At 46.6% G+C, this 557390-nt stretch overlaps 3 protein-coding genes, 4 long non-coding RNA genes and 1 pseudogene across 13 annotated transcripts; 5 read left to right on the top strand and 3 right to left on the bottom strand.

Annotated features, from left to right (window-relative positions):
* Positions 1 to 153766: 153766 nt before the first annotated feature.
* ABHD5 (abhydrolase domain containing 5, lysophosphatidic acid acyltransferase) lies at positions 153767 to 201527 on the bottom strand. Of its 3 annotated transcripts, XM_058288762.2 has the most exons (8): positions 201345 to 201488; positions 190634 to 190698; positions 186463 to 186548; positions 182787 to 183159; positions 161182 to 161336; positions 158453 to 158564; positions 156454 to 156640; positions 153767 to 155947 (listed from the first exon to the last, which is right to left on the bottom strand). In XM_058288762.2, exons 3-8 carry the CDS (start codon positions 186470 to 186472, stop codon positions 155858 to 155860), a joined length of 927 nt encoding a protein of 308 aa, XP_058144745.1. In that variant the 5' UTR covers positions 186473 to 186548; positions 190634 to 190698; positions 201345 to 201488; the 3' UTR covers positions 153767 to 155857. The 3 variants fall into 3 exon arrangements, with proteins under 3 accessions (XP_058144745.1, XP_058144743.1, XP_058144744.1); XM_058288760.1 differs by lacking the exon at positions 190634 to 190698 and having other exon boundaries at positions 201345 to 201527; XM_058288761.1 differs by lacking the exons at positions 190634 to 190698; positions 201345 to 201488 and adding an exon at positions 199767 to 199806.
* Positions 201528 to 214288: 12761 nt separating this feature from the next.
* On the bottom strand, positions 214289 to 236581 carry LOC131276165 (uncharacterized). 2 transcript variants are annotated; one of them, XR_009183647.1, is made up of 3 exons: positions 227879 to 227968; positions 223669 to 223752; positions 214289 to 216719 (listed from the first exon to the last, which is right to left on the bottom strand). It is a non-coding gene; the product is annotated as an uncharacterized lncRNA (long non-coding RNA). The 2 variants fall into 2 exon arrangements; XR_009183648.2 differs by lacking the exon at positions 227879 to 227968 and adding an exon at positions 236431 to 236581 and having other exon boundaries at positions 216617 to 216719.
* LOC131276166 (uncharacterized) lies at positions 225245 to 232213 on the top strand. Its single transcript, XR_009183649.2, has 2 exons — positions 225245 to 228168; positions 231288 to 232213. It is a non-coding gene; the product is annotated as an uncharacterized lncRNA (long non-coding RNA).
* An 831-nt stretch (positions 236582 to 237412) lies between the features above and the next one.
* On the top strand, positions 237413 to 459372 carry ANO10 (anoctamin 10). Of its 2 annotated transcripts, none has more exons than XM_004479272.4 (13): positions 237413 to 237504; positions 257512 to 257664; positions 262213 to 262410; positions 263175 to 263309; positions 280080 to 280199; positions 280628 to 281197; positions 282853 to 282908; positions 284573 to 284647; positions 285554 to 285736; positions 286660 to 286851; positions 297548 to 297676; positions 418199 to 418315; positions 459149 to 459372. In XM_004479272.4, exons 2-13 carry the CDS (start codon positions 257526 to 257528, stop codon positions 459212 to 459214), a joined length of 1980 nt encoding a protein of 659 aa, XP_004479329.2. In that variant the 5' UTR covers positions 237413 to 237504; positions 257512 to 257525; the 3' UTR covers positions 459215 to 459372. The 2 variants fall into 2 exon arrangements, with proteins under 2 accessions (XP_004479329.2, XP_071068108.1); XM_071212007.1 differs by lacking the exon at positions 237413 to 237504 and adding an exon at positions 257290 to 257424.
* Positions 459373 to 461301: 1929 nt separating this feature from the next.
* On the top strand, positions 461302 to 467631 carry LOC139437633 (uncharacterized). Its single transcript, XR_011647510.1, has 3 exons — positions 461302 to 462282; positions 462840 to 463569; positions 464953 to 467631. It is a non-coding gene; the product is annotated as an uncharacterized lncRNA (long non-coding RNA).
* A 583-nt stretch (positions 467632 to 468214) lies between these two features.
* Positions 468215 to 534436, bottom strand: SNRK (SNF related kinase). Of its 3 annotated transcripts, XM_012519948.4 has the most exons (8): positions 534281 to 534390; positions 518183 to 518282; positions 515214 to 515336; positions 514645 to 515118; positions 483980 to 484121; positions 480762 to 480974; positions 478565 to 478699; positions 468215 to 471856 (listed from the first exon to the last, which is right to left on the bottom strand). In XM_012519948.4, the coding sequence occupies exons 3-8, from the start codon at positions 515281 to 515283 to the stop codon at positions 470641 to 470643; spliced, it is 2250 nt and encodes a 749-aa protein (XP_012375402.1). In that variant the 5' UTR covers positions 515284 to 515336; positions 518183 to 518282; positions 534281 to 534390; the 3' UTR covers positions 468215 to 470640. The 3 variants fall into 3 exon arrangements, with proteins under 3 accessions (XP_012375402.1, XP_012375401.1, XP_004479327.1); XM_012519947.3 differs by having other exon boundaries at positions 514645 to 515336; positions 518223 to 518282; positions 534281 to 534436; XM_004479270.5 differs by having other exon boundaries at positions 514645 to 515336; positions 534281 to 534389.
* Positions 534437 to 534480: 44 nt separating this feature from the next.
* On the top strand, positions 534481 to 537977 carry LOC111760782 (uncharacterized). Its single transcript, XR_002794384.2, has 2 exons — positions 534481 to 534935; positions 535365 to 537977. It is a non-coding gene; the product is annotated as an uncharacterized lncRNA (long non-coding RNA).
* A 1692-nt stretch (positions 537978 to 539669) lies between these two features.
* LOC101410914 (RNA-binding protein 39 pseudogene) lies at positions 539670 to 540620 on the top strand (annotated as a pseudogene).
* Positions 540621 to 557390: the final 16770 nt, after the last annotated feature.

The following is a 557390-nucleotide window of genomic DNA, read 5'->3' as shown; positions in this document are numbered from 1 at the left end:
TTGGTAGGTATGCCTGACTCACGACGCGGTTGCAGGAGTAAACGAGATACCCCAGTGCTTCCCACACCTCAGATATGTGCACACCAGCCTCACGTTTCCTCCCTTACTTACCTGTGGACCCTCTTCTTTTTCTTCAAATTGACTCCACTTCAAAATTTAGCCCCAGTTTAAGCAATAGTATCTATGAATTCTTCAGTTTGAGATGTGGGTTATATATTTTTTCTAATACCCATTAGAATAAGTAAGTTAGTCTTAAATTGAGAAAGTGCTTATCAGTGGATTACCTGACACCATCTCACTTAGATGAATGCTGATCTGATCTGCATGAAGTGTTTTGTCAGTGTCCAGTGTGTGCAGCGAATAGTAGCTGTGTCGGCACTGCCAGTCCCGGCCAGGGCTGTGTTAGTGCTTCCCGGGTGCGGGCTGCGTACTTCATCTCCAGCTCTTCCGTCTTGCCTTGGGGCCAGCAGAGCATTGGATTCCTCCCAGTCCCTCTGCAGCCGCTGGTAGCCGCCCCTCTTCCATTCCCGGGCCAACACCTCCTTCCTGCAGCTGCTGCTTTGAGTGCTACCTGCCCACGCCCCCCGGGAGCATCTTCCACCAGTCCCCTGATCAAACCATCTTCCCTGAAGACCTTGGAAGGTTCCAGGGCTTTCTTGTCCCCCTGACTTTCTTGTCCACTCCACGTTCGTTCGTAAACCTGAATGGCTTCCACTTTCATATCAGCATACATCCATCCAATGTCTTGTCTCAAAGGTCCTTGACCTCTTTGCCTCCAGTCCCTGCCATCTGCCCCTTCCAGCCAACCCCCGACAACGCCCCACACCTGGAGCATGCCACCTGCTAGAGCTACCGAATCTCAGACATCCTTCCCTCCACTATACCAAACTCAGGTTTCAGCCTTCAGCCCTTCAACTCTTTGTGTCCTTATTCCCAGGGTTTTGGTTCTTCAGCTTCCCTGAGAATTCAAAATCTTCAGTCCTTTCTTTTCTCACAATTCCCCATCCACCTTTCTCACCCAGTCTAGGGACCACTTGGCATTGCTTAGCAACTTGGAAGTTCCTTGCCATTTTCTGTCTCTACCACATCTGCCATACAAACATCCAATTTGGAACAATCAACTTAGCTAGCTGGCCAATCTTTTTAATATGTATTTTTCATTAGAGAAGTTGAGAGCTTATAAAACAATCATACATAATGTTCAGCATTCCCATCACTCCTCCACCAACACCTTGCATTGTTGTGTAACTTTTGTTACAGATTATGAAAGAACATCATCAATATTACCACTAACGATGGTCCATAGCTTACATTTGGTCTACGTGATGGTTAAGCTATTGTGTGAACTTGGCCAGGTAACTGTGCCCAGTTGTTTGGTCAAGCAAGCACTGGGCTAACTGTAAGACAAGGGCATTTATGGACCTTAGTCGCCATTGACTTCACTGCGGTGGTAAATCATAGATAGCTGATATTACATCGGTCAGGGAGATTGCCATCAGCAATGAGTGACGCTTAACCCAATCAGTTGAATCTCTTAAAAGGGGAAGTGATTCCAGCATTGAGAGAGAATTTCCCAGCTTGTCTTTGGACAGCCAACGTCTCCCAGAACTCGTCAAGATTTTTCATTTGACTTTCATCAGAGCCCTGGTTGCAGCCTGCCTGCGGAACCTGGACTTGTGCATCCCCACCGCTGCATGAGAGACCCTGATAAAATCACACAGTATTGAGAGATATCTCTTGTTGATTCTGTTTCCCTAGAGAACCCTGACTAATAAATACAGTCTATTTTTCCATGCACCCCCTATTATTTTTTTTTTAAGATTTATTTTATTTATTTCTCTCCCCTACCCTGCCCGGCCCCATTTGTCTGTTCTCTGTGTCTATTTGCTATGTGTTCTTTGTCCACTTCTGTTGTCAGCGGCACGGGAATCTGTGTTTCTTTCTGTTGCGTCATCTTGTTGTGTCAGCTCTCTGTGTGCGGCACCATTCCTGGGCAGGCTGTACTTTCCTTCGCGCTGGGCGGCTCTCCTTACGGGGCGCACTCCTTGTGCATGGGGCTCCCCTACGCGAGGGACACCCCTGCGTGGCACTCCTTGCACGCATCAGCACTGCGCATGGGCCAGCTCCACACGGGTCAAGGAGGCCCGGGGTTTGAACTGGGGACCTCCCATGTGGTAGGCGGACGCCCTAACCACTGGGCCAAGCCCGCTTCCCTGCACCCCCTATTATTAATACCAATACTAATAGTACTAGTACTGCACATTTGTTACAGTTCATGGAGAACACGCTCACGTTTATCCTGCTAACCACAGTCCATCACCCACCACATGGTCCACCTAGTTATACAGCCCCCTCCCTTGCACATTCTATCCGAAGTGTACCCTCAGTGGCTCGCAGTTTCATCAGAGTTGCACAGTCATCACCTCAGTAATTTTTTTAACTTTTCCTTAGTCGAAAAGAAAAACTCCCTACCCCCTATTATTGACCCCTGGTGTTGATATAGTACCTTCTTTGACATTGATGCAAGAATATTACGACATTGCTGTAAACTATAGCCCACAAGTTACATTCGTTGTATTTTCCCATGCATCACCATTTTCTTACCACCTTGTAATAGGTACATTTGTTCTAGCTCATCGATGTACGTTCCCGTACTTGTGCTTTTAACCAGAGTCCTCACCCGCCTCCGAGCGCACTGTGTCACTCCGTCCCTGGGTGATTCTCTCAGGGGGCCAGTCTTACCCCGCGGCTGGGGTGGGCTGTGTGTGGGCGGAGCACTGCTGAAGAAAACCCACCCGTCCTGTTCCCAGAGGCCTGTTTTATTCTCCTGTCCCTATTTTGGGCAATGATTCTGCTAGGTAAGGCTGCTGGATGGGATGTATATGTTTATATTCAAAAGTGTTCTGGAAACCGTAAACTACTGAAGAGAGGGGGGCAGGTTGTAGCCTTATCATGAAAGACGTGACTCTCCCACTGAGGGGTTCACAATTAGCTGGCTGTGAAGGCAGTTCTCTGTGTGCCTTCGGCTTGTCCACTGCTGTTTGGAAGCCCTTCTCCTTCTGACTCAGTCTCCAATTCTGGCCTGGATTGGCTCTGACAGGAAACCCGGCCTGAGACCCCGGGCTTGGCTAAACGTTCACCTCCCACTGTGCTCCCAGAGGATGTGTTTTGGAATAAGCTATTTATGTGTCCGTCTCTCTCGTTAGACTGTGATGTGGTGTTTTGAGAAGGACCTTGGTTTCCCATCTTTGTTCCTCCATTTCTCAGCCCAGAACAGGCTCACAATAGTAACTTGTTGAACAAAACTGAACTAAACTGGGGCCAGAAGGGGGACTCCAACCTCCTCTGGAGAAGAAAAAGAAAATTTATTGCAATAAAATGATGATAGACTGCACTGGACAATTAATATTTTGTCTGTCTAGCATTCATTTTTTTTTTTTTGCGGTGGGGAGGGAGGTACCGGGAATTGAACCCAGGACCTCATACATGGGAGGCAGGAGCTCAATTATTGAGCCACATCTGCTCCCCAGTGAGTGTTGGTTTTTTTTTGTTTATTTGTTTTTTGCTTTTAGGAGGTACTGGGGATTGAACCCAGGACCTCATTCATGAGAAGCAGGTGCTCAGCCACTGAGCTCCATCCACCCCCATGCCTAGCATTCTTCCTTTGGGGGGAGCATCTGTTCTTGCCCCACTCCAGCCATGTGGAATGGCAGTTAACATTCATAGGATCGCTTCCCCTTGGCCACTGTGGATTGGCTGCCCCTGCGCCATTCAGAGTCCTTCCTGAGATCTTTTGAAACAGAATTAAAATAAAGGACGCAATCCCTCTTTGTTGGTGAAGCTGTGAGACGTGAGGCTTGGGGGCTGCTGGCTGCCATGTTCATCTCCATGGGGAAGAAGCCCATATGCAGAGGAATGAGTTCCTGGCTCCCCCATCCCCGGGGCCCGGCTGCCTTCCGAGGGAGACACAGACGGTCCTCTCATCAAACCACCCTTTGGACTTAAGCTCGACTGAGTCGCGCTTGCATCATTACAGTTTAAAGGAGCCTGACCAATTCCTAGGACCATCCTTTGCTACTGATTTTTACTTTCCTTAGGACAAGTTAGCCAGCTTGTAAGAAGTGATGGTCAAAAGCAATGGCCTGATGGTTAATATGATTATTTCATGACCTTGGTTCCCCCATGTATTTTATCAAGGTATAATTTACGCAAAGTAAAATTCTCCCCGTTTAGTATACAGTTCTGCAAGTTTTGAGAGAAAGAGACCCACCAGGGACACAGACTGCAGTAGAATTTTCCTTTTACCCTTTGTTGTTCAATCCCCACTCCAGCCTCAAGCTTCTGGCAGCCACCGATCTGTTTTCTGTATCTATGGCTTTGCCTTTGCAAGAATGCCATGCAAATGGAATCCAACATTATATAGGAATTAGCATAACACATTTGAGGTTCATCCGTGTTGCTGGGTACGTAGTAGCCTAACCCTTCACACTGCTGTGTAGTATCCATTGCACGACTGTTCCACAGTTGGTTTATCCCTTCCCCCATTTCAGGACATTTGGATTTTTTCCAGATTTGGATGGTAGAGAGTAAAACCGCCGTATGCTGGCAACCATGGCTTCTCCACCCCTGCTTTGCGCGAGGCCCCTGGGCTCCATGAACTGAGCTTCAGGGCCTTAACCCAATGGTTTTTGCAGAGATTCCCAGGGGTGTGTGTGTGAAATCGGACCTTTCAGGAGACATCATCAACATGGCAACATCAAACAGCCCCTGAAAAACCCTCCCCAGAGATTCAGCAGATAAAAGGACAAATCCTGCTTGTTCCAAAGGCCCGAAGATGATCGAGACTGGGGGAGGTCTCCGAAACTGCTGAATCGAAGAACGAGAGGAACTCAGGCGACCTTCTGCCCCCCAACCCCACCGGGCCACTCCCTCCCCGCAGGCAGCCCTGCACAGCCTGGGACCGGCTCAGACACAGCGGCCAGGACCCCTCCCCCTTCCCACGAGGGACACAGACTACAGAGCCACAGCAGTTAGAATCCACACACGTTCAGGCACGGGGGCCTAAGTCCACAGAGACCCAGGGAGAAACAGAGGGCACTGAGGAGAGCTACATATAAACCCCCATCACCACCAGGAGAGAAACAGAGAGGTAGGGAGGATGGGGAGGTGGAGAGAGAGAGAGCTGGGAAGTGCTGCACTCACTCAATTCAGCTTCTGCTGACCAGACCACCTAACTGCAAAACAGACTTTTCTGGGGCGGCCCGCCTTTCTGGATCTGGCTCCCTGGGGCAGCATACCCTAATCCAGGGGTTCTTAACCTTTCTTTGTTCCATGGACACCTTTGCCAGTCAGTGAAAACCACGAACCCCTTAAGTCCACACTATGCTGGGAATTTTACAATAAATATATAAAACCTGCACCAACACGTCCCCACGATAATAATGTTTATTTTGAGTTTCAATTCAAGCTCATGGACCCCTGGTTAAGAACCCCTGTGCTAAGGGGGAAGAAAAGAGGGTTAAACGGAGCTGCTGTAAGACAGGAGGATCTCAGAACTGAAGAGTAAGGAAAATGGGGCACTGAGCGAGGGAGAGAATTTAAACAAATCATAGGACTTGGGGAGAAAATTCTTCATGAACACAAACAGAACAGATCAAGATTCCCAGAGAAGGGACAGGGGAAGGAAGTTTTCTCCTGGAGGTGAACCAATTACACAAAAAGTGCAATGTTAAAAATTATACTACCTATCCAGGGCAAGAATCAAGTAAAGAGGAGCTGAGAAAATCTGATCAAACATGGTGTAGCAGTTTGATATGGTTATGAATTCCAAAAATAGATATTGGACTATGCTTGTAATCTGATCTGTACCTGGGCCTGATTGAGTTATGATTAGGGCTTTAATTGGGCCACATCATTAGGGCATTGAGTCCCCGCCCCTTGGTGGATGGGGACTCACAGATAAAACGCATGACAAAGGACAGAGTTGTGGGTTTCTGATGTTGGAGTTTGATGCTAAAGTCTTAAGTGGGAGCCCTGGGGAAAGAGACAGAGCCGTTCGCCTGACAGTCTACAGCTGACTTTGTGGAAGAAACAGAGGAGCTGAGCCCAGAGGAACCCAGGAAGCCTGAACCCTTGCAGATGTCAGCAGCCATCTTGTTCTAACATGGGGAAATAGATTTTGGTGAGGGAAGTAACTTATACTTTACGCCCTGGACACTGTAAGCTCCTACCCCAAATAAACACCCTCTATAATACCCAGCAGATTTCTGGTGTTTTGCATCAGCATCCTTTCGGTTGACTAATACACATGGGCTATTCTAAATGTCTAGAATAACTTGGACCAGGCATCAACGAAGAGCCTTAACACAGAGACAGCCAACAGTAAAACTCTGACAAGAGGGAGAAACTGAGCTTTAGAGTTAACTCATCAAGGTAATCAGATGCCTAGACATCAGCAAAAAAATTACAAGCCTTCCAGAATTTGGAACAAGTAATTAAAGAAATTCAAACAAATCTCTTAAATCAATTCAAGGAGGTGAAAGAAAAATACTCATAAAGAGATAAAAGATATTAAGAAGACAATGTGTGGGCATAAAGAAGAATTTGAAAGTACACAAAGAAACATAACAGAAATTATGGAGCTGAAAGGCACAGTAGTAGAGATTAAAAATACACTAGAGGCATACAACAGCAAATTTGAACAGGCAGAAGAAAGAATCAGCAAACTAGAAGACAGGACCATCTAAATCATACAGTCAGAAAAACAGGCAAAAATTGAGCAGTGTCTCAGGGATTTAAGTGACAGCATGAAGCACACAACATATATGTCATGGGTATCTCAGAAGGAGAAGAGAAGGGAAAAGGGGCAGAAAGAATTTTTAAAGAAATAAGGGCCCCAAATTTCCCAATTTTTATGAAAGACATAAATGTACATTTCCAAGAAATGCAATATACTTCAAACAGAATAAGTTCTAACAGACCTACTCTGAGACACATACTAATCAGAATGAAACAATGCCAAAGATAAAGAGAGAATTCTGAAAGCAGCAAGAGAAAAGTGATTTGTCACATAAAGGGATTCTCAATAAGACTAAGTAGTGGTTTTTCATCAGAAATAATGGAGGTGAGAAGGCATTGGTAAGATACATTTAAGGTACTGAAAAGGAAAACTGTCAGCCAAAAAATCTTTTTCTGAAAAAACTGTCCTTCAAAAATGAGGGAAAGTTTAAAATATTCACAGATAAACAGAAACTGGGAGAGTTTGTCAACAAGAGATCTATTCTACAATAGTTACTAAAGGGAATTTTTCAGATGGAAGGGAAAAGATAGGAGAGAGTGGTTTGGAGTAGTGTGTAAAGAAATCAAGATGATCAGTAAGGGTAACTAAAAGGATAAATGAAAAACCCTATAGGACTGTATCCTCAATCTGCAACTCTACTCTTTAATTCCTGTAAGAGTCAGGATACAATTGAACAAGAAAAAGGCATATGTCCTGATAATGGTCATGCAAAATATGAAGTGGTAAAGTGGCACAAAAACAACATAAAGAGGGAGACAGAGAAATATGGGAGCAGAGAACATGTAGGCTATTGATGCTAGGTTGATATCTTTTCAAATTAGTAGGTTATAGATGTTGGCTATTGTAGCAGTTTGATATTGGATTATGATATTGGATTATTTCTGTAATCTGGTCTGTACCTGGGCATGATTAAGTTATGATTAGGGCTTTGATTGGGCCATGTCATTAGGGCATTCAGTCCCCACCCCTTGGTGGGTGAAGACTCACAGATAAAAGGCATGGCAACGGACAGAGTTAAGCGTTTCTGATGTTGGAGTCTGATGCTGAAGTCTTAAGTGGGAGCCCCAAGAAGTAAACATACAGAGGAAAGAGAAGCCAGCTCCAGGAAGAGAGGACCTGAGCCAGGAGAAGAACACAGAGGAATAGTGACAGCTCCTTAGACAGGGCAGAAACCCTGGGAAGACAGAGCCATTCACCTGATGGTCTACAGCTGACCTTGTGGAGAAAACAGAGGAGCTGAGTCCAGAGAAACCCAGGAAGCCTGAACCCTCACAGATGTTGACAGCCATCTTGCTCCGACACGTGAAAATAGACTTTGGTGGGGGAAGTAACTTATGCTTTATGGCCTGGTAACTGTAAGCTCCTACCCCAAATAAATACCCTTTATAAAAGCCAAACAATTTCTGGTATTTTGCATCAGCACCCCTTTGGCCGACTAATATAGCTATGTAATATAAACCCCAGGGTAAACACAAAGAAAGTATTTTAAAAATAAACAGAAACAGAAATGAGAAAGGGATCACTCAAATACATCACAAATATTAAGTATACAGAAAAGGAGTTTGCAATAAAGGGAAAGAGAAACAGAAAAATGACTATGCCATATAAAAAACAAAGGACAAAATGGCTGAAGTAATTATGCCTTTATAGTAATAACACTGAATGTTTATGGACTAAACGCCCCAATCAAAAGTCGCAGAGTAGCAGAATGGATTTAAAAAGTATTATCCCATATATGTTGTTTACAGGAAACTCATCTTAGACCCAAAGATATAAATAGGTTAAAAGTGAAAGGCTAGAAAAAGATATTCCATGAAAATAGTAACCAAAAAGAGCTGGAGTAACTATACTAACTTTGGACAAAATAGACTTTAAGTCAAAAGCTGTTATAAGAGACAAAGAAGGACAGTATATATTAATAGAAGGGGCAATTCACCAAGAAGAAATAACAATTATGTATATTTATGTACCTAACTATAGTGCCCCAAAATACGTGAAGCAAACATTGGCATAACTGAAGGAGAAATAGACACTTCTACAAGAATAGTTGGAGACTTCAAAACACCACTCTCATCAATAGGAAAAACATCTAGACAGAAGATCAAAAAGGAAACAGAATTTCAATAATGTGATAAATGACCGACATTTACAGAGCATTGCACCCCAAAACCTCAGGATATGCATTCTTCTCAAGTGCACATGGATCATTCTCCAGGATAGACCGCATGTTGGGTCACAAAAGAAGTCTCAATAAACTTAAAAAGATTGAAATTTCATAAAATATCTTCCCTGATCATAATAGAATGAAGCTGGAAATCAATAATAGGTGGAAAACTGGAAAATCCACAAATACATGGAAGTTAAATAACGCACTCTTCAACAATCAGTGGATCATAGAAGAAATTGCAAAGGAAACAAGTAAATATCTCGAGATGAATGAAAATGAGGACACAACATATCAAAATGTATGGGAATACAGTGAAGGCAGTGCTGAGAGGAAATTTATAGCTCTAAACACTTACATTAAAAAAGAAGGCAAAACTAAAATCAAGGATCTAACTACACATCTGAAGAAACCAGAAACAGAATCTCAATCTAATCTTAAAGCTAGCAGAAGGAAAGAAATAACAAAGATTAGTGTAGATATAAATGAAATTGAGAATATAAAGTAACAATAGAGAGAACTAACAAAACCAAATGCGGTTCTTTGAAAAGATCAATAAAACTGACAAACCCTTAGCTAGACTGATAAAAAAAAGTAAGACGACACAAACAAATAAAATCAGCAATGAGAAGGGGACTATTACTACCGACCCCTCAGAAATAAAAAGGATCCATGAGCACTGCCAACAAATTACACAGCCTACATGAAATGGACAAATTCCTAGAAACACACAAACAACCTACCCTGGCTCCGGAAGAAACAGAAAACCTCAACAGACCAACCATAAGTAAAGAGATTGAATTAGTCATCAAAAACCTCCCGGAAAAGAAAGCCAGGACCAGATGGCTTCCCAGGGGAATGCTACCAATTGTTCCAAGAAGAAATAATACAAGACCTGCTCAAACTCTTGTAAAAAATCCAAGAGGAGGTAACACTACTTAACTCATTCTATGAGGCTAACATCACCCTAATCCCAAAGCCAGACAAGGTACTACAAGAAAATAAAATTACAGACCAATTTCTTTAATGAACATAGACACAAAAATCCTCAACAAAATACTTGCAAATCGAATCTAACAGCACATTAAAAGAATTGTACATCATGATCAAGCTGGTTTTATCCCAGGTATACCAGGGTGGTTCAACATAAGAAAATCAATTAATATAATTTAATATAAATTATATATATATAATATATAAAATTAATATAATTTAATTGATTTTCTTACGTTGATCAACTCCATTGAAGAAGGAAAGGCATTTAACAAAATTCAGAATCCTTTCTTGGTAAAAGCACTTAGAAAAAACAGATGAGAAGGAAACTTTCTCAACATGATAAAGGGGATTAAAAAAAACAGCAACAAAAAACCCACACCTAATAATATACTCAATGGTGAAAGACTGAAAGTTTTCTTTCTAAGATGTGGAACGAGACACGGATGCCCACTGTCACCACTGTTAGTTAACATTGTACCGGTAGTTCTAGCCAGAGCAATTAGGAAAGCAAAAGAAATAAAAGGGATCCAAATTGGAGAGGAAGAAGTAAAACGTTCACTATTTGCAGATGACATCCTATATATAGAAAGTCCAAAAACAGCTATAAGGGAACTGGAGCTAATAGACAAGTTCAGCAAAGTGACAGGGTGCAAGATCAGCACACAAAAATCAGTGTTTCTATACACTAGTAATGAGCATTCTGAGGAAGAAATCAAGAAAAAGATTCCATTTATATTAGCAACTAAAAGAATCAAATATCTCGGAATAAATTTAACCAAGAATGCAAAGGACTTAATTTAATGCAGAAAATGATAAAACTTTGCGAAAAGAAATCAAAGAAGATCTAAATAAATAGAATGACATTCCATGCTCACGGAATGGGAGACTAAATATTATCAAGATGTCATTTATACCCCAAATGATATACAGATTTTATGCAATCACAATCAAAATTCCAACAGCCTACTTTGCAGAAATGGAAAAGCCAATCATCCAATTTATTTGGAAGGGTACAGGACCCTGAAGAGCTAAAAAAAAAAGTTTTGAAAACAAAGAACCAAGTTGAAGGACTCACACTGACCTTAAAACTTTTTTTACAAAGCTACAGTAGTCAAAACAGTGTGGTACTGGCTCAAAAATAGATATTTTGGAATATCTTTTCCAAATGGAATTGAGTTGAGATTTCAGAAATAGACCCTAACATCTATGACCAATTGATTTGACAAGGCTGCCAAGTCCACTCAATTGGGAAAGAATTGACTCTTCAGCAAATGGTGCTAGAAATACTGGATATGCAAAAATTGAAGGAGGACCTCCTATCTTACACCATACACAAAAATTAACTCAATAAGAATGAAAGACCTAAATATAAGAAACAGGACTATAAAACAACTAGAAGAAAACATAGGGAAACATCTTCAGGATCTTGTTAGGCAATGTTTTCTTAGACTTTACACCCAAAGAACAAGGAACAAAAGAAAAAATTAGAAAAGTGACTTCACCAAAATTAAAAACTTTTGTGCATCAAAGGACTTTATCATGAAAGTGCAAAGACAACCTACTCAATGGGAGAAAATTTTTGGAAACCACTTATTTGATAAGGGTTTCATATCAGGAATATATAAAAAAATCCAACAACTCAACAATAAATTTGTATGGAATTTCTATTGAGGTTGACTGTGAAAGTTTGGAAATGGATGGTCGTGATGGTAACACGTTATTGTGAGTGTAATTAACAGTACTGAATTCTATAGGTGAATGTGTTTAAAAGGAGAAACTTTAGGTTATATATGTTACTAGAATAAAAATTAAAAATAAAACATAGGGCTGTATAACACAGTGACTCCGATTGTAGAAGAGGACAATAGTTAATAGCACAAGAATGTTCTTTCATGAATTATAACAAATACATGACACTAATGCATGGTATCAATAATAGGGTGGTGTTTGGGGAAAAAAACACCTAAAGTAAACTATGTACAATAGTTAATAGTACTATTTTAATAATTTTTATCAATTGTAACAATGGTAACTAGTGTTAAAAAATTAGTGCAATTACAAAAAGAAAAGTGCTATCATTGATTGTAACAAATGTTCCACACCAGTGCAAGGTGCTGGTAGTGGGGTGGTGTATGGGAATCCTGTATTTTATGCATAATTGGTCTATAAAACCATAACCTCTCTAATAAAAAAAAATTTTTAAGACAAAAAACTACTAGAAACTTCTCATATAAGCTTTTGTGTGAACATGGGTTTTCACCTCATTTGGGTAAATACCTAGGAGTGAATTTTCTGGGTCATATGGTAAGTATATATTTAACTTTTAAAGAAATTGCCAAATTCTTTTTCTAAAGTGGATTTACCTTTTGCATTTCATCTGGTAATGTATATGAGTTCTAGTTGTTCTGCACTAGTACTTGGTATTATTAGGATTTTTAAATGTTTAGGCATTTTTATAGATATATAGTGATATCTCATTGTGATTTTAATTTTCACTTCCTTAAAGACTACTATATTGAACATTTTTTTCATATACTATTTTGCCACCTGTTTAACTTCTTTGTTGAAGTATCTGTTCAAATCTTTTACCCACTTTTTGATTGAGTTATTTGCTTTTTATTATTCCATTTTGAAGGCTCTTTACAGATTCTGGATATAAGTCTTTGATCAGTTAAGTGATTTGCAAATATTTTCTTCAACACTGTGGCTTGTTTTTTCATTCTTTTGCCTTTCTTTTGAGGAGCACAATTTCTTAATTTTGAATAAGACCAATTTATTGATTTTTTCCTTTTATGTACTGTGCTTTTTATTTCATTTCTAAGACATATTGGCCTAACTTAAGATCAAAAAGATTTTGTCCTATGATTTCTTCTGGAATTTTTTAGCTTTAGGTTGTACATATGTGCCTAGGTCCGTTTTGATTTTGTTTTTGTGTGCTTTTTTTTGGTACAGGTTGTGGAGAGAGGTGCATATTTTGCATATGAATGTCCAATTGTTTCAGTACCATTATTGAAAATTATCCTTTCTTCATTGAATTACCTCTCCAACTTTGTTGAAAATCAATCGACTATGTAGGTGTGGATACATTTCTGGGCTCCCTATCGGGCTTTTTTGATCTATATGTCTTTCTTTTTTCCAATACTGTGTTGATTACTGTAGCTTATAGTACTAAAAATCAGATAGTGTGAGCCCTCCAAATTTTTTCTCCTTTTTCAAAACTCTTTGAGCTATTATTCTGGTTTCTTTGCCTTTGCATATACATTTAGGATCAGCTTTTTGATTTCTACAAAAAATTCTGCTGGGGTTATGATTGAAAGTTTGTGAATCTAGAGATCAATTCAATTGACATCTTAGCAATATTGAGTCTTCCAATTCATGAGCAGGTGTAATTGTCCATTAAAAAATTTCTTTCCTTAGCGTTTTTAAAAAAATATGTATTCTTTTTTAAAAAAGATTTATTTTTATTTATTTATTCCCCCCCGCCCCCATTGCTTTGTGCTGTGTCTGTTCATTGTGTGTGCATCTTCTTTTTAGGAGGCACTGGTAAAGGACGCAGGACCTCCCATGTGGGAGGCACCTAATTGCTTGAGCCACCTTCGCTCCCTGCTTTGGTCTGTATTTCATTATGTTTTCCTCCTTGTGTCTTTTGTTGCGTTATCTTGTTGAGTCACCTTGCCCATCACAGCCTGTCATGTCAGCTCACTGTCTTGTTTGTCTTCTTTAGGAGGCACTGGGAACCAAACCCGGGACCTCCCATGTGGAAGGCAGGAGCTCAATCTCTTGAGCCACATCTGCTTACCTTTTTTTTTTTGTAATTTATTGAAGTATATCATTCATACGTAAACATACATAAATAGTAAATGTAAAGTAATAGTTGTAAACTTATAAAACAAACATACATAACATCATACAGGGTTCTCATACCTCATCTCACCCTACCACCAATACCTTGCATTGTTGTGAAACATTTTTAACTAGTGATTAAAGAGCATCCTCAAAATATAACTCCTAAAAGCATCCTCAAAATATAACTACTAAACAAAGTATCTTACATTAGGTGCATTTTCCCTCCAACAAAGCCTATTATTATTATTATTATTATTACTATATCATTTATACATGAACATACATAATAAGTGCATAGTAAAAGATGTGAACTTAGAAAGAAAACATGCATAGCATCATACAGGGGTCCCATACATCAAGCCACCACCAACACCTTGCATTGTTGTGAGACATTTGTTACAAATTATGAAAGAATATTGTCAAACTCTTACTACTAATCATAGTTCTTATCTTACATTTGGTTTGTTTTTCCCCCAACCCACCCTATTATTATTTTTTAAATATATTTTTATGATAGAAGCTGTAAATTTAGAAAACAGTCATGCACTGTGCAGAATGCCCATACGACACCCTCTATCAATGCACCACACCATGGTAGAACATTTGTTACAGATTATGAGATAATATCATCAGACTCTTACCAGGTCCATAGCGTACATTTGGCACACTTTTTCCATATTTCCTTATTATCGACACAGTGCATCTTTGGCATAGATGCATGAATATTACAGTATTGCTGTTAACCACAGTCAATAGGTCACTCCAGTTGTAATTTCCCCATGCTTCTCCACACTCCCAGCACCCTGCACTCGTGATGTACATCTGCTCTCGCTCACAAAGGACACTCTTGCATCTGTACCATCAACCACAATTCCCATCCACCTCTAGGTTTACTGTGTTAGTCCCTAGATTATACTCTGGCTTTCTGTCACTTGGCATTTTCATCCCTAGACTACCCTTTTTAGCCACATTCCCATGTATAAACCAGCTGTTAGTCACTATAATGTGTTACCATCAACTCTATACCTTTCCACACTTTTGTAGTCAAGTTAATTAAAATTTCTACATACATTAAGCATCAGTAGTCCATCTCAGTCCTCCTCTTATCTGCCTTTAAAAAGCCACCACCTACCATGAGGTCTTGAAGATATTTTCTTACATTTTCTTCTAAAGGCTTCTAGAGGCTTTATGGGTCTTGCTTTTATATTTAGGTTTTTGATCCATTTTGCGTTAATTTTTGTATAAACTGTGAGATAATGGTCCTTTTTCCTTCTTTTGGCTATGAATATTCAGTTCTCTCAGCACCATTTGTTGAATGGACTGTTCTGCCCAAGCTGGGTGGGTTTGAAAGGCTTGTCAAAAATCACTTGACCATAGATGTGAGGGTCTATTTCTGAACCATCAGTTTGGTTCCATCAATCTATGTGTCTGTCTTTATGCCAGTACCACGCTGTTTTTACCACTGTGGCTAGGTAGGTAATATGAATTAAAGTCCAGCAGTGAGAGTCCTCCAACTTTGCTTTTCCTTTTTAAGATGTTTCTGACTATCCAGGACACATTACCCTTCCAAATAAATTTGATAATTGTGTTTTCCATTTATGTTTAAAATGCTGATGGAATTTTTATCAGGATTGCATCGAATCTGTATATTAATTTGAGTAGAATTGACATCTTAAAGATATTTAGTTTTCCAATCTGTGAGCACAGAATGTTCTTCCAATTATTTAGATCATTTTTTATTTCTTGTAACAATGAGTTGTCATTTTCTGAATACAAGTGCTGTACATCATTAAGTTCATTCTAAAATATTTGGGTTTTATCTGTCATATTTTATTTTCACCACTCTTTTAACAATTTTACTTTTACGGATATAATCTTCATTTATAGAATCTCTTCTAAGCCTTTCTCTCATGTCTTTTCTTTTCAGACTGCAGCACATCTTTAGTATTTCCTGCAGTGCTGGTCTTTTGGTTACAAACTCTGTCAGTTTCTGTTTATCTGTGAATATTCTAAACTCACCCTCATTTTTGAAAGACAATCTTGCTGGATATAAGATTCTTGGCTGGAAGTTTTTCTCTTGCAGTACCTTTAATATATCAGACCACTGTCTTCTTGCCTCCATGGTTTCTGGTGAGAAATCAGCACTTAATCTTATTGGGTATCCCTTGTATGTTATGCATTACTTTTCTCTTGCTGCTCAGAATTCTCTTTGTCTGTGGCATTTGACATTCTAATTAGTATGTGCCTCGGACTTGGTCTATTCAGATTTATTCAGATGGGAGCATGTTGTGCTACTTGGACATGGATGTCTATGTCCTTCAATAGGGTTGGGACATTTTCTACCATTATTTCTTCAGATATTCCTTCTGCCCCTTTTCCCTTCTCTTCTCCTTCTGGGACACCCATGACACATAGGTTTGCACATCTCTTACTGTCGTTTAATTTGCTGAGAACTTGTTCAAAATTTTCCATTCTTTTCTTTATCTGTTCTTTTGTATGTTCACTTTCAGAGGGCATTTCTTGAATCTCACCAACCTTTCCTTCTGCCTCCTCAAATCTGTTATTATATGATTCCAGTGTATTTTAAATTTCATTTATTGCACCTTTTATTCCTGTAATATTTGCTATTTTTCTATGTATGCTTTCAAATTCCTCTTTGTGCTTATCTGATGTCTTCTTAATATCCTTAATCTCTTTAGCCATCTCATTGAATTTACTAAGGAGATTTATTTGAAAATCTATGATTAGTTGTCTCAACTCCTTTATGTCACCTGGAGGTTATCTTGTTCCTTTAACTGGGCCATAGCTTCCTGTTTCTTGGTGGGGATTGTAATTTTTTATTGGAGTCTTAGCATCTGGTCTACTAGAGTATTTATTCTGGGTGCAGTTTTTCTCTTTAGTTTAGGGCTTCCTGCCCTTTCTCCCTTGCTGGTTGTGCAGTAGGAGCCATGGATGTAGTTGGTGCTGTAAGCTGTGGAGGCTCAAGCTGCCCTCATTGCCCCAGGGACCGAGAAGCTTCTCCCAACTTTCTCCTTTGCCAGGGATAGGACAGAGTCACAGCTGTGTGGAATAATCCAAGTTGTGCAGGCCTTGACTGTAGTTGCCCAGAGAGACTGATGAAGATTCATGCCCCTTTCTCCCCTGCCTGGGGTGGGGATGGAGCTGCAGGTGTGGGCAGCAATCTATGTAGTGTGGGTCCAAGATGACTGCAGTTGCCCCAGTAGACTGCCTATTATTCAGTCTGTGCCAGCCAGAGGTACCCGCAGTTACCTAGATTGACTGGTGCAGGGCCTGCCAGCCTCCTCCTTGCCAGAGGTGGGGCGGAAGCCTAGGCTAGGGCTGCAGGCCGATGTGGATGACAGAAACCTGTCGCTACTGTCCCTGTGCTTTTTGGTCAGCCCTGCTTCCTCTCATGCTGGGGTGGAGTCAAAATGGCGGCTACTGGCCTCTTTCCTACTTGGACCAGTTCAGACTTTAGCTGCTCTTAGGGTTATACTTTAGCCAGCCGAATTTACTAATCAGTAGCTGAAGTCAGTGGCCCACCATCTCTTTTTCCCTTGTTTTTGGGAAATGGAGCTTCCAATTCTAGCCACAGAATAGCTCCCAGGGTGGGCCACACCACCAGAGTAGGATGATCACTGGCCTCTGTGGCATGGCCTGTAGTTTCCAGGAGAGGCTGGCACAGGTCCCCCCAGCTTCCTCCCTCCCAGAGGTGGGGCTGGGGCCTAGTCTAGAGGTGCAATCTGACCTGGGTGGAAAGAAACCGTTCCCTACCAACACTGTGATTTTCAGTCTGCCCTGCTTCCCCTCGTGCCAGGGTTAGACTTAAGATGGTGGCTACCAGCCTCCCTCTGACTTGGACAGGTTCAAACTTTAGCTGTTTAATTGTATTACTTTTTGCCACTTGTATTTTGAAGCTCCTGTGTTGGGCGCATACACACTTAGGATTGTTTTGTCTTCTTGGAAAATTATCCCCTTTACCATTACATTCTGTTCCTGATAATATTCCTTGTTCTGATGTCTCCCTTGTTTAATATTAGCATAGCTACTCTGGCTTTGGTTAAATAGTGTTTTCATGGCATATATTTTTCCATCATTATACTTTTAACCAAAGTGGGATTATTATTTACACTTTAAAAAATCCTGGTTGGTACTGCAGGGACAGTTACTGGGCATTGTATGTCCTCCCATGGCCCACTGGGTGGACTGGGGGAGAGTGTAACTATAATGTGGACCATGGACCATGTGGTGCAGCAGTGCTCAGAGATGTAGTCACCAAGTGCAATGAATGTCCCACGATGATGAAGGAGGTTGTTGTTATGGGAGGAGTGGGGTGAGGGGGGTGGGGGGTATATGGGGACCTCATATTTTTTTTAATGTAACATTTAAAAAAATAAAGACAAAAAAAAATTTCCCTGACCTGTAGTTCAAGTATCTATGCCTTAGCAGAGTTCGGTTCTTTGTTTCTTCATAGGGTGTTATTTATTCTTCCTTGCATGCCTTGTAATTTTTTGTTAAAAGATGGTCATCTTGTGTAATATAATAGAGACGTTGGTAGCTAGTTTTCTGCCTGGAAATGGGTGTGCCTTTTCTTCTGTCAGGCCTTAGTATGGGGGCTGTGTTAATCTAGCCATCAGCTAAGCTCGATTTGGGTTTTGTTGTTATGGTTACCCTCAGTCCACAACAGGGCTGGATTCCTCCAACAATACCCTGCATTTAGGATGGGGGCTGGATCCCTGCCAAAGGTCCTCTCTCGATGTCTGCTCATCTCCCCGTAGGCATTGCCTTTGAACCTGCACCTGACAGCATCTCCTCCACCCTCTTGCCCCTCCCCCAGCACTAGAAGCTGCTATTTGACACCTGTTGGCTTAGTCCTAGCAGGTGGGTGGGGGGACAGCTTCTCTGTCCTGACTCGACCTCAGCCTTTGGCTGGCACCTCAGCCTTTGGCTGGCACCCTGCATGTGGGGAGTGATTCTACACTGCCCCAGCCGTGGGAGGCCTTCACGGGCTGGCCCCTGGTGCATCTCTGCCCAGTTCTTGGGCTCACGAGGGGTTTTTCCCTCTTCCTCTGCCTGCAATGGGCCTTCACCAAAGTCCTGCAGCAGGAGATGTGGCTGTCCTTTCCCTGTCAGCTCCTTGCCTTCCCTGCTGCGGCTGCTGCCCACTCCTCAAAGATCTGCACCCCATGGGATGCTTTCCCAGGCCCTCACCTGCTCCCAAACCTTCTCAGGAGTCCCTGGCGAGGCAGGGGGGGAGGAGCCTGCTGGCACAGCTTCCCACCTTTGCTCGTGACACGGGTTCCCTATTCTCACCCTGGCCCCCCCTTAACCTTTAGCAAGTCTGCAAAATGATTGTTGAACCGTTTTAGCACCCACCAATCAATCAGAACAAAATGGTCATTAATCAAACTTTGATTAAGCTTCTCTCCTCCTCTCAGGCCCCTGGACGTTGACCTACCTTCAACCAGCCCAGCGTGGGCCCTCTCCCGGGGCCAGGCCGGCCTCAGGGACAACGTTCTCGGGTCCGCTCTCCTGCGCCCCCTTTCCCTCACTGCACTTCTAGCCTTCACTCCCCTCGAGATGCCCGTTCGTTTATGGCGGCGCCTTCTACTAGTGCAGCCGTTCCTTTCTCCTCATGCAACAGTTCTTCCCTCTCTTGCAATAATTCTTTTGGGTAAAATCTCATCGTGCTAAATCTGGATTTGTTTTTTATTTGACCTCATTAAAGTCTATGCGCTCTTCTTACTGACTCGATGGCGCCTGTTTGCACCTGCTCCAGGTAGCAGGTGCTGGCATCCCATGCTCTCCTGGAGACGCCTACCCTTTTGACTTGGGTGTCTTAATAACCTGGGGGGTGCCTCAGCTCTTGTAGGGGCTCAGGAAAAGTCGTGAATTTTCAGAATGCCCAGTTTTGCTGTTGTCTTAAGGACAGGAGTGATGTTTCGCTAGCTTTCTGCGTCCCAAGCAGGAGCTGGACGCCTACCTCACTTTATTTTATTTCTTTTTAAAGATTTATTTATTTATTTATCTATTTATCTATTTATTTATTTATTTCTCTCCCCTCCTCCTGCCCCAGTTGTCTGTTCTCTGTGTCTATTTGTTGTGTGTTCTTCTTTGTCCGCTTCTGTTGTTGTCAGCGGCACGGGAATCTGTGTCTCTTTTTGTTGCGTCATCTTGCTGTGTCAGCTCTCCGTGTGTGCGGTGCCATTCCTGGGCAGGCTGCACTTTCTTTTGCGCTGGGCGGCTCTCCTTACAGGGTGCACTCCTTGCTTGTGGGGCTCCCCTACGCGGGGGACACCCCTGTGTGGCGCGGCACTCCTTGTGCGCATCAGCACTGCACATGGGCCAGCTCCACACGGGTCAAGGAGGCCCAGGGTTTGAACCGCGGACCTCCTGTATGGTAGGCGGACGCCCTAACCACTTTTAAACACCTCACTTTTAAACAAAAGGGTGGGGGGTGAAGAGGATAAATCCATGTGTCGGATGCAGCGGCAGTAGCTCAAAGTGGGCATGGGGGTGGGGGTGTATCACAAATGGCCTCCCTTGATAAGCTCCAGCCCCCAGATATATTTTGGCTGACCCACAGGTGTTTGGAAAGAACTTGCATTGACTTCCAACATTTTCAAACCTGAAGTTCTCCAGTAAAAAAAAAAAAAAATCTGGATTTCTGATTACTTTTTAAAAAATTGCCAGCTGTCACAATCTCCAGGCCTCTGGCTTGCCATGGGGTGTGGTCTCCCGCTCCCCACAGTCCCACCGTGCGTGCACCACTTGATCGGCTTCACGTACCTCCTCGACCTGCCTGACCCCTGTGCAGGGCTGAGGCCGGGCCAGTGTGGACGGTGGAGTGGTAAAGCGGTGCGCGACTGCTGTGCCACCGGCACATAGCAAGCTCCCCGGCCCTTGGGTCGCCCCACGCCCCTCCCCGGACCAGCCACGCTGGCAGCTTCCCCAGGACCCCTCGGCGCTGCTGCAGAGCTCTGACCAGCACCCGTGCCCCTTCTAGGGTAGAGGCTGACAGGCAGGTGACACCCAGGACGCTCGGCTGGCACAGCCCTGCCAGCCCGACGCAAGCCCCGGCTCTGAGAAGGTGGGGGCGGCAGGGCCATGCGGGCCCAGGTGAGTTTCCCCAGGGAAGGGCTTCGGAGGGCCCACGGGAGAGAACCAGCGAGCAGCGGAAGGTGGCTTTGGGTGGTGGCTCTGGGGTTGTAGGAAGAGAGCAAGAACAAGACGTGAGAAGCTGAAAAGGACGTTCAAGAGAAATCGGGAAGCGGGGCAGAGACAGGGCAATAAACTGGAAAACGGCGATGCCTCGGGGTACCCCGTTATCAGGGAATTTGGGCCTCTTTCTGCTTTAAAAGGCACAGTAAAGTAGTTAACTGTTTTGTAATTAAATACCAAAAGAGTTAAATTTGAAATTAAACGCAATAACATCAAGTTGTTCAGACAGGATTAATTAATGTGTGTCATGATTGGATAAATCATTTTCATTATTACAAGGATTAAGGTTTTTGAGGGAAAAAATGGTAAAAGGAATAGAGAAAGACTGCTTGGCCTTTTATTCCTTGGTACAGAGTTCTCTCACCGGTCAAGTGCTGGAGGCTGGTTTTAAGGTGTGAGGTAGGAAAACAAAAGAAAATACTCTTGAAATGACTCCTTCTCTGATATTTGTACCTGAATTTTTTTGTACTTGAATTTTGAAAAGTCATCAACGTTTCCTAATAAGGTCTTGCAAATTTTGATCGAAAATTAAACAAACGAAAAACAGATGCCAAAAAAAGTAGCCAAATTAAAAGCTACCCATTGTATAAGAGACATTTAATAAATGCAAGGTACCCTGCAAGAAAATGCAAGGCCATGCAAAGATATAAAATCCAGTCTCTTCTCTCCATATGCAGAATTTTCTCTCTTGCTTTGGGGGAAAAGAACGTATGCATAGAGAAAATAAAGTGGCAGTCAGGGTTCAGTAATAACAGAGGGCACTGAAGTAAGAGAAGTCTCTGGAAGTTCATTCTGTCTTTGGGGGACTCTGTCGTTACAGCAGCTGACTGCTGCAGGCACGGTGAGCCGTGGTGTCCTAATAGAATTTTATTTATAAAAATAAACAGGCATCCAGCCTGGCAGCTATCATTTGCTGACTTGATTTTTTAAAATATTGTGGGGAAATATCATTTATCTTGATTAGTGAGTTTTTGGGCTCCCCTTACATCTTGCACTCCAAATAAGAGCCTCGCTTGGCTCATCTTAGCCTACAACCGCAGCGGTGGCTCAAAGCCAGCAACGCGACCTGAATCACCCCTGTGGGGACTGAGTTCAACCGGCCGGACCAGAAGGAGGCACGGAAGTGCTGGGAAAATGGTGCTGCTATCCTGTGCCACCTCAGGTGGCTCTCAAAATCCTCGTGTCCTCTCCTAAAACGAAGTGCTGTACGGAAACATGAAGAAGGTAACCCTTCTAATGGTGTCGTGCTGTGGGGGGGCCTCCCCAAAGAGGCACAGTGAAGCCCCAAGATGCCAGGTGTCTGTGCAACTTCCAGAGTCCATAGCGAGGCCCCTTGCTCCAACCCCAAGCCCGAGTCTGGTGGCCTCACGGGCAGTGCCGCTCCTGTGGGTGTGAGCCCTAAACTCACGGGTCCTACTTCTTGGGCCAGAGAAGAGCAGGCACCTGCCCTCAAGCATGTACCTGGTGGAAAACAGGCCAAGCACATTGCCACCCCCACCCCCACCACCACCAAGCTCCTCTCCTGCCTGGGAAGCCCCAGGACTCTGCACCCTGGAGTGTTGGACCCACGTGTGGGTCTAGCACTCTGACTCGTCAGGCTCTCCAATTAGGACTTGCTAGACCCTTCTATCTGCAGCGGCCCGGAAGAGGTCCGCCGTGGCCGTTTCTCAGGGCCACGGAAGGCCGCCTTTTTGGGGCACGGAGGCTGCATCGTGGCTACTACTTGAAGGGCGTGGCGCGGGTTGCACGGATGCAGGAGCCTGGCGGAGGCTGCCTTGGTTGCAAGCTGGTCGGTCCGGGCACGCGCGGCCGAGCCCCCACCCCGTGTGATCCTAAGCTCTTCCTGAGTCCATTTCACATGATGAAAAACCATGTCACAGTAACGTTTCTGTGAAATGGGAAGAATAACCCCCCAGGCTAGCAAGTCAGATGGCAGAGTGGATGGAGCTGGGGGCACAGCTCAGGACAGAGCCGGGGCTCCCCTAGGACAGCCTGAGCGAGACCAATCAAAATCCTTCCCTGGGATTTTATAAACGAGCTTGGGGACCCCAGGCCGGGCCATCCTTGAAGGTGGAGCTGCAAGTTGGAAATGGGGGTACTTTTCCCGCCATGGACAAGAGGCTGCTCTGGAAGGACAGAGCCAGAGAGAAGCAGAGTGGGGGCTCCCGGTGGGCTCCAGCCCCCCAGTTCCCGTTTCCCTCGCGGCCCCGCCGCTCCCGCGCCATCCCTGCAGCGGTGTGATCCTCCACGCAAGGCCCCCTTTGGACCTTCACTGCCTCGAAGGATCCGAGTTGAGTTTCCATCATCTGCAACCCAGAGAGTCCCGACTCTCGGGCACACATATTCATGGAGGATAAAACTGGGGGACAGTCACCAAAATGCCAGCGGAGTCTCTTTCCGCATGGCGGACCAGGCCTGACTTTTCTATGTGCCTATGTATAGTTTCTAGCTTGCTTTTAATGTAATAAAAACATTTTCAAATCTCACAAGGCACCCCAGAGCCTTGCAGCACGGGACGGGCAGCCCGTGAAGGCTGGGCGGGCAGCGGGCGAGGGAGCGGGCGCTGGCTGCAGGGCAGGGGTCTGCGCGCTGACGGCGGGGGGCAGGGGCGACGCAGAGAGGCGCAGAGAGGCGCCGGGAAGACGTCCCTCTGCCGGTCCAGCCGGTGCAAGCCAACATGGATCCCAGCAGAGAGATGCCGAGTCACCTTAAAGAGGCAGAAGGCTCCAGCTCAGGCTTGATTTGGCTGGAGGAATTCAGGAGCTAGACTAAGCCGGCGGCTGTGTGTGCGTGTGTGTGTGCGTGTGTGTGCGTGTGTGTGTGTGCGCACCGTGCTTGGCCGGGCAGTGGGAGGACGGGAAGGGGGAGCCCCGGAGGCCAATGGGAATGGAGGCTCCAGTGAGTGGACAGGAGGGGACGCTGCTGAAACCCAGCTGCCCCGGGGACACGTGAGGTCCCTCAGTCTTTAGGCTCTGCTGCATTTTTGTTAAACAACAAACACAAACACACAAAAGTAACCAAAAGCAACCCTGGGGAGCTTTCATTTTTATTTTGTTTCGTTTATTCCCAATTGAGAAAAGTAAGGCCCCCCATTCCCCACCCCCCGTGCCTGGCCTGGAAGGAAAGGGGTAAGGACAAATAAAGAGCTTCGCTGGCCACGGGCCGGGGCCGGGAGGGCGGACCTGGTGGCCGGGCTGGGGGAGTTTGGGGGAGAGTGGCCCGGGGAGAGGGGCTCACAGGAGCGGGGCTCAGCGTCTGCGGGGAAGGGTCTGGGGACGCCCCGGGGGAGGGCCCGTGGTCCCTAGGTCTGCAGGAGAGGCGGGTTCTCGATTTCCATTGGTGAATTCCAGGGCCCTGGGGCACGGCAGGGCTGGTGGCTGGGGGGGCGGGGGGCGCAGCCAGGCCGGGAGCGCTGACAGGCGTTTTCCAGAAAAAGGAAGGGGAAGGCGGGCCGGCTGGGCAGGGGGCCTGCCAGGCACCCCTCTGCGAGGCGGCTCCTCCCACGGAGGGCGCCCTGGGCTCTGGGAGGGGGCCCACAGGGGGGAGGGGAGAGGCCCCGGGTACAGGGCAGGACGGGGGCGCCACCACGGAACGGGGCTCAGGCCAGAAGGGCGCTGGGCGGGCTCGAGGCCCCCACAGCCGGGAGGGGTCCCGACCCGCGGGCGCGTCCCCTTCTGATGACAAAGAAGCCTGCCTGCAGTCTGGAGCCACCCTGAAACCAGCCAACCCCGGCGGGAGGCGCCCTCGCCCCGCAGTGCTCCTGGGACCCCGGGCGGCCCCCCTGGAGGCGGCGGTGGTCATGGGGAGCCTGCGGGCTGCGCCTCCCTGGACACGAGGGAACGGCATGGGCGGCGTCCAGCGGTCCCCCGCGGGGAGTGGGCGCAGCGTGAGCCAGTCCCTGGTACCCGACTCCCCCCCAGATGTTGGACCAGCCCCCTCGGAGCCCCTTGCTGCTTTTGGGGGCCCCCCACCCCCCACCCCCCTTGTGCTTTCTCTCCAGCAGCAGCTCCCAGGGGGCTCCGGCCGCTGAGCCACCCTGCCCACGCACGAAGACGGCGATGCCCGTCCCCCCCCGCAGCCTCCCTCGGCACCCGGTGGCACCGGCCAGAGGTGGCCCCCGCGCGCAGTGCCGCACCCCCGATTCTTAGGCCCACTGCCCCCCCCCACCAGCTTTCCCAGGAAATCGTTTCCTAGCAAATGGCTTTCACATCCAGCCGCAACTTAGGGTCTGCTTTTTGGGGAGCCTGACATCATTAACAAATCAAATACCTGAACTTACGAAGCTGAGGCCCAGCAGACAAGCCTCCGAGCTGGCGGGGGGCTGCCCGGCGCTGGCCGTGCCCCCCCACCTCCCGGCGCCCCTGACCGCCAACGCCGCTGTCCAGGCGGGAATACAATCCTTGACCTTGGCCCCAGGGAGCCCCACACCCGCGCCGAGGAGTCACGGAGGACACCAGCGCGTGGCCAGGCGAGGCACGCGGCGCCCGACCCCCGTGGCCCCTGCAGACCTCACGGGGACCCGCGAGGAAGGAGCGTCACCCCTGTCTTTGTTTCCTAGGACCCCCGTGAAAAAGACCTCAAACCCCAGTCGCTGGTTCCCTCTCAGTTCCAAAGGCGGGAAGGGGCTTGAAGTCTGAGATCCGAGGACCCCCGGGGAGGGTTCTCGCCTCTTCTGAGGCCCTGGGGGCTCGTGGCCTTGTGGAAACTGTCCCTCCAGCCTCCCCGTCCATCGTCACACGCTGTCTCCTCGCCGTGCCCGAGTTTCCCTCTTTTTAGAAGGACACCGGTGCAACTGCATCTTAACTAACTACATTTGCCAAGACCCTTTTTTCAGGTGGGGCCACATCACAGCTGCAGGGTTCGACTTGAACTATCTTTTTTTGGGGTGGGGCGCAACTCAGCCCCCCACAATCCCCTTCTAGCAGGGGAGGGCACCAGAACCCAGGACCTCATTCACCCCAGAACCAGCAGAGACTTGCAGTCAGGCCACCCCCAACCACCGTGGCCGAGGGAGGGTCTCGGAGCCCGTGCTCTGCGGTGGCCCACCTGGTCCTGTTGGTCTCTTACTCACGCGCTCCCTCCCCACGGCGCAGGGCTTGGTGGGAGTAGGCGCAAGAAGACAGTGATGGGAAGTGGATTTGGCTCAAAGGATAGAGCATCCGCCTACTACATGGGAGGTCCAGGATTCAAACCCAGGGCCTCCTGACCCATGTGGAGCTGGCCCACATGCAGTGCTCCTGCACACAAGGAGTGCCATGTCATGCAGGAGTGTCCCCTGTGTAGGGGAGCCCCACATGTAAGGAGTGTGCCCCATAAGGAGAGCTGCCCTGCGTGAGAAAAGCACAGCCTGCCAGGGTGGCGCCACACACATGGAGAGTTGACACAGCAAGATGACACAACAAGAAGACACAGAAGAACACACAGCAATTGGACACAGAGAGCAGACAACGAGGGGTGCGGGGGAGAAGGGGAAAGAAAGAAATAAAAATAAATAAATCTTTAAAAAAAAGAAGAAGACGACTGTGATGCAGGACAATGCATCGTGGAGAGATTGCATTTTTCTTAAAAACAAACAAACAAACAAAAAAAAAAACAATGAAACATTCCTGTCTTCAAATCCTCTGCTTGGCAAGTGGCAGTCCCTGGGACCCCACACTTCCACAAACTAGCGCAGCTGTTTCCAGAAATTGAACCTTAGTGTTCACGGGGCTGCGATGAACCGAGCAAGCAGTGGGAGAGGAAATGTGTCCCCCCATGCCATCCCTCCCCCGGCAAGCTGTCAGCTCTGCAGGGGCGCAGCGCCAGCCTGCAGGCTTTCTGCTCCCAGCCTCAGCCGATGACTCAGTTACTCAAGTCTTTCTTTTCTCACGAGCCTGCCCTGCAGAGATTTTCAAATTATTTCCCTGAGCTGTTTCTCCCCTACTTTCCCACATGCCTTGTCCCCAAAAGACCCTGTTTTCTCTAGATTCTTCCCATCAACGCACTGCCAGCTTCCAGTACGTTCTGGGAGGTGCCCAGCACCTGTCATCTCGTCATTCCCTCACAACCACACTGGAGAAGCTGTATATTAGCATTCCTATTTCTTGATGAGGAAACTGAGGACCAGAGAGGTTGCCCAAGATTGACTGGCCAAGAAGTATCAGAGCTGGGGCTCAAACCCACATCTGTCTGTGTCTTCAACTACTTGGCTACTGTGGCATGGTACTGTGCGTGGCAGTTTCCTTGGATGTACAAATGGGAGGGCATCCTCACTCGTGGCTAACAAAGTACCACGAACTGGATGGCTTAAGACAATACAAGCCCAATTTATTCTCTTGTGGTTCTGGACGTGACAAGTCCACAACCGGTACCACTGGGTCACCGTCTCTGCGGGATCCATTCCTGGACTCTCCCAGCCTCCAGGGACTGCTGGCATTTCTTGGCTTGTGGCTGCATCATTTGGTCTGTCTCTGCTCTGTCTGAACATCACCGTCTCCTTTGCAGTCAGTGTGAAATCCCCCCGGCCTCCTTCTTACAAGGACACACGTGATTGCCTTTAGAGCCCAGCCAAAGAATCTCCACATCTCAAGAGCCTTAATTCAATCACACCTTCACATCTGCTTGCCCCCTCTTTTTCCCATAGAAGATAACAGGTTCCAGGGATTAGAACATGGGTATCGTTAGGATGGGGGGGCATTTTTCAGCCTACCAGACTGTGAGAAGATTCTGTCATCTGTGCTCGATTGTGTTATTTGTCTGGACTTGTTCCTGTCCTCCCTTCCCTGGCTGTGGCTTCACTGTGGACAGAATCTATTTCTTCTCCCCTTGACTTCGGGCTTGGCCACATGACTTGCGTGGGCTAGTAGAATGAAGGTGAAATGAATGTGTGCTAGTCTGATCTGAGAGGCATGGCGTATTTACAGTGGTCTTGGAGCTTCCCCTTTGCCAGGAGGAAAGCATGTTCGGGAATCCAGGGTCAGCTTGAGCTCCAGGAGCAGATCTGAACCCAGGCTACGTGTCAGCCTGACCCAACCTGCCCCAGCCGAGCCAGCCAAGATCAGCCCAGCCACAGCCGACCGGCCACTGGCGGCTTGCAATCAATGGCGGTGGTTGTAAGGCACTGAGCTGCCGGCGCGGTGTGTTGAGCGCTGCTCAGTACTTGTATCTAGCCAGCCTGGGTGGCCTGGCTCCCAGCGTCACACTCTCATGGGTGGTATGGGCCCCTGAGGTCACAGTCCCAATAAGCGGGCATTGGGTCTCCGTCTCTCACCGCCTCTAAGGCAGCCCACTGCTGGCTATCCGCTCGATGGAGCCCTGAGAACTATGCTCAGCTCACATGCAGGCTTCCCTCCCCTCCTTCTGGGACCAGCAGGTGAGCCCCCACAGCTTTCTTAGGTGCATACTCCTCTCAAACGACGGTCAGGGTACGTGCCTGCTCCATTTCCAATCTCCACTGCCCTATCCCTGTTCTTCTCTGTAGTATAAGATGAATCCTGCAAGCTCAGGTGACTCTGGCAGTGGCTGTATTTCCCCTGTGGTTCCCCTGAAGCCACCCCTCTGTGGTCCTTAGCACCCAGCTCTGAGAACATCCCCTCCTCCTGTGGCCCCTCCAGCCCCAGGGTGGGGTGGCTTCCCGCCCGTGGCTCCAGCCTGGTCTCCCTGGCCTCTCCCTTGCAGCCCTTCTGTCCCCTTGGTAACCAACTCCTGCCCACACCAAATCCCCTCATTTCAGCTACCTGGGTTCTGGTTTCCCCAGGGGACACGGACTCATCCAGGGTCCTGACCGTTTTAGGTCTCGTCTCACATCCCGTACATGTCGACACCTGATACAGAAAGAATTTACATGTGAAGATAGGATTTGAATTGAGTTGCAGTTGACTAGCTGATAAAATGTTAAATTTTGTAGCTGTTTGGTGATCTAGGTATTAATTTCAAAAGTAACTTTCTTTTTGGGTATTGAAGCCAACGTATACATAGACACATGTATGCATATACATAATACACACATATTAAGCCTTGGAAGACACTTGCATCACAAGCTTTGCTTTGTGGAGAAAATGGTTCTGATCATGATGACTGAAGTCAGCAAAGTGGCCTCACCGTGGGGAAACCCAGGGGGAAAGAAACCCAAAAATAAAGGTGCTTTTGTCAGGTGCCAGTTTTCCCAGGGTTTTACTCCTTTCCCACCCAACCAGAGGGAGACTGATCCTCCAAGAGACCCAGAGCTCAGCAAGACCCTGCATCTGTGAGTTGGATCCTCTCTTCAGACTGAAAGCAAGAGGCTCGTAAATGTGTCAATGGAATTCAGGTTTTCCAAGCTGCCCAATCCCCATAATAAAATTAAAAGCAAAACTCTGCTGGAAGGTTGCCGAGACTTTAATGCAGGATGCACACATCCTCCCATCTAAGGAGAAGACAAATAGCGACTCTGACAGCCCCTCTTTTGCAAATGGATTTGGCTGCTGTGAGCTGGGCGAGACTTCACCGGCTTCTGAGCTGTGGGGCTCACCCTTGTTTGGGGAACCCAGAGAAGGATGCAGCCCCCAGGTCCCAAGTACTGAGCTTTCCACTTAAACCACTGGGCCGTGCGTCCAACTCAGGCGTGGCCGGAGCCCAGGCCCCATCTTAGCCGTGCCCACGGTCCATCTAGTCAGACTGGACAGGAGCCGTGTCTTGGCACGCGGGGCAGTGGCCAGCGCACTGGGGCCACCGGGGCTTGGTGTGGCGTGCCCTCCAGCCTCACCAATTGTCCCCGCCCACAGGGGGAGAAGCTGGTCGTGAGAGCCTGCCTGCCCCACCCCATCATGGACAGCAGTGGGGTGGAGACCAAGCCCCTTGGCTGGACACCTTGCAATGATTCGAGAAGAGCCTGGTCACTTACGTAACGCGCATTTACGTAACGGGGCGCGGCCGATCATACCAGCAGGGCCCGAAGAGCCAGGCTACGAGAGGTGCTTGAGATGTATTGGGATGGAAAAAGTCCTGTGTAGCAGGACTTCCAGGGAGCAAAGATGCCAAGCGGCATGCATTTGGAAGCAATCTTTTGATAAGCCGCTTGGAACGATGCTCTGCTCCCTGGGACACGTGCTGGCCGCCAGGAGGCTGGCACAGGTGGGCCCTCCGTAATCCGTTGACAAAATGCTTGAGAAGTTCTCTACCAGAGGTATCTAAACTGCCTCCCAGGGTGGGTGGTCTCCCGAAAGGAGTGGGCTCTGCTTTAATAGCTGAGTGGGGGGGTGCAAGCTGGGTTTCTGCTGAAGCCCCTCTTTCTTCCTCATTCCCACCACGGAGCTCAACTCCTCCCCTAAATCGATGTTGAACTATGGACAGAGTGCCCATCACGGGGACCTTATTCTTAGCCGCCCAAGAGCGCCCCTCTATCTAGGCCCAGCAGGCTGGCTTAATCTGCCTGGGCTTAACTTTCCTTGTTTGGGAAAGAAGGAACTAGGATTCAGGAAACCCGGCCCTGGCCTTGCCCTGCAACCAGGTGAGACGCACTTGCCAGGTTCCAGGAGGCTGCGGGTGAGCGCAAAAGCAAACGGTAGATCCAGCAGGCACGGGGCACTGGAGAAGCACCCGGCGTGCGTGAGCCTTAGGAGATGCTTGCTCCCAAGGACGTGGGCTTCCAGGCTCTGTCCTTGCTGGGCACCCGTTTCTCAGATGAGAGAGCGGCTGGAGGGATGGGCAGTGATCTGAGGCCAGAGGGAGCAGTGTGTGCGTGGAGGGGGGGGCTGGGGGCCGGGCTCGCCTTCAGGGGGACCTCCCTCCTCCGCATTGCTGCCCTGGATCCCCCCACTGCCGGGAAAGGCCTGGAGGCAGAAGCACCCCCTGCGCAGGGAGCCTGCCCGCTTCCCTGCTCGCCACTTAGTTGCAGCCAAATGGAATAAGTGCAGTATTGATTAATCGCAATTTTGGGGGACTGCATACTCACCCTGGTGCTTTATCACTAATGCATTAAGAAGCTGAACAAGCAGTCAGACCAAAATGCACTTCAGCACGCAGCAGAATTCCCATCTCGCGCGCTCTGATTTACAGCCATTACCTCCTGGCAGCGGTCGCCCCCGCCTCAGCCCACACCTCGCAGAAGCTCTGCTCTTAGTTATTCATCTTCTCAGCGAGCAGGTGCCCCTCGGGCCAGGCTCGGAGCTGCGGCCTGCCCTTCTGAGTGGACACGGAGGAGTCGGGGTGGACTTCTCGACACTGGAGGGGCGCTGTTGGCCCCGACCTGGTTAGGAGGGGACGCAGCCACCTCGCCTCCTGCCCACTCCTGGGCCCTCTCCAAAGGGGCGGGTGCCCGGGGCCCCGGCCTCGTCCCTGTCCCGGCCCTTGCCCTCCCTCGCTGGCGGTGCAGTGTCGCGGCGCTGGCTGCGTCTCTCACCGGCCAAGGGAAAACCGGCTGGATTTTCCCGCTGAGGGTACGGGGTTTTTAACTTGCCAAGTAAGGACACGGAATTGGACAATTTCTAAAAGCCCTGCAGGCCAGCAGTTCACGTCCTGCCCCCGCTTGCTTCTTTCCCTTCTCCCCCTCTTCCTCCTCGTCTCCTCCTCCTCCTCCTCCACAGTATCATCCTTGCAGAGTCTTGTCAAGAGCTCTAGATGCACCGACAGAGACAAAAATTACCTTACCAACACCCAAGAACCTCTTTAAAAAGTACTTCTTCAGCGCTCAGATGTCAACGGTGAAAGCTGCGGAAGGCGGTGGTTGGCATTTTCAAAATTTAGACGGAGATATGCAGGGGAGCAGGGAGGGGCTTCCCCTCGGGGCCGGGCAGGGGGCGAGAGCTGCCGCCGCAGCGGTGGCCCTCTGGGGACGGAGAGCCCCTGCCCTTCCCTCTCCAAGCTCCGGGGCCTGCTCCGTAGCCAGCAGGGGTGGGGCTGGGTGCACCTCCCTGGGTCTCGCGGGCCCCGAGAAGGTGGGAACAGCTCCTCCGCGCCTGCCTCTGCAGCCCCCGAGTTGGGGTCCCCTGCTCTGGAAGGGCCGCTCCCATTGGCAAGCCCACCACCCAGACCTGGGGTAACGGTCAAGGCGCTTAGTGTGGCTATTCATTTTTATTTTTTTTAATCCTTTCCAACTAACAGGATATTACAAAAGTAACATAAACCCAATGCGGAAAATTCCAACATCCCCGTTTCCCAAGATACCCAGGTCCACCAATTTTAACATTTTGCCTCATTTGCTGGATCATTCCGTCTGTCCATCTATCTTTTTATCTGGCTGTTTATCAGTCCATTTCGTGCAAACTCTGGTGTAGGTTGTCTACACCTTGCTCCAGGAACACTGAATACTGCCACATGCGCCTCCTGACCACGAGGGCACTCGCTTCTGTGACCACCTCGAGTGCAGCCACCGAGGCTACTTGACGTTGACATAAGCTTCCGGCCGTGCTCTGATTTTCCACATGGCCCAGTGAGGTCTCTTCGAGCTTTTTCTCCTCCCTTGCTAGGTCCCACCCATCATGCATTGCCCTTAATTGCCATTGTTCTCTTGAGATGCTAGTTCTCTTTTCCTACCGTGGGGACATCTATGCAACATAAACGTGCCCCCTCCCAACCGCCTAGCCCACCAGGCAGTGGGATTAGTCACATTCAGTGTTGGGGTACCTCATCACCTTGCCCTCTCCCCAAACACAAACCCCACACCCACTTCGCATGTGCCCCACGCCCAGCCCGGCCCCCATCCCGTAGGCTCGTCTCCATGGGCTCACCTCTGCTCCCACATCTCCCAGGGGTCACCTCACTCTGTTTCATGTGGTTCGCAGGCACCTGGCTGAGTGCTGGGCGATCCTCGGGGACAGGCCTGGGTGGGCTCTGAGGAAGCAGCTAGAGGGTCGAAGAGCAGCCCTGGCCCCCTAGAGCTCAGAGCCCCGCGCTGGAGAAGCACAAGTGGGCTGCGCCCTGGGGGGGTGCAGGACGCCGAGAGAGCACCCGGCAGGAGGCAGGGTGTGCCCGCGGCCGAGCGGGCAGCCGAGCGCGGCCGCGCAGGGGCCTCGGGGCCGCAGTGGGATCCACAGCACGGGAGGGTCGCAGGGGGAGAGCGTGATGACGCTGGACACACGGGCTGGAGAGGATATGCCGTTGCCAGGCCCCACAGGAGTCACGGGGCTGACGGCTTTGCGGCTGGAGTAGCCTGAGGAACCCGCCAGTGGCTGTGCGTGGATGCAGCGGGGCGAGAGCCAGGCCCGCGCCGCCTGCTGCGTCCAAGCGCGGGGTCCTGTCCAGCCCCCCACCCGTCCCGCAACCCCACGGCCTCCTGGCTTATGACCACCCCCCCGGGTGTACACCCGGGTTGTAAAGCTTGTGATTCGGGCAGGTTACTTAATCCCTCTGTGCCCATGTTAGCCTCCTGAAGTGTGGGGGTACACAGTGCGTGGGGGGCCCACGAGGATGCACACAGAGTGCTGGGGCCGAGGTGAGTGCTATTACCCTTAGGCCCGGGCTGTAAACGAAGAGAGAGGCTCGTCCAAGGGCACTGTCGGCACGTGAACCCTGGACCTCCCGGCTCCTTCCTCGGGGACCCATCACCTGCCCCATCGCCCTGGACACTCTCGTGGCAATCCAGAGGGTAATGCTCCGTCTGGAACCGAGAGGGTGGAGGGGGACGGAGAGCGGGGGTGGGGTGGAGGTGGGCTCTGCTGGGGTCAGCCCAGGCATTTGCAGTTTCAAGGCCATCTCGGCCAGTGGCCACTCGACAGGGAGACAGGCCAAGCCTCTGAGGCCCTCCAGCGTCCTTCCCTGGCCACCCTTAGACAGCGGAGGAGGCAGGGCAGGGAACCTGGCACCCCCAGGGTGGGCCAGGCCCAGAGCCTCCAGGAAAGCTGCTGGCTACTATCCGCTCGCCTGGCCACCGGCTCTCAGGGGGCCTGTGCCGGCAGGACAGGCCCCCCGCCTTCTCTCCCTTAGGCTCACCCTCACCCTGCCTGCAGGGCCAGTCTGGGAAGAGAATCTTCCTGCCCATGCACAAGCTCGAGTCCACGGGCTTGCGGGCCAGCAGGGGGGCCAGCCCTGTTCCCTCCTGAGGGCCCCAGGGGACATGGGAGGAGGGGGAGGAGCAGCCCCCGTCACCCCGGACACGCTGCTGGTGAGAGGAGGGGCCGCAGGGGAGCAACGCAGGAGAGCAGTGCCCTGACCCCTCCCACCCCATCTCCTGCCTGTGCCTCCCAGCAGCCAAATCCAGCAGCAAGGCAGGGGCCAGGGAGCGGGCATCTGCCTCCAGACCCCCGGACAGGGCTGAGAAGGGCAAAGCCTGGACCTGGAGAGGGGTGGCCGCGGAGAAGACGCCCCCTTGGGCGACCAGCAATTGGTGGCATCTAGGACCTGGAGCACGGACACACGGGGCAGGTCCACGGCCATCTCGGCCTCCTGGACTTCCTTCTTCCTCGCACGGCCCTCCCAGAGGCCCCTGGCGGCTGCAGAGCAGGGTCTCCACCACGTCTCCATCACGAGGCCGGCAGGTGACATGACTGAGCTGGACAGAGGCTGAACCCCACCCCTGCGCTCGGGTCATTGGGAAAGGGTGAGAGCCGTTAGCCCGCAGGAGGGGCCTTCCCCCGTGGACCCCCACCCTCCTCCAGAACGCCCCAACGAGCGCCCCCATGCCAGGGCCCCTGCGCACTCCAGGGCATGCAAAACCAGACACGCACGTTCCGTGGTGGTTTGGGTATCTAGCCTGAAAACCTTGAAAAACAGACAGAGAGAGCCCAGAGTCTGGAAAGAGGACCGGGCGGGGGGCCCTCGAGGCGGGACACCCCGGCTTCTCGGGCCTTGCGCGGAGGATGCGGCAGAGCCTCAGAGGGGAAGGCCTCGGGGTGCACGGGCTGTGGGCCCGTCGGTCCGAGGCCCCAGGCCAGCAGGCTCCAGCGGCCTCCGCGGGCTCTTGGGCAGGAGTCAAGGACGGGCGACGCGCCGGAAGGCCGAGCTGTCCTGGCACGGGGCCTCGGCCTGCCTTCAGGGGAGCGGAATTGAATTTCCCATTAACTCCATGGGAGCTCAGAGACTAATTCCATTTATTTCTTAAAGGAAAAATAAGATGTTTCTTGCATAGCTGCATGGCGAGTTGAAAAGGCCTGCATGCTGACTGCCCGCTGCGTGCCCCCGAGCCTGAGCCCCTGCGGGCAGTCAGCGGGGAGGGGCGCGCTCAGGCCCTGTCCTTCCTGTGCCTCCCAGCTTCCTGGCCGCGTACCTCCTGCCCTGGGCTGAAGGGAGTCTCCCCCACATTCATGGCTGCTGGGAACCTCAGAATGTACCTGACTTGGAAATAGCCTTTGAGCTCTGATTAGCTCAGATGAGGTCTTGGCTTAAGGCAGGCCTAAACCCGGTGACTGGTCTCCTGTAAGAGAGGAGAGGAAGGAGAAGAGCTAACAGCATAAAACCTTAGAGACAGCACAGGGGCAAGGCTTCACGACCTGGGATTTGCTTGTGTCTTCTTAGGTAGGACACTGAAAGCACGAGCAAGAAACGGTAAATTCTACACCACAAAAATTAAAAGTTTAGTACATCAAAGGGCACTCTCAGGACAGTGAAAAGATGACCTACAAAATGGGAGAACATAGTTGTGAACCATATGCCGGCTAAGGGCTTAATATCCAGAACACATAAAAAACTGTACAATGTAACAATCAAAAGACCAACAGCCCAAGTAAAAAAAAGGACAAAGGACTTGAATAGGCATTTTCCCAAAGAAGATACGCAAATGACCTATAAGCATATGAAAAAAGGTTCAACATCATTAGCCCATAGGGAAAAACGCAAATCAAAACCACAATGAGATACCGCTTCACAACCACAAGGATGGCTATTATCTTACAAACAGAAACAGAAAATAAGCTTTGTTGAGGCTATAGGGAAATTGGAACTCAAGTGCCTTGCTGGGAATGTGAAATGGAGCAGCCACTGTGGAAAGCAATATGATGGTTCCTCAAAAAGGATAGATACCGAATTACGGTATGACCCAGCTATTCCACTTGTAGGTATACACCCAAAGAAAGTGAAAGAGGATCTCAGAGAGATACTTGTACACTGATGCTTAGAGCAGTATCATGCACAATAGGTGGAAAATTATTATCCCACAAGAGGTGGAAACAACCCAAGTGTCCATCAATGAATAGTTTTTAAAATGTGGTACAGACATACAACAGAATATTGTTCAGCCCAAGAGAATGAAGTGCTGAGATCCACAGCAGCATGGAAGGACCTGGAAAACATTTAGCTCAGCGAAATAAACAAGGCACATGAGGACACATATTGTAGGATGTCACTTAGAAAGAGCAAATTTGTAGAGACAAAAAGAAGTTATAAGGAAATGTGGGGGGGGAGGGGGAAGTATATGGTATATGTGTGGCAGATACGGGGTGTGTGTAAATAAAAATTAATTTTAAAAATAAAATGAAGTGGAGAGGCACATGGAGATCCCCAGGGAAGTCCACTGAGATGGAGGTGCTACCGGATTTCATTTAGGTTCTTGGCTATGCTGCAGAAATGAATTTCAAGAGCACACTGGGTGAGTTAGGCCAGTAATTTATTCAGGTAGGGAAGGAAGAGAAATGGGAGAAAAGAACAGAGCAGGGGTCCCAGGCAGAGAGGAAGGGGATGAAAAGGGATGAAGAGGGCTGATTCACAGACTACAATTCCCCCATTATAGATTATAAATGCCCAGGTTTTATTTGCGTGGCCACATGGCAGAGGAAGAATGGCGAGAGTGGTGCACAGAAGGCAGGAACAGGTGCAGAGGTGAGTGGGTGGAGCGTGAGAGTGGGGTTCAGGCCCCGCTTGGCTTTTTTTGTCTTTATTTTTTTAATATTACATTAAAAAAAATGAGGTGCCCATATACCCCCACCCCCCTCATCCCACTCCTCCCCCCATAACAACAATCTACTCTATCATCATGAGACATTCATTGCATTTGATGAATACATCTCTGAGCACTGCTGCACCTCATGGTCAATGGTCCACACCATAGCCCACACTCTCCCCCAGACCACCCAGTGGGCCATGGGAGGACATACAGTGTCCAGTAACTGTCCCTGCAGCACCACTCAGGACAGCTCCAAGTCCCAAAAATGCCCCCACATCTCATCTCTTCTTCCCATTCCCTACCCCAAGCAGCCACCATGGCCACTTTCTCCACACCAATGCCACATTTTCTTCGATTACTAATCACAACAGTTCATGAATAGAGTATCAGTATGTCTACTCTTATCCATACTCTATTCCTCCATCCTGTGGACCTTGGAATGGTTGTGTTCACTCCACATCTATATCAAGAGGGGCCTTAGATTCCACATGGATGCTGGATGCAATTCTCCTGCTTTCAGTTGTAGGCACTCTTGGCTCCCTGGTGTGGTGGTCGACCCTCCTCACCTCCATGTTAGCTGAGTGGGGTAAGTCCAATAAACCAGAGTGTAGGAGTTGCAAGTCTGTTGAGGCTCAGGGCCTGGCTATCACATGGTCAGGCCAGAGATTCAGGTCCCCTGGGTGTATACTAAACCCCAGCACCAACTACAGTTCCGGTGAAAGTAACAGGAGAGGCTTGTGAACAAAGATCACATCTGAGTCCAGCTCCATCACACAGAAACACAAACCCCAAAGTAGAGCCAACTGACATGGCACTGAACTCCATCTGCCATGACCATAGAACCTGTGGCTCTCTGTAGCCCTCAGAAGAATCAATACCCCGGGGTTGTATCTACTTTATCTGTCTCTGGGACTCCTGCTGAGGTGTGCATAAGGGCAACCCCTCTGATAACCTCCTGGCTCTTTTTGGAGACTCATAGCCATATAAACTCATTTGTCATTTCCATTTCCCCCTTTTATACAGGTCAAAAAGCATTTTTAACTCCGGGTATTATATGTAGATTGAGATATTCTGCTGGTCCAAGTTGACCTTTTTATTCAAGGTCATTTTCTAGTTACATCATCAGCTGGTACAAGGTCATTTTCTAGTACATCATCAGCTGGTAGTAACCCTTCAGCACCAGGGAGGCTCATCCCAGGGAGTCATGTCCCATGCTGGGGGGAAGGCAATGCATTTACATGCTGAGTTTGGCTTTGAGACTAGCCACATTTGAGCAACACGGAGGCTCTCAGGAGATAACTCTTAGGCACCTGCTGCTCTAGACCTTGTTCTTATTTCAGGTGCACAGGTTCACAAGCATAGTCATTAGTATAAAGGGCTAATTGTTGGACCTTCATTCTTTTTTGGTCTTTGCCATTGCACTTGGGGGATTGTTGCTGTTCCTTTAGGGACTGTGATAGAGATCCCCTGGCTAGGAACTCAGCACTCCCTCAGTTGTTTTTAATTGTATCCATTATGAAAATATTGAAACATTTTTATGTACCCTGGATATATGCCCTGTAGAACCCCCTGCCAACCATGTGTCCCCTGTCAATAACATCCCACACCAGTATTCCTCCCCTGCCATGGCTGAACCTCTCTGTGATCCAAAACTTCTTCAAAAGTGAAGCCCAATATATTGCCAGGTTCCATTAATAGTAAAATGGAATATAGTGATGAGTTTAAAGGTTAGATATAGAATACATATTAATATAGAAAAATTAAGGTAAAAATAAATTGGGGTATCAAAAAATTTAAAAATGCAAAAGCTTTGTTTTTGATGTTTTGCCTTCCATCACTGCAGTAAGTGTGGCCCTATATGCAAATTGGCAAGGCAACTACTTCTGTCTTTTCCTCCGTGTCTATGTCCTATCTTTTTATTTTCTTTTTTCTAATTATTAAGATATCTTCACAAAAGTTTTAGATCACAGTAATTCATATATACAATATGCAGGACTCCCACATATCCATCCTAAAACCTTTACCCTTCCACAGCAATAATTGGCTTTTTGACCTGCTAATTCTCCCACCCCTTTGTGAATGGTGGGGAGGGGCTCCAGCTGTTTGCTGTTTTGATTGATTATCCCACCCATCAATTCCCCCTGAGCGCCCAATGATAAAGTCCCTAGGGAACATCCGGGGCTTTTCCTGGCTTCCAGAAGAAGTCTTGGTTCTGAATGGCAGAATCTTGGGGGTGGGGTCTCCCAGCAGCCTCTTGGGGGTGACCGATGTCCATGTGGACTCTGCCAGGTTCCAGATCCGTCTTTTGATTCCCAAGCCTGCTTCAGAGGCAGATATTGGAGAGATGCAGCTGTAAGGAAAGGGCCCCCAAGGATGCTGTTCACTTAATCATATGACAATTTCATTTAATAACTCTACCCATGAAATATACAATTCCATTCTGGGGTAGAAGAGGCTTAGGAAGTAACTTCTTTTAGTATTGATGGCCGAGCTATGAGTAAGCGTTACCTCCTGGGCCCAGAGTCTCTGGCACCTCTTCAGCGTCTCCTGCCCCTTGGCCTTCTCCGCACTCAAACCGCACAGTCTCCCGCGGACATCCTAGCCCAGCCGCACAGCCCGGCCCAGCGTGACGGCGGGCTACACCCGGGAGGCTGGGACGGCGACCGGCCTCTGCTCGTCGTCCAGGGAGCCAACGAGCGCGGAGCCAAGCCCACCACGTGCCACCCAAGGCGGCGGCCAAGGGCTTCCAAGTGTCTCACGACTCGTCAGGGCTCCCTGTGGGGACGTGTCGCAGATCGTCCCGGCCCCGTGCCCCCGCCCCTCTGGAGCCTTGCTGTGTGGACATAAGAGCCAGCGGAGAGCCCAGATGGCACCTCCACCCTCGCCGCTCGTTTACGAGTCACGGGTCCCCCCAGTTTCCCAACTGCCAGGGCCAACCGGTCCTGGAGACGGCCTTCTCTGTCAGGTCCGCTGGACGTCCAGAGGGCTCCGAGGACCCCGAGAAGTCTCTCCTGCCTGCGGAGAGGTGGTCCTCGGGCTCTGACGGAGCGCCAAGGCTCTGAGGGCTACTCGCTGGATTGCCCGGAGCTCTGGGAGCTGGGAAGAGGCAGGAAGGATTTTCCCCGGAGCCTCGGGGATGGAGAATGTCCTGCTGTCGCTGGACACACGACTTCCGGCCTCCAGAAGAATGAGAGAATAAACTGCTGCTGTATTAAATCACTGGTCTGTGATCATTCGCCCTGGCCACCCCAGGGAAGAAGGCACCTAGGTCAGCTGATCTAACCAAGCAGTTTGGAGCCTGGGGAGCAGGAAGGCTTTTCCCCAGGGGCGCCACGCGGATGGCGGGGTAGGCGACAACAGGGTGCTGCCTGTCCACGCCTCTGTCCCCTTGACTCTGATGGGCCTGGGGCTTGGTTAATGGCATGGAGCAGAGGCGGCCTCCAGCCAGTTGGGAGCCAGGGCTCGGCCCGCGGAGGCGCCAGCAGGTGAGAAGGGGGGCTGCGGGGCCCCCACCCCCACGGCCCCTGCGCAGGGCCCTCTCCTGCCGGCGTTTTCTGGACTCTGAGCAGGGTTTCCTTTGGGGAGCATTAGCCCTGGAGGTCGTGTCCTAGGCAGGGCTCCCCCAAAGCAGGGCGAGCTGAGGCTCTGTGCCAGTGTCGCATATTAGCGAGCGTTTACTGGAAATAAAGGGGGGAGATGGGACCTGAAGGGAATGGACCAAGCAAGCCCCAATGGACGGGGGTGTGGAGGTCGCCCCTCAAGGTGTCCCCGTCAGAGACCAGGGCCCCCCGGCAGTCCTCGGCCAGGGGCTGCCCAGGCACGCCTGCCCCTGTGTGCCCGGGTGTGGCCACAGCCCGCACCCACCCAGTCCCCTCACCAGGACCCCCATCTCCACCTGTGTCTTCCAGGTGTTAGCAGTCACAAAGGTCAGCTGCAGGAAAGCACAGGTCGTTTCCTCCAGGACAGCGCAGCCTCGCACACAGCGCTGAAGGAAGGGCCGTGCCAGGCAGCTCCGCTTTCTCCTCGGAAATCCCCCAGGCCGGGAAATACAGTGTGCTCTGATACCTTCTTGGAGTGGGGTCAGGAGGAAGAAATGGGTGCCCCAAGCTGCCTGCCACAAACAATTGTTGAGCTGAACAGACCCGTTGCAGCCTCAGCTCTGACTTCGAGTCCCGACTCTTCCATGTTCTAGCTGTGTGGGCTTGGGCTGGTTGCTTAACCTCTCTGAGCCTTTGTTTTGTCATCAGCAAAATGAGGATAACAAGTATAATAATAACTCCATGGAGCAGTTTCCGAGGATTAAACGTGTCCCTGTACGTAGAGAGTGTAAAGGATGCGCTGCATCTACTGAGCAATCAGCACTGTGCTCCTTTTAGCTGCTATTACTAATCTTTAAAGTAAACGGTCTCTTCGCTTGAATTTGTATGTCAGTTTTCCTCCTTAAAACTGCTTTGGGTGAGCAGAGAGAACTTCCCACCTCAAGCAGATGACAGTTTGTAGCCTTCCCCCACCAGGAGGGAAAGCCGGGCGGAGGGTGGCAGCGGGGGCTCTCCCGGCTGGGGGCGTGGAGGGGCCTCCGGGGCCGGGGCAGGGCGGGGGCTCCTGCGGCCGTGCTTGGGCAGTGGGGCTTCGGAAGCGGGGCGCGCGGGGGGCGCGCGGGGGGGGCGCGGGGGGCGCGCGGGGGGGCGCGGGGGGGGGCGCGCGGGGGGCCGCGGGGGGCGCGGGGGGCGCGGGGGGGGGCGCGCGGGGGGCCGCGGGGCGCGCGGGGGGGGGCGCGGGGGGGCGCGGGGGGCGCGGGGGGCGCGGGGGGCGCGGGGGGGCGCGGCTCGGCAGGCGGCGGCGCGGCCCGCGGAGGCCCGTCCATCGATCTGGCCGCTCGCACGCGCGTCCCTGGCTGCACCCGCTTCCCGGAGCTCGGGCGGCGGCAGCCAAGTGCTAATGGCGCGGGGCGGGGGCGCGGGGCGGGGGCGCGGGGCGGGGGCGCGGGGCGGGGCGGAGGTCCCCCCCCTTGCCGCCTGGGCGCCCCTGGCGCGGCGGCCTCGCTCTGCCGGAGACGCACCGGCGCTCCCGCGGGCCCGGGGCTGCCCAGGCCGCTCCCTGCCGAGCGCGCCCCCCCCACCCCAGCGCCGAGGCCGCCCCCCACCAGGCCGCCCCACCCCGAGGCCGCCCCAGCCGGGCCTCCTGGGGACAGGACTGCCTGGAGTGCGACGGGCGCAGGCGGTGGGGCCCTCCCCGGCCCCCCCAGCCGCCGCCTGCCCTGGCCAGGCCACAGGGGGGCCCCACCTGCCGCGCCTCTCCCCAGCCCACCCAGCGGCACCCCGGGCCTCGCCCCCTCCCCTCCACCTGCCGCCCCTCTCCCCAGCCCACCCAGCGGCACCCCGGGCCTCGCCCTCCACGCCCCCCCCAGCCCCGAGGGCCTCGCCCCCCCCCCCCACCTGCCGGCCTGGAGTCACCCTCGAAGGCCCTGGCGCCGCGGCCCTCCGTCTGCGCAGCAAGGCCTAGTTCTAGGGGCGGTCGGGCTACGATGCAGCGTGGGGAAGAGGCCGCCCCCCACCAGGCCCTTGGCGTCTGCGCCCACCTCCCACCCCGCACCGCCCAGGTCCCTCCCGCTGGGGGAGAAGGCTCTGGCCCACTGGGCCCTGCTCAGGTGTCCCAGCTCCTCCTGGCTGCCCGAGGTGCGCCCAGGTGACCTGTTCACCACACAGCAGTGTGCCAGGCTGGAGACCAGGGGGCAGCCCCGACTGCCCTGTCACAGCCGCCTCCCCCACCAGGAGCCATTACTCTGGCGGTGGACAGAGCACAGGGCCCCGGCAAGCCGAGGCCGGCACCTGAGGCCTCACCCTGGACTGCCCGTCCCTCTCCAGAGCTCAGGAAACTGAGGCACAGAGAACCCTGCTGGTCGGAGAAGAGGGCGGCGCCCGCAGCACGCCTGGGGACCCCTGCTCCTGGCCAAGGAGCCCGCAGGAGCCCCCGGGGTCACAGGCCGGCCCCTCCAGCCGCCCCAGGCCCGGAACCCGAGCCAGGCCCGTGACGGGCGCTGACCGCCCTGCGAGCGGCTCCCAGCCGCGTTTCTGGAGTGGCAGAGCTCTTGTGACAGAGGAGGAAGCACTAGCGGAACATTTTTGATGAGTAATTCAGCGAGCTGAAATGGGAAAGGAGAAAGTTTTCTCTCCACTCAAGTGGAATCTGAAAAAATTAAGAAGAGGCAGAAGATAATAAGCGCAGCAGGCCTGAGCCTTCTGGCCCCGCCACCAGGACGCGTGTGCGTGCCCGCGGAGGACGCTGCGCCGTGCCTGCTGTGGACAGTCACAGCACTTCAGCTGAGGCAGGAAACGCTCAGGAACCCGGGAGGATGGTCAGCACGGCCCACCTCCGCAGCCTCCCTTGCGAGCATTTATTCCCCGAGTATTATCTGGACAACTACCAACTGCCAGATGCCGTGCCGGGTGTGGTGAAGAAAACAAACAGGCGTTGTTGTTGTGTGGGGAGGGGCGTGTAGGCCTCCGGTTAGAAGCCACACCAGCTGAGGACACCTATCGAGACACCTATTGTACCAGCCACGATCCTCCTGGGAAGAGAGAGCCCCGGAGGAAAGGGAGCAGAGAGAACCAAGGGCAGGGAATTTGTGGGTGCCGGCAAGGCTGAGAAATCTGGCCTAGCGGGAGAAGTCAGAAATTAGCAGCAGCGGGAAGCCCGACCCCGGAGCTGGGGCCGTCTGGCCCCAGCTGGGACCAAGGCAGGGGCTGCTAAAGGAGAGGTGGGGACGTCTGGGGGAGCAGAAGCCACAGGAGCCCTGCAGCCTTCACGCGGGTAGAAATCAAAGCCAGCAGAGGTGAGAGAAAAGCTCTGCCTTCTCCCCTTCTGCTTCCGGAAGGCTGGCCCAGGCAGAAATCAAAACACAGGGGGCCCTGGGACATACAGCCCCCAGGGGCCGCCCCGGCAGTCCAGCTCAGGGCAGGAGAAGGCAGGGACGGATCTGAGGGCGAGCGGACCAGGAGGGACTGGCGGCCGTGCTCTGAAAGAAAAGAAGAGAAGCTTATCGGGGAGAGTTAATGGGGCAGAGTTATGACATTGGATGTACAGGAGGGTCTTTCTGGCTCATTAAAGTTGAAACACAAGAGTTTAGATGGCACCAGCAAGGGGAGGGACTGCATGGGCAAAGGCCCTGAGGCCAACTGTATGTAGTATGAAGGTGACACTTAGAGACTTTGGGGGTGGATACAGCTGGGACAGGTGATATTAAGGCTCTGTTTGCATTTTGGAGAAAGAATATTCTCACATCTGATTGCCTTCAACAGAAGAGAAAGTGGCCATGGTGGCTGCTGGGGGTAGGGAGTGGGAGGAAGAGATGTGATGTGGGGGTGTTTTGGGGGGTTGGAGTTGTCCTGGGTGGTGCTGCAGGGACAGTTACCGGACATTGTATGTCCTCCCATGGCCCACTGGGTGGTCTGGGGGAGAGTGTGGGCTGTGGTGTGGACCATTGACCATGAGGTGCAGCGGTGCTCAGAAATTTATTCACCAAGTGCAATGAATGTCTCATGATGATGGAGGAGGCTGTTGTTATGGGGGGAGTGGGGTGAGGGGGGTGGGGGATATATGGGGACCTCATATTTTTTTAATGTAACATTAAAAAAATAAAGACAAAAAAAAGGGGGGGGGCTTTAAAATCACATAGTACCTACTATTAGACAAAGCAAAAACACTAAAAACCCTCTAAATGTTCCAAAAGTTTTCTTTGTGAATGAACTGATGCCATATTCACACTAGCTCCCTCAGAGCAGATAATTCTATACCCTGACGGAAGCCGTGAAGAAGTATTTAATACAGTGGATTGATTTTTTTTTTCCTGGATTAGTTATCTCCAAATCTCCTAGGTGACCATCTATGGAAATGAGCAATTATTCATGTCTCCATTTTCACCTCTGCCACCAACCTGACTCACTCACATCCCCTCCTCTCACTTCCCGTGGGACTTATTTAAATGCCTCGGAAGTGTGACTTGTATTTAAATGCATTTTCAACCTCACTTATATGCACTGTTAATCTTATTTTGGGCTTTTTGTCAATAAATTTTAATCTATCTTACATTTTAATCAGATGGAATTTTTAAGAATAGATTGCTCCATGAATTGTAAGCTTCCATGGTGCCCGTAATTCTACATCATGGCACTACAAATGTATGCAGTTTTTATGAGTAATAATTCAGTAAATCAATGTTTTGTTAATTTTTTATTCAAAAATATTTTAGCTGTGTAACCAAAATTGTGTTAAGTGATATTGGGGTTAAAAAGATATTAATTAGGAGGATTTATTCCTAACACGTGGTGATGTAACTGGAAACAGAATGATCTTCTCACTGTTAATAGAAAACTGGATAAAATTCAACAAGGCAGCAGTTTTCAGGTATTGGGCAATACTGATCCCTGAGCAAAAGAGCAAATGAGGCGAATCTCTTATCAAGTTGGCTCTCTGCAGGGAAGGAAATCCGAAGTAGAGCCTCGCTCTTTCTGAATTGAAGAGCAGAGACTGGAGTTTGGAAAGGCTGAAAGGGATGGAATATGTAAGGTAGAATACTGGACACAAAGAAGCTGCCTAAAGAAGTAGCCATGGAAAGCTGCACTGGCTAAGTCCTACAAGCTAGGGTGAGAATCCATGAAGCCAAAAGAGCACAGGTGGCCATCTGTAGGCTGAATGGTCCATAGGACTCACACAGGGCTGAGAGGTGATCGGGTTCTGACCAGCCAGAGAAGAGAAAACCTCAGGCCTTTGGTAGAGACCTTATTTGAGTCCCGTCACAGTCATGGGGCTTAAGTCATCTTAGATTAAAGGATACTCAGGACCCACCCTAAAAACTGTAAAAGCTTTTTAAGGATTGAACTCCAGGAGGCTCAAGCTGATCTGCAAGGAACTTCACTGCCTGCCAGAAAAACACCCAACACCCATTTAAGGTGCAACAAAATCCAAAGCTCAATAATGTAAAATTTAGAGTGTACAGTAAGCAGTCCAAACCTACTAGCCATACAAAGAAACAGGAAAATGTGACCCCAAACCTGGGTAAAATCCAAACAATGGAAACAGATATGGAATGATAGATATTATGCAGTTAGCACACAAGCTTTTAAGAACAATTATTAAAAACATTTTCAAGGATTCAAAGAAAAACAGAAATACAATATGGAAGATATAAAAACAATCAAATGGAAGTATGAGAGGTGAAAATAAATATCTGAAATGAAAAATTCACCAGACGGGTTTAGTAGCAGACTGGACAGTGAAGGAAAAAGGTCTCTGACCTTGAAGGCGTAGCAGCGGAAATTATTCAAGATGAAGCACAGAGGGGAAAAAAGGAGACTATTTAAAAACATGAAAGAATATAACAGCAGTGACTTGTGGGAAAATATCAATCTAGCATTCATATATCAGAGTCCTAGAAGAAGATGGGGGAGAGAGAAAATATATTTGAATAGTAAAAAATTACCAAATTTGATATAAATAATAAATCCATAGATCAAAGAAGTTCTGTAAATGCCAGGCAGGATAAACACAAAGAAAACCACACCAAGACACACAGTCATATTTCTGAAAACCGTGATGAAAAGAAAATCTTACATGCAGCCGGAGAAAAAGTGCACATTAGAAAGAGAGGAAAAAAAGCTATAAGATCTAGTGATTTCTGTTCAGAGACTATGCAAGCCAGAAGACAATGGAGTGGCATTGTTAAAGTGTTGAAAGGAAAAAGTAAAACCAGGAACCTAGAATTCTAGACTCCCAAAGAACTTGCAAAACTTAAGATTTTCATACAAAAAAAGAAGACAATGCAAGCAAACTTGCATTACAAAAACATAAGGATACCTCTTCAGGTATAAGATTAATGAAATGAGATGGAAACTTGGGTCTATCCAAAGAAATCCAGAGTTCTGGAAACAGTAAACATATATGTAAATATAAAGGGTAATTATTTTTCTAATATTTTATTGATTATTTAAGATAAAATTACTAATAATGTGTGGTTTACAGAATACATAAAAGCAAAATGTGTGACAACATTATTTTAAAGGGTAGGCTGGAAAGTAGAGGTATGCTGTGGTATGGTTCTTATACTATATGAGAAGTAATATAATGTTATTTGAAGATACACTGGGATAAATTAAAGAGATGTTTTGTGAAACTCAGAACCAAAAAACAAAACAAAAATAAAAATGAATAGGTATAACTAAAAGCCAGTAATAGTGACAGCATAATCAAACAAAAAATATCCAGTTCAAAAGAAGGCAAAAAGAGAGAGAAAATGGAAGAAAAAGCAGATGAGACAAACATAAAATCAACAGCAAGATATTAACATACACCCAAATGTATGGATAATTATATTAAAAATAAATTGTCTAAGCACTCCAATTAAAAGGTAGACATTGTTAGACTGGAATAAAAAAGCAAGATCCAACATGTGCTGTCTATAAGAAACACACCTTAAAGATACATACACAAATAGATTAAAAGTGAAATGATGGCAAATTTTGTACCATACAAACACTAGTCATAATAAAGCTGGACTGGCTAAATTCTTATCTACATAGGCTTTAGTGGTAGTGATCGTTACAAGGGGCAAATAGGGATGCTTCACAATTATAAAAGCGTCAAGTCATCTACAAGACATAAAAATCCAAATGTATGTATACACCCAATAGCAGAGCCTTAAAATACATAAAGCAAGAACAGACAGAGATGAAAGGAGAAATAGCCAAATTCACAATTACGGTGGCAACTTCAAGACTCCTCTCTCAGTAAATCAGGAGAGCTATGGAAGATCTGAAACACAATGCCAAGCCAACTTGACTTAATTGACATTTGTAAAACACCCCATCCAGCAATTGCAGAACATTCTTTTCAAGTAGACATAGAATATTCTCCAATAGACCATGTTCTGGACCCTAAAACAAATCTTAATAAATATAAGAGGATTGAATTAATATGGAATATTTTTCTGGCCACTTTGTATTAAACTAGTAATTAATAATGAAAAGATATCTGGGAAGTCCACTGGTAAGTGGATATTAAACAGCATAGTTCTAAATAACCAGTTGATCAAAAAAGAAATTACAAGGGAAATTTGAAACGAAAAATTTACTAGAAGGACTCAATAGCAGATCGGAGATGGCAGAAGAGAGAATCAGTGAACTTGAAGCTAAATCAACAGTCCCGTGGGACGAGATCATCTCTTTCTGGGTGTTGTCATATGGAATGAATGCACAGAATGGCCATAGCAATCTTGCTTTGGCTGGACGTGGGGCCAACGTTGGCAGGTAGCAGGGCCAAGAAACAGAAAGAGCTCAAGTCCTTGAGGACGCCACAGAGCTGCTGAATCACCTGCCCCTGGAGCTGGCAGCTCTGTAAAATAGCACATTTCCTTACTGCCCAGACCATTTTGAATTAGGTTTTCTCTCTCTTAAAGCTGAAAGAATCTAATGTAGCCCTGGTGTCTATCTGATGGATTTGAAAGCAATAAGAGGAATTAGGAGTTTGGGGAAAGAAAACATATTTTGTTTATAGAAAACCCCCTTACTGGCATTAATTCTGACTTTCCCCTTTGTCTGGGGTGGGTGTGGGAGGGAGATTCACGTAGTACTCAGATATCTTAACTCATAGAAAGCCAGAATTAGAAAGGTTTAGAATTGCTTTTCTCAGGACGATTTCCACACTGGGCTCCCACCATCCACTATGTCTCATCACCGTCTTCTGTTTTTTTCACAGAGCTTATCACCGTCTGAAATCACTTCCTCGTTTGTTTGCGTTCTTCTCTGTTACCTGACTTTCACCACTGGAATGTGAACAGGGGGGCAGGGGCCTCCTCTGAGGGATGGAGGCTGCTTGTTTGCCCACAGTCCCTCTCCCCGTCCTCCGTAGGAGCAGAACCCCTACAGCGACAGGTATGGCAATATATCTAGCTTAAAGGGCTACATTTTCCAGCCTTCCTTGCTGGTAGAAGTGGCCAATTCAATGTCAGTTGAGATAATTCTGTGGGCTTCTTGGAAAGCTCTTTAAAAGGGCTGACTGAGGGGGGAGCAGATGTGGCTCAAGCAGTTGGGCGCCCACCTCCCACATGGGAGGGCCTGGGTTCGGTTCCTGGCGCCTCCTAAAGAAGATGAGTAAGACAGCGAGCTGATGCATTGGGTTGGCATGGCAAACTGAGGCAACAAGATGACACAACGAGGAGACGCATTGGGAGACACAATGAGCAGGGAGCGGATGTGATTTAAGCGATTGGGTGCCTCCCCCCCACATGGGAGGCCCATGGGTTGCCAGTGCCTCCTAAAAAAGAAGACAAGCAGACACAGAGAGCACACAACAAAGAGACACACAGAGTAGATGGCAAGTGCAAACAATGAGGGAGGGGGGATGGATAAATAAAATAAATATATTTTTTAAAAGGGCTGACTGAGCTTCTCGGGGCCCGTTTTGGCCCTGCCCCTCCCTCCTTCCTCTGTCTGATGTGTGATAAATGGCTCAAGTTGCATCAGCCAACTTGGGACTCAGAAGTGGCCTTTGAAAATGGACGTTACGTCCTAAGAACCACAGGCTGGAGAAAGAGAGGCAGCCTGCACCCCTGGCGGCTCGGGAGCCCTGGCCCAGCCCAGAACTGCGAGTCTAGGACTTGCTTTATGTGACAGAGGCCGGAGCCTCTGTCATCTGGGCTTTCTGCTGTAGACGGCCAGCTCGAGTCCTCAGGGACAGCCCAGGCTCAGAAGCCCCCAGCCTGCCACGGGAGTGGTTGGCATCTGCTGGGCGGGAGCCTGGGACCTGCCTCTAGGTAGCAGACGAGGGCACAGGCCAGGAGACATTAAGGACCCGGCGTGGGTGTGTGAACCGCCTGCGTGACCTGGCTCCCCCCGTGCTGAGGGGCTGGAAGAGCCACCTGCCCACCCTCTCCAGGGTCCCCACCTGCTCCTCCTCCCCAGTACATCTGGGTCAACCCTCTGTCCACACCTGCTTTGTCAAAGGGGCGCAGCCCCCGTGGATCCCACTGCCCCACGCAGCTGCCTGCCAGGACCCCCCAACGCCGCCAGACAGAGGGGGCCACTTGCCTTGGTCCTTGGCCCCTCCTGGAATATGCCCTTCCACCAGGGACTTGCTGCAGGCGCTGCGTGCCCCCACTGCTCGGGGACAGGGGTGGGGACTGGCCAGGCCCTTGGGTCACCCCATCGACCCGCCCGGAGCCCCTGGGTTAGGCCACCCTCTCCCTGTGTCCACTCCAGGGATGGCCTCTGTCCAAATGGCCTCGGGGGACATCCTCTTGCTCCCCCCAGCTGATGTGAGGCTTTGGGGTGGAGAGGAGCCACTTTCCTGCCTACACACCTCTATCCCCTGTGTGTGAGGGAGAATCGAGAGCCTTGCCTAGTGCTCATTATTGTACATCTCCTTGTTCCCACAGCTGCTAGGGCTGGTTATCGAGGGAGCCACGTAGGCTCTGCTCAAACCTCGGTCAGGTCAAGTGCTCCTGCCCAGACCAGCAGGCGCTCCTCTGCAGGTGCTCCTCTGCAGAGCTGCCGCAGCTCTGCTTGGTTTTTCCCCGGCTGGCAGAATACAAGAGGGTGTGTAATAATGGTCGTAACAGCTAACACTTACAGGGGTTTAGGGCCTCCGCCACCGTGCTGGGTGCTTTACATAGATGGTCTCGTTTAATTCTCACAATAATCTGAGGAGGCAGCTGTCAAAATCCCCGTCTTATAGGAAAGGAAACTGAGGCTCAGAGAAAGTCCCTTGCCAAGCCAACCGTCCGTAAGCGGGGAGTGGGAACTCCCTGCCCGGGCGCAGCTCTTGTTTCCTCGGGGTCCCGGCGCGCTGAGAGGTTCCGGGAGTCAGCACCCCGGGGAAGAGGCGCACCCCCCGCTGGCCACCGGTCACCCACGAGGCCCTGAAGCACCCGCTGAGGACCGGCCTTTAGAGAGGTCGGCCCGTGGCCCCCGGGAGGGGCTGGGCTATTTCTCAGCTCACGTTCACTCCTCCCCCTCGGGTCCAAGCCGCCTCCTGCCGCGTTGACCGTAGGTATGGCCACCTGCCCGCTCTGGCCAGTGCAGAGGCCGTTAGCACCTCTGAGCGTGCCCAGCGGCCCCCTCTTGAGCTCCTGCCCTGCGCTATGGGATGAGCACGCTCCAGGTCGCCAGTGGCCCACGCACGCGAGAACTCGGAGCTGAACTGGATTTGGCTGCAACCCGGAGCCGAGCCCAGATGACCTGCAAGAGAGAGAGAAAAAAATGTTTGTTCCAACCACTGAACTTTGGGTGGCTCGTTAGGCAGCATTATGGCAGCAGCGGCTGACTGATGCAGCGCCTGTGCTCTGGGAGCTCACGGGTTAGTGGGGCACATGGGCAGGCAGCTGTAACCCAGGGTGACGTCGAGCTGGGCACTCTGCAGGGCACAGTCTGGGAGAGGCTGAGCAATGAGAGGAGAAGGTCATATGGCAGAGGAGGAAGCAGCTCCTACGGGCAGAGAGATGAGAGGTGCACATTGCTCCCCTTAACTGGTGCCCGTGTGAAGCGCCTGCTGTCGTGTTTGTGCTCCGTGGACGCGCGTTCTCTGCCCAGGTGGAAACCAGGCTCCCGTCCGAGCCTGCCAAGGAGAGAAAGCGATGCAGGCCGCCTGGGGACAAGAGGCAGAGGCTGACACGGCAGGCTTTCTCGAAGTCTTGGTTTTCCCTGTCCACTGTCTCTGTGCCTCTGAAAACTGCCCACTGCCTTCCGGCTGGGTCTCCCGGGCGTCCCTCTGGGCAGCTGGTGTTCTCAGCCTCTCTCATCTCCAGTGCTCTGGCAAGGGACAGCTCAGCTACCAGAAAGCACCGCCATGGAGAGAGGAAGGAGACCACTTCCACCCCCTCCCAACCCGTACCCCCGCTCCTCCACAACGCCTGCATGGCAGAGGCCTGTGGCGCCCACTCCTCGCCTTGGAACCCCTGCCACCTTGAGCGTCTAGGCTGACCTCTGCCCTGAGAGGCTTTGGCATGAGTCTAGACGGCTGGACGGTGAGCCCCTCGAGACGAGGCCTCCCTGGGGCTGACCCCTGCGGCCCGCGCAGGGCCCGTGGCTCGTGGGGTGATAGATAGCAGGTGGGCTGATTTCTTCCTCCACTTAGGAGAGGGCGGCCTGGAGAGGCTGCTGCTGTCCCAGCGACATCTGGCAAGTGTTTCCTGGTCTCAACCCGAAACCTGCTCCATTGTGTGTTTTATAATGCTTAGTCATGAAATAATACTAGATTTTATTCTTCGTGGGTCTCTAGGGCAAGTCAGAGCCGTCCTGGGCAAACAGGCCTTTCTGTTCCGCCTGCAAACTCCACCGGGGAAACTCTCCCAAGTACAAGGCCATGTTCTGTCTTAGATTTGGGTTCCCCAAAGCCGACCCAGAACAAGCAAGCAGTGCATCTGGGGGGTGATCCAGGAAGTGTGTGAAGGAGCTGGGAAGTGAGGCAGGGAAGGGGGTAAGCCCGTGGAGGGATGTGAAGAGTGGGTCACCTGTGGGCAGTGCTGGGACCCTGGAGAGCCGCGCCGGGGGCGCCTCGAAATGGCCATGCCCAGGGGCCAGGAAGCTGGGGTGTTTGTCCGCCAACCCCTGTCCCTCAGTAGTTGAGGGACACTCCTGGGGGATGGTCTCTGGCACTTCCAGACTGTCCCAGGCCAAACGCCCGTGTGACCCAGGCCGTGGCCTGCTGGAGCCGTCCCTCGAGGTGTCAGGCCTTCGGGGTCCCTGACCCCTGCACAGCCGCCCGTCCTTCCCGTCTGCTCACATGTCGGCTCTCTGGCCTGCAGTCCCTCCTCCACCCCCCTGCTCAAAATCTTCTGCTGCCCGGACCGCCCCTCCTCCTTTTCTTACTTCGTATCACATGGTCTAGCAAAACTCCCACCCCCTTGTTTTCTCAACTATTGCCCTTAGCGTCAGGGCTTCTGAATCCAGAGCTGCGATTTTCTCGGCCCTCTGCTTGAGGAGAGGCCACACCTATACTTAATTTATATCCTACAGTGATACTCAGGAAAATATGGACATGTGCGGATTGATTAAAGGAATCATGATTGCTCGCAGCATTGGCTAAAAGGCTGAAAAGTCTGATTTGGGAAATTCTGGTGGTGAGTCATAGGATGGATCGAGCGTCTTATGTGCTGACTCATAAACATCGCAACAACATTCACCCCCAGTTTACAAGTCAGAGGGATCTGAGCCTTAGAGCAGTTAACTGACTTGCTCTTACCTTCACACCTGGTAAGGAAGAGGCTGCAATTTCCCAAACCCAGAAACTGAACTCGAAACCGTTAGCTCTTCAGGCAGTATCTTTCTTCCTGACTTTGAGTCCTCACACTGCCATTCCCTGATCCCCTCCAGAAGTTTGGGTCAAATACATGAGCGGGAGGTCCATTGCTTTGCAAAATGGGCCCCGACCCCCCAGTGCGGCTCGCTGGGGAAAGTGAGCGCAACCACGAGCCTGAGGAAGCTGCATGCCTCCTCCCTGCCCACTGGTGATGACTGCCCCCACGGAGCAGCCCAAGCCAGTCTACTGACACGCGCCCTCGGAGAAGAGTGGAAAGAAAGTAATGGCCGCACTAGCGTCCCACGGGGGCTAGTCGTGGAGTAAACTGGCTGGTCTGGTGGCCCTTATCAAATCGGCAGCTGCTGGGGTTAAAAAAGGAGCCCAGAGGGAAGCAGTGGCTCAAGCAATTGGGCTCCCGTCTACCATATGGGAGGTCCAGGGTTCAATACCCAGGGCCTCCTGGTGAAGGCGAGCTGGCCCGTGTGGCGAGCTGGCCCATGCAGAGTGCTGCCCCACGCAGGAGTGCTGGGCCACACGGAGAGCTGGTGCAGCAAGATGACACAACAAAAAGAGACAAAGGGGAGAGACAGTAAGAGATGCAGCAGACCAGGGAGCTGAGGTGGCGCAAGAGAATCAGCGCCTCTCTCCTGTTCCGGAAGGTCCCAGGATCAGTTCCTGGAGCAGCCTAATGAGAATACAAGCAGACACAGAAGAACATGCAGCAAATGGACACAGAGAGCAGACAGTGGAGGGAGGGGGAAGAAATAAATGAACAAATCTTAAAAAAAGAAAGGAGCCCAGAGCTATTCTTTCCTTGTTGGTCGCCATTCTGTTTGCTGTAACTGATGGCAACAGCGCAGGAGCAGCCGCCGCGCCGCCCGGTCTCAGCTGTGCTGGATGAGGAGGCCTGGAGGTGGTCGTTCAGGTGAGTGAGGGCTCCGGGCGTGGCCAGGTGCTGAGAGGCAGGGCCTCGCCCCCGGGTCGGGGCTGCGTCTCCTGCAGGGCTAACTAATCAGGTCCCCGCTTGCTGCTGTGATTATGGACCTGGACTGGAGAGGCCCTGGGGGACGAGGCAGGCTCAGAGGCGCCAGCTGATCATCAGGCGGAAGCCGTGAGCACGGCGAGCAGAGACCGTGGCTTTCGGCTTAGTGCTATCTCCCCAGTGCCTGGTATGTGGGTGACCAATAAAAGACTAAAAAAAATAAAAAAACGAGGCTGGCCTTTCCCTTTCCTGCCCAAGAACAGACACTGCACCTGGGAGTAAAACGTGGCCCCCTGGGGAGCGTGGCATTGGTGGGTGGACGAAGGTGCCGGGGGCATGGAGGCCATTTCTCAAGGAGCTTCCCCAGGGCTGAACGTTTATTTGATTCGTGTTATGTGTGTGATCTTTCACTTCTTCCTCCAGAATGCAAAGATACAATTTCTAGAAATGTGACTTCAAACTAACTTATTCCAGCTTCAACTGTGTCTAATATTTCATTGAACACAGCCACCGATTTTCCCATGACAATGATGCTATTTTTCAATTTCAGAAGAAGTGGGCTGAAATCGGTGTGGTAGGTAGTGGAACGGCCCCCCAAGGAGACCCACGTCCTACCCTCAGAACCGTGGGTGTGTTAAAGTGTATGGCAGGGGGGCTTAAGGGAGCTTATCAGCTGACCTGAGGCTAAGACCACCCAGCGGGGCCCGCTGGAGTCAAGGGGTCCTCTAAATGTCAAAGAGGGAGGCAGAAGAGGTGGCATCACAGCGATGCAGCGTGGGAAAGGCTTGACCCGCCGATGGGGGCTCTGAAGATGGAAGGGACCACGAGCCAAGGGGTGTAGGCAGCCTCTAGGAGCAGGAAAAGACAAGAAAACGGATTCCCTCCTAAGGCCTCCAGGAAGGAACACGGGCCTGTTGATGCCTCGGTTTGGTGCAGTCAGACCCAGTTTGAATATCTGACCTACAGAGTCAGAAGGGGCCACAGCTATGTTGCTTTAAGCCACTATTTGTGGAAATTGTATAGCAGCAACAGGAGACTGTACAACTGTGTTCGGGGGAAAGCCTACGGATGTGATGCAGGAAGGGCCACCAAATGGGAGGCCGTAGCACCTGTCCCTGCCCCGCTCGGAGTTTCACGGGTTCACAGGCGCAAAGCAGGGAAACGCCAAATCCCCTCCTAGCAGCCTCAGGTGGTTTGTCTTCTGCATTCTCCAGTCCCCATGTTGTGGCCAATAAAAAATGTGTCTTGATGGTTCCATTTTACATCAGTCACTCCTAGGAGATTTAAACCAGCCTTTTAGAGCGTAATGGATGAGCCGGTAGATGGGTGCATGGCTAATACGGTCCATCACTCTGATATTTTATTAGAGTCAATTAATACTTATTGATAATTTAAGTAGTCAGGCTGGCCTTATGGGTATATGAAAGCTGCTCACATATGTTCCTGGAATTGCAAGCAAAGCTCTGCTTTGGGGGTTAATTCCAAAAGTGCTCTTTTAGTTATTCATTGAACATGTATTGATTGAGAATCAACTATGTATTAGGCAATGGGCTTAGGTATCGAGAACACCTGAGAGGCCTGTGGAGTCCCTGCCTTCACGGCGTTTATAACCTTAGGAGGGAAAAAACAGACTCTATTACAGAAAGATTTGATTTATTGCAATTGTGATCAGTGCTGTAGAGGAGAATACAGGGTGCTAGGAGAATTCATACCAAAAGGTCTGGGGGTCAGGGAGGCTTTGATGAGGAAATATCATGTGACTGAGACCCAATAATGAGTCAGAATCAATTGGGAGATGTGTCCAATGCAGCATAATCCGGGGAGAAGCCCATGGGTATCGCTGTTGGGTGTTAGCCCGGTGGGAGGCCGCACCTCTGTGGGAACCTATTCCAGGACACCAGAGGCAGCGAGGACAGAGGCTGGTGCCCAGGACCCCGGCAGAGCAGCAGCTCGTGGAAAGAACAGGGACAGGTGCCCTGGACGAGGGGAAGCAGCATGTAAGGAGGAGGCCAACGTCACGCTTCAAACTCAAGAGCCAGCCCAGCCGCCCCACGGTGGCTCAGTTCCTCTCTCTACCCCTTCGTCTCGGCCCTGAGAAAGTTCCCTGCTTGAAAGTACCCGCTGCCATTCGAGGGGCTGAGCAGACACCTGTGGCGACAGGCGAGACCACCACCTGGGCTCCTCCTGCCCGGGGAGGAGAAATGCCATGTTCCAGCTTACGAGGCTCGGGAACCCAGAGTCCACGCTCGCTTCGCCTCCGTGCCCACCCCACCCCCACTCCCTGCCCGTGTCCTGTCCCTCGCCACCCCACGGTCTTGGGGAAGGTCTCCGCCAGAGACTGGGTGGGGCTGCTTAGAAAACCTCCTCTCCCTGCTTCGAGCCCCACTCTTCAAGGGTGTGCCCACGCATGCTCCCACAGCGCTGGGTCTGCAGAGGGGAGAGACAGTGGGGTGGGGGAGAGACAGTCTTTAAAAATAAAGACCATTTCCCCCATAAATCACACAAACAGGTGGGCATGCCAAAGCATTCAGGCTACAAACGGTTCTGCTCCTCCAGCGTCTCCTGACGGCCCGAGTCTTGCCCTGGTCTGTGGACGCTGTCGCGGCCCCCATCTTGAGTCGTGGGTAATTGACATTTCTCTGTCTTGCACACTCACACATGCACACATACGTGCATGCAAATCAGATCTCGGTTTAGATGCTAATCATGATGTAATAATAACATAGCATTTATTGAGCACTTACTGCATGCCGGTCCCTGTACTTTATGCCCAGATGATGCCACTTAATCTTCACAACAACTTTTGTGAAGTAATACCGTTATCATCAGCATCGTCTTCATTTTGCTGAGGAGGAAACTAAGGTGCAGGAAAGAGGACAGGCTGCACAGGGAGCAAGTGAGGGGGCCAGGACTCTAACCCAGGCAGCCCAACCCAGAGCCCCTCCCCTAACCACAGGCGCCACTGCCCCAGGATGTTGTCATGAATTTCACCCCCACCGAGGCACTGACCCCTAGATACACACCTCCCACCCCTCCAGAGAAGCTCAGGGTGCCGAAGGCTTAAGGAACACAGCCCCGCCAAGGACAGAACTTCTGGGCTATGGCACCAACCCCAGTGCCATGCAGGGAGCGTCTGCTGTCTCTAGAAAGAGTCTCAGCTGCCACGAAGGCAGGCATGTGGCTGAGGAGGTGGTGGCAGAGAAGCTAATGGTTTTCTGGATTTGGGAGGTGCCTCCCACTCCCCATGTGGTGGTTTGAGGCTTTCATGGGCCCCGGAAAATCATGTCTGTAGAGCTGATCCACTCCTGCGGGTGTGAACCTACAGTCGGGGGCTTTTGATGAGATCACTTCAGCGGGGCGTGGCCCAGGGTGGCTCTTAATCCTCTCACTGGAGTCCTTTATAAACAGGATGAACACAGAGAGGGAGACAGAAACCCACCGAAGCACAGAGAGAAAGTCACACAGCTGAGAGAGAGAAAGCCCTAGAACCAAGAAGCTGAAAGCAACAAAACCCAGAAGAGAAGGGGAGAGCAGATAGAGCCACCTGCCCTCCCACGTGAGAGAGGCGTCCAGGGTCGCCACGGCCACCTCACAGAGAAGAGCATTGCCTGAGCCTTGACCTGGACATTTTCGTGGCCTCAGAACTGCAAGCTTACGTAATAATTAATAAATCCTCATTTGAAAAGTCAGCCCACTTCTGGTCTGTTGCATTTGGGCAGCCTAGCAGACCAAAACACCCCACAAATCTGTCCTGAGTGACAAATCAACGCTTGCCCAGAAAGCCGGCCTTCCTTAGTCTTCCCATTAACTGTGAAGATGAAGGCCCGGCCAGTTGTCTCGTCGTGCCCTAGACACCCCAGAGCACAGAAACCTGGGCGCAGTGGAAGACGCCTTATCTCCCCACCTAAAAATCCCGAAACGAGCTGTTTCCTCGCTGAGGCAAAGCCTCCTGCATCCCGTGGAATGTGATGACCGCCCTTCGCTCCCCAGCCTTGGAGGGGCTGGGGCTGGTGGTTCCGCAGTGCCGTGCTGGGGGCAGCCCCAGAGCAAGGTGCTGCTGGGCAAGGAGCTTTCTCAGGGAGAGGCCGGAGGAGGCCAAGGACGACTCGGCTCGGGACTGCGGGAAAGCCAAGCAAACCCTGAGGACAGGGCGTCTGTGAGCTCAAGTGAGCCTCCGGGAGGCTCTGCGTAGAAATCTCGATCGCATTTCTTCCTGACCTGACCGTACGTTGGTATGCTTCCCCTGGTAGTCACATGTTTATGTTGAAAAAGAAGGAGCAGGGAGGAATATAGGAATACATGTTCCCACATTTAGTGAGTTAGCAATGACCTGAATTGTGTGTCAGTGTTGGCCTCATGTGCTTGGGGACTGCTCAAGGGCATCACCGATGAGGACAAAGCATTAGAGACTGGCTTGAGGCACAGCAACTGGACGGCAAGGACTTGATTTGCCTCCATATGGATAGAAATTTCAGATAGGTTCAAGTTGGCACAGTTTTTAAAACAATAATAATTAAAAGATGGAGGCACTGACTTGCCTGCTCTTCTCTTTGAAACTAAATGTACACATTGGGATAATGAGGACAGCGAAGAACCCTCACCACTGGTGAAAGAAGCAGCCAGAACCCTTGACCACACTCTCCCAGAGCTGCTGTCTTGAACATCGGAACCCGAGAGAGAAGACTGCTTTCAGGAGATTTAATTTAGTGTAGGAACCGGGAAGGAGGGGATGGGGTGGGAGGGGAGCCAGAACAAAGGTCTGTTCTTAGCGGGCATTGCAGGGGGTAGCTGATCGTGTTGGGGCAAAGAGAGCGTGCTTTGGATTTAGCGTCCCTGAGGGATGGAAGAGGGGAGCACGTATCTGCCAGCCCCTGCTCCCGTTGGTCAAAGGTTGCCCCATAAGGTGTTAACTCTCTCGTACTTCCAGGTACTGGAGGGTGAATTACTAAGTCTCCATGTCAGAGAACGTCCGGGGCAGGAAGTAACAGGTGCAGTCTGGCTGAGGTGAAGTGCATCGGTTGCACTTCTCTGTGGAAAGCTGGCTGGGCAGCAAAGGCTAAAACAAAAAACTCAAGAGGATGTGGGGCAGAGAACGAGGAAGTCCACAGAGGTGCCAAACATGGCGAAAACTGGAATTAATCCAGTGAGAAAGCTGAGTGGGAGCCTGACTCTGTAGACACCCTGAGTTCCCGAGTTCTCCAGAAGTAGGTGATGTACCACGTCCTTGTTTGGAATCACAGTTGGCTGGTGCTTGGGAGATGGTCCTTGATGTTTGACTCCACGGGGTGGAGGACGGGGTATGACTGAACAAGCTCGCGTGCACGCCGCGCACACAATCTGCAAAAATCAGGGAGGGGATAAAAGTGACAGGCAGCCCTGCAACTGATGTGTCAGTTAGGTAAAGACAAGAACTCATTATTGCAAGAAATGTACAGAGCTTTGACTGAGATAGGAGGACTTCCTGCTAAGCTGAAGCAGAGCCATTCGCCCCTGGCAGAAAGTAGTTAGACCATCAGACCAAATCCAAGATGGCTCCCGACAGGCCCGCTCTCTTCTCACACCTGCCCTACCTCTGCAACAAAGGGCTGGCCAAGAAAGCACTGGTGTCCATTCAAAAATGAGTAATAACCCGGAAGGAAATGGCACAGGACCTCTGTGAAGGGGCCACAAGAATAAAATAACAATAGAGACATGACAAACGAAAAGTAGATGAATGATGAGTAATTCACACTAGAAAATGTGCAGCAAAGCAAATACATATTATGGATCAAAGAGAAAACTAAGACCCGAATGAGGAGTATCTAGAAAATAACGATCTCTGTCCTATAGCTAAAGTAATGCGTAGAGATAAAGCACAGAGACGTAAACACCGTGGTGGACGCAGAGCTGCTCCTCCCAGGCACCTTCAGGGAAGGACTTGCCTGCTCCCGCGCCTTGAGGGTCTGCCCCCCTGCAGGACTGACCGTTCAAAGCCAAGCCTGACCTGGCCCCTCAGCCCAGTGCTGCCTGGGGCCGGGCGGGAGCCCTGGTCATCTGGCCTCCTGCGGCCTCTTTGATTATTCCAGCACTCGTGCCACACTGCTGTGTTTTAATAACTATTACTTCGTAAGATCCCAGTAACTGGTAGAGCAAGTCCTTCCTCCCCATTCTTTTTCAGAATTTTCTTAGCTCTTATTATGTTTGCTCTTCCCTATAAATTATAGACTTTGAGTTACCAGGTTTCATGATGAGCACATGTTGAGGTTTTTGCTTAAATGTCCCTGGCTTTTAGAAAGAACTGCCCCCTTCCCAATACTGCCTCCCGGTCCGTGACTTGGCGAATGAGTGGGGACGCCATCGGAGGGCGGTGAGAGGGACATAATTCAAGTTTTGAAAAGGGTCACCTTGGCCGCCGCGTAGAGAACAGACTGTGAGGAGGCAAGGGCCGTATCGGGGCAGCGGCAGGTGAGGGAGGGTGGTGGGTGGGCTGAGGAAAATGGGGGGGGGGGGGGTGGACAGAGTCTGGTTATCTTTTGGAAGTGGAACCAACAAGGTCTGCAGAGAGAGTGGGTGTGAGATGGAGTGGGTGAGAGGAAAGGGGAGGCCAGGAGGAGTCCAGGGTCTTTGACCTGAGCAAATGGACGGCTGCAGCTCTCGGCCAAGATGGGCATGACTGGAGAGGCCTAGGGGGCCGTCAAGAGCTCTTCCTGGACGTGTTAGGTTTGAGGGGCTTAGGAGGCCTCGCAGTGGAGGCGTTGGGAAGCAGTTGGACATATGAGTCCACAGCCCAGAGAGATGTGGCCGGAGCGAGCCCTCGGGGGCGTGGGTTCTGCGACCGCAGGGGCAGGTGATGAAGAGGGAGCCTAATGGGGCTGCAGCATCGGGGACGGGATTTGCTGGTGCTTCCTTTAGGATTCTTGCCTGGATGCGTGTGGACCCAGCCTGTGATTTTCTGTCCTTTTGTTGTCTTTGTCTACTTTTCACACTGAGGTTATCCTAGCCATTAAAATAAAGTCTGAGGGAAGTGGACTTGGCCCAGTGGTTAGGGCGTCCACCTACCACATGGGAGGTCCACGGTACAAACCCCGGGCCTCCTTGACCTGTGTGGAGCTGGCCCATGCGCAGTGCTGATGCGCGCAAGGAGTGCCCCGCCACGCAGGGGTGTCTCCGTGTAGGGGAGCCCCACGCGCAAGGAGTGCGCCCTTTAAGGAGAGGCGCCCAGCGCAAAAGAAAGTGCAGCCTGCCCAGGAATGGCGCCGCACACACAGAGAGCTGACACAACAAGATGATGCAACAAAAAGAAACACAGATTCCTGTGCCACTGATAAGGATAGAAGCGGTCACAGAAGAACACACAGCGAATGGACACAGAGAGCAGACAACCGGGGGGGGGGGAGGAAGGGAAGGGAGAGAAGTAAATAAAAAATAAATAAATAAATAAATAAAGTTTAAACTCTTTTGATCCGTTTTGTTTACAATCTCCAAACCTCCCCAGCTCCAACAGCACCAGGTGCATTTTTAAGTTTCTATTGATTATTGGTCTATTCGATATTTTAATTCCTAGTTGAGCGTATCTGTACTTTTTAAAATTCAAGCCCCCTCCCCGCCAATAGCTCCCTCATCTGTCCACTCGTTGCCTGCTCATCTTCTTTAGGAGGCACTGGGAAGCAAATCCAGGACCTCCTGTGTGGGAGGTGAGTCCCCAACTGCTTGAGCCTCTTTTGTTCCCTGCTGGTTGCAGCAGTTGTGGTGTCTGCTCGTTGTGGCATCTGCTCATTGCAGCATCTGCTCGTCTTCTTCAGGAGGCACCAGGAACTGAACCTGGGACCTCCCGTGTGGGAGGTGGGCACTCAGTTGCTGGAGCCACATCCGCTCCCCTATCTGTACTTTTTAATTGCTGCTATTTTAGTTTTCAAAATTATTGAAATAAATAAATTCATTCATTTCCATAAGATTTTAAAACTGTTGTATCTAAAGTCATGTCCCTTGTAGGTCTAGTATTATTTGTTCTTGCCCCCCTCTTTTTTTTCTCGATTACTCTCTGGGGGTGTTCAGATTTTCTCTCATCCTTGATGCGCTGGCGTTTCATTGTGAGGTGTGTGGGTGTCGACATGTTATTACCTGCACTGCTTGGTACATGAAGCATTTTTTAATCTGAGGACTCATATTTGCTTTGATTTATTATGAAGTATTTCAAGAAGACAAAAGAGGTGTGGAGAATCATACGGTGAATATAATGCACCCGTCACTCAGAATGAGAAGAAAACCCCTGCAAACAGAAGGGAGGGCCTGTGTCTGCACAGTTTTCTCCCAGCGGCAACCACTTCCCTAAATTTTGTTGATTGGTTCCAAGCATGTCTTTGTAATTTTCCTCATACAAATGTGTCCCTAAGCAATGTATAGTAATATTTTTCATGTGTTTAAACTTCACATAAATGGCATCCTAGGTGCACAAACTTCTGTGGCTTTCCTTTTGCACTCAGCAGTGTGGAGTATTTGGGTTTTTTAAATAATCCGTTTTGGAACATGTGGCACAGAGTCTCCCAAATGGAGTGCCACCTCCCTGGGGACCGGTGCAGTTTGCTGATCCCTTGGCCCCGGGAAGCCAGAGCCCCTGGCAGTCACCCAGGTCTCCTGCAGGAGCCCTTGCCCCCGGAGCTGACGGAGCTCGGCGGCTGGTCCGGGCGCAGCCAGCAGGCCCGCGTGCGGGGTGCCCCCGCACGCCCGTGGAGCCCGCGCCGCCCTCCGTTCTGCACCCCGTGCCCTTTCCATGAGGACGCTGGTGCAGGCGGCTGCCCTGCCCCGACGTCAAACCTGCCGAGCAGAGCCTTGCGAATGCTGGGTGTGAAGGTGGTTTAACATGCGACCTTTCCAGATCTCCATCTCTGCCCCTTCTCCAGAACAACAGAAGGACCTCAGAATATTTTCAACCTGACAGCCTGTCCTTTCTCAAGTGTCGTTTTTACCCAGGGATTTTTTCTCCTGGTTTCTCTGGTGCAGCGCGAAGCATCGCCTCTTACTGCCGGGGTTTTGGGCGGGCAGTGCTTGTTTACGTCCACCCACGTGTTTGTGCCGAGCCGCTGCCCACTCGTCCACATTGTGTGAGTTAGGAGAGGGGGCTTCTTCCTCCAAGCACTCATTTCCACCTGAGGAGCATAGCATGCAGTCATACGCACGCACGCCACATGACCTGGGTGCGTAATCAATGTAGAAGTCACACTGCCTGCGGTGTCACCGTCCCACCCAGCCCCGACAGTGGGCGAGGCCACCTGGCAGTCACCTGGCAGCCTGGTTGACAGTTCCTTAGACCACCTCATGCTAGCTCAGCTCTTCCTTCTGCATTCAATTTCCTTCTTAAAAAGGGACACCCTTTAGAAGTTGCTTAAAGCCAGGTCTATAGGAAATAAAGCGCTTGGTTTTCGTTGGTTTTGGGGTGTTTCTCCTTCACCCTTGTTTTTGATGGTGAAGTTGTTTAACCCTCCATGTTCATAATTCTTTTTTTGTCAGCACTTGGAGGATAATATTTCCCTGTGTTTTGCTTTTATGGTTAATGAGGAATCTAGAGTCAATTTACAGCTACTTGTTGAAGACAAGCTGTTATTTCTCTGCTTGCTTGTAACCTTTCATCTCTGGAGTTTTACCAGAATTTTTTCAACATGTCCCATGGAGTTCATTGTGCTTTCTGAATCTTAGGATCTCTTTCTTTGATCGACTTTGGAAAATTCTCTGTGGTTATCTCTTTGCATATTGTCTCTGCTCGCTCTTCGGCCTCTGCAAGTCAAATGTGAAGTCTCCCAGGCCTTCTCTGGCGGCCTGGCGGGTCTCTCCACCTCTCTTTCATAGATTCCGGGGGTTTGGCTTTTAGTACTGTGTCTTTCTTTTTCTGTCTTCTAATTTACCAATCCTCTCATCAGTTGTGTTTAATCTCCTATTTAACCTATTCGCTGCAATTTAATTTCCATGACTGTATCTCCAATTTCTAGAGATTCTATTCGGATGTTTTTTTTAATATGAAAGCTTTTGGGGGGCTAGTATATCATTCTTCTCTCATGTCTTCTAGTCTATTTTTTAATTTTTTAAATATTTTAAACATACTTAATATACGTTCAATAACCATATCCAATTATTTCATCATCTAAAAGTACCTGGGGATTCAATTCTGCAGTTTGTTTTTCTATGGACTCTTTTTTTTTTTAAGATTTATTTTATTTATTTCTCTCCCCATCCCCCTCGCCATTGTCTGCTCTCTGTGTCTGCTTGTATTATCCGGTGGCAGCACTGGGAAACTGCGTCTCTTTCGTTGTTCTAGTTGTTGCATCATCTTGCTGCATCAGCTCTCTGTGTGTGCAGTGCCACTCCTGGGCAGGCTTTTTTCATGTAGGGCAGCTCTCCTTGCAGGGAGCACTCCTTGCATGTGGGGCTCCCCTATGCGGGGACACCCCTGTGTGGCATGGCCCTCCTTGCACACATCAGCACTGTGCATGGGCCAGGTCATCACATGGGTCAGGAGGCCCTGGGGATCGAATCCTGGACCCTCCGTATGGTAGGCGGATGCTCTATCACTTGAGCCACGTCTGCTTCCCGGGCTCACTCTTGATCCCATGGTTCCTTGTGACTTTTTTAGTTTTGAATCTTGAGCTCATCTTCGATGGGCCTTTGTCTGTGAGGGCTTTGTGAGGCCTGGCTTAAACACACGTTCCTCTAGAAGGTACGTGGTTTTGCCAGGTACCCCAGATACATACTCAAATGAGATAAATCTTATCATTTTTCTCATGGAAAATTTCAAGCAAAACAAAAGCAGAGAGTAGTAAAATAAATCACCTTGTGCCCAACGCTCAGTCACAAGAACATTCATCCTCTGAGGTTGTTATCATGCGGGGAATGATAGAAACGAAAGAAGCAGCTATTAGGCCATCCCTCTTCGCTAAAACTCTTCCCTTCCTTAAGAGAGGTAATCCCAAGTGGAAAGTTGGCACATAATTTTATTTCTAGATTAATGGGCCCTTGTTTGTTTTTCTGCATGGGGCTTCAGTATTTTTGTTTCTCTCTCCTCCATGTTGGCTCTTCCTTCTCTAAAACTGCAACCTTGAGCGGGAGTAGGGGGTGGGCGGGGGGCCTTGGGCAGGCCAGACCCAAGGTGCTCAGGATGCCACTGGGAACGTCCTTTCCAGGCAGGTCCGAATAACTCCAGACAGCATTCGCAGAGAACAGCTTTCCTCGCTGATAGATCCCAGGACGTAGACCAGGCCTGATGCAGGGTAGGCCCTCAGGGCAAATGTGTTGGATAAATGAGAAGAATAACTGGAAAAATAAAAGCAGTCCGCTACTTCTGCCTTATTGTTAGTCTGTTAAATTGTCTCACACTTAATTTTTCTTTTCCAGAGTGAAACTAGCTGCTCTTTCTAATAGTAATAGTGACATAAACTCTAGGTAAAATTGTCAAACAATGAGAACGATTCTAAAGAAAAAAATTAAAAGCCATCTCCAGCCTTCCCAAACATGTATATATAAGAATTTTATTGAAACACTGTTTCTGACCTTTTCTCCCCTAAAAACACAATGTTCCAATAAATTCCTTATACATACTGCTCGGTGTCTGTCCCCTTAGGAAAGGCATTAATGTCACAGAGAAAGGCCACCTCCGTTCTCCTTCTTCTTTTCCTCTATTTAAGCCTTTTTTCCTTCTGCTTTCCAATTGCCCCTTTCATTCTTTTCCATATTCTCTTTCCTTCTCTTCCTCCTCCTTCTTTTCTCTGTCTTCATTATCATCTGTTATGGGAGAAGGTTAAAAATAATGGGAAGACCATTTTTTGGTCCCTCAACAAATGAAGTATAGCATTAACAGAAGACATGGCAATACCATTCCTAGGTATATGCCCCAAAGAACTGGAGGCAGAGACTCAAACAGATATTTATACACCAGTGCTCGTGGCAGCACTGTTCACAATAGCCAAAAGGTGGAAACAACCCAAGTGTCCATCAGCAGATGAAGGGACAAAGAAGATGTGTAGCATGCAATGGAATGTTCTTGAGCCATCAAAAGGAATGAAGTTCTGATATGTATGACATCACGGATGAACCTTGAAGACAACATACTAAGTGAAACAAGCCAGACATGAAAGGATAAATACTATATGATTTATAGTTCCCAGGTTGAGAAAATATCCAAAGCAAGGCATCGAGGGAAGCTCTCTCCCTGAAGACACGGCCACCAGTGATCCTGGACTCCTGGCACGTGGCAGGGCACAATGGTGGCATCTGCTGGGCTCTGCCTTCTCCTCCAGGCTCCATTGCTTTCAGCTTCTGGCCGCTCCTTCTGTGTGTTTTTTCTCCCGGTTTCCATTGATTTCAGCTTCTTGCTCTCGTGGCTTTCTCTTTCAGCTTCTCTGGATCCCTCTCTGAGCTCCTGGGTCTTTTCTCTCTGCTGTCTTGCTGATTTCATCTCATTTAGAAAGGGCTCCTTTATAAAGGGGATCAAGACCCACCCTAAGTCAGACCTAGCTGAAGCCATCTAATCAAAGGCCCTCAACTGAAGTAAGTTAATCAAAAGGTCCCACCTACAACAGGTTCATACCCACAGGAATGGATTAATTTAAGAACATCATTTTCTGGGGTCCATGAAAACCTCAAACTACCACAGATATCTTCACCAACCTCAAGTGAAAAGTGTCTAAGCATTGAGATGCTCACTGTTAAGCCGAGGAAGGCAAATACACATGTTTTCCAAAATCCTAGTTTTTGCTTGAAAGCTGAAAGTTTATCACTGGTAACAAATGCTGTCAGTTATTTTCCTTGAAATGACAGTCATTACAGTCATTTCTGAGAAATGTCTGCCAAATACTTAAGTCTGAATCACCAGAGTTTGTCATTCTTTCAATAAAAACGGTGTTCCATGAAAAAAAAGTGGCCGGTTCATCTGGCAACTCAAATAATCACACAATTGCATTCCCTTGAGATACACATCATACTTCGGTAGGCAACATAAGTGCTTTAGGTGTACTTCCCATTTCATCCCATAGACTATGAAAAAGATTAGTACCAGAGAATTGTGACTAAATTGAAATCAGTAACTTTTACTAGTTCGTCAAAGATATTCTTAATTTAACTGGCGTTTGTTTCCTGCAGGTGCAAAGAGACTAAGACCATGACAGTAGTACAGCCTGGAGCCACCTACCCTGATTAGTGCCAAGCAGCCAGCAGTTTCATCCACCACTGTTTTTGCACCATCGGTGCAGATGTCAGCCTAGTGAAAAAGGCAGATATGGTCTCTGTGGTCTTACAAAAATTGCTTTGACCTCTCAGGAGCCTGGGTTCCACAGCACATACTTGAAGATCCTCTGATTTACAGTTTACAAAGTATTTCCCATCAGTAGCTCTTCTGGTCCTCACAGAAGCCCTTTGAGATGCGTGCCCTGAGTCACCCCCTTTGTGAAGTAAGGATAAGGAGAATGAGGCTCTGTGAGATCAAATCCTTGTCCCAGGCCTCCGAGAGCTGGGAAGCGAGAGGAACTGGAAGGCAATTCTTGTCATTTCTCCCTTGGAACCGAGTAGAGCATCAAGAAGAAAAGTGGCCCCTCCCCATCCCAATTCTGCCTATTGATCTCCTGGGCCAGATTTAGGGGGCAAAGGGGTGTCTGAGTCCATGGGTGTGTGGGGGGCAGACTGGGGTTGAGGGAGGAGGCAGGGCTCCCCGAGGAGCAGCCGCCAGTCGAGTTGAGAGACCTCCCCAGCTTCTGGGTCCCTGGTCTCCGGCAGATGACCCATGAAAGATTCTGGAAGCTGGCATGGCTGCCTCTTCTCTTCATCCATCTCAGGGACTGGGGCATCCGCAGCTTTGACAGGAGTGAGGCGGAATAAGCCAGTAACTGCCAGTCTGCAGAACAGTGTTTTCATTTTCAAAGTTGGCCAGGGCTTCTCCATCTTGCCTGTGTAATAAAGCACAGCCTGGAGCCAGAAGGTGTGCGGCTCCCTGTACCCCCCCGGCTTTCCACAGCTGCATTCAGGGGTGTGAGCTGTTTGGGAGGTCCCTGGCTCGTGGCTTTTGTGGGCTGCTCGGCTGGCATAGGCCAGGATTGCCTGAGAAGTCAATGGAAAGAAAGGGAAGCGGCCAGCCAAGCCTCCCGAGCCTTCCTGCAGGGCCATGCACCGCGTCAGCAATGGCGTGAAGTGACAGGCCTGGGGAATTCTGTGGGGTAGAAACACAAAACAGGGGGCACCATCTTTAGAAAGGAGAGAGAGTGAAAGAGATTGTGGTCAATTACACATGCAAATTTCCTCAGGGCAGGCACTTCTGGTTTGCTCTGTCAGTGTGGTCAATGTCTGCAAATTTAAATCCCGTGGGGTTGGCTGCTCTGGCCACGAGAACCCATATGGTCTCCGAGTGAGAGAAAGCAACAGCCTGAACTGATGGCAAAGAAATGGCAGTAAGTGAAACAGGACATGCTGAGAAATGGAGAGATGAGCCTCTCCTCGGCCTGGCCAAGGCAAGGTCCCCTTCCAGCTCCACTTCAGGCCTTGTTTTCCAACCCAGCGAGACAGAGAGATGAGGAGAGGCGGTGGAGAGCTGGATCTGAAGCTCCGATGTCATAAATCCCAGTGGCCTTGGGACTATTCAGCGTGTACAGAAAAGGGGAGGTGCAGAGAGATGTGGCCTTATCATCCATGGCTTCAACAAATCCAGGTCTCACCATGTGCCGGGGGAACTGCTTTCCTGGGGAGAAGCGAGATAAGTCAAGAGAAGTTGCCCGAATGGTAAGAGTTCTGGCAGGTGTGGGCTTGGGGCTCTGAGGGAGCGTGCTAGATGAACTGAGGCCGCCCTTGAGAGGTCAGCGCAGCGGACATGGGGCTGGTAGACTAACTGGATGGGGAGTAGAAGGAGCAAATGGTGCAGAGTCACAAACAGAGAGATTAGGGCTGGGTGTAGGAGATTTCGAGTGGTTCCGTGTGGCCAAATTCCAGAGTGGAAATGAGCCGCTATGCCAGCGCAGCCTCAATGCTTTTATTTTATTTTTTTTATTTTAATTTTTTTTTTTAAGATTTATTTCTCTCCCTCCCCAGTTTTCCGCTCTCTGTGTCCATTCACTGTGTGTTCTTCTGTGTCTGCTTGCATTCTTGTCAGCGACACTGGGAATCTGTGTTTCTTTTTGTTGCGTCATCTTCCTGTGTCAGCTCTCCATGTGTGCGGCACCATTCCTGGGCAGGCTGCACTTTTTTTTGTGCTGGGCGGCTCTCCTTACGGGGCACACTCCTTGTGCATGGGGCTTCCCTATGCGGGGGACACCCCTGCGTGGCAGGGCACTCCTTGAGCACATCAACACTGCATGTGGGTCAGCTCTGCACGGGTCAGGAGGCCCGGGGTTTGAACTCTGGGCCTCCCTAAGCAGCACTAACGTGGGTCCCAGGCAAACAGCTTTCAAATGCAGGGACCTGAGAGTTATTCGAGGACACTGCAGATGTGGGGGTGGGAAGCAGAGAAAAGTCACAGGACCAAAATACAAAGCACAGTGACAAGGCAAGGACCGGTCCCAGGGGAACAACACGGGGCCTCAATTACTGCCACCACCTCCTTGATTCCTGGAAGCATCAGGGGAGACTGACTCACAAGAGCAAGGCAGAAACCACCGTCTAGATGGTGCATAAGATCAGAGCATGACACACAGAGAGGCTGACTTAACGGTGGGTCCCCAGAGCCACCAGGGCATGTCTCCTCAAATGGCCCAACGTGGTAGAACCGAGGCTCTAGAATGGACGATAGATGGGTGAGGTCGCACCAGCACTGAAGGGCAGGTCCCCGGGCCAGCCAGATCCCTTGGGGTCCCGACGCCCAGGCCAGCCCCTCTCTGCTCTGTATTGCCCAGGACATCTGCTGATAGGCAAAGGGAGCTTTAAAAGAGAAAGTCTTCCAGCTTGGAGGGCTCCTGCTCGAGAGGTCAGATGTCGGTGGGGTGCCATGTGGAGGGGCTCTGGCCATCCAGAGGTTGGAAGGAGGCAGGGATGGAAAGAGAAGAAGCAGAGAGAGAGGCACTGAATTAAAGGGGAAAACACACTCTACCTACACACATGACTTTAGATTTGGCTTTGGATAAAGACAAGTATCCCCAAGCATCATTTCTTATCTTTTTCACTTTCCAAAGGGCAAGTAAATCATGGAACAATGAGCACCATAAACAGCTTTCTGTGCTTTTAAATCGTGCTCCAGGGTGGCCTTGGGTTTCCTGGAGGTGCTTTGGGGGCTGCTGCAGGAGAAGAGGGGTACAGGGGCCGGGGCATCTGTGCTGGCCATGGGCCTGTTTGCCCTCATGGTCACCCCAGGCCTTCTCCTGCTGTGACCTGCGTCTCAGGGAACCCCACTTCCCCCCTTCTCTTGCCCCTCAGCTTCTGGGAGCTTCGCCCAAGGCAGGAGATTGGAGGGCAGGAGGGGGGCAGAGCCACCTCTGCCTCAGGGGCGTCTCCGGCAGAGGGGCCTGTGCTCCCACCAGGCAGGCCCTGGCTCCCGCGTTGTCGCTCCGGCCTGGCGCGGAAGCAGCTCCCTGCTCTGTCTGCCTCTGCCTGGGCCCTGTTGGGCATCTCCGCTCTCCCATCACTTCATTCTGTAACCCATCCCCTCCGTCGAAAACTCCTGGAGCGCTTCCTGTGCTCTCGACTAGACCTTGGCTGAAAACCAGTCGCACTTTCATCTGTTTCGTACATAAAATTTTATTACGAATAAAAGGTTTTGTTGGGGAAAAAAAAAAAAGCTTTTGAACATGACCAATCTTGTCTGACCCCGGCTGCGGGTGAAGGACTTGCAGGCAAAGGTGCTCCGGGGTGGAACGCGCGCTCTTTATTCCCATCGGCAATGAAAAGTTTGACAGCTGATTTTTGTCCCTTTATTGGATTTTTTAGAAAATAAATCAAGTAATACAGAAGTATATAACATAAAGATCGAAAGCAGACCTTTCCCCCAGAGCTCACAACCTTCAGGTGAGCACAGCTTCAAGTTTGGTTTGTCAGCTTCTGGACTTTTTAAGTGGAGCAGTGTGTGTGTGTGTTAATATTTGCCATGTGGTGCTATTTTTAATATATATTAAAATAGGGTCGCTCTGCAAATATTAACCTTCAATTTCCTTTTTCCACATGGCAGTGTACTGTGGACCCCTTCTCTCCACGCAAATCTACTTCATTCATCTTAGCAGCTAATAGGACATCCCTTTCCCCACACATTTCAGAACGTAGCTGGTGAGTCTGAGTGCCCTGGATTCATTCGTGTTTTGCTGTTACCAATAAATAGCTATTTTTGCTATTACAGTTTGCTACCATTGCAGAGAAAGCTGCGGTGGCTTCCCATGCACTGTACGAACCGCCCTGTGCTCGTGTGTGAGGAGCTGGGTGAAACGATCCCAGAGAGCGGAATTCCCAGTACAGACGTTTTAGACCAAAGTGCCTCTAAAAAGCTGTTCACTTCACACTCTTACCAACAACAGACAATTTCCTTTTTCAGCAATTGAGAAAAGCTCTTCGCTGATCACTTAAGAAGTGCTCATAGGTATGACAGAAAATATCTGCTGGTCAAAGGACAGCCCCTTTCAGAGTGAGAGAGGAGAGAGGACTGCCTCCTCCACGCTCCACGCTGGGATTTCTTAACTGGTGGGAGAAGACATCCAACTATTCCACGCTGGCTTATATGTGCGCGTTGATTTTGTCTTTTTGACTTCCACTCTTGCTGGTGGGAGGTCTAATTGTAAAATCTGATCTACATGTAGACTTAATTCTTGTTGCTTTGGAGATCACCTTACCTTTGATAGTTTTCAGGTTTGTTTTATTTTGTTTTATATTCTGCAGTTTTACTTGGACGTGTTTAGTAGAACTTTTTTCTAACTCAATGTGGTTTTTCACTGAGGAGGTCTACGCCTGATTTCAGGTCTCGAGATCCCCTCCCATCACCGCGTGGAGCTAGCCTTACGTGGCCTCCCCAGCCGGCCACCGGTCTTCTCTTTCTTCACAATCAGTCCCTGTTCCGAGCAGCTAAATGACAGGAGGCACCTTGGGAGGTGCTTGGAAAGCGGAGCTGTGCCTCCAGGAAGCGGATGAATCCTGCTGGGAGGCAGGTGGGGAAGGGGTGGGCTGAGTGCAGGCAGGTGGGGAAGGGGTGGGCTGAGTGCAGGCAGGTGGGGAAGGGGTGGGCTGAGTGCAGGCAGGTGGGGAAGGGGTGGGCTGAGTGCAGGCAGGTGGGGAAGGGGTGGCTCAGGTGCAGGCAGGTGGGAAGGGGTGGGCTGAGTGCAGGCAGGTGGGGAAGGGGTGGGCTGAGTGCAGGCAGGTGGGGAAGGGGTGGGCTGAGTGCAGGCAGGTGGGGAAGGGGTGGCTCAGGTGCAGACAGGTGGGGAAGGGGTGGGCTGAGTGCAGGCAGGTGGGGAAGGGGTGGGTCACGTGGCCGGCAGGCAGGAAGAGCCAGGGCCGAGGAGCGCAGGGACCGCGTGCCCATCCCTCTGGCCCCCTCGGGTTCCGAGCAAGTCCGGTTTGCCTGTCTGTAAAATGGGACTACTAGCTCCTTCTGCTTCTTAGGGTTGCTGTGCCTCAGATTGAGAGAACACAGGCGAGTTGCTGATGTCACGTAAACGAAGGGCACCTAAAAGTAGGAATTGTGCTCTGCCCAGTGACAGGTGAGGATTTCAGCCATTTGACCGAGATCAGACTTGCAGCAAATGGCCAGCATGGGGACGTCCCTTAGCCTTCTCGGTGCACATTCTGCCCCTCTGCCACGCTGCCTTGCCCCTTCCCTGGGAGGAAGGACGGCTGGTGGTCAAGGGCAAGTTTCTGGAGTCAGCCCAGCTTGGGTGGAACTTTTCAGCAGTGGGACTAGCCTTTGAAGCCTCAGTTTTCCCGTGTTTTCACCTGGGGAGGTAATATCATCCTCCCCATCATGGATTAAACGAGACCATACAGGTACAGCATGCCTGACACGTGGTAGATACTCAAGAAATGAGACCCTTTACCGTTATTTTTGCATCCATGGAAAACAGAAATGGAGGCAACTTAACTTAGGAAGAAGCCAAGCTCACTGGAGAGGCCCTTTGGTGTTTAAAGGATACTCTTCCCACCTGTGGGCTGGCATCCCTGTGCCCCGGGCAAGCGCTCAGCTTCCAGCACATCCTGGGAAGCAGCGCTCATGTTCTCTGCATCGAGGCAGTGATGAGGTCTGCATATCACTTTGCCATTTTAAAAATAAGATTTGTCTACACTAACTTATCTTAACATTAATTTTTTTAGAGAAGTTGTAGGTTTCCAGGAAAGTCATACAGAAAATACATATAGCCCATCCCAGCTGGCACATGCAGTTTCCCTGTTGTTAACACTTTGCACTAGTGTGGTACATCTGTTACAACTGGTGAAACAATAGCATTATGATTATACTATTAACTGTAGTCCGGAGTTTACATTATGGTTCACTGTTTATGTTGGACAGCCCTGGGGTTTTTGCTTTTAAGTTTTTATTCTAGTAACATATATACAACCTAAAGTTCCTCCTTGTTACATTGAAATATTAATTGCAGGAAATGAATGTGGTTCCAGCTGTCGAGTGCCCACTCCCCATATGGGAGGTCCCAGGTTCGGTTCCCAGTGCCTCCTGAAATAAAAAATAAACAATGAGCAGACAACGAACAGACGGTGAGGGAAAAAACAATGAGTAGACAACAAACAAAAACAATGAGTCGATGTATTAGTCAGCCAGCCAAAGGAGTGCTGATGAAAAGTACCAGAATCTGTTGGCTTTTATAAAGGGTATTTATTTGGGGATAGAAGCTTACAGTTACAAGCACCTAAAGAGTCCAACTAAAGGTACCATAAGAGGTACTTTCTCACCCAAAGTCTGTTGCCACGTGTTAACACAAGATGGCGGGTGATGTCTGTGAGGGCTCAGCCTTCTTCCTTTCTCTTAAGGCTCTCTGGTCCCAGCTTCCTTGATCTCAGCTGTAGGCTGACATAACACCTGTCACTCTCCCCAGGGCTTGTTTCTTCTGGGCGCAGCTGCTCTGGTCTCTCCACAAGGTTGGCTGTAGGCCATCAGGCTCATCTCTCTTCCTGGGGCCATGTCTATGGAGCACTCTCTCTTCCTGCGCATCTGCTCCTGTGCTCTCCTTTTCCATGTGAGAGTCTGTTTTATCCCCACCAAGGCAGTGGGGACTCAACATTGCATGCCCTAATGATGTGGTCAAATAAAAGCCTTAATCTTGATTTAATAAAGTAAAAGTGAAATCTCTGAATCTAATACACCCAGAGGAATGGACCAGTTTACCAACACAATCCAATATTTATTTTTGGAATTCATAAACAGTACCAAACTGCCACAGTAGACAACAAGCAATAAAAAACACCAAAAAATGAGCAATGAGTGAAAAACAAACAAGCAAACAGGCAGGGGAGACAGCTCAGGGGAGCCAATGTGGCTGAATGGTTGAGTGCCAGCCTCCTGCATACAAGGTCTAGGTTTCAATCCCTGGTCTGATACCTAAATATATATATATATATAAATATATATATATATAAATATCTGATACCTAAATATATATATATATAAAAATTACATTTACAGTGTTGTGCTACCATCACCACCACCCATTTCCAAAACTATTCCATCACCCCAAACAAACTCTGTACCACTTAAGCATAAACTCCCCATTCTCTACCCCTATGCCAACCCCTGGTAACCTGTATCTAGTTTCTGACTATACATTTGCTTATTCTAATTACTTTCCCTCAGTGATATCAAACGCTGTCCTTTTGTGTCTGGCTTCTTTTACTCAATATGTCTCCAAGATTCATCCATTTTGTCACATGTATGAGAATGTCATATGTTATTACTTTCTAGCTTCATTCCTTTGCTGTTGGAGAGGGTCCATTGTATGATTTCAATATTTTAACATTTATTAAGACTTGCTCTGTGACCTAACATATGGCCCAACCTGGAGAATGACCCCTGTGTGCTCTACTGCACGTGGCTGAAGAGTTCTCCAGGGGCCTGTTAGACCCAGTGGGTTTAGAGCTTCATTCAAAGCTTCTATTTCTTTATTTCTAATTCCTTCCTTCTTTTTCCTTTCGATCTTTTTTTGTCTAGATGTTCTACCCACGATTGAAAGTGGCATATTGCAGTCTCCTACTATTAACATAGAACCATGTATTTCCCTCTTCAAATCTGTCCCTATTTGTTTCATGTATTTTAGGGCTCTGCCTTTAGGTGCATCAGTATTCATAATTGCCATGCCTTCTTGTTGAATTGACCACTTTATCAGCATATATAGTGATGACAAACATTACCATATACCCCCCACCCCCCTCACCCCACTCCTCCCCTCATAACAACAACCTCCTCCATCATCATGAGACATTCATTGCACTTGGTGAATACATCTCTGAGCCCCGCTGCACCTCATGGTCAATGGTTCACATCATAGCCCACACTCTCCCACAGTCCACCCAGTGGACCATGGAAGGACATACAATGTCCAGTAACTGTCCCTGCAGCACCACCCAGGACAACTCCAACCCCTGAAAATGCCCCCACATCACATCTCTTCCTCCCACTCCCTATCCCCAGCAGGCACCATGGCCACCTTCTCCACACCAATGCCACATTTTTTTCTACTACTAATCACAATAGTCCATGAATAGAATATCAGTAAGTCCACTCTAATCCATACTCTATTCCTCCATCCTGTGGACCTTGGAGTGGTTGTGTCCCCTCCACATCTATATCAAGAGGAGCCTTAGATTCCACATGGATGCTGGATGCAATCCTCCTGCTTTCAGCTGTAGGCACTCTTGGCTCCCTGGTGTGGTGGTTGACCTTCTTCAATTCCTTGTTAGCTGAGTGGGATAAGTCCAATAAACCAGAGTGTAGGAGTTGCAAGTCTGTTGAGGCTCAGGGCCTGGCTATCACATGGTCAGTCCAGAGATTCAGGTCCCCTGGGTGTATATTAGACCCCAGCACCAACTACAGTTCCAGTGAAAGTAACAGGAGAGGCTTGTGAACAAAGATCACATCTGAGTCCAGCTCCATCACACAGAAACACAAACTCCGAAGTAGAGCCAACTGACATGGCACTGAACTCCATCTGCCATGACCATAGAACCTGTGGGAATCTGTAACCCTCAGCAGAACCAATACTTGGGATTGTATCTACTTTATCTGTCTCTGGGACTCTGCTGAGGTGTGCATAAGGGCAACCCCTCTGATAACCTCCTGGCTCTTTTTGGAACTCATAGCCATATAAACTCATTTGTCCTTTCCATCTCCCCCTTTGATTCAGGTCAAAAAGCATTTTTAACTCCTGGTATTATATGTAGATTGAGATATTCTGTTGGTCCAAGTTGACCCTTTTATTCAAGGTCATTTTCTAGTTACATCATCAGCTGGTACTTGGTAGTACTCCCTCGGTGCCAGGGAGGCTCATCCCTGGGAGTCATGTCCCATGCTGGGGGTGAAGGCAACACATTTACATGCTGAGTTTGGCTTTGAGACTAGCCACATTTGAGCAACACGGAGGCTCTCAGGAGGTAAATCTTAGGCACCCTACAGCTCTAGACCGTGTTCTTATTTCAGGTGCACAGGCTCACAAGCATAGTCATTAGTATCAAGGGCTCATTGTTAGACCTTCATTCTTTTTTGATCTTTGCCGTTGCACTTGGGGGATTGTTGCTGTTCCTTTAGGGACTGTGATAGAGCTCCCCTGGCTAGGAACTTGGCACTCCCTCAGTTGCTGTTTTTAATTGTATCCACTATGAAAATATCCAAACATTTTCAGTACCCTGGATATATGCCCTGTAGAACTCCCTGCCAACCATGTGTCCCCTGTCAATAACATCCCAAACCAGTATTCCTCCCCTGTCATGGTTGAACCTCTCTGTGATCCAAAACTTCTTCAAAAGTGAAGCCCAATATATTGCCAGATTCCATTAATAGTAAAATGGAATATAGCGATGAGTTTAAAGGTTAGATATAGAATACATATTAATTTAGAAAAATTAAGGTAAAAATAAATTGGGGTATCAAAAATATAAAAAATTAAAAAGCTTTGTTTTTGATGTTTTGCCTTCCATCACTGCAATAAGTGTTGCCCTGTATGCAAATTGGCAAGGCAACTACTTCCATCTTTTCCTCAGTGTCTACATCCTATCTTTTTCTTTTCTTTTTTCTAATATTAAGCTTATCTTCACAAAAGTTTTAGATCACAGTAATTCATATATACAATATACAGTACTGCCACATATCCAACATAAAACCTTTTCCCTTCCACAGCAATAATCTTTTTACATATTCATACTATATTTACTGAAACTGATGTACAGATATTGAGACAATAGCTTTCAAACAAGGTAACATTTGGGTTTAAATTGTGTTTTATATTTTAGACTATACAATTTTCTAAAGTTTTAGTTATCTTATGTTTTACATTATGATTTACATTTTAGCCTATCAACCCCTATATATTTTTGGTGTAATTTAACATGTCTTATATCCATCCTTGTGTAATCTTGTGGAACACTTCTATTGCCCACGCAGTTACATTGGTTCTATCTATTCAATACCTCTTTCCCCCTCCCCTTAGGGCCCACAGTGACAGTCAATCTTCATTGCTTGAAGGGCCATGTTCAGAGATACTTGCAACAGTGTTGAGGGCTTGACATGCTCAACTGCCCTAATGCCCTGGGAGCCACATTTCTCTTGAGAGATACAGTTCCCTCTATTTGATGGCATTAGTCCTCCCCAGGATGTGGGTCTACCTTCACTCTCATTATATGGGGCTCTATCCAATGATATAACCCACTATGGCAAAATGAGCATTCACATATTCCCTAGGAGCCTGTCCTGTGTCAGATTATCCTCTTTAAGTATCTTAAACAGGTAACCTTATTATTATTTTTGAAAAAGTTTTCTCAGCATTATACTCTCAACCAAATACCTGACAATCTCCTATGTTTGTATGTTGCCCCACCTCCCCTCAATTTCTTGGGCAATATTACCCATCCTCCCATCCCTAGCCCCTTCAAGCCCACAAAGCCCCACCCAAAGGTAACCCTATACCCCCATTTTATCCCTTCCTTGTACAAATACTTACCTCCAGCTTATCATAGATTTCACCCATATAGGTGTCAGCTTACATCCTTCCTCTACCCCCCAATTTGCTTTAAGCCTATCATCCAGTCTCTAGCTCTGTGAGGCAGCTTGGTTTACTTATTTCATATCATTGAGGTCATGTAGTATTTGTTCCTATCCCTTTCAACCTACTTGTGTGTTTGAATATGAGATGGGTCTCCTCTATACAAAATACAGTTGGGTCATGCTTTTTTATACTTTCTTCCAATCTCTGCCTTTTGACTGGAGAGTTTGACCCATTTACATTTAAATTCACCACTGATAATGGAAGACTTCTTCTGCCATTTTGCTATCTGGTCCTTATAAGTGTTATACCATTCTTGTCCCTCAATTTTTCCATTAATGCCTACTTTCATAGTAATTTGACTTTTTGTGTTGTCCCATTTTGAACCCCTTCTCATTTCTTCCTGGATATTTTTTCATATATTTTCTTTATGGTTACCATGGGGTTGAAATGTAACATCCTAAATATATAACAATCATTTTTATTTGATCCCAACTTAGCTTCAATTCCATGCACCCACATTGTTCTATACCCCTCCATACCCCCACCTTTTTTGTACTTGTTACAAATTATATCTTTGTACAATGTACGTTCAAACCATAGATTTATCACTACTTTTTATGCATTTGAATTTTAGAAACTATAAGATGTAAAATGTGGAGTTACATACCAAAAACTGCAATACAATAGTACTGGCATTGATAATTGCCATGTGTTACCTGTACCAGAGTTCTCTGTATTTCAATAGGGCACCGTGGGTTGCAGGATCAGAGCTGTGTGGCTTGGTGCTTGCACAGCCAAAGAAAAATGCACTTGCCCAACATCCTGGCCAGCTTCCGGTATGGAAACCCATGGGCAAAACCTCTCCGAACTTGGGAAGAATGAAATTAGGGCCTGTGAGTGGGCTCTGGTCACTTGAGAGGCCAGAATCTCCAAGTTACTTCTGCGACAGTTTCTGCTCGATTGCATTCAGAGATGTAGAAAAGCTTGACTTCAGCCACGCGCTCTTCCAACATGCCTGGCGCCCGTGCCTCTGTTCCTTGTTGCGCTCATGCCTCTCTCTCCAGGTCATCTGCCCTCCCGAGTGGAACAATCACCACGGGAAAGTCCCTGGATCCTTAGTCCCTGAAGCTAGGTCCAGGGCCCCGGCATTCTCACAGCCAAGTTCTTTCCTCCAGCAAGTGGATTTATGGGGCATTTTCAGTGCGCACTACTGTAATTTTGTGAAATGAGGGTGGTAATGGCTCTAGAAGATTTTCTCTTTGCTGATGCCCAGGGCTGAGCAAATGGAGCAAACGGAGCCTCAGCGTGAGTGGCAGAGCTTCGCACTTTGTCGATTTAATGGGTCGCCTTCTCCACGGGGCATACCTGCCCAGCCCTGGAGCCTCGCGCCCTCCTTGTCCAGCCACAGGCCCTCCTGCGCCAGGGACCCCGACTGTGCAAGTGGGACAGACTCTCCTGGGACACAGAGATGCCAAGCAGCCACACAGAGAAACTACTCGCTTTTACTCTTAGAACAGTCAAAGCCATCGTGAGGAATGGGTCAAGGGTTCTGATTCCAAGGACATTTACTATTTCCTTCTAGTCAAGATCTCAAGACAAGAAAAGAGGGACTGCATTCAGATGGAAAACAAAACAGAATGAATGAACGAAGGGAGGGAGAAAGAGAGAGGAGAGGAGGGAAGAAAAGAGAGAAACACAAGGAAGGTAGGAAGCCAGAGAAGGCAGAAGCTGGAAAACCCCTTAAGGCACAATGAGCACTGTCAAGGCAAGGTCGCCTAAGATTTTGAATTGGCGAGCCTTATCTGCCAGCTCCAGCATTAGTCTGGAATTTGGATTCTTTATGTGGGGATTTGAGAAGGGTGATGTCCGGTCAGAATCATGGTGTCTTCCCATCATCCTTGGTACTAGCCAGAAATTTCTAGAACACAAGATACTAAAAGATGGCTAAAAGGAGGTGGGTAGTTTTGGAGGGGAGCTACAGCAGAGCCTGGGAGATTATTAGGGGTTCAGAAGCTAGGAACGGCCGTCTAAGGGGCCAGAATAATAGGAACGGAAGAAGGCTGGCGGTGTCTCGAAGGCTGAAGTTGCGCTGCGCTGTCCTGGACAGCGCAGAGGTCACATTGCCCGCTAGCTTGTTCGCGCAGTGGACTGCTGCTGAGTGTGGGTTATGAACTGACGCTCAAGTGCTTTTGGGAGAAGTAGGCATCACTGAACCAATCCATATGCACCTGCAATTACATGTTGGATTCAATGGCACAAAATGGGATATACTAGGGTGCATTAAGTTTTGTAAAGAAGAAAGCTCATTGTGTGAGGGGGGAAAGCAGGGGCCCCGGGGGGGTGGTTTCAGTCAGTGAGATCCCTCCAGATTGGAGGGGAGAGGGGAATGAAGCCGGGGAAAGGACTTTCCAGCAACCCCAGGGTCCCAAATGCTGCTAGGGAGGAAGCCTCTGAATCAGGAAGACGGAAGGGGAAGTCGAGGGGGCTGAGCCTTGGGAAAGGACCTCACTGTCCCCTCTGGTGGCCTCAAGACCCTTTGGCAGAAGCCCTGAGTCCTGGGCCAGTGTTGGGCTTATTTGGGGACCATGATCTCCCTTGTTTATCTCCAGAGCCCACTTTTTAAAACTTGGGCAGCCACGGCCTGTTGAATCAGGATTCCAACATTGGAAGGAGCCTGAGTGACCCATTCCAAATGCCTTCTCCCTGCCCGATGCCTCGGCTTCCTTTCCCACATGGTCTTTCTAACCGGGTCTTTCTTGGCATCGTACAAGGCTCTCCAGGCAACACGGCCCATCCTTGGCACCATAAGCTGTCCAGTGCTCTGATTTCAAAACTTTTTGACCACAACCCACAATAAGATATACATTTTCATACATACACACAGACCCTGTTCTGCTAAATACAGAGGCAGAAACTCTAAATGCTCTGCAAAGGCAGCTTTATTCAATTAAATGCATTTCAGGCTGTATCAAATGATAAATCACAGTAGAAAATAATTAATTAGAGATACAGGAAAGAATGAAAGTATTAAACACACTCACCAAAATTGGGGGAAAACATAACATCCGATCTTTTATGAGACCGAGAAGTCCCTTTGGCGGCTGGTCAGAGTCCCAGTTAGAAAAACAGGCCCAGGCAGAGCGTCCTCTCCTGGGTGAGACTTCAACCAGCAGCCAGAAGAGGCCCCACTTTTACAAGAGACCAAATCTATGATCTCAGGGTGGTCATGCACCTCCTGACTTGTCAGCTCCCCCTGAAACAACATTGCCCGTCTGCGGGAGAATGGCCAGTTCCCCCGAGATGGGACACTGGGCCCCCAAGTGCCCTGTTCTATACATGGTCCACTGAACAGGAGCATGAAGGTGGTCAGCTCTTACTTTTACAGGGGATGCAAGCAGGGCGTGCAAATGCCATGTCAGGTACCTTGTTCCTTTTAAACGTTTGTTTTTTTGGTTACTAGGTGAGGGGGTGCCTGCATAGCAGCATTGCAGCATTCCAAAGGACAATGGACAAGTCGATCATTCATGATTCTAGGCTAAAACAGCAGACTCTATTGATTAGAAAGCTTATGAGGGAAGCGGATTTGGCCCAATGGTTAGGGCATCCGCCTACCACATGGGAAGTCCAGGGTTCAAACCCAGGGCCTCCTGACCCATGTGGAGCTGGCCCATGTGCAGTGCTGATGCACGGAGTGCCCTGCCATGCAGGGGTGTCCCCCGTGTAGGGGAGCCCCACGCGCAAGGAGTGCGCCCTGCATGGAGAGCCGCCCTGCACAAAAAAAGCGCAGCCTGCCCAGGAGCGGTGCTACAGACATGGAGAGCTGATGCAGCAAGATGACACAACAAAGAGACACGATTCCCGGTGCCACTGACAAGAATACAAGCGGACACAGAAGAACACACAGTGAATGGACACAGAGAGCAGACAATGGGGAGGGGGGAAGAGAAGAGAAATAAAAAATAATAATAATAATCCACTGAGGCTGCATTTGCTGGTTTTGATCGTTGAAGCTTTATCAAGAGGAAAATTTCTCAAAAAAAACAAAGCCATGTCAATAATTGGTCAGGGTGACCTCTTGGTTTCCTGATTGTTTTAATTCTTAATGAGAAGAATGATCTAAAGAAAAGTGTTTTGTGATTCTCCAAGCATGAAAAAAATGTTAAGAATGTGCACCTGGGCCCATGAACTATTTTGATGAACAGGTATTTGGATTTAACAAGACATTAGCTCTTCTAAGCTGAGAAGGCTGGGAGAGTGGAGGAGAGGAATTTGGGGGAAGTGAAGGCCCCTGGCAGGCTGGCTTAGCTGGGCCTGACCTTTTAACCCTAAATAGAAAGTGCCTTAGAGTCTCAGGTAACTGTGTTTTTCAAATAGGACCTCTGGTATTTCAAAAGCAAATAAAGAATAAAGGCCTACTATAGAAAATACATCAATTACTAACAAAGCAAAAGGAAAAAAAAAGGAAGGAAGAAAGGGAGGGAGGGAAGGAAGGAAGAAAGAAAGGAAAAGGAAACTCAACCAAAATCCCATCCCCTGGAGGAGAAACCACTGGTAACAGTGTGGTGTATATTTCTCAGTAAGTTCCTCAAATTGCATTTGATCTCAGGAACATAAGGGTTTCAAGATTATTTCTTGTTCTTTCAGCTCAATAAACATCTCCTTCCCTTCTCTCTGGCCTCAGGGCTTCACTCAAACTCTGGTTTTAGAGTCTTGCAAAGGTTCACATTCTCGCTAAGATTGTATTACATCAGCCTGTCTTCAACATACATGGAGATATAAAACCTTTGACCCACTCCCAGCAGCCTTGATCAAATAATCCCTGTACAGGAGCAGAATTAACTGACCTCTAAGGTGTTTTACTTCCTGGGCTTTTAAAGCATAGAACTTACCAAAAGGTAGAATTAAATCTTATTAATTTTATACCCCAAGACCTATCCCGAGGCCAGGCACACAGTGGTTGTTCACTAAGTGGTGGTAGACTTGAGCCAAGGACTCTGAGTATAATAGAGGGTCACCCCGAGGAGAGAGCATTTGTCCATGACTTCGTTCAGGCTGCTGGGCTTTTAGAATACAAGAGTCAGTGGCAGCAATTAACCCAACACGTGAGAAACTAAAGGAGTCCAACCCTGCTGTTTCTTTGACTGCCCATAAAGCCATTGTTTTCCCTGATGGGAAATCCAAAATTCTCTGGTCTAAGGTGGCAGGAAACACACCCCACAAGGCACTGGGGGTCACAATCCCTGACACACGTGGAGTCTTCATCTCTGACCCTTGTTTTCAAAAAGGTTATCCTGTAGCAGAAGAGCAGCTTTGTGAACTTCCCATGGTTTGTGTCTTGGTCTCCTCAGTAGTGCAGTAGACATCTTCCAGCAGGGAACTGCAGGCGGCAGCCCCAGTCCCGGCCTTTGAAGGTGCATTTGCTGTTGCATCAATGGGCATGAAGTTGTGAGCCCTTCACGAGGAGGCCGGGTGCCAGCACTGGCCCCTAGCTGGTCCAGCGTCCTGCCTGTGGCTTCTTTCTGCAGCTGATCCCTGGTGCCTGCTCCCATCCTAACGGGCCCCCCGCATGGCCCCATCATGCACCCAGAGCCCTGCAGGTGCTCCTCTCACACCCGCGGGACCCTGCCCCTGCCCTGCATGCTGGCTCTCCACCTGCCCCTGTGCCCACTGCCACATCCCAGCGCCTGCTAGTCGTCCTCGGGCTCCTGGAGCTCCCCTTGCCTGTGCTGAGTCAGCCAGCGGTGCCAGGACACTTGCACCCCCAGGACAGCCTTCACCAGGGACAGGAGAGTGTGCGACCCTGACTGCTGCAAGCCCCTCATGCCCACGGTGCTCCGAGGGGCACGGCGCATGCAGGCCGGGCAGCAGCACTGAGCCAGAGGGGCCCCTTAGGACCCGGCTTGTGAGAGCAGCCTGCTTGGTCTCCACGCCCCCTTCCTCCGTCCCTATCAAAATTTCCTGAGAAGACTTCCTGATGGCCTGTGAAACCCATCTCTGCCTCCCAGGATCCCAGCAAGACACAGCAGCGTTAGGCCTGAGGGTGTGGCCCCGAAGGCGGCGTGGGGGCGACAGGCTGAGTGCCCCCCAGGCCCGTTTCATGCCACTTGAGGCTAGCAGGCCCATACCCACGCTTTCAAACTTATTTAAATTGTTTGTTGATCTATTTTAAATTAAAAGGATTCAAGGCATGGAGGACAGACTTGAGAGGTACTTCTGGAAAACTAACACATTTTTTTGCTCCTGAAACTAAAACAAAGAAAACCCCAAGAAACAAAACAAGCAAGCATCCTTGAGCAAGGCGAGGGCAGAGGGGAAGGGGTCAGGAGGGGCGCTCAGGTGGGACCAGACCTGATTGGTTTCACAGCAGCCGTGGAGGCAGCACCTGGGGAGCACGGCCCGTGGGTGGGTGATCGCCCAGGACTCCCGTGGGACCTGCGGCCAGTGTCCAGGAGTGTCCATCCGGGCTGCTCTCCATGGGTGTCCAGAGAGGGGAGCCGGGGCTGGAGGAGTGAGGAGAGGAGCTGGAGCCGCTGGCCTGGTCACGGGCGGCGTGGCCCTCCTGCGCTGGTCTCCACGCATGGCCCCGCATGGCCCCTCTACAAGATGGGCTTCCCCTCTGAATTTAGCAGCCCAGGGAGCGTAACCCAGGCCAGGCCGGGAGCTGAGGACCGCGGAAGATAAACTGATCGCGCTCCTGAGGGCAGCTCCGTGAGCCCTAAACAGAGGGCCCGGCTCGGCTGCACCCAGACCGCCGGCCCTCAGAAACTGAGGCTTCTGTGCATGTTGGTGAAGGCCACTCTGTTGTGGTCATGTTTTTATGCAGCAACAGAAAACAAAGGTAGAGACTGATGGGGCAAATAGAGCGTTTGATTTTTTTAGATTTAAAAAAAATTTTTTCTCTCCCCCCCCCCAATTGTCTGTTCTCTCTGTCCATTCGCTGTGTGTTCTTTTGCATCTGCTTGCATTCTTTGTAGTGGCACCAGGAATCTGTGTTTCTTTTTGTTGTGTCATCTTACTGCATCAGCTCTCTGTGTGTGCGGTGCCACTCCTGGGTGGGCTGCACTTTTCTCACGCTGGGTGGCTCTCCTTACAGGGTGCACTCCTTGCGCATGGGGCTCCCCTATGTGGGGGACACCCCTGTGTGGCATGGCACTCCTTGCGCGCATCAGCGCTGCGCATAGGCAAGCTCACCGCATGGGTCAGGAGGCCCTGGGTTTGAACCCTGGACCTCCCATGTGGTAGGCAGATGCTCTATCAGTTGAGCCAAATCCGCTTGCCACGAGTAGAGTGTTTTGAGGAATGATGAGGAGTGGCCACAGGCATGGGGAAGACGTGGGGGAAAGCAGTTTTGCGATATTGACCGAGATGCTTCCACCCACCTATGGGAATTTGTCCTAAGGAAACCTTTGAAAACACTTTAAAAAGTCATCTCACAAGGGTATGCAGGATGGAGTTGTTTAAAACAGAAAACAAGGGATGGAATTAGATAAATATGTTGTTGTGCAGCTGACAAGACAGAGTTGTTAGGAAGACGGTTTTCAAGTTCATGCAAAAAAAGCCCATCATCTCATGTGGACATTTGGTCTACTCTAACAGTGTGGATACATAAGCAGAATTGATTTGTGTTTTTGCAAAAGCCAAGAACCCTAAGGGTTTGTATTGTGAGATTTTTGCTTTTGGTTTTTTAATCAGATGCATCATGGCAAATGTGATGAAAGCCAACATCATCTCTTTGAGGCTGCTGGCAGAGAAAGAGCTTCCAAGGGCAAGGGCCATGCCCACTGCCTCTCGCCTGACTAGCACGCACACACTGCCTCTAAGTTCTCGGTCAGATCCTTCTGGGCCCTTGAGTCTGAAGGTCGCAGCCCGATGACCGGTGAAGACTCAGCCTTCCTCCGTGGACTGGGATAATACCGACCCCACTGCCCCGGCTGAAAGGATCAGCCAAACGTCGCTTGACACAATGTCAGCCAGAGTGGAGGTCCTACCGGAGCCTGGAGCAGAGGACAGAGGCCTTCCCATGTGACTGCTAGGAGGGAGGGAAACCTGTCGGTCATGGTCATACACTGGCAGGGGCAAAGCTCCTCTACTGACAGGCTCTTGCTCTTTACAGAACACTTGGCTGAAGCCGCGCCCGCCCCTTTAAACACCCCCACTCGCCCTGAAGCTGGAGCTGAGCACTGGCTTCACTGGGCGCCCAGGCTTTAGGGGATGAGCTGGACAAAACAGGGTTCCAGGGGGAATTACTGCATGCCCAGCCCTGGCTCCAACCCCACCCTGGCCCCAGCCTCTGCTGTCCTTGCGGCAGTCCTCCTAGGGTGGGCCTGGCCAGGTCCCCCCGCTCCGTTCTGCCCCCTCCCCACCTGGAGCGATGGGGCCCCGAGCTCCCTCCTCCCTGAAGCTGCCCCGTCTCAGCGTCTAACTGTTACCAAATTCCCCCTCAACGCAAGAGTTGTAAACAACTTGCGACCAGGCATGGGTCCACATTTATTTCCCCCCAAATGCCTGGCAGTCAGGCAGGGGACAGAGCCTGTGCTTCCCATCACAGATTGGGTCAGACGTGGGCAGGTAGCAATGGGAGGGTGGGCAGGTGTCCCAGGTAAAGAGCACAGCTGGAGTGAAAGCAGATGCTCTGGGCCAGCGACTGGGAGCTGTTCTGTCGGCTGAAGCACAGCAGTGGGAAGAAGCAACGGGAGGGAAGCGGATTTGGCCCAATGGATAGGGCATCCGCCTACCACATGGGAGGTCCAGGGTTCAAACCCAGGGCCTCCTGACCCAGGTGGTGAGCTGGCCCACGCGCAGTGCTGATGCACGCAAGGAGTCCCATGCTACACAAGGGTGGCCCCTGCATAGGGGAGCCCCACGCACAAGGAGTGCACCCCACAAGGAGAGCCGCCCCATGTGAAAAAAGCACAGCCTGCCCAAGAGTGGCGCTGCACACATGGAGAGCTGACGCAGCAAGATGACGCAACAAAAAGAAACACAGATTCCCGTGCTGCTGACAAGAATATAAGCAGACACAGAAGAACACACAGCGAGTGGACACAGAGAGCAGACAACTGGGGGGGGGAGGGGAAGGGGAGAAAATAAAATTTTTTTTTTAAATCTTAAAAAAAAAATGGGAGAAGCGACTGGAAAAGTGGGCGGAGCCAGGCTTCCAGAGGGGTCTGAGCAGGGCCTGCTCCGGGGAAGGTGGGGCCCCAGCACGAAGGGACCCCAGCCCCCACAGGGCCTCTCCCTGCCCCCTGAGCGCCTGTCCCCGCGGGACTTAAACCCATGGCCTGTAGTTAGCGGTGAACTTTGACAAATCCCCTTCATAGTTTATTACGAAACGTTCACAGCAATGCCAGGCGGTGGCGGTGGGGTGATGTGGGGGGGCCTGGACGATGAGATGCATGTTTGTTCTGTAAGTTCACAACTTTTACTACACACTTACAGTTTATGGATGTTCATGCGTGAGTGATATACTTAAATAATTTTTTAAAATAAAATTTAAAAGCACACCCAAACGACCCCACAGTCCAATGGGCCAAGCATATAAATCAGCAACTCGCAGAAAAGGCAGGCAGCGCGGGGAGATCGCCCTGAGTGAAGGTGGAGCATGCGCAGGAGGCAGGGGAGGCGGCCTGGCGTTGGGGGCCAGTTGACAGCCCACCAATTCTTCCTCCATGAGGACGGGAGGCCAGAAATGAGCTTGCAAACATGTTTCCTCATGCACATTTTTTGCATTTTGCTTTATTACCTAACAACATAACCTGGAGATTTCTTAAGTAAATATGTGACATTCTTTGTAATGATTTTACACCATTCTGTGATATAGATGTATTATTCAACCATCTCCCTATTGATGGGCAGAAAAGATATTGTGTGTCAACAGGTGTGTGTATTTTAAGTTGTAATAAATATTCCCAATCGCCTTCCAAAACGACTGCCACAATTCTCATTTTAAACGGTGAAGTATAAGAGTATCCTTGACTTCAAGTCCCCACCGGAAGTACAGCCTGAAGAGGGAGGAAAAGAGCTCTTTTGTTAAATATATTCCTAAGTACGTATTGTTTTTTATGCTATTGTAAAGGGAATTGTTTACTTAAGTTCAGATTGTCCCTTGCTAGTGTATTGAGCTTGTATCCTATGCCTTGCTGAACTTGTTCATTAGTTCTAATAGTTGGTGTGTGTGGATTCCTTAGGATTTTCTATATATAAGATTATATCCTCTGCAAATAGAGATCGTTTTACATCTTCCTTCCAATCTGGATGCCTTTTTTTTCTCTTCTCTAACTGTCCTCCTGGCTAGAACCTCCAGTATAACGTTGAATAGAAATGGTGAGCACAGATATCCTGGTCTTATTTCTAATCTTAGGGTGGAAGCTTTCAGTCTTCCACCAGGAAGGATGATGCTAGCTATGTGTACCTTACAGGAGTAACCCAAAAACTTTAACAGAGTCTGTCTAGTTAAAATTATCCTCAAATTTAAACATATGTCTATTCGCTGAAACTTTTCTCTAGGATTTTTTTTTAGAGATTTATTGCCTCCCCCTGCCCCTGCAGTCGTCTGCTCTCTGTGTCCTTGTGCTGTGTGTTCTTCTGTGTCCTCTTGCATTCTCAGTGGCACCGGGAATCTGTGTCTCTTTTTGTTGCGTCATCCTGCTGCGTCAGTTCTCTGTGTGTGTAGCGCCACTCCTAGGCAGGCTGTGCTTTTTCGCATGGGGCGACTTTCCTTGCGGGGCACACTTCTTAGCGTGGGGCTCCCCTATGCGGGGGACACCCCTGCATGGCAAGGCACTTCTTGTGCGCATCAGCACTGCGCGTGGGCCAGCTTACCACATGGGTCAGGGAGCCCTGAGTTTGAACCCTGGACCTCCCATGTGGTAGATGGATGCTCTATCAGTTGAGCCACATCTGCTTCCCTCTAGGATTTTTATAATTTTATTTTTTATTTCATTTATTGTATTTGGTTCATTTTCGTAACGTCTATTTCTTTGCTGAGATTTTCTGACTTTTCGTTTGTTTCAAGCAAATTCATCATTTCTTTTTGGAGCATTTTTTTCATGGTGGTGCTTTAAAATCAGTATCAGACAATTCCAGCATCTGATGCGCTTCCTTGCCGGTGCCTGCTGATCACCTCTCCCCAGTCGAGCTGTGGCTGCCCTGGATCTCGGGGCGAGGTACCCTGGACACTCCGGCTGTTACACACCGAGACTCTGTGTCCTGTTTAGTCTCGTTTTCCGCAGGTCCCCTGCTGAGTGTGGCTCAGGGTCAGCCAGGGGGCTTGGCACCACGCCCCAGCAAAGGCAGGGTGCCTCCCGCTGCCCCTTGGCGGAAGTGTGGGGGAGCCCCAGCACCCCAGCCTGGATTCCAGGGGAGCACCGGCCCGCACTGCTTCCTCACTTTCAACTGGGTCCCACAGACAAGAGGGACGGGGAGGGGAGGACGTGCACTGCCAGCCAGCCCCGCCTGCCACGCCTCCCCAGGACCCCGACCCCAGGGCAGGGTGGGCCCTGCCTCACTCCACTGCGTTCGGCCTCGCTGTGGCCAGCGGGGTTTCAGCTCCCCACTTGGCCATCCTGACCCCAGCGGGAGAGAGCTCAGGGTGGCGGGGACAGGCCTGCATGGGGGGGACACAGGCGCAGCGCCCCGGCCCCATGGGCGCTGCCTGGGGGAGCTGGAGCGCTGCCTGCCTCCGCGGGCGGCGGGCAGTGGGCAGCTGCCCTGCGTCCCCGCAAGGCTGTCCCAGGCGGGATCCCCCGCTGGGGGTGGTGTGCACCTGCTGCGGCGGAAGCCGAGCACCCGCCTGTCTCCACGGGCTGGGGTGGGGTGGGAGGGCGGCTCCCGGCTGCCCCTGAAACCATGCTGGGGGGGTGTTTGGCTCGATTAGGGCGGATGTAGCCGCAGAGCTTCCTGCTGACCGCCCACCGCTGTCCTGGCCCCCTCGGCGGGGGAGGGCTCGCCCTGGAGCCTCGCTGCTGCAGGTCTGGGTGGTGAGAGGTTTCCCAGGGCCCGCCTGGGGCACACAGGGCGCGGTAAGGAAGCTCAGGATCTCAGCCCCTGCTGCTTCAGCCCAAGGTCCTCGGAGCCCGCCTTCTCCTGTCCCCCTTGCAGAGTCGTTCGTGCTTGTGTGCTGTGTTGTGTCCAGGGTTTTGTGACTGTGAGAAGGAGAGCCTGAGAGAGCGGGGTCCTGCCCCTGGGCTGGAACTAGAAGCCTCCTAGTTGTATTTTTCGCACTCCTGCGTGCAGTACGTCTGGAATCTACCTCTGCGTGAGGGGAACGTAGGGGTCCGTGTTATCTCCTGGTGGGTCGCCAGCGCGCCATGCTGTTTTATCAAATAAAACCTTTTCTCATTCGATCTAAACGCCTCCAGTCCTACATCCAACTATATACTGGGATATATTTCCAGCTTTCCTCTTCTGAAAGACCGAAAGGTCCTGTCAGTGACGACGGGTGGACCCCTGTGGGGTGTGGGCCCCCAGTTCTGTCCTGCCCATCTGGGGGAGCATCGAGCCCCCAACTTCTGTACAAGCTGCCCTTGTGCGGGAGCAGCCACTGCAGGAGGCCCCGGAGGCCAGCAGGGGCTGGGGGCGCTCCAGTGTGGGCTGGGGGGAACTGTGTGGGCCTGGGGGGCCAGTGTAGACCTGGGAGGAATGTGTGGGCCTACAGGGGCCAGTGTGGGCCGGGGGGGCCAGTGTGGGCCGGGGGGGGCCCTGTAGGCCTGGGGGGCCAGTGTGGGCCGGGGGGGGCCCTGTAGGCCTGGGGGGGGGCAGTGTGGGCCGGGGGGAACCAGTGTGGCCCAGAGGGAGCCAGTGGGGACCTGGGGGGCGCCAGTATGGGCCTGGGGGGAATGTATGGGCCTACAGGGGCCAGTGTGGGCCGGGGGTCCAGTGTGGGCCTGGGGGGGACCCTATAGGCCTGGGGGGGCCAGTGTGGGCCGGGGGGGGCCAGTGGGGACCTGGGGGACGCCAGTGTGGGCCTGGGGGCCAGTGTGGGCCTGGGGGGAATGTATGGGCCTACAGGGGCCAGTGTGGGCCGGGGGTCCAGTGTGGGCCTGGGGGGGACCCTATAGGCCTGGGGGGCCAGTGTGGGCCAGGGGGAACCAGTGTGGGCCAGGGGGGGCCAGTGGGGGCCTGGGGGGCGCCAGTGTGGGCCTGGGGGGCGCCAGTGTGGGCCTGGGGGGCGCCAGTGTGGGCCTGGGGGGCCAGTGTGGGCCTGGGGGCCGGGGGCAGGCACCAGGGCCTCCGGCTGCACCTGAGTCTGGGAGGCCTAAAGGCAAATGCAGAGCAGAGGCCTCGAGGCTTCAGCTGGCCCAGGGACTGGGACACGACGCCCGAGCCCTGTCTTTGCTTCAAATTTCCACTTCATTTCTAAATGTCGGCCCCAAGAGTTCCTCCTGCGTTCCTGAGGATTCTAGGAGCAGCATCGTGCTCTGCTCGGCTGATAAAGGGGCCTCTCAGCCCGCCTTCCCTTCAGTTTACAGAAGACGTGGGTCTTGGTTAAGGCAAAGTGAAATAAAACAAACAGAATACTTATTCCGGCATTAAAGGTGACTGTTGCGGGATGTTGCACTGTATCTTTTTTTTTTCCTGGTGAATTATTAATAAACCCTGTTTTTGTTTAATGCCAGCTAATAATTTCTAAAAACAGATCTACAACTTCAGCTGAAATGCACATCCATGAATCACACTGCTGAAAACACAACTGTATGGTTAGCAAAAACTTCTGGCAACAGAACACCATCATCTTTCGACCTTCCTTGTTGGAATCCCAGCCGAAGGGGAATCAGACCCGGGAGGATAGAAGGGGGAGGGTAAACAGAGTTTTCCAGATCTACAGCCTCTGTCGAGAAGTACTGGAGGATGAAAATCTGGATAAAGGCCGTTAGAGGCGCGGCCTTCGAGAAGGAAAGGGGGCCCCTCCTCACTCCCACCAGGCCCCTGCAGTGCCCGCGCTTCCCTCACATCCGTCCTACAGAAACAGGTGCCATTATCCCAGGTAACAGAACACAAGACAGACTCCGAGAGGCCAGGAGGCCGGGGGAGCAGTGGGGCTGGAGGCCCCCCGGGCTGCGTGGGGCACCGACCCTCGGCCATCACAGACACTTTTCCTGCCGGCCACGTGCCCTGAAATCCGCGCGCTTCAGCTTTCCACGAGGGTGCTGCACTAGCTCGGAAGTCGGTTGCTTCAAAGGGAAGGTGATGCAGAGCTCAAAGAAACAAAGGACAGAGAGAAAGACACAAGAGAGGAAATAAAGCTGGGACCAGGGGACGCCCAGCTTCTGGAACCGAGAGCCTCGACCCTAGTTTCCACCCCATATTTATTTAGGAACTAACAAGCAGCTGTTTGTTGTTTACAATAATAAGGGAAGGGACAGGTGCAACATTTACGATAACAAGGTACAGGTCATACAACGTTCAAACGCCTCCTCACGCGAACAGTTTTTCAGGCTGACCAGACGGTGTTCCGTCTCATCAAGGCCCGGTGCTCCTAAGCCCGCACTCTTTGTCTGTGTTATGGAAAGGTTTCAACGTCAAACCACATTCCTACAACATGAGGGGAAGGAACCAAGACTCACCAGTTGTCCCGACCTTCCCAGACAGACTCTTGAGGCTGGCGACACAGCGACTGGCAATGTCTGTTTTGAAAATTCCCTCAAGGAAGCGGACTTGGCCCAGTGGTTAGGGCGTCCGTCTACCACATGGGAGGTCCGCGGTTCAAACCCCAGGCCTCCTTGACCCGTGTGCAGCTGGCCCATGCGCAGTGCTGATGCGCGCAAGGAGTGCCCTGCCACGCAGGGGTGTCCCCCACATAGGGAAGCCCCACACCAAGGAGTGCGCCCCGCAAGGAGAGCCAACCAGTGCAAAAGAAAGTGCAGCCTGCCCAGGAATGGTGCCGCACACACGGAGAGCTGACACAAGATGATGCAACAAAAAGAAACACAGGTTCCCGAGCCGCTGACAACAACAGAAGCGGACAAAGAAGAACATGCAGCAAATAGACACAGAGAGCAGACAACCGGGGTGGGGGGGGGGGAGGGGGGGAGGGGAGAGAAATAAGTAAATAAATAAATCTTAAAAAAATCCCCTCGAGGAGATTCTGATCTCTGCCCCCACCCTCACCTCAATGGAAAGGCCCAACCAACCCATCCAAATGCCACCAGAGTAGACGGCGCTCCCACGGAGCCCCCACTCAGTGGCTGTTAACTCAGGGCCCACAGTGGCCACGCTGGACACCCGGATCTGCTGTGGGCGCCAACGTTAATCCAGTCGAGGTCACCTCTGCTGGTCCGCGGGGGTTAATCTCAGGAGATGAGACTCTGAGGAAGTGATGCTTGAGTAGCCATCAGAGAGTGAAGCAGAGCTACCAGGAGAAGAGATGGAGGAGGAGACAGTGTGGGCACGGGCCCCGTGGTGGGCAGCGGTGCTGCCGAGCGGAGGATGGCCGTGCGCAGCGGGAGGCGGCTGTGGGCGCCCGCGGGGTCCCCGGAGCCTGCTGAAGAGGGTGGCAGGAAGGCCCAAGGCTCATAAACAGAGGTGGGACCTAAATTGCATCGAAAAAAGATTCTCCCTGTTGCCACGTGAAAACCGGGGGCCAGAGTCTGGGACGAGAGGACGGAGCTTGAACTCAGCGGGGACCAGAGAGCCGGGCAAGCCAGGAGCCCTGGGGGGGTCAAGCCCCATCGCCCAGGGGCAGGCTGTGGGGGCGGGGGCAGAAGGCGTCAGGCCCGCCCGACTTCCACGATGGGAAAGCAGCGGCTCGCTGGGGTGAGGGGAAGGACGGTGCCCACTTCGGGGTGCAGGGAGTCGGGGCCGGGCTGGACTCGCAGGATCGCTGCGCTCCCATAGAGGCGCTGCCTGCTGGCCGCTGAGAAGGTAGGACAGGAGCAGCGCGGGCCATCCCCGGGGGGCCATGGAGCCGTGGGCCTGGCTGGGCTTTGGGGCCCGGGGGTGGGCGCAGAGAGGCTGGAGGGGGTTGGGGACTCTGCCCCGCTGAGGCCTGTCCCCCCAGTGGGCCCTCACTGCGGGGAAGGCAGAGGGCCAGGGCGGCCCAGGGGCCGCGGTCCCGGAGGCGGGGAGGGTCGGGCGTCGGGGAGCGGGAGGTGGCCAGGGCGCTCGCCGCCGTCGGGGGTCAGGAGAGGAGACCGGGGAGGGGCCGCTGGGCTGGGCCGCAGAGCTGGCCCTGGGAGCATCGGGGCCGCGGGCGGGCTGAGGTGGCCTGAGGGGCCTCGGGGGAGATGACACGGGGACAGTGGCCTCCGGACTCACTTCTTCCTGGCTGGATGGAGAAGCAGGGCCGGGGGTCCAGGTGGATTTGTCTAAACAGTGAGCTCCGACATGAGCGACAGGCTCCCACGGCGGGGCGGGCCCGGCTCCCCGCAGCGCCCGTGTCCTCGCGGGGCCCGCGTGAGCCTGTTGTCCGTCCTGAGGGCCACGGGGCCCTCCTGTGCTGAGGGGGGCAACGAGGACACCCAGGGGTCCGTGCCCAGGCCCCGTCCCCGGCGTCGGGACTCTAAGGGGCAGAGCCAGCGGGGCCTGGGTGGCAGCCGGCTCCCTAGCCTCCAGCTCCCCCCACCTTCTCCCTTGGGCTTCCTGGGGTCACCAGACGAGTAAACACGCGCCCCCGAGTCCTTGTCTCCAGGATCTGCTTCAGGGGAACCTCAACTAAGACGTGGGGTGCATTTCCTAGGGGGGCAGCAGGAGCAGGAGGCAAAGTACAACAGGCAGGATGAGCCCGTACGCTGCTATGTTTGGAATAAAAATAAAAATGAAGATGAGCCCCCCCCATGTCCTCTCTCTTCTCTGTAACGCGAGAGGCCTGGCCTTGTGCGGGGAGAGAAACAGGGAGGGCGGGCAGCAGCGCGCGGCGCCTGGAGAAGGTTCAAGTAACTCGGTGGGGGGGGGGGTGAGCCGACGGGGGCGGGGGTCCCCAGGAGGGGCCGTGGAGTCGCCTGGCCCTTGCAGGGCCCGCAGCAGCACTCGGCAGGGGCAGGCGCGGGGAGCCTGGGGGCGGGCCCGCCACACGAGCCACGGGATGAGTCCCCGGAGGAGCGTCTTCCCTGGACAACGGGGAGTGAAGAAAAGGGGAGTTGGAGGATGTAGACGGGGCCAGGGGACCTCTGACAACGGCCAGGCGGTAAACGTTTTAGGCTTTGCTGACCAGAAGGTCTCTATCACCACTACTCAAGTGCGTCTTTCTTTTTTTTTCTGTCTTTTTTTTTTTATTGCATTTTTTGGAAGATCCATAGATCACAGAAAATGTTACATTAAAAAGTACAAGAGATCCCCATATAACCTCCCCCCGCTTCTTCCACATCACCAAATTCTTTCATCATTGTGGCACATTCATTGCATTTGGTGAATACGTTCTAGAGCACTGCTGCACCACGTGGATTATAGTTTACCCTGTAGTTGACATTCTCCCCCAGTCCATTCAGTGGGTTATGGCAGGATGTATAATGTCCTGCATCTGTCCCTGCAATGTCAGTTAGGAAACTCCAAGTTCTGAAAATGCTCCCACATCACATCTCTTCTCTCTCCCTGCCCTCAGCAACTACTGTAGCCACTTTCTCCACCTTGATGCTTAAATTTCTTCTATTACTCATCACAATAGTTCCATAAGAGAATATCAGTAAGTCCACTCTAATCCATACTCTATTCCTCCATCCTGTGGACCCTGGGATGATGATGTCCTCTCCACCTCTATATCGAGAGGGGGCTTAGGTTCCACATAGCTGCTGGATGGGATTCTCCTGCTTGCAGTTGTCGGCACTCCCTGCTCCCTGGTGTGGATGAGTGTGAAAACAGCCAGAGGCAAGGCAGAGAGGAATGGGTGTGGCCGCGTTCCACGAGCACTTCCTTCCCAAAAACAGTCGAGGCCGTGTCAGGCCCAGCCCTGGATTAAGGTAGAGAGCAGAGGGTCAGACGAGGGCCGCTGTGGGGCAGCTCAGGTCCCAGGTGATGCAGGGAGGTGGCCAAGAGGCGTGGGGAGGTGGTCGAGGAGCAGAGGGCCCTCTCAGGACCGCTCGCATCACCCAGGACACAGGGGCGCAGGCCTGAGGACGGCTGCACCCACATTGCCAGAAACTTGGGCGAGTGAGCGGCCCCCCAGGTCGTTAGCTGGCTGGAGAGTGGGTGGCCCGGTACCTCGGGCCACCAGGGAAGATGGCAACATCTGGAAGGGAAGTGGGGAAAGAACAGAACTCCACGTCATGGCACACGACACGCTGGGCGCAGGTGCGCCCCGGGCTGGTGGCCAAGCGACGCGACACCGTGTCAGGCTATATGTTCTCTTGTCTGAGAGCACCTTCCTCCCCGGGAACCCGAAGGACCTACTAACCACCGTGAGAGCACCCGAGTCTCGCCCCGCACCCAACCAGGCTAACCGTCCAGAAGCCCATTTCCCACCCTGCTTCTCCCCCGGCTCTAGAGCCTTCTATGGTTCACCACCACCTCGCAAGGAGATCCCAAACTTCCCAGCAAGACCAAAACCCACCACCACAGGGCTCCAGGCGTCTGTCCTCCCTCGCTCGCCATTCCCGCTTCAGCAAACCCAACATCCCCCGTTACCTGCGGCCGCGCTGCCAACCCTCTCTTCCTCCCTGGCCTTCTCAGAAAGACCCTTCCCCACCCCCGACTGCCCACACCCGGCCCGTTCTCCCAGGCCCAGCTGGCATGGACGTCCAGGACCCCTTCCCAGCACCCTGGGCGGAAGGCGCCCTCGCTCTCCTCTGCCAGCTGTGCGTGCGGCGTCCTTGTGAACCTGTGTTCAACCCGCTTGTTCCCCTCTATTTCAAGGTGGCTGAGGTGGGAGGGCAGGGCAGTGGGACGTGGTGGCGGGCGGCAGCCGGAACTGGGGCCACACAGAGGACCCCAGAGGTACACCTTGCTAGCGGGCCCCTGGGAGCTGCCCCACCCCCACTCCCCGACCCCCACTGCTCCTCCCAACCGTGCAAACCTTCCCTAAAAGAAGCTGGTGGGAAGCAGATGTAGCTCACGTGATAGAGCGTCCGCCTACCAAACAGGGGGTCCAGGGTTCAAGTCCAGGGCCTCCTGACCTGTGTGGTGAGCTGGCCCACGGGCATTGCTGATGTGTAAGGAGTGCCATGCCACGCAGGGGTGTCCCCCATGTAGGGGAGCCCCACACGCAAGGAGAGTATCTCGCGAGGAGAGCCACCCCCCGTGAAAAAAGCGCAGCCTGCCCAGGAGTGGCACCGTACACACAGAGAGGTAACACAGCAAGATGACGCAACAAAAAGAGACACAGATGACCAGTGCCACCAGATAATGCAAGTGAACACAGAAGAACATACAGTGAATGGACACAGAGAACAGAAAATGGCGGGGGGGGGGGAGAAATAAATAAAAATAAATCTTTAAAAAAATAAAGAAACTGGTGATGTGACCGTGTCCTTCCCAGGATGTTTCCAGGGCGGGAGCAGCTCTATGATGTCAGCACGTCCTGGGGCCCATGGCCTGGTCGGCCCCTCCCCTGGCTCCTCTCCCTCAGGCTATGGTTTTGGGGTGCCTGACCTGCCTCCACTACTAGACTGTGGGTTCCCCATCCGTGCCTTTTCGGCTCTGCCCAGCAGTGGGCCTCCACGGGGGCTCACGCCCTGCTCGCAGACACCAGCGGAGCTCTCCCAACGGCCGGCTCTTCCCCAGGGCAGGGCTCCCTCTGATGGGCGTGGAAGGGGGGCCCAGAGGCCGAGCTCAGGGTGCTGAGCCTTTGGAAGCGCCACTGGAGGCAGCCCCATGCCAGCCCCACGCGGCTCCTCGGGGGCCGGTTCTGCTGGGAGACCCAAGCCCTCGGGGGCGGGCACAGCTCTAGGCAGGGTCTAGCTCCTGCTCTGGAACTGGAGTGATCGGGTAGCACCCACCGAGGCCAGCTCCCCTCATCAATTCTGCATCTTCCTGAAAATGTACTTTTAAGCACCTTAATTGCATTTCAGAGATAACCCTGCTAGCAAAGTGGCAGGAAGAGCAACCGTAGAGAGAGGTTTGGTGGTCAGGCTCTTTGTTTTAAATCAATCAAACATCTGCGACTAATGCAGCTTTGGGCTGCTCCTCAGGAAGCATTAGCCCTATTAGCGGGGCTGGCAGGAACGCCAAATAAGATATTTATGCGCTGGGCACGCGTGCATTACCGCCGGGGTGGGGGCTGGCGCAGGTCAGCACGTCTGCTGGCCTGGGGCCCCCCAGGCGGGCACAGAGACCCCGGGCTCCCGGGCGGTTGGTCTGCACCACCCTCCAGCTCTCCCACCCCCTGGGAGGACCTGCTGGGGGACGGGCGGGTCACCCATCCCCCTGGGCCTCGGCTGTAAAAGGACAGTTCCGGGAGGACGGGCTCGGACGTCCACGGCTGGGAGGTGGGGAGAGATTTTGCTACTTACTCCAACTTCCTTCTAGGAGGGCGTCTCTGGTTAAATGAAAGCCCCCCTGGTGCCTAGGGGTGCACGTGGCTGGGGCTGTGCTTGGGAGTCAGGAGGGCAGGACAGGGAGAGGAGCTGGCGCTCTCGGGGAGGGGCAAGGGCCGGGCGGGATGGCAGGCAGGGCAGTGGGGAGGGGCCGCTCGCTGAAGACCGGGGGCCCCAGCAGGACCTCGAGCCTGACGGGAGCCGCTTCGAAGGGGCCTTCACGGTCCACAGGTCGTTAGTAAAGGGCCGGCCGTGGGGGACCGCCCTGCGCTCATGGCTGCCTTGGGAGTAGATCGGGAAGGCGCCGTGCCCTGTGATGGATAGAGAAGGGCGACGGTCACAGAAGAGTCACAGCCATGGGACAGAGAAGACAGGAAATAAGAACAACATTGCAGGGATGGTGCAGGACATTATATATCCTGCCATAGCCCTGGCTGGACTGGGGGAGAGTATAAACTACAACATAAACTACAACCCACGCTGTGCAGCCGTGCTCCAAAATGTACTCCTCAAATGCAGTGAACGTACCACACTAATGAAAGACGCTGTCGATGAGGGAGCAGCGGGGGTGTGGGGAGTGGGCTATATGGGAACCTCTTATGTTTTTTAATATAACATTTTGTGTGATCTCTGTATCTTTAAAGAAAGAAAGAAAGAAAGAAAATATATAAAGGACTTAAACAAAAAAAAAAGAATCCCCAGAAGTCTTGGGCCAGGCTTGGGCCCGCAGCATGGCAATCCCAACGGACACCAGTGTTTACACAAGCAATGGAAGGTAGAGGCGAGCCAATATTCAAATATTTGAGACTCACGCTGTCACCTCCTTCTCAGGGTGATGGACAAATCAGGGAGGAAGCTGGAGACAGACACTTCGGGGTTCAGAATTCACCCACCTTCAACTCACTGCGTGACCTTGTGTTAGTCATTTCCTTGGCATCAGGGTCATATACGTTCATCCCAGGACAGCTGTGTCCATTAGAGGAGGTCATGGGTGTTTGGTAAGCACCGCGTCATTTAGTTCCTGTCGAGCAACAAACCACCCCAAAGCTTGGTTGCTCACAACCACAATCACTTCTTGCTCCAGTTCTGCAGCTTGGGCTGGGCTCAGCGGGGTGGTTCTTCTGTCGGCCTCTGTGGGAGCAGTGGTGCAGCTTTAGTCGTCTGAGGCTCCCCGGGGTTTGGGAGTCCAAGGGGTCCTCGCTCATGTGTCTGGCATTTGGCAAGCTGTCCCCCTTGTGTCCTCTCCATGCGCGTAGCCCAGGCTCCTTGACGTGGCTGCTGAGGGCAAGCCTCAATGCACAAGACTTTATCATCACGTTCACTGACAGTCCATTAGCCACAGCAAGTAGCATGGCCGAGCCCAGAGTGCAATGGGGATGACTCGCAAGGGCATGAGAACAGGTGCGATTCGTTATTGTAACGATCTACCGCAAGCATTTAGCCCAACGCTCGCGACACAGAAAATGCTCAAGAAGTCTCAGTGCTGCTTTCCCTCGATTGTGTCCATCACCGGCTCTCAGCAAACATGTGGCGTCAACAATCTCTTCCCCCTATTTTTAGGTGCTGTCAGCCTCCTGCAGCCCTTCTCTCAAGATACGTTCATTCATTCAGAAGGTCAGTCGGTCGGTCCCGGGGGTGTGGATGCCAAGCCATGCACCGAGGTTAGGAGGTTACACTGGAAAGGCCACATCTCCCCATAGCCTGTAAACAGAGCTCCACCCAGGCTGAGTTCAGGGCTATGGGATGCCTTAGAGTGGCCTCCAACTGTGGGAGGCAAGGCTGGGTGGTGGCTCGAGATGGTTTCTGGGAGGTGTTACAATTTGGAGGAGAAATCAGAGGTGACCCCAGTGGAGAAGCGTTGGTGCTGCAGGAAAGGCAGGTGGTCCTGGGAACCTTCCTAGCCTTGTCGAGGAGTTGGGACTTGTCCTGAAAGCCACAGGGAGCCACTGAAGGGCCTTGAACAGAGGGGTAGCGTGGTAGTTCCGGAATTTGCCACACCACTCTAGCAGCAGGTTAGCCATGCAATGAAAGGGTGGGGCCTGAATCAGGGTGTCTCCTGAAGATTCCAGACCACCTTCTGTCCAAATTCTCAGTGCTGAACCCTTACTTGCCCCAACCCAGGTTACCAGGCTCTGCTGGCTCCTGGTCTATCCCCCCCTAACTCTCCTCCCTTGTCCCATCAGCACTTACTTATTCTGTGTCTCCAAATCTGGCCCATGCTGATGGTGCCTACATCAGCCAGTGGTACCAGCATCTTCTGTGACAGTCAGTTCCATGTGTTGACTTGGCTAGGGCATGGTGTCCAGGTGCTTGGTCAAGTAGGCACTGGCCTGATTGTTACTGGGAGGGTATTTTGTAGATGAATTAGCATCTATAGTGAGTTGATTGCATCTACAGTAAACAAGGAGAGTGCGCTCAGCAATGAAGAGAGTCTCTTCCTCCAATCGTTTGGAGGTCTTAAAACCAGAACAGGATCTCTGGAGTCAGAAACAATTTCTAGCTCCACTTCAGCCATCTTCTGGGGAACGCACTGTCACCTTCATCAGGTTTTCAACTTGCAGCCTGCCCTTCAGAATTCAGACTTGCCAATCCCCACAGTTGCCTGGTAATTCCTATAATAAACCTCTCAATATTGTTATTATGTCCTGCTTCTCTGGGGAACACTAACTAAAACATCTGTCCAGTGAGCTGTCTAAATATCTTTAACTTCTTTCCTTATTGTCTCATGAATCCATCCCCCAGTCCTGTTGATACCAGCTCCTAAGGTATGTCTTCTTTGTCCACCTCATTCCATCCTCTCTTGGCCTCCTTGATTCTGGCCACCATCCTCTCTTATATGAAATTCTGTAACGACCTCGGTATCAGGAAGAGGATGTGGCTCAACTGATAGAGCATCCGCCTACTATATAGGAGGTTCAGGGTTTGATACCCAAGGCCTCCTGGCCTGTGTGGTGAGCTGGCCCACATGCAGCACTGCCATGTGCACACATAAGGAGTGCACCCTGCAAGGAAACCTGCCCCGTGCAAAAAGTGCAGCCTGCCCAGGAGTAGTGCCATACACCGAGAGCTGATGCAGCAAGATGACACAACAAAAAGAGACACAGATTCCCAGTGCTGCTGACAAGAATGCAAGCAGACACAAAAGAACACACAGCAAATGGATACAGAGCAGGCAACCAAGGAGGGGAAGGGAGGAGAAATAAAATAAAAATAAATCTTAAAAAAAAACACCTTGGTTTCAGTCAGGGTAGGTTAAATTATGCTGAGGTAACAAACAATCCCCAAATCTCAGTGACCTGGGGTTTATTTCTCACTCATGTTCCATGTCTATTGTGAATCAGGTCTTTCTTGAATGCCTAAGTGATCATGCCTGGTTGCTTATGTCCTCCTCACCACAAGACTCTAAATTCCACCAGCAAGGACTGTGTCTGTTTTATAGTTATGTCTCCTGCATTGGATTCATTGTCTGGCATGAGAGAATCAGTGCCAAAAAAGTAAGTTACTTTTTGTTTGTAAGTCTTTTGATATATTTTCTTTTTTTTTTTTTTTTTTTTTAAAGATTTATTTTTTATTTATTTAATTCCCCTCCCCTCCCCCGGTTGTCTGTTTTCTGTGTCTTTTTTTTTGTTGTTGTTGCGTCTTGTTTCTTTGTCCGCTTCTGTTGTCGTCAGCGGCACGGGAAGTGTGGGCGGCGCCATTCCTCGGCAGGCTGCTCCCTCCTTCGCGCTGGGCGGCTCTCCTTATGGGCGCACTCCTTGCGCGTGGGGCTCCCCTACGCGGGGGACACCCCTGTGTAGCACGGCACTCCTTGCGCGCATCAGCACTGCGCTTGGGCCAGCTCCACACGGGTCAAGGAGGCCCGGGGCCTGAACCGCGGGCCTCCCATGTGGTAGACGGACGCCCTAACCACTGGGCCAAAGTCCGTTTCCCTATATTTTCTTTTTTATTATCTTTTTTTTAAAGCAGCCTGAGAGAAGACACCGCTCATGCTGAGATTGATATCTCCCTTAGTAGGTTATCATACTGCCCTTGTTTGGGTTCAGAGACAGGTGAAGCTTCATGTAGCAGAGACCCAAAGTAATAGGGGCTTAGCTGAGATGTTAATTGAGGCAGAGAGGTGTTTCTTGCTGTTTGGTGGCTGTGCTCCGCAAATATGTTGAAAAGCTTTGGTTCCTTCTGCCTTGCGGCGCTGCCACTCCTGTATTGTCCTCATCCTCACCATCCCGGGAGCGCCCACCACCCACATTCCAGCCAGCAGGAAGGCTGAGCCAAAGACGCCTGTTAAGCACCAGTAAGCCCCGTGACCTGAAGAGCAAGTCACTTCCCCCCACTTCCTATTGGCCGGTTCTTAGTCACAAGGATGTATATAGCTGCAAGGGAAGCAGGGAAGCATACGGCAGAGATGGTGAGCCGCGGCAGACCGTTGGCGAGAGGGCTGGGCAGTAGGTTTCACCTTGCATCCTCCAAATCTTACTGTGTAGCTGTGGCCTGTCCTGTCCGAGAGCTGGGATCGGGCTGGGGGGTGGCATATGCTCAGTCCTAAGGTCCTTCCTTTATAAGAACGGGCCTCAGGGGTGCAGTCTCACCCTGCAGGGGCGAGGTGGTGGGACCCAGGGCTGAAGGCCGGGGTCGCCTCTCTCCGCCCCTCTCTTGGCTGAGTCAGCCTCGAGCCCGGTCCATTTCACCCCTGTGACTTGGGCCTGATCTCGGTCCCACCAGCCGGCTCCACTCCCCACCTGCACTCCCCAGAGGCTCCTGGCTGGGCTCCCTCCCCCGCTCCCCCACCCCAGTCCCTTCTGCTCCTCCACGAGGCTATCATGACCCCCAGTAACAGTCTCCAGCACAGCCCCCTGTGCCAACAAAACCCCGAACTCCTGGCGTCCATCCCACGGGGGAGCACCGTATTCGGTTTGTGCGTGTAAAGGTGGTACTGGGGATGGACCCTGGGACCTCGTCCATGGGAAGCAGGTGCTCATCCCCTGAGCTTCGCCCGCTCCCCCATCCCCGTATTCGTTTTTTTATGCTGCCTGGTAAATTAACACACAGTTTTCAATCTCATCGTTCCCTGGGTCAGGAGTTCCGTCACGGCTGGGTTTTCTGCTTAGGGCCCAAAGGCTGCCCTCGAGAGGTCATCCGGCCTGCATCCCTTCTGCTTGGGCTCGCTCAGGGTGTTGGCAGAACACAGTTCCCAGAGGTGGGGGGCCCTTGGGCCCCGTGACTTGCTGGCTGCTGCTGGAGCCCGCCCTCCCCCCACCCACGACTGCCTGGGCTTCCCGCCTGCCCCTGTACGTCTTCAGAACCAGAGAGCGGGGATCAGGTGTGGTCCAGCAGCTGAGCACCTGCCTCCCACGTGGGAGGTCCCAAGTTCAGTCCTGGAGCCTCCTAAAAAAAAAGAGACAGACAACGAGCAAAAACAATAAGCGAACAATGAGCAAACAGATGAGGGAGCCAAAAAAAAGACAAAAACCCAGTAAGGGGGAAAGAAAGGGTCTCCAGAGCCAGAGGAGTCCTCCGTGGCACGCACCTTCCCCTCCCCTCCGCCGGCTACCTGCAGCGGTCCTGCCCACGCTGGGGGCTGAGACAGGGCTGGCCTCTGCCCTCCTCCTGCGTCAAGGCTCCAGGCCCGCTGCGCGGTGACCCTCCTTGCCTGGAAACGCCTGGCTCCCCAGCCTGCCCTGCTTGCCCGCCCCCTTCCCCTGCACCCTCCTCCATCCGCCGAGCTCCTGCTCTCCCTCCTGCCTTCCCCCGCGGGTGCTCCTGGCTCGCCCTCCTCCAGGCTGGCTGAGCAGCCTCTGCGGCCCAGGCCACCAGCCTCAGGGTCCCCTGCTCACCCGGGCTGCCAGTCTCAGGGCCCCCTGCTCACTGGGGGTGCCAGCCTCAGGGCCCCCTCCTCGCCCAGGCCATCAGCCTCAGGGCCCCCTGCTCACTGGGGGTGCCAGCCTCAGAGTCCCCTCCTCGCCCAGGCCATCAGCCTCAGAGTCCCCTGCTCACTGGGGCGTCAGCCTCAGGGCCCCCCTGCTCACTGGGGCGTCAGCCTCAGGGCCCCCTGCTCACTGGGGCATCAGCCTCAGGGCCCCCTGCTCACTGGGGGTGCCAGCCTCAGGGCCCCCTCCTCGCCCAGGCCATCAGCCTCCGGGCCCCCTGCTCACTGGGGCGTCAGCCTCAGGGCCCCCTGCTCACTGGGGCGTCAGCCTCAGGGCCCCCTGCTCGCCGGCTATCTCACTGCACATGAGCCCCGGCCCTCCAGCTCCCCCCAGTGTAACACCCCACAGCAGGTGCTACTCCTTTCTCTCTGTGTCCTGGGGCCTGGCGCGCAGTAGGTCCTCAGGGTGACCAGGTCAGAAGGGAGCTGCCGCAAGCAGGGGGAACGCGGCTGGGCCGCTCCGGAGCCGGGGTCTCCTCGCAGAGACGCGCGCAGGACCCCGCACGAAGCCCGCCCCTCCCCGGGCGCCCCGGGAGCTGGTGGGACGGGCGGAAGGGCGCCCAGGCGTCCTGAGCCCGAACCCGCCTGTGAAGGTCGCCTCGTGCGCACGCGGTGGAGCCCGAGGAGCATCTCAGGTGGAGCCCCCGGGCGGTCTAAGCCCGGCCCGGGCGGTGGGGAAGGCCGGCGCCCTGGCCCCGCCGCGCGGGCCTCGCTTCTGGCTGTGTCACCCCCCGGGAGGGCCCCTCGGTGTGGAGTGGATAAGATTCCTCTAGACCTGAACTCGCACGTGAGCTGCGGAGGGCGCAGCACCCAGGAGCAGGGCGGGGGCCCGCCATCCCCTTCGGCTCTGCTCTCGGCGTCCGGGGGCCCAGCTCCCTGGGGGGGACTCGTGGGAGAGAAGAAGCCTCCTGAGGTACAGCTTTGGGGTGGGCATGGCGCCCCCTTCCCAGAGGACCTGCTGGGGCCCACCTGCCCGTCACTGGGGGACTCCTGTGGCCCGACAGCAGCTCTAATTTGCTGTGTGACGTGAGGTAAGGTCCTTGGCTTCTCTGTGCCATGGAGAGGCAGGAAGAAAACGGTTGTAAACTGCTGACTGCAGTTCAAGCTAAGAGAATGTGTCTCTGAACAACTACTTGCGCACAAGGAAACGCCTGGAACTCCGTCCCCAGCGCGGGAGACTCGCCCTGAAGCTGCCCTTCATGGCGTCCCCTCTGCTCGGACGGTTTCCAGAGTCCCCAGCCTGCTGCTTCATGCAGGAGCCTCGCGGGGGTCCCCGCTCGGCTGCCCAACCACACCGGCCCCCCGCTCTCCGCACGCTCGGCTCAGGCCCTGTTCTCCCGCCAATGCCAAGCACGACTCACCCTCCTGAGGACGTGCCCGGGCTCGTGTGCTCCTCGGCTCCTGGGCCCTCACCTCCTCCTCCAGGAAGGCCTCCCGGTCATCTCCGTCCCTTCAGCCAGGCACGAGCTCTTTCCTGATAGCTCTGTCTGCATTCCCAAAGAGCCTGGCAAGCAGCTGCCCCTCTGTGGGGCTCCCCAGATTCCTCGTCGACCTGGAGGTTGGGGGAGCAGCCCTAGCAGCCCCCACTCTCACCCCAGTGGCACCACTGCGCTTCTTTGCTGGTTTTGACTTTAGAATTCTCGGATCTTCGCACTCTGCACGGTCTTATAAGCACTTGTTTGACTAGAGACGTGGTTTCCCTGGCACCGCTCTGGGAGAGGGGCAGCTCCTGGCCCCCCCACGAGCGGCCTGGGGGCCCGCTGACGCGTGGACACAGGGCTGGCCGGCTGAGCTGTGGATGATTTGGGGGAGGGTCTGGGCTTGGAGCCTGGTGCCCAGGTCCCTGCAAAGCCCTTGACAGCATCAGTGTCATGTCACTCGAGGGCACAATGGAACGGGAGGGCACGAGGGGCCGGGGCTGTCGTTCCCATTTCATAGAGGAGGAAACTGAGGCCCAGGGAGGGCCGGGGCCGCCTGAGCCCCGCAGCTGGGAAGTGAAGGCCGGGCTGGAAAGGAGCCTCCCTAGCGCCCCCCAGCGCGAGCCTCCCTGGCGCCCCCCAGCGCGAGCCGCCTGTGAGCAGGATGGCAGGGGCCAGGGCTGGCACCATCCCCCCTGCCGTGTGCGGCTGGCGCTCGTCCGGGCCGCCTCCCCAGGGCACACACCCTGCCCTGGGCTGCTGGTGCCCCTGGGCCTCAGGCCCCTCCCCGAGACCCCCAAAGATGAGCGAGTCTTGCTGTGAACCCCCGCAGCGCCAGCGGGAGGGACCCTGCGCTGCCCCTGGCCGGGCCTCAGCGCGGCCTTCCAGACGCCAGCGAGGGGAGCCTGAGGAGGAAGGAAGGGTCCTCGGGAAGCCCCCCCAACCTGGCCCTCCCGCCCCGGCTCCCTCCCCCGCCTGGCAGGGGCTCCTGAGTGGGGCCTGAGCAGGCTGCCGCCCTGGGGCCTCGGCCTCCGGCACAGCCGCTGCCCCCTCCGGAGGTGCAGGCTCCCAAGCCAGGCCGGCGGCTCAGCGGAGCCCCGTGCGGGCTGCAGGCCCTCAGGTGCGCGGGGCGCCCCGGGACCCCCCTTAGCATCGCACAGGGTGGGTGCGCCTCCGCGTGCACCGTACATGCCCATCCCCCGGGCTCCCCGGGGCTCCCTGCCTGGTCCCTTGCCTGGAGGAGCTCTGGCCTCATCGGTGGGGGGACAGTGCCCCGGGGCCCTGGCCCTCCCCTGGCACAGGCCGGCAGTCACCACGGGAACCCTCCCCGAGGCCCGGCTTCTTCTTTAACCCGGGGGTGGGGGATCGCTGGATGGTCAGCCTTCCTTGGGTCTTGGGGGCGCAGACTCACATTTCAAAGTTCATCTCAGACCCGAGAGGAGAGGGAGGAAATTTAAACTGTGCCCGCAAATGGCTGCATCCTGGGGAGGAGATACCTTGTCTCAAACTGGGGTGCAGAGGTGGCCCCAGGGCCAGAGGTCTGGGCAGGTGCCATGCAGGTGCCGTGCAGGTGCTGTACAGGTGTCATGAAGGTGCTATGCAGATACTGTACAGGTGTTGTGCAGGTGCCGTGCAGGTATCATGCAGGTGTTGTGCAGGTACTGTGCAGGTGTCATGCAGGTGCAGTGCAGGTGCTGAGCAGGTGTAGTGCAGTTGCTGTGCAGGTGCCATGCAGGTGCAGGCAAGCACCCCAGCAAGGTGGGCCACACAGGTGAGGAGTGCGAGAGAGCTCTGCCAGTGTTCAAGAGAAGCAGGACGTCTGGGCTGGTGTGTGCAATTTCCTGATTTCTATAGCAGGGGATCTTAATACGGGGCCTGCGAGCTTGAATTGAAATTTAAAAAAAAAAACCCTTGTTCTTGTTTTATTACATATTTACTTTTATCGAAGTATTTATTAAGTAATACACAGTATAGTGTGGACTTAGTAAGGGGCCCGGGGTTTTCACCTGACTGGCAAAGGGGTCTGTGGGACAAAAACGTTAAGAACCCCTGCTCCAGATGTTGGCAAGCAGGTCCAGTCAAGGACAAGATCAGCCCATCTTCCCTGGGCCTGTGGCTGCAGGGCAGTGGGCTCCGAGTGCTCTGGGGCGCAGGGAGAGGCCGTGCCACCAGCACTGCTGGGGGGAGAGAGGCCCCTGGTCCAAGAAGCAGCAGGGCATGGGCAAGGCGGCGCGGGGCGTGAGGGTGGAGTGCGGGAAAGAAAAGTCGGCAGGTGCAGCAGACTGCTCTGGAAGCTTGCCAGGGGCTTCTGGCTTCAAACCAGATGCCCCCCACTCCCGCCACCCCCTCCTGCCACCCCTCCCCCGCCGCCCCCTCCTGCCACCACCCCCCGCTGCCCCCTCTTGCCATCCCCCTCCTCCTGCCACCCCCTCCTGCCACCCCCCGCTGCCCCTTCCTGCCATTCCCCTCCTCCTGCCACCCCCACCCTGCTGCCCCCTCTGCCACCCCCTCCTCCTGCCACCCTCTCCTTGCTCCCCCACCCTGCTGCCCCTTCCTGTACCTCCTCCTGCCGCACCCCCCCCCCCGCCAGCCCCTCCCTGGCGCCCCCCCTGCCTCCAGGCCCCTGCTGCAGCCCACAGCCCGCAGGCCTGCAGCTGCAGGATGACTTGCAGGTTTTGCTGGCAGAGCCTCCGGCAGGGGCAGGAGCACCTCCTCCCACTCCCGCCCGGCCCAGGGGGTCTGTGGCCTGGGGTCTGGCCACAAGAGGCCTGGGGGGCAGGAGCGGTGGCCGGTGGCCCCCTCCAGAACCCCCGTGGACAGAGCCGGGTGTGCCCTGGCCCGCCCCGCTCTCCCAGGCCTGGAGATGCCCTCCCTCCCGGCCGGGTGCGTCTCCTTCCCGGCTGCGCTTCCCCCGCAGTTTCCAGACAGACACACGGCCGCTGGCTTCAGGCGGGGGGTGTGGACGGACTGATCCCATCCACGCCGATCCCGATCGTGCCTGCTGGGCGCTGCGGGCTCCCGCTGCCCACGCCCCTCCGCAGGGGCACGGCGGCTGCAGTGGCAAGCTTTTCTAAATCTAAATCGCGCCCTTGTGGATTTAGAAGGGGCCTCACAGAGCCCCCGCCACCCCCGCTCTTACCCAGACCCCGAGAAAGCGCCCCGGGGGCGAGAACCCACTCAGGGCTCCCAGGCCTCTGGTTCGCTGGGGGAGGAAGGGAGCAGCGGGGGGAGCGGGCTCTGCCCTGCACACGGGGACAAGCGGGGACAGCGCGCCGCCTCCCCAAACGGCACAGAACTGCTCTCCTGGTTTGGCAACGTGGGATTAAAAAAGCCGCTTCACAGCTAAAAGCACAGACTGGCACGCAGGGACCGGGCCGCTCCCAGCAAGGCTTTGTTGATTCTCCAAAATACTCCACAGTGTCGATGTAAATAATGGCTGCTAAATTAAAGGCTGTAAAAATAAACGATGCGAGTGCATCGCGCCTTCCTCAACCCTTTCAGAATCGGCAGACTTTAGGCGTCCCCGGCAAGTTTATCCTGCCATTTTTAACAAATCCCACTTCAGACATGGGAGCAGACTCTCATCCCCCAGATAAAGAGTTAGGGAGGCGCAGGAGCTGCAAGGGCAGGCCCTTCTCTCCCACAGCCGCTTTCGGTAATGACGTTAATAAGATAAGAGCACTGCCGTTTTCCATTAAATTGTACCGCTCTCCGAAGAAAGAAAAATGAAATATTCCAATAGAAAAATCCGTTTTAAAGCCTGGCCATTGAAAGATGGAGGCTGGAATGCGGCCTCCATGGCGTGACACGCGGACATGTCTGGAAAGATCGCTCAGCCTCGCGCAGCCTGTTTTCTTTCTGGAAATTGGGGCCGAAGCAATAGTCCTCGCTCTAAATGCTGGGGGAGGCGTGCACGTTTTTCCGATGGTATTTTACAGTTTAAGAAAAAGGGCATCATGGAGATAAAGCATCCCCGTTCCTACCCACCTCCCGGGAGCCTCGAGAGGCCGGCGGAGCCGGGGACCCAGGCACCGCGCTTAGGAGGGCCGCGCCGATCACGCCACCCATCAGGTCTCAGGGTGCGGGGACGGGGCTGCGGGCTGACCGTCGCCAGCGGCCTTGTGCTCCCTCCGCAGCCGCCCGCCTGCACGGCCCTGTCCCGGGGCCTCGCTCCGGCCTGGGGGTGGCTGCCGAGCCTGCGCGGGCCCTGCCGGGAAGGGCACCCTGCCGGGAGGGCCGGACCCTCAGCAGGGCGTGGAGGGCAAGGTCTGGCTCGAGGGCCACCCTGGTGTCCGCACTCGTTCTGCCCTCTCTGCTCCCGGCTCGCCCTCGTCCCCTCTTCCGGAAGGTTCCTGGCCCCCAGCGTGAAGCCATGTGCCCAGGCTCCCAGAGCCCGGAGGCGGCCGCCAGGACTTGAGGCCCCTGGGCTGAGCCCACGGCCTGCCCCGCCGCCCCGTCTCCCTCCAGCGCAGCCGAGGGGGGCCCCGGTATCTCCACCCCCTCCCCGACATTCGCGCCCAGGACAGGCAGAGGGCTGGCCCGGCGCCCCCGCCCCGGCTGCGAGCGCCACCCCAGCTCCTTCCCGGGCGCGTCGAGCGAGGCGGGCGCTGCGCCAGGCCAGAGCTGCCCCCGCGGGGGCACGGGGCCTGCTCTCCTGCCCCGGCATACAGGTCACCCCCAAGATCCCCGGTGTGATGACTCACCGCGCCCCCCGGCCTCGCCTGATAAAGAACTCGAGCCATTAAGAAATGGAAGAAATTACTAAATGGGAGGCACAGGAGAAACCGGGATGAAATTAGCTCGTTGTTCATAAATCATAAATGATCTCGCTCTCCCGACGCCTGCTTCCGGCCGTCTCCCGGCCTCGCAGAGCCAGGGCCTCCGCCGCGCACAAGGCCGGGGCCCCGCAGGCCCGGGTGGGGACCCCGGGAGGGGCGGCCCCGGGGGCTGCGCCGCGCCGGGCAGGCGGCCTCGAGGGCCGGGGCGCAGCGGCGCGCGGGGGCTGTGACGTGCCCGTCTGCGCGGGCGTGGTTGGTTCTGGCGCTGAAGGGGCCGGTAGGGCCGAGTCACCCGGGATTTTTAACCCTGAGGGGACGTCGCCTCTGAGGGGTGTCACCCCTGAAGGAGTGTCCACTCAGGGGTGTCAGATCCAAGGGAGTGTTGCCTCTGCGGGGCATCGTCTCTGAGGGGTGTCAGCCCTGAAGGAGTGTCTGTTCTGAGGGATGTCACCTCTGAGGGGTGTCGCCTCTGAGGGATGTCATCTCTGAGGGGTGTCACCTCTGAGGGGTGCCGCCTCTGAGGGGTGTCACCCCTGAAGGAGTGTCTGTTCTGAGGGATGTCACCTCTGAGGGGTGTCGCCTCTGAGGGATGTCATCTCTGAGGGGTGTCACCTCTGAGGGGTGTCTCCTCTGAGTGGGTGTCACCCCTGAAGGAGTGTCCACTCAGGGGTGTCAGATCCAAGGGAGTGTTGCCTCTGCGGGGCATCGTCTCTGAGGGGTGTCAGCCCTGAAGGAGTGTCTGTTCTGAGGGATGTCACCTCTGAGGGGTGTCGCCTCTGAGGGATGTCATCTCTGAGGGGTGTCACCTCTGAGGGGTGCCGCCTCTGAGGGGTGTCACCCCTGAAGGAGTGTCTGTTCTGAGGGATGTCACCTCTGAGGGGTGTCGCCTCTGAGGGATGTCATCTCTGAGGGGTGTCACCTCTGAGGGGTGTCTCCTCTGAGTGGGTGTCACCCCTGAAGGAGTGTCCACTCAGGGGTGTCAGATCCAAGGGAGTGTTGCCTCTGCGGGGCATCGTCTCTGAGGGGTGTCTCCTCTGAGGGGTGTTGCCCCTGAGGGGTGGCGCCTCTGAGGGATGTCATCTCTGAGTGGGTGCCACCTCTGAGTGGGTGCCACCTCTGATGGTGTCATCTCAGGGGTGTCACCCCTGAAGGAGTGTCTGTTCTGAGGTGTGCCGCCTCTGAGGGGTGTCACCTCTGAGGGGTGTTGCCCCTGAGGGATATCACCTCTGAGGGATGTCACCTCTGACAGGTGTCGCTTCTGAGTGGGTGTTGCCCCTGAGGGGTGTCCTCTCTGAGGGATGTCATCTCTGAGGGGTGTCACCTCTGAGTGGGTGCCACCTCTGAGGGGTGTCACATCTGAGGGGTGTCACCTCTGAAAATTGTCACCTCAGAGTGGGTGCCACCTCTGAGGGGCGTTACCTCTGAGGGGTGTCACCTCTGAGTGGGTGCCGCCTCTGAGGGACGTTACCTCTGAGGGGTGTCACCTCTGAGTGGGTGCCACCTCTGAGGGATGTCATCTCTGAGGGGTGTCACCTCTGAGTGGGTGCCGCCTCTGAGGGGTGTCACATCTGAGGGGTGCCACCTCTGAGTGGGTGCCACCTCTGATGGTGTCATCTCAGGGGTGTCACCCCTGAAGGAGTGTCTGTTCTGAGGTGTGCCGCCTCTGAGGGGTGTCACCTCTGAGGGGTGTTGCCCCTGAGGGATATCACCTCTGAGGGATGTCACCTCTGACAGGTGTCGCCTCTGAGTGGGTGTTGCCCCTGAGGGGTGTCCTCTCTGAGGGATGTCATCTCTGAGGGGTGTCACCTCTGAGTGGGTGCCACCTCTGAGGGGTGTCACATCTGAGGGGTGTCACCTCTGAAAATTGTCACCTCAGAGTGGGTGCCACCTCTGAGGGGCGTTACCTCTGAGGGGTGTCACCTCTGAGTGGGTGCCGCCTCTGAGGGACGTTACCTCTGAGGGGTGTCACCTCTGAGTGGGTGCCACCTCTGAGGGATGTCATCTCTGAGGGGTGTCACCTCTGAGTGGGTGCCGCCTCTGAGGGGTGTCACATCTGAGGGGTGTCACCTCTGAAAAGTGTCACCTCAGAGTGGGTGCCACCTCTGAGGGGCGTTACCTCTGAGGGGTGTCACCTCTGAGTGGGTGCCGCCTCTGAGGGGTGTCACCTCTGAGGGGTGTCGCCTCTGAGTGGGTGCCGCCTCTGGCGGTGTCACCTCTAAGGGGCGTGTTGCTTCTATGGAGCATGTCACCCCTAGAGGTGTCACCTCTTAGCATATGACTTCATCAGGGTGCGTGTGACACACCCTCCAAGGGTTGTCCCATATGGCGGGCATGTCTCATGGCTGAAAGCCTCTCGGTGCCTTTCTGTCCCAGCTGGAGACAGGACCCAGTGTCCAGCTGGGGCTGGACCAGCCCACCCAGTGCCAAGGACACCAGGGGTCTGTTCCCTGGCCTGGGTGGAATCCCCGCCTGTCCTCAGCTGTGGCCTCTACCCTTGAGGAGCCAAGGGCTGGTCTCAGCCTCTAGGGGCCGGGGAGGCAGAGCTGGGGAGGAGCGGATGAACGGGAGCACGGTGGCACAGCCACGAGAGAGAGGGGCCGCCCCCTGCTGGCCACAGCTGGCAAAGGCATGGCAACCAAGCCGGGTGGCCAGGGCTTGCAGGGGTGGTCTCAGGTGGACACCCCCTAATTGCGTTCAGTATCACCCTAGCTGCCAACAGCATTTCGATAGTGCAAGACTCCTAAGTGATGGGCCAGGATTCCACAACAAAGAGCAGGGTTTTTCTGGAACTTGTGTGTGTTTTCTGAAACAGAGATTACTAGGATTGTACAAACGACCCCAATGTACCCAGACATGGCCTCTGCAGTCTCATGGACCAGCTGTGTTGCAAAGGTGATCCGAGGCTGGAGCAGAGCAAAAAGGAGGTGAAAGAGGGATCAGGGGGCTCGGGCTGTGTGCACATGTCAACTAGAAGTGGGCACATGCTCTTATGTAATGGCCATAGCTCCTGTATGCTGCAGACCCTCTGAGTGCCATCGGCACCTGCTGTCTCTGATGCCAACAGTGAGCCTGTGCCCAATTCACACATGAGGTAACTGAGGCCCAGTAAACAACTTGTCCTAGCAAGCAGCTGAGACAGGATGTTAACCCCGGTCTGAAGAGTTTCAAAGCCATGCTTGGATCCAGGGTGCCATCTTCCTGCAGGCAAGGCAGGTGCTGCAGCACACTTTGGTCTTGCCAGATTGTCCTGGCTACCCGTGAAACAGGTGAGACAGGGAATCAATAGACAGATCTGGAACCTGTCAAGAAGTCTACGTGTCACTGGGTACCCCCCAAGACGGCTGCTGGAAGATCCTCACGAGATTCTGCGATTTGGAACGAGATTTCCTCCAGAAGCCAGGAGAAGCCCCGGATATTCTCTGGGGGCCTTGTCACTGGGCCCTCCCGGGGGATTGATGGGTGCGGTAATCAATCAAAAGAGTGAACAGCTGGGACTCCCCCTGTGCCATTAGCAATGGGGTGGAATGATTAATGTTTTAAAAAGCAAACGCAAGGCCTCTTGCTCTCTTTTGCCTTCACCCCGTCCTGGTGCCTGTTCCTGCCCTCTGCACCCTGCTCATGCCTTTTTTTCCCTGCCATGATGCTCACGCAAGTAAAACCTGGGCATTTGTAATCTAAAATGGGAAATTTTAGTCTGTAAATTAGCCCTCTTTATCACTCTAAAGCCCCTTCCTTTCTACCTGGGACCCATGATCTGTTCTTTTCTCCCATTTCTCATCCCTCCCTACCTGAATAAATTACCGGCCTAACTCACCTGGTATGCTCTTGAAATTCATTTTCTGCAGCATAGTCAAGAACCTAGACAAAATCTGGCTACACCCTGATGTTCTAGTTAGGAGGAAGGTCAGATTTTTCCACATTCTCCATATCCCGATTCATCTTGTCCACTTTGATTTTTGGATTTGATCACTTCCCACTCCTTCCTCTTGCTTAACTGTTCCCTGGGCCAATTCCAATCTTAGCCAAAAGGGCACTGTTCCTCCTGAAGTTGGAAGTCACAGAATCAGCCAGCTGCTGACACGAAGAGACAGTGCCCTGGCCCATCACCGAGGCTCCCTGGGATCCCAGAAGCCATCTGACTTGACGCTGAATTTTACAGCTTTGCAAATAGTTGCCTTAGTTCCCATCCTCTGCATGCATTATAAAGTTAGAGGGAGAAAAAGAAGTCTTTCAAAAATCCCTCAGCTATCTTAATTAACATGCAGAATGCTTTTGGCAGTGCACAGGCTGTGATAAAATGGGAAGCTTCTTAACACAACTTATATTTAATCTGTGGCATTCACTTCCACATGAAATTCAATCAGATATTTTAAGGGAGTTAACAAGGGTTCTCAGATTGAACTGTGAATAAATGCAGGTGTGATAAACACACTCGCGCTATGGAGGTGTTTTACCCAATGATAAAGGTGTCGAGGGGGTGGGTTTAGAGGACAAAGTTTCATTCTCCATCTGTCCCTGGCCAAAACGGGTAAGAGAATTTACTGGACATTGACCAGGCGATCTAATGACCCGCTGCCTCTGAAAAATCAATTAGACTTGTTCTTTCGTTTGCTTTTTCAGGCACTCTTCACTGCATGCTGGCTCTGCGCCAGGCACCCGGGGCGGTGACTAAGAAAGCAGGTCCCGCCTCTGCCCCGTGGATCTCGCCCTCTGACAGGGAGAGATGCACCTGCAGGGCAACCTAGGAGAACGGCCGTTTCCCAGGAGGTAAATAGAGCACGTGACAGGGTGGTCAGGCAAGGCGTCCGCGAGGAGGCGACGTTTGAGCCCAGACCTGAGCAGGCGGAAGGGCCCACAGTGCAGAGCGAGACCGGCCCATGCACCGTCCTGAGGCTGGCCAGGCCTGGTTTTGGGGGGCCAGAGAGGAGGTCCCTGGTGCTGGGCACGGCACGGGAGGCTAAGGTGGAGAAACAGCATTTGGCTGGGAGGTGAGTCTTCCAACGTTTCTTTTTTCCAATTAATGATTCTTTCTGCAATAAACCAGTGGGGAAAGGATGGCTGGTGGTGTGAGGAAAATTAGCAGAGGAAGGGGAGAAAAATTAAGCAGCAGCTGAGGTCACTTGCAAATGACTGCACCTCATGAACTCCAGGCCTTGGTGTTAAAGGTCAGGGATACAGAGCTGAGAGGAAAGACGGAAGGTCTTGGTGTATCCAAAGAAACAACTTGGATGATTTGACTACATAAAAATTAAGGATTTGGGGGTGTCCTGAAGGATATTGCAGGGACAGATGCAGGACATTGTATATCCTGCCCTAACCCACTGAATGGACAGGAGGAGAGTGTAAACCACAATGTAGACCACTGTCCACGTGGTGCAGCAGGGCTCCAGGACGTAGTCACCAAACGCAATGAGTGTGCCACGACCATGGAAGAGGGTGTCAGTGTGGGAGGAGTGGGGGGTGTGGGGCATGGGGGATATGGGAACCTCTTATATTTCTTAATGTAACATTTTGTGTGATCTATGTATCTTTTAAAAAAAGATAATAAAGTTTTTTAAAAAGTACACTTGGGAGAAAGTTAACAGCTGCTCAAAGATTTCAGAAGAAAATTTTGCATTGTCTCCAGCCATGGGAGGCAGGCATCATCTTCTTGGACAGGACCGAGCTAGAAGAGGGTAAAGCGAGAAAAAAAAAAAAGCCCCGAAGTGGCCTGGGCCTTGGTTTAGCTTGATCCCGAAGCCTCCTTCGTGTCTGACGACAATGATTTAGGCTGGTCTGTGTTGGGTTTTCTTACTTGCGGTTCAAGGCCTTCTAACTGACGGGAAGCCTCTGAGGGGCCAGGGAGTCTGTGTCTCGCTTCCAAGTGGAGGTTGGAAGGTGTCAAGCCTCTCGGAGAAGCTCCCCCCACGCCCACACCCCTGTACGTGCCAGCCTGGCAAGGGAGACGAGAGGGGAAATGGCAGCGGCCGCGTCCACAGAGCGAGGGCTCGAGTAAGCCTGCACCCCCTCCCTCCCTCTCCCTATGGCATGAGGCAGTGTCTTGGGTCAGTTTCCTAGAAGCAGAGAGTGAGATGGAGAGCCTTAAGGAAGCCAGGGCGTGCTCTAGGAGAAACCCGTAAGAGTGTGGAAAGCCAGCTGGGACAGGAAAAGAGGGCCCCACGTGGAGTCTAGCTACATCCGGATCCCGCTGAAGCATGGGTTGTACCCAGAGCCGGTCCCACCCTAAAGCAAGGGGCAGCCTTCTGTACATTCTCATCAGTCAGTCATTGGCTGTGGGCTGCCCTGTCTCCTCACAGGCAAGATGGCACCCCTCGGCCAAGACAGTTCTTGAGGATAACAACGTGAACCCAGAGCTCCCGGTGCTCACGCAGTTGGGGGGGCACCCAGAGAAGGGGCATCCTTCACAGTCGGACAGCAAATATCCCTCATTCCCCCTGAGAAGGCAGTAAGGAACAGGAGAGAAGAACCAGAAGGCAAAGCCAAGATAAGGAGAACACAGAGGTGGGCGAGAGGCCCTCCGGCCATGGAGGGACAAGGATGGCATGGCAGGACATCGGCGTGCATGGGCACATCGGGAGGGTGTCGCCACCATGGTGCCAATGTGGACAGATGAAAACCAAGAACCACCACCCTTGGCACTCTGCCCCAGGGACACGGGGCAAAAGAAAAAGCCCTAAAGTGACTAAAATTAAGCAATTTGAATGGACTCCAGGATGGAAACTCATTTCAGTTTTCAAAAAAGCTATATCGGTTTGCACACTCACTGACATGTAATCACCACGTGTGCACCCACTAAAACATGGAAGAATGCCATGAACAGGAAAACACGATTAGCAAGATCATTAGTCATGGTTGTTTTCACACTTCCATGGTCAACTACAATCCTGGCGGCCTGGAACGAGGCCTCCCTACTTAATTACAGCTTTTATCAATTCACAGCTCATCCCCTACCATGGACCTGGCCATGGCTTTCAGTCAAAGAAAAAAGCTTGAATTTCACAGGAGATCTTCATCCATTTTCTATTTGAGTTTTTGGGTGTATGTAGATTCTAGATATTAGTCTTTCGTCAAATATACGGTTTGCAAATATTTTCTTCCAGCCTGCAGCTGGTCTTTTTATCCTCCTAACAGGGTCTTTTACAGAGAAAAAAAAAATTAGTATTGATGAAGTCCAGCTTACCAGTGTTTTCTTTCATGGCTCATGCTCTGAGTGTTAAGTTAAAGAACCGTGACTAGTCTTAGATCCTAAAGATTTTCTCCTCCTTTTGCTCCTAAAAAGTTTTATAATTTTATATTTTATGTTTAAATCGATGGTCCATTTTGGGTAATTTCTGGTATAAAGGATGGGGTTTAATTGGATTTTTTATTGGCCTATAGATGCCTAAAATTGCTCCATCCCCATTTGGTGAAAAGCCTTCCACAACTGAATTGCTTTCGCACCTTTTCCAAAGACAGTAGGGCATGTTTGTGTGGGTCTTCTTTTGGGGTCTCTTTTCTGTTTCACTGAGTTATGTGTCTGGCCCTTCACCAATACCACACAATCTTGATTACTGCAGCTATATAGTAAACCTTAATATTGGGTAGAATGATTTCTCCCACTGGACTTTTTCTTTATCAAGATTGTTTTAGCTATTTTAAGGCTTGTGCCATTCCATACACTTTTTTTTTTTAATTTCTCTCCCCTTCTCTCCCCCACCCCCACCCCAGTTGTCTGTTTTCTGTGCCTGTTTTGCTGCGTGTTCTTCTTTGTCTGCTTCTGTTGTCAGAGGCATGGGAATCTGTGTCTTGTTGCATCATCTTGTTGTGTCAGCTCTCTGTATGTACGGCGCCATTCCTGGGCAGGCTGAACTTTCTTTTGCGCTGGGCGGCTCTCCTTGCAGGGTGCACTCCTTGAGCGTGGGACTCCCCTACGCAAGGGACACCCCTGCGTGGCAGGGCACTCCTTGCGCGCATCAGCACTGCGCATGGGCCAGCTCCACACGGGTCAAGGAGGCCCGGGGTTTGAACTGCGGACCTCCCATGTGGTAGACAGACGCCCTAACCACTGGGCCAAGTCTACTTCCCACCATATACATTTTAAAATAAGTTTACCTGTGTTCCAAAAACCTTGCTGGGATGGTGATAGGAATTGCATAAAGCCTATAAATCAACTTGAGGAAGAACTCTACTGTGTTGAATCTTCCAATCCATCACCATGATATGTCTCTCCATCTCTCCATTAGTTTAGGTTTTCTTTTACAGCTTTCATCAGTGTTTTGTAATTGTCAGTGTACATATCCCACACATATTTTATTAATTTTATACCTAAGGATTTCATTTTCTTTGGACAATTGTAAATGACAAATGGCTTTTTTTTTCAGTTCTCTTTTTTTCCCTTAATTTTTAAAGAAGCATTTTGATGTTACATCAAAATATAGGGACTCCCGTATACCCTACCCTCTACCCCTCCCATACTTTCCCCCATTAACAACATTTTCATTAGTGTGGTACATTTGTTACAATTGATGAACACATATTGAAGCATTGGTATTAACTATGGTATAGTTTACATTATAGTTTACACTTTGCACTGCACAATTTTATAGGTTTTGACAAAATGTATAATGACCTGTATCTATCATTGCAATGTCATACAGAACAATTCCAATGCCCCCAAAATGGTCCATGTTACACCTGTTTTTCCCTCTCCCTCCCCTCAGAAACTCTGGTGACCACTGACTTTATATCAATGATACAAGTTCTTCTATTGCTAGAATAATAAGTCTACTTTAGTTCATAGTTGCATTCCCCCCTGTATTAGTCAGCCAAAGAGGTACTGATACAAAATTCCAGAAATTGGTTGGTTTTTATAAAGGGTATTTATTTGCAGTAAGAGCTTACAGATACCAGGCCATAAAGCATAAGTTAGTTCTCTCACCAAAGTCTATTTTCACATGTTGTAGCAAGATGGCTGCTGACGTCTGCGAGGGTTCAGATGTCCTTTTTCAGTTCAGACCCTGGAAGTGTCCCTCCTTCCAAGGTCTTGCTTCTCTCTCCTCTGTGTGCTTACTGCTTGGGGCTCCAGCTTAAGGCCTCAGCATCAAACTCCAACATCAAAACTCCAACATGAAAAACCCTCCAACTCTGTCCTTTGCCAGGCCTTTTATCTGCGAGTCCCCACCCTTTAGTGGGTGGGGACTCAACGCCCTACTGGCACAAGAAGTTTACATAATTACTTAATCAATTAAACCTATGAATCCAATATAATCTAATATGTCCAGAGGAAAAGATCAGTTTACAATCATAATCCAATATTTCTTTTTGGAATTCAATAATATCAAACTGCTATACCCCCTTATGTTTGTTCACTCCTCAGTCTTGAGGATTTGGGGATGGGGATGCCCACCCCACTCTGTTTCTGGTTGAGACGGGACTTTGATCCCATGAGACAGATGGATGGAACTGTCTTGCTTGCTGTAATAGGTACTCTGTTTTTTGGGATGGGCATTGTCCATCAGCATCCTTTTATTAGTTATCCTGGATGACCTCAATGAACTGGAGAGTAGATGTTGAAACTCTGCTAAGATTCAGGGCTCAACCGGCATATAAACAGATCAAAGATTTAAGTCTCTGGGACAAATATTTAACAAGTATAGTGCTAATTACAGGTTCAAATACAAGGGGCAGAAAAGCCATTGTAAAAGGAAATTATAAATGAGTCTAACTCTGTTACATTGGGAAACATAAATTCCAAAGTAAGGTCCACTGACAGGGTACTGAATTCCTGAGATTGTATACCCTGCCTTTAGTGTCTAGATGTCTCTAGAGTCCTCAGGAGCCCCACTCTTTGAGGCACTGTTTACTGTGACAGTCAATGAGATCTTGCTGAGATGCACATAAGTGTAACCTCTGGAATGACCTCCCAGCTCACTTTGAAATCTCTTAGCCATTAAAAACTCATTTGTATTTAATATTTCCCTCTTCTGGTCAATGCATTTTTCCAAATGAATCACTAATTCGTACTTGGTAATAATCCTTTGGTGCCAAGGAGGCTCATCCCCGGGAGTCATGTCCCATGCTGGGAAGAAGGTAGTGCATTTATATGCTGAGTTTGGCTTTGAGAGAGACATATGACATTGTTTTCAATTTCTGTATCCACATATCCATTGTAGTATATAGAAATGTGACTGATTTTTGTGTGTTGATCTTTTATCCTGAGGCCTTAGGAAATCAGTCATTAAGAATTTTTTTTTTTGGTAGATTCCTTGGAATTTTCTATATAGATAATCATGTGATCATCAAATACGAAGAGTTTCATTTCTTTCTTTCTAATTTGCATGATTTTTGGGTTGTTGTTGTTTTTCTCACCTTATTGCAGAGGCTAGAACTTTCAGTATTGTATTCTTGACGGAATTGATCCTTTTATATCATGTAATGTCCCTTTGGCCCTACTAATTTTATTTGTTTGGGAGTCACCTTTATCTGATTAATAAGGCCACCCCTGCTTTTTAAAAAATTAATATTAGCATAATATATCTTTTTCCTTCCTTTTACTTTCAACACCCCTCTGCATGTTTGAAGTGAATTTCTTTTAAACAGCAAATATTTGGATCATGTTTTTTAAATCAACTTTGCCAATCTGTCTTTTAACAATTCTATTTAGACTATTTGCATTTAAAGTAATTATTGATATATTAGGGCTTACATCTGCCATTTTTTAAAATGTGTTTTCCTACCACTTTGAGTAAAGTATGGAAAATTTACTTCCATTTAGGTTGCTTTAACCACTCCACTTTTGAAATATGATCACTTCAGATATTTCCTCTACATATACTGACCACCATAAGAGATATTTTATAATTTTTCCCTTCAATCATAAAGTATGGTTTCAGAAACTCAAAGGATAGCATATTATGTGTATTCCTTTTTTTACCCCCTTTTTTTTTTTTTTGGTCCTCCTTTCCTTTCTGAAGTTCCAATCCTTCTTTTTTTATCTTATCCTTTCTGTTTGGAGAGCTTCCTTTAGCCATTCTTTAAGGGTGTTTGCTGGTGACAAATACTCATCATTTTCCTTCATTTGGGAATATCTTTATTTCCCCTTCATTCCTGAAGGATAAATAGTTTTGCTAGATGTAAAATTTTTGGTTGACATGTCACAGATGAAAAATATGCTACTTGCTTTTCACCTCCATAGTTTCAGAGGAGAAAACCAGTATCATTTTAATTGGTATTCCCCTATAAGTAATGCATAATTTCTCTCTGCTTTAAATTTTTTCTTTTCTTCAGTTTCCAGAATTTTAATTATGATGTGTCTTGCTATGAATTTCTACTTGAGGTTAGCTCAACTTCTTGAATCTGTAGGTTTATATACTTCACCAAATCGGGGAAACTTTCAGCCAATACTTTGAATACTTTCTCAGCCCCACATTCTTTCTTCTCTCCTTCTGGAACTCTGATGATAGGGATTTTAGATCTTTTGTTATTGTGCCACAAGTTGCTGAGGTGCCTTTAAATTTTTCCAGTATATTTTCTCACTGTTGTTCAGATTGAGTAGATTCTATTGTTGTGTCTCCATGTTCACTGGTTTTATTGTCTGCCCTCTCTGTCTTCACCATTCAACTATTTTTCCCTTCTATCAAATTTTGAGGTGCACAGGAAATGATGCGGTTCCCCACCTATTTTCCCCATCTCACCCTCTCCGATGAGGACCTGTGTTCTGCTGAACAACCCAATGTCTGATGAGGGATTGGCAACAAAGACTAATGAGCAGAAGAAAAGAAGTCTGGGAAAGGTAGGTAGGATGACACTAGATCCGTCCTCTGGGGAAAATCAGCTTCTGAGACCCAGTTGCATTTAAGGGGCAGCCCAGAGTCCTGCCAGAGCTCCCAGAGCACCCTGGGGTAAGGGAATGCAAAGACATATCAGCTAAAATGTAGAGTAAGGGGACTTCTGAAAAAGTGGTTACCTAACACTTGGGATTCTTCAAGCCAGAGAACAGTCCTCTGATTCTCACTCTTGGTTTGATGTTAGGCATTGAAAAGAATCAGTGTAGTGCACTGGGAGTTACAGGATATGTGAATTAACACTAGCTAACCAGCGCTGGGGTGATTTAGGGACTGGGAACCTGATAGACTTAGAGAATCTCTTCAGGAATGCACACAAATATTTACAGAACATACATGTCACCACGGTATAAAGATCCAGGTATTCCATGAGTAGATCCTCCCAAACCTCAACTCTTCTCAATCTGAATGAGGGAGCTGTGTTTGGAAACATTCTTGCCTGAAACTGAAGTAAAGAAATACTACTTGGGGTGAATAATTGAGCTATGGACCCCAACAAACCATGGCAGTGCCTCTCAAAATGTTTTCTAAATTATATCCACAAAGTCTTAGATGCCCCTCCATTCAGGAGGTGGTGCTTAATCCCCCTCCCCTTGAGTGACTGAGTGAGTGATGGTAGCAGTTTGGTATTGTTTATGATTTCCAAAAATAGATATTGGATTGTTTGTTAAGTGGTCTGTTCCTCTGGGCATATTAGATTGTATTAAATTCAGAGGTTTCACTTCTACTTTATTAAATCAAGATTAGGGTTTTTATTTGACCACGTCATTAGGGCATGCAGGATTGAATAGCCACCCCCTTGATGGGGATAAAACGGAAGGAAAGACATGGAGATGGAAGACACAGACTTTAGTTTTGATGCTGACGCCCCAGGGAAGAGATCAGGCCATTCGTCTGATAGTCTCCAGCTGACCTTGTGGAGAGAGCAGAGCAGCCGAGCCCAGAAACAGACGAGTCCTGGGAGGAGAGACAAGCCCTATGCCAGCCTGCAGCTTAGATCAGAAGAAGCTGGGACCACAGAGCCCTACGAGGAAGAGGAAGGCTGAACCCTCACAGACATCACCCACCATCTTGCATCAACACATGGCAACAGACTTTGGGTGACAAAGTATCTCTCCTGGTACCTTGAGTGGACTCTTTAGGGCCTTGTGACTTTAAACTTCTACCCCAAATAAATACCCTTTATAAAGACCAACAGAGTGGTGCTACTTTGCATCAGCACCCCTTTGGCTGACTAAGACAGTCCTTTGATGACTAGAATATGGCAGAATATAATGATATGCCCCTTCCAAGACAACTGGGTTATAAAAAGATGGCACCTTCTGTCTTATCTTGGATTCTCTCTCTCTCTGCCCGCCCCCAACATGTCTCTCACCAGTTGCTCTGAGAGAAGCCCCTTGCCATGTCATAAGCACACCAGGCAACCTATGGCTCCTAAGCCACAACCATTCTGCTAAGCCCCCTCTGGATTTCTGGCCTTCAGAAACTGTGGGCTAATAAAATTTTGTGGTTTTAGGTTTTTAAGTATTGGGATAATTTGTTACACTGTAATAGGTAACTAATATAGATACTTAAGTCAGAATCACTGAGACCTTGTCTTAGTTTGCCAGAGGCTGCCTCTGCAAAAATATCAGAAATGGGATGGCTTTTATAAAGGGGGTTTGGGGGGGTGGGTAAAAGCTTACAGTTCTGAGGCTACAAAAATATCCAAATCAAGGCATCCTCAGAGATGCTGTCTCATCAAAGGTTGGCTGCTGGCAGACCTTGGAGTCCTGCCAGGTGGCGAGGCAAGATGGCGGGTCTGCCGGTCTCGCACGCTTCTCCTGGAGCTCGGGGTCATCAGGCGTCTTTCCCGGGCCTCACTCCTTGAGCCCATTGGGGCTTCTCCGAATTTAGGAAGCTCTAGGTGAACATGGAGTCCCCTCTGTCACATGGCCAGGTCAAAATGGCAGAGCTCCCTTTCCTGTGTGTCTTCTTCTCTCTGAGTTCTCAGTTTATACAAGACCCAGCAAGAGGGCAGAGACCTAACCTGGGTCACGCCTCACTAACGTAGTCCCGTCATTACATTATGTTGAGCAAAGCAAGCCAGACACAGAAGGACATATACTGCATGACTGCTGTACTAGGAACCAAATATAATGTGTAACATACTGTATGATTTTTTAAAAATTATATGTATCCAGTACATTTAATTGAGAAATGTGTTTTTATTCAACTGTTTTTATTTTTAAATTATTGTTTCTCTTTTTAATTATTAAATGTACAAAATAAAGTTTAAAAAGAAGTCCTAAAGCGATCTAATCAAGTGATCCAAACAAGGGCCCCTTAACTGAATTTAATGCAATCAAAGGGCCCCACACCTGTAAGAATGGATTAGTTTAAGAACAATCTTCCCTGGGATGCACACAAATCAGACTGTCACACTTGTTAAAACTGTAGATCTATGGGCCTCACACCAGACCTAGAATTGGCCTTCTGTAAAGTCCCCCAGACAGTGCTGATCTATATTCTTGATTTGAATCACTGGTCTGTCACTAACTTCTAACAATTTAATCCAGCTCTCTAACCTTTGACTCCACACCTAAAAAAAAAAGGGCAAAATCATGCCTGCCTGTGAATGTTGTGTTTTGTTGTTTGATTTTGGATTAGGCACAGTGTTCACCAAGCACCGTAGCAGACCTGCCTGGGGACCTGCCCGTATCCCCACACCCTCGTCGATTTAGGGGAGGCCTGGTGGGGACAGAATGGGGTGCAAGCAGGCCTTGCTTTGCCGGGGGCTTTTGCTCGCTGCTGGAGCCCATTTCGCTGCCTCGAGAGCAAGCCTGATGTGCCAGGGATTTAGCACCCTCCCAGGCCCCACAGCCACCGACTGCTGGGAGCTGGTGGGTAAACAGCCCAGGCCCGTGGTCCCAGGGTGGGGTACCTGAGGACGCCTTCTACCCTGGCTCCCAGGGTGCTCCAGCGGAATCCGGAGCAGCACATCATTCACTGGCCGCCTCCCCTTCCCCAGGTCACTTTGCCCACTCCCCTACAGTGTGGCCTTCACTGCGCAAATAAACTATTTACTCCGGTATCCTCACCTCACGGTCGCTTCTGGAGGACTCAAACTAAGCAAGCACCCACTACAGTGTCTGACATGCGGCATGTACTCAGCCAATTCTTTTTTACTATATGAAAATTTCTCATGTCTGGTTAGTGAAGAATACAACAGAAAATTAATAGCCTGTTGCCGAACCATGAAAAGGTATCTGCAATATTGAAAATCCAGCAATAACTACCCGGACAAGGTCCACTCCAGGTCACAGAAAGAAGTCAGCAGGAAAGACAGAGAGGAGAAGTCGGGCAACGCAAGGCGGGGGACCCTGTGGCCCCCGCGCGCAGCTCTAGCTCAGCAGTGGTCAGGGTTCATGCAGAGGGCCTGGTACCCGCCAGAAGGGCAAGCGTTAGGCACGCGGGAGGCAGGCCCCTCGCGCTGGCCCGGGGGGGGGGGGGCGTGAGCTAGAGCCGCCTCTCGGGAGAACTCCACGGAGGCATTTAGCAAAATCCAGACTCCACCGGCTCCACGGCCCGCAGTCCCTCTCCCAGGCCTGTGAGGCCTGCGGAGATCCTCACGGAGTGCCAGGGGGTTGGCTGTGGTGTTTTTCTGTGGTGGGGAGTTGGAGGCAGCTTGGGTGTCTCTCACCAGGGAACTGGATAAGTAAACGGCGACAATGCATACCTGAGACTACTGTGCAGCGCTCAGAAGCAAAGCAAGGAAGCTACAGGGCAACAAGCAGAGTGAGAACAGCAGGAGCCAGGTTGACGTTTATAGCCGAATTCTGTGCATGGAAATTCAAAGCAGATGCATGGCAGTTACAGGGCTCCACACACACCCATCAGAAAGGGTGGCGATGGGAGAAGAAAGGATACATCAAGAAGTGAAAAAAAGATGTGAAGGAGACAAGCAAAATATGAAACATCACATGAGAACAGAGGAGAGTACCTTTATGACCATGGAGATGGAAAGATGTCTTAACTAAAAAGCCAAACCTCACAGAAAAAAACTGATAAATCTGATACTATTCGAATTATATAAGGAACACCACATAAAGCCACAGATATTTGAAATGCATCTAACTTGAAAATGGATTGATGTGTATTATGAATGGAGAACTCCTCCAAAAATGGCTAATATTTACCGAATACTTACCAAGAGCCAGGCACTGTTCAAGGCATTTCCAGCCCATGGAATAATTACAAATCAATAAGGAAACTATAAATTGGCAAAGGATATGCACAATCCATAAATTACTTTGCATCACATTGTGTCCTAATCTCAACACACAGAAATTTTGCTCCTTCTTTGCTGAACCCTGCCTCCTCCTGCCCGAGCCCTCAGGAGGTAGGGTAGCTCAGTGGGTAAGAACACTGCAGCCGTGGGGAGCCAAGAGCCCAACCCGAAATCCCCACCCACTCAGACCCGCCGTCTCTTCTTTGGTAGGATGATAATGCCTCCCAATGTAGTCTGAAGTGCTTAGTCCAATATTTAATGCACAGTGAACATCCAATAAGTGATAGCTATTTTGTTGATACAAAAAATAATATTATAGCTCATGTATAGTAAGGCCCTGGCACCATGCAGCTGAGATGCACGTTCTCGTTTTAACCTCCACAGCTGTTCTCTCTTCTCAGGTAGGTACTGCTCTTACTCCCATCTTACAGGTAGGGACGTTGAGTCCAGGAGAGGTTAGGGGCCCACCCAGGTCCGGCAGTGAGACCTAGGTCAGGCCCACAGTTCACCCCCGCGCGGCCCCCTCTTCCGTCACAACGTGTGGGTTTTCCAAGTCCGTGTCCTCACTCAGCCCTTTCTATAGGAAGAGTACCCAAACCTACAAGAACCACCTGCTATGAAGCTGGGTGCGCTCCTGAGAGGCGCATCTCAGAGGTTAACGTGTAAGAGCACGACCTGGGGGGCTCTTGTTAAAATGCGTCGCTGCGTGTTCTGGTGCAGAGCGTGCATCCCCCGGGCATCCGGCCTCTGCGCTGGCGCCCCTGGCCGTGGGTCCCGGCGCCTTGGTCACTGAGCCAGTTATCGCCCCCCCCCGAGGGTCTCGCTGTGGGCAACAGTCACGGTGCTTCGTGTTGTCTTTGGGCGCGAGAGGGGGCTGGGCGAGCTTTAAAAGGTGGCATGTGTCACGGCCACACACTGCGAGGCCAGAGTCCAACACACCACGAGGGGCCAAGCTCCGCCTGCCTCTGGGATCATCATCTTATTTAGGATAAGACGACCCGGCCTGATGTGGCATTTATCTTCTGGGCTTGACCATGTGGCTTGAGAGTCGCCGGGTTTGTATGTCGGCCCCCAGAGCTCCTGTGAGCCCACCCTGGAGGGCCCCCGGAGCTCCTGTGAGCCCACCCTGGGGGCACCGTAGCTCTGGAACCCGGAAGCCGTAGGTGGAAATGCCCTTGGCGGGGAGGTGGAGAAGCCTGCTGGAGTGTGGCCGGGGCCGCCGAGGCCGCAGGGCTCTGGTCAGAAGCCTCCTAGCCAGCAGGCAGGGAGGCAGCCACCAGGTGGGAACAAGCAGGAAGAGCAGAGGGGGCACCGGGGCCAGGAGGCAGCTGTGCGAGGGGCCGGCCCGGGCCTCCTCCTGCTCACCACCTGCTTCTGCTGGCTCAGCCCGCCCAGGCCCCTGCGCCAGGGCCACGTTAGCCTGACTCGGCGCCTGTCACCAACGGCAAAGCCTGGGCTCCTGGTTCACGTTCTTGAGCCGTGATTGGCCTGCCCTTGCTCGGTGGTCAGGGCGGCCCTCTAGAAGCGGCCACGAGGCCAGGCTGCCTGCCCAGTCATCCTGCCCGGGCCTGCCGGGCACACTCAGGCCCTTCGTCCGCTGAGCAGCTCCGAGGTGTCCTCCACTAATCAAGACCTCCGGGCACAAGTGCGCAAGCTCCTGCGTGCTCGCCTCCGCTCCCGGGGCGGTGCTGTCGTGCCATTTCTCAGCCCACACTCTGCAGGGGCAGCTACTGCCCCGGCTCTGTTGCAGCCAAGCCTGTCACCCCTGCACAGCTTCGCTATCTAAGGACTCGGGCAGTACATGCTCCCTTACTAAGACACCTAAGTAGAATAATGGGATCCGGACGGCAAGCTCCAAACCACTACCCATGTGGAAAGAACCGGGCGGACACACCTCCAGGACGGCGCCGGCTTCGGCCACGGCCAGTTAGGCTGCAGAGAGGGGGCAGAGTTTAGGAAGTTGCGAAGCTTTCTTTAGCCTAGGAATTTTCTTTTTTTCCAAACCTCTCTGCAAAAGGATGTCCGTTAACTGATCAGTCTAGAGTGTGCTCCGTTCCGTGGTTCTCTTTTCTGCAGCCAAATGAAAATGTGCATCTTCGCTGCCTGTGAATTAACATCTTCCCCAGCTCCTCCCACCCCCTGAGAGAAGGGAGAAAAGACACTGGCCCGCGCTTGCAGTTCTCACCTGTGCACAGCTAAGTGGCACTGAAACAAAAAGCCTGGAGCTGGAGCTGGAGGCCAGAGCCGGGAGAAAGCTTTTCCTCATCCCTCCATTTTGGGGAAAATTAAGATGGAATAGGGAACACAAAGTAGCCTCCCTGTTAACATAGCTGCACGCAGAAAGGAAGGAGCGTGCCCCGTGGCCCAGGACGTTGTCTGGCACCCGTGGCCTTGCCCCCCAGGAAGGCAGAAATCCAGAGTCTCAGGGACCGACGTGCTCTGTGGCCCCGGCCCCCCAACTCCCTCCCTGCCTGCGCCTCACCCTTCCCACCCGCCTCCCACACTCCCAGGGGGCTTTTGTGGAAATTATCTGAAGGTCCCTCTTGTGGGACATGATCTAGAGAGCGTCTAAAGAAGCGGGCACCATCGTTTGGCTCAAACTAAAGAGTTGGAAACCTTCCTTATTTTCTCTACTTGAAGATGGAGAGTCAGGTTCTGGGTTCCTCTCTGCTCATGAAGCAAGCACATTAGAAGGACCAAGCCTGGGTTTCCACTTGCCCTGAGGTCTGCTGGGACACGGGCAAGGGAAAGGAGGGGAGGAGACTGCGAGAGCTAAGGGTGGGCTCTCAAACAGACTGTGCAGCCTTAAGGAACTGTCTCGCTGTTTCCTCTTCCCAACTTCCTTTGAGGTTAATATAATGACCATTATATGATCGACAAAAATTAGGTTCAGTGACATCCACTAACCTGCTGTTAGGGCGGGGCTGAGATTTGACATATTTGGCCCAATGGGCAGGGCGTCTGCCTACCACAGGGGAGGTCCAGGGTCAAACCCAGGACCTCCCGACCTGTGTGATGAACTGGCCCATGCGCAGTGCTGACGTGCACAAGGAGTGCTGTGCCACACAGGGGTGTCCCCCGCATAGGGGAGCCCCATGCGCAAGGAGTGCGCCCCATAAGGAGAGCCGCCCAGCGTGAAAGAAAGTGCAGCCTGCCCAGGAATGGCACCGAACACATGAAGAGCTGATGCAGCAAGATGATGCAACAAAATGAGACACAGATTCTGGGTGCTGCTGACAAGAATACAAGCAGACACAGAAGAACACACAGTGATGGACACAGAAAGCAGAAAACTGGGGGAGGGGAGGGGAAATAAGTAAAAAATAAATCTTAAAAAAAAAAGTCTCTGACTCAAAATAACAACTCAACTGTTGGTGAAACTGTTCCTTGTACTGAGTACTGTGCAAAAAATAATTACATTTGAGCCTCAAGACACCCATATGAAATAAAGGTCTCCCATTTTGCAGATGGGGAAACCGAGGCACAGAACATCTAAGTAATAGTAGCTCACACAAACCAGCTAGCGGCAGAGCTGGGAGTGGGAGCCGAAGCACTTGAGGCTAGCCTGCCCCCTACCCGGGAGGGCGGGGGTCTGTAACACTGTGCAACAGCTGCACAGCCTTCACACGTTCCTGAAGATCTGACTCCAAAACAACTCAAGGAATTCTGATTCGTTAGAATCACAGGTCATATCGATTCTTCAGGAATTGGCAACTCTTTGAACCCAGGTTTTTTCAGTGCTAACCATCTCTTCTCTTCAATCCCTCCAAATCCTGGTGGAGCTGGATGATGAAGGCAAATGGCCCAAAAAAGCCAAGTGGCTGGGACATCCAGGGCCAACATTGAGAGAATTTAGATCCCTGGAAGCTTAAACACACCCCATTTCTTCATCCCTTTCTCCTGGTGACTTCGTAAACTTACATTCTTTGGTAGTATGGATTAAACAGGTTCACTGCAGAAAAGGGAATAATGAAATTTTAACCTACTCATAATCAAGATGGCAGACTCTGCAGAGGCCAACACATGGCACACCTTGGAGATACAGAAATCGTGGGCATGTGGAAATCTTGGAGAGACTGTTGGTAAGCATTTGAAAGCACACAGCTGAACCTGAGACAAGAGGGAACCGCCTGCTGCCGGGAGCCGAGCGGAGCCTGGAGGAGCCCAGGGCATCTGGACTAGACGTGTGCCTTCAGGACTGGGTGTCCAGGCCAGCTTAGGGGCGGAAGGGAAGGCTGCTGGCTCCTGTATGACGGAGAGATGGAACAGGGACCGGTTTAGATTCAAAAGCTAGAAAAGTGCTTTCCTGTTAATAGATGGAGACAGAAAAGCTCAGAGAATGGCAAGGAGCTTCCTGCCCGCCCGGGCCAACAGGGGAAAACAGGATATCCCGCAAGAGACCAGAGCCCCATGTCTATTCCAAACGAGAGGGGAGGTGGGTTCAAGCTCAAATTTCTGTTCATTGTGGCGATTCTGAGCTGAGAAGTAATTTAAGGACAGATCCCCATGGGTGAGCCCCACGTGTCCCCCAATTAGGTCATCACAAAACCATTCGATAAGGATGCCACCACGAGCTAGGGGATGTTCAGAGCTTCCACGGAAGACACTTAGCCTTAGCTCACAACCAAAAACTAAGAATTCAAAGCAGCTTCAGATGGTAAGGAGCAGTCTACAGGAACCACATGATAGAGCACAAGCTCCTCAAGGCCTAAGAGAAGGACCGAATCCGTAAAGTAAGAACAAACAGAAGGTGATGAGCAAGGACACGATGGAAAGGATAACCAAGGAAACAAAGTAAGTCAGCAGAGTGTGTGGTAGATGGAGAAGTTTGATATAACTGATGAATTCCAAAAAGAAATATTGGATTATGTTATCTGATCTGTACCTGGGCATGATCGAGTTATGATTAGGGCATTAAATCCCTACCCCTTGGTGGGTGGGGACTTGCAGATAAAAGGCCTGGCAAAGGACAGAGTTGGGGTTTCTTATGTTGGAGTTTGATGCTGAAGACTTAAGCTGGAGCCCCAGGAAGTAAGCTCCCAGAGGAAAGAGAAGCCAGCCCCAGGAAGGAAGGAACCTTGAAGCGAGAGTAGAGCAAGCCCCAGGAACGTAGGAACCCAGGAAGCCTGGACCCTGGCAGACATTGGCAGCCATCTTGCTCTGAACAGAATTTGGTGAGGGAAGTACCTTATGCTTTATGGCCTGTATCTGTAAGCTCCTACCCCAAATAAATACCCTTTATAAAAACCAACCAGTTTCTGGCATTTTGCATCAGCACCCCTTTGACTGACTAATACCGAAGATGAAGAAAGAAATACCGAACTGAAAAAAGCACTGATCATCAATAGCTGATAAGACCACAGAGAAACAGAGGGGAGCAGGCATCCGTACGATGCATTCTTGCATAAAAAGTCGAATCTGATCAGGCTTTTATTTACCTTTTTTTTTTTAGAAATGTAGTATCACGATTAGATGTACATTTTTTTAAAAAGATTTATTTATTTATTTCTCTCCCCTTCCCCTCCCCTACCCCAGTTTTCTGTTTTCTATTTGCTGTGTCTTCTTTGTCCACTTCTGTTGTTGTCAGCAGCACTGGAATCTGTGTCTTTTTGTTGCGTCATCTTGCTGTGTCAGCTCTCCGTGTGTGCAGCGCCATTCCTGGGCAGGCTGCACTTTCTTTCATGCTGCGCAGCTCTCCTTACGGAGCGCACTCCTTGCGTGTGGGGTTCTCCTACGCAGGGGACACCCCTGCGTGGCAGGGCACTCCTTGCGCGCATCAGCACTGCACATGGGCCAGCTGCACACGGGTCAAGGAGGCCCGGGGTTTGAACCTTGGACCTCCCCTGTGGTAGGCGGACGCCCTAACCACTGGGCCAAGTCTGCCGCCTGATCAGGCTTTTATATTCAACTAACCATCTACAGGAAACCTATTGTGGTTAGGTTATCTTCCGGGGAGGGATTCTGAGATATCTTTGGATGAAATGATTTGCTCTCTGGGATTGGCTTCAAAATACAGCAAGAAAGGAAGTGATGGAGACCATCCGGGGGTGGAGGTGGCCGTGGCCCCGCGCAGGCTCCTGCCGCAGGCCCGCGCACCCGCCCCCCGCCCCGCAGCCCGCAGTCCAGCAGCAGCCCCCGCCGGCACTTTCCCCTGGCACCCCCGCCCCCCCGGGCGCCTCTGTGGTGGAGTGACTGGTGAGACGCGGCCGCACGAACAGCTTTCCCCGGCACCCTAAGGAGCTAAATCCCCAAAAGTTCCAGAGGACAGCGTTCCAGTCGATTGGGCTGGCGCGGCACTGCCTGGCTGTCGTCGGGGTCGCGGCCATCCCTCCCCAGCAAGCTCTGGAGCTCGGCTCTGGGGGGGAGCGGGGCCCCTCTTACTCCATCGCCGCCCGACAGGTAGTGACGGCTCCTTGCACGTGTTATTCCCATAGTCCTTAAAGTTCTTCCCAAACCCTTGTTGCTCCAATCCTCTATTTTGGTTAACAGTTCCCTATATGAAAATTTTCAAATTACTGTGCAGGGAAATGGACGTGGCTCAACCCACTGGGCTCCCGTCTACCATCTGGGAGATCCAGGGTTCGATGCCCAGGGCCTGCTGGTGTGTTAAGCTGGTGCACGTGGTGAACTGGCCCACGCAGGGTGCTGGCCCACGCGGGAGTGCCACCCCGTGCAGGACCGATGCCCTGCATGGGAATGCCACCCAGCGCAGGAAAGCCGCCCCGCACAGGAGTGCTGGCCGGTGTGGAGAGCTGGCGCAGCAAGATGACGCAATGAGACAGACAGGAGAGAAAATAAGATGTAGCAGAGCAGGGAGCCGAGGTGGCGCAAGAGAGAAGTCGCCTCTCTCCCACTCCGAAAGGTCCCGGGCTCGGTTCCCAGAGCCGCCTAATGAGAATATAAGCAGATACAGAAGAATGCACAGCAAATGGACACAGAGAGCAGACAATGGAGGGAGAGGGGAGAAATAAATAATAAATTCTTTAAAAAGAAAATTACTATGCAGTTTCTCTCCTGATTGGACCCCACTGAGTTTGCTCTGTTAATCAGTTTGTCGGAGCATAGAAAACCACGACGACAGGCATTTTATAGCCCTCCACTTCTTGTCGGTTCTCATCGTTTTGAAGCTCTGCTCGCTGAGGATTGCAGCTTGCCTCTGAAAGTCCTTCAGCTCTTTGCACTGTCCACGGAAGGAGAAGGAAGCAGACATGGCCCTCCCTGGAGAGCCACATGCTTATTGGCGTTTCCCAGCCTCCATCGGGCTGGGTTTGGGGCGTGTGGCTTGGCGACCTGGGTACGGGCACAGTTGGCGTAAACTGCGTCCAGGCCTGCCCTTACAGCACCCCCGTGCCCCTCCTGCAGTGGCCCTGAGGGCATGTGGACAAGGTGGAGGGTCGCCGACTCACACTGGACGTGACGCCAGTGAGAAGTAAACGTCCCCTTGCTAAGCGCTGGGCGCTCAGGGTTTCCTGCAGCAGAGCTGCCCTGTCTGCTCCCCAGCCAGCAGGCCACACCGCCACCCTCGTGAGGCGCTCCCCTGACCTTGAGCCAGCCCTGGACGCCATCTGTGGGCTCTAATCGTCTCGCTGGGACCCTGAGCCTTCAGGTAAGGCGAGCTCATTAGAAAATCAGCTCCTTTTCCAGATAAAATCTATGGTCATGCCAGGAGGTGGGGGCAGCCAGAGAGCTGCAGCCTCAACCCGTGGAACGTTCAGAGCTAAGAGGGGCTCAAGCAGCCACGCCCGCCGCCTCGACCCCCTTCCCGATGCCCAAGCCGCGCCCCCCCACCCCGACCCCCTTCCCCATGCCCGAGGCGCGCCCGCCACCCTGACCCCCTCCCCGATTCCCCAGCCACACCCGCCACCCCGACCCCCTTCCCAATGCCCAAGCCGCGTCCCCCACCCCGACCCCCTCCCTGATGCACGAGCCGCGCCCACCACCCTGACCCCTCCCCGAATGTCCGAGCTTGGCTGCCCACTGCCAGCACAGGAATCCCAGGCTGACGCGGGCCCTGCAGTAGCCTGTGCTGGCTCCCGGGGCGAGGCAGGCCCGGGTGCTGGGTCCCGGCTGGAAGGCCGCCTCCACCCAGGGCCCCGCCCCCACCCAGGGCCCCGCCCCCACCCAGGGCCCCGCCCCCACCCCAGGGCCCCGCCTCCACCCAGGGCCCCGCCTCCACCCAGGGCCCCGCCTCCACCCAGGGCCCCGCCTCCACCCCAGGGCCCCACCTCCACCCAGGGCCCCGCCTCCACTGGGGCCCCGCCTCCACCCAGGGCCCCGCCTCCACCCAGGGCCCCGCCTCCACCCAGGGCCCCGCCTCCACCGGGGCCCCGCCTCCACCCAGGGCCCCGCCTCCACCCAGGGCCCGCCTCCACCCAGGGCCCCGCCTCCACCCCAGGGCCCCGCCTCCACCCAGGGCCCGCCTCCACCCAGGGCCCGCCTCCACCCAGGGCCCCGCCTCCACCCAGGGCCCCGCCTCCACCCAGGGCCCCGCCTCCAGGCCTCTCAGGGGGCCTCTGTCCGTGGGGGATAAGGCCGCCCACGCTTGGCCTGGCCCCAGCTCAGCTAAAAAGAACAGCTTGGAAAGGGCGCAGGTACAGGGGGTTCCCCCCGTGGGCTGGGAGTGAGACAGGAGCACCTGTTTGCTGGGGTGCCCCAGGTCTTTCTGGGGTACGTGCAGTTCCAAACCACCAGCTGTGCTGTAAGTACCAAAACCGCGTGGGCTGGGTTGGCACCGCCGTGCTCTGGGCCAGCCGCCGCCTCCACGCTGACCTCCAGCCTGGTGAGCAGGCGGCCTCCGGCCCTGGGCCACGAGCCCCCCGAGGCCCCTCCCACCCCGCAGCCCCCTCCCCCCGCACCTCCCCCACCCCACAAGTGACGAGCCAGCCTCCCCCGCGTGCGGGCAGTGCTGCGGGGTACCCGGGGAGCCCGCCTGCCGCCTGTTGGAGGCGCGCCCCTCTTCGCCCCGCTCTGCCCCCCCTTCTCCTGCCTCCTGACCCCCCTCGACAAAAAGCCCAGCGCCCGCAGGCCTCCGGGCCACGTGTCTGCAGAGAGTCGCGGCGAGCGGGGCGCGGGGGCTCCCAGGCAGGAAGGTGATTTGGCGCGAGGCCGGGTCCCGACTGTCCGGCCCGCGTTGTCCCGCAGCGCCCCCGGCCGCCCGAGCCCCTGAGCCCTTCCCTCCTCGCCGCCAGCTGCTGGGGGCGCGGGGCGGGGCGCGGGCGCCCCCAAGCACGGCCCCCCTGCGCTTGGAGTTCACTTATCCCCTCGGCGCGGGCGTCGAGGCGGGCGCGGGTGCCCCCTGCCAGGGGCGGGCTCCCGGCCGTGGGGGTGGGGGCCAGGGACGTGGCACCCCGCACCCCAGCCGGGGCTCGCCGCGCCTGCGGTTCCCCAAGAGTCCAGGTGCTCAGGCACGCGCCCGGGCAGGCAGGTGCAGCCCCCTCGCCTGGAAGAGGAGAGCGCGGAGGCGAGCGGAGGCCACCGAGGGCCGCTCTCCCCTCTCCGCCCCGACAGCGCCTGGAGGAGCCCCGCGCCCCGCGCGCGCCCGGCCCCGCGCCTCCCGCCCGCCGGGACTGAGCGGCCGCCCGCCCGTGGCCGCCGGGCCTGCGGGAGCAGAGGCCGCGCTTCCTGGGGCCCAGCACCTGGGCGGGGCGCGGGGCCGCGAGGCTGGCCTGGCAGACCCCAGGCCCCGCAAGGGCAAGGGCAAGGTGGGCCCCGGGTGCTGCGCCCGCACGCCCGCCGCACCCCTTCCGCAGGGGAGATGAGGCTGCCGTGCGCGCTGACCACCGCGGGCAGGGGTCGTTTCCCGCGTGAAGACCCCGTGAGCCTAGGGGGCCCTGGACAAACGCCTCCGCTCCCTCTCCCTGGCTGCTGTCCCCTCCCCGGGGGCCAGGACCTCCGGTGCTCGGTCCTCTGCGCGCTCATTCTCCCCGCGCTCCCCTCCCGGGGTCCTGGCGGCCCCCAGAACCGCAGGAACGACCGACGCAGGAGCCAGCGGGGAGCAAGGCGCCTCAAGCCCAGGCTAGCCGCGCGCCCCCACGCCCCCACCCGGGTGCGTGCCCGGCACCCCTTCCTGGGGGGACAGGTGGGAAAACTCTCCTCCCACTGGGAGAGACGGAGAGCCCCGCCTAGAGGATCAGGCGCGGACTTGGGAAGGACCTGGAGACGCTACTGCGCTGCCCCTCGGGGGCTCCAGGGCCTGCGGGGACAGCCCCAGGCCCCACGTGCCAGGGCGGACCCTCTGCAGGTGAAGGCGTTTGCAGGGCTGCGGCCCGCGAGCGCGCACGAGAGCGCCCAGGGTCCTGGGCTGGGTGGGCTGCCAGGCCCAAGGTGGGAGGGGCCGCTCCCGCCCACCTTCCAGGCAAGGACGCATAAATGAATTTGTCAACACATTTGCCCCCTTTTTTATGGCAGCTTTTGTCTCGTTTATTAAGAAAGCAGCGAAGCAACCAAGGACGTGTGTGGCAAGACGGAGTGGGTGGAGAGACTGGATGGTGTGGGTAAAGGCAGAACTGGAACCTATCTGCACCGCTTCCTTCCTTAAAAATAAAGGATCCACAATTACTACGGCAAGATGCTATACAGCTGCTAAATCCAGGTGTGGGTTATATTCTCTTTTTCCTGCATTTGAACTATTTTTGAAAGAATAGAAAAATGGCAAAAGAGCTGCTTTCTGATATATATTCATAAAAGGATCACACTAATTATCACACACACTCGTTCCTGTAGAAACTAATTGTCCATTCCTTTCTCCTTTTCCTGCCATCACTGAAATAATTGTCTCTGTATATAGAAGTTACTAATCACAGTGGTCTTAGTGCTTTTTAAAACTCAATGAGTTTCTTATCTATTTAATTATTTCAACACATTGTTTGAGTTAATTAACTTTTGTTGAGTTGATTCACTTTCATAGTCAAAATGCGTTTTTAAGCTCAACAAAAATGCTTTTTAGAAGTCAACAATATAAAAATGCATGTTCGCATTGAAATTCCAGTTTTAAAAATATTTATCTGTATTTTCCAATTATCCTACCAACCACCACCCAGACATCAACTTTTAATATTTCGTATATTTACTTTTGATTGCCCTTTTTTAAAATCATAAGTAAAAATATGCTGTTTATATAAATTTGTGATTTTTTTCACTTAACATGGCATCATAAGCATAAGCATTTTATCCTACTTTATAAACATAATTATAAAGGATCTTTCACATTCCATTTTAATAGGCATTTCATAAATTTTGGGGACCCAAACATGGGGACATGTTTTTGGTATTTCACCATTACTGTCCTGAGACAAACATCTTTGTGTGTGAATCTTTGACCCCGATTATGTTTATTTCCTCAGGGCATTTTCCTAGAATTGGAGTTACTGGGTGAAAAGGCGTACAGATTTTTAAGGTCCTTGAAATGCGTTGCCAAATTGCCTTCTGGAGAGGGTGTAACGGTGCAGCGTCGCCACCAGAGAGTGCCTGAGCCCAGTCAGCGTGGAGGGAATGTAAAACCCTTCTCTTGGTTGAGTTTGCTCTTTGCTCCTTCGTGAGCTTACCTGTCTCTCCCCACCTGTTGGGAGCATGTGTGTCTCTGCCCCACTCTTCTCCTGCAGTCTTGGCGTTACTCCTGTTCGTGGAATGAGCCTTCACCTGCTCGGGACAGCATCCCCTTGTCGACTGCATCTTTGAACACCAGTTTGCCCCAGTGTAGCACTGGACTGTTAATTTGCACGTGATTTTTTTGATCCACGGGTTGTAGTTTATGTAGCTCTGTCTAGTGATCTTTTCCTTTGAATGGAAATGAGCTAAGCACCAATGGTCAATTGAAAAATATAAAAGGTCAATTTGAAAATATTTTTTAACTCAGAAAAAAAAACCCAAGAGAAAATAAGTGACCAATTAATTCTTTGATTTGTTTAAAATTTATTGCGGTGTCCAAGAAATTAGAGCCATCAAATGGTGGCTCTAAATTGACTTGTTCTCAAACAGCAGCTGTTTAATGTCTTAGTACCATTTTTTTTTTATTTCCACATTTTTAGTGCTACCTTCTTCATGAGTTCTATTTTTTGTGTATATGAGTGTCGGCATTTGACACCAGTAAGTACCCTCCCTCCTGGAAGTTCTGTGGTTGCCGAGCTTTGGCTGTCACCTGGGTCTTCTCTGAATGAAAAGTGTCAGTCCTTTGCTCCCACCTTTCCCAGCCTCTTCAGTACCATGTCCCCAGGGCTGTCCCCCGGGCCTGCTGTCCGCTGAGCCCGCAGCGTGACCTCCGTTGCGCTTCAACTCTTCCTAAAGACGCCGCGCCGCGAGGTCCAGCCCGCGCTTCTCTCCTTAGCTTCAGACACAACTGCCTCCTGCGACCCTGCACGTGGAGGCACCACCGAATCGACGTGTCCAGGGTTGGACGGGGCACCTTTTCCACCCCAGCGGTTCCTCTGGCTGGTTCCCTGGCTCAGAGTTAGGGTTGTGTCCCCGGGAGTGGAGGTGGGGACTTGGGGGGCAAGGAGTTGTGTCTGAGAAGGATACACAAAAGTCATCACAGTGACAAGTCCTGACAGTGCCCAGGGAAGGCCAGGGCCCAGCCACGCCCACAGGCCTGGAGACTGCAGGGTGCCTCAGAGGAGAACCCGCCTCCCCCCCCCCCCCCCAAGCCCCCAGCCGCAGGACTCACCTCTGCCAGCGTCTGCTCTTGTCTCCGAGCCTGCCCCCTCCTCTCCCGTCACCAGTCTACACGACGCCTCTTCCTTACCGTAACTCAAGATTTCCAGGGGCCCCCTATGCCCACACTCCACCCCGTGGCTTCTCTTGCACCTGCAGCTCCCATGACCTGGGTCCTGCTTCCCATGGCTCTGTTCCAATCCTGGCGCGCAGGCGTCCGATGGGCCTGGCTGCTTTGCCTGCAGCCCGCGTCCAAGGTCCCGTGGCAGCCCCCGGGTTGGGTGCCCACTCTTGGGCCAACCAACTATCTGGACATGGCTCATCGTTCTGTTTATTCATTCCTGGGCTAACTTTGCTAATATTTTGTTAAGAATTATCTGCTTCTCAGTTCATGCTTTCATTGGTCTTTTGTACTGTCTTTGATTTTGGTGAGAGGGTAATACCAGTCTCATAAAAACGAGTTAGGAAGTGTTCCTTCCTTTTCTGTTCCCTGGAATAGATTAAGTAAAATCGGTGTTAATTCTCTTTAAATATTTGGTAGAATTCTCCAGTGAAATCATCTGGGCCTGGAGATTTCATATTTAAAAAAAAATAATAAACATTAGTCTTTAGAACAATTTTAGATTTACAGGAATTTGAGCAGATAATACAAAGAGTTTCCATCTACCTGGCACCCAGTTTCCTCTATTATACATATTTTGTATTAGCATGGTACATTTATTTCTACTAATAAATCAATATTGACCATTATTTTTAACGAAAGACAAGACTTTATTCAGATTTCCTTATGTTCTAATTCCTTATTCTTGGATCCTACCCTGGATACCACATTATGTTTTGTCTCCTTGGCTTCCTCCTGGTGGTAACCGGAAAGCTCCTCGGACTTCCCTTCTTTTTGATGACCTTGACAGTTTGGAGGAGCACTGTTTGGGAATTGTTAGCATGTTTCTCTGCCGGGATTTGCCTGAAGCTTTTCTCATGGTTACGTTTGGGTTATGGGTGTTGGGGATAAAGACCACACAAGTAAAGAACCATTGTCATCTCATTGTATCAAGGGTTAACTGCCGTTAACATGACTTATAACTGTTGATATTGACCTTGACCACCTGGCTGAGGGAGTGTTCCTCAGGTTTTTCCACCGTGAAGTTATTCTTTTTTACCGCTTGGCATACTGTGCTCTTTGGAAGGAAGTCGATTCCTTGAAGGCAGAGTACATAATTTATGTGGAATTCTTCCTCATGGGAAATTTGTCTCTTTCCCCATTTATTATTTATTTGATCATTTGTTTTTGTCAATGTCAAAATATTTATTTTATTCTTTCAGTTACAATCCAACGTTATTCTCTTGATAGAATTGTTCTCATTCTGAAGGTTGTCTTCTCACTTTCTTGATGATGTCCTTTGATGCACAAAAGTTCTTATTTTTGCTGAGGTCCAATTTGTCTATTTTTCCTTTTATTGCACATGGTTTTGGAGTCATCAATTGTCTAATATTTTAAAAAAGGTTTGGCATCCATGTTCATGAGAGCTATTGGTCGGTAGCCTTCCTTTCTGGTAAATGATTATCTGGATTTGGTATGAAGGAACATTAACCTCATAGAATGAGTTTGGAAATGGTCCCTCTGCTTCTATTTTCAAAAAAAAGAAAACATTGTGAAGAAGTGGTAGCATCTTTAGATGTTTGGTAGAATACACCAGTGAAACCATCTAGTTCTTTCTTTTTGAAGGTTAATTTTGACTTAATTTCTTTAACAAATATAGGCCTATTAAGATCATCTATTTCTCCTTGTATGTGTCTTGGTAGTTTGTATCTTTCAAGGAAATGGTTCACTTCATCTAAGTTGACAAATGTAGGGGCCTTGCCTTATTCACGGTATTCTTCTGTTACCTTTCAATTAGGGTTAGCATGGTATTTTTTTCCATCCCTTTCCTTTTACTAATATGAGTTATTATATTTAAAGCAGGTTTCTTGTAGAAAACATATAGTTAGGTCTTGATTTATTATCTACTCTGACAATCTCTAATTCGATGTGTTTAGACCATTCATATTTTAAATGACTATTGATACAGTTGGAGTAATACCTACCATATTTGTAACTGTTTTCCTCCCTCCCTCCCTTCCTTCCTTCCTTTTTTTTGGAGTAAAAGGCAATTTGGGGAAGCAGATTGGATCAAGTGATTGGGCTTCTGCCTTCCATATGGGAGGACCTGGGTTCAATCCCTGGGGCCTCCTGGTTAAAAAAAAAGTGTGCCCACACAGCAGGCAGACACGAGTGCCCACGCAGTGAGCCAGTGCCCGCACACATGAATCACACAGCAAGATGAAGACGCAACAAAAGAGAGATGAAGGTAGAGTCAAGGGAAGGCACAACAAACCAGGAACTGAGGTGGCAGAATTGACAGGGAACCTCTCTCCACATCAGAGGTCTCCAGGATTGAATCCTGGTAAATCCCAGGGGAGAAAAATGAGAAGACAAATGAGAAATAGATACAGAAGATCACACAGTGAATGGACACAGACAATAAAAAACAGTAAGGTGGGGGAAGGGGGAGAAAGGCAATTTGCTGTTTACAAGTTATTTCTGAGTTGCAAAGATCCCCTTACATGTATTTGGAATTTCCATTTGATCTCAGCTGCCACAACCAGGCAGACAGAAAACACAAGGATATTTCTTTTGCTCCATTTTCTTTCTTCTCATTCTGGTATTCCAATTACACATATACTGTACTTTTTTAAATTTTTCAAAGTTCTTGGATATTTTCTTCTATTGTTTTCATTCATTTTTTCTTTGCCTTTCAGTTTGGAAGCTTCTGATGACCTATCTCCAAGCTCATGATTCTTTCCTCGGACATGACCAGTTTACAGATCAGCCCATCAAAGTAATTCTTCATTCTTCTTCTGTAATTTATTTTTGGTATTTCCTTTTGATTGGTTCTTATAGTGCCAGTCTCTCTGTTAGCATGACAAAAGTGCATGTTGCCCACTTTTCCATTCGATCCATAAACATAGTAATCCTCGTTATTTTTAAATCCCTAACTGATAATTCCAAAATCTGCCATGTCTGATGCTTGGTTTGTCTTGTCAGATTGGCTTTTTTAGTTTTGATTTATTTATTTATTATCTTTTGGAATGCCTTGTAATTATTTTTGCTGGAAGCCAATATGATGCTTTAGGCAGCAAGAACCAAGGTGAACAGGCCTTCCATGTGAGGCTTTATGTGAATCTAGCTAGGAGTTGGGCTGTATTCAGTGTTTGCTCTAGCTGTAGGTACCAGAGGCTTTACTTTCCCTCTAGTGTCCTTGTTTTATTTCCCCTGCTGTCTTTTGGCTTTTCTAAAACTACTTCTTAGAGCCTGTGCGAGCTCTATCAGCTGTAATCCACTGTTATTATACTGGAGCTCTGTTGGTATTGTAGCGAGATGTGGAGGAGGGGATTCTGAGTATGATTAAATCCCCTTCTTTTAATGGGCCCTTCCCTTTCACAAGTGATTTTAAACTCCGCCATTCCCCGGAGTGCGACAAGAAGGCTGGTGCATGGTGGGGTTGGGGAAAGGGTCCTCTCTGCAGTGGGCTAAGGCTCTGGGAAAGTCGTTTTTCCAGGAGAGTAGGTCTCTGTTATGGGCTGCTCTCCAGATGCATTTCATGATGGTTTCTTCTCTCCTCCCTCTGCCAGAGCCATCAGGGGATGTTTCTTTGTTCTTTACTATGAGAAACTTGTGGGGTCCTGTGGTGGTTTGAAGTTGTCTGGACCCCCCAAGGTTTTGTTCTTAAAGGTAATCCACTCCTGTGGGTGTGAACCTATTGTAACTAGGAACTCTGATGAGGCGACTTCAGTTAAGGCCTGGCCCAGGGTGATTTATCCTCTTACTGCAGTCCTTTATAAATGGGGTGAACACAGAGAGAGAAAGAGAGAAAGCCACAGAAACAAGAAGCTGGACGCAATGGAACCCAGAAGAGAAGGGAGAGACCAACAGACACTGTGATGTGCCAGGTCATGTGACAGAGGAGTCCAGGGTCCCTGGCAGCCGGTCTTCAGGAGGAAGGCATCATCTTCACGGCCTCAGAACTGTAAGACTGTAAGCTAATAAATCCCCGTCGTAAAAGCCAACCCATTTTACGGTATCTGCATTTTGGCAGCCTAGCTGACCAGAACAGGTCCCTAGAAGTAAAATCCACGGAAGTGTGGGGTTCCCCTGTGGACTGAGGCCCCCAGGATCTTCTCACTTTCACATCTGTCCACACTCAGCCTCCAGCAGTTCATGAAAATCGCCACCTAAGTGTTCCCCCCAGGTATAGCTCCCCTGGCTTCTGCTCCAGGTGAGCACATCCTGACTCTGATTCTTTGGATTTGCCTGTCTCTCCAGATTTGAGTGTAGCAGTTTGCTCTCTGCCCTTACTTCCTTGACAGAGCCAAGAAAAGTCACTGATTTTCAATTGGTTCAGCTTTTTTTCTTGTTTAAGGGTGGGAGTAATGACTTCTAAGGTCTTTACATGCCAGAGCTGAAACCAGAAGAGCTTTCAGGGGCTTTTAAATTCTGAATTCAATTTCTTTAATGGTTATAGGACTATTCAGCCATTTAAAAAGTTGAATTTGGGAAACGGACTTTGGCCCAGTGGTTGGGGCGTCCGTCTACCATATGGGAGGTCCGCGGTTCAAACCCCGGGCCTCCTTGACCCGTGTGGAGCTGGCCATGCGCAGTGCTGATGCGCGCAAGGAGTGCCCTGCCACGCAAGGGTGTCCCCCGCGTAGGGGAGCCCCACACGCAAGGAGTGCGCCCGTGAGGAAAGCCGCCCAGCGTGAAGGGAGAGTGCAGCCTGCCCAGGAATGGCGCCGCCCACACTTCCCGTGCCGCTGACAACAACAGAAGCGGACAAAGAAACAAAAAAGCAGACAAAGAAACAAGATGCAGCAAATAGACACCAAGAACAGACAACCAGGGGAGGGGGGGAAATTAAATAAATAAATAAATCTTTAAAAAAAAAAAAAAAAAGTTGAATTTGTAATTAAAAGCTCCAAAAAAGAATTCAGACCCAGATGATTTCATTGGAAGATTCTACCAAACATTGTATAGTCCCATAATTTTTTTAATGCTCAGCCTGAATGATTTTCTAGATCCAACCTTCTGTTTCCATTACCAGCAATTTTCATTTTAACCTAAAATGTATTTCTAGTTATGTAATTCATGTCTTCAGTATTGTCTACTAGAAAATGGGTTGCAATTATTCTAGCCTTGCCTACTTCTTGATCAATCATCTTATTCCCTTCATTTTGCAGCATATTTTCTTATTCTTCCGTTTTAAGTTTTAATTCATTCTTTTCTCCTTCAATATATATTTATGGCTTTGCTGATAGAAATAGAAACATGTGCACTTAGAAACAAATGATTCCTTGACCTTGAGAGTGGCATGACATGGTCACTTTGGATTTTCACCAGCATCTATAATAATAATAAGAAAAACAAAACAGCAGGGCAACTCTCACTTTCATGCCTTTTTATTTTTTTATTTTTATTTTTTATTTTTTTAAAGATTTATTTATTTATTTATTTCTCTCTCTTTCCCCCCCTCAGTCCCCCCTCCACCCTAGTTGTCTGTTCTCTGTGTCTATTTGCTGCCTGTTCTTCTTTGTCCACTTCTGTTGTTGTCATGGCACGGGAATCTGTGTTTCTTTTTGTTGCGTCATCTTGTTGTGTCAGCTCTCCGTGTGTGCGGCACCATTCCTGGGCAGGCTGTACTTTCTTTCACGCTGGGCAGCTCTCCTTACGGGGTGCACTCCTTGCGCATGGGGCTCCCCTACACGGGGACACCCCTGCGTGGCAGGGCACTCCTTGCGCGCATGAGCACTGCACATGGGCCAGCTGCACACGGGTCAAGGAGGACCGGGGTTTGAACTGCGGACCTCCCAGGTGGTAGACAGACACCCTAACTACTGGGCCAAGTCCGCTTCCCTTTCCTGCCTTTTTAAAACTTGCTTGTTTTCCCCAGCCTGTTCATATCTCTCTGGCACTTTGTTATCCTGTTGGAACAGCCGGTGCCAAGAGCAGCCAAAGGTTAACTCAGTTTTACTGCTGACCCACGTGCCTGGCTGCTCTGGGAACCCAGGAAACGAGTTCCAAGAAGTCAGACCTGTGGCACTCCTAGTCCATCCTCAGGTGGACTTAGCTGTGCCTCACAGGGGTTTGCATTCCTTAAGGCTTCCCCGGCGGAGCAGAGCTGGCTAAGGACCTGTGGTGCCAGGCCGCCAGGGGCAGTCTGCCTTCCTGGCCCTCTGGAAAGTAGGACATCACATGGCCCACGCCATTCTGACACACCATTGAGAACTTGATTTCCCCAGGTGTGTGTTACCTTTGGGCAGGTGAACGGCCGCTCACGTCCCTCTTTCACAATCTGGCACTCCCAGTCCCCAAGGAGCAAGCCCGTCCAGGCTCTCGCCACCTAGCCCTTCCCATCTACAGTCTAGGTGGCAATGCTTGTTTTCTCTCTTACCCTCGGCACTCCCATGTAAGGATGGGTGGTCTGTGCACGGTGTGGCTCCCGGGAGGTGCCATTTGCAGACGAATCCTCCCTGCTTCTTGAACCTGACCTTTCCTGACTCATCTATGTTGTGTGAATCTAAATGAGGGCTCAGCAAAATACAGCCGATGGGCTAGCTGCCTGTTTTTTAAAAAATTTTATTATTAGAGTAGTTGTGGGTTTACAGAAAAATCATACATAAAAATACAGGATTCCCCACATCACCCCACCACCAACGCCTTGCATGGACGTGGGACACTTAAAACTGATGACGGCACATTTTTATAATGTACTACTAATTGAAGACCATGGGTAAACTCAGGGCTCCCTGTTTGTGTAGTGTAGCTCCATGGATTTTAAAAAATGTGTTCTGTTACCATATATGCAGGCTAACATTTCCCCTCTTAATCACATTCAGGACCAGCTGCCTGTTTTTGTAAATAAAGTTTTATTGGCACACAGTCACGCCCATTCCTCTACCCATTGCCTATGGCTGCTTTTGCACCCAAGCGGCAGAGTTGGGAGTTGTGGCAGAAGCCACAAAATATTACAGAAAAGGGCGCCGACCCCTGCTCTAAGGGCAGGTTCGGTGTCTGCTGCCACCCGACCGTGCAAAGCCCCGGCTCGGAGGGCCCGCGCCCCGCGGCTGGCCGCTCGCCCGCCCGAAGTCTCCAGGGCAGTCCAGGCACCTGCGGCAGGGACCCGTGGCAGGAGGCCCTGGTGCGCTCGCGGGCGAGTGGGGCGTCTCGGGCACACCATGGGCGTCAGGTCTGGAGGCCACTGAGGAACAGTGTCATCCAACCTGGCCAAGGGCCACTCTCCAGAGGACACTGAAGGGCACTTAGCGGCCTCCCTCCCAGCAGCCGGGGACGAGGGCGCCAGCCCAGGAGGTGGCTCTGGGGGGCCCCTTGGTGTCCACTACAGCACGTCGCGGTCGCCCCTGAGAACCCTGACATACATTAGGGAAGCTTTCCACCCAGGTCCGTCATTCTGCAGACCAGGGTGCCGTGCAGAAAGCAAGGGTGCCGGGCCCAGGCCGCGCGGCTCGTTGGCTTGGCCCTTCAGGACACGTGCCGGCCCTCTCCAGCCAAGACGAAATGGTGGCAAGCTTACTGAATCGCTTCTCTGTAAAGTCATCTTAAAGGCATGGCCCGGGGCTGGCATAGTGCCCACCACCCGTTCGCCACGGTGTTGTAACAGTCACGCCAGCGCAGGTGGAGAAAAGCATCTCCGCACTCAGAATCAGGGTGTCCCCTTGAGGAAAGGACACCGAGAAGGAAGCACTGTATTTGCTTACGGCTCTTCAAGAGAGAAATGTGACCCAAATGGAAATGGCTGTGGATGGGGACTACGGCAGCGTCCTGATGGGAACGGCGGGCACCGGGGTATCCATGGACAGTTCCGTGCTGGAATGTTTCAGCTCTTTTTTTATATCTCATATGGCTCAAAATGTTGTCCTTTTAAAATGGGAAGCTGCCAAATCAGTTTTATAATGTATATCAAAAATAACCTACTAATGGTGCCAAACTGTTTTCCAAAACCGCTCTCATTTGCAGGAAATTGATACATTCATTCAGCAAATATTGATTACATGGTGACAATATTGAAACCGGTTACTGATACTTATTGGCAAGCAGGAATTAGCAAAGCGTTTAACACTCTCATCTACTGCGGGCAGACGGGCGTTACCTAGGTGGCGCGCAGGGGAGACTGTGAGCTCTGCCCCCCACAGGCCTGCCCTCGGCGACCCCCCGCCTTGAGATGACTGGGACTCCTGAAGTCCCTCTAAACGGCAGATGATGGGGCCACGGGAATATCCCTTGTGTCTTGCTGGGCTCTCGAGGGCCCTCTGGGCTTCCCTGCTTTGATGAGGCAAGGCACGGAAGGCAGCCCTCAGCCCAGAGCCCGCCACGAACCGCCGCCCTCGTCCAGCGGCTGCAAGGAGCCGCACCTCTCCCACAACCACGCGAGCGTGGCAGGCAGGGGCTTTGCGTGACGCTTTCAGGGGAGCCCCAGCCCCTTCTGCCACCATGACTGCAGCTTCAGGCAAGACCCCAAAGAGGACCCAGTGCAGCCACGGCTGGCTGAGGGCCCACAGGATCTGTGAGGTAGTCAACTTGGGTTACGTCACTAAGTTTGGGATCATTTGTTACACAGCAATAAACGTGCGAGGGATTTGTTGGGGGAACTCTGTGAAGGATAAAAGGGAGGGAGCTGGGGCAGGGAGGAGGAGCTGACACCTGTAAAAGGAGAGGAGGAAGGACAGGGGACTGGGCACAAGCAGTCTCAGATGGCAGCACAGTTCCAAGGTTTCCACCAGGTCCACGGGGAGCCCGGGGCCAAAGCTGTCCACGAGGCGGCGGCAGGCAGGCCCGGACAGGGCCCCACCGCGCCCCGTCACCCGCTGGAGCAGCCTGGGGCAGGCACAGCGGTCTAAAGGGGCAGCAACCTGGCTGTCCATCAGCTCCTCCCCATGCAGGAGGGCCGAGCAGTGTCCCCCGAGGGCAGCTGGCCCTTTTCTGAAGAGTGAGACCTTGTCATCCTGCAGCCACTCATTGCGGCGTAAATCTCACTTCTCACGGTTTCCCTAGCCACCCAGCATGTGGCCTCAGTCTCAGCTTCCTGAGAAATGTCATTATTTTACTCGCAAGTTAAGGGCTTTTTTTTTTTTTGGTCATCAACGGGGTTTGAACATGGGAAGCAGGCACTCAACCACTTAAGCTACATCGGCTCGCCAAGTTAAGTGCTCTTCGGTTGTTAAGTGCTACACGGGTAAGGAAGGTGTTTGCTCAGTTTTTTTTTTTTAATCTTAATGCCTGCAAAACATATATATTTGAATGAACACATAACCCTTCACAGTTGTGTTTTTTTCTTTTATATTTGCATACAGCTGAATTTAAGCTCCTGTATTAGGATTTTTGTTTTATCTTGGTTTTTTTTAAAGATTTATTTATTTAATTCCTTCCCTCCCCCCCACTCCCCCCCCCGCCCAGTTGTCTGTTTTCTGTGTCTTTTTGCTGCATCTTGTTTCTTTGTCCGCTTCTGTTGTGTCAGCGGCACGGGAAGTGTGGGCGGCGCCATTCCTGGGCAGGCTGCACTTTCTTTCGCGCTGGGTGGCTCTCCTCACAGGCGCACCCCTTGCGCGTGGGGCTCCCCTATGCGGGGACACCCCTGCGTGGCACGACTCCTTGCGCGCATCAGCACTGCGCATGGGCCAGCTCCACACGGGTCAAGGAGGCCTGGGGGTTATCTTGGTTTTGATTTTATGCTGAGTCTGTCTGTCTGGGGGTGTAATAGTTTTCTATTGTTGCTATAACAAATTAGCACAAACTATGTGGCTTAAAACAATACAAATTGTTTATCATTTATCTTACAGCTATGGGAGGTCAGAAGTCCCGTTGGGAGGTCAGAAGTTCAAAACGGGTCTCCCTGGGCTGACACTGAAGGGCCTGCAGGGGAGCACGTGGCCTTGCCTTCCCCAGCTCCCAGAGGCTGTGGGCCTTGGCCATGGCCCGCCCCACCTCCAACCAGCAGGCGGTCAAGTCCTTCTCACATCACACCACTCTGGCCCTGACCCCCTGCCTTCTTTCACTCCCAAGGACCCTGTGACTAGGTTGGGCCCACCCGGATAAACCAGGACGATGTCCCCCTTTCAAGGTCAGCTGATGAGCAACCTTAATTCCATCCGGTACCTCACTTTCCCTTTGCCATGTCACATAACATTTTCACAGGTTCCAGGGATTTGGACTGACATCTCTGTGGGTCCATTTTTTTACCTAGCCCAGAAGGATTTAATCCATTCATATATGCTGTTATAATTGATATGTTTTAATTCTTTGCAATGTTTTCTAGGCATGATTTTATATATATATATATATATATATTTTTTTGTACCTATTTTTTCCCTCCTTCCTAATGGCTTTGAAGTTGGAAATCCTGTATTCATCTAGCACAGTCTGTTTTTGCTTGTCTCCCTTTTAGTTGCGTCACCTTGCCAAGTCAGCGCTCTGTGGCACTTGCGGGTGGCAGCACTCTGCAGCATGTGGGCGAGCCCGCCTTCACGAGGGGGCCCCGGGACGTGAACCCAGGGCCTCCCATATGTATGGTAGAAGGGAGCCCGGCTGACTGAGCCACAGCCGCTTCCCCTGAGAGCTATTTTTAAGTGACCTTGCCTATTCCTTGCTGCTCCATCTCTCTCAGCAAATGTAACACATTTGTTAGGAACCAGGTAACTTTACCCAGCAGGTCAAAAAGGGCAATCTGGAAGTAATTAACTGCCGAGGGAGGCTCTCTGAGGTGGCCCTACAATCCAGGCAGGGTCTTTATGTGCAAGGCTCGGGCGCACCCACTGTGGGCACCCAGGCCTCTTGCTCAGCCGGTGGATCGCCAGTCGAGGAAGTTGCTCAGCAGGTAGGTGTGTGACACCTGACTTACCTAATGGTTGGCTTCTTTCCTAACAGGCCAAAGAGTAACGAACAATGAGTCAGATGTCAGCACAATTCACAGGTCACAGGGTTGGGTTCTCAGAATTCCAGGTCCCACTTCCTCAGTCTCTGGGTAACAAATAACCCCCTTATCACTGTCAACTCATTATTCTCAAATTCCTCATCAGCACTGGAGGGTGAACGCGTGGACAGAGTCGATCAGGAGATAGATTCATGCGACGGTTTGCTCGGTCGGTAGAGGTGGGGTCTGGCTGCGGACGAGGGGTCGGTCCAGCTCTGGACGAGGGGTCGGTCCCGCTTGGGACGAGGGGTCGGTCCCACTTGGGACGAGGGGCCGGTCCGGCAGCAGACGAGGGGTCGGTCTCACAAGGGGTTGCGTGGTTCGGCTGACGGGGTCGCCCGGCGAAGCCGGCGACGAAGGGGTCGCCCGGAGAAGCAGGCGATGAACTGGGGACAAGGGAGGCCAGGCCCTTGTCGGGGGCTCTCAGGACTGGAGGGCGCACGGCAGAAGAACTACCCCGGAGACAAGGTAAACACGCAAGTCCACTTTATTGAGGGAGAGGCAACAGTTTTATAGGGGCTGGGGAAGGCTGATTGGTCAAAGCCATGCCCTGTTCTGATTGGTTGCCGGCGAAAGGCCAGTGGGCGGTACTGGATGGGGGAGGGGTGGTGGTTAGGGATTGGCTGTCGCTGTTGCTGGGGGAAGGGGCAGGGTTTAGGGATTGGTGGCTGCTGTTGCTGGGGTGGAGGGCAGACTTGAGTTTCCCGCCCACGCCTGGCTGTTGCTGCTGTCGGGGGGAGGGAAAAGGGCAGACTGGATTTTTCCGCCCACACCTGGCTGTTGCTGCTGTCGGGGGAGGGGAAAAGGGCAGACTGGAATTTTCTGCCCTGCGCCTGGGCAGGGAGAAGGAAGAAGAAGGGTGCCGCCCCACAAGGCATCGGGTGGCGCCATCTGGGAGGAGGGGCGGCCGCGGAAGCATGGCTGCCGAGAAGGGGAGACCCGAGGGCACTCTGCACCCATGCCGAGCTCTCTTCAGGGGTGGCAGTGGGCCCGACCAACCACCCTTTTATGGGGGCAGCGGAATTAGGCCTACCGCGGCCGCTCCCCTCGCCAGGCCAGCAAACCACACTTCAGCCCGAAGGGTGACCGCAGATTCACTTATGAGTTAGTTTTAGGGAACCATAAATAGTTTACGTCACCCCTCAAGATTTTTGCTGACTTCCAGACTCATTCACCAATCTTATAGTTGATGTTCAGGAGTTTTGAATAATGTAAAATGCTGGGGGCCTTTACTATAATATCTGAAGTTGATAGAATCTTGTTAATTTTCCTTATTTGCTTTTGTTGGCTTGGCAAAAATTTACAGTGCTAGGATTATTAGATTATAGTCAGTTAACATGGCTCCAACCAGAAGTGTAAGTAATTCAGTCCCAAAGATGGCAGATGCATCAGGAACAATGGATCAACAAAACGTTGCAAGCACCTGGGGTCACTGGTGGGCAGGGTAAGCAATGCCTGTGATGTCAACAAAAGCTAAAGACAGAAGGAATTAAAACGAAGCAAATTTAGAGGGACAAGACAGAAATGGCGATTTCCAGATGAGGTACTGACTACATACTATACTTGATTTTCATCTCAAAGTTTGGGACCTCATTATCTAAAAGCAGAACAAATACTACACTACTTTTCCTGCATTGGCTAATTCTTGCTTACATTTCAGGAGTAAAGTGGAATACCTATAAATTGTTAGATTGGCCCCAGTAGGCTAATGATAAGAATACATAAATGAGATGCATACACATATATACAAATACTATTCTCCATTTTGGTTTTTCAGTAAGAATATTTTGGAAATTTTCTACATTGTCACTTACAGTTCTACCTCATTTTTAAGGAAGCATAATATCCCAGTGAATGAATGTACCACAATTTAACAAAGTATATTATTGGTTCCCTTCTTTCACTATTACATTGCTGTGATGACTGTCTTGCAGATCTCTCTACATATTTTTGCTGGTGTTATTTGTAGGATAGAATCTTGGAAGCAAAATAACTGTCAAGTGGTGTAGAGTACTTAGGATTTTGCCATATATTATTCTTAGTTAAAAGGATTGTGGGACCAATTTAAAGTCCCACCAATAGCGTAGGAGAATTTCTCTTTGTCCTTGGCCTTGCTAATACACCATCCCAACCATTCTCTCCAGCATCCTCATCTTCCCCTTTTTGCTGAGTTATTCACTGGCTTACAAACATGAGGTTATTTCTTCCATCGTAACAAACCAGCAAAATCTCTCGACCCTGCTTCCCCCTCTATTTGTCTGCTCTCCTTTACAGAGAAACTCTAAGAAAAAACAGTCCATACTGGCAATCTCCAATCTCTTTTCTCATGCTTTAAATTCCTACTATGGAATTTTCAAACATGCATAAAAGTAGAAGAAACAGAATAATAAACACCTACATAAATACCTTCGTATCTATTACCCAGCTTTAACAAAATTCTGTTCACATTTCATCTATTTCCTGCCCTTTTTTTTTTTCTGGAGTATTTAAAAGTAAATCCTGTTATAATTCAATGATGAATTCTTCAGTATATATTTCTAACAGATAAAGGCTTAACAACACAGCAAACACAGTCACTTACCAGTATTTCCACTCAACAATCATTCCTTCATATCAGTTGATACCTAGTCATTTTCAACTTTTCTCCAATTTTCTCAAAAATGTCTTTTAAGTTGGTTTTGTTCAAAGCAGGATCCAAACAAAGTCCTTTAAGTTCTACCACCACCAGCTTAATTACACCTCCTCAATTTGTTGAAGAAACTGGATCATTTGTCCTTTGGAACTTTGCTCTTGATTTAGCGTGTAGTTTAACATGATCTTCAATTCCCTGTGTTTTTACAAACTGATCATTCAGTGCAGAAGACTAATTAGATTCAGGTTGAATTCTGTTTGTTTGGGGGAATAATTTGTCCTGGCTGGTGTTAAATTCTTGCTGTTGCAACACAGAGGCATGTAATGTCTACTCGCTCCTTTCTCAGTAACGTTACCCGCCCTCCTTCCTCACTTTCTTTTTCAGGGTTCTCTGGCTATTCTTGTTTATTCTTCCCAAGACTTCTTGTTTGATTGGGGATATATAGACATTTCAGTATGTTTTCCAAACAATGTTCTGAAACCAACCAAGGCAATTTTTTTTTTTAATTAAACAGAAATCATGCTAAGCAAGTGATGTCCACACTACTCCCAGAGCAGCTATTCCTCAGAATGCCAGCCAGATGTTTCCTGAAGGCTCATGGCACCCATGGACCTCTAATAGCTATTACAGACAGACAGGTTCACACTGGAGACAATAAAACACACAGCTGTCTTGTTATAGCTGTCACAGTAAAGTTTATTCTGTATGATCAAGTTAAAGGTACACTGTGCATAAATTTAGCAAAGTTCAAATACTGTAAGAGAATTTTTTTCTTTTTTTTTTTAAAGAAAATGTTTAGCACCCACTGTATTGTCAGCATTTGGAAGATTGTGACCTCCTCTGCTTGCTCAATCTTCCCAATATTACTATACTATACCTAAAGTAAAACTTAACTTTTTAAAAGAGTTATGGCACTTTTTTCAAATAAAACAAATGACATTTGGGTATGTTTTTTTCCTGAATCACTTGGCACTTGTGGCCAGAAACTCCATTTACTAAGAAAACCAAGTAACTTCCCTCCAAGGATTGAGACCAAGTTTCCTGCACAGAAACCTTCCTGCCCAGCAAAGTATAATTAAGGAAACTGGGGAGTGTGTCAAACGAAAATACAAAAATAGTACCCATATTATTTGTGGAGCTTATAGACTTGAATCTGGTCAGCCAAGATACTAACTAAAAAGTAATAGCCATTTTTGTTCTTAAGGTAGAGAAATCTGACAACACATCTTAGCTCTCACATTACCTGTTTTGATCTAACCTAGTTAAATTGACAAGTGAGAGGAATTGTTTGTTGGGAAGCTGTTCATACTTTGGTATAATTTATCTATTCTTGTGTAGAGGTGATAATGTTGAAAATAGAACATTAGTTCTTTCCGGCAGTTAATCAAAAGTGATACAACCTTACATTTCTTAACAACTACAGATTTCCTAGTTAACCATTTTAAAACAAAATAGCCAAAGCCATTGTATCATTATTTGCTCTAGTTCACTGTTTTTATTTGCATAACTACCTTTCTCCTAGACAAGCAACATTAAGCGAAACTAAGCCAAAGACGCCTTGCTGGCAACAGCCCTATTTAATTTTCTTCCATGGTGGGTCTTCTCGGCAGCTGGTTACCACATGGAGTTCACTTTCACAGTTTCAATGTTTTCCTCACTTTAAAACTGCAAGAAAGTGCTGTAATTGATAGTAAGTATTGTCAAATAGTTCACTCAAGTGCAGAACACCTTATACAATGTTTGTAATATAAGGTCAAGTATATAAATGATTTAAGCAACATAAAACTTTAAAAATAAACACAAGTGCCAGCTCATCTCTGGTGCTATGAGATGTAACAGTGCCACCTGCTTTTATAGTTCAGTGGTAATAACGTAATCCAGTTTTAGCACCCATCTATGTGAGTAAGATGGTAAAGAAAATGTGATATGGTTTGGCTCACTGGAAAGTAACAGTCTTAATAGCCCCTTAGTGAGGAATATGGTTTGCTACATCCTGCTTCATGGAAAAGAGTAATAGGGAAAAACTGGACAGATTTTTAGTTAAGGCTTTTCAGTACTTGAATCAATGAAGTATTTATGCCATGCTCCCTCAGAACTATAGAATTATATCACACTTAGAAAGTTCCAAGGAGTAATGGCTGCTGTAGATGGGTCACATTTAAAATATTGAGCATGGCTTTTACAGTCTTGAATACAGAACAGAGGAAAGAAAACAAGAAAAATTAATGCTAGTGATCCACTCCCTTCTTTTAACTAAAAACCTGTTATTGTCACTCCATTTCAAAAGATAAAGTATTTTAAACAACTGACCAATTTTTACATAAAATACAATGAATATGGATTAACTATTATCAGTTATTAGACATGGTAAATACATGCAGACATGAAAATAAAGTATAACATAATAGATTCAGAAATCACTTCTTCAAATTGGCAATATAGATTGCAATATAAAATGTACCCAATATAGTAAAGTTAGATAGAAATGAAAAAAATTTTCAGTTGAAAAACTACAATTTTTTCAGTACATCTGAGGGATGAATAACCTTTTATTTAGAGATACTAAATTTGGAGATTCTGTACATTTCAATTTTGTGTAGGAGAAAAGAAAGCTGTTTTTCTAGAAGGCACTAGCTGGTTTAAATTTGCAAATGACTTCATAAAGAAAATGTGTACAGTACAGTCAAGAAGACTGCCTGGTTCTGGCATTGTGCTCCTTACTCTTCACTGCAGCAGCCAACGGGTGGCCCCCGCGCAGCTGCAGTGTGCTCAGTCCACGCTGTCACAGATCTCCTTCACTTTCTGGTTGAACTCTTCGGGTTGGTCTGCGTACACATAATGCCCTGCTCCAAGAATGGCCTGTGTAAGGCAAAGCAGTCAGTCAGCAAGTACAAGCGCCTAGAAAAAGCCAACGATGAAAGCAAAAGCACTTAGCGTAAAGTACGTAACTAAAGCACGCGGCAACGGACTAAGCAACGCTGATCTGTAGTAACTACTGGGTATTTCGCTCCAATAAAGGATCTGGGAATGAACAGATACTAAAGCTGAACACATGAGAATGTCCTGCCTCGGCAGGTGGGAGTCAGTCGAGGTGCTAGTGGGCCAGTCCCTCCTTCAATCACTCCCAACTCTGAAATGTGGCTCTAGGGACAGGAAAGAGCCCTAGGAAAGCTGAAGACTTTGGATACGAAGCTGTGTGCAGGTCAAACCCTGCCATCGTCACCTGTGGTATCAGGTCTCTGAGTGATGCTGCAGATACAGTTCGCAGGTGAAATCACAGGGATGACCTGAAACCTCACTGCAGGCAAAGATAATTAAAAAGACTTTACCTACAGCTGAAAACCAAAATCAAGCCACACACTTACTATCGTCTTCACGTACGAATGTGGCCGTAACGACTGGATGCTGGTGCCAGAACTGCCATCTATGCAGGACCGGGCGCCAAAGATCACGGAAACTGGAATGTCAGGGTGCATTTTACCAATTCGTTGGAGCATTGGTCTTTTTGCCCATCCATAAGGAATAGTCATATTTTTGAAAGCTGTCTCACCACTTAAAGGAAAAGGAGAAAATCACTTTTGATTTTTGGGAATTAGTATAGATTCCACATGCTCACCTCTCATATTTAGCTTCTCTTACATTTAAGAAAATCCTGAGCTTAAATAAAAAATAATTTTCTAGAAAGTGTAAGAAAGAAACTCCACAGAAGATATATTACTGTACTGTTAGAGGCCAGTCTAAATGCTAGCTGTCGAGAAAAAAATTTTCTTCTTCTAAATAAAACATGCAGTCCTAATTATTGATAAATTATTAAATTATTTCTTATAGGGATAGTTAAGATATGATTTTTCACTCTGACTTATTTCAAACTGACTTCATAGTGACTGAAACATTTAAAAGGCTTGCTTGCCATGGGTTGATGATACCAGCTTTTTACCTGCAATGGCAAAACTCAGATTAAGTATTCTTTGCAAACTCCCAGGAGAGTATATTTTGCTGTCATTTCTGTTATTCACCCTGTACCAGGCAGAACTGAGGGTTGCCTTTTATGAAGAATTCAAATTCCATCACAAAGAAAGACAATAAATTAGGGCACATGTAATCGTGCAATGTGCGTAAGTGCAGAGTAAACTGCTCAGACTATTCTGGAAAATGGATGACGTTCCTGAAACAGAACTGCCAAAAACTACTTAAACAGGTCAAAGTGCGTAGGCCTACCCCATCAGAACCGACAGCCGAGAGTCACAAAACATCAGTCCCTCCGGGACCCTGCCCTCCAGTCTCCCTTGCTCCTGGCAGAGAACCTTAAACTCACTTCACTAAAAAGACAGAGGCTATACCTACACCTCAATAACTTCCATGGCCTTGATCTTTTTAAAAAAGGGAGGGAGAAGGAAAGAGCAGGGGCCTGTCTCCCACGCCTGGACCTGTGAAAGAATGACGACCCACTTTCAGTCTCTGAAGAGAACCACTGAACAGACTCTACGAAGCAGGGCTCAGGAATCCGAGTGTGGACGAGCTCCTGACTGAGACGCACCACCGAGAGAGAGCTGGGCGCTGGTGCTCATACTCCACTCTCAAGGTTCTCCCTAGCGACGCCAGGGCCTTGACTTTAGCGCCCCCAGCTCCCACTACTGCAGGCTCTGTGTTCTCCACTGGTATCTTCTGGTCCTCAAGTCATACACAGGTACTTTTAAATAAGGAACCCCTCAGGCTGGCTCTCCTGCCCCCTCTGGCTAGTACGCTCTCTCTTTCCCCTTCCAATCGCTGTCAAAATATACACAGCAATCCCTCCGGCCCCCGCCCCCCGCACCAGCTGTGTGCCCACACGGATAGCAGATGCTGAGGCTGCCCAGGAAGAGGACTGCCATCCTCATGTCAGCTAGGAAAACCCTGCACTCCATCTTCCATGCACTTGGGAGATTCAACACTCCTTGGCAGAGTGAAGGTTCTAAGAAGATCCGTGGTACAAAAGACCATTTATATTTGTTTAATCCACCACACTTTGTGTGTGGAACATTCATTACCCTGTTTGGGAAATGCTGGTTTACTGTAAAATTCTTCTTTCTCTTGTGACTCAAATCATCTCCTAGAAATGCCCAAGACCAAGGCTTGCTCAATTCAGCCATAAGCACTTAAAGGGAAGAAAGGACATTTTACTTTTTAATCCCCCACAGAAACCCAGTACAATGTTTTGCATAATAGGTACTCCATGAATTGACGAATAAAGCAAGAAGTATTAGGCAATTATTCTTTTAAGTTTGGTCATTTAGACATTGATAAAATCTTCTGTACTTTTCATGTGTTTCCAGAAAAAGAAAAGTTTAAAAACAAACACAGTAAGTTTAGAATCATAACCCTTACCTCGGAGTCTGTACATTACAGTGGTAGATGTATTCTGTCACAGTATCATCTTCAAACATTGAAGAATACTTTCGCTTAAAGTCAGGTCTTAAACGTTGTACTAGGCTTAGACCTATTTAATAGGAAGTGAAAACATTTATGGGTTGAATTACAATTTATAATCAAATTATATAGAAAGTTTTTTAGTGCTCGTTTGCATGAGTGTTATGTACATATATTTAGGTAGGAAAAGAGCATAGATCCTAGAAGTTGCTCTCCTCAAATTCCCTAAGGAAATATTAAAATAAGAATTAAAGAGTGTTGCATATGAACCTAGAGATGAACTTTAGGGACTCAAGAACATTTCAGTTTGTGAAAATTTGTTTCTGTGGGGAAGTAAATTCTATTAAACTTGGCAGGAGAGTAGAGCAGCTCACAAATAAAATTAACTTATTTATTTTCCCTCCATAATTATAACATATTAGCATCTATATGAAGTGGAATGGGATATATAAAAGTTCTGTGGGAAAATAAATCCAGAACTTCTGCTTGGGGCACTAGTAATATTCCCTGCCAGGCCATCCACGGTGGCTTCATAGCCCCCTCTCCTGAGGCGAGAGGCAGGACAAAGACGCCAACGAAAAGAGGAGGTGCTGGAGCCTTCTTCTGGTCACTGTTTTCCCTTCAGGGGCCCCAGGGCCGGGTTGTTTCCCTTTCTCCTGCCATCACCCATTATTCTAGCAAGGTTTGACTTCCCTACTGACACTACCTTCCTATCTCTAAAGGAACTAAACAGCCCCAGCATGACTTCTTATGAAGCAGTTGATATTCTACATCAGCCTCCCAAGTGGGAGGCAGAGGGTGTGGTAGGTTGGATTACGTGCCCCAGAAGAAGCCAGAATCTTCATTTTAGTCCATCCCTGGGGCAGCCCACTTAAGCAGGACCTTCTGAAGGTGTTATTTTAGTTAGGGTGTGGCCCAGCTGAAGGAGGGCAGGCCCCCGTCCTACTCGTGGAGGTTTAGAAGACAAAGCTACATGGAGCAGCAGCTGGACGTCAACCAAAGCCAGGGTCGCAGGCAGCCGGCCCAGGAACACCAGGCTTCCAGGAAAGCACCACCTTGCTGACTCCTCAGTCTAGCCTCAAATCCATGAGCCAATGAAGTCCTGGTAAGCCACCCATTATAAGGCATTTGATGTCTCTTAGCAGTGGACTATACTAAGACGAAGGGTGTGATTGAAAAAGTCCTCTCCAGGGATCCTCCCTCACCGTCACCGTCTCCTAATTTCTTATCATACTTTATCCTTCTCATAATTGCTATATGTGTACCTGTGAGTCAAGAAAGTCGATATTTCAGGGCTCTACAGACTAAATGAATCTCTTGTGTAGTTCATTACAAGGAGGAAAGAACGGCTCCTCTGAAGAGGGGGTGGGGAAAAAACGCCCCCACAAGAGCACTGAGGAGCCACAGTGTGGTCATCCGTTCAGCCACCGTGCCTTCCTCGATTCCTGCAGTCCCACTGCTCTCCCCACCCAAAGCGATGGCTCTGGGACAAGGAGGAGCAGCCAGGACTGGGCGGAGGGGAGCAGAGTGGCTTCCCCCTCCCCCAGGCCTCTCTTCCTTTCTGCTCTCTAACAGCAGATGGGCAGCATGTGCCCAGGAAAGCAGCCCTGGTCCACCTGACAACAAAGGACTGCTCAGAAGTTTATCTATTTTTTGCAGATGGAAGAAGTAGGAATGGGCGAGGCATAAGGGAAGGCCTGCTGGAGCCCTCAGGGAATACTTCCTTCCCTGGTAAAAAAGCAGTAGGGAGACAAGGACCATTCTCCACACTTTCCCTTCTTCTTGCTGAAGGTCCTGTTGCGTGAAATGGTGCTTCATGCCATGGCAGTCACCTCACAACCATGAGGAGAAGAACAAGACTAACACTGACGAGCCGGTCACTGGAACTAATATTACACTACCTGCCTCCAGACTGGTTGCTAAGGAAGTAATAAAGTCCTATGCATTAAGACACTTAGGTACTCAGTTACTTGAAACTAAAAGTGCTCCTAAATGATACAACATAAGGGAGAAGACGGGTCGAGACCTCCGCCATCTGTGACAATGGGGAAGGGAATTCTGGTGGCCACGGGGCTAAGGCAGGGGAACTGGGTGTGAGGTGAACTTAAATCAGAGACTGACATGAGTACCTGAAAAGGTGAGAGGAAACAGAAATCAGGAGTCCCCCACATTTTGGAGAAGGATGGCTTTACTTTCCCAACACTCTGAGATTATGAGGCAAGGAAGGGCTCTCCAAGTGTGGTGGTATGTGTTGCCCCACTGTTGGCCACGTCAGGCTCTGTGATCTACCAGTGGGGTATCATCAACTGCACCCTGCTCTCCAGTGCCCACCACAGAGCAGCACGCTGCACTTCTCCTCAAGCCCTCTGTTGCCAGATAAACTTCCTGAGATATTCTTCTTGCCTGGCCTTTTTCAGGGAGATCAAGGTTGATTAACCCCATCCTCAGCATTTCTCTCTTTCTTTGCTTTGCTAATTACTTGTGTTGTTTATAATATAAAGACTCCTCTTCTAGGAGGAGCCCTTGGTTTAATTCATCTTTGCTCCAGGCCTAGTGCCAATTTTAGGAGGTGTAGTAAAAAGGGATCAGTTTTATTGTTTGAGGTTGTGACTAACAAAGGTAATCAGTAAATACTCCTCTACTGCTAACCTGTAAACAGCTGGGTTTCCTGCGGCAGAAGCACTCACCAAAAGGCCCCGCAATCCTGAGGCCAGCCAGAGGGTTAAAGGGAGTCAGTGCTGCGCCCAAGACTCTGATCCAAACCGGAATTGGTCTGTCTTGATCAGCCAGGTCTGGGCGCTCAGGAAAGCCCCAAGGCTCCACTAAAATGAGATGATTAACCCTGTGTGAGAAGAACAGATTTAAGTCAAGTTGGCAAATTCACCCTAAGGCTATAAAGAACTAACAGCTTTTATAAAGTAAAGGGAGAATCGGCCTCCTTTGAAACATGCACACTGCTGAACGAGCTATAGCTGCTCTTACTCTGCATGAACTGTTTGGATATATCTAACACTGGGTAGTAAAGTGATGTGTGAAAGTAGGGTATGGGATACTAGGAGACTACTACTGAGAAACAAGAGGCAGAGTCGGTTGTTTAAGCTACACACTGTCAGATGCTAAAGTTCACTGCCCACTCAAAAAATCCAGTAGCTCCATGTACGCTGAGGTTAACAATGCAGAAATGACTAGAGATTAGTACTATACTCTTATAAAACAGCTTTAGAAACCAACCAAATGATCTCTTATGAATCAATCAGTCTTCAAAATTAAGGGAAATTGGGACATTAGGTGGATTCAACAGGACTTTAAATGAACTTTTCACAAACACAAGGATGATGTAATACGGGCTGAAAATGTAACAACACACCCCCTACTTTTAGGATGCAGGAATTTGTTGAACTGGAATACACCTACCCTACCCATGACACCATAGTATACTGGATTTGGTTCTGCTCCTAATCCTTTCCCAAATTTCTTCTTTACTGACCAAAATGATAGAAAATCTTCAATTCAACCTCATATGAAGAGGGAAAACTAGAATTATCAGCCATACTTCTATTACCAGATTTCATTTAGGTTCTTGGCTATGCTGCAGAAGTGAGTTTCAAGAGCACGTCGGGTGAGTTAGGCCGGTAATTTATTCAGGTGAGGAAGAGAAATGGGAGAAAAGAACAGAGCAGGGGTCCCAGATAGAGAGGAAGGGCTGAAATGTGATAAAGAGGGCTGATTTACATACTACAATTTCCCATTATAGGTTATAAATGCCCAGGTTTTACTTGCGTGATGATCCAAGCAGGGGAAAAGTGGCTAACGCCTGGGTCCAGAGGCAAGAGAGCACAAGAGAGCACTAGCTCAGGTCCAGCACAGCTTTTTAAACTGCTAATTATCCCACCCCTTTGCTAATGGCAGGGGAGAAAGAGTTCCAGCTGTTCACCACTTTGATTGCTTATTTCCCCTTCAATCTCCCAGGAGGACCCAATGATAAAGTCCTTAGGGAATATCTGGGGTTCTCCTGGCTTCCGGAGGAAGTCTTCTTCTGAGTGGCAGAAGCTTGGGGGAGGGTCTTCCAACAGCCATCTTGGGGTTGCTGATGTCCACGTGGCCTTCTTGCCAAGTTCCAGATCCATCTATTGATTCCCTATCTTACCAGCCTGCTTCACTTCCATGTTCCTGCTTCATAGCTTTACACATCAATAAGATTCTAGACAAAGCATAACGGTCCTCCTGACACAACGCAATGTTCAACCATAACCAAAAACAGCCAACGAATGCCAGCAAAAGTCTCCCAATGGTGAACGGGCAATGCTACCAAAGTCCCTTTTCCTAAGTCATTACTGAAATGAAAAGGTAAAGACGCCAGAGCATGGGCACAGATGGCTATTATCCTTCATACAAGATGCTTTCTTACTTTTGCCAGCACAGGTAAGGACGTGTTAGTTAACAGTCCTTTGCTTTTACGGCATTTCTCACAAACAAACCTCCACAGCACAGACCCAGAGCCTCTGGAGCACACTCAGCCCAATTTTCACCGCACAGATGAGGAGGTAACTGTGATGCACTAGGTGACCCACCCCGGAGGCAAAGGCCACTTAATGGAAAAATAGGGCTAAAACCCATATTTCCCAATTCCTATACTAACAGGTGCCAACAAGCCACTGGGCAGAGGACTCCCTCTCCTAAGAACAAGTGAAGCGAAGTAAGACAAAAGCTAAGCTTTACCTTCAGTAACAGGCCTATGGCCCTGGGCCACTGGAACACCACACTCTAGGTTTCACAGCACTGAAAAGACAGAGGCTTTCTCAAGGTGGGAAGAGAGTGGAGCAGGAAGCTTCGGCAATCAGTCCCTCCACCAGCACAACTAGGAAACAGGCAGGGACTGCTGAATCAACTATTTCAAAACTCCCCAGTCCAGCAGAACGGGCACAGCATCCAGGGAGGAGTGGCGGCTGGGGAACTGTGGTAAACACCAGTAGACTGCTCTCCCTGCCCAGCGGTCACCAGTGCTCCCCCCACTCTCACAGCAGGCAGCAGCGGCCTGGCCCCTGGTGGAGTTTGCTGGTGTCAGAAAGGGGCATAAAAAGCCACTTCCCCAAGATCCAGGGGGAGGGCCACTCACTGACCACTGCTTTTATTTAGCTACTTGGGAACACAGGGGCCTGGCTCTGAGGGTGGCCCCTGCTCCAGCCTGCCCCGGACAGAGGTGGCAGAGGAGACTTCAAGGTGGTGTGCCCCTCGGGGGGCGAGGGCAGGTGGGGGGCTGCATTTGCTGGGCAGGCCCCGTCAAGACAGGGAGTGGAGAGAGCTGCCCAAGGTGCACCCTTCTGGGCCCTGCCCTCTTGCCCTCCCCTGGGCAGTTTGGAGCCAGCAGCACATTTTTGTGGATCCCTGGCCTTGTTCTGTCTGGGAACGACTGACTTAGGAAACTGCTCTTCAGCATGCCCCCTGCATTAGTCAGCCAAAGGGGTGCTGATGCAAAATACCAGAATCAGTTGGTTTTTAGAAAGGGTATTTATTTGGGGTAGGAGCTTACAGATACCAGGCCATGAAGCATAAGTTACCTCCCTCACTGAAGTCTATTTTCCTGTGTTGGAGCAAGATGGCTGCTGACGCCTGCAAGGGTTCAGGCTTCCCTTCCCAGGGCCTGCTTCTTTCCAGGCTTAGGGTTCCTCTCTTCCCAGGGTTCCAGCTTAAGGCTTCAGCATCAAACTCCAAGATCAAAACTCCAACATCAAAAACCCTCAACTCTGTCCTTTGCCAGGTCTTTTATCTGTTGAGTCCCCACCCCCCAAAGGGTACAAGAGGTTTTACATAATTATTTAATCAAGTAAACCTATGAATCCAATATAAATCTCATAAGCCCAGAGGAAAAGATCAGTTTACAAACATAATCCAGTATTTCTTTTTGGAATTCATCAATAATATCAAACCGCTCCATCTCTACTTCCAGAATTTGCCCTCCAGGCAAAAGGAGCTTGGGAAGACTAAAGCAGTGTCCGCAACAAGGGAGGCAGACAACCTGGAGCGGAGGCGTATATGCCCTCTGTCCAGCAATGGAGCACCCGGGAGAGGGAGAAGGTTTCCTGAGAAGTGGAGGGGCATTCAAATTCCTGGAAAAGGGGAACTCCTAAGGCCATAGCACACACAAGCCCAGGACAGGAAACAGGCCCAGAAAAGACCAGGAGGAGCCTGTACTTTGCATTAGCCTTTGACTGACCTTCCAGATAGAAGGGCTGAACTCTAATAGACAGCACACGCCAACGCAAAGCCATTTGCAAAAATGAGGAAAGATATTTTTGGTTTGGTTTATTCAGTTTTGTTAGCCCCTGACACTCGAGAAAAATCTGTCAAATGACCAAGTGGTTATAAATACAAGAAACAGATATCTCAGGAAATAAATCCCAGACTTAACATTTAAAAATATTAAAATATACAGGTACAAGAGATTATTATAAGACAAACAAAGAAACAGGAAATGATGGCCCATCCAAAGGAAGAGGATAAAAACCCAGAAAACATCTTAAACTTTACACCGAAAGCACAAGCAACAACAAAAGAGATAAATGGGACCTCATCAATATTAAAACGTTCTGTGCATCAAAGGACTCTATCATGAAAGTAAAACGACAAACTACACAATGAGAGAAATTATTTGGAAACCACATTACCGATAAGAGTTTAGTATTAAGAATAAAGAAAGCTTTCAATTCAACAAAAAGATAAACAGCCCAGTTAAAAAATGGACAAGTGACTTGAATAGACGTTTCCCCAAAGAAGATACACAAATGGCCAAAAGGATGTGAAAAGATGCTCAACATCATTAGCCATTAGAGAAAAGGAAATCATAACCACAAAGAGATACCATTTCACATCCACTAGAGTGGCTGCTATTTTAAAAAAAGGAAAGTTGCAAGTGTTGGAGAGGATGTGGAGAAATGGGAACGCTTATTCATTGTTGCTGGGAGCATAAGATGGTACAGCCACTGAGGAAGACAGTTTGGCAATTCCTCAGAAAGTATAGAATTACTCTATGATACGGCAATCCCACTTCTAGATATGTACCCAAAAGAGCTGAAAGCAGGGACATGAATAGTTATTTGCACATTGATGTTCATAGTGGCATTATTTACAATTGCCAAAAGAGGGAAGCAACCCAAGTGTCCATCAACTGATGAAAGGATACACAAAAGGAGGCATATACACACAATAGAATATTATTCAGTCGTAAAAAGGAAGTTAGTTCTGATATATGCAACGAGATAATGAACCCTGAAAACATTATGTTGAGGGAAATAAGCCAGACACAAAAGGGTAGATATTGTATGATCTCATTGATATGAATAATTAGAAAACACAAAGTGATAGATTCAGAATCCAGGTCACCAGGAGACAGGAATGGGGCAGTGAATAGGGAGTTAAGGCTTAAAATACACAGAGTTTCTATTTGGGAGGATGGAAAAGTTTTGGTAATGTTTGGTGGTGATGGTAGCACAACATTGTGAATGTAATTAACAGCAATGAAATATATATTTGAATGTGGTTAAAAGGGGAAATATTAGCTTGTATATATGTTACTAGAATAAAAAGCTTTTTAAAAATCCATGAAACTGGGAAGCAAATGTGGTTTAAGCGATTGGACTCCCATCTGTCATATGGGAGGTCCAGGGTCTGATTCCCAGGGCCTCCTGATGAAGGCAAGCTGGCCTGTGCTGCCAACCGGCCGGAGTGGAAGGCTGGCCCATGCAGGAGCACTGGTGTACACAGGAGTGCTGGCCTGAGCAGAGAGCTGGTGCAGCAAGATGACACAACAAAAAGAGACACAGAAGAGAGACAATAAGAGAAGCAGCAGACCAGGGAACTGAAGTGGTGCAAGAGACTGAGCAACTCTCTTACACTCTAGAAGGTCCCAAGATCGGTTCCTAGTGCCACCTAAAGAAAAGACAAGCAGACACGGAAGAACACACAGTGAATGGACACAGTGAGCAGAAAACAGTGAGGAGTGGGGAGGGGTATTATTTATTAATAAATAAATCTTTAAAAAAAAATCCATGAAACTGCACAACACAGTGAACCCTAAGGTAAACCAAGAACTATAGTTAATAGTACAAATAATAATGTGTTTTCATCAACTGTAACAAATATACCACACCAATGCAAAGTATTAATAATAGGATGCTATATGAGAACCATGTATTTTATGCATGATTTGTTTGTTTTTAAATGGTTTCTCAAATCTCTTCTACTCAAGCTAAACCCAAGTATAGAATGTTACTATGAGCCTGTGTGGAGATAAGTAATATGTGAAAGTTCCATATACTTAGTGAGCTTTCACTGCCTAAAAGTTTTATACAAGACTATTTGCTAATAGTGTATGGAAAGAGATGAGGAAATGAGTATTTTTTTTAAAATGGCGGAATCTATCATATTTCGATCCCTTCCCAAATTCCATTTATTGTAAGCCCACATTGAGATTTGCAGTGGCAAGAAGTGGGGTAGGGAGTATGCCAAGGATATGAGTGAAATTAATGAAAGAGTCACCTGGTAGAAAGCAGCAAAGACTCATGTTAGGAAACAGGTAGTATTATTCACTACTGACCTACCTCCTAAAAATAAAATCAAACACTTAATTAAAACATAGGCTACCCTAAAAGTCTGTTTGTAAAGGGAACTTGCCTAGTCTGCTCTAGGTTCTTACTCAATAAGTGGGAGCACAAAAGAAAACTTGCGTGAGGCAAAGTCTCATCTATCTCTAGTTAAGTGATTGTTTTGGTTTTGCCTTAGTTTGGGCCTGCATTGTTTAATACTGATCTTCAAAATACTGTCTCTAGGTAAAGATGCCAGTTTAAAATATTATGCAAAGTATAAACACTACAAAAATGACTTTTTATTTTTTGAAGGGGTGCTGCACCTCCAGTTGTCTCTTCAGCACCCAGCAAGGTGCTCAGTACTTAGCAGAAGCACAGGACACATAAGGATTCTTATGCTTACCATGTCTCCTTTTGGCCCTTGTCTAGAATGATATACAAATTTCATACAGTATAATCATAGAGTAAGCATCAGAGTCAGTCCAGTTTGGATTTCTCTGATCCCTTTGATGACATTACAACAAGACTGCTTTTTCTTATATTAATTCTCCAGGTCATTAGTGGGTAGTGAAATTCATTTAGGAGGTCAAAACCAGTTTGTTTTTTAATACATCAATATAGTTTGGAATAGAAAAATACATCATATAACAAATATATTATTCAACAAAACTTTAGTTTCAGATGTTCACATGCATGTACATAATTCTTACTAAGGGTTTAGTCAAAAGAATTTGAAAATAATTTTTAAAGCTCTACAACAATGTCTAAACTTTAATTACATTTCATCTGCTTCAGAAAATAAATGTTGCTTATTTTTGGCTGTGAGGATTTAAAATGAGACAGACCATGCAAAGCACCTCGATTAGTGGCTATCACATAGTTAAGTATCCTGGTTAAGCGCTGGCTTGTCATTGTAGCAAAAATAGGGTGGCTTCTAGAACAGAATTCAGTCTACGGAACAGGGGAAGATAGTGGCACAAACCATGGGAGCAGCTAGTAATTTAACTTATTCTTCAGGAACGCCTGATCAGTTTTTGGTTCACAAGCTATCATAACCATGCACCCATCCTGGCTCCCAGGCTATCCTCTCACCTCTTCTTCCTGTGCAAAGATGATCTCTTCACTTGATAGCAGTTAGTTGGCTCTAATATAAGAATAATAATTCAGATGCTACCCTTTAACATTCCAGAGAGGGAAACTGGATAAGCCTCTTGGTTCACATCTGGGGTAGGGGACAGGTTTAAATGCAGCCAGACAGCATAGATGAGTCATCCTATCAGGCATCTCTGTCAGGAATCAGAGACTGACTCAACTACAGGAAAAACAACAATCCAGCAGAGCAGGAACAAAAGAACAGCCCATCACTTTCAAAACAGGTTAGTCAACAGAGTAGGTCTTGCGGTTGATGAGCAGATTACATGCAAGGGCAAACCAATGGACAACACCTGCTCCAACATGCTGTGACAGCTGAATCTGAAAGTCAACCATCTATAGCTTATAAACGAGTTAGTAAAGTGGCAGAATATAAGATCAACAGCATTTCTGTACACCAATAAAGATCAATTTAAGGAGGAAATTTAAAAATTTCCATTTACAGTAACAACTAAAAGAATCAAATACCTAGGAATAAACTTAACTAAAGATGTAAAGGACTTGTATGCAGAAAACTACACAACACTTTTAAAGGAAATCAAAGACGACCTAAACAAATGGAAGAATATTCCCTACTCATTGACAGGAAGATTAAACATCATTAAAATGTCTATCCTACACAAACTGATATTCAGATTTAATGCAATCCCAATAAAAATTACCACAGCATTTTTTATTGAATTGGTAAAGCTAACTATGAAATTTATTTGGAAGGGCAAAGGGCCCTGAGTAACCACAGACATATTGAAGAAGAAAAGCAAAATTGCAGCAATCACACTACCTGACTTTAAAACATACTACAAAGGTACAGTGGTCAAAACTGCATGGCATTGGCACAAGGGCAGACATACTGACCAATGGACCAGAACTGAGAGTTCTGCTATAGATCCTTGCATATATAGGCAATTGATATATACAAGGCCACCACACCCACTCAACTGGGAGAGAATGGCCTCTTCAACAAATGGTGCTTGGCGAACTGGATATCCATATCCAAAAATTAAACTCAAGATGGATTAAAGACCTAATATAAGAGCAAAGATCATAAATCTCCTCGAAGATAATGTAGGGAAAGCATCTATAAGATCTTATAGTATGAAATGGTTTCATAAACTTTACACCCAAAGCACAACCAACAAAAGAAAAAATAGATAAACGGGACCTTTCCAAAATTAAAAACTTTTGCATCTCAAAGTTTGTCAAGAAAGTGAAAAGGCAGCCTACTCAATGGGAGAAAATACTTGGTAACCATCTATCCAACAGGGGCCTAATATCCAGCATATATATAAAGATATTCTACATCTCGAAAATAAAAAGACAATCCATTTAAAAAATGGGCAAGTGATTTGAATACACACTTCTCCAAAGAAGAAATACCAATGGCTAAAAAGCACATGAAAAGATGCTCACCATCACTAGCTATTACGGAAATGCCAATCAAAACTACAATGAGATATCCTCTTATACCCATTAGACTGGCAGCTATTTAAAAAACAGAGGACTACAAGCATTGCAGAGGACATGGAAGAAGGGAAACACTCATCCACGGCTGGTGGGAACAGTTTGCCATATGATCCAGCAATCCCACTGCTGGGTACATACCCAGAAGAACTGAAAGCAGGGACATGAACAGATATTTTCACACCAATGTGCATAGTGGCATTATTCACCATTGTCAAAAGTTGGAAGCAGCCCAAATGTCCATCAACAGAAGAATGGATAAGCAAATTGTGGTATATACATACAATGGAATATTACATAGCTGTAAGAAGGAATGCAGTGTTAACATATGAGATAACATGGATGAACCCTGAAGACCTTGTGTTGAGTAAAGTAAGCCAGGCACTATAGGACAAATATTACATGATCTCACTGATATGAAATAAGCAAATTGGGCAGACTCACAGAGCCAGAGTCTGGAAGATAGATTTACAGGAGAAAGAAAGGGAGTAGAGGGTTGTGAGCCAATGCGCATATGGGCAAATCTATGATAAAGTGAAAGGGTGTAGCTGTACAGTAGATGGGCATGACAGTGGAGCAGTGATGCTATTGGGTTCAACAGTGCTAGTCTGTGATGGGAGTATGGTGGGGGGATTGGGTTAGACTATCCATGGAACTGGGGGTAGGGTCATGGGAAGGAGCATATGAACTCTAGGCATTTTCAGGTCTGTGGTTAAAACTACAATATTGGGAATGTTCTTTTGGCAAATATGGCAGGGGAAGATTACTGGTGTAGGGTGCTAGATGTGGGGGAGTTGTGGCACTTTGATATTGTTTATGAATTCCAAAAATTGATACTGAATTATGTTTATAAACTGGTCAGTCCCTTAGGGCATATTAGATTATATTGGATTCAGAGGTTTCACTTTTACTTGATTAAATAATGAGTAAGGCTTTGACTGGGCCACATCAGTAGGACACTGCATCCCCACCCCCTTGGTATGCAGGACCTCACAGAGAAACTGCAATGCAGAGAAGGGAGGTTGGAGTTTTGAGCTGGAGCCAAGGAAATGAGCACACGGAGGAGCTTGATTTGTTAGGCAGAGGACCTGGGAAGAGATGAGTCGTTTGCCTGATAGCCTACAGCTGACTTTGTGGAGAAATCAGAGCAGCTGATTCTGAAGAGAAACAAGCCTTGGGAGAGAGATGAGACTTATCCCAGCCTGCAGATACTGGAAGAAGCTAGAACAATGGAACCTTAAGAGGAAGAGGGGAAGTGGACTTGGGCCAGTGGTTAGGGCATCCGTCTACCACATGGGAGGTCAGGAGTTCAAACCTCGGAGCTCCTTGACCCGTGTGAAGCTGGCCCACGTGCAGTGCTGATGCGCTCAAGGAGCACCCTGCTATGCAGGGGTGTCCCCCGCGTAGGGAGCCCCACACGCAAGGAGTGCACCCGTAAGGAGAGCCACCCAGCGTGAAAGAAAGTGCAGCCTAAGAATGGCGCCGCCCACTCAGACAGCTGACACAACAAGATGATGCAACAAAAAGAAACACAGATTCCCGTGCTGCTGACAACAACAGAAGTGGACAAAAGAAGAAGATGCAGCAAATGGACACAGAGAACAGACAACCAGGGCGGGGGGGGGGGGGGGGAAGGGGAGAGAAATAAATAAATAAATAAATCTTTAAAAAAAAAAAAAGAGGAAGAGGAAGGCTGAATGTCATCAGCCACCTTGCTCCAACACATGTCAACAGACTTTGGTGAGGGAAGTACGCTTTATGGCCTGGTGTCTGTAAGCTCCTACCCCAAATAAATACCCTTTATAAAAGCCAACCAATTTCTGGTACTTTGCATCGGCAGCCCTATGGCTGACTAATACAAGGGTGCACACAGGATAGGGCGCACCTGAGGCATGCTTATATGGAATATGAAGTGTTCACCTTGTCATAGTGTGTGACCTCAGTGGGTGGAGACGCACACAACAGAATATTAAACTCCCATCCTGGGGTCTCAAATAGAGGGGCAAGAGTCTCCCGAGAACACAGGCAACGCCTAATAAGAGAAAACAGACCATTATGTCAAGCCCTCAATATTATGCAAGTAACTCTGAATCTCATTCTTCAAAAAGTGAAATTTAGTGGTTACCATAGGTTCCAAGGGGCAGGGAGGGAAGAATAGAACAGATGGAACACAGGGCATTAGAACTGTCCTGCATGATCTAGCAACAATGGATATAGGCCATTTAAAATTTCATCAAAATTTATAAAAGTGTATGGTCCAAAATGAAAATCATATGTAAACCATTGACTACAGTCAGCAGCAATGCTTCAATATTTGTACATCAATTGTAACAAATGTACCATTATTTGTAAAATGTTATTAATAGGGGAGACGGGAAAAGGGGTGGGCGTTAGGTATATGGGAACCCCCCATATTCTTCATGTGACTTTTCTGTAACCTAAAGCTTCTTTGAAAAAGGAAAAAAAAAAGATGCATTTATCTTATATATATATGGAAGATCTCACTGTACACAGAAGACAACAGATCTTATAGTGATGAAAGACACTGTCTAAAAAAGGGCTATGGGAAACGGCTGTGGCTCAGTCAACTGGGCTCCCATTCACCATATGGGAGGCCCTGGGTCTGCGTCCTGGGGCCTCCTTGTGAAGGCAGGCTGGCCCACGCCCATGGAGAGCTGAGGGACCGTGCCCACGGAGAGCTGGCACAGCAAGATGACACAACAAATGGAGACAAGCAGACAAGCAGAAGAACGTGCAGTGAATGGACACAGAGAGAAGAAAGCAAGCAGGCTGCAAGGGGGCGGGGGATAAATAAAATAAAGTTTTAAAAAGTTTATTTAAAATTTTTTAATTTTTAAAAATTAAAATTGTTTTCTGTACTTAATATGTTATTTTTAAAACTATTATTTAATTTTCTCATTATTTTTATTTGGTTACTTTCTTGGCTTCATCTTTGAAGAGGTTATGGATCGCAAAAAGGTCACAACTTTGGCAAGGGAGGAACACTCAGCAGGGTGTCAGTGATGGTGGGATGCATGGGAGGGGGCTCATCTGGGGTATGCCTCTAAGGCATGTGAATGTGTTCAAGTCTTCATGGGGCATTGTCATGGTGGGTGGAGATCCACACGATAACTGAAAGAGTATCAAATTCCCATCTTGTGGAGCTCCGCTACCTTCTGTAATGGGACACCAAGAATCCCGAGTACAGGGGCAGTGATTAGTGAAGGATGATGGACCACTGCACCAAGCCCTTGATATTTTTTAAGATTTATTTCTCTCTCCTTTCCCTCACCCCGGTTATCTGTTCTGTATTTGCTGCGTGTTCTTCTTTGTCCACTTCTGTTGTTGTCAGCAGCACGGGAATCTGTGTTTCTTTTTGTTACAACATCTTGTTGTGTCAGGTCTCCATGTGTGCAGCACCACTCCTGGGCAGGCTGCACTTTCTTTCACGCTGGGCGGCTCTCCTTACGGGGCGCGCTCCTTGCGTGTGGGGCTCCCCTATGCGGGGGACACCCCTGCGTGGCACGGCACTCCTTGCGCGCATCAGCACTGCGCATGGGCCAGCTCCACACGGGTCAAGGAGGCCCGGGGTTTGAACCGTGGACCTCCCATGTGGTAGACGGACGCCCTAACCACTGGGCCAAGTCCGCTTCCCTAGCCCTTGATATTGATGATTGTATTTATGAATCTTTTATTTTGAAAATGAAACTTAGCCTAGTATTACATGTTGCCTAAGAGTTACCACCTGAGGGCCTCCTTGTTGCTAAAATGTGGCCTCTCTAAGCCAAACTCAGCATATAAAGGCACTACCTTCCCCCAGTGTGGGGCATGACTCCCAGTGATGAGCCTTTCTGGCACTGAGGATTATTATCAAGAGCCAGCTAGCAATGCACCTAGAAAAAGACCTTGACCATAAGGGGAAATGGTAAACACAAATGAGTTCTTATGGCTAAAAGATTTCAAAGTGAGTTGGGAGGTCATTCCAGATATTACACTTATGCACATTTCAGCAGGATCTCATTGACTGCCACAGTAAATACTGCCTCAAATAGTGGGGCTTCTGGGGGCTCTAGAGACATCCAGATACTAGAGGCAGGGCAGACAGGCTCAGGAGTTTGGTGCCCTGTCAGTGGCCTGACCTTGGAACTTATGCTCTGCAGTGTGACAGAGCTGGACTCATTTGTGGTTTCCCTTCACATGGCTCTTCTGCCCCTTCTATCTGAACCTATAGTTAGTACTATTCTTTTTTTTTTAAGATTTATTTTTTAAATTTATTTCTCTCCCCTTCCCTGCCCCGCCCCCCCCCCCAAATTTGTCTGCTTTCTGTGTCCATTTGCTGTGTGTTCTCCTGTGTCCACTTGTATTCTTGTCAGCGGCACTGGGAATCTGTGTCTCTTTTTTTGTTGCATCATCTTGCTGCATCAGCTCAATACTATTCTTGATAGGTGTGTGTCCAAGAGACTTAAATCTTCGGTTCGTCCACGTGCCAGCTGAAGCTCAGCAGAGTTGCAACACCTACTCATTGGACTCATCCGGGACAACTAACAACGTGATGATGAATGACAACGCCCATCCCAAGAAACAGAGAGTCTGCAACTGCAAGCAAGAGAGTTCTACCTATCTGCCCCATGTGATCCAAGCCCCCTCTCAATTAGAGGCAGAATGGTCATTAACATGCCCAAATCCTCAAGATTGGGGAATGAACAATGGACTGAAGTACACTTACTATTATTCTACTGTTGCCGCCTTTCTCCGCCCCTCCTCCCCTTCCAGCCCCCGCCACCCTTCCCGCCAGTCCCGCCCATATTACCAACCTACAATCTGCCCTCTTCCCCAGTAACTGCTTACGGCATATTACCAGAGGTCTGCCCCCCCAGTTTTAGCCAATCCGCAGCCACCCCTCCGCCCTGCTCTCCCCTTCATACTCCACCCCCTTCCCTGCCTATATAACCAAGTGTACTTCCGCAATAAAGCAGACCTGTTCTTGCGCTCAAGCGGTCTCCGTGGTTTTTCCTCAACCGCGCGTCCCCCACGCCTGGAGAACCGGTGCTCCATCTTGGAGCACCTCCCGCCGGCTGCCTGGCAGGAGCAAGCCCCCCCGACTCTTGGGCCTGAGCGAGGACGAAACCCTCATGCTCAGCTACATTCTACTGTAGACATTGTTTTATTCTAGTAATGTAAGAACTTTTATCATTGATGTGGAGGCAGTGGCCACTGGAGGTTCTTAGGGGAGGGAAAGGGAAAAATAGGTGTAATATGGGGGCATTTTCAGGACACTGGAATTGTTCTGCATGACAATGCAATGATGGATACAGGCCATTATATATTTTGTCATAACTTAAAAATTGCACAGGACAGAGTGTAAACTGTAACGTAAACTATAATTCACAGTTAGTGGCAATGCTTCAATATGTGTTCATCAATTGTAACAAATGTACCACACTCATGAAGGATGTTGTTAATGTGGGAAAGTGTGGGAGGGGGAGGGGCAGGGGCATATGGGACTCCCCTATATTTTTTATGTAACATTTATGTAATCTAAAGTTTCTTTAAAATAAAATTAACAATAACAAAAAAATAAATACCAATAAGGGTATATAAATATAATCTTTATGAGATTTAAAGTCAACCATGAGCCAGGAATTAGGCAACATGATGAATGATCAGACCAACATGTACTAGGGAGTCTACAGGACCTATATTTGGAACGAGGAAAGAAACAAGGAAAGGAATATCATTTCCTGATGTAAGGGAACAGAAAGAGCTTTAGTCACCACAAGAAGGAAGCATCTCAAGATGAAGGTATTGTCTATTGGCTCCCAGCCACTGGGGTGGGGGGAAATGGGAGAAGGCCAGAGAACAGCAAACTAAATACCTCCAGCTCAGGTCATGTAGGACAGCCTTTCTTCTCAAGAGGGGCCAATGAGAATTGCTCAGCCCAGGTTTGCATGGTTGGGAGACGGAGCCAAGCAATGTCAAAAGGGAAAATAAAGCATAGCATAAACATAAAACACCAAGTCCAGCTCATATCATAATTTTTTAATATTACTTTGTTCAAGATAAGATGATCTGAAAATCTTCTACTGGAGAAGTGAAAACCAGTTGTAACCTATTCTGCTGTAGCTTGGAATAGATCTCTGTTAAACACTTTATAATAAAAGTTTCTATAGTTATCCTTTTCTTAAATATATATATGTATATAATATTTTCATAACATTATAACAAATGCCTATAAAACACAGAAGAAAGGAGATAGTATCTTTGGTTATTACTACTCTAACTCTAACTCATTCTACCCTCCTTCCATTCCCGTCTAAAAGGGATCAGGGGAAGAGGACGTGGCTCAACAGATAGAGCATTCACCCATCATATAGGAGGTCCAAGGGTTCGATACCCAGGGCCTCCTGACTCATGTGGTGGGCTGGCCCATGCGCAGTGCGGCTGCGTGCAAGGAGTGCTGGCCTACATGGGGATGCCCCTGTGTAAGGGTGCCCCCTGTGCAAAGAGCGGCCCCTGCACAAGGAGAGCCACCCCCTGTGAAACTGCAGCCCACCCAGGAGTGGTGCCACACACACGGAGAGCTGACGCAGCAAGATGACAGGACAAAAAGAAACACAGATCCCCAGTGCCACCTGATAAGAATACAAGCAGACACAGAAGAACACACAGAGAATGGACACAGAGAGCAGACATAAATAAATCTTAAGAGAAAAAAAAAAAAGGATCAGGCACTGCTTGATGAAGACAAGGATTTTCCAGAATGGCAGCCCCAAGGCATCTCACACAGTGACTGGCCCTGCCGTTTGTGACCCAGCATATTAAAATCTACAAATGAAATTACAGACATCATCTCTAATATGACACACTGTGGTAGAATCACTTAGGTGAACTACGGTCATTTTTTTGGGAAGGAGCACTGAGGGTTGTGCTCCATCTGGAGATATCTACTAAGCACAAAAACCTCTCTACCCACCGGCCACACTGACCTTTCTAGCTGGGCCAGGCATCTTCCCAGTATAGGGCCTTGGCAATTTCTGATCCCACTGCCTAGAATGCTCTCCTACCACCCACCACGGCCCTTTTAGACCTCAGCTCCAGCTGCACCTCTTCAGGATATCGTTACTGGATTCTCCAACTGGGTCAGGTTCTCATCAAGAGTTCTTAAAGCACCACCCACACCTCCTTCAAAGCACTCAACACAGCTGTCAACCTATTTATGTGGCTATTTAATTTGTATCTCTTCCCCCAATAGACATTGTAGCAGTTTGACATAATTGATGAATTCCAAAAAGAAATACTGGATTATGCTAGCAATCTGATCTGTACCTGGGTATGACTGAGTTATGATTAGGGTACTGTGTCCCCACCCCTTGGTGAGTAGGGACTCACAGATAAAAGGCATGGTAAAGGACAGAGTTGGGGATTTCTGATGTTAGAGTTTGATGCTGAAGACCTGGGAAGTCAGCAGGAAGAGGAAAGAGAAGCTAGCCCCAGGAAGGAAGGATCCTTGAAGCCAGAGAAAAGCAAGCCCAGGAAAGTAGGAACCCAGGAAGTCTGAACCCTCACAGACGTCGGCAGCCATCTTGCTCCAAACAGACTTTGGTGAGGGAAGTAACTTATGCTTTATGGCCTGCTATTTGTAAGCTCCTACCACAAATAAATACCTTTATAAAAACTAACCAGTTTCTGGTACTTTACATCAGCACCCCTTTGGCTGACTAATACAGACGTTAAGCCTTATAAGAAGCATGGGGTTTCAATGCTTTGTTCTCCATTGCTCACCACTGAGTCCAGCCCATAGCATAATACCTGGCACACATCTGAAGGCTGAATGAACAGGAGACATGATGAAGCATAGGGGTATTTCTCTAACTAAGGTATGATTAACCATCTATTTTTAAAAGATAGATGTGACTGCAGCCCAAGGGTCTCTTTAGGTATTTTATTTTTAAAGAAAAACAATTAAAATGAAATGGGCGTTCTCAGTCTAGAGGAGCCTGCACCAAATCTCGGTACATATTTCCATCCATCTCTCTTATTTCTCAGCAAGCTCTGTTCTCTTCCCGCATTTCCCAATAAATTCCTTTAATGGGCCTAAAAATAAATAAATAAATGAAATGAAATGGTCCAACACACAAACTCACTTAATTATTTAAACATAACCAACCTGCTGGAATATAATATTAGAGTATTTTTTCATTACCAATACTTCAATGGTGGAATCATCCAGGTACTCGCACATAAAATATCACAAATGCTTAATTCAATTCTTTTTTTTTTTTTTTAAAAAGATTTATTTATTTTATTTAATTTCCCCCCCTCCCCTGGTTGTCTGTTCTTGGTGTCTATTTGCTGCGTCTTGTTTCTTTGTCCGCTTCTGTTGTCGTCAGCGGCACGGGAAGTGTGGGCGGCGCCATTCCTGGGCAGGCTGCTCTTTTCTTTTCACGCTGGGCGGCTTTTTCCTCACGGGCGCACTCCTTGCGCGTGGGGCTCCCCGACGCGGGGGACACCCTGGCATGGCACGGCACTCCTTGCGCACATCAGCGCTGCACATGGCCAGCTCCACACGGGTCAAGGAGGCCCGGGGTTTGAACCGCGGACCTCCCATATGGTAGACGGACGCCCTAACCACTGGGCCAAAGTCCGTTTCCCTTAATTCAATTCTTAATCAGTATCAAGAAACTGGGGGAAAATATGGGATCACTGCCATGAGTTAACTTATAAAACAACTTATGGACAAAGACAGTTTCTGGTCACAGAGATGAGTTACCCATACCAACCTAATGTAGCAAAAGTTAATCAGTTTTTATTTGTTCTCTATCATAAAAATCATTCCTTAATGAACCCACTCAAGTAGGCATTTTTATTCTTCTCAAACTTACAAAAATAAAGAATTAAAGAATGGGGCTGCCCATAAAATATATGGACAGAAAAAGGTATGGATTGGGATACTAAGTCCCAATAAATGAGACAATTTTGCTTTTGTGGACTGGTTTTTTCCCCTCCATCCATAAAAAGAACAAAAAGAGGGAAAAAAGGAATTACATTTGTCTTACCTGTGCAGGCAAGAAAAAAGTAACATGCTCAAAGTCCATTTGGAAAAATAAAGAGTGACAAGAAACGATGCACAGTGAGTGAAGGGAATTAACTGAATTCCACTTAGTCTATCAAACTACTTTTTCCCTCTCCTTATTCCCCCAAAAAACTTTCTCAAATTCAAAGATTCATTTTAATCTCATGATAGCATGATAAAAATAGTTCTGGGGATCAACTGAAAGTTGGTAAGAGATAGTAATTGAGAGGAGACAGTTGTGTAATTGCTTAGTTGCTATTAAATGAAATGCTCTGTTGCATGGGAAATCTATGGGCCAGGAAGCAGCTCTTCTAACTCAGGCAAAATATTCCATACCACACAAACAGGGACCTTGGCAACCAGCAGCCAGCTTAGTGTGAGGGCTTGCTGGAAAAACACCCAGTGCCAAGCCTCACTTAATATAAAGTTTGCTATAATTATGAACACACTTCTAGTAACCAGCTGTGTTTTACTACGTTTGGATCTCTAAGTCTACTGAACAAGAATTTTTTTCCCTATCTGGTTGCGTCTTTTTGGTGTGTTCCTGTTGCGCAAGGGCCTGCGCCTCCTGCTGTGTGCAGGTCTGGGATGCCTTTTCTCTTTTTTTATCAGGAGGTTCCAGGGATCAAACCGGGTCCCCCAGGTGGTAAATGGGAGCTCAATTGCTTGAGCCACAGCTGCTTCCCCTAAACAGTTTTATTACCCACAAAATCAGAGTATTGATTTAAATTTGTATGAATCTGCCAGTCAGGATCAAGCAGCGAAGGTTTCTCTAAGGCAAAAAATGATAAAAAATTGGAAACATTAATAGCAATCTGAATAAACTTGGACAGTGAGGGCTATCGGCACCAAAGGAGAATGGGCACATTGTAGACAATAAAGGAGATATCCTTATTTACTCATCCCTTTCCTCTCCATTAAAAGAGAAGTGCTTTAAGGAAAGCAATTCTGAAAAGCAAAGGAGAAAAAAGTCAGGGAGAAGAGGAGGCCCGAGAGATTAGCAACCCCTGGCCTCCCAAACTATGTGTTAAATTGGGTTATTTGGTCTACAAGAATAGGAAGAAAAACGGAATTTAAAATCTTATTTTGCAGATTCGGCACACTGAAAAATTAACTAAAACTGTTGGTTTAAATAGGTTTATTTAATTTCGCAAAATACACATTTACTTACTTATTCTCACAAATATTTTTTTCTGACACACGAAATGATCCCAATTTTATTTCCACTGTAACTTGTTTTTATGAGACATCCTAACAACATAAATATAAATTAACGAGTCAAAAGGCATGAAACTGATATTTTCCCTGTTTACACTTGATATCTGAAACCCATTCTGCTCCCATGAAAAAGTTAGACTGGTTTGCTGACCAACTGGACTTTGTTCATGATTTGGGATATGTGAAAATCTGGGGAGCCTCATTATTTTAAAATTAACTTAGTGTTTAATAGTTGAAGTTTTATGCAGTTAATATTGGCTTGAATACCTAATATACTCTACAGAGTTTCACTCAATATTTGGTGGCAACTAGCCTAATCAAAGCATGCAAATTATTTAAAGTATGCTTATATCTATCTGCTACTAAGACTTCATGGTTCTTAGTCCTCAGATTATACTCTAGTTTTATTTCTAGCATTAGGCACTGTTGTGGGAGACTGGCTTACCTATTACTTGTTTCTTGTTATTGTACAAATGTTCCGAGTTGCCTCCTGTTATTGTAAATTACCTTATTGTAGATGTTGCAAGTTGCTTCTTGTTATTGTACAAGATATTCCTAGACCTTACTGTAGATGTTGCAAGTTGCTTCTTATGTTGCAAGTTGCTCCTTGGCTTTCAAATAATTTACGATGGAGAAACTAGGGTCGAGGCTCTCAGTTTCAGAAGCTGTGAAGTCCCCTGGTCCCATCTTTGTTTCCTCTCTTGTGTCTTTCTTTCTGTCCTTTTATTTCTTCAGTTCTGCGTTGCCTTCCCTTTGTGCAGACCTATTGCTGAGCTAGTCTCAGCAAGGCACATTCAAAAATTATTTTCTAAAATACAGTTTAGGGGAAGCGGATTTGGCTCAACAGATAGAGCATCCACCTACCACATGGGAGGTCCAGGGTTCAAACCCAGGGCCTCCTGACCTGTGTGGTGAGCTGGCCCATGGGCAGTGCTGATGTGTGCAAGGAGTACCATGCCACGCAGGGGTGTTCCCCCGTGTAGGGGAGCCCCACACGCAAGGAGTGCTCCCTGTAAGGAGAGCCGCCCCGCACAAAAAAAGCACAGCCTGCCCAGGAGTGGCACTGCACACAATGGAGAGCTGACGCAAGATGACACAACAAAAAAAAAAGTGACACAGATTCCCAGTGCCGCTGACAAGAATGCAGGTGGACACAGAAGAACACATAGAGAATGGACACAGAAAGCAGCAATGGGAGGGGGTGCGGATGGAGGGGAGAGAAATTTAAAAATAAAATACAGTTTAACACAGGGATCACAGGCTTTGGATTAGATAGTTGCTCTGCCCCACGTAATTCAAAATATGCTGCTCTACTCTTTTACAGGTTTTAATGTGGTGATTCCCTTCTGAATCCCCAAAGCCCCCTCTTTCTTTAGAGGATTTCACAAGTGCAGACGGATACCTCACCAGTGGTGCTATCGTAGTGAGCCATGAAGGGCCAGGGCGCTGACCTAAGGGTCTTATAACTAGGAGTTCGTGGTCTATCCCAGCAGGCCCATGTCACATCTCTGGGGGATAAACACCATGAAACATGCATAATAAACACCTGAATAGGAGTGAAGGACCAACCCTGCAAATCACCCTGTTTTATACCAGAAAAGTATTCGCTTCCTTCTTTCCCTACAAACACAGTTAAATATTTTTCACTGAGAATAGCACACAATAAAACACAGTACCCGGCCGCCCCCAAGCTAAGTAGAAGAAATCTTGGGTTTCTTTTGGAAGACCAGGTGTGCAAACTGGGGAGACTATTTCTGTCCAGCACATGTAGAATTATGAACTCTCTTGAAAAATCAGGTGCAAATGCTGATGTTTAGAGAAAGATCTGTACAGAAAAAGTTGACTGTTCCACAGGAAGAAAACCTCAGGTACACAGGCTGTTGTTATGCATGTCAAACTCTGTCAGCAGCACACTTGCAGTTGTACAATGGGCAGCCTCACAGGTGTAGGCAAAGCACTCTGAAAATAACCTACACCATCCCACTCCTCATTCACAGGCCTCAATGTCAAAGTTGGTTGCAATTTTGGATTCAAAAGTAAGTTCCCTAGAAAAATGCATTGGCAACAGAAACATGCTGATACTCGTTTTGTTGTTTCTTTCCAAAAGATGAACAAAATAAAGATAAGCTTTTCTTCAATTTACTTACTGCTCAAATGTGACCTCTCTTCAGAGTAACAACGTAAGTATTAGGAAACAGCATAAGAATGTAAGGCAAGAAAAGGAAGACTGCTAGAAAGATTCTGAAGCAAATACTCATTACTTCAACAACTCTGAAAAACAGTTCTAAAATGATAAATATTAGGGCACAGTATAATTGAAAACCTTGATACACTAGGCAGATATATTTTCTGTAATTTAGAGATAAGGAAATCAAAGCTTAGAGGTTAAACGATTTGTTCTAAGTCACAAAGATAGCGCTAGTGCGTGTTCCTTCCACCTCCTAACCTTTTGATTTCCATTACAGCTTACTATCACTCAGAAAAGGCTAGGAAAAGCCTGCTGGACCCATAGGTTTAATGACCATAATCACAAGCAATAACAATCATTTTTCCTATTGCTTAATTTTATACGTTCTGATAAATGAAAAGTCCCTTCTCAAGCCTTCCCCCAAAGCATGTGTAACAGGAAAATTCAACATCATTATTCCAGCTACTAAGTAGCCCATCAGCTGTTGGCCATTTGGTCTACAAGACCCTTTAAGGGAATGTCTGTTTTGTAAGGTTCAGACACCAAGAGCCACCCCAAAGATGGGAACTGAGACTAGCACTCAGATGTCACTCTCTCTCTTCTGTCACTATCACTTACCTTGATGGATATCTCAATGCATAAGCAGCAGCCAAGAACCCACCCAGGTTGTGTCCAAGCAAGATCACTTTGTCCAATTTTAGGGCACATCGCCACTCTTCGATGGATTCCACAAACTGGTTCTCCACTTCTTCTGCATCACTGTCAAACCTGGGTCTACTACTTCGTCCAAAGCCCAATAGGTCAAAAGCATAGACAGGTCTATTGGTGCAAAGATCTCCAAAATTTAGTACCCAGAGTCCAAGACCTCCTCCAAAACCATGGAGCAAGACAAGTGGAGTCTTATTTGAAATATTATGAGAGAACTTCAGTGTCCATATTTTATTTCCATTAGATATATGAACAGGTTCTTTTTTGTACGAGCCAGGGACACCTAATGGAAGCAAAACAAAAAAATTCCACTTAGCTTCATTACTACTGAGAAGGGGTGTATTCTCAATAAAAAAATACTAATCTGCAAACTATGTGGTGTCCAGAAATATGATTTTAGCCTTTATTAATTCATATCATCCCTTTAAGAAGTACACATTTTATTTTATTTTATTTATTTTTTTTAGTACACATTTTATTGAAGCAAGTAATTCTCAATGACCATTTTTTATATCTAAGTGGGAAGACCTGCCTCAGACAAACTTCAAATACCTCCTGTGGCAAAGCTCTTCTGGCAACTCATGTCACCTCCTTGGACTTCTTTCCACATCTATCAAATAAGGGTATTATACTCCCAGAAGAAGGGGAACTTTGTGGTCACTGCATCCATTGTTTTAAAGCCCCTAGCTTTCCAGATAGTAACAAAAGAATACTACCTTGAATTTGTAGATCACTTGACAGATTAATAATTGAAGATTGAAGTCAGACTTAAAAACATTTTTCTTTAAAAAATAATCATTTAGGATTAACAGTATCTGTATTACTATGCAATTGAAATCTCAAGCCCTTTCAAAATTTACCAGAAAAAAAGTCTCAGGATATGGTAGGAACGCCTTGGCATGAGGTGCCAGGTAACCTGCATTGAAGTCCTACCATCTCCCTAGAAAATGTAAATAACCACAATTTTGTAGATAAAACTTTTACTTGTCTTCAGAGTTTTATGACTAATACTTTAAAAGCTCCCCCCAAAATTACTAAAGATGAAACTAATTTCAAATTCACTCATATTAAATTATCAAAACTGAATAGCTACACTTTAGATGTACCTCCTGATGATATGTACATATTGATCTGCAGTGCACAAAACACGAAGAACTAGGAGCTTCTACCCTTTAACGGAGGAAACCATCTCAGGTTTTGTATCCAGAGAGTGGAAGCAAAGAGGAAACACAGTATTCATTCAGAATATCAACAGAGCCCAGACTCCAAGGGGGAAAAGCCACCAAAAAAGAGGTCATCTGACATTAGTGCCAAGCCAAACAAGTTCAGTATTTTGATCATGGATGTTTGTGTGTTTCCATAAAAAACATCTGTAATGTCTGTTAGAGAGCTCACCCCACACTATTAGTCTTTCATGGGACTCATAACTGAAGCAGAGGCCAAGTCTTACTCCTACTTGCATCCCTGGAACCTAGCAGGTCCTGAGGGCAGGTAGTCAGCAGGGAATGGGTATGTTTGTCAAACGCATGAATTAGGCGTCTTCACTCCTGACGAGAATTTACTTTGGTAAAGCACAAGGACAACTCTGTTAGCTAGGCAGAGAATAAGATTACCCAAGTAATACCAAGAGAGAATAAATTTATTTTCATGTTAAGAATCCATATTAAAATGGTGAATTTTCCCTTCCTGAGAATATATCCAGGTATGGTAATTTATTACTGTATCATTCAAATGCACAAAGAAGAAAATTCATTTGTGGTCAAGAGAATAAAACCTCAAATGGATCCAATTCTCAACATAATTACTGCATGTGAACCTGTAGAAAAACATCTGCACATTTGTATACATTAAACATGTATATAAACCATACCACTTAATTCACTCCTTTAAACTGTATAAGCAGAACAAAATTGTACAAAAAACACAACTGCTTAAAAACACATGAGCCCTGCATCTCAGCAGAGTTATAGCCAACAGTCCATCAGACTCGCCCAGGACAACTAAGAAAAGGATGATGATGGACAACACCTATCCCAAAACACAACTGCAAGCAAGACAGTTCCATCCATCTGCCCCATGGCATCTAAGCCCCCTCTCAAATGGAAACAGTGGGCATCACCATTCCAAAATCCTCAAGATTGAGGGATAAACAAACATAAGGGGGAGCATGCAACTATGGACTAAAGTAAACTTTTTATTATTCTAGTAATGGAAGAACATTGATACAAAGCAATGGTCACCAGAGGTTCTAAGGGGAGGGAGAGGGAAGAATAGGTGTAATGTGGGGCATTTTGGGGGACAATGGAATTGTTCTGCATGACCTTGCAATGGCAGATACAGACCATTATACATTTTGTCAAAACGCAAAAAATTGTACAGTGCAAAGTATAAACTGTAATGTAAATGACAGACCACGGTTAGTAGCAATGCTTTAATATGTGTTCATCAATTGTAACAAATACACCACACTAATGAAAGTGTTGTTAACAGGGAAAGGTGTATGTGTGTGTGTGGGGGGTATGGAAATCTCCTATATTTTCAATGTAACATTTATATAATCTAAACCTTCTTTAAAAAAAAAGTAAACCCACAGATACCTGGGAATGCCCTGACAAAAAAAGTGTAAGTTTCAGTGTTTTTAAGAAAGAAAAAAAGGTTTCCACACTACTTACTGTAAACATACAATTAAAGATTCATAGAATGCCAGCACCAGAAGGAATTTGAAGGATCATCCTACTTCCTCTTTTTACAGGTAAGAAATGGGAAGCTGAGGCCTGCAACCACGTAGTTATAGAGCTGGGCCAACAATCAGTCACCTGTTCCAGTTTAGTGTCGATTCCATTATACACAACTGCCACTTTTGGCACCAGATGCCACAGCAAGGAACAGCCTGCTATGGATGGAACACAGAAACTCACCTAGAACCTGTTCTCGAAATATAGTCTGGGGACCTCTAGGGGATCCCTGAGGCCCTTTCGAGACGTTCACAAGGTCAAAACCATTTTCATAATAATACTAAGACCTTATTTGCTTTTTCCACTATCAGCCTCTCATGGATGTACAGCAGAGTATTCCAGAGGTCACATGATATGTGTCTACCCAACAGAATGAATGCAGAAGCAGGAATGAGAATATCTGCCATATATTTAGTCAGATATTAAAAGAGATTTACAAACATAGAAACAATGCCATTCTTTTCACTGAATTCTTATTTGGAAAATTGATATTTATTTTAATCTGTAATGGGTTTGTTAAAATTATTTTAAAATAAGTTAATAAATTAACATATTTTCAATTGCTCTGTTTTAATTTCTAATATGGTAAATATTGATAGCTGGTTACAGCCCACACACAGAGCTCTCTGGAGTCCTTACTAATCTAAGAGTACAGTATAAAAGGGTCCCAAGACCAGAAAGTTTGAGAACCCTTGCTCCATACATTCCTACACTTGCTTATTACATGAAGAAGAAAAAAAGTTCCTTTGCCAACAAACACACCACAGACTTCTCTCCAAGTTTCAGGGCAATGCAAATGTATTGGACCTGTTTCATGAAGAACTCAGTTAACTTAAATAAAGAAAACTTACATTTTAACATTTTCTCTTCGGCTTCTTTAAGGTGTGATGTAGATGTAGGACACCACGTAGGAAGCCAACCAGTTAGCCAGCCAGACCTAGAGTGTCAAAAACAAAATATAAATAGGTGAGTTAATGCTTTTCTCAACTCCCAACTGTTCTATAAGGAGAAAGCAGAAAGCCTGTGTCATGGTCAAACTATATGTGACAAAATTCACCCAACAGGTGCAAAGCATTGTGGTAACTACTGGGATACAAGATATTCAACTTCAGCCCAGGTACAGAAGAGTAGCTATCAAAGTCCATCTTACCTGCATGAATAGTCCATTCCAAATAATTAAGTAGGGGCTAAAAGTGGGCAGTACAAGAAAAGACAAAAAAGCCATTCTCCCCACCTCACTGGAAAAAAGAGCCTCTTATCAGGGTGGAACTGCAAGAAAATTAAAGACTATGAAGGCTTTAATCATTTGAATGGTAGGTTCACAGATGAGGGGGATAGAAGAGAAATCTTAATAAAATCTCAGATAGGAAAAAGACTTCAGATCTCATGGGAAGCGGCAGTAACATACCCCTATATAAATGCAGGGGCTGGCATGTGTCCTATGTGCCTAGGAGGAACTGATTAACTGTTAGTGGAAAACAACAAAGCTTTGGATTTCAGCAAACAGTGGATGAAAAGGATGACCGAGGCGTCTGACAGAAGGCACCTGAACAGAGAAAAAGAAGCAGGCCCGAGGCAATGGGAAGTGGTCAATGGGGAGGTGTAGGGACCTCAGGGGACAGGCAGCAGCAGATCACAGGGTTACTCTAACAATCTGGCCACCGACTAACCCCTAACCCACTTTCCAAACTAGCCTCTCCCTTACTGGCTTGCAGAAGTTTCCACTTTTTTTGTTCTAACACCCACCTCCTTATGCTTATTCATAAGAAGCTTGTTAGGTTCCTGTTTTTTTCTTCCTCTGCAGCACCTGCTAAAGCCAGTTCAGACCAGTTTTAGATGCAGGGGCATGTGCAGAGTAAGGCAGCCTAGACCTATAGTTAACTTTGCCTAATTAACAATAGTAAAAAATCACACCCACCCATCTTGCCAAGCCGCCATTTCTGAACATGCCATGTATGACCAAGCCTGATTTGCAATAGTGCATGTTCCATTTAACCCTGCCTCTTAACCCACAATTATCTCACCCTATCCTTGGTCCCTCCCTTAAACCCACCTTCCCCACCTGTATAAAACCCCCAGACCCCTCCTGCTTGGGGAGACAGAGCTGAGGCTTGCCTCTGGTCACCTTTCTGAGCTGCTTGCAGTAAACTCTTTTCTCGAAGTCCTGGTGTCACCGCACTGACTTCTGGTGGGTGAGCCCACTACCAAAGATCACATGCTGTTCAGCCTAGGGCTCAGCTCATGGTGGTTATTATTTACAATGTGAACTTTCCAGTGAGAGAGAAAATGAACTAGAAGAGGAATTCCAGATGCAGTGGAAGAGCCTGACCAAGGCTTTGGCAAAAGGGATAGAGGAGATGAAGCCAAGGAATATTTAAAAGTAAAATGGGCTGGATTTGATAATTGGTTGGATGTAAAGAACATGTAATAGAAAGGACTCCCTGATTCCTGTCTTAGGTGCCTCTAATAACAACAGAGAACACAGGAATAAGAATAGGAGTAGAAAAACGTGCTAAATTTTGGAAGGGTTGATTCAGTATCCATGTTTTTCTAAGCTTTTCATTGGCTCATCCTATTATATTTCCCTTCCCTGTAGATTTCTGTGTATTATGCATAAAAGGAACTCAATAAATTATGTCTGCTGAATGATGAAGTCACTCGATGTCCAGAGTATCCTAGTCCAAGTTACTGCCCATTTCATAGATGTGAAAGCTGAGGTTCGAAAATATTAAGCACCAGGACCAAAGATACATACACACTAATAAGTAAGTGACACAGGTACACATTTGAATTAAATTCCAAATGACTCTAAAGCTCTTTTCACTCAGGGGAATGATGCCTCCTTAAAACGTGAGGAGCTCCCTCCCTCCAGGGTGAAGGCCAGCTTCTTCAGCCCTACACCAGCGGTGCTTTCCTTACCCCCTTGTCTCTTGCACATTATATATTCCCAGTACCTCACAGCTCCCCAGACTTCATGCTGTTTTGTGTCTTTACGGCTTTGCACAGATCTTCCCTCTTGCCTCATCTTTTGGGAGACACTGTCCCTGATGCCAAGGGCAGAGGTCGTCAACCCTCTGTTACTATTGCTGTGCTTGTTTGTCCACACACTTCTCTGTCCTACTGCACTATGAGTGCCCTATGACCCGTGTTAGGTTCCTCCTTACACCCCAACACCAAACACACTACCAGCTGGGGCCACGGGAGTGCCTGATGACTGTGAACTGAAGGCCCAGGTCATAGAAACACCAGCAATTCCAGAAGGCAGGCGGGCAGAGAGCACTTACAGTACCACAGACAGGAAATGGGCAGGGCAAGGACAGGAACATCTCCTCCCAAAAAGCAAAAACTAATAAACCTTGATGCAAAGAGGTGAACCAGGAAAAGGGTAGTTAACAGTATGAATAATGAAAAAGGTGAGCAGAAGCACAGTAACTTAATGTGCACACTTTTTCCATATAAATTATTCCTTTATCCTCGTCTAGTCAACTTTCTTCCTTTTTGTTTTTACACGTAAGAACTTCCTAATAAGCATGCGTATGTGTGCATGCGCACATACACACGTAAAGACATATAAACATACACATTCATAAACAGAATTAAGGGACAGAACTGTAAGCAGATGTATTCAGTCAGGTTTTCATTGCATGTGGTAATACTTTGGAGCTATTATTTGAAGAAAAGAATGGCTGAAGATACATAATAAGCTGCATTATGAGGGTCTACTCTAATGCTCTCTGCTACCAGTTTCAAACGTGCATTAGCAGAAAAGATGACATACCTCTATCTGCCTCCCACAAAAGTTACATATAACTTATCAACATAAAAAGATAACTGAAATTATTATTGTTAGTCTATTGTAAACATATAAAACTACTTACTAATTATCAAGGACAAATGATTCAAGGCTTCATCAATGAATTTTTCAATTTATCAAACAATTTTTTCAATTGTTGAAAAAGGCAGTTATTTAGAGGCAATTAAAATATAAGAATCTCAAGATTGTTAGACCTTTAAAATTAAAAAGTAAACTGTTATTAAGGTGAAGCTCTTTGTCCTTGACCAGGAACAGTCATGTTAGAGCTTTGTTTGGTCATAAGAATGTAAACTAGTACCTACAGGAAGTTACTTACAATTCCAACTCTTCAACTTTCTTAAATATTCCTTAAATCATAGCAGATTCTTTGCCACAGAGAATTAGCGGTCAGCACAAAAAAGAAAAATTAAAGTGAAATGAACTATATTCTACTATTGCTCCAAGAGATCACAGATAAGTTGGAGCAAAGAAAACACAAACGCAATCTTTATTTAAAACACAAATGCAACCTTCATTTAAAAACAAACAAAAGCAAAAACCTACTACATTCAAAAAACAATTCAGACTCTGAATACCTACTATGAAACAAGGCACTAGTGTTTAAAATGTTATATACAGCCTGCAATAGAGGAATTATGCCTACCTCTACCCACTTACCATTCATCACAAAACAAACTTTCAAATGACAGGATTGTCTGGTCCACGAGTTTCGTTCCTACTGACTCACTTAACTCACAGAGAAGAGGAAAACAGTGTTTTCATATTTGCAAGCTAGTGCATGACATTAAAAAAAATCAGGGCTCTCTAACCATAAGAGGCGGCACCAACATTCAGCAGGTTTTCAGCACAGCAGATAATTTTTTAAGTGAGGTTTTGGCAAAGTACATTTAAAATAAAAAATTCAACAAAGCGTAGTAAAATATTTTACTCTTAGTGACTGTAAAGATGACACTCTTCATCTAAGCCCCGATAATGTTTCTGTCCAAACAGTTTTACTTGAACCACATGACAAAATATTTCCCAGAAACTCTGCCACTGCTTTCTTATAGAGTTAGCCCTCAGGATTGAATGCTGTGCGTACAACAGGCTCAAAGGAACACTGCTCATGAATGAAAAGCAGGGGTCCCCTTTTTCATCCTTTAGCTGATTACTGTGTTCAAGAGTTCCCACACCTTATCCTGCCACCTCTCTTACTCTCTGAAACTTACCATCAAGCCTATCTCCAGTCTGCAGGGCCTTCCCCAGGGCCTTCCCCAGGCTTCACGGTGGAAGACTGGAAGTAAGGACACGAGAAATGAACTAAGGACATGAAGCTGATGCCTGTAAGATATCCTGTCATTCTTCTGAAGTCACAAAATATCCAAGGTAAGAATTATAAAACAATACATAAGATACACAGCTCCCTCCTCATAGCTTGAGAGAATAAGTAGAAAAACAAAACCTAATTTTTCTCTTGTTTAAACAGATAATCAATGAACATTATCATCCGTTACTGAGGCCCTAACTTCAAAAGAGACCAAAGTGTCAATTGCAATATAAAGAAAGCCCGTTCACCAAAGGGACTAGAAGTTTCCAAAAGCGACAACAGGAAGGCTTCCAATATTTTCTACACATTTTCATTAGCTGGGCACTGGCTGTATTAGCAAGGCGGAGGATCCAAGCCCAAAGCATCTAATACAAAAACTATTCAAAGGAATCTTACTTTATAACCACTGTAGAGGTACTACTGAGGAAGTGCCTCTTTAGCGAGCAGGCCTTGAGGGAGAAAAGCTTTAAAGGACCACACCAGATAGAGGTGGTGATTCAGAAGGATGCTAATCTAAAAAAAAGATCAATTGTGTTTAACACATTAATAGAATTTACCTAAGAATTCAATTTTTGTTCTTTGCTTGTGTTTTTGAGGTCAGGGTGGGGGGGTTTGGGGGGGTGGGAAGCTGGGGACTGAACTTGGGAACCCCATATGCGGGAAGCAAGAGCTCAACCACTGAGCCTCCTCGGCAGCCCTGAGTTGTTGTTTGTTTGTTTTTTCGGGAGGCGCTGGGGAACCCGGGACCTCCCAAGTGGAAAGCAGGTGCCCAACCGCTTGAATCACATCTGCTCCAGAATCTGATTTTAGGAATCCTGAGTTTGAGATAAGACACTGATTTTTTTGTTCCTTAAATTTCTACCTAATCATTTTTTATTAAAAAAAATCATTAACATTGTACTTATATCTCATGCCATCAACATTTAAGTTTCCTGGTAATCCCTGTTTTGTTCTCTATGGCATTTGACAATCTATAGTATTACTAAACGGGAATTGCACAATCTACAAATATTGTGAAACAGTGAAAGAAATTTCAAAGTGTTCTGAATAATATGTACAACAGTCTGGACAATTTCCACATACTCTTGGCTACTTAAATAACTCTTCTAATTAGGTCATAATTAAAGAGTATCTCATTATATTATAATTTTGTTTAAAATGGCTTCCATCCCTATACTGGTATGGTCAAGGGAAAATTTATATAATTTTACCATTGCTCTCTACAACTACTCTAGGCATAGTGGTGTGGTCCTTTAAAGCTTTTCTCCCTCAAAGCCTGCTCACTAAAGAGGCTCTTCCTCAATACCTCTACGGGCATAGTGTTCTATCTCATTTAGAAAACCTAAGAAATTTTGATTTCTAGTATAAATATCCAAGTTAATTAGGAGTATGAATACACATATTCCTCTGAAATAATTCTTTAATCAATGAAAGACTAAAAACTTCTGAATTGGAAATTGTAAAGTTTTTCTTTTCCAGGTACTGACTCTTAAATTCTATCTTGTAAAGAAAAATGATAATGTTTCACAACTACAATTTAAGTGACTTGTATACCATTTTAGATAAGTGATAATTAAATGACTCAAATTATCATTAACCATTAGACCAATTACAACACAGGCCTGCTAGCGTATTTTAACATATTAAACAATGATCAACTTTTTTCTTTTCATTTCTAACATGTAACTTTTAAAGACCCATAGTTAGTCACTCTTTTAGACATAATCAGGAGCTGGAAATATTTTCCCCTCAAGTGTTTCCCCCTCCTTCCCTCACACAGGAAACAAGCCAATTTGGAGTCAGACACTTAACTGAGGGTAACATGAAACGCGCTTAAGGAAGCTCCCCAGGGAAGCACTGTGGAAAGATGGTGGACTAGGAAGTCCAGGAATCAGCTCCTCTACCAGGACAACTATGACATAAGCAGGCACTGTCTGAATGAACTATTTTGAAACTCCAGAGTGCAGGAGAACACTGTACGGCATCCAGGGAAGAGCAGGAGGAAATTATTTACCATAATTTACCAGCTATCTACACATGGCAGTTACTGTCACCAACCCCCACTCACGCAGAGCAGTACCCCCACTCTGGCATGGCTTCTCCAAGGTCCGGGGTAGGCATGGGCCAACTGCTGATCACAGCTTTTGATGATTAGCTGCTTTGGATCACTGGGGCACATGGCTCTGAAGGTGGCCATTGTTCCAACCCATCTCAGACAAGGCAGCAGAAGAGACTTAAAGATGGTATGCCCTTCAGAGCTGTGTGTAAGGGTAAGGTCACATTGGGAAAATAAGAATAGAACTACATTAGGAAATAGGAATTGCAAGTGCCTTCAGATGAATAAATAAATAACTTAGGGCTGCTCCCAAGAAGAGTGCCAATAAATAACTTAGGGCTGCTCCCAAGAAAAGTGCCAATAAATAACAGGACTGCTCACAAGAAAGGGCTTTTAAAAAAGAAAAAAAAAAAAGATACGCTATCTTCAGCTAACCACAGTGTTCCGCTTCTGTGCCTGCTTGCTTGCTCACTTACTAATAGCCCCCCCCCCCTCCTGAAAGGCTATAAAAACACCTCTTCCCTTAGACTAGGGCTGCTCTCTCCTCTGCGTAGGATGAGGCAGTCACCACGCAGCTAATAAAACTCTCAATTGGAACTTTATTCAAAGTGTGAGTCTGGTCAATATCGCTGGTCTCTAACACTGTGGAGAACAGGTGGAGGGCAGTGGCTGAGTCAAAGTGCAGCTTTGGGGAGTGGTGAAAGAAGCGCCTGGTGCCCTTTCTGGCCCCTCTCAGCCCAGCACTGTCCTGTAGATCCCTGATCTTGTTCCAGCTGGGAAACAACGACTTGAGAAACTCCTTTCCAGCAAGCACTCCCTCTCAGAATTTGCCCTCTAGGCAAAAGGAGTTTGAGAAAACTATAAAGCAGAGTCCAAAACCATTGAGGTAGACAACCTGGGGCAAAGGCTTACTTGCTTTAAGTTTGGAAGTGCAACACCCAGGAGAGGGAGAAGGTCTGTTTCCTGGGAAGTAGAGGAGATCCTAAGGCCACTAGCAAGTAGAAGGCAAGAACAAGACACAGGTCCAGAAAGGACAAGGAGGACAATGTGTTTTTACATACGTCTTTATAGCAGGGCTGACACTAAAGAAAATGTCTTATCACCAGTTGGTTAAAAATTCAAGAAACAGACATCTCAGAGTAAATCTCGGAGTTAATATTTTAAAATATTAAAATATACAAAAGATTACAAGGCAAACAAAGAAACAGGAAATGATGGCCCAACCAAAGGAAGAAGATAAAAATCCAGAAAACATTAAAGACGACAAGACTGTGGACATACTGGACAAAGATTTTAAGAAAAATCATCTTCAATATTTACAAGGAGATGAAGGAAAATACAGAGAAAGAACTTAAGGGTATCAGGAAAACAATGAATGAACGATATGAGAATCCCAATAAAGAGACATAAATTTGAAAAAGGAACCAAACAGAACTACTGTGGTTAAAGACCATAATAACTGTTACGAAAATTTCCAAGAGTGTTTCAAGAGCAGATGGGGGCTGGCAGAAGAAAGAATCCACAAACTCAACAACAATACAAGTGAAACGAGTCAGGCTGTGGAGTAAAAAGAAAAAAAAATTATAAGAAGTAAAAATATTGAGAGACGTCTGGGACCCCATCAGAGTACCAATATCTGCATTATGGGTTTCCCAGAAGGAGAAGGTAACAGGGCAGAAGGAATAGTCAAAGAAATAATGACAGTAAACATGCCAAACTTAGCAAAAGACGTGAATATGCACATCCAAGAAGCCCAGAGAACACCAACCAGGACAAACTTGAAGAAAAATATGCCCGTCACACATTGACTAAACTGTCAAATGTGATGGACAAGGCGAAAGTTCTGAAAGCTGCAAGAGAAAAGCAACTTGTTATGTATGGAGTGCCAGTTAGATTAAGGACAGATTTCTCATCAGAAACCAAAGAGGAAAGAAGGCAGTGAGTTGAAATACAAAGACTTTTATATCCAATGAGACTTTCTTTCAAAAATAAGGGAGCAATTAGACATTTCCAGATAAACAAAAGCTGAGGGAATGCATCAGCACTGGACCTGTCTTACAAGCAGTGCTAGAAGCAGTTCTTCAGACTGAAAGGAAAGGACACCAAAACAGCATAAAGAAATAAAGACTTCCAGTAAGGATAACCATAAGGGAAATTATAAATGCCAGTACAATTACATTAATATAGATTGTTACAGATTTAGGAAATTAAATTTTAACCCCATGGCAGCTTCAAGGAGAATATATGAAAATACATATCCAGATAAAATTGAGGAGGGACTCAATATGGTACAATACAAAAAAATTAAATAAATATGAAAGTAGGTATTAATGGAAGTGAGAGACAAAAAAGATATAAAGACATACAAAAACTAAGTAGCAAAGAGAAAGTACATGGAAACCGCATATCCAATAAGGCCTAATAACTAGATTATATAAAGAAGTCCTTCAACTCAACAACAAAAAGACAAACAGCCCAGTTAAAAAATAGGCAAATGACTTGAATAGACATTTCCCCAAAAAAGATACACAAATGGCCAAAAGGCACATGAAAAGATGCTCAACATCATTAGCCCTTAGAGAAATACAAATCATAATCACAATGAGATATCATTTCACATCCACTAGAGTGGCTACTATTTTTAAAAAAAGGAAAGTCAACAAGTGTTGGAGAGGATGTGAAGAAATAGGAACACTCATTCATTGTTGCTGGGAGCATAAGATGGTACAGCCACTGTGGAAGTGCTTGGCAATTCCTCAGAAAGTATAGAATTACTCTATGATACGGCAATCCCACTTCTAGATATGTACCCAAAAGAACTGAAAGCAGGGACACAAATAGTTATTTGCACATTGATGTTCATAGTGGCATTATTCACAATTGCCAAAAGAGGGAAGCAACCCAAGTGTCCATCAACTGACAAATGGATAAACAAAAGGAGGCATATACACACAATGGAATATTATTCAGTTGTAAAAAGGAACTGATATGTTTAACAAGATGAATGAACCCTTAAGACATCATGTTGAGGGAAATAAGCCAGACACAAAAGGGCAGATTTTGTATGATGTCACTGATACAAATAATTGGAATAAACAAATTCATAGATTCAGAATCTAGAATATAGGTTACCAGGAGACAGGGACAGGGTATGGAATAGGGAGACACTTTCTCTTTGGGTCAATGGAAAACTGGTAATGTTTGGTTGGTAGTACAACATTGTGAATGTAATTAACAGCACCGAAATAAATATTTGAATGTGGTTAAAAGGGGAAATGTTAGGTTGTGTATATATTACTAGAATAAAAATTTTTTTAAATCCATGGAACTGCACAACACAGTGAACTCTTAAGTAAAGTCAGGGACTATCATTAATAATATAATTACTAAAATGTATTGTCATCACTTATAACAAGTGTACCATATAAATGCAAGCTGCTAGTAATAGAATGGTATATACATTAACTTTTCTGCATTTCACGCATGATTTTTCTCTAAACTCACAACGTCTCTTAAATAAAAAAGTCACAGTACCTGTGATTGGCATTTGGGTTGGTGTATACTCAGGAGACCTGAATCTCTGAACTGTCCATGTGACAGCCAGGCCCTGGGCCTCAGCAGACTTGTAGCTCCTACCCTCTGGTTTCTTGGACTTACCCTGGCCAGCTGACAGGGAAGTGAAAAGGGTCAACCATCACACCAGGGAGCCAAGAGTATCTACAGCTGCAAGCAGGAGAACTGCATCCATCATCCATGTGGAATCCCCTCTTGATGTAGAGGGGGACTGGACATAGCCATCCCACGTCCACAAGACAGAGGAACAGAGTATGGATTGAAGTGGACTTACTGTGCTCTGCTGGGGAACTATTGTGATTAGTAAGGGAAGAAATTGTAGTAGTGATATGGAGAGGGTGGCCATGGTGGTTGCTGATGGTCGGGAGAGGGAAGAAGAGATACAGTTTTGGGGCATTTTCAGGATTTGGAGTTTTCCTAGATGGTGCTTTTATGACTCACAACCAGAAATGGGGAATTACAGAATTAGGTGACTAAATTAAAGTATAGCAATTTGTCAAGGCTAGTTGAAGCCAATACAATGTTTCAGAACAGCTACCGCAAATAATTTAGGTCAAGTCTTAAAAAACTCAGAGATTTCTGTTATTCTGAAATTAATTATCCATCGTTTTACATTAAGTAGGCCATCCCTGGCACTTTTACAATCCTTTGTTAACAAGTTCTTTGTCACAGGACTGAAATCTCCATTTTGCTGGTCTGTGATTAGCATTTTCCAGAACAGGTAAAACAGTGAAGCATGGGGTGGTTCATCTAAAGTAAAAAAATAATCCTATTCCTAACCTTCCCAAAACAATTTAAATTTAAGTTACTTAAGTTCATGATCCTAATTATTGTCCTACTCTAATTCAAACTTTTCTGAATATCTTCTGACAAAAAAATAAGTCACACAGACAGCTGCAAAATGTATAATCAACTACTGAGGTTTTTTTTATCTTAATGTTTGCACATAAATTTAATAGCTGAATAATTAATTCAACAAAAAATATATTGACACTTTCTATTTATAGAGTCCCTTTAGGTTCTGTAAGACATCTGAGTAAGATAAAAGCCTTGAGTCAAGGAGCTGACAAAACAAATATACAAATAATTATACTACAAAACCTAATATAAGTGCCTTAGAGAAAGTTTAGAAAAATACCACGGACCTTTAGAGAAGAGAAATGACAAATCTGTTTTGAGTCAAAGAAAACAATGTGAATCAAGGCATGGGCAGATGGGGGTGAACAAGGAGCATGTTTAAGAAGCAATGAAGGAAAGCTTGGCTAAAGTCCACTGCACAGGAAGGAAATAAGACTCCAGAACTAAGCTGGGGCCACACTGCCTGCAAAGGGCTTTGAAGGCAGGCTGAGGACATAAAATAAAGCTACTGCGTGTCGCTGAGCTACAAACAAGACTGTGACTCATGGGAATAGAAGAGTAACTAACAAAATGAGCTATCTGAGAGAGCAGGAAATAATAATCCACAAAAGGGAATAGGGAAGGTCTGAAACAGGAGTCAGTGGGAATGGAAAGATGTTGTAGACATAGAATCTACTGGCTTTGGTATTCAGGGGCAATGAAGGGATGGAAGGAATCAGAAGATAATGCCATTTTGAATTTGGATGGCCAGAAGAGCATAACTACCCTAGTAAAAATAGGGAAGTCAAGGGGAAGAATTGAGCTTTTTGTATTGATTAGTTTGGAGAAAGGATAGTACAAATATGACCCTGGTCTGGACATGTTAGATCTGAGAAATAGGCACAAACACTTGGCACACAATCAGAAATATCAGTAGAGAACAGATGACTATTCCAGAATGTGGTCAAGATTTCAGGCATCTCCAAACAGGGTAGTTCAAGGAGTGTGAGTGAGTAAACAAGACAAAGAATAAAACCAAAAGTAAAGACAGAATTTTGGAGAATTACTATACTAGAGAATGGGAAAAAGAAGACCCAATAAAAGTGACTATGGTCTGAGGCAGGACAAGGACCAAAATGCTAATAATAGCTAGAATGTCTGATGAAGAGTTGAAAAAGGAGGAGCTGTCATTACAGTGTCAAACACAGAAAAGGACCCAAGAGGGGTACTGAGAAAAATAAGAGGCCATGGGATCTGGCATTGAGGAGTGCATTGATTTTTAAGAAGTCAGGTGGCAAGAGTTTGGGAAAAGAAGCAGGGAGGAAGACTGATCTTCTCAGAAGCCTGGCAGTCTTCGAAAGGGTTAATAAGAAATAGAAATCTTCATGGCAAAGAACTACACGGAGCTTCTAATGTAAACCCAGTAGTGTGCTGGTACACTGACTCCTCAAGAGAAAAAAAAGAAAAATCCCTTGTCTATAGGATCTGATGATTGCCATGGCTAAATACTCCCACCATGACTAATTTCAGCCAACAGTTGGCAAAATTCCTGAAAACTTAGCAATGGTTTGCCAGTACAAGACAAATCTAACACACTACTGCAAACCACCTCTTTTAAGGTCTACTCTGTAACTGAGCAATTCTTATTATGTGGCAGCTTACACTAAACTCAACTGATATTTAATCATTCTCTGGAACAACCTTGCAGCAATTCACAGAAGTCTAGCCTACTCTTGTTACATTCAGCTTTCTCAAATATATTGCAACTGAAAAGGGTCGGATGTCGAGAGCAAAATGGCATGTCTGTCTTCACTGAGAGTCACAAAGAAAAAGAAAATAATCAACATGCTCCAAAGAGCCTTGAGATGACAGTTTTATAATTGTTTCCTTTGTTAATGTCATCTCCCCATCAAAACCTGAAATGTCATGAGAATAGGGAACTTTCAAGACCTCTTTTTCCACAAGGCATTTCATTCTTGGGATACTTCTACGGTTAACCAAATCAAAACAAAACAAAACAAAAAAAACTGAGTTCTGTGTCAATGACAGGATTAAATACTAAAGTGTCAGTTAGAATAAGCAAAAGAAATGAGAGCCAAACACATCCCACCCAAGTCCTGACCCCAAGAAGCAGCAGCAGATCTATGGGGAAAGCTCCTGACACTAGGGAGCTCCAAGGCTACCTGCTAACGGTGTGCGACCTCCCAGTCACAGTTTCAACAGGAAAACGTGAACAGTAGTATCTGCTACACATGGTGGATCTTGGGTTTAATCCTGCCTAGCATGGGGGAGCCCCAGCAGGAGCAGGGACTTACAAATAGGCCCCTCTCTGCTTGCTAGCCGTACCAGCTTGGATGATGGGCACGGCTCAAGTGCAGTGCCAAGAGTCCCAGGGCCCCCCTGGCACACAACCCCCCCCCCCCATCTAGGGGCTCTGCTGGTCAGCTGCTAAGGATCTGTTATGGTCTACCCCCAATGACCTCCAGCCATCTTTCAAAGCCAAAAATGCCTTCCCAGGTCATGCCCTGGATTCCCAAGGCCCACACAAACATCAAGACCAAAAGTCTACCTGAAAGCAGGCTCAGACATAGCCAAAAGTGTTTGGCTAGATGGGAAAGAGCTACCATTTAGGTTCCTACTTGTGTCCCTGTGACGTTCAGCATTCCACCTCAATGTAACAAGGAAGTTCATCAACAAACCAAAACAGAACACACGTTCCTCAAGCAAACAAAACTTCAGGGAAGAACCTAGCTGCTGGTATTTCACAACTTTTGCCCTTGGCATCATTCCAACCACCCGTCTTCCTGGCACTCCATGTTATCTTCTATCATTTAGGCTTTGTTTCACGGGCAAATTTCTCTAGAAATCTGAAGTAGAACCGTTATATAAATAATTACATAAAAACTTAAATCCACATGGGGGAAGCACAGAAGTTTACTTTCCACAGTAAATGACCAGCCTTGAGAAATAAGGCAACAATGTTCACACCAATTTAATTCCTCCACTGATTAGCTACTGTTCATCTACTAATAAGCGCGTGAAGTTAGTCACATATAAAAAAGAGTAAACTGTATTTGTATATCAAATAAGCATCACATTAGACATCTATTCTCCAGTTTCCACAAAGTTCTCGACATGAACGTGTCTTATTCAGAGAATGTCACCCTCTCTCTCGCTCCAGTAAAATCAGAACTAATCACGGACACACGGACACACACACACACACACACACACAAACAGGGGGAAGGAAAGTTGGAAGCGAAGGAACATCCCTCTCTGAAAGATCCCTTTTGCCCTTCACGATCTTCTTTCTGAAATGTCCTGTAAGCTGAACGTTTTCTGAACCCCAAAGCCCTAAGCCCCCACCCCCTCTTCCTCCCCTTCGCCCGCTCGTCGCCGGCCGCGGCGCCTGCCGCCCCGGGAGCGCGCCCCTCCTCGGCCGGGGAGCCCGGGGAGCCCGGGGAGCCTCGGGGAGCCTCGCGGGGAGCCTCGGGGAGCCTCGGGGAGCCCGGGGAGCCTCGGGGAGCCTCGCGGGGAGCCTCGGGGAGCCTCGGGGAGCCCCGGGGAGCCTCGGGGAGCCTCGGGGAGCCCGGGGAGCCTCGGGGAGCCTCGGGGAGCCTCGGGGAGCCTCGGGGAGCCCGGGGAGCCTCGGGGAGCCCGGGGAGCCTCGGGGAGCCTCGGGGAGCCCGGGGAGCCTCGGGGAGCCCGGGGAGCCTCGGGGAGCCTCGGGGAGCCCGGGGAGCCCGGGGAGCCTCGGCGCCCGGCGCGCACCTGCGGAGAGGGGCGGCCCCGCGGCGGGCTCGGTGCCCCGGCCGTTCCCCGTGACTCGCGGTCAGGTGCAGGGCCGGTCACCGCCCGCGGGGCGCGCGAGGGCAGGGCGGGGGGTCCAGGGCCGCCGCTGCCCCCAGAGAACGAGCCGGGCCCGGGCGCCGGGCGCCCCCGCCTCCGCCGCGCGGCCGGCGTCGGCCTCTGCCCGGCTGGGGCCCCGGCTCTGGCGAGCGCCCGCCCGGGCTGCGCGGGGCCGGGGTTCTTCGTCCCTCGGGCCGCCGGGCGGGTTCGCGCCGGGGCCAGGCTCGTCGCCAGGCGAGGCAGGGACGCCCGCTGCCCCCCGCCGGGCCGGGTTCGCGGCACACCCGAGCGCGCTCACCTCTCCACAGCGTCGGCCGAGTCCGCCTCCTCCTCGGCCGCCATGGCCGCCGCCGCGCGCACGCCGAGGCGCCCCGAAGCCGGCTGACAGGCCGACTGGGCGACGCCGCGCCGCCCGGCCCTTAAGGCCGCCCGGCCCGCGCATGCGCCATCCGCTCGCCCGCGCCCCCGCGCCGCTCGCCCGCGCTCTGCGCGTGCCCGGCCGCCACGCCTGCGTCATCCAGCCCGGCGTGCCCCTGCGTGGGCCCAGGTCAGGTCAGTCCGCCCAGAGGTGGCGTTGTCCCGCCCGGCAGAGTCGTGTGTGGTCCTTTCAGGAACGACCGTGCCACCCGGCGGGTAGTGACCACCGGCGCTGGGTGCGGGGCGCCGGACAGGTATGTGTCCCTCGCCTGGGGACCCTGCCTGGAGGCTTCGATAGCGTCGGATGGACGCGGCTGTGGCGAACGGAGAGGCGGTCATCGTGGTGCTGCTTGGCGAGTGGGCGGCGGTGGGGGGGGCGACACCCTGGACCCTGCAGGCGGTCGGGATTTCCTGGCATGAGGGCGCCAGCAGCTGGTACAGAAGTTCCCAGCCCCAGGAGGGGCCCTGTGGGGCAGTCACAGACCCCCGCCCGCTTTCTCTTGTGTCACTGTTTCCATTCCACAGCCGGGGGGAGATATTAGGTCTGTGAAAGGGCTTGACCGGGCTTTGAACTCGAACTAGCAGCCCCAGCTGCCTCTCAGGGTGGGAACTCTCAGTGGCACGCCCCCTCCCCCTGGGTTATAAAAATGCCCCGTCCTTGTCAGCACAGATTTGTCCTCCCCCTCCAAGAAGGGGGGCGTGAGGAGCTGCCATCCGCGGACCTGAGCTGAGCAGTGTGGCCTCCCCAGGAGACCGGCCCCAATGGACTCTCTTCCCCTGCTCTTTTGGACCCTCTGTGCTGTGCATGTGTGTTAAGTTTCTGATGTGCGTGAGCCTGCGTTCTGATGTGCGTGAGTGTGTAGCACACTCACTCCACAGTCCCTTCCCTCTCAGCTCCCCGACCCCCCAACCCGGCACTCTCTCTATGGAGGTGGGAAGGGGTGATGAGAGCCATGTTTAGGTACTTAAGAGTTCTTGAAGGGGAATCCCTATCGTAAGTGTCAACATTTCTGAATCCGTTGTGGTGCCCTTGAGGCATCAGGTGCATAGCTGCTTTTGTAATTATATTCGTCCCCACCATCCATCCGCTCATATTTGCTGTGTGCCTACTGTGTACTCACTGTTGCAGGAGCTGGGAGCACAGTGGTGTATGGAGCCTACGTTCACAGATCAACCTTTATTATAGATTCGGTTCACTGGTCACCTTCCCTGATTCTCCTCCTCCCTCCCTGCAGCCTCCTTTGTCTCCTCTGAGCCCCTATCACCTATTTCACACTCAGATTCTCATCTCAGCCTTGTGTAATTCTTATGGCCTTTTAATGAGCATTGAGTGTCCTTCAAACTACACTGAATGTATCTTCATGCTAAGAATGGTGTCTTCTGTGGTTAAAAACAAAAAGTCACTCATTATCCCCTCGGGCATAGTTGTATCAATAAATATTTTTTATTGTATTTGATCATATCTAATCTATAAAATATCTTAGGGAGCATCAGGACATATAAAAACATGTTTCTGGGAATTCATGGTGCTGCCACAGACTTGTGCATCACAAAAACTAACCCTGTACAATTTTCACCTCTGAGAGCACGTTTATCATAGGAGCACCTCGATATTGGCCAGAACTGTTGTTGAGGACTCCAGGCATTGGAGTATTGTATCCATTCCAGTGGTACTAAGTCCAGTGACAGATCCCTAGTATGTGGCAGTGACTCCTGCAAAACCTTTGGAAAGTCTCTTTCCCTTTTGCCCCAAAGAAAATTATTTTTTTTCTTTTTTCTGGTTTTTCTGTTTGTTTTCCTTTTGCTTTATATTCACCCTTACGCCCTCACCAAGGCAAGTTCATAGCCTGCTCTGCATGCTATTCTCCAGGTCTGTGGCACCCAAAGAACTGAAAGCTGCTGTTATACCACCAAGAACCAAGTGCACCATACCGGGGGCCGACTGCAGTCCCACTGATTTCAAGACTGGGTTTGGTTTCTAATCCCCACCAGTGGTTCCCCAGGGGAAGTGCTGAGGACCCCTGTGGCCATCACAGAGGCGTGGGCCTTTATCACAAGTTTGCTGAGCAAGCACTTGCACACCAGAATGAAGTGAGGGCATGAAGGAGGGAAGTTTCTGAGAGCCTTGATGGCCTAGCTGCCCTCAAAATGGTTATGAAGAAGTAGTATAGTCAAACAAAATGTCAAAGTCCACGTGGCCAAGAGATAATAGGAAAGACAAGATATGGTGGGGGAAAGGCCATAGACATTAATCAGCTGTAGGACCTTGAAAACAAATCACATGATGAGGGCTTCTCATACGCTAATCTGCATGCAAACATTCTATGGGTCTTGTTAAATTATAGATTCTGACTCCATAGGTTTGGATTGTGGCCTAGGATTCTCCATTTTTAACCGCTCCTGGTGGTGTACATGTTCCTGCTGCCAGTCAGCAGACTACGTTTTACATAGTAAAGCTCTAGAGCAACACTATTCACGAGCACTTTCTGCAATGATGGAAATGCTCTAGAAGTTTCCAAATAAACTAGAAATCTGGAAATGTTCTGTCTAGAGAATGAAAGTTTGAGGAGAGGAAGGAAGGTTATGAAGAGCCCATGGAGAGAGAGAGCTAAGACATCAAAGAGAAATGAGTCAATTTTCCCTGGGTTTCTGTAGTGCTTTGCTTCTTGGGATACCCAACTGCAGTATCCATGTCTTTCTCCATTGGCTCTAGAAAACAATAGGTGTGAGGGAGGAGCCAGGCATAGATATTTAAGGAGGCAAATAGGAAGTCAGAAAGGCAAACAAGGGAGTTGTGAGGCCTGCACCCAAGGCTGGCAGTGAAGTGTTGGGGAGAGGCTAGCGACTTAAGGGCCCATGGTTTAAAGAACATGTATGAGGGTAAAAAATGGAAGATGGAGAATTTGTGGTCTCCTTTACTCCTACAAAGTACAAACATCCTTGCTGGCCCTGAAATGGTAGGAATACCACCACCTGTAGCAGACATTTGCTATTTAGTCTCCCTAGTCCACCTACCCATAGGTGGGGCTCATAATCTCGGGGAGGCCAGTCACAGTCTTTCATCAAGGGTTTCAAATTGAACCTAAGAAAAGAAGGTGAGCCTGCTAATACAGGAGACCAGGTGCTTCTACAACTGCTGGCCTGAAGGAGACAGCTTGTCTGAGAAACCTAAGCTGATGTTAGGGAGATTCTAGCCTGTGAACCAGTGGGGCAAACCAAAGTGCTCAAGCTCTTGGCTCAGGTCATTACTGAAGCCCAGCTGTGTTTTTCCTCTAAGAGCCAATAAATTGCACTTTGTTGCTTAAGCTAGTTCTGTTTGGGTTTCTGTCATTTGCAATCCAAGGATCCCAAATTACTACGCTATCGTATTATAATTTGGAGCTCCCAAGGAGTACTGAAGATCTGACCCCATACACATTGGCAGATCCCTAACAAATAAGATGAGGCCGTAAAGGAGAATGGATTTGTCATGGTCTCTTATCTCGTTGATGAGTGTGGCTGTGCTGGCAGCATGGTATGCATAGAAATACAGTGTTGAGTGACATCTTAAAGATCTGCTGCACCAACTTCAAAGCCAAGAGAGGAATCTTTTCCACATTTCCAAACAAATGATCCAGCAAATAAAGATAATTATACCCAATATTTGTTTTCCTCTTCCCTACTGACATCATCCCAATTTTATTCAGGATACAAATGTGTTCAGTTATAAAACTGTGCCAGAGGACTTCTGAGAAGATGGCAGAGTAGGGAGCTGCAGGGCTTATTCTTCTTCCAGAAACAGCTAGTGGACAGGCAGGAACTGTCCAGAACAACTGTGCTGGGGTTCTGGAGGCCAGGGAAGTACTGTGCATCATCCATGGGAGAACAGGATGAAAAGACTGAGAAACCATGATGAAAGACTAGGTAACTCGCTCAGCTGCAGCTGCTGGTGCTCATCTCCTGAGATGGTTGGGTCCAGTTCCTGCTTTGCAGGCTGCTGTGGGCTAGGATAGCTGTAGTAGCCCTCCTCTCTAAGAATGGGGGGTGGGGGAGTGGGGTTGAGGGACAACACATGGCTTAGTACTGATCCAGGTATTGTCAGGTAAATTTAGACCACTGGGTCCCACTACTTTACCCTATCCCAGAGAGATACCCAGTGACATGGTTGTGATATGTGTCAGAGGTGGAGCTGGCAGAAGGGCTACAAATACCCTGCCTACTTAGGGCTGCAATGAATAGGGCTGGAGGGAATAGGTTGCCATCTGCTGGACAGACCAGGAAGCACAGCTTCAGGGACCTGGAAAGAAAGACTCTGGATATCTTTTCTGACCCTATCCCCAGGGGCCTTTGGAACTTGTCTGTGCCACCTGAGTGGGTCTCTGCCCTATTTTGGCTGGGAAATACTGATGAACCAAGTGTCAAAGAAGAAGTTACCAAACCCAATTGGTAACAAAATCCTACACAAGAGAACAACCGACCTTCAGAATAAACTCATCAAGATAATCACTACGAAGATGCCATGTATAGGCTGGTGATTGTTATGAATAAATGTCTATCCAACAACAAAAAAAAGATAATCAAATGCCCACATAACAGCAAAAAATTACGAGCCATAAAGAAATAAAAGATATGGCCCAGTAAAAGGAACAAATTAAAAAGTTGGAGGAGATAACAGCCATTATAACAACCAATCAAACATGTTCAAACAACTCTCCTAAATCAATTGAAGGAAATGAAGGGAAATATGGCTAAAGGGATAAGGATATTAAGAAGACACTGGATGAGCAGAAAGAAGAATTGTGAAAGCATGTGAAGGAAAATAACAGCTCTTATGGGAATGAATGGCACAATAGATGGCATTAAAAATACAATAGAGGGGGAAGCGGCTGTGGCTCAATCGGGCTCCCATCTACTATATGGGGGGTCCTGGATTAGTGTCCCGCGGCCTCCTTGTGAAGGCAGGCTTGCCCACACGCTGAGGAGAGTGCTGGCCCAGGCACTTTGGAGTGCTGCTGACCCACAGGCACCACGGAGAGCTGGCTTAACAAGGTGATGCAACAGAAAGGGAGACAAGCAAAAAACACAGAAGAGTGTGCAGTGAATGGACACAGAGAGCAGAAAACAAGCCGCAGGGTGGGGGGAATAAAAATAAATACACAGAAGAATGCACAGCAAATAGACACAGAACAGACAGCAAGGAAAAAGCCATGGCGGGGGGGGGGGGGATAAAAAAATACAATAGAGGCATAGAACAGCAGATGTAAACAAGGAAGAGAAAGGATCAGTGAGCTAGAAGACTGGATGTCCAAAATAGAACAGAAAGAACAGCTAGAGAAAAGAATGGGAATATTTGAGCAAGGTCCAAGGAATTGAGTGATAGCACAAAACACACAAATGTGTCATAGGTATTTCAAAAGGAGAAGAGAACAGAAAAGGGCCAGAAAGACTGTTTGAGGAAATAGTGGCCAAAAGTTTCCCAATTCTTATGAAAGACATAAATATACATGTTTAAGAAGTGCAACATACTGTAAACAAAATAAATCTTAATACACCTACTCTGAGACACATACTGATTATACTATCAAACACCAAAGATAAAGAGAATTCTGAAAGCAGCAAGAAAAAAGCCATTCATCACATACAAGGAACAGTCATTAAGATTAAGTGCCTATTTCTCATCAGAAACCATGGAGACAAAGACATTGTATGATATATTTAAGATAGTGAAATAGAAAAACAGCCAGCCAAGAATTATTTTTTGGGTAAAACTGTCCTTCAAAAATGAGGGGGAGTTAAAATATTCACAGATAGAGGCTGAGGGAGTTCATTAACAAGAGACCTGCCCTATAAGAAATACTAAAGGGAGTTCTGAAGGCTGAAAGGAAAAGATAGGAGAAGTGAGGCTTGGAGGAGAGTGTAGAAATGAAGATCATCAGTAAGTGTAACTAAAATGGTAAAAAAGAGACAAAAATAAGATATGACATATAAAAGCCAAAGGATAAAATGATTGAAGTAAATACTGCCTTTACAACAATAACATTGAATGTTAATGGATTAAACTCCCCCAATCAAAAGCCACAGATTGGCAGGATGCATAATCCAGCAATATGTTCTTTACAAGAGACTCACCTTAGATCCAAAGACATAAAAGATTGAAAATGAAAGACTGGAAAAAAATATTCCACCCAAAGGGTAGCCGTACTAATAACAGACAAAATAGACTTTAAATCCAAAAATGCTGTAAGAGACACAAAAGGACATTATATGTTAATGAAAGGGTCAATCCACCAAGAAGAAATAATAATCATAAATATTTATGCACCTAACTAAGGTGAATTTTAGGAAATACATAGGAAAACACTGGCAAAACAGAAGGGAATAATAGACATCTCTCTAATAGTTGGAGAATTCAATATATCACTCTGATCAATAGATAAAACATCTAGACAGAGGATCAATAATGAAACAGAGAACTTGAATAATATGAAAAATGAACTAGACCTAACAGACAGGTTAAGTCTGTTGCACCCCAAAATAGCAGGATATACATTCTTCTCAAGTGAACATGGATCGTTCTCCAGAAGAGACCACATGTTGGATCACAAAAAAATTTCAATAAATGTTAAAAGATTGTAATTATACAAAGCACTATCTCCAGTCATAATGGAATGAAGCTGGAAATCAATAATAGGCAGAGAACTAGTATGGCAGTTTGAGATTATTTATGAATTTCAAAAGAGATTATGTTTATAAACTGGTCTGTTCCTCTGGGAGTGATACCCTTTGATTGTATTAGAGTCAGCTGAGATGGTTTTGATTAAATTATGTTAAGATTAAGGCTTTGATTCAACCACATTATTAGAGTGCCTTCCTCAGTAGAGTGTAACTCAGTTTGATTCCTTACCCCCTTCATGGGCTATATAAACAGACAGTCAATCAAGGAAACACATAAAAATAGATACATAGAAGAAGAGAGATGGCTCCATAGATGCACCAGAGGCCTGCGGAAGAGAGATGAGCCATTTGCCTGATAGTTTACAACTGACCATGTGAAGAGAACAGAGCAGCTGAGGAAAGAGGAAGGCTGAACCCTAGCAGATGTCACCTGCCATCTTGCCTCAACACATGGCAACGGAGTTTGGTAAGGAAATAAACCTTGAGTTGGACTCTTGAGGGCCTTGTAACTATAAACTTTTACTCCAAATAAATACCCTTTATAGAAGCCAACCGATTTCTGATATTTTGTATCAGCACCCCTTTGGCTGACTAATACAGGTGGTATATGGGGAAAATAGACCCTAATGCAGACTATGGATTATAATTATCAGAAATATTTTAATATTTTTTTGTCAAGTGTAATAAAGATACCACACCAATGCTAAGCGTAAACAGTAGGAGGCATAAGGGATTTGGAGTTTTTCTTTTTGGAGTAATGAAAATGTTCTAAAATTGAACATGGTGGTAAACACAACTCTGATTATACAGAGAGCCATTGATTGTATAATTTGGCTGAACTGTATGGAGTGTGAATATAACTCAATATAACCTCTTAAAAAACTAAAAGATCATGGAGAAAATAAAATTTAATTGACTAATTATTAAAATGCAGTTTATCAGACTTTGTGAGTTGTAGCTAAGCTTCTACACACAGAGAAAATGTATAGCCTTAAGTGCGTATGTTAGGAAAAAAGAATATCCAGTTAAGGACCTGTGTGTCTTAAGTATCAAACTTAAGGAAATAGAAAAAGAACAGCAAATTAAACCCAAAGAAAATAGAAGAAAAATAAATCATAAAAGCAGAAATTAATGAAATGGAAAACCAGTATACATCAGAGAGAGTAAACAAAGCCAACTTTTTATTATGGTAATTAAAGATTGACATGCAGTGGTAAGAATACAGAGCGATCCATGTACCTATTATCCAGTTTCCCCTTGTAACCTCTGGCCAGAATTTAATACAACGTCACAACCAGAATATGGCATTTGTACAGTCAGGGTACATAACATTTCCCTCACCACAGGGTCTCCCAGGTAGCCTTCTGAGCCACACCCACTTCCCTCCACCCCTTAACCCCTGGCAACCATGATCTGGTCTCCATTTCTGTTACTTTTATATAAATTGAATCATGCCATGTGTAATCTTTTGGGATTGACTTTTTTCTCTCACCATAATTGCCTGCATATTCATCCCTGTTACTGTGTTTATCATTAGTCTATTGGTTTTTATTTCTGAGTAATATTCCGTGGTTAGATGTATACCACAGTCTAACCATTCACCTGTTGAAGGACATCTGGGTGTTTCTAGGTTTCAGATATTACAAAAAGAGCTTCCATAAACATTTCTATATAGGTTTTTGTGGGAACACTAGTTTTTATTTCTTTGGGATAAAAGCCTAGAAGTGCCATTGTTAGGTCATGTGATAGTTGCATGTTTGGTTTTGAAAGAAACTGTTAAACGGTTTTTCCCGAGAGCCTTTACCATTTTACATTCCTTTCAGCAATGTATGAGCGATCAAGTTTCTCCACATCCTCATCAGCATTTGGTGTTGTCTCTCTTTTTTAATTTAGTCATTCTGTGGTTTTCACTTGAATTTCCCTGATGAATAGTGATGTGACTATCTTTTCATGTGCTCATTTGCCAGCTGTATATCCTTTCCAGTGAAATATGTCATGTCTTTTGCCCATTTTCTAACTTGAGTTTTGGGACGTCTTTATGTTCTCTAGATACTTGTCTTTTGTCAGATATGTAGTTTGCAAATATTTCATCTTCTTCACATGGGCTTTTGTAGAACAAAAGTTTTTGGTTTGATAAAGCCCAATTTATTGATTTTTCTTTTTATGGATCATGCTTTTGGTGTTAGGTCTAAGAATTCTCTGCCTAACCTTCAATTTCCAAGATTTTCATCTATGTCTTTTTCTATAAGTTTTATGGATTTTTATGTTACGTTCCATTTCTGTGTTAATTTTTGTATGTGATATGAAGTTTAGGTTGAGGTTCATTTTTGTATGTCCAGTTGTTCTAGCACCATTTGTTGACATCACAAATAGTTTCTTTTAACATATTACTAAGTAGCCTGTTTTGCTGTTCTAAAGGATGTAAGATGAATGGAAGATGATAGATATTTTTCATGGTAATGAGACTTGTTGTAGAAGTGGAGATGCAATGCCCAAATCGAGAAGAGACTTCCTGTTTCAGTTGCTGTGAATGCTGCAATGGAACAGCTTCCAGCTTTCAGGTGCTTCTGGGAATGCTTCAGCTCTGAGGGCTACCTGCCCTTCTGGGAAAGACAAAAGCATATCTAAGGATGGCTGGAGGCAGAGGTAGAAATGCTCCACCATTCTTACCCAAATTGGGTCAGCTCCAAGAAGCCATTTTTGTAACCAGAGCTCTCTGTGGCGGAGGCCTTTGCGTCTGTCTCAGGGCTCCACTTCTGCCTTCCTTCTTTCCACAGAGGTTGATCTCAAGGGCACTCCCTGAACATTAAACTCTGGCTCAGATACTGCTTTTTGGAGAACCCAAACTGTGATACTTGTTTCCATTTTTTTTTTAATGATACATATGAAATTTGGCTTAAATATTGAGAATGGTGAAAGAATTATTTATAACTTGATGGTTTTTATACTATTACAATAGGACTTAGTTACCTCAGAGAAACTTCCACCAGAAGTCTACTCTCATAACACACTGCTGCAAAAGAGGAAAACAAAGCGGAAAAGTGGGGAAAGGGCAGATATCGGTGGTAGAGGTAGCACAGACATGTATGTAAAAGAAAGAAAAGGGACATTGAAACTGAAAGAGTGAGAGTTTTGCGATGCTGTCCCCTCCTCTGTCACCGCTGTTTTATGATGCCAACACTGTAAATAGAGGAGCTCCAAGTCTCTCCACCAACATGAGATAAAAAATCAGATGTCATGACCCTTGAAATAATACCCAGGTTTGTACCTGGTGTCCTTCGTGGTTTTCATAACTCCTTAGGAAGCCCTGACTTAGACTGGGAAGAAAGCCATAGAAATGATTGTCCAGGTTCAAGCTCTAATGCCACTGGGGGTGGGGATAGGAAAGATAGAGGCCAGAGGGGCTAGCATTCGAAATTCCAGTCATGTCCTCAGGCCCCAGGGAACTTAAAGTGTTTAGGATTTGGGGAGAGAATTTTAAGAGTATTCCTTCCCTCCATTTTTCATCTCATTTGGAACAATAGAAGAGCCTTGGATTTTTATTTTCAGCAGAATCAGGTTTTAGAAAAGTGTTTTTTCACACTGTATTTTAGATCTTTTAACTTTTATATCTTTTTTGGTTTTTTTCTTATATGATCAATCCATGCTGAAATAATAGGCATCCTCATAAAATAAGAAAACTGTTTCCCTTGAAAATGTTGCAATTGAAAATGTCAGTCACCTTTCAGTTGTTGAGCTTCCAAGAGCATCACCCATCTATGTAGTCATTATTTATGCCACTGAACATTTGTAACAGAGACAGGTTTTCACAATAGCAGAAATAAAGTGTTTATATCTATAATTCCCTCTAACATTAATGTTGCCTGTTTATCTGACCCCTCACACTTTAAAAATGCATTCTTCAGTTTAATCAGTTTATTGAATAACCATTTTATTTAGTCTGCACTTGTGGCAGAGAACAAACAGTAGTTCATGTTTTGGATCTACTACATTTCCTGACAAGTGGGAACTGTCTGTCTGTAGATAGAATAAATATTTGATTCTTAGTAGTTCAGCAAATTGCCTATTTAGCTTTAGCTCCGCAGGGATGCACAGAGTGAGCAATCTTCACTCATCACTGATTCCACACTGAAGTACACTATGAAGTTTGGGAGTTGGAAGAACTTTGTGTGGCATGAATGAGTGAGCAGTTAATTAAAATGCCGGTCTGTCAGCTCTGTGGCTGGAGTTGGATCATGTTGGTTCATGACAGCTAATTGTTAAATATTCAGAAATTTTATGAGCTGGTTGTTAGACTTTAGAACTTTGAAATTAGCCATAGCAGAAGTGTTTAATCTACAGAATTTGGCAATTACTTCAAATCAGAGGTATTTTTGTTGTTGTTTTTTGAGAGTTGTTTTACAAACACACCACTGACAATTCTACTTCAGTGTAGGAGAGTTACAAAGGAGATAGCAGACAAAGAATTTAAGGTTTCACAGGACAAAGTGATTAAACACGAATAAACTAAAAATACACAAAGAGATGGAAGACCAGGGTGTAACAATTTCCCACATAGGTGCACAGATAGAGTGAAGTATATTTAAGCATTTGGAAGATAACAGAGACCTGTCGGAGACCAGGCATTTGTGGTCATGACTTCTGGAAGTGAATCTCGAGTACAGTTTGCTGTTCTTTTAGCTGAAGTATACAGAACCAGTCATAACGTTATGTTCCTTACAAAATGCACACACCCGTGTAATCCCCATCCCAGCTATTAAACATGTTTTGAAGGTGAAAGAGGGACACTGTTTGGTAGAAAATAATGGAGTAGACGATCCAGAGAGGCGTGCCACAGGAGAGAGGACTTTCTCTGTCGCAGCTATTTTAGCTTTGAGAATTGCAGTTATTACATATGATCTCCTCTTGTGATGGCCAGGTTATGGTGTCCAGTTGTTTGCTCAGGCAAGCACAGGCCTGATTGTTACTCTGTGGCTATTTCATGATTTTAAATTGTATCATGACTGATGACATCTGCAGTCAACACAGGAGAGTGCCTCCAGCAGTGAGAGATGTCTCATCCAGGCAGCTGAAGGCCTTAAAGGGAGAACTGACAACTTCAGCAGGCTGCAAGAAGAATCGTCTCTACTTTAGCCAGCCAGCTTCTCTTGAAGAAGTCATCAAAACCTTCTTCAAAGCTCCCAGCTTGGGGCCTGCCCTTTGGAAAGTGGAGTTGCCAATCCTCACAGTCGTGTGAGCCAGTTTCTATAATATTTACGTATTTTATATATATATATCCTGCTAGTTCTGTTTCTCCAGAGTACCCTGATTAATACAACCCTGCTCTGGTCTTGAAGTTTATGTTTATTTTATTTTGTTACATTCTACAAATGTGATACACTAAATCAAAAAGGCAGAAAAAGGGGCAACTCACCCTGTAGTAAGCGCACAGTCCATCATGGACCATGTACTTTTCTCATTTTCTTTTTTCTTAATAAACTCTTTACTCCCTTGCCTACCCTATGGCATGTCATTAAATTCTTTTATGTGAAATAAGCCAAGAACCTAGAAGCCCAGAAACAGAGCCATCCGGTAACATTATTTGGTGAGCCGAGCCAGGAGACAGAGGCAAGTGACGCCCCCTGACCCTTACTGGAGACTGGTGTGGGCTAGATTGCTGCTGGTGGAATTCTCTTGGATGGCTACTCTTCCAGTCCAGCAGCTGCCGGAATCCTGTTATCTCTGAGGCCTGGGGGGTGGGGGGCATCCACCTTGAGTGTTGATGTTTCTAAAAGCAGCAAGTCATAGAAAAACCAGATTTCCCTGAGACCTCAGTGAATATATACTGGAAGTAGTTTTTCTCATCTAAGGTCTGTCAAAGTCAAAATGGGAAATAAGCAAAGCTCTGAAGTAGAGGAAAATGTTGTAAATTGTATTTTAAAGCATTGGGAACAATTTGTTTATAAACCAATAAAAAGGAACAAAATTCTTGTGTAAAACTGCACAGTCACAGTGCAGATTAATCAAAACAAGCTTTCAAAGAGATCTTTTAAATGTTATTTTACAGTTAAACTTATTTTGTAAGAGAATGAAAATTATAAGTAACTGTCTAACTCTCTCTTTGTGTCTGCCTATTTGTTCAATGTATATCTTTATACATCAGGATGGTAATATCAAGTTAACAAATAAAAATTCTTGAAAGGGCTTTATTCAGATTGTTAAAGAGTAAAACTCTATCTTCTACGTTGGGAAATTAAGAATCATAGTTTGCCCTGTAATTCCCTAATTTAAACCTTTTAACAGCCTTAAAATAGGGTATCTAATAATCCTATAAGCAAATTTCAGTATGTAAAGGAAAAGTCCTTGAAAGCCATGGAAAGATCTTTTCTAAATTATAATTAAAACAACAACAGCAAAAAACACATTAGCACCCCATCCCTTCCATACACACACCCAAATCCCATCAACCCTAAGCAACCACTAATTTACTTTGTCTACAGATACATTTACCTATACTGGACATTTCATATACAAAGGAATTATATAATATATTATCTTTTGTAACTGGCTTCTTTCACCTGACATAATATTTTTGAGGTTCATTCGTACTGTAGCATGCATCAGTAGTTCATTCCTTTTTATTACCAAGTAAGATTCCATTGTATAGATATACCACATTGGTTTATTCCTTAATCAGTTGATGTACATTTGTACATCAGTTGTTTCCACATTTGGCTGTTATAAATAATGCTGCTATAAATACTTATCTACAAAAAAAAACCCCAAGTTAAACAATTATAATATAGTCCAGTACCTAACAGTCAGTATGCTTTTAAGATTATTCAGTTTTAGAATTTTATTAAAGAAAAGAGATTTTAGCTTTCTGTAAAGGAAGGAAAAAGAACATTCCTTGCATAAACTATAATTGTTTCAATTTTATTTAGCTTGGGTTTTGTCTGCCTAGTTTATAGAATACCAATTTACTTAGCATTATATGTATTAAATCTTTAAGATGATGAAAGTTGTAAATTTGTGTTTAATTAAATTAAGATAAAGTATATTTCGTTGGGTGCTAACTGTAATTTTATAAGCTTATTTAAATGTAAAGTAACTAGTCTATATGGTATAGTTAACTCTAAGACGTTTATAAAAGCATTGTCTAATCCAAAGTATTTAAATGGCTAATTCCAGGAACCCATTATTAATTAAAAACCTAAATTGATATTAATAACAAAAACTAACTTAATAACAGGGAAACCTGTCAGAGGCCACTTCAATCTGCATATTAAAGTAGTGGTAAGGAAAGATAATCTTGATTCCATTGGGAATCTTCAGTTTTCATGAAATAATTGAGGAAGTAGTTTTTCCTGTACTGCTGAAGTATAATGCCTGTTAGTTAACATCATCATGGTAAAGGTGTAGAAGTAAAAAGCAAAGGCTAAAATAGTTAAGTTCATTTGATATATTATACATTGCATTGGAAGTGTTTAGAAAGTGTATAAAGATGAAAAGAGATAGACTCCAGTATTTTCTAACTCTCTTGTGTATTCAAACCTTATATTCAAACCAAAATATCCTCATCGTGCCTCTCCATTTGCATTATTGGTTCAGTTGGTCACTGCGACCCCTAAAACAAAAAATGTATCTACCACGTCTTTGGACATGCTCCTGAAGTGGGTGTAAAGTCCATTGCAGTTTTGGACTGCTGCAGCAGCTGGCAGTGGTTCAATATGGCCAGATGTACAATGGACATGGCCTCCAGACTGGCTCTGTTTCGTAGTGCTGAAGGGCTCTATGCACCAGGCTGATGAAATATTGGAGCCTACCTTTCTAGCTTCTCTCTAGGGTCAATGGGGCTGCAGCATGCTGGCTACATGAAGGGCATACCAAGTGGAGCAATGATTACCAGAGTAAGTATAACTTACACCAACACAATTGGCATTATGGCCTCTTCCTGGAGAGAGAACATGTATGGTATCACAAACCTGGAGCTTAGATCTATTAATTGCAGCTCAAAGGGAAACTTACACACTGATTAGTGCATTGATTAGTATTACATACTAATGAAGTTCTCAGCTTTTGCTGAACTACTTTTTTAGCTGTGCTGATGAATATACATTTAATAGCTAAATTTAGGGCTTAAAAAATAAACTCTTCTCCATTGAGATTTGAAAGTCTTGCCTAGCTATGCTCCCTTTTTAATGGAGTCTTTTTTTTTTTTTTTTAAAGATTTATTTTTTATTTATTTAATTCCCCTCCCCTCCCCCGGTTGTCTGGTTTCTGTGTCTTTTTGCTACGTCTTGTTTCTTTTGTCCGCTTCTGTTGTCGTCAGCGGCAAGGGAAATGTGGGCGGCGCCATTCCTCGGCAGGCTGCTCCCTCCTTCGCGCTGGGCGGCTCTCCTTATGGGCGCACTCCTTGCGTGTGGGGCTCCCCTACGCGGGGGACACCCCTGCGTGGGGTGGCACTCCTTGCGTGCATCAGCACTGCGCATGGGCCAGCTCCACACGGGTCAAGGAGGCCCGGGGTTTGAACCGTGGATCTCCCGTGTGGTAGACGGACGCCCTAACCACTGGGCCAAAGTCCGTTTCCCCTGGAGTCTTTGATTTAATGTCATTTCTTCAGCTGCAGGTTGGGAAAATGGGTTGTTATTAAATAGCATTCTTTCAGGTTCAGTAACATTTGCAGTATATATATTGCTACCTATTTCTTTTGTATTATTAACTTATCATTCTCCTAAAACTAGACATTTAAACCATCATTAATGTACATATGTCACTCCTTTCTTGGGGTAAGTTGTACGTAAAGAAAAGTGATAATTATAGCCATAATTAACATGTAGTAATACTAAATTGGATCAATCATTTTATTGTCAAAAAAGGTTTTAATAAGTCTTTTAATACAAAAATTGCACAATAGCATGAAGTTATGCTAATGATTTATAAAAATAGTTAGCCCTCCATGGTGAGCCCACTCTGTGAGCCTCATTTTTCCTCCTTGAGTCCATCAGAACTTCCACTTGATACCTGAACCTGGCCGTGAGCCACGGAGGAACTGCAGTGTCAGCAGCAGCAGCTGCGATTGGTTATGCTTCCTTTAGTGTGTAATTTTTACTGGGGTTGGAAGCATGATCATTCCTTGAGAAGAGAGATGTGTCCTCTATTTCCTTTATAATTTCCTGAACTTCTTAGAATTGTACTGTAATCCATACACTGTTGGGGCCAAATAATGCTTTTTAACGATTGTGTTACAGATCAGGTTTAAATAACACGGGTAAGGAATTCAAATGCTACCTGGGGAAGCAGATGTGGCTCAAATGATAAGGCCTTCACCTACCATATGGGAGGACCCAGATTCGATCCCTTGGGCCTCCTGGTGAAAAAGAAGAGAAAGCGTGCCTGCGCAGCGAGCCAGTGCCCACATGGTGAGCTGAGTGCCCATGCGAGTGCCCGTGAGGCGATCTAAGTGCCCACCTGGTAAGGTAAATGCCCATGCAGGTGCCTGCGTGGAGAGCTAATTACCTGCGCAGTGAGCCTAGTGCCCATGTAAGTGTCCACGTGGTGAGCCAGTGCCCACACGGTGAGCTAGTGCCCACGTGATGATCTGAGTGCCTATGTAGCAACCCAACTGCCTGTGCGGTGAACTAGTGCCTGCACAAGTGAGTCACGCAGCAACATGATGACGCAACAGAAGAGAGACAAAGGGGAGAGTCAAGGTGAAGCGCAGCAGAGACCAGGAGCTGAGGTGGCGCAATTGACAAGGAACCTCTCTCCCCATCAGAGGTCCCCTGGATTGAATCCTGGTGCATCTTAGAGGAGAAAGACGAGAAGACAAAAAGAGAAATAGATACAGAAGATCACACAGCAAATGGACACTGAGAGCAAAAACAGCAGGGTGGGGGTGGGAAAGAAAAAAGTGCTACCTGGTCAGGCCAATTGATCTTATTGTTTCAGTCACACATACGGGGAATCAGGGAATAGAGAGGTTCTATACTTACCAACAATTATATGGAGAGAGGATAGCAAGAACTGAGAACTATTTTCTGTCTTTTTGATTTAGGCTGTCACATGCCCTAGCACAATCTCAGTGGTAGTCCCATGAGGTGGTGATGGGTTGATAAAAGGCTATCCTAGGGGAGCAGATGTAGTTCAGTTTTTGAGCGCCTGCTTCCCATGTCCAAGGTTCTGAGTTCAATCCCCAGTACCTCCTTAAAAAAATAAAAGCCTCTCCTACCACGTGCCCATTGCAGGCCACTCTCCTCAAGTGATGTTTCTAGCAGTGATGATGGATTTGCCTCGCTGGGCAACTGAAAAGAGTTAGCCAAGGGGCTGTTTGTGAGCATGAAACAGTCGAACCCAGTAACATGTCGTTAGTTCTTAGTGTGTTTCAGCAGCCACTGAGGGACCAGCCAAAGTTTACTTTAGAGCCCTAATGCAACTCACACCCGGCCAGAGGCCCTGCTCCTTTTCCAGCCAGTCCACCCACGTAATGCTGTTTAACCAGTAAATTATAATAGCTATCAACTAAATTTGTAAGTCAGTTATACACTGGGGCCACTGAGATACAAAATGTTGAATCCACTGTTTTCCCCAGTTTTCACTTGCCCTGAGGATCAGATCAGATGGACTGTTTCTCAACCCAGTTGGAAACTTGGAAATGAATTGGCCCTTACATAGCTAAACACTCATTAAAAATGCCACCATCTATTGAAAAAATTAAGAATCAACAAATGTTATTCCCTTATCCACATAGTACAGAGAAGGCACTAAATACATGTCTGTAGAATGAAGGGGTGGCTAGAGCAACTGGCTCCTAATTAGCACATTAGCTCATATCATATCATGGACCCTGGGCCCATATGGCCTGAGTTCCAAAGTTTCTGTGACTTCTCTGCCTTTCTTTTGCTCACATCTTGGGTTCATTATAGTCCTCTGATCTTTTACCTGCTGTGTTAGGTGCCTAAAGGGAGGTCAGATAATTCACTCCCCTTTATAAATGCCCAGCCCATTCACACCACCCACTGAGCAAGAGTGTCAGGACTGCTGGACTTCAACACAGTGTTCTGCTCTGCCCTGGCGAGCTCTGGTCTCTGCTTCATAACTTACATGGAATCTCATGCATAAAAGCATTTTTTAAGGCTAAATTTTGAATTTAAATAAAATATAAAACTGTATTAAGTAGGAGCTCAGAGGAGAAGTGAGATTCTGAGGACTTGGGTAGGTAAGGGACGGTCCAGGGGAGACAGGCTTCCGCTCAACTCTGAAGACTCGACAGAGGCTGGTTCTCCAGAGACAGAAGAAGGAAGGATGGGTCCTGGGTCCGGTGGGGTGAAGGTGAGGGGGTTAGGCATCAGCACACCCAGAGAAACAGTCAGAGCCTTGAATAGGCACAGGAGTAGGTGAGGCCACAGCTGCACTAATCATGGCCACAGCTGCACTAATCATGGTGCATGTATTAATAGTAAACTTACTCAATCCCTACGTAAACCTGTGAGTTCTGAGCTGTCATTATCTCCAGATTCAAAAATAAGGAAACTGAGGCCCATCCATATGCCACACTGTTAGTAAGTGATGTATTAGAATCCAAAGTCCTGCGGTCTGATACTTCCATAGCCCAAGGGGAGATGGCCAAAAAGTAACTTGGAATTAGACAGTAGATGGCTGTGCTGAGTGGTCCAGTCTCTCATTAGACAAATGGCTTAGTTGAAGGCATCATGCTTGATGGCAGAACTCCAGATATGAACAGGTGAAGGGTGAAGGGAATTTTCTCATTTGGGAAGAAAGGGTGCTTTCTCTTGCTCTCCTTTTACAAGAGGCCAGTGTTGACCAGATGTTGTATCTGAAGGGGGTCTCTGCACTGCTTGAAAGGAAGCTTTTTGTGTTAATGGCACCTAGTTCCCCTTTCAGTGCTGAGCTGGAAGTAAATGCTCATACTGGTCCAGATCTCAACTTTACCTGTAAAGAAAGTAGGAAACTGTTGACCCAACATGGACATGGCTTTCTAAACAGTGTTCTTTGGGGGCTGCAGTTCCCCCTCTGTAAATTATGGAGGCTGGATTAGATGTGGTCTAGCACCCCTTCCACCATAATATTGCCATCTTAATCCTTTAACTCACAGACAAATTCAGAATCAGAGTGACTCCTGCTGTAGGATAGAGGTATAGAAGGAACAGGGCAGGTACCAGGCAGAAGCGCTACCTACTCTTTCCTTCTTCCCACTGCTCCTGCTCAGAATAGGGACTGGGAAATGCCCTCCTCAAAGCTTGGAAAACAGAACTCCTGGAGTCTTTGTTTTCACTTTATATCATAGCAAGATGGTACATTAGTCAGAGTTCTCCAGGGAAGCAGAATCAGCTGGATATATATGTGAGATTTATTATAAGAATTGGCTCACACAACTGTGGGATTGGCACGTTGAAACAGCATAGGGTGGGCTGCAAGTTGAGAACTCCGATGAGGGTTTTTGATGAAATCCTCAGAAGCTGGCTGGCTGAAGTAGAGACAGAAATTCTTCCTTCTGACTGCTGAAATCATCAGTTCTCTCTTTAAAGCCTTCAACTGAATGGATGAGATGTCTCTCATTGCTGAAGGCAATGTCTTTTGGTTGACTGTAGATGAAATCAGGCATAGATGCCATCAACTGATTATATCCACAAAATACCCTCTTCGTGAAAATCTGGCCAGTGCTTGCTTGTCCAAACAATTGGACACCATAAATTAACCAAGTTGACGTTTGAACTTAACCATCACAGATGATTAAAATTTACTCCCAAGGTCAATATTCACAAAAACAAAGCTAACTCATAACTTTGAATGTGACTGAACAGTAGAAGAATGAATTTCCCATAGAAGTTTTCCACTGGTCAATTGTGGAACTTAGAGAAACTGAAATAACTTTGCTAGAACTTTTAAAAAGCTAAGTCTGGAGGTAAAGAAATACACGTAGGAAGTAGCAGCTGGGGCTTGGCTGTGAGTAATGGGAATGGGGTTTTTGATTTTTAAGCTAACATACCAGATCCTATAAACGTTCATGTCTGACTTCAAAGCATTCACCGCAGAGAGAATATCAGCTCAAAATATTTTAGGAATGTTCGAAGTGAAATTATCTTCAGAGGCCCAGGATACTTCTTTAATGTTCTAGGAGTTCAGCCTTAAGCCTTGGAGGATGGGCTTGATTTCTGAAACTAATCACAGTTCAGAGCCTTGCATAGTGAATAAGGAAGATAATCAAGGTGAGTGGTATCATTCTGGATTTCTAAAAGAAGTGTGGCTCATTGACTGTGTTTTCAGCTTTGTTCTGTACTTTTTCTAATTTGCAGATGGTGGAGTAGAGCCACGCCTTACACCTTTTGATTGACAGATTGGTGTGCATCTGAGAAGCTGTTCCTGTCATTCAGACTCGCCAGGACACAGACTGTGCACTCACAGGATGTAACTGAGGGGCTCTAGAAGGACCTCTTTATACAGCAGTCTGGGCAGGATTGAGGAAACAACCAGAGACTTTGAGCAGCAGGGGGCCAGTGCCTGGATCTGAAAGGACGTGAGGAAGGAAGGTGTTACCACAACCGGCAAGGGCTGCAGCAGGGCAAGGGCCTGGCCCACCAAGAGGCAGCTGTCACAGCAGAGTGCCGCCCCTGCCAGAGACACCCAGCTTCTCCCACCCGCTGGTCTTCTGGCAGTGTCTCCATAGCCTGGAGGCAAGGCTCATGAGTGATACTGTCCCCAGAGGTCAGCCTGATGGCACACAGCAGGGCAGTGCAGGGGTGTGGGGGGGGGACACAGAGAACAATGTGCATCCTTTGTGTGTGGTCCCTCTGTGTCCAATAGGGAGGGAGCAGTTCTGACTCAGAAGAGTAAAAGTGTCTGTCCATCCACCTCATTTTCCCTGCTGAAATTAGTCTCTGTGCAGGGCATTACATCAAGTTAGCATTGAGAAATACGTCCTTAGCCGGCTCTGAAGAAAAGATGGTACCAGGGGCTGGAGATTGAACCTGGGACCTCAACCACTGAGCCGCATCGGCTTCCCTGAATTGGTTCCCTTGCTTGTTCTGCTTGTTGCTTATTTTTGCTTTTTTTAGGAGGCACTGGGAACTGAACCTGGGACCTCCCATGTGGGAAGTAGGCACTCAACTGCTTGAGCCACATCTGCTCCTCATGTTGTTTTTAATAAATGGTGTTGTAACAAATAGAAGGCCATCTGGAAAAAGATAAAAGTGTATCTAAAGGTCACATTGAAATGAACTCTAAATTGTCCAGAGGTCCAAGTGTAAAACATGAAACCAAAGAAGTATTGCACAGGTGAATTACTTTATAACCTGGAAACAGGGGAGGGCTTCAAAATCCAAGAACAGTAAGGGAAAAAGACTGATAAATTTTACTGCTAAAAAACTAAACAAAGCAAAATCAAGACAAATGACCAACTGGGAGAGAAGATATCTCATCGATGAGGGCAAGTCTCCCTGATTCACAAAGAGGTCTTATAAACAATCAAGCCCAAAAATCAGATAAAAAAATGGGAAAGGGTCATGGACAGAGAGAAATATAAGAACCAAGATAAAAATAAATGTCAGTCACTCATACATATGAAATGATGTTCAATTTTGCTTTTAGTAAGAGGGAAATTAAAGCTCTCCTGAATCTGAAAGTTCAATAACGTATGCTATTGAGATTAGAAGTACAAAATGGTACAAATCCTATCGAAGGGAATTTGGCAAAATTTAACAAAATTACATATTATGTTAACCTTTGACCCAGCAATCCTACTTCTAGGAATCTGTGCTGAAAATATTATCTCTACAAATAACATTTGCACAAGGTTATACAACACAGCATTTTTTTGCAATGGCAAAGTATTAGAAACAACCTAAGTACCTACCAACAGAAGACTGAGTAAATAAACTACAACACATCTACCTTTTAGAGACCATGCAGTCATAAAAAGAGGAAAATGTCTGTGATCTGAAATGAAGTAAATTCCAGGATATATTTTCAAATTTAAAAAGCTAAGGCACAGCAGTACATAGCATATGCTATATTTTGTGTTTAAGAAAAAAAAAGGAGGAATAAGAATATATTTAGGTATTTGCTTATATCTGCAAAAAAGAAGCAAAAAAGTATTTACCTATAGAGGATAGGAGTCATGAATTGAAAGGATAGGATTGGAAATTTAAAAATTTCTATGAGTTTAACTTTTCATGTAGTTTTTACTTGGGGACCATGTAAATGTTGTGAATATTCAAAAAATAAAATTAAAGTAAAAGAAAAATTAATTCCTAAAATGGAAAACAAATTGGAAAAAAAGAGTTGAACTTTATTTCAAATGTGGAAACATAAATCCATAGAAAACAGAGTAATTGCCAAACTCTGATTATGCAACCTAGTGGAGTATGATGTCAGGAAAGGGATAAATGAATACAAAGAAATCTTATGCTTCACTCAGTAATTTAAAAGTATTTGAATTATAGTTCTGAATCAGGAGAAAATTGAGACAGAGTTCTAAATTAGGAGAAAAAAAATTATTACAAGTAAGATTTCACTGTAGAGAAAATAGATGCAAAAATTAAAGTAAAACTCACTCTGTAGTAGGTCTACGGTCCATGCTGAAGCATGGACGATGTACTTTTCTTGTTTTCTTAATAAACTCTACTCCCTTGCCTACCCTAAAAAATAAAAATAAAAAAAAATATTAAACCAAAGAAGTGAAAATCAAACACTGTAAGGTTAAATCTGAACTGAGAATGCCCATATGAATCACTTTTATGTGTATATATGTCTTTTGATAGAGCAGTGCATTGAAAGGGCCTAGAAGCAATGATACCCTCCTATCAATGGGCACAACTTGTCCCCAGGTCTTGGTTTCTATCTATTGTTCTCACCACTAAGGAGAATATCCTTATTCTTAGTCTATGCATGTTGAAATAGTTGTGATTCAAATGGTATGAATCTGTAGTGTATTTTCACATGGTTCAGCAGTGTGTGTGTGTGTGTGAGAGAGAGAGAGAGAGAGAGAGAGAGAGAGAGAGAGAGAGAGAGAGAGAGAGAGAGAGAGTTGATGGTAAAGGGTTAATTATTGCACCAAGCAATCCCTTTCCCACTACCTGGCACAATCTCAGAATTGGCCCAGCTGCCCACACTCTCCTGCAGACCATGACCTCCATTCTGAGGATGAACCAAAGTCTAGCAGATAACTCAGGAGAAGATCTAAGTTACCAAATTGCACATCCATGAGGCTCAGAGAAACTATAGAGAGGCAATGCCATGTATGCTCAAATACTCCGCTTTAAGCTATCTATATCCTTTCAATTTTGATATTTTAAATCAAGCATATGGTACTTCAACCTTACTAGTCAAATACATTTATTGTACTCCCATTTCCCCAGTGCTTTTTTAGGTTTCTCTGGCCATGATGGGTAGGGAGCTTTTATTAGAAGCTACTGGCTTTGATGAGGTGGGGGATGTTCTTTGCTTGGGAATTGGGAAATATGGGTTCTTGCAGTGGGTCTGTAATTAACTTGCTATGTAGCTGTGGTCAAGTCATACCACCTTTTGGTGTCTTAGCTTTTTAACTGCCAAATGTAGAGGTTGGACTTGATTTTCTTCCCGTGTCAACTGTGATTTTGCATTTTCTCCAAGTTAGGGCAATAGCAGTAGCAGCAAGAGCAAGAGCAGTCCCCACTGGCGCCCGAGGCGGCACCTGGCGTGTGAAGGACCCTCAGTCCAGACGAGGGTTCGGCATCAGTCCTGAGTCTGATTCCTTAAACGTGTTAAAATGAGTAAGGGTAACAAATGGCTCCTCAATTATAAGAACGATGTTTGGTATATGATTTCTTCATAATTATCCTTAATCTTGACAACCGTTTTTTCCAGTCTGGAAGGAAAAGGCTGGGTTCTGCGTGGTTCCGGCTCTCCATACCTGCCTATGGCTGTGCCGCAGGTGCAGCCCGCACGGCTGTGCTTCTGAAAGCTGGGGATTTGTAACACCCCCAGACTTGGTTTATACGCTTCTAACTGAATTACGATGGTGGTACCAGTGAAAGACAGAAGTCCTCTGTTTACTTGCTTGACTTGGGAATTAGTGTGGAATTAGACAACCAACGGTGACCATCTCTCAGAAGTGTTAAGTCTAGGGAAGCGGACTTGGCTCAATGGATAGGGCGTCCGCCTACCACGTGGTCCAAGGTTCAAACCCCGGGCCTCCTTGACCTGTGTGGAGCTGACCCACGCGCAGTGCTGATGCGCGCAAGGAGTGCTGTGCCATGCAGGGGTGTCCCCCGCGTAGGGGAGCCCACGCACAAGGAGTGTGCCCTGTAAGGAGAGCCGCCCAGAGAGAAAGAAAATGCAGCCAGCCTAGGGTGGCACTGCACACACGGAGAGCTGACACAACAAGATGACGCTGATAAGGATAGAAGCGGACACAGAAGAATACACAGCAAATGGACACAAAGAGCAGACAACGGAGGTGGGGAAGGGGAGAGAAATTTTTTAAAAATCTTAAAAAAAAAGTGTTAGTCTACAAAGTGCGCTAAATAAGAAATCCTGGTGAAGAGCATCCGAGTCCCTTACTTAGTCATTGGTTTCCTCAGAGTCTGCAAGATGGTCAAGGTCATCATTATGAGCATTAATTTACATTGTAATGTAGCTTAAAACCTGATAAAAGAAGTCACCAGTGTATTCGGGTGTGTACAAATCTGTCCTGTTACATGGTGAGAAAATGGAAATTCTGGAAGCAGAGCCTCCAGAACCTTTTGGTGCCTGAAACACCCTGCCTCGACGTCTGTGCAGAGGCCTGCTGGCTGGGCGGAGCTGGAATGAACTGGTGGCAGGCAGCCAAGGCCAGCTCTCCACTGGTCAGGGCAGAGCTTTCCCCCGGGCAGCTGCTTTTTAAATTCAGCCAGTATCAATCAGGTGCCTTCTCTTTACCATGCTTTGTTCTGCTTTGGGAACAACATCAACAGGTAGTGGTTGAGTGGATCAGCTCCAAATGAACCCTTTCCATCCTCTAAGCTGGAAGAACAGTTTTTAACCATTTCTTCCCCATGCCCTCAAAGCACACAACCAGTAGAGTAGTGTGTCCCGTGAATTTAAACCCGCTGAATATAAATGCATCTAATGAATGGCATGTTTAAATACCAGTTCTTCAAGTCAAGCTTTGTGCAGTAGTTCATCTTAGAGTGACTGTGCAGAATCGCTCTGTTCAGGCACCTTCAGTGTCCTTCTAGCCAAGCCACTCCATTCCTACCCCAACACACGCTTCTGCAGCCCCAGCCCTCACGACTACGCTTGCTTGGTCGGGGGACACTCCTATGAGTTTAACTGGTTATGTTGCTATGACCAAATAATGTGGGAGATCTCTGAATGAACTGGACTAACATCCAAACAGACTCATGTTTGGCAATGTACTAACATGCCAGATTCTATTTTTGGAAAAGCTGGATTGTCTATATTTTCATCACAAAGTGATTTCTCTGTTTTAGTTGTGTGGTGTTAGGGTCTATGTCATTAATATTAGCCCTTGGAATGTACCCTAAACACCTGACAAGAGTGTGAGGATGTGAGGAAAAGCTGGCGGGGTCATCTGCTCTCTGCCTGGCTGCACCACAGTGATTTAAAATTTGTTTACAATTTTTTGACCCTCCCTTCTGAAATTGGAGCCTAATTCACCTCCCCTTGAATGTGGGCTGGAATTAGGGATTTGCTTCTAACAAATACAAAAAAGCAGAAACTATGTGTATGAGTTTGGGACTAGGTCTTTAAAAGGCATTGCAGCGGTGGAGTGGATGTGAGTAGAGCAGTGGGCTCCTGCCTCCCACATGGGAAGTCCCAGGTTCCGTTCCTGGTGCCTCCTAAAGAAGACGAGCTGACACGGCAAGCTGACGTAAGGAGCACGGAGTGACAACTTTCTGAATTACCATCCCACCGTGTTTACTTTGTTGATTTGCAGTTTGTTGTCTTTAAGATAAGAGATTAGAAGCAAGATCTGAGAAATGTGCGTGTATCTGTTGAAAGAGTCTTTAGTACTGCAAAGTGGAGTTTCTGGGAGTCATTCTTCATCTCTGACCCAAAGTGCCTTCCAGCGCGAGAAGAAACAGTGCAAGGCAAGTGCAGTGTATAATGACTCGCTTTCCAGTTATCTATTAGGTGAGAACAAAATGCCCTAACATTTTATCTCCTGAGCCGTTTCATTCTTCTTCTTAATTTTGTCCCTACATTCTCCATGGTTTGGTTGTTATTTTTTAGGAGGTACTGGGGATTGAACCAGGACCTCATACATGCAAAACGGGTGCTCAGCCACTGAGTTACCCCTGATCCCTGGTTTAGTTGTTTTATTAATAGGGGCCTTTTCAATGGTGACAGAGGCCAAAGCCATTTTCAGTCTTTGAGGCACCCAGTATATTAAAAAGAAAAGTTGAAGCAGGCTTATACAATTTTTAATTGTTAAATACTTTAAAAATTTAACAAAGTAAGTCTTTTCACACAAAAATACAAGACAGTATAATTATATTACTTATAAGAGAAAGGATTTGTGAATAATATTAAATTCATCATGCATACTCATCACTATTATGGTCTGGTAATATGACACAAAGTTTAAAGTTATTTGATGGACAACTTTCAATCCTGTCTGTTTATCTCTAGAACTACTTCTGAAACTTCAGAGGTGGCATTTTAATTTACATTTGAGGCCATTTCTGAATGTGAAATATCAGCCAAAGGCCTTCCTTGGCCCCATTGTGAGCCCTTGTAGCAGATGCATACTGGTGCCCACCGAGCCCCCTCAATACTTACCGTGCCTGTCATCCAACCTGACTTGCAGCTGCCAGCATGTGCATCTCATTTAGGAGGACGTCCTCTGGTGGCAGGAGCCCTCTCTGCCCATGGAAAGGTGGCGCGAGGGGCCAGAGAATGGATTCACCCCAGCCAGCAGACCTCACACCACCCCCTTGTCCTCAGGCAGGATAATTCAGTTGTGTCTACACTGGCTTGCAGTGGTCTCCAGTGGGGCTCAGCGCCAGTCACCACAGCAGTCACCTGCTTGATAACAAACCCTTCACTGGCTGCCAGAACTATGAAATCAGGTAAGTCAAAGGCTTTAGAACATTACCGTTTCTATTTTAGCATGTGTATTAAAGGACTGTATTGACTTCCTGTAACTCACAATTCATTTTCTTCTGTGAACTTGTGTTTATTAGACAATACTTAGATACTGGGGTAACATCTATAGGGTATATTACCAGAAGTCAGATGGAGGGTTTCGTATTTTGTAATGTTAGCTAAAGGCAGGATCCAGGACATAGAAAAGTGGAAGCAGATGTGGCTCAACTGACAGAGCATCCGCCTACCATATAGGAGGTCCAGGGCTCAAGCCCAGGGCCTCCTGGCCCGTGTGGTGAGCTGGCCCGCGCACAGTGCTGCTGCACATAAGTGCCATGCCACACAGGGGTGTACCCTGTGTAGGGGAGCCCCACGTGCAAGGAGTGCACCCCTCAAGGAAAGCTGTCCCGCACAAAAAAAGCACAGCCCGCCCAGGAGTGGTGCCTCATATACGGAGAGCTGACGCAGCAAGATGACGCAACAAAAAAGAGACGCATATTCCCGGTGCCACCGAGCATGCAAGTGGACAGAGAAGAACACACAGCGAATGGACACAAGAGAGCAGACAATGGGGTGGGAGGGAAGGGGAGAGAAATAAAATAAATCTTAAAAAAAAAAAGTGGGCAGGGCTCTCTAGAGTTCACAGCACTAACATTTGATCTGAATGGGGAGCAATTATTACATAGTGGGTTGAGTTAGGCCCAGAAGGTTTTGCTCTCTGTGAGGGAAGGCAGTAGATGCTGGCAACAAGTAGTCTGAAATCATGTGTAGTTGTTAGAGTTGGCTCAATACTCTCATCGTGCAGTAGAGGAGCAGGTCAGCATATATGTCTAAAACTAGAAATTCAAAATAAGTTGCTTTCCTCTGAGGAGAGAAACTGAGTGGTTGGGGGATATAGACAGAGATCTACTTTTCACTGCCTACTCTTTTATAGTTTTTACTTTATACCAAGTACCTGCTACCTATTTTAAATTTCTAAATTAGAAGACATGTAGAGACAAATGCAGTCCTCTTACTAAGTGTGTATAACCCTGAGGCTGTAGAATATATTTCTCTTAGGAAAACTCATGAGTTGTGCTGGTAGAAAGATGTATGGGTCTCCTGCATGTTGGTACATCTTTTGAGCAAAGAAATTGACAGCCCTTGTTCCAAACTGTCTTTTCAAGGATGTTTGTGTAGCTAGTTTCTTCCCATGCAGAGCAGTAATTTGCTATCCAGGATAATAAAGATAATGTCTCCCCCAGGAGCCTGTTTGCTAGCAGTCCCTTTAAAAGACGGAAGTTCCCTAAGCTCAGAGTTCCTCAGCTGTGATGCAAACCTGCTGTGTGCAGAGTCTACCTGGCTTGCTCTGCATTGTCTCCTTGGGCCTTGGGGGACAAACGTGAAGCTCATGCTGACTGCTGTGCTGTGAATCATAATGTCCTCTATCTCTGGCCCGGGCGTAGACATCCATGAGACAGAGGGAGGCTAGCCTGTTAGGTTGCAAGTGGGGTAAAATCTCAGACCCTTTCTAGTTCTTGACCCAAATCATAGGATTCTGATGGCTGAAGATACCCATCTTAATCAAAATCTGAAATTTAGAATGAGCAGCAGTCCTCAGATAAGTAATGTATAGAGGATTTCTATTATTTATGTGGCTTAATTCCAGGAGTATTTGATACACAGAAGACACAGAAAAGTCCTGTTAGCCATTTAGCCCGAATCCTGCTAAGAGGAGAAATTGAAATTAGGCTGTGAACCAAATTGTGTTGTTGGTTATTTGGCAGATGTCAAATGGTCCTTATTCTATATTATAGGTTTCTAGTGAAAACGAAGTGGAAATAAGACAACACTTTCCCAGAATATTTAAAATACCTAAATGTTATTTCATCTACTTTAACCATGATTGCTGTTTATAGGTATTAGTATTCAACACTATAGGGAAGATGAGATAGGTCTTTGAATATATGAAAATAAATTTGATTTTCATTTCTAGACATATCAAAATGGAAAGCATCAAAATGTCTTCAACAAAAATTGAAAGGTCATTTTCTTTTCCTTTTATTTCTATTTGATATGTTGATACATTTTTAATCTGATTGAAATGTTTATCATAATCGATTTGATCTAAAGATTGCCTGTTAGATGCTTCATTTTAAATATAAATGTAGATAATCAGAATATTCTTCCCACCACCATTGCTCTTTATGTAGACTTTTTATCATCATGTTCTAGGAGTTAAATTTTCACATTTATGGGCCCCTTTGACTGGATTAGATTCAGCTGGAGGCCTTGTATGGGATGGCTTCAGTGAGCCGTGACCCAGGGTGGGTCTTGATCCTCTTGCTGGAGTCCTTTATAAATGGACTTTCACATGGAGAAAAAGCAGCAGAGAGAGAGAAACACCCAGAGGCTAGAAGAGATGAGGCCCTGGGGAGAGGGGAGGATGGGCCATATGCCTGGTCGCCCACAGCTGAGTCTGGGGAAGAAGTAAGCCTGGAAGAGGTGGCAGAGACCCAGGCTGGCAGAGCTGCCACTGTGTCTTGCCACGTGGCAGGAGTCCAGGATCGCCAGCAGCCAACCATTGGTGAGACAGCAGAGCTGTAAGCTTTTAACCTAATTCCCATGATAAAAGTCAACCCATTTCTGGTATATTGCTCCCTGCAGCTTTTAGCTGACTAAAACAAGCACTGGGCTCTGAATCATATTCGGAAGGAGATAGTTGAAATTTTAAGCACTTTCTCTTGCCATAGGAAAGAATGGGTTCTCTCCATTAATCGAGCTAAATTGGAAGTATGTGGAATCATGGAATTTACAAGGTGAAAGGGACCTAAGGGTGCTCTAATGAGTCGGGTACAATGAGAATATTTTAAAACAGGTCTTCAAAAGAAAAAGAAATCAGATTTTATCACAATGTTTATGCTAATTCTTTCTTTGCTTAGTACAGCCAGAAAACTTTTTTAAAAATAATTTTTTAGTTTATATTTGTTGTGAAAACTGTTTAATAACTTGAACTCCTGCCTAAAGCTTTTACAAATATTAAAATCCTGATTTATTGAAAATCAATTGGCAACTCTGATTTGAGAAGAGTGGAGAGTATAAGCATGTCTCCTTTTTTTTTCAGAAACCACCTAGAAGGAATAAGGTTGTTGAGAAACAGGAAAGCAAAACCAGGAGACATCTGACATCTGAAACTCAAAACCACACAAAACAGATGGAACTGGTACCCAGGGCAGCGAGGATCAGTAGGGGTGCTGGCAGAAGCTGGGAGAGCATACTGTTGGTTGCAGATCTCAGCCAGGGCAGGTGGATACTTCAAGATAAAGGGCCCTGGGTGGGGGTGGGGGGGAGGGAGTGGGTGGGGTGGGCACACATAGAGCCAAATCACAACCAGAGGAGCAGCAGGCAGGGACTGGCAGTAAGAGCCAGGGGCCAGGCTGCATGAGAATGAGGATTCATGCAGACAAGCCAGTGAGCAGGCGGAGGAGGAGACCACGGCCAGCAGCCCCCCAGCTGCCTGTGCTTTGCCTGGGGAGAAGTGAAGCCTTCAACAATTCACTGACTCCCTCCTGGGCCGTAAGACAGACTCCTTCCTGCTAGGAACCTGGACCTTATCAACACACACCTTCTGCAAGAAATTCACACGAGAGAAGGCGAGACATCAGGAGCTAAAACGTGAGCTGGCTGCACATTGACGAAAGTGGACCTGACCTGGCTAGGTCTGAAGGCAGCAGTGATCTTGCCACCAGTGGAAAATAGAATACTTCTGATTTAGGACGTGCAGTGAAGACAGATTTAAGTTATCACCTGTGGTCACCTGGAGTGAACAGTTACCGAAGTGAGGTTTTGGTGGCTGCTACAATCAACAGATACGATTGAAATGAGGACTGCAGGAACTGTGAGGTGCATCAGGCTTTCCACACTGTGCTGGAGAGCTTAAAGAAGGAAAATGATGTAAAGCTTCCAAAGTTAAAGCAATGTGTTCTGGTGCATGGATAAACCAACAGATTAATGGAATGAGGAAAGTCCATAAATAAAGAAGGAAATTTAGCATATGTTATTGGTGGCATTTTAAATCATAGGGAAAAGATGCACTAATTAAATGGGGTTGGAAAAATATGTAGCTATCAAGATATAAAGTTCCACTTACTTCACACCTAAATAAATTCTTGATGGGTCAAATTTTAAGTCATACAAAGTTAAGAAGATATCATGGAAGAATTTTCAAAGTAAAACAAAAACTTGATAAAATTGATCAGTTTGAAATGGAAAAAGTCTACATGGCAAAACAAAAAACAAAAAAACCATAAGAAAACTCAAAAGACAAACAGAAAAGTTTTGACATTCATACCTAAGATAAAGGATTTTTTTTGTAATTATATAAAAATTTCTATATCCAGTAGAAAATTGAATTCAAGATATCAATTTAAAATTCAGACAAATTGGATAAAACTATCTATTTAACATGATAAGATGCTCTCAACTTCATTTGTAATAAGAGAGATGCAAATGAAACTTCTTTCCATCTGTCATTGATAGATGAAAGTTGATTCCACGTTTGGAGTAAAAAGTCTGCTGTAGCCTATCTCTCCCACTGAGTAGAACTAAAAACTCTGGACAAAATTTGAAAAACAACTAAGCAAGGACTCTAAAAAGTAGGTAATAGAAGGTGAATCGGAGCGGGAAGTAAAAACTTGAGGAAGAAAGACCAATTTAGGGGTGTTGAGATTCCTATATATATATATATATATATATATATATTTTTTTTTTTTTTCTCCTTTACCTCCTGGTTTTGTCTGTTGGGCAGGCTGGATCAGGATCTGTGTCCTAGGAACAATCAGCAAAACGTCTGAGAGAAATCCTACTTTGTGGCTAAAGGAAAAAGGCTGCTTGCTGCAAGCTGGAGACGGTGAGGAACTCTGATTGCTTTGTCTTGTCCTCTCGGGGACCTGCCCTGAGCCCAGCGTCAGTCACAGAGCTGCTGTAGTAGAGTGACACGGGCACTTAGACCCTGAGAGAAAACGTGTCCCTGAGGACAGAGCAACTGGGGAGAGCCACCCTTGTCCCCTCCCACCCCCCACCCCCCCTTTTCCCCCCTCCCACTCTTCTGTTTTTTTAAAGATTTATTTATTTATTTATTTCTACCCCCACTCCACCCCACCCCACCCTGGTTGTCTGTTCTCTGTGTCTATTTGCTGTGTGTTCTCTGTCTGCTTCTGTTGCTGTCAGCGGCACGGGAATCTGTGTTTCTTTTTGTTGCGTCATCTTGCTGTGTCAGCTCTCCGTGTGTGTGGCGCCATTCCTCCGCAGGCTGCTCCCTCCTTCGCGCTGGGCGGCTCTCCTTACGGGGCGCACTCCTTGCGCGTGGGGCTCCCCTACGCAGGGGACACCCCTGCGTGGCAGGGCACTCCTTGTGCGCATCAGCACTGCGCATGGGCCAGCTCCACACGGGTCAAGGAGGCCCGGGGTTTGAACCTCAGACCTCCCATGTGGTAGATGGACGCCCTAACCACGGGGCCAAGTCCGCTTCCCTCCCTCCCTCTCTTCTGTCAACACTTTGACTTGGAGGCCCAAACCAGTTGCGTGACAGCACGGGAGGCAAAACCTCAGAGAAGTCCATCTTTCTGGCCAGCAGAACTGGAAACAGGGCGCCTGGGAGTCGGAGAGCGTGGCGGAATACCCGAAAGGAGAGGCCTGGAGAAGGGGGGCCCTCGGTCTGTGCCCCGTACAGGGATCCCTGTCAGTAACTCAGGCCTGCCGTTTGTGTTGTTCACAAATTAATTTCATCACACTTAACAGATTTTGTTAAAACTTTTTTTTAATAAAAAAGTGGCTTTTTTAGAGAAGGGTTAACAAAGAACTTAGGAGTTGGCATTAAGACCTTTCTTCTTGCCAAAGGCGGGTACAACATTGACAAACACCGGCAGTACTGCATCCGCCCCTCGTCCCGGCCCGTCGCCGTCGTCTTCTCCTGTTTGGCCACCTTGGGAGTTTGATCTCTCTTGCCAGCACGGGCCGGGGACCATGGACTTTACCTCCAAGTGTGCAGCTGCCTCTTCCAGAGTGGTCACGGCCTCCACCCCGCACCGGCGCAGGGGAGCCCCCTCTTCAGGGTTGCCTGCCAGGAGTAGGACTCGATCTCCTGGGCAATGCCCTCCCGGGACGCTGCCTAGGCCTTGATGCGGGCGACCGTTTCCAGGCCCGTCACCGCTAGGGTGTGTAGTGCCTGGGTGCATGTTGGCGATTGAGCCAAGGTCGCTGCTTGTTAAAATTTTTTAACAAAAGTTTTAATTTGTTAATTGTGACGAGATTAAATGAGATTGTACATTTGAAAGGAATTTTTAAGACTCCCATCCAAATTTTATTTTTTCCAATCCTTCCAGACATATAAATATCAGAAGATAAAGTTATATGAATAGATGGCCATAAGTTCAAGGGAAGAGAAGACCTAAAGGGTACAATTAAAAAGTAAAACTGTAGGGAAGCGGACTTGGCCCAGTGGTTAGGGCGTCCGTCTACCACATGGGAGGTCCACGGTTCAAACCCTGGGCCTCCTTGACCCGTGTGGAGCTGGCCCATGCGCAGTGCTGATGCGCGCAAGGAGTGCCGTGCCACGCTAAGGGTGTCCCGCGTGTAGGGGAGCCCCACGCGTAAAGGAGTGCGCTCCGTAAGGAGAGCCACCCAGCGTGAAAAGAAAGTGCAGCCTGCCCAGGAATGGCACTGCCCACACTTCCCGTGCCGCTGACAACAACAAAAAAGCGGACAAAGAAACAAGACGCAGCAAATAGACACCGAGAACAGACAACTGGGGGAGGGGGGAAATTAAATAAATAAATAAATCTTTAAAACAAAACAAAACAAAACAACTGTAGTGAGTAGCTAATACCCAAACCTGTCTAAGCTTGTGAGCAATTTGTACAGATTTTCAAAAGAAAGGGAGCCTAGGGGAGCAGATGTGGCTCAAGCAGTTGGGCACCCACCTCCCACGTGAGTTTTGTTCCTGGTGCCTCATAAAGAAGATGAGCAGACAACGAGCAGACACAACAGGCAGACACAACAAGGAGATACAATGAACAGAAAGTAGATGTGGCTCAAGTGATTGGGCGCCCACCTCCCACATGGGAAGTCCCAGGTTTGGTTCCCAGTGCCTGCTAAAGAAGATGAGCAGACACAGCGAGCACATAGTGAGCATACATAGAGAGCAGAGAGCAAGCTCAAACAATGAGCAGACAGAAAGGGAGCTATGGTGGGTGGGAGTGAATAAAATAAATAAACCTTTAAAAAATAAAAGAAAGGACGTCTTTGGACTCAGCCTTGCAGGACTGCTTAAAGGAAGCCAAACCAGAAATGGTCAGTAAGGCGGCGAGCTGGGGTTCTCCTGGGGGCCTTGTAGCATAGTGCAGCGGTCAGTGGAGGCCCACTCACTGAGCCCTGTGTCTGTGGGCCCTCGAGGAGGGCAGCCTGGCTGCTCGCTCCCTCCACACTGGCTGCGAGGCGGAGTCCTGCGACCCTGAGGCCAACTCAGGAGCACTGGAAGTGCACTTGGTGAGGAGGTTACTGGTAAGGAAGTTACAAAGCCACGTGTGTGCTCCAGGTTTGGGAGCAAACAGGAACACAGACTGGTGCCTGCCTCTAGAATTGGAAGCCGGTGTAGTTCCTGACCACAAGGGGAAAGAGCAGCGGAAGGATGCGGGTCCTCCCGGTGGTTTGAGGTGGCAAGGCTGTGTAGTTTAAAGAGCAAGGGGTCACTTGGGAGGTGGCTAGCTATGAGCCGTCTTGGGATACAGCGCTAGCGCCAGCTGGCAGGAAGAGGCCACAGGATGGATGGCGGAAGTGAGGAGGTGCATTGCAAGGAGTGGTGGGCAGAGAAGGGGGTGAGGCCCCGAAAACCTAAAAATGTGCTCCATGAAAACGCCAGCATTTGGACACCTGCCCTGACAAAAGCATGGGGAGTCTAGGAAGGATAAACCCCCTGCCGACCAGCTGGGCTTCCGCTTTCCCGGCGGCGTCCCCCCACCCCTCACCCCCACCCCCACCGTCATTCCAGAAGACCCGGGGGTGGGGAGTAGACGGGGCCCAGCCTTCTCCCCACTGAGGGCCCTGGGGCACGGGCCTGGCCTGACCCGGCCGGAGGGAGGAAGGAAGCGGTCACTTAATTCTTTGCTTCGGTAGGAAGCTCCCGCTTGTCTGCCGTGAGCCTAACTTAACCTAACGTTTTTCTAGGCACCTGGGAGACATCAACGGGCCAGATCGACGAAGATCCCTACCTTGTAATATAAAATGTGAAGCGTCCTGTGAAGAAACTAGTAGAGCAGGGGAAGGGAAATGGGGGTGGGGTGGGGAGGGAGCGACTTTAAGTCAGATGGTCAGATAGGGCCCCGCTGAGGGGGTGAGGGTCCAGTGAGGAAGGTGAAGGACGGAACCGCGCAGAAACCTGGGAGAGGGCCTTCCGGGCAGAGGGATCGCGGGTGCGGGGACCCCGAGGCGGGAGGGGGTTCTGGGCGGAGCAAAGCGGAGCGACCCGGGGCTCCGGGAGGTGAGGCTGCGGGGCTTGGGAGAGCCGGGGGCCGCCGTAGCTGGGCGAGTTCATTGGATCTGGGCTTTTTATTACCCGGAAGTGAGTCATAATTAAATCTAGACTTGTTTTTATCCTTGAAAGTGAACAGAAAACTGGGTTCTGATCCTCGCGGGATGAAAAAGGGGGAAAAGCGCAGAGGCATATTCCTTCCCCAGCCCCGCCCCCTCTCGCCTTGACTCGGAGTGACAGCCCAGTAGGCCCGCCTCCGCCCCTCTGGACCCGCCCCTGCTCTGCGCGACGCCCCCGCGAGGCCCCGCCCTGCTCGGAGTGACAGCTCCCTGAGGCCCCGCCTCTCCCGCCGTGGCCCCGCCCTGCTCCGCGCTTCCATCCCGCTAGGCCCCGCCCCTCCGCCATGGACCCGCCCCGCTCCGTGCGGCCCTCCCGCTAGGCCCCGGCCCCGCCCCAATCCTGCCCGACCGGCCCGCTGGGCCCCGCCCCCCGCCGTGGCCCCGCCCCACTAGGCCCGGGCCCCGCCCTAACCCTGCCCGACCCACCCGCCAGGCCCTGCCCCCCGCCGTGGCCCCGCCCCACTAGGCCCGGGCCCCGCCCTAACCCTGCCCGACCGAGCCGCCAGGCCCCGCCCCCGCCGTGGCCCCGCCCCACTAGGCCCGGGCCCCGCCCTAACCCCGCCCACCAGGCCCGCCAGGCCCCGCCCCCCGCCGTGGCCCCGCCCCGCAGCCCGGCCCCCGCTTCCACAGTCGCCGCGGGCCTCGGGTCTCGCAGGCTCCGGGCCGCCCCTTGGGACGTGGCGCCGCGGGGGCAGGTGAGTGGGGCCTGGGGCCTGGGGCCGGCCCTCGCCGCCCCCCGCTCCCGCGTCGGTGCCGGGGCGGGGCCCCGCCGGCGGGGGACGGCAGGCCGCTCCCGGGTGCCGGCGGCCGCCGCCCTTCCCCGGCGCCTCCCGGCGAGGCCGTCCCGGGAATGGGGAAGAGGGCCGGCGGGGGCGGGGAGCGGGCGGCGGCGAGGGACGGGGTCGCCGGTGGGGTCGCGGCCCAGGCGGGGAGGCGGGCGGGTCTGTGGCTTGCGGGGGCGTGCGGGGGCGTGCGGGGGGCGAGCTGGCGTCGGGGCGCTGGGGCGGCGCGCAGGGCCGGGGGAGGCAGCGGGGGCTGTCGGTGCCTTCACCCGCCGGGACGGGGTGCGCTGCCGGCCCGATCCCCGGCACAGCGCGGAGGCCCCGCTCTGCAGAGGGCCGTCGGGCTTATTCAGAGTCAGAACACCGTTGTGTCAAATTCCTTACATCCTAGGGAGCTTTAAGTTTTTCAAATCTAATCCTCGTGGATTACAACTTAAAAAATTATTATTTGGCCACCTTCAATTTAAAGTCACACTAATTTAGAGGATTAGTTGCCCATTCTGTGAGTATCATAAGCAGTTTTAAAGCAGATGTGGGAAGTAGCTCATCTATTCTGAGCACCTCTTGTAGAAATAATTGGAGAATTGCAGATAGTGAGTGAAATTTTAAAATCTAGAATGATTATGGAAGGGAATATAAATGGCCTGGTAAATCGGGTTGGGGATTTTGTGCACATGTGTGTACTTAAAAAAAAACCCAACAACAAAGCAGTGTAACTTTTTTTTTCACTGTAGGAAATTTAGGAGAGTATGAGGATGAAAATGAATCCCTTGTAATTTCATTGCCTGTAATAACATTTTGGTGCATTTCTTCATAATAATTTTGTATCTTTTTCATTTATGAATGTACATATTACATAATTGGGATCATATTGTTAGTTTGCATTTTGCTTCCTTTCTCCATTTAACATTTTCCACTCTGCATTCTCCTGAGTCACTAAAAATTTTTCATAAACATCTTTTAACATGATTTTATAAATGTTCATTATATGGATTTATTCTTTTACTAAACCTTAGAGTTCCAGCCATGTGCTGCGCTTGGAGGTGAAGATTCACTCATCCAGGTAGATGGAGTTGACATGGGCTTAAATACCTTATTACCCTATTCGTCAACTGTTGAACATTAAAAGCCTTTTTATAAAAAGTTATTAAAACTTAGAAGAGTTCTGAAAACATGTGTTGTGGCTGGTTAGGGAAGGGACAAAGGGAAAAAGAGGAAGCTAGTGAGAGCCCTGGAATGGGTGGGTTTGAGGCCTGGGGGAGCATGAGAGGGCACGTGGAGCAATGGCCGGCGGTCATTCGTTCTAGAGTGTTCATGAAACTGAAACCTTGTCTCTAGTGAAGACCTTCGTTGCCGGTCACAAAACCTTGTCCTACCAGCTTAAGCAAAAACGGGAATCTAATGGTTAGTGCTGGCTGCAGGCATGGTTGTATCCAGGGGTTCGAAAATACCATAAGAATTTTTGCTTTTCTCAGCTCTCCTTTCTTCCTTGTTGTCCTCATTTGCAGCGTGCTTTCCTTGGCCAGGAGGCATTGGCGTCTCTAAGATTGGGTTATTGTTGCAGCTGTCACCCTCAGAGAAACAAGCCTGTGTTTTTTCCTCAGCCCTGCTGAGATTTCATACCCATACCAGTGGCCAAGGACATGAGGCCTTTTGCTTGATCTCCTTTGTAGCAAGGGAAGTGGGATATGTTTATGCCAGGGTATAGTCTGGGAAGGATAAGATGCCAGGCAGATGGGAGTTAAGAGAGAAAGTTATTCCCGGCTGAGGGCCACTGGTGATACTATCGAAACTGAAGAAAAGTCAACGCAATTCTCAGCATTGATCCGAAGGCCAAATCCATGTCACGTTATCAGTGAATGTAAAGGAGATTTGCAGAAAGGCATTTTAAAATTATGAAAAATAAAAATTTTTTAAAAGCACTTGGTAGTTCTGACAGAGGCCACATGTACCATGGTCCGAGCTGCTCTGACCCTTGTGTTCTGTCCGTCTGCGTCTTCCAGAACTAGGCTCCTAGCACCTAGCACGAATGCGGCACTCGAGAACCCAGAGGGAAAGGCTCTTGGAGTCCATTGTGATGTGTTGAACAGTATTGTAACTGACCAGTATTATAACAGTATTATAACTGGTAACGGAAATCAGAAATCACTTTTAATTTCATGCTTTTCAAAAATAAAATTTATTTTTTCTTTTGTTTACCACCCCCCACCCCCACCCCCCAGCCTCGATGGTTCTCTCATCTCTCTGCTTATTGTTTGCTTGCCTTCTGCAGGAGGTATTGGAAACTGAACCTGGGACCACCCACGTGAGAGGTGGGTGCCCAACAGCCTGAGCCACATCCGCTCCCTGTGGGCTGCTGTGTCTGCTGGCATGTGGCATCTGCTTGTTGCAACGGGGGTGGCGTCTGCTCATTGTCTTTTAGGAGGCACTGGAACCTGAACCTGGGACCTCCCATGAGGCAGGCAGGTGCCCAACTGGTTGACCCACATCTGCTTCCTGTTCATACCTTTAAAAAAATTTTTATTGAAGTATATCATTCATACATAAACATACATAAACAATAAGTATATAGTAGTAGTTGTGAACTTACAATATAAACATACATAACATCATATAGGGTTCTCATACTTCATGCTACCACCAATACCTTGCATTGTTGGGAAACATTTTTAACTAACAATTAAAGGGCATTGTCAGTATATTACTAACCAAAGTATCTTACATTTGATGTATTTTTCCCACAACCCAGACTATTATTATTATTATTATTACTTTATCATTTACACAAGAACATACATAATCAATAAGTATATAGTAAAGTTGTGAACTTACAAAGTGAACAAGTATAACATCATACAGGGGTCCCATACCCCACCACCAACACCTTGCGTTGTGAGACATTTGTTACAAATTTTGAAAGAATATTGTCAAAATCTTACTACTAACTCTAGTCTTTATCTTACATTTGGTGTATTTTTCTTCCCAACCCACCCTATTATTATTTTTTAAATATATTTTTATGACAGAAGTTGTAAACTTATGAAACAGTCACACTGATGTGCAGAATTCCCATACAACACCCCTCTATCAACACACCAACATAGTAGAACATTTATTACAGATTATTAGATAGTATCACCAGACTATTACCAGGTACATAGCCTAAATTTGGCATACTTTTTTCCATACTCTCCCATTATCAACACAGTACATCTTTGGCTTAGATGCATGACTATTACATCATTACTATTAACCACAGTCCATAGATTGCTCCAGTTGTATTTTTCTCATGTTTTCCCACATTCACACCACCCTGCATTAATGATGTACATCTGCTCTAGTTAGCAAAGGACACTCTTGCATCTGTATCATCAACCGCAATTCTCATCTACCTCTGGGTTTACTGCGTTAGTCCTTAGGTTATTCTCTAGCTTTCTTCCAGTTGACATTTACATCCAGCCACATTCCCATTTATAAACCAGCTGTTACTCATTTAATGTGTTACCATCACCTCCATCCATTTCCACATTTTTACAATAAAGTTAAGTAAAACTTTTACATACATTAAGCATCAGTAGTCCATTTCAGCTTTCCTCTTATCTCCTTTAAGCATCCACCACCCACCACAAGGTCTTGAAGATATTTTTGTACATTTTCTTCTAGAAGCTTTATGTTTCTTGCTTTTATTTTCAGGGTTTTCTTTTGTTGTTTTTTTAAAAACCCATTTTGCATTAATTTTCGAATAAGGTGTGAGATAGGGGTCCTCTTTCCTTCTTTTGGCTATGCATATCCAGATCTCTCAGCACCATTTGTTGAATGGACTGTTCTGCCCAAGCTGAGTGGGTTTGACAGGCCAGTCAAAAATCACTTGACCACACATGTGAGGGTCTGTTTCTGAACCATCAGTATGGTTCCATTGGTCAATGTGTCTGCCTTTATGCCAGTACCATGCTGTTTTTACCATTATAGCTAGATAATATGATTTAAAGTCCAGAAGTGAGAGTCCTCCAACTTTGCTTTTCCTTTTTAAGATGTTTCTGACTATTCAGGACCCCTTACCCTTCCAAATAAATTTGATAATCATGTTTTCCATTTATTTAAAAAATGCTGCTGGAATTTTTATTGTAATTGCATTGAATTTGTATATCAATTTGAGTAAAATTGACATCTTAATGATATTTAGTTTTCCAATCCATGAGCATGGAATATTCTTCCAATTATTTAGGTCTTTAATCTTACTGGTATCCTTTATATGTTATGCATTGCTTTTCTCTTGCTACTCTCAGAATTCTCTTTGTCTTGCCCTCTGACATTCTGATTGGTATGTGTCTTGGAGTTGGTCTATCTGGATGGGAATATATTGTGCTTCTTGGGCATGAAATATCTATTTCCTTTAATAGGGTTGGGAAATTGTCTACCATTATTTCTTCAAATATTCCATCTGTCCCTTTTCCTTCTCTTCTTCTTCTGGGACACCTATGACATGTATGTTTGCACGTCTCTTGCTATCCTTAGGTTCCCTGAGAACTTGTTCAATTTTTTCCATTCTTTTCTTCATCTGTTCTTTTGTATGTTTGCTTTCAGAGGCCATTTCTTCAAGGTCACTAATCCTTCTGCCTCCTCAAATCTGCAATTATATGATTCCAGTGTATTTTTAATTTCATTTGTTGTACCTTTCATTCCCATAATATTTGCCATTTTTCTATATATGCTTTCAAATTCTTATTTGTATTCATCAAATGTCTTTTTTCTCCCCCTCCCCTGCTGTTTTTGTTCTCTGTGTCCATTTGTTGTGTGATCTTCTGTATTTATTTCTCTTTTTGTCTTTTCTTCTTGTCTTTTTCTAGGATTCCCTGGGTTTCAATCCTGGGGACTTCTGATGTGGAGAGGTTCTCTGTCACCTGCGCCCCCCTCAGTTCCTGGTCTCTTCTGTGCTTCACCTTGATTCTCCCTTTCGTCTCTTTTTTGTTGCATTATGATCTTGCCGTGTGACTCACTTTTGAGGGTTCTGGCTCACCATGCAGGCACTCATCTTGCTACATGGGCACTGGTTTGACATGTGGGCAGTGGCTCACCATGTGGGCACTTGGCTTGGCACCCGAGCACTCATGTGGGCACTTGCCTCACCGTGCAGGCTCTTAGCTCAGTGCGCAGAAACTCGGCTCACCGCTTGGGCACTGGCTTACCACGTGGCACCGGATCACCACACAGGCATGCTTTCTCTACTTCTTTTTCACCAGGAGGCCCCTGAAATCAAACTTGGGTCCTCCCATATGATAGGCGGAAGCTCGTATCCCTTGAGCCACATCCGTTTCCCAATGTCTTCTTAATATCCTTAATCTCTTTATCCATCTCAGTGAATTTATTAAGGAGATTTTTTTGAACATCTGTGACTAGTTTTCTCAACTTCTTTATGACATCTGGAGGCTTATCTTGTTCCTTTAACTGGGTCATATATTCCTGTTTTTTGGTGGGGATTATAATTTTTTGTTGGTGTCTTGGCATCTGGTTTACTAGAGTATTTATTCTGGGTACAGTTTTTCTCTTTAGTTTAGGGCTTCCTGCCTTTTCTTCCTTGCTGGTTGTGCAGTAGGAGCCAAGGATGTAGTTGGCTCTAGCTGCCCCCATTGCCTCAGGGACTGGGAAGCTTCTCCCAACTTTCTCCTTTGCCAGGGGTAGCACAGAGTCACAGCTGTGTGTAATAATCCAAGTCGTGCAGGCCTGGACCATGGTTGCCCAGAGAGACTGATGAAGGTTCATGCCCCTTCTTCCCTACCTGAGGTAGGGATGGAGCTGCAGGTGTGGGCAGCAATCTGTGCAGTGTGGGTCCAAAATGACCATTGTCTGTGTCAGCCAAATGTACCTGCAGTTTCCTGGAGAGGCTGGTGCAGGGCCCGCCAGCCTCCTCCCCGCTAGAGCTGGGGCCGAAGCCTAGGCTGGGGCTGCAGGCCCATCTGGATGAAAGCAGCCAGTCCCTATAGTGACTGATTTTCGGTCAGTCCCAGTTCCCCTTATGCTGGGGGAAGAATGAAATTGGCGGCTACTGGCCTCTTTCCTACTTGGACAGGTTCAAACTTCAGAGTTCTTAGGGTTATATTTTAGCCAGCAGAAATGACCAATCAGTAGCTGAAATTGGTGGCCAGCTGTCTCTTCCTCCCCTGTTTTTGGGAAATGGAGCTTTCAATTTCAGCCACAGAATAGCTCCTAAGGTGGCTTGCATTGCCAGAGTAGGATGATCACCAGCCTCCACGGTGTGGCTTGTGTTTTCTAGGAGAGGCTCGTGCAGATCCTCCCAGCTTCTTCCCTCCCTGAGGTGGGGCTGGGTCTTAGGCTAGAGCTGCATTCTGATCTGGATGGGAAAGAAGCTGGTCCCCACCAGCACTGTGATTTTCAGTCCCCCTGCTTCCCCTCGTGTCAGGCGCACAGTTATGATGGTGGCTCCTGGCCTCTTTCCTACTTGGGCAAGCTCAAACTTTAGCTGTTCTTAGTATTATACTTGAGCCTGCTGAATTTACTCATCAGTAGCTGAAGTTGGTGCCCAGCCATCTCTTTCTCCCCCATTTTTGGGAAGTGGAGCTTCCAATTCCAGCCAAGGAATATCTCCTGAGGTGGCTTGTGCCTCCAGTGGAGGATAGGAATTGGCCTCCAGGGCATGGAGCACTCTACTCACGAATCTTCTCTGCAGATGGTCAGTCTCCTCCTGCCATTCTTTCAAGGATGTTGCAGGTCTCCTGGGGTCCCCAAATAGGCGCTTTAGGTAGCTCTGGGTGATGTCCTGTAGCACATGCTGACTCGTGGAGCTCCTTACCCTGCTGCCATCTTGCTGGTTGACCCATTCATACTTTAACAAGTAGTATTTTCATTTATTTTGGTATTTTAGTTCCTAGTCATGCTTTTACATTTTTATAGTTTATGAAATCATCTCTGTGCTGTAATAGCTGCAAAGAGAAGTCTCATTTCTCTTAGTGTGTGTTTTATCAGGTTCTTAGAAAGTCCCCTGAGAAATGCTTGGAGTTACTTTTGAGAACAACCCACATGTTCCTCCCACTGATTGGGAATTTCTTTTTCCCAGCAACTCACCCTGAACTGTTTAAAATGAGCTTTCTTGGCCTATCTAATGGAATATTTTAGAATAGCTGATAGACCTGCTTTCTATCCTGGTCTTATTGTTAACATTTACTTCAGTTTTTTGTCATCATCTTTTCTTTGCCTGGTGCCTAAACAGGATAATGTGGTATAAACCTGTGAGGTAAGGCAAACTTGTTGTAAAGCATGCACCATTCCTAAAGTCATATCTAAAACCCCATATGTTAGAAAAGCATGTTTTTCTTCCTTTCCTGTAAGAGTAGATGACAGTTTGATTTAATTTATGTAATCTCTAAGGTACCATTTTATCACCTCTGCATACCATTTCTAAATCAAGGACTTAGAGAACAGAAGGAATAAAATCCATGCTTAGCCCTTTTATTAGGCAGTGAGTTGGCAATGTGTATATCTCAAAAGCACAGTGTTATTTAAATGTCTTGGAATATTCTGGAGTAAAGAGTAATGGCCTGGCAGCAGACTTGGCCCAGTGGTTAGGGCGTCTGTCTACCACATGGGAGGTCCAGGGTTCAAACCCCGGGCCTCCTTGACCCGTGTGGAGCTGGCCCATACGCAGTGCTGATGTGTGCAAGGAGTGCCCTGCCACGCAGGGGTGTCCCCCGCGTAGGGGAGCCCCACGCGCAAGGAGTGCACCCTGTAAGGAGAGCTGCCCAGCGTGAAAGAAAGTGCAGCCTGCCCAGGAATGGCGCCGCACACACGGAGAGCTGACACAACAAGATGACGCAACAAAAAGAAACACAGATTCCCATGCCGCTGACAACAACAGAAGCGGACAAAGAAGTTGCAGCAAATAGACACAGAGAACAGACAACTGGGGTGGGGGGGAAGGGGAGAGAAATAAATAAATCTTTAAAAAAAAAAAAAAGTAATGGCCTTATTGTGTTGTTTAGCATGACCAAATTGCAGCAATTTTGAAGCCTGAAATCCACATCCTGGGACCCCCACAGCCCCTCAGCTCATATGGCAGGTCTACTAAGAAATCATCTTTCTAAAACCACAGTTTATTTCTGACACTATTCCAGTCAAGACAAGCAAAATCTTGCAATATCAGGTAACAAGAATAGACAGAAAGCACCGTTAACGGAGGAAATATTCTTGCTTCACCTCATTGGTCAGTCGTGGCAAGACTGAGTGGGGTGATTTTGTGCAGGTTCTTCCCTTTCCCTCAGTGCTGCCTCTAATCACTCCTGGATGCGGGCTCCCGTGGCCACACTGCCTCTAGAATCCTGCCTCTCACTACCTGGCGCTTCCTGAGGAGCCCTGAGGCCACACGGGCCTAGACACTTTCCCGCAGGGAATGGGCCTCTCCAGCTTCCAGGAGACCTGTCCTACGGACTGTGTGTGTGCTGCGTTGGTCTCCCCGTGTCAGGCTGTCCGCATCTTATTTACCTTCCCAGGGCAGCTGCTGCTACACTAACTGCTAGTTCTTTAGAGGATGCCTCCAAGACACAGAGGGGTCCTCTTCCTCTTTCATCTAGTCCCATCTGCCTTAGTTTGCCAGAGCTGCTATAACAAATAGCACAACTATTTTTGGCCTAACAACAGGTATTTATTGGCTCATAGTTTTGAGGCTAGATGAAATCCAAAATCATATTGGCAAGGCTTGCCTTCTCCCAGTCTGAGCTTTCTGGTGTTGGCTCCTGGCAATCCTTGGGGTTCCTTTGCTTTGTTAAAAGAAAATAATTTCATGCAGTTTAGGATCTCACAGCTTTATTGGGTGATTCATGAATCAGGCAGCATCCCGTTCAGAAAGTAGAAGGGAGCTCTGCGGGAGGGAGTGGAAAGGGTAAGCGTATATAGGGTAAATATGGAAGCAAGCAAGAAAGTGTTCTGATTGCCTGACATTGTTTCTATTTTACATGGGGTGTGCTACAGAGTGGGGAGCAGGTATACACTGGTGATTATGGCGTGACCAGTCCTTTAAGCTGTCTCTCCTGGACTGAACCTGTTTTATCACCAGGTGTTGCTTGCCTGCAGTTCTGTAGGGTGTGTTTCATTGTTCTCTTTTTTTCTAAAGCCCCTGCAGGTATTTGTTTTCAGGAAGTCAATGGTCCAGACCAGCAGGCCATTTTATTTTACTTAACAGTCCCTCATTTTGGTCATTTTTCTAGTGATCACATTGGAAACTTGACAAAAACACTCTGGCCACCACCACTGATTTCTCTTCTTCTCAGGCAGTTGAATAGGCTCAGTCAGTAGTTTGGTTCCATTTTTCTTTTTTGTTTGTCATGTTTGTTTCCTTTCTTTCAGTGAGATTTTTTGGGTCGCTGTTCAACTACATTTATTATTATTCCTTGTTCCACTTGATCTTGTGTTAGCAAACTCGTGAACCCACTGGCTTCTTCCCCAGAATTCTGGACTCTTGACTCAGTGCAGTGATTTGGTCTCAACGTCCTTAGAAGCCTGTGCCCCAGAGGCCGTGGCATAGTCCTTTCCATGGGTCTCTGAGACTGTCCTTTTTGTTGAAGACAAAGCACTGTGGCCTGTGGCTTATGGCAAGTGTTTTCAGGGAAGCATCAGAATAAAAACTACCTGTAGACGACAAAGACTTAAATGGCCATCGTTAACTCATTGCTGTTGTACCCAAGTGAATGGTCTGGTAGGATTTCATTAACATTATTTTAAGAATAGTTGAAACTATTAACCATAATGCTACTGTTGTCCAATATCTGCAGTAGCAGAAATCATTCTGCCCCCCCTGGGCCTGCAAAGTCTGTATGTTAAGCCATTGCTTGTGATTAGGTCAGCTCGGAATGGAACCTCAAGATTCCCTTCTCAGTCCCACTTGAAAGCCTTCAAGTTTCTGTCTGCTCTTTTGGACTCACATACTGACCTAGTGTGCATGACAAAGGCAGAACACACCCCCAGGAACTCCCTTTGGTAGGTAAATTCACAAATGTGTGGCGGCAGAATGACAAACTCCTAAATAATTAGTGGGTCAGAGAAGAAATTGTAAGTGAAATCAATAAATATACTGACCATGTTGCCCCACCCTCCCCCCAATTTCTTGGGCAATATTACCCCTCCTCCCATCCTTAGCCCCCCTCAAGCCTGCAAAGCCCCACCCAAAGGTAATCCTATTCCCCCACCCCACTCAGCTAACATGGAGGTGAAGAAGGTCAACCACCACACCAGGGAGCCAAGAGTGCCTACAACTGCAAGCAGGAGGATTGCATCCAGCATCCATGTGGAATCTAAGCCCCCTCTTGATATAGATGTGGAATGGACACAACCATTCTAAGGTCCACAGGATGGAGGAATAGAGTATGGATTAGAGTGGACTTACTGATATTCTATTCATGAATTATTGTGATTAGTAATCGAGGAAGATGTGGCATTGGTATGGACAAAGTGGCCATAGTGGCTGCTGGGGGTAGGGAGTGGGAGGAAGAGATGTGATGTGGGGGCGTTTTCGGGACTTGGAGTTGTCCTGGGTGGTGCTGCGGGGACAGTTACCGGACATTGTATGTCCTCCCATGGCCCACTGGGTGGACTATGGGAAAGTGTGGGCTATGGTGTGGATCATTGACCATGAGGTGCAGCGGTGCTCAGAGATGTATTCTCAAATGCAGTGAATGTCTCATGATGATTGAGGAGGTTGTTGTTACGGGGGAGGAGTGGGGAAAGGGGGGTGGATGATATATGGGGACCTCATATTTTTTGAATGTAACATTAAAAAAATAAAGACAAAAAAAGAAAATAATGGAAAAAAAGCATCCATTATGAACCTCAAAAAATATATATACTGAGACGAATAAAAATGAGAACACAACTTATCAAAACTTATGGGATACAGTGACGGCAGTGCTGAGGGAAATTTATAGCCCTAAATACCTATATTAAAAAAGAAGAAGGAAGGGGGGTGGATGTGGCTCAAGCAGTTGAACTTCCACCTCCCATATGGGAGGTCCTGGGTTCAGTTCCCAGTGCCTCCTAAAAGAAAAGAAACAATGAGCAAAAACCATTAATGGCCAGACAACTAGCAAAAAACAGTGAGCAAGACGTCAGACAAAAACAAAATGAGCAAAACAGATGAGGGAGCCAACTCAGGGGAGCTAATGTGGCTCAGTGGTTGAGTACCGGCCTCCCTGGTACCTAAAAAAAAAAAAAAGAAGAAGAAAAAGAGCTAAAATCAAAGATAAAGCTGAACAACTGGAGAAACTAGAAAAAGAAGGTAGTTATTCCCAAAGCAAGCAAAAGGAAAGAAATAATAAAGATTAGAGCAGAAATAAATGAAATTGAAAACAAAAAAACAGTAGAGAAAATCAACAAAACCAAAAGCTGGTTCTTTGAGAAGATCAATAAAATTGACAAACCTTTAACTAGACTAACAAAAAATGAGAGAAGATGCAAATAAATACAATCAGAGGGGAAGTGGACGTGGCTCAACTAATAGAGTGTCCTTCTACCATATGGAGGATCCAAGGTTCAAACCCAGGCCTCCTGGCTTGTGTGGTGAGCTGGCCCACAAGCAGAGCTGCCTTGCACAAGGAGTGCTGTGCCACACAGGGGCGCTCCCGTGTAGGGGTGCCCCATGAGCAAAGAGTGCACCCCATAAGGAGAGCCACCCTGTGTGAAAAAAGTGCAGCCTGCCCAGGAGTGGCGCTGCACAAACGGGGAGCTGATGCAGCAAGATGATGCAACAAAAAAGAGAAGCAGTTTCCCAGTTCTGCCGGATAATGCAGGCGGATGCAGAAGAACACACAGCGAATGAACACAGCAGACAACTAGAGGGATGGGGAGAGAAATAAATAAAATAAATCTTTAAAAATAAAATAATACAATCAGAAATGAAAGGGAGAAAGTTACAATCGACCCCACAGAAATAAAAAGGATCATAAGAAGATATTATGAGAAACTATATGCCAACAAACTAGACAACCTAGATGAAATGGACAAATTCCTACAAATGTACAAACAACTGACACTGAAATACAAGAAATATAAGAACTTAACAAACCAATCACATTTAAAGAGACTGAATCAGTCATCAATCTCCCAACAAAGAAAAGTCTAGGACCAGGTGGCTTCATAGGTGAATTCTACCAAGCATCGTGAGAAGGATTGACACCAATCCTATTTAAACTCTTCTGAAAAATTAAGAGGAGGGAAAATTGCCCAACACATTCTATGAAGCCAATATCACCCTAATACCAAAGGCAGGTAAAGAAACTATAAGAAAAGAAAATTACAGACCAATCTCTATAATGAACATAGAAACAAAAATTCTCAACAAAATACTTCAAATTGAATCCAAAATTATATCAAAAGACTTATATGGGGAAACGGACTTTGGCCCAGTGGTTAGGGTGTCCGTCTACCACATGGGAGGTCCGCGGTTCAAACCCCGGGCCTCCTTGACCTGTGTGGAGCTGGCCCATGCGCAGTGCTGATGAGTGCAAGGAGTGCCGTGCTACACAGGGGTGTCCCCCGCGTAGGGGAGCCCCACGTGCAAGGAGTGCACCCATAAGGAGAGCCGCCCAGCGCGAAGGAGGGAGCAGCCTGCCGAGGAATGGCGCCGCCCACACTTCCCGTGCCGCTGACGACAACAGAAGCAGACAAAGAAATAAGACGCAGCAAAAAGACACAGAAAACAGACAACTGGGGGAGGGGAGGGGAATTAAATAAATAAAAATAAATCTTAAAAAAAAAAAAAAAGACTTATATGTTATGACCAAGTGGGACTTATACCTGGTATTCAAGGGTGGTTCAACATAAGAAAATCAACATAATACACCACATTAACAAATTGAAGGGAAAAAAACACGTTGATCTGTTTAATAGATGCAAGAAAGGCATTCGACAAAATCCAGCATCCTTTCTTCATAAAAACACTTCAAAAGATAGGAATATAAGGAAAATTCTTCAATATAATATAGGGCATATATGAAAACCCCACAGCCAATATTGTACACAATGGGGAAAGGTTGAAAGCTTTCCCTCTAAGATCTGGAACAAACAAGGATATCCATTATCACCATTGTTCTTCAACATTGTATTAGAACTTCTAGCTAGAGCAATTAGACAAGAAAAAAAAAAAGGTATTCAGATAGGAAAACAGGAAAACTCTCACTATTTACAGATGACATGATTCTATATTTAGAAAATTCTGAAATGTCTATGACAAAGGTACGTAAGCTAATAAATGAATTCAGCAAAGTGGCAGGACACAAGATCAAAATGCAAAGATCAGCACACAAAAATCAATAATGTTTCTCTGCACTAATATTGAACAATCTGAGGAGGAAATCAGGAAAAAAATCCTAAATCCTATTACCTAGAAATAGCGATTTGGAGAGGTATACCTGACTAATCATTGATGCAGTTTTTATGAAAACACATGCACACTGCGCACACTATAAAGTGATACATGTACACGCGATTGACTGTGGCTGTAGTGTCAGGCTACCTGCTTTTGAGTCCCAGCTCCCCTGCTTGCTACAGCAAGATGTTGGACAAGCTGTTTAGCAGTGCTTTTCAAGTGGCACGTGTATTCCAAATTAATTTTAGTCCCCCTGCTTTCTGGAAAGCTATCAAATTGCATCTCTCACCATTGTGTGATAATCCCTGATTTTCTATCCTTGTGCTAAAATTGGGTCTGTCCATCTTTTAACATTAGCAAATTTAAGAAGGGAAAATATCTTATTGTTCCTTTTTATTTCTTTTATTAGTGACTTTGAACATCTTTTCAAATTTCTTCTTTTGTGTGTTGTTTTTCCAAGTTTTGTATTTTTTTTGTCGTTCAGTTGTAAGAATTCTTTGCATATCAGGGATAGTGAGTCCTTTCTCTGTCATATGTTGCCAATATTAAGATTGTGCCTTGTGTAATAACAATCACATAGTATCTCCAATGAGTATAAATCAATGAGTAAATATTTATCATGAGATTCTAGATAGTGCTCATATGCATGTTTAGTCTTGAAACCTGCATTTGTTATCTGAGCACAATTGGTTTTCAACGTGGTAGTTATGAAAAGGTGGGTCTTTTATTACCCACACTGGCTAATGTGTAAACGTTAAACAACTTTGATGTTCGAGGCACGTCCACATACGGCCTTCTGAACACTTGATTTTCCCTCAGACCCGCCATTCTTTCCACCTCTGCTGTTTCTTCACTCATTCGTTCTTCCTGTGTCCCAGGTTAGAAACTTTCGAGCCATCCATGTATCTGTTCTAAGTTGAAGGCTCTCTGGTTCTCAGCCACCCCTCCAGAAACTTAATCCCCTTTCTCAGCCTGTCCCTCCCCCTTGGGTTCCTGCTGTTGGACTTAGCCCGCATGTTGGAATGACCTTCTGTGTACCAGCTTCTGCTACTAGATTGGGAGCTCCTTGATAGCAAGATGTGGATATTTTTTTACCTTTGTACCCTCAGACTATGGCCTGGCTCGTAGCAAGCACATGATAAATGCTCATATTTGATATTTCCATTTTAAGGGTGATGGTGCTAAGCCACTGTATTCTACTGGTAGATTAACATTCTCCTCCAACTTATTTTATGAGAAATTCCAGATGTTCAGGAGAGTTGAAAGAATACCATGAACCGTCCCCAAGACTTACCTGTTGCGATCACACTGGCACACTGCCAATCCTCTGTTCAGAAATGTACAGTGACTCCTTAATGGCCGTGAGGATGGACATAAGCTATGTCATTCGTTCTCCTTAAATGGCCAACTTCCATCAAGTAGCCCCTCTGCTCTGGTCAGGCCAGTCTTAGGGTTCTTGCCCTACGCCGTCTTTTTTCTTGCTTCTTTAATTTTATACATGTTGTTCTGCTGTGTGGAATATGCGTCTCCCTTTGCCTCATCCCAAACTCTTCTACATTAAGGGTTTTGAGTTCCCAAAGAGCTAATTGCTCTCTGTTATCCTTCTTTCATTCTGTATACTTCCTGACCACATTGATAGCTATTCGAAGGTGAGTTCTAGGTTCTGTCTTGATCTTGTTTCTTTGTAGAGCCCAATGTGGTGCCTATTGATTTGGCCAGTGTTGTTTAGATAGCATTCCTGATGTGTCTGTAGTATAATTTGCATCCAACATTGACTTATTTTTTTTTTTTAAGATTTATTTATTTTATTTCTTTCTCTCCGCTTTCCCCCCACCCCCCCACCCCCGCCCCAGTTGTCTGTTCTCTGTGTCTATTTGCTGCGTCTTCTTTGTCCGCTTCTGTTGTTGTCAGCGGCACAGAAATCTGTGTTTCTTTTTGTTGCGTCATCTTGTTGTGTCAGCTCTCCGTGTATGCGGTTCCATTCCTGGGCAGGCTGCACTTTCTTTCACACTGGGTGACCCTCCTTATGGGGCGCACTCCTTATGCATGGGGCTCCCCTATGCAGGGGACACCCCTGTGTGGCACGGCACTCCTTGCGCGCATCAGCACTGTGCATGGGCCAGCTCCACACGGGTCAAGGAGGCCTGGGATTTGAACCGCAGATCTCCCATGTGGTAGACGGATGTCCTAACCACTGGGCCAAGTCCACTTCCCAACATTGACTTATAATACCTGTATTGCCCCAAACAAAACATGTATTCTGTTAGAGAAAAAAAGTGCACAGGGAGGTGAAGAAGGTCAACCACCACACCAGGGAGCCAAGAGTGCCTACAACTGCAAGCAGAGGAATTGCATCCACCATCTGTGTGGGATCTAAGGCCCCTCTTGATCTAGAGGTGGAGTGGACATCACCATCCCAGGGTCCACAGGATGGAGGAATAGAATATGGACTAGAGTGTACTTACTGGTATTCTACTATAGAACTATTGTGACAAGTAATAGAAGAAATTGTAGCATTGAGGTGGAGAAAGAGGCCACAGTAGTTGCTGAGGGCAGGGAGAGGGAAGAAGATGTAACGTGGGGGCGTTTTTGGGACTCTGAGTTGTCCTAAATGATATTGCAGGGTCAGATGCAGGACATTATATATCCTGCCATAACCCACTGAATGTACTGGGGGAGAGTGTGAACTACAGGGTAAACTTTGATCTATGTGTGCAATAGTGCCCCAAAATGTGTTCACTGAGTGCAATGAATGTGCCACAATGATGGAGGAGGTTGTTGGTGTGGGAGGGGTGGGGTGGGGGGTATATGGGAACCTCATATATTTTTAATGTAACTTTTTTTTGTGATGTGTATATCTTCAAAAAAATAAAGTTTACAAAAATGATGGGGTGGCGGGGGTGGGGAATAGGATATATGGGAACATCTTCTGTTTTTTATGTTTTTTAATGTAACGTTCTTTGTGATCTATTAACTTTAATTTAAAAAGTGTGAAAAAAAAATGCTGTTCAGTTCACCAAGACACTTGGATCTGTTGAATCAGATTGCTGAAGACTGTGATTTCCCCTGAAGAAAGGAGCGATGTTACTCAGTGTTGGTTTCTTCCTTTGTGTTTGTTCCTGTGAATAGATTTAGCGCTTGTTCTTTAGACTTATTTGTGTAAGTTCTTATAACTCCAAAGTTTGACAGTTGGCCCTGGTTAGAATCACTGGGTTAGGAGTTCCCATGAGAAGCATTTTGGTGGAGGCCATCCAGCCTGAGCAGCTGACTCAATTTGTTAGTCCCTAAGTTGACGCCAATATTTTTCAAATTTGGTAACAGATAAAGACAGTATCAGGTAACAGATAAAGACAAATTTGGTAACAGATAAAGACAGTGAGACAGGTCAGGGAGCTGGGAAGGGAAACTGATGCTGGAGATGAGTCGGTGTGTTTAGTTTTAGTTACAATGAGGCTGAAGTTGTAGTGAGGCTTCTGGCACTGTCGAGACTCTTGACGGCTGGGATACAGGTTGCACAGGCATCAGCGCAGGGTTAGAATGTGAGGTCGAGAAAGGAAGAGGTGCCGGCTGTGGGCATGAGAGAGAACGAAGGCAGGCGTCTAGGGACTGTGTCTCGGACAGCCTTCGCAGGTAATGTTGGGAGGAGCCAGAAACTGGGAAAGAAGTTCACAGGGATGGGGAGAGAATCAAGATAACAGAGCTCCCGGGGGACCAAGAGAACAGTTCAAGATGGCTTTGATCTTAAGTCAGTGAAGTGGTTTGCTTCCTGTAGTTCTAAAAGTATATTAATGTTTTTTAACAGCAAATAAGGGCTGTTTCAACAGCAGCATCTCTACATACATTACGGATCAGTACAGACTCCCTCTTTCCCACGGCTTCTTATTTTGCCGTCACCCTTTTCACACACTTGTTCTTGTTAACCAGAGCTGGAACCTTGATCAGAGTTGATCAGTTTTTCTCTGCAGAGTTTTAGTATATGTGCTGCCAAAGCGAGCATGTCTGGAGAGTTTTAATACTCTGCTTATAATGTTTATAGTAGTAGCCAATAATAAAAATGTTGATATGTGTTAGATAACTACTATGTGGCAAGCACTGTGCTCTATGTGTGTTATCTCATTTCTTCTCACACTAACCCAGTGTGGTATGTGCTTTGATTATTCCTGCTTTATAGAAGAGGGTAATGTGTTGCCTGGGGTCACACAGCTAAGATGTTGAGAGATGAGTTTCAAGCTTTTTAACCATCACATTGTAATAGGATTTCAGGTAGCTTGTAATAAAAGGCATAATTATATAAAAGTTCAAACAAGACAAAGGGATTATATTAGAGTAATCTAAACTTCTGTATTACATAGATCCCTACATATAATAGGCTTAAATGTAATAGATTATTTCCCCCTCAATTAAGAGTTCAAGGCAGGTGTTCCTGATTGGTTGGCAGTTCAGTTCCTCTCTATGTCTTGTGTTTCCACCATCCCAGAAGCCAGTGGAAGGTGAGAGCAAACCTGGAGGAGGCATAACCACTGTCTGAAAAGCTTTGGCTCATCTGTCATTGGGTAGAATTTAGTTACATGCTCACAGCTCAACAGGCTGCAAAATATAGTCTAACCTGTGCCCAGGCAAAGAAGGGTAGAATGAATTTTAACACACTGCTAGAATCTCTGCCCCAGGAACTAGTGGAAAAGGATTGGAAAGAACATGAGAAGTGGAAGCTCTAGACAAGGCCTTGAAGATTCTCTGATATTCTAAGAAGGGATCCTAAAATGCATGCCCTTTCTGAATTCATTAGAGCAAATAGGACACAATTTCATAGACTTTCATTTTTATGGATTGGTAAAGATTATGTATTAATAACCCATTAGGTGAATTCTTAAGGATTACTAATATTTAGTATTCATAAAATAGAATTGGCATACTTCTAGTGTTTATTGAAGCCTCTTAATTCAGTGATTTACTGAGATGTCTGGCTGCTATTCGGTACCTGACAATATTGTGAAGATTCATCTGCAGACAGGTGTATTTAGATGGTTAGGATTCTCTGAATTTTCAGGAGGGATTCTTTGTTACCGGTTCATCAGTGTCGTCTTCAGTTGGTCATGACTTTCAGTAATTACTATTAATTAAAATATTAGTAGATGTCTTTAGATTTTTATCTTTGATAATTTTCAAGTATAAATTTATAATTTCTAAATGTTATTTTTTTCTTTTGAGTTCTTTTTACATTGGAAAATGGAAATAGAGGGGACAGGTGAACTATTGTTAAAAAATCAATAGCATCAGCAATACTCACCACAGATTAAGAACCAGTGCCCTAGATTAAGGGCACAAAACTATTGCATTAGCATGAAACTTACTTCTAAGAATCCTCTTAGTCAAGGGTAAAAGAAAAATTCCATGTACTAAATGTTTATCATTGTTTAATAATAGAAAACATGTTACTTTCTAGAAAGAAGCAAATTTTCTTCCCACTCTCACCTTTAAAAAGAATATTTTGGTTGGGTGCTTTGCCACTTAATTTGAGAGTCTATTTTAATAAATGGGCTTACTCCATTTACATTTATTGTTATAGCAGATGTGGTTGATCTTAATTCTGCTCTTTTATTTTTCTATTTCAAATACTTTCTTTATTTTCTGTCTTTGTATGTCACCTGCCTTACTTTGTATTATTTTGAATGTGTGTATGTTTTCCTTCTGGAAATTTGGAAAGCCTATTTCACTTTCTGGTTCTTCTAGTGACTGTATTTATAATTCTCTCCAGTATCCTTAATCTTGTATTTCTTAAGTTACAATTTTAAAGTATTAATAACTGCTGTGAAAGAAATTACACTTACACGTGTGGCATTCTCTGTTCATCTCTTCCACCTGTGTTTGAATGTAATTTGGCTGTGAATAAGAGTCTTTGGTCATGTTTTCTTTCTCTCAGGACTTTGTAGGCATTGCTTCTGCACCGCTTATTTCTGTGGAGTACCCTGAGGCCAGCTTGATTTACACCCCCTTTTTGGTAAATGACTTACTTTTTCAGCCCGACTCTGTGGCCAGGAGGTGAGCAAGCTTTGTGGTACAGACTCTGGGACATTTCTCTCTTTTCTTTGTGCTTTGAGGTTTTCTTTTTGACTGCTGAGTATTTTTTCTTTGTTTTTGTTATTAATATTTGTTTGGTAAGTTTGGTTTCAGCCAGAAGATTCTGTAATGTGGTTTTACTTTATCATTTTACCTTGAACTTTGTCCTAGCTCCTCTTTGAAAAGACTTGTATGATAGCTGAATTAAGATTTCATTTTGTAGGAAAAAACATGTAGAAATGAGAGCATCTCTGATGACCTTTTGTTTTCTTTAGTTTTAAGCTTCTCATTATAGACAGTTACAGGAGGACCTGGCTGCACGTGTGCTTGGAACCCGCCTTGACCTCTCTACGGTCGTACTGCCCGTCTGGATCAGGAGACACTTTCTTTATCTTGGAAGCCAGATTTAGGTGCGATTAGGAGACAGTGTAAACACAGGCTAGAGGGTATTTCTCTTTTCCATAGTAACCCATTTTGCTTTTTACTTTACTGTTCAGCAACTTTGGCAAAGATGAAAGTGACCGTGTCAGCTCCGGATACTCAGGAGACTCCTTTCACGCCTTTGGTAGTCATAGAGCTTGCGCAGGATGTCAAAGAAGAAACCAAAGAATGGCTGAAAAACAGAATTATTGCAGAAAAGAAAGATGGAGGTGAGTAAAATAAATGCTACTCAGACTTGGTCATGCTTAGTGACTACAAAGTGTCACTGGGGACATATGGTTTACTTTTTTTTTCATTGATATATTTTGCTTATTAACATCCTCTTCTTTGCTCTTTATTACTTATCTAGGACTTGAAAAGAGGTCTTAAGTCATCATTGGAGTGTAAGTCCCTTTAAGACTGTAAGCAGCGTGAGTGACTTTGTTCACAGCTCTAAACTCTGTGCCAAGCACATTGCTTGGTGTAAAGTAGTTATTAGTGTGGAGCTCAATAAATATTTGTCAGGTGAATGAACAAGTATCTATTTTGCATGTGTGCTTTGTGTCTTTTTTGGTGCTAAGAGAAGGATAAATACAGCCTCTGCCTGCAAGGATGTTACTGTCAGGGTCGGGAGGCTGGAAATTTAAATAATGGAAAAAAGTTAATAGAAGAGCTTTCACAAAGCAGTGTATGATTCTTACACATGGATTGTGAGTTGAAGTGTAGCAGTGAAGGGAAGAGTGAGATGACACTTTGGTGAAGCTTTTGGGGCACTGAGGGCTGACCCGTGTAAGTCAAGTTTAGCTCTCTGGAGGGGCTGCAGGGGTCCTGAGCTGGGTGGGAAGGTGGAGGGCATATTGCACGAACAAGCGCTTGAGAAACTACACCTTAGCCTGCACTAAGCCGCTAAACGTTGGATCAAACTTAAATCAACGCTATTTAAAACAGTTTTGACTGAAACCTGAAGTTGTTTCTTAGAAATAAAACTTTGAGTCAAATGGAATCTTCAACTTATTTCAAACCATTGATCCAGAGGAAACTTAAAACCAAGACTCTCTGTAACTGAAATCCAAGCTAGTTGTTTCGATGGTGTGAGCCCCTTCTCGAGAACGCTGCGATGTGTGAACATCGGCAGTGCCTTCGAGTGAGAGCAGGGTTTTCCCAGCCTTCATTTCTGCTGATTATGTGGCTTCAGAAGGGACCCACAAGGATGGGAGTCTTCCTACACTGCATGGAAGCTCATCAGAGAACTTTCCCACACGTTCTGAATCTTCCTGGTAAAGGAAGTAAATTTAGCACTCATGTCAGTTTGACTTTCCTCCAAATCCCTATTAAGATGACAATAAAAGGGCTTAAAAAAAAAAGGCATAAGCCCACATTGACAAATAAGAAAAGAGAAGATATAACAGCAACAAAAGTTTGGACGTTAAAATACAGATGGAGGGAGGCGGCTGTGGCTCAAGCGATTGGGCTCCCGTCTACCGTATGGGAGGTCCAGGGTTCGGTGCCCAGGGCCTCCTAGTGAAGGCAAGCTGGCCCATGCTGTGGAGAGCTGAGAGCAGACAGCCAGTGCAAACAACAAAGGGGTGGGGGGGATAAATAAATAAAGTGAAAAAAATATATATGTAAAAAAAATACAGATGGATAAATAGTAATTGACTTCTCAGACTGGAGAAAGCCAAATCTTAATCTGGCAGAGGAGGAAGCTTGGATGAAATATGGTTTACACTGCAGAATGTCCCTAAACACCCAGGAATTAGAGACACTGGGCACGTTTGGAGGTGGCAAAAAGTGGCACCAAGAAAAAGCAAAGGTTTAGCTGAGATCTATTTAAGAAATCATGAGGTCCCTGAATCCCTTCCATAGTCCACCACCCCAGCAGACGCCTTCTCTGCAAAAAATCAGGTGCATGCTTTAGGCCTTGGGGCTCTCTGACAGGGAAGGTGTCTGTACCCTGCTGTTCTGAGAATAGGGTAATAACTGAGGCCCACCCCCATCCACCCCCAATCTTATCCCTAGTTCAGCATCCCAGTGCTAGCAACCAGACTCAAACCGTCCAGGAAGGAAACTGAGCAACTTTTCTCTGGGAAATCAAGACAAAATAACTAAAGGTTCAGAAATCAGGGGCTGCTCAAGGAAATGACCTGGCATTAAAGACCATCTTTGATGAGCAACATCTACGTGCTCAGTGCTTCTGTTTAGCCTTTTAGAGCCTTTTTCTTGAACATGAGCATCCGATGAAAGATCAGCAAACAGCAGTGGGAAATCTTTAACATGAATGAGAAAGCTAAAACTAAACGATCAAACAGCTAGAGTGACAAATTATGCAGCAGAAGAAATCCAGAAGAGAAAAAGTCCCAATCCTCAGAGTTAAGATTTAACATCTATGCATCAATAATTCAATGTTATAAAAGTAATTCTTTTATAGCAGCTCTTAAACAGTGAAAAAAGCAGCTCTTAAACAGTGAAAACATGAAAGCAAATTTGATAAACTCAATAAAAGGGCTAGAAGATAATGTTGATGAAAACTCCCAGAAAGCAGAGCAAAAAGTTAAAGAACCAGAACATAAGAAGGAAAAAAACAAGGAAATTAGAGGACTAGTCCAGGAGGTATTTGTCTGTATACAAGGAGCCTAGAAAGGGAGCAGAGAAAAAGGAGAGGAAGAAATCCTTGAAGAACTCCAGACTGATGCCATGCTTCTCCGGAGTGGAAGGAGCCAGCCGGCACCCAGCGCTGGGGAGCATCCTGCAGCTCTGGATCGTTGGAGAACCCCATACTGCGTACTTCAGAGAAAAGAAAACAGGTCACATAAAGGATTAGGCTTCTTAACAGAAACATTAGAAACTGGAAGGCGATTGTGCAGTCTCTTCAAGATTCTGAAGGCAAATGGTTTCAATCTAGAATCCTGTACCCAGAAATCCTGCCAACAGGTGTGAGGGTCGAGTGAGGAGAGGAGTTTCTCTGAGGCGGGCTGGCGGGCTCCCTCCCGGTCAGTGTGTGGGTGGGGGTGGAGAACGTTGGCAGAGAACTGGGTGGGGGGAGGGAGTTGAGTTATCCCTAAGTACATAGAAAACGTGCAAATGGTAAAGCAGGACAGTTATCACCTTTTGGAAAAGGGAGTGCAGGGAAGGCGGCCGTGGCCTGGCGAGGCTCGGCTGTAGACAGCACAGGTCAGTGTGAGCCCCGGGCTAGTGAGGAGACCCGAGGGGCGATATAATCCTATTGGGCCACTCTGGTGGCGCGACTGGTGGACACTGGTGGATGGAAACGGCGACGGAGGGTTGAAAAGAGCTACATCCTCATCTTCCAAGGCCTGAAAACGAAAAAATCAAGAAATTGCTCTCTAAGCATTTTATTTGACGACATGAGTGCAGATAGCAAAGGAATTCCTGGGGCAGTTTGAAAGGCTTTGCCTCTGGAAGGTGAGTGGGGGAGGGAGGCGGAAGGGCTTTTTTTTTCAGAGCAAAGGTACTGACAGATGCCTCTTCACAAAGGCCGTGTCAGTCCTTCCCCACGTCCTCCGTCCTCCGAGAGGGCTTCTCCTCACGTTCTCACTTGCCAGTTGGGGTCTTCTAAGCAAGAGGCGCCAAGATGGAGGTCTCCTGAGGGAGTCTGTGGGGAGAGCGGGGGAGCAGGAGGGGCAGGGAGGCCGCAGGCCTGGCAGCCCCACACCACGAGGGCGCCTCAGCTCCAGGAACCCGGTCCCTCCATCCGCCCTGCTCCGCCAGTGCCTGGGGCAGCGGGGGCAGCCCAGGGGCCGGTCGCCTGTCCGCAGACTCTGGGAAGGGCCCCCGAGCCGAGCGCTCGGCCTCCGAGCAGTGAAGGAGCGTAACGTGCCGATCTGCTTGGCGTTGTCTCAGTACGAGTCCATGTAGAAGAGCCTCTTGTGTTTTCTTTTCTGTGAACTGAAGGTATCTTCTATTTTTATTAAAACCTTTTATACCTATATGGTAAATTACCAAAATCTTAGTGTCATAATATTTCATTTTAAAATACTAGTCCATTTGGTAAGTGAAATATAAACTCTGCTCATTATCCTGTTGCCATCTGATTAAAATTTTCATAATTCCTTTTAACTCTCCCTAGATGGTCAATTGTAAAGAAATAAATGTACCTTTAAAAGCTCACTAGAGGCAGAAATAAAAAATTACAAAAAAATTGTTTTTCTCCATAATCTTTAAAAAATAATTATATATACAGTATCGAACATAACAACTACTTAACCTTTTGGGAACCTATTTAAGAAAAATATCATACCTAATTGTAGATATTTGTGGGAAAAAGCATTTAAAAATTACACTGCTTTTTATTATTTAGTATTTAATGTTCACAGAATTTGTTATAGTCTAATGTAATCATAGTACATTTGTCTCTTTTCCCTGACTGGAATATTTTACTTCAGATTAATTTCTAAAATTTTGGTTTACTACTTTTATCTTAAGAAACTGGATCTTTTTGCTCTGTACTTTTACTCAGTGCTCTTTTATACATAGAGCTAATAAGTTTTGGTTTCTTAAGTCACATCTACTTCTGATTTGAAAACTGGCAAGCCATTTATTACTGCATTTTCCAGTTTTTGCATGTAATTAATAAGGCTATTAACATAAAGAACTGCTATCCCCAGTTTACTAAACTGTTTTATTTGGGAGATAGATTTAAATTTAATATAATTTCTTTTCCTTCCAACATAGGAATGTAATATTTAGTCAGAAAGTTCTCATTTTTGAAGTTATTACATATGCCTCTCTCTAAAATGGTGCTTATTCATTTTTTGAAGGTGCCCAGCTCTTGTTTCGACCCTTGTTAAATAAATATGCCAAAGAAACATTAGAAAACCAGAACTTATATCTCGTCGGCGCCTCCCAGATAAACTTGCTGCTGGGGGCGGAAGCAGTGGGCTTGGTCAAGGAGTGCAGCGACAGCAGCATGAGGGCCTTCACCTACCAGACGCGGCGCAGCTTCAGGGGCTTCAGCGGTAGGTCCCCGCCTGTGCTTCCTGGGATCCCCCTTCCCTGAGTTTTCTGGAGCCTGTGCGTGTGGTGTTAACTGGTTCTGTTCTGGCCCCTGGAACGGGGGTTCCAGAAGAGGAGTTCCTTGAAGGAACTACAAGGAAAGCCGGAGTGGTTGTGATATCAAGATAGGAGTTTGGCTTCAGAATCGACTTGATTCTGCTCCCTTGATTGGAATGACAGGATATGATTGCACTCTGGATTTTATACCTTCGGGAATAAATGATCAAGGTGAAATTCACCTCATTTAAAATTCACCTGTTAAAAAGCTACAGTGTTTTCTTATCAGACATTCTCCTCCTTTGTTTGTGGAAAGGATGTTTGACTCTAGAAGGAATGGCCTGGGTTTCATAATTGGGGGGGTGGCTAACTTCTTGAATTCCATCCTTGTTAACAATTAGAATTAAGGAATATATTGCCTTCTGCTTATTGGTACTAAATGAGATCAAGCAACACTGCTTTTTGGATGTTTGTATCACTTCAGGAAATAACGATTACAATGATGAATGTATTATATGAATGCACACTGAATTTTTTTATTCCCATAAAATAAGGAACTCTATGTTGTATTTACCAATTTTATACTTTGATTACTACTTATATTAATTGTTTATTCTATAGCATGATTTCCATAATCCCATGTAATTTAAGTTTTATTACCTAATTTTCCCCCCACCTTATTACTGAGAAAATAACTGAATTTCTTTTTTTTTTTTTTGCTTTATTTTAGATAACAGTGATGATTTCCTTACAATGGCTGAATGTCAATTCATTATCAAGCATGAACTTGAAAATCTTAGAGCTAGAGATGAAAAAATGATTCCTGGTTACCCGCAGGCAAAGTTGTATCCAGGAAAATCGTTACGTAAGTGATCATGGCAGCCAGTTTCATGAGGACACATTCCAGTTGGATTCTTTCCTCCTAGTAGACACAAGTCAATTGAGGAGGTTTTATTTATTCTCTGACTGAAAACCTTCCATAACTTTGCAATAACTTATTTTTTCATGAATGTATCCTTGCCTTTTGAGCTTCATTGCATTGTACCTTTAAATGAATGTGTTTTCTATGGTTTACTATTAATACTTATTTATCAAGGTCTCATAGCATACAGTCAGCTTAAAATTCAGCATGAACGTATACATATAAAACTTTACTTTATGCCTGCACAATGTACTATAATGAAATTCTGTGGAGGGAATAGAAAAGGGGAGACGTGGGCTTTTCTTGGAGCCAAACATGCCAGCAGAAGAGCTGAAGAAGACTCATCAAGTGGCATGATACCTGAGTGCAGCTTAGCAGGCTGCAGCTTTTGTTTTATCTGTTTACTACAACTTGTAATTCCAAATTTGTCTCAAACCTAGTGTAGCAGTTCGATATGGTTCATGAATTCAAAAAATAGATACTGGATTATGTTTGTAAACTGGTCTGTACCTGGGTGTGATTAAATTATGATCAGGGCTTTGAATTGGCCACATCAGTAGGGTGTTGAGTCCCCGCCCCTTGGTGGGTGGGTACTCACAGATAAAAGACATGGCAAAGGACAGAGTTGGAGTTTTTTGATGCTGTCTTGAGCTGGAGCCCCGGGAAGGAAGCACACAGGAGTTTGGTCATGAGGAAAGAGAGAAGAAACAAGCTGTTCTGGTAGTCTACAGCTGGCCTTGAGAGAGGCAAAGCCTAGAGAGCCTCATAGTCTACAGCCAACCTTGTGGGGAGAGGTAAAACCTAGAGCCTCAAACTACAGCTGACCCTGTGTAGAAAACAGAGGAGTTGAGCAGAAATGAAGCCTGGGAAGAGAGGACCCCAGGAAGCCTGAACCCTAGCAGACATGGCAGCCATATTGCTGCAATGAGTGGCAACAGACTTTGGTGAGGGAAGTAACTTATGCTTTATGGCCTTGTGACTATAAGCTTCTACCCCAAATAATTACTTTTTATAAAGCAAACCGATTTCTGGTATTTTGCCTTAGCGCCCTGTGGCTGACTAATACACTGAGGTAGTGGCAACAGTCTTCAAGGCCTCAGAGCATTTTTGCTGGATGATAAACCTCTCGACACAAGGTGTCTGTGTGCCCTAGTCTGGTTTCCTGTTAATAGTCTGACCATTGCAGCACTTCCTTCCAGTCTTTTGCCCAATATCAGTCTATATTCAGAGTTCCCCAGTTGTCACCACATATATTTTAGGGCTGGATTGTTCAATCTGGGCTCCAGTCCAGGATAACATATTTTGTTTGCTTTGTCTCTTAAGTTTCTCAATACAGAGCAGTTTCTTGTTCACATGTTTTTTCCCTCATGACATTGACTTGTAGAGAGTAGGCCTTTGTCTTATTTTTCTGCATTCTGATTTTCTGCGATTGTTTCCTCGTTGTTCCTCTATAAAATGTTTATTGTCACTTTTTTATATAAAAATCTTTTTTTTTTAGTGACATGTAGCATTTATTCTAGTCGATTCTTAAATGCATTTAGGATGCTGAGAACAGGGCCTGTAGTATTTGCCATTTAAATTACTCTTTTCAAGTTACGTAACAGATGGCAGAAAAATACTTCCTCCAAGCATTTTGCAGTTTTCACATATATTTTCTATTAGTTTTTGCAAATTGAAAAAATAATGCATGCGTACGGTAAAAATTCAAACAGTACAAAAATTTAGATGGTGAAAAGTTGCCTTTTTCTTAGCCCAAGTTCCCCTTCCCTCTCTTTATTATATAACCTTTGTGATATCTTTAACACATAAATAAATGTGGAGTATATTGTACATACCATTTTGGACCTTGATTTTTTAACAATGTATTTTTGATCATCATTCCAGGTTAGCCCATTAGGTCTAACCCATTGCCTTTCTGTGCTATATAGTATATTCCATTATTTCTTTTCTCCTTTTTTTTTTCGTTATAAACAGTGCTGCAGTGGGAAATTCATGTGCATTTGTATCCATCAGTAAATCCCCATGAGTGAAATTGACAGATCAAAGTTAGATGCTTTGTGTGTGTGTGTAGATATTTCCAAATCACCTTCTACAGGGATGGCTTTAGTTTATAAAGGGAATGCTCTAGTGTTCGAGTATTCAATATGATGCTGGCTGTTGACTTAATTTTCATCATGTTTAGAAAAAAATCTATTTCTCATACCTTATGAAGAATTTTTTTGTGACCATAAATTTTGTCAAATGCTTTTTCAGTATCTGTGAAGACTATCTATCATATTTTTTTTTTACCTCTGACCTTATTAATATAATAAGCTATGGCAATAGTTTTATTTTTTATTTTTTAAAAAGATATTATTTATTTGTTTATTTCTCTCCCCTTCCCCCCCGCCCCTGTTGTTGTTCTCTGTGTCCATTCGCTGTGTGTTCTTCTGTGTCCGCTTGCATTCTTGTCAGCGGCACCAGGAATCTGTGTCTCTTTTTGTTCCATCATCTTGCTGCGTCAGCTCTCCGTGTGTGCAGTGCCACTCCCGGGCAGGCTGCACTCTTTTCGTGCAGGGTGGTTCCCCTTGTGGGGTGCACTCCCTTTGTGTGGGGCTCCCTTACGCCAGGGACATCCCTGCGTGGCACAGCACTCCTAGCGCATGTTAGCACTGCGCGTGAGCCAGCTCACCACACAGGTCAGGAGGCCCTGGGTTTGAACCCTGGACCTCCCATGTGGTAGGCGGATGCTCTGTCAGTTGAGCACCATGTGGTAGTCTGTTTCCCTGTACTTTTTTTTTTTAAACTCATTCCTGCTTACATCTTTATTATTCTGCTTTTTTCCGATATGCTTTGCCCTCATTTCGTAAGTTTATATGTTGGGTTATTCAGTTCACTTAGGAGCATTCTTTTGTTTTTATTGTTAAACAGAGTTAGGACACTTTATTTTCTTTGACCATTGGTTTAGGTGTCCCTGAAATATCTGATCTGTAGAAAACCCACACTTTCATTTTGGTTTTACCCTTCAATTTAAGAGTTACTTAATACTAAGTTTTATAATTTCTTGGCTAATGGGCCTTGTCTTATGATTTTGGTATTCTAGTTTTCTTTTACATTGTTTCATAGAAAATGTGTGTATTGCTCTTTTATGGAATGTATTGAAATTTTATTTGTGGCCTAAGAGATAGCCATTTTTCATGAATGTTCTGTAAGTGTTTAAAAAGACGTGTATTTTGGAGAGACACAGATCAAGGTGGCAGAGTGAGGTGCTGCAGGGCTCCATCCCCCACAGAATCTGGGAACAATCAGCAAGACTGACAGAAACAGCTTTCTCCAGAAAACAGTTAAAGGAATACAGTGTTAGGGTGAATGCTGAGTCAAGAAAAAGGCTACTTAGTGGTGGTCGGACCTGGTGTCGCCCTGGTTGGCCCCTCCCCCACCTTGCACCTGCACGGCAGGGAGCTGGCGCCTGGTCCTGATGCAAATCCCTGGTCCTAGTTCCAGAGGGAACAGAGTAACTCTCATGCATATCCTTGGAGCATGTATGTCACCCAGTTGTCTTGTGGTGGCTGCACAGACGTGCCATCCCAGAGCTTGCCTGGCATTAGAAGGCAGCCCCTAGTGCTCCCCTACAGAATGCTGTGATTGAGCAGTGAATGCATGCTGCTTGAGGCAAGGGATTCCTGGCTGTCGGACATGCAGTGTAAGGCCTCGGACCATGAGGAAACTGTTTCCTAGAGAAAGGGGACTTCTGTATCAGTATAAACAGGAATTCCCTGGGCCACAAGTGTATGTCCAAGACTAGATGCATGTGCAAGGAGAACCGGGAGGCCCCTAAGATTTGGCTTAGAGCTATTCTCTAAACTCATTGTATGGATAAACTGTGGAGGAGTGCACTCATCGGTCAACCTGCAAGGACTGGGAAAGGTATTTTCTTTTTTTTAAATTTTATTTTATTTTTATTTTTTGGTTAGTTTCTGGTATTCAGTGAAAGTCCTGTCATAACACTACCTGGATACAATCTTATGAAATAGATGACTCATAGTCTAAAAAATGTCCAGGTTTCTACAAACTTACAAAACATACAAAGAGATAGGAAATGATGACACAGGCAAAGGAGAAAATTAAAGCATTAGAATCCGTCAGTAAGGAGGAACAGACCTGGGATATTACCCAAAAAATGAAAGGTCCTAAATATACTCAAAGATCTAAAGGAAAACATGGACAGAGATATAAAGGAAGTCAGGAAAACAACAGATGAATAGTACGAGCATAACAACAGAGAGGAGGAAATCATGAAAAGGAACCAAACAGAGCTGAGGTCCACAGTAACAGAAATTAAAAATTCCCTTGAGGGAGTCAGTAGCGGATTGGAGCTGACAGAAGAAAGAATCAGTGAACTTGAAGATAAGACAATTGCAGTCATTCACTCTAAGGAACAAAAGGAAGAAAGAATGCAGAAAAGTGAACAGAGCCTGGGGAACCTGTGGCACACCATCAAATGTACCAACATCTGCACTGTGAGAGTCCCAGAAGGGGAACAAAGAGAACAGGACAGAGAGAGTATTCAAAGAAGTAATGACTGAAAATTCCCAAATTTAATGAAAAGACATAAATATATACATCTAAGACACTCAATGAACTCCAAACAGGATAAACCCAAATAGTCCCATGCTGCGACATATTATAAGCAAACAGTTGAATGACAGCGATAGAAGAAATTCTGCAAGTCACAAGAGAGAAGCAACATGTCACATGCAAGGGAGCCCCCATAAGATCAAGTGGTGGTTTCTCATTGGAAATGGTAGAGGCAAGAAGGTAGTGGGATAACATTTCAAGGCCTGAAAGCATAAAACTGCCAACCAAGAATTCTGTATCTGGGAAAACTTTTTCAAAAATGAGGGAGAGATTAAAAGATTATCAGATAAACAAATGGGGAGGGAGCTCATCACCACTAACCAGCCCTATGAGAGATGCTAAAAAGTTCCTCAGGGTGAAAGGAAAGGACAGTAGGCACTAGTTCAAAGCCATATGGTGAGATCAAGATCTGGTAAAGGTTATGGCAGGGCTATATGTCAGTACTATTGTGTTTTTGATTTGTAACTCCACTCTTTACTTTGTAAAGAATCTCACAGGCAAAGGCATAAAATGTAATGATAAATGAGTGGTTTTGGACTCATAGTGTACAAACGTAATTTGTGACAAGAACTACATAAAGGTGGGGGGATGAAGGAGTGAGTAGAGGAACATAGTTTGTGTATCAAAGCAAATGAGATTATTAAAGATTTAGGATGTTAAATTTAAGCTCAATGGTAATTACAAAGAAAATATTGGAGACTATGGAAGCTCATAGAGACAGAAATTAGAGTACAAGTTGCCAGGAATGGGGGTAGGGGATTCATGCAGAATGTGTGTAGTGTTTCTCTTAGACAAGCCGGGAAGTTTTCAGTAGTAGAAGGTGGAGGGCACTGCAGTTATTGTGAATGCAATTAATACCATTGAAGGTATGTTTGGGAGTGATGGGAAAGTTATGTTGTATGCATGTTCCCACAATAAAAATGAAAAAAGAGTAGCTAAGGAGACAGTGACACTTAAAGGCAATGCATGGTCTTGGATGGGATATGTTAAATTTCTTTTTTTTTTAATTTTTATTTTTTTAAATTTATTTTTTAAAATATTACATTAAAAAATATGAGGTCCCCATGTACCCCCCACCCCCTCACCCTACTACTCCCGCCATAGAAACATTCTCCTCCATCATCATGACACATTCATTGCATTTGGTGAATACATCTCTGAGCATTGCTGCATCTCATGGTCAATGGTCCACATCATAGCCCACACTCTCCCATGTTCCATCCAGTGGGCCATGGGAGGACCTACAATGTCCGGTAATTGTCCCTGCAGCACCACCCAGGACAACTCCAGGTCCCAAAAACACCTCCACATCTCATCTCTTCCTCCCATTCCCCACACCCAGCAGCCACCATGGCCACTTTTTCCACACCAATGCCACATTTTCTGCGATTACTAACCACAATAGTTCATGAATATAATATCAGTAAGTCCACTCTAATCCATATTCTATTCCTCTGTCCTGTGGACCTTGGATTGGTTGTGTCCATTCCACATCTATGTCAAGAGGGGGCTTAGATTCTGCATGGATGCTGGATGCAGTCCTCTTGCTTTCAATTGTAGGCACTCTTGGCTCCATGGTGTGGTGGTTGACATTCTTCAACTCCTTGTTAGCTGAGTGGGGTAAGTCCAATAAACCAGAGTGTAGGAGCTGAAGTCTGTTGAGGCTCAGGGCCTGGCTATCACATGGTCAGTCCAGAGATTCAGATCCCCTGGGTATTTCTTAAACCCCAGCACTAACTACAATTCTGGTAAAGTAACAGGAAAGGCTTGTGAAAAGAGATCACACCTGAGTCCAGCTCCATCACACAGAAATACCCACTCCAAAGAAGGGCCAACTGACATGGCACTGAACTCCATCTGCCATGACATAAAACCTGTGAGTCTCTGTAGTCCTCAGAAGAACCAATACCTGGGGTTGTGTCTACTTTATCTGTCTCTGGGACTCTGCTCAGGTGTGCATAAGGGCAACCCCTCTGATAACCTCCTGGCTCTTTTTTAGAGACTCATAGCCATTTAAACTCATTTGTCCTTTCCATTTCCCCCTTAATTTAGGTCAAAAAGCATTTTTAACTGCTGTTATTATATGTAGACAGAGATATTCTGCTGGTCCAAGTTGACCCTTTTATTCAAGGTCATTTTCTAGTTACATCATCAGCTGGTATGTGGTATTGATCCCTTGGCTACGAGACTGGCCGCATTTGAGCAACACGGAGGCTCTCAGGAGATAACTCCTAGGCACAGTGCTGCTCTAGGCCTTGTTCTTATTTCAGGTGCACAGGCTCACAAGCGTAGCCATTAGTATCAGGGGCTCATTGTTGGATCTTCATTCTTTTTTGGTCTTTGCCATTGCACTTGGGGGATTGTTGCTGTTCCTTTAGGGACTGTGATAGAGCTCCCCTGGTTAGAATCTCAGCACTCCCTCAGTTGTTGTTTTTGTTTCCACTATGAAAATATCCAAACATTTTTATGTACCCTGGATATATGCCCTGTAGAACTCCCTGCCAACCATGTGACCCTGTCAATAACATCCCACACTAGTATTCCTCTGCTGCCCTTGTTGAACCTCTCTGTGATCCAAAACTTCCTGAAAAGTGAAGCCCAATATATTGCCAGGTTCCCTTAATAGTAAAATGGAATATAGCGATGAGCTTAAAGGTTACATATAGAATACATATTAATTTGGAAAAATTCTACATCCTATCTTTTTTTTTTCTTTTTTCTAATTATTAAGCTTATCTTCATAAGAGTCTTAGATCACAGTAATTCATATATACAATATACAGTACTCCCACATATCCAACATAAAACCTTTTCCCTTCCACAGCAATAATCTTTTAACATATTCATACCATATTTACTGAAACTGATATACAGATATTGAGACAATAGCTTTCAAACAAGGTAACATTTGTGTTTACATTGTGGTTTATATTTTAGACTATACAATTTTCTAAATTTTTAGTTATCTTATGTTTATGTTAAATTTCTTGAACTTGATAACTCTGTAAGATGCATACATAAGTGAATATCCTTGTTCTTAGGAAATGTGGTAATACATGGTAGTATTACATGTTCAGAGAATGAATTGGTAAGTAGATGAATGGAGGGAAGGATATACAGAATGATAGGGCAAATGGGGCAAATGGTTAAAATCGGTAGATCTGGGTTTTAGGGGGGTAAGGGTATGTATGATGAGTTGTCTTTATGAGTTAAAAAATTTTTTTTGTAACTCTTCAGTAAGTTTGAAAGTATTTCAAAATAAAAGTTTAAAATAAAAAACAAGGAGAGAGCTTCATGAAAAAAAAATGTAGTCTCCAGTTTCCCCAAACTATTGATCATGTTGTGTGAGTAGTCTGTATTCTCTTATGTTTAATCCATGTGTCTTTATCCATACTGAGAGAAAAGCCTCCTGTTGTTACTCTGTCTCTGTGTCTTCCTCTTGCGTAGTTTCTGCTTAATGAAAGTATTTGATGTGTGATTTTGTATATAGGTACTCATAATTGTTACTTTGTCCATGTGAATTATCGTCTTTGGGCATTTGAAGTTTCGTCCTTTGTCTCATGGATTGTTGTTTTGGCCTGAATTCTACCATCTCATTTCCCTTGCCTTGTTTTTGTTTGCGTGTCCCTGGTGTACTTTTACTTGTCATTATTTTTTTTACCCTTTGTAATCATAATGTTTTAGGGGTGTGGAATAAAATATGGAGTTAGGTTTCGCTTTATGACCTGTCTCAGAATATTTTATTTTAACAGTAAATTCAGCTTATTTGTATCATTCCTACAGTCAACCTAGTTGGTCTCAGTTTATTTAAAGATCTTTTTTCTGTATCTTTCTGTAAGTTTATTTCTGACTACCTTGAAGTCTTTTACTGTGTGGCCTAGGCTTTACTGTTTTGTTTTTTTTAAATTCTTGGTGTTTAGGAAGATTTGCATTTTTTTTTTTTTTTTTTAAAGATTTATTTATTTATTTAATTCCCCCCCCTCCCCTGGTTGTCTGTTCTTGGTGTCTGTTTGCTGCGTCTTGTTTCTTTGTCCGCTTCTGTTGTCGTCAGCGGCACGGGCAGTGTGGGCGGCGCCATTCCTGGGCAGGCTGCTCTTTCTTTTCACGCTGGGCGGCTCTCCTCACGGGCGCACTCCTTGCGCGTGGGGCTCCCCCACGCGGGGGACACCCTTGCGTGGCACGGCACTCCTTGCGCGCATCAGCACTGCGCATGGCCAGCTCCACACGGGTCAAGGAGGCCCGGGGTTTGAACCACGGACCTCCCATATGGTAGACGGACGCCCTAACCACTGGGCCAAAGTCCGTTTCCCAGATTTGCATTTTTATTACCCTTATCAAAATAACTTTATGTAATGACCCTTGGTCCTCTACTGTGAGCAGTAATAATTACCTCTAATCTCCTTATCCCTCCCTTTCCTTCTCCATCTAATTTTAGTCAATTGTATAACCATTCTTAATATTTGCCTTTGCATTTAAACATATTTTGTCTTCAGTGAGCTTATTTATTTATTTATTTATTTACCAAAGACAATTCTTTATTGTATTTGTCATGGGCATTTGCATGGCACATTAATTTTAGGAGGATTTGGAATTAAGAGTTTGTAGCTTAAAGAACTCCATTCCATCTCAAAATTACTTACAACTGAAACGTATCTATCTTTAAAAGTACGTTTCAGAAGCTCTTTGGCAGTTTGGCAAGAACAACGATGGAATCTAACGGTCGTAATAGGAAGCAGACCTTTCCCAGGAAAAGTTTCATACGTTTCTTGGCTTTGCTGCTAAGACCACGCAGGTACTCAGCGCAAGTGGCGCGTGTCCCAGCCAGGCTGTTATTCCAGATGGTAAAGCTGGGTGGTTCTTCCCAGGGCCCAGTTGATGACGGCCCCGACTCCGTGGGACTTCACGTGCTGCCCCTGCTGCAGGCTGAGCAGCCTGGGGTACGGCCTCTTGGGTTGAGCAGTCTGAGCTTACTGCACTTTCCCCTTCTCACGCTTGTCTCTCACAGCCCTTGGGGGTGTGCTTCCCGCTTTGTCAGGACACTTGGTGTGTGCGTCCAGCTCACCTACCCTTCTGCCCTTGTTAGATCCCTGCCTCGACTTAGGCCTGCTAGTGAATAGGTTCAGTGCTTCTCCGCAGGCATTCAGCGAGGTACTCCCGGTCTCCCTGGTTTAGATGAAGCTCACCCTTCGCTAGCTTTCTTAGAAAGGGCCCATGGTGCATAGTCCTCGACTCTTGCACGTTCAAACCAGTTTTTTCTCCTCGGTGGGTTTTTCTTTTAAGGAGGTACCAGGGACTGCATCCAGGCCCTCGTGTATGGGAAGTGGGTGCTCGACCACTGAGCTACATCCACTCCCTGTTTCACCTGTGTTTTAATACTTGAGCCCAGTGTGGCTGGGTAAAAACCTTTGGCTCACATATTCTTTCCTCCAGTTTCTTGAAGAGTTTCCTCTTTTCTTGAGTTAAGCATTGCTGTTGCAATCTGATGGGGCATGGTTTGCTTTGCTTTGGGGGGGGGGGCTTGGTCTTTTAGCCTGAGGGCCCATAAGGTTTGTATTTTTTTTTCCCCTAAATATTTAAAGTCTAATAATTTTACTAGGCTATGCTTGGAGATGATTTTTTTAGGTAAAAATTTTCCAAGTACATAGTTTGTACTTTCAGCTGCACAGTCAAGTCATTTTATTTCAGGGTTGTTTTTTTTTTTTTATTACCGTCTAAATATTAGTTCTGTTTTATTGCTTTGCTTTTTTTCTTCAGGGACTCAGCTTACCATGTTGGCTCTTCATGACCTGTTTCTACATCTTCTCCTTTCCTTTTGATCATTTTTATGTCCTTTGTTGCAGTCTAATTTTCTGCACTCATTCTGTTTCTAAATTTTATGTCTTTTTCTGTTTTCTTTATCACCCCTGGTCTGCCTGGACACTTTGCAGTTCAGTTTTCATTTCTGAGAAGATTTTTTTCTTATTTAGTCAGAGTCTTTCCTGAGTTCTGCCAGTTCCCCTTTTTATCACCTCTTATTGGCCCTGATCTTTTCTGATGGACGGGTTCTTTCATATTTGGAATTCTTGTTTAATAACTTTAAGTTTACATTTGAGTGTGGTACTGTAGTCTCCCCCACTTTCATGGCTCGTGTTTCTGGTGTGTTTTCATGAGATGAAAGTTTTATTCTTACTTTCTATTTTCTTTTCATTTTTAGTGTCTTCATAAGGACGTAGAATTTTGTTTTTCTCATTACTGTGTGAGTGGCTGTTCCTGGGTCAGCTCCTGACGGCCGAGCCTGGGGGTGAGGGGTCTCGGTGGCCTCCATGTCGAGCTGGCCCCCTCCTGCGCTGCTCCAGGAAGGGGCCGTGTGGACGTATGTAATGAAACGCTGCCCTGCTTCTTGGGGTGTTTAATACCCTTTTGCTTCAGTAGGACACGTCACTTTCTTCCTCTCCTTCACCGCGGGCTGTGGCCTCCCAGCGCCCCGTTACTTTCCCAGGGCTGCCCTCTGTGTTGCCCCGGGAGTGAGCCCCTCCTGTGCTGCGCCCCCCCGACTCATCCCCTCAGCTCCCGCTGCTCCCAGAGCCCCGTCCCGGCCGGGCCCTCTCCTGGAGGAGGACGGTGAGTTTGGCTGGGCCCCTCTGCTCTGCCAGGTCTTCCGTGCAGCTCCTGCGGGGCCTGCTCTCCCTCTCGGGGTCTGGCCCGGAGCTCTTCTGGACCTTGGGTCTTTATTGCCTGACGGAGATGGCGGGTTGCACCTGCAGCCTCCCCTGCTCCCAGCGAGGCTGTTGTGTGGCTTTTGTGAGGAGGGGCCAGGCAGTTTGAACGTAGGCACTCGCCGATGTTGTTTGTCCGTATCTCCAGTTGCCTGCGTAGGTCTTGATTGATTTCGTGTCCGTTTTGTGTTGGACGTATGTTCAACAAAATGTGAAGACGGAAGGCTGCCTCCGTTTCGGGAGGCGTTTCCTTGGTCACCTGCGGACAGTCCCTGGGCCTCGTTTCTCTTCCCTCTTCAGGGATGCCCTCGTTACCAGGTGGGCTCTCCTGGGGCTTACACCTCCTGGGGTTCCCGCAACCTCCATTCTTCCTTTCTTAGGCTCGCTTACCGCTTTTCTGGCTGCAGCACCCTTTTTGTAGCCTTTATTATGACTTTGTATCTATAGTAATTTTATTTTTCTCTTAGATTGCTCTTTTGAACTCTCTCCTTAGTTCTCTTAGCTTGTCAAAATTTAATCTCAAAGGTTTCTTCAATGTATTTAAACTTCATGAAGAATTTCATAGTTTTTCATTGCTGGGTGCCTTAATCTTCCACCGTTTCTTCTTTACCTTTTGAAATTATTTTTGTTTCTTGCAGTATGTTTGCACAGTTCTGTGCCAGTTTCTTTGTGATTATGTTAAAATTTTTAATGAACCCCTGTTTTTCCTGGACGGGCTGTTCTCGGAAGGAAGCACGTGTGCTGGGGGATGGGGTGGGGCCTCCTGTGCGGAGCGCGGACAGCTGGGAAGGAGTTTGCCTGGCAGTGCTCGCCTTAGTCCGCTTGGGCGCTGCTCCTGAAGGGGTTTTGTGGCCTTGGCCGCCCGGCCAGCTGCAGCGCACCTTGCCCTCCCTCGGGGGGGCTAGCAGCCAGCTCTTCTTTCCAGGAGGGCAGACCTGTCCTTTCCCACTCTAGCCTCCCCTGCCTCGTCTGGCTGTCGTGCCAGCAGGGGTCCACCGTGCATCCTCCTCTGCCTGCACTTGGGGTGAGGACGGGGGGTTGCCGTCCCCCTGGCCCAGGAGAGCCCTCTGCCTGCCTGCTCGGCCCAGTGTGCAGAGGTTACTGTGCTCCTGGTTTATTCCATCACCCTGAGCTGATTGTCAGTGCCCCTTTTTGTAATTTGGGTTTATAGTTTCTCCCCTTAACTTTCGATTCTTCCTATGTTTCTTTTTTTTTTTTAAAGATTTATTTTTATTTATTTCTCCTCCCCCCCACCCACCATTTCCCCTGCTGTCTGCTCTCTGTGTCCATTCACTGTGTTCTGTGTCTGCTTGTTTCTTCATTAGGTGGCTCTGGGAACTGATCCTGGGACCTTCTGGAGTGGGAGAGAGGTGATTACTCTCTTGTGCCTCCTCATCTCCCTGTTCTGCTACATCTCTTATTTTCTCTCCTTGTTTCTCGTTGTGTCATGTTGCTGCACCAGCTCTCCACGTCAGCCGGCATTCCTGTGCAGGGCAGCTCTCCTGGGCAGGGCCACATTCCTGCACGGGCCAGCACTCCACGTGGGCCAGCTTGCCCTTACCAGCAGGCCCTGGGCATCGAACCCTGGCCCTCCTGTATGGTAGATGGGAGCCCAGTTGGTTGAGCCACATCCATTGCTATGTTTCTTATTTACCTTGTTTTTAATTAGATGTCATAAGACCAGGGCAGAGGTGACTTTCTGCCACCATTTGTAACTGGAAGGTCCACATGCTGTGTTGACGCAGTTGTGGATGCCATCCTCCTCTTGCGTGATCTTTAGTGGGAAGGCGTGTGTTCAGACACAGCTGTGCCGTGTCAGATGAAACAACGCCAGCACCTACTTCTTCCGGTCAGTGCGTGGAAGCCGCTGCCTCCACCTGTGCGTTTCTGCATGGGCGTAGGCCCGCGGGGTGGCCAGGCGAGGACAGAGTGAACATGCAGGGCGCAGGCCCGCGGGGTGGCCGGGCGAGGGCAGAGTGGACGAGCAGGGCGCAGGCCCTCGGGGTGGCCGGGCGAGGACAGAGTGAACATGCAGGGCGCAGACCTGCGGGGTGGCCGGGCGAGGGCAGAGTGGATGAGCAGGGCACAGGCCCGCGGGGTGGCCGGGCAAGGGCAGAGTGGACGAGCAGGGCGCAGGCCCATGGGGTGGCTGGGCGAGGACAGAGTGAACATGCAGGGCGCAGACCTGCGGGGTGGCCGGGCGAGGGCAGAGTGGATGAGCAGGGCGCAGGCCCGTGGGGTGGCCGGGCAAGGACAGAGTGGACGAGCAGGGCGCAGGCCCTCAGGGTGGCCGGGCGAGGACAGAGTGAACATGCAGGGCGCAGACCTGCGGGGTGGCCGGGCGAGGGCAGAGTGGATGAGCAGGGCGCAGGCCCGCGGGGTGGCCGGGCAAGGGCAGAGTGGACGAGCAGGGCGCAGGCCCTCGGGGTGGCCGGGCGAGGACAGAGTGAACATGCAGGGCGCAGACCTGCGGGGTGGCCGGGCGAGGGCAGAGTGGATGAGCAGGGCACAGGCCCGCGGGGTGGCCGGGCAAGGGCAGAGTGGACGAGCAGGGTGCAGGCCCATGGGGTGGCTGGGCGAGGACAGAGTGAACATGCAGGGCGCAGACCTGCGGGGTGGCCGGGCGAGGGCAGAGTGGATGAGCAGGGCGCAGGCCCGTGGGGTGGCCGGGCAAGGACAGAGTGGACGAGCAGGGCGCAGGCCCTCAGGGTGGCCGGGCGAGGACAGAGTGAACATGCAGGGCGCAGACCTGCGGGGTGGCCGGGCGAGGAGAGAGTGGATGAGCAGGGTGCAGGGCGCAGGCCCGTGGGGTGGCCGGGCGAGGGCAGAGTGGACGAGCAGGGCGCAGGCCCGCGGGGTGGCCGGGTGAGGAGAGAGTGGACGTGCTCTCTTCAGACGTGGCTCTCGAGCAGCAGTTTTCCAAATACCCCTAGTTTAGCTTCAAAGAGAGAAATGTATAACTGACTGGAAACCTTGAAGGAAACGTGTAAGTAGATTTCTTCCGAGTGTGTAAGTAGCCAGTTTGGTGAAGCCAGACTAGAAATAACTTCCTCATGGATGTAATGAGGCTTTTGTAAACAGGCTTCTTTTCTCTTCTCTCTCTGTCCTCCCCTTCCTCCCTCCCTCCCTCTCTCCCCCTCTTTGTATATGGGAACAATAAAATCATCTCAATCATGGTCATTTGAAAGTTTTTTTTATACAGTCTGAGATGAGAATCATGTTAAACTGTCAAGGCTGGATTTTACAATTCTGCATTCGCTTCCCTTAAGCTTTTGAAAATATGATCCTTAAATGCTATGTTCTATTTTATATCATTTTAAATTTATACCATATTTGGTTGAAGAAGGAATTATGTATGCATAATGTAAACTACTAACTATTTTTGAAGTGCAAATTTCAGACCTAAGGCTTTTAGAGTAGCTTCAGATACTAGATTGTCGTTGGAGCAGGGAGCGGAAGTAACGGCAGGGCTCTCTTAGCCCTTGGGCGCTGTGGTGTCGGTGTGGGGCTGCCTTCTTGGGGGAGGGAATTCTAACCTGCTCGTGTGCCCCCGCCGACGGGAGCCAGCCGGCTCGCAGGAGAAGCCCTCCACGACCTCGAGTGGGTTTTGCTTTTATTTTACACACCGTGATGATCAACGTGCATGCCCCAAAGTAATGTTTTGATAGAAAGCTTTGATTAGGTAGGTGGCACATAGTGTCGTTGGAGGCAGTCAGGGTGCTGTGAGCTGTGCGTCACCTCCCCAGGCACTGTGGAGAACTCAGCCTGGGCCCCGGTGTCCGCGGCCGGCCCTTTGCGCCACCTCCTTCTCTCCCCGCGGGCGAAGACCCTCCCGCCGGCTCCTGGTGGTCCCTGTTCACGCAAGTAACCCAGGGGGAGGTTTTCTTTAGAAGTTAGGGGAGCCAGGAATTTCTTAATTGAATTAGTTGTATCCTGAGGGAGGTGATTCAGGCCAGGTTAAAACTCTAGCTCAAATGTCTCTCAGGTGATCATCATGTTCTGATGGGTGGGAATGTGACACGACTTCAATGTTCTATAGTTATTCTTTTAGAACCTTATGGTAACTTATTCTGAATATTTTCTATATACAAATTAAGAGTGGTCAGATACGGCCTGTTGGCTGAAATTTCTAATTGGCCTTGTAGGAAGAATGGAGTAAATTTCAAGTGAATAGCATGCGGTAGACGTATGCCGTTGTTGACACGTGCCCGTGCCTGCTACACAATATGCGCGCGCACACACAGTGTTCTGCCACATACATATTTGCAGTCTTTATGTTAATCAGGGTCTGTGAAAACAGCAGGGCATATACTAATAATGTATCTTGAGAACTCGGGGATCCTTCCCAAGCAGTTTGCCCCCTGGTGAAGTCACACCTGGAGGCTGGCGTGGGCGGGCGGCCCCTCGGCCCCCCAGCTGCTGCTGCTCCCTGCGCAGGTCCAGCCTCCTGCTGCCCAGAGGCCACACTGAGGTCAACACATCCCGGAAGTCAAAGACTTCTGCGTGCTGAATTAGTGTGTTGTTGCAGTATTTAATGCGGAGGGCCCTCCTCCTAGCCGGCTCCTCCCAGCCTCCGTTGAGTTAGGGCGCGGCTGGCGCGGGTCGCCCACAGCGTTGGTAGGAGAGCACCCAGCACTCCTGGACAGGGACCCTGGCATCGCTCCTTTCTTTCACTAGGCCTGCGCAGCGTCCTGCTCTCCTCTGATGGTTACAGGCTCTTGGCTGGCCTGAGAAGGATTTAAGAAAAAAACCAGAAAACAGGCTTCTCTTTTTCGACCCTGAAACCAGAGCATGCTCTTGGCATTGTTGGTGAAGAGAAGCCGAGTAATTTAGGACCTGCAGCGTTACATTCTGAGTCTAGAAACAGTCCTGTTTTTAGAAGTATACAGGTGTTTCTCCTTTATTATAGAACTGTCTTCTGTAGTAAAGTAGAGCCACTTAAAAAATCAACTTAGAAAAATAGCAATTTAGATGCCTTACGTCAGTTCAGAGTTTAAAAGCTCGATCTAGTAATTGGAAAGGATAGTTATGGGAAGAAAGCACTAGCTACTGCCTGTACATTTCCAAATAAGGGATAAAAATGGGAATAGTTGTGGGTGATCAGTTTTACTCTCATGTTAGCTGAAGGCGAATATTTTGGAGAGAAGGGAGAGATAACAGGGGCCTTTCACATTCTAATGTGTACATTCTGTTTGTTTTAAAAATTTACATCGACTTATATTGCTTTTATTGTCCACGAAAATAATAATAGTATTTACAATCTGAAGAACCAAAGAATATGCCCCTTTGGGGTTGACAGGATAACACCGACCTTGCTGTCGTGCTCAGGTCGGTTTTTATCGTCCTGGATGAAGCCTCATGAGCTTTGCCTGATGTAGCTTGTCCCCTCTGCCCTCTGCAGTGAGAAGATTGCTCACCTCTGGCATTGTGGTTCAGGTGTTTCCACTGCATGATCACGAAGCCCTGAAGAAGATTGAGCACACCTGGTATACTCGGTTCACCCCCAAGTACCAGCCCATAGGTACGTGTCAGTGCCACAGCCTTTCCAGAAGAGGGAAGGCCAGTCAGGACCTCCTGATGAAAAGTCACGGTTCAGCAGAGGCAGCGCCTGCCTTGGGCAGGGGTTTACTGCTCTGCTGAGCTGCCTGAGCAGGGCCAAGGGAGAAAACGTTTCTTTCGAGGAAGATGGGTTAGATTGCCTTCTTTTTTATGTCTAATACTATTCTAGATGGACTGTGTTACAGCCTCTCACTCAGCTCACCGACAGCACGGGCAGTTTAGATCGGCTGGGACCCGGGGAGGCGGGGGCTTTTTCCTGCATGGGCTGTGCACCACCAGTACCGGTGAGGAAATAAGGGGCCAGGTGGTTTCATTTAAGGAGATCAGGAAGAGACCGACCTGGCATTCACCTGGTCACCTGCACTTAGGGTCTTCTTTCTTCCCCCCTAGACAGCATCCGAGGCTACTTTGGGGAAACGATTGCGCTTTACTTTGGGTTTTTGGAGTATTTCACTTTTGCCTTGATCCCCATGGCCGTCATCGGCTTGCCTTACTATCTGTTCGTGTGGGAGGACTACGACAAGTATGTGATCTTCGCCTCCTTCAACCTGGTCTGGTCCACGGTGATCCTGGAGGTGTGGAAGCGGGGCTGCGCCAGCATGACCTACCGGTGGGGCACGCTGGTCATGAAGCGGCAGTTCGAGGAGCCGCGGCCGGGCTTCCACGGCGTCCTGGGCACCAACGCCGTCACGGGCAGGGAGGAGCCCGTCTACCCCAGCTACAAGAGGCAGCTGCGCATCTACCTGGTGTCGCTGCCCTTCGTGTGCCTCTGCCTCTACTTCTCCCTCTACGTCATGATGATTTACTTCGACCTGGAGGCCTGGGCCTTGGCGCTGCACGAGGACAGCGGTTCAGAGTGGACCAGTCTCCTCCTGTACGTGCCCAGCGTCATCTATGCCATTGTGATCGAGATCATGAACCGCCTGTACCGCTACGCTGCCGAGTTTTTGACTTCCTGGGGTAAGACTTGACGCATGGCTTCCCTGTCTAATCTGCCTGTAAGAAACTTGGCTCAGATCGTACGATTCATATTCCTGTTACCTTGTGTAGAGGATAAAGTCTGCCCTGGGCTTAGCACAGGATGTGAGCCGAAACCCGTGGGCCCTTCGAGCGCCGATGGCCTCCTTGTGGTTGTCACAGCCTCCTTCACTGAGTGCTCATTCCCGCGCCCCTGCGCCCTGCGAGCACTTCAGCCACAGCGTCGCACTTCCCCGCCTCCCTCTCCAAATCTCTCATGTACCAGCAAATGGGGGAGCCAGGCTCGGTCAGGCCCATCTGCACCCGAGCCGGCACTCCTGATGTAATACAGCATTTTACGCTGGGTAGGCTAGGCTGACGTCGTCTCCAGGGTGCTCTGTCAAATGAACCATGCTCAGTACCTGGATGGGTTGGTCATGTGGAGCACTGAGGACCGACCCAGGGCTCAGTGAAAGCCGACCTTCATGTGTCTGTCTTTGGTAAAAAAGAACTTGGCTACAGTTTAAACATAGTTCTGATAGACCATTCATCCTTTCTCTTTTTAAAGATTTTATTTCTCCCTCTGCCCTCTTCCCCTCCTCTTCCCCCCTCAGTTGTCTGCTCTCTGTGTCCATTTGCTGTGTGTTCTTCTGTGTCTGTTTGCATTCTTGTCAGCAGCACTGGGAATCTGTGTCTCTTTTTGTTCGTCATCTCGCTGCATCAGCTCTCCATGTGTGTGGCACCACTCCTGGGCGGGCTGTGCTTTTTTCATGTAGGGTGGCTCTCCTTGCGGGGCATACTTCTTGCACATGGGGCTCCCCCACACTGGGGCGCCCCTGCGTGGCACATCACTCCTTGCACGCAGCAGCTCTGTGCGTGGGCCAGCTCACCACATGGGTCAGGAGGCCCTGGGTTTGACCCCTGGACCCTCCCATATGGTAGGCGGATGCTATCAATTGAGCTGCGACCACTTCCCCATTCATTCTTTAATTCATCCATTGATTCATTCAAACCAGCAAACATGCCATATTATTCCCTAGGAAGAAGTATAGGCCTCTTCTTCATAGACCATAACACTGTTTTAAACTATTTTCATTAGTTTTATAACAATAGTAACAGCAGCAGCAGCTACCATTTATTGGGAACTTTCCTTGCTCTGACGTGAGCTAAGGTTTTGTATCATCTCCATCTGGACAGCAACCCTGGGTGGGTGTCAGTGTCTTTAACAGGCTTGTCCTCACAGCCCTCCCTCTTGAGGATGGAGATTCAAAGTCCCCTCTAAGGTCGTCCTTGCTGGTCCCACGTGTAGAAAACTCCCATTTATTGCCCTGCTCATTAGAGGGGCTGGCCAGCTTTACACTATTAGAACTTACAGGGTCTTTTTTGGGGTGACTGCTGTGGGATCATTTGCCAGCACTCGCCCAGGGTTCCCCTGTAGTGGTATTACTCTAGAAATGATTTCAGACTATCTGCTGTTGCAGTACCAGGAAATGTGTGTTGTGCACGTGCTTTCCTCCCGCTCTGGCTGGGGCTCTTGGTGGCTCTTGGTGGCGGGGAGTACTCAGAGGACAGCTTGGCACGCTTACTGACGGAGGCCTGCTCGTGGCCCCTCTGCTTTCTTATCTGAGACAAATTACCTTTCCTTTTTAACATTTTAGAGAATCACAGATTGGAATCTGCCTACCAGAATCATCTAATTCTGAAAGTCTTAGTTGTAAGTATAGTTTTTATATACAAATCACTTTTTAATTATGAAAGTAAGGCCCACTAGCTAATATATAGAAATATAAATATGAAGAGTTGCTTCTAATTTAAGGTTTCAGATAGGTAATATATTTTGTGAAAATAGGCACGTTGATCAATAAATATGTTTCTGTATATATGCTCAGTAGTCTTAAGTAACAAATATACACATGGTATTCAATTTCAAAATACAGAAATTAGTATTACAGTTTTCAGTTATTTAAACTGTTTTAAATAAACATGTTTCATTCTTTTCCTTTTGGTAACAGTTCAAAGTTTGACTTTTCAACAATCCTTGCCTCTACCAGCAATTTGTTTAGTGGTGGAACATTTTTTAAAAAAGCTTTTTTTTTTTTTTAAGAAATTTGTCAAATAAATTTCCAAAGCCTAAAATACTCCTGGCAGGTGCTGGTAGGTGGGAGGAAGGCAACACGCGGCATCCTGCCCCCTCCTGCTGCCCCTGTAGGTGCCCCACCCTCTGCCTCTTCCCACTGTCCTTACAGTCATTAAGGGTGTACCTTCCTGAAGCACCTCATCTTCCAGGGTCACCCCAGCCATCTGGAAGGTCGCTGAGAATCAAGAAATGTGCTCAGTCTTCTGAATGTTCATTTGAAATCGATTTAACACTTTGCATGCACTTTTCACCTGGAGAAGGCGTCCGGCCCTCACTCAGAGTTCTGTTCCAGTTGTGAAAACTATTCTAAGGAGCTTGTTATCTGCTTTTCCAGTCCTTAAAAGATCAATTAGGAGGCTACCCACCAATTAGGAGGGTGTGTGGGTTACTGGAAGTAGATCACCTTGTAGAGGCGAAGCTGAGAGCAGGCTGGGGCTTGGCCTGCATTGACAGGACCCCGTTTGCCCTTGGAGGAGCTCGCCTGCCCGGCTTGCTGGGTTGGGATTGGGAAATGCTGGCCTTGGCCTCTTTCTTCTCCTGGGTGGGTGGGCTGCCCTGATTCTGTGTTTTCCTTCACTCTTTTTTTTCTTTTTTTAAAGATTTATTTATTTCTCTCCTCTCCCCCCACCACCCTGGTTGTCTGTTCTCTGTATCTATTTGCTGCGTCTTCTTTGTCTGCTTCTGTTGTTATCAGTGGCACGGGAATCTGTTTCTTTTTGTTGTGTCATCTTGTGTCATCTCTCCTCGTGTGGGTGGCGCCATTCCTGGGCAGGCTGCACTTTCTTTTGCGCTGGGCGGCTCTCCTTACGGAGCGCACTCCTTGCACGTGGGGCTCCCCTACGCAGGGGACACCCCTGCGTGGCATGACACTCCTTGCGCACATCAGCATAGCACATGGGCCAGCTGCACACGGGTCAAGGAGGCCTGAGGTTTGAACCGCGGACCTCCGATGTAGTAGACGGACGCCCTAACCACTGGGCCAAGTCCACCGCCTTCCTTCACTCTTAGAGCCCTGGATCAGTTTGCCTTCCTCTTACCATCTTTTAGAGTGTCCTTGGTTTGCCTCTTGCCTTATTTCCAGAGTTTCTACTTGTACTTCGCGAGGAGGAACAGGGAGAAGTAAAGTCTGTGTTTTCTGGTCTGCACTGGAAGTCCATCTTGCATTTTTAAATGCTATGTTTACATTTGCAATAGAGTATACTGTAAACAGTGTTAAGTTTTACCATCTTTTTTTTTGGCAGTTCAACTTTCTAAACTGCTTTGCTTCACTCTTCTACATTGCCTTTGTCCTGAGGGATATGAAGCTTTTGCGTCAGGTGAGTATGAACAACAGAAAAGTATCAATTTTTTAGACCTTAAAGGTAGTTTCTTATATTCAAATAATGTATAATTGTCTTCATATTATTAGTTTTACAAATAAAATATTTAAAATTTTGGTATTTTTAAGCCTAGTTCTAAATAAAAAGCCACTTTTATTTTGGAAAAAGCACAGTTGCTACTCAATGTCATACTCAAATGGAAAGAAATTATTTAAAGTTATCAACTTGTAAAAATTAATCATGTAAGTGAGTAAAAGCTTGTAAATAGTTCACCTCAAACTTGTAAAAGCAAGTCCAACAGCAAAAATGTGTTCATTAATTGAGCAGTTTGTGAATGTATCCGTGAGTGTTTGGTATAACTTTGAACAGATCATACATGTCTTATTTTTAAATTAATGTTATTAAAGTTTAGAGACCAGTGAGTCCTATGCAGTGCTGTATCATTTCTGAAATGTTTTGAAAAGTCTGACATTTGTTTTGGCTTGTTGCTATTCCTGGATCATGAAATACCAACGAATAATAAATGGAAGACACATTATTGCTTTCTACATTTTCTTTTTTATACTTGAGCCAGTTAAAAATAAAGGTTTGTTCCTTCTGGGTTTTAATATAATGAGATTCTTAGTGAGTCAATGTCTCAAACCCTAGGCTCCTTAATATTTATTTGAGAGCTTTGGATCATTTTTCAAGAAATAAAAAAATATTTTATAACCAGAGAAGGTTAAAAGATTTTCTAGTTATGTTTCTAACAGCTCACTTGGAAGTAAAATTTAATGTTGTGCTCTTGAGAACTATGCTAGATGTATTGCTACTTTTGTTAGTTATTTTTGAAAATTGAAAAATTCTGTACATGCAATTTTATTAAACTACATTGCTGAATATTATTTATATGCTTTTCTTTAGAGCCTGGCCACTCTCCTAATTACCTCGCAGATCATTAATCAAATTGTAGAATCTCTTCTTCCTTATTGGCTCCAAAGGAAGCATGGTATTCAGGTGAAGAAGAAGGTACAGGCTTTAAAGGCAGACTTTGATGCTACGTTATATGAGCAGGTCGTCCTGGAAAAAGAAATGGGTACCTATTTGGTACGTTTGAATATTGCTGAATTAAACATTTACTGAAATTGAATAATAACTGTGTACTAAGTTAAACAGATATGGTCTACGCTCATTAGTTCAGACATTAAAGCAGCTATTTCAAATATGTTCAAAGAGCCAAAGGAAACCAGGCCTAGAAAATAGAAGGAAATCCTTTTGAGTGGGGTCCTCGGGTCCCACCCGCTGGCTAGCTAAGGACTCCTCTTCAGTAAGAAGCTTTGAAAGGTCTCCAGCCCCCCTCACTCCAGCACTGGGAATGAGTGGATGCTGGTTTTTTCCAAGACTTCGGGGGAGCTGGGAACAGGGCATGGGAGAAGAGTAGCTAGAACCCTGGAGAGCCACTGTTCTGACCGAAATCCAGCCATTCTTCTTGACTGAGTGCTCCTAGGCTGATTCAAAGCTTTGGTTAGTTTCCAGAGAATGGAAAGAACTGTTTCTGCCAGTTTTTGCCATCTTTTTCAAGTGAACTTTTGGAGGTCCTTAGTGCACCATTTTCACTGACGGCACGATCGATTTTTTAACAGGATCAGGGACTGAGATTCTGCGTGCGGGTGATATGCGGCGGGGTGGGGCTGTCGTGTAGGCTCTGTACCGTGGTGCTGGACCGCGGGAGAGCAAACCTCTTTAGCCTCGCTGCTGTGCGCCTCAGAGCAAGTGCAGGAAGGCAGCGATTGGGTAGAACGCATGAGCAGCTACAGCATTCTTTGCTCTTCATTTCAGGGACTTAAATATAAATTTGCCTTTGAATTTAAGTAAATTCTATAGTTTGAGAAAAAAAAAATTTGGAGAAACTCTTTGAGATTTTTTTTTGAACAGATAGAGGCCCATGCCTTGGATAGAATTGCAAAGGTTGTTTGTATTGTATGATATTAAATCAATGTCGGTTTTCTTCTTGTGGCTTGTATTCTCAGGGTACCTTCGATGATTACTTGGAGTTATTCCTGCAGTTTGGTTATGTGAGCCTGTTCTCCTGTGTTTACCCATTAGCAGCTGCCTTCGCTGTGTTAAATAACTTCACTGAAGTCAATTCAGATGCCTTAAAAATGTGCAGGGTCTTCAAACGTCCATTCTCGGAACCTTCAGCCAACATTGGTGTATGGCAGGTAATTATTTGAGAAGATATTTAAAGATAAACAACAAAATGAGGCATTGTGATTTAATTTTGGGAAAACTGGGGTTTAGTCCTTCTCTGCCGCAAGCTGTGTGACCTCAGCCTGTGAACACTCTCTGGGCCTTGCTTTTCTTGTTTTTAAAATTGCAAGGTGGGGGGTATGTGTGAAATAATCCCTAAGGCTCCTTTCAGATGTGAAACTCTTGTCTGCAATCTCAGTTCATCCAAAGGCAAAGGAGCCAGGGATTATTCATTCATGGGTGGGATTTACTGCTGAAATTTCACTTATTTAGGGAAGTAAAAGAACATCTCTGAGTTCAAGTAGATGGTCTGAATGTAGAGTGTAGTATTTCCTAATGAAAACAGTAGGGCTGTAGGCATCTGCAGAACAGGTGGTTTAAAACTGCAAGAGAAAAAAGGAAGGAGTGGGTATAGTAAATGATTTTTTTTTTAAATTTTAAAAGTTTATATTTGGGAATAATTTCAAGTTTAGAAAAAAGTTGTAGGAATAGTACTCTTTTCCCAGATTTACCTGTTGTTAACATTTTACACCATTTGCCTTATCATTTCTCCTCTCTCCCGCCCTCCATCTCTCCACACACGCATGCATGTCCTTTTTTCTTACTGAACCATATAAGGGTACTTTCCATTCATCTTGACCTTTCATCCCTAAATACCTCAGTTCATATTTCTTAAGAACAAGGATATTCTTTTGCACAACCATAGTGCAGTTATTGACTTCAGCAAATTGCTTAATAAACTACTCATATAATCTACCATCCGTGTTCCGGTTTTATCAATTGACTCAATAATGTCCTTTATACTATTTTTTTGTCCTCTGGTACAAGATCCAGTCTAGGATTAGGAATTGCATTTAGTTGTCATAGCATGCCTCCTTAGTCTTCTTCAACCTGGAATGTTTTTCTGTAACCTTTCTTTGTCTTTTATAACATTGGCAGACCCTCTTCCCCCTATTGTAGTTGAACATTTCTCATTTTGGGTTTTCTGATGTTTCCTCATGAATAGATTCAGGTTATGCATTCTCAGCAGGTAATTTTGTGTTCTTCTCAGGGTATCACATCTGGAGGCAGTTGTCTACCTGACTATTTGTTGTTTTTGATCTGCTCAAAGGGGTTGTCTGATTTCTTTATTGTATAATTACTACTTCTACTCTTGTGGCTAAGTATTCTAAGGAGTAGACACTATAAAACCATGTAGATATTCTACTCTCTACTTCTCCCCTGAGATTTAGCATCCGTTCATGATTTTTACCAAAATTTTACTGGTTGTGCAAAATGACTGTTTTCTACGTCCAGCACTGCCTCTGCGTTTACCAGTTTGTACTTGAACTTCTACTGCAGCAAGACTTCCCTTCTCCCCATCCACTATCTGTCCATCCATCTGTCATTGATATGGATCCATGAATTTCTATTTTTCATTGGTTTACATACTTAATTATTTTGTATTCCTGGATTTGGCCAGTGGGAATCCCTGCAAGTTGGCCTCTGTCATTCATGTTTTTTCTTTTTGGTTTGTTTATTATTTCCTCAATTTGGGGAAAAATAAGATGTTCTGGATTTCTCTTGTACCTACCCTTCCCTAACCTTGGAATCAGCCTCTTTTTCTTTTCTTGAGGAGAATTTTTTGTTTTACGTGTGTGTGCAAATAAAAGTGCATATAGGCATTTATCTGCATACACACATTTCAGAAATTAAATTAATTTTTCCAGGAACCTTTCTTGCCTTCCCCTGTCTCCCAACAACATCAATATATTTACTTATTTGCTCAACCCTATAATATGTATATAATTGTCTCAAAATTGCTTTACCTAGACACTAAAATAAAACAAAACCCACCAAAAACTACTAAAGCAAGTTAAGGATTTGTTTTCAATACCCTTACCCCCTCCCCACCCACAACTGAATACTATGTTCATAAATTGCTTGGATTAGCCCTGCCCTGCCCTTTCTCTGCCCCTGCCACTTGCCCTTCCATCATGCCTTCTTCCTTCCTTGTCTTCTGCCTTCATTTCTTGTCTTTCTGCTTTCTTCCCTTCTTGCCTCCCTGTAATATGGTTATTTATTCATTTAAATACAATTAGGTTCATTTGTTTTCATTTGCATTGAGATTTAATTTATTCCCCCTTTCCCTTCCATATTGATTTAAATTTGTTTTATGGAACATGTACAATATTAAGATGGTTCCCAAAGTTAAAACTCTACAAAAAGATATACTCAGAGAAGTGTTGCTCTTATATCCATTCCCCTCCTCTACCCGTGTGGAACTAGCTTCATTATTTTCTGGCTCATCCTTCCTGCGTTTCTTTTTGTAAAGATAGTTTGATGAATGTAGGTTTTTTTCCCCCTTCTTTCTTACACAAAAGGTAAATGATTACACCAGAGTCTGTAATGCATTTTGTGTATATGTAATGTAATAGCTTGAGCAACCACCAAAAAGCTATATGAAAGATACGATCGAAAATATTATAGGTAAATCAAGATGGAATTCAAAAATTGTTCTGGTACCACACAGGAAGGCAGAAAAAAGAGAAGAGAAATGAAAAACAGAGCAAACAGAAATAAAAAAATGAAATGGCAAAATGAAATCCTAACATATCAATAATTGCATTAACCATGGGTAGTCTAAATATACTGTTTAGAGGACAGAGATTGGCAGAGTGGATTAATAAACACGACCCAAATATATGCCATTGCAAAAAACTTACTTCAAACATGATATAGGTAGGTTGAAGGTTAAAGGGTATGGGAAGCTGATGTGGCTCGACTGATAGAGCATCCACCTACCATACAGGAGGTCCAGGGTTCAAACCCAGGGCCTCCTGGCCCGTGTGGTGAGCTGGCCCATGCACAGTGCTGCTGCGCGCAAGGAGTGCCATGCCATGCAGGGGTGACAAGGAGAGCCGCCCTGCACAAAAAAAGCGCAGCCCGCCCAGGAGTGGTGCTGCACACACAGAGAGCTGACGCAGCAAGATGACACAACAAAAAGAGACACTGATTCCCTGTGCGCCGAGTATACAAGTGGACACAGACGAACACACAGCGAATGGACACAGAAAGTAGACAATGGGGGAAAGGGGAGAGAAATAAATCTTTAAAAAAAAATGATAGCAAGATATATTATGGAAATATTAATCAATGACAGCAGGATCAGATCGACATTTATAAAACACTCCCACCCAAACAACAGTAGAATATACATTTTTTTCAAGTGCCTACAAATCATTCTGTAAGACAGACCATATCCTGGGACATAAAGCAAATCTCAAAAACTTAAAATAATTGAAATCATATAGAGTGTGTTCTCTGATCACAATGGAATCAAACTAGAAATCAGTAGTAGAAAGGTAACAGAAAAATATCCAGTTACTTGGAAACAAAACAGATTTCTAAATAATCCACGGATCATAGAGGAAGTCTCAAGGGAAATAAAAATTTATATTGAGGTAAATGAAAATGGAAACACAATATATCAATGTTTTTGGTACACAGCTAAAGCAGGGGTGACCCGTAAATTTAAAGCAATAAATGTATATATTAGAAAAGAGGAAATGGCTCAAATCAATAATCCAGACTCAAGAAACTGAAAAAAAAAAAAAGAGCAAACATAATAAACCGAAATTATAAAGATAGAAATCAATGAACTTGAAAACAGAAAACAAAAGAGAAAATCAATGAAACAAAGAAGAGCTTGTTCTTTGAAAAGACCAATAAAACTGACAAACCTCTAGCAATACCAAAAAAAGAAAAAGAGATAAATTACCAATATCAATATGAAACACAGGATATCACTTCAGTCCTTGTAGATATTGAAAGGATAATAGAAGAATACTATAGACAACTCTGCTCACATAAATTTAGTAGTTTGGATGAAATGAACCAACTCTTCCCAAAGCACAAATGACCACAATCCTCCCAATATGAAGTAGATAATTTGAATAGCCCTATAACTGTTAAGGAGACTGAATTTATTACTATAAACTCCAAAGAGGAGTGGGGGAGGGAGGAAAGAATAAAGGAAGGAACAAAAAGGAAGGAAGGAGGAAAAGAAAAGAAGAAAGAGAAGGAAGAATCTAGGGCAGGGCAAAGAGTTATTAGACTTGACAAAAGTCCATTTCGTCAAAGGATACATAAGTAAATTGGATCTCGTCAAAATTAAAAACTGCTCTGTGAGAGTCCATGTCAAGAAGATGAAAAGATAAACTACACCCGGAGAAAATATTTGCAGCCCACATATCTGACAAAGGACAAGTATCTAAAATAAACAACTCTCAACTTTTTAAAAAAACAATCCAATTAGAAAAGGACAGAAGATAGGGACAGATGTTTCACCAAAGAGGATATACAAGTGGCACATTAACACGTGAAAAGATAGTTCACCTTCATTAGTGATCATAGAAATTCAAATTAAAACCAGAATGAGATATCACTACACACCTATCAGAATGGCTGAAATAAAAAATAGTGGCAACATCAAAGCTGGCAAGAATCTCTTATACATTGCTGGTGGGAATGTAAAATGACACAATCACTCTGAAAACAGTTTAGCAGTTTCTTATAAAACTAAACATGCATCTACCCTATGACGCCGCAGTTACGTTGTCAAACATTCCACCCAGAGACATAGAAAGCTGTGTTCATACAAAAACCAGTACATGAATGTTCGTAGCAGCTTTATTTGTAGTTTTCCAATAGTGAATCAGCCCAGATGTCCTACAGCAGGTAGGTGAGTGGTTCAACAAGCTGTGGTGCACACTTAGCATGGAACACTGCTCATCACCGAAGGAGAGTAGACTGGGATACGTGCAGCAACACGGATGAATTTCCAGGGAATTAGAGTGAGTGAAAAAAGCCAATCCCAAAAGGTTGCATATAACCAATTCCATTTTTATAACGTATCTGAAATGACAGGGTTTTCTAGATGGAGTGTACAGATGAGTGGTTTCCAGGGGACCGCGGGTGTGCTCGTACAGGGCAGTAGGATGGGTCCTGCTTGTGATGAAACTGCTCTGTACCTTGACCGTGGCAGAGGACTCATGAACTTGAGGTAAAGTGTGAAACTAAAAACACTCAAGTACAAGTAACCCTGGGGACGTGTAAATAAGATCAGTGGATTGTATCAGTCTCAGCATCCGGTTTCTGTTATTGTACTATATAGTTTTGCAAAATGTTACCAAAGTGGGTTGCATGGGAACTTAGAAGTATGTAAATAAAAACTTTCGATCAACAAAATATAAAACTACAGATCACCTTTACTTAAATATTATTTTGAAGTTAACTGAATAGCATAACAGGAAAGAGAACCCAGGAGTGCCCTGAAACCAGAGCACATACTCCCCTCTAGTGTCTAGCATTGCCCTGGAGTTACTGCCCATCTTAACCGGACAGGAGAAAGAAGCTGTAAGTATATTTAAAAAAATCAGAAAGGAGATAAAACTTTTGTTTGGAGATGATATGAGTTTGGCTCATATGATTGGGAAAACCCAGAGAACCAAATGAAAAACAACAACAAATAAGAGGACATGGTAATTTCCAAAAGTAATATTCAGACATAAGCTTTCTTTTACTTAAATAAAAATTTGAAGAAATAGCGAAAGTGAAGAACCTGTTTATAATTGCAAAAAACACCTAAGAATGGACTTGACCTGAGCTCCCCTGCCCCCCCAATTATCAGTGGGGTTCACGCAGGGAACCTGGACCCCCACTGTCAACTCGCGTAGCAGGGTGGCACCGCCCTTCCCCACCCCCCCATCTTAGCGGTGTCAGAGGAGGGCGACCGAATCGGGAGGTCTGGACATGATCCAGAGTCTCACAGGGTACACCAGTTGTGCAGAAGTTTTGATCAAAAGTCACTCATCCCACCAAGAACCTGCATCATGCCGATCTAAATTAAAAAAGACGACACACACCAATACTGAGATGAATGAGATGCAGGAATTATCTGACAAGAATTTTAAAGAAACCATCATAAAAAAGTGTGAACAATTACAAATGCTCTAGAAACAAATGGAAATTTTTAAAAAATCTCAGCAAAGAAATATACATTATATGAAGACTACCTTAACTACAAAAGAAAATTTGAACAAAGGGAAAGACATGCAGTGTTCATGGAAAGTAACCATGGTATTTATAGATTCTGAAAATGCCCCAAATTGTTCCCTCCTTCCTGTATTGACCCCTTTTACAATGAGCCTTTGTAACTCTCCCCATGAAGAGAGGGAATCCATTGACCCTCTGAGCCTGGGCAGAGCCTGGTACTTGCACTGGCCCATGGAGTGCGGCCGAAGCGACCTTGTGCCAGCTCCAGGCTGAGGCTCAGAGGCCTTGTGTGCTTTCCTGACTCTTGAACCTGTAGTCAGGTGCCGTGTGTACAGCCTAGGATAGACGACGTGAGAGGAAGAGCTCTTTCTTGCCGAGGCCCTCCTAGATGAGTGAAGTCTCCAGCTTACCCAGCAGCTGACCTCAGGGGCATAAGCAAGCCACACAGAAGGAGTGTGTGGATGGGTACAGCCTGAATTATCACCTGTGTAATCATGAGCTAAACAAGACCCAGAGTTTTGAGGTAGTTTGTTATGCAGCAATATTTAACTGATATGGGAACACTCAGTAGCCTAAAGATACGTTTTCCTTATTCAGTTTACAAATGTAGCACTATCCCAATAAAAATACCAACCTTTTTCTTTTAATTAGGTAAACCAATTGTCAAGTTCATCGGTAAAAATAAATGAAATAGAAAAGAAAGGAAAACTCTAAAGAAGATGAATAGAGACAGTCTATGTCACATATGAAAACTTGGTAATTGGTATATAGCCTCAGTACTTAAAAGAATTGGTGCATTAGTGGACAGTTGGAACAATGGAACAGAATAGAAAGTCCAGAAATTTAATATATATTATAGGTGACATCTCAGTTCAGTGGGGAAAATGATTGACTAGGTTTCCAAACGGGGGGAAAATGTAAATGTTTTGCTCTCTGAAAGTTGAGAAGACAAAGGCAAGCCACAGAATGGGAGAAAATACTAAGAATACATATGTCTATCAGAGGACTTGTATCCAGAATATATAAAGAACTCTTACAACTCAATAATAAGAGAAACCAGCAAAAACATGGGCAAAAGATTTGAAGAAATAATAAACTAAAGAACATATATGAATAGCCAATAGCTCATGAAAAGATTCTCAACACAGTCACCAGGAAAATACAAATGAAGATACCACATACCAGGACATACCCATTTGAATGGTTAAAATTAAGACTGACAATACCAAATGTTGGTAATGATGTTTGGTGCTAGTGGGGGTATATAATGTACAGCCACTTTGCACAGCAGATGAGCATTTGTTTAAAAATTAAATTAATACCGACCACACAATTCAACACTTCAACTCCTGGGTAGCCAAGAGAAATGAAAGGCGGTGGCTTTCATAGCAGCTTTATTCACAATAGCCCCAAACTGAAGACAACCCAAGAGGCCATCAGTAGGAGAAGGGGTGAACTAATTATGGTGTATTTAGAAAACAGAACCAAGTACTGATACAGACAGCAGCATAGATCAGCCTTGAAATCATTCTGCTCAGTGACTCATGCCCAGCAGATGTGTGGGTATGAAGGATACAAGTTTATTTATATGAAATTCTAGAAAGCGCAAACTAACCTACAGGAACGAAAAGCAAGTCAGTGCTTGTGTGGGGCCAGGTTAGCGGCAGGCCGAGGGGTCCCCTGGGGAGGGGGAATGTGCTGACTCTCGTCTGGGTGGAGGCGTCACGGGTCGCACAGGTACGAGGACTCACGACATGGACCCCTTAGATGAATGCAGCTTCTCGTGGTTCAGTCATAACTCAGTGTAGGGGATTTTTTTTTTAAAGGGTACATGCGTTTATTTATTTATTTTTAAATTTCTCTCTCCCCTCCCCCGAGTCGTCTGCTCTCTGTGTCCATTCACTGTGTGTTCTTTTGTGTCTGCTTGCATTCTTGTCAGCAGCACTTGGAATCCGTGTCTCTGTTTTGTTGCGTCATCTTGCTGTGTCAGCTCTCCGTGTGTGCGGCGCCATTCCTGGGCAGGCTGCACTTTCTTTCGTGCTGGGCGGCTCTCCTGACAGGGTGCACTCCTTGCGCGTGGGGCTCCCCTGTGCTGGGACACCCCTGTGTGGCTGGGCACTCCTTGCGCGCATCAGCACTGTGCGTGGGCCAGCTCCACAACGGGCAAGGAGGCCCAGGGTTTGAACCCTGGACCTCCCATGTGGTAGGCGGATGCTCTATCAGTTGGGCCAAATCCTCTTCCGTAGTGTAAGGGATTTTAACAGCCCAGAGTTTAGTTACAAGTTGAGTTGCAGGCACAGGAAGGTGCACGCTCTGGTATCCTGCTGGGGAGTGTGCGCTGCTCAGCTCTGGAGAGCAGCGTGACGGTATCCATCAAAACAACAGGTGACGGATGGCTGTCCCCGCTGCCCCCGCCCTGCCACGGTGGGGAACCCGGCCTCCACACTTGTAAAGCCGTGTACCTGTGAGGCTGCCAGCAGCAGTCTCATCTGCCCCGTCAGCTGAACGTCCACCCGCACGAAAGTGACTAAGTGGATTTGGCAGTGACCGGAGCACTGACCCAGAAGGGCCTCCGGGGCTCCGCGGTGACAGAAGGGGGCCTGACAGTGTCCTGTGCTGAAAGGGAGGGAGACAGAGGGCGTGTGCTCAGGCTTGCTTGCACTTGCTTACCAAGTGTCAGGAAAGGAGCACGAGAGGTTAGAGCAGCGGGCGTTTGGGGGGAACGGGCTGAGCAGAGGAGGAGGGACATGGGCACTTCACTAAGTACCCAAACATTTTTAATTTTAGCCTATGTGAATATAGTTATCAAAAATAAATAAATGGAAATTAAAAAAATAAAATAGAGAATTAGAATAGGAGGACTGGCTGCTTAAAGAAAAAGTAAAAGTAGCTTTTTTGCAAAGGAAGCTGTGGAAAAAGAATGAGATGACACAGAAGATTCCTACAATGTACGATTACAGAGATTCTCCAGGGACAGGGTGTTTGTTTGCATCCAATAGTCTTTCGTTTTGCTTCTTTTTAAAGTCGTGTTTGTGGGAATAATTGGCTGTAACATTGATTTCTTGGCGTTGGCGGTGGTTAAGCTGTCGAGCGGCGCCCGTGCCGGGCTTGGTGGTCGTCACGCACGTCCCCCCAGGCCCCGCATCTCCGTCTGGTGGCGTGAGCGCGCCGGCCCCGTGTTTCCTAAGGCGCTGCGGTGCTGTGGTCAGCGCCGCGGGGAAGAAGTGCCCGTGGGAGCCGTCGCTCAGGTCTGGGGGCAGCTCAGGACCAGGGTGGCGGCCAGAGCCCGGGTCACGCCTCTCCCTGCCATGCGCCCCTCGTTGCTTCCCTCCCCTGGATTTAAAATCTCTTCCTTGGCTGGGAGGGGAGGAGCCGGCCGGTGCGATGACAGATGACAGCGTCTCCGGGTGGGAAGTGATGGAAACCACTTGTCAGCCGTTGGCTCATGGTTAAACCTCGACAGTTTTCATCGTTTAATTATTTAAAGTTGGAGTAAAAGAAATGAGGCATTGTGTGGAAATTCTGTAAACACCAATAAAAGAATCCCTGTGTCATCCTAGTCGTTTCTGTAAGATTTAACCTTCTGGGTAAACCTTTGTCTCCAGCCAGGACTGAGAAACAGAGTGAGAATATGTTCGGTGGAGATGGCATTTTTGGTTCTACTTTGTTGAGGAGTGTACATGGAGAGCAATGATTGCTTCCTGTCATTTTATCAAGAGGGTAACTTAGAAGAAAGAACTGCAGCGGGGACTGTGGGAGGCACGTTCTCAGGGACGTGCACGATGAAGTAGCCCTGGTCAGGAGCGGAGCCCGTGAGCATGCAGCTGTAGCAGGAGGCAGCGGTGGAGGCCCAGAGGTGAGCACTGAAGAGGCTGCTCCGCCATCCAGTGCACGGTCTGTGTTTAGAGTAATTAGAAAGCATCTGTGCGTGTAAGTTGGGTTGTTTTCAGAAAGTACATTCCAGCAATTGTTCCAGATGGCCAACTGCAGTTACTTATTTCGGTGAAAACTTGGTGGTTGCTAATTGGTTTTGGCTACCCCCAGTGTTAGAAACACTAGCTTTATGTGAAATGCTGTGGAAGAAATGTGTCCTTTTACCAGGTTGGAATTCTTAAAGGCCAAATAACTGATGCTCGGCTCTTAATTCTACATCATGTGAGTATTTACCATATAACCTCATTAGTGTGGAAGTTCAGTGGTGATCTGCAGGCTGTGTCTCGAGAAAGGAGGCAGTTTCACAGAATAAATTCAATTTGAAATCTTACCTACCTGTTTTTGAGTGTGAAACATTTTCTCTGGGGGCCCTACTTTAGATTTCTTTAGATGTAAATGGAGGAAAGCAACTTGGGCAGTGTATTTTTATAGGATGGAATTCCAAGTTCAGGTCCTGGACTCCTCCAAAAGGGAAGGTAAAACATAACTGTTTTGGAATATTCAAGTCAAACGTTCCTAAAATAGCCTCTAAGAGTATGGCAGAGAAAAGGTTGAAATTTTACTTGAAAACTTTAGAATTAGGGAAAGACTTCTATACCTTCCATCATTTCATTTTAGATAGTAAGAAAGGAGAAAGAGGAAACGAGGACGTGGCCGTTGCAGCTTGTTCATCTCCCGTTCCCGTCTCTTGTCTCGTAGCTGGCTTTTGAAACGATGAGTGTGATATCTGTGGTCACCAACTGCGCTCTGATTGGAATGTCACCACAAGTGAACGCCCTCTTTCCAGAGTCAAAGGTGGACCTCATTTTGATTGTGGTAGCTGTGGAGGTAAGTGAAAATTTAAGCCTGTTTAGCTTCCACATCCAATACTTCTGTTCCTCCAAAGTAGCCACGTCCCTGGCTGTTGCCGGTGAGCGGTCTAGCACGTGAATTTACTGGTGAGGAAGCAGAGCAGGTCAGGTGAGCGGAGGACATGGGGTCAAGGCTGTGCATTCCTGCATCTGGCCCAGGTCTGAAAAACTCATGGTCACCCCAATGCAGGCAGTGCTGGCCAGCGCCCAGTAGATAAATGGTGTTTGAAATCATGTTCCATAGAGTTAGTAGGAATGTTCCTGTAGTCTGTTCTAGGGAAATGTCACTTGTACCTTCTTAAGCTAAGAGATCGTTTTGATAAATGATTGTCATTTGCTACAGGTATGGAATTCATCGTGAAACTCTCTAAAACTCCAAAATAGTGTGTGTGGGAAGACCCGTAACTTCGCATACAAAGTGCAAGTAGTCTGGTAGTTTTTAGGTTTTCATTTTTTCTTATCATGTTTCCAAATATGGATTAGTGTAACATCTTGAAAATTGTGCACTGACCATTTATAAATGGAAGACTTTGCAGGAGTTTTTTGTTGCTAATGATTATAGTTGCCAAGAATATTATGATGTTTCATTTTAGGTATTTTAAATATAGAACAGTTGGAATGGAAATTTATTAAAGGAGAATCTTGTGGGATCATAGAGAGGTGATTCATGCATCCAAGGCTTCAGGATGCAGGGATGATCAGAAAGAAAACTTGTAAACTTTACAATTCCAGTACTGGCTAAAAAAGTATGTTCCTCGTTGCTCTTTGTTCTCTTTTAGCATATTTGAAAGGACTCTGCGTTCGTGATAGATCTTATATGTAGACTTTGCATTTTGGACGATGGTTTTAGAAAGCAGTGAGTGGGAGGGGAAGAGCGCCGTTCTCGCAGCTAGAAGCAGGGGTATTCTGAATTCCGTGGGTGGAATAGGACTCTGGATAGCTGTTTGCAAAACTGACGTAGCCCTGTGGCGGCGACCAGCAGGGGCCGGGCTCACTGGCACCTTCTCAGCTCGGGACCTGGCCCTGGACGCTGCAGCTCTAGGTCCTTGTCTCTGCCAGCGCCTCCAGGGTTAATGAGGCTTTGGGGACACCCAGACTGAGCCTGGTGAGGCCTACGAGGGGCTGGCCAGAGTGCCACTTAGTTAATCCATCATGAGGAGAGGCTTTTCCAGTGACCGTGACAGTTATTGCAAAAGTAGAATTGGTAACCAGAAGATTTCTTGGTAGACTCAGAACCAGAGCAAGGGGAATTTATTAGTCTCGAGAGACATGCAAAAAACTGAAGCCAGTGTCCACCCCAGACCGAGCTTCTGGGCAAGGCTGGGTGAGCATTGCCTGTCGCTTGACTTTGCCGTCACGTTCCCTAGATTTAGGGCTGGCTCAGTCTTCCCTCTATAATATTACCGTTGATTAAGATAATGCTGGCTTTCATGTTAGTGACGTCTCAGTCACATGTGCAGGGCCGGGCTCTGCTTGCTTAATTTGGGAAATCTGCTGACCCATAGGACTGTTTCGTAGATGGCTCACCTCATTTGGTGTGGGCCGATTTGTGTCTCGTTCTCGTGGAGTAACTTGACCTGCAAGTTCCCGGCGTGCCCTCCAGGTGCTAAGCCTTAGGTCTCCTCCTAAGGGCTTTGTTTTTTAATCTCTTTACATAGTATATTAAAAAAAACTATTTTCACTGTTATGGTCTAAACTGGTTCCTTAGAGTACAACAGAAGTCAAACTTATAAAAATCAGTGAGAAAAATCTGTGGAAGATTTAAATGTTGTCTATAATTGTGCCTATAATTTTTGCTTTCTTATTATATATATTTAATTTTTATTAGAGAAGTTATAGGCTTACAGAAAAATCATGCATAAAACACAGATTTCCCACACACCACCCTATTATTAACAATTTGCATTAGTGTGGTACACTTGTTGCAATTAATGCAAGAACATTTTTATAATTGTACTTTTAAGGGTAGTCCATGGTTTACTTTAGGTTTCACTATTTGTGTTGTATAGGCCTGTAGATTTTTTTAAAAAGTTTTTAGTCTGTGATATATATAAAACCTAAAATTACTGCTTTCAACCATATTCAAATCTATATTTCAGTGCTGTTAATTATAGTCACAATGCTGTGTTACTATAATCATCTCCATTGCCCAAACTTTTCAGTCACGCCAAATAGAAACTGCACTTTGAGCATTAACTCTCCATTCCCTACCCTCACCCCAGCCCCTGGTGTTCTATATTCTAATTTCTGACTGTGTGAATTTGCTTATTCTGATTAATGCTAGTGGATAATACAATATTTGTCCTTTTGTGTCTGGCTTATTTCACTCAACATGATGTCTTCAAGGTTCATCCATGTTGTTGCATGTTTCAGAACTTCACCCTTTTTACAGCTGAATACTATTCCATTGTGTGTATGTACCACATCTTGTTTATCCATTCGTTGGGTGATGGACTCTTGGGTTGCTTCCATCTTTTGGCACTTGTGAATAATACCATTGTGAACGTGGGTTGATATGCAAATATCTGAGTTCCTGCTTTCAATTCTTTTTATCATATACCTACTGGTGGGATTGCTGGGCTGTATTGGTAAGCAATACTTAGCTTTCTGAGGAACTGCCAAATGACCATCTACAGCAGCTGTACCATTTTGCATTACCACCAGCAATGAATGTTTCTTTTTCTCCACATCCTCTCCAACACTTGTAATTTTCTGTTTTTTAAAAAATAGTAACCATTCTAGTGGGTATGAAATGGTATCTCAGTGTGGTTGGTTTGTTTGTTTATTTAATTTCACACCCCCCCCCATGGCTCCCTCATCTTTGCTCATTGTCTGCTTGCTGTTATTTTATTTTTTCCTTGTCTATTTTTTTTTCTTTAGGAGGCACCAGAAACCAAACTCAATACCTCCCATGTGAGGCAGGCACCCAACTGCTTGAGCCATATTCGCTCCCTTCTTGTTTTGTTTTTGCTCACTGTCTGCTCATTGTTTTGCTAGTTGTTTTTGCTCATTGTCTGCTTATTGTTTTTGATTTTTCTCCTTGTCTCCTCACTGTTTTTTTGCTCATTGTCTTCTCATTGTTTTTTTGCTTGTTGTGTGCTTGTTGTTTGTCTTCTCTAGGAAGCATCTATAACCCAGGACCTCCTATGTGGGAGGCAGGAATGTAACTGCTCCTCTACTCCTCTCAGTGTGGTTTTGATTTGCATTTCCCTAAGAGCTAGTGATATTGAGCATCTTTTTTTGTGCTTTTTAGCCATTTGTATATCTTCTTTTTTTTCTCTTTCATAATTGAGATTTTATTGGTTGTTTTGAAGATCAGCACAGACATTATGAACAATTTGTGCACAGTTCTTTTTTTTTTTTTTTTTAAAGATTTATTTATTTATTTAATTTCCCCCCCTCCCCTGGTTGTCTGTTCTTGGTATCTATTTGTTGCGTCTTGTTTCTTTGTCTGCTTTTGTTTCTTTGTCCGCTTCTGTTGTCGTCAGCGGCACGGGAAGTGTGGGCGGCGCCATTCCTGGGCAGGCTGCTCTTTCACGCTGGGCGGCTCTCCTCACGGGCGCACTCCTTGCACGTGGGGGCTCCCCCACGCGGGGGACACCCCTGCGTGGCACGGCACTCCTTGCGCGCATCAGCACTGCGCATGGCCAGCTCCACACGGGTCGAGGAGGCCCGGGGTTTGAACCGCGGACCTCCCATATGGTAGACGGACGCCCTAACCACTGGGCCAAAGTCGTTTCCCTGTGCACAGTTCTTAATGTATGTACCAAAACCCTAAAAAGCCATGTAGTTGTTTTTCTAAAGTTATTCCAATGACTTTCCAGCTTAAAATTTGGAGGCAAATTTTCCTTAAGAGGATATCAAGTACCAATATTTTAAAATGTTCATAAACTGTTACATCTTTAAGTCCCACAAATTCACAATACCATACACACTACATACTCACATTTCCAATCTTTTACAGCACATAGCAAAGTTATCAGAAAAACTGGACGACCAAGACCAAGGATGTTACAGAGTGCTGGCAGGGAGAGCCAAGATCAGGGAGTGGTTTTAAGAAACATGTCTACTAAAAAACATGGGAATAGAAGTAATTTAAAATGTTCAACGCGTTAAATGCGTAACTTTGATTCTAAATCACCGTTTAGTATTGAAGGGCATAAAAGCTGCCACCCCAGGGGAATGTTAGGTTGACACCCAAGACACTCAGAGCCTCCCATAGTTCAACAGCCCACTATTTTCTGGTCATACCAAAAAATAAACAACCAGCAAATGATTTCCCCTCTCAAAAAAAAAGCACTTACACTTAAAAAAATGGGATGAGGTGGGATTCCAGTTGCCTTCTTAAAAATGTTTATTCTAGATCTACTAAAAAACTTGCATTTACAAAATAGCTGATAAAAATATTCCTCTGGATTGTACAAGAAGGAAGAAACAGGGACCACTGATAAGACATGGTATATTGTATTAACCAGTCTTGGCTTCTTTCTCTCCTGCCTCATCGGAGGCTGGACTCTCCTCATTTTCTGCAGGTAAATCTTCTTTAGTTTCTTGGTTAGCCACTCAGCTTGTTTTCCCTTTGCTCCCCTTTTTCCTTTTGGTTGCATTTTTTTGTCTGAAAGTTTATCCTTTCCCGCTGCCTCTTTTGGCTTCGCTTCCACTTTCACAGGAACAGGTTTAGTGGATCGCCTCGCCGACCTCCTCTTGGGCTCCTCCTTCCTCCTTCCCCGCCGCTTCGGCCGAGCTGACCTTCCCTTGGGCATGTTGGCGGTGCTGTGGGCCACGGTGCACCGAGAGCCTTCCGGTGCCTGCCGGGCTGCTGCTACCGTTCCTCCTCCTGCTGCCCGAGCTGCTGCGACAACGGGGTGGGGGAGATTCTATCTTCTTTGGAGAAATGTCTATTCAAGTTTTTTTTCCCATTTTTAAGATCGCTTTGCTTGTGATTTGTTGTTGAATTATATGATTTCTTTATATATTCTGGATACTAAGCTTTCATCAGATATTTAGTTTCCAAATATTTTCTCCCTTGTGTAGGTTGTCATTTTACTTTCATAATAAAGCCCTTTGATGCACGAAACATTTTAATTTTGATGAGATCCCATTTATCTATTTTTTCTTTTGTTGCTTGTACTTTGGGTGTAAATTCTAAGAAACAGTTGCCTAACACAAGGTCCTGAAGATGCTATTCTGCATTTTCTTCTAGGACCTTTATAGTTCTGGCTCTTATATTTAGATCTGTGATCCATTTTGAGATGATTTTTGTATATTATGTGTGGTAGGGGTCGACAGTCATTTTTTTGCATATGGGCATCCAGTGTGTTGAAGAGACTCTTCTTTCACAATTAAGTGAACTTGGCACCTGTGTCAGAAATCAATTGGTCGTAGATGTGAGGGTTGATTTCTAAAGATTCATTTCATAGGTTCATAGGTCTTTCCTTGTGTCAGTACCATACTGTTTGGATTACTGTGGCTTTATAATAAGTTTTAAAATTGGCAAGCACGAGCCATCCAACTTTATTCTGATTTTTTCAAGATGACTTTGGCTATTTGGGGCCCCTTCCCCTTCCATACATGTTTGATGATTGACTTATTTCTGCAAAGAAGCATGTTGGAATTTTGACTAAGATTGCATTGCATCTGTAAATCACCTTAAGTAGCATTGACATCTTAATATTGTTTAGTGTTCCAATCCATGAATGAGGAATGCCCTTTCATTCAGTTAGGTTTTCTTTGATTTCTTTTAGCAGCGGTTTTTAGTTTTCTATGTACAAGTCCTTAACATTCTTGGTTAGTTTATTCCTAGATATTTGATTCTTTTAATTGCCATTATAAATGGAGTGTTTTTCTTGATTTCATCTTCAGATTGTTCATTCGTATATATGGAAACACTACAGATTTTTGGGTGTTGGTCATATACCTACCACTTTGTTGAATTCATTTTTTAGTTCCAATAGCATTGTTGTGGATTTTGCAAGATTTTATATATATATATAGGATTATGTCATCTGCAAATAAGAAAAGTTTCAATTCTTTTTCCAATCTGAATGCCTTTATTTTTTTTTTCTTGCCTTATTGCTCTGGCTAGAGCTTCCAGTACTGTGTTGAATAACAAATGGTGACATTTAGCCTCCTTGTCTTGTTCCAGAACTTAGTGGGAAAGCTTTCATTCTTTCACTGTTAAGTATGATGCTAGCTGTGAGTTTTTCATATATGCCCTTTACCATGTTGAGGAAGTTTCCTTCTATTCCTAGTTTTCTAATTGTTTGTATCAAGAAGTGTATTAGTCAGGGTTCTCTAGGGAAACAGAATCAACAGGAGATATCTGCCAATAGTATGCAATTTTATGAGTCTCTCACGTGACCATGAGGATGCACAAGTCCAGGTTCTGCAGGCAGGCTGCAACCAGGGGCTGCAATGAAAGTCCAGTGAAAGTTCTTGATGAATTCTGGGAGAGGAGACATTGACTGTCCAAAGACAAGCTGGGAAATTCTCCCTCAATGTTGGAATCACTTTCCCCTTTAAAGGCATTCAGCTGATTGATTAAAGCGTCACTCATTGCTGATGGCAATCTCCCTGACTGATGTAATTGTAATCAGCTATCTATGATTTACCACTGCAGTAAAGTCAATGGTGACTAACTCCATAAATGCTCTTGTATTACAGTTAGCCCAGTGCTTGCTTGACCAAACAACTGGGCACAATTACCTGGCCAAGTTGACACATTAGCCTAACCATCACAAGAAGGTTGTGCTGGAGTTTGTCAGATGCCTTTTACATTAATTTAGGTGATCATGTGGTGTTTTTTTTCCCCTTCATTCTGCTATTTAGTTACTTTTATGTCAAGCCATTTTTGCATACCAGGGATAAATGTCATTTGATCAAGGTGTATAATTCTTTTGATATACTTTTGGATTCAGTTTGCTAGTATTTTGTCAAGGATTTTTGCATCTATTTTCATAAGAGATTGTGGTCTATGGTTTTCTTTTCTTGTGGTATCTTTATCTAGTTGGTTTGAGGGTAATGTTGGTCTCATAGCATGAGTTAAGGAGTATTGCCTCCTCTTCAATTTTTCGGAAGTGTTTTAGCAGGATTGATGTTAAGTCTTCTTGAAGTATTTGGTAAAATTCACTTGTGAAACCATTTGACCATGGTTCTTCATCTGAGAATGTTCACTACCCCCTTTCATTCTCGAAAGATTGTTTCACTGGATACAGAGTTTGTACAGTTCTTTTTTTTGAACACTTGAAAACTATTAGGCCATTTCCTTCTGACCTTCCTGATTTCAGAAGAGAAATCTGGTGTCATTTGAACTAGTGTTCCCCTGAGTAATGTGCCATTTTTCTCTTACTGCTTTCAAGATTTTCTTCTTTGTCTTTAGTTTTCAAAAGTTTAATTATGATGGATTTTGGCACAGATTTCTTTAGGTTTATCATATTCTGATTTGAAAATTTAGGAAATTTTCAGCTATTATTTCTTCACCTGTTCTGTCAGCCCCACTATCGTTCTCCTCTTCTGAGATTCCAGCGATATTAAAATTGGATCTTTGTTATTGTCCTACGGGTCCCCGAGGCTCTGTTCAATTTTTTGGCCAGTTTTCAGATTTGGTGAATTCTGTTGGTATGTCCTCAAGTTCACTGATTCTGTTCTCCTTTTTGTCACTCTGTGATTGAGCCCATACTTTGAGATTTTAAAAATTTCTTTTATTGCAATTTTCAGTTCTGTGATTTTCATTTGGTTTGTTATAATAGATATTTCTTTGCTGAAATTTTAAAATTTCCATTTGTTTCAAGAGAATTTGCACTTGATTGTTTATGCATTTTTATGATGGCTTCTTTAAAATTCTTGTTAGATAATTCCTGCATCGTTCATCTTAGTATTGGTGTGTTGTCTTTTTAATTCAGATTGGCATGATCCAGGTTCTTGGCGGGATGAGTGATTTTTGATTAAGACTTGTGCATGGTTGGTGTATCTTGTGAGTCTCTGCATCATGTGCAGATCTTCTGTTTTGGTTGCCCTCCTTGGACACTGCTAAGGTGGTGGGGTGGGGAGGGCGGTGCCACCTGCCACTGCCAGTTGACGGTGGCGGGCAGGGCCGGCGCTCGGGCTCTGCACCTGCCTGCACTGATGCCTGCCGAGCTGGGAGGAGTGCTGTTCCCCCTGGCTCCACTGACACCTGCTGGGGGCCCTCGCTCCCCTGAGGGGGGTGGACGTTCTGACCCCACCCAGGCCTCCTCTGACACCTCGCCAGCGTGGTGCTGCTGAGCACGATACAGGTCCAGGCTCCTCTCGTGGTGTCCACTGCCACGAGGGGGAAGGGCTCAGGCTGCCAGTCAGCCTTCTCTCCCCGCCCTGATGATGGGGTAGGCATCTCGATGCAGCTTAGCCAGGTGTAAGTCCAGCCGTCCTCCAGGTCTCTCCGGTGCAGGCGGGGATGCGGCCGCCATTTCATCTGGGCTGCTTCTTGGCAGTAGAGGAATGACTAAAAGCGTTCTGTCTTTCTAGGCTGCTCCTTGTCTGCTCCTTTGGGTGCAGAGAACAGGAGTTCCTTGGGGCCTTTTCACCTGTGCCGGGGGGCATTCCTGGATTGCCAGGGTCCCCGGCATGCAGTCTGCGATCCACAAGGCAGAAGGAAAGCCCAGCAGGTGCACCACCTGGCCGCTCCCCAGGTCCTCAGTCCGTGCCGTTCTGACTTCTTTATTCCCTGCAGAGTCCCCCGTGTTTGTATTATCCAAACACAGGATGTGTGGTTGTACTTAGCAAGGGGAATGGTGAAAGGGCTGCTACTCCATCTTCCTTGCACGTGGGAAGTGCCCTCTTTGGGCCTGGCTAATGCGCCTTTATTTTGGGGGCCTCGGCTCACGCATCACCGAGCCCTGGCCTTTCCCCCTCTCCCTCTCAGGTGCGTCTCTCTCAGTAGGCGCTCCTGCAGCCTTGCGGCATTCGCCTCACTTAGGAGCCTTGCACGTCCCTGTCGGCTTATTTGTTCAACACCTGTCCCACTTCTGCGCTGTCAGTTTCGTGAGGGCAGGACCGTCTCTGCTTATTGTTCATTTATGACATTTTAAAGTTCTGCTTATAGAGTATACAGTGGCAAGTGCTCGTCCTTTCCATTCCTTAAGCTGCTGTCAATCCATACTGAGGACTGCTGTGCATATCATCCATTTGATGCTGTGGAAAACAAGCATTCTTCAGTTTTGCCCTCAAGAACTTTGCTTCTTAATGTAGTTGAGAGGATGTGCGTGTTTTTCCTACACAGACACACCCAGTGTTCTGTTAGAGCTGTAACTGGGCAGGATGACACTATGCCAGGTGAACGGCCCTGGTAGGGGCTGGGCGGGACTTTCATCCCAAGGCAGCAGGCTCTTGGCTGCTTTTAATTTCTTTCTTTGGTGAGGTTTAGGGCCCCCACAGCATATCTTGGGAAGGCCTAGATGTAGCTTTATCCTGATGTCCTGGAGCAGTTAAAAAGAGCAGTTTCTTTCATGCACTTTGATTTCTGCCCCCATTGTAATCTATTCCTGGGATGTAAGTTAGGGGTACCTGGCAATCTGAGGGGTGGGGGCAAAAGCACAGCAGTTAGCTGGCTGAAGTCTATTGTGACACAGAACAAAGGTACTTCTCAGCCTAAAATTAATTCACATTGTCCAGAATGTCAGCAAGGTTTAGGCTATTTCAGTGCCTTCCAGACTTACACGTCAAAACAAGGGAGGAATTCTTTCTTTCCCAAGGGTGCATTTTGATAAGAGTAATTATTTTAGTGTGTATTTGTTTTAATGTGCCTGCAGTAAGCTTTGGTTGCTTATTTTATGTTTTTTTTTTAGGTTAACTACTGATCAAAAGTTGGGTTATACTGGTACAGATTGATATCAAAATAAGTCCTCTCCTTCTGCCACAGTAATACATGTGAAGATTTGTTTTTACTTTAGTGACTTAAGTGCATTTGAGGGGATCCTAGCTTTGCTTTCTAAATTGCAAATTTGGTGTCACAACACAAATCAAGCTCAGAAAAAAGTGTTAGAAGTAACCAAAAAATTAGTAAGTTAACTAACTTTGTTCTAGTGTTGCTAAGACCTGAGCTGAACGCCATCTGGTCTTGTAAAGAATCCAAATTGTGGAAAGTTTACAAATAAATTAGGAAACACAAATTTTTGGTGTAGTACCATGTAAGTTAGTAAAATCATGCTGTAATTCTAATTTAGAATATTAAAGAAGTTTCATCAAAAAATTAATGGGTCAAATTAACAAGTTTCTATTCTTAAGATTTTTCACTTGCTCTACAAATGTCTTTTCTAAAATAGGGAAGCAAAATCTTAAAATTTTAACATAAATTATATTTTATCTCCCTATTTTTTCTTGGAGTTGAGATAAACTGTTAATATTTATTGAGTTTAAAAGTGTTTTGCCTACTAACATATTTGATTAACAGCATGGTGTACTTTAATATATTCATTAATGAGCCCTAGAAGAGTGGAAATTTTATTACTTACAAAAAGCCATAATAAGTAGGCCATAAATATAAATAAAGTAAATTCTCGTATAAATTTGTAACATCTTGATGGAATGCCTTTAAGATTTTAAAAAATTTTTAAATAATTTTTATTAAAGTATATTATTCATACATGAACATACATAAACAATAAGTGTATAGTAAAAGTTGTGAACTTACATAATAACATCATACAGGGGTCCTTACATCACTCCTCCACCAACACCATGCTTTGTTGTAAAACATTTGTTATAAACTATGCAAGAGCATTGTCAAGATCTTACTACTGACGATAATCCATATCTTACATTTGGTGTATTTTTCCCCCAACCCACCCTATTTTTTAAAAATATATTTTTATGACAGAGGTTGGGAACTTACAAAACTATCACGCACATGTGTAGAATTCCCATACAACACCCCTTCACCAACACACCACACTGTGCTAGAATTAATTTGTCACAGATAATGAGATATCATCATCAGACTGTTACCACCAACCATGATCCATATTTGGCATTCTTTTTCCATAACCCCCCATTATCAACACAGTACATCTTTGACATTGACGCAAGAATATTATGTATTGCTGTTAACCACAGTCCATAGGTCACTCCAGTTCTATTTTTCTCATGCTTCTCCACATTCACAGGACCCTGCATTAGTGATGTACATCAGTTCTAGCTAACAAAGGACACTCTTGCATCTGTCCCATCAACCTCTGGGCTAACTCTGATATTCAGTCCCCAGATTATTCTCCAGCTTTCTTTCAATTAACATTTACAGCCGTAGACTACCCTTTTGAGGTACAATCTCATTTATAAACCAGCTGTTACTCACTGTAAGATGTTACTATCAATGCTATCCTTGTCCACACTTTTACAGTCAAGTTAATTAAAACTTCTGCATACATTAAGCATAAGATGTTTTAAAGTTTCCTCTCTCCAAATTAATATATAAAATATACCTATGTGACTAGAATTTAACAAAACAAAGACTTAGAAAATAACAATTTATGAAGGGTGTATTGAATGTTAGTGCTCTCATAATTTGCAATTTAAGGAAGATTTGGCATTTAGACAGTTGTTCTAATTAAAAGGACGTCTTAAACAGTTACAACTGTGCAAGAACATTATTTTTAAACATAGGATCTATTATTTCCTTTCACCAGTTGTTTGTTCTCCCACAAGCCAGAATAAATATATACTAAGCGATTAAATAAAATATGTATGTCTTTTAGATGATATGCTAATGTGTATTATATATATTAACCATTAATTGGCTCCTTTGGGATTTTGACCTTAAGGGTTTAACATTAATCCATCTACATGTTAAAATATATTTAAAATTAATTTGGTATATATTTTGTTGGGACAGTGTGCATGTATGTCTGTGTGTGTGTGTAAATATTTTAAGACCATTTTCTCTCACAGTTTTCCATGGTTTAATTCAATTTTCTTCATTGCCCAAGTTGAAATCCCTTCCATTGACAATATCCTCACAATCTGTGGGTGAATAGGTAGTTTGAGTAGCTTTTCTGGCTCACATTCCCCCAAACTAGGAAACTTATTCAGGTTTTTGATTCTTCGCTTTTTAAATGCAGTAAAAAATGAGTAAAGACAAAAATAATTTGTGTGCTGTGTCATGTCACAACTTTTGTGTATTTACTGCCATCTAGTGTTCCCTTTAAAAATTGATGCCGCTTGAACACTACTTCTATTGTAGAATAGTTACAGAAATGTCTCACAGACTTACTGAGAGAATAGCCTGCCAGTCAGTGTCTAAAGTGAGACCATAAGACAATGCCATTTTTGTAGGTTAAAATCAGTCAGTGCCGTAAAGCTAAGCCCACAGAATCAAGTCAATTTCAGAATGATTTCCTTGTCCTCATTGTTGAGACAAACTTAGTTCACTTTTTTTTTTTAAGGATTTTAAACTTTTTTTTTTCCTTTTTGTTTCTCTACTTTTTAAAAAATGTTACATTCAAAAAATATAAGAAGTCCCCATATACACCACACCCCCCTCACCCCACTCCTCCCACATCAAAAGATCACAACATTGATGCAAAATTATGTAAAGATCTCCAACTCTTAATAAAAAAGTAGTAGTTTAACATCCTCCAGATATCAAACAAATATTTCATTTAGCATTAACAATATTTACGGTTTTCTTTGAATTCTAAACATGGCAAGATGCACCATTTGGACACTTTGAATGCTAACAAGTCAACTATTGGGAGTTCTTTTTCTAAGGTGGAGCTGAATTAACTACTCACCCCAAAAGATACAGTACATTTCTGGTGTTCAGGTCCTGTTTGTACCATACGTATTTAAATATCATTGAAGTATAGTATTTAAAAAATATAAGTTCTCATGTTATTTTTTTTACATTTTAAAAAGTTAATTGAAGTATATTACTCATACATAAACATACATAAATAATACGTGTATAATAATAGTTGTGAATTTGTAAAACATATAAAACATCATACAGGACTCTAATAACTCACCCTACCACCAATAAACTTGCATTGTTGTTAAACCTTTTTTTTCCTTTTTTAAAGATTTATTTATTTTTTAAAATTTCTCTCCCCTTCCCCCTGTCCCCGTTGACTGCTCTCTGTGTCCATTCGCTGCGTGTTCTTTTGTGTCCACTTGGATTCTTGTAAGCAGTACCGGGAATCTGTGTCTCTTTTAGTTGTGTCATCTTGCTGCGTCAGCTCTCCGTGTGTGCGGCTCAACACCTGGGCAGGCTGCACTTTTTTGGCGCTGGGCGGCTCTCCTTACGGGGTGCACTCCTTGCGTGTGGGGCAACCCTACGCAGGGGACACCCCTGTGTGGCACGGCACTCCTTGCGTGCATCAGCACTGCACATGGGCCAGCTCACCACACGGGTCAGGAGGCCTGGGTTTGAACCCTGGACCTCCCATGTGGTAGGCAGACGCTCTATCAGTTGAGCCAAATCCGCTTCCCTAAACCTTTTTAACTAATGATTAAAGAACATTGTCAAAATATTACTACTAAACAAAGTAGTTTTCCCCCAACCAACCCTTTTATCTTTATATCATTTATATATGAACATACATAAACAATTAAGTGTATAGTGAAAGTTGTGAACTTACAAAGCAAACGTGTATAACATCATACAGGGGTCCCATACATCAGCCCTCCACCAATACCCTTGTGTTGTCATGAGACATTTGTTACAAGTTATGAAAGAATATTGTCAAAACCTGACTACTAATCAAAGTCCTTATCTTACATTTGGTGTGTTTTTCCCCCAACCCACCCTATTATTATTTTTTAAATACATTTTTTATGACAGAAGTTTTAAACTTATAAAACAATCCATGCACATGTACAGAATTCCCAAACAACATCTCTCCATCAACACACCACACTGTGTGGTGGAACATTTGCTAAAGATAAGATAATATCTGATTGTTACAATGTCCATAGTGTACATTTGGATCACATTTTCCATACTGCCTCATTATCAACACAATACATCTTTCGCATAGATGCAAGAATATTATATTATTATGCTAGCCACAGTCCATAGGTCACTCCAGCTGTATTTTTCCCATGCTTCTCCACATTCCCAACACCCTGCAGTAGTGATGTACATTTGCTCAAGCTCACAAAGGATACTCTTGCATCTGTACCATCAGCCACAGTTCTCATCCACCTCTTGGTTTACTGTGCTATTCAGATCCTAGATTATTTTCTAGCATTCTGTTGATTGGCATTTACATACCTAGACTACCATTTTCGGCCACATCCCCATTTATAAACTAGCTGTTACTCCCTATGTGTTACCATCCACTCTATACATTTCCACACTTTTATAGTAAAGCTAATTAAAACGTCTGTATACATTAAACGTCAGTAGTCCATCTCAGTCCTCCTCTTATCTCCTTTAAGAATCCACCACCTACCACCAGGTCCTGAAGATATTTTCCTACAATTTCTTTTAGAAGTTTTATGGTTCTTGATTTTATTTTTAGGTTTTTGATCCGTTTTAGTTGATTTTTGAATAAAGTGTGAGATAGGGGTCCTCTTTCCTTCTTTTGGCTGTGAATATCCAGTTCTCTCAGCACCATTTGTGGAATGGACTGTTCTGCCCAAGCTGGGTGGGTTTGACAGGCCAGTCAAAAATCACTTGACCACAGATGTTAAGGTCTGTTTCTGAACCACCAGTTTTGTTCCATTGGTCTATGTGTCTGTCTTTAAGCCAGTACCATGCTGTTTTTACCACTGTAGCTAGGTAATAAGAGTTAAAGTCCAGCAGTGAGAGTCCTCAACTTTGCTTTTCCTTTTTAAGATGTTTCTGGCTATTCAGGAAAACTTATCCTTCCAAATATTTTTGATAATCAGGTTTTCCATTTATTTAAAAAATACTGGTGGAATATTTATCAGGATTGCATTGAATTTATATATCAATTTGAGTAAAATGGACATCTTAATGATATTCAGTCTTCCAATCTGTGAGCATGGAATATTCTTCCAATTATTTAGGTCTTTTTTGATTTCTTTTTACAATGAGTTATACTTTTTAAAATATAAGTGCTTTACATTGTTCATTAAGTTTATTCCAAAATATTTGAGTTTTGTCTGTCATAGTTTATTTTCACCACTCTTTTTTTTTTTAGCTACTTTTACTGATATATTCTTTATTTTTAGACTCTCTTCCAAGCTTCTCTCTCCTGTCTTTTCTTTTCAGTCTGTAGCACACCCTTTAGTATTTCCTGCAAAGTCAGTCTCTTGGTCATAACCTCTTTCAGATTCTGTATATTTGTGGATATTCTAAATTCCCTCTCATTTTTGAAAGACAATTTTACTGGATATAAGATTCTTGCAGTATTTTTCTCTTGCCGTATCTTAACTATATCACACCACTGTCTTCTTACCTCCGTGGTTTCCGATGAGAAATAGACACTTAATCTTATTGGGTATCCCTTATATATTATGCATTGCTTTTCTCTTGCTGCTCTCAGAATTCACTCTTTGTCTTTGGCATTTGACATTCTTATTAGTGTGTGTCTCAGTGTTGGCTTATTCTAATTTATTTGGAAGGGAGTATATTGTGCTTCTTGGACATGGGTATCTATGCCCTTCAGTAGGGTTGGGAAATTTTCTACCATTATTCTTTCAAATATTCCCTCTGTACCTTTTACTTTCCCTTCTCTTTCTGTGACACCCATGACATGGGTGTTTGTATGTCTCTTGCTGTCATTTACTTCCTTGAGAACTCATTCAGTTGTTTCCATTGTTCTTTTGTATGTTCACTTTCAGAGGTCATTTCTTCAATCTCACCAATCCTTTCTTCTGCCTCCTCAAATCTGCTATTATATGATTCCAGTGTAATTTCAATTTCATTTATTGTACCTTTCATTCCCATAATAGCTGCTATTTTTCTTTGTATGCTTTCAAATTCTTCTTTGTGCTCATTCAGTGTCTTCTTAATATACTAAATCTCTATAGCCATCTCCTTGAATTTATTAAGATTTGTTTGAACATCAACTATGATTAGTTGTCTCAGCTTCTTTTTGTCATCTGGAAAGCTTATCTTGTTCCTTTAATTGGGCCATAGCTTCCTGTTTCTTGGTGTGGATTGTAATTTTTGGTGTGGATTGTTGGTGTCTTGGCATGTGGCTTACTAGAGTATTTATTCTGGGTACAGTTTCTCTCTTTAATTGAGGCTTTCTTGCCCTTTCTGTCTTGCTGGTTGTGTAGTAGAAGTCAAGGATGTAGTTGGTGCTGCAAGCTGTGGAGGCTCAAGCTGCCCGCATGGCCCTTGGACCCATGAAGCTTCTCCCAGCTTTCTCCTTTGCCAGGATTAGAGACAGATCCACAGCCATGTGGAATAATCCAGGTCGTGCAGGTCTAGACTGTAGTTGCCCAGAGAGACTGATGGAGCTTCACATCCCTTTCTCCCCTCTCTGGGGCAGGGATGGAGCTGCAGGTGTGAGCAGCAGTTTTTGCCATGCCAGTACAAAATGACCGCACTTGCCCCAGTATATTTCTAACTATTCAGTCTGTGCCAGCCAGATGTTCCTCCAGTTACTCAGAGATGCTGGTGCAGGTCCCTCCACCTTCCTCCCCCCAAAGGTCGGGCTGAAGCTGAGGCTAGAGCTGCAGTCTGATCTGGGTGAAAGAAGCCAGTCTCTGCCGTCACTGTGACTTTCAGTCCACCCTCACTCCCCTCATGCCAGGGATGGAGTTAAGATGCAGCCGCTGGCCTCTCTGACTTGGACAGGTTCAAACTTTAGTTTTTCTTAGGGTTATACTTTAGCCTGCTGAATTCACTCACCAGTAGATGAAGTTGGTGCCCAACCATCTCTTCCTCCCCCTTTTTTGGCAAGTGAAACTTCCAATTCCAGCCACAGAAAGCTCCCAAGGTGGCTTGTGCCTCCAGTGAAGGATGGGCACCAGCTTCCATGCATAGAGTGCTCTACTCACAAACCTTCTGTGCAGATGGTCAGTCTCCTTCCATTCTTTCAAGCATGTTGCAGGATGCTCTTCTGGTCTCCTGGAGCCCCCAAACAGGTGCTTTAGTTAGCTCTGGGTGTTTGCTAACTGCCCTGTAGCAGGAGCTGGCTCTAGGAGCTCCTTCCTTCTGCTGCCATCTTGCTGTTTGTCTCCATGGGTTTCACTTTTGCAACCTGCCCATCATTTCGACCAGGTTCTACAATGAATGGTAAGCTTCCTTCCCAGAAGAAGAAATCAAAGGAAAGCATGGGCATCCCCAGCCCTCTACCCCACACCTGAGACTCCAGCTGTTTGCGGAGTGCCCCCCACCACCCAAGATCCTGAAACTGATCGGAGCTTGCCAGACAGACAGGCCCAAGGGAAGGAGTCTGTTTCCCACTAGCTCTTAGGTTCCCTAAGTCACGCTCCAGGACAGCCCGGCCCCCTATGGGAAGAGGGCGAAGCGGTTGCTTTTAAATTGCTTTTTAATGAGTGAATGTCATGTAGTTTTCTTATCTCTCAGGGAACATGTATTACAGTTAGTGGCAGTTATTTAAGAATTTATCTTCACTTTATAGTTAAAGACTTTGATGTACCTTTGGGAAGTATATTTAGAAAAACCTTAGACAAATATTAAAATTGCATTATTTGTAAGAAAAGGCAAACCATAGATAAGGCAGTTTGACATAGTGTGTAAGAATATGGGCTCCTGGTTCAAATCCTGGCTCCACTTTGACTGGCTGCATTCTTTAAATGAGTTCAGTACCTACTTCCCACAATTGTTACGAAGATTAAATGAATATATGCACAAAGCGTGCTTACTGCAGTGCTTGGCAGGATTAAGTAGCCAGTATTTGTTATTATTGTCATTGTTGTTTCAGGAAAAAAAAACCGGGTCCCTTAGAGGACTCTTCACCTAGTGAAAGGTTTGATTAAACGCCGAATTCCATGTAAAAGCTCACTTAGATAGGGCCCCACCACCAGCCACGGTGTTCATCTGCCGTCACTTGTCAGCATTGGGTACATGTTGGGTTCCTTGGGAGGAAAATACGGCTTTTTACTTTTGGACTAGGGTGCTTTTGAATGCAATTACTGCCCTGGCGTTTTCTGTCCTCTGTTTTTTCTCCTTTGTCCCTGTGATAATCTTGGTGCTTTCCTGGTCTTTCCATGGGCTTTTCAGTTTTTATCCAAGTATGTTATCCAACTGTGTTCTCCTCACGGTGTGCGGGGTGCTTCTGGGCGGTCAAGCAGGTTCTTTTGTGGAATGCATGTTTGCTGTGTGCTTGAAGGACTGAGCCAGAGCTCCCGGGGGCGGGGGCAGAGCCATCCAGAGCCACATAAATGACAGTGCGGGGACCGCCTCTGCTCCCCCCTCACCCCCTCCACAGGCCTCCCCGCCTGCTGCGCTGGGGGACGGAGGCCCTCCCGGCCCCCCAAAGCCTCTCCCAGCCTGTGAGTGCGCGTCACAGTGGGGAGGACAGACGTAAGTGGTCACCGAGAAGCATTTTCTTTCCAAATCTGTTGATGTGTGTTGTTCTTGTTACTGTAATTGCCACAATTTAATCAAAAGGAATGAAAACTGATGAAATGTGTGTTAAAATAGCGAGAGCTGTCATTTCTGTGAAAAACTTTGGAAAGACTATCAGACACATTGCTATCAGATTGGATAAAGAGGCAATTATAGAAGATGGGGGATCACACAGATATGGACAGCTTCCAGGTTTTGCTTTCACATTGCTTCGCAAGTGTCTTTAAGTTTTCCCTCCTCCTCAAAGACAACAAACCCGGGCATTTGGGGCACTGTCTGTGGGCGTTAGTGAAGCGAGGACGGCGATGGGAAACTCCTGCTCAGAGCAGGGGCTTGGCGCCACATCAGAAGACCACAAATAAATGTCTATTTCAGTATTTGCTAAAACCAAACCTTACAAGTAAGCTTTCCTTATTTTAGCTAATTTTTTTGATTACCTAAAGAATTACCGATCCCAGTTGTGCCACCTAAATGGCCCTCTTCTGTCATTGGGGAATATTGAATTAGGGTCCTGGTTTTAAAATTGGAAATATTTGGTTATTTGAATAACCTACTACCCTCAAAATTGACAGTAAATAATTTGTTTAAATATGTCTTTGTTGACGTCCAGTATTTTCAAGTTACTTTGCATTATTTAAGGTGTTGCCGTAGTCAACCTAACCCATTTGCTAACCCGGAAAACTCAAGTGTCACATCGCTGAAAGGTCAGTTAGCATTCCCAGTGGAGTGGTTTTCAGATAAGAATTGTGCGAGGGGTAAGAATTAGATAACTGGACAGCATCTCTACACTCTTAAGTCATGATTTCAGAATCTAACTGCATTCAAATGTAAATATGCCTTATATATCCAAAGACAAGTAGAAGGATTTGGGGTGTCATCTTTGTGGACTGCTATGTGGAATCCTCTCAGATGGTGTTTCCAAAGCCCTTGGTAAATTACCTGCCCTTGACTTTCTCCTTTTGCATCTCAGCCTCCACAGACAGACCTGTGAAGTGCATTAGCTTCCTCTTGGACTTAACCTGCTACCTTGTTCTTGTATGAGGGTGGACTTTCCTTTCAGATACATAACCCAATTCCAAGTTGAATTTGCCCCCTTTGTCTGATTTTCTACTATGCTTCATTCCTTTGGGGAAGGGGAAGATGAAGTGTTTTGGTTTCAATATTTTTTCTATATTTCTGTGCTTTCATAACTTGTTTTTAAAATTTCAGTTTGAAAAACCGTGAGTTCTGATATGCACTGGAGACACAAAAAAGATAAATAACACTTCCTCTCCAGAGAGAGCTAGATCCACAGATCATTTCCGTATTCATTTGTTATGCCTCTCTTCTTGCTTTCTCCTCAATTAAAATACTGCCTTAAAATTCCTGTTTACCAGTGTCTGGGCCCTGCTACTAACCTGTTTCCTTTAGGAAAGTTTTTCCACATTAACATTATTTCAAACCCAAAATGTTGTTAGTACTCTAGATCAGATCTTACTTTAAGAAATACTTTCTTTTTGCACTGTAACTTTTTTTTTTTAATAAAAAAGTGGGCCATGTTTGAATATCACTTTTTATTTTTATTTTTTTATATCTGATTTTAAAAAAAAGATTTATTTATTTCTCCTCTGCCTCATTTGCACTTGCTGTCTGCTTTCTGTGTCTGTTCATTTTCTTTTTTTAGGAGGCACCTGAAACAGAACCCAGGACCTCCCATGTGGGAGGGAGGCACCCAGTGGCTTGAGACACCTCCGCTCCTGCTTGTTGTGTCTCTCATTTTGGTTCCCTGTTGTGTTTCATCGTTGTATCATCATGTTGCATCATCTCGCTGCACCATCCCATCACGTCAGCTCGCTATCTTGCTCATCTTCCTTTTAGGAGACACTGGGGACCAAACCTGGGACGTCCTGTGTGGTAGGTGGGCGCCCAGCTGTTTGAGCCACATCTGCTTCCCTTGTTATGTGTTAGCATCATAGATATTTATGTATCTATGGTTATTTTGGCATGTAATGGTTCTTTGTTTTTCTGTGATCACTTCTGTACTTTTTTTTACACACAAACATGCACACATGTTTTTTATCTTTTATAAGATGTGCCTCTTCTGAGTCTGAAGGTCAAGGCTCTCCTCCGGCAGATTGGGCCTTAGGTGGGAGGTGAGCCTGCAGGGCCCAGCTGTGAAAGCTTCTCCACCTGCGAGGAGACAACAGCGCTTCCCCAGCCTGCCGTCTCGGCCCTCACACAGGCTGCCTGGCAGCGTCAGTGCTGATCATCACACCTGGGTGTGCCGCCGGTGCACAAGGCGCTCAGGTTAGGGTACCTCCTGGCCAGTAGGAGCAGGAGGAATGTGGTTGGTTACAGGAACTAGTTTTTACATAAATCAGTTTGTAGAAGTTACTGCAAGGAAAGAGAGCAGCTCTGCAGTAGCGTGGAGGGTCTCTTCCCCCGCCCTCGCCCTCGCCACCGCTCATTTAGGAAGGACAGGGCAGGACGCTGGGTGCCTTCGCCATGCTGTCTTCTCTCTGCTCCTGTGCTTGTCATGCAGGCTGCTGGGTGGAAACATCCGGTCTAAATGTGGGCATGACATTTTGCTGAGGGTACTTGTTGGGGGTTAGCAGTGGGGGTTTGACCACGGAGGTCCTACCCAAGGACGTTTTGGGGGCAGATAGAATTGTTTTGTGTCTTATTAAGGCAGTGGTTTCATAGAGTGTGAATTTGTTAATGCTCAAAGAGCTACACACCAAAATGAGAGTTTTTTAAATTTTTAAAAAAATTTCATTTTTTAATGGAAGATTTTTAATCTATGTAAATTAAAAAATAAATTTAAAAAAGTACAAAAATTTACTGCAGTAAAAGATGTTTTGGAAAATCTTTTGTCTGTGGCTCAGGACATGTTTACAAGATGAGAGAGGTAATTTTTAAAAAATTTGATCAAGAATGGAACAGAATAAAACAAAACCTAAAATTTGATTTTATATTGCATGTGGTTCTTTCTCCAATTCCAAGTAAGATCCTGTAATTGATGTTTTAGTGTGTTGCTGAAAGGAACTTGCTGAGAGAAGTTGCTTTGGCTTTTCTTCCATTGAGCCCTTAGAGCTCCATTTTCAACATAAAAAGAGCTGCTCATTCTTGAATATTGTTTTGCTGATTAGAGGAAATCAGTGAGGTGAACTATCATTCTCAGACATTTGAGAATCCACTGGTCATGCTGAGAATAAAAAGGATCATCTGTTTTATATTTTCTTGTTTTCAGACCCTGTTTTCAGAATGTGCAAGGCTAACTTTGGGGACATGCACATAGTTGCAAATTGTATGAGCAGTCGGGGCACTCTGCTGGCCCTTCTGAAGGCCCGGGGTGCTCCTCACGCGGGGGGTCAGCAGGGTCCGCACAGGGGCAGCGGGAGGGGCCTAATGGGTGCGGGGTCGAGGCTGAGGCCAGGGACTCCTTAGGTGAGTATTTGGTAATTCTTAAATAAATCACTTCAAACTAAAACTATTATAATCAACTTAGATGATTAAATTTACTCGTAGGGTTAACTTTTTTCATTTAAAAATTTATTGAAGTATGTCGCTCATACACGAACATACGTAAACAGTAAGTGTATAGTAAAAGTTGTGAACTTACAAAGCAAACATGCCTAACATCACAGGGCTCCCCTACATCACCCCGCCCACCAACACCTTGCATTGTTGTCAAACATTTGTAACAAATTGTGAAAGAGTATCATCAAAGTATTTACAAGTATCTATAGTCCATATCTTACATTTTATGTATTTTTTGCCAACCTACCTTATTATTTTTTTTGTTCATTAACCATACAACTTACCTTAAGTATACAATCAATGACATATGGTATGATTATAGAGTTGTGCATTCATCACTTCAATCAATACTAGAACATTTTCATTACGCAAAAAAAAAAAAAGCGACAAAAAAACCCAAACCGCTATTATACCCATATGTTAGCACTAATAATTACAAATCCTATGATGTGCTTTTACCATTCCTATTCATTTCCAAACAACTTTTTACCAATTCTGCTGCGATTAAACCTCAGCTTTCCATTCTCTAACCACATTCTTTTCTCTGGTGACATATTCTAGCTGTTAACTCCATGGGTTTGCTCATTTTAGTTGGTTCATAATAGTGAAATCATACAATATTTGTCCTTTGTGCCTCTCCTGCTTCACTCAACATAATGTCCTCCAGATTCGTCCATGTTCTCATATGGTTAAAGACTTCGTTTCTTCTTACAGCTGAATAATATTCCATTGTGTGTATATACCACAGTTTGTTTATCCATTCATCAGTTGACAGACACCTGGGTTGTTTCCATTTTCTGACAATTGTGAATAACACCTCTGTGAACACTGGTGTGCAGATGTCTGTTCGTATCGCTGCTCTCCGTTCTGGGTATATATGTAGTAGCGGTATTGCAGATCTAGAGCCATCTTCCTTAGGAACTGCCAGGCAGACTTCACAGTGGCTTTACCATTCTACATTCATTAGCAGCAACATCTCTCTCCACATCCTCAAAACACTTGTAGTTTTCTGTTTTGTTAATAGTGGCCATTCTAGTATTTGTGAAATGATATCTCCTTGTAGCTTAGATTTGCTAAGTAACTCCCTAATGGCGAGTGACGTTGCATGTTTTTTCATGTGTTTTTTCACCATTTGTATTTCTTCTTAGAAAAATGTCTATTCAGGTCTTTTGCCCATTTTTAAAAATAATTTTATTGGTACATTTACTAAAGCATAAATCCATCCAAAGTGTATAATCAGTGGTATTTGGCGTAATCACATATGTGTGCGTACATCACTTCAATCATTCTTAGAACACTTTCATTTTCCAATAATAATAAAAAACAAAACTTATCACCTCTCTCTCTATACTTCTCCTGCCGTATATAACTGCTATTCTTTTTCCTTCTCTCTAGTATATTTGTATTTATATTTTATAAAAAACAGCCTTATATATGCAATATCACCTATATCATGTTTTCCATGAGGGTTCTTTACTATCTTTCACAGTCCCATGTTACAGTTTTGAGCTTTCCTTCTAGTAATATACATGACCTATATGACCGATGAACTTTTCTATTTCTATAAAGTGGGCTGTTGGAATTTTTATTGGTATTGTGTTGAATCTATAAATCAATTTGGGTAGAATCTTCACAATGTTTAGTCTTCCAATCCATATTTATGGATTGTCTCTGTTTCCTTGTTGATCTTCTGTCCAGTTGTTCTGTCTATTGATATGAGTGGCATGTTCCAGCTATTATTGTAGAGATGTCTGTTTCTCCTTTCAGTTTTGCCAGAGTTTGCCTCATGTATTTTGGGGCACTCTGGTTAGATGCATAGATATTTATGACTGTTACTCCTTCCTGGTGGATTGTCCTTTCAATTAATGTCTCAAGGCCTTCTACATCTCTTACCAATTTTTTACACTTAAAGTTTATTTAGTTTGACACTAGTATAGCTACCCCTGCCTCCTTTTGGTTACTGTTTGCCTGCAGTATCTTTTTCCAACCCTTCACTTTCAGTCTGTTTGCATCCTTGGGTCTAAAGTGAGTCTCCTGCAGACAGCATATGGATGGCTCATGTTTTTTATCCACTCTGTTAGCCTTTGTCTTTTGATTGGGGAATTTAATCCACTAACATTCAATGTGTTTACTGTAAAGGCTTTACTTCCACTATTTTATTCTTCGGCTTTCATATGCCATATCTTATTTTTGTTTGCCTTTTTACCCTTTTGGTTATTCTTTCTGATAGTCTTCCCTTCTACACTCTCCTCCAGCCTCTCTCTCTCGTATTTTCTTTTCTGACTAAAGAACTACCATTAGTGTTTCCTGCAGAGTTGGATTCGTCTTTATAAACTCTGTAAGTTTCTGATGATCTGTGAATATTTTAAACTCACTGTCATATTTGAAGGACAGTTTTACTGGATAAAGAATACTTGGTTGGCAGTTTTTCTCTTTCACTACCTTAATTATATCATACCACTGCCTTCTTGCCTTATGATTTCTGAAGAGAAATCCACACTAAATCTTACTGCATATCCCTTGTATGTGATGTTTCGCTTCTCGCTTGCTGCTTTCAGAATTTTCTCTTAATCTTTGTCATTTGTCATTCTGAATATTATATATTTTGGGGATTTATTCTAATTGGAATTTACCATGCTTCCTGGTCATGTATATTCATGCCTTTTATGAGAGTTGAGAAATTTTCAGCCATTATTTCTTCAAATATTCTTTCTGCCCCTTTTCCCTTTTCTGGGCCTTCTGGAGCTCAGTGACGTGTACGTTGTGCTTCATGTATCACTCAACTCCCTGAGCCCTGCCCAATTTTTTCCATTCTTTTCTCTCTGTGTTCTTCCATTTTTTTCAGTGTCAATTGTTCTATCCTCTATATCACTGATTCTTTCTTCCATGATTTCAAATGTGATGTTGTATGCCTCTATTATATTTTTAAAAAATTTCCCCCACTTGAGGCTTGCTTGCTCTCTGCTCTCTGTGTCCATTTGCTGCGTGTTCTTCTGTGTCTGCTTGTCTCCCTTTGTTGCATCATCTTGCTGCACCAGCTCTCTGTGGGCATGGGCCAGCTTGCCCCCACAAGGAGGCCCCAGGACGCATACCAAGGGCCTCCCACATGGTAGACAGGAGCCCATTTGATTGAGCACAACCGCTTCCCATATTTTTTTTATAACTCATTGTTTTTTGTTATTTATTTATTTATTTATTTTTGAGGTACCGAGGTCCAGGGATTGAGTCTGGGACCTCACATGTGGGAAGCCACTGCTCAACCATGGAGCCACATTGGCTTCCCTGAGTTGGTTTTATCATTTGTTTTGCTTATTGTGTCGTTCTTTTTTCAAGAGACACTGGGAACTGAACCCAGCACCTCCCATGTGGAAGGAGAGCGCTCAACTGCTTGAGCCACATCTGCTCCTCTATTGTACTTTTATCTCATTTATTGGCCTTTCATTCCCAGAAGGTTTATTATTTTTTTAATCCAAGATTTCAAATATTTCTTTGTGTTCACCCAGTGTCTTTTTAATGTCTTGTATTTCTTTAGCCATATTGTCCTTCATCTCCGTGATTTGATTTTGGAGATTTTTATGAACCTTGCTGATTAGTTGTTTCAAGTCCTGTGCTTCTTCTGGAGCTTTGATTTGTCCCTTTTCCAATGTTGTATCTTCCTTTTTCTTAGTATGGCTTATAGTGTTTTGCTGATGTCTAGGCATCTGATTCTGATGCTGGGTTTGCTCTGATGTTCAGTTTCTCTCTCTTGCCTAGGAATTTACTAAGTAGCTATATGCCTCCACTGTTCTTAGAGGTGTCACCTCAGCTCAGTGTTCTGCTCCCATGTGCATAGATGAGCAGCACTCTGAAAACAGCACACCTTTTAGGTCTGTGAGTGATGCTTGCAGCTTCAGCCATTGGGAGAAGGACCAAACCCAAGTGCTTCTTCTCACTCTCTTGTTTTATGAGTATAACATCTCATCGAGCTTTTGGAGGAGCAATTCTTTGGCCTGTACAGCTTTTGCATGGACAGTGGTGCACTGCCTCATCTCCCACGTTGCTTGATGTCTGATAATATCTTTTGACAGTTTCACTTTTTGTTGGTAGCTGCAGCCTGTGGTAATAGAAAGACATTTCCTTACAGAAATCACTATCTTCTTTATTTAAATTTTATATATTCTTTGAATAGTAATGCATTTGCATGATTCAAAACTCAAAAGATTAAAAAGCACAGTGACACAAATTTTAAAGAGGAACAAAAATAAAAACAAAGCAAAACAAAGCACAGTGATAAGGCCTTGCACTCCTGTCTCCAAGTCAGCAAATTCTTGTCTGTGAAGACAGCCAAGTGATTGGTTTCTTGGATCTGCTTCCAGAGAAACTGTGCAGACAAGCAAATAGATACATGGATAATGAGTCGTGATCCTTAATAAAAAACTGAAGTTAGTGAATTTGTTTTATACATAGTCATTTGGTGCAAGTAAGAATGTTCTTGTAATGTCACAGAAACGGGAGTATATATGTAAGACAACCTCTGATACTATTGAACTTCAGGATTTATTACTATTTTACAAAGCAGTTTTGACCTTTTCAGGATGAGAGGAATTCTTGCACTGTGAGTAAATGACAGGTTGGAGCAGTGATTGGTGTGCTTGTACTTCAGTGTCGGATCAGTTTTACCTCCTGTTCAGCAAAAACGGCTGATGAATAACAAATATTTAGTCCTGGTTTTGCCAAGGATCATAGCAGGACTGGATTGGGGCCAAAGCAAGTCTGTTTGTGCATTTATTATGATTTTTTTTTATATAAAAATGAATGTCTATATAACTGCTCCCCATGCCAAAGCCTGTTTCAATGGAGACCTGTGAAACTGGGATGAGAAGCAGTTCTAACAGTCTAACTCAACAAAAACGCATGGGATTAGGGAGTCTTTGAGGTTTTTATTTTTTAAAAAAAGGCTTCATCAGATTTAAACAAATATGATATGCCCTTTGAAATTCTACTTCAAATGATTTATCCTCAGGAGAGCTAATTGTGTGTCTGGGGAAGAGGAGCTTAGCCTAAGTGATACTGATCTTTGGATGAACTTGCCTTTGCTCTCCAGTTTCGAGCCCCTTTCTCACTCCTGTTCTCTGCTGCTGCTTCCTCTCTCCCCGTCCTCACTCCTCATTGCCTCACTTCACAGCGTGCTTCTCATTTTCCATTCTTTGAATGGGTTGCAGCCTCTTTTCTGCTGACAAGCCCCCATTTTAGAAATCTTGTTCAATTTTTCTCTGGCTTTGCGAGGACGTAACAAGCTGTACCTGGGGCTGGAGGGAGCAGAGGTGTACTGAGCCCACCAGCTCACACCTGAGGGCACAGGCAGCTCAGAGGGTGCCCCTGGTGGGCGGGGACCCCTCATGGGGGGGGCACAGACTTCAAGGTCACTGAGCTTCCCAGGCCCAGGTCAGCACCCCCCGACGTCGTGGAAAGATTGCTTTTGTTGGTTTGTTTTGTTCTTTCCTGGGGAAAAAAGTATTAAAATCATGTGGATGAAAATTAATTTCATTTTGTATGAGTATAAAAGTAGAGCACAAGGGAGTTGTTTTGGGGTGATGGGAGTGTTCTGTGCCTGATGGTGGTGGTGGCTACCTCAGTCTCCACGTACCTTACATTTCATAGTAGTGCACAAAAAGTCAGCTTTTCCATATGATATGAAAAAGAGAATTTTAACACAAAATAATTTTGTTTTGTAAAAACTTGCATGTAGAGATATGACTTTTAGGTATCATTAATTAAGGAGTTATTTTTATATGGAACTTTTGCATGGCCTCCATTATAAAAATCAGGTTTCAAGAACCTAGTCACTGTTTCCCAGACTTTCTGTCTCCCCCTTCCCCCATATACACACCTGCACATATTTAAAATTTACTATAACTTTCTAAAGTAAATGAAAATGGTTAAGTCAGTGATAATGACTGTTGTTCTTTTTGCAAATCCTTGGGGACATTTTTGAGCCATCAAATGTGAGAAATTTATGTGAACCAGCATTGATAACCCTCCGTAATCAACCTCTGTTTTTAAAGTGAACTCTATTTTTATTTTGGAGAAATATTTTTAATATTCTTGAAAGTACAAACCCTGTCTTATTCTTTACCCAAAGAAGTCACCAAGATTCATATCATTTTAATATTAGTTTGCTAGTTATGCCAGACGTTCCAGATAGTTTTATTAGCATGAAGGTGAAGTAAGGAGTGTCATGACTCACATGAGATCAAACTCTCTATCATTTGATGACTCTGGCGGTTTTTAAAAATTACATTAACATTTTAAAATATGAAGTGAAAAGTTACTATATTGTATATCTGCTTTCTCATAACCAGAAAAAATATATAACATCTCAGAAATGAAAGTGGTAAGAAAGGCAGGAGAATGCAGAATACATTCATTGATTGTATGTGATAATCTCTTAATGCATTCTGCTTTCCTGTTTCTCTCTTGGCCTCCCATTATGTCAGTTGTGTTATTTCTACTTCAACAGAATTTTGACATTTACATACACCTTTTTTAGTCCTAGATATGCAATTAAATCTCTTCAATGCATGCTTGTCAGTCTTCTTGCCAAAGTTTTCCTAGTCACCTCTTACTGATTTGCTCTCTTGCTGTGGAAGTATTATGTCAATCTGATTTTCCTTCTTTTCTAAGTGGTTTAATCATTTTGTTTAGAGGCCCACAGGTTTATTATTACTTAAAAAAAAATACTTTAATAGTTTTATTGGCTTATGCACAGAGTTGACTGTTCCAGATCTGTTTTCCCAGGTACACAGTGGGCTCTTTCAAAAGTAGTTTCAACTCCTCTTTTTCACTGGGAATTTTTATAGAACTAAGGTTTTTTTTCCATTTTTTTAATTAAAAAAATTTTTTTAAATTTATCTCCCCCCGCCCCCCCCCAGCCCCGCTACCGCTTATGCTGGCCGTCTGCTCTCTGCGTCCATTTGCTGCTCCTCCTTCTGCGTCAGCTTGTCTTGTTTTCTTGTCTTCTCTTTAGGAGGTGCTGGGAACCTATCCTGGGACCTCTGACATGGGAGAGAGCCACCCAAATGCTTGAGCCACCTCAGTTCCCTGGTTTGTTGTGTCTCTCGTTGTTTTTCCTCTGTGTCTCTTTTTTGTTGCATCAGTTCACGGCGTGGGCCAGCTCTCCACAGCGCGGGCCAAATTCGCCTTCCCTAGAAGGCTCCGGAAACCGAACCTGGGACCCCCTTTATGGTAGATGGGAGCCCAATCGCTTGAGCCACATCTGCTTCCCTGAACCATAGTTTTTTTTTTTTGTTTTTTTTTTAAAGATTTATTTATTTATTTAATTTCCCCCCCCTCCCCTGGTTGTCTGTTCTTGGTGTCTATTTGCTGCGTCTTGTTTCTTTGTTCGCTTCTGTTGTCGTCAGCGGCTCGGGAAGTGTGGGCGGCGCCATTCCTGGGCAGGCTGCTCTTTCTTTTCACGCTGGGCGACTTTCCTCACAGGCGCACTCCTTGTGCGTGGGGGCCCCACACGGGGGACACCCTTGCGTGGCACGGCACTCCTTGCGTGCATCAGCACTGCGCATGGCCAGCTCCACACGGGTCAAGGAGGCCCAGGGTTTGAACCGCGGACCTCCCATATGGTAGACAGACGCCCTAACCACTGGGCCAAAGTCCGTTTCCCTGAACCATAGTTTTTTTTTTGTTTTGTTTTGTTTTTTTAAAATTATTTATTTATTTTTTTAAATTACATTATGAAAAATATGAGGTCCCATTCAACCCCACCGCCCCCGCCCCCCACTCCCCCCACAGCAACACTCTCTCCCATCATCATGACACATCCATTGCACCTGATAAGTTCATCTCTGAGCATCACTGCACCCCATAGTCAATGGTCCACATCATAGCCCAGACTCTCTCACGTTCCATCCAGTGGGCCCTGGGGGGATCTATAATGTCCCGTAATTGTCCGTGAAGCACTATCCAGGACAACTCCACGTCCCAAAAATGCCTCCACATCTCATCTCTTCCTCCCATTCCCCACACCCAGCAGCCACCATGGCTACCGTTCCCACACCCATTCCACATTTTCTCTGTGGACATTGGATTGGTTGTGTCCATTGCACATCTATGTCAAGTGAGGGCTTAGATTCCATATGGGTACTGGATGCACTCCTCCCGCTTCCAGTTATAGACACTCTAGGCTCCATGTTGTGGTGGTTGACCTTCTTCAACTCCATGTTAGCTGAGTGGAGTAAGTCCAATAAATCAAAGTGTAGGAGCTGAAGTCTGTTGAGGCTCTGGGCCTGGGTGTCATATTATCAGTCCAGAGATTCAAATCCCCTACATATATCTTAAACCCAGCACCGACTACAATTCCAATAAAGTAGCATGCAAGTCTTTTGAAAAGAGATCCCCTCTGAGTCCAATTCCATCACGCAGAAACACCAGCTCCAAAGAAGGGCTATCTGTCATGGCAGTGAACCCCTTCTGCCATGACCATAGAACCCGTGGGTCTCTTTATCCCTCAAAAGAACCAATACCTGGGGTTGTATCTACCTTATCTGTCTCTTAGACTCTGTTCAGTTGTACATAGGGGTATTCCTTCTGACAACCTCCAGACTCTTTTTTAGAGACTCACAGCCTTATAATCTCATTTCTCCTTTCCATTTCCCCCTTACATTAGGTCAAACAGCTTCCCGAAGTCATGTCATTATATGTAGACAGGTATATTCTGCTGTTCCGCATTGAATCTTTAATTCAAGGTCATTTTCTAGTTGCTTCTTCAGCTGGTATGTGGTAGTGATCCCTCGGTGCCAGGGAGGCTCATCCCCGGGTGTCATGTCCCACGCTGGGGGGAATGCATCGCATCTACACGCTGAGTTTGGCTGTGAGAGTGGCCACATTTGAGTAACATGCAGGCTGTCAGGAGGAAACCCCCAGGCACAATGCTACTCTAGGCCTTGTTCTTATTGCAGGTGTATAGGCTCAAAAGTGTAACCATTAGTATCACGAGCCCACTGTTGGGCCCTCCTTCCTTCCTGTGAACCATAGTTTTTAATACTAGTTCTGTCCCAGTATTTTGTTTTCCTTCAGGGTCTTCAGTTATGTGTGTCTTGTCTTCATTGCCTGTCTTCCTTATTGATCACTTTCTCTCATTTTGGCATCTTTATTTTATTTTTGTCATCTTGTCTTTGCAAGGTTTTGTTAAATGTCCCTTATTTTTATTTGTATCCATTCTCCCTTGGCCGCCTTGTAACTTAATCTTAATTTCTAAGATGGTTTTGTCTTTTTTTTCAGTATCTTCCTGTTTGTTTGATATTTCTGTTCTGAGTTTTTGAATTTCTGATTCAAAGCTTTTCACAATTGTAAATGCTTATTTAAGGTTCTTTAATTCAGGTTTGGATATTGAGTTTTAATTTTCTGCCAGTTAATGCTTTGTTTGATTGACTCTCCTTTATGTACTTATTTTTATTTTATTGGGGAGTAAAAGCCCAAAACTGGAATACTTTCATTCTCAATGTCTTCTATTCTTATAGTAACTTTGTACAGTCGTTGTCTGCTGTTTTTTGAGATGTGTAATTTTCTTGAGCCATCAGTAGTAGTGCTAGCTGGCAAGGACAGGAGGTTTGGGTAGTTACTCAGGTTTTTAGTTCAAGTCCTCCCTTATTCTGGTATTGCAAAATATTGTTTCTTCAATGTGCACCTTCTTTGTGCTGAGAGGCATGGCTGTTGCTCTTGTTTATGTAGGATCTTTAATTTCTGCTCCTACTTTCTTCTTTTCCTTGATCACCCCCCTTCAGGGGTACCACCCTTCCGTGTAGTTGTTACCTTAGAAACGCGCCTTCCTGCGGTCTCCACTTGTGGCTCTGTGAGCTTTCAGGGGCTCTCGTTTAGATTCTCCAGGAGGCCTCTGGTCCTGAGACCTGCGCTCAGTGCTTCCTTGCCAAGGAGGAAAGCTCTTTCGTGGGGTAATTTGATCTGTATTTCAGCATTCCAAGACCTTCGTTCCCCTCTCCAGTTTTTTTTTTCTTCCACTGACTCTGACATGACTTCCCATTCAGAGATACTAGAGCTGGTCTTATGGATTTGGGTGCTTATTTCCCTATTTTCGTGTAATGTAAAGTTCATGATATCCCCTACCTCTTAGTCAGGTTATGAGCATGACCAGTGGGTAGCTCCACTTGTTCTTCCTGGCCTGGGGTTTTGGTGTTTTGTTTTGCTGAGGCTAGATGGAGAGATTAGGATTTAGGTGTCACCGTTAGCGGGAACCTAGGACTCTGGAATAATATTTTTAATCTGGAAAATTGAACTTTTTTTTTGTCTGAAAAAACTCTCATTAAATATTCATTTATGAATTGAAGAAGAGTACTTCATCTTCTGTTTATTTTATAGCATATTTTACTCTATTTTTTTTTTTTTTAAGATTTATTTATTTATTTAATTTCCCCCCTCCCCTGGTTGTCTGTTCTTGGTGTCTATTTGCTGCGTCTTGTTTCTTTGTCCGCTTCTGTTGTCGTCAGCGGCACGGGAAGTATGGGCGGCACCATTCCTGGGCAGGCTGCTCTTTCTTTCACGCTGGGCGGCTTTCCTCACGGGCGCACTCCTTGCGCGTGGGGCTCCCTCACACGGGGGACACCCCTGCGTGGCACGGCACTCCTTGAGCGCATCGCAAGCTCCACACGGGTCAAGGAGGCCCGGGGTTTGAACCGCGGACCTCCCATGTGGTAGACGGACGCCCTAACCACTGGGCCAAAGTCCGTTTTCCCATATTTTACTCTATTTAAATTATGATTATTCTTTAATTTATTCCTAGTCCACTACAAAATCTATTCTTGTTAACATAAGAGTAAACCTCTAATAAATCATCTATAAGGAACTTGCTGGACATTTTTAATAATTTTTTTGGATAAGAGGTATTTGGAAATTGAATTTTATAAATATTCAGCCACTGAATAAAACTTTACAACCTTCCCTAGAAGTCCATTATGCAGATGAAGTCATAAAAAATCTTCATTTTGTAACTTTGTATGTACATTTGTATAACATCTATATAACTTTGCCCTAAACTGCTAAAGAGCAGAATTGTATATGTGTGTGTATTTTATAGCTATCGTCTGTATCTATCTATCTATCTATCTACACACACACGTTATTTCAGAACTGAAAAGAGCTTGCAAGACCTTTACCATGTCTTACTGTTTCAGGTAGAAAAGAAATAAGAATATAGATACTGTATTTTGTGATATTTGGAGGATATTTTAAGAAAATATTCCAAATATTTTAGAGAAGCTTTATAGAAGTGTAACATACATATGGACACTTATTCTGAGAGTCAAGCTCAAATAAACTTTATGAAGTGAATGTATTTGTAAGACATGGAACATTTTACCAGAAGCCCCTTCTGCTCCCTCCCAAGGTCAGTACTGCCCACAAGTAACCTCTTTCCTGACTTCTGTTGCCATTTAATTTTGCCTCTTTAAATTTTATGTAAATTGTATCATACAGTATATATTTTCAATCTTCCCATTCTGTTGAAATTGTTTCCCACCTATGGTGCCTTTTTAGCCCCTTTTTGCTTTGCCTTGTTAATTAATCATTTAGTATTGCCATGTCAATGTGCGTGTTGACAGTTCTACCATGGCTGGCAGTGAGCTGCGATACTTCACAGATGCACCATTTCTAGCATTTAAAAAATAATCATAAATATTACTTTCCCAAGTCCAGTGAAGAAATTGCCAAAGTGATGGTTAATTAGAAATATTAATAAAATATAAAGATATTTAAAGATTTGGCAACTGAACAGAATAATTAGTATGTTGCTAATTCTGCAAGTGACTCTAAAATGGGGAAGTTAATTTTACAGGGCATATGCCAGTCATATCCCTGACTATAAAAAGATAAGTTGGCAGTCTTTTAAGGCATCATCATTTTCATCATTGGATTGGTTTTATTTCTTTAAGTGTCTTGCTTTTAATGATTTTTTAACTTAATACTTTCTAAGTGTATTATGCAAATATGTTGGAGTATATTGGATGTTGTCATTTGAAGATAGAAGAACTCCTTTGCAAAACAAACAAAATAAGTAAATCCAGAGTGGAGAGATGATGTTTCACATTACAGTGGCTGGCATTTGGAAAGAATGATTTCCAGAAAGCCCGAGGTTTAAAATGACCAACCTCTACTGGATGCCTCATAAATTGCTGGAACTCTCATGTTGGAAACAAGAAGGAAAACTTGCATGAACAGGAGCAACTCTGAAAACCCAGACTCTGGTCTGCCTAAATGCATCAGTGCCCTTCCCCTGCCACTGCCACTTACACATTTATTTCAGGAACTTGGAAAGAGGAAAGAAGGGAGGCAAATGCCTCTGCGTGCTTAATAGTTCTCCTCCCTTTACGCCTCCGCCCGCCATGGGGACGGGATGTTCCTCTGCCTCTGCTCTGGCTGGAGCTTGGTCGACTGTGCCTCCTGGGTGCTCACCAGCAGATGCTGGGTGCTCACTACACCTTGGCTGGCCCTGAGAGCAGCAGGAGGGCACCTGGACTCCTAGAACTTGCCTAGTGGGCGCGCAGAGCCCCGGAGAGCTGCACGGCTAGCTGTAAAATAGCTGGAGTGTGGCGACAGGGAAGCCTGGCCTCGCTGGAGGTCCGCGGGGAGTGAGAGCCGGCCGTGAGGAATTGTGGAGAGGACACGGGGACAGGAAAGCAGCTCTGTCACGGGATCACGGGGCCCCCGGGGCAACGAGGGACCCCGCTGGGTGTCACCCAGTCATCTCAAATTCAGCAGTCTGAGAATGGGTGAGAGGCTGGGAGGATACGAGCCATGTATCCAGGTCACACTTGGGATGCTTTTTCTTCGTTTAAGCGTCCAGGGCAGAGCGACTAGTGGTGGTCCCGTACGGTTTGAAAGCCCGAGGCAGCCCCTTTCTTGCGCCGTGTGGAAGGTGATTCTCACTCGTGCCCAGCATGAGGACGTTCGGGGGGTGTTGCGAGTGGAGATGCATCAGGTGGTAGAGGCGGTGGGCCAGGCAGATCCCGGCAGCTCAGGCCGGAGCAGGCAGTGGCCTTCTGGAAGGACCTGTGTTGGCAGGTCCCCGTGGTGTGTTGGATGTGGGAAGTGTAAAGGAGGCGGGGTGTCCGGAGGGACTGCTGGGCTCCGGCTTGACCGGTCCCTGAGATCGGGGATCCGGGAATGATCATGTTTTCACATAGGATCCCGAATTTGCCTCAGGCCATGCTGGGTCTCAGGGAGCTGTGAGAGAGGCAGGGGGCCCGGCGGGCAGGTGGCTGAGCTGGAAACCCTCGTCTGTGAATTGCCTGCGCGGGGAAAACCAAGGCCCCCTTTTCCGTCCCCTTGCTCCCCTGGCCTGCGCGCTGCACGGCCGTGCCCAGGGCTCTTGAGAAGGTCGTGGGGGAGACGTCTCTGGGCTCTGGGGCCCTAGATGGGTGCAGCCAGGTGAGCGGGAGCCTTGGGGGAGCCTGGAAGTGCAGTCACTGTGCAGTGGTGCCGTCACCTTCCAGCGAGGTCTCAATCGATGTGAAAAGTGTGGACTCGAGGGAATTAGAGAATTCACTTAGAAGCTTGACAAAATCGCTTCCTAAATTTTTTTTCCCCTGAGAACCTGGGTAGAAAATATACCCATAATGAGAAACACGTTCATACACCCATTACAGAAACCTGGAGTTTTATTGTTCCCTGGGTGGAGCGCTGCTTGCTGGAGGCCTGGGGTGAGTGAGCGCCCCCTTTGCAGAGCTGGCGGGAGGCGAGCCCCCTCCTGAGGCCGCGGAGGCTGCGGTGGGGGCCTTGTTCCTCGCCTCCTTCCGCCTCCGGCCACTCTCTGACCTCCCTTCTGGGCTCTCCTGTTGGGGTTCATCTCCCTTCCTCCTTTGCCTCCCGCTCGCGTGTTTCAGCTGCCCCCGGCAAGCGCCTGCCGCGTGGTCCCCGCAGCCGGGCATGAGCTGTCTGCCCTGCCTTGGCCGTTCTCCTAGCACCCCGTGCGCCCCGACACGTCTTCCCAGGTGCTCCCCCGTCTGCACGGAATCGCCTGAGACTCAGCGGTCCCCACCATGCCCCAGCCCGAGGCTTCAGCAGGAGCGAGGGGGCTCACCTGAGCCCACCCCAGCGGAGGCTGGCCTCCCCGCGCCTGGACACGCGTGCCCTGCCCGCACCCTGCGCCCGCGTCACCTCCTGCCCGGGTCACTGCGCGTGTCCTTTGTCGGCCTCTCTAGCCCATTTGTGCCTTGCCTTGTTTCGCTCCACTCCGTTCTGTAGATCATACGTCTGATCTAGTATATATCAAGAACTCTTATCTAGAGCATATCAAAACTCTTAGAAAGCAACAATAAAAAAAACAACCCAATTAAAATTAGTCAGAGGATCTGATTAAACATTTCTCCAGAGAAGATATATAAAAAGCCAATAAGCATATGAAAAGTTGCTTAACACAATTAGCCATCAGGGAATGCACATCAAAGCCACAATGATACACCATTTCACACTCACTTGGGTGGCTATAATAAAAATGACAGATAATAAGTATTGGCAAGGATGCAGAGAAATTGGAACCCTCATACATTGCTGGTAGGAATATAAAATGGTGCGGCCCTTTGGGAAACTGTAGCAATTCCTCAAAATGGTAAACATGGTGTTACCATATGCTTCAGCAGTTTCTCTCCTAGGAATATACCCGAGGCAAATGAAAACATATGTCCACACACACCTTTTACACGAATTCATAACATTGTTATTCTTAATAGTCAAAAAGGAGAAACAACCTACATATCCATCAGCTGATGAATGCATTGATAAAATGTAGTAATTCCGCATACTGTAATACTATTTGGCAGTAAGAAGAAATGAAGGGTTAACACACATTACAACGTGAATGCACCTGGAAAACACGGTGCTTACATGAAGGAAATCAGTCACAACGGACCATAGGCTGGGTGGGTCCATCTCTATGAAATGTCCAGAATAGGTAAATCTGTCGTGACAAAGCAAATCAGGGGTTGCCTAGGGCAGGGTGATGGGTAAAAGGGTAATGGGGAGATGAGGGAGTGAGGGCTGAGGGGTGCGCGATTTCTAATTGGATGGAATGAAAATGTCCTAAAAGTAATTGTGGTGGTAGTTACGCAACTCTGTGAATGTACTAAAGCCTCTGCGTTGTACACCTTAAATGGGGGTTTGAGTGGCAGGTGAATGACATCTCAGTAAAGCTGTTTTGTTTTGTTTTTAAACAAAAGCAAAGGTCACTCCCTGGTCAGATCACTGAAAATGAATCCCTGAGCTATCAGCTCCGAAGTCCTCGGTCTACAGAGTTGGGATAAATTACTTAGCCTGGCAGTACTAATAAGCACAACCTCATCAGGACTGAATGAATCGTAATCTCTAACGACAAATGAGCAGGCTGGCAGGAATTTTACCAGCAGTAGTTCTCCCCAGCCCCTGTATGTCTTCATCTTTAAGTCAAGTCTCTCCCGCCGTGTGTGTTGTGATGGGCCAAGTAGGTTTCTATTCAGAACTCTATTTTATTGTTTCTATTTCCTTGCTTGCTTCGTTCTGCTTTTGCTTGTTTTGTTCTATTTTGTTTTAGGTCAGAATGGAAACCTCTGAGCACAGGAATTCCAGGGTGTAGGCGGCCTGGCAAAATTGTAAATATGCCCTGTAGGATCTAAGCCCTTAAAAGTGGGTATTTCTGCTTTCTGTTATTCTTGTAATTGCTATTTTTTAAAGTCTGTGGTACTAGTTCATATTCACAATATTGTGCTCATACCACCATTCATTCTAAAACTATTTCATCATCCCAAACAGAAACTGTGCCTTTTATTTTTTTATTTATTTTTATTTATTTCTCCCTCCCACCCCCCAGTTGTCTGCTCTCTGTGTCCATTCACTGTGTGTTCTTCTGTGTCCACTTGCATTCTCAGCGGCACTGGGAATCTGGTCTCTTTTTGTTGCGTCATCTTGTTCATCAGCTCTCCATGTGTGCGGCGCCACTCCTGGGCAGGCTGCACTTTTTTCACACTGGGCAGCTCTCCTTACTGGGCTCACTCCTTGCACGGGTGCTTCCCTGCGTGGGGGACACCCCTGTGTGGCACGGCACTCCTTGCACCCATCAGCACTGAACGTGGGTTTGAACCCTGGACCTCCCACATGGTAGGCAGATGCTCTTATTGGTTGAGCCATATCCACTTCCCGAAACTCTGCCTTTTAAGCAGTGATTCTCCATTCTCTTTCCCTCGCCTCGAGTAACTTCTACTGTTTGTCTTTATTAGTTTGCATGTTCGAGTTATTTCATGCAAGTGGAATCACACAGTATCTTTTCCTTTGTGGCCTGCCTTGTTCCCTCAGTGTGACGTCTTCAGGGCTCATCCATGTTGTAGCATATGTCAGCCCTTCATTGCTGTTTGTGGCTGGACGGTCGTCCACCATGTGTGTACTCCACATGTCGTGTATCCTTTCAGCTGCTGCGGGACGCTTGGGTGGTGGCTGCCTTTTGGCCGTCGTGAACAATGCGGCGTGCATATTGGTTTGCGAGGATGCGTTGGAGTCCCTGCTCTCAGTCTTTTGGACATATTCTTAGGAGTGACACTTCCGAGTCCTGCGGTAATTCTGTGTTGAACTTTCTGAGGACCTTCCAGAATGTGTTCCACAGTGGCCATACCATTTTACCTTCCCACCAACAGTGTACACGTTTTCCTATTTCTCCACAACCTCTCCAGTGCTTGTTATTTTCTGATGTTGTTAATAAGAGCATCCTGGTTGTTGTGAAGTGGTATCTTATGGTGGTTTTTATATTCGTTTTCCTAATGAGTGCCATGTTAAACATCTCTTCATGTGCTTATTGACCGTTTGTGTACCTTCTTTGGAGAAATGTCTATTTAAAGCCTTTGCCCATTCTTTAAATTGGGTTGTGCTCTTTTTTGTTGTTGTGTGCTGCCAATGTTAAGAGAATAATTCTTGTGTTCAGAAAGAATTTGTCTTAGATTGTAGAGTTTTCTCATCTTGTCACCAGAAAGTCTATTTTGTTAAATCCCAGTGTCTGTGGTACTTTAGTGAAGCAGGTTTTCTTTACTATAAATTAGTCATTTGGGACCCATTTTCCTCTCCTGTAAATTGAGAAGTAAATTGGTTAATGTAAAACTATGTGTTGTAATAAAGAAGCCCAAAAATATGTAATTGCTCAAACACAATAGAAATGAATTTCTTCTTCACATGAAGTCGAGAACAGGTGCTCCTCCAGCCTTTCGGGCTCCTCCCACCTTCCAGGGTTCTCTTACTCGTCCTCAACCAGCTGGCAGAAGCAGGGCATACACGGAGTGGGCGAGGAGGGATTCGTGGAGCGCAGCGCTCTTCCCCTCCTATCGCATTGCCTGGCAGCCAACCACGTGGCCACGACGAGGACATACGGCCACGCGGCGTGCGGAGCCGTGGCGAGCTGGGTGACCCGAGCGAGGAGGGAGTGGTTTTGGTGAACAGCTCTCCAGGCCTGCTGCGAGGGGGTTGGCCTTTACGGTGCTGAAATCCCATGCCGTGATAGCGCTCCCTCTGCGATTCCCACAGGAACAAGTACTGAAAAGCAGTGGGAACAATAATGATCGTGTTTTCCTAGCATACAGAAAAGGATCAAGATCAGCCAGCAAAGTTTACTTCAGAGCAGTCCTGCTTGCAAAAAAAAAAATGTTCTGTAACCTCGTGCCCTCACCTGCCTGCCGAGGCAGGCTGCTGGCTCAGAAACTTCGCCATCTGGACACTTTCCGTGTGGGCTGGAGGGATAGGTGTGGTTGTCATTTGTGGTATGGACACTAATTAGACCAAGCTCTTGAAGATGACCAATTCAACACCACCTTAGAGGGAAGAAAACATTAATGCACAGAATGAAAACCAAAACGTGTGAACTCTAGTCCGTTGAGATCCTCACGGAGCGGTCATCAGTAAGTGTGACAGCTGGGTCTCCGTCCAGACCAGGTCGACCCAGTGGCAGGGTCACAGGAGAGAACCTGCTCGTCTGTTTCAAATCAGAGTCTCTTGAGAGCATCTGTTTTGTGGGTTTGATATATAGTCTCCGTTGAAGAACCAAATACTACTCCAGGCATGAGTTGGTAATCTAATTGTAGTGTGCTCTGTAGATGTGATTATCGAGACTGAAGAGCTAAAGAGAGGCGTAATACTAGGACTGTTACAAACACGGCACAGTGTTGGCCATCTTAAAGACCCTTCGTTCTGCAGTGCCCTTAGCATCTTGTGCAGATATGTAAGCTAGATTCCCAACCTTCTCGGCCATTTCCCCCACCCTGAAGCATACATCTGCTTTTTAATGTGTTTAAAATTCATGCCTTTATTTTGAGTTCTATATTTACGCTAAATGCTGCCCCCCCCTTCTTTTTAATCAGTCACATAAAGACTGTGAGCCAAGTTGCTAGTCCAAGTATAGTCTGCAGACTGGTGTCATTCCACAAAGTGTTGGTTACTGGTCCACACTCGGGTAAGTTCGGAAATTAAGGGTCAGCATTTAGAAACTTGTAAGGCAGTTTGGCATTGCTGTGGCATTCAGACACACAAGTAGTGGGTTCATCTCATTAAACAGGGTGTAGCATTCAGCCTGGCGAGTCGCATGTGGCACAAGTTGTATCCTGTTCACACACAGTAGGACTGTGGACGGGTCCATGGCAGACTGGGAATGTGAGAACCGGGCCTTCACCAGAGAGCCTAGATGCACTGCTGTGGACGTAATGGGGTGATTGCCCTAAACACAGCTAAATATCCTAGTAGAGAAGCAGTGAACAGTTTCCCCTAGGTTAAAATGTACAAATATGTATGTAGTTTATGTACCTGTGACCTTCAGTAAACCGGTTTTTTGTCAAATATAGAATCTTTAGAAGAGATTAGATTAAAAACTGCATAGGCTGCTGAAAAAGATGTATTGCGGTCAGGTCCTGCAGAGGCCTGCGCTGGAAGCTCGATGGAACGACTGCACGACGGCTGCTTCGGAGCGCGGCTGTCCTGTGGGTGCCGTCGGCCCGTACGTCCCACCATCTTCCAGCATAGCATCCTTCTCTCTCCGTGTGCTTTGCGTCTCAAGAAACAGGACCAGTGTCTTCGCGGTTACTCACTTTGAAACCATGGAGCATTTTGTTTTCTTCCGCTTCTCTGGCGAGCTCTTTAGTCTTCAGATGCCTCCCTAGCCGTCCCCCTTCTGGGGTGCCGTCACCACCATGTCTTGTTTGGGATATGTCGGTGAGCACCAAACAGCTCTCCTGGATGTCAGTTTCTTCCTCGCCAGTCTAGTGTTTGTTCAGGGCAGTTCTGACTCTATCACTTATAAGCTAAACAGCCTTTGCTGGTTTCCCTTTCTTATAAAACAAACCCAGCCTCCTTAGAATGGAGTTTCGGATCCTTCGTGAACTGCCGCTTACCTGTCTTTCCTGTCACCGCCCTGTCCCTTTGATATGCATGCCACAGGGCCAGCCACATGTTACGTTTTCCTTCGTCTTTGTTTTCGCATGTTCATTTGGCTCGAATTTCCTCCCACCCAATTTCTGCTTGTAAGAGGACACCTTATCCTTCAAAGTCCAGTTCCGACATCACCAGTCCTAAGTTTCCATCTCGTGTAGGATGAACACCTTCCTCCTTCCTGCTTCCGTGGCATGTCGTGGGGTCATGCAGTGGTCAGCCACGTGGGCCTCCTTTCCCCGCTGAGGGATTCCTTGAGAACAGGAGCTCTGTGCCAGCTTCAGCAGGTACATTGCCCCAGGCCCAGAGCCAAGCGCAGGGTCGTGCTCGGGAGGATTGTTGTTGATGTGAAAGCTGCCGTCTCTGCATAGAGGGAGGCATGGGAAATCGGACGGAAAAAGCAGTAGCGCCTCTCGACGCCTTGCTTGAGGGACCGTGGGAGCAGGAGAGCCAGTGTCCCTGTGCCCTTGGTTCTGCTCGTGAGGCGGGAGTAGACTCCTTTCAGCTTGTCCTCGATTCCACTTCACGAGGGAAGAGTCAGAGGATGCCTAAGAAGGAAACCCAGCCTGGGGGTGCAGCTCAGAGTTGGAAAAATGACAAGCTCTGAGTTAGCAACCATGAAAACAAAAACCTCATGACTGGGTCCACTGGTGCCAGGGTGAGACCAAAGCTTCAGCCTCAGTCCTTCAGCTGTGCTTCTATTTTTCCAAATCTCCACCTTTCCTCATTTCCCACAATAGCTATTCCCTGCCTTTCTTGTTTTTAAATAACCTACCTTTCCCTCAGCTGTTCCTTCCCACAGGAATAAATTGCCTCAGCCTACTTCCTGTTCACCTCTAAATGTACTATAATGCCCTGCTTAAAAAGCGTAATATCCTCATTTGTCATATGTGTATTTATTTGAGCAAGCAGAACCAAGAAACCGATTATGTTGTTTGTCCCTGAGGAGACAACTAGGTGGTTGGGAAGGAAGTTTTCACTGTGTCTTTTCATACTTGTTGAATTTTGAATGATGTGACTATAGTAGTCATATAAAATAAATTAGTTCACTTAAAAAGAAAAACAATTGGCTGACTTTGAGGAAAGATGACGGAGAAGGGAGCTCTGGGAAACTCAGTCTTTCCACCAAAACACTACTACACAGGCAGGTCTGTCTGAAACAACTATTTTGAAACTCCAGAGATTAGAAGAACACTGGACAGCATCCAGGGAAGAGCGGGAGGAAGAGGCTGATAAATTGCCTTAAAAAATAAACCATAAATTGCTCCAATGAAGAAGACAAGAATGTGGAGATACCAAACAAAGCCCTTAAAACAGTGATCTTAGAAATGCTTAAGAAGGTGAAGGAAAGTACAGACAGAGAACCACAGGATATCAGGAAAATAAAGAATACAGTATGAGAATCTGAAAAGAGAAATTTAAAAAAGGAACCAAACACATCTACTGGAATTGAAGACAACAGTAACTGAAATGAAAAATGCCCATTAGGATTTCAAAAGCAGAATGCAGCTGGCAGAAGAAAAAATCAGTGAACTTGAAGACAAGACCCCTGAAATGAGTCAGGCTGAGGAATGCACCAGTGGTGGCTATGGTCACCACAAGGAAGACAGATGAAAGATATATCCAGATAGAAATGAGAAGGGACACAATATGGTACAACACAAAATATCAAATAAATATAAAAGTAGGCATTGACAGAAGTGAGGGACAAAAAGGTATAAGACTTTCAAAGGCTAAATAGCAAAATGGTAAAAGAAAGTCCTGTGTTATCAGTAGTGATTTTAAACAAAAATGGATTAAACTCTGTAGTCAAAAGGCAGAGATTGGCAAAATGGATAAAAAGGCCTGAACCAATTATATATTGTTTGCAAGAGACTCACCTTAAAGTCAAAGATACAAGTATGTTGACAGTGAAAGGATGGAAAAATATATATACCATGCAAATAGTAACCAAAAGAAGCTATACTAATATTGGATAAAATAGACTTTAAGTAAAAAACAGTTACAAGGGATAAAGGTGTTACATACTGATAAAGGGGACAATGCAACAGGAAGATGGAGCAATTATAAATATATATGCACCTAACAGCAGAGCCCCCAAATATTTGAAGCAAGTACTGACATTTGAAGGGAGAAATTGATGGTTCTACAGATAGAACACTTAGAAGATCAGTAAGGAAGTACAGGACTTGAATGACACACTAAACCAAGTAGACCTAACAGACATGTATAGAACACTGTACCAGTGAAAACAGAACACACGTCCTTCTAGAGAACACATGAATTAGTCTCCAGGACAAACCTGGAGCATGAAGTTGACACTTTTTTGGTGAGTCATAAAACAAGTGTCAATAAATTTTAAAATATTAAAATCATACAATGTATATTCTCGCCCACATCACTAACAGAGGAGATGGGCAAAAGTCATACTTCAGCAACATACTCTTAAATAACCACTGGGTTAAAGATGAAATCAGAAGCAAAATTAGGAAGTATCTTAACATGAATGAAAATGAAAATACAACCTACTAGAACTTAGGGGATGCAGCAAAGGCAGTGCTGAGGGGGAAATTTATAGCTGTAAATGCTTACATTAAAAAATAAGAAAGACTTTAAATCAGAGACCTAACCTCAAAATTGAAATAACTAGAAAAAGAAGAGTAAACTAAATCTAGAGTTAGCAGAAGAAAGGAAATAAAGATTAGAGCAGAAATTTATGATATAGGAAGCAAAACAAACAAAAAGCCAATAGAAGCAACAAAACCAAAAGTTGGTTCTTTGAAAAGATTAACAAAATTGAGAAACTTGGGAAGCGGACTTGGCCCAGTGGTTAGGGCGTCCGTCTACCACATGGGAGGTCCACGATTCAAAGTCCGGGCCTCCTTGACCTGTGTGGAGCTGGCCCATGCGCAGTGCTGATGCGCGCAAGGAGTGCCGTGCCACGCAGGGGTGTCCCCCGCATAGGGGAGCCCTACGTGCAAGGAGTGCTTCCCCATAAGGAGAGCCGCCCAGCGCGAAAGAAAGTGCAGCCTGCCTAAGAATGGTGCTGCCCACCCGGAGAGCTGACACAACAAGATGATGCAACAAAAAGAAACACAGATTCCTGTGCCGCTGACAACAACAGAAGCGGACAAAGAAGAAGACGCAGCAGATAGACACAGAGAACAGGCAACCAGAGTGGGGGGAGGGGAGAGAAATTAATTAATTAATTAATCTTTTTTTAAAAATTGAGAAACTTTTAGATAGATTGGCAAAGAAAAATCAAGAGAGGACACAAATAACAGCAATGAAAAGGGAATATTACTACGACCCTGCTGAAATGGAAAAGACTGTAAGTGGATACTAAGAACAACTGTGCACCAATAAATTAGATAAACTCAATGCAATGCACAAATTCTTAGAAACCTGCACTGACTTAAGAAGAAATAGAAGATCTCAGTAAACCATTTCGTACTAAAGAAATTGAAGCAGTAATTTAAAAAATAAACCTCCCAACAAAGAAAAGTCCAAGACCAGATGGCTTCACAGGGGAATTCTACCAAACATTCCAAGAAGACTTAACTCCAATTCTGTTCAAACTCTTCCAAAAAACTGAAGAGGAGGGAATACTCCCTAACTCATTTTACAAGGCCAACATCACCGTCATACCAAAGCCAGATAAAGATGCCACAAGAAAACTTCAGATCAATATCTCTTATGAGTATAGATACAAAAATCCTCAACAAAAATACTAGCAAACCTAATCCAACAGCATATTGAAAGAATTATTCACATGATCAAGTAGAATTTCTATGATATGCAAGGTTGGTTTAACATAAGAAAATCAATTAATGTAACACACCATATTAACAGAATGAAGGAAAAAACCACATGATCATCACAATTGACAGAGAAAAGGCATTTGAAAAAATATATTACCCTTTCTTGATAAAAACACTTAGAACACCAGGAATAGAGGGAAATTTATTCAATGTGATAAAGAGTATATATGAAAAGCCCATAGCTAACAATATCGTAGTGGTGAAAGAGTGAAAGTTTTCTCTCCAAGATCAGGAACATGACAAGGATGCCCACTGTCACCACTGTTATTCAACATTGTACTGGAAGTTCTTGCCAGATCATCTAGGCAAAATAAAGAAATAAAAGACATCCAAATTGGAAAAGAAGCACCTTTCAGTACTTGCAGATGTTATGATCCTATATACAGAAAATCCTGAAGAATCTACAACAGATCTTCTAGAGCTAACAAATGAATTCAGCAAAGTGGTGGGGTACAGTATAATACCTCTAAATCAGGAGTGTTTCAATGCACAAGCAATGAACAATCAGAAGAAGAACTCATGAAAAAAAAATACCATTCACAATATCACCAAAAAAATCAAATATCTAAGAATAAATCTAACAAAGGATGTAAAGGACTTGTACAAAGAAAACTACAAAACATTTCTAAAAGCAATTAAAGAAGACTTAAATAGATGGAAGAGTTCATGAATTCAAAGACCAAATATCATTAAGATGTCAGTACTACCCAAAGCAATTTATAAATTCAATGCAATTCTAATAAAAATTCCAATATCCTTCTTTGCAGAAATGGAAAAACCAGTCATCATTTATATGGAAGGGTAAGGAGTCCCAAATAGCTAAAACTAACTTGAAAAAGAAGAATGAAGTTGGAGGACTCACACTTCCCAGTCTCAAAACTTATTACAAAACTACAGTGATCAAAACATCATGGTCCTGGCACAGGGACAGACATATATACCAATAGAGTAGAATTAAGAGCTCAGAAATCAACCCTCATATTTATGGTCAACTGATTTTTGACAAGATGGCAAAGACTACTCAAATGGAAAATAATATACTCTTTGACAAATAGTACTGGGAAAACTGGATCTCTATTTGCAAAAGAAGGAAGACCCCTACCTCACACCATATACAAAAAGCAACTTAAAATGGATCAAAGACTTAAATATAAGAGCTGTAACTGTCGAACTCTAGAAGAAAACATAGGGAAGCATCTTCAGGGACTTGTGTTAGGCAATGGTTCCTTAGACTTTATACGCAAAGCACAAAAAACAAAAGGAAAAATAGATAAAAGGGACCTCATCAAAATAAAAACTTTTGTTCATTAAAGGACTTTATCCTGAGAGTGAAAGGACAGCTTATACAATGGGAGAAAAATAATTGGAAACCACAGAGCCAATAAAGGATTAATATGCAGTATATATAAAGAAATCCTTCGACTTAACAACAGAAAGACAATATACATAAAATTATTATTCAGCCGTAAAAAAGAATGAAGTCCTGATACATGCAACAACATGAATGAACCTTGAAGACATCATGTTGAAAGAAATAAGCCAGACACAAAAGGACAATTATTGTATGATTTCACCTGTTTGTAACAATTAGAATAACAAACTCATTGAGTCAGAATCTATAATATAGGTTACCAGGAGACAAGATGGGGATATGGAATGGGACGTGTGGCAGTTTGATATTATTTATGAATTCTAAAAAGGAATATTGATTATGTTTGTAAACTGGTCTGTTCCTCTGGGCGAGATACCCTTTGATTGTATTAAATTCAAAAGTTTTACATTTACTTGATTATGTTAAGATTAGGGCTTTGATTTGACCATGTCATTAGGGTATGCATGGTTGAGTCCCTACCCCCTTGGTGGGCTGTATAAATAGACACTCGCTCAAGGAGTCAGAATAGGAAACACACAAAAAGAAGAGAGCTCAGTAGACACAGCAGAGGAGAGAGATGAGCATTTGCCTGTTGGTTGACAGCAGCTGAGCAGGCCTGGGAAGAAGTGAGCCCTCTAGCCTGCAGCTGAGCCAGGAAGATGCTGGGCCCACAGAGCCTTAGGAGGAACGAGGAAGGCTGAAACCTTGCAGATATTGCCCGCCATCTTGTTTCAGCATGTGGCAACAGACTTTGGTGAGGCACTATCCTTAGGTTGAATTCTTTAGGGCCTTGTAACTGTAAGCTTTTTCCCCAAATAAATAACCCTTCATAAAGGCTGACCGATTTCTGGTTCTTTGCATCAGCACCCCTTTTGGCTGACTGATAGAAGAAGTTAAGGCTTAAAGTGTACCAAGTTCCTGTTTGGAATGATGGAAATGTTTTGGTAATGGATGATGGTGATGGTAGCACAACATTGTGAATGCAGTTTATAGCACTGAAATAAATATCTGCTTGTGTTTAAAAGGGGAAACGTTGGGAGTATATATATGGTAACAATTAAAATTTTTTTAAAAATCCTTGAAACTACACTACACAGTGAACCCTAACTTAATCCATGGACTTTAATTAATAGAACAATTATAAAAATGTGCTATCATCAGCTGTAACAAATGTTCCACACCAATGCAGGGTTTTGGGGGTGGTGTGGTGTATAGGAATCCTGTATTTTATGCATGATTGTTCTGTAAACCCACAACATGTCTAATAAAGGAAAAAATAAATACAGCTAGGCTTTGACACTCTTAACACTGGTGGGGTGGGGATGGACACTGCTGCTCCATCCTTGTCTGCCTGGACTGTTCACAACTCTGTGGCATCTGTTGGGTGACAGGCACAGCTCGGCCAAGGAGCGAGGTTCCTGGCTTCCAGCGCTGGCTTTGCCGCTGGCTGTGGCCGACGTGGGCACGGCGCTGCACCTCTGGACCTCGGTCTTCTCTCTGTTCAAGGAAGACGTTGGACTGGCCGGCTGCAGAGGGCTTTAGAGCACTAGCCTTAGCTGCCCTCCCTGCCCTGAAAGGAAGGCTTCAGTGACTCTTCAAACAGCTTTGCGGAGGTGTAATTGACTTAGATAGCTCACACACCTTTAGAGTTTACGATTTGGCCCTTTTGATGTAGCACTCATGAAACCATGACCACAGTTGAGAGTGACAGCCTCCCTCACCCTTGAGCGTCCCCTTGCCCTGGGGATCCTCAGTCATTGTCTGCCCCACCTCCTAGCCTGCCAACTACTGATTTGCCTTCTATCACTAGAGGTGAGCTTGTGTTTTTTTGCAGTTTTATACAAAAGGAATCATTAGTATCATTTTTTGGGAGGTCTGGCTTTTTTCATTTAGATTAATGTTTTTGCAAGTATCAATAGTTCCCTGCTTTTTATTGCTGAATTCTGTCATAGGGATATTCCACAATTTATCCCTCCACTTACTGATGGGTATTTGGGATGTTTCCAGGTTGGGGTTTCATGTAGATGTCTTTGTATAGAAATATGTTTTCATTTCTCTGGGATGAACACCTGGGAGTGGAATGGCTGGAATAGATGGTAGGTGTATGTTTAGCCTTTTAAGAAACTGTCAAACTGTTTTCCAAGGTGGTTTTACACTCTCATCAGAGTATGCAAGTTCCAGTTGCTCCACATCCTTCTCAGTACCTGGTATTGTCAGTCTTTTAAGTTTTAAGCCTTCTAATAAATGTGCACTGCTATCTCCTTGTGGTTTTAATTTACATTTCCCTAATGACTAATTATGGCGGGCATCTTTTTATGTATTTATTTGCCAATGTATATTCTTTGATGAAGTGTCTATTCAGACTTTTTGCCCACTTTTTGTTAGGCTGTTTGTTTTTGAGTTTGAAAGTTCTTTGTCTATTCTGAATACAATTCCTTTGTAAACATTTTCTCCCAGTCTGTGACTTGTTCGTTCTCTTCATTCTCTTTCAGAGAATCTGTCCATTTCATCTGTTTTCAAATTTATTGTCATAAAGATGTATGTAATTATCCCTTACTATCCTATTAATATCTATAAAATCTAATAGTGATATTATTCCTTTTATTCCTGATATTTGTAATTTTCACCTTCTTGCTTCTTTTACTGGTTAGTCTGACTAGAAGTTTATCAATTTTATTGCTGTTTCCAAAGATCAAAAAGCTTTTCTAATTTTCCTTTTGATTTCTTCTTTGACCCATGACTATTTAGAAATGTGTTACTTAGGTTCTGGATATTGGGGGATTTTACATAGGTCTCTTGGCTACTGCTTTCTAATTTAACTCCATTACAGTCAGAGAAAACACTTTGTCTGACTTGAATCTTTTAAATGTATTGAGACTTATTTAATGGCCCCAATATGGTCTTTCTTGGTAAATGTTCATTTGTGCCTGAAATGAACGCTGTGGCTGGATGCATCAGTTGGGTCAGGTTCTTCTGTATTCTTACTGCTTTTCTGTCAACTCTGCTTGTTCTGTCAACTGTTGAGAGCAGTATTGAAATCTTCCTTTGTAATTGTGGATTTATCTATTTCTTCTCCAAGTTCTCCACGTTTTGCTTCCTGTAATTTGAAGCTCTGTTTTTAGGTACATAATTGTTATATCCTCTTGAGATTTGATCCCTTTATTATCATGATATAATCTCTTTATTCCTGGTGTGGTAGTCTTTGCTTGAATCTACGTTGTCAGATATTAATGTAGTTAACTCCAGCATTTTTGAATAACGTTAGCATGGAAGGTCTTTCTCCATCATTTTACTTTTAACCTTTTTGTTTGTTTATTTCAAGTGTTTCTTTTAGGCAGCGTATGATTAGTTCTTACTTTTTTATCCATTCAGCCACTGCCTTTTAATTGGGGTGTTACAGCATTGACATTTAATCTGATTATTGGTATGGCTAGACTTAAATCTTATCATCACTGTTTGTTCTCTAGTTATCCCATTTATTCTTTATTCCCTTTTCTGCTTTTTTTCAAATCATAAAGAGGTGTGTGTGTATGTGAGAGCAAGGAGATTCCATGTTCTTAGAATGGTCTTCGCTCTGTCTCCCCCTCCGGGTGCTGCTTTCCTGGCCCCAGTCATTGCCTCGTGCTCGTCGGTGTCTGCTGTCTACCTGAGGGGCGCCCCTGCCCGTCGGAACCACCCCTCTCCGTGCTGCTCTCCCGCGTCCCCTTCCTGCTCCGTCCTGCGAGCTCTCGGAGCCCTGCCATTCCGGATGCTCAGCCCCACCCTTGGCGACACAGGGGTCTGCTGGGCAGCCTGCGTTTGCCCTCCTGCTGTCGGCGGTAACTAGAGCGACCTGGGGCGCACCTGCCTTGTGTCGCATCTCCCGGGGGGTCTCTGTCCTTCATTGCCTGGTGTCCAGGGGCCTGAAAACCATTGTTTCATAACGTTTTTCTGGGTTTTTATGGGTTTTTTTTTTTCTCTTTCAGACAGGAGAGTTACTGTCTTGGTCAGAGGTGGAAGTGATACATTAGGATATTTTTAATAAATAATAATGTAATAGTTTAACAAAATGAAGGATGCAAGGGGAATGAAATGAGAAATCTTTCCCATTTCCAAAAATAGCAACTCCATTTTTCCAGTTGCTGAAGTCCAAAGCCTTAGAGTTGTCTTCAGCCCCACTCTCTCCAAGTCCAAGTCCAGAAGTCTTCTTTACTCTACCTCCAGCTCTATCCTGCGCCTGGCTGCTCCGTCCACCCCTCCTGCCGGCGTCGGGTGCAGTCCCAGTGCTCTGGGCAGAGGTCTGAGCCTCCCCGTGCCTCGGGTCCTCATCTGCAAATGGTGCCTGGTAATAGTACCCACTGCATGGCATTGTTAGAAAGGGCGAATAAACAAAATACAGTGCTTCGACCACTGCCTGGCACATTGCAAGCATTTGTGAGTGTTTAGTAAGTGAAAAATGCAGAGCTGGGTTCCCTCTCGCTCTGGCCGACTCCTGGGACGTTGCCCTCCTGCCTCACCTCTTCTTTCCCGTGCCCAGAGCTGTGCTTGGTGCCGGAAAACGCAAAGCAGTGAGCCGTGGTGCCCTCTCCCAGGAGACGCTGGCTGACCACTTAGAGACATGAGGCACAAGTGAACACCCCAGAATCGTGCCCTGAGGAGTGAGAGGCCAGGTCTGCAGCCCACTCCTGTGGGACTGCGCCTGTACTTCCAGTGAGGGGGGTGTCCCTCAGGGGTCCCCGGCCCTCCTTCTCCAGGCTCACCCCTCCGAGGAAAGCACTGTCCAAGCTCCCGGCCACTGGACTGCGTCCCTCCCCGTCTGTCGACCCCGGGCCTCCCTGTGGCGTGCTCGTGGCAGCACCGCGTGGCCCGGCGTGGCCGTGAGCAGGGCCCTCACCCCAGCAGGCGCGGGCTCAGCCTGGCCCCAGGGAGTCCCCTGAGGGACCAGGACCCTTCCGGGCCACGTTCTGTCAGGCTGTGAGCAGGCGTGGCCGGAGTGTGGCTGGTTTCAGGGCCGGGCAGAGCTGCCCATCTGAAACTAAAGTGGGCGGCTGGGGTGGCCACCTTCAGAAACGAGGGCACTGAGCCGACAGACACCAGCAAGAAAGAAGCAGACGTTCCTGACAGTTGACATGTGAGGAAGAGTCTCCAGTTTATTTTATAAGAGCTGGTTTTTAGGCAGACATGGGGATTGGATGTTAGACATTAATTTAATATACGAGATTCTGTGCAGACTCCACTCTTGTGCTAAATAGAATTGGAAATGTCAGTCTAGAGCTAGGGCATTGTTAAAACATTTTTTCCTGAGATTCTGCAGATACTGTTGAAGGAATAAATTGATATATGGACTGTATTTTGTGAACTTAAAATCTAATTTGTGTTATTAGAGCCGCAGTAGGAAAGCTAAACAACCATAATGTATAAATAAATTATGTTGGAAAGAGTATAATATAATGATACTCAATTTTTATTTTGTGCATATTGTACTCCATCATTTTATTGGCATTAACTCTTTTTGCTTTAGCTGTTTCTTCCATCACTTAAATCTGTAGTCTTGAAAATGTCATTAAAGAGATCATAAATTTTGAATGTTGCTTTATAAAAATTCTCTAGTTGGGAACATTAATCAAGCTATGCTATTTTTGCCTATTAACAATTTTAATTAAATTACAACATGGGCTAGGCATTAGGTAGCTCATTTTTGCCCCTTTGAAAGCTGTGTGATTATACTAAAACTGAATATTATTGTGTCCTTCTATTTAAAAAGAAAATCTTTTTTCTACTCTATGAATAGCCTACAGAATATAAATTCTGGCAGACTTAATAGAAGCACTGTTGGGGAGTTTTTATGTAAATCTGGTGGGTTATAATTCAGTATCAATTGGCCCAAATACATTTTCTGTTCACTCCCTTGTACACAGAGGCATATGCAGTTACATCCCTTTGGATTTGGGAGAAAGTGCCTGTATTAGTCTGCCATAGGGGTGCTGATGCCAAGTACCAGAAATCTGCTGGCTTTTATAAAGGGTGTTTATTTGGGGTAGAAGCGTACAGTTATCAGGCCGTAAAGCAGAAGTTACTTCCCTCACCAAAGCCTGTTGCCACGTGTTGGAGCAAGATGGCTGCCGACGTCTGCCAGGGCTCAGGCTCCCTCTTCCTCTTAAGGCTCCGTGGTCCCAGCTTCTTCCAGTATCAGCTGTAGGCTGGGATAAGTCTCCTCTCTCTCCCGGGGCTCATTCCTCTCTGTGCTCAGCTGCTCCCTTCTCTCCGTGAGGTCAGCTGTAGACTGTCAGGCAAATGGCTCATCTCTCTTCCCAGGGCCTCTGCTGTGTCTAACACATCTGCTTCTTGTGTGTTTATCTCCTGGGGCTCCAGCATTAAAACTCCACCCTCTCTTCTCTGCGGCGTGGTTTCTCTGTGAGTCTCCGCCCACCAAGGGGGCGAGAACTCAATGTCCTACTGACATGGCCAGAAGTCTTAATCTATTTAATCAACTAACAGTGAAAACTCTGAATCCAATACAATCTAATACACCCAGACCTGATCACAACCATAATCCAGTATCTGTTTTTGGAATTTATAAACAATATCAAACTACTACAGTGCCTAATCAGACCACGGCAACACGAGGTCTTCATGATTCTTTAACTGAAATTTTAAAGGAGATAATAGTAGATTCACGTCCTACGTAAGAAATAATACACAGAGATCCCGTGTATCCCTTCGCCAGTTCCCCCAGTCTTGCCCTTTTGCAGAACTGTAGCACAGTATCATAACCAGGATAGTGACATCGCTGCCGTCCACTGATCTTACTCTGTCTTCCCCAGCTTTACTTGTCCTCATCTGTATGTGGCTGGGTGTGTATCCAGTTTCATGCCATTTCAGTGCATGTATAGGCTCATGAATCTATCATCACAGTCAAAATGCAGCCTTCTCGTTGGCGTTTCCAGGATCACACTTGCCTCTTCCCCTTCCCCGCTCCCCTCCTCCACACCTGGGGACAGTCCTACCCTCCCTAAAGCTGACCCGACACTGCTGGACAGAAGGACACTCTAGGAGAGTGGTGGCACCACTGCCCTTACGGTCTCTGCAGGGTTGCCTTTTCCAGAACACCCTGCGGTTGGAATCCTACAGCAATAGCCTTTTTCACTGGCTGCTTCTATTTTGCCACATTCTGCGACTAAATAGTATTTCATCCTATGTATGTAGCACTGTTTGTTTTAAGTATTTTAACTGTTTGCCCATTCCAGTGTTTGGCCGTTAGAGACAAAGCTCCAGTGAACATTCCTGTACAGGTTTTTGTGTGAACATAAGTTTTCATTTCTCTGGGTCAGATGCCAGAAAGTAAAATTGTCAGGTTGTTTGTTAATTGCATGTTTCATTATATAAGAAACTGCCGAATTGTTTTCCAGAGTGGCTATACCATTCATTTTATAGTCCTACCAACAATATACAAGCGATCTGTTTCTCTGCATCCTCACCAAAATTTGGTGTTGCCACTAATTTTTACATTACAGTTTTAATTTGCATTTCCCTGACAGTTAATGATGGTGAATATAATTTCATGTACTTATTTGCCATCTGTGTAACAGATGTCTTTATATATAGAAGGGATTACTCAAAGTTACTTATGTTTTAGTTTTCCAGTGATTAAAGCTTTAAATGTAAAAATAGAAGTTTTCTTAGCCTTACCTTATAAAGCCTATTCCTTTATTTGAAATTTACATAAAATCACATTTTATTAATATTTTGATTAATGTTCAATAAGCATAAATAAACACTTTAGGAGTCCCTAAACTATTAACCCCCATGCAAAATTAGTTAATTAAATTAACATTCAGTTTTTGTTTGCAAACGTTATGTACCTGGCTCGAGCATGTGGAAAGCTTGACAAAGAATCCATTAATCTAGCAAGAAAAATCTCAGGAATGTTGAGCAACTCAAACCGAATACATGTAACTCATCAAGTAATAGATTAGATTATGCTAAGCAGTTCAGACATCTTAAAAGAAATAAAGCACAAAAGAGCCCAATAATTCTTTTAAAATGTTGCTGCACATTTGTGATAGGACTTCCACAGGGTTAGTTATTTCCACTCATTTTTCATCCCAGCATTCCTTGCCCACCCAAAGGTAGACCCTTACAGCAGCCACACTTACAGCCTTGGAGAGGCTAGACCGGGTCACAGGTCCATGATGCTTCCAGTATTTCTATCAAAGCCACAGTTTATTGACAAGCCCACTTTATAGGAATGGCCTTTTTGTGGTAAGCCTCCCTTCACCCCTTTTTAAAACGTTTAGATTTTATTATACCTCCTATCCCAGAGTGCAGCTAGTATTTGAGTTGATTCAATTCTGCATGCTCTGCCCTCTGCACTCCTCTTACAAATCTTTCACAGGACGTGGCACCTCTCTAGTTGTTTCTGTGACTCCCATTCTAGACTGACCTGTAGGAATCATACAAATCTGGAAGCTCATCCAGTCTTCCTAGTCCTTCATAGGTTATGCCAACCCATTTCAGAAGACGTACACCGATAGAGCTAAAAATATTTATTGGGATAATCTATGTAATAAGTAAACCTACTTTTTTTGATTATGTGGGAGTGTGTGTGTGTGTATGTGTACACTTTAACTCATGCTTCTGTTCAGTCTTTAAAGGGCAAAGCTGTCTTTAGCTAATTACGGTCAAGGATGGCTGAATCACTATAGAGATAGTTTAGGACAGAAGTTTAGGACACTTCATTGATTCTAAGGGGACGTTTTAGCACATTTTAATGCCTCTGAAATGGGATGTGTTTTACAGTGGCTGTCAGTCCAGCTGCCAGCACCATTGTCTACACATGGGAAAGTTGTTGCTGGTGGCATGATAGGGCAACTGCAGCAACTTGTTTCAGTTAACAAGCTGTTAAGGATCTTTGAGAATGGAATGAGTCCTATCTGGTACTGAAAACCTTTCGTTGTCCCCTTTTGTTAAGATCAGGAAAGTACTAGAATTGAAACTTGCAAATGGGTGCCAAGTACTTGGAAGGAAATCCTTTAGGGAATGGTGAAGCACTCTAAGGACTGCCATGTTACCTTCGGTGCTGAAGCCACACGAGAAGATTCTGTACTAAAAAACCTTGAGCATTGTCGACCCCGAGATAAAACTTCAGTCGGAAGTGTTGAACTCTGAGTGTGAAGAAGTTTTGGAATACATTAAGTATATCTTGTGTGTATTTTCTATGTGTGATGCTTCAAAAAAAAAACAAAAAGATGTTGGAAGCAAACTGATCTAAAGAGTAAGAGAGCCCCATCAAATAAGAACTCAGGTGATCAGAACACATTGTATCATAGTTTAATTGGCAGTATTTTTTCCTTCTTGGTGGTCTATAAAACACGGTGCGTCCCTCCGCTCCCGGCAGGTTCCGTGAGAGAAGGGCTCCAGCCCGTGCGGTTCTGCCTCCTCCCTCCCCCAGGTGTGTGCCGGCTGCTGCGTCCAGCCTCCGGCCTTTGCACTCGCCCTCTTGCTCTGCTCGGTGCCCTGCTCGCTGCCCGCGGAAGTCCTGCGCTTCCTTTGAGGCCGCTGAAGACGGGCTTCCTCTGCCACGCCTTCCCTGGCCGGCACGTCCCCTCCCTGAGCGCTGATGTCCTGTGTCCGGTGCGGAGACGCCTACTGGAAACCACGCTTGACCACAGTTGCTGTGGAAGAGTTTTATGGTTGCCCCCTTGGCTTAATTCCTCGTAACGAGTATCATAGATCACAAGCCTTTGCTGCAAGGTCAGCGTCTTCCCCCGTCTTGTTACTTTTTCCACAATCCTCGGGATTTCTGTGTACTGGCTTAGTACGCGCTTGGGTTTAGCTCTGCTCTAAATTTACCAGAAGTTGCCTGCACCATTGTCAGAAACTTGAAGACTTCTTAGGAGAAAAACAAGGGCGAACGCTTCAACTGCCCCCTCCCCAGGGGCTTCTCTAGGTGAGCTCCTGAGCTCTGTCAGTGGAGGAAGCGAAGGTCAATCCCCCATTTACGTTTATGGTACGGTTTTTATACCATAAGCACACTTCATATTTTAGCCTCTTCCTCCCACTCGCCACCACCACCTCCAGTGGAACCTTCCCCTTTGCCCCACGCACCGCAACCTCAAGACTGCCGCACTGCGTGACCATCTGGTGATGAAGGGACTAATGGCTTAGATTCACATGGAAAGGGTTAAATTGTGCACTTTCGTCCCAAGACGTTCTGTCATCTGATGGCTCTCAGCCTTCCCTCCTGAACCCACATGATCAAAGGGCAGTCTCTGTCGTGTTTTGACTCCTCTTTGCCTTCCACCTCCTGGGAGGTGCACGAATAAGAGAATTCCATTTCTTGACGCGCGCAGGGCCACGTCAGGACGTCTCAGCTGTGGTGAACTGCACGGTCTGGACCGCAGGTCCGAGGAAGGAAACGGCCGGTTTCCTCTGTGCCGAGCTCTGGCCTGGGCCCTCTCCGGTGCCTTCGAAAGCCGCAGGCTTTGTGCTCACCCTCCAGCTCTGTCCGCATCAGGTGGCTCCTTCCCGGGGCGCGTGGGGCAGGACTCTGCTGGGAACAGTGGGTCAGCACCACGCGGCCGCTGCACCCTCAGCCTGCCCTCCGGGTGGCTCCAGCGCCCCACCTGCCCAGTTCCCTGGAGTTTGCTGATGTTGGGTTGGGGGGGGGGGGCGGGGCGGGGGCCCGGAGCCTGAGCCCAGAGCCCAGCATCCTGCCTGCCTGCTCTGCCCGCCGTGGCCAGAAAGGGCCACCACTGCTTGCCCTGCTTCCCCCACGTATTCCACAGCTGGAGCAAGGATTCGGGGCTCCCCGCCTTGTTAAAAATACAGGAGCCTTGGGAAGTGGATGTGGTTCAAGCAATTGCGCTCCCACCGACAACATGGGGGGACCCTGTTCAGTTACCGGTGCCTCCTAAAGAGAAGACAAGCAGACAGAAAGCCCACAGCAAACGAACAGAGAGCAGATAGCAAGCATGAACAACGAGCAGGGGGGTGTGGGGAGGAATAAATAAATCTTCTTTTAAAAGTCCTGTGTTACTAAAAAAATTACAGGAGCCTTCTAAAGTAACCACCAGCTCATTAATGACCTCATTCACAACCCAGAATTCTTTCTAATAGGGTCAGGACATAGGGGTCATCCATTTAAGGAGGGGGCATGTACAACAGGATTAATAGTTAAGTATCAGGGGAAGCGGTTATGGCTCAACTGATAGAGCGTCCGCCTGCCATATGGAGGGTCCAGGGTTCAAACCCAGGGCCTCCTGACCTGTGTGATGAGCTGGCCCATGTGCATTGCTGCCACGCGCAAGGAGTGCCGTGCCACACAGGGGTGTCCCCCACATAGGGGAGCCCCACGCGCAAGGAGTGCACCCTGCAAGGAGAGCTGCCCTGCCTGAAAAAAGCACAGCCCGCCCAGGAGTGGTGCACACGTGGAGAGCTGATGCGGCAAGATGACACAACAAAAAAAGCAACACAGTTTCCCAATGCCACATGACAAGAATGCAAGTGGACACAGAAGAACACACAGTGAATGGACACAGAGCAGACAACAGGGGGGAAGGGGAGAGAAATAAATCTTTAAAGAAAAGAAAAAGTTAAGTATTGGGAAGCGGATGTGGCTCAGTCAATTGGGCTCCCGTCTACCATATGGGAGGCCCTGGGTTCACATCCCAGGGCCTCCTTGTGAAGGCAGGCTCATCTGCACCTGTGGAGAGCTGACAGCCCGTGCCCAGGGAGCGCGGAGAGCTGGCGCAGCAAGATGACGCAACAAAGGGAGACAAGCAGACACAGAAGAGCGCGCAGTGAATGGACACAGAGAGCAGACAGTGAGCAAGCAGCAAGGGGTGTGTGTGTAAGTAAGTAAGTAAGTAAGTAAGTAAATAAATAAATCTTTAAAAATACAAAGTTAAGTATCAACATGACGATCCTTACTGTGGATTTCACTTCAGGGTTCTTTAAATTCATACTAAGCTTAGCTCAATTTGTGTTTTTTGTTGTTTATTTTTCTTCGAATTCATCATAACAAAAGGTTTGTCAACAATATTGCATTTGGGGTGAATTTCCACTTCCACCAATGAACTTGCTGCAGGAGGCCCCCTCCCCGCATAGAGCAGGCTTGTGAAGGTTCTTTGGGAGGTGGGGGGGGGGGTGGGCAAGCTGGGGGGAGGGCTGGGCTCCCGGGGGTGTCTGTCTGTCTTGGCGATGGCCCAGAGGGAAGGCAAGCCCTTGGCCTCTTCTCGGGTGGAATTCTCTGTGATGGGGCAACACAGCAGGAGTGGGGCCATTGTCATTTTGCCAAGAGATGGCACTTTGAAGGCAATTCCCCGGAAGAAAGAAGAGGTGGAAAATAAGTGTGCTGGAGGAAGGGTTGTGTGGCCAGGGGCTCCTTCGCTTTGTTTTGCAGACTATTAAACTCTTCTGCATTTACTTTTGCTTAATTATAAAACGATGACTTGCTTTTTGCAAGAAGCCAAAGGACATCTACGTTTCCTTTTGCCTCCGTACTGACCCAGAGGCACACAGATAGGAGTTGGTGTTTTCCTCCCTTAGGGACAGGGAGGGGGAGTAGTGGGGATTATAGTCACGTATTTACCGAGCAGTAGATTTATTTTCCCCACTTAATTCAAAACCACAAAAATATTTTGAAACGTGATATGGTTAGGAAAGGAAAAAAAGCGCCCCCACACTCCTTACCCTGTCTGGCTGCTTCCGTGGTCCCTTCTTCCACCCAGGAATTTGAAGCAGGGCTCTTCCATTGTGGGGGTGCTGGATGTGAAGATGGTCAGAGCAGATGGGGCTCCCGAGCTTGGGGGAGCACAGGGGCGTGAGCAGGGGATGTTAAGTCAGGGCATCTCAGGAGCAGGGAGAGGAAATGGGGAGAGAACTGAAAGGGCAGGCTGTGCATTTGGGTTGGGCTTGGTTTTGTTGGTAGCAAAGAAAAGCTACCAAGAAGTGGAGTGTGAGGAAAATTGGGCAGGAAGAAAACTGGATCTGATAAGTATCACATAAAAATTGTGACTAAAGAATAGGATTGCCCTTAAATTACTTTTTGGTTCCTGATCTGTGCCTCTGAAATGATACCCCTTAGGGATGGACCTAGGGGGTGATGTTTATCACGCCTGCAATATATTAGTACATAGGAATGTATAGCTCATTCTCTGTAATAGCTACGGACTATTCCCTAGGGTCCTGATTTTCTCCTTTTGATACACATCGACTGCTTTCAGATTTTTTGAGTTACCACCAATGGCAACATTTATATACATATGTCCTTTTTCCATAGGGTACATTCTGGAATGTGGGATTGCCGGGTCAGTTGGCACAATTTTTTTTTCAATAGGTATAGCCAGATCATTTGATCAGCTGTATGTGGGAGCCCCATTTCCCTACACCCTACTGTGTACTTTCTGTTTTTCACCGTTTTTTCCCCAAATTGGACAGGCAAAAGATTCTGTCTTATTAGGTTGAGTTTCCTCATGAGCAGTGAGAACCGTCACTTTCCTGATATGTGGATTCGCCACTTACATACTTACGCTTCCTCAGCTGTGAAGCTGCCTACATATACATGTTTTAGTATTTATTTGGGTTGTTTATCTTTTTCTTACCAATTTTCAGGAATTTTTATATTAAGTACATAATACATATGTATTAAGTACAAATACGTTACAAATATTTTTATTCCTGTCCTTGTTTTCTTTTGATTTTGTTTCTAGCAAATAATCTGTGTGTGTGTGTATATATTCATCTTTACACACATCAAGTTCATATTTTTATTACTTCTTGATTTCCTGTCTTGCTTAAGGCCTGCAAATAATCCTTAAAATATTCTTGTAAGATTTTCAGGGTTGGTAGGTTGATTTGCTTGCTTGGCAACTTTTTTACAGTTAAATGTTTAATTCATTTGGAAGTTATTTTTATGTTTGAGGTAAGAGTCCAGGCAAACAGAGCACTACTGGGCCCTGTTTCTAGTTACTTTATTTAAAATTTTTGCCTCTATGTTTATAAGTGAAATTGGTCTCTGTTTTTCTCTGTTAGATATTAAGGGTATTCTGGTCTCTTAGAATGAGTTTGGGAGCTTTGTATCCTTTTCTATGCTCTAGATGAGTTTGAGACGTAGAGTGTGTCTGTTCTTTGATGGTGCCTGTGTCCACTGTTCATAAGGTTTGGGGATATTATCAAGCATTTAATCTTGACCGTGATGGTTGAAAAAAAATTAGCTTATTATTTTAAAGAGAGATGTACCACATACACATCTCCAAATTGCTTTCCCCCCCATCTCTTTCTAATTATTTTGTTGCATGGTTTTCTGTTGTTGTTTTTTCTCTTTTGGTCTTGGATGAAAAGTTATAGCATTTCGCTAATTTTTCGGCGGAAAGCTTATTGCAACGTTTCAATAAGAAGGAACAAAAGAGAGTATGATGTGCACACCAGCCAAGAACTGAGCTGGAGCCGAGGAGGGGCGGGAACCTGGATGTAGCAGGAGGAAGGAGACAGCGCTGTTGAAAGCCCAGCTCCCGTTCCTGCTCCTTCCACCTGGGCGACGTGACTCAAACCTTCTCTGAATCCCAGGTTGTTTTTTTCCTGATTCGTGTGCCATGTTAATAACTGCCTATTAAAACTGCTGTGACAATCAAAAGAAACGATATTCAAAGACTTCTAAACCCTGTAAGGCGTACTTTCAGGGGTTTATTCTTTTCAGATGATTAGTTGTAATAAAAGACCTCTTCTATGTAAGGAGATTTTTATGCGTAAATGTTTGGGCAGTTGTTGATTTATTGTATGTAAGGGGATCTCTTTTGATCAGGACCACTAACATCCAAGAGAGAATGCGTTAAATTTGGTTACGTAACCTCTGTTTTAAAGATACTCTCCTGTACTGCTTTAACAAGCACCTGGTGCCTTTAGCAATATTAAGACAGTGAACAAAACACTAGCTCATTTGTTTTGTGGGCGCCCTTGCAGTTCTCCTTCTCTTGCCTGCCCTCTGGGTTGTGTGTAGATCATTTCATACTGTCATAGGGAGAAAGACTTTTTCTACCCCTTATTTTGCCACCTGGGAAGATACACCTTTTTGTAGCAAAACACTCCAGCAAAACCCTCCTCTCACTTGGAGAAGAGAAGAGGAAGGGAGGAAAGGGGAGGAGGGGAAGGGAGAGGAGAAGAGAAAATGATCTTTTTCTGACATGCATTTACACCACCAGCTAACTGAACCACAGCGCGTTTTGGGCACCTGAAATGAAAATTATTGAAGAGTTCATGTTATCGAACTGTGAAATCTCCAGAGTCTTGTTGCGGAAGCTCGACGCGTCCTCTTTAGCCCTTTGGGTCTGCTCGGTCACCCTGAGGAGTGTGTGATCAGCTCAGCTCCTTTAGCTCACACTGGGCTCCTGCTCAGCCGCGCAATAAGCTGCAGACGTTTCAACTCCAAATAGCTCATCTGTTGGTGGCGCCCCGGGAGGGGTGCAGCCCCCGGCCCTGGAAGCAGCCGTAGGGACAGGATTGGCTTCGGGTGGCTGGTGGGGTGGTGGAGCGCACTCTTGGGTGTCTGTAGCATGGCTTGGAATGCGCTAAGGGCTGATGTTGCCCCGGGGGCGCGGCAGGGATTGTGTTGCACGGCATCTGGTTTCAGCAGTGGGACTCCTCTGATGAAGTACATTTCAGGAGGCAAATAAACAAAAACACACCACCTGAAGGAAGCAACTGCGCGGTCCCCAGCGCGCTGGGAAGAGATGCAGTTCCTAAACCACCAGGGGACAGGCAGAGTCTAGAAGAGATCTCCTTTACTCTTTTTCCTCTGGGCAGAGTCTCCAAGAAGTCATTCTTTCCACAACAAACGAACAAGGAGAAAGAAGAGAAAAAAACTCTAAAAGGAACAGTCGCCCGTGGGGTTCCTGCCCTGTGACTTCAGTGCCCCAGAGCACAGGAAACCTGGACCTGAAGACCATTCGTCCTTCCGGGGGGCAGAGTCAAACAGTTCTTAAGCATGACCCAAAATTGAATCTCCTAAGAGACACATTTAATCGTCTCTCTCTTTAACATCAACGTCCTCTTTGTTGGACTGCCTGCCCAGTGCCTATTTCTTCTGCAAAAGGCTTCCGTCCCTCCCAGAGCCGTGGGGCTCCTGGGGCCGGGGGGCCCTGTACCCCAGCCCCTCCCCTGTTCTGGCCCAGCCTGGGCTCCACCACCAGACCCTTTCTTGGATGGTTTGAAATTGCCCCCAGGAGGGGCCTGTCAGCTGGCTGCTCTCAGGCTGGAGGAGCCGTGAACTCGGGAGCTGGCATTCCGGGCCGTTGGGTCCCGGGGGGCTGGGAGGCGGCCAGAGCGAACCCACAGAGGCGAGGCTCAGGCTCCTCCCTGGCGGTCTCTGAGGAGTAGGGGATTCTCCTTGGCATTCATCTGGGTGTGGCATCTTGGATCAGTCTGGAGAGCATGGTTGTATTGGGAGCAGTTCTGGGAACAGTTAGAGTTGTTCAGAATTAGAGTAGCTGAGCTCGCTTCAGAAAGCAGGTGGCATAAGTTAGATCGTTGTTCTTGTGCTTCCAACCCTCAGATTCTATAATTCTCTAGAGTCGCAAATTGAGTACTAGTCTTAATACTTGCCATAATATAATAACTAGACATTTTCCTGCTTATATTTGACCAACCATTTCCACTTCCTTTCCTAATTATATTTTATTTTTCTGAAAGTAATTCATATAATTCTAAAGGTCGGATATTCCTATAAAAGTAATAAAGGAACAGTTCTCCGCCTTTTTCCAATTTCTTAAGTCAGTGACTCCGTTTTTTAGCCCATTCTTTTGCTGTTTACCTCTACGTTTCTGAATAACATGTTTTTCAGTTCTCTTGACTCCCTGCTGTATAATGTGAATGATTTTACACCCACCACCTCCCATTTCTGTCCTTCTATCCTCCCAAGGTAGTTATATCACAGCTTTTGGTTAAATCACTATTTCGTGATTGTATTGTTATGCACATGTTGCCTACAGATAAGCAAGCACAAGTGGTTGTGCTTCCTTTTTTGTTTAACTCCCCACACTCCAGGTGCGCAATTGCCTGGTTTTCTCGGTGTGGGATCAATCGTTGAGTCTTTTCCTGAGCTCACGTGCTTACCCATGTCCCTTAAACCACTGGTCTGCTGGTTTTCCGTGGGGTGGGCGTTCCTGGAATTCTAGCTGTTCCGGTCTGTCTGGGCAGGCTACTCTCCAGACCAGCTTCAGGCTCTCTCCCACACTTCACAGCTTTTTGAGAATTTACTTTGCCTGGCTGCCCCCACCCTTCATTTTGCAGTCCTCTCCCTTGTTTTGGCAGGTGCGTGAGAGAGAGAGTTTGGAATCGTGCGTGTCTGAAAATATCCATGCCCATTTTCCCTCCAAATTTGGAAGGTGGAGTTTGTTGCCTTCAGTGTTGCTGTTGAGAAAGGCTGATTGCCAGTTGACTCCTGACCTGTCTCACATGACCGGCTCATTGTTTCTGGAAACTTCCAGCCTTCTCTTTATGCCTGGTGTGTTAAAATTACATAGTGATGTGCCTTGGTGTTGGCTTGTTTGTTTTTTAATCAACAGGGCGTGGCACTTGCAAACTCCTATTCTTTAGTTCTGTGAAATTTCTTGAATTACTACTTTGAGAATTATCTTTTATCCATCTTCTATCTACTCTATTTCTGGACCTCTGTTGCATTATCTGTACTTAACCACTTGTTGTGATTTTGGTTTTTTTTGGGTGTTTTGTTTTTGTTTGCTTCCTTGTCTTTTTTTATCTATTTCAGGAAGATTTCCGCAGTTTTTCTGCTATTGTGTGGTTAGTGTCCAGCGCTCTTTTGTGTCTGACATTTCCCCCTCCTTTAAGACGCCTGCCCTTTGTTGATGAATGCAGTTCATTTCTCTGAAGTTTTCTTCTGGTCCCTGCTTTGTCTCATTTCCTCAATTTTTTTCCAGGGTCACAGCATTTTCACTGCTGTATTTCTGCCCTCAGCGCTGCCTCTGGTCCACTCTCACGCAGGAAGCGCTTTGTGTCCCTTGGTCTGGAGGCTCTGAAGGGTGGGGAGGGCCTCCTGCCCCTCCTGGCCTCAGCCACCCTTCCGAGGGCGCAGACTGTTCCTGAGTTCTGCTGGCTCCACTGTGCGCCATCGTTTTAGTGAGATTTGGATGGAGGGCGAGCAGAAATAAGTTCATCTGTTTATTCCAGAAGTCTTTCAAATCCTACTATTATATTTGTATTTTGTCCATTTGGAAATTAACTTTTATCCTACTTCTGTCCCATACTTACTTAGCCTGCAGCCCTATACTTTCCTTTTTTAAAAACAAAACAAAGAAACAAAAAAACTCCCTTCAGGGCAAAGGTACCAGTCACATTTAACCAAAGGTCATTATTTTGCTGGTTCCTTTTTTTCATCGAGTCCTGTAGATTTGGCAGTTTTTGTCAGAGTATTGGATTTTAAATTATCCAATTTCTGAATTAATGCATCAATATTTAATATTTATTTCTAATTCTACCTCCATGTACTTGAAGAAGAAAGTAACAGTAAAATAAAAAATGGGATAAGGATAATTAGGACAGAAGCTTTTAGAGAATATCTGGGATAACGGGGGTATGTTCTTACCCACGTAAGATGAGATCTTTAATACAGTTAGGCCTTAAATCTTGCCCTTGCTTTCCTGTAGGCTCAAGTTAAAAGGGAAAGCTAATACTTCTTTTTGGTTTTCAAACGAAAGTATAAAAATTCTTCAGCGACAGTTTTTTGAATTAAACTCAAGAGATGAATTTGTCATATAATTCCTTGAATAGAAAACCTTGATTTACACAATGACTCATGTCCTCAAGCAGTTTTAGAAAATGTGCATAGTGTGTCTACCAGATGGATAACCTTAAAATAGAGATAGAATTTGGAGGTCTTATGTTTTCTTAGACTTTGTTTCAACTATGGGATTTCTCAAGCTTTGTCAAATGTTAGCTCCCAGGTAATTTATGATGAAATTATATGCCATGTATACATGATGCAACTACTTCATGTTGTTTGAGATGGGAAAAATTACATAGAAACAAATGCTACATCAGAATGGAAGTCACACACTTGCTAAATGCATCAGTTGTGCCTGAAACCTTCTACCCAGGTAGAAGGCGGGCCCACCCAGCACTGGCACATGCCATCCCACGGTCTTGCCAGCAGCAGGATGCTGGCATTTCTCCCCATGCACGTCCTGAGGCGTGGGGAAGGCGTGGGCTCTGGAGTTGGGCCACTGGGCTCCTGCATCCAGGTCTGACCAGCTGGGGAAACCTGCTTTTCAGGACTGTAGATTCCTGATTTGTATAATGGGACTGACACACCTACGTAAAGGGATGTGGTGAGGATCAGACTCTTCATTCATAAAACACAGCACACGTCGGTTTTGGCTGCTCTTTGCCAATTGTTCATTTCAGTATGATCACACTGCGCAGAAGAGGCAGGTGTGGTGAGGGCACATTTTAAGGCATAACTTCTCAACCAGCCCTACCTCCGTGTGGCTCCTCTAGATGTTCGCTACCTCTGGGACTGTGGACAGGGTGTGTAACCTTTCTGGGCCTCAGTTTCCTCATCTGTCAAATTGGATAAGGAGATAAATAATCAGATCACAACAGAAGAAATTTGAGCGATCTCAAACTTAGGACAGTTTTTGTATCTTTACCAGTGTGGTAGTTTGAAGCTTTTGTGGACCCTAGAAGGTCATGTCCTTGGAGCTGATCCGTTCCTGTGGGTGTGAGCCTACTGTAGGGGGCCTTTTGCTTAGGGTCCTGCAGTAGGGCGCGGTCCAGGGGGTCTTAACCTTTATAAATGGGTGAAGATGAGAGGGAAGGCCCAGGAGCAGAGGAAAGGCCAGGGAGGCCAGATGCTGGGCAGTGGACCGGAGAGAGGGGCGACCGGCAGACCCGGCCCCGAGCCTTGCCATGTGAGGGAGTCCAGGATCGCTGCAGGTCATCTTCGGGGAGAAACCGTTGCCTGATGATACATTCTTAAATGAATGTGGTTGTTGTACAGCATTTTAATGTTCATCTCTCGCTTTATTTTTTTTTTTGTTAATGACCTATTACTTGCTGTTTATTTTATATTCATTTTAGACTATGGAAATGATATAGACAAAAAGCACATTTGAGGGACTTTCCAAGAGTTCTTGGGATTTTTGCAGTACAGGAATAAACAAACTTATTTCTCATAGGCAAAAATGTGTTGATTGTAATGGTTCCTATTTTGATTAATAAAGGTGTGTTTGAGCCTAGTTATAATGATTTAAAATTCATGGTCCAAAACTGCAATTCCTTTTGCACCAACCTAATATTAGATTCATGAGGGACCTTTGATTAGATTACTTGGTAAGATCACTTTAGGACTTTTGATTGTACTACCTCAGTGAGGTGTGACTCAGGCTGAGTCCCCACCCCCTTGCTGGGTGTGATAGAAACAGACTCATATGGAGAAACAGACACAGGAAAAAGGGAGCGGCCATGTCTGATCTTGCCATGTAAGAGAGAGGATCACTTACGCATGAAGCCCCAAGAGGCTGGGCCCATGGAGCAGCTCAAGAGGAGACCAGCCCTGTTAGACGCCTGGTAGCTTACAGCTGTACTTAGAAGAGAGTAGAGCAGCCAAGATGATACAGGAGGCTGGGAAAGAGGCAAGCCCTATGCCAGCTTGCACTGAAAGCTGCAAGAAAATGGAGCAGCTGAGCCTGAGAGAGGACACCTAGAAGGGAAGGCAGAGACTGGGCAGAGATGGCCCGCCATCTTGCTTCAACACATGGCAGCCGACCTTGAGTTGGACTTTTTGTGGCCTTGGAACTGTAAACTTTTACCCCAAATAAATCCCTCTTATATAAGCCAACAATTTTGGTACTTTGTATTGACAGTCCTTTTACAAACAACAACACATTTAAATGCAAAATGGGCATTTCTGATTTACCCTATCTGGATCCCTGGAGTAAGATACCCTAATGGGGAAGAAACCAGAGGCACAAAAGCCTCACAGAAGAAAAAAGAGGGAAAAAGAACTGCTGTAAGGATGCAGAAAAGGCATTTGACAAAATCCAGCATCCTTTCTTGAGAAAAACATTTTGAAATAAAGGAATAGAAGAAAAGTTCCTTAATATGATAAAGGGCATACATGAAAAACCCATAACCAACATCGTACTTAATGGGGACAGGTTGAAAGCTTTCCTTCTAAGATCAGAAACAAGACAAGGATGTCCACTGTCACTGCCGTTACTCAGTGTTGTACTAGAAGTTCTAGCAGAGTAGTTAGGCAAGAAAAAGAAATAAAAGGCATCCAAATTGAAAAGGAAGAAGTAAAACTTTTATTATTTGCAGATGATATGATTCTTTATATAAAAAGTCCCCAAAAATCTACAACAAAGTTTCTAGAATTCGTAAACAAATTCAACAGAGAGGTGGGTATAACATCAACATTAAAAAATGAGTGATGTTTATATGACTCATAATGAGCAATCTCAGAAGAAAATCAAGAAAAAAATTCCGTCTCTAATAGCACCTAAAAGAAGCAAATATCTAGGAGTAAATTCAGCCAAGTATGTAAAGGACCTATATTCAGAAAACTACAAAACTTTGCTAAAAGAAATCAAAGAAGATCTAAATAAATGGAAGGATATTCCATGCGCATGGATTAGAAGATTAAATATTGCCAATCCCAATAAAAATTCCAACATCCTACTTTGCAGAAACAGAAAAGCCAGTTATCAAATTTATTTGCAAGGGTAAGGGACCCCGAATAGCCAAACTAATCTTGAAAAAGAAGGACTACGTTGGAGGACTCATACTCTTGACTCTTACAGCCTATTGCAAAGCCTCAGTGGTGTAGATAGCGTGGTCCTGGCGTAAGCAGAGACGTAGAGATAAACGGAATCTAATTGAGGTTCAGAAATAGACCCTCACATCTATGGCCAACCAGTTTTTTACAAGGCTGCCAAGTCCAGTCAGTTGGGAAAGAATGACCTCTTCATCAACTGATGCTGGGAGAACTGGATATCCATAAGCAAAAGAATGAAGGAGGACCCCTACCTCAGAACATATGCAAAAATTAGCTCATAACCGATTAAAGACCTAAATGTAAGAACTAGGACTATAAAACTAAAAGAAAATGTAGGAAAGCATCTTCAGGATCTTGTGTTATGCCATGGTTTCTTAGACTTTACACCCAAAGCAAAAGCATCAAAGGAAAAGTAAAAAAAAAAAGATAAGTGGGACATAATAAATATGAAAAACTTTTCCACCTCAAAGGACTTTATCATGAAAGTGAAAAGACAACCTAGTAATGGCAGAAAATATTTGGAAATCTAGTAAGAATTTAATATCTAGAATATATTTTAAAAATCCTTTACTCAACAACAAAAAAGCAAACAACACAATTTAAAAATGGGCAGAAGAACAGATAATTCTCCAAAGAAGATATACAGATAGCTAAAAAGCATAGGAAAAGATGCTCAATATCACTAGCTGTTAGGGAAATGCAAATTAAAACTGCACTGAGAAACCATTTCATACCCACTAGAATGGCTACTGTTAATAACAGAAAATTACAAGTGTTGGAGAGGATGTGGAGAATTAGGAACACTCATTCATATCTGGTGGCAGTGTAAAATGATGTAGCCACTCACTGTGGAAGACAGTTGAGCTATTCCTCAGAAAGCTAAGTATAGAATTACCATATGACCCAGCAATCCCTCTACTAGTTATATTTCCCAAAGAATTGAAAGCAGGGTCTCAAACAGATATTTGCACACCAATTTTCATAGCAGCATTAGTCACAAGTCCCAAAAGGTAGAAGGAACCTAAGTGACCATCAACCAAAGACTGGATAAATGAAATGTGGCATATACATTCAGTGGAATATTATTCAGCATTAAAAAGGACTGAAGTTCAGGCTACTGCCTGGGGGAGCCTTGAAGTCGTTATGTTGAGTGAAATAAGCCAGACACAAAAAAGACAAATATTTTATATGTCATTGATATGAAATAGAGTATAAGGAAGCTTGTGGAGTTAGAATCTAGAATGCAAGAAAGTTCATGGAATTAGAATCTAGAATCTAGATTACCAATGGCTAGGTTCAGGGCAGGGAATGGAGAGTTAATGCTTAAATTCTGCAGAGTTTCTATTTGGGGTGATGTTAATTTTCGATAATGGATGATGGTGATGGCAGCACGGCATTGGGAGGGTAATTAACAGCACTGAATTATATATTGAATGTGGTTAAAAGAGGAAATTTTAGGTTGTATATGTATTACTAGAATAAAAATTAAAAGATAAAATAGAAATGAACTATATAGTTAGTAGTACAATTATAAAAATGTTCTTTCATAAATTGTAACACATGTACCACACTAATGCAAGGTGTTAATAATAGGGTAGTATATGGGAAAAATATATGCCCTAATGTAAACAATGGACTAAGTTAATATTACAATCATAATAATCTTTTATCAGTTGTAACAAAGGTACCACACTAATGTAAATTGTTGTTTTTTTTTAAATTTTTTTATTACAGAGGTTGTGAACCTAGAAAAAAATCATGCACATGTGTAGAATTCCCATACAACACCCCTTCACCAACATACCATACCTTGGTGGAACATTTGTTATAGATTATGAGATAATATTATTAGACTCTTACCACCAGCCATGATCCATAGCATACATTTGGCACACTTTGTCCATACCTCCCCCATTATCAACACAGTACCTCTTTGGCAGGATGCTGTAAATTGTTAATAAAGGGGGATGGTATAAGAGGAACACTGTATTTTCCATATGATTTTTCTGTAAAACTACAACTTTTCTAATTTAAAAAATTTTAAGTACTTTATTAAAGCATGATATATGTGATACAATCATTAAATAAAGCATATAACATTTTGCATAAAAACACAAATTTATGTATTCCTTCTGAGATAACTCTAAAAGATCATATTTTTAAATGATGATTTCTTTTATTATAGTTGATAAATGATTTATTTGGACATTCATTCTTTTTAACCAGAGTTTGTTTTGTTTCTATGAATTAAGCAGCAAAGAGCTGTTTTAAGATATATACTTACTATGGGGAACAAAAGTTAAGGAATATGTCTGTTTATGAAAGCTTTGATTTAGCCAATTAAAAATGTTTGCAAGTCATAAGTGTAATCAAGGATTGTTTTAGCTTATTGTCCACCAAAAAGTGCTCAGCTGGCACTGAAAAACCCCCCACATTTTCTGGTAAATGTTCTACCTGTTTTGAGTCCTCCACTCAGCTATGGACTTGGAGAAACAACATACTGGTTTCGGATAAAAAAGTAATGGATTTCTCTGAGCCTATCAGGTTTCTCTTAAAAGTCATTGAGTTGGCAGTCTTCTAATATGAAAAAGGAAGAAAATGAGAGAAAAAGAGAGTCATATTTTCAGTACGTGGTGCAGCCATTCTGGGGCTCTTTGGATTCTGGGTTGAAGTCAATCATCATTGTGCTTGAAATAGCTTTATACTACAGCCACAGAGATGGCTGTTTTATATGCTTTTAATCAATCACACACAGTATAAAGTTATTTTTTTGGCCATTCCAAAACTATGTATATAAGAAAGCTGGCTGGAAGGAAAGATTTGCATGTGTCTGTTTTGATCTCTTTTCTTTAGCTCATTTGTGTTGTGTTAGTACCCATGAAATTGGGTTGCCACTTGCACAGTCATCATCAGCGCTCTGTCATTGGTTCCAGAACTTTCTACCTTCAGAGCCACCTAACATTTTTTTGTATCCTCCTTCCTCTCATCTCCTCCTGCAATAATAATTGCCATTTCTGTAGAAATGCCTTAGGAGCATGCAGTCACTCAGCCAACCAGTAAAGGTTGAATAACATACTACAATACCTGGAAGAGCCCCCTCTACCCCCTGCCACAAAGAATTTTCTTTTTTTTTTTTTATTTTTTATTTTTTATTTTTTTATTTTTTTATTTTTTATTGACTTTGTAATAATATTACATTAAAAATATATATGTGAGGTCCCATTCAACCCCACCCCCCCACCCCCCCTCTCCCCCCCCCCAACAACACTCGTTCCCATCATCATGACACATCCATTGGATTTGGTAAGTACATCTTTGGGCACCTCTGCACCTCATATACATTGGTTCACATCATGGCCCATACTCTCCTCTATTCCATCATGTAGGCCCTGTGAGGATTTACAATGTCCGGTGATTACCTCTGAAGCACCATCCAGGGCAGCTCCATGTCCCGAAGATGCCTCCACCTCTCATCTCTTCCTGCCTTTCCCCATACCCTTTGTCCATTATGTCCACTTTTCCCAATCCAATGCCACCTCTTCTATGTGGACACTGGATTGGTTGTGTCCATTGCAAGAATTTTCTGATCTAAAGTGTCAGTCGTACTGAGGTTCAGAAATCCTGAATGAGATCAACTGTTTTCTTCATTATATGCCAGGCACTGTATTGCACACTAAAAGATAGAAAAATGAATGGAATTTTCTTTCCTGCCATCCCAGGGATTTGGCGTATCAGAAAAGTTGAACAGACAACCACAGAGGAGTGGAAAGAGGTATGTGTGGCACCATGAGCACACATAAGAGTTAGAGCTTTCCACAACCAAGCTTTGACCAGGCAGGTCAGGGAAGTGGACAGACTGGCACGAGCAAAAGCACAGCAAGGAGAAAGGATGAGGCATCCAAAAGCCAAAGGAAGGGCGAAGATGGGGCTGGCATGAGATGAGCTGGCAAAGGCAATGTGTTCCAGCCGTGAAAGCCCTGATCGTGGGCCCTGGCTAAGGGAACAGGGACCAAGGAGGCAGAACAACCAAATGCAGCGTTTGACTTTTGACTAGACCCTGCTAAAGGCAGAGAGCAGCTATGAAAAGACAGTCTGGGGACAAAAATCGTATAGAGAGGATTTGGAAATACATTTGTGTGTCAGGGTCAGTTTTGTGAATGATATTTCCCAACTTTTCATTTTGAAATCTTCAAACATACAGAAAAGTTAAAAGAATAATTCAGTGAAAAGCTATACACCTTTCACCAATATTCAGCACTTGTTATTCATAGTTCACCATTTTGCTGTATTTGCTTTATCTGTGTGCTGTTTTTTTGTGTGTGTGAACATACATAGACACACACTCACCTTTTTTGGTAGAACTATTTGAAAGTGAGGTACAGACATCAAGACAATTTCACCCTGAATATTTCAGCATATATCTCCTTCTCCTAAGTTTGAGTGTTATCCTGTATGATCACACTACTAGGATCACACAAAGAAAATTAACAGTACTCTTATAATATCCTCTAACACCTGGGCAATAATCACATTTCCCCAGTTGCCTCCCAAAATGTCTTTCTGTAGCTGTTTTTTCCTCCCAAGCAACATCCAGTCAAAATTCACGTGTTGTAGTTGGTGGTTTGGTCTCTGGTTTCTTTTAAGCTCTAACAGTAGCAGTGCCTTTCCCCCCATGTCATTGACTATTTTTTGTTTTAAAATTTTTTAAAATATATTTTTAGTTTACATACAGTAAAATTTATACTTCTTGGTTTACAGGTCTTTGTGTTTTGACAAATGCATAGATTTTTTTTTAAAAGATTTATTTGTATTTCTTTCTCTCCCCTGCCCCCCCGCCCCGCTCTACCCCAGTTGTCTGTTCTCTGTATCCATTTGCTGTGTGTTCTTTTGTCCGCTTTTGTTGTTGTCAGCAGCACGGGAATCTGTGTCTCTTTATGTTGCGTCATCTTGCTGCATCAGCTCTCCATGTGTACGGCGCCATGCTTGGGCAGTCTGCACTTTCTTTCGCGCTGGGCAGCTTTCCTTACGGGGTGCACTCCTTGCACATGGGGCTCCCCTGCGTGGCACGGCACTCCTTGTGCGCATAAGCGCTGCACATGGGCCAGCTCCACACGGGTCAAGGAGGCCCGGGGTTTGCACTGCGGACCTCCCATGCGGTAGACTGACAGCCTATCCGTTGGGCCAAGTCCGCTTCCCACGTAGAATTTTGTAACCATCATCTCAGTCAAGATGGTTACCCTCCAGTTTTCCTTTATGCTGTTCCTTTGTGGTCAAACTCTCCTCCTGCCTGTAACCCCTGGCAGCTGCTAATCTGTTCTCCTTCCCTAGAGTTTCGCCTTTTCCAGAATATCCTATCAACGAAATCATATAGTATGCAGCCTTTTGAGTCTGGTTCCTTTCCCTTAGCATAATGCATTTGGGATTCATCCATGAAACTGGGATTATTGATAGTTTGTTCCTTTTTATTGCTGAGTAGTATTCCATTGTCCCTCAGTTTGCTTATTCACTCTATAGAAGACAGATTTTTCTAGAGCTTTCAGTCTTTGTGATTTTGAATAGAGCTGCTATATTTGTATGTAAGGTTTTACATGAACGTAGATTTTCATTTCAATTGAGTAAATACCTAGGAGTGGGATTGTTAGGCCAGATGATAAGGGAATATTTGGCATTGGTAGAAACATCCCGTTATTTTCCATAATGGCTGTACTGTTTTGTATTCCCACCAGCTGTGTGTGAGAGTTTGGTTGCTCCATGTCCATGTCAGTACTTGGACTGTCAGTTTTTTATTTTAGGTGTTCTAATAGGTGTGTTGTAGAATCTGCATTTTCATTTCTCTAATGACTATTGGCGAATGTTTGTGATCTGTGTATATTCTTTGATGAAGTAACCATGAAATTAAACTTGGAAGAGTTTAGGTCAGTCTCCTGTAGATGGTTACATAGTGTGGATTTGTCTGTTTGTTTCCTTATAGTGTTTCTCTCTCTCTCTTTTCACTTATTCCTCTGCCCCTATATTATTTTATTACATTGAAAGTTAGGACTAGAGGCTTGATTAGATTCAATTTAAACAATCTTAGCAAGAACATTTCCTGAATGATATATATGTGAGGAGTTTTAAAAATGAGAGTAGATAGAGAGCTGCAACTCAGTGATGCCACTCACAGGCACTGCAGCAGCTTCCCTGAGAGTGAGAAGAGCTAGAAAGATGCCCTGGACTATGCAGAGAGCTGGGATGGGATGGGAACAGTGGGCGGCTGGGACTTCAATCAGAGGGCAAGGTCGAGAGTGTGAGCCAGATGCAGGTAGCTGGGTAGAGGTGGCGGTGAGAGCACACGGATGTTCTCTTCTGAAAGCTTCTGTTTTCTTTCTGAAATAGCTAGTGAGGTCATTGCCAAAAGCAGGGAAGCAGAGAGAGGCGTTAGGTGTTTGAAGACAGAGGAGAAAGTACAGAGTCATACAAGAGGATTGGAGGTTGATTGGACCAGGGAAGGTAACAAGACGCTGGGTCCTCTAAAAGACCTCTTGAGGACTTGGGTTGAAAGTGGGCCAGTTTAGTTTATATATTTTTCTCCAATTATTGTGGGCATATTGTTAATAGATAGAGCAATTTTAAATAATCGTGGGCCTTTACCTTGGGGGGTTTATCAGAATGTGGAAGTACCCATGGGAATGTATCATATACAGGAATACCATCTGCAAAGCTCGTTTCAGGGTAGAATTTTTCTCACCCTGCTCTTCCCTGGGAGGCTGTGAACACCATTCTCTCTGCAGAGGAGAGACATGATGGGATTTTGGAGCAAGAGTAGAAAGTTCATGCTTGCAAAGAATATTACAATTTCCTAAGCATGAATTTTGAAATTCTAAAACTTTATTCCCCTAAAATGTGGAACTATTAATGGCAAGTAAGGAAAAAGTAAGTGTTTTATTTATACTTGATTGCTTTTCATATTTCTTTTTTAATTGGATACATTTTACTGTTGGTTAAACCTGGGATTGAACATTTGATGTTACTGTAAATAGATTTCCAACTGTGAGAAAAGTATTTTCTGAATATTTTCTGGGTCATCACAGTGGTGTTACAGTAACAGGAAATCACTATAGCATCCTTTCAAAAATACTTCCATGGAAGATTATTTTGCAATCAGAATATGTCTGTTTATAGATGTAGTAATAAAAACTCTTGAAAATTTTCTGGTTATTTCAAGGTTGTGAAGGTGTTTTCCTATATATATATATATATATATTTTTTTTTTTTCCTAATTTCTCTTCTCCCCCCCCCCCCAGTTGTCTGCTCTCTGTGTCCATTCACTGTGTGTTCTTCTGCGACAGCTTCTATCCTTATCAGCGGCACTGGGAATCTGTGTTTCTTTTTGTTGCATTGTCTTGTTGTGTCAGCTCTCCGTGTGGGCGGCACCATTCTTGGGCAGGCTGCATTTTTTTTCACGCTGGGCGGCTCTCCTTACGGGGCGCACTCCTTGCGCGTGGGGCTCCTGTACACGGGGAACACCCCTGCGTGGCACGGCACTCCTTGTGCGCATCAGCGCTGCACATGGGCCAGCTCCACACGGGTCAGGAGGCCCAGGGTTTGAACTGTGGACCTCCCATGTGGTAGATGGACGCTCTATCCATTGGGCCAAGTCCACTTCCCCCTATATATTCTTTTGAGTTTTATAGTTTTCAGCTTTTATATTCAGCTTTATGGCTCTTTTCAAGTTAATTTTTGTGTTTAGTATGAGATAGCAGTTGGGATTCATTTTATATGTATAAACAGTTTTTACAGCACCATTTTTTTTAAGAGACCCTCTTCCCCCATTGATTACTCTGATAACCTTGTTTAAAATTAACTGCCCATATATATGTGGATCAATTTCAGGACTCTCTGTTCTACTCCATTTATCTATATGTCCATATCCTTATATTTTCATTATAATGGTTTTAGAATCTTTTTTACACAGTTTTTTGAGATATATTCACATGCCATATAGTCTATCCAAAGTGTAAAATCAGTGGCTTTTAGTATAATTACAGTGTTGTGCATTCATCACCACAAAAAATTTTAGAACACTTTCATTACTCCAAAAAGAAAAATTCCACACCCAATAGCAGTCATCTCACAATCCCTCTATCCTTCCCCAGCCCTACATAACCGCTAATCTAATTCCATCTTTATAAATGGATTTATATTACATTTTATTTAAATGGACTCATACAATACATAGTATTTTGTATCTGGTTTCTTTCACTTAACATAATGTGATTGTTTTTTGCCTGATGTTAACATATTGTAACATTAATATATATATGCAGTATTACCCGTATTCACATTTCACATGAGGTTTCACTATGTTATATAGTCCCATGTTATATTTTTTAGCTTTCCTTTTATTTTACATGACTTAGACTTTCTCTTTCAACCACTGTCATACACAGATAATGGCACTGCTAGTTACAAATACTATGATGTGCTTTCACCTCTTCTGTTCATTTTCAAAGATTAACAGCAACTTGTTATCAATTCTGCACAAATTAACTCTCAACTTTCCATTCTCTAACCTCACTGGATTTTCTGGCAACCCAAATTCTAGTTATTAACTCCAGGAGTTTATACAATATATTTAGTTCATAATAGTGCATTCATATAATATTTGTCCTTTTGTATCTGGCTTGCTTCACTCAACATAATATCTTCCAGGTTCATCCATGCTGTCATATGCTTCACAACTTCATTTCTTCTTGTAGCTGCATAACATTCCATCGTGTGTATACACCACAGTGGGTTTATCCGTTCCTCAGTTGCTGGGCACCTGGGTTGTTTCCATCTTTTGGCAATCACGGATAACACCACTATTAGCATCAATGTGCAGACACCTATTTTGTGTCATAGCTTTCAGTTCTTCTGGATATTTAACTTCTTTAGGAACTGTCAAACAGTCCTCCACAGTGGCTGTACCATTCTGCCTTCCCACCAACAGTAAGTGTTCCTATCTCTTTACATTCTCTCCAACAGTTCTAGTTCTCTGTCTTTTTAATAGGGGCCATTCTGATAGATGTGAAATGATATCTCATTGTAGCCTTGATTTGCATTTCCCTAATCTCTAGTGATGTTGAACATTTTTTTTTTGCCATTTCTGTTTCTTTTTTTCTTTCTTTCTTTCTTTATTTCTCTCTCTCCCCTTCCTCCCACCCCCCTGCCCCAGTTGTCTGTTCTCTGTGTCTATTTGCTGCGTCTTCTTTGTCAGCTTCTGTTGTCAGTGGCATGGGAATCTGTGTTTCTTTTTGTTGTGTCATCTTGTTGTGTCAGCTCTCTGTGTGGGTGGTGCCATTCTGAGGCAGGCTGCACTTTCTTTCGCACTGGGCGGCTCTCCTTACAGGGCGCACTCTGCGCGTGGGGCTTCCCTACGTGGGGAACACCTGTGCGTGGCAGGGCACTCCTTGCATGCATCAGCACTGCGCATGGGCCAGCTCCACACGGGTCAAGAAGGCCCGGGGTTTGAACCGTGGACCTCCCATGTGGTAGATGGACGCCCTAAGTCCGCTTCCCTCTATTTCTTTGAACAAATGTCTATTCAAACCTTTTGCCCATTTTTTAATCGGGCCATTTGTCTTTTACTTGTTGAGTTGTAACATCTCATTATAGATCATGTATATTAAACCCTTATCAGATATGTGATTTCCAAATATTTTCTTCCATTGAGTTGGCTACCTTTTCACCCTTTTGACAAAGTCCTTTGAGGCGTAAAAGTGTTTAATTTTGAAGTGGTCCCCTGTATCTATTTCTTTCTTTCCTTGCTTGGGCTTTGGATGTAAGAGCCAAGAAATCACCACCTACCACAATATCTTGAAAATGCTTCCCCACATTTTCTTCTAGTAGTTTTATGGTCCTGGCTTTTTTGTTTGTCTTTGAACCATTTTGAGTTGATTCTTGTGTCAGGAGTGAGACAGGGGTCCTCTTTCATTCTTTTGATTTTAGATATCCAGTTTTCCCAGCATCATTTACTGAAGAGACTGTTTTGTCTTATTAACATGGACTTGGTAGGTTTGTCAAAAACTAGATGTCCATAGAGGTCCATAGAGGGTTTTTATCTGGACTCTCAGTTCTATCCCACTGATCAATGTGTCCATCTTTATGCCAATACCATGCTGTTTTGACCATTGTAGCTTTGTAATATGTTTCAAGATCAGGCAGTGACAGTCCTCCCACATCGCTTTTTGTTTTTAGAATGCTTTTAGCTATTTGAATGTACTTTCCCTTCCAAACAAATTTGATAATTGCCCTTTCTATTTCTGTAAAGTAGGTGGTATTGCATTGAATCTATGAATCTGTTTGGGTAGGACTGACATTGTCACGATACTTAGTCTTCCAGCCTATGAGTGCAAAATGTCTTTCCATTTGTTTAGGTCTTCTTTGGTTTCTTTTATCATTGTTTTGTAGTTTTCTGAATATAGTTCCTGTACTTCTTTGTTTAAATTGATTCCCAGGTATTTGAGTCTTTTTGTTGCTCTTGTAAATGGAATTTTCCCCTGATTTCCTTTTCAGATTGTTCAGTACTACTGTATAGAAACATTATTTATTTTTGTGTGTTGATCTTGTATCCTGTCATTTGGTTGAACTTGTTTATTAGTTCAAGTAGTTTTGTTATAGTCATTTCAGAATTTTATACATAAAGAATCATGTCATCTGTGAATAGGGAGAGTTTACTTCTTTTCCTATTTGCATGTCTTTTATTTTTTTTCTTATCTAATTGCTCTAGCTATAACTTCTAGCACAATGTTGAATAACAGTGGTGACAGTTATCTTGTTCCTGATCTTAGAGGGATATCTTTCAACCTTTCCCTATTGAGCATGGCTGTGGGTTTTTCATATATTAAAGAATTTTCCTTTTATTCCTGTCTTTTGAATTGTTTTTTATCAAGAAAGGATGCTAGATTTTGTCAAATGCCTTTTCTGCATCAATTGAGATGATCATGTGGTTATTTTCCTTCTATTTTTAATGTGGTATATTATGTTAATTGATTTTCTTTTTTTTAAATATATTTTTCACCCTTTTTAAAAAAATTTCTTTCCCCTTCCCCCCTGCCCCAGTTGTCTTTTCTCTGTGGCTGTTCGCCGCGTGTTCTTCTTTGTTTGCTTCTGTTGTTGTCAGCGGCATGGGAATCTGTGCTTCTTTTTGTTATGTCATCTTGTTGTGTCAGCTCTCCGTGTGTGCGGTGCCATTCTTGGGCAGGCTGCACTTTCTTTTGTGCTGGGCGGCTCTCCTTATGGGGTGCACTCCTTGTGTGTGGGGCTCCCCTATGCAGGGACACCCCTGCATGGCACAGCACTCCTTGCGCACACCAGCACTGCATGTGGGCCAGCTGCACATGGGTCGAGGAGTCCCGGAGTTTGAACCACGGACCTCCCATGTGATAGACAGACGCCCTAACCACTGGGCCAAGTCCGCTTCCCAATTGATTTTCTTATGTTGAACCATCATTGCTTACCAGGAATAAATCCCACTTGGTAATGGTGTATAATTCTTTTGATATGCTGTTGGATTATATTTACAAATATTGTTGAGAGTTTTTACATCTTTGTTCATTAGAGAGATTGGTCTGTAATTTTCATTTCTTATAGTTTCTTTTTCTGGCTTTGGTATTAAGGTGGTGTTGGCTTCATAAAATGTGTTGGGTAATTTCCCCCCCTCTTCAATTTTTGGGAAGATTCTAAACAGGATTGGTATTAATTCTGCTCAAAATGCTTGGTAGAATTCACCTGTGAAGTCATCTGTTTCTGGTCTTTTCTTTCTTGGGAGATTTTTTATGACTTTTTCAATCTCTATATATGTAATTGGTTTGTTGAGTTCTTATATTTCTTGTAAAGTCAATGTAGTTGTGCATTTCTAGGAATTTGTCCATTTCATCTAGGTCATCTAATTTGTTGGCATATAGTTTCTCATAATATCCTCTTACAATCCTTTTTATTTCTTTGAGGTTAGTCATAATTTCTACCATTTATTTCTGATTTTATTTATTTGCATCCTGTCTCTTTTTTCCTTTGTTAGTCTAGCTAAGGGTTTGTCAGTTTTTTTGATCTTCCTAAAGAACCAGTTTTTGGTTTTGTCAATTTTTGTTATTGTTGTTGTTCTTAATTTCATTTATTTCTGCTCTGATCTTTATTATTTCTTCCCTTGTTTTGGGAATGAGTTGCTGTTCTTTTCTAGTTCCTCCAGATGTGCAATTCTTTGGTTGTATTTCTTTCTTCTTTTTTACTATGGGCCTTTAGGGCTATAAAGTTCCCTCTCAGCACCGCCTTCACTGTATCCTATAAGTTTTGATAAATTGTGTTCTCATTTTCATTTGTTTCAATATATTTAATAATTTAATTTTAATTAAAATTTCTTCTTTGACCTGCTGATTGTTAAGAAGTGTGTTTTTTAGCCTCCACACATTTGCAAATTTACCTCTTTCCATTCTATTACTGATTTCCAGTTTCATTCCATTATGAGAAGAGAAAGTTCTTTGTATAATTTTAGTCTTTTTATATTTATTGAGACCCGCATTGTGTCCTAACATGTGGTCTATCCTGGAGAAAGATCCATGCACACTTCAGAAGAATGTATAACCCGCTGAGTTTGGCTGCGGCGTTCTGTGTATGTCTGTTAGGTCTATCTCATTTATCATATTGTTCAAGTTTTCTGTTTCCTTGTTGATCTTCTCTCTAGTTCTGTCTAATGAGTTGAGTGGTGTGTTGAAGTTTCCAGCTGTTATTATAGAAATGTCTGTTTCTCCCTTCAGTTTTGCGAGAGTTTGTCTCGTGTAGTCTGAGCCACCCTGTTTCGGTACATTGATATTTAAGGATGTTCCTCCTTCCTGGTGGACTGTCCCTTTATTAATATATAATGGCTTTCTACATCTCATCGCTTTTTTGCTTTTAAAGTATATTTAATCCGACATCAGCATAGCTACCCCTGTTCTCTTTTGGTTACTGTTTGTGTGAAACATCTCTTTTCCAACTTCTCTCTTCAGTCTATTTATGTCCTTGGGTCTAAGGTGAGTCTCCTGCAGACAGCATATGGATTTTGTGTTTTTTAATTCATGCTGTCAGTCTGTGTGTTTTGATTGGGGAGTTTAATTCATTAACATCCAATATATTACTATAAAAGCATTACTTACTTCAGCCATTTCATCTTTTGGCTTTCATAAGTCATATCTTATTTTTGTCTGTCTTTTTACCTTTTTACCCTTTTTGTTACCCTTTCTGATAGTCTTCATGTCTCCTCTTCTCCAAGTCTCTCTCTCCTATTTTTTCTTTTTTGGCTGCAGAACTCCCTTTAGTATTTCTTGCTAGATTCTTTTTTTTTCCCCTATGATCTCTTTTATTTTCAATGTTACCTTAAAAAAAGTATAAGAGGTTCCCCTATACCCCCAACCCCTCTGCTTGCTAGATTCTTATTTACAAACTCTCTTAGTTTCTGTTTATAGGTGAATATTTTAAACTTACTTTCATATTTGAAGGACAGTTTTGCCAGATAAAGAATTCTCAGCTGACAATTTTTTACTTCCAGTGTCCTAATTATATCATACCACTGTCTTTGCGCCTCCATGGTTTTGTGGTTTTTTTTCAAAGATTTATTTTTTCTTTATTTCTCTCCCCTTTCCCCCGCCCCCCGTTGTCTGCTCTCTTGTGTTCACTTGCTGTGTATTCTGTGTCTGCTTGCATTCTTGTCAGCGGCACTGGGAATCTGTGTCTCTTTTTTGTTGTGTCATCTTGCTGCGTCAGCTCTCCATGTGTGCGGCACCACACCTGGGCAGGCTCTGCTTTTTTCGCATGGGCAGCTCTCCTTGTGGGGTGCATTCCTTGTGCATGGAGCTCCCCTACGCGGGGGACACCCCTGCATGGCACGGCACTCCTTGTGCGCATGGACCAGCTCCACACGGGTCAGGCGGCCCTGGGTTTGAACCCTGGACCTCTCATGTGGTAGACGGACCCTCTATCCATTGAGCCAAATACGCTTCCCCATCACCTCCATGGTTTCTGATGAGAAATCTGCACTAATTCTTACAGGCATCCCTTGTATGTGATGGTTTGCATCTTTATTGCTGCTCTCAGAACTTTTCTTTATCTCCGATGTTTGACATTCTGAGTAATGTGTGTCTTGGAGTAGGTCTATTTGGATTTATTTTGATTGAGGTACACTGCACTTCTTGGACATGTAAATTCATGTCTTTCATAAGAGTTTGGAAATTTTTCAGCCATTATTTCCTCACATACTCTTTCTGCGCCTTTTCCCTTTTTGTCTCCTGTGGAACTCCATGACACGGATGTTTTTTACTTCATGTTAACATTCAACTCCCTGGGCTCCTGCTTACTTTTTCTATTCTTTTCTCTCCTTGTTCTTCTCTATCTTCTATTTCAGCTTTTCTGTCTTCTGCATCACTTATTGTTCCTTTTCTTTTTGTAATTTTTTTAAATATTTTCAATTTTTTTGTCTTTTTTTAAAGATACATAGATCACAAAAAATGTTATATTAAAAATATTTAAGAGGTTCCCATATACCCCACTCCCCATCCCCCCACTCCTCCCACATCAGCGGCCTCTTTCATCATTGTAGCACATGCATTGCATTCAGTAAATACATTTTGGAGCACAGCTGCACACTTATTGTTTCTTCTTTCACTTCAAGTCTGCTGTTGTATGCCTCTAATGTGTTTTTGCTCTCATCTGTTGTGTCTTTCATTGCCATAAGCTCTGTTATTTTTTTATTCAGTTTTTCAAAGTCTTCTCTGTGCTCACTCAGTGTCTTCTTGATGTCCTTTATCTCTTTAGCTGTATTGTCTTTCAGTTCATTAATTTGATTTTGGAAATTCATATGAATCTCATTGATTGTCTCAAGTCCTGTGTGTCATCTGGGGCTTAGATATATTCCTTTGCTTGGACCATTTCTTCCATTTTCTTATTATGGCTTGTAATTTTGTGCTGATGTCTAAACATCTGATTATGATGGTGTATTTACTCAATTTCTCTCTCTTTCATAGGGATTTACTGGCAGGATGCTGTGTGTTACTGCTATTCTTTTATTCTCGGTTCAACCTGTTCTAGGTCTTTAGGATTGTCCCTGTTAGTAGCTCAAATCTAGGCCATGGACTCAATAATGGGTTACAGACCCGCTTCCAGAGGCGTTGGGGAGCGAGCCTGGAAAGGCTGGGAAAATCCTCTCATTTAATTTCCTCACGTGCACTTCCTTGGTCTGCCAGAAGAGGGTGCTCTTTGGAAGCCCTTTTAGTTCAGTGCCTGGTTGGAATGTGTTTGCTACAACAGGGACCAGATCAGTGTGATAAAGGATCCTGCCTGGAGGCTAATAGCCTGGCAATCCAAACTTCCACAGAGGCAGTTCTCCAACCTTTGCTGGCACCCCCTCCCTTTCACGGCTAGGAAATGATTCTACTCCCTCAGTGTCCTCAGTACCCAGTACCAGTCAGTAGGGAGGGTGACCGAGAGGGTCATATCTCTTTAGTCCCCTCCGACTCCCAGGACAAGCAATGGTGCAGCCCCCCTGGGCTGGCAGGGCTTGTGGGATACAGCAGGTCGAATTGGGGTGTCAAAATCTGAATCAGCCTTAGGCTGCATCCTCTTTCTCTTGTTTCTTGGGAGGGAGGATTCCTTCAGCCCCCCCTGTCTGTAGTTGCCAGCCTGAGGCCAGAGAATTCAAAATTGTCTGCTCATCGGGTCGGGGAAGGGTGCCACTGGCTGCAGGTGCAGCTTCTATTCATTGTCTTTCCATTGAGATATTTTTCCTTTGCCCCTCTTTCTTCTGGCTGGTGTCCAGCCTTCCCCTGGTGTCTTAGACCCAAGAACATTTATTTTCCAGGCCATTTCTGCCCTGTCCTCTGTTTTTCTGGGAGAGAAGAGATTCCCACGTCTTTCTAATCCACCATCTTTCTGGAAGTCTATAGTAAGTCTTGATATCAGATAGCCTTAAGTCCCCCAACTTTGTTCTTCTGTTTCAGTGTTTCTTGGCTATTCTCTATTCTTTGTATTTCTGTATAAATTTTAGAATCCATTTGTCAATTTCTATAACAAAGCCTTTTAGGGTTGTGTTGATTGTGTAGATCAGTTTGCCCTGGGATAGGTGTGTGCATCTGTGGTGTCTGTCTCTCTTTCTTTGAAGGCTTTTCTCAAGTGTCTGGTGATTCTTGGCTGCCTTCTCATATATAAGAATCAGGCACACAGCTGGTTCAGGGCTTCCTGACGTGGATGGGGTGCTTTCAGAGGCAGAGGCTTTGCTTTATGATGGGCTGGAGGAGACCAGGGTGTACTGCCTGCCTCCCCCACCCCCAGCGACAGAAGGTGGAAGGTGTTCTGAGGTCCCTGGGCCCTGCCACCTCCCCAGTTGACTTCATTTCTTTTGTGATGGCCCTTTTGTGCGTGCATGTGGCACATGCATAGGTGCATCTGAAGGCTGCGTAGCTGCCAGCCTTCTGCACACAGGGCTGCGGGAGGAATGAGCCACGTCCTGAAGGCAGCGTCCCCGCTCCACCGAGCTGGTCAGCGCCTTCCACGGAGTAAGCCATCTGTGCTCCAGGCTGCAGTTTCCTGCCCTCAGCTTCATCAGCCTACACTCTTCCACCTGTTTTTTGATTTCCAGAAATATGTAAGAATTTCTCACGTGCCAGTGGTCTCCTTCCTGTTTCCTTCATTATTATGAAACTGTACCTTTAAAAAATTTATTTTCTGCCCTTTTGAAGGTTTCTCCAAATGAACGTGAGACATAAATGTGAATCCTCAGCCTCTCACCCCAAACCAGAAAGGTCCTTCCTTCTTTTTAGCCCCTTTAAATAGCGTCTGCAGTGTGCCTGGTATGCTGCCACGTACTGGCTGTGTGACCCTGGCCAGTTGTTGAGCCTCTCTGTGCCTCACCTTGTTGCAATGAGGACAAAAGTAGTGCCAAGTTCATGGGATTGCTGTGAGGACTAAATGGATTCCTACACAGCGCACTTGGCATAACCTGGCATAGGTAAGCCCTGTATAAGGTGCCTGTGTTACTGCTCTTAGCCATCTGCGCGCAGCCCGCTGCTTGGCTCGGGGTGCTCCGTGTGCGTGGCAGCAGTGCTGTGACGCGCCTCGCCTGGCGCCTGCGTGCCGGGCCTGTCGGAGTCTCCCTAGAAGGTGGCCATGGCCGGGGAAGCCTGTGCGCGCCCCAGGTTTTCACGGACAGGCCAAGTCCCTTCTTACGCCACACCCCACCACGGTGGAGGCGAGGGTCGTTTTCCAAGCTGATGGGAAAACAGGGATGATAATGCAGTGTCGGTCCTCAGCTTCAGAGCTGTAGTGATAATTTAGTAAAGTCTGAGTTTAGAATTCCTTCTCCCCTTGGGGTGTGGAGCCAGGGCTCGCCCGTGTCCGAGCTCGTGAGGCCGCTGGGGAGTGCGGCTTCTCTTTACTCTGTTCTCCTGGGGAGTACATAGGGTAGACCCGGAGCCGCAGGGCAGAGCAGGGCCCGGGAGGCCTGGAGGGGGTGGTGGTGGCAGAGGAAGTAGTCGGGAGGAAAGAAGGCCCGGCAGGTGGGACGGCGCGTGCAGCCAGCGTGGCTGCCGGAGCCGGCGAGGCCGTTGGCCCCTTGCTTTAAACAGTGCGCAGTTACGCACCCCTCATTCCACGCAGCGCAGGGGGCTCCTAGGCTCCCACTCTCCCTTTCAGAAACACTGGTTTAAAAGCTCATTCCATACGAGAAGTTGATTTAAGCCAAATGGGAGATTTAGCACTCTGTGTTTTCTGCCTGCTGCCTCTTCATTTGGTGGTGATGGGGATTTGTAATTCATGAGAGAACCCACGTGGGAATATTTTCTACATAGAATTATGTTCAGAATATTTGGCTGTTACGGTGAGTAAAAGGAGCATGTGGAAACATTTTGCAGAACAAATTCAGCTTAAGCTTGAAAACTTTGCAGGTCTGCATTGTCTTGTGCTAAGAACATCCTTCCAAGAAGGGGAAACAGATATCCCAGCATCGCTGACCAAAGTCTCGGAACAGATTTGATAAAGCGCATCTCCCTTAGATCTTTTTTTTTTTTTTTTTAAGATTTTTAAAAGAAATTTATTTCTCTCCCCTTCCCCAACCCCAGTTGTGTGCTCTCTGTCCATTCACTGTGTGTTCTTCTATGTCTGCCTATATTCTTGTCAGCGGCACCTGGAATCTGTGTCTCATTTTGTTGTGTCATCTTGCTGTGTCAACTCTCCATGTGTGCGGTGCCATTCCTGTGCAGGCTGCATGTTCTTTCGCACTGGGCGGCTCTCCTTATGGGGCGCACTCCTTGTGCGTGGGGCTCCCCTCTGTGGGGACACCCATGTGTGGCAGGGCACTCCTTGCGCACATCAGCACTGCGCATGGGCCAGCTCCACATGGGTCAGGAGGCCCGGGGTTTGAACCTTGGACCTCCCATGTGGTAGGCGGACGCCCTAACCACTGGGCCGAGTCCGCTTCCCTCCCTTAGATCTTCGAGGAGGTTTGACTGCTGCGTTCTCAGAGGATGGCGAATCTTACCAGGGAGCATTGGTCTCCATCATAAGGGACCTCTGGGTGAGGACTCTGGAGTCAGCATTTAGGACAGAATCCAGGGTTTTACATTTCTGTTTTACAAGTAACAAATTGCATGTGGCACGGGGGGATAAGCTGACACCTCCCATTTCACAGGTAACAAACAGTAAGCAAACGGGGCTTCCGGGGCCGTCTCCAGTGTCCTTCCTCGTGGCCAGGAGCTTAGAGGGTCGCTGGTAAGCAGAGGCCTGGGACCTAAGCGACTGCTCCACAACCCGACCAGAAACCCCCGGGGGTGGGAGCGGGGCCCTGCGTCTCGGTCGGGGCCAGCAAGGCCCGCAGGCCCGTCCACCCTGCCCCATTCCCCGGCACTGAGTCACAGTGGCGGTTCTCAGAACGTCTTTTCCTTTAGTCCATTTTATTTTCCAATGTAATTTGTAGTTTAAAAGTGGAAAACGGAGTATGATATGAGCTAGGAGCGCTTACACTGGTAGAGAAGCCTGAGTCCATTTCTGAAGAATCCGTGGCCGTCAGGTAAGCTCTGGCACGCGAGGGTCGCGGTCTGCGAGGAGCACTTCCTGGGCGGAGTTCTTAATCAGAGTGTGAAGGTCAGGACTCCGTCGGGGTCCTTTCTTACCCCTTTTCTCTCTGAACTTATTTCACAGCCTGGTCAAGGCTTTACTCCTCATCACAGTCCACGTTAGCTAACTCAGCTTTGGGCACCTGTCGCCCTAGTTCCTGTTGAACGCCGCCCGTACGCCGAGCTGTGCCTGTGCCAAAGCATGCCAGGTTTGTCGAACTGTCCCGTGCTGCTGGGCGCACCGCCATCGTGCACTGGGTGGCTTGGGAGCCAGCATCACAGCAGCAAGTAGCCGGAAGCTCCGAGCATGCGCCGTGCACACCTGCTACCTGCGTCTGTCCCTGAGCGCACCGGACCTGCTTGCCCTTGCCCCGCCCACGCCTCCCGGACACAGAATGCCGTGGAACCCATGCCTTGACTCACGCACAGGTGTCTTCACTTCATTTGCTTTTATTTCTTCCCGCTTTGTGGCCCTTCTCGGCACAGGCACCCACTCTAGTTTGTTCATGCACCCTTTCCCCTTCTACTTGTTTAAGTTGTGTTTTCAGTGTGGGCCTTTAATTGATGTGCACGGTTTTGGACTTTAAATCTCATCCCAATTCTTCCTTCTTCCCTGTGGTTTTGTTTGTGAGCTCTGTGTTGCTGTACATAAATCTGGCCCATTGCTTCTCACTGCTGCGTAGATTGCTATCTTATGAAATCCCCATTTTGGCTTATCCATTCTCCTGGGCATGCACACCTGCTTGCCTCCACCCGTTGCTCCCACACGGACAGACAGCCTGTACATCCTTCCTGGTGGATGTGGACAAGAGTTTGCATTTGAAGCAAAAATGGAGAAAGTGCCAGGTTTAGCAGATTTTTAGCATATGTAAGGTAAAAATCAGTACCACCAGAGTAATGTGCTATTTTTGGAGCTTGAAAATGTACACATTTTTTGTAGAAAAGTCACGTTCAGAAGTGCGTCGAGGGCGCCGCTGGTGGTACGCTGCCCCATTGCGGGCTCTCTGTGTGTGTCTCTTTCCTCGTTGGTGGTCCGCTGCCCCGTCGCGGGCTCTGTGTGTGTGTGTGTGTCTCTCTCCTCGTTGGTGGTCTGCTGCCCCATTGCGGGCTCTCTGTGTGTGTCTCTCTCCTCGTTGGTGGTCCGCTGCCCCGTCGCGGGCTCTGTGTGTGTGTGTGTGTCTTTCTCCTCGTTGGTCTGCTGCCCCATCGCGGGCTCTATGTGTCTCTCTTCTCATTGGCGGTCCGCTGCCCTGTTGTGGGCTCTGTGTGTGTGTGTCTTTCTCCTCGTTGGTCTGCTGCCCCGTCGCAGGCTCTGTGTGTCTTTCTCCTCGTTGGTGGTCCGCTGCCCGGCGTGGCCTCTGTGTCTCTCTCTCCTTTGCTCTCACGGTGCTCAGGTGTCAGTGGCTGTGCACCTTGCTGAGCGGCGTGCTGCCTGAGGAGGGGGCAGAAGCCGCATGCCTGTCTCTGTTTAAGGAGACCCGTTATCTCATCATGTCGCAAGTACTTAAGTTGTTTGAATGTTGGGTGTTGTCTTTGCTTTTTGAGTTTAGCTCGGCTCTTGGTTTCCATTGCACCCTTTGGAGTTGCTGTTGTGCAGCAGTGCCTGTGGCACATTGCTCTAGAGAGAAGACGGCTTCACGTTCCATGAGATGTTATCCTTTGCTTTCCTGAAACGTGTTTTTTTTTTTAAAGATTTATTTTTATTTATTTCAATCCCCCCCACCCATTCACCCGCTGTCTGCTCTCTGTGTCCATCTGCTGGTGTTCTCTGTGTCTGCTTGTATTCTCATTGGGCAGCTCTGGGAACCAATCTTGGGACCTTCCAGACCGGGAGAGAGGCAGTTACTCTCTTGCGCCACCTCAGCTCCCTGTTCTGCTGCGTCGTCTTCTTTTCTCTCCTCGGTGTCTCTTGCTGCGCCATCTTGCTGCATCAGCTCTCAATGTCAGCTGGCACTCCTACGCGGGGCAGCTTTCCTGCATCGGGTGGTGTTCCCCGCAGGGCTGCTTTCCCACGTGGGCCGGCACTCCACACGGGCCAGCTCGCCACACGGGCCAGCTCACCCTCACCAGGAGGCCCCGGGCATCAAACCCTGGACTCCTGTTGGTAGACGGGAGCCCGGTTGGCTGAGCCACGTCTGTTCCCTGAAACGTGTTTTATGTGTCTTTTTCATCTTTGTGCCCTAGAGCCAGTGTTGGGTGGGGTTATGTTGAGAACTTTTGCCAAGTGCAGCTTTCTCAGGAACTCTAGAGGAAGCTCTGGCACGCAGCCCCCATGTGGTTGTGGGACGCGGCCCTCCTCTCCTGCCCACTGGCCGGTTTCCAGGGTGCGGCGTTCTCGAAGTCCCGTCCTTCTCCACGGAGATACTCTGGGCCCCCACTTCCCACCGCACCCTGACCCTCTGGCCTGGCAGGCACGGCTCCTGTGGCCCGGAGCTCCCACCGCCCACACCCTCCCTCAGGTTCTCCTTCCCAGCGGAGTGGGCTGGTGTAAGGAGTCGTGGGCCCTGCAGGCGCCAGGTGCTGGGCTGCGTTCCACAGAATCCAGCTCATTCAACCCTCGCAGCAAGCATACGAGGAGGCTGTAATTAGCATCCCAATTTCAGAGGAAACCAAGGTTCAGAGAGGCCAAGTAACTTGCCAGGAAGCAGCAGAGCTCAAATTTGAACCCAGGCCACGGCCCCAGAGCCTGTGCTGCCCTCGGTCTCCTCACCGCCTCTTCTGCTGCCCACTGCCCGTCCAGCCCGAGATCTGTCCCCACGGCCGGTGCCTCCTCTCTGGGAGGGCCCTGCCCTGTTTGTCCCACAGTGGACCATGGCCCACACTGGCCCTGGCCTCCTGCCGCCCCTCCCTGGCCCCGTCTGGCTCTCAGGCCTTCTGTGAAGGACCGGCTCTCTCTGGTTTAGCATTAAACTTTTCTCCTAACCTTCAAGTCTGAGGGATGTGTGTTTTTTAAACAAACAGCCTTGAGCATAGATATATGGTAGGCCCCAGCTCTGCACTCCACGCCACCAGCCTCGTCTGCCCACACGCATCGGTCACCTGCCCTCGCTCCTGGAGGACTTGGGGGCCTGGCCACATCAACTACAGAACGCTCTAGAGACTTCCGGGAAGATGGCGGACTAGGAAGACATGGGACTCTCTTCTCCTCCAGAAAAATAGCTAGGGGACAGGCCAAAACAGCCTGGAAGACGATCTTCTAGGGTTCAGGACACCTGCGAAGGCTGGACACCACCCAGAGGAGAGCGGGACAAAGGAGGGAGTGGCAACTAGAGAACCGCGAGTTGAGACCAGGGCCGCTGCCGCCGGCACCCTCCCCTGCAGTAAAGACACTTCAAGATTCTCAGGCCTCTGGGCCTGCGGCCACAGACAGAGGGGGCTCCAGGGATCCACACCCCAGGAGGGGGTGAGAGGGACACAGCCCGAGGCTGACTCCGCTCCTGACCCCCAGATTGGGTCTGCTGTGCCCCAGGAGCCCGTGCAGGCCGGGAGGGGCCGCCCCAGGTTTGCCTTGCGAGCCTGCGAGGGCCTAAGACACGCCCTCCCACTCTCCTGCTCTACGAACAGGAGCTGATCCTTCAGGACGCAGAGGGAGTGGAATTACTTCCTGCCCTGGAAGAGGGAGGGGGCTGCCAGAGTAGGCTGGAGAAAGGTCCCTGAGAAGGTTCGAATGATGGGGCTCTTACCCCCAGGCAGGAAGCTCCATCACAGACCCCGTCTCCACTGCGGCAAGCGCACGCCCACCAGCCACTGACCTGAGCGCTGCCAAAGTGCACCATCTGCTGGCGGACCAAGGAAGTGCATGTGGGAAAACTAAATAAGTAGGAGAGGCTTTTTCCGGCCTTTATAGCTTCCCTCCCCAAGGCTCCAGGAAGCAGGTCTGCAACCAATGACTGGGTCCGGAGCCCAGTTTTGAGCAACTAGCAGGGACAACCCTAACAGTCCAGGTCAAGCCAAGAACCAAAGAGCAGTGGTAACATGCAGCCTCCTGCCACTAAATCCCTACAAAAAAGAAAGAAACTGAGCATCTGAGTAAACACATCCTAAACGGATGCCTAGACACTAGCAAAAACCTACACACCATACCAAGAAAATGGAAGACAAGGCCCAAGAAAAGAAATTCATCAAAGCCCCAGAAGAGACAGAGGATTTGAGAGAACTAATTAGTGAGATGTGCACAAATTTCTGAAATCAAATCAGTAAGTTAAAAGACAATATGGCTAAAGAGATAAATGACATCAAGAAGATGTTGAATGAGTGCAAAGAAGAGTTTGAAATCCTGAACAGAAAAGTAACAAAGCTTGTGGGAATGAAAGACATAATAGGTGAGATCAAAATCACATTAGAGGCATACAACACCAGACTCGAAATGATCGAGAAAGAATAAGTGGTACAGAAGACAGAACAGCTGAAATTGAAGAAAGAAAATAGTGGAAAAAAGTGAGCAGGGTCTCAGAGAGATGAATGACAATAAGAAACACAACAACGTATGTGTCATGGGAGTTCCAGAAGGAAGAAAAGGGAAAGGGCAGAAAGAGTATTTGAGGAAATAACGGCTGAAAATTTCCAAACTCATGAAAGACATGAATTTACATGTCCAAGGTACACAGTGTACCTCAATCAAAATAAATCCAAATAGACCTATTCCAAGACACATACTACTCAGAATGTCAAACATGAAAGATAAAGAGAAAATTCTGAGAGCAGCAATGGAGATGCAAACCATCACATGCAAGGGACACCCAGTAAGGCTTAGTGCAGATTTCTCATCAGACACCATGGAGGCGAGAAGACAGTGGTATGATACAACTAGGATACTGAAAGAGAAAAACTGCCAGCTGAGAATTCTTTATCCAGCAAAATTGTCCTTCAAGTATTAAGGTGAGTATAAAATATTCACAAACAGAAACTAAGAGAGTTTGCAAAAAAGAATCCACCTTTGGAGAAATATTAAAGGAAGCATTAGAACCTGAAATAAAAAGATAGGATAGAGAGGCCTGGAGGAGAATAGGGAAGAAAAAATAGCAGAAAGGATAACTGAAAGAGTACAAAGACAAAAATATGATATGGTATAAGAAAACCAAAGGATAAAATTAAATAATATAAATAATGCATTTACAGTAATATCATTGAATGGGAATGGATTAAACTCCCCAATCAAAAGATACAGACTGACAGAATGGATAAACATGAGCCATCCATATGCTGCTTACAAGAAACTCACCTTAAACTCAAGGAAAACCAACTGAAAGTGAAAGGTTGGAAAAAGATACTCCATGCAAATAGTAATTAAAAAAGAGCAGGGGTAGCTATACAAATATCAGACAAAAGAGACTTTAAATGCAAAAAACTTATGAGAGATAAAGAAGGCCATTATATGTTAATAAAAGGGACAATCCACCAGGAAGGTATAACAGTCATAAATATCCTTGCACCTAACCAGGGTGCCTCAAAATACATGAGAAAAACTGGCAGAACTGAACGGAGAAATAGACATCTCTACAATAATCATTGGAGACTTTAACACCCCATTCACATCATTAAATAGAACAACTAGATAGAAGATCCACAAGGAAACAGAGAACTTGAACAATCTGATAATTGAGTTAGACCTAACAGACGTATACAGAACACTGCATCCAAACTCAGCGGGTTATACATTCTTCTCAAGTGCCCATTGGATCTTTCTCCAGGATCAATCCCACGTTAGAGAACAGTGCAGCTCTCAATAACTATAAAAAAAATTGAAATTATACAAAGCACCTCCTCATATCATAATGGAATAAAACTGGAATCAATAATAAACAGGGAAAAAGTAAATTCACAAATGTGTGAGGCTGAACAACACACTCCTAAATAATCAGTGGGTCAAGGAAGAAGTTTCAAGTGAAATCTATAAATATATTGAGAGAAATGGAAACAAGAACACAGTTTATCAAAACTTACAGGATACAGCGAAGGCAGTCTTGAGAGGGAAATTTGTAGCCCTAAACACCTATATTAAGAAAGAAAGAAGAGCTAAACGCAAAGATTTAACTGAACAACTAGAGAAACTAGAAAAAGAAAGGCAAACCAATCCCAGAGCAAGCAGAACAAAAAAAAAAAAAAAAGATTAGAGCAGAAATAAATGAAATTGAGAACGAAAAAACAATAGGAGAGAATCAACAAAACCAAAAGCTGATTCTTTGAGAAGACCAATAAAATTGACAAACCCCTAGTGACACTAACAAAGGAAAAAAGAGAGAAGATGCAAATAAATAAAATCAGAAGTGAAAGGGGAAAAGGTGCAATGACCCCAAAGAAATAAAAAGGTTCATAAGATGATATTGTGAGAAAGTGTATGCCAACAGACTAGGCAACCCAGATGAAATGGACAAATTCCTAGAAATGCACAACCAGCCTAAACTGATGCTACAAGAAATACAGGAACTTAACAAACCAGTCACATTTGAAAAGACTGAATTCATCATCAAAAATCTCCCAGCAGAGGAAAGTCCAAGAACAGATGACTTCAAAGTGAATTCTACCAAACTTTTCAAAATGAATCAACACCAATCCTGTTTAAACTCTTCCAAAAAATTGAAGAGGAGGAAAAATTACCCAATACATTTTATGAAGCCAACATCACCCCAATACCAAATCCGGGAAAGAAAATTACAGACCAATCTCTCTAATGAACAAAGATGCAAAAGTTCTCAACAGAATACTTGCAAATCGAACCCAACAGCATATCAAAAGACTTACATACATCACGACCAAGTGGGTTTTATTCCTGATATGCAAGGCTGGTTCAACATAAGAAAATCAATCAATGTAATACACCCCATTAACAAATCGAAGGGAAAAAAACACATGATCATCTCAATCAATGCAGATAAGGCATTCAACAAAATCCGGCATCCTTTTTTGATAAAAACATTTCAAAAGGTAGGAATAGAAGGGAAATTCCTCAATATGATAAAAGGCGTAGATCAAAAACTCACAGCAAACATCTTACTCAATGGGGAGAACCTGAAAGCCTTGCATGCCCGCTCTCACCATTGTTCTTCAGTATTGTACTAGATGCTCTAGCTAGGACCGCTAGACAAGAAAAAATATCAAAGCCATCCAAATAGGAAAAAAGGAAGTAAAACTCTTCTCTGTTTGCAGATAACAGGATCCTATACTTTGAAAATTCTGAATTATCCACGACAAAGCTACTTCAGCCAATAAATGAGTTCAGCAACGTGGCAGGATACAAGATCAACATGCAAAAATCAGTAATGTTTTTATACACTAGTACCGAACAATCTGAGGAGGAAGTCAGGGAAAATTCCATTTACAATAACAACAAAAAGATTCAAATATCTAGGAATTAACTAAAGAAGTACAGGGCCTATATGCAGAAAATCACAAAACATGGCTAAAAGAAATAAAAAGAAGACCTAAACAAATAGAAAGAATTCCATGTTCATGGATTGGAAGAATAAATACCGTGAAGATGTCACTCTTACCCAAACTGATTTATAGATTCAATGCAATACCAATCAAAATTCCAACCGCCTACTTTACAGAATTAGAAAAGGCAATTACCAAATTCATTTGGAAGGGAAAGTGCACCCAAATAGCCAAAAGCATTCTAAGAAAGAAGAGTGATGTGGGAGGAATTTCACTGCCTGACCTTGAAACATATTACGAAGGTACAGTGGTTAAAACAGCATGGTGTTGGCATGAAGACGGACACATCAATCGCTGGAATAGAATTGAGAATCCAGAAATAAGCCCTCACCTGTACAGTCATTGGCTTCTGACAAACCTACGTGTCCATATTAACGGGACAGAACTGTCTGCTCAACTAACGGTGCTGGGAGAACTGGAGATCTGTCTATAACCACAGAGTGGAAGGGGACCCGTCTCACTCCCTCTACGAGACTCAACTCAAAATGGATCAAAGACCTGAATGCAAAAGCTCGAACCATAAAATTACTGCAAGAAAATGTAGGGAAACTTCTTCAAGGCCTTGTAGTGGGTGGTGGTTTCTTGAACCTTACACCCAAAGCATGTGCAACAAAAGAAAAAGTAGATAAATGGGACTGTCTCAAAATTAAACACTTTTGCTCCTCATAGTACTTAGTCAAGAGGGTGAAAAGGCAGCCGGCTCAATGGGGAAAAATATTTGGAAATCACATATCCGATAAGGGTTTAATATCCAGGATGTATAAAGAGATGTTACAACTCAACAATAAAAAGACAACCCAATTTTAAAATGGGCAAAAGACTTGAATTGACATTTGTCCAAAGAAGAAATATAAATTGCAAAAAAAAAAAACCATGAGAAAATGCTCAGCCAGGGTTGCCAATGCTTGGACGGTTTGTCGCTGTTGGAGGTGTGAGTGTCGCTTTTTGGTAGAGGCGTGGGTGGCCACGGCTTCTGGACTGGCATGAGCCGCGCTCTCCCTGGAGGCAGGAGAGCCCAGCTGGAGCTGTGCCCAGTGCAGTGGTGGCAGCTGGACGGACCACTGCCGCTGCAGGATTTGCAGCCCAGGCAGCATATGGCACCTCAAGTAAAACAAGTTTTTCAAAGTCTCCCAAAATCTGCCTTCCGTGGTGGCTGTCACAGAGGTGGGTTTGAGCCCAAATGACGAAACGGGAGGCAGCTTTAATATTAGGTGTAAGCCCTCCTGCCAGTAAAGGAGAAGTCAGACCTGCTCGTCGACGAGTTACGCTCTTAAATCACCCAGACAAGGGAGCATCTCCTCATTTAGCAGCCAAAATCAGTGAGGCTAAAGATGTACTAGAAGGTCAAGCTAAGAAATGAAATAAATGTCTGATTAATTATAAGTTTATATAAATTAATGTATATGATTACCAACTTCTTATAATAAAATGCCTCAAAACTGTAAAAAAAAAAGCTCAGCATCACTACTGATTAGGGAAATACAAATCAAAGCTACACTGAGATATCATTTCACACCTGTCAGAATGGCCACTATTAAAAAGACAGAACTACACGTATTGGAGAGGATGTGGAGAGATGGGAACACTTACTCACTGTTGGTGGAAATGCAGAATGGTACAGCCACTGTGGAGGACTGTTTGGCAGCTCCTAAGGAAGCTTAATACAGACTTGCCATGTGACCCTGCAATACCACTGCTGGGTACACACCCAGAAGAACCGAGAGCAGTGACACGAGCAGACATCTGCACACTGAGCTCATAGTGACGTTATTCACAATTGCCAGAAGCTGGAAACAACCCAGGTGTCCATCAACTGACGAAGGGATAAACAAACTGGTGTACTCACGCAGTGGAATAGTATGCAGCTGTAAGAAGAAATGAAGTCGTGAAACACAGGACAACATGGATGAACCTGGAGGACATTATGTTGAGTGAAGCAGGCCAGACATAAAAGGAAAAAGACTGTATGATTGTGTTACTATGAGCTAAGTATATTGTATAATATATGTATGATTCAAAAAAAAATTTATATGTATCCAGAACATTTAATAGAGAAATGAATGTTTTTATTCAGCTGTATTTTCTTTTTATTTTTAAATTATTGTTTATATTTTCTGTTATTAAATGTCCAAAATAAAATTTGAAAAAAGAACACCCTAGAAAACCCTTCCCTCTCGAAGGTCCTCCCGCTGCTGGGCCGCCACCTTCCAGACCTCTGTCCCCTGAGCCTGTCCTCCCCTGACCTCAGCTCCTCGTACACAGGGTCGTACCCTTGGCCTTGACACTGGCACGGAGCCTTGACGGCCGTGGGCTGAAGTCCCAAGCACCGGCCCCAAGGGCCCTTAATGTTGTTTCGTTCACGGGGCCTTGAGTATCCTGTTCAGGATCCTCGATTCAGGTGCATCGCACGATTATTAAAGCGATCATGAATGGCAAAGCTAAGATGTCCTCTTAATAACCAGGGAGTTCTCTTAAGATGTGCAATTCTGGAATTGTGGAGAAAAAAATCTGGCGAAAAGCCAGGTATGTGAATTCTCACCGCCTCAGGAATCAGATCTTGCACGCTTCGAGTTGTGTTCGTAAACATGCAGACTATTTTTCTACTTTTAGTAGTGGTTAAAATAGTAGGAAGCGAAAAAAGAAAAAGAAGTTGCACAAACTCTCCCAGGAATTAGAACCCAACCTAGCTCCTAGACCCCAGTGAAAACAAAGTCACATACACATCATAGAACGTTAGAATGTAACAAGTTCTAATACAGGTTGGACTACATTTGAATCAAAAAAGGAGTCCTCTGAACAAAATGGAATCAAAGTATTTTCTTCCTTCTCTCCTTCCTTTTTCCCTCCCTCCGATACCTCGACCTTCCCAAATGCTTTTCACTGTGAACAGTGTTCACAAAAAGCATGATATAGATGGCTGTGAAGCGCACAAACAGGTTCTCCACACCACTCACAGTAAGACGTGCCTGTGGACCACACCAGAGCACCCGTGTCACCCAGCAGGTCAGTGGGGTGCCGAGCGGCCGGCCCCCGGGCTCAGCGGGGGTGCACACTGGTGGAGCACCATGCGGTGCAAGGCTCGGCAGATGCCACGGTCACAGCTGCACGGTCCTTTGCGCGGGAGTGTGTCCCATGGGTACAACTGGAATGTGCAAAATGACAAGTGTGTGGGATCCTTAGTGTATTAGCCAAAGGGGTGCTGATCCAAAATACCAGAAATTGGTTGCATTTTATAAAGGGTATTTATTTGGGATAGGAGCTTACAGATACCAGACCATAAAGGATAAGTTACTTCCCTCACCAAAGTCTGTTTCCACATGTTGCAGCAAGATGGCTTTCGACATCTGCGAGGGTTCAGGCTTCCTGGGTTCCTCTGGGCTCAGCTCCTTTGTTTTCTCCACAAGGTCAGCCGTAGACTATGAGGCTCTCTAGGCTTTGCCTCTCTCCACAAGGTCTGCTGTGGACTATCAGAAGAGCAGCTCTGTCTATCTCCGGCTTCAGCATCAAATTCCAATATCAAAACTCCAACGTTAAGAACCCCCAGCTCTGTTCCTGCCATGCCTTTCATCTGTGAGTCCTCACCCACCAAGGGGCGGGGACTCAACGCCCTGATGACGTGGCCCTATCAAAGCCCTAATCATAACTCAATCAGGCCCAGGTACAGATCAGATTACAGACATAACCAATATCTATTTTTAGAATTCATAACCATATCAAACTGCTACACTTAGTAACAGCCTCAGTGTCACCGCTGGTTAAGAAAGGTGTGGATGTTTTTGGTGTGTCGGTGGAAAGAGTTCTGCCATTAGTAGGTACAAAACGCAGAGTGCAGAGCAGTAGTGCTTACGTTCCTTTTATGTAAAACTGGAGAATGACATTCTGCTTGCTGGTGTTTGGGCAGGGGACACGGAGTGGGCAAGGCCAGGGCAAAAGGGAGGTTTTCCACTCTGTAACTTTTCGTCCCTCAATTGTGTGACCATATTACCTTCCAACTTGTAGTTTAAAAACTGAGGTGTTAACGTATGTAATGTTTTAATAATAAATTCAAAACAGCTAGGGATAATCACTTTTTGCTGATGTCAAATCTTAGAAATTAGTTTTAATCTACATATGAAAATCTAACCTAGGAAGCGGACATGGCCCAGTGGTTAGGGCGTCCGTCTATCACATGGGAGGTCTGCGGTTCAAACCCCGGGCCTCCTTGACCCGTGTGGAGCTGGCCATGCGCAGTGCTGATGCGCGCAAGGAGTGCCGCGCCACACAGGAGTGTGCCCCCACGCAGGGAAGCCCCACGCACAAGGAGTGCACCCTGCAGGGAGAGCTGCCCCACACGAAGAAAGTGCAGCCTGCCCGGGAGTGGTGCTGCACACACAGAGAGCTGACACAACAAGATGACGCGGCAAAAAGAAACACAGATTCCCAGTGCCGCTGACAAGAGTACAAGGAGACATAGAACAACACACAGCGAATGGACATAGAGAGACAATGGGGTGGGGGGGGGGAGTGGGAATAAAATAAATAAATAAATGTTAAAAAAAAAAAAAAAAAAGAAAATCTACCGTCCCTTACGTTTCCAGTATGGTGAGTTCTGAGTTGTTAAAATTCATTGTTGTCATTTTAACTGTGAGGTTGTTTAATGTCCGTAGTCAAAACCTACTTTGCCAAAGAAGTAGTTCATATTCTCTTTATTTCCTGATATAGGGTGTATTATGCACATCTACTTGATTTGTTTAAGAAGAGAAAAAGTAATAAACAAGCATTTTTCTTTAAGAAAATACACAGTGGAAAACAGAAAACTATATTTTTTAAAAAGTGTATTTATATTGAAACTAATTCCTTATTCAATTATATGAAGTTACTTTCTTTCAGAGCAAAGAATTGCTGGTCACTTAAAAAAATTTTTTTTATAATGGTAGCATATATATATACACACACACATACAGAGCACAAAATTTGCCATTTTAACAACTTTCATGTGTACAATGCAGTGGAGTTAATTACATTCCCAATATTGTGCCCCCTCCACCACCACCACCCATTACCAAAACAGATCTTCATCCGCAGACAGAAGCTCTGTGCCGGTTCCGAGGTCCCCTCCTCCCCCCCAAAGCCCTGCTAACCTGAAATCTGCTTTCTGTCCCTGAATGTGCTTATTCTAGGTATTTCGTGTAAGTGCAGCCGTACAATAGTTACCCCTTTGCGTCTGGTTTATTTCAGGGTTCCTCTGTGTTGTCACGCGTGTCAGACCTTGGTTCCTTTTTATGGCTGGATGCTGTTCCGTCGTCTCTGTGCCGCGTTTTGTGTGTCCATTCATCCGCTGATGGACACGCGTTCCCCGCCTTTCGGCTCTGGCGCTAACGCTGCCCTGAACGCCGGTGTGCAGTGTCTTCCCGAGGCCCTGCCCTCAGTCCCGCGGGCGTCCACCTGGAAGCGGAATTGCTGGGTCGTCGCGGTCCTGCGCGGCGCGCTCTGAGGACCTTCCCCGGCGGTGCACACGCCACACCCCACCGCAGTGCGGGGCTCCGGTTCCCCACGCCCCGCTTTGTGGTCGGGTCTGCGTTGTCCCAGCTCGGGCTGGGCTGCGTCTGATGCTCCTGGTGGGCCTGGAGAGCAGGCCCTCGAGAGCCCTCCCGCGCCTTTCCTGCCCCCTCTTTGCGGCCTCCGCTCTGTCCTGCAGAAGGCCCGCATCTCGCAGCGTCTTCGGCTCAGGCGGCTCGTGCTGCGTCGGAGGCGGGAGGGGAGGGAGGGGAGGGAGGGGAGGGCCCCGCGGTCGTCCGAGCAGATCCCAGCCCTTTGGTGGGCTTGAGCCCCTCGGCTGTAGCTGCCCCTCGCTTCCCTGGCCGGGGTCTTCCCGGTCTGTCTCCTGGGACTCTGTGGTGGTCTGGGTGGCTTTGTCCTGGCCTTTCTCTTCCCCCTTGGGTCACACAGGGACTGAGCAGCTGGGAGACGCCTCCCACCCCGCGGGCCTCAGCTTCCAGACAGCCTCCCCAGGGCAGCCCTGGTGGGGGCGCGGGTCTCGGGGTTCCTCTCGCTCCGCCCTGGGGTCGTTTCTTGGATCCCTGCGTGGGAAGCGCGTGGGGTTTCTAGGGGGAAGCCTGTGCAAGTGGGGCCCTAAGACTGCACCCCTTAGTCTCCCGCTCGCCTCTCCCGCTCATCAATGACCCCTGGGGTGGCCCGGCCCGGCCACGTCCCGGGTCCTCCTGCCGCATCCCCGCCGGCGACGGGGCTCCCTGCTGCCTCCAGAGTGAGGGGGGGGTGCCCCAGTTCCCTGGTGGGCCCAAGAAAGGCCATTGGTGTCCAGGGTGTCGTGCCGGTCGTGGAGCGACGGGTGAACTTCCCAGCCCTGCGCGACAGCGCTGAGCTGCAGGGGCTCCGGCGGCTTTTTGAGGAGATCATATTCCGTTGTATATAAATTTATCGTCATAGAAATAGTGAGTCGAAGGGCGTGTTCGATAGGAAATATGCTTAATTGTGCTTCAGGAAAAACGTTGAGCAGAACGCCTCAGTAGCCAAGCCCATGCCGGTTCTGCGGTCACGGCGGCGGCAGTGGATGGCGGCAGTGGACGGCCGGCCCTGGGTCGCAGGAATGGCGCCCCCACCCCATCCCGCCCCGGTTTTCCGACTCTTCTCTGCAGATTAGACTTCCTCATGGTGGTGAATCCAGGGTTCAGTCCAGGACCTTTCTGTCGTCCGTCACCGAGTTAATCCGCTGATGCTGCTGGTGTGGTTTAGGGACTGAGCTGCGAAGCACGTTACTTCTTGGGCTGGGTCCTCAGTCTAAAAAAATGGAGAAGCCTGTTTTGGTTTAGGCAAGAAACATTTGTTCACAGGCATGTTCCCTGGAACTGCAGACAGGGCATTGTGGCCTTTGGCAGAACATTTATATATGCAGATTACTAGGATTAGCTGGATTAGAATGAAGAATTACAGAAAGTAAGACGAGAAGGTGCTTTTTCTTCTTTACAAATTTTATTAAAGTTAATAGATCACAAGGAACGTTACGTTGAAAAACATAAAAAAACAATAAACATAGGAGGTTCTCATATAATCCACTCCCCACCCCCACCTCATCATTTTTGTAAATTGTATTTTTTGAAGATATATACATCACAAAAAAAATTACTTTAAAAAATATAAGAGGTTCCTGTATGCCTCCCACCCCCACCCCACTCCTCCCACTCCAACAACCTCCCCCATCATTGCGGCACACTCATCGCACTCGGTGAACACACCTTGGAGCACTGCTGCACCACGTGGGTAATAGTGTACCCTGTAGCTCACACTCTCCCCCAGGCATTCAGTGGGTTATGGCAGGATATATAAAGTCCAGCACCTGTCCCTGCAATACCATTTAGGACAACTCCAAGTCCCAAAAATACCCCCTCATCACATCTCTTCTTCCCTCTCCCTATCCTCAGCAACTACTGTGGCCACTTTCTCCACCTCAGTGCTGAAATTTCTTCTATTACTAGTCACAATAGTTTTATAGTTGAATATCAATAAGTCCACTCTAGTCCATATTTTATTCCTCCATCCTGTGGACCCTGGGATGGTGATGTCCACCCCACCTCTAGATCAAGAGGGGGCTTAGATTCCACATGGATGCTGGATGCAGTTCTCCTGCTTGCAGTCGTGGGCACTCTTGGCTCCCTGCTGTGGTGGTTGACCTTCTTCATCTCCCTGTTAGCTGACCTGGGTAAGACCAACGAGCCAGAGGGTAGGAGTCGCCACTCTGCTGAGGCTCAGGGCCCAGTTTTTTCTTTTTCTTTATAAAGAAATACCATCTGGTTTTTAGGAGGATCCACTGAAGGCCCCTAACTTTCTTTGTAGTAATTTCTTGCTTCAGAAGAACAGATAACAGTTAAAATGCTGCTCCTAAGTTTGGAGGCCCAAACTGAGTGGAAGGTGGCCAGGGAGACTGATTGGACAGGACGGTAGCCATCGTCATTTAGAAACAGCGGTTCTCCACCTCGTGTCGGGTGCTGCAGTAGGCACGCCGCGGTCACCAGCGAGGAAGGCAGGCTCCGCGCAGCCTGCCGCGGGCGTCCACGCAGGGCTGCCCCGGTTCCCAAGCCTGCACGTTCCTCTAGACACTCTTCACTGCCCGAGTGTCACCAGGCGGGGCAGTGTGGAAGGAAGCCGCGTGTGCACAACGACCAGCTGGAACTGAGCGCCTGCCCTGCTGTGCAGCCCCTGGAGGACAGTTCTTTGCCCTTCAAGTGAGTCACCCTAACTTGGAGGCCCCCTAGGAATCTTCTCGGCAGTGAAAATCCCGGCATTCCCAGGGTGGCCACCAGTGTCGCCCTGCGCCAGCTGCCGTCCCTGGAGGAGCCCGGCCGCCGCTTGCTTCCCTCCCGCCCTTGATTCGGCGTCAGTGGCTGTGTGGCCTGGTGGGGGTGAAGGAGAAGAGTCCTGGGCCTGGCAGGAGAAGCCTCCGCCCCTGGAGAAGGCACATTGCAGGGCCCGGGCGGGGCTGGTCCAGGGTGAGAGGGCAGGCAGGTCCCTCACGGGGCCCCGGGAAGCACCATCGGATGTGACTGTCATCAGCTCGCCCAGCTCTGTCCTGAACAAAGGGTTCCACGGCCACGAGGCTGAGCCAGAAAGCACACGGGAGGCGAGAGGAGGAGACCGAGTCACAGAGGAGAGCCCAGGGGGAAGGGCCTGGGGTGCACCTGCGCCGCGCCCTGCCGTTGCCGTGGTGACGGGGAAGCCCTCCTCGGCCTGCACCTGTGGCTGGGTTCCCACTGCAGTCTCGAGACCTCTCTCCACCCTCAGGGATTTCTCCCACGGTCATTCTCCACGTCCCTCTGAACCCAGCCTGGGTTGTGGGAGGGCAGGAGGCAAAGGGCAGCTCAGCCCGCCTTGGACCGCCCCACACAGGAGCAGGGGTCCCCTTCCTGCAGGACCCCCCCTCAGAGCCCGTCCTTACCGGGCCACGGCGTTGGGGAGCAGTCAGGGCCTCAGGTCAGCTGTGCCACTGGCCAGCCAGCCCAGGGTGGGAGCCGCCACCTCCTGGCCCGGCATGCACCCTGGCTGGCCTCTGTGGCTCCTGATTATCCAGCGGGAGCGAGTCACCGCAGGGCCCAGTCGAGGCACACTAAACACATGAATGCAGATGCAGTCTCAGCATTGTTTGCTCTCCGGCCTTGGCTGGAGACCATTTCGGGGCACTTGGTTATTAAGTGTTAACCTTGAGTTTTGCCAAGTGATCAAAATAATTGAGAAAACAAAACAAGCTCCAAATAAAACTCAGCCCTCCACGGGACTCGCTTCCTTTCATGTCCAAATGTGGTCCAGAAGCTGACTTGTGCATGGAATGTGGCTCTAATCGGGAGGACGCAAGAGAAACCGTGTCGGTCCCCTGGAGGCTGCATACAGGGTGTCCTTCCGGACAAGACGGCGCACCTCGAAAGCCGGCTCTCATCGAGGGCCGGAGGACAGCCTGTCGCTCGATGTCGCGGTGAGCAGTGGAGACTGTTTTTAAAAGGAAGAGCCAGTGAGGCATTCAGTTTAATTTATTTGTAACCCTTTAAATGACTGCCTTCTATTCATTTGGTCTAATGAGCCTTTTTTCCCAAACCACTGTTCTGTTAAATGGTAGGGTAGGAGAGGAAGAGGACAAAATTTTTTGTATTTTTATAGCAGTCAGTTGCTTTTATCTCACTTGTTATTTTAATTGCCTTTGCAACCATTTTTCCATCACTTTTTTCCTCTACACTTCTTTTGCATTTCAGCTTTCCATTAACCTTTTAGGCCCAACTTCTTGTTCACTTGGCCGGTCAAGTGGGAAAACAGCCTGCTTGGACCGCGGCCAGGGCCTAGGCTCCTTGCAGTGATGGCAATTTCTTAGCAGCCCCTGTGTGTCTCCTCGGAGCTGCAGGCACTGCCCCTTGTGCTGGCGTCCCAGGCCCCGCCGTGCCCTGCCCCGCCCCGCCTTTGTGCACCTTCTCGGGGCACGTCCGGGGCCTCCAGGTATTTGGGGCCTGGAAGACACCTTGTGAGAGCCTCCTTTAATTCCAGAGAAAATTCAGATTTATTATGTCGTTGCTACAAGGACACTGATAGTGATACTTTTTCACCTTTTAATAAACATCCCCTTGCATTGATTGATTAAATAGTTAGTGAGAGCTCTCAGTCTTTTTACATACTCTGTACCAAGGGCAACGAGCTAAGGCCGAAGGACCGCCGCCTCCTGCCCCGTCCGCTAAGTGCAGTGGTGGCGCGTCACCCGTGGCCGCTCTCACGCCCCAGCAGGCAGCGCCGAGGCTTGCGCGGACGGCGGGCGCAGAGCCTGGAGCACCTGTTCCCCGGTCCTTTAAGAAGCGGCTTGCCAGCTCCTCCACAGACCAAGAAAAAGCTTTTTCTGGTCTCCTTTTCTTTAGAAAAGTAATTCATGCATATGGGGGAAGATATGAAGTCCAAATGGTATAATAGAGTAAAAGGAGTAAATGTCATGAAGTCCAAATGGTGTAATAGAGTGAAAAGCGGACCTCTCCCTCAGCGCCGCCCACATCCCCCGTCCCGGCCATCACTGCAACAAACGTCTGGTTTGGCTTCCCCAGCAGTTCTCTTTATAAGGAAGTAAAATGCTTCCTTTTCTTGATTTTTCCAACTTAGACATATCTTTTTTTTTTTAATAAGATTTATTTATTTATTTATACCCCCTCCCCCCACTGTTGTCTGCTCTGTGTCCATTCGCTGTGTGTTCTTCTGTGCCTGCTTGCACCCTCGGTGGCACTGAGAAACTGTGTCTCTCTTTTTGTTGCGTTATCTTGCTGCATCAGCTCTCCGTGTGTGCAACGCCACTCCTGGGCAGGCTGCATTTTTTTCGCATGGGGTGGCTCTCCTTGCGGGGCACCCTCCTTGCGCGTGGGGCACCCCCATGTGGGGATGCCCCCACGTGGCATAGCACTCCTTGCGCGTATCAGCACTGTGCATGGGTCAGCTTACCACATGGACCAGGAGGCCCTGGATTTGAACCCCGGACCTCCTATACGGTAGGCGGAGGCTCTATCAGTTGAGCCACATCTGCTTCCCTAGACAATATCTCTTGACTTACTTTTATGAAAGAATTATGTAGCTCACTTACGTGATCTCCCCCCGTCCCCTCCCAATTTTTGTTGTAATATTATTTTATAAATTATTATAGAGGTTGCATTTGATGTTGAAGAGGTTCACTTAAAACGTGTTCCTTGATTGGTCAGATTTAGGGAGTACTGCACCCTCTCCTTGGAGGTGAGACTACCAACAAACTTAATCTTCCTTTGACTTCCACACCCCTTGCCATCTCCCCATTTTTGTTGGCTTTTTAAAAATTAATTTTACATTGTAAATTACATTGTAATTGTAATGGTCTGTGATTCGTATCTCAGTCAATAGTGAACACAGAAGAATAAGCATTTTTAATATTACAAATACTATAGACTGCTTAACTCAGTAGCGCCACTGAACACCAAGGGGAGGACAGCTAAGCCTAGGGGTAACGCTTCGCTTCTTAAAAGAGGCTTGCCAGGCGGTCCTTTGTGTTCTCGCGCTGCTTCTGGTCACGCTCAGGTGTCACTCTTTCTTATTTCCCACGTCATCCTGAGTCTCTCTTCATTTCACTGAGTACCTCCTCAAGAATGTCCTTTTTCCCAGGGCATGGGAGAGCAGTAACCTTGCAGTTTCTGGGCTCTAAAAGTGCCCGCTTGGTGTTTGCTCTCGCTGCTCCCGGCCGTCGTGCGGCCCGCGCGGGCAGGCTCCCTTGCGCACAGGGCTGCGGGCACGGCCGCTCCTGTCCCCTGCCCTGCGCGGGTTTGTTCCCGGCCGGCCTCTCCCGGGGGGCGAGGGGCTGCACGAGGGCAGCCCTGGAAGTCTCTGCTGCCCGGGGACCAGGCGGATCTGGCTCTTAAGACCTGAGTGCCCGCCGCCCTGGACAGCAGAGCCGCTCCACGTGCCCGCGTGCGCGGGGCTGTGGGAGCAGGGCCTGCTGGGAGAGCCCAGGCCGCATCGCTGCCCGCCGGCCCGCAGTCCCCCGGCCCGCAGCCCCCAGGCCCGTCAGCCCCCCGAGGGCTCTGGACCTCGGCCGTCTGCCCGCGGTGGCCTGGAAGGGCTCCAGAGCCCCGGCTTCTCTAGGGGGTCTTCGAGGCCCTCACCGTGTGAAGACGCCCTGGCCGCCCGCCCTTGGCTGGGGTGTGCTGAGGTGGGCGCCTCCCTGGGCTCTTCTGCGAGGATCTGGCTGTGCCTGCGCCGCCGCCTCTGCCCTGTGGGGCTTGTTTCTAGAAGCCCGGCCGCCTCTCTCGTCCTCACTCCTTCCTTTTAGGTCTGTTTCCGTCACTTTAGAGGATGCTTGGTGGTGGAGCAAGTAGATGTGAGGCTTGGTCTCCTGCCATCTTCATCTGGGAATCCCTGAGGTTTTTCCCTTAAAAGCCTAATTCCATAATATTTTCTTTTTTCAACCTGAACTCCATTAATCATTTCTTATTAATTGGCATTTGGCATATGATTTTTTTGGCAATCAGTGGAGGATGCTTTCCTGAGGGAGTTTTTTTCGTATTCAGTGGTGGCTAGGCTCTGAATAAAAAGAGCTAACACTGCAGACATACCACTGGAGAAATCAAACTTGCTTTTCAGAATTCTAAGAATTCAACTCTAATTTGCATTTCTATTTTGGAAGAGACAAGGTTGCGGACACACTGCTACTAAACACAGCTGCTACTGCTGGCCGTATCACCATTTTCCCAGTTTTTTCAAAATAACATGGTTCTGCTCACTCTCTCCACACCTGGCCCGAGATGCCCAAGCATTTTGGTGACGAAGGTGAGCGGACCCTGATGGCAGAGGGGGCGGTACTTCCCGTTGGCACTGGAAAATGCTTCGCTCCCCAGTGCTCATTTTCTCCGGTCCTGTTCCTTTTTCCTTTCCCAGCCAAGACACCCTATAACATTACTTGAAGTATATTTTTGTGGGGAGCCAATTTCTTTGTATTTATTAGTTTTCAAATTCTGCCCATCTCCCTGCCTTACCCTGCACTGTTTCTTTTCTCCTTTGCTCTCCTTCCTCCACTTTGTTTAGGAGATCATTTTATGAGTTTTACTTCAAAGGAAGATTGTCGTTAAAGCACGGTCGTGGCCCACACAGTGTCTTCTCTCTTTTAGACAGGCTGCTTCCACCACACATGTTGTCTTGAGTGTGATTTTCTTCCAATCTGAGCACATTTCTACTCATCTCAGGTTTTCTTTTATTTAAGTAAACAAGTCAAAATAGCTAAAATTCTTCTGATAATTTTTTTTCTCAGATCAGTTAGCATAAGAGCAGTTTCCAACCTGGTAACAGATTGGCTGTATGGAAAATATAAAAAAGATTTAAAAATTGATCTCTTTGGAACAGTGCTAGACCACAAAAGCTTGATTAATCCGTCATGATAATGACATTGAAAATTGGATCTTGGGTAAAAGGAATGAGTAGGTCAAAGGGCAGAGGGTGGGGGGAGATCAAATTTATGCTTTCCTTATCCTGATGCAGTGTTCTTGCTTCCTGCTTCTCTCGCTCCCTTCCTCGGCATCCAGTACCTGCCTGCACAGCTGCAGCCATCCCTATCTGTCCTGCTCCCAAATTCTCAGGGTTTTACCTGGGAATGCGGGAGTACCAATGGGCTGGGGGTAGGGGAGCCACAGAGAGAAGGAATGTGCAATCATCAGCTAATTAAAATAATTAACAGGAATGTGTGAGTGGTGCCACTCCTCAAGCCTCCCAAGAAGGTTTTCCCTTTTTAAAGATGATATGTGCTAACCCAAACAAACCCAAAAGTTGGTGAAAGTTCTGCAAGTGTAGCAGAAACATCAATGTGACCCAAGATATGGGGGTCAGGAAGCGGTGGACGAGGCCACCTCCACGCAGCCTGGCGCTGCATCCGTGCTCTCTGAATATTGCAGAACGAATGGACACGGGCTGTCTGGGACCCTGACTCTAGCCCGGGCTCTCAGCCCTGCAGTCGTTGGGTTGTGGTCTCGTCGCCATGGGCAGTAGTGACCAGATGGGGTTAGGAGCCTGGCGGGGCAAATGGAAAGTAATGCCTGTCCACCCAAGATGAGAGAGGATGAAGGAGTCGCCCCAAATGCCACCATCCAAAGAAAACTAGTTAATAAAGTTGACATTTCCGTTTCTTTGTTCTTTAAGACTTTTTTCCTGCTGAGGAATGTGCTTATCTGTTATAAGGAAAAAGTACTTAGTGATGATTTAAGATTAAGTCAATTAAAGAAAAATGAGAATACAGTAACTCTTTCACTGTTCATTTAAGTATTAGAGTACATATTCTGAACAATATCTTTTCTTCTAAAATTCTTCTCTTTGGTCTCAAATTAGTTCCCCCAAATGCCCGCCTGCCTCTCTCCCTTCCTCCCTCCTTCCCTTCCTTCCTTTCTTCCAAGGTTTACAGAAAAATCATGCCTGAAATAGAGTCCCCAATTACCACACCATTATTAACACCTGCGTTAGGGTGGTATATTTGTTAAAATTCATGAAATAAGATTTTAAAAATCATGCTATTAACTATAGTCCTTTGCTTACAATAGAGGTGACTGTATTGTATAGTCCTGTTGTTGGTTTTTTAAAATTTTTACTCTAGTAACAAATATACAACCTAAGATTTCCCCCCTCTTAACCACATTCAAATATTTATTTCATTGCTGTTAATTACATTCACAATATTGTGCTGCCATCACTACCATCCATTACCAAAGCTTAATGATCAACATGATAGGAACTCTGTACAATTCAGTGTAACTCCCCACTCCGTACTCACACCCTGCTGCTTGGTAACCTGTGTTCTAGATTCTGACTCGATGAGTTTGCTTATTCTATATACCTAGACATGGGATTGACTCCAAGGAACCCGTCCAGTGTTCAGGGCACACATATAGAACATGATCGTGTCACTCCTGTTTTAACTCTTCAGTGCTGCCCCCCTCCTCCACCTGCTCTTGCAGCAGCTTCACCATCGACTCCTGGTTCCCCTGCTACCTCTTTCTTTGCTGTCTCCCCACCACCAGTCCTTTGTACATTGGCTCTCTCTGGAATCCTCCTCCTTCTTCCTTGCCTAGCCAATTCCTTTCCATCCTTCATGTCTCTGCTCAAGCTTCTTTCCTTCAGGAAGTCCTCTCTGACCGCTCACTCTGGGGTAGCTGCTGGTCTGCGTGCTCCCAGCCCCTTGTGCGCTCCAGCGTAGTGCTCGCATGTGGTTTCGTGATGGCCCCGTCTAGACTTTGAGCCAGGACAGGATCGCTTCTGCCGTAGTATCTCCCAACCCTTAACGCATGTCCAGTACATCACAGTCACTGATTGAGAATGAGTGGATGGAATTAGCGCTGCCTTCCTGCTGGCTTTCGGGGGTGCTGGGGACTTGTAAAGGTGCTCAGCGCTGTGGTTTGTTTGGGGCTCTTGAAGAAGCATCACCCTGGAGTTGTTCAGCAGGAAGTTAAGAGCTTGAAAGCAGGCCTACTAGGAACCTACTATACAAGTAAAGAACCAATTTTTCTACACTTGGGCTTTTAAAGACATTTATTATAAAATATTTTTGGGGGAAATTAACTGTAAAAGCTTGATACTATATAAGGGTTTTAACCAGTTAAAATGACCCCTGTTTTGATTAATATTGTCTAATCAATACCAAATTTTTTCAATTTATGAGGCGTTTTATGAGATGCATAGTATACGGGAACCATGAGCACTGAGGCTTGTGGCAGCCTTGCTAAACCAGGCAACAGCCAGTCCTGATTCCCAAAGAAGAGTGGACACATTTCCAAGTGCCTTGCCTCTAAGCGAAGTTCATTCTTCCTCATTAGGATCTTTATTCTCACTAGACCCCACCAAGACTCAAAGGAAGAGAAAATGTAGAGAGCATTGTGAGAGATGGTGGTGTAGTGAGCTCCAGGGCTCAGACCTTCTACCAAAACAGGCAGGAACTGTCTGAAGCAGCTGCACCACAACTCTGTAGGCCAGAAGACCATTTCAGCATGCAGGGGCAAGCAGGAGGAAGAGACTAATAAATGATGGTAAAGAGCAGTGAATTGTCTCTCTGCAGTGGCTACTGGCACCCATCCCCTACTTTCACATTCAGCCACAGAGGGGTCCAAGCCTTGGTGGCTAGCTTGCTGGTGACAAAAAAAGGAATAGAGGGGAGTTGATGTGGCTCAGTTATTAAGCGGTTGAGCATCTGCTTCCCACATGGGAGGTCCTGGGTTTGGTTCCTGATGCCTCCTATAAACAAACCAAAAAAACCCAAACAAACTCAGGAGTGCCGATGTGGCTCAGTGATTAACATCAGCTTCATACATACAAGAACTCGGGTTCAATCCCTGGTCCCAGTACCTGGAAAAAAAAAACATAAAAATCTTATCCCCCAAGAACAGGAGTGGGTACAGCTGATCACTGATCACAGCTTTTGATTAGCAACTTTGGACCACTGGGGCCAGGCTGTAAGGGCAGCTATTGTTTAACCCATCCTGGACAAAGGTGGCAGCAGACATTATTTCAGCCCTTCCCAGAAAAGGCAGCCAGTGGTAAGGGTGGAGACTTAAAAAACACTCCGCTTTTTCAGAGATGTGGAAGACAGTTAGTTGAAGGGCTTCATTTGCTAGGCAGGCCAGGAAAGCACTGCTTTGATGTGCTGTTGGAGAAGCTCTTGAAATCCTCCTTCATCCCCTCCCAGGGCACTTGGGAGTTGGTCTTGCCCTCTTCGTGGGTCCCTGACCCTATTTTAGCTGGGAAAGACTGACTTGGGAAATTCCTTTCCAACCTGTCCTTCCTTCCAGAATTTGCTTCTCAAGCAAAGATAGCTTGAGACAATGAAAGGGCTATCACAAAACTAGAGGCAAGCAGTTGGGACAAAGGCCTGCCAGCTTCAGATACCTGGGAGAGGAAAGTCTAGCTCCTGGGAAACAGGGGACAACCAAACTCCTGTAAACAGGGGATTCCAAAACAGTTAAGTAACAGCCCAGGACAAGACAGAGGCCCAGAAAGCCAAGGAGGACCCTGAGCCCTGCATTCAGGCAGCCCTTCCCGATAGGAGAGTGAAGCTCAGGAGAGGTTTTCTCTATCCCCAGCTGCTGACAAAATCAAGAAACAGATATCTCAGGGAATAAATCCCAGAGTTAACATTTTAAAGTATCATAACTTGAAAAAAAATTTGTTAAACTGTGCAACAGAAGAATACAAGACAAGTGAAGAAACAGGAAATGATGGCTTATCCAAAGGAAGAGGAAAGAAATCCAGAAAAGGCCATAGAAGAACATGAGACTATGGACATACTGAACAAAGCCTTTAGAAAAAAAAACTTCTAAAAATGCTCAAGAAGATATAGGGAAATACAGAGAAAAAAACCACAGGATATCAGGAATGAGCAATATGAGAGTGTTAGTAAAGAGATAGACATTTTAAAAAGGAACCAAACAGAACTGCTGGAGTTGAGATTGACAATAACTGAAATGGAAAATTGCCAGGAGGGTTTCAAGAGCAGATTGGAACTGGCAGAAGAAAGAATCAGTGAACTTGAAGACAAGACATTTGAAATGATCAGGCTGAGGAGCAGAACAAAAAGAATTACAAAAAGCAAAAATAGCCTAAGCTGTCTCTAGGACACCACCTAGCACACCAATATATGCATTATGGGAGTACCAGAAGGAAAAGAAAGAAAAGGGGCAGAAGGAATATTCAAAGAAATAATGGCAGAGGACTTCCCAATCCTAGCAAAAGATGTGAATAGCCACACTCCCAGAAGCCCAGAGAACACCAAACAGGATAAACTTGAAGAAAAATATACTCTCTTATTGATCACACTATCAAATACAAAGGACAAGGAGAGAATTATAAAAACTCCAAGAGAAAAGCAATGTGTTATGTACAAGGGATCCCAATACATTGAGATCCAATTTCTCATCAGAAACGATGTAGGCAAAAAGGTGGTGGGTTGAAATACTTAAAGTGCTGAAAGACAACAACTGCCAGTCAAGAATTTTGTATCTAGCAAATTCTCTCTTTGATAAATGAGGGAGAGATTAAGATTATATAAACAAAAGCTGAAGGAGTACATCACCACTATAACTGCCCTATAAGCATTAAAAAGGACACTAGACAGTGGTTCAAGGGACATAAAGAAATAAAGACCTTTGGTAAAGGTAACCATTTGGGTAATTATAAGTGCCAATATTATTGTAGTTTATTGTTTGGTATATAACTCCACTTCTTCTTATTTCCTACAGGTGCTAAAAGGCAAATGCATAAAATGTGATGATAACTACATTTTTGAACATATACAAAGATATAAGTGGTAACAAAATACAAAAAAGACAGGTGGTGGGACAGATGGGTATAGGAAAAGTATACCTACATCTATTGAACTTAAGTTGGTATCAGGCCAAATATGATTGTTACGTATTTAGGATGTTGAATTTTAATCCTAGGGTAACCACAAAGAAAGTAGGTAAAAAATAAATCCAGATGGAAATGAGAAAGCACTCAATATGGTACAACATAAAAAATCAAATAAATATAAAAGGCATTAATGGAAGTGAGGGACAAAAAAAGTATTTGACTTTCAACGACTAAAGAGCAAATGGCAGAAAGAAGTCCTGTATTATCAGTAGTAACTTTAAATGCAAATGAATTAAACTCTCTAGTCAAAAGGCAGGGATTGGCCGAATAGAAAAGAAAAAAAAAAAAAGCATGGCCCTACTATATGCTGTCTGCAAGAGACTCGCCTCAAATTCAAAGATACAGGGAAGCAGATGTGGCTCAAGCAGTTGGGCTCCCATCTACCATCTGGGAGGTCCAGGGTTTGATGCCCAGGGCCTCCTGATGAAGGCAAACTGGCCTGTGTGGCAAGCTGATCCATACGGCATGCTGCCCCACACAGGAGTGCCGGCCCACACAGAGAGCTGGTGCAGCAAGATGATACAACAAAAAGACACAGAGGAGAGACAATAAGAGACATGGCAGATCAGGATGCTGAGGAGGCACGAGAGATTGATCGCCTATCTCACTCCAGAAGGTCCCAGGATTGGTTCCTGGAGCTGCCTAATGAGAATACAAGCAGATACAGAAGAACCCACAGCGAATGGACACACAGAGCAGACAACAGCAGGGGGGCGAGGGGGTGTAAAGAAATAAATAAATTCAAAGATACAAGTAGGTTTTGAGGGTGAATGTATGGAAAAAAATACACCTTGCAAGTAGCAACTGAAGGAGAGCTAGAGTGGCTATACTAATGGCAGATGAAATAGACTTTAAGTTAAAGATATTACTGGGGGAAGCAGATGTGTCTCAAGCAATTGGGCTCCTGTGTACCATATGGAGGGTCCCAGGTTCGATTCCTGGTGCCTCCTGGTGAAAAGTAAGCTGGCCTATGTGGCGTGGAGAGCTGGCTGGCATGTGTGGCATGGAGAGCTGACTGACCTGCACGGAATAGAGAGCTGGCACAACAAGATGACACAACAAAAAGAGACACAGAGGAGAGACATAACAAATCAGGGAGCTAAGGTGCCTTAAGCAACTGAGTGCCTCTCTCCCACATCAGAAAGTCCCAGGATAATTTCCTGGTGCCTTCTAAAGAGAAGATGAGAAGACAGGCAGGCACAGAAGAATGTGTAGCAAATGGACACAGAGAGCAGACAGCAAGCGCAAGCATCAGCAGGAGGGTGGGAGGGGATAAATAAAATAAACCTTTTTTAAAAAAAGGACAAAAAAACCACCCAGTTATTAGGGACAAAGGTGGTCATTATATACTTTCCGATCTTAAAACTTATTACAAAGTCACAGTAATCAAGACAGCATGGTACCATTGCAAGGACAGACATATAGACCAATGGAATCTAATTTTAGAGCTCAGAAATCAACACTCACATTTTTGGTTAGCTGATTTTTGATAAGAGTGCCAAGTCCATTTAACTGGGAAAGAAAACCCTTTCCAACAGATAGTGCTGGGAAAACTAGATCTCCATTTGCAAAAAAAAAAAAAAAAAAAAAAGATGGAGCCCTACCTCACATACTATATACAATAAAAACAAAACAACTGAAAATTGGTCAAAGCCTAAATATTATCGAGCTAACAAGCTCCTACAAGAAAATGTAGGGAAACATCCCTAAGACTTTGTGGCAGTTTGAGATTGTTGGTGAACACCAAAAAAGATGAGGATTATATTTGCAAACTGGTCTGTTCCTCTGGGTGGATACCTCTTGAATGTATTAGATTTAGCTGAGATGTCTTTGATTACATTATGTTAAAATGAGGGCTGTGATTCAACCACACCAGTAGGGTGTAACTCAGGTTAAGTCCCCACCTCCTTGGTGGGCTGATATAAATGGGCACTCACTCACGAAGACATACAGAAGAATATACACCGGAAAAGAGAGAGCTCCATAGACACAGAAAAGGAAAGAACTTGGTCATTTTTGTCCTGCCATGTGACAGAAAGGAGAAGGCTCAAACAGCTAAAGCCCCAGGAAGAGAGAGAAGCCCTATGCCAGCCTATAGCTAAGAGTGGAAGAAGCTGGGCTCACGGAGCCTTAAGAAGAAGATGGCCCGAGAGTCCAGATAGTGATCGCCCACCATCTTGCTTCAACACATGGAACAGAGTTTGGTGAGTAAGCAGCCTTGAGTTGTACTCTTAGGGCCTTGTAACTGTAAGCTTTAGCCCCAAATAAATACCCTTCATAAAAGCCAAGATATTTCTGATGCTTTGCATTAGCCCTTCTTTGGCTGACCAATACAGAATTTGGTACCAGGAGAGTGGAGTAGAGTCTGATGGAATTACCAAAAATGCTGGAAAGGTTTTATAAATGGGTAAGGTAAGGGGCATTTTTTGGAGGAATTGTGAGGTGCTTGATGGAAAAGGCCTAGACTGCTTTGAAGAGACTGTTGGTAGTAATATGGAGCCTAAAGTTATTTCTGATAAGGCCTTAGAAAGACATAATGAAACGTATTGGAAACTGGAGGAAAGGTATTCTGTGCTTTAAAGTTGCAGAGAACTTAGCAAGATTGACTCCTGATGTTATGTGGAAGGCAGAGTTTGAAAATGACAAGGTTGGACATTTAGCTGAAGAGCTTTCCAAAGTAAACTTAGAAAATACAGCCTGACTTCTCCTTGCAGCTTATAGCAGAATGCTAGATGAGAGGGATAAGCTAAGAACCACATTGCTAGGCACAGAGAAACCAGAAACTGATTCTAGAAATTTCATGCCTCTAGAAATCAAGCTCCCAGATGATAGTGCCCCATTTGAGGAATTAAGTAGACTTGGAACTTATAAGTCAGGATTGAAAATGCAGTTATCCAGGAAGGATCTTACTGTCTAATCCTTAAGTCTTACTGTCTGATGACTTGGACCCTGCTTCTTACATGCTAAACCAACAAGCTTTTTGTGAGAGCTGTATGAACAAACCACTGACAGCCTGGACTAAAAGGGTCATGGAGAGGAGAGATGGAAGGGAAAATAGCTTCAGGATGAAAACCATGGAAGCTGAGGTCTGGAATTAAGACCTCTCTTTGGGTCAAGAGAGGGACCCCATCCATGTATATGGAGATGGTAAGTTTGCCCCAGCATTTGTTCCAGCCCACTGTTCAGGGAGAGTTTTGCCACCCCAGGCTACAGAGAGGGTAGAGCACATTCCCCAACGGTGAGGGACAGTGAGGTCGACACCCCAGTCCTCTGAGAGGGGGGGGCCTGTTCCCCATATATTAGGGAAGGCCAGGTCACTGCCTCCCTGTTCTGAGAAAGCTGGGCTTGTATGCCAGAGATTAGGGAGAATGTTGCTGCCACCTCACTGTACTAAGGGGGTTGAGACTGTACCCCAGAGATTGGGGAAAGTGTGGCCCTCACCCCAGTGTTCTTTGAGGGTGAGCTTGGTCACCACCCAGATGCTCGATGAGGGTGGAACCAAGAAAATGGCCATTGGACAAGCCTGTGGAAAGGGTGGGTCCCCACGAGGTCCCAAGGAGGAGAAGAAACCATCTTTTTTTTAACTGAAATTTTAAAAATTTATTTTTTATTTTTTAAATTAAAGTTAATAGATCATAAGGAATGTTACATTAACATAAAACATAAAAAAACAAAAAACATAAGAGGTTCCATTATAACCCACTCCCTACCCCCCACCACTTCATTTTTATAAATTCTATTTTTTTGAAGATATATACATCACACAAAAAAATGCTACATTAAAAAATATAAGAGGTTCCTGTATACCCCCCAACCCCCTACCCGACTCCTCCCCTACCAACAACCTCCCTCATCATTGTGGCACACTCATCGCACTCGGTGAACACATTTTGGGGCACTGCTGCACTACACAGATAATACTTTACCCTGTAGTTTGCACTGTCCCCTAGTACATTCAGCAGGTTATGGTAGGATATATAAAGTCCAGCATCTAACCCTGCAATATCATTTAGGACAACTCAGAGTCCCAAAAATGCCCCCACATCACATCTCTTCTACCCTCTCCCTGCCCTCAGCAACTACTGTGGCCACTTTCTCCACCTCGATGCTAAAATTTCTTCTATTACTCATCACAATAGTTTTATAGTAGAATATCAGTAAGTCCACTCTAGTCCATATTCTATTCTTCCGTCCTGTGGACCCTGGGATGGTGATGTCCTCTCCACTTCTAGATCAAGAGGGGGCTTAGATTCCACACGGATGGTGGATGCAATTCCTCTGCTTGCAGTTGTAGGCACTCTTGATTCCCTTGAGTGCTGGTTGACCATCTTCACCTCCCTGTTGGCTGACCTGGGTAAGACCAATGAACCAGAGAGTAGGAGTCGCTACTCTGCTGAGGCTCAGGGCCCAGCTGGCACAAGAAACCATCATCTTAAGAATGACTCTCATACTTGCCAAAAGATGGAAGAAACCCAAGTGTCCATAAACCAATGAGTGGATGAATAAAATGTGGCATATACATACGGTGAATATTATTCAGCCCTAAAAAAGGAATGAAGTCATGATGCATGCAACAACATGGATGAACCTTGAAGACAGCATGTTTAGTGAAGTAAGCCAGACACAAAAGAGACAAATATTGTATGATCTCACTGATTGGAAACAATTAGAATAAGCAAACTCATAGTGTCTGGAGCTAGAATATAGGTTACCAGGGTATGGAGTGGGATAAGGAATGGCAGTTAAGTCTTAAAATGTACAGGGTTCCTCATTTGGGATGATGGAAATGTTTTGGTAATGGATGGAGATGATGGTTGCACAATATTGTGGACACAACGGCACTAAAAATATTTCTGAATATGATTAAAAGTGGAAGTTTAAAATCGTATATATGGTAGCAGAATAAATTAAAATTTTTAAAAAATCCATGGAGGGAAGAGGATGTGGCTCAACAGATAGAGCATCCGCCTACCATATAGGAGGTCCAAGGGTTTGATATGAAGGACCTCCTGGCTCGCGTGGTGAGCTGGCCCATGTGCAATGCACGCAAGGAGTGCCAGCCCATGCAGGAATGCCCTCGTGTAAGGGTGCCCCCCTGCGCAAGGAGTGGCCCCTGCGCAAGGAGAGCTGCCCCGTATGAAACCATAGCCTGCCCAGGAGTGGTGCCACACACACGGAGAGCTGATGCAGCAAGATGACACAACAAAAAGAGACACAGATCCCCAGTGCCGCCTGATGAGAATATAAGTGAACACAGAAGAACACACAGTGAATGGACAGAGAGCGCGGGGTGGGGGGGCGGGGACAGAGGGCAGAATCCATGGAACTGCACTACACAGTGAACCCTATGTCAAACCATGAACTTCAGTTCATAGTACAATTATAAAAACGTGCTATCATTAATTGTAACAAATGTTCCATGACAATGCAAGGTGGTGGTGGGGTGGTGCATGGGAATCCTGTATTTTACATATGATTGTTCTATTGTTCTGTAAACCCACAACTTCTCTAATAAAAAATGTATTAAAAAGAGGAAATGGGTAGTGATTTGTTTAGGAAAGAGGGAGAGGAGCCAGTGATTTGGTCATGGTGGGTCTCTGGCAACTTGAAGCCATGCATTTTCTGGAAAGTAAGGAAGATTTATTTTCATCCACAAATTTGTTTATTTCTTATCTAGTATTTCCGGCGAAGAAGTTTAGTCATACATAAAACTGTAACTCAATGCTGTAATGGAATAAAATAAAATATCTTTTTCTGACTTGTTTTTATATTTCTTTGTAGATTATATCCAGTAATTCAGTTCAGTTAGGTCAGAATTTCTACATATACTATCGCCTGGTCTGTGCTATGTTACCTACCTGTTTTACTTGTATAGACCCCTCAGCAGTATTTTCCAGGTCCTCTTCGGTCAGCCGTCACGGTGTTCTCTGCCTGCCCCTTGTCTGCTCAGATGTCTTGTTAGTACCAGGCAGTCCCTGGCCTGCCCTGGGGCTCTGCCGATACTCAAGTCTTCTGATTTAATTTCTTGTTCTAGCATGATGCTGATTCCCTTTACTATTTCATGCTTCTTCCAGGAGAATCCACTTATTTATCTCTTATCCTCCCTTTGAAAATAATCACAGTAAGAAATTCATTTGATTTTTGATCAGTTGTCTTCTTTGTTAGTAATTCAGGGCAGCATTTTGTAGCGGCTGTTGTGTCTTCATCATTGGCTTTCTTAACGCCTTTTAATTATTTATTTTAAAAAATGGTTTCACAGCTTTTAATATTAGCAGTCCGTGCCATCATCAAGGAGGCAGCATTGTTCTTTTGATCGTTCGGATGTTTGTGGGTGTCGATCGTGGAGCACAGGATGGTGCTAGAGTTGGAGAAGCACCAGTAGGTTGAGTCTGTGGAGCTCAAGAGCAGAGTCGCCAGTGAAGCCATGCTGGTGGCCGTTCCGCCTCTGGCGAGAAATCCCATAGTACTAGTACGTGGCACATAGTACGGTATAGAGAGCCTCTTTATGATGCTGATAGAGAAGGGCAAATACACTAGCCAGGCTTTAAGTTTTCCATGTTTTGAAGACGATGCTCTCGATTTCTGTGTCCCCGCCCTACAGTATGTGGAGTCCACAGCGTAAGGCAGTGCATTGCAATCAGTCAATCAATATTTGTTGATTGTCATTTCATGAAAGAAACTGCACCAGGCACTGTTAGGGATGCAAAGGATTCAAGCCCTCTGATACTTCAGATGCATGTACATTTCATATAACTCAATCAGAATGTAACACAGGGAGGATGTTGTAGGACAGAGGAGAATGGAGTGACTCCGCAAAAGTCATGCACTGAGATATGTTGAAAATTAAGACATGGTAGAAAAATACGTTTTATGGAAGTCTTTTAGGAATAAATTTCATTTTTCTATAAGATGTCAGGGGGAGCATATAGTATCAGTTTATGGGAATAACTCCTTTTAAAAGAATAAAGCAAAGTAAGTCAATAATTATTGAATGGGCCACAGTGGTGTGGATTAAATATAAGACTGGCTGATGTTTGATACTTCACAGGTCTGTAATTGGAAATTGCCCAAGATTAATGAGAAGGATTGCAGATTGCTCAAGTACTAATTTGTTTCTCTGCACATATGGTCTAATGTGTCACATCAAAGTGTGCTCTTTCTTGTTTTCAGCATGCACTTCTGGCTGTAAAGTTTATACTTGCATTTGCCATTCCTGATAAACCACGGCATATCCAGATGAAACTGGCCAGATTGGAATTCGAGTCTTTGGAGGCACTTAAACAGCAGGTAAGAGCCACTCTCCTGAAAAATAAATTACTACTTCAGCAAATGACAGGAAAACTAATTCAGAGGAATCATGCTCAGCATTTCCTTCAGCCTTAAAGCAACTAGTTTAACTAATTAGAATTCCAGTTTAAGGTGACTGAACAAAACCAAAATCCTAACCATGTGAGCAACAGATAGGTTTGAAGAACTAAATTAAGCAAAACAGAAATATTCGAGAAATGTTAAAGAATAAATTTAGCTCCAGCAGAAGAAACTACAGAGGTTTCTAGAATTCCTGGGGCAGCTCCCCACATGTTCTAACTCTGCCCTCTACAGAAGCATTATTGGCAGAGAAGTGAGCAAATAGAATCCTGAATAACATCCTGCACAGAACAAGTACGTGTGTGTAGAAGCAGTAGAAGCTCCCGTGGAAGTAGAAAGTCCTTCCCAGTGACTTCCCCTTCCACCCGAGATAAGGGGCGGGGGGAGTCAGGGAGTGGCGGACAGAGAGAACCCAGGAGTCGGAGGGAAGAGGCGGAAGACCCCCAGACCCCCAGAGCTGCTTATCTCCAGTAACACGTAGGGTTGTAACCAAAGGGACAGTCAGTAAGCTGGTGTCATCCGAAGGACACGCTCGGGGCCAGGGCTTCCCTGCCCCGTGTAATCTATTGGTCTCAAATCACCTTTCACAGAAAGGAGCACCCCTGGGCTGACCCTCAGATAGATCCAGGGCCCCAAAAGTACCACCCCAGACTCGGGGACCCCACTTTGGGTCAGTAACTGCTGCTTCATAGGTGGGCGGCCCCTGAGCAGGCCCTGTGATAAGAACACAGAAAAGAGGGGAGCCGGGTCCCCACACCCCAGGTCATAAGACATTGCCCCGTGGCCACCAGATCGTGTTGTCCTCAGTCAGAGACAAGCGTCTCCGTCACAACTCCTGTTTAGGGGGCCCAGGAGTGCCCAGGCGTGAGAGGCACCCACATGGTGTTCTCTGAAATCGCAGCCTGAAGGCCGAGGCTTCACGCTTGCTGGCCGACCTAGTGCCGTTTCTAGGATATGGACTTTATTCTCTTGTTTTTCTTTGATGTGATATTTAACTGCCTGCCTTGTAAATAAGCAGAGCCTCAACTCACCAGGCTGTTGTCCTGAACCAGAGTCAGAGAGGGTTCTGCAGCATGCCTGGTCAGTTCACAGGCCCCCGATCAAAACGGAGTCACTGAAAACATAACTGCAGTTAAGAGTAAATCTCATTAATGCCGGACTCTCCTAAGGGACCAGAAATTGACAGTAAGCTTGTCGGTATAAATGATTGTTATTTATGAGTAACTAACTGTTTTGTTCTGTTTAATTTACACTGGAAGTGGTCTCATTTTATGGACAAAACAGAAATTTAGGTCATCAGGCAGTTGTTAAAAAGGATTGTGCATCGGAATCAAATGTAAAACTTGAAAAATGCCTGTGTCCAGGCCCCACGCCCTGAAGCTTCTGATTCCCTACATTCCTGTACAGCCCAGGCACCCATGTTTCAAAAGCCCCCCCACCTTGCTCCAGCCCCGCCCAGTCCGCAGCTAAGCCAGAGCCCACGCAGGCCGGCAGTGCTGAGAATGGGCAAGGTCTAGGCCAGGTCCCGCCACTAACGGGCTGTGCTGCCCTGGGCAGAGCAGAGTCCTCTTTGCATCTGAATTTTTTTATCTTATAAAATGAGGGGCCAGGGGCCATGGTCTGTCTACGGCCCAGAAATCTACATTTTTAAGCAGCACCACTCGTCGTTCTAATGCAGGAGCCCTGGAGCCCATTTGGAGAAGTGCTTTGTGGGTTCCCATTACTCCTCTGAGCTTGTGGGGGGAAGGGGCTGGAATAAATGTGGAAAGGAAATGTTCTGAGAACAGTTCTTTTTTCCATTTTAGTTTGGAAATGATATGGCATTTCTAAATATAAAAGCAAGAGGCACACTGGGGAAAATAAAAGTATTTGCTTTGCAAAGGGCATTTTCATATGGTTAGGCTTCTGTTGGTTGAGACCTTTAGCAAGAATTCTAGACAGCAAATATCATCCTAGTAGTGCCCTTTTATTTCTTTGCAAATTGATTTATTTGACTCTCAATAATTTTAAGGATCCAATTAAAAATAGAAAGGAGTCTTCTTCAGCTATCATTTGATCACAAGGACACAGCATCCTCCAGCAGTGCCGTGGGGTAACCAGCCTCTGGGCAGCCAGCCCTCTCGAGCCCAGAGCACACACACAAGCCAGCAGGTCCCCACCTGCAGGGCCCCCGACTGCTTAGAGCAGCTCCCCGGGTCCTTTGAGGACTTTCAGAGGACACTCCGTGCTGATTATAGCCATAGAGGGCCTCAAATGGGGGCGAGGGTTCACATCAAGTAATGTCCTCGTTTTCTAGGGTTGAGTATATTTAAACCATTTTCCAGTATTTCTCAAGAGCATCTGAACTTTTCTTGACATCTGCAGTCTGAAGTTAAGGAAGAACTAAGCATTTTAAACAGAAGGTTAAAACGTTTCACGATATAGAATGACAGTGCTAAAGTATTTGACTGTTGAACACTTAATCACATATTGATCACCAAAATCGGATCCAGAATGGAATGCTGAAACCAGTGGAGAGGAAGCCAGTGCAGGAAGTGCCAGCGCCCCAGTCCCTGAGGGAGGGGTGGCAGGTGCCCTGTGCCCCGAGTCAGGGCCAGGCATGACCCGCCCCCTGGAGCTGCTGCACGGGGGGCGGGGGGGCTAAAGAACACATAGCCGGTACGTGACCTGAAGACTTGGCCAAGCCGGAGCTGGGAGGTGGTGAGGGAGCTCAGCAGGGACCTGAGCAGAGCAGAGGGCTGAGCAGAGGGTGGGGGGCCGCAGAGCCGGGGGAGGCAGAGCCCGGGATGGCTGGGCTGGGGGAGGCTGAGCTGGGGGCTGCAGAGCTGGGGGAGGCTGAGCCAGGGGAGGCTGAGGGGGGGGTGCTGAGCAGGGGGAGGCTGGCCTGGGGTAGGCTGAGCGGGGAGGGGGGCGAGCTGCAGAGCCGGGGGAGGCTGGGGGGGGGGGGGCGCTGAGCCGCAGGTGCTGCTGGGCCTCTGCGCAGCCCCAGGCTGGTTCCTGCGGGGCGGGGCGGTTGCCTTCAGGCCTCCAGGTATCGTCCACTGTTGACCTAGAGCTTTTACTTTCTCAGGGGCCCGTCAGGGAGCCGTGGGTGTGGACAGACATCTAGACTCCAGGCCGTCCTGGACGTGTTGTGAGAACACGTTCAAGTACACGCGCCCACGGAAGGCGAGCGCCTCGGCACGGGGAGAGAAGGCGGTAGGCCTCGTCTCGGGGCCGTGCTCTCTCGAGCACGCCGTGCTCTCTGGCGTCTAGGAAAGGAGCCGTGTTTGCTGCAGAGGCTGTGGGAAGGGCGGGTGTGAGCACCCGTGCAGGCCGAGACCCCAGGCTTAATACGCGGCCACGCTCGGCAGCCCGAGGCGGCGGCGCGCACAGCGCAGGCGCGCTCTGCCCGGTGGGAGCCGCGGTCCTCCAACCGCGTGGTCACGCCGCGAGCGAGGCAGCCCGAGGCGACGGCGCGCACAGCGCAGGCGCCCCCTGCCCGGTGGGAGCCGCGGTCCTCCAACCACTTGGTCACGCCGCGAGCGAGGCAGCCCGAGGCGGCGGCGCGCACAGCGCAGGCGCGCTCTGCCCGGTGGGAGCCGCGGTCCTCCAACCGCGTGGTCACGCCGCGAGCGAGGCAGCCCGAGGCGGCGGCGCGCACAGCGCAGGCGCGCTCTGCCCGGTGGGAGCCGCGGTCCTCCAACCACGTGGTCACGCCGCGAGCGAGGCAGCCCGAGGCGGCGGCGCGCACAGCGCAGGCGCGCTCTGCCCGGTGGGAGCCGCGGTCCTCCAACCGCGTGGTCACGCCGCGAGCGAGGCAGCCCGAGGCGGCGGCGCGCACAGCGCAGGCGCCCCCTGCCCGGTGGGAGCCGCGGTCCTCCAACCACGTGGTCACGCCGCGAGCGAGGCAGCCCGAGGCGACGGCGCGCACAGCGCAGGCGCCCCCTGCCCGGTGGGAGCCGCGGTCCTCCAACCACGTGGTCACGCCGCGAGCGAGGCAGCCCGAGGCGGCGGCGCGCACAGCGCAGGCGCGCTCTGCCCGGTGGGAGCCGCGGTCCTCCAACCGCGTGGTCACGCCGCGAGCGAGGCAGGGCTCAGGGAAGGGACGGCACCCTTGGCGTGGCGCAGGCGTCCTGGCAGAGCGTCCCATCGAGGGAGGCGAGGGGCTGCGCACAGCGAAGCGTCAGGGCCGCCCCCCGGGCGCGACGGCGCCGTTCTTCCCTCACGACCTTCCGGCCGGGGCTCCCGAGCCGGTCCTCACCTGCACTGCCCTGGCCTTGGAGACGACGGGCGGCTCAGCGCCCCTCAACCTGGGACCCGCCCGGCTGCTTGTGAGGGCTCGCGCAGAACTGCCGTGGGACGAGGCGGGGGCGGCGAGCAGGTGCGGGGGCTGCCTCCGCCCGTGGGTGAGGGGCGGGCAGGAAGGGTGGTTTTCCATGCAAGGACAGACTCACAGACGTGATGATCGTCTTGTCAAGTTTACTTCCAAGCCGAAACCTGTGATGCTAACTTTTTTTAGGATGCCAGGAACTTGCATTCTCTCTGTTTAGGAGTCATGATGGTGGAGAGGTACATGGATGTTTCTAGTTCCCTTTTGACCACCAATGTGCTCATTCTCAAAGGGTTGTAAGGTTAGTGTCTTTGTTTCCAGGATTGTGTAAAAAAAATCTAGACTTCATTGGGCTGTGGCCTGTGCCTTTCACGTGTGCGAGTCTTTCTCTTCTTGGTGACTGTGGCTCAGAAGGCCCTTAAAGGTGGCACAGGGAAGGGTGTGTCAGTCAGCCAAGGGGTGCTGGCACCAAGACCACAGCTCTGTTGGCTTCTATAAAGGGTATTTATGTGGGGTGGAGGCTTACAGTACTAGGCCCTAAAGAGTCCAACTCAAGGTACCCTAAGAGGTACTTTCGCCCCCAGAGTCACTGGCCATCTGTTGGAGCAAGATGGCGGGCGACGTCTGCGAGGGTTCAGCCTTCCCCTTCCTCTTAAGGCTCTCTGGGCCCAGTGTCCTCCGATCTCAGCTGTAGGCTGGTTTAAGGCTCCTCTCTCTCCCTGGGCTCCTTTCTCTCTGGGCTCAGCTGCTCTGGTCTCCCACAAGGTCAGCTGTAGACTATCCGGCTCACCTCTCTTCCTGGGCCTCTGCTGCATCTAATGAGCTGTCTCTGTTCCTCTGTGTTCTCTGTGTGTCTGCTTCTGTGTAAGCATCTGTTTTATCCCCAAGGGACCTGGGACTCGATGTTGACTCTCTAATGACGTGGTTGGATCAGAACCCTAATCGTAACATAATTTAATCAGATATCTCAGCTGAACTTAATACAATCAAAGGGCTGTCAAGCCAAAGGAACCCACCAGTTTACAAACATAATCTATTTTTCTTTTTGAAATTCATAAATAATATCAATCTGCTGCACAGTGTGAACTCTCCCTGCCTCCCACCTGTCACATGCTGCCTGCTGCAGCCCTCGGGCAGCACGTCTGACCTCGGAGAGCAGCACCGAGTCCTGGGGAAGGAGGACTGCCCAGTAAAAACCGGACACAGCACGCAGTGGGATTTGATCGGGGGTTTGTGCTTGAATGTGAACTTGCTACTGAACGGGAGTGATGAGAGGGTTTCAGAAAACTGAAATAGGATCAGATTTCAGCCTCTGCTGAGGGCAGGCGGCTTCAGCGTGGTGCAGGCCTGACTCCGAGGGAAGCGAGGAGGTGGTTGGAGAGCCTGCAGGTCCTCCCCAGCCCGCTGTGCCCTTTCTCCTGACTGCCCTTTGCAGTTGCGGGTCAAGCTCCTCCACCTTCCTGTGTCAGCTCTCCATCGCTAAGGTGGGACGAGGATGGCGATAGCTACCACGTGCGGTCAGCGTGAGGCGGGACTGTGCCTGCCTGAGTAGATGGATGGAGTGGGGGAGGGGGAGGGCACTGTGGAGCTGGGGGAGGGGGGGTCGCCTCAAACCTGTGTGCCCTGGTGACCGGGTGAACCCAGAAAGGATTTCTGGGATAAAAGGGCCCCCTAAGCTCCGCTTATGATAACACGTCAGCTTCCCACGCACTGCAGCCCCCTGTCATCGTGAGCCGGGTGCTGCAGTGACATGGAATGCTGGGAATGTGCCCCGGACGCTCCTCAATGCCTTCTGCTGGTGTCCGATGCCTAGAACACGTGCCCGGAGGAGGGTCTGTTGAGATGGCTGTTTTGCAGGTGCTTGTTCACAACGTAGATTTCTTTCCAATTCATAAATAATCCCTTTCTTCAAAAGTAACCCGTGCCCTAGCAAGCATTGGCTCTTCTGCACCTCTTGAGCCTTCGCTCCACCACGTCCTCCTCTCACTTCTGAGTCTTGCAGGATCGTGCTGCTCATGGGTTCCCAAGTGCCCTGCTGCTTGGCAGCTCCAGCGCCCAGCGCCCCCTCTGCCATCAGCGTCACCAATCCCACTCGCTGTCCACCTCCTGGGGAAAGCCTCCCCCTGTTGCGTGACGGGGGCCTGCTGCCCATTTCTGTGCATTTGCCTGCTGTGCTGGTGCTGCTTCCGTCCCCCGTGTGCTGTGGGGTCCCCCGAGGCCAGGGGCCATGCCTTACCACCCAGCACGGGGCCAGCAGGCTCTGGATAACCTCCACATGATCCAACTGACTTTGTTGACTCACAGTAGTTCAGAGAGCAAATGCAGTAAGTAAATGGCAAGTCATGTCCTTGGACACAACCAAGGAATCTTAAAATAGGTACTTTAGCAACCAAGAATGAAAACCAAACAACTACCAGGAAAAGAGGTACTTTGGCAAAACTGGAAGGAATTAGGTCACATGCCTTCTGGGATCACCAGGGAAGAGACCATATTCCAGAGAATTCTGTGGGGGCACTGGACAGGGACTCCAGCCCAAGCCTTCCTTTTTTTTCCAGAAAAACTGTGATTGGCCTCAGTAACAAGAGTAACTCCAAAAGACTGTGAAATAACCTCAAATCAAGCCAGGTGGAATCCTAAACTAGTTTGTTCTTGCACTTGTTAGCTAGAAAACCCAGGCAGCAAATTCAGACTCTGGAGCAATCCTGCCCTTACCACTGATGCGTCGACTGAGTGTGGACAGCGTTTCTGTCCTCACTAGGCGGAGGCAGGCTTAGAGGAAAACGCCCCAGGTACACGGGGGAACCTGGCACGAAGGTGAGAGGTTCCCAGAGCTAGACGCTGTGGTCATCTTTGTCTTCCCCGAAGATGTTTATGTAAATTGCTACTTTTCTCATTCCCTTGGCTTCTGAGCAAAATTTAAAATTGGTATATTTTAACTTCCCCTCCAAATGTAAGAAGCATGGGCAAAACAGAACCAGATTTATATTTCACTTGGGAAGACTACTGAATAGGCCACAGAACTGGATAAAACTTGGCATTTTCTGAGTCACCATACCAGGAAGAAGGGACCTGTCGAAGCGGTGGTCACGAGTTTTGGACCATGTTCACATATCGAATGAGTTTGTGTTCATTAAAATATATTTGTATTTTAAAGAAAAAAAGTTTCCCTCATAACAAATTGTTCTAGAGCATTTAGACCACTTACTAAAATTGAATATTTAGAAAAAATATAGTATAGTCTGGTAAGATATGAAAAATTGTGAGAGACATCCAATCTCATTGTGAATGAGATAAAAAATTACCTCGCCTGATACATGTGGAGTAGCTCTTCCTTTTCCAGGTAAATGCCTGGACCTTGCTGTTATATATGTATCAATTTTTGTTCCTAAATGTTCTAGAGTATTAAAGAATATACTTTTGGTTTCAACAAGGTCAAAGACATTTGCCTATGACCACCATACTAAAAGCTTCTAAGGGCCAGGATTACTCAAGACACATCAAAGTAAGAAAGAAATATTTGTGAGTGAGCAAGTCACTAATTGATTAAACATCATTAGGGCCAAAGTTCCACCCCTTTGTGCCTTTTTATGCCACTAACTTGTATTAATTTGATGTTGAAATTATTTTCTCTGTGTTATATTTGCATAGTGAGTTCAGGAAGCCATTACTAAGTACTTAACCATGTCAAGAAAACCACAGACTTTCTTCTTTTTCTTTTGTTGTTAATGACTAGTAAATTCCTATTTCTATAAAATAGGAAATCTTTTTTATTTAGTGTAATAAATCCTTAGTGCTAAGGATACCAGGGATATGATTGCATATTGTACCATGCAATGAGTGTAGGCCGTAGAGACTGGGCTGAAAATAAAGGGATTGATAGACCATAAAAGTTAAGACTTTTAAAAAAAATCTCTAAGAACAGCACATTTGATCATTTGCCTCTTTCTCCTAAAAATAGAATATAGAAAACAAGTAATGTAAAATAATCAAATCTAATTTTAGGTTTGGATATAAGAAATCTTTGAAATTTTATCTAGTTGAAGGAAAATAAGCCTTTTACATTAATACATATTCTCAGAACATGAATAGTAACATTATAGTGAATCATAAATAAGTCAAGATTAAAATACAGTTATTAAAATTTAGCAACAGATATTGAGCACATTTTATGAGCAAAACACAAAATATATAAATGTTAGACATTCTCTGTATCATGTAATTGTCAGGTGTTAGGGTTGATAGAGTCTATAGAAATGACCTTATCCTAAACCCTACTATTTGGTAGGCAGCCTGACAATCCCTGCCTTGTGTCGTCCCTCTCACCTTGCTCGTGGCTGGCGCGCCCTTCCAAACCTAGGTCACGAAAGCCGTTCTGGCTCTGCCTTGCTCTCTCTCTTGAACCCCTTGCTCTTGGGAGGCTGGCCACCATCTCGTGCGGACACTCGAGCCGCCGGCGGAGAGGCCACAGGACCAGGAAAGCGGCCTCCGGCTAACCCCAGTGGAAGGGAGCCGCCCTGGGAGTCGGTAGAGCCTCTGCCCAGGGCTTTGCAGGCTTGTTCTGTAAAGAGCCTCGTGTTAAATATTTTGGACACAGGGTCGTCTGGTCTCTGGTGCAGCTACTCAACTCAACCGTTTAGCGGACAGTCTATAAATGAACGGGAGTAGCGGCGTTCCAGGAAAACTTTCTTGGCAGGCAGTGGGCGGCCACAGTCAAGCCTGCATAGTCTTCCGCCCTCCCCTGCTGTGGCCCCAGTCGAGCTGTCCAGTGGCCACAGTCCTGCCTGCTCCTGACCACAGCTTGGGGAGCCACCAGTTAACCCACTGCCAAAGTCCTGTCCCACTGGGAGTGGGAGCTGATAAATATGTGCTGCTTTAAACTGCCAAGTTTTGGGGTAATTTGTTATGCAAAAATATGGACCTGATGCACCGAAAATCCAGGGAAGGAGGTGGGGCAACAGATGAGCCAAATCTGGCTCTGAGTTGGTAACTGTGGAAGCTGAGTGACAGGCATGTGGGGGCGCAGTGTATTAGCCCCTCTACTTCTGTGTAATAAAAAATTAAAATAAGGGAGAAGAAAAGGAGAAGAAAGAAGCTTTTGCCTGAGAGATGGAAGAGTTTGTCTGAAGCCGTCATTTGGTGGCCCGAGCCCACGCCGCTCCCAGCCTCGGCTTTCGAAGGCCTACGTCCTGTGCTTCCTCAGCTCCTCTCCCTGCTTAAATAGCAAAGTTTCGGGCTTTGGGAGAGCTTTGCCCCCAGTTCTCACCACTGTAGCACCTCCAGCTTGACATCCACGATAGCACTGGGCCTTGGACACAGTCACTGTTGTTGAACCACCCCTGAGGCCTGTCCTCCCTCTTCACACCCTGGACCGGGAAAGCGGTCGCAGCCCTGCAGAGGCACCTCGGTGCGGCTGGGATCGGGCGAGACTGAGCAGTGACCCTTCTGGGAACGCCACTACTCCCAGTGACTCCCACCCAGCCTTAGGAGCATGGGCCTCACCGTAGCATTTCGCAGCTGAAGAAGCAGACCCAGGAAGCCTGAATGGCCAGGTAAGTGCAGTGCAGCCGGACGGGGCCGAGCGTGGCACCCAGTCCAGCACTCTCTCCTCCTCCCTGCGCCAGGCCTTTCCATGCTTTAGGAGAGACAAGTGGATAAAATAAGATCGCTGCTGGCATTATACATGACTTAATGTGTTGGCTTTCAGGTAGCCCAAATGGCTGTTTGAAAGAGCTTGTCTTAAGATCCATCCCGTTGACTGCGCCACCCGCCTCCCTGGAGTGGCCGTTAGGTTATCTAGACGGCTCAGCTTGGCTTGGATTAAGAGGGTGGGTCTTCTCCACTTCCCGGCTGCTGTAACAAATACCAGGGCAAGGGTGGGCTTCACAGCGGGAATTCCTCCGCTCCCCGTTTCGGAAGCTGGAGGGCTGGCTCCTCCAGGCCGGGATCTCCTGGCCCCATTCTTTGGGGCTTCGGGGCCTTTCCCCACACGGCCATGCTCATGGCAGCGTCTTCCCTGCTCTCCCCCGGAGTCCGCTGACCCCCTGCTCCCGGCTGTCCCCCTGGCTCTGCTCTCCGTCTGACTTCCGCTCTGCTTACCGAGGCCTCCAGTCTGGGTGGAAGCCCAGCCCAGGCCAGCTGGGCCGCCTTCAGGGAGGCTCCACCTTCACAGCGGCCCACCCCGCAGGACGGGGCCAGCAGCAGGGCCGCGCGGGGCACCGTCCAGCCCACCGCAGGTCTGGACTCCTCTGAGATCACAACACGACAGTTAGTGTTGTCTTCTGACCGTCTCGTGTTCCCGGTGCGTTTAACCAGATGTCCTTGGCGATGCCATTTGCAAAGGAGGTAAAGTTATGTGAACAAGGCCCCTCAAGAGAGTGTGAGAAAGCAAGAGATGGAACACCAGGTCTGCTAATATGCCATAGGATTGTGAAATTCGATCAAAAGTACATGTCTTCTGTTTCCTTTGCGCCCCTCAAAAATCTGATGTTTTATTTTCCTATTCTAAAAATTTGGTTGGAAGGCAAGTGATTTTTTTCCTACACAAGTTTTTGTGATTTCTTTTTATTGGTGGTTGTCCTTTTAGATAGAATCTACAAGGCGGTTATTATCTGCTAGGTTATCATGGCCACAGCTTGAAATTCTTGATCTCCCTCAAACCAATTTGGAAAGAATCTTCTTTCCATTTGTTATTCAGAAAATAAATGGATCTCAAAATGCTCTTTAGCTCTTCATTCAAATTGCTTAAAACAGTGTTTGTGTGGGTAGATTTGCAGATCTTTTGTTTGAATTGTATTTTTAAAAATGATAGGCATATTTTTAATTTCCAACTCTGGTTTTAGTCACAGGCTTGAAAGAAAATGAACTGCCAAATGTCTGGGAAACATAGCTCCAACCCCTTCTGTTATTCCATGTGATAAATATTGTTTTGGGTAGAGCTAATAAATCCAGGCTGCTTTTTTTTTTTTTTTTTTACTTATTGGGCTACTGGGTTCACTTTTTTAAAAATGTATGTTTTAAAAAACAATTTTGAAAACCTTAATTTGGGTTATATAACCATTATCTAGCATAGCTGTCTACAAATCATTTCTGTGGGTGTAATTAAACATTACAGTCAGAGATTTTGGTAAAGAAATTGTCGTTTTTACTTCTATTCCAAAACATTGGCCTTAAATGAAGTATGCTGGTCCTCTCCCTACATGATCAAGCCACTGGCCTTTGTTGACCGCTCCACCTGCGCCAGGTGCAGCTTGGTGTTGTGCACACCTTGGGGCACGAGAGAGTGGCTTCTGGAGCCAAGTGGTCATAGCCCATTGTTAATGAAGTAACCCTGGTAAGTTACCAAACTTCCATAGACCTCAGTTTTGTCCACTGTAAAATGGGCATGACAGGACCATCTTCACAGGGTGAGCAAGGGGAGGCAGGCCTGGGACAGCGACTCAAGCCTTTGGCTTTTCCGCCATATCACCAGCTGAAGGATGCAGAATGAAGAGCATAAGTAGGTATAAGTAGCTCAGAATTCTCAGCTGAGTGTAACATTAGGGGAGAAAACTTCCTTTCTAATGGTCCCTCCTCGAAGATCTTCCAGAAGGTAAGAAAGGACCTGGCCAGAGATTTACCAGCTTCCTGGCAAGGAGTTCTGTTCTCAGTTCCCTGCCAGCCCTGTGATTCCTTAATAATAGTTTATGTTGACTCTTTTTTAACCTAAAACAGGTAGTCTTGAGCTGGTAATCAGCTGAAACTCATTTGGATTTCAGATTAATTTCTCAAAATGAAAAATTGTATCAGATCATAGGGTAGTTACCTTCCTTCAAATAATAAATGGGTATGCATCAAAGGATATTATTAAGAAAGTAAAAAGACAACCTATAGAATGGGGAAAATACTTGGAAATCATATATCTGGTTAGGATTTAATATCCCGAATGTATAAGGAACTCCCCAAACCCAATGACAAAAAGAAAGAAAAAAATGGGTAAAGGACTTAAATAGACATTTCTCCAAAGAAGGAATACAAATGACCAATAAGCACATGAAAATATGCTCAAAATCATTAGCCATTAGGGAAATGCTAATCAGAACCACCAATGAGATTCACTTTACACCTGCTAGGATGGTATTATTTTAAAAAAAAGAAAAAAGGAAAATAAGCTTTGGTGAGGATGCAGAGAAATAGGAACCTGCATGCATGGTTAGTGGGGATATAAAATGGTGCAACTACTGAGAAAAACAGTGGGACAATTCCTTGGGAAGTTCAACATAAAGTTATCATAAGACCCTGTAATTCCACTTTTTGGTATATACACCAAAGAATTGAAAATAGGGACTCAAGCAGATATTTGTACACCGATGTTCTTACCAGTATTATTCACAGTAGCCAAAAGATGGAAGCAACCCAAGTGTCTATTGATGGATGAATGGGCAAACAAAATGTGGTGTAAACACACAATGGAATATTATTCAGCCACGATGCATACAACAACATGGATAAACTTTCAAGACAATGTGTTGAGTGAAGAAACAAGGCACAAAAGGACATATGTGATTTCACTTATATGAGTTACCTAGAATTGGCAAATTCATAGCAACAGAAAGTACATTCCAGGTTATCAGAGGCTGGGGGTGCAGGGTGATGAGGAGTTTATTGTTTAATGGGCAAAGAGTTTGTGTTTGAGGGGATGAAAAAATTTTGGTAATGATAGTGGCAATAGTGGCACAATATTGGAAATGTAATATCACTGAACTGTACACAAAGAAGTGGTTAAAATGGGAAATTTTGTGTTACATGTATGTAAAATTTTAAAAAATGATAAAAAATATACAGTGGACCTCTTCTTGGACTCACATTTGAAAGGGTAAATATTTTGATACCACCTTTTGGTGGCAGAATCCACTGAGTAGTTGATTTGAAATAAAAGTATTTGAGCATAGAGTCTCTCATAAGAAGTGTGATCTTACTTTACTATGATAGAATTAAGCTTCTAGTAGGCTCCAGAATCTTTGTGTGTATGTCAATCACTTTTTCCTTTCCTTTTTTTCTGCATCCTTCAGCTGGTACCAAATTACTTTATTTGAAGGAATGGTACCAATGAAAGGACTTGGTGGGCGTTGATACAACCTTTGGAAAAGGTAAACCCAACACACATGCACTGCCTTGCGGCTCTGGGGAAGCTGACCTAAGGTTTGGCTCTTGTCATCACTGCTTCCCAGAGCGGGCTTGTCCGAGAGCTGCTCTGCCCAGCCAAGCCGGGGCCACGTCTGGTGCACGTTGGCTCCGTCGTCACCCAGTTCTCTGATGGACTTCGCCTGCTCGTTCAGGTGATGGGGCTCAGTGAAGCCACACAGGTGGGGTTCATTTTGTCCGTGGCCAGTGTGTGCAGTTCCAGTAGTGACTGATGCACCCTTTTTCCACGTGAAATGCACACACCATTGCAGTCAGCCCACGCTCCCAGCATCTGGTTCTGGTTTCTTGAGATCCTGGAGGAAGATTCGGCCGCCTCGTTGGTTCTGCGGCATCATTAGTTTCTCGGCATGTTCCCTCTCATGAGATCGGTGAAGGAAATACTTGGCAAAGTTCTTCAAAGTCACATTATCACATCAGTGGTAAGACATGGACAGGTGACATAGGGGGCATCGAGCTCCAGGTGATCTGGCAGATGGTGGCACCCCTAAGTCCCAGTATGGTTCTGGGGCACCTGCAAAGGGATATGGTCGCCACGCAGGCGGTGGAGGAGCGTGGCCGTGCGACACCGGGAGGACCGAGGAAGGCGGCTGGGCGGCTGAGCAGGCGCGCGCCAGGTCCGCTCAAGCGCCGTTGAGGCAGGAAGCCAAGGCGACTTTCCGCGAAGATGTCTGGCCCTTTCCTTTTTTCTTTATTTTTTCCTTCCTTTCTTTCTGTTGTTCAGGAGTGGAGAAGGGTCCTGGCTAAGTGCTCGGTGCGGCCATTCTTTGAATTCGCTAAGACCTGGACTCAAGCCCCTTCTCCTCTTTGAACCTTCTTCCTCCGCGGGTGTTGCTATTTGCATCCTCCTTTTTTTCTTTTTCCTTTTTTGGCTTGTTTCCTTTCAGCACACGGTCCTGCCTGCCTTCGCTTCTCTTTGTCTCTGTGGAGCCTCAGGCATCCCCTGCCAGTCTGCTGGCTTCCCTCCAGTCTTCAAAGCCCTTGTCTCACACCCTTCCTGGGATGGCCCCGAGCCTTCGGTCTTGCTTCCTGGGAAGCCCTGTGTCGAGGACGCCGTCCCCTAAGGCCGGCCGCTCCCGGCCCAGCCTCCGCTCCCTCTGCCGCTGTGTGGGGCCCACGCGGCCTCTGTGGACCTCCCTGGAGCAGCTGGCCCCGGAGGCCTGGGGGGCACACAGGCTCCTTTCTTGGTAGAGAATGTGCTGGAAAAAATCTAATTCAGATTTTTCCTGTTGGGTATCTAGCCACTTGTTCTCTGCTCTCTGCCTTTGTGGATGATCGTGATCTAATCCACTTTTAAGTGTTGCACACAAGGAGCCTATTTTAAATTGAACTGGGGAGAGAGTGCAGGGACAGAGAGCTTTCAGTCCATCCTCTCTGGCCTCTTATAAAGACCTCAGAGGACAAAAGTAAAACAGGGTGAAAAGAAACAGGAAACTGAGAGCTGACCAACCAGAAGTCGCCTCTGGCCATATCTGGGTTGTTTTATCCCCAAGTGTCAGCTTTTTTATTGCTCTATGCAAGTGGAGGTTTTGTTTGAGATGACAGTGCACACATTCCTCATTTTTCAAACAAGGCAGAGAATAATAAAGACAGTGTGTGCCACTTGCATGTGCTACGGCCTGTGCTATGTGAATCAGGGCCCCACAGACGCATGTCTGTGAGCAGAGTTGTAAGGGGGATCTCCACCGGCTCTACCAGGAGGACGCCTAATCCAGGGAGCGCCGGCCTTGTAAGAGGGAACTGGGACAGAGGAGGGGACAGGAGCACGGCCTCGAGTCGGAGTGGCAGTGACGGTGAACCCCTGCCAGGATGCTGCCGACACCTTGGTTTGGACTGCGAGCCCTGGCAGTTGAAAAGTTTTCAAATCACACACTCTGTGAGTGGAAGGCTTGGCCGGGCCCCTAGGGAGGAGAGCACGCGATGTGGAAGTGCCGAGATGGCAGGTCTCCTACGTCCTCTAGGCCTGGGCCTCCTGACTCGGGTGGGGACAGCACAGCAGGGCTGTGCAGGTGAGAGGGAGAGCACTCGAAGCACAGCTCACGCCCTGCCCGGCTCAGTGCCCGCATGCTCTGCCGCCGGCACCCGGGGTGGTGGACCCTGCGAGGCTCGGCAGGTGCTCCAGCTGCCTCTTTTGCCACGTCCTCTTAAAGCTAACCCGTTGTAAAGGTTTGTCTCTCCACCACCGCCCCTGATATCTCCCTTCAAACCAAGTGTCCTTGTTGCAAAGATGGGCAGGTGGCGAAAGGCTGGAACCACTGCCAGAGGGCGAGTGGCCTGAGCTCCATTCATGCCTGGCTTACAACCTGGTTATTTTCCCACCACCAGCTTAGGGAGCCTGTTGGCGCCTTCAGCATCAGCTTCTGGAGTTCAGGTTCCTCTCTAGTTAGACTTGTTAGTTTAAAAAAAAGGCTTCCCTCCCTCTGGTCTTCAGGCCTTATCCTGTCTACAGATGTCGGGTGCTTACATCAGACAACCGAGGAGTGAGAAAAATGATGTCCTCGTGAGTTAGTTATATCTTAACCCAGGAGCAGTCTCAGGAAGAAAGGATTGGTTAGCACATAGCTCATGCTCTGAAAGGAATGTTTCTGAGAAGCAGTAACTCCCCGGTACAACTGCGTCTGAGCCCTGAGCTACAGAGCGAGGCGTTTTTAAAGGGTCCTCCACGAGTCTTGGAACCATCTGCCTGTCTGCAGCCAAAGCATAAGTTTTCCACTGTTGTAAGTGCCGTGCCAGTGGCATCCTCCAGAGAAGCGGCAGCAGTGGGGCCCCTGCAAGCCCTCCTGCCAGCCTGCGGCGCGAGGCACTTCAAGTCCATTGCCCCTGATTTGATTAGGGAACAGAGACTCCAAGACAAATGTCGTGTCTATTCAAGATCGTGCCCCACTCTTCTCCTGGGATCCTCCTGGGATCCTGAACGATTAAATCTCATTTAATCTGCCTTCATTGAGGACCCATTGGAGTCCGACTCTCTAAGTCTGCAGCTGCTAGACAGTTGTCAAAATCAGCATGATCTGCTTTTGAAGACTGTAAATAAAATGGGAAGGCACATTTCTCGTAAAGGAAAATCACTAGACAGAGAGTGGCACTGAATATGGCACCAGAGCGGGCTGTGCCTCCTGCAGTTCCTTACGTGGCACCCGGTAAATTCTGCACAAACATCTGAATCCCACGGTGTTACACCCGTCTGATTCTCCGTAGCTCACCTAAGGCTGTGGACGTAATTGTTGAGGTAACAATTTGGTTTTCAATTCACAAAAAAGTCTATCCATACCAGCAGTTTGCTGAAGGACCTAAGAGGTGAACCACGGAGGAGCAGGGTTGGCTGCTGTTGGCGTGCGACCAGGACCGCTGCCGCACATTCCAGAGCCGAGAGAGAAAAGTTGCCCTTCACACCACTTGGAGTCATATTCCCACCTGGAAACAGGCAGAGAAAACATCTTTTTCACAAATATAGCACCGCTGTACTCAGTGAGCTGTGACTTTTCCGGTGTCCAAGGCTGAGCTGGCTGGAATGGGCTTGGGGACGTCACCTTCGTGCCGGGTGTGCACGTGTTGACAGGCACATCCATGCTTCCTCTGGTGTTCAAGGGCCCATAAAAGTAGTAGACTAGGCCGCAGGCTTGGGGTGTCTTCTTAAAAGAAAACACGAATGCAGAAGGACCCACACATTGCCGTTGTAAAAGGTTCCACGGCAGTCCCGATAACGTAGTCAAATAGCGTTGCCCTTCAGACCCAGGAGTGTAACAGGACCGGCCAGAAAACGTTACTGTGAGGACAAGCCCGAAAATCCAGTTAAAGATACATCTCGTGCCGTGTGCTTGCTCCCTGGTCCCACCTCCTGCTTCTCTTGTTAAACGCGGCAGTTCTGTGAGGCAGGGAGAAGGCAATCTCAGAACACTGATCGTCATTTTCCGAAGTAGCAGTGTGGCATGTTTCAGAGGCCCAAGCACCCCGCCTCCCGTTCGACCCAAGTGAGGGCCTCCAGCGCCGTTTCCCCCCTCCTCCCAGCCCTCCTTTGACAGGATGGACTTTCAGGAATAATAACATTGAAAACAAGGAAGAACTGTATTCAAATGTAATCTAAAAAGTTTCTGACTTTTCAAATTCCCTTAAAACGCTTGAGCAGACACTTAGCTTTGATGGTGCTTTTCTTGATGCAGTGTTTTATTAATACAACATTAACCCCAAGAACAAAGCACCAGTTGGATGGTTTGGTGGGTTAGCTATAATTTTATTTCACCATTGGTTGTAATTGTTCTTTTATTGAGTATTAGAATTAACTGGAAATATTCACTCCAGTTCCCTGCAGTAATGAATTATAAGTAACATGAGCTGCATTTTATTTCTGGAGAGACAAGATTCTGCAAGCCCCAGAACCCTGCTGGAGAGGAAGTGAGGCTGGAACTTCCCTTTTCTAGTGGCCGTGGCTCCACGCGCTGGTCCCGCGCACTGCGGCTCCATGAGTGCTGGTGTTTGGCTGGGCGTGGTGGGGACGAGTGTAAACGAGCTTGGCCAGGTCCTGCCGAGTAGTGGCTGCGGCAGCTGGAAAGCCAGGAGCACTGGGTGTGTGCAGGTGCTGTGACGACTCAGCGGCCACCGAGGGCAGGGGCCCTAACTTAACCCGGGCTCCACGAGCTTGAAGGGAAATTCAGAGAAATGCTGCTCTTGTGGGGCCGTGTGGGTGTGGGTGGGATCTGTTGTTCAGTAATACACAGTGTAGTGCGGATGTGGTGAGGGTCTGTGGTTTTCACCTGGCTGGCAAAGGGGTCCGTGGGACAGAAGAGGTTAAGAAACCACGGTCTGGAGCTGCGAAACTTCTGTACTGCAGTCTTGTGTCTGGAATCGTCAGCCAGAAAGTGAGAGAAGACGCTGGGGTAGCGCGCCGGGCCTGAGCCGGGGAGGGCCGGAACCCAGGCCTGGTGGGCTGCAGGTGCAGGTTTGCTTCATTCACTCAACAGACGTTTTTAAAGCACCTGCAGTGTGCCCTTAAACGGGGCACTGAGTGAAATGGGGCAGATTTGGAAGTGAGATACTTAGGGTGAAATTGTAAGTGCTGATTATAATTCTTCAGTAACCAGACTCTTAAATTATACCTTTGAATTCCTCAAAGGAGCAAGCCCTAAGTTGAAAATCACACCCATTTTCAAAATTACAATGTATACTGCTGGTTTTTAAAGCTGGTTTCCCTTATGTCTCTATTTTCAGTCAGAGCTTTAAAGAGTACAGTAATTATCCTAAGGACTGTAATAATAGAATAAGATATCGCTAATAAACTGTTTCAATGAATCAGTTTTTAGAAGAATTAAGATTCTCCTTTTATATCATTTGAGAACTCTGTCCAAGGATTCCTAATTATGGTAAAAAGCTGTGGTTTTAGATTTCCTTTGCCAGGGTTAGGAATTCAAGTATCTGTGTGATTTTACATGGTATCTAGATTTTGCCAGTTTTTTTTTTTCCGAATGAAACTTCTTTAGTCAAGAATGTGTTAAGGCACAGAACTGATGCATTCCATCAAAGATATCAAAGAAGCAGGTGAAATCCGGCCGTTTCCAGGACCCATCTGGAATTTGGGGCGCACTTGCCTGAGAAGCTGTATGGTGCTATTTGCGGGGAGCCAGGCTGGTAGAGTAGCCACTGGATGATGTGCTTTACTTTCACCTGGCTTTTGACATGTGGAAGTGCATCAGTCTAAGCCAGTGTATAAAAAAATACTGTGTCTATAGACTGGAGGAAACAACAGTTGGATTTTAAACCATCCTAGCTGTAAATAATACTTCTATCCTCTAAAGACTACTAAGGAAGAAAAATTCAAAATCTTTTATGTTAAATCACTCAAGTGTTTAGTAACCTTTTTTTCACAGAATTCCAAGTATTATAAAATGGTTTGATGACGAATACATATTTCTTTCTATTAAGATCTTTGTCATATAAAGAGTCCAATTTAATTTTTAAATTAAATGTCCTAGAACAGATATTTCTAACAACACTTACTATTTTCTGGCTATAAAAGTAAATACTCATAGAAAATGTGGAAGCTACAAAAAAGTATAAAGAAAACAAAAGTTACTTGAGGTCTCCCCATCGAGGGGGCCGTTCGTAGCATGTAGCCCTTTGTTGTATTATCCCCTCATAAATATTTATAAGAACTTTTAAAAATAATTTTTAAAAACAATTTGCATCATATTTTAAACACCAGTTGTTTTTTTAATGACTGAATAACATTTCCATTCTCTTATTAATGGATAAATTATATTGTTTTTGGTTTTCGACTCATGCAGGTAACTCTTTGATGGATATTTTCATTCAAAACTTTATGTCGTTATTTTTTATTACTTGCAGGGAAAACTTTTTAATAGACAAAATCAAGACCATTAAAAGAAAATAGATTCTTGACTTCGAGCTTGAGCCATGGCAAACCCGTAGCTAGAAGAGGGCGGGAAGCAGCGCTGCCAGCTGATCAGCCCCCTTCACATACCACCTGCATACCCTCCTCCTTCACGTGTGTGTTTCTTGTTCTGTTAACTAGTAGGACTATAGGTAGATTAAAGGTATGTCTCAGTGTGATACAAAAGAAATAAAGATTTCCAGTGCAGTATCAAAACCATATAAATGTAAAGAAAAAAAATTACAGCCAAATGGTAAATACTACATGATAAAACACTCCATACTAAAGCTATGCTTGTTCTTATCTTAAATGCAATGGTTTCATTCCTCAGTAAAAAGACAGGTCAAAAGCGAATGAATATGATGTTTATAAGAATCCTATGCAGGGAAGCGGATGTGGCTCAAGTGCTAGGGCTTTCACCTACCATATGGGAGGACCCAGGTTCGAACCCTGGGGCCTCCTGGTGAAAAAGAAGAAGTGGTGTGCCTGCCCGGCGAGTCAGTGCCCGCATGGTGAGCCGAGTGCCCATGCGAGTGCCTGAATGGCAAGCCAACTGCCCACGTGCATGCCCACATGTTGAGCCAGTGCCCACACGGTGAGCCAGTGCCCGTGCAAATGAGTCACGCAGCAAGATGATGACACAACAAAAGAGAGACGAAGGGGAGGGTCAAGGTGAAGCACAGCAGAGACCAGGAACTGAGGTGGCGCAATTGACAGGAAACCTCTCCACATCAGAGGTCCCTAGGATCGAATCCCAGTGAATCCTAGAAGAGAAAGACGAGAAGAAAAGACAAATAGATACAGAAGATCACACAGCAAATGGACACAGACAGCAAAACAGCAGGGCGGGGGAGGAGGAGAGTAGGGGGAAGGGGAAAAAGAATCATGAAAAACCAAAAAAACAAACTTTTCAATGCATGCATTTTCACATTTATAAAAATTATAAAATACTAAAACTAGGGGAGATTTCAAATCTTTTCATGCCTGCTCAGACACAAAAAGAAAACTGTTATGATGACACTAGGTTTCACATCAAAAGTCAAGAGGTTAGATAAAAGACCATGGAGAAGGGTCGCCCCTGGCTTCCTAGAGAAGCACAGGGGTGGTGGGGGCGACCCATAGAGAAGGGCTGCCTTTGCCTGCCTAGAGAGACGCAGATTTTTAAGGCCTAATAACTCAAAATTTTAGAACATAAGGAAAAGCTGGTAGAAATTAATAGGACATCATCAGAACTTTACATTGCTTAATATAATAAAAAATAAGAATTATCTTAGGTAAAGTGAAAATTGCATGAAGAAGTTTTTAAAGTTTTATTGAAGTATATCATTCATACATGAACATACATAAACAATAAGTGCATTGTAAAAGTTGTGAGCTTACAAAATGAACGTGCGTAGCATCATAAAGGGCTTGCATTCATCAATCTGCCACCAACACCTTGCATTGTTGTGAGATATTTTTTACAGATTGTGAAAAAACGTCATCAAAATCTTACTACTAACTGTATCTTACATTTGTTATATGGTTCCCCCAACCCGCTCTTTTTTTTAAAGATTTATTTATTTATTTCTCTCTCCTTCCCCGCTCCCCACTTGTCTGTTCTCTGTCTGCATTCACTCTGTGTTCTTCTGTGTCCGCTTGTATTCTTGTCAGCAGCACCAGGAATCTGTGCTTCTTTTTGTTGCATCATCTTGTTGTGTCAGCTCTCCGTGTGTGCGGCGCCATTCCTGGGCAGGCTGCACTTTCTTTCGTGCTGGGCGGCTCTCCTTACAGGGCACACTCCTTGTGCGTGGGGCTCCCCTACGCAGGGGACACCCCTGCGTGGCACAGCACTCCTTGAGCACATCAGCACTGCGCATGGGTCAGCTCCACATGGGTCAAGGAGGCCCAGGGTTTAAACCACAGACCTTCCATGTGGTAGGTGGGCGCTCTGTCTGTTGAGCCAAGTCTGCTTCCCTCTATTATTTTTTTAAACAAATTTTTATTACAGAAGTTGTGAACTTAAAACAATCATGCCCATGTGTAGAATTCCCATACAGCACCCTTCACCAACACACCACAGTGTGGTGGAACATTTGTTACAGATTGGGAGATAATATCATCAGACTATTATCACCAAGCATGGCCCATATTTGGCACACTTTTTCCATACTCCCTGTTAACAACACTACATCTTTGGCATTGATGCAAGAATATTACAGTATCGCTGTTAACCACAGTCAATAGGTCACTCCAATTGTATTTTTCCCATGCTTCTCCACATTCGCACCAAAATAGAATATATTTTAAGAGAAACTGATTATTCATGAAAAACATTAAAACTGCTCCTTCTCTGGGACAAAAGTAGGTACTAAGTTTTAAAATTCCTGAATGTCATGTGATTAGATTCTCAAATCACAATAATATAATTAGAAATGAACCACAAAACAGCTCTGAAAAATTGATCAACCGCATAGGAATTTTTAAATACACTCTAAAAGAACACTAGAGTTAAGGGAGGGAAGATTAGAAACTAAAATAATCGCCCTAGGTCAGGAGCCACAGAAGCCCGTGATTTCCTGGGGAGGGGTCTCAGGAGGAGCTGGGGCGGGGGGCGCTCTCGGGTAGCGCCTCAGCTGCTCCTGGGCCCTCGTCTCCCCGCCATTCCCCGTGGAGCAGGGGTGCCTCGAGCCGCGGCAGCCCACTGCTCCCCACTGCTCTCAGAACCGGGGCGGGGCCCAGCCAGAGCGGGCCTAGGGTGAGGCCGGGAGCCTCCCTGCAAGGCCGTTTCTAAACCACAGGAATAGCTACGTGGGGCGGAAAGTGACGGGATGCCCCCAGGCAGGACTCGTCAGAAAAGGCCCTGCCCTCAGAGGCAGCGTGTCTCCACCTGGTAAAGAGGAGCACTGCGTTGGCTCTGCCTGAAGAACGCGGGAAGGGAGACTTCCAGCGCTGGCCCGCGGCAGTGAGGTACTTGGGCACGCCGCCCAGCGCGCACCTTTGGCGGCCCTTCCTCAATCTCTTTGTCCCTGATTCCTCAATCTTTACCTATTCCCCAGATCTCCTACAGACTCTTATTTCTATTAAGTTGGTGCAAAAGGAATTGCAGTTTTACCGTGAATTTTAAATATGTAAGTGACCAGGCTCAAACACATTTTTATTAATCAAAATAGGAACCATTACAATCAACACATTTTTTAAAAATTTCTTTCTCTTCCCCGCCCCCCCCAGTTGTCTGCTCTCTGTGTCCATTCGCTGTGTGTTCTTCTGTGACTGTTTCTATCCTTATCAGTGGCACCAGGAATCTGTCTCTTTTTGTTGCGTCATCTTGTTGTGTCAGCTCTCTGTGTGTGGCGCCATTCCTGGGCGGGCTGCACTTTCTTTGGCGCTGGGCGGCTCTCCTTATGGGGTGCACTCCTTGCTTGTGGGGCTCCCCTCTGCGGGGGATACCCCCACGTGGCACAGCACTCCTTGCGTGCATCAGCACTGCGCATGGTCCAGCTCCACACGAGTCAGGGAGGCCCGGGGTTTGAACCTTGGACCTCCCATATGGTAGGCAGACGCCCTATCCATTGGGCCAAGTCCGCTTCCCACAATCAACATATTTTTGCCCGTGAGAAAGAAGTTTATATATTCCTGTAGCATAAAAATCCATGCTTCGGGATTCGACAAACTCTTGGAAAGCATTTTCTGCATCCTGCTGGCTGTGGAAGCATTTTCCCTGCAAAAAGTTGTCGAGATGCTTGAAGAAGTCATAGTGGGTTGGTGAGAGGTCAGGTAAATGGCGTATGAGGCAAAACTTCATAGCCCAATTTGTTCAACTTTTGAAGTGTTGGTTGTGTGACGTACAGTCGGGTGTCGTCGTGGAGAAGAATTGGTCCCTTTCTTTTGACCAATGCCGGCTGCAGGCGTTATAGTTTTCATTGCATCTCATGGATTTGCTGAGCATACTTCTCAGATGTAATGGTATCACTGGGATTCAGAAAACGGCAGTGGACCAGACCAGCAGCAGACCACCAAACAGTGACCATGGCCTTTTTTTAGAGCAAGTTTGGCTTTGGGAAGTGCTTTGGAGCTGCTTCTCGGTCCAACCACTGAGTTGGTCATCACCGGCTGTTGTATAAAATCCACTTTTCATCACACATCACAATCCAATCAAGAAATGGTTCATTGTTGTCACATAGAATAAGAGAAGATGATACTTCAAAACAACGTTTTTATTTATTTTTGGTCAGCTCACAGGCACCCACTTATCAAGCTTTTTCACCCGTTTGCTTCAACTGCCAAACGACTGTAGAATGGTCGACATTGAGTTGTTCAACTTCCAATGTAGTTTAAGAGGATCATTTTCAATGGTTTTTCTCAGTTGGTCGTTGTCAACTCCCAATGGCCGGCCACAACGCTCTCATCTTCAAGGCTCTTGTCTTCTTTGCAAAACTTCTTGAACCACCACTGCACTGTACATTCGTTAGCAGTTCCTGGGCCAAGTGCATTGTTGATACTGTGAGTTGTCTCCCCTACTTTACGACCCATTTTGAACTCAAATAAGAAATAACTCAAATTTGCTTTTTGTCTAACATCATTTCTGTGGACTGAAATAAATATAAAAAGCAATTAATAAGTCACTAGCAAAAAAACATAAAGCGAGAAATGCACATTAAAATGATGTATAACATTTAGCCACATTTATTTAAGAATTGATGCCAATATCAAATGGCAAATTTCAACAATACAAAACTGTAATTACTTTTGCACCAACCTAATAGCTACAAAATCTATTTCCTGGACATCCCCAGGCCCTTCCAGCAAAACCTGCCTTTCCTCTCTTATTTCCTGTCTCTGTTGAGGCGTCAGCAGCCTCCTCGCTAAGTCCAGTTGCTGCCTCCCAAGTGCTTTCGTGGGCGCTCCTGCCTCAGCTCGCTGTCCAGTCCAGCCTCCCTCTAAGGCCAGAGCCTGTCCTCCCGAGGGTCAGCCTGGCCCGTGGCATGCTGCCCGGAGCCTTCCAGGGAAACCCTCCCCCCAGAGGCCAGCCGTGTCCATCCTCATCGCCCTGCAGACCTCCCCAGCCTCGTGCTGCTGCGCCCCGCTCTTAGGGCACCCTGTATTCTTCTGCCTTTGCCTGGCGCCTTCTCTCCTGGTTCCCTCGTCCCCTCGTCTTCCTGGAAACTCCTCTGAAGTCTTGTCCATGGGCCACGTTCACTGGCCTCGTCAGGCCGCACTGGGTTGAGCCTCACCTTCGTGTCCCGGCAGGGGCCAGAGCTCCTCATTTGCTCAGTGCCTAGCTTGTGGCAGGTGTGCAGGCACAGGGTCACCGCTGTGCCCTTCGACCTGGTGACCCCCTAGTTGGATACCTGCTCCCAAATGCACTGCTGCCGGAGGCCTCTGCCTCCTGGGACAGGCCTGTCCCCGGCGGCTGCAGGGGCAGAGTGGTGCAGAGAACGTCCTGCGTGGGGCTTGAACGCCTGCAGCCAGCGTGGCGGTCTTCCTGGGTGCGGGCACCCGAGCTGCTTCCCAGGCGCTGGGTTCTGGCTCGGAGAAGCCACGCGGTCTGGGCGAGTCTGTCCCCTGTGCGTCCATGTCCTCCCTGAACTGACCTGGGCAGGGGGTGCCCCAGTGCTGCACGGCGGCGCTTCTCCCCTGGGCTCAGCACGCAGGGAGGGCAGGTTCCAGAGCGCTGCTCCCCCAGCTGTTCCCGGGACAGCCAGGCCATCAGCGTCCCCACCGGGTACAGGGGCCTGGCTGCCCCGGGGTGGGCCGGGGTCTGGGCTGCTGTCAGTGGCAGGTAGGGTCACCTGATCTTTTCGGCTGTAGAGTTGTGAACCAATTTCTAACTTTTTAAAAGGTCTCGGCCCAGCTCGGTGGGTAGCCAAGAATATGGGGAAGCAGCGGTTTGCTCCCGGAGAGGCCCTCAGCGCGCCTGCGTCTCGGGTTAGCTCTGCGTCCTCTGGCTCTGTCGTGGGTTGGGCGTCTCTGTCGGCATGACGCGTGCACAGAGACCCTTCTTTGTGCTGGTGATTTATCAGAACAGCAGTGTGACAATTTCAAAATTAGAATCAGTAAACAAGTGGCTGTGGCTCCTTTTTTGCCTCTGGGATTTCAATATTGACTCATGGTTTTAAAAATGTACTTCTAGGGGAAAGGATGTAGCTCACGTGTTTGAGCCCCTGCTCCCACATGCTGTCCCGGGTTTGATCCAGGTGCCTCCTAAAAACAAACCACACAAATGATAAAAACCAACTCTCACTGGGGAGTGGGTGTAGCTTGGTGGTTGAGTGCCTGCTGCTCAGGTACCAGGCCCTGGGTTCGATTCCCTGTACCTCCTTTAAAATTTTTTAAATTAAATTTTAAGAAAATGACGACTCAGATCTGGAACATTCTCCAAATCTTCATTTACTTGAAACTGTAAAAAGTTCTAGAGACAATTTCTACTTGGCTGTTTGATGTGGGCAGTGCTTCAAGAACATGGCATAAAATAGCTTTCTTCTGCTGCATTACAAATGACCACAAACAGTGGCCTCAGGTGGCAGCATTTACTGTCTGGTGGTTGCGCGGGTGAGGAGTGGGGCGCAGCCGGCCGCTCCTCTGCTCAGGGTCCCCCAGCTGAGCTTGCGGGCTCTGGCCTCAGGCTCGGCCAGGGAGCGCTGCCCCGCCTGCTGGGGTGTCGGCCGCCGTGCGCCCCCTCCTTGCTGGCTGCTGGCCCCGCGAAGCCCCAGGGCTGCCGAGCTCTGCCGCGGGCCAGCAGCGGGAGCGGCCTGGGGGGGCCCAAGCGCCTCTCAGACGCCCCCGGGGGTTGGGGCCCCCGGCTAGTCTCGCCGTTGGTCACTCTTAGTCCACGGTGTGGCACTGTGGTCACCTCTGAAAATCCCCTCGCCTTTGCCCCATTCTCTTGTTCAGGAGTGAGTGCCCGTCCCACCCACACTCCAGGGGCGGGGCCAGAGTGGACACGCCCTGCGGGGGTCTCCCAGGGGCCCACGGGGCGGTGGTGACCTGAAGGGCTTGGTTCTGAGCTCGTGGTCTGGAACGCAGAGCTGTTCCCTTGGAAGAGGGTCACCATTCACAGCGGCGACCCCTGCCCCGTTACCTGCCGCTTCGCGTGGGTTCGCAGTGGGGCCGGGTGGGCAAGCAGGCCGAAACGCCTCCTGCCCGCCCTGGGCTCCGGGTCCCCTGTGCGCAGGGTCACGCCACCCCGGCCCCACCTGGTCGTGGGCCACACCTGCCCCCCGCATCGTCCTGGCTGCACCCCGGTGCCCGGCGAGCCCGTGTCCCAGGGAGGACCGCCCCCTGTGCCTGGCCGCTCGCTGTCCTCGGGTCTAGGCTGGAGGCAGCAGGTGTGGGGTGAGGGGAGGCGAAGCCGGGGCTCCTGCTGTCCCCGACTGTGGTGCTTCCCTTGGCTTTGCATGGCCTCGTGGCGCCGAGCGAGTGCTCTGCGCCGCCAGATGCCCCCGCGCAGAGCTCGAGGGCCGCAGCTCTGCCCGGTGTGGGCCCCCCCTGCACCGGGCACTTCGCAAGGTCCATCGTTGAGCGCTGGGGACGGGAGCAGAGGAAGACGCTCTCCCAGGGCTTGACCTCCGCAGGACTGAGCTTCGCAGACATGCCGTGGGTGGACAGAGGAGGCTTAAATCAGGTTAGGCACAAAGGTGGAGTTTTTGCCTTAAAACAAAACAAATAGCCGTGGCATGGCAGTCTCGATAAAACGTCCTTGCAATCTGCTCGCAGCAGAGCTGAGTCCTCGGCGGGCCCCGTGGGGTCCTGTGCTGGCTAGATCTGTTGAAGAGCGTCTGCTTCTCCTCCAGCGGCCGGTGGTTTAATGCTCTTCGGGGGACACTACACTGCTTTTTAAATCAGCTCGAAGAGGTCGTGTGAATGAGCCGCAGGTCGCCCAGCCCGGCCCTGCCTCCAGCTGCCCAGGGGTCCAGTGGGGCTGCTGCAGCCGGGCTGGGGGGCAGGGCAGCTGGGGTTCGAGGACAGGTGGGGGTGATGCTTGGAAAGGACAAGACCCCCTCGGCCTCCAGTCAGGGGACGATGTTTCCAGCATATGGGGTGAGGGGTGCTGGGTAAGGTGACCCCGGCACACTGGAAACCAGTTCTCCACGGAGCTGTCATGGGAAAATAGAGCCAATAAACATGATAAATATAAATAGCTTCCTGAATTTCCAGCACAGTGGAAACCAGTTGTGGGCACCTCTGCCTTTGACAGGAAGTTTTAAAACATGCAAAATAATATTCTGTATCGTTCAAAGAGAGTACACATGGGGGGAAGAAATGCAGGGGATCAGTAAATAGCAGCTCCAGGGGAGTGGTCCTCTCTGGGGACTGGAGATCCAGAGGGTTCCGAGGCAGAGTCGACTATTAGCAACATTTATTTCTTTAAAAAGCTGGGTGCTGGGTTCGTGGGACCAATAATATTCTTTCCAAGTTCGTGAATTTGAGAAATATTTCATTATTCTTTTTTTTAAGAGGCACCAGGGACTGAACCAAGGATCTCATACAGGAGAAGCAGGTGCTCAACCACGGAGCTAAACCTGCTCCCCTAAACTTTTTTCTAAATTTGTTGAACTTTGTCACTTATACATAAATATGCACAAACAATAAGTATAATGGTAGTTGTGAACTTATAAAACAAACATACATAACAGCATACAGGGCTCTCATACCTCACCTCACCCTACCACTAATACCTTGCATTGTTGGGAAACATTTTTAACTAATGATTAAATTGCATCCTCAAAATAGTACTACTAACCAAAGTATCTTACATTTGGTATATTTTTCCCCCAAGCCCAGCCTATTGTTATTATGTCATTTATACATGAACATAGATAAACAGTAAATATATAGTAAAAGTTGTGAACTTACAAAGCGAACATGCGTAACATCATACAGGGGTCCTATACATTAGCCCACCACCAACACCTTGCATTGTTGTGAGACATTTGTTACAAATTATGAAAGAATATTGTCAAAATCTTATTACTAACTACAATTCTTATCTCACATTTGGTGTATTTTTCCCCCAACCCACCCTATTATTATTTATTAAATATATTTTTATGACAAGTTGTAAACTTGCAAAACATTCATGCATATATGCAGAATTCCCATACAACACCCTTTTATCAACACACCACAGCATGGTAGAACATTTGTTACAGACTATGAGGTAATATCATCAGACTATTACCAGGTCCATAGTGTACCTTTGGTACACTTTTTTCCATACTCCCCCATTATCAACACAGTACATCTTTGGCATAGATGCATGAATATTACATCATTATTGTTAACCTCAGTCCATAGGTCAATCCAGTTGTATTTTTCCCATGCTTCTCCACATTCATACCAACCTGTAATAGTGATGTACATCTGCTCTAGCTCACAAAGGACACTTGCATACTGACTGTCAATCACAGTTCTCATCCACCATTGGTTTGCTGTGTTCATCAGTCCCTGGATTATTCTCTAGCTTTCTTTCAACTGGCATTTACATCCCTAGACTACCCTTCTCAGCCACATTCCCATTTATAAACCAGCTATTACTCACTATTATGTGTTATCAACTATACATTTCCACACTTTTACAGTAAAGTTAGTTGAAACTTCTACATACATCAAGCATCAGAAGTCGATCTCAGTCCTCCTCTCATCTCCTTTAAGAAGCCACCACCTACCCTAGGTTCTTATTTTCCTGCATTTTCTTCTAGAAGGTCTATGGTTCTTGCTTTTATATTTAGGTTTTTTATTCATTTGGACTAATTTTTGTATAAGGTGTGAGATGGGGTCCTCTTTACTTCTTTTGGCTGTGGATAGTCAGGTCTCTCAGCACCATTTGTTGAATGGACTATTCTGCCCAGGCTGGGTGGGTTTGACAGGCTTGTCAAAATCACTTGACCATACATGTGAGGGTTTATTATTAAGCCATCAGTTTGGTTCCATTGGTCGGTGTGTCTGTCTTTATGCCAGCACCGTTCTGTTTTTACCACTGTAGCTAGGTAATATGATTTAACTCAGGAAGTGAAGAGTCTTCCAACTTCATTTTTCCTTTTATAAGATGTTTCTGGCTATTCAGGACCCCTTACCCTTTCAAATAAATATGATAGTCATATTTTCCATTTTTAAAAATACTGATGGAATATTTATCAGGATTGCATTGAATCTGTATATCAATTTGAGTAGAATTGACATCTTAATGATATTTAGTCTTCCAGTCCATGAGCATGGAATGTTCTTCTGAGTATTTAGGTCTTTTTTTATTTCCTTTAACAACAAGTTGTAGTTTTCTGAATACAAGTGCTTTACATTGTTCGTTAAGTTTATTCCAAAATATTTGAGTTTTATCTGTCATATTTTATTTTCACCATTCTTTTGACACTTTGTTACTTTTACTGATAAAATCTTCATTTCTAGACTCTCTTCCAAGCTTCTCTCTCCTGTTTTTTCTTTTCAGACTATAGCACACCCTTTAGTATTTCCTGCAAAGCCAGTCCTTAGTTACAAACTCTCCCAGTTTCTATTTATCTGTGGATATTCTAAACTCACCCTCATTTTTGAAAGACAGTCTTGCTGGATATAAGATTCTTGGCTAGATGTTTTTCTCTTGCAGTGTCTTAACTATATCACACCACTGCCGTCTTCTCTCCATGGTTTCCAATGAGAAATCAGCACTTAATCTTATTGAGTATCCCCTATATGGTACACATTGCTTTTCTCTTGCTGCTCTCAGAACTCTCTCTTTGTCTTGCCATTTTACGTTCTGATTAGTATGTGTCTTGAAATTGGTCTATATGGATTTTTTCGGATGGGAGTACGTTGTGCTTCTTGGACATGGATATCTATGCCCTTCAATAGGGTTGAGAAATGTTCTACCATTATTTCTTCAAATATTCCTTCTGCCCCTTGTCCCTCCTCTTCTCCTTCTGGGACACCCATGACACATGTTTGCATGTCTCTTGCTGTCATTTAGTTCTCTGAGAACTTGTTCAATTTTTTCCATTCTTTCCTTCATCTGTTCTTTTGTGTGTTCACTTTCAGAGGCCATTTTTCAAGCTCACCAATCCTTTCTTCTGCCTCCTCCAATCTGCTACTGTATGATTCCAGTGTATTTGAAAATTTCATTTATTGCACTCTTCCTTTCCATAAGATCTGCTATTTTTCTATGTACGCTTTCAAATTATTCTTTGTGTTCATCCAATGTCTTCTTAATATCCTTAATCTCTTTAGCCATCTCATTGACTTTATTAAGGAGATTTGTTTGAACATGTATGACTAGTTGTCTCAACTCCTTTATGTCATCTGGAGGCTTATCTTGTTCCTTTAACTGGGCCATAGCTTCCTGTTTCTTGGTGTGGTTTGTAATTTTTTGTTGGTGTCTTGGCATCTGGCTTACTAGAGTATTTATTCTGGGTGCAGTTTTTCTCTTTAATTTAGGGCTTCCTGCCCTTTGTCCCTTGCTGGTCGTGCAATAGGAACCAAGGATGTAGTTGGTGCTGTAAGCTGTGGAGGCTCAAGCTGCCCTCATTGCCCCAGGGACCAATGAAGCTTCTCCCAACTTTCTCCTTTGTCAGGGGTAGGACAGAGTCACAGCTGTGTGGAATAATCCACGTGCAGGCCTAGACTGTAGATGCCCAGAGAGACCGTAGATGCCCAGAGAGATGTCCCTTTCTCCCCTGCCTGGGGTGGGGATGGAGCTGCAGGTGTGGGCAGCAATCTATGCAGTGCAGGTCCAAGATGACCGCAGTTGCCCCGGTAGACTGCCTATTATTCAGTCTGTGCCAGCCAAAGGTACCTGCAGTTACCTGGACAGGTTGGTGCAGGGCCCCCCCGCCTCCTCCCTGCCAGAGGCGGGGCTGAAGCCTAGGCAGGCTGCAGGCTGGTCTGGGTGAAAGAAACCAGTTCCTACCGTCACTGTGATTTTTGGTCCTGGCTTCCCCTCAGGCTGTGGGCAGAGTCAAAATGGTGGCTACCAGCTTCTTTCTGACTTGGATAAATTCACATCCCTGCTGTTCCTAGGGTTATACCTTAGCCAGCCAAGTCTGCTCATCAGTGGCCAACCGTCTCCTCCTCCCCTGTTTGTGGGAAATTCCAGCCACAGAATAGCTTCTGGGGCAGCTTATGTTGCCAAAGTAGGACAATCACTAGCCTCTGGATCTTGGCCGCTAATTTCCTGGAGAGGCTGGCGCAGGTCCCCCCAGCTTCCTCCTTGCCAGAGGCAGGTTTAGGGCCTAGGCTAGACCTGCAATCTGACCTGGATGGAAAGAAGCCGGTCCCCACCAGCACTGGGATTCTCAGTCCACCCCGCTTCCCCTCGTGCCTGGCGCGGAGTTAAGATGGCGGCTCCCGGCCTCTTTCTGACCTGGACAGGCTCAAACCTTAGCTGTTCTCAGGATCATACTGTAGCTGCTGAATTTCCTCATCAGTAGCTGAAATTGGTGCCTAACCGTCTCTTCCTCCCCTGTCCTGGGGAAGTGGAGCTTTCAATTCCAGCCACGGAATAGCTCCCGAGGCGGCTTGTGCCTCCAGTGGAGGAAGTACGTGTTGAAGTAGCACTAGATTTAAGGAATTGAACGAGGTTGTAGGGAAGTCTCACCCTGTATAAGCCATTGCTATGTATTACCAATAACAATCAGGAAATAAATTTCTTTTAAAATGCCATTTACAGCGGCATCAAAAATATAAAATATTTAGTACTAAATAAGAAAAAGACGTGAGAAGGCTATATACTGAAAACTACTAACAGTGCTGAGCGGAATTAGGTAAGGCCACATCGTGGAGAAGCCCGCCTTGCAGTGGTGGAGGCTGCGCTGCTGAGGGCGACAGCCTGCAGGCTGGCGGGAGCAGGGCTGGCCGGCGCCCACTCCTGCCGCGGGTTTGGCCAGCACAGCCCTCTGGGGCCCAGCCGCGCCCATCCTTGGCACTCCTGGGCTGCCTTCACATGGCGATAAGCCTAGACTATTTACCCCCCAGCCTATTAACAAGTCTGCCAAACCCTGTTCTATAGATTCAGGGCAATCCCAACCAAAATCCCAGCAGGCTTTTTTGTAGAGGTTAATGAACTTGTTCTTAAACGTCATGTGGACACGCAAAGGACCTAGAATAGCCAAAACTCTGAAAAAAACCCCCACAAAATTGGAGGACTAAAACTCCCTGATTTCAAAGCCACAGTAATCAAGACACTGGTGATGGGGTAAGGGTAGACATGTAGATTAATGGGACAGATTAGAGCCCAGAAAGAAACGCACACGAAGACACAGAGACCTAAGGAGAGGAACAGAACAGGCTGCTCCGCGCAGGGGGCTGGAGCGTTGGGAATCCACGTGCAAAACAGTGAACGCAGACCCAGCCGCACCGCGCCCGAGGACTCAGGCGCGTCAGAAACGGGAATGGAAACCCCAGCTCTACGAGGAAGAAGCCAGGACACCATTGCCGCGCCCTTGGGCTGGGCAGGGTTTAGCTCTAACCCCTAAAACAGGCCCTTAAGAGGTTAATTGGTAAATGCGACTTCACCTAAAACAAGTGCCCTTCAGATCCTGTCATCTATACGAGAAAGCGCGACGAAAAGCAGGGGTCTGAGGGCCTGCGGGGCCGGGGGCCGCTTCCAGGGCCAGCAGCCCGGGTGCGAGCAGGACACGCGGCACACAGGCCCGGAAATCATTGTTTCCTGAAATCAAAACTCCGTCTTCAGGAAAAGCCACAAAGTGGTGTACCTCTTTGAATGGCAGGAAATGTGGAAACTGAGGGAACTGGAAAGGAGAGTGGCCTTGGAGCCGCACGTCCCGGCTGCTGGGCCCGGGTGCGTGGCTGGCCCTGCGCGTGGCCCTTGCCACGTCGGTAAAGCGGGAGCCACGGCGAGAGCTGGAGGTGCCGCGGGCCCGGCGGCCCCGAGTGACGGGCGGTGCCGCGCTCGGCCGTGCTGCGCGTGGGTTTCCTCCCGGGAGCCTGGCCTCGCCCGCGCGGGCGCCTCCTGCGAAACGCGGGAACTGAGGCGAGCGCGAGGCTCTGCTGTCGGCGTTTCCCGTGGAGCCGCGCCGGTTCTTGCTGGAAGAGCCTCCAGGCTCTCGCTCTTCCTGGGCAGGGTGAGGATTCCAGGAGGGCGGCCAGGGGCACGCGTACTGAGGAGGCTCAGAGCCGAGCGGTGCGGGCCAAGGGCTTGACTCGCGGAAGCAGGGACGCGCAGAGCTCCTGGGGCGTGTCCGTGACAGGAAGTCCAGCCTTTCCAAGACGGCTCTAGAACCGCAAGGAGAAAGCCACGCGCGGGCCCAGGACCCTGCCGCTGGCGCGGGGCGCGCACCGGAGCACGGGCGCACGGGCCAGCCCGCCTCCCGGGCGGCACCGCCCTCTGGCCTGCGGGTCCCAGACTGGAAAGCACCTGCAGCCCCTCGCCGCCCGCCAGTCCCCGGGGCTTCGCGGCCTCGTGAACGTGACGCGCGCCCTGCGCGTGCCCTGCGCGTGCCCACGACCCTCTCCAGGAGTCTCACCCGGGCCCGCTCGGCTCCCAGCTCCACGGGGTCCGAGCAGCTAGGGGCTGGGCTGGACGGGGAACGGGGCGGCAGGCCAGGCTGCCCGATGCACAGGCGCACAGGCGAAGCCGCAGGGGCGCTGGGGGCCCGAAGCGGGGCTGCCGGGCCCCTCAGGACGCCGAGCTGGGGACGGGGCAGCTCAGCCCCCAGGAGCCGCCTCAGCTGCTCCGCCCAGGCGGGGGTGCTCCCAGGCAGGGGTGCTCCCAGGCGGGGGGCCCGGTGGTGCTGAGGCCAAGCCTGAGCAGCCTAAAGGAAAGAGAAGTCAGCGTCGGCAAGGATGCCCAGAGCACGACGGGCGCCTAAACTGAGGCTGAAGATGTCGGATAAGAGCAACCGCAGAAAGTACCTCAAAATACACGCGAAGAACGGACCTGTCGGAAAATTGGTCAGCGTAATCAAGAGAACTTTAAGGTATAACCCAAGGGAGAGAAAATATAAGGCCAGACAAAACCTTCAGGTAGAATTTTAAACAGCAGATACAACGTATTTAGATGAGGAGATACCCAGGGATTTACAGAAGAGGATTCATGAGCTTTGGGGCCTTTCATAGTCTGGGATACCTCTGTTGTTCCCATATAAAGAGTAAAGTTATTAGTGAACTTGAATGTTAAATAACGAGAAGTCCAGAGGTGGGCCCAGGGTTGGGAGAACGACACTGATGCCCTCAAGGAGCTGGGTTTTTTCCCTTTTCCCATCCAGCTGTTCTCAGCATGTTGCCTTTAATCTGGTCACAGGGTGGCTGCCACTGCTCCAGGCATCATATCCTCATACATGCATCCAAAGGCAAGGGGGACAGGCACAGCTTCTCTTCAGAATCTCTTTACATTAGGGAGGAAAACCTTGTCCGGCCGACTTGCCCTCAAGCCCCGCTGGCTAGGATTCAATGACTAGTTCATGCACTAATAGGTCTAAGAAAGCACCTGACCCGTTCATCTTCTTAGTGAAAGATGGGCTCCAGTGGCAAAGAGAAGGTGGAGACCAGGCGGGGAGTGAATGCACTGGGTCGGCGATAGAAGGGGAGGCCCCTGGTTCTGATGGATTAGAATTTGCGAGAAGCTGTGTCAGGAAGATGCGTCTTCAGTGGGAGACCTGAGGGGGGAGCGACGAGAGAGCATCTGTGTGACACTGAAACAGGAGAGGAAGAGAAGCGGCGTGCGGGAGCATAAGGCGCAGCAGCCTCCGGGGCGGGGGTCTCCACCAGTAGGAGCTCGACCCGGGCGGTCCGGAAGGCTGGCTTAGTTTGCTGAGAGCTGCTGGCAGCAGTGTCCCCGCAGCGGGCTGGCGTCCACCCTGCGCCTTCCTGGGGTGGTGCGCACGGTCCTGAGGCCGGAGAGTGTCCAGCAGGAGGGCCCCCCGAAGTCCAGGAGGCGCCTGCTGGCCTCCCCACTCCTCGTGCCCTGCTTTGGCGCTGGCCTCCCTTGGCTGCCGCTGTGCGCAGCGCTGGGCGCTCATGCCCCCTGGGCCTCTGCTCGCCCTGTTTATAGGGGACTCCCCTGAGGATCGAGACCCTCCCCTGCCGCGTAGCCCGAGCCGAAGAGGGTCCCTGCGTGGGAGCGGGTCAGCGCCACCACGGGCCTGCGCTGGGGCCTTCGCCTCCAACGCGCGCTCAGCCTCTTCCCGTTAGGAGGCTGCGCTGCCAGACGTGCTGCTGCTGCCTGCGGATCCCCGGACGGCACCCCGCCTGGACCCTCACATTGTACTCCCGCCCCGGGCCCTCGGACGGCACCCCAGCCCAGGAGCAGGAGCCAAGCGTCCAGCGCCGCAGGGGGAGCCCAAGATGAAGCCCTTGGGGAGAAGTCACGGGACTGGGGTGGAGCGTGGGGAGGGCCCGGGACAGCGTGGACAGCGGGCGCCTGGTCCCCGCACCCTTGACGCCTCTTCCAGGCTGAGCGGCTCCTCATCCCCCCGCTGTGCTCACAGCGAGTCCCCGTGGCCCCGCACACCTGCTGGAGGGGCAGCGACCACACCGCTGGCCAGGACCGCACCTGCAGGGGCGAGGCCAGCGGGTCACGTTCCGTTCCCGGCACTGCCTGTCAATGGAGACGTGGAGGAACCGGGAGCCCCAGGATGCTCTGAAAACTCTTATTTAGAAGAAACTGTAGCACTGATGTGGAGACAGTGGCCACGGTAGCTGCTGAGGGGAGGGAGAGGGAAGAAGAGTTGTGATGTGGGAGCATTTTCAGGACTTGGAGTTGTCCTGTGTGGTGCTGCAGGGACAGATGCTGGGCATTGTGTGTCCTGCCATGGCCCACTGGGTGGACTGGGGGAGAGTGTGGACTACAATGTAAAACCACTATCCATGGGTGCAGCAGTGCTCCAGAATGTATTCACCAGGTGCAGTGGATGTGCCACGATGATGAAAGAGGGTGTGGATGTGGGAGGAGCGGGGTGAGGGGGGTGGGGGGGTAGACGGGGACCTCTTAGATTTTTTTAATGTAACATTTTTTTAAAAATAGAGAAAAAAAAAAACTTTCTTACGTGAAGAAGCATTGAAGGCAGTGGCAGTTCCTCGCCTGGAAATAGCAGGATGAGGTGGGGCAGGGGTGGTGGCGCTCGCTGGCCTCCCCGGGGCTCCACACGTCTGTGGGATGCTCCCTTTCCAGTGTCACCCTGCGGGGTGTGGAGGGAGCCGTGCACGGGGCCTGCAGGACGCGGGGAAACCTCCTGCCGCCAGGGCCCCAGGCCCGCTCTGCGAGGCCCCTCCGCCGGGCGACACCGGCCCGCCTTCCCTGCTAGCCCTGCTGTCCTGTGGCCGCACAGGAGAGTCGGGACGCTGGCGCTGCTGCCCCCGGCCGTCCCTCGGCGGCACAGGAGGCTCTTCTTGATTTGCTCCCCGAGACTTAGAGAAAGTGATGCTGAGACGGGGAGAGGGCCAAACAGAAACGATAGCTGTAAATGTAATTAACAGCACTGAATTATGCCTTTGTGGTTAAAGGGACATTTTTAGGTCACGTACATGTTACTAGAATTAAAAAAATCATGAAACTGCACGACACAAACAGTGAACCTTACGTTAGACCACGGGCTATAGAGAATAGTATAATAATAAAAAGGTGCTTCCGTCAGCTGTAGCAAATGCCCACTCCAGGGAAAGTGTTAAAGGGTGGTGTGGGGGCCCGTGCTTTGTGCACGGCTTCCCTGTGCCCAGCGCCCAGCGCCATCGCGTGGCCTGTGCTCTGCTGGGTCCAGGGCGAGTCGCCGGGTCGCCCCCTCAGGAAGGCGGCGGCGCGGGCCAGCGGAGCCGCCCCCACACGTCCCGGGTCAGCCGAGCCGCCTCCTGCCGCGTGGGGAGCGCGTGGTGTGGACACAGCGCGGGCTGCCCTGGCTGGGGCCGCTGCCGGGTCTGCGCTCACTCCCGCGCGGCCTGGCAGCACGACCTGGGACAGGCCGAGAGGGACCCGGCTGTCACGCCGTCCTCAGGAGCTCGGGAGCTCAGGAGCCTCCCCGGGCCTGGCTTTTAGGAAGTCCAGCGCCGCTGCTCAGGGCCGGGGGCGCGGGGTCTGCTGCAGACGCCCGGGTAACGGGCTGAGCGCCAGCGGGCAGAGCCGGCGCCGGGTCAGCGTGAGAGCACTGGGCCTCCTTGACTGTGCTTGTAACGGCCTCGGACTGTTTGAACTAAATAAACATTTGAAAAGCAGAAAGTGAACATTCTCAGACCTCCCCAGACCTGCTGGACAGAACCCCGTGCGGCGGGCGAGCCCCGCTTTACGAGCCCCCGGCCCGTCCTGCGCGGGTCGGCGAGGCTCGGGAACGGCCTCCAGCTCCCTTGACGCCGGCCCCAGAGGCGCGTCCGCGACGGCCACGGGACGCGCACGGCTGTGGGTCAAGGGGCGCCGCCACCAGGCGCGTTTGTTCCCGGCCCCGGCCTCCCGCAGCCGCGGGCCTGGCCTCTGAGGGACGGGGTCTGAGGCAGAGGAGGGGCGGTGCCGTGACGCCCAGGACAAACCCAAGACTCCCAGCCTGGACGACCAGCGGGGACACCGTGAGGGCTGGTTAAAACACAGAGGGGGAGGTGGGTGTGGCTGGAGCAGCTGAGCTCCCGCCTGCCACACGGAGGTCCCCACTCGGTTCCAGTGCCTCCTGGAGAGGACGAGTAGTGAGGTGACACGACGGGCTGGCGCAGAGACCTGGTGCAACACAATGATGCAGTCAGGAGACAAAAGAGGAAACACGATGAGATACAAAAGAGCCGGGAGCGGAGGGGCTCCAGCGACTGAGCTCCCGCCTCCCACACGGAGGTCCCAGGGTCGGTTCCCGATGCCTTCTAAAGAGAAGATGTGCAGACACGGCACACGGACAGAGAACAGACAGAGAGTGGATAAATAAGATCTTTATAAAAGACACAGAGGCGCACACGGACAGAGAACAGACAGAGAGTGGATAAATAGGATCTTCATAAAAGACACAGAGGCTCGGCCCCGCTCAGACCTGCAAGTGGGCGCCAGGGGCTGCACCGACCCAGGCCTGGGGCTTCGCTACTGCCCAGCGTCTGTGAGCCACGGGGCTGAGGGCTCCAGGGTTCTGTGGTCCTGACGCTTCCCCGGGGTGGGGCGTGGGGCAGCTCGGCCCTGGGCAGGGTCTGCAGCTGGGCACGGCACCCCGGGTCTCCTCCACGTGGGCAGGTGTGCATCCCAGCCCTGTGCTGAGGACAGGGGGCTCCTGTTGCACGTTGTTGACCCCAAGTTGAGGGGCTCCAGGCCTCGGCACAGCAGCTGGGCTGGTTCATCTGGAGCAGGACGCGTTCTGCAGATGCGGCTCATGGCTCCCTGCTGCCCCCTTGGTCCAGGGCCGGTGTGGACAGTGGTCACCAGCCTCAGGCCACGCTCGTCTCCGCACACGGCATCGCCGTCTCTCAAGCACTGGGGCTTTGTCTTTGTGTGTTAGCTGCAGGCTGTGGGCCTCAGCTGGGGGCCCAGCCCCGGCGCCCCCACCCCCACGGCCCCAGAAGGCAGGCGCCGCACAGAGGAGGCTGCCCCGGCCTCCCCGGCGGCCAGGCGCCGGGGCCACTGCAGACCTGGCAGCCCCTCCTCGGGATCACCGAGCGCAGACGGTGCCAGGCCACGGCCCCCGCAGAGCCCGCCTGCACTTCCAGGGGCGCCCACCCGCCCGGGTCTGTTTAAAGGTGACCTTGGAAGGACAGGAAGGAACGGGTACGCGTGGAGCCGAGGCAGAGGACTGTGGGTCCTCGGCCCCCAGGGCACAGCACTGATGACCCATGACCTCACGACCCCCAGGCTCCTGAGCAGTGCAGGACCCCGGTGGAGCCCCCAACCCTGGGCCTGAGGGAGCCCCACGCTCGGGGCGCAGGCCAGCGGGTGGGACAGCCGGGCCGTCCTGGAGAGGAGCGGTTCAGGGCCTCGGCGGCCCCTGCTCTGGCCTCGTCCGTGGGGATGGCAGGAGCCACGCGGGATGCCCACGCCCGTCACGGAGCCACGTAGGTAAAGCGTTGGCCTCTGCCTTCGTGCGGCCACACGTCAGCAGGAGACGCCTCGCGCTCTGTCTCGTAAAGGCCTCGGGAGGCCTGGGGGCCGTAAGGGGCACCGGCTGCGGGCGCCCGCCGAGCTGCGTCTCCTCACTGCGGCGCTTCACCCCCGCAGGCCGGGCAGGGCGCGCTGGCCACGGGGAGGGAGAGGCGCCAAGCGACAGGCGCCCGCCACGGCGCCCCCCGCCCGGCACTGCGGCCCCGGGCGCTGGGCAGCCCCTCCCCGGCAGCCCTGGCTCCGTGCCCCCCGGCCCGCCTTGGCCCCGGCAGCAGCACCCGAAACGCTGCGTGGCCACTTCCCGGCCCCCAGGAAACCCAGCTCTGAGCCAGGGGTGGAGGAGGGACCAGGTCAGGGGTCACGGCAGATCAGAGGCCTCGGGGCTCTCGATTGATGGTCTGAAGGGGGCGGCTCCTGCAGGCCGGAGGGTGGGTGGCGTCCCCCGGCGGCGGGCGCGGGCCGGAGCGCTGGTGCCCGGAGCTCACGTTCCCTGAAAGTAGCTCTTACCTAACACCTGTGTTTTACGGCAAGTTCCAAAGCGGGCACTCGTGTCCTCAGCACAAGGGGCAGCACTGCCGTCCTGTGGTCAGCGCAGGGGAGGGGCTGGGCCCGTGGGGGACCCGGGGAAGCTCCTCGGGGCGTCCAGTGAGGATGGAGCGCAGGGACCACAGGCTGCGAGGCGAGGGGTGGAAGCCCGGGCTGGGGGGCCAAGGTCGGGGCGGGGGAGGGGTTGGCACTGTGGAAAAGCCCGGGCTGGGGGGTCAAGGCCAGGCAGCTCCCAGGGGCCAAGAAAGACTTGGCCCTGGTCGGGGCTCAGGCCCCCTGACCCTCCCCGCCCCGGGGGTTTCCGCGCCCCCTCCTCGGGGCTGCGCTCACGCCGCCCTGTGCTCTCTCCTCTCTCCGCAGCAGGTGAAGCTCGTGGCCGAGAGCCTCAGGGACGACTCGAGGACAGGCGACGCCGAGGCCACCTGAGCGCCCGCCGCCCCGTCACGACCCGCGCCTGCGGGACCCCGGCCGCGCCCGCCGCACCCCGAGGCCTCGGCCCGCCAGCGGGCGCCTCTCCCCTGCTGGTGGGGGCGCCCCAGCCCCTGGAGCCCCCCGAAGGCCCCGGTATTAAAGGCAGAGCGCGCCTCCCGCCTCCTCCTTTCCCGCCTGCGCACCCCGGGGCGGGAGGGGCCCGGCAGCCTGGGGGCCCCCTGCGCGGACGGGGCGCCCCTGGCCGGCTCGGGCCCTCGACACGCCGCCGCCCCGGCCTGGGTACGCTGACCTCGGAGGCCAGGGAGGCCGCGCGCCCCCTCCCCCAGCACCCCGCGCGCCCCCTCCCCCCGGGACCCCGGGTCCGTCGCCGCCCGCGCCCTGGCCTGGGGTAGCAGCCCCCCGTCAGTGGCCCGCCTCACGCCCCCCGCCTGGCAGCCACCAGACCTGCGCCGAGACCCCCAGGGCCCCTCCAGCCGGCCTGGGCGCCTTGCCTTGTCCCCCAGAGCCGGGTTTTGGGGAGCCGCGGTCCGGGCGCCCCCTGGCGGTCGCCGTGGGCCTCCCCAGCAGCCCCCTCCCGCCCCTCCTCGGGGTCCCCGGCAGCGCGTCACTCGCCGGGTCACCCGCAGTGGGGCCGGCCCCGGCAGGGTCCCCGAGAGACCCGGGGACGGGGCGCCTGTGTCCCGCCGGGAGGGGCGGCCTCTGCGGGGGTGGGGGCTGGAGGAGGGGGTCCCCCAGGCTGCGTGGAGCGCCGCCCGCACCTCCCCGAGTCCCCCGGCCGCCTCAGCCCCCAAGGCCACCAAATACGGCCCGGCCTGGGGACCTCCTGGGCACCCCCCTGTACCGAGCCCGTCCCTGCAGGGCTGCCCGCTGCAGGCGCCCCCGCCCCTGCCCTCGAGGGGGCCCGCCCTCGCCTGGGCAGGGGCGATCCCTCGCCTGGGCAGGGCCGGCCTACCCCGGGTGTCTGGGCTTCTCGCCGTGCGGCCAGGCGGCTCGGGGAGGACCGAGGCGCTGGGCCAGAGCCGTGGTGAGGGTCCACGCGGGGCTGCGGCCCAGGCCCTTTCCCAGGGAGGTGTTCTCAGCTACGAGCCCCTGCCCAGAGGGGACCCGCCGGGAGGGACACACGCCGGAGGGGACACATGCCTGGAGAGGGTGGGGGCCCGCAGGGCCTGGAGCTCCTGCTCCCTGGGGGGGCCGGCCCCACCTCCCCCTGCTGCTGTCCCCGGCCAGGAGCCCCGGGCGGCTGCCAGGCTGCACACTTGCCAGAGGGATTGTGCCCCCGGCCCGGCCCCCCACGGCCCCACTACCACACCTGCTGGGGGCCCAGGGGTCCCGCACCACGCGGGAGGCTCCTCCAGCTCCAGCAGCCGATGGCCCCGCGCCTGAGGCCCCCGGACCCCACAGCTTCTCCCTGCACCCCCAGCCCAGGCGGGCGGGGTTGGGGATCAGACCTTGGCCCCTGCCCTCCCTCCAGTGCCCCCCCGTCACCCTCCCCATCAGCAGCACCAGACGCTCAGGGTGGAGAACAAATCCTCATTTGAGTAGCTTTTTGGAGGAAACAGCATGTGTAGGGCCCCCAGCCCTGTGGTGAAGTTGGAAGCCAGAGCCCCCGCGACCCCCACTTCACAGGAAAGTAGGCACGCAGGGTCCAGTGACATCCCCAGGTCACGCAGCAGTGGGGCCAGAGCCCCCGCGCAGCCAGCTGCCCACCTGTCCTCCCGTGTCCCTGCCAGGATGGCCTGCTGTCCCCACGCATGCCAGGCCCTGCCACAGTCCCCGCCGCCCTCCTCCGGCAGCGAGGAGCGGCCCCAGGACGAGGGCCCTGCCGGGACGGCAGCCGCCCCGGGTCCGAGGAGGCCGCGGGGCACCAACAGGAGCTGGGCAGGCCCTGCCCTCTCAGCGCGGCTCGCCCTCGGCCCGCCTGCGGGTGGGGAGCTCCCTTCTTCCCCCACAAGGAGGCCGCGGCCTGTCAGGAAGGAGGGCGCGTGTCCTGGCCCCGCGGGCTGCCCGTGGGCTCCGCTGTGCGCAGGGCGAGCGGGCCTGGGTGCTGAGAGCCAAAGCCGGGCCCGGCCAAGGCCGTGCCAGGGGACAGCGAGGCCACAGGCGGGCCTGGCTCGGCCGCAGGGCCTACGCGTCCTCAGCAGGCGGCCGCAGACCCCGGCCAGGCCCTCCTGGGACCTCGTCCCTCCAGGATCAGACCTCCCTGGCGATGCCTCCCCCAGGCACCTGTGCACCCCTAAACCTGGGGACCGTGGCAGGGCGAGGGCCTTGCTGATTTCCACCCAGAAGCAGCTGCGCAGAGGGCTTCTCCAGGTGCACCCCCTTCACCGCTGACCTGCCACAAGCATGCCAGGTGCGGGCTCCTCGGGCTGCCGGGACCTGGAACAACGAGCGGCCAGGTGCGGGCTCCTCGGGCTGCCGGGACCTGGAACAACGAGCGGCCAGATGCAGGGTCCACAAGCTGCTGGTGTCCCTGGGCCCAAGCAGGACCAGGTGCCAGACTGAGATCTCTCCAGCGTCCTCTGCAGCTGGCAGGGGTGGCCCACAGCCCCCACCCTCCACGCTTTGGGCTCCGTAACTCCTGGGACACGCGGGCAGCCCCGGCCGGCAGGGGTGCTGGCACTCTCCTGGTGGCGGGTGCAGTCTTGGGTGATGAGCTGGGGCGGTGAAGGGGGCACCTGCCCCCAGGGCCCAGCTGCTGTCAGCTGCTGCTGGAGAAACACCCCCGGTCAGGGGCAGGGCTGTGCACGTCAGACCCCCCCGGCACCGAGCAGAGGTGAAGGCCAGCACCCTCCTCCTGCCCCCGCGGCCCACTGCCGGCCCTCCCCTCCCCCGAGGCCGGCCCTCCCCTCCCCCGAGGCCGGCGCATGTTGGGGTGAGCTGCTCAGCGGCAGCACCCAGGCTGGATTCTGACCAAAACCCTGGACCCTGGGACCTCACGGGACACAGGTGACCGTGCCCTGAGATGAGAGCCGGGTCCCGGCCCCGGGAAGCCAGGCCACCAAGCCTCCGCCCCGAGGCTCCGCATGCACTGCGCCCACCAAGCGCCCTCACCTGTGGCTCCGGTAGGGGGGCAGCCCTGTGGGGGGGAAGGCAGCCCTGCAGGAGGGGGAGGCAGCCCTGTAGGAGGAGGGGGCAGCCCTGCGGGGGGAGCCCTGTAGGAGGCGGGCAGCCCTGTGGGGGGGGGGGAGCCCTGTAGGAGGCGGGCAGCCCTGCAAGGGGGGGGCAGCCCTGTAGGAGGCAGGGAGCCCTGCAAGGGGTGGGCAGCCCTGTAGGAGGGGGGCAGCCCTGCAAGGGGGGGCAGCCCTGCGGGGGGGGCAGCCCTGTAGGAGGCGGGGAGCTCTGTGGGGGGGGGAGCCCTGTAGGAGGCGGGCAGCCCTGCAAGGGGGGGGCAGCCCTGTAGGAGGCGGGGAGCCCTGCAAGGGGGGGGCAGCCCTGTAGGAGGGGGGCAGCCCTGCAAGGGGGGGCAGCCCTGCGGGGGGGGCAGCCCTGTAGGAGGAGGGGGCAGCCCTGCGGGGGGAGCCCTGTAGGAGGCGGGGAGCTCTGTGAGGGGGGCAGCCCTGCGGGGGTGGGGGGTGGCTCCTGGTGGCAGCCAGGCCTCTGACTCCTGTTTCTCCTGCAGGCACGGGCCAGGGCCAGACTGAAGGTGGTTGGAATTTACCCCAAGCCCCCCGGAAGGCGCCGCAAAGGCCGGGGAGCCGCTGTGGGGGTGTGGGGTCCTTAATCAGTACTTGTCGCAGACAGAGACGTGGGTGCCCCGACTTGGGAACAGAAGACGAACTGTGTGCTCGAGCGAAGAGGCTTCTCAGAGACCTCTGCACCCCCGAAGAACTCAGGGCCCCGACCTGGCATGTGGGGGGTGTCCTTTGCAGGTGGGGGCAGCAAAATAAAGACGGGGGCCAAGAGCGGGCCCAAAACTCAGAGGTCCCCAGGCGCCACCCTGTGTCCGGCGCACCTTGGCGGCGGCGTCTCCCCCAGGCCCAGCCTCCAGGCGGGCAGCCGGCCCGGGGCAGCGTGTCCAGCCCAAGGCGGAGGCGAGCGGGGACCTTTGGGGAAGGTCAGGTCAAGCCCTGGCCCCGAGCCCGCTGCTCGCTCACGAGGAGGACCCTCCAGCTGCCCGCCGGGCCCCCCTGCAGGCCCAGAGTTCCCTACCTGGAACCCCAGCACGTCAGGAATTTAGGCCTGCAGGTGTTAGAAGGTGGTGAGATGCAGTGTTTAGTAGAGCGGCTCGGGGGTGGTTTAAGTAGACCCTGTGATGGCGCCTGCACGCTGGGCTGCCTGGGCCTCTGGTACTGAAAGGTCAAAGGCAAAGTCAAGAGAGCATCATCTGGCGTCTCACCTGGCCCATTCAGGTGAGCTACCTGGGGATGGCTCTGGGTGGGACCGGAGGCGATTCCGCAGGCGCGTTCCTCTAGGCCCCGCTGCCCCCACAGGCCAGCGCCCTGCCCCTCCCTAGAGCTCTGCCAAGTGACAGCCACCTCCTCTGGCTTTGTGACATCTCAACTCTGCCTTCCAAAATAGGCTTCCGCCCCACGCCTCTTGTGCCCAGGGACTCTTCCGGTGGCAGGCAGGTCCTCCGTCACTTATTGAGAGCTGCTGAGGCCGTGTCCAAAGGCACTGGCACAGAATGGAGCATGCTGGGAAGGGAGACCCGCAGCATGACGGACACGTCCAAGGCAGTGGGGCCGGCAGGGCAGCTCCAAGGGAGCGAAGCCCCCTCTCCAGAGCCCCAGGTCCCTTCCTGAGCCCCCACTGTTACCACTCCCACCCCTCTCCTGACCTCTTCAGAGGCCTCCGGGTTCTAGATTTCTCTCTCATCCCCTCAGCCTCGGGCGGCATCTGGAGCAGCAGGGCACACGGCCGAGGTGCGCCCCAGGCCCCCCCGGCCCCCTCTCCACTGCTCGCCTTGCGCCCCCCTCACGCCCCCTTGGCTCGGCTGCTGGGCTTGTCTCACCTGCTCCCCCGCAGAGTGCAGAGCTGGGCGGGGGTCCCGAGGCCAGGGTGCTGCACCAGTGACGGATCTGCAGGGACTTTTGCGAAATGAAGCCATTTCCTCGGTTTCCCTCTACATCTTCTAGATTTGGCTCTTACACTCAGGCCATTGATCCAAGTTGAATTATTTTTTATGTACGAAGAGGGTTAGAAGTCCAGATTCACTTTTTTGCATGTGGATTTCCAGTTGTCCCAGCACCAAATACTGAAGAGACGATTCTTTCCTTATTTAATGGACTTGGTACTCTTGTTGAAAACTAACTGGCCACAGAGGTAAGGGTTTGTTTCTGGACTCTCAGTCTACTCCATCGGTCTATGTGCCTGTCCTCATGACAGCACCATGCTGCTTTAGGAGCTGCAGCTTTGTAGCAAGTATTCTAGGAAGTGTGAGTCCCCCACCTCTGTACTTTTTCCAGCTTGTTTGGACTATTCAGAGGCCTTTGAAATTCCGTATGAATTTGGGGACTGGCATTTCCATTCCTGCCAAAAGGCTGCTGGGATTTTGATAGCGATTTCACTGAATCTGTAGAATGCTCTAGGTAGAACTGACACCTTAACAATATTGTTTTCCAGTCCATGAACATGGGATGTCTTGCCATTTATTTAGGTCTTCTTTTTCTTTCAGCAGCGTTTTGTAGTTTTCAGGATACAAGTCTTTCACCTCCTTGGTTAAATTTATTTCTAGCTAGTTTATCCCTTTAGATGCTATTGTAAATGGGATTGTTTCTTAATTTCCTTTTCAGATTGTTCTTTACTGATTGAGCCTCCTGTCTTAAACTACTAGAAACCCAAACAATATATGAAACGATAGTTTTCAGGCAGCAAGCAACGAGCGGAGGGAAGCAGTGGCCTGAGAGCCTGTTTGTACCTGCACACAGTGGCCAGCACGCAGTGGCCAGCACGCAGGAGGGGGGCCCCCGTCCAGGCAGCGCTGAGTGGCCTTGCTGAGTTGAGCGAAGTGCGCCATCCAGGGACACCAATGTGGATGACTTGGCAGGACAGAGGCCCCAGAAGGAGGGAGCGGCACAGAGACGCAACTGCGGTCCAGAGCTGCCGTCTGAGTACTGCTCGGCGCTTGTGTGTGGGGAAACTGAGGCCAGGGCAAGAACCATCGGGAAGCAGAAGGCCAAACAGCCCTCCGAACGTCGAGAGCTGGCCGGAATTCCCATTCCCATCCGCCTGAGCGGGAAGACCTCTGGAGGTCCTTAGGAGGATCGCCGCAGGGGAGGGGGCTGCCCTGGGTCAGACCTAACAACATTTAAACACAAAATGTGAAAAGATCCAACCAACTCCAAGTAACTGTGTGGTCCAAGAAAACCCAACACTCTTTAAATGAATACAACAAGATCCATCACTCTGCAATGGACTAACCTGTTGCTGCAATAAAAAACCAACCCAAAAAACCCCGAATACTGTACTCAGTAAAAATATATTTCAAAAATGAGGTTGAAATAAAGATTATCAGGCCAACAAAAGCTGAGTGAGTGGACGCCAGCTTGTGTGCAAAACCTGAAGGCGGCTCTGCAGAGGGCAGCTGATCCAGATCACAATGTGGAGCTACACAGGGAGCTGCAGCGTGCCAGGCGTGATGTCGGTAAAATAGAAGACTTTTTCCCCATGTTTTAATCCCTTAAGATAATTGTTTAAAACAAAAATAACAACTATGGAGCAGGAAATTTATATGTTACAGTAAAATGTATGACAATAGCATAAAAAAGGAGGAAAGTATCCTATATATGGAGAGATATATTTGAAGGTGGACTGATATGTTAAAAGATATTGTAAAGCTGACAGCAACCACAAAGAAATGAAACAAAACAGGTACAGCTAATAAGCCAATAATGGAGATGAAATGGAATCATAAAAAGTACTCATTTAAACCAAAAGAAGGTAGGTGGGGGGGCACCCCAAAGAACAGATAAGACAGAAGAAAATGACTAGAAAGATGGTAGACCTAAATCCAACCATACATCAGATTTAATTGGTCTAAACATTCCAATTGAAAGGCAAAGATGCTCAGACTGAATAAAAACTAAGACCCCCAACTATCTGCTGCCTAGAAGAAACCCACTTAAAGTATAAAGACATGGAGTAACAGTAAAAGGATGGAAAAGAAAACTGGAGTGGCTCAGAATCACACAAAGCAGATTTCAAAACAAAGAATGCTACCAAGGATAAAGAGCGACATTTCATAATATTAAAAGGGTCAATTCATCAAGAGGACAAACTAATCTTAAACGTGTATGCCTCTAATAACAGGGCTTCAAATTTCAAGAAACAGAACTGGTAGAAATAGACAAATCTCCAAGTATAACCAGAGATTTCAACAGTCCTCTTTCAGTTTGGTAAGAGACAAGTATCAGTAAAGAGAGAAGATTTGAATCCTGTCGCCCAACTTGACCCAACTGAGTCACACGACACTCCGACAACCGCGTCTCGGGCACTCCTGGACATCACCAAGCAGGCCATGTGCTGAGCCACAGAACACAGTTCAGTGAGTTTAAAGCTGGACTTATGAGCATGTTCTCTGACCAGAAGGTAATTAGTAACAGAATGTGTGTGGAAGATGGCCAAATATTTGGAAACTGGACCTCTCTCGAAACATGACAGGTTTTGAAAGGATCACTCCTGCTGCTGAGCCAAGAAAGGGGTGACAGGAGGGAGAGCCTCTGAGGCCGTGCCAGGGGTCAGCAGGAGTGGTGAGATGCCGGGCACCGGCGAGCAGTGGACGCAACGAGGAGGGACCCGCGTTTGAATGGCCGGGCTCTTCTGATTGGATGTTGGGGACAGAGGGTGAAGGATGACACCACGGTGTTTGGCTTGTACAAAACTAATGAGGGTTTGAAGAGGCCATTTATTGAGTTGGGAGAGGTGTGATTTGAGGGGACCACGAAGAGTCTTGGGATGGTGAAAACTTAGGTGTTATTAGCCATGTCCAAGCAGAGGTCACACAGGTCACACAGTGGACAGGCTAAGCACACTTGTGGCTTTCTCAGCACAGATGGTAACTGAGCATCAGGAGACTAAGCGCAGACAGAGGAAGCATCCAGAACTGAAGGCCGGGACATTCCAAGTTTAGAACTTGGCAGGCCGGGGAGGAACCCGAGGACTGAAGAGCAGCTAACAGAAGTGGGGTCCTGGAAGGTGGGACATCCCAAGGAAAGCACAATGGACTCATGACACACGGACGGGCACTGAGAACGGACCGCCACAGCAGTGGTTGTGGGGGCGGCAGGGATGTGGGGCAAAGGGGAAGTGACTGCCAATGGTATTCTCTTACTTTCTGGGGTGATAAAATGTTCTAACATTGATCATGCTAATTGTTCCACAACTCTGTGGAATAAATTAAAACCAACGAGTTTTTCAATTTAGTGAATCGCATGGTCTGTGGGTTGTATCCCAATAAAGCCATTTTAAAAACATTTGAGCATGGAGTTTAGCACAGAGGTCACTGCTGGCCTTGAGAAAAGCAGTTTTGGTGGGTGACGGCGGGAAGAGCAAGGGTTTGAGGGTGACGAAGAGAAGCGTGGCAACTGCTAGAAGCAAGTGCGTTCAAGACAGAAAATAAAGCGCTTGTTTTTGCTGCTGGGAACGATGAATAGAGAAGCAAAGACTGACGATGCGCGAGGGAGGCAGGAGCGACGCCCTCGTGGCGCCAGCGGGAAGGCCCGAGGCCCGCGTGGCGCCGAGCCCGGGCTCCCGTCCCAGGGGGCGGGCTGGGGCGGCCCTTCCTGCTTCAACTTAGCCCATGTTCAGGGAGCACAGCGACCACCAAGTAGTGTCTAAACGAGGGGAGGAAGTCGGCTCCACGGACCGCTGTGGCCCGGCTGGGATGGTGGCCGAGGGCAGTGACGGCTGCTTTTGCAGTCGGTCTGGCTGTCCAGGAGCGGGGGTGCGGTGTGTGGAGACCTGGGGCTTCTTCTCACTCGCGCTGAAGACCAGCAGGTGTGGGTCTCTTCAGGGCCCCTGCCCCTGCTCACACCGTGAAATACAGGCGGGACACGGTTTATATTGCTGAACACCAATGTCACTTTATTAGTCGGATTTTTTTTCCCGTCTGTCACATACCTGTCAATGTTTACACAATGAGGACAATCAACCAGCATTGGAAGCAATTGACCAATCAGCTGATAATTCTGTACCCTCATAACACACATCAATTCTTACTTCATAGAACTCAATTCAATCTCACGGCTACTCTTAAAATCGGTGTCAAGATTGTCACATCTTTAAATACAGATAGAATTGCCAGAAGTACATAATTATATATACACACATACAGAAAAATACAGGACTAACTTTTTCCACAATATTTAATTTATACACTACTGTAACTATGTGCAACTTTTGAAGACAGGTTAAGGGGTACAAGAAACAGTTTAGAGCAAGTAAGTAGTTTGGTCCAACATTATCTTCATGTTAATGGTTATTCGCTCCCTCCCTTTTATATGACGACATACTAGGACACACAACACATGCACAGTCATTCACTTGTGAACAAATGGGTGAGACGCCACTCAGACTAACATTTGTATGCCCAGAGGGTCGACCAGCCGTACACAACTAATGAGGCTGTAACGCAGCTATGCAGCATAAATGGCCAACACTGCCGATCTAAAGTGAGCACCATATATACATCCGAATATAAAAAAACCTTTGAAAACTAAACACACAGGGGTTAGTTAAAAGGTGCCATTCCAAGGCTATACATAATCACAGAAAAAAGTATTTACATTACTTGGAAAACAGCTGCAACAAAGAGTTTATTGCCAATGCCCTTTATAAACTTCGCGCCTGCATTGAAGATAGATGTTTCGCCCACTATCTGCGTGAACCACACATCTTCTCTCGGGCCCTTTGTAAGATCCCTGCTCAAGAGTTTCAAGCAAATATGTTCTATGGCTTCACCCACACATCTATTTTCATAGCTTTTCAATTATAAACATCACAATGGACTAGAGCTGTAGCTTAAAACCTATCTAGCCTAGGTCTAGAGAGTGAATTGTGTTACATAGAGTTCTTAGTTGAGTAAGTACACTGTGAAGTTCAGAGTCTGAGTAAGATACTGGTCCTAAAGGTAGCGAGTTGGCGTGTGTACTTGAGGAAAGCACGACCAGCCAGCGCGGGTCTCCGGGGGCGCGGCAGGAGGCCACCGGCCCGCCCCCAGGGCTGCCACCGCTGCTCCTACGGCCTGGGGGCGCGGCGTCAGCTTACCACCTGGCCCCTTCCCGAGCCAGTCGCCCGTGATGCACGGTGTCCCGCCAGATAAAATGCCGCCGAAGGCAACCATCTAGTCAAAAGTAGTCGTCTTTGTACAGGAATAGTTTAAAGCACGAGTTCCGTGATGATTATTTTGGCAGGAAGGCAGAGTGAAAAAAGCTTCCAGCAACAACAAGAAGACACAAAGCAGGCTTTCTGTGTTTTTACTTTTTCTGCATGTGTGAATTTTAACCCTTTTATGTGGATTTTTTTGATCCGCCTAATTTTCATAGCTAACCTAACCAAAAGATGTAAAACAATGGAAATAACAAAAGAGAAAACCTAGTTCTCAATATGCCAAAAACCCCAAGTTCTGTTTCATTTCATGCCTGGGCTCTGCCTCGCCAGCCCTGCGCACGCCCCGCCTCGCACCCCGCTCTGCAGCACACCTGCCTCCCCATTACAGGAGACCCTGGGGTGCGGCCCCAAGGGAAGGACTTTACACAGAGCAGCTTTCTGTTGTTAGACAGACAGACTCTCTGTAAGGAAAGACATCATCATTCACTGCACAGGACAAGATAAGATTGTCTGCTTGGAATTAATTCACCACTACGGGAAGCTGCCTGACACATCGAAGTACTGTATCTCACCTATGACAAAAACATCTTTTTTAGTTAAATTTTTGAGCCCAAGCTTTGTTTTTCACACTCCAGCTTAAGACAAACAGGTGTGGGATGCTCAGAGCACGGGTTGGCGGCCCTCAGCGGGGCGCAGCCCGGCCCGCCGCCCGCGGCGTTATTGCTTTGGTTCTGCCTGGGACACCACAGCGTGTGCCTCAGCGCACGGAGTCTCCACGTCACAGAGGTCGGGCAGGGGTTCAGATTTTCCACAAGGAAACAAGCCTTTTTCCTCTCTCTAGGTTAAGTGCAGAAACATCAAATTTCTAAGTGCTCCATTTATATTAGGTTCCAAATATACATTTAAATTTAATCCTGATCATCCACATTAAAATTATAAAAGTAAAAATTACACAATAGACTTTTCGGCTGGAGAAGAAGTGTCTAGCAGCATGCAAAGACCATGCGTTGTCACCTCGTCAGGCGGACAAATGAAAACGTAATAAATAATCCCTCCTAGCGCCCACCTGGAAACCGGAGGCCACAAGAGGGGATGGGGGCACGGCGGGGAGCCGGGCTCCCGGCTCGGCGCGGGCGGGCGGGGCGGGCGGCGCGTCAGATGACGTGGCAGCAGCTGGCCTGGCTGGAGGCGCACAGCAGCCCCTCCTTGGGGCTCCGCTGGATGTTCACAGAGATGGTCTTCTCGCACAGAGGCAGCTGCAGCACGTTGTTTTTCAGGTTCTTGCTCTTTATGCGCTCCCAGTCAGCGGCGGCGGCAGCCATGTGGTCAGAGAAAAGCTTCCTGCCGCCCGCGGCCGGGCCCTGGCCCGCGGGCCCCGCGGCGCTGATGCACATCTTCCACGTGGACTTCTCCTGGATCTTCACGCTGGGGAACGACACGCCGTTCTGCGGCTCGATGATGTACCTGGTGCTCCCGTGCAGCTGGGAGCCGAGGCAGAGGCTCATGAGTTTGAGGCTCTCGACGAGCTCGCCGGCGCTGCGCGAGGCCAGCTGCATGGAGTGGACGGGCCCGGCGCAGCGGCGCGTGGTGCCTGACGTGGTGCTGGGGTTGCCCCCGGAGCCGCTGGAGGGGCTGCCCCCGCCGGCGCTGTTCTCCCCGGGGCTCGCCTTGTCCGCCCCGCCGCTGCCGTTGCTCGGCTTGCCCTGGCCCCCGCCGTCCCCCTCGCTGCCCGGGGGCCCTTCGCTGCTGTCCCGGCGATGCCACGAGTAGGTGAACCCGCTGTCCTTATCGAGCCGCCGCCGGCTCTCGGAGTCGTCGTCGCTGGTCTCCGAGCTGCTGCAGCTGGAGCCGCGGCCCTGGCTTTTCCGCCGGTGGTAGCGCTTGTGCACGGTGCCCGGGGAGGCGATGTTCATCTTCAGCCGGCTCAGCTTGGGCGGCAGGTTCTCGTCCATGTCGAACTCGTCGTCGGACTCGCCCTCCTCGAAGATCTGGTTGAGGACGGGCGCGCTCTTCCTGGACGTCAGGCGGTTGGTCACGGAGGGCTTCCGGCGCAGAACCACCTGTGTGGACAGGGACACGGGCCTCTTGTCCTCCTCGTCCTCCTCTTCATCTTCCTCCACGCGGAACAGACACTTGCGCCCGCTGGCGGGGGGCTTCGAGCTCGCGGGCGCGACGGGGGCCAGGGCCGGGCCAGCCAGCTCGGGCAGGTCGTCCTTCTTGGCCGCGTCGCACAGGCCTTTGCCCCTGTGGCCGTTGAGGATGCTGTCGGCAGCCCGAGCAGGCGACTGCGGGACCGGGGCGTGCGACAGAGGCGTGGCCAGGTCGTCCTCCAGGTCCTGGGGCACGTCGATCTTGGTCGGCCACGACTGCCTGTGTGAGAGGAAGAAGAGAAGGCATGTGACAGCGTGCAGACGCCAGCAAGGACGTTACCTAATCTCAGGAGGGCAAACTCCAGAAGCCCACAGAGGGCAGCAGTGGCCTCGCAGGCCACGTGACGTCCTCTACACGCCAGCAAGGGCCCCGGGACAGTGTGGTTCTGAAGCGTGTTCAGGCTGTGGCCACCAGCCAAGTGAAAAATTCAACTTAGCTGTCAGAAAAAGAAAAAGGGGCAAAACATGAATCGCTCTTTTCCATATGAAAGCTTAATACCGTAAGAAAAACACCCCGAAAAGTACACGGGGATGGAAGCAAACACGTGAACTCAAATAACAGCATTGAACTATTAAGATTATGGTAACCGAGTAAAAAATTTTAAAAAAGCCATAGAACTACACTACTCAAGGAAACCTCAGTTAGCCATGGACTTTAGTTACTGGAACAATTATAAAGATGCGCCACCACCAGTTTTACCAGGGTGCCACACCAAAGCACAGGGCTGGGTGGGGTGGGGGCGGGAACCCTGCATTTTATGCATGACTGGTCTGTAAACCCACAACTTCTCTAACAAAGGGAAAAAAGCATACATGGAAGAAAAAATCTTCATTTACAATAGCACCTAAAGGAGTCAAATATCTAGGAATAAATCTGACCAAAGATGTAAAGGACTTGTGCACACACAAAAAAACATATAAGACAATGTGGAATGAATTAAAGGACGTTCTGTGCTCATGGGCTGAAGACTAAATATTGTTAAGATGTCAGTTCTACTCAGTTTACAGATTCAAAGCAATCCCAATCAATATTCCAACAGCCTTCTTTGCAGGAATGGAAAGTCAATTGTCAAATTTATACGAAAGGGTGAGGGGCCCTGAACAGCTAAAGCCATCGTGAAAAAGCAGAGTGCACTTGGAGGACTCACAGTACTGATCTCAAAACTTACTACAAAGTCACAATAATCAAAAGGCATTGTACTGGCAGAAGGACAAATACATACAGACCAATGGAACTTAAGTGAGAGTTCAGAAAGCAACCCTCATATTTACGGCTAACTGATTTTTGACAAGGGGGCAAAGACCACTCAATTGGGAAAGAACGTTCTCCTCAACAAACAGTGCTGGGAAAACTGGATCTCCACTTGTAAATGAACGAAGGTGGACCCCTACACCTCACACCATATACAAAAATCAATTCAAACTGGATCAAAGACATATATGTAAGAGCCAGAACTATAAAACTCCTGGAAGAAACACAGGGATGCGTCTGCAGGACCTTGTATTAGGCAATGGTTTCTCAGACTATACAATCTAAGTAAAAGCAACGAGAGAAAACAAAGATAAATGGGACCTCATCAAAATTAAGAACTTTTATACCTCAAAGGACTTTACCATGAAAATAAAACAACCTACACAATGAGAGAAAATGTTTAGAAACCACATATCCGAGGAGAGTTTAACATATAGAAGATACAGAGAAATTCTTCAACTCAACAATAGACAAACAGCCCAACTGAAAACTGGACAAGGGACTTGAAAAGACATTTTTCCAAAGAAGATATATAAAAGTCGCCAAAAAGCACATGAAAAGATGCTCAACACCATTAGCCACCAGAGAAATGCAAATCAAAAACCACAATGAGATACGATTTCACAGCCACTAGAATGGCTGCTATTAAATAAAAATGGACGAGGACAGGTTTCAGTGAGGGCACTGAGAAACAGGAACGCTCGCTCACTGTCGGTGGGAACATAAACCGGCACAGCTACTCCTCAGAAAATGAAGCGCAGAAGCCAGGTGTGCGTCGACTGAAGAACGGCTCAACGAAACGGCACATGGACTCGCCATGGAGTCGTAGTCAGCCATAAGAAGGAACGAAGTCCTGAGAGGACTGTGACTCACGTTCCACCAACGTAAGGGGCGGGTGGGGGGTTGTATCTTGCACCTTATGCGGGATTTTTCTGAAAACCCACAACTTCTCTAATTTCTTCTCAAAGGCAGTGCTTGCTCGGCTGAGCCCTCGGCTTCATCTGGCCAAGCCCAGCTCGCCGGGACTCAGGGCGGCATGGGCTCAAGGCACCGTCCTCGCGCCTCCGTGCCGCGTCCATCTCCCCGCAGGGCCACTGACGCACGTGTGCCGCTCCCGGAAGCCGCCAGCCGAGCTCTTCTGCTGCCCGTCGCCTCTCCTGCCTCTCCCTCCTCCCAAGCAGCACCACCTGGTTACCAACACGGCCGGCGAGCACTGAGGCACGGAGCACTCCCCTCTGAAGGACTCTGAAGCACATGACCTTAGACGCTTCAAAACTGAAAATCTGAAGGCTTACAGAATCATGAAACATTGAGCGTGCATGAAATTACAATCTTAGGTTGAACCACACGAATCTGCCATTTGTGTGGGTCATAGATGGCTGAAGAGCATTGATTTCATGTGGTTCAACCTAACAGAAGCTTGAAACACTGGAATCCAAAGATTTTTATATATTTAGCCTTGTTAGATCCCAATGTTTCAGAATTTTAGAACCGTAGGATTTTAAAATGGGGTGGCAAACATTTTCTGCAGTTTTCAGCTTTGTGGACCATACATTCTTGGTCACAACTTATGAATCCTGCCATTACAGCACAAAACAGCCACAGACAATAACACGTGAATGACAGGCACAGGTATGTTCCAATAAAACCTCATTTTCAAAATTAGGTGGCAGGTTTACAGTCCATTTTGGAACATAAAAGCTGAAACGGTCCCACTAAGCACTTGGGTTTGCCCAAGAATAGTCAAGTACTCCAGCGGACCCCGGGGACCCCATTCAAACATGGAGACACTGTAACAGACAAACAGCCGGATCCCAGAGCCGAGCTCAAGTAGTGAGTGGCCACCAGAAGCTGCGCAGGGCGCCAGAGTGCTGGTCAACCCCTGCGAGCCAAGCCCCGCCCCCAGAAGCGGGGCCACCTGCGCACCCTGAGGGCCTGAGGGAGGGGCTCACTGCGAGGGATTGCTGAAGCGTCCATCCGGGTGCGAGTGGGCTGTAACCTTGAGGTTGGAGAGAAAAAAGAGCACACTGCCTCCCCCACTGAGTCAAAAAATGAATAAATGGACCAAAAAAAAAAAAAAGAAAGAAAAGCATAAAGCAGTCATTGCCAAAACCAAACCTGAACCATATGTTTTGCTCCTTTGGTTCTCAGATCACAACTTTTAAAGGTATGTTACTGCTAATAAAATTAACCTAAAATTTTCATTCTTCCTGACTTTACATAATGGTGTAAGAGCATGGTGTTTACAAAAATAAGTGGAAACAGTCTTTAATAGATTTAAATGAAAATAATGGAGAAAAAAGTCAGTGTACACTAGTGTACATAAATGTCTTCTTTCCCAACTAAAAAAAACTGCATTTATTAAGCTAAATATAAATAAGTGAACTTCTAAGTGCATAGCAAAATTCATTAATAAACTTCCATTTTACTGCCCAGTCTGGAGTCGCCCCAGCAGCTGGCAGCTGAAGGAGGAGCTGTGTGACACTGAGGCTCTCTAGACTCAGACACCCTGGAATTCTCAACTCCCCTCTCTGCTATGGGGAACAGAAGATGACAGGGACATTTCAAACCGCCACTCCACACTGAAGACACTTTCATTTTCACATCAATTTTGTTACCCTGAAAGTAAACCCCAACTTTTAAAACTCCAAGGAATGTCACAGCAATGATATGAGTAAATCAAATTGTTAAACAGTTTCCATTTACTGCACACTCTCTTGGCCCAGCACGACGCTAGATTAAATAAATCATCCCTACAGCCATAACTTTGTAGAAAATCATGTCTTACATCTTCAAGAAAGAGAAGCAAGGCTGCTAACAAGAATTCTAAGGAAGTCCCCCCGACAGCCCCGCTCCCAGGACCCAGGGCTCCCTGGAGCAGCCTCCAAGAGCCGGACAGGTCTGAATCATTTAACCCCGCAACTCCAGGAAGCAGGTGCTATTATCACCCCCTTTCATAGAAGCAATCAGGACCCAGAGAGGGTAAGAAGTCTGCCCAAGGTCACACAGACTCTGCGACTGGTTGGGTCCAAAGGCTGCTACCCCTCAGGGCAGTGGCTTCGTCCTGCAGCCCTGTGCTTTCCTGCCCAACGGCCCGACCCCACAAGGCCAGCGCCAGGGCCTCAGCGGCTCTTCCCGTCTCTGAGAGGACGCTGGGCAGTGCGCCCCTGCTGTGCGGTCAGGTGCCCAGAGGACTCTCTGGCCTTCTCCCGCAGCAGCCTTGCCCACACCGGGTGTCTAGCCAACCTTGGAGCCCTGACGCTGTGAAGTCACCTAGGTCTACCCAGCAGTCGGGTGAGCGTGAGCTGGCGGTGACCACTGTGTGCAGAGCCCCCACCACCACAGCCACACGCACCCTGGCTCAGGACATCTGCACACACCCCCTCCGTGGGACAAGCCCGTAACCGAGGACCCCAGAGCTGAGGCCCAGGTGCAGCATTCCCTCAAGCGGTCACAGAGCAACTGCCAGTGACAGTGGGCAGCCACACCCTACTTAGAGTAAGCCCAGAGACCTCCCGTTCGTCACACAGCACTTCCCGAGGGCAGTCCCTCGTGCTCGCGCAGGTGCCACCCGCCTCCTCTCCAGCAGGCTGGAGGCTGGAGGCTGGAGGCAGGCTCTGCAGGCTGCACAGAAGCCCTATCTGGTACGGCCCGAAGCGCCTCTGCCTCTCGGGCCTGCACGCGAGTGTGGGGGCAGCCCCTCGCTTATCCACAGCCTTGAGTGGCAACGTCGACCTCTGGGGTATTTGAACCAGAACCAGCTCCGGAATCTAAGCAGCCTTAGGCTATGGGAGTCACCACCTCGCGCGCAGCCCCCACCAGCGCCGGGTTCCGTCTGGACAAGCACTTCTCCCCTGGGTTGAGCTGCGTCTTACACCCAGACTCCTGAGACTGGGCGTCCTCTCCACTTCGTTCCCCAGCAGGGCCCCGTGTCCAGGCCGAGGACCCTGCCCCTGACCCCAGAACCCACAGGCCAACTCCCTGCCCTCCTGCTAGCCACCCACTGCCTGGAAGACACCAGCAGCCAGCAGGGGCACCAGCTACAGCGGCCCCCCCAGTCTCGTCACCAGCTCCCCTCCGTCACCTACCTGACCCCAAGGAGTGGGGCCCTGTCCTCCGCGGTGGCGCTTCCCTCCCGGCCTCACCTCCCCTGGACTGGCTGTGCTTCAGCCACGGTCCCGGCTCCCTCGGGGCTTCCACTGCGCTCTGACCCGAAGGTCCATCCAGCATCAGGAGCAAGTGCAGTCCGGGCGCTGCCAATACAGAGGCGGTGACAGTGCGGAGAGGGCAGGGAGCAGGCCCCGCCCGTCAGTGCGCCATCGCCCAGGGAGGGGGGCCCGGAGCAGCCCCTCTCCGGAGGGCAGAGGACAGCAGCCGCGAAGGCTCCAGCATCTCCTCACAGCTACTGCTGGTTTCTTAATTTCTACGGTGAAGTAAAGCTGTTCAATTCAGTGACCGATGTGATCAACTTCCTATGGGCCGGGACATGGTTGGCTCAACAGGGAACAGCTCAAACCCAAGTGCTCTCCTCTAACGAACAGAGGTGCCCTCAGATCCCGTGCGCCAAGTGCGCAGTGACCGGCTGGTCCTAGGGCTCTTCCCACTTGAGGGAGCAGGACTGGACAGCCCCATCTCAGCGCCGCCCGCTGCCCAGGCCAGCCCTCGCCCAGGCCGACCCCACGTGCCGCGCCGAGTTCCCTTTGCAGAAGGAGCCAGCCAGGTGTGGGTGACGTCACTGCGTTCACTGTCCAGGAGACTAACCTTCCAAACTTCTGATTCTCAGCAACCCAGCAATGCTTTCCTTTTCTCTCTGCACTGCCCCCAGGCAACAAATGACACGACAGGCTGACTGCAAGTAACTTAAAACCCAGGTGGTTTTCTCTTTTTCAATAATAATAATACATACATGCACATACATATTTATGTGTATTTAGATGTGAGAACAGATTTATTCAGCATCAGGAGCACGCTTCTGTATATGACCATTACACAATTCCATGCAAACGAATAAAGATAAATCCACTCTAAATCAATTTCATGATGACGACCTAAAGAAGCAAACCTCTTCTAGGCTCTGGTTGTCAGTGGAGAGCTAACAGCGCAGGAGAAAAACAGGAAGAGTAGGGGGGTGGGGGCGAGGCGGGGAGCAGCGCTCACGACGGAAGCGGTCATGGCAGCAAACGCTCCTGGCGACGGCAGCAGCAGAGGAGCCCAAGCGCGCCGCTCACTGCCCTCACCGCCACCGGGAGGCACAGAGCAGGAAACCGAGTCAGGAGCGTAAGTGGCCTGCCCAGGGCCAAGCAGCTCATCAGTCAACGGGCTCACCTGTCTAGTCCCTGAAATCCTGACACAACGATCACGCTGGAATGACACAGAAATGCCATTTATATTTTAAAAGTTATTTCAAATAACTGACGGAAAATTCCAGCATCATTCTTAGGATGAAAAGCTAAAGAAAATGACATAAGTATCAGCCAGCCAGCCACCTGCTGTGAGGCTGCTTCTCCAACGCGGCCCTCTTCGCACGGCGCCTGGGATGGCATCGGTGGCCGAGGGCCGCGCCCACGCGGGTCCAGGGGGCGGCGGCCGAGCTGCGCCCTCACCAGCGAGGAAGCATTCAAACCGAGTCCCCCGTTTCAGAACGCGAACTCGCTACAGGCAGAGACGCTTTCTCACCTAAACTGGGCCTTGATGCTGCTAGGGCTTGCAGACCTGGTCTGTATCTCCTTCTCTTGCTTTTCGCGCAGGACCCGCTCGGCGAGCAGGAAGTAGGTGGCGGTGATGTGGTTGTACCTGTTAGTTTCCAGGGCTCTGGGGAGACAGGGCGAGAGCGAGCGCAGGTCACTTCAGGTCTTCTTTTTATAAGCAGCAGAACTGATGAACACACACAAACTACGAACCACTGAAAAATTATGCAAAACGAAAACTAGAAAAAAGAAATCTCGGTAGCTATTTAGGTCACTCTTGAAATCCTAAAAAACTGCATAAAAATGTGTTTGTGAGAAAAATCTAAAATCCTGACCATAGCTGGGTCAGCTTTAAGATGTGAAAGGAAAAGTAATGAAACTTCCAAAAATCTGTACAGATTATCCAAAAATTTAATTTGTGTCAAAGCATTTGTGCTAAACTGGTTTACTTGCTTCCATTTAGAAGTACGAATGAAGATGTCTGTTACATGACTGTGCATGAAAAGCTGGTACCTACCGGAAAAGAGGAAACATTTGTATGTTTTTACTGCATTTTACTGGCATTTCAGGCCATAAAGACTTACTAATGGAGTTGAGAGCACGTCCTCATCAACCTCCCCTGTGAATGAAGCGAGTGCATTTATTTGCCTGGGCTGGTGGCCCAAGGCCCCGCCAGGCCCCTGTCCCTGCCGCCTCTGCAGCTGCCTGCCAGCACATGCAGGAGCCACCAGGATCCACCAGGCCCAGAAACAACTATCGTTTTCAGGAACTTTCTATGGTTAGGGGAACACTTAGAAGACCCAGCAGAGATCACATTTTACAAAACGGGCAGTGGGATAAGCTAATGGGGGCAGGGAAAATTCAAGGCTCCCAATTTCTTGTGAGAGGGTTTCTTCAGCCCAGTACCAGAAAAAGCAGCTGGCTTGTGTTGAGGGATACGCTGCAAGACCAACGTGGAGCTTTAAACCCAGGCACTGCCTCAGAATGGAGATGTGTGCGGAGGCAGGAACTGAGCTGGCTGGGCGCTGCGGCTTGAACTCCCACCTCCTGCTTCATTCGGGCCAGGGACTTACCTGCAACACTGCAACTGGCCTCCCCTTTGAAATTATAATTGCATTTATATTATAAATTAAATACTTCTATATTGACTCCACTGTAGTTATTACTCTTCAAGCTAAAAACACTGAGCCAATTCTGAGAGGTACCAACAGCTTTTCATCTGCTCACAGATGCAGACCCTTTTTCTACAAGTGTCCCTGTAAGTGTGGTGGGTCCCCTAATCTCTGCTTGGGCAGGCCATTTACAGAGCTGTGGGTTAATCTGTGAAGACTCAAAGTACTTGGAAACTTGTAAAACGCTGTACTTAATCTGAAATTAGGAACATGTATTTATTCCCAGTGATTCTGTTCTACAGACACCGCGCTCCTCAGGGGCCCGACCCACCAACTGGGACAGCCCGTCACCACGCAGCCGCTGTGGTCCAACCCGCGGCCCCTCCCCACAGGTCCGGAGCAAGGCAGGGCGGCCCTCTCAACAGGAACCCCTTTGGCAATGAGTCCACCCTCTTCCTATCATTTCCGGCTCTTACATTCAACATGTTAAATAACTTGGATTTTTCCTTTTACTGAAACGTGTTGTATTTTCAAAGACAGGAAACCCTTATGGAAATAAACCGTCACCAAAACAAAGCAACTGCATCTCCACACTATAGTAAACCTTTGATTTTAAACTTCTTAGATGGCTGATGCTGGCCTTGGTTTCTAAGGAGGTAACCAAGGCCGTGTACCTGGCGGGCTCCAGGCTGCCCAGCAGGGCGCTGAGGGCCACACGGCCGAGGCCTGTGGGTCAGGCGTCTGTTCCAGCTGCCCTGCAGGCGGAGCACAAGGCGGGGGCACACAGGAAACCCATGGCCATGGTCCCCTGAAACCTGACTCACAAAGCAACCCCCGGCTGCCAGGCCTCGGGCCACGGCGCTGCCTCCCCCTTCCCTCTCCGTATGGGACACGGCAGGAGGCGAAGGAAGGGAGAGGACAGCACCGTGGACAAGCCGAGCAGGGCTAGCGACGGGCCCCAGGAGGGGAAGGCCCCGCAGGCCCTGCCGCCCGGCCACGCCGGCTTCTTCGTGGGGCTCGTCGGGAGCGCGGGGGTCGGGAGGGCAGGGGCCCTGGGTGGGGACGCAGACGTACTCGACGATGGCGTCGCGGTCGGCTATGTCCCCGAGCACCATGCGCTGGATGATGCTGTTGTGCTCCTCCTCCGAGAGGTTCTTGTACGACACGAGGGGGATGTTGTACTTTGTGGCCGGGGAAGGGTCCACGCCCTGAAGCCAGGGGTGGCTCTCGATCTCCTCTAAGGACGCTCTCTTCTTGGGGTCTCTCTGCAGCATCCGTGTGATCAGGCTGCAAAGGAAGGGAAGTCTGGATTAAGACAGACTGCTGGCAGAGGTTTTGGGAATAACCTAAATTTAGGCCAGATTCAAAAAATTAAATTATTTTTGATAGGCAAAAAGGATGAGGAACCAAGTTCTTATTGAATAGTCAGCTAACACTAAACAATTTTTGACTATATAAAACCATACTGTTTTCTAATTTGTGGAGTAAAAACAGATTATTAAAGTAATGAATGGTGATTTAAAGTATTCTAAATATTTTGTACTGTTTAGGATGAGGATAAACTATAAATGATTGATTTCGTTAAATTAAGTATTCATATATGTATGTGCTTGTCAAAATAGGTAGGGGGAAAATAAATCACTAAAGTAACAGACTATAACTTCCAAGCTAGTTCAGAGGGGGGAGCCAAATGAGGGGACTTGAAAGAAAAAAACTGATCAATCCAAAAACAGGGAAGGATAAAAAGGGGGAAAATTTAAAAGTATGACAAATGTAAAGCATATAAAAGATGGCATAAATACATCAGTAATCACAAGAGAGTAACTGGAATAAACTCTCCAATTAAAGGTTGGATTAAGAAAAACCTCATTCCAGGCCATTAACTACACAGTACATGAATGCTAACCAAAAGAAGGCTGATGTGGCTAGAACACACAGACCGACTTCAAGGCAACCAGCATTACTGGCACTAAAGAGGGGCAGTCACTGCCCAGTGGTACAAAAGCTCAGTTCACCAGGAAGATCAAACAGCTCTCAACTTGCTCGTACCTAATAGCATTGCCTCAAAACTCAAAAAAAAAAAAAGGGCAGACCAAAGAATAAAACAATAAATCCACCGTCACAGTGAAAGAATATGTCAGTAATTGATAGATCAAGGAGTCGAACTCTGAAAGGATGTCATTTTGAATAGCATAATTAATAAGCTGGATCTTAGTGTTTATACAGAATATTAGTTCTAACAATGGGAAAATACACCTTCTTTTCCAGAACAAAAGACCCACTTAAAAAAACTGACTTCAGGCCAGGTCCTAAGAAAGCCTGAACAATTTGTAAAAACCTGGTACAATACAGACTCTGTTCTTGGACCACAATGCAATTAAATTAGAAATCAAAAACAAAAAACCAATTAGAAAAACTGCATACTTTTGGAAATTTAAAACACTCCTCTCGTCAACTCATTGGTCAATCAATCAATGAAGCTGGAAAATACTCAGAACTGAGTAATAACAAAAAGATTATAAGTCAAAACCAGTAGGATGCAGCCAAACTGGTAGTAAGAAGGCAAATTATATCCTCAAATATTACAGTAGAAGAGGAAAATTTCTGAGCTGAGGATCCAACATAAGAAAGAGCAACAGAAAAAGCCCAAGGAAGTAGACGGAAGCAAATAATACAGAAAAGGGGAGAAAAACAACAATAAAAATATACAGTAGTGAATTACTAAAGACAAACGGCAGCTCTTTGAAAAAGTCTAATAAAATTAACAAATCTCTGGCAAGACTGATCAAGACAAAAAGGAGAAGGCAGATGGTCAATAATGGGATGAAATGGACAACAGTCCCATAGATTCTATGACTTTAAAACGTAAGTATGGGTTAGTAGAAATACTCGAAGCCAATAAATATGAAAACTGAAATGAACTGGACAAGCTCCTTTAAAAACATAACTTATCAAAATTGACACAGGAACAATAGAAAAACTGAATGATCACAGAAGTGTTAAAGAGAATCCTTCCAGGAGAGGGGCACAGGGAAGGCCTGCATGAGATCAGAACTATTCTAGTTCCTAGGCTGAATGACGGGTACATGGGTGTTCATTTTATTACATACATATTCTGTACATTCTTATGAATGATGTATTGTCAAAAAAAGAATAAATAGATTTTTTTTGTTTCAGTTTTTTCAGTAAGGTGTGTGAACTACTCCTTGGGTTATAAACATGCACACAACCTGTACCCGGACCAGCAGCCTGCTTCCTGGGGTACAGAATAAAAGTGATGGCGTAAAAATAGCAACCCACCATCAACACAAATACTCGTATTACACATATTATTTAATTTGCACAATAACCCTATAAGGTAGGCTCCGCCACTCCCACATCACTAGGAAATGGAAAAGGCAGTACTGGAATCCAGACAGTCTGACTCCCTTTGCTCTTAGCCATCTAACCATCTGAGATGGTGCTCTGTTTGGAGAAAAGATTCCCCAAGGTACGAGATTTCCTTCTTACCAGCAGACAAGAGAAGCATGTCTTCAGTACCATAATCTAGAGCTCAAAATTTTGTTACAACAGCCAAATCCTTTAAGTAGTGGCTATAATCTCAGCCAAGCTCATATTAAAAAACATCACTCAATGTCAATGAAATACTGACCTTTCAACAGTTTTTCTATTCCATTACTGCCTTTCTTACTGCATATATAACAGTACTATAAATACTTTAGATTCCAAATAATCAACCTGAGTCGACTTTTGGTTGTTGGGATCCCACAGTCACAAAAACCAAAACAGAGAACTTCAGGCAATTTGGGGAAAGGGAAGGGAGGGTGAATAAAATTATGAGACACGCTCTGAAAACCCTAAAATGGTACATGGAGGTTCTATTTCAAGAAAGAGAAAGCCCTAACTCTTCTCTGGAACTGAAAAGCACTGACATGTTGCAGGTGGTTTTGCTTTTTGTTGATGTAGAAAAAGGCGGTTCCCATGGTAACAACTTCACTTAAAGTGATAGCAACCACTAATCCTGGATGCTGAAGAAGCACTGCAAAGGGTTTCCTGAAAACAGGCTTATTTTAAACACAGACTAATACATTCTGTACTCTAATATTAGATTTGAAATCATATTCTGGGGTTAATCCCCCTAAACACTCTGAACAACAGTGAAATCTTAAGTTCAAAAATTAAAACGGATACTGAAAGCGCTTCAATTTTTCCTGGGATGTTAACGGAATAAAATAAAATTTCTCGTTTTCATAGAGGTGCTCAATGCCCCTACATGCTTTCTTTTTACTTACTCTTTGCACTCTTTAGACACGTGGGCTGGCACTGTGTACTTGCAGTCCATGATCATGGTCAGCGTCTCACTGTCGTTGGCTTCTTGGAAGGGTGGCTGCCCACACACCAACATGAAAAGGATCACTCCCAGACTCCAGATATCTACACGCAAGGAAACACTGATAACTACCAGACCAGTGAGAAAACCAAAAGAACTAAGGGGAGTAAAAGCAGGCTAACAGCAGTTACCATTTTATTTTGACTCCTCAACAGCATTTCTCTCTCAAAGCAGATACCCAGGAGGAAAAACTCAAGCCCCGTAGGGCAGGGAAGGCAAGGCATCTGTCTTCTTGTCACTGCTGTTCACGTTCAGATTCTCATAAGGCAAGTGCCAGGTACACAGTGAAGGGCCAGTAAATGTTCACTGAAAGGACCTACTGCTCCATTTACTTGTCAGTGACAAGAACATCAACTGGAAAGCACCTAGCCTGGCTGTTGTTCCCACAACAATCCACCGAGACAGAACGAAGATGTCAATATTCTGAGACCCCAGAAGGCGTCTGCTAAGTCACAATTTATCTCAGCTGTTCTTTCTCTCAGTCTTGGAGAGGTAGCCAGGTCACATAACTCATGCTCACTTTATAGAGAAGAAAAACTAAAGGTCAGAGAAGAGAGAAATATGCCCAGACTATCCTAAGGAAATAGACTAGTTTGTTATAAAGAGCAAACCCATCAATCAGATGGGGGAAAAATGCCTTGGTGTTTTTTTTCCCCATATCTTATATTTGTTGTATTTTTCCTCCAAGCCACCCTATTTTTTAAAATAAATCAATTTTACTGATACATATTAATAAAGCATACAGTTTATCCAAAGTGTATAATCAATGGTATTTGGTATAATCACATAGTTGCGCATTCATCACTTCAATCGTTATTAAAGCATTTTCATTATTTCAATAATAATAATAACAAACCTCCCCTCTCAATCTCTCTCTTCCCCCTGCTATATATAGTTGCTATTTCTGGCTATTCTCACATCATTATTTATTTGTTTATTAAGCAGTTTTATTGAGATATATTCAAATACCATATGATTTATTCAAACTGAATGAATGGCTTTTTTAAAAGCTGTCAAAAAGCTTTACTGTAAAATTGTAAAATAAATAGAAAAACAGATTGAAAGAAATCACAAATTTTAAAGAGAGCACAAGGTCAGGTTAAATAGAATATAATGAATTAAAAGAAATAGTATAGCAACAAACATTTATAAATGTAAATAATAATTCTAATATAATAGAAAGTAATAACATAATTCTTATTTTTATTTTACAGCCCTAACTACTGGACATAATAATCCCTAAGAATGAAATCAATTATTGGTTTAGTCACTTAATTTCCATTTAGGCCATAATTCTTTCTGGATAATCAAATTCCTATTTGGGTGTTCTTCACACCTCACTGGAATGAAGTACAGCAGATAACAATATGCCAACTCATAATTTCATGAGACAGAAAACTACTTCAACAGTAGTCATGCTAACTTATTGATCCAGATGGATTACTTAAAGAGTATGCATAAGAAAGGGTTAAAGAAAAATGAAGTATCCAAAAACATCTCTCTTCTCCAGTCCTCCTCAATTAAAAGCAAGTGTTTATTTTGTATGAAGAAACTTACAGAATACTGATGACAGGAACAATTTGGGGTTTTTTGGTTTTTTTTTGTTTTGTTTTGTTTTTTCAGATAAAAATAAGGATGCATACATTTAGGAAGAATATTGAAAATAATTCACTCTAGAAACTAAAGTACAGATATGGTAATATAAGTAATCAAATAACAGAAGATTAAATTAAACCACAAAAGGCTTACAGCCCCCACTCAGAAGCACAGGAGGGGCAGGCACGTGGCCTCCGTCGTCATATCTGGTAACAGGACCCACAACCGCTGTTTCCATTTAAGCTTAAAAAAGCCAAAATACTGTAGGTTCCATGTCATTTTCCAAGGGAATTAAAACGTATTAATAAGGCAATAAAAGCAGGAAACCGAAAAGATGCACACGCCCTTATATATACAATAAATTTTACTAAGGATACTCCAATGGAAGTTAATGAAACAGATGGCAAAAGCTACTAAAATTAAGACACTGAAAAATAAGGATGAAAGGAACCAGTTCAAAGGCCTGACCAGTGTCTCCAGACCTGCCTGTCATTACCCCTGCCCAGTCCAGCAGGTCAGCTCATGCGTCCACGCTGCTCCCTGACCCTCATCTGACTGCCCTGACCAGGGGAAACAGCACCATCCACTCAAAGGCAATCTGAGTACTGGTGGCGGTCACACCTATTCTTTAGTCAGTGAGAATTTACCTGTTCTTTAAATATCCAGTGAGAAGAATTTACAACCTTAAATCTAGTAGCTTAAAGGAAATTTAAATAGTAGGTGTTTAAGTTAAACTCCCTTTGTTAAACTTACACCTATTAGTTTTGGTCACTTGCCCCAACTCCCAAGCCAACGCTGTGAACAAGTAGCAATTATAATTACTCTCTTTAATACCTAAATCACCATTTTATAAAAGTTACATTCTAGAAATTAACTAGAAAGTAAATCCCATGAGTCTACCGATGCCCGTCATATGGGGGGAAATACACAAAATTTTTACTTACAATATATACGTGGCTATCTTTCCTACCCTTCCAAAAAAAGGCACTTGAAATGGCTTACAAAAATATGCATCAACATAAAAATCAGGGTAATTAAAACAAAAACCATTACATGAATTTTACAGAACAAAAATGTTTATAAAATGAGCTTAGCTACATTATTTCTTCCAACATTTCAAATTGTAACTATGGATAAACTGATTTGGTATTTTACTTTTTCTCTATGCTAAACTGGAGATAACACTTGACAATATAATGATGCAAAGCTGATGTCTTAAAAATATAACAAGTGTATAAAATATCAACTGAAAACGACCCCAAATCCTTAAAGAAAACTTACTATTAACCTCAACAGTAACAAGGAAGCCCAATTTTGGGGAAATGTTCTCTTTAGCATCACTGGCCGAAACAAACCAGCTCTCTCTGCTTGTAGGGAAGTGGTGTGTGATTACAAGAGAAGAAAAGACAGGCAAGGCAGCACAAATACACACTATGCTTTCAGTTACGGCTCAAGTAAGTTCTGAACAAGGAAATGTTCAAAAGTTGAGAAACTAAGAAATACAAGTCTACACAAAGGTGTGTGAAAAGCTAACTGACATGACTCAAAGCATTTAATAAAGAACAGTCACTGGGAGTGGGACCAAGTTTTAGAAGGGCAAATGACCCCCCCCCCCCACCCCGGGACTGGATTCTTCAAGGGCCATTTTTCCATTTATTTCTTTTCCAAGCTTTTTCTTCCTCTTCTTGCTCTACTTTTTATCTTTGAATTGTTTTATTTTGCATCCCAAGGGCTAAAGGAGAGAGAAGTAAATTACTAAAACACAAATGGTGTGACTTTAATCAAGTTATTTCAGAATGTTTCCCTGTCTTCAGAATGGAAATAGGAACAGTGATGGACGTCCCCTGGAAGCTGCTGGAGGCATTAAGAGGAGGCGAGGAGCGCCGCAGAGCCCTGCACACAGCGCACGTTCGAAGGCCGCGGCTGCTCCGCTCCTGCCCTCAGTCGGGCAGGGTTCTAGGCCCCATGGATGGAGAGGCCAGTAAGAGACACGGAAGTATGTTAGCTCGAGGGGGCGCAGAGCCAACACAAGAAGACGCTCATGGAGATGCCGGAGGAGAACAGGGCAGGCCTCTTACTGATGCAAGGAAAAAGGGCACTGATTCAGGACATGCCGTGCCCGGGGCAGAGCGCTGGCAGGGCGGGGCCGAGAGGGGCCAGGTCGAATCTTAATAGATTCCGTTCCCCTGCCAATGGGGGATGGAGGGAAGTGTACTAGTCTTAATAAAAAGTCACGTAGTGGGTATTTTCAATTATCTTTTTCTTAAACAAAACAAAACTTGCTTATAAAACTAAAAGCTCCCAAGAAGTAGATGACTGTTTGAGATCCTAAGACCACAAAGGAGTTAAGAAAACTGAAGTTGGGAAACGGACTTTGGCCCAGTGGTTAGGGCGTCCGTCTACCACATGGGAGGCCCGCGGTTCAAGCCCCGGGCCTCCTTGACCCGTGTGGAGCTGGCCCATGTGCAGTGCTGATGCGCGCAAGGAGTGCCCTGCCACACAGGGGTGTCCCCCGCGTAGGGGAGCCCCACGCGCAAGGAATGCACCCGTAAGGAGAGCCGCCCAGCGCGAAGGAGGGAGCAGCCTGCCGAGGAATGGCGCCGCCCACACTTCCTGTGCTGCTGACGACAACAGAAGCGGACAAAGAAACAAGACGCAGCAAAAAGACACAGAAAACAGACAACCGGGGGAGGGGAAGGGAATTAAATAAATAAAAATAAATCTTAAAAAAAAAAAAAAAAAAAAAAAGAAAACTGAAGTTGTAGGAGGAGGAGTGTGGAAGGAGAAATCCATTATTCTCATTTTCTTTTTTTTTCTCCTCTATTTTTAAAAAATGTTACATTCAAAAAATGTACGAGGTCCCCACATACCCCCCACCCCTTCACCCCACTCCTCCCACATCAACAACCTCCTTCATTCATCATCATGGGACATTCATTGTATTTGGTGAATTCATTTTAAAAAAATGTTCAAGGAATTGCCCATTTGTACTTAAAAGTACACAAGTTAACTAATATCAACCATCTGAATAATCAGATTTAATGTTGATACTACTACCTGATGTTTTTATTTCAGACCAAGCTCCAACCTTTTGGCTAATAACAATGGAAAAAGGAAATATCACTTAATACATTTCTTTCGTTAAAAGAAATTTTTCAATTCATGGTGCTGTGGGAAGGGGCAGAGAGCTAGTGACACTTTATATTACAAAAGGTAGGAGTCATTGGTCCACCTCACTGGCTGCTCTCAAGTTAGTGGGGGCGGAGACCACAAAGCCCACTGGGCTTTGCTCTGCCAACACTCAGATCAACGGATCCTTATGGACTGAACCACAGTATTTCTACAGTTGGGCAGTCTCCGTCACAAAGTTCATTCTAGGCAGGCTATAAAAAGATCAAAATGAAAACAAAACAGGACAAAAGAACACATTAATAATTAATTTGAGGAAAAGCAAATGCTGGGGGGGGCCGGTTATGTCATGACTACTGAAAGGTTTTCTAAAAAACCATTTCTGAAGTGAATTATCGAGACAGCAAAAGACAGAACTGGGATTAGAAAGTCCCACAACTGGGAGGACCAGGAGACCGTTTCGCCCAGCATTCTGGGCCAGCACAGCCCTGCGTCCCGGGAGGAGCACTAGGACCCCTGCTCTGCACCCGGGCAGGGGGAGGCCCAGCGCCCTCAGGCTCCGCAAGCCCCAGGCGTCACCAGTGGCTTCTCAACCCCTGCGGCCAAGCCTCCTGCCCAAGGCCACACTCCTGGGGCCAGGCCCGGGTCCTCCCAGCCCTGCAGAAGCCTGGGTGCCAGGCCAGGGCTGGACGCCGCTCACAGAGCTTGCACCCGCGGCTCAGCTCCCCCAAAGATTCGCTCTTGTCATGAACAAGACCAGTGATGACCCCGGGCGCACAACTGGCGACATTATGAGGAGAGCTGCCGGGTGGCAGCAGGAGCGAGGCACTTGGCCGAGGTCCTGTTGAAGACAGCTCCAGTGCTTCTGCCTTTACCAACACTCCAGCTAGAAGCAAGGTTTTCTCATGAACAGGAAAACACTTCTTCCCCTAAGAAGGGAAAGTCAAGGTCATCACCTCATACCCACTTTTAAAAACCTTTCCTAGACCTTCCTTTTGAGTGCTAGACCCAAATGCCACCAAACGCCCCTTGGGGACGCCAAACCTCAGTGCTGCCCAAGCCCAGCCCCCATCTCCCCCTGCCTGTCAGTCCCCTCCTGTGCCCCAGCTGGTCAATCAAAACTGACCCCCAGGTCCGGGAGGTCCTGCCAATTCTACTGTCTCCATAATGGGCGTCCCTCCACCTGGCGAGCTGAGCTACCTGGTGACTACACGGCACAGCCCTACCGGGTGTCATTTTTCTCCGAGTGCAGACGGTGTCCCCTGCCCCCAGCCAGTGCCTGTCTGATGGAAGTTTCCTAAATGGAGAGTACCCCGAACTCAAATAAAGAGAAGGCAGTTCTGAGAACACTGGGCTGGCCCCCCCGGGCAGCTGAAGCAGGGGTTCTGGTGCAGGGCAGCACGGTGGCCGCTCTCGCCCTCCAAATAAAGGCTGAGAAGGAAAGGAGAGCCGGAAGGGCGTGGAACGGAAAGTGGGGACAAACTGCAGTGCACCTCAGCTTCGATGGCTTGAGCAATCTTGTTTTTTCAAGGCAGAAGAAACAAGAAAATATGTTCAAGAAGTCAGAGAGTTATCAGTCACACACTGTGCCATTGTGCACGTTCACACAAACACAAACCGGCCAAGCAGTAGACACCCTTCCAATCGGGCATGCCTTCATAACCCACCTTACAAACCCGGTTCTGGTGCTGGTCCAGAAGTGAACTTAAGAGTGAAGGAAAAAATACGTCAGGTCAAAATGTCATGGCTGGCTGATTTCTTTCAGCATGGCCTAAGGAAGGAGCATGCCTGGGCTAAAGCGCCGGGGACCTGGGGCATCTACCCAGCTGTGTGGTCTTGGCCAAGTCACCAAGAATCTCAGTCCTCTCCTCTGTAAACCTCAGACACCACACCTATTTGGAGGTTCTGAGAGAGCAGCGGAGTGAACAGGGATCCGTGTATTATTAGAGCCCATGGCCCAGCGCAGCAGTGGGGCCAGTCAGGGAAAGTAAAGGGGGCTTATCCTTTTTACCAATGTACTTCTGTATTATTGTAATGATCTTACGCGCACATCCACTGATTACTTATATTAAGAATGTAATTAAAAGTCAGGTGTGCTTAACAGAGTATCAGGATGTGTGCTTTAACTTATTAGATGTAAAACATTTTAAGGAAAGTAGAGGTAATAAAAAGGCCTGGACAGGTTCATACTCGCTGAGTGATTCTCAGCCTGTGGTCTGGGGACAGGTGGATTTGCAAGGTTCCTTTAAGGGGTTTGAAGACCACTCTCCATCGCTTGAGCAGCTATAGTAAGAATTACAGGTAACTTCCTCCAAGGGCTAAGGAAAGTCTAGCAGTAAATGCACTGTTTCCCACCACTTCCTAACAGTCTTATAAAGGGGTGGTAGGATCCAGAATCTCTGGATAAACCACAATGACTGACACTGCCCCCCCACCCCGCGGCCCCGTGTCCAGGGGTGGGTCTTGGTCTCCTGAAACAAGGGAAGGGTTGGGGCAGAGGTGCTGGCCCATCACCCCCAATTCTGTTTCTCTTCTTCAGGCCAGGCTTGTGTGTTCTCCAGGCAATGGTCACCTGCCACAGGTACATTCCCAAATGGGTCCACGTGCTCCGGCCATTTCAAATGTCCACCCAGCCAGAAGAAACCCTCAAGGTTTCTAAATACCTCAGTGAAGCAAGAATCAGTTACAAACGCATACCTTCCCAAAATCAGATCGTATGAAACCCAAAGAGCTATTTCACAAGCTTAAGGTCTAAAATGCTCATTAGAAGTCTTTTTTGAAACAAATCAGGTTTATTGATACATATTAATAAAGCATACAATTTATCTAAAATGTACAAAGGTAGCTGGTATAACCACAAGTAGTTGTGCATTCATTACTTCAATCATTATTAGAGCAATATCATCACTTAATAATAATAATAAAAAACAAAAACAAAAGTTCTTCGCCTCTCAATCTGTCTATGCTTTCCCTGCTGTACACAGCTGCTAGTTCTGGCTATGCCTACACAATTATTTATTTATCTAAGCAGTTTTATTGAGATATAGTCACATACCATACAATCTATCCAAAGTGTATAATCAGTGGCTTTTAGTATGATCACAATTTTGTGCATTCATGACAAAAAAATTCTAGAACATTTTCATTAGTCCAAAAAGAAAAACTCCATACCCCTTAGCATGCATGCCTTCCCTAGCTCTACATAACCACTAAACTAATTTCATCTTTATAAACTGACTTATATCTACGTTTTACATAAATGGCATCATACAATATGTAGAACAGTGTGTCTGCTTTCTTTCACTTAGCATAATTTTTTTGCCTGATATTAACATTTTGTATTAACATATATTTGTTCAGCTTCAAGAAAAACAGTCTTATTTATGCCATTTTACCCATATTCATATTTCACAGCAGCTTTACCATGCCATACAGTTCCATGTTACATTTTTTCTTTCCTTCTAGTAATATACATGACCTTAGACTTTCCCTTTAAAGCTCTTTCATATCCACATAAAGTACTGCCAGTTACAATCATTACGTTGAGCTTTCATCTTTTCTATTCACAGAAATATTTTTAAAGTATGAAACTAAGAGGTTCCCAATCATGGCAAAGTACGTAAGAGCACATTCTCATCCTGCTGAGCTTTCAATAGGATACTCTTCAGGGGTTGTGGGGGTGCCCAAAGAACAGTTTTACGGTGGGTAAACATGACTTTAAATTTACTTTGAAGCAGTGATTGCACATTTCCCACAATTTTAAATTTCTCACAAGATTATGACAAATAGAAAGCAATTTCACAAGTCTAACTTTGAACTAGAAAATGGAAATGTTTAGACTTAATACTAAAATCAAAAGCCTTCAATTCTATTCATCTGGTCATACAGTCAAATGCAACTAGACTAGACTACTGTATGCTTTGCATCTTATAAATTTGAAGCCTGCACTAACGTGATGCTTTAATTTAGTAAGCTAGTGTTCTGATGTTTTATTAATTTGATTTTTAAAACATTAAGCCAAAACAAGAAACAACATTAAGCCTTTTGCACAAGGCTGACTGACATGCTAACATAAGACAAATATACAAGACATTAAAACATCAGGTAAGTTGGCAATACCATTTCTAGGTACATACCCAGAACTGAGAGCAGTGACAAGAACAAACACCTGCACACTGATGTTCATGACTGCCAAAAGGTGGAAACAACCTAAGTGTCCATCAACTGATGAACGGGTAAACAAATTGTAGTGTATACAAATGATGGAAAATTATGAAGTGGTAGGAAGAAATGAAGTCGTGGAGCATACAACAACATGGATGAACGTGGAGGACATTATGTTGAGTGAAGCAAAACAGACACAAAGGACAAATACTGTAGGATTGCACTATGAACTAAATATATTGTGTAAACTCATGGAGTTAATAATTAAAATACAGGTCACCAGAAAATAGAATGAGGGTAGAGAATGGAAAACTAAGGGTTAATGTGCAGAACTGGTTAAAAGGTTGTTTGTAAATCTTTGGAAACGAATGGAAATGGTGAGAGCACATGATGCTGTTTGTGAGTAGCAGAGCTATTATATGGGTATGACAGTGGTTGGAAGGGAAAGTCTAAAGACATTTATATTACTAGAAGGAAAGCTAAAAGATGTAACATGGGACTATACAACAGTGAAACCTCATGTAAAATATGAATGTGGGCAATACTGCATATATAAGACTGTCATAGAAAATATAAATACAAATAAACAAGAGAGAAGGAAACAGAACAGCAGCTATGTACAGCAGGTGAAGCATAGAGAGATTGAGAGGTGATGAGTTTTGTTCGGTTGGTTTTTGTTTTTTTTTGTATTATTATTATTAATGGAATAATGAAAATGCTCTAAAAATGACTGAAGTGATGAATGCACAACTATGTCATTATATCGAATACCACTGACTGTACTTTGGATGGGTTTATGCTTAATTTATATTGATAAAATTGATGTTAAAAAATCTGATTTGATAAAAAATATATATATTGGGTAAGAAAAATCACCTGCATCTGCTGACTCTTGGCTGTTTAAATGGTTTCTCTTTCCAAAGGCACAAAACAAAACTTTCTAAGCACCGGAGATACGGTCAAATGAGGGGTATTCCTTTCACAGAATACAGCATTACCTTAGATTCTCCAAAGTGCTTAAAGTAAGCCTGTCAGACTTCACTGCTTCATTTGAGGACAAAAAGAAATAAGCTTTAAATTAACAGATTTAATAAAATTCAAAATATTAGTTTTTTAAATGTTTGTTTTGGTCAGGTCTCCACGCATAACATGTAAACTCAACACGTGAATTTTAAAATGTATACAACTTATTTTCTTACATTCAGGAAAAAAAAAATCAATATACATCTTTTTAGGAATGACAATAAAAACAAAACCTGCTTGGTTCCAGGTAGGAATTGTTCCCTTATTGAAACTTAGGGCTAAAGGGCTCTTAAATATAACCACACATTTCCTGTTTTTAAGTAACACTGTTTTCAGACTATGAAAATAATGCCTATTTAATGCTAATGAGAGCCTTGCCATTCGCAGTCAGTGGCAGGACCCTGCTGCACTCTCAGCACCAGGAGTAATGTCTAATACTTGCAAAGGCTATCAGATTTGCTTTCATTTGCATTGCCCTGATTATTTTTCTCCAACTTCTTTTAAGGTATAATTTACATACAGTAAAATCCACCACTTCTAGCGTGTTTTTCCACAAATTCTCAAAAATGCAGAGTTGTGTAACCACTGCCACAATCAAGGTACACAGCACTAACCCCCTTCTCTGCCCCCCCCCTCCACCCCGAGTTCCCTGTGTCTGCAGCCCAGCCCCTGGCCACGGTCTGTCTTCTGTCCCCAAAGTTTCACCGAGAAATATAATGGCGTGGCGTGCAGCCTTGGCAGCCTGCTTCCACACACTTGAGATGTGTCTATACTGTTATGAATGTCAACAGTCTAGTCCTTCTTGTTGAGGAGAATTCGTATTCATTTCAGTTTGGGACACTATAAATAAAGCCTTGTAACTATTTGCATACAGCCTTTGTATAAACATAAGTTTTCATTCCTCTGGGGTAAGAACCTAAGAGTGGGTTGCTGGGTCATCTGGTATCTGTTTAGCTTCTTAAGAAACTGCCAAATAATTTGCCCAAGTGGCTGTACGATTTTACAGTCCCATCCGAAGTCTATGTGAGTTCCAGCTGACCCAATCCTCACTGAGCTCTTGGTATTGTCGTTTTTATTAAGTTCAGTCATTCTAAGAGACTATAATTTAATTTGCGTTTTCGTAATGACTAATGATGTTGAGCTCCTTTTCGGATGCTTATTTGCTATCTGAATGTCCTCTCCACAAAGTGTCTGTTCAAATCTTTTGTCCATTTTTAAAAGAGGGTTGGCTTTTAAATTTATTACTGAGTTGAGAGTTCTTTGTATATTTTGGAAACAGGAGTTCACCGTTTTGATAAAATCCATCATCAATTTTTAAATTTTTACGGATCTTGCTTACTATGTTGTATCTGAAATGTCTTTGCTTAAGCCAAGGTTGAAAGATCTCTCATATTTTCTTCTACATTTTAGTTAGACATCTTATGCTTAGGTGCATGACCCGTGTTTTTACGTATGGAATGAGGTATGGATTGAGATTCCTTTTGCATGTGGATATCCAATTGTTCCACACTACTGCTGAAAAGACTGCCCTTTCTTAAACTTTAGCACCTCTACTGAAAATCAACTACCATATACATGCAGGGCTATCGATAGGACTCTCCACTCTGTTCCATTAATCTACAGGTCTACCCTTTCACCAATACCACAATCTTGATTACTGCAGCCTTACATTAAGTCTGGAATATTCTAATTACTTTTAAGGTTAAACTTTTCCCTCTTTATTGGCTATTTACATGACTTCTTTGCCTTTTCATGTGTCTACAGGGGAGTTTGTCAAATTGATTTGAGCTCTTTCTACATTAAGAATAGTAGGCATCTCCTATACAAAAAATATTTTTCTGGTTTGTTTCCATTGTAATTTTTAAAATATGCCTATCACACCCATAAACGGTTATCAAGTCTACCAACCTTTTTCTTATGATTCCTGCTTACAGAAAGGTAAAGATCATTATGAATATTCACCTTTTGGTTCTTTTTTTAGTTTAACTCTTCACATACAAATCCTTAATTCATCTGGAATTTATTTTGACACATAACATAGGTAGGGATCTAGCATTTCTTCTTCCTCAAATACTTAATTACTCCAGGATCATTTATTAAATAACTCTCCCTCTAAGGCCTTTTAAGAATACAGACCATCAGCTAAAGGACCATGCCGAGAGGCGCTCTTGGGGAGCATCCGTCCCAAAGGCCCTACAACAGATAGTGCTATGTGTATCCGGCACTGCTGTCTGCCAGGCACTGAGCCAGGCGTGGAGACCTGTGGGGTCGGCAGTGAAGGGAGACTCTCCAGAGCGGTGGCACTGCTGCGGTTAGTGTCTGTCCATTCACTCACACAAGAAGTAACCACCACCTGGCTTCCAGAAGATGGCCCCATCTTACCTTCTGCCTACGATTCCTCTTTCAGAGCTGCTGGGGGAGCAGGTGCCTCACCCTACATCCAGAGAGGCCCATAAGCAGGTAGCCAAAAGAAAAGCCACATCATGCGCCAAGAGCTCCCAAGTTTCCTTCTCACCTCTTGCCACCGGTATGCCTACCCCGAGGAGGTCTGTGCTATCATCTATCACCTGAAGGCTGGAAATGTGGATTCACTGAATTTGCTACAAATTTACATAAATTTAACTAAACAAGACCTTTGTTGACAGCTATAAACAAAATACATGAGCTGTGTCCGATGTATCATCCCTGTTTCAGGTATCCAGGGACTTTATTTGATGGCTTCCTGGTGCTCTGCTGTGTTCAGAACAACTCAAGAGCGGACATAAAGAAAATGAGCAACAAGCGTAGTTCTGTAAGTGGTAAGGGACACTGACAGCTAAGGATTCTGAAGTTTATTTATCTTAAAGTTACCCAAAAAACAATTTTGTAAAGCCTCCTTATCACTGAAAAGCTGCCCACTTTGCTCTCTGGACAGCAGATGGACAAGTCAAAGGTCAGGAACATGCCCCTTCTCTACTTATCCCGCCCATGCCTACTAATACATTCACGGTGACAGTGGAAAATCAAAGAAGTTTTTAATCAAGCTGTTTACTGGTAACTTGATCGTCTGGCTGCCCTTTCAAGGTATCCCACCCACAAACTAATGGTGGATTAAAATTAGGACTGCTCTAAATCCAAATGGAATCTTCTGCTTCCAGATAGAATAAAATAGGCTGCAGCTGTAACAACTAGAAACAAAATAATAATGGACATAAATCATGTTTTTAAAGCCTTGGAAACAAAAGAACTAGATGAGCTAAAATCCCCTTTCTCAAACAGAAATCCAAACAAGAGTCATAAAGTGTGACCTCAAAAATTTCAAGGATCACCCTACATTATACTCTAACTTAAAGGAGAGCTTTCATATAACACCTTTTTTTAAAAACCTGAGGAATAGGTGAAATTTGGAAAAAAAGAGCTACTGTGAATGCAAGAATGTATAAGCTTGTAGTTGACTGATATTTAGTATTTCTCATGTACTATAATCAACCAGCATTCTAGTGTATACCTAAGTCTCCTAAGAATGTAAGCCAGTTTTGCTCTAGAAACAAATTACTACTGAGTAGAAAACTGAGAACCACATCATCTAAGGGGATTTTCCCTGCCTCCTACTGGAGATCCAAATCCTTATTTAGTCTCTCTTAAAATCCAGCAGGAACCTCCAGGTGTCAGTGAAGAGTTGACACACACAAACTCTCAGTTAAGAATACAAAATGGGGTTTGAAAATAGCACATCAAATGAACCAAATACTTAACAAGTCAAACCTATTTTGACTTTAAAAATAAAAAGATTGCGGCACGCCCAATAACTTAATGTTTTTTTTGAGGAGCAGCCCCACTAATAACTTTACCTCCAAATTTCTGTTACCATCTCCCTATCCAAAGCGTAGTTAGAAGATTCAGAACACACTAAGGAAAATGAGAGTCCTAATACATAAAACAACAACAATGAGTTCAAGTCCAGTATGCACAGGACAAAAACAAGGCACTATTTTCTATCTATAGTTTGTGCTTCAAAGTTGATTTCCCAACTGCTGGTGGTCATCCTTTCTGCCAGACAGTTGTGGGCCCACTTTTACTCGGCCCCATTAGCTTGCAAGGCCAGATCCATAAAATGGGCTTTCACCTCTGAAACGGAACCAAAATGTATACCTGTCTGCATTCAGTTCTGAAGAGAGGGTCCATAGCTTCCATCGGATTCGCAGTCTAGGAAGAATTAAACACCCACAGAGAAGGAAAGGCAAAGGAGGTAGGAAGTGCACAAAAATATCAAGATGGGCAACGGAGAGACCCCAATTAAACTCTGTAAAGAAGCCTAGAAGAGTATAAATGGTTATTTAAATCATCTCTGTAGAATTTACTCACTTAAACAACCAAGAAGAGTTGTCCTGTTTAGCAGGCACTGGGGGCAGGGGAGAGATAAAGTAAAAACGAACACAAGGTCTCCTCTCTCAAGGACCTTGTCACCACCGAGCGAGGGGGAAGAGCCCGTCGCCTGGAGGGAGCTCAGTTTGGCACCACCCCAGCCAATTCTAAAAGGCCATCGGGGCACATGTGCTCCCCGCCACCCTCCCCCTTCCCCTTTTTAGCCACCCACAGTCCCCTCACTATTTTTACCCAACAAACTAGTGTGCCTGCTCTGTGGCAAGTATCCTGGGCACCAGGATTTGAACAGAGGGTCTCCGTCTACAAGGCTTTGTTTTCCTCTACACTCCAGACACTGTGTCACGAGTTTTTTTCTTGGTTCCAGAGTGTAAAATAATTCTAAAATAAAACTTAAAAATAGTAAATTAGGCACTGTTTTACACTATACTGCAAGTAATTTTTAATTCATCCCTATGAAGCTAATAACTCTTAATAACAATTAGGTGAGATAAATCACTTTCCAAAGACAAAACAGGTTAGACTGAAACATGAGAGAAGTGGACACCAGGGAATGGCTCTTACTCGGAACCACAGGTGCGCTGTGCCCCGTGGCACTCTGCTCTACTTCAGTCTCTACAGAAGTCAACGTGGTTAACAAGTGCGGCTCTGCCTGACAGCACCACAGCCACGTTCTGCTAATGTGGCTGGAGCGTGTTCCAAGCAGCCTTTCTAGAGTGCTGACAGCCCGAGGCCCACGCGTGTAACCTCCTGGTGCAACATCTCACCCAGAAACCGAGATCCACTGGGAGCCAGTGAGCACTAGAGTGGCCACATACAGCAGCGTGCGCGTCCACAGGCACATTCCCCCGCGGTTCTCAGACACGCAGAAAGCACATCGCCTGAACACTCCCAGTCGGAGTCTGCCCAGCAGTGCACACTGTGAGAAGCAGCATTCCAAATCCGCTGGGTGAAAAAGCTGGTTCTAATTGCTCATTTGGCAAACTAGTCTTTCTTCCATAGGCCTATATTTCTTTCCACCAAAAAAAGCTTGAAAAAAAAATCCAAGCAGATTTTGATGTTTTTACCTCCTTAAAGGTTTCCTATGCTACCACTTAAAGTAAAGAGTAGATTCCGTTTTTTAAAATAAAATTCTATCTGTATTTTTCTATTAAAAGTTAATTTTTTTCGGTGGTTTGAAAAGCTCTTCTGAAGTTCTAAGAAATGTATTATCAAAAAACCATCAGAACTTTTTAAAAAAAAATCTAACATTAAAAAAAGGAAAGATAAACCTCTACTTTAGAAGTTAACCTATTCCCTAAATACAAATAAACTAACATTCTAAAAGTTAAATAAAACTGAAAACAACGTGTGTGAGAAAGACACATGAGCCAAGGTCAAGGGCCTGCCCTTCCTCCCACTTTTCCCACAGTGGCCAACATTGCAGAAATTCCCCTGAGGACAGATTTCCAAAGGAGAAGAGAGAACCTCAGATACTCTTGCTTCTGCACTCAGCCAGAGGCAGGGTGGAAAACAGAGCCCCCGGGGCCACAAAGCACACATTACGCAGGGCCCGGCTCTGCCTTGAGAAGCGGATGAACACTGCGCCCAGCTTCTAGCCAAGACAGACCCACGGTGTTCAGATCTGGACAGCTTTGTCTTTCCACACAGGATTTAGAAGAAGAGAACAGACATGCACGCAGGGCCAGTTTAAACATCCACACGTCTCCAGTTCACGATTTCACAGCAAGAGCCCTGAGAAAACTTAGGTAAAATGCTGGGAACCTTCTGGAAGAAGAGGATTAGGAACAAGGCAGGGAGGTGACGTTCTGACTTCAAGGTCAGGGGACGGAGAAGGCAGCGGGACCGGGAGCAGGCAGGACTGTGTGGGGGCTCCTCAGAGGGACACGATCAGTGCAGAAGGGACCCCACAGGTGATCAGCTTCAAGGTCCAGGCACTAGCTGAGAAGACACAATATGAAAAAAAAATTCCAAAGAACCTGAAATTTAGCATTCACTTACTTATCCCTAAATGAAGTGTGATTAAAAATAGGAGAAAAAAATAAGTTCAAATGATCAACATCAAAAAAGAAATGTATTATCCTTTGTGAGCTAGAGCAAACGTACATCACTACTGCAGGGTGCTGGGAATACATGGGAAGAATACAACTGGAATGACCTATGGACTGTGGCTAGCAGTAATAATAAAATAGTCTTACATCTATGCCAAAGATGTACTGTGTTGGTAATGGAGCAGTATGGAAAAAGTGAGCCAAATGTATACTATAGACATTGTAACAATCAGATGATATTATCTAACTGTAACAAATGTTCCACCACAATGTGGTGTGTTGATAGAGGGGTGTTGTTCGGGAATTCTGTACATGTGCATGACTGTTTTGTAAGTTTATAAATTCTGTCATAAAAAATATATTTAAAAATAATAGTAGGGTGGGTTGGGGGAAAAACACACCAAATGTAAGATAAGGACTTTAATTAGTAGTAAGATTCTGACAATATTCTTTCATAATTTGTAACACACATTTCACTGTAACGTAAGGTGTTGATGGAAGGTTGATGTACTGGACCCCTGTATGATGTTATGCATGCTTGCTTTGTAAGTTCACAGCTTTTACTATACAGTTAATTGTTTATGTATGTTCATATATAAATGATATAAAAATAATAATAGGGAGGATTGGGGAAAATACTTTGGTTAGTAGTAATTTTTTGACAATGCTTTTTAATCATTAGTTAAAAAGGTTTAACAACAATGTAAGGTGTTGGTGGTAGGGTGAGTTATGAGAGTCCTGTATGATGTTATATGCTTGCTTTGTAAGTTCACAACTATTGTATTATAAGTTACATTCACTTATTGTTTATGTATGTATGTGTGTGGGTGATATATTTCAACACATTAATGTAAAAAATACTTTAAAATTTATTCACTTTTTGAACCTTAAGAAATTAAAAATTTTTCCCTAATATTTATTCTTCAAAGAGCATAGAATTAAAATGTTGGGCCTCCACCTTTCCTCTGATATGTGAAAACACTTGATTCTGCAAGTCTGACTCTGGATAAGGCCTCATCCACGGCTATTTGAATCAGAATCTTTGGGGATGGCCTCAGGCTACAGAATTTTAAAAAATCTCCCCCAGGTAAAGTGATGGATGGTTAGTAGTGAAGCAGCAGTTTAAATCATTATTAAGGTAAGGGTTTACTTTTTTTTTTTCCTTAAGTTTTACTTTTCAAAACAGTGTCAACACGTATTTTATTTGATCTCAGCCTTACAACACAGTGAAAACACTAAGCACTACAGCAAAAAACGATGTGTTATGGAAAACACATAAACTCATGAATAATTTCCGTAATTTCCAGGCCTCTCAAACACTGAAAAAATCAATGACTGAGTTAACCTGAAAACCTACCTGCATGGGACCCATAAATGTTTCATGGTCAAGAATATTTATTATAAGTATTAAATTCAATAATGGATTTTACTCAAGGAAAAGAGCCTCTACTTCCCAAATAATTATATAACATCCACATTAGAAAGCCAGGACCTTGTAAATACGGAATATGGAATGAAGTGCCTTTACTTCAGAGGGTCCACCAGATCAGGTGTTAACTGTGAGCTTCTCCTTGCCATTTCTCATGAGCATGTGAAACTTCAGAAAGCCTAGGGAAAGAGAATTCATTTTTTCTTTGGTTTTAAACCACAGGAAGTGATGACAACAGTTGGGATAAGGCCGTCTTTCTGAACATGTGCTGGAATCCTGGGCAGGTAGCCCAGGGAAGGCGTGTGCTCCATATCTGAGGCCCGTGCACCTCCTTCTGGAGGCTTTAAAGCCACATCCGACCTCGCCTGGGCCTCGGGCAGCAGTCGGCTCGCTCTGGGCACCCACGCAGGCAGGTTTTCCCTAGCGCTCCAGCAGGCCACACCTGCCCTGCTGCCCAGGAAGAGGCACCAGCCATCCCTCCGAAATGGGTTCCCAAGCTGCACACCAGCTCAAAACCCTTGGCACCTGGGCTCTGACTGGCGAGCCCGAGGTCGTCTCTAAAACCCGCCAGCGTCCGCATGTCCAGATGGCTAAGAGTAAGAGTAAGCGACAGAAAAGCTAACCAGATTCTGGCGCTGGGAAAGGAACGCCCAAGTCTGAAAACAGGAAACAGTACTAAAGCACCGATCTCTAACAGATGATGAGTTATAACAGGAAATGAAATGATTACGCTCAGAAACGGTGCAGCTTGGGAAGGACATAAAAGCAAGTACGTTAACAGCTCCTCTAGAGGGGTCATTTAAATCTGAATTAAAAGCAAGATTTATCAAGTCATGATTTAACCCACAATAGCAGATTTATATAAACTACAGAGAACATTTCTTTTTAGTTTATGTCCTTTTGAAATATTTAAAAAATCCTGTCACAAAGGAAACAGCTTAGGTTATACTATATGGAAATTTTTCAGAGAAAATTTTTTTAGAATTTTTAATTTTTAAAAATTTTAGAAGAAAATATTAAATGTTCTAATATATTAAAATCATCATGCTAAAACTACAGCATGTTCCCATCTCCTAAATTCTCTAAAAGAATCTTTTATAGAAAAGGAGCTATTTCATCACAAATACTAGAGCTGGACCAAGTTAAAAATGCCTTAAGTACATTAATTGTGGCTTCTAGTTTAACAACTCTTGGCTTGAATATGCTAAGATTTCAAAAAACTGGCATATCATACAAATTCTAAATAGCATATAAACTAATTGTCAAGAATGTCTCAATTTACCATGTTTTTCTAAGTTACTTTTTCACAAGACAATGCAATTCTTTTCAGATAGACTACTAGAGACTGATGTTTGAAAATTCACACTGGATTTTGAGACATTCTTCATGTGCAATGTTAGGTTAAGGAAAGGAATAATTAAAGGTGGTCTACATGTGACAATTCTAAGATGTGTCTAAAGGCATTACATTTTGAACCAGAGGAAGTTAAGAACTACTGCTTTAAAATAAATACAAGAATATACTTTTAACTTGGTGAAGGCTAAATGCTCTCAACTTTTTGTTTTGGCCCAATACCTGGTTTTAAATTATTTGTACTTTTTAAAATGCACTGTAAGAGGTAAGTGGCTGTGGCTCCATCAGTTGAGCTCCTGTCTACCATACGGGAGACCCTGCGTTCATGTCCCAGGGCCTCCTTGTGAAGGCAGGCTCGCTCGCACGCCACAGAGAGCTAGTGGCCCGCAAGCTCCGCGGAGAGCCACCAGGCCACGGAGAGACAACTCAGCAAGATGATGCAACAACAAAAAAAAAGGGAGACAAGCAAAAACACAGAAGAGAGCACAACGAATGGACAGAGCAGACAGCAAGCAAGCCGCAAGGGGGGAGGGGAAATAAAATAAATAAAATACAGACACAGAAGAATACACAGCGAATGGACACAGAGAGCAGACAACATGCAAAAAGCCACAAGGTGGGGGGGGGATTAAAAAAAAAAAGCAGTGTAAGAACAATACTTGTAGCATACATTTGAACACTGCAAAAATTCAGTGTTTGTCCTATCAACCTTCACACCCAGACCATAATCAGGCATTTTTGGTAAAAAAAGAAAAAAAAACAACAAAAAACAGAACCATCCTATACATCTTAGGAATACCCACACTGGGGTAACTTGCCTCCCAGTCCATGAACAATATATATGTTTATAACTTTTATTCTGAAATAATTATAGGTTCACAAGAGTTGGAAAAAGTGGGAGTTCCCAGGTACCCTTTACCAAATGTCCCTCCAATGACAACATCTTGCTCACCTATACAGTATAATACCAAAAACAATGGTTCAATCCACAGAGCTTGTTTAGATCACATCGGTTTTAACACGCACTCATTTGTGTGTGTATAGCTGTACGCAATTTTACCAAATGTAGATCTGTGTAACAACTACCAATTATAAACATGTCCCATGACTTCATCTTATCCTTCATAACCAGACCAACCACCATCTCTAATCCCTGGTAACCACCAATCTGGCCCCATCTTTATAATTTTGTCCAAGAAAGTTATGTAAATTATACAGCATGTAATTGAGAATGCTTTTGAGACTGTTTTTTTTCAGGCAACCTAATTCCCTTGACATCAATTCAAATACGTTCCTTTTAAATGCTGCATAGTATTCCATGGCAAGAATGTGCCAGTTTGTTTACTCATTCACTTGTTGAAGGACATCTGGGCTGTTTGCAGTTTTGGGCTTCTACCAATAAAACTGCTACAAATATCCATGTACAGGTTTTTATATGAACAAAGGCTTTCCTTTCTCTGGGATAAATGCCTAAGACTGTCATTGCTAGCTTATATGGTAAATGCATATATGTTTTGTAAGAAACAGCCAAACCTTTTCCAGAGTGGCTGTACCATTTTACATTCCCACAAGTGATATATGAGTGATCTAGTTTCCTCACATCCTCATCAGCATTTGGTGTCATTATTTTTTTATTTTAGCTATTCTCATAAATGGGTAGTGTTTTCTCATTGTGGTTTTTTTTGTTTTTAAGATTTATTTATTTCTCCCCCTTCTCCCCCCAGCCCCACCCCAGTTGTCTGTTCTCTGTGTCTATTTGCTGCGTCATCTTCTTTGCCCGCTTGTTGTTGTCAGCGGGACGGGAATCTGTTCCTTTTTGTTGCGTCATCTTGTTGTGTCAGCTCTCCGTGTGGGCGGCGCCATTCTTAGGCAGGCTGCACTTTCTTTCGCGCTGGGCGGCTCTCCTTATGGGGCGTACTCCTTGCACGTGGGGCTCCCCTATGTGGGGGACACCCCCACGTGGCACGGCACTCCTTGCACGCATCAGCACTGCGCATGGGCCAGCTCCACACGGGTCAAGGAGGCCCGGGGTTTGAACCGTGGACCTCCCATGTGGTAGACGGACGCCCTAACCACTGGGCCAAGTCCGCTTCCCTCTCATTGCGGTTTTAATTTTCATTTCCCTAATGACTAATGAGATTTAACATTTTATTCACATGCTTACTGGTCATCTACCAATCCTCTCTGGTGAAATATCTCTTCATGTCTTTTGCCTATTTGCTAATTGGATTTTTTTAACTGCTAAGTTTTGAGAGGTCTTTATAGATTCTAGATACTAGATCTTGGACAAATACATGGTTTGCAAGTATTTTCTCCCCCTCTGTAGCTTTTATTTTTATAGTCTTCATGGGGTCTTCTACAGAGCAAAAATTTTTAATTTTCATGAGGGCCAATTCATCATTTTTTTCTTTTCAAGGATCATGCTTTTGGTGTCAAGATAGGAGCTTTCAACTGTACCAAGGTCTGAAGATTTTCTCCTGTCTTTTCCTAAAAGCTCTGTAAGTTTATGTTTTATATAAACTGTGAGACAGTCTTTGTGTAAGGTGAGGTTTAGCTGGCACTCCTATTTGCCTCTGGGTGTCCATGTGCTCCAGCACCCGCTGCTGAAACGGCTGCCTGCCCTCCACTGAACTGCTTCTGCATCTTTGTCGAAGACTAGCTGGGACCAAGATGGCAGAGCCAGATGCTTCTGGTCTCCAGCCTCCAGCAGAAGCTGTAAACAACCTGCAAGAACTGGCAGAAGCATCTTTCTCAAAGCTCCAGAAAACAGATAAGAACTTCAGTAACAAAGCAAGTGCCAAATGAGGAAGAAGTCTATTCAAACGCACTAGCGCTCAGGGCACCCTGGCTGGCCCCTCCCACATCCCCTACTGGCTCAGCACCCAGTAGGCCACTCTCCAGTGCAGATCCCTGGGCGCGGTCTGGAGGGAGCAGGGTAACTCTTGCACACACTCGGAGCATGTATGTCTGCGCCAGCCCGTCGGGTGGTGGCCAGAAGGACTCGCCATTGCTATAGCAGATACGCCCCACGTAGGAGGCAGCCAAGAGCTTTCCTGCAGCACGCTGGGGAGACCAGGCAAGACGTGTTGCCTGGGGCAGAGCACTGGTAGCGACAGAACTTTCTTATTCGCATTAGAATGGAGATTCCTGTAGCCCAGGCATCAGCCCAAACAAGGGCTAAGTGCGGGAGGGGTCAGACAGGCCCTGCACTTTGGCCTGGAGCTAGTCTCCCAACTCATTCCACGGATAAGCCTTGCAGGAAAGTGCATAGGCAGGTCCATCTGCAAAGACCGGGCGAGCTTTTGGTTTTCTGTTGTTCTTTTTTCCCTTCTTCCTTCCTCTTTTTTGGTTACCTCCTGGTATTCAAAAAAACCCTGTCATAACACTAGCTGGATAAGGAACAGCCATCTCAGATCTAAATTCCAGCGACAACACATTAAAATTCCAAAATGTCCAGGATTCAACAAAAGGTTACAAAACACAGAAAGAAACAGGAAGTGACTGCACAAAAGAGAAGACTAAAGCATCAGAAACCATCATTGAGAAGGGCCAGACCTTGGGCATTCCAGACAAGACTTAAAACAGTCCTAAATATGGACAAAGGACTAATTTTGGACAAAGGACTAAAGGAAATCAGGAAAACGATAGATGAACACAAAGAGAGTATCAACAGAGAGGTGGAAATTATGAAAAGGAATGAAATACATCTGAAGACCACAATAACAGATACTTAAAAATCCCTAGAGGGATCCACCAGCAGACTGGAGCTGAGAGAGGAAACAACAGGAGAACCTGAAGACAAGTGAACTCATCCAGCCTGAGGAACAGAAGAATAAAGAAAAGTGAATGGAGCCTGGGGAAACTGTGGGACACCATCAGGCCTGCCAAAATAGATACTGCGGGTGTCCCAGGGGGAAAAAGAGAGAAAGGGACAGAGAGAATATTCAAAGAAATAATGGCTGAAAAATTATAAATTTAACAAAAGACATGAATATACACATCCAAGATGCTAAACAAACTCCAAACAGGATAAACCCAGAGACCCACTTCACTGCATACTATAATCAAACTGCTGATTGCCAAAGACAGAATTCTAGAGAGAAGCAACATGTTCTTCTTGTTTCAACTCAATGTTTAAATGCTGATTTCTCATGGAGAAACCATGGCAAGAAGACAGTGGGATAGCATTTAAAGTGCTGAAAGCCAAAAAATGCCACCCAAGAATTCTATATCTGGCAAAACTGTCTTTCACAATGAGAGAGAGATTAAGACATTCCCATGTAAGTGAGGGAGTTTGCCACCACTAGACCAGCCCTAGAAGAGATGCTAAAACAGGTCTACAAATTGAAAGGAAAGGACAACATGAAGAATAAAGACCTCGGGTGAAGGTACACCATGATTAAATATAAATGATAATACTATTATATTTTGGGTTTGTAACTCCACTTTTTACTTTCTGCAGGCTTTAAAAGGCAATATCATAAAATGTAATGATCAATCAGTGATTCTGGACTCAATGTATACACATGCAATTTTTGACAAAAACTACATAAAGATGGGGGGATGGAAGGGCATAGAAACACAGTTTGTGTAAATCATTGAAGTTACGTTGGTATCAAAGCAAACAAGACTGTTAGATCTAGGATGTTCAATTTAGGCCCTATGGCAACTATAAAAATAAAATACCAAAGAATATGCAAGCCCAGAGGGACGGAAATTAGAGTAGAGGCTGCCAAGATGAGGGGTAGGGGGAATGGGGAGTTCATTCATAATGGGTATCGGGTTTCTGTCTGGGAGGTGGGAAGGCTTTAGTAATGGAAGGTGGTGGTGGACCACAATAATGTGACTGTGATTAATCTCACTGCATTTACTGAGATCATGCCTGGGAGTGGCTGAGATAGGAAAGTTTATGCTATATATATGTGAAAGAAAGGAAAGAGGGAAGAAAGGAAGGAAGGAAGGAGGAAGAAAGAAACTAAAGAGACAACTAATTAAATGAAATTCATGATCCTGGTTGGACCTAACAAGGGAGAGAAGGCTCAAAGGGACATTGTTGGGATATGTGAAAAAATTGGAATATAGATTGTGAGCTTTAGGTCAATGTTAAGTTTCCTGAACTTAGTAACTTAAAGTGTTACATAAGTGAAAATCCTTGTTCTTAGGAAATGGACATGGCAATATTGTGTTCAAGGAACATGATATAAATAACCTACATTCAAGTGTTCAGAAAATGAGTTATATAAATAGAGGGGTAGACAGAACAATGTGGCAAATATGGCAAAACTTTAAAATTGGTGGATCTAGGTATCAGTTGAGGGGTGGGTGGGTAGGGGTATGTTGGAGTTCTCTGTAGGGAGTTTGTATTATTTTAATAACTGTCCTGTAAGTTTTAAAGTTAAAAATAAAAAGTTTCTTTAAAGTCAGTTGAGCATATTTATATGGGTCTATTTCTGAGTTCTCTATTCTGTTCCATTCATACCAATAATAAACTGTTGATGACTATCACTTTATAGCAAGTCTTGGACTTGAGCAGTGATTCTACTTCTATTTTTCAAAACTGTTTTTTAGCTATTCCCAATCCTTAGCTTTCCCATAAAAGTTTTAGAATAATGTTGTCTACAGCTACAAAAAACTTGGAAGGAATTTTGATAGATCTTGCATTATTAAATCTACAGATCAATTTGGGGAAAATTGGTATCTTTTACTATGTTGTCTTCCAATTGATGATGTATCTCTCCATTTACTTTGGTCCTTAAATCCACATTTTATAATTTTCAGCATATAGATCCTTTATGTGTTTTGTCAGGAGCTTACCTAAGTACTACATTTTCTGTAGTGTTACTGTGAGTGGTATTGTGTTTTTAATTTCGGTTTCCACACATACACTGTCAGTATTTATAAATGCAATTGGTTTTCGCATGTTCATCTTGTTACCTGTCACCTTGCTGTGTTTACTTATTAGTTCTAAGTCTTTTTCTGTAGATTCCCTGAGATTTTCTATATAGACATCCACATTGTCTGCAAATAGGGACAGTTTTCTTTCTTCCTTCCTTCCCTTTCAACCTGTATGGCTTTCAGAACTAAGCTGATTAAGAGCCTTGTTACTGATATTGGGGGGAGAGCATTCAGTCTTAAAGCATTAAGTAGGATGTTAGCTGTAGGTTTTTTGTAGATGCTCTTTATCAAGGTGAGGAAGTTCCTCTGAGTTCCTCGTTTAGCGAGCGCAGGCAAAGAATCGTATTTTAATGCAGGGCAAAATGCAGATTTATGAAGAAAAGAAGATCTATTTTTTGCATACCAATGTGCCTGAGGATATTCTCAAGATTGTAAATCATCTCCATTAAAAGCTGAACCACAATTTTGATAAATATTATTGTAGAGTGTACATGTCTTATGTTTATATCTCCAATAGCTACACACTCTGACTTGAAATCAAAACCTTTGCATGATGCCATGTTTTAAGTAATTTAGCTTTCACTGGTATCTACTGCTAAACCAGTAATAATAAATTAACGTAGAGACTGAATATTTCATCTTTGAAAGAATTTGTCTATGAACAAGGAAGCATCTTACAGATCTGTAACAATCTAGGAAGTCTCCAAATCTCAAGTGAGATGATAAAGTTCTCAATACCAAATTTAACTCATTTAAATTTGAAAATAAACTTAAAAATTTTAGTGAAGTAATAAAGTCATAAACAATGCCAGGGTTTTATAATTACTGAAAAGTTGTAAATCGGTGATCTAAGACACAGTTTCCCCATTTTAGAGTTTCTATAATGAAGAAATTTTTAAAGCATAGTTTAATTTTGCTTTTTAAAGCACAGTGCTTTAATGTTGCTTGGGGAAAAAAATTATTTACCCGGAAACTCCCTTGGAGCCCCACTTCAAGCAGGCCACCCCAGCCAGCAGGCAGCCTGGTCTCTCCAGAGCAAAGGCATGAAGCCAGCCGTCAGGTACAGCCGTCAGGTATCCTCCCACCTGCTCCGCCCAGCGCATTCTTCCACTGGGTAAACTACTGGAACAAGCAAAAATGAGCACTCCAACGTGTGTGCTACTGCACTGCAGTCTACTACGGGAATTTCAAGGACTGTGATAAATTCCAGGATTTTTTCATTAAAAAAAAAATCCACAAACATTTGTTTCCTTTCCTTCTAACTCAAGAAAGTCAACTTAATACACATTTTTGAAAGCCCACCAATGTGGATGACCTAACAGTTCACTGAGTATGACCGAGCCAGTCCTTCTCTCCCAAATCCTAGCTATGATAAACTGGGTAGATGGCAGGTTGAACCAGATCCAACAACCACTGGGAGGATTATGTGGAGCTCCCTTCTAGATAACAGAGATTGGAAGGAACTGCACCAAGACAACCATCAAAAGAATTAACTGAGACCATCTCTTCCCACCCCACAATCCTAAATTAGCACCAAGCATGCCCGAGTAGACACTTGTTCTCGGCTGAAGGATTAATTATGGGCATTAGGGGCAGAGAGAGAAGGATGGTGCCCAAAGGGTCAACTGACCCTCAAGACCAAACATCTGAAAATCCCACCTGGCCGCATACCCTGCTCTTCTCCCACATCCACTGGTGGCTGGCTACAATACTCAAACACCATATTCACAAACAAGCTATGTGGGAATCTCAAAAACACACAACTATGTGGGAATCTCAAAAACACACAACTAACAATCCCCAAGATCTACAGAAAAATAAACACCCTAAGAGAGGAACCAAGTTTATCAAAAAGAATACCCAAGGAAACTGATTTAATGAGGCACTCGCAGAAGGGTTAAAATGTGAGAAAACAAAAAACAAGCCTCTCTTATCAATGAAATGTAATCAAACAGAATACAAAATTAGTTTCACATCATACCTCTCAGTGGCAACTTTGGAAGCAAGACGATGACAGAAAAATATCTTCAAAGTTGGGAGGAAAATTATTTTGAATACATATTTTGATACCCAGCCAAGTTAACATTCAAATGTGAGGATGATTTTAGACAGAGAAGGGTTTGGAGAATTTTTCACAAATCTCTGAAAGAATTACAAACGAAATAAAAAGAATCCAAATGAAGGTTAGGGAGGCCAAGAAATTAGGTGTAAGTATTTATTGTAAAATAAAATAAAAGCAAACCAACAACCAATAACTTAGAAGTAAAAGCAAGCTACAGTTCTTGTTTGCAGGGAAGGGGGAGTATTATTAACAACACTCAACTCTACATATTAAAGGTGGACACCAATATAAAGAGAAACAGACTATCTTCTAAACCACTGACAAGGAAGGGCAAAGAAAACCTGAATAGTCTAACAAAACACAGGAAAAGTTTATAAAGAAATAAGTAATTAAGGCAAATGAAAAAATTAGCACAAATCCAAACATTTTGGTAATAGTATGAATGGGTTAAATTCACCTATTAAGACAGACTCTTATAAGCAAAATACAGCTACACATTGTTTAAAAGAAAAATGACAAAACAGAATTCTAGGCAATGAGCATTTAAATGGGTACCAGTTCATATTGGTGAAAGGCAAAATAAATTATGAACTTTCATACACCTATCATAGCTTGAAAATAATACACATAAAGCAAAAATTGACTAAAATACAAAATTCACAAATCAGAGTGGGAGACTAGCATAATTTTCTCAGAAAATGACATCTCAGAATAAAAACATACAAGGACACAAAAGAACAACTGCATAATTAATATGCATAATTATGTATAAACTCTTTGTATGCAACAAAAATACAAATGTTTTAATCACGCAGGGAATAGCCACCAAAGATTACCACGTACAGGCCTCAAAGAAAATCTAAAATAATTTCTCAAAGCTGAAACCAACCAGCATTGTTTATTGATTACATTGTACTAAAATTAGAAATTAAAATAAGATAGCCAAAAGGAAAAATAAATCTATACACTTTGAGTTTTATTTTCAATAACACCTTTCTAAATAAGTTTTGGGTTAAACAAGAAACAAAGCAGTAAAGATAAATTTTAGCAATGAACAACAGTAACTGCAGAGTGAACCCCCCTAGCATATCATGAGAGATTGTGGGAGAGGGCAACACACAGCTTTACACGCATTTATTAGAAATCAGGATAATAAGTAAAACAAACTTTTGGTTCAAGACACCAAAAAGAAAAAAAGGCAAAAATAATTAAAAAGATTTTTTTTTTTAATTGAAAAGGAAAAACTACCTCAAAGACCCTAGAAAGAATTAATAAAGATGACAGGAAAAATGATGACTTAGAAAACAAAAAGTGCAGGTGGTAAGTAAAATAAAAAACTTGATTTTTTGAAACGAAAAAAATAGAAAAATTCTCACACTAACTCTCAAAGTTGATTATCAGTGTACTACAGAACATGTGTTCATAAAATTGAGCCAAAATTGTTTCAGCACTTTCTAGCAATTTAATAGAATGAAAGATTGTAATCACTGTCCACAGTTATTGTGCTAAATATTTGTGAAAAACCACTGACTGATTTGGCCCTATAAACTCCAAGTATATTAACAAAAAGACACCTATCTATTGTTTAAAAAACAATTCTATATTTATTTTATACACAAAATGAATTGGAATAAATACAAATAAAATGAACTTCAACCAATCCTACTGCACCTATACAAGGTAACTGTTTTTCAGATGGGTGTGCATTCTTCCAGACAAATTTCTTTTCCGTAACTTTTTAAGTATTATGCAGTATTAAAAACATACAAAAAGGTACAACAACAAGAAGACAATTACAAAGAGCACCTACTGTACCCACCACCCAACTTAATCAACATCACCAGGACAGCTGTCCCTCAGCAGTACCTACCTTGATCTCATGTGCCTTTCATATGCAGGCATTCCCTGAACAATATATAATATTGTTGCGTATGCTTTAAACTTTTACATTTATGGTATCCTACTATTCATACTCTTAATCAACTTATTTTTTCCCTTTAAACATTACATTTGTGAAATTCAGCCATACTGACATACATAGTTCAAGTTCATTCATTCTCACTAACAGAGAGAATTCCTTAATATGAATACAGAACAATTTATTCTCCTGCTGATGAACAGCCAACAATGCTGCTCAAAACATCTTAACTTTATGTTCTCTAAACAGTATGAGTTCCTGATGTCCTTTAATCTTGCCAACACATGGTTTTGTCTGACTTTACTTTTTGCTAATGAGAAGAGTATGAAACAGCTATCTTGCCATTTTCATTTGCCTTTCCCTGGTTACCAATGAACTTGAACACCCTTTCACATTTAGACACTTGTGTTTCTTCTTCTGTAAATTCCTGGCTTCATTTTCTGATTAAAGCTACTCCATTAATCAAAAATCTCTGGTTCACATATTTTAAAGAAACATTTCACTGAAGCCTGGTTATCTGTGCAGTGGACAGAAACCGCCACTAGCTTTCTTTTCTAGAATACAGTAGTCCAATGTTAAAAGCAGTGTCAAGGTATACAGAGCATGCAGCCTAAGGTCAGCACTCTGCAAGCTGAAGTGCGCCTGTGTCATTAATCATCTATAATCTGCATTTTCAAATGGAAGGCTCATCAAGTGAATGCAATATTAGGGAATACTGTTCTAAGATTAAGCTAAATATTAAAAAGCTGGCTGCTCCCTCCAATGAAAAATCTGTAAAAATTAAAAACAAATTCATTCACGGCTTTCAGGACAGATATAATCCCAAGTGGACAAAGCTGACACAAATCTCCACCACAAGTATATTAATTCATGGCAAAGTGAGAGCACACAAATGTGTTGAAAATGGAGGGTGAGTGTAGGCTGGGAATGCCAGGGCCACTATTTCAGGATCTGCCATGTAGCAGCAAGTCTGTGCATCCGTTTCCTATTCTATACAGTGAGATTAATAGTAACAACCACAAAGGTTGCTGTGGAAAATAAACACGATAATATGGGACTACTATGCCCCTATTTGATTTAATTCTACTTTACTCATGAAATAAATGAAGCAGAGATAAGTTAAGTACTTTATTCAAGGTCACAGTTAATAAACTAGTCCACCATCCAAATTCTTCACACTGCACTGCAACTGGCACAGTACCTCTCCAATACGGGTCTCAAAAGACTGTTAAAGGGAACACCCAGGGAGATGACTAGGGCCCCTACTGGAAGAAGTGAATTAGTTCTGATCAGAAAAGTACTTGGACCTTAAAAAATTACATTGTGCAGGTAAGAGGTTACCTTTAATATAGGAGCCTATTCAATTTCCTTTGTGGAGACAAAGATACTTTAGACATTTGCCATCTAAAGACTAAAACTGCCAACATTAGGGACACGGTGGCATTCATGAAACCCAATTTGTTAATTAAGACATTTTTATAAGAAATTCTCTTGGAAATTATTTTTAGATAAACAACTGAGTTGATCAATTAAGCTTCAGCTGGTAGAATTCAAGTGGACAAATAATGGGCAGAAAGTTACCTACCTACTGCAGGTGCATCATACTCATCACCAAGCAGAATTTCTGGAGCAGAATATGCAAGAGATCCACAGCTTGTGGTGAGCTTCTTCCCTGGCTGAAACTTGTTGCTGAAACCAAAGTCTGTCAACTTTACAAGACCTTGTTTTTCAAAGAAGACCACGTTCTCTGGTTTTAAGTCTCTGTGAACTACATGGAGTTTATGGCAATAAGATATAGCATGAACTATCTGAGCAAAGTACTTCTTGGCCAAGTCTTCATTAAGGCCCTCCTCATGCTTCATTATGTAATCAAACATATCTCCTCCATCTCCCAGTTCTAGAATAAGATATAGTTTGGTCTGGGTGTCAATAACTTCGTAAAGGCGTACGATGTTAGGATGCTGCACTAGTTTCATACATCTCACTTCCTGGAAAAGATGACCAGTGGCTAGAGTGTCCAGTTTTGTCTTGTCAATAACTTTTACTGCCACCTTTTCACCTGTAAAGACATGCCTAGCAAGTTTAACCACTGCAAAATGACCTCGACCCAAGGTTTTATCCAGATCATATAATCCAGCAATCTTTCCATCATACCCTCTCTTGAATCCTGCCATGCTGGTCCAACAGAAGAGTTATTTAGACTGCATGAAATGGATCTTCTCATATAAGACTATCTGGTGAAAATAAGGAATTCATTTTCAATGTCGCCATGGACATCTACAAAATAAGAGAAACAAAATTAAGTTTCTGTAACTTTTCGTTTTACAGTGCATAGTAAATATCTTCATCTTGTTCTTTCATTCTGTTTGAGGAAAAGCTTAGAAGTAAATAAATTAAGCCATAAAATGAATCAGGAGCATTTATAAAAACCTATTCCTATATTGAGGGTTTGCTATGAAGGCTGAGAATTTTAAATGCCACCTGAAATTCTGCAAACTGAAAATAAACCCAGTTTCATTGAAAGCAATTTTTGTTGATGTCAGAAATAAGAAAACTGACAAGTTTAATAACCTATGTTTAAAAAATAAACATCTTCCAAAAGTAATTTCAACCTGTAGGATTAAAAAACAAGAAAAGATTTTGATAGAAAGAGGGGTGGAGGAATAAACAATTGGATAGAAACCCAACAACTTTTTCCTGTTAGCCCAAGATTAACACTATTTCCTATAAGCAAAAATAAAATCCCTTAAGTGAAGCCGTCTCTAACTTTCCTCTGTATCTCCAAGTGCCCTGGAACACCTCCATCCCATGTAGTCTGAAGAGTATGTGGGTGCACCATCTCCATGCTGAGACTAGGTTTCTGAGGACCTTCGACTCTATTCTAAGGTTCTTTTTTGGTCTTCTACCCGCCACAAAACCTAGAGCACAGGTTTACATATAGAAGGTTCTCAGAACTGTTGTTAAATTGTCAAATGCAGATTCTTCCAAAATCTTCCAAGGCAACTCTTTTTGCATCACTAGTGCCTAGAACAATATCAAACACACAGTAGGTGCTTGATAAATATTTGCTGACTGAATGGTAACTCATTCTTGTACATATTGCTTATGCCTGTTTTTGAGAACCCATCACAACCTGCTTATATTTTAAGAGTAAACAAGTGTGCATTCTTAAAGACTATTTAATTTCAAAAATACTCAAAATCAATGTAAAAATTATACAAATTAAGATGTTATTTCAAATCTCACAGACTGAACTACTATTATTCTGAACAAAAGTTAATAAAATTGAGCAACAAATTCCAATGAGGAATACAGCAACCTCCCAAGATCAGCTCTATTTCCTATTAATCTATACCCATCTTTCCCTTGAGTCCTTCTCTAACATAGTTTCATATCTTTAGTTAACATTTTATTAAGAGCACTCCTTATATTATTTATTCCATTTAGATCCCAACAGACCAATAAACTAAAATTATACATCCAATAAGGTAGGTTTTTATTTATTTTTGAAGTACTAACATTAAATTCCTTTAAATTTCCATTTTATTTAAACGAACAGAAGAAAAGCTAACATTTACTGAAAACCTGCTATACAGCTGTATTTGTGCAAAATGCATCTAACTGGATTGTTGCACCAGACTGACAGTCCTGAGAAGTTATGTTAGTAGTAGTCCTATTTTCATAGCCAACAAAAGAAACTCCGTTTTAGGTATAAGTAACTTATATTAAGTGTTAAAGCAAGATTAAAACCTAATATTTAATTCAAAACCACAATCTTTATAAGCATTTTGGCTGCTCTAAACAAAGTTACATTTAGGAGAATATCTTAAGAATTACAAAAGAGGCACAAGGTAATTTATGTGTCTGAGGTCACCTCAAAAAATACATAAACTTAAGTTAATGTTAGTATGTTTACTAATATGCTCTTTGTATCTTAGAAATTATTATAATAATAAATATAAATACCCTTCACTGAATGAGTAATCCATGCCAGTCAGGTACCAAATGCTTTACATCATCATCTTCATTCAATCCTTAAAAGGCCCTCAGAAAGAGGGATTATTTACTCCATTTTGAGACACAGAAATATTAAGTAACTTGGCCTAAGCCATAGGGCCAGTGTTTAACAGAGCTGGGATTCAAACCCAAGTCTGTCCAACACCAAAATCTGTGCTTCTAACCACTATGCTATACCATTTCTGCAAATTTCAGAACTAAGACTAAATTATTAATCCTGTCTCTATTAAAGGTTTTTAAATTAGAAACTAGTATAATGTTCTAGTATTAGAGAAAAAGTCACTTTCTTTTATCTTGTTTATTAGTCCTGTCATCTGAATTAATAATTTTAATGATATGATTAACAGAGAAATCCAAACTGAAAGAAAGACCTTGCTGAATTTCGTCAGCAGTTCCCCAAAAGAATCAAAAATAAAAACCACAACCCAACTCTGAGTGGCAGGAAACTACTTTCAAAACAGGCTTCTTCAGGCCACCCGCCCCCAGGTCGTATCATCTTTGTTCCTTTCAAGGACCACCTAAGTTTAGTTTTGTTCTGGAAAGTGATATATAAATCAGATTTCTGTAAACAAATCAGAGTGGTTGTTGCTGTTTTTAACTAAAACTGTTTTATCACAAAGTAATAACTGAATATACAAATGGGAAAAACAAAATATTTTTTCTAAGGCTCTCGGACAACCAGAGACAATCACTGTTAACACGATGATGTTTCTCTCAGCCCTGTGCCAACAAAAGAGGCAAAATAGAATGACTCTTAACCTACTGGGAGCTCCTGGGGAGACTCTAATAGGGTCTCCTCATAACGAAAGTATGCTGCAGTAAAAAGATTAATCACTTACACTATCAAAGAATTTACTCTCTGTTTAAGTATCCCTTTTCAGAGTCTATGAAACGTGAGAACAGCACATTTTGATTAACTGAAGGCTAGGAAGAGAGAAAAATCCTTGTTTTTGAGCATCTTTTTAAATTCTAGCCCACTGTCTAGTCCTATTATCAATGCATTTTGAGTTAGGGTAGAAAATATTGGTTTTTTTTAAATCTCTAAGTATATTTACTGCCCACAAGTTATTCTAAACATCAATGCCCAATGTCAAGATGTGGCTTACAAAAAAGTAAGGGTGAATTTGTAGCAGCTCCAAGACATACCCTGCAAACTGCAAACTGAATAATCCGTGTTATCGCTGTTTTGTTAGTTGCTTCTCTCTCCTAAAAGAAAATAAAGAAAAAAGATTTTAGTTAGTTTAGTACTATTTAAGTTTGCTTAAAGTCAAAATATATACCTTCATGGCTGGATGTAGACGAAAGTATAAAAATGGCCAAATCTGCCTTTAGTGGCCCAGTCGCCCCTGCTGTTTTCTTCCTTCTATGAATTCTATAATCCCTTATAGGAGCCTTTTTCAAAGTCAGGAAGACTATTCTAATGACCGACTCGGGGCAGAAGGGGGAGGAAATAATGCTAACAGTCCCCTCACCGCGTCCTAGATGCCTCCGGGGTGCAGTTTTCACTGTGTCCCCACCAGGAGCCCGAAAGGGGGGGACAATGAGAAAGTGGCCAAGCCAATCCTGCTCAGCCTGGCTTTGAAGCTCACCCCAAGTTCAGTAAGCCCGAGGGGATCATGAAACACCCACTGCCACAGCCAAGGAGGGCAACTCACTGCCGCCAAGGAGGGCAACTCACTGCCACCCAGCAGGCAGGCGGAAGGCAATTCCACCGCTAGCATCAGGGAACACACACAGCGTCTTCGCTCCGAGGCTCTCCATCTGAGGCTACAGGATAAACTTAGAGAACCAGAGCAGACCACCCCTGCCCAAATCATGGCCCAGGGAGGAGTACTGACTTGCAGGTCTTCCCATAGCACTGAACTGTCACACAAATAATCGTAACCATTCAAGGTCAACAAAATGTAAACGACACACTAAAGATGAGTCATGTCAGGTGATCATCAAGCCCAAGCTCAGATAAGCTTGGGGGAACGGGAGTGCAAAGAAGTGGGGGCAAGTGGATAGGAAAAGGGAAGGAGGACAGGGCCTGTGGACATGAAAGCAAGTCTACTGCTGGAAGGGAGGGAAGGAGGAGGGAGACAGCTCTGGGCACACGGCCATGGGCACAGGCCCGTCTCCTAGAAACGAGCCCTGGGGTGCCCTCTGGTCCGGCAGCTCCTCCACTGCTGGGCCTGCTCCCCTCTCCCGGCCAGCCTGCTCCCCCTCAGTCCCGGGACAGGTCCAGCAGTTTAGCACATGACTAGTGGCAGACAGCTGGGTGCAAATCCCAGCTCTAGCCAATCACTACCATGGGGCCTCAGGGAGCTCGGCCGCTTAGTGGAAGCGCGGGCAGCGTGCTGAGGACAGGCCCGGCCGGAGCGCAGGCACAGGCACTAGCTACCACCACCCATCCTACTAAGGGCGGCCTACCGCCCCGGTGGCAGCAGGGGAATTGATGACCAAGCTGGTGTCGCCTCCACTTCCATGAAAACTCTGATGTGCAGTTTCCTAAAATGTATCAATTTAAAACTGAGCACTGGAAGAGCGTCAGATAAAGAAATTAATGTCTCTAAGCTGGGCATCAAACGTCTGATGATTTTTCAATAAAACACTCCACAAAGTCTAAGTATTTGCTTTTAAAATGACAGTAAGGTGATCTTCTACCAAATTTACACTTTCATAAAGGACTTAATGTTCCTTTACAATTTTTTCCCAAGAGTAACAGACTTACAGAAAACTTAAAAATCACAGAATAGAAAGTAAAAAGAATAAAAGGCATCCATAGTCCTACCACCGAAGAGCAACCCTATTGACATTTTGGAGGTCTTTCTGTAAATGCTTACGCACAGCTTCTTCTCTATTTTACGTGACAAAGGTATGACCATTCTATACCTAATTTTATATCCTGCTTTTCTTACTTAACAATTTCCTTGTTTTAGTATTTTTGTTTTTTATGTATTTATGAAGAAAATATCTGTTTAGTGTAGGAAAAAAAGACAATTAGAATATATAGATGAGAAAGGTAATTTTAAAAAATCATCATCACACTCTCTCTGATAACTGGTTATCATTTTGGTACACAGCCTTCTAAAATCAATTTTTATGTATGATATATACTGAGACATATTTTTTACAAAATAGGATAATACGCACACATACACACACAGCTTTGTAACCATTTTAAAAATATTTCTCTCCAAAAGTTAATATACTGCTGAAAGAGGCCATCCTAAACCAAACTTCTTTTTTAGCATATGCTCACACTTGCACACGACTAGGCTGGACCTAATGACACAAGCCAACTCGCCAGGAGTGTTGATAAGATGGGAATTCGTATTGGGAAACAAGTGCTGGTATGTGCTATGAGAATATACCGATGCTCTCAGCTCAGAGAGCAGAAGCAACAGAAGTGGGTGGGTGTGGCTGGAGAGGAGGAAGGAAGCGTGGGTGGCCCTACACACATTTTGCAAGCTGATGAAAACAGTCGTAGAAGCAGCCTCTGTCAAACTCACTGTCAATTTGGAATTCACCGCTATTCTTATCAAAGCCACTTTTAGCTTCTCATTGACATCACCGCCACTGCAGTCTGGTCCGTATCTGTATACCAAACAAGTCTCCTACTCATGTATGTCCCCAAGAGAAGATGGACAGAACAGCACACTGAGGACAGGTGGCTCAGCCTGCAGCGTCTCTGGACCACTCTCTGGCATAAGAAAGGGAGGTTGTTTTAAATCCCCCCCATCGGACCACCAACAGTCAAATATACAAAGCTTCCCACTTCCCAAACATACTAAATAGGTTTTCAAAAATCTTTGTGCATGCCTTCCCTCTAATACAGACAACTAAAACTTGAGTTTTTGCAAAGCCACGCTAAAACTGTATTTAAGTATCTTATACATGGAAATTATCTTGTATCTTTTACAAACATACCAAAAAATGGAAAACTGTGGTCCTTAACCATGGGAAATATCAGACTAAACTATATGCACAGAGAAAAGCCAACCTAAGTGAAGGAATGGATGCTCTCTCCAAGAAGAGGACCCTCTGGCCTTACTGATTAAACTGCAGATACCAACAAGAAAAGCGGTTCAGGGCGGAAGGAAGACCTGGAATAAGTCCCTCCAGGAATATCCAGTCTCCAGACAAATGGAGACCAGCACAACTACCATGCAGTCACCACTGTTGCTCTTTTCCTCCAACGTAAACAGTCCACACTTATAAAGAGGCAGTCCTCCTCTTGGGGCCTGTCAGGATCAGCTACAAATCAATGATAAAACTATCAACAGGTCAGCAGGTCCAAGGTCACAGAAGAATTCAGAGTTGGTCACTGGATGGATGGAATATTACCAGGTGGTTATCATGTAGGACCATTCTGCAGTGACTATAAATTAAAAGGTTAAAGCCAATTGTGTATTAGTAGATATGTACAAACCAAGGAAAACTGTACCTCTAAATCTCTAAGAAACTATTTTCCAAGGAAGCACCTGCTTACTATAGTCGATCTTCAGTGGCAGAACTGTGGGTGCCTTTTTATTGTTCTAGCTAGAAGTTTTCTTCCAAGTAGTCAATTTTAATGGACTCAGGGCCATTGAGAGGACTGGGAACAGCAGGTTGAGAAGCCTGCCCCAGACTCTCGAGGCAGTACCTACATTGCCAATGCAGACCAATCCCTTGATGTACTAGTTTAAGTAATCTTTATTTCCTCTAAGTAAAACAAGGTATAACCCAGGATATACCAAGGAAGCAATGTATTTGGGAGCCAGGCCAATCATTAACTGATGTATAGTGCACGGTATTTGTGTACAGAGAGGTTAAACATCCAAGCCACAAAACTTGAGCCAGCAATGCAGCCGACAAGCTCAAATTCCTAAACGTTAAAAGTGATGAAAATTGCTCAGTGTGGCACCATTTCCACCTAAGAATAAAAGAGATTTAAAAATTAGTAGGGTGACATCTTTGGCTTGAAGTGCTCACACGATAAATAATGACTTAAAAAGTTGATGTGTAGAAATTATTCCAAAATAAAGCCACCCCACAATTACTGTTGCCAGAAAAACAAGATATAAGTTGGAAGTTACAGAGAATTTGAAAACTTATCCTCTCTTCCAAGCTTTTATTGACACTGTCAAACTCAGTTTATCATCTTATTTCCCTGCTGATATTGTGATAAAGGCAGTCATTAAAAATTGGACAAAAAGAAACGTTTGATTAGGGGAAAAAAAAAAAGACAACTACCCAAAAACAAAAATATTGGCGTCTAACATATAATTAACTTCAAGTTAAAAGACAAGATCATTTGGGGATTCTCTTACACTGGTGAGACAGCAAATTACCTTTCTGAAATGCAATTTGGCAATACATATATTAAGAGCCTTTTAAAAATAATTAATATCCTTGGTTTACTAATCTTACTACTTGATATATGCCTTAAAGAAATAAAAGACAATTCTCAGTGACATTAACATGTACAAAAAAATTCAGAAACAGCCTAAAGATTTAGAATAAGGAAATGGTTAAATATATCACATTATATCCACATTGACACTGTGCCACTGTATTTTGAAGCTATTCATAATCTCAAGAAAATTCTCACAATGTGTTAAGTAAAAAAATTCATACACTGAAATTTCATAGTGTATGATTCCAAGTTTTTAAAAAGCATATAATTTGTGTATAACACACACATATACAGAATTATCAAAATGCTAAATTATGGAGGTTACAGAATACAAAATATCATTTTTCTTTTTATGATCTTCTTTTCCACTTTTTATGTGCTGCCTTCATAATTCAGAAAAGGCAAAGGTTACTAAAATGTTGACCTCCTGCACACAGTTATGCATTCAATTTACTTTTCCATTAAGAAGTTTATGAAGTAAACTAATTTCCATGAAAATACACTGTTGAAAGCCTCAATTCCTCCAGGCTGAGGAAGGAACAAGACTGAGCCTCTTTTCATTAACAAATATTTGATCCCTAACAGTGCAGGGCACACAGTCCCTGTCCTTTCGAATCTTTCAAAGGAGGTAAGCTACATGATCTATGGAACTGCACTATACAAACAGTGACGCTAAGGTTAAACCAGGGACTGCCGTTAATAGTACAACTATAAAAACGTGTTTTCAGTTTTAACAAAGGTGCTACACCAAGGCAAGGGTTGAAAATAGGTTGGTCTATGGGAATCCTCTATTTTATGCATGATTGTCCCGTAAACCCACAACTTCTCTAGAAAAGAAAAAAAAGATAACTATGCAAGTTAGCTGAGGTGAGGTATGTACAAGCAAGAGTGGAGCACCCTTGAGAAGGGCAGGGGTCAAGAACAGGGCAGCCCACAGACAGGCAGCAGTGCAACACCATTCCCCGAAGTGGGGAAACAAAGGCAGCCAGCAGGAGTGCTAGCCCTGGCTGGTTTAGGAAAGGAGAACACCAGTCTGGGTAAGGCTAAGATTTTGGTAAAAGCAGCGAGATAACTTTTGTAAAGGTTAAGGAGAAGGTTGATTCTGAAGACTCTCTAATGGCTCCCCATTTAAGCAACTGTGATGAACTCTTCTCAAAACCAATGGAAAGCATGAACTTATATTAAAGAGGTCACCGCATGCTGACCTGGCTGACTGAAATGTCATTAACGGTTAAAAATGACCCAAGGGCAGCCCTTCTCGTCACAGAGCAGTCCTGAGGCCTTGAAAGAAGAGGAAGGTCCAACAGGTATTAACGTGAGAGCAGCAAAGGAATAACATCATCTGAGAATTTTCACCACTTTAGAAAGTTCACTTGTTCCCTTCAAAGTTCTATGAAACACCAATTTTGTTTTGATTTGTTAGGTCTCTGTTATAGAGCACCCTTATGCATCCTACTTTCTTAAAAATCTAGTACTAACCTAAACAGGTGTACACAGAAAGGAGCAGTACAGCAAAACCGTAGCTGTTCTTCCAGTGTCTTATTTCAAATTCAAAAAACCTCCACAGCTACATTGTCCATTTTAGAATTTCAGTTTTAACGCAGGTCTCAAAAGTGGACAGAATTACTGGAAATCTCTGAATGTACTGGGCACTTTACATTTGTTATATAATTCCTCACAACCAGCAGTAAAATGAAGGTTTCCTACCACTTTATGGCTGGGAAAGCAGGGCCTACGAGGTTAGGGACTTAACCTGCCCTGGCCCTACAACCAGGTCAGGGGTGTCCCAGTTGGGACTCCAGGTCCAACTGATGCCAGGCTACTGCATTTTTACCTGTAGCAATATTAAATACAATGCCTCCCTTTTACCTATTCCTTTCTAATTCCTAGGGAAACAGAACTACAATAAATCCAGTCTGACATTTCTGGTGTTCCTCCAATCCTGATACACCATGTGAGTTACCTGCCCCAGCAATCAATTAAATAGAGAAAATCCCCCAGCATCCCCAAAGACTCACCCAATAAACATTAATAACAAATAACTGTTAAAAACTGTGGATGGTAACACATCAGTGTTCGTGAGGAGACCTAATGCAGCTAGTTTATAAAAGGGCAGTCTAGGGATGTAAATATCAACTGAAACAAAGCTAGAGAATAATCCGGGGACTGAATAACACAGTGAGTCCAGAGATGGATGAGAATTGTGGTTGATGGTACAAATGCAAGAGTGTCCTCTGAACTGGAACAAACGTACATTATTATTGCAAGGTGGTAAGAATGTGGAGAAGACTGGGAAAAGTACAATTAATGTAACCTATGGACTAAGGTTAACAGCAATACTGTAGAATATTCTTGCATCACTGCCAAAGAAGTACTGTGTTAATAGGGGGTATGGAAAAAATATACCAAATATACACTAAGGACCATAGTTGGTGGTACTATTTTGATATTATCTCATTATCTCATCATCTGTAACAAACGTTCCACAGCAACATAATGTGTTGGTGGAGGGGTGTGATATGGGACTTCCACACATGTTGTGATGGTTAGGCTATTGTGTCAACTCCACACAGCATTGCTTCCGATCAAGGAACCCATTTCACAGCAAATGAGGTGCAGGAATGGGCACATGCCAATGGAATTCATTGGCCTTACCATGTTCCCCATCACTCTGAAGCAGCTGGATTGATAGAATGGTGGAATGGCCTTTTGAAGACTCAATTCGGGCACCAACTTGGTGGCAATACCTTGCAGGGCTGGGGCAACGTTCTCCAGGAGGCTGTGTATGCTCTATGGTGCCGTTTCTCCCATAACCAGGATCCACAGGTCCAGGAACCAAGGGGTGGAAATGTGAACGGTATTGCTCACTATCACCCCTAGTGACCCACTAGGAAAATTTTGGCTTCCTGTCCCTGCAACCTCAAACTCTGCTGATCTATAGGTTTTAGTCCCAAAAGGAGGAGTGCCACGAGGGAACACAGCAATGATTCCACTGAACTGTAAGTTAAAACTGCCACCTAGCCACTCTGGGGTCCTCTTACCTCTGAATCAAGTCAAAGAAGGGAATTACTATACTGGCTGGGGTGATGGATCCTGACTTCAAGGGGAAATAGGACTGCATCTACATAATGGGGGTAAAGAAGAGTTTGCCTGAAATACAGGAGATCCTCTAGGGTAAATCCTAGTACTGCCATGTCTTACGATTAAAGTCAATGGAAAACTGCAACAACCCAATCCAAGCAGGACTAACAATGTCCCAGAATCTTCAGGAACGAAAGTTTGGTCATCCCACCAGGTAAAGAACCATGGCCAGCTGAAGTGCTTGCTGAGGGTAAAGGGAACATGGAATGGGTGGTGGAAGAAGGTAGAGATAAATATGAACTTCAACCACATGACCAGTTATAGAAACGAGGACTATAATGATCATGAATCTTTCTTCCTTGTTTCATTATGATGATAGTATGTCCACAAAATGCATTTCTTTGCCTTCTTCCCCCTTATTATATAACAAGTTGTATCCATTTTATGTCATAATATTTGAGGATGTCAAGTTTGAGAGTGAATATTACCCAATAACTTGCACCCTATTCTGTATGGAATTAATGTGTTTCCGGTTGTAGGCAGGGGAGTTGAACATTGTTAGGTGGAAATATATATATATATATATGCATGCCTGTTATTGTTTTTACTTAGAGACTAAGTATGGTTTAAGGTAATGTGTATGGTGGCCGAGTTGACAAGGGGTGGACTGTGATGGTTAGGCTATTGTGTCAACTCGGCCAGTAACTATGCCCAGCTGTTTGGTCAAGCAAGCACTAGGCTAACTGTAAGACAAGGGCATTTATATGGACTTTAGTCACCACTGACTTTACTGCAGTAGTAAATCTTAGATAGCTGGTTATAATTACATCAGTCAGGGAGATTGCCATCAGCAGTGAGTGACGCTTAACAATCAGCTGAATCCCTTCAAAGTGGAAGTGACTCCAGCATTGAAAGAGAATTTCCCAGCTAGTCTTTGGACAGCCATCATCTCCCAGAACTCATCAAGAATCTTCACTGGACTTTCATTGGTTGCAATGAAACCTCCTGGTTGCAGCCTGCCTGTGGAACCTGGACTTGTGCATCCCCTCGGCTGCAGGAGAGACCCTGATAAATCTCTTACTATCAACAGATATCCCTTGTTGATTCTGTTTCCCTAGGGAATCCTGACTAATACACATGTACATGATTGTTTTATAAGTTCACAACTTCTCCAGTAAAAATGTAAAAAAAATATAAATATATATATAAAACAACCAAAAAAAGCCACAAACTTCTGAGAAGTTTAGAAAAATGCTTTTTAGCCTGAGAAATGAAGTTACAGCCAAATATACAACCATTCAAAAGACTGCCTGAGGGAATTACTGGTCATCTAAAAGCGTAATGGCATCTTGAAAACAACTTCACCTTGTGATAGCAAGAGCCCTCACCAGTGGCACATAATAGTCAAAATCCAGTAAGTAAATCAGGTAAAATTCAGTCAGGTTCTATTTTCTCCTTAAAACCTTTATCTTTCCCAAAACTGCAATTTTAATGTACTCTGCCAATTACATTCTCTTCATTTATTTCTGAAAAAGCATTTTCCTTCACAAGATAATTAGCAAATACTCATAAAAGAGAAAAGTAAAAGACAAAATCAAGCCCTGAAACTGTTCACAATATTCTCATTCCAAATTACTTTAGTACCACTTAAAATACTTTATGCCAATAAACTTGCAGAAAATGAGGTAAAACAGAAAGGTAAACTTTACCTTAAAATTCAATTGCTATGCATTTGTCCACTGCTAAATAAAAAGGCAGGCAAGATTTTTTAAAAGCAATCATGAACACGGTATACGCTAGGTTTGTAATCTGTCCAGGAATATTTGTTACAGATCCTTTTTCCTAAATCTAAAATGAACTTTAAATAAGTCATTCTGAGAGAGCAAAACTTACACTAAAATATCTAATACAGAAGACCAATATGGCAGAACATTAAGCCAAGTTTGATGTTATTCACATATTTTCCCCTAGCTTTTGCAATATAGAGTTAAAAAAACAGAATGGCCTAAGAGCCATGCACGTGCATATAAAGGAGAAAGCCATGTCAGAGGAGCCGGGACTGCAGTCCTAGGAATCGGAATTTCAAAGTTCCACAGAGGGGCCCTTTAAGCGTGATCAAAGTTCACTGATGGCAAACACGCAGAACAGCATCGCAGTGCAGTGGACACGGGAAGAGTGCCTCTCACCGTTACTCCACTCAACAACAGACACATCCTCCCTGTAGAACAGAGATCACCACCACCGTTCACAGCCATTGGGAAAGCTAGGTGGGGTAACAAATCAGCAAGTGAGGAATGGGCTCAAAATCACCCCAGCGCTGAAGGCCACTCAGACGTGGTCCGCCCCCACCACTGGCTTCTGCTCCTGGTGCCCTCACAACCCTTTCCACCCCCCTTTGATCATGATACCGGGAAAATGGGGGGAAAATGTGAAGGAGACTTGAGACAGCAGAGTAAATGACACTCTTAGTACCAGAAGATTTAATTTCGAACTTCGCCCAGAGATGAGAAATCAGCGGGTCAACCCTCTTTCAGGCCCCTCTGCTGACCAGGGGCAAAGGAAGCCCCCTGGAGGTAGATGCAGACGCTTCACGATGGACAAAGGCTAGCTCAAGTGGGGAAACTTTTTGAGATGCCACAGAACAGTAAACCATTTGTTTCCTAAATTGTCTCTCATTAGACCCCAGGCCACCACCAGATTATTTCCCAGCTTCAAACCATTTCCTGAGGTTGTTCTTCGAAAAACAGTTGGTCCAGATAATTCTGATCAAGAACCTGTTTTTTTTTTTTTTAAGATGCATTTGCCTCGAGTACCACATAGAGTTTGCTATGGCCATGTTCCACTATTTCACCTCTGACTAGGGTTTGGGGTGCCTCCCCCTCAATTCCCCTCCCCACAAGCCAGGGTCCTTTTGAACAATTTCCAGCTGGACTTCTGTAACCGTACCAAAGCCAGGATGTTTTCATTCATTTGGATACCAGGATTTATGAAGATTAACTACCTAACATTTTTTTCTTTTTAAACTTCTGACTAGGGCCAGTGTAAGATCACAGAGGCTGACATGCTAATCAGGCTACATGTATTTGTGAGTAAGACTGTGAAATACAGTGGGTGTTGATTGTATTTTTTACCTAATTCTGAGGGGGAAATCCTATTTCTTACAATATTTTTGTGTTTTGTTTTCTATTATTTCATTTTAGCCTTGGATTTTTACTAAATTTTTCGATTTAAAAATTTGGCTTTTATGTGGGAACTGGAAACCTTAATACTTAATATTACATCAATTTTCTAAGAGTTCAAACCACTTTAGTACCAGAACATGGTTTTAAAAAAATACTTGCAGTCACTTTAAGTAGCCAGTGGACTTTTTAATATAACATCATTAAATGGTACCATTCAGTGTTCTGAGACTTGAAGGGACAATGTAAAAAGTATAGGATTTTTTTTGTTTTGTTTCATTTTGCTTTTTTAATAACAGTAAGCTTTCAGCGATTTAAAAAAAAAAAAAATCAGTCCAAGGAGTTTATCCCCAACTTTTCAGAACTGGTCTTCCTCTCAGAAGATTAATCAAGAGGGATTGCGGGAAACGGACTTTGGCCCAGTGGTTAGGGCGTCCGTCTACCACATGGGAGGTCCGCGGTTCAAACCCCGGGCCTCCTTGACCCGTGTGGAGCTGGCCATGCGCAGCGCTGATGCGCGCAAGGAGTGCCGTGCCACGCAGGGGTGTCCCCCGCGTGGGGGAGCCCCCACGCGCAAGGAGTGCGCCCGTGAGGAAAGCCGCCCAGCATGAAAAGAAAGAGCAGCCTGCCCAGGAATGGCGCCGCCCACACTTCCCGTGCCGCTGACAACAGAAGCGGACAAAGAAACAAGACGCAGCAAATAGACACCAAGAACAGACAACCAGGGGAGGGGGGGAAATTAAATAAATAAATAAATCTTTAAAAAAAAAAAAAAGAGGGATTGCATGTTCAGTTCCCCATCTTACCTGGCTCCCGCACCCCCCACTCCCAACTGGCCCCACAACCGGGTCTCTCAAAGCCTCTATTGGAGCAGCGCTCAGTACGTGCTCACCAATTCTAGCAAATGTACCATATTACCAAAGGAGTTGTTAATGGGGGAAAGTGGTCCCACAGGACCCCCGATATTTGAGATTAACATTTATGTAATCTAAAGCTTCTGTAAAAATAAGTAAAATAAATTAATAAATGAAAGCCTCTGCTGGACATATTAGGAAGGTCCCTGCCTCAAGTTGTTTGCAGTCTCTTACAGAGAGACAGAGGGAGCTGTTCCTCCCCAAATCTGCCTCTGGGAGTTCATGGAAGGTATTCCAGAGAAATTCTTTTTTTGTGTGTTTGAGCTAAGACCTAAAATTGGTGACGACGGGAGAGGCTTTCCAAGAGACCTGGGAGGGCTCAGTGTGAAGGCGATCGTCCTATGTGCAGAGCAGATGAGACAAGCCGGGTGGCTAAGCAAGGGCCAGCCCCCCAAAGGCCTGGTGGGCCAGCCAACCAGCACAGCTGAAGGGCCTGGGTCCTGTTCCAACCCTTCCGCTCCCCACAGCTCGTAGGTGCCAAGCTCTCAGCACTCTGCCCTCTCCCAGGATGACCCTTATCACAACTGTGGTTACATAATTATAAGTGTGACTGTGATTAACAATCTGCGTCTCCCCCTAGACTAACTGATAAGCTCAGTACCGTGTAATGCCTGTGTCCATTTTACTCATCTTGGGCCTGTAGAGTGTTTCCTCAAAATGCATACACACATTTCACTGAATTAATAAATGAGCACTGAAGGCTAGCACTCAGAAGCCAAAGAGCAAGGGAGCAGCAATCAGAGATGACAGTTAAACAAATCTCCCTGACAGCAAAGTGCAGATCAGACTGGAAGGATAAGACTAGAAGCTGGGGACAGGTAAGGAAATAACTGAACATCTCTCTAGGTGAACGATGACTTAAAACGAGGGCAGCCAGGATCTGGGCACACAGTGATGAGGGTGTAAAGCAGGAGATGTATTTAGGAAGTAGAATCAAGAATGCAGAGAAGTGCAGAGGAGGCAAGGCAAGGAGGGAAACCTAGACTGGCTCCAGGGACACCGGCAGTGGTGATGCCATTCACTCAGACCAGGAATTCTGGGCAGGCACAAGGATTTCCTGAGCATCAGACGAGTACAGTAATAGAGTGGCATATGTGCTTCTAGCTCTAAACTTCTATAACTGAAAAATAGTTTAAATCTCACCCACTGTATCAAAAATAGGTATGGTTTCCGTTAATAGGCTGATGAAATCAACAAACTGAAGATTAATTCTTCAAGTTTCCTCGGGAATGTTCTTCAGCACAGACTGCACACAAGGCATTACCCTGGACTGGAGATGCAGAGATCCAAGAAGTGACGGTCTTCGGGGGGTCGAGAAAGAGAACTGCGAGTCAGCAACTGAGAAACAGCCCAGTGAGGCTGTGACTTCACCAGCCACATGCCCTCCAACTCACACGTCTGGAGTGTGGATTTCATCACCTACCTCCAACGATCCAGGCCAGTATTTACCTGAGGGGCTATGTGTTTAGATAAACCGATACCCAATCTTGCAGAAAAACAGCACATCTTCTCTTTGAGCCTGGAGATGCTCCAAAACCCCAAACATCACATTTCTCTGGCAAAAATGCCCTCCAACTTTAAAGTAACTGATGAGAAGCCAATGGAAGAAGACTGGGTGGCACAACATAACCAATAAGGAAACGGAAAGAGGCCTGATTTTTCACAGAAGAGCCTACCTGAGCAGAGGCCAAAAGCCGGAGATGCCCAAGCAGAACCTCAGAAGGCTCTGGAAGTGACAACAGACACACACATGTTCAGGGAGGGCGCAGCAGAAATCCTCTCTAGACAGATTCCTTCCCTACCAGCAAGAAATGGTTTCCCTTAGGACATATGGCCACACCCAAAGCAAATGTGCAGAAAAGCTGAAGAGAAAATGTTTCATTGTGTGAACAATGTGGCTACAGCTCATTCAGAGTGGACAACACACTTCCAGGTGCTACAATCGCCTGCAAGGCCATTAAGCTGTGGAGTTGCACACCAGTTCTTCCCAGACTAAAACAGAATGCCAAAAAACCGTCCCTCCTCCCACCCCCAAAGCTACCGTTCCCACTTCTCTCCCTTCCTTTTCACACTCTTTTCAAAAAGAACAGCTGCGCTGTCTCTACCTCAACTCCCTTTCACCCATTTGGATCGAGTTCTTCCCCCACCGTCTGACCTTGTCTCTCACCCTTTCTGAACCCTCTGAGCCCTTTCCTTCAAGACCAGCTCAGCCGCCACCTCCTTGGTGCAGCACCTGTTTCCCGGTTTGCCTATGCCTCCCCACAGCCTTCATCTGACTGTACTATTACTACTAACTTCGTTGTCCCCCAAAAGGCCATAAGCTCTTAAAGGCTGAAACTGGTTTTTATTCACTTTGCTATGGCCACCGTCCAATCCCAGGCCCCCAAAACAGGTAATGGACCCAGGAATAAAAAATCAAAGTTTAAGGTTCCCTTCAAAACTGCTAGACTCCACCCACCTAAATGCTGAGGAATTACTTCCACACACACGTGAATGCTGGACATAAAGTCTGAGTAATCAGTTTGCTCACAAAAGCACCTTGGCTAAAAATTCTCTTGTTTCATTGATAAGCAATCAGCTGGTGTGCAGTTAAATTAAGTTTTTATATAGTTCTTTGTCTCAGTTTTTTAATTCCTAAAACTCTAGCCATGTGGAAAGTTTGCTAGGTTTGTTTTCTGTCTGGGCAATATAATGAGCTGAGGCTCAGACAAGCAGCTACAGGGAAGAAGTCACGCCTAATTTATACCAATGTTTAGAGCGACTGCTCAGTATCTCCAAAAATAAATAACATCTTTCTATTTAGTTTCACTTTCTATATGAGGAAAACACCCATAGTAAAGTCTAGATGAACAGTATTTCCTGTGTCCAGTGAAACGTTCCTAAAAGTCCTTGCATTTTAATAGAGAAATTTTTAAAAGCTTTCCTTTTAGGATTACAGGATGAAATCTGAACCAGAGAGGCCCAACCTATATTTCTGGTCAAGAAAAATTAAAATTAATATAAATTCTAAGTTTCAGAATGTTTTAAACTAACTGATCTTAACTGCATTATCACAGAAAAATTTCCTCAGGATTGTGAAAAAAAAACAATTAACAAGGTTAATTTTTGTACACAAAATGAAAAAATAAAAACTGATTATGCAAATTTAAAAAAACAAAGTGGGCACTCAAAGTCACAGGTGAAGAGAGTCTCTGCTGGGAAGGCCTTGAAGATGGAGTGTTAAGAAAGTTAGCACTGTGGGCTTAATTTTCAGCTTCCACATCGCTTCAATACGTGACCTTGGGAATGTCATGTAATTTCTTTCATTTCTAGTTCTGTAAAACGGGAATGTCACTTGTTTTCCTCACAGGGACAATTAAAAGGTATTCAAACAAAATGATCATTTTATGAGGCATTTTTGTTTTAAAGAAACACGTCTCATCAGCATGCTTTAATCACCATGTGAACAGTACATTCCTCAAGAGGAATCCAATTCCAAGAGAAATAGTTAAGCAGACGTTGAAAGCAGATTTCCTTAAGGGAATGATTTTATAAATCTGGAAAGCAATGTTACAAGATTACAAATTAACAAGTTGATTATGTAAGCCTCGACAACCCCGAGGCTTTTAAAGTACACTGATACACATTCTGATAAAATGAGAGGCACAGGCTGATTTTGGACACGGCTCCCCAAGCCGATAAGGAACCCAAACTGAGTCCTTTGTCGTCTGAACTGGAATTCGGAGGAAATGCAACAGGATGCCCAGCATTCGCAGTTCCATCACCTCCAAACGGACAAAACGTCAAACATTTGACCAGCAGCTCCCAGGACTTCGGGAAGGCACTCAAATGGAAGAGGGGAAAAAAGTAACCAGACAGTCTGAAAAGTCCTATGGCCTCGGAGGATGCGCGAACCCTACTGCTAAAAATCTCCCCCAAACACTGGGCTTTAACGGAACTTTAACGGAACCGCCTCCTGACTGGTCCGGCTGTGAGGAGAGCAGGGCTCCGGGAGCCCTCACGGCAGAAGGCTGCCCCCCTCCTGGAGCCCAGGGAACTGGTACAAGGCAGGATGGTCTTGGCAAAATGGTCCGAAAGAAATCAACAGGCGAGCGTGTGGGGGAGAACCTGGGCTTCCCGTCGGTCCCCAAAGCCCGGCGCCCGGGGGAGCGCGCCGCTCCCGCCTCCCCGGGGCCTCTCCTCAGACAACCGGCTCCCCTCCCGCCCAAGCTGCGGCCGGCTCCCCCGCCGCGGCCGCGCCGCCCGACTCCTCGCAGGAAGGAAGGCCGAGCCGGAGGACGCGCCCCTCCTCAAGCCCCCGGGCGCGGGCGGCGGGACGGGGCGCGGGGCCCCGGGGCGGGGCGCGGATGCGGGCGCCTCCCGAGCTGCCGCAATCCCGCCGCGGCCGCAAGGGCAGGGCCTCCGGGCGCCCGCGCCGGCCGCCGCAGTGCCGGCTCCCGTCGGGCCCCGCCGCCGCCAGGCCGCGCCGCCGCCGCGCCGGGCCCCGCGTCCTCCCGGGCCGCGCGCCGAGGCCGGTGCGGGGAGCGCGCAACTTACTTTGCGCCCGCGGCGGGAGCCCCGGCCCGGGGAGAGCGGCGGCGGCCGCGGCGGCGGCGGAGGCCGGCCCCGCACCCCCGCCCGCGGCCCGCGGCGCCGCGCGCTCGCCCCTACCTCGGCCGGCAGGCGGGCGTCCGTCCGCAGCGGCCGCGGCGCCGACGACTCGCAGCCCGCCGGATCCCCGCACCCAGCGCGAATCATAATACCGAGCGGGCGGGCGGCCGGCCGCGGGGAGGGGCCGCGCTGCGCATGCGCGGGCCGCGCGTCACTGTGACGCGCCGCAGGGGCGGGGCGCGGCGCGGCGCGGCGCACCTGCGGGCGGGCGCGGGGGCTGCTGGGGGCGTCCTGCGGCCTCTGCGGGCGCGGAGCGGGACGGTGTGCTGGGCAGGACGAAGCCCCCATGCGCGGGGCAGTGGCTGGGAATAGCAGCGCCGGCCGCCGGGGGACCTCCGGGGACAGGAGCCGCGTCCGCGCATGCCTGCGTCTGGGGGGCTTGGCGGGGGTGCGGGGGGCCGCGCGCACCTTACCCGAGGCGCGCCCGGTCTCGGGCCCGGGTGTCAGCAGGGAGAGGGCGGGATTCCGTACGGGAGCATAACGCATACGTGTTGGGTGGCATAAGTCCATTCTTTGCAGTCGCTTTTTTCTGGGATTCCGAGTGGAAGGGATTTTCTTGGTTTTGTTGTCCTCTAAATAAAAGGAGAAAAGGCCAGCATCTGAGTGCAGCCCTGGCCTGAAGGGCAGTGGGAGCCGCTGCCGACAGCTTGGAAAGGTAAACGGCCGCGGGAAGTACTGAGACACAGGACGCCAGGGACTGAAAACGGGCCAGGCGGTTCACCGTGACACTAGCGGGTTCTGTGGCTGGAGATGCGGGCCGGAGGGGGGCTTCCCGCCTCCCCACGCCCCACCCCGGACAGCTTGGCGCGGTGGAGACCAGCTTGCCAGGGTTTAGGAAGGAGGTGTCCGCAAGCCTGATACCAGTTTTGTCCAACCCGCCTTTCCCATTTCTGTTTCCCCCTTTTATCTCCCCTTCCTCCAAGAGAGAATCCCTGGCAAATAAGGACACAAGCCAAAGGGCTGTTTACCTGCTCCGAGTTTGGTTAAGTTGAGTGGACAGAGGAGACGAATGTGGATGACATGAGCAAGTCTCGCTGTTAACCTGCAAATGTTAAAAGCCTTTTCCCTCATGCTCTCTCCACAGCATCAACTTTGCCTGTCTGGAGATGATTGATAAACTGGAATGGATTGTGTTCACCGAGATGTGAACTCTGACTCTCAGGATTATAAATTAAGATTCTCTGTGAAATGGGAACTCCCAGATGCCCTAATGCCCTGGTATTGGGTGATGGAGTGAACCCAGGGAAAGGCTCAGAGAAGGATCCATCTCTGGGATGACTGACTGGGAAAGACCATGACACGATAATCTCATCTTGACACTGTCCATCTGTTCTCTAGCAGCATATGAAGCAAGAGTTCCCAACTTGAATTTGTGGAATTCATTCCTTTGTTGCTGGAAAGCTAGGAAGACCATACACTTTCTCCTTGGGGAAGTATTATTCAGGGAATGCTGTAGCCAACTAAAGGGGGGGCAGAAAAAGTCACTCTCCTGGTTTCCCAGGGGAATCCCAGTGTTCCAAGTCCTCCTCTGGCAGGCCTGCCACCCCTGAGATGTAACGGCAACCACAAGAACAAAGTCCACAATAGATGAGCCTTTGGGGAAAAAAGTGTTTATGATGCTGTGTAACTCAGGTTTTGAATATATTCTGGAAGAAAAACAAGGGTATAAGTCTAGCAAAACAATAAAAGGAGCAGCATAATAAATTGATTTAAATAAAATCTGCTCCTACTCTTTTCAGAGACAGGGATGGGTAAATCATTTCATCTCAGTGTTTTTGGTTTTTTAGGAGGCACCTGGGATTGAACCTGGGACTTCCTGCATGGGAAGCAGGCACTCAACCAACTCAGCTACACCTACTCCCTGCAGTTTCTTGGGAAGCCAAGAACATGACCCATTTTCAGTTCCATCCCATAAACGTGGTATAATGTGATCTGGTTATACTTGGGCAATATTTTTAAATATTCAGGAACAAAAGTAATAAATTATTGTTTAACTTTGAGTTTAAGTAAACATGTTTATTGTTAATGAAGAAACCCCTTTTCCAATCTGCCCTGGGGCTTTCACCAACACATGCTGCTTTTTTAATGTTAAAACTTTTTATGGCCCTGTAAGAAAATTTAATTAGACATGGAGCACTCTACAAAATGACAAGATGGAGCATGCAGGCTTGTAGTACAGTCCTGTGATTCAGATCTCAAAGATAGCATAATGCCACCGACCTAAGGAAGAAGTTGTTTATTGGAAGGAAACCAAGGAGATGCTACAAATTAGATCCCCGTGTAAAAAGTGAGCAGCTTAATGAAAGAATTGCCATTTTCATCCTGGGGTCCCCCAAAGAAGCATGTGTAATGAGGTTATCTTCATTAAGTACAGTTTTCATAGTTTATGAAAAATTAAATATGCTTAAATACTGAGTATCCATGTACAGTTGAATCTTGAGTTGTGACTGTATACTTACTGCGATTGGTTTCCTTTTAGACATTTAATTAGTCATTTTGTGCATTGATATTTGTGAATTTCTAAATCCTGACTTCATTCCACTAGAGTAAAAGTAAAACATCATTGGAAGAGCCTGAAGAGTTCCTCAAAGTCTTTTCCTCACCACTCCTTTGGCATCAGTTACCATCTCTAACTCTTATTTGAGATGTCAGTTACGCTGTGTGTGTGTGTGTGTATGTGTGTGTGTAAAATACACATGATGGTTGCACACAAGGATCGAAAATGCCAACTCTTAAGTCTGCTTGTTTGCAACCTGTGGACTAGGAGACACGGTTGGCATTGTCTGGAGTTGAGCCCCAGCTCCCACCACTAAGTGCTAGGACCTGGGCAAATTGCTTAACCTTCTGTTCTAATCTGCTAGACTGCTAAAAACAATATTCCAGAAGTGGGTTGACTTTTATAATGGGGATTTATTAGCTTACAGCCTTAGCATTTTGAGACTGTGAAAATGTCTAAATCAAGACATTTTGACCATACCTACTTCCTGAAGACTGCTGCCGACAATCCTTGACTCCTCTGCCACGTGACAAAGTACATGGCAGTGTCTGCTGGTCTCTCCCTTCCCTTCTGGGTTTTGTTACTTCCAGCTTCTTGCTTCTGTGGCTTTCTCTCTTCCTCTGAATTTCGTTCTCTTATAAAGGACTCCAGTAAGAGGATTAAGACCCACCCCAATGAGGTGAGCACATCTTAAGATCCTACTCACCAAAAGGTCCTGCTTATAAGAGGTTCACACCCACAGGAATGGAGTAACTTTAAGAATATGCTTTTCTGGGGTCCATACAGCTTTAGACCATCACGCCTTCTCCTTGATTCCACGTTTGCCAAGTGGGAATGATGGTGATGAAGATGGTGCTGGTAACGATACTTTCCTAAAAGGTTCCTGTAAAGCAGCAGTTCTCAAGGTGCGTTAATCTGGGTCAGCAGCAGCAGCTCTTGGGAAATTCTCTGGCCCCACCCTAGACCTACTGAATCAGAAACTCTGGTTTCTCCCTTTTAAGATTTCCAGGAGATTCTGATGCTGGCAAGAGTTTGAGAACTGTTAATGGGATTAAATGAGTTTATATAAAGCAGGGGTTCTTAACAAGGGGTCTGTGAGCTTGAATTGAAATTTTAAAAAAACATTTTTCTTGTGGGGACATGTTGGTGCGGGTGTGATATATGTATTAAATAATACACAGTGTAATCTGGACTTAGTAACGGGGTCTGTGGTTTTTACCTGACTGGCAAAGGGATCCGTGGAACAAAAAAGATTAAGAACCCCTTTCAAATAAAGATATGAGAAAGTTAAAAAAAAACACACAAAAACCCTGGTATAAAGCCATAGAGCTGCACCTGGCACACAGTAAGCAGCATATAATGGATATTTTTGAAAAGAGTGCAGTATGATGCTGTTGAGATAGACAAAGTTTAATTTAATCCAAAAGAAGCGGGTCCATACAGTTCCTCCAACAGGTCCCGCTTAAGCCCCTGCTGTAGCGTGGCCTGCCATGCCCCTGGTGAGCTGACCCCTGCCTGCCTTTCCTGCTCTTTTTTCTCTCTACTACACCATGCCTCCTGCCTTCCCACTTCTCAGAAAGCGACTGACGTTCTCACACCTCCAAGCCTTTGCCCATTCTGTCCCCTCAGCTTGGAAACGTCACTCACCCCTTTGCTCCACGGCTACTCTTGCAGTATCTTGATGTCTACGTATCCTTCAAACGCCAGCCCCTGTGCCACCTGAATACCACATGTCCCTGCACATCCCACTTATGGTACTTGCCATCGGGTTTTATAACTGTTGGCAGTCTCATTTTCTCCCTTTGGATCTTAAAGTCCTGAAGAACAAGGATTTTGTTTCATTCAAATTCCTATTCAAGTACCTAGCACTGCGGGTGCAAACAGGCAGCCGCCCGAGGGCTTTCGCCCACAGACTTGGGGTATTTTTTTTTTTCACACAAAGTCTTTAAGAATTTGTATTACTTATGAACTTCTAAAATTGGGAGATTTAATTTTTTAACACTTTTATTGAGGTATAGTCTGTATAAAATTCACCCAAAACATGTACAATTCAATGATTTTTAGTAAGTTTATAGAGTTGTGCAACTGCCACCATAATCCACCTTTAGAATATTTCTGTCGCCCCACAAAGTTCTCTTATGCACATTTGCAGGCAATCCACCCCAAGTCCAGTCCCTGGCAGCCAGTAATCTGCCTCCCATCTCTATAGGTTTGGTCTTTCTAGAACTTTGAGATCAGTGGAATCAGGCAATGTGTGGTCTTTTGTGCCTGGCTTCTTTCACTTAGCAGAATGTTTATCCATGTTGTAGCATGCACCAGTGGTTGATTCCTCTCCATTGCTCAATAGCAGTCCATGGCACAGATGTACCACATTTGCTTATCTGCTCACCAGTGACGGTCATTTGGATTGTTTCCATTTTGGGACTCTTATTAATAACGCTGCTATGAACATTGATGTACAAGTTTTTGTATGAACATAAGTTTTCAATTCTCTCAGATATATACCTAGAAGTGAAATTGCTGGGTCATATGGTAATTCTATGCTTAACATTTTAAGGATCTGCCAAATGGTTCTGAAGTGGCTGAATCATTTTACCTCCCCACTAGCAAGGTTTGAGGGTTCTGGTTTCTCCACAGCCTCACCAACACAGATATGGTTAGGCTTTTAGACCATTGTTATTCTAGTGAATGTGTAGTGGTATCTCACTGTACTTTTAGCTGTACATTTCCCTAAAGTGGTAGGTTAAAAAATAAGCATACTTGGTCTGTATGTGTGAGTGAATGTGAGTACGGGAAGCAGCGGCCGCCCTTTCAGGGAACTTGGGGTGGCACCGGAGCTGCCCGAGCTCCTCTTTCCCGTTGTTCTTTTGATTTAGTGCTTCTAGCAACAGCATGAGCTGGCCAAGGCGTTTACGAGTGCCAGTCATAGTACAGGCGTCACAGGCAGAAAAAAACAGCTGCAGCAATAGTAATCTACGAAAGGGAAGAGCTGGACCTATGAAGTTTTCTCTGGTTTTGTTACACTTTAAGATAAATGAAGATATGCTTTGAGGAATCTTGGAGCCTTTTGGCAAGATTGAAAACTTCCAGCTCATGATGGATAGTGAAACAGGTAGATCCAAAGGATATGGGTTATTATGTTTTCTGATTCAGAATGTCCCCAGAAGGCTTTTGAACAATTTAATGGATCTGAGCTTGCCGAAGGCCAAGAGAATTTGGTCATGCCACTGTACGTACTGACGCTTCCAGTGCTAGTTCATTTTTGGACAGTGATGAGCTGGAAAGGACTGGATTTGACTTGGGAACAACTGGTTGTCTCCAATTAATGGCAAGACTTGCACAGGGTTCAGGTTTGCAGATTCCATCAGCAGCACAACAAACTCTATAAATGAGTGGTTCTTTGGCATTTGGTGCTATGGCAGAATTCTCTGTTTTAGATTTACAAACAAGACTTTCCCAAAAGACTGAAGCGTCCACTTCAGCTGCAGCTGCCTCTGTTCAACCACTGGCAACAAAGTGTTTCCAATTCTCCAACATGCTTAACCGTCAAACCAAAGATGTTGGAAGGGATACAGAGATTAAGGACAAGGTGATGGAAGAATGTAAAGAACATGGAGGAGTTATTCGTATTATGTTGACCTAAATCAGCTCAGGGCACTGTGTACGTGAAATGCCCATCAGCTGCTGCGGCCGTTGCTGCTGTGGATGCATTGCATGGCAGGTGTTTTGCTGGTAAAATGACACCGGCAGCATGTGGACCTCTTCCACTTTACCACAACCTCTTTCCTGATTTGGTGACAGCAGCACAACTACTGGTTCCAAGCAGACAATGAAGGAAGATATAGTCCCTTACATACATCACATTTTTTCTTTTTTGAGAATTCACCTTTTGTTTAGATAAAAATAGAGACAAGGGTCTCTCTTTTTTTTTTATTTTATTTTTATTCCATTTATTTAATTTTTATTCAATTCCTTCCTAGAGAGAATAAAAATGTTAACAGGAAAAAGTATATATTCTTTTAATTCCCATTCCTGTGGTTATGAGCTCATTGTAAATGGGACTTTTTGAAGATCTTATTTTTAGTTAAGGCGGGGCCAACTGAATCAGGCTAGGTCTTAAGCCTGTTGCAGGAGGCCTTACAAAGAGAAAGCGGTGAGAGGAGTAGAGTCAGCAAAGTCTGAAGAAGAAAGGAGAGGATGTCGCCATGTGACAGGAAAGCCAAGGAACCCAAGGACTGCCCACCCAGCCAGAACGCCGCCACACCCGGGAGAAAGGCTTTTAGCGTCTCAAACCGGGAGGCAATAAATTCCTGTTGTCATAACATTGGGTAGTATTTGTCATTGCAGATGGAAAACTAATGATGTTGGGTATCTTTTCCTGTGCTTTTTAGCCATCCATGTATCTTTTTTGGTGAGTGGTCTATTCAAATGTTTTGCCCATTTTTAATTGGTTTATCTTTGACTTAAGTGAATTCTTAATATATTTTATATTTTGGACACAAGTCCTTAATTGGCTATATAACTTGAAAATATATTCCTGCAGGCTGTGGCTGTTTTTCTCTCTTTCTCTCTTTCTCTCTCTCTCCTCTCTTTCTCTCGGTCCTGGGGCCAGAGATTGAACCCAGGACCTTGTATGTGGGAAGCTGGCGCTCAGCCACTGAACCACATCAGCTCCCCTGCTTGTCTTTTTATTTATTTATTTTTTAAAAAGATTTATTTATTTATTTCTCTCCCCTCCCTCCAGCCCCGCCCCTGTTGTCCATTCTCTGTGTCTATTTGCTGCGTCATCTTTGTCCACTTCTGTTGTCAGCAGCACGGGAACCTGTGCTTCTTTTTGTTGCGTTATCTTGTTGTGTCACCTCTCCGTGTGTGCGGCGCCATTCCTGGGCAGGCTGCACTTTCTTTTGCGCTGGACTGCTCTCCTTACGGGGCGCACTCCTTGTGCGTGGGGCTCCCCTACACGGGGGACACCCCTGCATGGCACAGCACTCCTTGTGCGCATCAGCACTGCGCATGGGCCAGCTCCACACCAGTCAAGGAGGCCCGGGGTTTGAACCGCAAACCTCCCATGTGGTAGGCGGACGCGATGCCCTAACCATTGGGCCAAGTCCGCCGCCTGTTTTTTATTTTTTAAATGATGTCTCTGGAAGTGCAAAAGTTTGACATTTTGATGAATTCCAATTTATCATTTTTTTCTTTTATGAATTCTTTATGTGTCATATCTAAGATATTTTGCCTAAGGTGACAAAAATTTTCTCTTTTGTTTCTTCAGGTTTTATAGTTTTAGGTTTAACATTTAAATCTGTGATCATTTGGAGTTAATTTTTATATATGCTTTCAGGTTAGAGTCTAAGTTTTTTTGTTTGTTTGTTTTTGTGTATGGATATCTAGTTGTCCCAGCATCATTTGTTGAAATTGAATTGCCTTGGCATTTTTGTTGAAAATCAATTGACCATAAATATAAGGGTTTTCTGGACTTTCTCTTGTGTTCCATTGATGTGTATGTCTGCTGTCATTATAACACATTGTGAACTATTGCAATTTTTTGTAAGTTTTGAAGACAGGTAGAATAAGTCCTCCATCTATATTCTTGTTCAAAATTGTTTTGTTCCTCTAAGTACTTAGCATCTGCATATAAGTTTTACTTTCAGATTTTCTATTTCTACAAAAAAAGTCTGCTAGGAGTTTGATGGAGATTGTGTTACATCTATAGTTCTTTTTGGAAAGAATTGCCATCTTACCTATATTGAGTCTTTCAAGTTATGAACATGGTGTATCTTTAAAAATTTCTCTCAGCAATGTTTTATAGTTTTTCAGGTCTTACACTTCTTTTGTTACATTTATTTCTAAGTCTTTTATTTTTTGATGCTATTATGAATTGAATTTTCTGCTTTATTTTTGAATTGTTCATTGCTAGTACAAGAAATGCAATCCCTTTTTTTGTCCTTTGACATTCCTAAATTCATTTATTAGCTAGAGTCAGTTTTTGTAAATTCATTAGGATTTTCCCGATACAGGCTTACATCATCTACAAATACAGTTTTCTCTCTTCTTTTCCATTCTGGATGCCTTTATTCTTTTTCTTGCCTATTGACTGGCTAGAACTTCCAGTATAACATTGAATGGAAGTGGTGAGAGCAGATATCCTTGCTTTGTTCCCAAACTTTGCGGAAACACCTTTATTCTTTTACTATTAAGTATAATGTTTTGCTGTAGGTTTTTCACAGATGTTTTTATCTGGTTGAGTTTCTTTGTATTCCTAGTTTGTTGACAGTTTTGTCATGAACGGGAATTGAGTTCTGTGGAATGCCTTTTCTGCATGTGCTGACATGACGGTGTGGTTCCTGCCCTCTGTTCTATTAATACAATATATTGCATTAATTAATTTTTGGGTGATAAACCAACCATGCATACCTTGGATAAACCCCACTTGGTCATGGCATATAATCCTTTTTATATTTTGCTGGATTCAGTTTCCTAATACGTTGTCATTTTGTGTCTGTGTTCACGAGGGATGTTGTCTGTAGTTTTCTTTTCATAAAGTCTCTGGCCTCATAGCAAGAGGATGCAGTGTTCTCTTTTCTGAAAGAGTTTGTGAATGTTCATTATTTTTCTTCAAACACGTAATACTTCCATGTACATTTCCTACAAGCATCAACTCCCCAAAGAGAAACCATACAGCCCTGATACATTAACTGCTCATTGCCCGTCACTATCCCCGGGCAGCCTGTACCCTACACCCATCACGCACTAAGGGGCACCTGTATTCTAAACCCTACACCCACCATTCACTAAGGGGCAGCCTGTACTCTAAAGCCTACACCCATCATGCACTGACTGGGCAACCTGTACTCTAATTCCCCTCTCTATGGGCTTGCATATCCTCTTATTTTCTCTTCGTCGTTAACTTTGGACCTAGATTTAACAACCTAAATCTGTAACAACCTTGTTTGCTTTGATTTTAACTTCAGTAGAATCCCTGATCTACGTTCCTATACTCCTTTCATCCCCCCATCTTTATGTAGTTCTTGTCACAAATGACATGTTTAATATTATGAGTCCAAAACAACTGATTTATCGTTACATTTTGTGGTTTGCCTTTTAGTTCCCGTAGGAAGTAAAAAGTGGAGTTATAAACCAAAAATAACATAATACTGGTATTTATGTTTGCTTCTGCCCCTATCTTTACTGGAGATCTTTATGTCCTTAGATGTCAGTTAATTGTCTAGTGTCCTTCCCTCTCAACCTGCAGAACTCCTCTTGGCGTTTCTCGTAGGGCCAGTCTAGAGCTTCTCCAGGTCTCCTGCTCTTGTCCTTCACCCCACACCTAGCCTACATCTTTCAGTTGCAAGCGTGGCCCTGGTGTCTGAATCTGCAACAGTCGCCCGGCACATGCCCAGCTTTTATGAGCGCTCAGTATCTGTGGAATGAGTCAGTGAACCAAATCACAGAAGAGGCCATGCCAGGGGCTTGCCACACAGGAGCACATGAATGGACATTTGGATTCACCGAGACTGGTTAAAAGGCCTTCTTCAGTGTGCTTAGGGAGGTAAGAAGGGCACAGCTGACACAGGACCACCTGGAAGCCCTGGTAAGTTCCACTTTCATCTCATTGGCCAGAAGTGTCATATGACCAACCCTTGTTCCAAAGGATGCTGGGAAATATAGTCTTCAGCTTGTCCTGTACCACCCAGCTCCCATCAAGGAAATTAGCATTCTGAATTGAAAGGAGAAATGAGGAGGATGGATACTGGGTGGGTGACCATCAGTTTCAGCACCCAGACCATGAAAAAGAAATGACTAGCATTCCAGACGCCCTCGTGTGCCCCCCATCCAGGCTGTATCTGACCCAAGGGTAACCACAACCTGACTTCTTATAATGTAGCTTCTTGTTGCCTCTTCTTCAACCTGACATGAATTGGATCACACTGAGTGTGTTCTTTTATATCTGGCTTCTTTCACTTGCAGCATGAATATTAAAGAAAAGAAAAACATTATCCAAACAGCTTTTCTTACAAGTGATTTATTAACCCAAAATGGAATTATCCACCTCCATTCACTGAGTTAGTCATTAACTACCCATTTGCCCTTCAGCCATGGACAGTCAAGAGAAATGACCACCACCAGCCTATCCAGATCAGTAGGAATAGGAATGCATTCTTCCTCGTGGGAGATACTAAAAACATTTTAAAATCAGAGCTGTTCGAGAACGGAATGACAGACACAGAATGGATGGTCCTAGGGCTGGCTGGAGCAGGATCACAGGGTACTTGCTGGGCCAGACCTAATTTTCAGTTGCTATGAAAAAGATCTGGGGGGCAGTGTCCTCAGTGAGGGGTCTGAATGACAAGGCAGCAAGAGGCAAGGGCTCCAGCCAGCAGCGACTTACCCTATCTCCATAGGGCGCTGGCAGAATGCTAGCAGTGCTCTTTGCTGGAACAGCATGAAGCCTGGGCAGCCGCCAGGGAGACTGGGACCACAGGCCTGCTGGTGTGAGGAGGACCCACCTCGGCTTGTCTGTCTTCAGGAAGGGGAGACTTGTCTGTCCCCTTATGGACATGAGGAGACTGGACACGTGGCAGTGCGGACCCTGCAGCTGGGGTTGGCATGTGGTTAACTGAGCAGAGTGTCCGGGGCCGTCAGGACATCCATGTCAAAACAGCTGGAGCTTATTTCCTTAGGGCGGTCTTGCAAATAAGAATTCACTAAATTTCCAGTTCACAATTCTTTTTAGCTTTCCCATCCTGCTACAAAAATGAAAGTGTGTTACGCATTATATAAAAAATAAAAATAAAAGCAGGATGGAGCAAGTCGATTCAGCGTTCATGACCACTCTCCCCAAAATAGTTGTCCTATACTTGCTGCCAACCCCCTCTCCCTCACCTGCCTGTGCTGTAGGGACCAGCAGAGCTTTCCCAGCCTCCCTTGCAAGAGGGGTGGCCATGAGACCCAGTTCTGGTCAATGAGATTTGGGTGGAATTCTGCTGTGGGAGAGAGTACAAGAATTTGGAGAAAGGCTTTGATTTTCTGATAAAAAGGGACAGCTGCAGCTGGCTCTGGCCTTCCCCTTTCTTCCTGTCCCTGACTACGGGCATGATGCCTGGAATAGGAACTGCCATCTTGCAACCACAAAGTCGAGGCCAAGAGAATCACAGCCATGCTGGCACTGGACCTCATGAGCTGCTGAGCAAATGCTAACAGCTGCCTGCTCAAGGCTTTTTCTGCAAAAAAATGGAAAATGCTGGTTATTCATTGTGCTTACTTATAGCTAAAAGCACTCCTAACTGGTGCAACTAGTGTGAACCATTACTTATCATGAGTAGGCTAACAGGGAATTGAAGATTGTGTGAGTCTAGTCAATGTATCAGAAAGAAGATGTGGAAACTTCTTGACAAAAGTAAGAAAGTTGTCGAAGACTACGGGGGCCCAGACAAACGGACACAGGAGCTGACTTGAAGGACCTTTCACTGGCCAAAAATGGGACCATTTCAGCATCAAAAAGAACAACGGATTAAAACGTGTTGAAAATGGATAAATAAAGGGATAGCATCCAGCACTTATGTGTTCTGTATGAATTGTGTTTCAGATTAACCACAGAAATGACGAGGACTTCTTTAAAAAAGAATTCCAGCTAACAAAGGCAGAAGGAATGAGAGAACTGGGAAATCTCAATTTCACAGCACTTGATGAAATGATGGATCTCAGCAGCCACCACAAGAAACCACCAGGTGAAAGGCTGACAAGGGAGCTGTTTATATTGTCTGGATCAGGCTGACAACACTTGGACCCGCTCCTCAGTTTCTACCTCTAAAAGTGGAGCAGCCAGACCCAAGATGCCTGATGATGTCATGCAACAAGAAGTACAAAACATCTCCCGTGAAGGTCCTAGCCAGAAACATTTTTAGCAAAAATCTAATCCAGTGGATAGGAAATAGAAGAACAGGTTAAATGACACCAGGGAGGAAACAAACAGCCAAGTCCAGGATGTGGGGTATTTTATAAGACAAATGACTCATTTCTGCTCCCTGACTGGGTGACATAAAAAGAGAGAAGAGAGAAAACTGTTATAGAGTATAAGAGACTTAAGAGTTTTTTCAGTCGAATACCATGTATAGATCTTGTTTGGATTCTTATTTGAACAAAATAACTATAAAAATTATTTGAAATAATTAGGAAAACTTGAATATGTTCTGGGTATTATATCACATGATAATGGCATTTTGGTTATGTTAAAAAGTGTTCTTCAAGGCCTAGAGCCTCAGGGTGCCTAAGAGTTACCTCCTGAGAGCCTCTGTGTTGCTCAAATGTGGCCAGTCTCAAAGCCAAACTCAGCAAGTAAATGCGTTGCCTTCCACTCCAGCATGGGACATGACTCCCAGGGATGAGCCTCCCTGGCGCTGAGGGAATTACTACAAAGTACCAGCTGATGATGTAACTAGAAAATGACCTTGAATAAAAGGGTCAACTTGGACCAGCAGAATGTCTCAGTCTACATATAATACCAGGAGTTAAAAATGCTTTTTGACCTGAATCAAGGGGGAAATGGAAAAGACAAATGAGTTTGTATGGCTATGAGTCTCCAAAAAGAGCCAGGAGGTTATCAGAGGGGTTGCCCTTATGCACACCTCAGTAGAGTCCCAGAGACAGATAAAGTAGATACAACCCTGGGTATTGGTTCTTCTGAGGGCAACAGAGACCCACAGGTTCTATGGTCATGTCAGATGGAGTTCAGTGCCATGTCAGTTGACCCTTCTTTGGAGTTTGTGTTTCTGTGTGATGGAGCTGGACTCAGATGTGATCTTTTTTCACAAGCCTCTCCTGTTACTTTTACCAGAACTGTAGTTGGTGCTGGGGTTTAATATATACCCAGGGGATCCGAATCTCTGGACTGACCATATGATAGCCAGGCCCTGAGCCTCAACAATCTTCAGCTCCTATGCTCTGGTTTATTGGACTTACCCCACTCAGCTAACATGGAGTTGAAGAAGGTCAACCACCACACCATGGAGCCAAGAGTGCCTACAACTGAAAGCAGGAGGATTGCATCCAGCATCCATGTGGAATCTAAGCCCCCTCTTGATATAGATATGGAGTGGACACAACCATTCCAAGGTCCACAGGATGGAGGTATAGAATATGGATTAGAGTGGACTTACTGATATTCTATTCATGAACTATAATGATTAATAATCAAAGAAAATGTGGCATTGGTGTGGAGAAAGTGGCCATGGTGGCTGCTGGGTGTGGGGAATGGGAGGAAGAGATGAGATGTGGCGGTGTTTTCGAGACTTGGAGTTGTCCTGGGTGATGCTGCAGGGACAGTTATCAGGCATTGTATGTCCTCCCATGGCCCACTGGGTGGCACGTGGGAGAGTGTGGGCTATGATATGGACCACTGACCATGAGGTGCAGTGATGCTCAGAGATGTACTCACCAAATGCAATGAATGTCTCATGATAATGGAGGAGATTGTTGCTATGGGGGGAGGAGTGGAGTGAGGGGGTTGGGGGGTATATGGGGACCTCATAATTTTTGAATATAATTAAAAATAAATAAATTTTTAAAAAAAGTGTTCTTCTCTGTTGTAGATACCTAAGGAAGTATTTATGGATGAAATGAAATGATACCTGGAGTTTACTTTAAAATATTCCAGCAAAAGCCAAACAAAAATTGCACATACAAGGCAGGGAGGGATTGGAAATAGAGGATAGGTGATAGGCAAAGGGGTTCATCATATTTTTCTCCCCACTTTCATACATGGTTGTACACATTGTATGAAAGGATTTTTAAAAAACTATTTGATTTGATTTTCCTGTCATTCTAGGTGTCAGTAGCAACAAAAATGAGAAAGCAATTTTTAAAAAATCCTGTCACAAGATCCCAAATTCTATTTCCTCCTGTAATAGTGTTAGTTTCGTTACAGCAAGGTCAAGGTCTGTAAGATTTTAGGAAAACTTTAGAGAGCCCAGGCCTTCTGCCTAAGACGCCTTCCATGCCCTTGTCCACTTGTGGGATCTCCAGAATGGTTCTCCCCTCTGTTCCCCTGTCTTCCCAAGAGCACTTTCTCTTCTTGTTGACTTCCAGTAACTTGTCCGCCTTCGTCCTCCAGACTGCAAGTCTCCCACCCCCAAACCAAGGATCGGTTCCTATTCTCTACAATCCTTGCACTTAGGAGGGTGCTGACATATAGAAGAGGCTCAGTACGTTTTGGGCGGAATGTGTACGCAGAACCCAATCCACTGTCGATTATACCTGGGGAGTCTGAAACCCCAAGGGTTAAGTTTCTGGGCCAGGACCACAACTTTTCAGAATCAGAAATATTTCTGAGCACTTACATCTTCTGGTCCCTAATTCAGTGCTGCTTCTAAATCTCATTTCTGATTCCAGAGTTCTTCCTCTTTATGAGCAGGTCCTTCCTCTACCATTGCCAAATGTGCCGTTACCAAAGCACACCCAATCCCAATTCTCATGATAAACTCAAAGTGTTCTCTGCCATTACACCTTTGTATATTTCTAATAGACATTACTCAAATTGTATTAGGCAGAGGAGATTATGAATAATTATGTAACACCAACACGATATTGTTTTTAATAATACTAAGTAGAATCCTTAGGGTTCATGCTTTTAGAACTATTAAATCTTCCTTTTTTCTGCTCTAGCATCTAATTTTTTTTTTTTTATTTCTCTCCCCTTGCCCGCCCCCACCCCCAGTTGTCTGCTCTCTGTGTCCATTTGCTGTATGTTCTTCTGTGTCCTCCTGGACTCCTATCAGCGGCATCCGGAATCTGTGTCTTGTTTTGTTGTGTCATCTTGCTGCATCAGCTCTCCGTGTGTGCGGTACCATTCCTGGACAGCCTGCACTTTTTTCACACTGGGTGGCTCTCCTTATGGGGTGCACTCCTTACACGTGGAGCTCCCCTACATGGGGGACACCTCTGTGTGGCATAGCACTCGTTGCGCGCATCAACACTGCATGTGGGCCATCTCACCACACGGGTCAAGAGGCCCTGGGTTTGAACCCTGGACCGCACATGTGGTAGGTGGACGCCCTATCCATTGGGCCAAATCCACTTCCCTCTAGCATCTAATTTGCATCATCAAGAAGTGGAAAATAGGCAATGCCTTCAGTGTTTCTTGAGTTTGGGTCCCAAAATTATGGGCATGCACCATGGTGTACATGGCAGCCCACTGCTGACTGAAAGTAGCCTTGATGTGCTCTGAGCCTCATTGACTGCTCTGAACCAGCCTTGACCAGAAGGCATACTCAACTGCTCCCCCAAGTCCACCCAGGATTCAGGGAAGACCTATTTTTTTCCTGATACTCCCTCAAATTACAAACCCCAGTGCTGCAAAGCAGCCCAGATTTCCATCTCATACCCTCATTGCTTACTTCTACGTCCTGGGTTCTAAGCATAGATATTGCATCATCTGACCTACCGTCTGGGTTGGAAGCCTCCTTTGTGTTCCCATAACACGCTACAGGTTGCCTGGCGTGGTTCTGCCAGCACGCCACTACGGCTGTTTCTTAGTGTTGAGGTAGCATCGTGTTGCCTCTGCAACCTTCTTCCATTGCAGCCCCGGTGTCCTGCACTTGGTAGCTACTTAGGAAATACTGGCTTAGTGGATAGATCAGTAGTTGAATGAATGGAGAATGATTTAAAAGTCCAATAATTGATGCCCCAAAGTGAAACCATTCTACTTGTTAAGGTGTTAAAAAATACCTTTTGTTTTCAAGAATAATGTTGAAAGAGGAGTCTCCAGGAAGTGACTGAATGATTGAAGAGGAGAAGTGGAACGAGTTATGCAAGCACCCCCCATCTCTCTTTCTTCCTCCCTCCCTCTCTCCCTCTCTTTCTCTGTCTTTATATCTTTGTTCTCCAGTTTGTTCTTTTTCTTTCTCTCTCACTTTTCTTCCTCCCTCCCTCCCTTCTTCCTCCCTTCTTCCTTTCTTCTTTTCTCTCTTCCTCCCTCCCTCCCTCCTTTCTTTGTCTTTATCTCTTTTGTTCTCCCATTTGTTCTTTCTCTCTCTGTCTCCCCCTCTTCCTCCCTCCCTCTCTTCTCTCCCCCAACCCTCGCTCTTTCATTCTTTCTTCCAACTACAATGATTCTACATGTTCTCCTCATCCAGTTCCCGATTCTGCCTCTTTGAATAGAGGAAAGTGGAGGTGTGGATGTTGGTGAAAGGAGCAAAGACTGCCCAAGAGCAGAGCCCTCCTCTTCCAGCTCTGCTGGGGCCCTGCTCACCTGGAGGAGGACTAAGCTCTCATCCCCAGCCGGCTCTTCCTTTCTGGGACCCTTTGCCTGGAACTGACGCTAATTAGTACATGGCAATCTGCAATGAGGAGGATGGGTGTGGAATGGTTATGATAATCCCCATATTTCTTAAGCAGTAAACTCTTAATTATTCAAGGTAATGGAGTATTTATGGGGGCTCAGAGTCTAGGGAAACCCAAACTGAGAGTAAAAACAGATCATTTCTTTCACACCAGGGACCTGAATCTAACTCCACACCAAATAAAACCAGTCCAAAGGGCATAATTCAGTGTGCAGGGGCTGCTAATCCTGGTCATAAACTAGGGGCGGGAGGCAGGGGGGAAATCACTAACATATGCTTGGACTAAACCAAATGAGGTTGAAAGAACAGGAAATGTACTGTCCCCAGCTCTCTCCAAATTCAGGCGTGAATAGCTCAACTCGGTAATATTCTAAAGGCATCTTTCAACAGATACACTTATTAGTCTAGTAGGAAAGTATGTTTTACTGTCATTGTCATCATTATAGTCAATATCTACAATCACTTGCCCAGCTGAAAGACCATTTGGGAAGGGAGAAAGCCTAGGGAATCTTGAAGCTGTGTCCAGGGCTCAGAGCCAGCCACCCCATCATCTTGAGCACTGGGGACACAAAAACCTCTAGGCCATGTCTTGCCCTCAAGAGGGCTACAGCGCATTGCTGCCAAGTTGCCGTGGAGTATGTGCCAGGCCGTGGCGTGGACACGGAAGAACATTGGGAGGAAGGGAGAACATGTCACCAAGCAGGCGTGTGCACTGCTGCTCACTGGTACCCAGTTTGGGCCTCTGCGATGCTTTCATAGCCTCCAGAGCTTAAATTCCCGAGGGCAGAAGCCCCGTGTATTTTGTTCACAACTGTGGGCGAAGCACCTTTCACTGGTGCAAGACACAGAGTAAGAGCTTGCTCAATATTTGCTGAACGATTGCTCCAGTGGGCGTACTGTGTCGTGTATATTTGGGGAAAGAAAACAGAGAAGCAAAGAAGTGAACTGATATGTCTGAGGCGGTGGTCAGAATTTGGTCCACATGGTTTTTATAGTTAATTGCTCATAAAATGTAATAACTGAGCTGTCCTGGTGTTCCTCTTATGTCTGGAAGGTGGGAAATAGAGAAGCACATGCTGAAGTGGCTTATTCATATAATGCAGAACTAAAGATAAGCCTTGACTCAAGGTCCAAAGAGTGGTAACTACTATCCACAACATTGTAGACATGAAGGACATTTTTAGGAGGAAGAGAAGCGTGGGTTTTGAGATCTTCGGCTGTGAAATGACATTCGCCAAGCCTCTTTCTGTTCGGCTCTGCTCCTTCCTGGCTTTGAAGCCACAGTACATGTCAGTTCATTTTGTTATATTATTAGAGGACAGAACAAGGAATTTATGTAGGTCAGAGAATATTTTAAAATTTTGAACAGAAGAGCTGCTAATGAATTTAGTTTGGGGTGTCTTGCCACCAGAAAAACGACAGACCTTTCTAAACACCTTTAGCTGTTTGCACATCAAGAAAAGTCACGCATTTTCTCCCTGCCAAAAGTGCCAAAAAAAAAAAAAAAAAAGGCTGCGTGCAGTCGCGCTCCTGATGCTTTGAGGACTGGGGCTGCTTTTAAATTCAGCATAAACTGTGGGAATCCGGAGGACCCCGGGAAGGCTCCCCCGGGGGGGGCTCACGAAGGCAGTGCCCTGGCGAGCCTCCCTCACGGGCGCAGAACGAAATCCGAGGCCTGGGCGCACCCTCGCCCGCGGGCCGCGGCCTGCATTTCGTTCCGTTCTTACCGGGGCTTACGATGTCTGCCCAGGAATGCCTGCCTCCGCTGCAGCAGCTCCCGTTAGCCCCCTCCCAGGCTCTGGCTGACGCTCCTGGTTTGCGTTCCAGCATGGAGTAGCGTCGTCTGCACGGCAAGTCCTGGCGGCTGTTCTCCGTGGGCAGTTTCCCCGGGGCTTCCTGCGAGAAGGCGGGCCAGAGTCCGTAGGTCTGGGGCTCTTTAAAGCAGCCTCGGCCTGCTCTGTGTGTCTGCAGATCCCCGCGAGCCTTACCCAGGACTCTGAGCTGCAAACCAGGGAGCGGAGCTGCCCCCGAGGCTGGACGCTGGGGCAGCCGTCCCCGTGCCAGCGCGGCCCGGGCCCTGGCTTGGCACCTGCATTACGGGGAGACGAGCCTCCCTCCCTTGGGGGCTGCCGAGGCGAGGGTTACGTGAGTGAGGCCATGAAGAAGGCTTAGAAACCACCAGAAAGCCTCCTGGTGCCAAAGCAGCACGTTCAGTTCTAGACTCCTCGAGAAATCAGATCCAAAGCAAAGAGCTTAAACCTGAACCCAGGCAGTCCCGGGCTCCGGCTGCCGCGCAGCAGCTGTGAACGTCTCACAGGTGCCTCCACCACCGGCGGCTCCCTTTGCACCATGTTACCTTTTCTCTTCTACAGAAACCCACACACCTGGCTCAAGGACGTAGGGTTCAGCATTTTCCCTGTAGTGTTACTTGTACAAGCAGAAAAAAATTTAAATACCCTAAACGTCCACAAATAGCTTAAAAAATAAAGATCCAAATAATGGAAGAGTACAGAGCCAAAACGATGGGGTAGCTCTCCATCTTCTGACACAGACATTTCCTCCAAGCATACTGTTGAGTGAGAAAAAGCAAATCACAGGTGACACAAGAAGTACCGTTTAGGTAAAAACCAAATACAAAGCAAGCCGAGGATTTCTCTGGGTGTATATCCATGTGTGTATAAATAAGAGCGTGGCCAAGTGTAACTTCAGCTTTCCTGGCAATGTTTTGAATTTTTTTCTAGTGCTTTTTGCATATAAAGTGAAAGACATCACACATAACATATTTATGTATAATATCTAATTTATATAGCAGTGTGTAAGAGCTTATGATATGATAAATTTATTATCGAAATAATTTTTAAAATAAATTTACTGTAGTAATTTATGATTTTTATTTATGCAACATATAATCTATATATACATCAAAAAAGAATCCCTTGGGGTGTCTGTTAAGGATGCAGATTTCTGGGTCTTGCCCTCTCCCCTCTGATTCCTGCTTGATTTGGGGAGGACCTAGGAACCTGCATTTTTAGCAAGGCTATTCTGTTCAGATGGTCCACTCTGAGAACGTTTCCATTTCTACACCTCTTCTCCTGCTTGAGGCACACGTGACCGCTCAGGGGCCCTTAAACCACAATCCTGATGCAGCCGGTCTGGGGTGGGCCCGGGATGCTGTGTCCCCAACAAGCTGCCACCGCCGGTCCTCGGACCCCACGGGAAAGTTTGCCTGGAGTTAGGCTTTGAAACGGGGGAAAGTCACTGGGTGCCTGGAGGACCTCGGAAGAGGAGGGCAGACGTGTGGCGCAGAAGCAAGGGCCCTGTGGCCAGGAGTGGCGGGGACCGGTCTGCCTATAGTGGGGCGAGGGAGCCCGGGGACCCCCGAGAGCCAGCCTAAGGGCCTGGTGCTCGGCCCACCAGCTCCTGGTGGCTTTGGGTGGAAGCCCCCGGCGCCCCCGGCGCCCCCGCCGCAGTGGGGAGGGGAGCGTGTGGGGTCGAGCCAGGAGGGACAAGGCGCTGTCCGGGTGCAGGTGCCTGAAGGGCAGGGGGTGACCCAAGGCCGGGCCTCTCCCAGGCCACCAGCCCCAGCCGGCGGCGGCGGTTCAGACTCCCCTCCTGGGCGGAGACCTGGTCCCGGAGTATACCGCACTGGACCGAGGGCCACTTTCCACACTGGGGGGCTTGTCTTCGGAAGGCCGGCATCGCTTTTCTTTGTGTAAAATGCACGTTTTCCAACTTGATGGAAGAAGAAAGCTTCAAATTCACCGGATCCGGACTGGCCCGGGCAGCATCTGAGAGGTCTTGGAGAGAGCGCTGGCGATCAAGGTCAGGAGGAGAAGGTGGGATTGGGGCCGGCAGGGATGAGCATCACAGAACCCTCGTGCTCCCGGGTGGCGCTGGCCTCCCATGGAGGTTGTCGACTGCAAAGCTAACTAAATTCTTAGCTTCACTTTGCAAGAGATGGTACCACCCAATTCCCCCCAAAACTCTTATCTGAAGTGACTTCAGGATGGCAGGGACCCATCAGCACCCATTTTGCAGCTCTGGTGGGCTCCCAAGCAGCTTTTCCCATTTGGGGGGGCCCTTCCCCTCCTGCAGATACCCAGGGTACAGGGTGGGATCTCAAGGGTGTACCTGGGAACACCATGGCAGGGGAAGCATGGGTGGTAGGTCTCCAAAGTGGACAAAATGTGACAGTGCCACAACCTCAGAACCCCTGCATATTTGTTCTATATTAGTAGCTGCTTATTTTGAGTTGTTTGGAGATTCCTGTGCAATCTGTTTTAATTGCATCTGGAGGAAATACAAGCAGGCACTGCATCAGAATTTGACAGCCCAGCTTCCACTGAACTTAGTAGGATTATGCTTGCAAGTGACCAGTTAGATGTGAAATTGAGATCCATTTCTGCGGGAGTAGTGAGATTATGGGTTGCTGTATCTTTTACACTTGGATCTTGATGGTGCCACTGCCTTTTTCTTTTAACTAATCAAGTTTATTGATACATATTAATAAAGCATACTATTTACACAAATGTCTTTTCAGTTAAAAACAAAATATATCATTTATACTTGAACATTTTCTAAATAAGGAATTTAATTATTTTAATCAAATATTTTTTTCCTAATTGGAAGAGAAACACATGCCATTATAGAAAATAGAGAAAGTACGATAAAGAAAATAAAAATCACCCATCATCTCTACACATAGATGTTTATATTTTGCAGTATGTTAAAGAAGAAATTTAATGAACACTTTAAAATAAGTTTTTTTGGGAACGATTTTAAATTTATGGAAAGCTGGCAAAGATAATACAGAGATTCCATATCTCCTTCCCTCGGCTTCCCCAAATGCTAACACCTTACATAACTGTGGTACATTGGTCAAAGCTAAGACAGTAACATTGTTACAGTACTGTTAGCTGAAACAACAGTGTCTATTTGGATTTCACCAGTGTTTCCACTTGTCCTTTTTCTGGTCCAGGATCCCATTCAGGATCCAACATAGCATGGACTTACTGCTCAGTTTTCCTAGCTCCCTTCTCCCCAAGGGTAATGTGCGAAACAGAGTATGTTGTGCCCACACGTTTGATTTTTTTTTTTTTTGAGCTGCAGAATTAAGTGTTGGACATCGACAACCTGGCGTCAGAGGGTGGGGCGGTGGGGAGTTCACTGTGAGCTGGCCTCAGGCTGACCCCAAGGGGTCCAGGAGGATGACCGGGGCAGGGACCCTCCAGCTGAGCGTGAGCCGTGGCAGATGTTCCGACAGGGCAGGCCACCCAGCAGAGGACACAGCCTGGACAGAGGCCCCGTGGTGGGAAAGGGAAGAGGTGCCTCCTGGACGGGGCTGAGCAGATGGGTGGGTTCACACTGCATTCAAAGAGATGTCCGCCGAAGACTAAAATGAACCGTAGCCCTTGCCAATAGCACGCTGAAGCTGGGGAGGGCCCGGTGGGCACTGGAGGAAGTGTAACCGGCAAGGCCAGGAGCTTGGCCCATGTCAGGGGAGCAAAGCACCCTCCTTTCCAACCAGAGCGACCGGGGACCCTGGGTGGCGACAGGCTGGACCAACCCACGGGCTGAGGGAGAGGAAGGCAGCTTCCTTGGAGACCGCGAACGGCCCTGAGCCGTGGTTTTGATCAGGAGCCTGCTGGAGGGGGGCTGTAGTTTCTGCTCCGGCCCCAAGCTCGGCTTCGTCGGGACTGCTCAGCCCTGCCGTCCGTGCGGAAGGACGCGTCCTCCCCAGCTGCAGGGCTCAGCAGAGCAGGCTGCTTACCTGCACGTCTGCTCTCGGGCCACTTGGCAGCCAACTCCCAGGAGAGCCGACGGGCTCAGGGAAGTTTTGGGGCCCACCGGAGCTCGGCTCTTTCACAAGGGGCCAGGGAACCGTTCTTGCAGTTCCGCCAGGCAGGGCGGTAGACCTGGGGCTGCCTCTGTGATGAACGTGACCTCCAGGAGCCTGCACTCCAGCATTCCCCACGCTCTCACCAATTTCTAGAAGGACTGGTAGAGCCAGAGAGGAGGATCTGCTCCTTGACGTGCCCTGACTCCCAAGGCCACGCACAAAGAGCTGTGCCACGCAGGGGCCATGGGAGACTAGGAGCCCCGGGCTGCATGCCAACAGCCCCGACGATGGCAGGTGTCCACCGGGGTGATTTTGTTCTTTCCTGCAGCCATCCTCTAAGGATGCTAATAAGCCGGGCCCCAGGGTAGGCAGTGGCAACCCCGAGGTGAATAAGACACACGACGTTCTCTCCAGGGATCCGCCTTCACTGTCAAGGCG

The sequence above is a fragment of the Dasypus novemcinctus genome, chromosome 26, assembly GCF_030445035.2.
Source record: "Dasypus novemcinctus isolate mDasNov1 chromosome 26, mDasNov1.1.hap2, whole genome shotgun sequence".
NCBI lineage: Eukaryota > Metazoa > Chordata > Mammalia > Cingulata > Dasypodidae > Dasypus > Dasypus novemcinctus.
The sequence above is the reverse complement of the archived record's forward strand: the minus strand, read 5'-3'. Positions and strand labels throughout refer to the sequence as shown.

What these genes read in the sequence shown, in the direction of transcription:
- ANO10 (XM_004479272.4), top strand. Translation starts at nt 257,526, where the DNA reads ATGAAAGTGACCGTGTCAGCTCCGGATACTCAGGAGACTCCTTTCACG. An exon ending in CAGCTTCAGGGGCTTCAGCG is followed by an intron (nt 262,411 to 263,174) that starts GTAGGTCCCCGC and finishes GCTTTATTTTAG; the next exon opens with ATAACAGTGATGATTTCCTT. An exon ending in TAATTCTGAAAGTCTTAGTT is followed by an intron (nt 282,909 to 284,572) that starts GTAAGTATAGTT and finishes TTTTTTTGGCAG; the next exon opens with TTCAACTTTCTAAACTGCTT.
- ABHD5 (XM_058288760.1), bottom strand. Translation starts at nt 201,388, where the DNA reads ATGGCGGCCGAGGAGGAGGCGGACTCGGCCGACGCTGTGGAGAG. An exon ending in CAGGATTGCGGGGCCTTTTG is followed by an intron (nt 158,565 to 161,181) that starts GTGAGTGCTTCT and finishes CCTATTAAATAG; the next exon opens with GTCTAAGCCTAGTACAACGT. An exon ending in ATTCGTACGTGAAGACGATA is followed by an intron (nt 155,948 to 156,453) that starts GTAAGTGTGTGG and finishes TGCCTTACACAG; the next exon opens with GCCATTCTTGGAGCAGGGCA.
- SNRK (XM_012519947.3), bottom strand. Translation starts at nt 515,233, where the DNA reads ATGGCAGGATTCAAGAGAGGGTATGATGGAAAGATTGCTGGATTATAT. An exon ending in GTATGATGCACCTGCAGTAG is followed by an intron (nt 484,122 to 514,644) that starts GTAGGTAACTTT and finishes CCTTGCGTGTAG; the next exon opens with ATATCTGGAGTCTGGGAGTG. An exon ending in GACCGCGACGCCATCGTCGA is followed by an intron (nt 478,700 to 480,761) that starts GTACGTCTGCGT and finishes CTGTCTCCCCAG; the next exon opens with AGCCCTGGAAACTAACAGGT.